Raw genomic sequence first — 481,839 nt, forward strand, 5'->3', positions numbered from 1 at the left:
GGCCAGTATTCCCCAGAGGATGGGGAACTCTGCAATGACCCCCCCCACTCACTGATTCCTGCTGCCTGCCCCCACTGAACTTTAAGTTTAAAAAAGAAAGGAAAACTGGCATCTGTCTGTGTGGGATTTGGGGCATTTGGGTTCGGAATACAAGCTCCAGGTGTCCACACCTTTTGAAGGTTGGTGCCACCTAGAGAAAGATTTCCAGGATCTCTTTAGGGATATTGCACAAGGGGTTGGTCTGAGGAACTTGGTGCAAATCTTGTAAGGTACTTATTGTTATCATAAAGCACCAATGCTGCGATAGCTCAGGGAGCTCAGTTGACACAGTCATTGAGAGGAAATCTCACATAATGACTAGACCCTCAGAAGAGGAGGATGAACCACTGATTAAGCTTAGTACTGGTTCTCCAGAGAGTTCAGAGGCTGAACCAGAAAGCAGAGAAGAGCAGCACCTCTTACGTAGGTCTGAGAGAGCAACGAAGGGTGTAACACCAAAGAGGTATTCACAAGAGTTTGCAAACCTAGCTATTGCATGTGTTGCTGTTGTAAACGACAAAGGAGAAATTGAAGCTGTGTCTGAGTCAGAGACAAAGGCACAACAGAGAGTTGCCAACCAAGGTAATGCAAATGCACACAACCAGAGAGGTACATTGGTAAAACCAGTGGCGGGTAGTTCCAAGGGTGGAACTGAAACAACAGGGGAGTGTTATAAGTATAACAACTGTTTGTTTTCTTCTCTGGATGACGCTTTGCTCGCAGCACGCATTGATACTTTAGGGGGAGTATGTTATCATAAAGCACCAATGCTGCAGCAAGCAAAGGCTCTAGCAGCTCAGTCAGCTGCTTGTGGCTGGAAAGCCAAACAGGATGTTTGTGACTGTTGCCATGGGAACAAAGGGGCAGTCCATTCTGTACTGAGCACCGGATGTTAGCTCAGGGTGTGTGTCATATGACCCGTACTGGAAGTACATGGGTGGAGTTTCTTCTAACTGCTATGGAGTGCAGACATGTTTCTCTGTACTGATATAAGAGACAGGAATAAAAGATGTAAATAGATTTCTGTCTGCTTCTTTCCCCTCCCTGGGGGACACCAAAGGGGAGAGAGAATGAACGGTGTGTTCCTCTCACACATCTGAGAAGAATCGCCGAGACCTAGCTGCTTATCAGCAGAGTGGAGCAGCGGGGAGGTCGCCAAGGAATATCTGCCGGTGCCTACGCTGTGGCACATTCCTCTGACCCAGGCAGATTTCCAACACTTATTCCCAAACTCCGTGAATGTTTGGAGTACCTGGGATCATACTGTCCCATGGCATTATCGAATCAAGTTGCCAAACTCTTTACTGGCAATGAGATTGAATATCTTTTTTACTTGCTACACAGCAGAAGGCCAAACTGGCCATGAAGACAACTCCCTGATGGGATTCAAAGGGTCTTGAACATGACAAACCATAGCAATGTGCACAAACCTCTCCTACTTTGCTAAGTTGATCACTTCAAATGGTCTTTCCCGCTTACTTTGCTTGACAAATTAAACTAAACTCTGGCCCACTGTTTCCCACCTCTCTTGCAATGATCTGAGTTCGTGCCTTTGATTCTCCTCTGATCAGGTTTCCCTGTGTAACAAAACAGTGGTGCTTCCTGTCCCTAATCTTTTTGGCTATTGCAATTAAAACACTAGTTGGGGAATCTGGCACTGAGATTTTAGGCACGAAGGTGAATAACAAGGTACATGTGATAAACCTCTTCAGTGGTGATAGGTGCACCAGCAACCAAGGCACGCAGGTGTCTTTGGCCCCCTCAATATCTGCTGGCAGGTGGCCGGCCCCCTCAATAATAAGGAGCCTGGAGGAGGCTGAGCACACGGCCGAGAACAATGCGGTTCAGTGGCTGGCTCCTCTGTGCTCAGCCTCCCCCAGCCAATGCAATTTTGTGGTGTGTCCCGTGTCGCCTGCATGATGTCACACATGCACAATGCATGCTGGAAGCATGACATGACATGTGTGCATCAGGCAATGCAGGCAGGCCCTTCCCCCATTCCTGAGAGCAAGAGAGCGCCTATGATGGGCGGTGTTTTACTTACGCTTAGCAATCCACTTCAGGCTCTTCCAGGTCTTTAAAAACATCTCAATGAATTTCAAGCTTGTGCAGGCTTAGAAATTAATTATTCCAAATCAGAGTGTTTGTGGAATAATATCCCCTTTTCAGTGCACGATTGACTGAAAGCTTTGCTGGGTCTTTCGTTCTCTTTTGGCAGTTTCCATTATTTAGGGGTCCACATTACCAAAGATTTGCATCAATTATGGAGGAGAAATTTTAATACCCTTGCAAAACCCATTAAGAAAGAAATCACTGGGTGGAATTCAATTAACTTGTCTTGGTCGCATTGCAGACCTAAAGACGGTGATTCTCCTAAAATTCATGCCCCTGTTTTAAACTCTCCCTGTATAGATTCCCGTCTTGCTTCTGTAAAAGTAGCAAATTATGTTTGGGGCAGGGTAAAAGATCTGGATGTGTAAAGTAGTTCATTATCACCTACCCAAAAGGGAGGGTTTGGATTCCCTACTTTGCAGTTATGTTTTGAGTCTTGTCAGTCAACGTAAACAATTCCTGTAATTAGATTCGATGATGGGTGTTGGTGGAGCTTACTTCCACCTCTCCCAGGATAACTTGATGCCATTTTTAACCTCTCTAATTCACTCAGATCAGAAATATGGTGAATCCCTTTCTTAATATGTCCTTTAGAATTCAGAAGAAATGGGCTAAAAAATTGGCTCCCCATTTAGATAATCCTAACATCAGCTATTCAGATAAAGATATTCAGACATTCAAATGTCTACGAAAGGGCTACACATGTTGCAGAATCTGTTTGATAAAGGTAACCCTATAAGAGGAGTTTGACCGGGTTAGGTGTTGCAAGGTGTGATAATCTTTTGTTTCCAGAAGGTACAAATATTGTCTCTTTCTTGTTATATCTCTTGAAGGCACTCTGTGTTCATGACCTTTATTTGAGAGATTAGGTGACAATACACTGAGGAAGGGGGAAAGGAGCACTTTCTTCAATCTATAAATTACTGTTGGGTTGTTCATACCCCGATGGGGGAGGTCTTTAAGTTCTTTGGGAGATGAATGTCAGCTTACTGAACCTCTGCAAAAATCAGGGAGGCTGGATGAAAGCTAATACATAGGTGATACTGGACTCCAGTCAGATTGAACTACATAAACCTGAGCCTTTTGCCAATGTGCTGGAGGTGCTGTCAGGTTAAGGGCACCCTATCTCATTTAGGCTTGTACAGGGTGCAAAATGATATCAACTTGTATTAGTCAAGTTGTACAGCAACCTATGGTATGTGATTCTGTCCCAGCCCTTCTTTCTATTTTTAAGGGAGGTGTTCATTCATTGTAAGTACACAAGGACTTGAGGGTGAAATTGTGTGTGGCTGTCAGGCTGGAAATTGTCCGAAACTGGAAAGATCTTGCTAGTCTTTCTGCTAATGCTTAGAATCATAGCAGTCAACGTTCTCCTTTTTTTAAGGGAAATTCCCTTATTCCGAATAGGATCCCCTGCAAGAAAAGGGAAAAGTTGACAGCTATGCTTAGAATGCCAGAGGCTGACAGCTGGTGTTAGACGAGGTCAAAGAACTAAGAAATATGCAAGGACAATTTCTCAAGAGGTGTGGTTTCAATTTATTACTGATCTTAATACGAAGGATGAAAAACTTCAGACTCCGGCAACTCTTCCCTCCCTCTGGATTGACTCATCGGTCTCAGCCAGGACCCTACTTGTAAAATCATAAAAGGGATTCCAAGGGTCATCTATTCCAACCCTCTGTGATGCAGGGATCTCAACACACGGCCTGCCATCCAATTTGAAACCAATCTTTGTCTTTAAGGTACTTCTTTTTGCTGGTCTCCACTCCTTTATGATGTTAGCCACTACAACGGTTCTGTAGTACTATGTTGTGATTGTTTTTGCTATAAATTTCAATAAAAATCTAAACTCAATTAGGAAAACTTGCCAGCATTTTCGTGTGGATTTCACCCAACAGAATTTGTATGCAATTCTGTCTAACACACACATTTCTGCAAAGCAATTTCCCCTTATATAAGGCATTTTGGTACCTTATTTTGACTAATATGTTATGCATTTTTGTACACATTGCTTGGCTGGAGAACTGAATTGCAAAATTTGGAGAAGCAGAAATTTCAAAACGTGCTTACTATATTGTTATGCAAAATGAGAGTTAGGTGAGTTCACCTTCAAGTGCAAACAGAATCACACACACACAAACACACACACTGCCTATTCCAAGCACTAGCCATAGATAAATGTTACAATAAATGTGTGGAGTCAGGACCAGAGGCAGAGAGTCCTATATCTATATTCACCATTTTCTTTCTTTCTTTCTTTCTTTCTTTCTTTCTTTCTTTCTTTCTTTCTTTCTTTCTTTCTTTCTTTCTTTCTTTCTTTCTTTCTTTCTTTCTTTCTTTCTTTCTTGTATAAGACGACCCCCAATTTTTTACTAAAATTGCACACAGAAAAATATTGTAGATACATCCATAAACACACACACACACAATGAAGCTTTATGGCAGAAGTTTTACACCAGGGCTGCACACACAAAATCCATTTCTCCCAAACAATTCTGAGAACTGTAGTTTATCTTTGCATAGCTACAATTCCCAGCCCTCTTAACATATGACAGTCCCCAGGATTCTTGGTGTCTCTGTGTGAGCCTTAAATATATGGTGTGTTCCATCAACATCAGGAGAAGACCCTGTTATGATTTGTGTGTTTTATTGTTTATTGTGTAATTGGATTGTTTATTTTACCGAGGGCATCTCAGCTTTGCAGCAAAAGAAAAACCCAGTGTTTGACCAAAACGATAGGCTTGTCCCTGAAAAACAGAGATAGCTGAAGTGTTTGCATGGCATAAATAAGCCTGTTAAGCATAATCACAAATAACTCCCTAGAATGTCTCTTTGAAACAGTGCAAACATTATTCCATGTAGTGAATTGGGCAGTGGTTGCAATTTCCTCTATTTAGGTCATGGCTAAGTTGGGAGCTCAAAGAGAAAATGTACAGCCTGATTGGAGCTGCTTGGAGTTAGGCTTTTATATATCTATATCTATGTAAAAAGAATCGATATCAAATGCTAACTTGTTTACCAACAACTTCTCAAGGCAGTGACATTAATTTATGTGTCTGTTTCCGCAGCAACCTCTATTTCTGATGCATGCTTTGGAAAACAATTTCTGACTTTCTGGGTCTTATATAATCTGCTTCTAGACAGGCTAAAAAAACCACACATCAAAGGTGCCTGGAAATAATCAGCCTTGATCTCATCGCATACAGAGCCACATACAGAAAGGAAAACTTCACATTGGCATCCGGTCCCAAAAACCTCACCTATGGTTTCAGGTTTGCCCTGGTTTGATAAATGGGCATTTAGACAGGCACATAACCCACACAAGGTTGCAGGATGAAGGTTTTCTTGCTTTGCAAGGTTAACACAGAAACAGAACGAAATAAGGACACCCCAACCCTTCAAATAATAGCCCTGTTCATATGCCCAAATCCAGAGACACTGGATGGTATCCAACAGACTCACTGAAAATATATGCACTGCCTGCCCACCTTGAACCCAGCCAGGTTCAAGGCCCTTGTATTAATTTACAAAGCCCTGAACAATTTAGGGATGGCCTGAACCCTTACATCCCAACCTGAACACTGAAGTTGGCAAGGCTCATTTGTCAACAACAAGAGACTGAGTCTTTAGTGTCATCAGCCCAGTCCTGTGGGCTACTCTGCCCACAGAGATTCAGCAGGCATCTTCTCTTTCAACTCCTCAAATGCTTGCTGAATTTTCTCTCTCTCTTCTGTCAGGCTTAGGCAGGCAATTAAGAGTACCTATTTCCACAGTAGTCACCTGTTTTCTTATTTTAACTTGTCATGGATTTGATTGTGTAGTTTATGTACAAGTGTTGCAAACTGCTCTGGTCCCCCCCTCCCCTTTTCGGTATGAATTAGTGTTTGCATGTTGGCACCTGTCTGTCTCTTTTGGGGCTGAAGTCAAGCTGTTGGAAGGTTGTAGAGAACGATGCGGGAGAGACATGTTTTCTTGCAGCTGGGGAAGATGAAGGTGTCCGGTTGTGCTGCTGCAGATGCACCATGGTGTTTCTTCTCTCTATAATACACACACACACACACACACACACACACAAACACACACACACACACATATATAAAACTCAGTAGATTCATTTCAAGACGTCGCTCCTGAGAATGGCTAATGCCGAATATCACCAGACTTCCAGTCAAGATGGCGACAGGGCAGGCAGTTAGCTCTGAAGCTCCACAGAAACACAGTTTTAATTGAGTTTTAATGGGTTTTCATTTCTTTGAAAACAATTATTTCCACAACAACTTACGTTCTGGTGCTGGAGGATAGAGGTATATGTGGAATATCACCATTTCGAATCTTGCTTTTTCAGCTACAGTCTTCAAAAGAAACCCACAACGTTTATAAAAATACAACTGGTGCGCCAAGAATAACATTCTTCAAGCGAAATGAAACAAGAACCAAAAAAACCCACAGTTGCCAAAACTATATGTATGGTATGGACAGGATTCACCTAAGGCACCCCACCAGCAGTAGCCCTGTTCCACCCCTAGCAACCAATTGTAGAATTGGAAAAGGTTCAGAAAAGGACAACACAAATGACTGAGGGGACAGAAAGGTTGCAGCATCTGGGGGCTTTTAGATTAGAGAAAAGACTGGCAAGAATTGATGTGATGGAAGTTTATAAAATTATGCATGGCACTGAGGAAGTGGATAGAGAAAGCTTTTTCTCCCTCCCTCCAACACTAGATGTTGATGACATCCAATGATGCTGAATGTTGGAAGATTCAGGAGAGATAAATGAAACCGAGATTGCTTTGCTATAAGAAAAAACTGCTCCCTTTCCCTTATGGGGTACCCAAGAGCTACACAGAGTCCTTATGTAGGTTCCCTATCAGTAGGAGAAAATAACAGAGGCCAACCAGAGAATATTGAGAAGTAAAGCAGCTAGTAAGCCTGATCTTTATTCAACTGTTGCAACAGGGTCCTCACTCACCATACGCAGGAGGGAGGAGGAACCCAGAACAATGGTGTGCAAGCCCTTCTGGAGACTTTTGAAATTGCCCACCTTGTAGCTCAAGACCACCCCCCAAAACATCATACATACATCATAGAAGGGGCGGTCTACGGCAGAATTCCTGTCTGGCAGGAAACCTGTTAATGGGTTTACTTGGACAGCCTGACCACTCTTTTGTGATGATAAATACTTAATTCCTGAGTCCAAGTCATAGGCTAACCCTATTCATACATAAATGTGCCCTTAAGGCAGGATTTGTAAGCACAGAGACAACGGGGAGGCGTTTCCCATTTCCATCCCAACTGCAGAGGAATATTTGAGGTCACTGAAAGAGCCAACATGGCTGTTTTCCTGTACTGTTTTCAGACATGTGGTTTGTTCAGACAGGTGGAGACCCCCCCAACCCTGCGCGGCACCCATGTGGAATAATAACTCAAGACATGTTATGGGATTAAAATTTGGCCACAACTTTATTAAAACTTCAGATGCAGGGGGGCCTCGGCTTAGGCATTGGGCGTTTATCCCTCCCAGTCCTTGGCTGGGGATCTGGGGAATACTAGGGTTATCCAGGATATGTGGGGATTGGGCTGGCTCTGGAGAACACATGTTCAAGCAGAGAGCCCCCCCCCCGTTTTGCCGCCATCACAGGGGAGAGCAGTGACAACCTAACGGCGTATGGCAAATGCCTCTCCTCAAAACTACCCCTTTAACGAGGAACCCTGGGATTGCCGCCGTGTGTGTGTGTGTGTGGGTCACCGCTTCATGCCCCCAGCTATGTCCTCACTATGTGGGTTAAACCACAGAGCCAAGGACTTGCCAATCAGAAGGTTGGTGGTTCAAATTCCTGTGATGGAGTGAGCTCCCGTTGCTTGGTCCCTGCTCCTGCCAACGTAGCAGTTTGAAAGCATGTCAAAGTGCAAGTAGATAAATAGGTACTGCTCTGGCGGGAAGGTAAACGGTGTTTCCGTGCGCTGCTCTGGTCTGCCAGAAGTGGCTTAGTCATGCTGGCCACATGACCCAGAAGCTGTACGCCGGCTCCCTTGGCCAGTAAAGTGAGATGAGCGCTGCAACCGAAGAGTCAGCCATGACTGGACCTAATGGTCATCGTTCCCTTTACCTTTATCTTTATGTCCTCACTCTAGAAGCTCTGAAGCCGCCTGAGAACTCCCAGGTAAGTTCTGCCCACTATTGTGTGGGTTGGGCGATCCCTCCCCTTACCTGGCCAACTCTCTCCTGGCAACGCCTCCCCAGCTGGGATTGGGTAACTGGCAGAGGTAGGTAGCTACCTCCAGGTGTCCAACAGCGTATCTAGGCTGTACTGCTGGGAGCTGTGTGGGATTGGGGTGTGTGCGCATGCGCAACCTCACAAAAGGCGCTCCCCCATTTGATGTGGGCAGCGGTCATTATATATTTATGTCTATAATATATAAAGAGTATTGCGGAAGAACGATGTCAATCAACATTTGATGATCTCCTTCTACTGGTCAACAATAGAAAGTGTCCTTTCATACTGCATCACGGTGTGGTACGCTGGTTTGACATCAACTGATAGGAAGTGCCTACAGAGGGTGGTGAACACAGCACAAGATATTATGGGCTGTCCCGTGAATCCGCTGGATGAAATAGCAGAAGAACGTCGGCTCAGGAGAGTGAGGAAAATTCTCAGGGATGATTCACACCCTGGCCGGCACTTTCTTGATCTCCTGCCCTCAGGCAGAAGATGTAGAAGCATGATTAGTCACACCAACAGGGTAAAGAACAGCTTCTATCCGTGGGCTGTTAGGCTGCTGAATGAAAAGATAACAACAGGGCAACTGACTTTCGGGTTTGGTGTGTGTGTGTCAGTAAACGAGGGGAATTAAGACTAAGAGATCTGAGACGGGGGTGCCCGTGTAATCTCACTGTATACAAGTTGTTATTGTTGTTTAGTCGTTGGGTCTTGTCCGACTCTTTGTGACCCCATGGACCAGAGCACACCAGGCACTCCTGTCTTCCACTGCCTCCCCCAGTTTGGTCAAACTCATGCTGGTAGCTTCGAGAACACTGTCCAACCATCTCGTCCTCTGTCGTCCCCTTCTCCTTGCGCCCTCCATCTTTCCCAACATCAGGGTCTTTTCCAGGGAGTCTTCTCTTCTCATGAGGTGGCCAAAGTATTGGAGCCTCAGCTTCAGGATCTGTCCTTCCAGTGAGCACTCAGGGCTGATTTCCTTCAGAATGGAGAGGTTGGATCTTCTTGCAGTCCATGGGACTCTCAAGGGTCTCCTCCAACACCATAATTCAAAAGCATCAATTCTTCAGCGATCAACCTTCTTTATACAAGTTGTACAAGTGACAATAAAGTATTTCAATTTCAGTGTATGTGTTTGTCTGGTACATTTATGAACATTTCTTTTATATCTTAGACCTTATAATTCTCATAACAGCTTTAAAAGAGAATTGGACAGATTGGTGGAGGAGAGGGCAAAGGGAGGCTACTAGCCATGATGGGGGCACAGTTGGAGGCAGGAAGGCTTCTGAATCCCAGTTTCTGGAGACACAGGGTGTTCTTGTGCTCGATTCCTGCTTGTGAGTTTCCTACAGGCATGTGGTCAGCCACTGTGAGAACCGAATGCTGGGCTAGATTGGTCCCACTGAATTACAACACAGGTTGTTTAGGGGAATTGAATTTAATCCTAAATTATATTCCGGAAACGTGGGAGATTTCAAGGGGTTAAAAAAATTGGATGTACAGTGGTACCTCAGGTTACATATGCTTCAGGTTACAGACTCCGCTAACCCAGAAATAGTGCTTCAGGTTAAGAACTTTGCTTCAGGTTGAGAGCAGAAATCGTGCTCCGGCGGCGTGGCAGCAGCGGGAGGCCCCATTAGCTAAAGTGGTGCTTCAGGTTAAGAACAGTTTCAGGTTAAGTACGGACCTCCGGAACGCATTAAGTGCTTAACCCGAGGTACCACTGTACCGTGCTATATTAGAAGCAAAAAACCTTGTTTTGATGAATTGGAAGAGCCGCAAAAAGATTCCATTGAGCACATGGATTGATAATATGGACAGATTAGCTACATGTGAACGAATTGCATGTCAACGCAAATTAAGAATGGATAAATATGAAGAAATCTGGAATGAATATTTCAGCAATAAGGCGGATAGTGGTGGGAAGTGGGGGGAGGAGAGAGAGGTGGGAAAATATTGTTAAAAGGGTGCAGTCATAGGTATATCAGTGTATTTAAATCTGAATTGTCAAATTGTGTTATTATAATTATGGTTTTTGTTGTAGTGTCTTGTACGGTTGTTGTTTGTATTGAAAAAACGATTAAATAAAATTTAAAAACCCACAAAAAACCCACAGGCAATCTACAACCAATTGCCCCAAGTGAAGGAATCTCAGATGCTAGCTGCTTCTTCAGCTGAGCTGTTAGGAATATAGAAAGCTGCCTTATACTGAGACAGAAAGTTGGTTCTGCTAAATCAGTATTGTCTTACACTAACTGGCAGTGGGTTCTCCTGAGTTTCAGGCAGGGGCATTAACAGTCCGGCTTGGAGAAGCTGGGGCTTGAACCCATGACCTCATTGAGCTGCTTCTCATCTAGTCCCCTGTCTGAGGGTGGATCTATACACAGGGGGCAAATGCTGTAAATAAGTCAGAAATTAAATCATTATAACAAAAGAAAAAGAAAACACTATGTAAAATTGCATAGAAAAAGTTTTTGCTCTACAGCGCCATCTGGTGTTGCATGTTTATAATGCATTAAAAAGCTGTTTTGGGGTTTTTTTTTTCTAATGTAGCTGAGTCCTACGTGTTACTTCAAGGGAGGTGCAAGCTTTTACTCCTTCCCTGCACCATATGGATGACTGTAACAGGGAAAGAGAGTGAAACCATTTTTATCAGTGCTGACTGCAAAAAGGATTCTTATCGCTGAGCAAAAATAGTGCAAGGGCTTTTATTTTGCTTTTTGAGAGAGGGGTGCTTATTGAAAGCAGGTCTGGCAGCCCCTGGCAATTGGTAATGCAAGGAGATAAAATGCAGAGATTAAAAACGGCTTGCCAAAGAGGCACAAATTTGATGGGCTCCTGTGGTTTAGCACCCTGTGGTGCTGAGAAAAATTATGGCTCCCATTTCTTGTCCCCTTCCCCTCCCTGCTGCCGCTGCAATATGATGAAGGTTATAAAAAAAAGCATCATTGCCAGTCATGCAAGGTACATTCCACATAATTTATTAGGGTGCTTTCTGGGAGATGTTCTGAAGAGGCCAGTATCTCTGTTGAAGAGATGCCATGCATATTCATAATCGCTTCAAAGCGGCAGATATGCAAATTGGCAGCAGAATTGCTGGCTGGTTTTTAATTAGCACAGCCAGCCGTAGATCCCAAAGGAAGCTGTGCACTGAGCACTTACTTTTCTCACTGCCTCCCCCCTCCCCAAAGATCCATTTTTATTCGGGGGGGGGGGCATGTGTTTAAATCATTATATGATGTATCCTTAATGAAGAACTCTGCAAATGGCAGGACTTTGCACTTGCTATGGCTTGTGGGGTGAGGGTGGGGTCAATCCAGTTTGCTTTTGAAGGGAAAAATCTCTAATTAGCACTTTCGGAAACAGCATGAGAAGCAAAACACAGCCATCCTTCAAAATTTGCATGTCTCCAAATTTTGGTTCTCCAACCAAACAACGTTTACAAGAATTGACATATGAAGGGGAAATGAGCATAGAAATTTGTGAAAATAACATACAAAATTGCATTCTGGTAGGGGAAATTGTTGTTTTTTTTTGTGGGGTGAGGGAATGCATTACAGTGGCACCTTGGTTCTCAAACGCCTTGGTACTCAAACAGCTTGGAACTCAAACACTGCAAACCCATAAGTAAGTGTTCCGGTTTGTGAACTTTTTTTGGAAACCAAACATGCTCCGTTTTGAGTGTTACACTTCCAATTTGAGTGCCACACTTCCGTTTTGAGTGTTACACTGATGATTTGAGTGTCACACTTCCGTTTTGATTGTTAAGCTGAAGTCTGTCTGTTTTTGCTATTTATGTTGCGTTTTTGTTTTTGCGGCTCTTTTGTTTTGTTTTTGTGACTGTTTGGAACCCAGTTCAGCTACTAATTGATTGATTGTGTGACTGCAGCACATGGCTTATTGCTTTCATTTTATGGATCAATGGTCTCATTAGACAGTAAAATTCATGTCAAATTTCTGTTTTAGGGGTTGTTTTTAAAAGTCTGGAACGGATTAATCCATTTTGCATTACTTTCTATGGGAAGGCACGCCTTGGTTTTGGAACACTTTGGTTTTAGAATGGACTTCCGGAATGGATTAAGTTTGAGAACCAAGGTGCCACTGTAGTCCAAAGTGTATGCAAAAATGTGTTTATTAGGTGACACTCACACTAAAATGCAGATGAATTTTCATGAGGATTAAAAATTTATACATATCTCAGATTGCTGCCAATATGTGGTGCAATGAATCTCTGAGAGGCAAAATGAGAAATAGAGAACTGAAACTGACAGGTCTGCACACCCCCTTCTGGGGCTGATAGGAGCTGGATCCAAAGAACATATGGAGGGCATCACATGGGCTACAGCAATTGAAACTTTTGGGCCACAGGGAACTTTTAGATTCACCCCCCCCACCAGTCTTCGCCTTCTCACCTCAGTGGCAAGAGAACTACAGTAGTACCTCAGCTTACAAACTTAATTCGTTCCGGAGGTCTGTTCTTAACCCAAAACAGTTCTTAACCTGAGGTGCGCTTTTGCTAATGGGGCCTTCCGGTGGTGGCACGCAATTTCCATTCTCATCCTGGGGCAAAGTTCTCAACCCGAGGTACTACTTCCTGTGGGAAAGTTCAGGGATGCAGGAGAGGATATATTGTTTGATTACAGTGGTACCTCAGGTTACAGACGCTTCAGGTTACAGATGCTTCAGGTTACAGACTCTGCTAACCCAGAAATAGTACCTCGGGTTAAGAACACAGTTCTAGGTTCAGTTCCCTGCCTTGAATTGGAAAAAAATGGAAGTAGATGCTTCTGATTGTGGCCATTCACATAGTGCTAAACAACTGTCAAGCATTAAGCATGAACCAGGGCAATGGTTTCTTCTTCTGGCTCAATGATGAGCCCTGTATTAATGGAGTGGGGAACTCCAGATGTTGCTGGCATACAGCTCTCATCATCCCTGACCTGTGAACAAAACTGGGGATGATGAGTGTTGGGGGGGTGTCTAATGAAATTTACAAGGCTATAAGTCCCCCTGCTGTTTGAGCAATGTAACATGTAAACCCATGCTTAAAGGTAAAGGACCCCTGACAGTTAAGTCCAGTCGTGAATGACTCTGGGGTTGCGGCGCTCATCTTGCTTTACTGGCCGAAGGAGCCGACGTTTGTCCTCAGTTTTTCTAGGTCATGTGGCCAGCATGACTAAGCCACTTCTGGCAAACCAGAGCAGCGGACGGAAATGCCATTTACCTTCCCGCCGAAGCGGTACCTATTTATCTACTTGCACTTTGACGTGCTTTCGAACTGCTAGGTTGGCAGGAGCAGGGACCGAGCAATGGGAGCTCATTCCATCACGGGGATTCGAACTGCCAACCTTCTGATCGGCAAGCCCTAGGCTCAGTGGTTTAGACCACAGCGCCACCCATGTCCCTAAACCTATGCTTGGGCAACCTAAAATGGTTGTGCATAGTTGTATGCTTGTGCCTTTCTTTGGGCACATTAATGCCACCCCCTTTCTGTTTTATCGAGGAGTCTTGGATCCTTTGCTTGCCAAATGAGTTTCTCCAAAGTGTGCACAGAACAAAACCATCGACCGCATGGGATGTCCCAATAATTTCAATATAGATAGCAGATACGCAGAAAGCACACGCAATTCGTTTATACAGTGGTACCTCGGGTTACATACGCTTCAGGTTACATATGCTTCAGGTTACAGACTCCGCTAACCCATAAATAGTACCCCGGTGTAATGGTTCTAGGGGTTGTTCGTGCGTAAGTTGCCGCCACTCCTGGCTAGGTTACCTGGTTGAACCCTTTCTGTCTGGACAGCCTTTCACTTCGTGGCTGTCTCAGTCGCTGGCAGAATCCGTCAGTGGGCGTTTCTTGAACTTCTTCCAGCAAAGAAGCTCTTTGATGCCTAGTCTCCTCCTACTCTCCCTGCATGGAAGTCTTCTACGCAGGGAGGGTGTGGGCAGCGGAGTACCCGTGCTCTCCCCACTGGTCTCCGGTGAAGAGTCCTGGAGCCTTCTCTCCGATTCCCCCATCTGCCCCCCCTTCACCCCTGGTGTTACGCTGATTTCCATCCCCAGCAGATGGGCCGCCTCTCTCCTTGCTGGGACGCTCTCCGGCATCCCTCTGGAGCCTTCCCTCTGCCTCTGGCTCCGATGGCAGTTCCCTGACAACCGGGTTAAGAACTTCGCTTCAGGATGAGAACGGAAATCGTGCTCTGGCGGCACGGCGGCAGCAGGAGGCCCCGTTAGCTAAAGTGGTGCTTCAAGTTAAGAACAGTTTCAGGTTAAGAATGGACCTCCGGAACTAATTAAGAACCTAACCTGAGGTACCACTGTACAACTATAATTGATAGCTTGGGACCAGATAATTTGAAAGACCACCTTCTTCGGCATTGACCCATCCACACCATTCATTCAAAGTACTATGATAACCACTTTCAGCAGTCATGGCTTCCGCCTAAGCATCTTAGGAAGCATAGTTTGTTAAGGGTGCTGAGAGACTCCTATCCCTCCCCTCCGAGCTACAATTCCCAGAGTGGCTTGGCAAGCAATCCCTCTTTCCAGGGCATGCTGAGAATTGTAGCTCGGGGAGGGAAATGGAGGGTCTCTTAACACCTCTCAGACCCCTTAGCAAACTACAGTTCCCACTTCCCAGGATTATTTTGGTTCAGTCCGAAATGGTATTATAGTGCTTTAAATGTTTGGTGCAGATTTGGGCTATGAGTCTGCCCACCCACTGGGCTCGTCACTGAAGGCCTTTCAGAACCAGTGTTAACCCAAGACATTTTTCTGTTCTTGGAAGAGGACAAGGTGATGCCTCCTGTCCATACAGAAGGAGACTGGCCTCAGAGATGAAACTTAATTCAACACTGCTGATGGTGGTGCAGCATCTTCCACCTCAACTAAGGCTTAGGGGATGCAGAGCTACCCACATCTTGGCCCTCCAACACCTGCTGCTGCTCCCTGTCCCTCAGCATCTGTGGCCTAAGGTGGCTGCCTCACCCCACCCAATGGTAGGACCACCCTGTCTTGCTCTGGGGACTTTTGCCTTTAGAACAGAAGTGGGGGACCCTTTTCACATTTTAACATTCCGTTCTGGGTAATCTTCTAGGGCAGGGCATGAATCAAGGCAGGTGGGGAGGATGTCCCTATTTTCATTGGAGAAACGTTGTAAGGTATGGGCTGCTGAGGGGTGTAACTCAGTGTCAGGGACCGTGCTGAGGAGGGCTGAACTGAGGGAGGAATGATGGGAGCCTCCCCCTGCTCCTGATCAGAATCCTGAATCTTCCTGGGAGCAGGAGGACAGTATAGATTTGGAACAGTGGTTTGCAGAAGGGCATAGTTCAGAAGGCAGAAGCTGGGAAATACTGGATGGGGAACAGCTAGGAGAAGCAGCACTGGGAGAGAGAGGGTTACCAGACTCACTGTTGCTGAAAGACATTCATCCGCTCTCCCCAAGGTCAAGGACAGCAGCACAGAAGGCACAGTGGTTGCAAGGTGTGGAAGTGAAGTGGGTGACTAGGGAGGAAGTGGGTGGAACCCTTAATTGGGAGCACCGCTATTCCTAGGACAGGGATTCTTTGTTCTCTCTCTGTGATCATTAAAATTTCTAACTGGTAAGAGACTCCTTTCACTTTGTTCTACTTATTTACGGTCAAAGTGGGGGAGGAAGCCAAGTCACTGAAGCCTGACACTCAGGAGGGTGTATGGCCTGGGAAGAGTCAAGACAGAGATGCCTGGGAGTGGGTACATTTGGCCCCCAGGCCTGAGGTTCCCCATCTCTGCTTCAGAGGTTCGGCTGGCTGGGACCCATGACAGAATCTTCTCAGTAGTGGTGCCAAGGTTGTGGTGCTCCTTCCTCTGAGAAGCCTAGCTGGCTCCTTCTTTCTTCAGGTGCCTGAAAGTTGTTTTTCCTCCTGCTATTGTGGTTTGTTTTGCTGAAGCTCCTAAATCTTTTAGTTTTCTGTCACCAGTGTTATTTAATTGTGTATTGAGGGCCTCGTTGCAGAAAAGGGAGTGGGTTTATAATTTATAGTTAAATATATAGAACACACCCCAACTATTAAGCAGAGAGGACCCCCCTATTTTGATCCCAGACTCTAAAAGAAACACAACCCCTAATTTGTCCCTATTTTGCTGGGGATGGGAAAAAAAAATTCTTAGTGAGGAGACTGCTTTCTGAAAAATGTCCAGTGTACTTGTTGGGTTTCTTCAGTCCCCACTGCTAGCTCTCCAGATTTGAAATCTCCCAAGTTCGCTAGAGGCCTTCTGACCTTAGTGCGCATGCGTGTGGATGCAAGCGCATGAGCAGTACAGCGCCATGTAGTGTGCATGCTGCAGCTGGCGAGATTTTCTACATACAGTAATCAACCATGGAACTTGACTATTGTGGAGTAAATTAATGCAACACGCAGGAGGGAGATAAGAGCTTTGAGCCACGTACTTGGTGTCAAATACAGCATAGATTCCCAGTACACAAGACCAATGATCTGATACATGCATGCGTATATTCCATACAGAAAGGGTGTTCAGGTTTTTTTCCCTTCATTCTTTGACATGAATGGAGGCAGCTCTTACACCTGTAGTAAAACTGTTACTGTGAAGTTTATGATCTACATGCCACAAAATTCAGTAGTGAGAAACTACGGCCCATCACAATGGGAACAAACCTGTGCAAGCCTTGGGCTTGTGTACACTGCCCCTCTTCTCTGCCCCAAAGGAATTTTCAGTTAAAAAGTAATAATTAACTGCAGGTTACTGTCACACTGGGACTCAAAACTGTGATTAATCCTAGCTACGGATTTCAGAAACAAGGAATCTTCAGAACGAGCTGGGATGCTTCAAACAAACCACATGGGATTAGCCACGGTTTGCTGGGTTCGGCCGACGTGACAAGCCATGGTTTATAAGAAAGTGGAAGCCATCCTTCTGAGCTCCTTTGTGGCTGTGCTGGAGGAGAGGAGTGGGCAAGCAAGCGCATGAGCCATTGGCTGAAATAACCAATGAGAATGGACATCTTCCTTGGGTGCATCATGTTGTGGCGAGGTAACATGGGGCTCCCTCCTGTCGACTTGGGTCTCTATTTATTCTTTATTCCTAATCCTTTTTACTAACAAGAGCATATAAATAAACACAATGAAATACAGCTGGAAAACCTCATCTGGTAGCACTTTATAATAAATGGACATGAATTAATACTAAATTACAATGAATTTTCTATGAAATTACATATTACATTCATGCCATATCAGTATCCAAAAAAACGGGAGCTTTCCTGCCCACTGATATTCCAATACATTCCCAAGGAATTATCATCGATTCAACCCTTAATGTAAAGCGATTGATCAAACCTCTCAACTCCTCTAAGAGCCAAAAGAAGGGGCAAGCTGAAAAACTGTGCTTCGTGAGGGAAGAATTGGAAGAGACAAATAAAGCTTTAATGGGTAATCAAAACATTAAAATTGGGGGTGGGGGAATTGTTTTGTCTCGGACGTTTGTGGTTTGTTCGGCTGACACACTGAGGAAAGGAGTGTGGACCATTTGCAAGGATTTGTGTGTGGCAGGGCAGATTGTGCCTTGCTAGGAAGGAAGACGAACCCCTAACTTTGGAACAGTGAGCTTCATTGCAATGAGAGCATAGGAAAAAACAGCCCCATAACAGATTGCTAGGATAACACAGATTATAAATAAGATTATTGGGGTCCTATTGAAACAGCAGCTCCCTCCTCCCAGGAAAAATACATTCATTTCAGGGACATTTGACCACCAGATAATCCAGAGGTCCACAAACTGTTGTTCACAAGCTGACAATCCATTTTTTTTTTTTGTACACTGGAGACATTTTCCTGAGCACAATGTACAAAACAAAATAATAAGTTAAGTGAAGATAGGGGCAATGATAACTTAGGAGCTTTCTCTTGGAGCCCACTTCCATTTAGTACTGGGAAGTGAATGGAAAGACTGAGTGTGAAAGTTAATTTTCGATTCTGAGAAATTCGCCCCTCCTAGATGATCATTTTCAACGTGGCTTCAAGTGACCATAAAAAAACTCAACACATTGGAGAGCTTGTTGGGTGAAGGCTCCAAGCACCTAGTGGGGCATTTGCTACCTTTTGATAATGTGGGGAAATGGAGGACAACAAAACCAAGGCGTAGAAAGAACTGGGCTGGCGTCAAGGGCTGGCATAACTGGGCAAAAGTCTACAGCCTCACAGCCAATCCTGGGAGCTTCCTGGCCATGTGAAGTTTTCCTCCTTGCTTGTGTTTATTCATTTGCTGTCTCCGCGTGCTGAATGGAGTGAGGAGGACCAGTAAAATCTACACCCCTTGCTGCCTTTCCATGGGAGGTGGGCCCAAAGAGAAAAAAGCAAGCATATGGGCAAGGGTAGCTGTGGCAAGGAGCACGGGCACCCACTCTGGTAGGCGGCCCATTGAAATAACATTGCCCAAGGGCTCCCCCAAACCTGGACCCAACACTGACCAGCCCCCTATGTGGTTGGAGCCAACGTACAGTTCTTTAGTAGCCATCCTGAGGTTTCTGTCCTTTCTGATTGGTCTGGGTTGCAAGGAGACTTCAACTCCCATCAGCCACAACCAGCATGGCCAATGGCCAGGAATTATGGGAGCTGTAGCCTGAAGCAACATTGGTTTCCCCCTGGTTGAGGTTGATTTGCATTGGTGCCTGCAGAAGTCACGTTGCACATGCTGTTCCATTAAGCATTCTGATTATTTCTGCCCAATGCTGCATTAGAAGTTACAGTGCATGCATTTGCCAGGGAGAAAGTCTCACTGAGCTAAGTATGTGGGGCTTACTTCTGAGAAAGGATTTAGGATTGGCGGTGCAGGATATTGGGTATGCACTGGATGTACACTGACATTTCCTCCTTTCCTGGAGAAACCAGCCTGTGTTCCACCCTTGCCTCCTTTTGACCTCACTGCCGATGAGTGTGATGGAGCGCTCTGACCCAGGACTGGTGCAACAGTGCTGCATGCACGAATCTCAAAATGCAAAGCCTCCTTGGCTACAAGTCGCGCACTACCCCCCGGAACTGCATGTTCAAATGTCATGCTCATTGAATGATCAGACGCACCATCTTCTGGTTTGGGAGTGTCTACGCTCCCTAGGAGGAAAGTGCAATCTGCTGTATGTCTCTCTATGGCGGAAGTATCACAGGGGCTGGCTCCATGCGCAAATTTCTTTGCTGGCCTTAGGACTGCACCTGCTATTGGAGGAGCTTGCATGCATGCATGCGCTTTGCATGTGTTTAGGCTGAAGTGGGCATGTGCTGCTTGATGGCGAACTCCACCAGATTTAGGCAAACTTAACAGCTGCATTTCTAGGAACACTTGTTGGAATTAAAAGCGGCTGTTTATTGACTTACGGGCCACACTCATGAGTTTTAAGTGGCAAGAAAAAACAGCTTCAGAGACCAACAAGGCATTCTTATGGTTAGTGCTTATATCAACATGGAAGCTGCTTTAAAGCTCTGCCACCACAAGGTGAGCTGTTCATGCATGGTGGATCCCCTCTTCGCCTGGGTGCCAAATGGCTTAAAAAAAAAAAGATTACTGCAGCAGGATGGAAAACAGGACAATCCACACTTGTGAGCTACTGTGTGCCTCGTGTGGAGAGATTCAAAGAAATGTCTGCCCAAAGGCAGTGAGTGATGGTGGTCAATGGGGGGCAGCTATTTTTCATCTTATCCTGATCCTGAATGTATAAAACGCATCCAGTTGGGTGTTGTGCCTGGGAGACCTTTTCATTTGGAGGTTCTGGAGGTGGCAGAGACACAGGTGGTCAAAGGTGACAGGTGACGAGTTCCAGGGAAATGAGATTGTGAAAGGGGCATTTATCTCACCATCTGGAGAGCAGTTCCACTAAGCTCCAGAAAATCTCTTCTTTGCTCACAAACCTGTGAATTCTCCAAGCCACTTTTTGCTTGGCCTGTGGACCTGTAAACGTATGGAAATCTGAGCCTGCTCATATTCAACCAATGCAAAAAGCCGTAATGGTTACATCTCAATTTATGATCCTCTAAACAATTAACATAATTATTCAGGGGCATTCTCTTTTTTGGGGGGGGGTTGTTGACTTTGCATCCTGTAAACAGGGAATCAAACCAGGCATGTTACTATTATGACATTTCCATTCAGAGGGCTAAAACCTTTCATCTCCCCTACCCAAATGGTTCAGATGGCAGTGTGGTATCCATTTCTCAAATTAACCACAATGTGGCTCTCTCCACATGCCTTGGGATCTGGCCCACTGAAATCCTGAAGACTTGATATCCATTTCTTCAGAACTAACCAGGAATCTACCTGGGTCCAGCATTAAACTCTCGCTCAACGTCCAGTCGTGTGGTTGTTGGTTTTTTGCAAATTTGCAAACTTGTTTTTTTTCTACATCTAGATATTTATAATCATTACAGTCTTTTAGTTTCTTTTTGTAAAAACCATCAATCTCTTCTCTCTCTCTCTCTTTGCATCTATAAATCTCTCATAAAAGCCGTGAAAATGAAAACAGACTTGCCTCTCAATTGCATGTCACCAAAAGGCTTTGCATTAGAACATCCATAAAACATTCAGTCGTACAGAAAACAGCTTACCCTAAAAACACTTTTTGTTGTTATTATCAAAAACAAAGGGGGAAAAAGAAGAAATGAACTGGCCACAATATGTGCCTTGTAAACGTGTCTCCTTCACTTAAATAATCACTTTGCACATTCGGCAGGTCTCTTAAATGTGCATCATTCGTGCCTGCTCCTGCAACTGAAAGCAGGTGAGCCGGACTCGGGGTAAGGGCATTGTCGTTGAATGATCTCTTTAAAGGGATGCAGGGCTTGTACATGAAAGTTCAGGCTCTCTTCTCAGGCCAATGATTTAGGCAAGCAGCCAGGTTTCTCAGGAGGCGTATGCTTCACCACTGACCAGGGTCCTTTACTCAAGCGAGTCACTGTGCTCCAAGCCAAGGTCGCTAACATTTGTTGTCTGGAGTTCCTCGGTCTCTTCCTCCAGCTCCTCCTCTTCCTCTTCCTCTTCCTCCTCCTCTTCCATCTCGTCGTCCTCCTCATCTTCTGTCCCGTCAAGTGAGTCATCATGAGCCACTGCCATCATAGCCTGCTGCATAGCAATGGTGGCGTTATCAGAGGAGAGGGATTGCAGGTTGTCCATGTTTATAGAGCCTAGAACGAAAAAGCAAACAGCTGATATGGCGCATGGGGAAGAGCTCCGCTTATGGTACCACCACCGGGGCAGTGCATTAAATTAACCTCACTGAATTGTTTGAGGGTAAAATTGAGGCGAACTGTTGCCCGTGCTGAAGGAAATTGGCTTTCTTCAGTCCTGTTATGGGCACCTAGTTATTAGGGGGTGAAATAAAGGGGGGGAAATTTATTTTCCCCCCCCCAGGTCCAGGAGCGGCGGCAAGATTGCGTGCAACCTCGCCGCCGCTCCCGGAGCTTGAAGGGCTGGGGGCGGCGAAGCCGCCGACCCCAGCCCCCAGAACGGACAGCTATCCGCAAGCCTTTGGAGTACAGCGGGAACTCCCACCGCTCTCAGAAGGCTTGCGTATGGCTGCCTGAAGCCCGGCGAGCGCAGCGGGAGTTGGCACATTGCTCGCCAGGCTGCAGGCTGCTGTCTGCAAGCCTTTGGAGCACTCTTTTGCGCACTTTTTGTGTGCAGCAAAAGCCTGCATTCGCTCCATAGGACGCACACACATTTCCCTTTCATTTTTGGAGGGGAAAAAGTGCGTCCTATAGAGAGAAAAATACGGTATTTCTATACTGCCATATAATAAAATATCAGCGTTAAAACATAAAACACCATTTGAAAAATGCATATACAGTAGTACCTTGGCTTACGTTACCCTTGGGTACTGGTCCTGTTAGCTAGGGATCATGGGAGTTGTAGTCCCAAACATCTGGAGGGCCGAGGTTGCCTATGCTATGCCTGGTCAACAGAATCAAAAAGCCAACTGAGGGTTGCAGCCATACATCAAATTCTTACCATCAGGGTTAGTACCGGGGTTGCCTCCTTGTTGCTGCAGTACTCCAGCCGCAATGGAGTTGGGCCAAAATCTCTGCGTAGGCCGGTGCTGGGATTTGATCTTCTTGGCTTTGGGGGCAGGGTCTGGGTTGCTTGCATCAAGCATGGGCTGCAGGATACGTCGCCGGGCATTGATAAACCTTCCCACAAGAAGGGGAAAAACCAGAATGAATGGATGCATTTATTTACGTATTTGGAGCATCTGCATGTTAAGTGGCATCATTTTTAAAAAAGAAAGACTTCTACAGTTCTATTTCTTGTACAACTTGGGACAAGGTTACTTGTGAGATTGCCTTACTCCATATAGGTAAAAAGGTAAAGGACCTCTCCTGGTCTGCCCTGCAGAGGACCTTAAGGTCCATGAACAACCATAGTTTAGAGGTTCCAGGCCCTTAGGAAGTCAGACTATCCTCCACCAGGGCCAGGGCCTTTTCAGCGATTGCTCCGGCCTGGTGGAATGCTCTGTCCCATGAGACTAGGGCCCTTCAGGATTTAACCTCCTTCTGTTGAGCCTGTAAGACAGAGCTATTCCGCCTGGCCTTTAATTTGAATTCAGCCTGATCTTTTATTTCCCGTCCCGTCCCGTCCCGTCCCTTCCCTTCCCTTCCCTTCTCTTCTCTTCCCTCCCCCTCTCCTTTTATGAAGATCACCCGCTCTGAGACCCCACAGCTAATTCTCCCCTGGCCTCCTCACTGGCCCAAGTAGGACCAATTCAGCCAGCCAGCCCTGGGGGTTATCTAATGCTTATTTCCCCTAAACTGATTTTTGAATTTTATTGTTATTCATGTTTTTATACTGTATTTTATGCTGCTTTTATAATTAAGTGTTTTAAATTTGTTGTTAGTCGCCCTGAGCCTGGTTTTTGAGCCGGGAAGGGCGGGGTATAAATAAAAAATTATTATTAAGATTATTATTATTATAAAAATATACAGGCACTGAAAGTGGATTCACACCATCTTGAGGTGCATTTCTGCTTTCACAGAAGAAAAAAAGGGTCTGGTTTGTAAATTATCTAACATGATGGATACAGGTGAAATACAAAATATATTAATGCAAACAAACAAACAAACAAAGCCCAAGTCTTTTACAGCAGGGATGAGGCAGACCTCACACTTGTGCAATTTACTTTATTCATTTGTTTTACTAGGACCACGAGGTTCACAAATTGGAACCAGGTGCAGAATAGCCTCTCACATTTCAAAAAAGCAGGACAGGCTACTTCTGAGTACCTGCTCAGCTCAGGAAAAAAATCTGACTCTTCTCTCTCCCCCCCCCCACGCATTCTGTGTTTCTCAGCCCCTTAATTTAAGGTAGGGAGGAAGCCTTTTAGAAGCTACTATTGTTAGAAAGCCCAAAATCAGAAAATCTTGTTGATCTACTGCAAATCACCCTAAGATCTATCAGGAGATCTCAAGCTATCTGCTGTCCACCACTGTTTTACACTGCAGTCCTATGCATGCTTCCTCAGAAGTAAGCCCACTGAGTTCAATGAGGCTTTCTCCCAAGTAGGGAGGGGTGAATCTGCCACTTTCAGTTTCTCTCCTCAGTCTTAAGTTAAGTTTTCTGCATTTCCACAGCAGCTTCCAATTGTTTTTCTGTTTTTTTAAACAAGTCCTTCATTAGCATTTTAGAGAACATTTCTCCTTAATATACACATTTTTGAATGAAATCAAAATTTGAATTTTGAGAATTTGAATGAAATCTTGCCTAATTTACACGTTTTTGCAATGCAATCCCCCCTAATATAATGCATTTTTGTATGTTACTTTCACTAATATATGTGTTTTTATGCTTACTTTACTCTCGTTGATGCCTTTTTGTACACATTACTTGGCTGGAGAATTGCACTGCAAAATTCAGAGAAGTGTGACTTTTGAAGGATGACTGTGTTTCGGTCCTCACATTGTTTTGAGAAGTGTGAGTTAGGTAGCTTCTCATTAAAGTGCAAATAAAATCAAATTTCTCCCTCCTCCTAGTGTTGTTTATGTGTGTTGCCAGAAATTGATTATTTAAGCCTTGTCAGCCCATCTCAATGCAATTAAGGCCTGATCCTCATGTTTATTTTTGACCTGGAAAAATCCCCATTACAAGGAAGGCTGCCCATCTGGTCATTTTTTTACCACCTACGTGAGATTAAAAAACTTTGGTGCATGTACATTTAAACATATCTGGGATCTAGCTTCACTTCTGCAAAGTGACATTTTCTTGTTATTTTGGCCTGGACTTCTTTTCGGAATGTGCCCTCATGTGGCGAGATCTGGAATTTAGCAAACCCTGAAAACCTGCATAAAAGTATAACTCTCTCTCTCTCTTGCACACAAACACACATGTGTATACGAGTGAAGATAATATACACAAATGCCTTACATTAAGGGACGTGCCTTGCAAAAAGGCATACAATAGGCAGAAATGTGTACCAAAACGTGTGAGAGAAATGTGCAAGGGTTTTGTGTGTGTTTGTGTGTGTGTGTTTTTAGAAAAGATTTGCAGACTGGTGAAGAAATGGGCAAACTGAACTTAAGACAGGAAAACCGAAAAACCGAAATTGGCAGATACTTTTGTCTATGCAGTTTATTTCTAGGCATTTACCGTATTTTTCGCTCTATAAGTCGCACCAGACCACAAGACGCACCTAGTTTTTGGAGGAGGAAAACAAGAAAAAAAAAATATTCTGAATCCCAGAAGCCAGAAAAGCAAGAAGGATCGCTGTGCAGTGAAAGCAGCGATCCCTCTTACTATTCTGGGATAGCTGCGCAGCCTGCATTCGCTCCATAAGACCCACACACATTTCCCCATACTTTTTAGGAGGGGAAAAGTGAGTCTTATAGAACAAAAAATACGGTATTTGCTGGAAGAAGGTTCCTCACTGATTCTCTCCTTCAAATGTCCTCCTGCCTCACCTAAGCATACTAGTCAAAAGGGGAAAAGAAACATATGTGCTTCGTCACATGTAGTTCTGCCTGAAAGTTTCCCAGGGCCATGTGGGTGAATCTTGACAAAGAATATCTTAACTACAGAAGGACCAGAGGTGACTGTCAAGGCAGGATGGGCATCTCCCTGCTCAAAAAATGATGGGTAGCCTTGTCCATTTCAGACCCAGGTTTTAATTTTTCTAAAAAACATGAAACCTCCTTCAGCCCAAACTTCCTCTACAGGCCTATAGCCACAGGGGAGGAGGAAGGAGGCAAGGAATAACTGAGGAACTTCCAGAGCCTCTGCACAGGGAACCTAAAGTGTTTATAAACATGCTTAATTGTATTCAACGTTAATAAAATCATTTACAAAAAATTGCAAACACAAACTAGCCTAATACAGTAATACCTCCGCAAACGTCCGCCTCGTCCAGCGTCCATTCTGGCGAACGTCCGTGGCAAACCCGGAAGTACCGGAACGGGTTATTTCTGGGTTTGCCGCTTGTGCATGCGCAGAAGCGCTAAATCGCTTTTTGTGCACGCGCAGAAGCACAAACCGCTTGGCGCGCGTGCGCAGACGCAGTGCTTTGCCCTGCGTCCTTTTCGGCTAGCAAGATACGACTGTACTTAACCATTGTCCCTTTGTATTCATTGCCTGGAACCCTGGGGAAATATCATTTTCTCACAGTAACAATTCTATCTATTGGATAGAATACTGGCTGCATAGTTTTTCATATCTCCCCACAAGTCAAAGGGTTAGAGCAAGGACAGCCAACACAGTGTCCACCAGATGTTATTGGACTACATTTCCCATAATCCATTCTCACTAGTCAAGCTGGCTGGGGCTGATGGGAGTTCCAGCACCTGGAAGGCGCAATATTGGCTATATCTGGGCAAGAGGCTTACTTTTTTATATTAAAAAAGGAAAGGAAACTGGAAGCCTGGAATATCCCTGAGAGGCCAGACCTTTCTACAGCTATGGCCCTGCTCTGCTTTGACCTGCGGACAACAACAACAACTTGAGACGAGCGAATAAGACTGTAGGTCAGAAAACGGCATCTTTGACGAAGAAACCGCCCTTTCTTCTTCAATTTCCAAAGAGGAGGTCGATAATTCACTCACCAGTTGTTGACTTGCAAAAGCGTGAGGTTAGTCTGTGCTGCTATCTGCCTTTTCTCGTCCTCTGTCGGGTAAGGGTGCTGAAAAAGAAGAGAGAGAGAGAGAGAGATAACGGTATTGTTGCACCACATGCCACTGCAGAGATTATCCAGAGCTCGTTCTCTCTGAGATCTGAACTGCTGCGGATGTGTGCACTTCTGAAAGCTCAGCTCACCTAGCTTGTTTTCAGAATGGGTCTCCCACTCACTGTCCTTGTGGCATTGTTTCAAGCGGAAACACTCCTTGTCCTGCAACCCGGGACGTTCTGCATGCAAAGCATGAGCTCCACCAGGAAGCCACGGTCCTTCCACTACCTTAGGGATGAGGAGCACCAGATATTGCTGGACTCAGCTCCCAACTGCCCCATCCAGCATCATCAATGGTCAACAGAAATGGGAGTTGGAAGGGCCACAGATTTCACATCCTTGCCCTGGGCAATGTGGCCTGTGTGCCAATACGGGCACCCCAGGAACTGTAGCATTTGGGGAAGCAGGGAGGGATAGCCAGATGCACTCTTCAGTGCCATGGGGCCACTCATAGAGAAGCAGCTCCATTCACTGCACAAATTAGGCCAAGTATGGGGATGCAGGTGATTCTGTGGGTTAAACCACAGAGCCTAGGACTAGCCAATCAGAAGGTTGGCGGTTTGAATCCCCGCGACGGGGTGAGCTCCCGTTGCTCAGTCCCTGCTCCTGCCAACCTCGCAGTTCGAAAGCATGTCAAAGTGCAAGTAGATAAATAGGTACCGCTCCGGCGGGAAGGTAAACGGCATTTCCGTGCGCTGCTCTGGTTAGTCATGCTGACCACATGACCCGGAAGCTGTACGCTGGCTCCCTCGGCCAATAAAGTGAGGTGAGCGCCGCAACCCCAGAATCGGCCACTACTGGACCTAATGGTCAGGGGTCCCTCTACCTTTTATGGGGACCTGGAGAGATCAAGGCCTGAGGGAAGACCCTTGTTTTTTTCCTTAGTTCATTATGGATTTAATGTATTTCTTGTATTGTTAGTACTGTTTCAACATGAATCTGGCTTTGACTGGCCTTATGTTTTGAAAGATGCTCTGCTGACTGATATTTCATGTTATTTTATGCTTTGCTTTTAGTCACATTGAGTTTCTCTTGGGGAGAAAAAGCAGGAGTTAATCAGTGAAGGAAAAAGAAAGGTTATTTATGTATGCCACTACTGTGGCCCGTGTTTTGATATCCCAAAAATGGAAAACCAGCGAGGTCTCAACAAAAGAAGAATGGCAACTTAAGCTGACAGAATATGCACAGCTTGCAGACTTAACACATAGAATAAGAGAACAAGAAGAACATACGTTTAGAGAAGATTGGAAAACGTTTATTGAATATATGGGGGGAAATTGTGTACACTTGAAAACGTTGGCAGCATTAAGATAAATTCAACAGTGTAAATAAGTTTTGATGGATGCAATAATGGCTTAGTTTTTGTAAAATATGCAGGGATTTATTATATGCAAAATGAACCATGGAAAGAGAAGAGGGGAAGTCATTGATATTTTAAGGATGTTTAAATGAGTATTTTAAATTGTAAAACAGAAACTTTAATAAAAATTATATACAACAACAAAGAAATGAAATGTCCCAGCTTCAAGTCTCATCTCAACCATGGATCCACAGCAGAAGCAGCCACTATGATGCCCCTGAGATGTTGCTGGACTCCAACTCCTATCAGCCTCAGCCAATGGTCAGGGATAATGGGAGCTGTAGTCCAACAACATCTGGAGGATGCCATGTTCCCTATCTCTGTAGCAGCGTTCCTCGGAGCATACATAGATGGCGGAGCTGGATTGGGCCCACTTGTGTCTGCTGGACCCACCCTATCCCCACACTTGCATCAGTTTCTGAAATAGCCAGGTGGGGATGCTGTTTCTCAAAGGCTCTGCAATTGTGCCTTTGGAGAAGGACCACAGCTCAAGGCTAGGGCATCTGCCTTGCATGCAGAAGGTCTCAGGTTCAATCCCCAGTGTCTCCAGGTGGGGATGGGAGAGGCCCTGTCTGAAACTGTGCTGGAGGGATGAGTGGTCATAGGATAAGGTTTGTATGTTCACAGGCTCTGTCGGACATTACACTGGAAATGGTTAGAGGGTGGGCGAGCTAGCACACTCTGACTGCTTCTCCACATGCGTTCAGGATAATGTTTGCACAATGCTTATCTCTGAGCTTCAGGCTCTCATCTGCAATATGTGGAATTAGTATTACTATCTTAGAGGGTTGTTTCAAAGGGATTATCGAAAGGATAAGGATTATTCATGGACAATAAGGCTGTCAATGGCAACTGGTCGCAATGGTTATATATTACCTCCCGTATCAAAGGCAGCATGATTCTGAATACTAGTTGCCTGGGGAAACAAGAGTGAGAGAGGCCTATTGGCCTCATGTCCCGCTCAGGAGCTTACCATAGCAGCTCACTATGGGAAAGAGGAGGTTGGACTCAATGGGCCCTTGGTCGGATCCAGCTGACAGGCTCTTCTAATGTCCTTAAAGGTAAAGGGACCCCTGACCATTAGGTCCAGTCGTGGCTGACTCTGGGGTGGCGGCGTTCATCTCGCTTTATTGGCCAAGGGAGCCGGCGTACAGCTTCTGGGTCATGTGGCCAGCATGACTAAGCTGCTTCTGGTGAACCAGAGCAGCGCACGGAAACGCCGTTTACCTTCCCGCTGGAGTGGTACCTATTTATCTACTTGCACTTTGACATGCTTTCGAACTGCTAGGTTGGCAGAAGCAGGGACCGAGCAACGGGAGCTCACCCCGTCATGGGGATTCGAACCGCCAACCTTCTGATTGGAAGTCCTAGGCTCTGTGGTTTAACCCACAGTGCCACCCGCGTACCTCTTATGTCCTTATGAGTAAGTATATGAAATACTTTGGACACTCCAGAAATTCTGTGCCTGTAAATGGGGATGGGAAAATCTGACAATTTTCTGTTTCTCCCCGTTTTCCAGTCTTAAGCTCACCCCTCTACATTTCCACATGAGTCTGCAATTTTTTAAAAATTAAAAATCCTCATGAAAATTCGCTAGTGTTTTACTGCAAATTTTCTCCTAACATATAACACAGACACAGACACACACACACACACACACGTATGTATGCAATTTTGCAGGCACATTCTGCAGATTAATTTCCCCTAACCTAGTGTGTGTTTGTAACTTATTTTCACAAATACATGTATTTTTACACAGACTTTACGCCAGTATATTAATCCTGTGCACATTCTGGGGTTGCAAAATTCAGAGAATTTCAAAGGATGGCTGTGTTTCGATTCTTGTATCGTTTTGAAAGCTGCAAATCAGTTAAAAGTGAACTGAATCCAATTTCTCTCCCATCCTTACATATAAATGCCACGTACTTTTCCAGATTTTTCAAATGTTTTTCTTTAAACAGGATTGTTCTACTGTTTGGGCAGCAGAGGGCAGCAGCAACTTAGCTTAGTGATGGTAAATGAACCGTTAATTCCAATTTTGCTTGCTGCATAGCAAGCAGAACCTTGATTTACAGCTTATCACCACAAAAGCTTCTGAATCACAACAGATTTTGGTTTTTGCTGCCATTCATGTTTCTAAGTTTTAAGCGCTATGTGGGTAAAACACACAGTGCTAGTCTAATTGCGTCTCTGTGACCATGTTCAAAAAGTCAAGTTGATGGTACTAGTCTAGGTCAGAGGCTAGTTACTCTCCATAACATTGGAGGGTAAGTATAGATGGACCCAATGACTCTCAGTCCCAGTTCTACATGGGGACAGAACTAATTTCATCCCATCCAGATGCAATGCAGATTTAAAGGGCAAAAGTCTTTTAATATCTGCACAAAATTGTAAAGTTAAAATAAACAAATATACTTATGAGGAGGTCGAGTGGTTTCAGGGTTCCTCTGTCCTCTTAACTACATGAAGGTCCCACTATCCAAATGCTCATTATAGAAAATTCACTTATCCAAATGTGAAGAATTCGTAACCAAACCTCACTATTCACACCACAGATTCAGATATATGAAGAGCTGGACCTACGTGTAGCACTGTAAACAAATAAGCAGCCTTAAATAAGCCTTACTTTTTTGTGTTTTGCTGGTCTACACAGCTGTTTCACCAGAAACCATGATACTCAACCAAGGTGAGTAGGAGAAAGGGGGAGAGACTGGACAATCGAGAGCATTTCCCCCTTCTTAGTTTGCCTCTTGCAAGGATTCAGGGGGCTTTCCCAGTTTCTTTTTTGTCAATTCAGGGTCGAGATGCCGTGGTCAGGAACGCATTAGAAATTCCCCCATAGGAATCAATAGAAATCGTTGACTCGTTATGCAAATGCTCGCCGAGCAAACAATTTCCTGAGGGAGCACCGTGTTTGGAGAGCAAGACCTGTGTGCAATGTGCATCTCTCTCTCTCTCTCTCTCTCTCTCTCTCTCTCTCTCTCTCTCTCTCTCTCTCTCTCCAATTCTTCTTTAAAAGGCCCAGGCCACCATGTGCTTCTCTCACTCTCAGAGGAAATCATATGGAAGAATCATGGTTGGCTCTACGTATAAACAAGGATCAGCTATGATCTTAACCTGCACCCCCTCTAAGAGCAGTCCTGCTGGACTGCAGATTCTCAACATGATCTGATCTGATTTGAGTCCGCTTTTGAATACTTCTCCCATCCAAGAGGAGCAGCGGAGGCTGATCCATTAGAGAGAATGGGGCACTGCCTCACCAGCCTCAGTCTGCCACCAGCCAGTTCACAACTGCCCGCCTTCTTACAACTGACCCAGAGAGTGGCCCAGACAGTCAGTTCCCTCCTCCTTAGTCTCAGTTTTGCCCTTACAGAATTTAGCAGGGAGCAGGATGGTGTGAAAAACCAGAATTACTTGGCCCTGCCTGTGTCATTGGCACTGACTCCACCTACTGTTGCCCTCCCTGCTTTTGACCCCACCAGTGCCAGTGGGCACCAGATGCTACTGCACAAGATGTAGACATCTGTGTTGGAAATGGGTGCATGGCAGGGTTGGCCAACCCTGTGGCCAAGGAGGACATCTGCAGGGCCACAGCTTCACCACCCCTGGTGTAAGGATTCAGGTATGAATAACCTTCAGCAGCGACACCCCGCTTTTATTCAAAGCCACCTGCCTGGCCTTGGACTTCGCCTTTTTATTTTTTAGCTCAGATGCCATCTTCAGTAAGCGACTGGTACAACACTGGCTTATAAAGAGGCTCTCGTTTAATAAAAGCTGCTCTTGATTTAAAGCCCTCGCGAGGAGCTACAACTTCTAAGCTAAAATCTATAGCAAGTGATATTGGAGCAATTTTGCTTTCCCAAGATGCTTTCCTGATGGGTTATTTCTATCTAAGCAGAGGGGGAAAGTGCTCATTGGACATTTTAAGGCATTGCAGAGAGTGATTTCAAGCTATTGTCATAGTAAACTAAACTCAAGGACTGGAAGCTGAGAACGGAGGAATTTAAGAAATAGTACAAAATGCCCAATGTAGCTTAACAGGAAAAAGTTTTCCAAGTAAACAATCTGCTGGTAGCTTCTTAATTAGGTTTCACTGCCCAAAGCGGGGTTTTCTTGCAGCTTTGAAATAATTTTTGATTTGCCTTTACTATACATTTTTAACCTTTTATTGTTTTTAAATAAAATGATTTTGGTTTTGGCTTCTTTCGAGTCATGTTATAAGCAGGATATAAATGTGTCAAATGAAACAAGAGAAATTAAAATGTATTTGGTATCAGTGCCTTTAGAAGCTTCACTAACTGTGACCTTTCCTGGGAGAAACAGGTTTGGACTCAGTTACTTGCTAGTTATATCCAGACTGGATGATTGTACTGCTTTCTACATAAGGCTACCCCTGAAGACTGCGCAGAACTTCAGCTGGGGCAAAATGCAGCTGCTAAGATCCTAGTAGACCAGCTCACATTATACCAATCTTATACTGGTTACACTATTATTAAGAGTAACAGGATATTGATGATGATGATTGCATGTAAAACAACAACTTGCAAACAGGTTACCTGAAACACCACATGTCCTATAGACCTGGAAGGTAACTTAGATCATCTGAGGAAATTCTGCTTGTGGTTCCACTCCCTATAGAATGTTTAATTGATTTTATGTTGCATTTTTGTTTTAACAATATTGTTTGTTTTTATGCTATAAGACTCTTAAGATATATATAAATTTAAATTAAGAAGTTTATTAGTGTTTTTTAAAAAAATAAATAACTTGCACACACACACACACACAGCTACACTCAGCTTTCCCTTGCCTCTGTATCATGAAACATGATCATTCCCTCCCAAGTTTCTGAGTACTTCCACTTTGTCAATCTGTTCCTCCTTGTTGATGAGGACCAGGTCCAATATAGATGATCCCCTTGTTCCTTCTCTTCTGGGAAATAAAATTGTCAACGAGGCCATGGAGGAATTTCTTGGACCTTATATTCTTGGCAGAGTTGTAAAAAATTATAAAAAATTATAAAGGCCTTGTGAGGCCTTGCTGTAAAAGGCAGAGCAGAAATATATTGCAATAAATGCTGGGGAGGATTGCCATTGCTGTCAAATGATCTCGTTTCTTTTACTTAAAGGTAAGGGATGTGGGTGGCACTGGGTTAAACCACTGAGCCTAGGGCTTGCCGATCAGAAGGTCGGTGGTTTGACCTGGAAGCTGTATGCCGGTTCCCTCAGCCTGTAAAGTGAGATGAGCGCCACAACCCCAGAGTTGGCCACGACTGGACCTAATGGTCAGGGGTCCCTTTACCTTTTTTTAGTCCAGTCGCAGATGACTCTGGGGTTGCGGTGCTCATCTTACTTTACAGGCTGAGGGAGCCGGCGTTTGTCCGCAGACAGTTTTTCTGTGTCATGTGGCCAGCATGACTACACTGCCTCTGGAAACCAGAGCAGCGCACAGAAACACCGTTTACCTTCCCGCCAGAGCGATACCTATTTATCTACTTGCACTTTTTGGGTGTGCTTTTTAACTGCTAGGTTGGCAGGAGCTGGGACCGAGCAACAGGAGCTCACCCTGTCATGGGGATTCGAACCACTGACCTTCTGATTGGCAGGCCCAAGAGGCTCAGTGGTTTAGACCACAGAGCCACCCACGTCCCTTTCTTTTATTTACTTTGAGCTAAAATACCTATAGCTCCTCCACATCCCCACCTCAAAGGGAGAAGGTCTGCGAGAGGTTCTCTATTTGGGATCTCTCCATGATTCAGAGTTTGACCTTGGGCAACTCAGAACCGATTCCGCCTGCCAAATCAATGGAAACTGATTGACAGCCCTGATTTGCCGGCTGTGCAACTTAATTAATTAATGGGAAAGGTGCTTTGAAAACAGAAGGATTTATTGCAAGTGTCCTCCCTGCAGCCTGAAGGAACAAAATGCAGCACCATCGAGGGGAGAAGAGGAAACCTCTTCCTAGGCAGGACAGCTCTGCTTGCTTTTGTAGAGGCCGTGCATGTGCGTGTGGGAATCTAAGAATGCACCCAAGCTCAGAGATATTGCTTAAGTGCCACTGATGTGTCGGGCAACTTCCCTCTCATTCGGCAGCAGCAGGCTAATGCCAGGCAGAGCTAACTAAGTCTAGTTTGTCCCCACCCTCCTCCCTTCTGAGTTTGACAAGAGCAACACTCAGGACCCACCTGCACTATATATTTAAAGCAGTACCATACTGCAGCCATTGATTCCCCAGAGAATCCTGGGAACTGTAGTTTATTAAGCATGCAGACCCACAACTCCCAAAGTGGTTCAATAACCAAGCCTTCTGGCCAGGGAACTTTGGGGTTCTCCCAGTACGTTTCCGAGCACAATTCAAAGTATTGGCGCTGATCTTTAAAGCTCTAAACGGCCTCGGCCCAGTATACCTGAAGGAGCATCTCCACCCCCATTGTCCAGCCCAAATACTGAGGTCCAGCTCCAAGGGCCTTCTGGCAGTTCCCTCACTGCAAGAAGTGAGGTTACGGGGAAACAGGCAGAGGGTCTTCTTGGTAGTGGCACCCGCCCTGTGGAATGCCCTCCCATCAGATGCCAAGGAAATAAACAACTACCTGACTTTTAGAAGACATCTGAAGGCAGCCCTGTTTAGGGAAGTTTTAAATGTTTAATGTATCTTTTGTGGGAAGCTGCCCAGAGTGGATAGGGAAACCCAGCCAGATGGGCGGGGTATAAGTAATAAATTGTTGTTGTTTTGATTTGGGGATTGTAGCTCTCTGAGGTGAATAGGGGTCTCTTTACAACTCTCAGCACCCTTAACAAACTACACTTCCCAGGTGAGGATCATACCTACTGGCAGGGCTGTCGTTTCTTCTTTCGCTGCTTGAGGCGAAACGGGAAGTGCTGTCCTGGCTCTGCTGCTGCTTCTGCCACCACGATACCTGCCGCCGCCACCTGCTCTGCTGCCACTGCATGGACTGGCAGGTGGCACCAAATTCTAACCAGATCACACCCCAAATGGACATGATCTTGCAAGAAATTGGGGCTGCTGGGGCACTGGGCCATTTCCCTATTTAGTGTTGACTACACTGTATTAGTAGGGATGCGGGTGGTGCTGTGGGTTAAACCACAGAGCCTAGGACTTGCCGATGAGAAGGTCGGCGGTTCGGATCCCCGCGATGGGGTGAGCTCCCATTGCTCAGTCCCTGCTCCTGCCAAACCTAGCAGTTCGAAAGCACCTCAAAGTGCAAGTAGATAAATAGGTACCTCAGGGGTCCCTTTACCTTTACCTTTACCTTTACACTGTATTAGTAGTATTGGCTACACTGACTGGCAGTGGCTCTCTAGGGCTCCAGGCAGGAATATTTTCACAGCTTTGCGTGGAGATGCCGGAATTGAACATGGGAACTCCTGCAGCTGCAGCCCCTCCACATTTGGTAACATGGTGAGACTGCCAGCGGCAGAGGAAGCCTCTGGGCCACCTGGAGTGGCGTGCCAAGGGGCAGGGCAAACCACCTATAGGGGCAGCATGGCCCATGCCTTCTCTATGTGTGCCACACTCCCCGTCTTTATGGGCGCCGAATGCCCCATCCCGTCCCTATGGGTGCTGTGTGGTGCCCTTAAGGAGGGATGGGATGGGGCATGTGGTGCCCTTAGGGATGGGGCGCACTGCAGGGCCTGTCGCCCCGCAGCTGGTGGGGAGGCAGCTGGTGGGGTGGACAGCACACGAGCCTGCGCGCGCCAAGACGCGTGGCTCGTGCGAGCTGCTGGCCCCACGGTGAGTGTCGCTGGCCGATCTGTCACCCCCCACAAGGGTGGCACCCGGGGTGGGATGAACCCCCCTCCCACGCCCCTGGAGACTGCTACCAGTTAGGCCTGAAAACAATCCTGTATGGCTTTCATGGAATGTTGCATTTGTGAGCTTTTTGACAGTCACACATTACCATGCTAAGTGTTTTCTTTAAATGTCCCTTTGGGCCACCTGTCTAGCAAAACAGGAAGATGAGAGCGAAGGGGGGCAGACTTCAGGCTTGCTGCATCCACTCGCTGTTGTTTTTTTAACTAGAACCTTGAGATCCCTAAGCGGAGCCGGGTGCAAAAGGCCCACTCTGGGAATGAAAGACCAGGTTGCCTCTGAACAGCTGCTGAACACAGTTGAGAGGCACCTTGTTCTTCAATCTGTTGTAAGGACCAGAACTGGACTGAGGGAGGCTGGAGGGACATTGCTGCTGCCGTGAGTGCTGGAATGATGATGATGATGATGATGATGATGATGATGATGATGATGATGATGAAAATAACAACAACAACAACAACAACAATAACAACAACAACAAATTATTGTTATTATTATTATTATTATCATCATCATCATCATCATTATTAAAGTGGTACCTCGGGTTAAGTACTTATTTCGTTCCGGAGGTCCATTTTTAACCTGAAACTGTTCTTAACCTGAAGCACCACTTTAGCTAATGGGGCCTCCTGCTACTGCCGCGCCGTCGGAACACGATTACTGTTCTCATCCTGAAGCAAAGTTCTTAACCCGAGGTAATATTTCTGGGTAAGTGGAGTCTGTAACCTGAAGCGTATGTAACCTGAGGTACCACTGTATTATTATTATTATTATTTATACCCTGCCCATCTGGCTGGGTTTCCCCAGCCACTCTGGGCAGCTCCCAGCAGAATATTATTATTATTAATAATAAAGTGATAAAACATCAAACATTAGAAACTTCCCTGAGAAGATTGCTTCCTGCTCCCTGGCCCATTTCCACCTGGCCTAGGGGGCAGGGCCAGACTCACCTTGAACAGCTGAAAGAGGCTCTGGGAGGCCAGAGGGACATTGCTGGAACAACTCTTGGGTTGGGGCAGCTGGCTAAAATGTTTAAAAATGTTTAAAAACGGTTTTAATTTTGGTTCCTCTGTTTTGTTTTTGTTGGGTTGGGGTTGATTAAATGTTTAGTTGGGGTTGGGTTCGCTTCAGCAGCACAAATACTAAAATTGTAACAATACAGAGAAGATTAGCATGGCCCCTGCGCAAGATAAGAACATTGGTAGGATTACTGTAATAACCGGCAGTTTTATAAGAATATATATTTAAAGCAGATGAATAAATGAGTAAATTAAGTTAATTTGGAACCTGCAGAAAATATAAAAAATACTTTAAGGAACTGCAGAAAGAGGGGGAAGGAAGTTGAGTTTTGAAATGTTAAAATGATTGTAAAATTATGGAAATGTATAAAACTGAAAATAATAATAATAATAATAATAATAATAATAATAATAATAATAATAATAAATATTTAGTTGGGGTTGGTGGTTATTTTAATTTGGGTACAACTGTAAACTGATTATTATGGTTATGATTAGGATCTTCTGTTGATTTATTGGTTTATTTATAGTCTGCATAAGATATTCAGGGTTTTTTAAAAAAAGTTTGATGTTTTATTATGTTTTTATATATGCTGTAAGCCGCCCAGAGTGGCTGGGGAATCCCAGCCAGATGGGCAGGATATAAATAAAATTATTATTATTATTATTATTATTATTATTATTATTATTATTATTATTATTATTTTCACAGCCCTTCCACATACAAAATCCATTTCTGTTTGCCTCTCCCCTCCCCATTTCAGTGGTGGGGAGTCATTTTGTTGTTGCAGTTGTTAAACAATAAGGGGTTGGACACTGTTGTGGATCTACTGTTGTGGATCACCCAGGGGATCTGCCAGTAGATCTATCTTCTGCCTTCCCTTGGGCTACACCTATGAGAAATGGTTGCCGCGTGCCGTGAAACGCAGCCCATTGAACTGATCGCTAAATGAACACCCCCACACGCCCACACCCCCAAACTGAATGTGAAAAACATTTAGATTAAAAACTGCATCCTAACGACCCCTCTCTCCCCCAAAGCTTCAGGGATAATTGGGACAAGAAGCCTGGAATGCCCCAGAGTCTCTTTCTAACAGTGCTAATTGCATAAATCTGTATTAATTGCTGTGTAAAATAGTGCTCTGGAAAATCTGCCAAATGCCTTTTAATTCTTTTGCAGTTGGAGCCAACTGTTGTGAACGCATGATGGAAAACAAAAAAAACCCCATGCTCCTCAAGGCAGCATCCTATAGGCTATGGCACATTGACAACAACGACTGAAAAAAAATGAGTCACAGAAAGGGTGATAAGATACACATTCAGCTCACCTCCTGTATTTCATGCAAGATTGCTTGCCATGTTGTATTTTCCTGCCTCGTATCATTTTACAGGCTCCCAAGATCCAAGCAAAGGCTTTCTTGGCTTCTCCTAGAACTCGTCTCAAAACATATATAAAAAAGGATTTGCCCTGCTGTGTAAGATCAGATGTAAGATCACACTCCAGTGATCTGTTTCCAGCGGTTGCCAGACAGATGCCTTTGGGAAGCTCGTGGGCGGGATAACGGCCCCCCTTGTCCAATGTCCCCTACCATCTAAAGCAGGAGTGAGGAACCTGGACCTCACCAGAAGTTGTTGGGCTCCAACTCCCACCAGTCTTGGTCACATTGCCAATGACTAGGGACAATGGGTTCAGCAACATGAATGACTAGGGACAATGACAAAAAAAATTCCTTCCAGTAGCACCTTAAAGACCAACTAAGTTAGTTCTTGGTATGAGCTTTCGTGTGCATGCACACTTCTTCAGATACACTGAAACAGAAGTCACCAGACCCTTCTATATAGTGAGAAGGTGGGGAGGGGTATTACTCAGAAGGGTGGTGGGAATGGGTGATTGGCAGATAGCTGTGATGAGCCTGTTGACGACTCTTAACAACTGCAATAGGTCTTACAGGAAAAAGCAAGGGGTGAGAAGGTGAAAAATGGCTTTGTCATGTATAATGAGATAAGAATCCAAGGTCTTTGTTCAGACCAGGTCTCTCCATGGTTTTAAGTTTGGTGATAAGTTGCAATTCAGCAGCTTCTCTTTCCAGTCTATTTCTGAAATTCCTTTGTAGTAAAACAGCTACTTTGCGATCTTGTATAGAATGTCCTGGGAGATTGAAGTGTTCTCCTACTGGTTTCTCTGTCTTGTGATTCCTGATGTCAGATTTATGTCCATTTATTCTTTGGCGTAAGGTCTGGCCTATTTGTCCAATATAGAGAGCTGAAGGACACTGTTGGCATTTGATGGCATACACAATGTTAGACGATGAGCAATTAAATAGTCCCAAGATGGTATGTGTGATGTTGCTGGGGTCAGTAATGGTGCTGTCGTTAAGAGTCGTCAACATTGTCCCTATCTGTAACTAGGGACAATGAGTTCAGAAACATACTATATGGAGAGCCATAGGTTCCCCATCCATGGTTTAGTGCATAATGAATATTGCACCAGGACCAGGGAGACCTGGGTTCAAATGCTCATTTGCTCACAAAGGTGAACTTGAGCCTGTCACTCTCTCTCTCTCTCTCAGACTCATTGCAGGGCTGTTGTGAGAATAAAATGGAAGCAGGAAGATGGGGACCATGCATTTTGCCTTAAGGTCCTTAGGTGAAGGACAGAATATAAATAAATGATATAAGTAAAATATAAAAAGAACTAATTAAATAAATGATATAATAGACCTATCCTTTTCTAAAGAACTATCTGTGGTCTAAACCACTGGGCCTCTTGGGCTTGCCGATTGGAATGTTGGTGGTTTGATTCCCTGTGATGAAGTGAGCTCCCCTTGCTCTGTCCCTGCTCCTGCCAACCTAGCAGTTCGAAAGCATACTAGTGCAAGTAGATAAATAGGTACCAAAGCAGCAGGAAAGTAAATGGAGTCTCCATGCTCTCTGGCACTCGTCATGGTCCTCCGTGTGCCAGAAGCGGTTTAGTCATGCTGGCCACATGACCGAGAAGCTGTCTGTGGACGAACGCCGGCTCCCTTGCCCTGAAAGCGAGATGAATGCCGCAGCCCCATAGTCGCCTGACTGGACTTAACCATCCAGGGGTACTTTACCATTACCTTTTATTATAATATTAATGGTACCATTATACATTACGCCTCTCCTGATATGCCCCACGGAGGACCTTAAGGTCCACAAATGACAACACTTTGGAGGTCCCAAGTCACAAGGTGGTTAGATTGGTCTCAACTAGGGCCAGGGCCTTTTCAGTACTGGCCCTGACTTGGTGGAACACTCTGTCACAAGAGACTAGGGCCCTGTGGGACTTGACATCTTTCCGCAGGGCCTGCAAGACAGAGCTGTTCCGTTTGGTTTGGACTCAGTCTGACCCTTATGTTTCTCTCCCCTTATGGTTTTGATCTATGGGCTACTATTAAAATGAGGCTGCATTTTAAATTGTATTTTAACCCGTATTTTAAATTGGTTTTTTTCTTCTCTCCTCCCCCCTATTATGTTTCTATTGTAATTTTGGCCAGGGAGGGCGGGGTATAAATTATTATTATTATTATTATTATTATTATTATTATTATTATTATTATTATTATTATTGGAGGGCATTGCACTGTAAACTGCAAACATGTTGGGTGGAAATCAACGTAGCACAAAGTGGGGTACGGACATGGGGGACAAGGTCTGCTTGCTCAATGGGGCTTCCCCCTTCCTACCACACATTCCCTAAACCTGTTCTAGGGGTTCCACACATGTTCCACACATGTTCCACACATTCCCCAACCCTCCAGAGCAGACAGTCCCACTGAGAGAGCAGTGTGTGCAACAATGCCATTGAATCCTGCCTAGTGGTTTATAGCTGGTGCTAGTTCTACTCAAAGTAGACACACTGAAATTAATAGACCCAACTAACTGGGGACCAATAATTTCAGTGAGCCTACTCTGAGTAGCTTATATGGAGGCATCTCATTGCTAATGAATCCCACTGGCTGAGACATCCCAGGTTGTAATATAAGGAGGGACACTCTCAGCATTAATAATTGTAACTATACTCAACTGCTCCCCCCTTGACTTACTAACATATTTTATTTGTAATATTTAGTTCAGCTTTCTATTTACTTTCAGCTTTGTAACTGAAACCCAGTATAAACCATGTTTACCCCCAAAGACATGTGTATCACCCTTAGCTTAACTTAATGAAGCAGAATTTTAAAGAGCCAAATTTAAAAGTTAGGGCTGAAGCTCTTTATTCTCAAAGTGCTGAGGGTGATATTACTTGTTGGGTTGCATATGTATGTCACCTGCTTCCTTCGTTATCCAGTGATTAACACATATACTATCTGAACACAGCCATTAGATTCTATGTTGTGAATTGCTTTGTTTACATAACACAGACCTTGCAAAAAGGCGTAACATCTAAGGTTTAGAAATATGAACCATTCTATAGCTCAAAATCAAGCTTTCTGGAGTAGAATCCAGAAAAGGTGCCTGCATATTTCTAGTCCTCAATGAGATGTGGGAGCAGAGTCTTATAGGAAACACACAAATGAGTGAAATGAAGGGAAGTGGGCAATTCCAGCTTCAGTCCATCATTGGAGAAGAAACAGAAGGAATACTGATCCACAAGGGAGGGGGTGGGGCTGAATAACACATGAGAATGAAGAGGCCTGAACCAGTCAAAGAAGCCCAAGCCAGTAGGACACATCTACAAAAAGGCTATTATGCCCCAAAACTCCTTATGAGATTGTGGGTTGGCATATGCATGTATGATGGTCGTTGGTTGTCTAGCAAATTGGAATATATTTTCTCACTTGGGCACTAGGTGGCAGCTATAGCCCTAAATATGAGAGCATGTATTGCTTCCAAAAAATGGTCCGTTTCCCTCTATCCAATAATTTTGGCAAATAGGAGGGGAAATGCAAAGCATGGCTGAGCTTTCCCTCTAGAGGAACTCTACCATTTATTGTAGAATATGAACATATTCCGTGTGTTCTAGACATAGAGAAAATTGGTGCCATTGTGCAAATTGCTTGACTCCTCTTCCTTCCCAACTTTTGCAGCAGCTGAATGTAGGCTGCTTGAGACTATGTTATCTTTGGCTGATCCAGAAGCAACAGGCAGACATGACACACAGAATCCTGCCTGGGGGCTTCCTATAGGCATTTGGTTGGCCCCCGTGAGAACAAGGGGCGCTTTTGGTCTGATCCAGCAGCCAAGATCTTCTTAAAGTTATTGTGTTCAACAGGCCAAGATGCATTAGAGGGAGATGTTTTGCTCTGTGCCAAAAATGCCACATGGATCAAGTGAATGATGCCTTAAACATTTTAAAATACAGTGGTACCTTGAGTTACATATGCTTCAGGTTACAGACTCCGCTAACCCAGAAATAGTGCTTCAGGTTAAGAACTTTGCTTCAGGATAAGAACAGAAATCGGGCTCCGGTGGCGTGGCAGCAGCAGGAGGCCCCATTAGCTAAAGTGGTGCTTCAGGTTAAGAACAGTTTCAGGTTAAGAACGGACCTCTAGAACGAATTAAGTACTTAACCTGAGGTACCACTGTAAGGAGTAGGGATGGGGAGAAATTTGATCCAGTTCACATTTGAACCTGAATTTATCAAATCTGTGCTTTCCGAATCAACAAGGAAACCCAAACCCAACCTTCCTTCAAAATCTGAATTTTGCAATGCAGTTGTCCTATCAACTAGGGGGAAAGTTTGCCTAAAAATGAACACATCAGTGGAACTAACATACAAAAAGCATTACGTTAGGAGACACTGCTTTAAAAAATGTGCACATCAGTCGAAAACTACAAATGTCGAAAACTACAAAAATCAAAATGTAAGGATTTCAAAATCCGGATCCCCAGATCTCAGTCTGTGGATGTATGAGAACTCACATTAGCCGTTCTTTCTTACATGCTCTCTCCCGTCTCTTCCTTTAAGCTAAGCCTACACCAAGCCAAATGCTGCCAGTCATGTCTTATGGTCTGTCACATGCATGACAGCCGAAGGCCAAAGAAGGTAGTCAGATCAATAGATTGATTGAATCCCTGATAGGCTACGAGACACAACTCATGGGTGGCATTTGATGTGGAGGATTATAAGTCAGTCAGGTTTGCTTTAGTCTGTGACAACTGCTCCACTGTCAGAGGCGCTAAGCTTCCGACTGCCCTTTGCTGAGATTCACCGATGGGAAAAAGTGCTGTTGTGCTCAGCTTCTGCTCTCAGGTTTCCCAAAGACACCTGGTTGGCCACTGTGAGAGCAGAATGCTGGCCATGGGACTGAGGTCCATCTATATCTATATTCAGGGAGAAACGTGCTAAGAGGAAGGCATGCTTGGCAAATCCACACCGTGATCAACTCCTACCCAGAAACCTATGTCCTTGCTGTGGAAGAACGTGTGGATCCAGAAATGGCCTCCACAGTCACTTACGGACTCATTGTTATAACTGTGTTTATGGAAGACAATCTTACTCAGCTATGAGTGATCACAGAAGAAGAAGAAGAAGAAGATATTTAGTAGTAACTGGTGATGCATGTGGGTTGGGCCCTCTTGCTCTCCTGGCTTTCCAACACAACGGGTCGCTACCACTTACCAAGAGAGAGAGGGGAGGTGCAAGGCATGGGGTGCTTGGTGCAGTTTAGTAGAGCCAGTCCAACACTACCGCCATGACATGCTGAGCTTTCTGCGCCTCCCCTCAGTAAGCGGCCGTGACCTGCTGTGCTGGGAAGCCGGGATGGCAGAGGTGCCTCACACGTTCTGCCTCACACGTTCTGCCTCTGCCCCTCTCTCTCTCTCTCTCTCTCTCTCTCTCTCTCTCTCTCTCTCTCTCTCTCTCTCTAGTATACAGTGATACCTCAGGTTAAGAACTTAATTCGTTCCAGAGGTCTGTTCTTAACCTGAAACGGTTCTTAACCTGAGGAACCACTTTAGCTAATGGGGCCTCCCACTACCGCCGTGAGATTTCTGTTCTCATCCTGAAGCAAAGTTCTTAACCTGAGGTACTAGTTCAGGGTTAACGGAGTCTGTAACCTGAAGCATCTGTAACCTGAGGTACCACTGTAAAGGTAAAGGTAAAGGTAAAGGTAAAGGTAAAGGGACCCCTGACCATTAGGTCCAGTCATGACCGACTCTGGGGTTTTGCTTTACAGGCCGAGGGAGCCGGCATACAACTTCCGGGTCATGTGGCCAGCATGACTAAGCCGCTTCTGGCGAACCAGAGCAGCGCATGGAAACGCTGTTTACCTTCCCACCAGAGCGGTACCTATTTATCTACTTGCACTTTGATGTGCTTTCAAACTGCTGGGTTGGCAGGAGCAGGGACTGAGCAACGGGAGCTCACCCCATCACGGGGATTTGAACCGCCGACCTTCTGATCGGCAAGCCCTAGGGTCTGTGGTTTAACCCACAGCACCACCCGCGTCCCTTGGTACCACTGTATCTGTATCTATATCTGGTTTTTTTTTTCCTGGGGAAACTCAAAAGTACACAGTACCCTTTCCCCTAGAATAAAAGCACTGGTTAAAAGTAGGCCACTTACTGTAACAACTTAATGGGGAGTAGTGGCACTTTTTTTCCCTAGAAGAAAGGCACTGACTATATCTGCACACGCCCATAGCTCAGTCTTGTTAGCAACATATATAATAGAAATGAAGAGTGCAGAAATTGAGAGTGCTACTGTATTTACTTTTTAAAAAAGGTTTTTAAAATGGGTAGCTAGCAAAAGGCTGCCTCCTCTTGGCTGTTTCTTTCCCAAGGGTTTCTCCAAGTATTTTCTCATGGATGATTGGCTGGGAACACCCATGTGACCAGTCCAGGGAGAGATGCACCCGGCACCTTCACAATAATGTTTTCATCGAATACTGAAGATGCACTTCTTTACCCTTTGACCCTTGAGTTGCATATGTTTAGAAGCCACCCTAATCTTGCAATTATAAATTGTTTTTTAACGTATTTTAAATCATTGTGGACATGCCCTGGGACCTTAGGGTGACGGGCAGGTAATATTTGTTTTTTGTTTTTACCCTCACTTTGAGGGCAATTGTCTATGTTTACCCTCAGTAACTCTGCCCCATAGTCCAACCCGATTGGCTATGTAGTGCTGTGACATTCTAGTCACTTGGTGATCCCTGATTGGTTAGGATAAGTTGCCCAAGAAAACACAGCTTTAACCAGAAATGCATGAACACAACCGCACTGAAGTCAGGAGAGAGAGGAGGAACAAACAGCAGCAAGCAGCTACACCTAAACGGGTTTCAAAAAGGTGTTTCCAGGAAATGTTTTAGTCCCGCTGAAAACAAGATTTTTTGCAAACTGAAACAGGTAAACATTTGGAACATCCTAGGCCTGGGTACAAAGGTGTTTGATTCTGTGCAGCCAGATGCACCTAATGAGTCCCTTAGAGCCTGAGAAGTCTGTCATTCTTTGGTACAGTGTAGAGAAAGAAGGCCTTTCCTGCCCTGCTTGCCATTAGTATGTGCATGCTTAAGCTGCGGCGGAAAAAGCCACTGCTTGCACCTACTGTACAGCTACTAAAGCGGATCCTTAGGAATGGGCTGCTTGGCTTTTTCCTCTAATCCACAAGATAAAGAATAGCGCACAGCTTCCTGTCTGCAGTCTCTTTCTCTGGCTATTGTGAAGATGTTTGTGCTTATCCTAGATAAGCAAGCCACTTCATGGAAACCCAGGCAGTGAGCACCCTTTGGACTGGCTTCTCCTTAATGGGAAAACGATCCCAAGGGGTTAATCGCTCAGACACACTTGTTAAGTCCTCTCACCATAAGATGCTGGAAGAGCCAGGACCGCATGATATTCGTGGCATGCTTCGGCAGGACTCCTCGTTTGTTCTTTGACTTTTTATCTTCGCTGTCAAGGAGAGAGGTCAGGTCCAGGTTAACCTACAGGGCAGGGAAAGAGAAAGGGAAGCTTAAGCAACAATGCAGGTGAAAAAAGGGGGGAAAAAAGAAAAGGGAAAGAGGAGCCTGGGTTGCCATGGTGACACAGATCGCAACGTCGGTCCGATTTCACGGTGGCTCTGCGAGGCTTGCGCTATTCAGAGAGGAGGAGAGCAAAACTAACTTAGGAGGAACACTTAGAAGCTGGGGAAGAAAGGGAAATCAGTAGGCTTTTCCGCTGTGCCAAAAGTTAGAGTTAAAAATAAATAAATCTGCTTATGAATGTAGATGGAAGACTGGAAGGGACTTGCAGGGTCAGGCCAAAAGTCCATCTAGCCCAGCACTCTGTTCTCATAGCAGCCAACCAGATGCCTATGGAAAGCCTGCAAGGAGTACCGTATTTTTGGCTCCATAAGATGCACCTGACCATAAGACGCACCTAGTTTTTAGAGCAGGAAAACAAGAAAAAAAATCTGACTCAAATGTTGTACTAAACTATTTAAAACAGCAAAGAGGGCGGCTCCTGTCCGCTTTGCTGCTTTAAAGCGAGCCACGGAATATAATGAAGAGAATGGAAAAAGGATAGACATTCCATTACAATGTAGCCGTTTTCATTATCACTGGGAAGTCAGTATTGGCAGCGGTCACATAAACTAAAATTTGAGCATTTTGCTGTTATTAATCAAGAATGGTAATAGTCAGCCTTCCTGCTGCTTGCAAACCTTGCTGGGACTTCAGAGGAAAGTGGGGGCTGCCGGCAGAGCAGCGTGGCTCCTCCCCCCACCCCCAAAGAGCAGCCCAGGAGCGCAGGGCAACGGCAATTTGGCTCCAGGGACCACACATTCGCTCCATAAGATGCACAGACATTTCCCCTTACTTTTTAGGAGGAAAAAAATGTGTCTTATGGAGTGAAAAATATGGTATATGAGTGCAAGAATGCTCTCTTTGCCTGGAGATTATTGTTTTGTTTGTCCCCCCCCCCCACTTATATTTATTATGTACTTTGTGTTTTTTATATTGTATTTTTGTGTTGTGAACCACCCTGAGTTCTATGGATTGTGTTTAATAAATGATGATGATGATGATGATTCTAGCAACTGACATTCTGAGGCATACTGCTTCCAACAGTGGAGGCAGAACATGCTACTCATCAAATTATGACCACACACATAAATGGCGTGGTTTCATCGTACATTTTCATCTGCACAGTGGTTTGGACAGGGAGTGACTTATGATCTTTCTACTCGGAAAGCACCCTTGCACCAAATTAATGCTGGAAAGGTTGTGGAAAAGCTAATACATGGAAGGAATAATTTGAGCAAAGCTCAGGAAATCTCACCTCCAAATGCCACTTTGGGGTCGAGGCACAGACTTGGAAGATGGGGAGAATCATAAAGGAGAAAGTAACTGTAAGTTTAGATGGAGCAATAGTTTAAGGCAGCTTCCTATGTTTGTGATTCAAGGACCTGCCACCCGCTTAAGAAAGACACATGGACACGTTATGAGGTTAATGGGCTAAAAACATGATTACAGCATGTGAGAGGTATTGGCTTAGGCATTGGATAAAACAACAGAGCGTGACTCCACCTCCTCAGGGAGGGGTGAGTCTATCAAGGGTTAACCACCAGTGGGAGGAGCCTGTTGATGCAAATACAACTGAAAGCTCCCCCTGATGTCACCAAGGGTCATGCCATGGCCCTAGCCATCAGCAAGGGTGTCGGACAGGATCCACAACTGGCAGATTCCTTTACCGGAATACCCATAAAGAGGAGGGGTAGGTGATGGCCACACCCTGCCCTCCAATCCACAAACATATTCCAGTGCCTAACTGCCAATACCAAAAGTTGTGACGATTTGCTACGAGGTAGGCGAAAAACCAAGTGGCTGGTGCCAGTTTGCCAGTTGGATAAAAATTCCTACCAGGCCCCTTGGACAACCAAGGCGACCAACCACAGGTCCATAGCAATGCCAAGAACCAAGAAAGGAACTAAAGGGAGGGTGGGTGGGTGATCCGACGAAAGCCAGCAGCAGAATGAAGGCGAAGCGCTGCTGCGTCCACATTTGGGGGGCTAAACCCCGCCCCTGAGCCTCAACCTGATTGGTTTTCCCCTGCCAACGCGGGAAATGGCTCCCGCTCACAACCCCTCCCCTCTGTAAGGAGGAGACTTTCTAAGAAATGATGTTTGCATCCTACCTCTGCTGCTAACTACCTGCAAATGCAATCTGGGGGAATGCTGAAATCTTCTGCATCTGCTCTGGCTATATAATAGCGCAGAATGGCCCTAATTCTTCAGGCCAGAGGTTGCTTCTATCTTTTAATAAGCAAATGTCCACTGTTTTAGTCTTGGGGAGGGGGAAGGTGGGGAACAGTGCATGTGTATTCCAGTTCACACGATGCAAGTTTGGGTACACCCATGGAGAGAGGCGAAGAGGGGAACAAACTCAAGCTGCTTGCTTGTTGTGTGAACCAGCCTTTCATCTAGGGCCGGATCAAGAGTTTTAGAGGCCCCAAGTACTGAAAAACATACGGTGCCCGTATTCAAAATTTGAAAAAAAATACTAAACCGGAAAATAAAATTAGATTTTTCAAAGTGACACAAAACTTACATGTATGCTGAAATGAAATAGCATTCCCCCTTCAAGTTTCTGAATGCAAAATCCTTTCAAACAGAAATTTCTCATATTTTTTTGGGTGCCCCTGCTTTGCTGACGTCTGAAGTGCATCCTGGTTAATATGGCACTGCTCTGGCCTTTTTGATTTACCTGTAAGTCACTTCCCAGTAAATAGCCTTAAAATACCCTTCAATCTATTAATCAGTGTTAAAATGTAAATTTCTCAATATGATTCTTCTTAACAGAAGAAGGTTATTATTATTATTTTTTTAAGGCTGGCAGAAAAGAAGAGGAAATGCAAAGATCTTGGGAAGCAGGGGAAGAGAAGTTTTTAATGAGGTTGCAGGAAACTGGAATCTCAACGTCAAGTTAAAAAACACACACACAGACACAGACACAGACACATTTTTTTTAAGGTTCTTCATAAAAACATTTCTCCTGCATGAATTAAACATCAGGATGGCAGCCCTGTGTCAGGTATAAATGATTCCCCCAGGTACCGCTTGGGATGTATTGCAAGGTCTGGGCTGAATAAATTACCCAGGCAATACAGAAATAACATTAGGAGTGCTTGTCCAGGGCTCCACCAGTGCCACAATATTCCCAGCATACTTGTATTCAACAGATCTGATCAATTTCACTCTAAGATCTGAGCTAGCAACAGCTTTTACACATTAAATAGAATTGAGATTCAGGTTTTGTTTTCCACTCCTCATCCCCGAGCTGAGAGAAAGACGAGGAATTGGGGGATATGACAGGCCTGCCAATGCCTTTTCCAATAGGTTTTTATATTATTATTAAGCTTTAAGTAAAAAGGGAAAAAAGGAAAGAAAGAAAAGCTCTAATGTAGAGAGAGGACCAGAGAGATTTTAAAGGAGCTCAGAGACTGATCGGGTGCAGTTGTGGTCCCGCCAGTGCTGACTCAGTAGGAAATGTCAGTACATCAATGCCTACGCTTTTTCATCATTATTATTATTTTATAAAAAAAAAAGATCTGAGCTTATATAGCAAGCAGTGTATGATTTGCTTCTCATTAATACAGAATAGGGCGGGGGCAGAATAAGTGGGACACATTTCAAGAAGTAGGTAAGGATTTTCTGCCCGTAAAACTCTGATGCAGAAACTAACTGGGAATGCTATTTCCTACTACAATAAAATCTCCATTATTCGTACCTCTGTTCTCTGAATTTTCCAATTAGCAGAGTGATTTAAGTGCCTCCCAGGATGGAGATAGATGGTACAGTGGTACCTCGCAAGACGAATGCCTCGTAAGACGAAAAACTCGCAAGACGAAAGAGTTTTTCGTTTTTTGAGTTGCTTTGCAAGACGAATTTCCCTATGGGCTTGCTTCGCAAGACGAAAACGTCTTGCAAGTTTGTTTCCTTTTTCTTAAAACCGTTAGTACCCAGGGAATCCATGCTTCGCAAGACGAAAAATTCGCAAGACGAAAAAACTCACAGAACGAATTAATTTCGTCTTGCGAGGTACCACTGTAGTGTTTTATTTTGGGGGGGGGACTCACTGAAAATTGTATTTAGGGGCATGGCTAGATTCTTAAAGCATTTAGGGAACAGGTGCACAAAAAATTGCATAACATTTGCATATACAAATTAGGAACGAACAATTTCCTCCCAGTCTCTCATTTTTTTTCAAACTTAGGGTTGGTTTGCCACATTTTTGCACATTTTAAAAAGCCTAGTAAAAATCGATCAGCATTTTATCGCATGATTCTCTAACAGATACATGTTTGCATGCGATCTTGCTTAACATACACATGTCTAGAAAGAAATTTCACCCAGTACGATGCATTTTTGTATGTTATTTTCACCAATATATGCATTTTCACGCCAACTTTCCTATAACGTATGCATTTTTGTTCACATTTCTTCGGTTGGTGGAATTTATTGCAAAATTCGGAGAAATGTGAATTTCAAAGAACATTTGCATGTTGGCTTCTGTATTGTTTTAGGATGGGTAAAATAGGTAGATGTGCATTTAAATGTGAAAAAAACTGAATCCCCCCCCCCCATTCCCAGTGTGAATGGATCTGTATTGATGCCACTGGGAAATTAAAGTTGTGCATGGGTGAGATCTCACCACCATTGTACTTTGCAGTGTCCAACGGATATCCTATAAATAAAGTGTTATAAGGTAAGTTAATTTTAAAGCAGGGGGTTAAGAAGCAGGAGAACTGGGGCCAACTGCAAAAGATCCTGGGGCTGAGGCTACCCACCAACATCTCATAGAATCATAGAATCATAGACTTGGAAGAGACCACAAGGGCCATCGAGTCCAACCCCCTGCCAAGCAGGAAACACCATCAGAGCACTCCTGACATATGGTTGTCAAGCCTCTGCTTAAAGACCTCCAAAGAAGGAGACCTCACCACACTCCTTGGCAGCAAATTCCACTGTCGAACAGCTCTTGCTGTCAGGAGGTTCTTCCTAATGTTTAGGTGGAATCTTCTTTCTTGTAGTTTGGATCCATTGCTCCGTGTCCGCTTCTCTGGAGCAGCAGAAAACAACCTTTCTCCCTCCTCTATGTGACATCCTTTTATATATTTGAACATGGCTATCATATCACCCCTTAACCTCCTCTTCTCCAGGCTAAACATGCCCAGCTCCCTTAGCCGTTCCTCATAAGGCATCGTTTCCAGGCCTTTGATAGATAGATAGATAGATAGATAGATTCTTTATTGTCATTACACAAGTGCAACATTGCACAAGTGCAACGAAATTGGATGCCATCCCTTAAAAGACAACAAAAGCAAAACAACAACAACAACCAAACAAACCACATTTCAGCCACACCCACACCCACACCCATCAAACTCCCAGGTCACACTATCGAGTTACAGCATTCAAAAAGGCCACAGCTCTTGGATAGAAACTATTTTTCAGTCTATTTGTCCTTGACTTGATGTTTCTATATCTCCTGCCAGAAGGCAGTAGTGCAAACAGACTGTATCCCGGGTGAGATGAATCCTGCAGGATGTTGTTTGCTTTCCTAAGACAACGGGAACCGTACAGTTCTTCCAAAGATGGGAGAGGATGACCAATAATCCTTTGGGCTGTGGTTATGACCTTCTGGAGCACCTTCCTCTCCCTAGCTGTACAACTGGAGAACCAAGCACAAATACAGTATGTGAGAATGCTCTCTATGGAGCCTCGGTAGAAGGACACCAGCAGTCTCTCACTCAGATTGTTCTTCAAAAGTCTGAGGAAATAAATTCTCTGCTGGGCCTTCTTCACCAGAGCAGTGGTATTTGCGCTCCAAGTCATGCCCTGATCGATAGTCACTCCCAAAAACCTGAATTCCGCCACCCTCTCCACCCGTTCCCCGTTGATATACAAGGGCTGAATGTCCGCCTTTTTTTCCCTGTAATCCACCACCAATTCCTTGGTCTTAGCCGTATTAAGAGCCAGATTGTTCTCTCCACACCAAACAGAGCCGCTCCACCTCGTCCCGATAGGCGGACTCATCCCCTCCTGAAATGAGCCCCACCACCGTAGTGTCATCAGCAAACTTGATGATTTTGTTGCTGGAATAGATGGCTGTACAGTCATATGTATAGAGAGTATAGAGCAGGGGACTCAACACACAACCCTGTGGTGAGCCGGTGTTAAGGCTAAGGGCTTTGGACATATGTGACCCTACTCTAACCCTCTGAGAACGTTCTGACAAAAAATCCAAAACCCAGAGACAGGTGGAGTTGGAGAGTCCAATCGCCTCTAGCTTGGACACCAGTCTATGGGGGAGGATAGTGTTAAAAGCAGAGCTAAAATCCACAAACAGCAGCCTCACATAACTCCCCGGCTGCTCCAGATGGGACAGAGCAGCATGGAGAGTGGTGGTGATAGCGTCTTCCGTGGATCTATTTGCCCTGTATGCAAACTGGTAGTTGTCAAAAGTTGATGGAAGACAGGAAATAATGTGACGGCGCACCAGTTTCTCAAAACACTTCATGATGATTGGAGTCAGTGCAACTGGTCTGTAGTCATTCAAACTACTGATTGTGGGTTTTTTAGGCAGAGGAACAATAGTTGACGACTTCAGGCAGGGTGGGACAATAGACTGGTGTAAGGACTTGTTGAAGATCTTAGTAAAGACCCTCGCCAGCTGATCCGCACAGCCCTTCAACACCTTTCCAGTGATGCCATCAGGTCCAGCAGCCTTCCTCGGATTCACCATCCTCAATACCTGTCTCACCTCGTGCTCCTCTACAGTGAATGAGGGGCCCCTATGGGCTGGTGGCTGTAATACCGGCGTCTCAGGTGGCTCCTTCTCGAAGCGAGCAAAGAAGAGGTTAAGCTCCTCCGCCAGCAAAGGGTCACCGTCGACAGCACCAAGGTTAGGTTTGTAGTTGGTAATATGCTGAATCCCCTGCCACATCTGTCTTGTGTTGTTGCTCCTTAAATTATCCTCAATCCTCTGCCTATAATCCAGTTTTGCCCGTCGAATACCCCTCTTCAAGTTTGCTCTTGCCACACTGTAAAGCTGCACCTCGCCCGACCTGAAAGCCCTGTTCCTTTCCCGCAACAGGCACTGGACCTCTCTATTCATCCAGGGTTTCTGATTGGGGTAAATCCGGATGGATTTATTTACTGTGACAGTGTCTGTGCAGTGATTGATATAGCACAGAACTGCCGCCGTGTGCTCCTCCAGGTCTGAACGATCGAAAATATCCCAATTGGTTCTCTCAAAACAGTCCTGCAGCTGGTGAATAGCACCTTCAGGCCAGATTTTAACAGTCCTTGATATTGTGGGAGCCCGTTTCCTGAGTGGGATATATGCTGGTACCAGGAACAGAGACATATGGTCGGACTGGCCCAAATGTGGCAGCTGTAAAGCCCTATAGCCGTGATTTACATTCGAATAAACTTTATCCAGTGTCTTGTCCCCTCTTGTGGGACATTTCACATGCTGATAGAGCGTTGGGAGCACTGTTTTAAGTTCAACATGGTTGAAGTCTCCCGCAATGATGTGCACAGCTTCAGGATACTTGTCTTGCTGGCTGCTGATAAGGCTCTGCAGGCATCCCAAAGCCAAGTTGGCATTGGCATCTGGTGGCACGTACACACCAGTTAGCATAACAGCTGTGAACTCCCTAGGGAGATAGGCTGGTCTACATTTAACTGCCACATATTCCAAATCCGGTGAACAGTGACTGCCCACAGTCTTAGAATTATTGGACCAGCATTTGTTCACATATACACACAGCCCCCCTCCTTTGGTTTTTCCGAAGTCCATGCCTCGGTCATGACGATGTACCGCACAGCCTTCCAACTGAATAGCTATGTCTTTGACCATTTTGGTTGCCCTCCTCTGGACACGTTCCAGTTTTTCAGTGTCCTTCTTGAACTGTGGTGCCCAGAACTGGACACAGTACTCCAGGTGAGGTCTGACCAGAGCAGAATACAGTGGCACTATTACTTCCCTTGATCTAGATGCTATACTCCTATTGATGCAGCCCAGAATTGCATTGGCTTTTTTAGCTGCCGCGTCACACTGTTGGCTCATGTCAAGTTTGTGGTCAACTCCCATGGTGGCATTAGAGAAACGGCTTGGCCAGTGGTTTGTACACTTCTCCCATTATCACCTTGGGGTGGAACTACAGGTCATGTTAAAGCACAGCGTTCTTGCTTCCCTTCCATAATGGGTACTTACAATCTATGCTTTGAAGGCAGATGAGGCTACCACCTTGCTAAAGCTATGCAGACCTGGGCCTAGCCAAGGTAGGTTAAAAAAGTAAAGGGCCCCTGGAGGATTAAAGGTAAGGTAAAGGGATCCCTGACCATTAGGTCCAGTCATGATTGACTCTGGGGTTGCGGTGCTCATCTCACTTTATTGGCCGAGGGAGCCGGCGTACAGCTTCTGGGTCAGTTCTCTTAGGCGGTTGGTCTTACCTGCGCGTTCTGGATCTGAATGGCTCCCTGTGGGATTGCTTGGGTTACCACCTGGCCCTGAGACGTTACCATAGTTACAGGCTGGTAAAGGGCTCCACCTGGCAAAGAGACAGGATTTCACAGCAGAATTTTAGGAAGACAGCTGAAATCTATCGGCAGAACAGAAAAAAGAAGAAGTTTCAACCAGCCTCATGCATTTGAATCGAAAGTTCAGTGGGGGAAACCTGTATCGGAAGGGATCCCCACAGCCATCTTCACCTGAAAGATCCCATAGGCTGTCCAGTGGTCTTAGAAATCAGGACCAGCCAAAACATAACGGATCTAAATCCCTTATTTGGATTTAGTATATTTCCAGAGAGACATGAGAAAAAATGAACAGAATTATGCCCACCCCGCTAAAGCCACAAGACTTTTCTTGCAGGATCCCCCATAAGAAGGCATTTGGAGGGTAAAGACAAATGTCACAGGCAACATTTTTTTTGTTTGGTCTTTTTAGCAAACCAGTAAGAATTTGCACCTCAGTGGACACAGAAGGATTTAGGATTTAGCCTTGATGGAGAAATTGACTGAACAAATACAGGCATTTGATGGACAAACACAATCAGACTCATATATTGATTGACAGATGCTTTACACTTATTTCTTATACGAACAATATTTTGGTATAGCATTTCTCAAATCAGCCTGTTGTTTGTTTGTTTGTTGTTGTTTTGTTCATTCTATGACAATCTGTCTTAATAGATGGCAGTGCCCAGTTTAGCTTATTGCATTTTCTGGTCTTCTTTGGAACTAAGAAACTTTATTTTGTCTGATTTACTTATGTTCTTTCTTAGAATTTTTTTTAAAGACAGTTTAAGGATGAAGATAGACATAAAGGCTTTAAGGCAGGAATGGGAAACCAGAGACCCTCCATATGGTATTGATCTCCAGTTTGGATCATGATCAATGGTTAGGGATGATGTGTACTGTAGTCAAACAACATCTGGAGGGCCACAGGTTTCCTGGCCCAGGTGAAGATGAAGGGAGATGTATCATTCTAAGGCTGCAGTCCACACACACACACACTAACTGAGCTCTGATGAACTCAGTGGAACTAACTTCTCAGCAGACATGCATAGGATTGCACTGCTAGTGTGGTGAAAGTAATATGAACACATATGCACTGCAGTCTAAGCCAGTGTGGTGTTGTGGTAAGCTTGTTGGACTAGGGTCTGGGAGCGTTCTGCCCGGACACTGAGGTCCAGCACTGAGGGTCTTCTGGCAGTTCCCTCCCTGCAAGAAGCCAAGTTACAGGGAACCAGGCAGAGGGCCTTCTTGGTAGTGGCACCTGCCCTGTGGAATGCCCTCCCATCAGATGTCAAAGAGACTTTTAGAAAACATCAGATGTCAAAGAGACTTTTAGAAAACATCTGAAGTGTTTAAGGAAGCTTTTAATGTTGAATAGATTATTGTATTTTAATATTCTGTTGGAAGCTGCTCAGAGTGGCTGGGGAAACCCAGCTAGATGGGCGGGGTATAAATAATAAATTATTATTATGATTATTAAATAATTTCCAGGACATTTAAACTGATTCATCTGAATTTGGCTTCATTTTGATAGGAACGGAGAAGAAAGTGGCAACACTTTTAGACGGGGAAGGGAGACTCTGCAAACCCCCAGAGTCCAAGCTCTGGTGCAAAGGAAGCTGTCATGTCAAGTGAGACCATCAGTGTGCCTATTGCTTGTCTATCTTGACTTGCAGAAGCTTTCCAGGATTTCAGGCAGGGGTCTCAACCAGCCCTACCTGGAGATGCCAGGGATTGAACCGTAGAACTTCTGCATGCAGAGGAGATGCTCTGCCACCAAACTAGGTGTGATGGGATGAGATGGGACTGGGAAGAATAATCTGCTGCAGATACAGGAATGCTGTGACATTTCAGCAGGAAGAGAGAGTGTGTGTAAGTCTGATTTGGTCTCAATTACAAAGCAAAAGGCCTGATCCCGATCCACCATTTTCATGCCGGGAAGGAATATAGCAAGAATCGAAAGTGAGGCCCCTGTGTCACTTTCCTGACAAGAGAATGCTGCTTGAATAACAATTGCGCATGAGTTCCTAGCCCTATTCAGATGGCAATTCAGGTAAAGTCAATGTGTGGACAAGGGAGGGGGAAGCACAAACAGAGCCTGCACAGGGTCTATCCATGTGCAAACTGGATTCTCTCTGCAATCTGTACTCTCTCTTATTGTAGGGAAATAGCACACGGAGGGGCCAGTGGGAATAATCCCATCCAACACGTTGACTTGATTTGAATCAGAGCCATTTCCAGGCCCTGGAATGCTGCCTGATACCTATCAGGCCATAGGGGCATGGTGACACTTCTTAACTGGTTTCCAAATTCTGGGGTCACTGAGATGGAGAGGGGCAAGGCAGCAGGGAGTCTGGTATGGTATGGGCGCAGTGGCAGAGCCAAACCACCATTCCTGCCACTGCACCTCCACTGCACCAACCTCCTAAACCCTCCCTCCCTTGGTAATTGGCAAGGACTCCGGGACTGGGAAGCCATTTTAAACTTCCCACAGTCCCACAAAGTACCTTAGTGTTGCTTTAGGGTGCTGTGGGAAAAATTTAAATAGTGGGGTGGGAGGAGAGGGGGGAGAGCAGGCACAGCTCCACAAGGATGCCAGCCACCGACAGTGGGCAGGGTCTGGTTTGCCACCGCAAGACATCCTACCTGTTTGCTCACTTCACTCATCATAACACTTGGGTGCATATGGAATTCAGGGGTTTCATAGAGGCATGGTTCTAACAGACATGCCGACATCCTCAAGAAACAGTGCAAGGAGACCAGACGAGACCATTTTCTGGGAATCTTTACTAGGACTCTTGGTCCATCTAGCTCACTACTGTCTACACTGACTGGCAGTAGGCCTCTGGTGTTTTGGGCAGGGAGTACCTCTCCGCCCTGTATGGAACAGCCAGGCATTGAACCTGGGACGTTCTGCATGCAAAGCAGATGCTCTACCACTGAGCTGTGGCCCTCCACTGACAGACAGAAAGTAGTAGTAGTAATTTATTTATACACCATCTGGCTGGGTTTCTCCAGTCACTCTGGGCAGCTCCCAATAGAATATTAAAAACATGATAAAACATCAAACATTAAAAACTTCCCTAAACAGGGCTGCCTTCAGATGTCTTCCAAAAGTCAGATAGTTGTTTATTTCCTTGACATCTGATGGGAGGGTTTTCCACAGGGCGGGCACCATTACTGAGGAGGCCCTCTGTCTGGTTCCCTGTAGCTTGGCTTCTTGCAGTGATGGAACCACCAGAAGGCCCTCGGCACTGGACCTCAGTGTCTGGGATGAATGTTGGGGGTGGAGACGCTCCTTCGGGTAAACGGGCTGTTCAAAACCCCTTGAAATATTACAAAGAAGCCCAACAATGCACATGTCGAGTGATTTGTGTGTTAGAAGTTCTGTATTTATGTGAGAGAGATATCAGAGTGGGTCTGTGGGCGAATGGCGGTGGCTTTTAAGAGGGGAATGGAGAGTGCAATGAGAGGTGTGTTCTTTTTACACAGCCAGTTTCCCCAGGTTTTCCTCACGATTATGCACAATTCAGAGCTAACTATCTGAGGGAGTTTAAAAATACCAAGCATGCAAAAGACGCGACTAACATGGTCAGACGTACGCTCCACGCCTCCCACCTGACACAACTTGTGAGTTGACTGTTGTCATGGAGATGTTCCCCTGCTGCAGTGCTGATGCGGGCACCACGATTCCTTGGGGGTTGCCGGATACTGCAGTCATTGAGTTAGGAGAATTCTGCAGCATATCCTAGAGACAGACAGAGAGATGGAAAAAGAGGAACTTAAAACACACGGTGCCCATCACAGGCTTCTGCTGCACTTCCAACTCTGAAGACATCACAGAACTCTGCGGATGAGAATGAAGACGACGTCTGTCCCACAAACAGCTGCATTATAGATGTCATGTATAATCTGGGTGCAGCCTGGTTGGCGTTGACCGTGACAGGGTCTTCTTGGTGGTGACTCCCCATTTGCAGAATGCTCTCCCTGCTAGGTGTATCTATCTACCCTCTTTTTAAAATTCAGGGGGATTTTTTTTAAAAAAAAATTCCGGTTCACCCAGGCATTTGATGGCTGAAATATACTGATTCTGGCAACCTTGAAGTCATTAGCTGTGAGGGTACATGATTTAAGTTTAAACATTTTGAAATGCTATTAGTGTTTTTAGATGTTCTTAAATGATTTAAATACGTTTTTCATTTCATTTTAAACTGCATTGTTTTGTTCTTGTGTAGTTTGCCCGTGTGTTACTTTAGGGAAAAAAGCAAGCTAGAAATGTAATAAATAACTATTGTTTATTTACTTACCTTTGTTTGCCACTTACTAAAAAAAAAAAAGCATCAAAGCGGCTTACAATTTTTTAAAAGTACAAATAGCAAATTAAAATACACCAAAAGATAAAAAACCAAAAGTGCTCATCCTGCCATAACATACAAAGGACACATCCAACTAAAAGATGAACACCAATTGTGAGCAAAATGCATGGAGATCTGCTGTGCAAGTGGAAATTCTTGCACTAACAGTAGCCACTAAACTTGATGGCTCTAAAGAGGATTAGATAAATTCACGGAGGGAATCTTCCGCCATCCTTCACCTTCACAGATGGATGCAGAAATGCTTCTGAAAATCAGTTGCTGGCAGCCATAGGAGGGGAAAGGGCTCTTGTGAGTTTTGCATGGGCATCTGTGAGACCAGGATACTGGACTAGCTGGGTCACTGGCCTGATCCAGTAGTCTCTTAGGTTTACATAATGGGTGGAGAACTTTTTTGTTCTGGCTCTGTGGCTCTAATGCAGGGGTCAGCAAACTTTTCAGCAGGAGGCCAGTCCACTGTCCCTCAGACCTTGTGGGGGGGCCGGACTATATTTTGGAAATAAAATAAAAATGAACGAGTTCCTATGCCCCACAAATAACCCAGAGATGCATTTTAAATAAAAGGACACATTCTGCTCATGTAAAAACACGCTGATTCATGGACCATCCATGAGCAAAATGCATGGGTAAATAAAAATGTTTTCACCTGGCACCTAAATATTGACAATGCCAGGCTCATCTCTCTGGGGAAAGCATTCCACAGGCAAGGAGCCACCACCAAGAAGGCCCGGCCATGCATTGACACCCTCCACAGCCCTCCTGGAGGGGACACACAAATAAGAGCCTCAGATGATGAACACAGGGTCTGGGTAGGTTCATGTAGGGGCAGTCAAAAACATCTGGAGAGTACCAGGTTGGAGTAGGACTGCAGGAAGGTCTGTAATGGTTCCAGAAATCTGTAGAAATGTCCCCTGTTGATGGGGGCACAGTGATGGTTTGCATGCACATAACTCTGTGGCAGAACAAATGCTTTGCTTGCATAAGGTCCCAAGTTCAACCCTCATCATCTCCAGTAAAAAAAAAAAAGCATTTCAGAACATAGCCATCCCAATTAGTCAAATCTCTGCCCTAGCAACCAGGGGCAACCATAGCAACCGGGGGCAACCAATGGGATGTTGTGGCCATCCAAACGGTCCCGCCCCACCCCAGGGAGGCAGTTTATGGTGATCTCACCACAACACATGCCCTCCATGATGGAGGACACGATTTACCCCATCATGGGTCATACGGTAACTCTCTCCTTTCCCCCCTTGCTGCCCCCTTTTACTTCACCCCGAATTTCTTCCTTGGGTGATCATCTCCTTTTGCCTCATGCTTGCAGAGCCACCTCCACAAAGTTGCCTTATTTCCATTTTTATCCCTCTGAATCAAGCAGCTCCAGCAGCAAACTCATGGAAAATAACAACCTATTGAATGAATGTGTTGCAACACATTTGTCCTTCCATTTACTGAAACAGTAAATCTGTTGTGTTTGGAGGGCCAAGCATCTCTTGTAGTTTTAAGAGCTTAGTTAAAGATGCTAGAAGTGAACAAGGTCAAATGATAATCACGAATCCAGATGCTACATTTACTATTTTGAGAGAGGAGTTAAGAAAGAGAGAGTAGAGAAATGTGCACTGAAAAGGAATCTACGGTACAGGAGGCAGTTTCAGTTTAATTCCTTGAACCTAACTCCTTTTCACGCCATTAGGGGTTCCTAATTTGTGGGGAGTGAAGATTCTAATCTGAATTAGCAACCCTGAGTCGCTGAACTATGAAAAATGGTAGCTATTCCAGATTAATTAATAAGGGATAAAATATTACTGCCTTATCTACATTCCCCTAAATAGTACTTGTCCTCCATTAGGTCTTGCTGACTCCCACACTAGTTTTAAGCTGATGCAAGTCTCCAAGGTCAGGCCTGGAAACTTAAACGGAGGGCTTGCGTTTTATTTTATCACTTTCTTCCTCCAAGGAGCTCTTCCTCTTCCACAATTTATCCTCACAACAATCCTGTGAGGGAGCTTAGGCTGACAGACGGCGATTGACCCAAAGTCATTCAGCAAACTTCATGTCCTAGCAGAGATTTGAATCTGGATTTTCCAGATTCGTAGTCCAACATACTGTACTGGCTCTCACATTCTGCATCGAGGCAACCCAAATTCTGTAATGTACCGTATTTTTCGCTCTAACATGCACCCGACCATAACAAACACGTAGTTTTTAGAGGAGGAAAATCCGTAGGTATGCCACCCGTAGGCATTCCCTCCATAACACGCACAGACATTTCCCCTTACTTTTTAGGAGGAAAAAAGTGAGTGTTATGGTGCAAAAAATACGGTACATAACTTATGTAAATTAGGGTCACTTGAATATATTTACATAGTGTACTTTGTTCTGCTTTTGCGAGCGATAGAAAGGAACTATGAAGAATACCCACATTTTGGCCCTAATGGTCAGAAGACCCATTCTGGCTTTTGAAATTTAATCAGGTATTGCCTATACGTTTTCAAGTCTATTTCTGCAGTTTTAAGGTCTAGCCACTTTCTTTCTTTCTTTCTTTCTTTCTTTCTTTCTTTCTTTCTTTCTTTCTTTCTTTCTTTCTTTCTTTCTTTCTTTCTTTCTTTCTTTAACAACCCTAATATTTTCCTGAGGCTGAACAATGTGCAACAGTACCAATTTCTGTGCTTGAATGCGACCATGGAAAGCTCATGACCGATTGCAGACTGGGGTTTATACCACCTGCTGACTAAGCCATATGGATTTCCTTGCTAAGATCTTCAGCAGAAGCCCTGCTCTGGGTGCCATTGCCTTCAGAACTGAGATGCAGTGAGGCCGGTGGCTTCTGGGGACAGGGCCTTCTCTGTGGTGGCTACCAGAGTTTAGAACATGCTTGTTTGGCCCCTACAGTGTTAACTTCAAGGCACTGATTAAAGTCTTCCTCCTTTATTTGCCCAAGCTTCTGGGAGTGTTTTCTGTGCATAACTTAGCAGTTGTGGCTTATTTTGCAATGGATCGCTTTTGTTTTTATTGCCAGCAGCTGCAAGTTTAATAGTTTTATGACAAATCAGCATTAAAACCCTCTAATCCCTCCCACCCTTCTTCCCGACTCAGTCACCGTTCTCCCTTTCCTGTCCTTGCTCCCGCCCTCTGCTTATCACACTATTTTATACAGACTAACAAAAATAACAGAGGTATGGCATCTGGGCCAAAGTCTAGGATTCTGCACCTCAGTGTCAAATCAGGGGGTAACATATGACACAGGCAATGTCAAACAGGTCTAACATAAAAAATCAAGGTTGGCAGGTGACCCATTGATGTTGATGCTGGTTGTTGCTAGAGGTGGACGACGCTGTCAATTTCATTTTCTCTTTCCTTTCTCATTTTTCCAGGCTTAAATCCACATTTCAGCAATTTCAGCAATTTGAGTTTCTTTTTTAATCCTCATGAAAATTTGACAGCACGTTACTGTGAATTTCTCCCAATAAACACATTTTTAAATGCAATTTTGAGCAATGTATTTCTGCAAGCAATTTTCCCAACAGAAATCATTTTTGTTTGTTATTTTCACGAAGGGATGCGTTTTAAAATTTGCCTACAACAAAATACACTTTCCCAAAAGGAAATGTGTTTACTATCAGGGCAGCAGAAGCAAACACCATTTTATTCCAGTAGTCATAATGCTTTAAGTGAGTTTTTAAAACATGAAAATGCTCATTCTCCGACAGGCTAATAACCAAAGTACAGCCAAGTGTCTCATGTTACCCTCAGGCAACAGAACCTCCCTTTCACCCCTAAATTTGTTTTTGGGGTAACCCCAGTCCTCTGGATAAGATGTGGGGAGGGCTCAGGGCGCATGTGGGAAAGGGGGGAAGTTCTGTTGTGCAAACATAAATTATTGTGTGTGATGGGCAGGAGGGGAGATCTGCTGTGCAAGTGGAAATTCTTGCACTAACAGTAGCCACTAAACTTGATGGCTCTCAAGAGGATTAGATAAATTCACGGAGGGAATCTTCCGCCATCCTTCACCTTCACAGATGGAGGCAGAAATGCTTCTGAAAATCAGTTGCTGGCAGCCATAGGAGGGGAAAGGGCTCTTGTGAGTTTTGCATGGGCATCTGTGAGACCAGGATACTGGACTAGCTGGGTCTCTGGCCTGATCCAACAGGCTCTTAGGTTTACATAATGGGTGGAGAACTTTTTTGTTCTGGCTTTGTGGCTCTAACGCAGGGGTCAGCAAACTTTTTCAGCAGGAGGCCGGTCCACTGTCCCTCAGACCTTGTGGGGGGGCCGGACTATATTTTGGAAATAAAATAAAAATGAACGAATTCCTATGCCCCACAAATAACCCAGAGATGCATTTTAAATAAAAGCACACATTCTGCTCATGTAAAAACACGCTGATTCATGGACCATCCGTGGGCCGGATTTAGAAGGCGATTGGGCCGGATCCGGGCCCCGGGCCTTATAGTTTGCCTACCTACGCTAACTTATCAGGAATGCAGACAGAGTTTTAAATAATGAAAGAGAAATGTTAATTGTATGCCTCACAACTGATGTAGTACACAAGGCAGTCTAAAGCCACCCCACTTCCGTGTAAGCTCAGGGTCTAAAATTACTTTACTGCACAAAGGAAGGATGAGAAAGAAAGAAAGAAAGAAAGAAAGAAAGAAAGAAAGAAAGAAAGAAAGAAAGAAAGAAAGAAAGAAAGGCAAGAGAAGGAAGAGGCAAAAAAGGCTCCACTGCATGACATAGGATGAGATTGGCTTTTGGCTTTCATTCAAAGCTGCCTCAGAGACTTATGTTGGTTGGGAAGTCAGGATATAAATGCTTGGAAGAGAGAGAGAAGAAAGTTTGCCCTCCAGGAAACCAAAGCCATTACACGTTTACTGAAAGGGCGACTTTTGTGGCACATTGTTGCTTAAAGAAAAACACCCTTCTTATTCCTCTGACTTCCACTGTGTCCCCACAATATGGCACTCGTGACTCAGCTTTGAGGCTTGTTTCGTCCATTGTGCAAGCCATCTGCTCCTTTTGGCTGCCACCGGCCTTGCCGGCGAGATGTGCCTCTTGCCGAGGCAAGCTAAATATACAGCGAGAAATTCTCCTCCGTGAGCTGGCGGCACTATTGGTATACAGCTTGCAGCGTTGGGAAAGCCCCAAAGCAAATGATGCAGAATAGAATTATTCAATTATTAAAGAAGACATTCTTGTCATTGTTTGGGATAAGAGGTCACCATTCAATTAACACTTTTTTTGTCGCTGATTAAATATTTGCCTTATCTGAGTAAACCCATACGGCGTGGCATTACTTTCTCAACGTCATTGCTTGGCGCACAAGTAAACAAGCATCAAGCACACAGAAAAAAGAAAAAAAAGCCACCACACGCACACACCCAGGAAAGTCTGAGCAAACAACCAGCACAAACACATTGGGGGCAGATTTTTAATTTATTTTTTTCCTCTGAACTTTCCATGCATTTTTCTTTTTTCTTTTTTTACAGTGCTGAGATCCCGAAGAAGACATTTATTTCAGCCTGGCTCGCTATTCCAGACCCCAGGAATGTTTTGCTGGTTCATCTCAGGGCCACTTGGCCCAATCCAGACCCTGCAGTTGAAAATAGGGACTTGCTTGTAATTGTGACTCTCTATTTACTGATACCTGCGGGCATCAGTGCAGCCACTAGTACAACCTATAGCACCTGATAAAGTAAATATCGCCTCATAAACCCTCAATACACCAGAGACTGTTAGCTCTTCCTGCTCAGTTCTTGTTTGCACTGTCTCAGCCTCTCCTACACTGAAGCCATTATGCCGCACACGACGGCAACCATTTTGAGATGTGCAGCGCCCCCATGGCAGCCATTTTGTGACTGGCACCCACAGCACTCTCAAATCCCCAAATGTGCTCACCCCCCAAAAATATTGACAACCCTTGTTCTAGCACAATGAACTGAATATTGTATCGGTTATTTAAATAGAGTCATACCTCATGTTATGTTTGCTTCAGGTTACATCCTGCGGTGACCCACAATTACTGGAAAGGGTTACTTCCAGGGTTCTCTGCTCACGCATGCGCAGAAGCGCAAAATGGCGTCATGTGCAGAAGTGGCAAATCGCAACCTGCACTTGCGCAGACGCGCCACTGCAGGTTGCACTCTTTTCATGTTGTGAACAGGCCTCTGGAATGGACCCCATTCGCAACCAGAGGTACCACTGTAGTCTATGGTCTTAATGATTTTCCTAAAAAAGGCTTATCGGGCACACGAGTCATGAAGCTAGACAATAACTATTTTGTCTTACTCACAAATGGTATAGCAACTGGAAATGCCTAATTCTATCAGTTCGCTGCCACGTCTTTCCCCGAAGCCTCACCAAGTAATTTTATGGAATGACAACTAATGCTTTCCCTGAAATGTGACCCAGGCATTTTATGAACTTCTCATTCTATAACAGTAGAACTGTAGAACGGGCTTTATCATCTTTAGTTCGTAATATTGTATTTTATTCTACCCCACCAGTAATCCCCCCAAAAGACAATAGCAATGTTGTGGTACATACACAGAAGACACTGGGTTCAATCCACACCATGTCTCGGTTGCACTGGGAGAGACTCCTGTCTGGCACCCTGGAGAGCTGCTGCTGATTAGTGTTGGAAATACTGTGTTAGATGAACCAATGGTCTGACTCAGTCCAAAAAAACCCAGCTTCCTATTTTTGTTGCAATGTGGTTTATAAACAAACAAACCAATAAATTTGGCAATGAGCTTCCTTCTGATGCTGCTGTTGTGGCAAACCAATTTTGAATGCAGAAATTGCCATAGAGGGACTTATAAATAAACTTGACTGTGTTCAACTGTTAAAATTCCCATTCTCATACCAACGCCTGAGCCGTTTATTTCATATTGCTGAAGGATCTATTTATGGAAATATTTATAGGCCACAATATCATTTAAAAAGTTTAAAGTGGTTTACAATCTGATACCTACTCTGCTCTTTACTTTCACTTTGCAGCTGTGTTCACACCCAGATCATATACGTTGCTTCCCCTCAAGAAACATGGGAACTATAGTTGACCCCCACATAGCTGCAATTCCCAGAACCCATAACAAACTACAGTTCACAGGATTCTTGCAGGGAAGCCATGTCTGCTAAATGTACTTTAAAAGTATAGGGTAGATGGCACCTAATGAACTTTGAAGAAGCTCTTATATTTTTTGTCAGAGATCCACACTTTTGAAGAATCATTTTGGAGGAAGGAAGCCCTTCTCAGTCTGAGGGCCACATTCCATTCTGGGCAACTTTCCAGGGGCCACATGCCAGAGAAGGGCAAAGCCAGAGGCAAAAGAGGCAGAGAAATGAATGGGGATTACATCTTTGTACAGGAAGCTATTTTCTTTACTCTCACCCCCCCCTCTATCCAGGCAAGTAAGAAGCATGATCAGAGTTCAAGGACAAATTCCAGCCAGGCAAAAACATTCAAAGCACAGTTGGTGAGGAGTGTGGCTTAAGAAGGGGTGTGTCCTGGGGAGAGCCCCAGGACCCAGAAAGAGTGGTCTGATGGGGTACACTGGCCACCTGGGTTTGAGGGTCCCCATCCCTAGGAAGATTATTTATTTGTTTATATCCAGGGCTTTCCCCCCAGCCAGGACTCAGTTCCAGCACCACTCGGGGGGGGCACCATTGCCATTATAAGAGAACAAGGGAGGCATTCATGGGGAGTCCCAGCACCTCTTTCCCCAGAAAAATAGCACTGTTAAAACCCACCTTTCCCGCAGACCAGGACTCAAGATTGGCAGTGGTGTATAAAATGGGGGCAAGCTGATTTTTTTCTGGTACACTTCTCTGCTCTTGCTGAGTTCCTCATTTAGGAACCCCATATAAGCTCCCAAGGAACTCCAGTGTTCCCTAGGGTGCAATTTATAAACACAGGGGGTTGATTAACACTGAGCCAAACCATTGTTCCATCTAACTCAGCATCTACACATGTCAGCCACAAACTGGTGCTCTCCAGATCTTTTGGACTTCACCTTCCATCACCACTAAAAATTGGCCATGATGGCTGGGGAGCTGTAGACAAAAACATCTGGAGGACTCCAGGTTGGAAGAATCATAGCATGAGAAGAGTCTGCTGGATCAGGCCCATCTAGTCCAGCATCCTGTTCCCACGGTGGCCAACTGGATGCCTGTGGGAAACTAGCAAGCAGGATTTGAACACAGTACCCTCCCCTCCTGTGGTTTCCAGCAACATTTAGAAAAATTGCAGCCTCCATCAAATTATCCAGTACTCTTTTACAGTCATAGTTTAACTTCGCGGTATGTGAAGAAGTCCTTTTTGAATCTCCCAACCTTGGCACTGGTGGCATCACCCCAGGGTTTTCCAGACTGCCAGGGATGGGACCTGGGATGTTTGGCATGCAGAGCATGTGGCCTAACACTCAGAATGTAGGAGGCCTTCCTCATCAACCTTTTTAACAGACGCTGGGGTTTTTAACAGACCTGGGACATTCTGCATGCGAAGCAGGTGCACTCTCACTGAACCATGGCCCTTCCTCTGTTTGAAAACCAGTACCATAGATGCATCACAGCAAGGTCTACATCAGAGGCACTGTAAAACAAAGCCCTGTGTATTCCCAAAGTGCTCTGTTGCAGTTGTATTTCTGCGCAGCTGGAGTTTCCCTGCTGCCTTCCCCTCCTTTTCTTCTTGGCACTGCTCTAAAGGCCAGTCAGGTGTTTGCCCCATGTTCCTCTCAACAGTTAAAAATATACCTCACCAGTTGTCGTGGGAGAGATGGGAGGCAGAGTGCCTGAATGTTCGTGGGCAAGCAGTCACATGCAGACATGTGTGCTAGGAAAAAAAAAATTGGTGCATCTATTTTCTTCCACTCAGGGATTTTAACTTCCAGAGGTCCTGAGGAAGGAAAGGCTCGACCCTGACAAGAACCTCAGCAACTCACAGTAACAATGGTTTAGCAAGACTTCCCCCACAAATGAAAAATGGCGCACAGTCATAAAATTCACACAGAAACATATCATTGATTACTTCAACTCGCTTGTGGGAACAACTCAGAGGCCGTGAAAGTAGGAGGTTAACAACAGGAAGATTTAAAGGAACTATTGAAAATGACTATGAAAAGCAGTAGAGATATGAGATGATCAGAGTCCCCCTCCCGAACTTGAAGCATGGGAAGTCCCAATAAAAAAATTATAATTTGGCAGAATATTTGGATTATTTGATATGTATATGTATAATTTGGAATATTTGATTGGATTGCTAAAATGGAAAACTTAATAAAAATGATTTAATAAAAAAAGAAAAGAAAAAAACGGTGCACAATTGAGGCAGGGGTTTATAAGGGACAGCAAGCAGTAAACAGGGACCACCTCTTCTAAACTGATCTCCGTTTGGTGATATAACAGCATGTGACTGGAAGGAAAGGAAAGGTTGTTTTAGACAGGGGCAAATGATTCTTCTCCTGCTTCCCACAGGAAGCTGGCATCCAGCTGTGAAGGCTTGTGCAGTCTCTGGTTCTGAAATGGATTCTTTCAGTCTGGTGGAGAAGGGCTAGCATGAGTGAGTGCATGGAAGCAATATATCTAATTCCCTAAAAAGGCTCGCTAGTAAAATGTTCAGGACTGGGAAATCCAGGAAGCTACTAGATGACCTTAGACAAGCCTCTCGCTCTCAGTCTATTTGCAGCATGGGAACAATATTTGTCTACCTTACTGGATCGTTGTAAGAATTACAGTCAGATAATGTATGTGGAGTGCTCTGGGCTCCCCAGGGCACTTTATAAATAATATTTATTATAGATTTCAGACTGAAGATTGTGGCTCTGCACTTGTAAACTTGACATGAAATTTCTCCCAGCCCTTCCAAAATGCACATCTTTTCAACAAAATTTATTTAGGCGTTGTGCTTACACAAACCAATATGCTGTACTCTTGCAAATAACGTGCATTCACACAAAATTTCAGACCTTTTGCACCGCACTGGATTAAAATTCAATCACCTATTTTCTTATGCTAATTTAGATATTGAATGCCAAACTGTCGCCATTCTTCTGATCAAACACAACAATATACTATATATAGATATAAACATGTATAAGCATAGATTATACCAATTCAGAACTGTAATGGGAATTGGGGTTGCTCGTGCGTAAGTTGCCTCTACTCTTGGCAAAGTTGCCTGGTTAAACCTTTCCCTGGCTGCATAGCCCTTACTCCGCGGCTGTGTCAGTCACTGGCAGAATCCGTCAGTGGGCGTTTCCTGAACTTCTTCCAGCATAAAAGTTCTTTGACGCCAAGTCTCCGCCTAGCCTCCCTGCGTGGAAGTCTTCTGCGTAGGGTGGGCATGGGCGGTGGAGGACCTGTGCTCTCCCCGCTAGTTTCTGTGGAAGAGTCCTGGAGACATCTCTCTGAAGCCGTCCCCTGCTCCCCTTTCTTCCTGGTGTCACGCTGAATTCCTTCCTCAGTGGATGAGTTCCCTCTCTCCCTGCTGGGTCCTTCTCCGGCATCGCTGGAGAGCTTTACCTCCACTCCTGGCTCCGATGGCAGTTCCCTGACAAGAACCTTTGTCCAGTACTGACTACAGGCTATCCAGGATTTCTTAAAGGAAATATTTCCCAGTCCTATCTGGTGATGCTAGAGATTGGAACCTGGGACCTTCTGCTACTGCCGTTCCCTGAAATATGATGCACAAAATGCACCATATGCAGATTTTAAACAACAAAAACACCCCCCCCCCACCATGAGGCAGTGCAACTGTGAGAAAAGTATGCATACAAAATACTATCAAGACTTCAGTGAGGATGAGAAATTGATACTACGGAATGAACTAATGTGCAGCTACAGTCCTCTGAAATTTAAACTACAGATTCAGTTTTTCATGGAATTCAAGTGCTGAAGATGGAGACTCACAACTGCAAAACGACATTTCCACAACTGCGTTTTTACGTTTGCCCATCCTAAACCGAGACCTGCAATATAACATCTGTACAATACCGAAAGTAAGTTGTTTCCCTTATTTGGGTGAAAGTGACGCCCAAATTCAGAGTCCAATGTGAACGCACGTACAGAGTGAATTTAAAATTCTGTGAATGAACACACTAGACAAACATGCTTATTTAAATTTTAATGGAAATCAAACATAACAAGGCTGGAATCCCAGCCTTGAATGCTCTTGTGAAGTCCCAGTGTTTCCTATAGGGAAGGATTAACCCAAGTGTGTGCCTGTGTGAGGAAGAATCAGATGTGTATTGCATATATTACACCCATATTTTGCTTTTTCAATAATGAGTAGGACTTAGAGATTAGTACAATTCCTTTCTTTCAGTTATTTGAGTAGGCACCGTTAAGTGATGAATTACCTTTGTGTTATATCCAGAGATTCATTTCCTTTAATTCAGGGATGGGGACTCCAGATGTTGCTGACATCCAACTCCCATTAGTCCCAGGTAGCATAACAAATGGTCAAGTCAACCCTGATTTTCCTTGGACAGCAGCGTTCTTTTCTTTTAGGTTGTTACCCCTTTCTGTTCAAGTTTTGCCTGCTCTTATCTATAGCATTTCAAGCTAACATCTGCCCCTTGGGGAAGACAGAAGAGGATCTAACCTAAAGATGCCAGGCTCACATCTCTGTAGATCATGTTTACACAAAGAACTAGAAAGCTAAATGTATTTTAGGCACACCTTACCATTGCTTCAAAATTCCAAATTTTTAAACTTGGTTGCAACATCTCCTAAACCTGAGGCTCTCCCCCACTCCAATGGAAGAGTCAACATTATCGGAACAGGGTACCTGGGCTCATTCTATACACATTGAATGGATGAATAGCTGAGAAAATTCTGCCAGAGTTGGGAGAGGTGAGAGAAGCAACACCTGAAATCCTTCTTTCCCTTAACAGGGATAGGGGACCTGTCACTTCCCAGATGTTGTTGGACAACAGCTCCCTTCATCCCTGACCACTGGCCATGCTGTCTGGGACTGATGGGAGCCCAACAACATCTGGAAGGCCTCAAGTTCCCCATCCCTGTTTTGGAAGTTCTTGCAGCTTCTGGAGCTGGCAAACTGATGCTGTGAGAGCCTGTCGACAACTCTTGTGTAGTCACAGGTAGCTAGCTCTCTATTAGAATGTAATTGATGGACAGCCAAAGAAAACAGAATCATGAGTCAATCAGACCTCCAAGTTCAAGCAGTTTGCATGAGCCGCCTCAATTCATATGATTCCCAACAGATGATAAAACAGCATCCTTTTTTTTGTTTTAAATGCCTGTGTAGCTTCCCCAGTGTGGAATTATTAGAGCTCCCTTCTGCTTTCTCAGTTCCTTGGCATGAGGTTCCCGCTCCAGCTGGGGCTGATAAGCTGACTCCTCCATTCCTCGTAGCATCCTAGTGTGAGGCACAATGAGGTCGGGGAATAAGGGAGGGGAACGATGGCGAGAAAGAGAGCCATGATTTTCTCATGGCTGGCAAATGGGAGGCTGTTGTTAGCCAGGGAGAAGTGCAGCCATTCTCAACCAGGCTATTTCTCTATGTATAGCTTGACTGAGATTTCCCCCAGAAGCAGCAGAAAGGATCTCCCTTTTCTCTACCGTCATCTAGGTTGCATCTCTCAAAATACCAAGGAACAGAGCAATCACGACGATGCAAATCACACCAGATATCGTGTGTCAAAGGTAGGAATGGACCAATCTGTCCATTTGGGTTTCTCAGGTTCTCACTTTTCCAGTCTGAAGTCCAGTTCTCCACATTTCAACATCAGACTGCATTTCTTTTCAAAAGTCCTCATCAGCCTTTCAGTGCAAATTTCTCCTAACATATACCTGCTTGTACGTAATTCTGCACTATATAGTAAAGCAATTTCCCCTAATGTAACACAACTTGGTGAGCTATTTTCACTCATATATGCATACTTCCCCCTAGTATATGCATTTTTGAGCACGTTACTTGGCTGGAGAAGAACTGCATTGCAAACTTTGGAGACAGGCCGATTTCAAAGGATGACTACTGTGTTTCAGTTTGTCTGTTGTTTTGCAAATTGCAATTTGGGTAGGTTCACCTTTAAATGAAAACCGAATAAAATCTCTCCGCTTCTAGTCAAAGGTAAGAGAAACAGAGAGAGAGGTGGAAGCAGCACCCGAAATTCCTGGCCCCGATCAGTAATGCAGACTATGCTTAAATGCTTCATTCCAGTGTTGTAATATTAGATCCTTTGGGACCTAATATCTTGCATGTGACAGAGTAGAGGCAGCCCAATTCTAGCGTCGCAGGGGGGAGACAAGAGCCCCAGCACCCTGGAGCCAGAATTGAGCATGGGGTTTAATATTCATCTTTTTTCTCTCTCCCAGAGACGACTTATTCCTCTCTCTCTCTGTAACACGAATCTGAGTAATTAACAACTTGAGAAAAACATTAGCAAGCTGCCTTCAACAAAGCTGGCAGCAGAGTGGAATTTTTAGCCTGCTGTATCATTTTCCAGTGGGGAGCAACCTCACCATGAGCACAGATGATGACTCTTCTATTTCAAGCTGCTGGGATTAATTCTGAACCATGACGAATTTCACACTCTCACTTGCTCTCTCCCGTTCGTTCTCTCTCTCTCTCTCTCTCTCTCTCTCTCTCTCTCTCTCTCTCTCTCTCTCTCTCTCTCTCTCTCAGAAAACGCATACTTAATGCCAAGTTGCTGTGGAAAAATCCCTGACCGGAGTTTTCCAGTGTTCCTACCCAACTCCTGCGAGATGCAGCCCTTTTCCGGAGCCCCCTAAACACAGTTTAGTCGGCGAGTTTAGCCGAAATCGACCCCTTTGGCTTTAAAGGAAAACCCAAGTGCATCACATTTATGAATAACCTGTACTTTGCTGATTTTGTGCAACCTGTCCCCTTTGCACCGACACTGCTGACACCTACTTCATGCTCCCCGCCCCCCCACTGCCTTCAGATTAGATGCGCAGGTGGAAAATTAAAGGAAGTACAAAATGTGTCTCTTTTTCCCATGCGCACGGAGCCTGCTTTGCTTTTTTTACTTCCCTAGGTGTAAAAAGTCAAGAGCAAAACAGCTGCAAAACAGGCTATGTTATACAGCAGAACACTTCGATCTTTTCAGTAATAATAGTAACTGTAATAGTAATAATAATAATAATTTATTATTTATACCCTGCCCATCTGGCTGGGTTTCTCCAGCTTCTCTGGGTGGCTTCCAACAAAATATTAAAAATACACCAAACATTGAAAACTTCCCTAAACAGGGAACATGGGATTCACTTTTAATTTTCTTCTCTTCACATGCCCTTTCTGCCTATCACTTTCCTATGCTTCTCTTTCTTTGCCTGAGTTGCAGACTCCATCTCTCTCTTCTAACAAATAACAATTTCTTAAGAAAAGAAAAGACAAGACAAGACAAGAAAAGACAAGACAAGACACAATGAACATGATTAGGCCACTGGAGCGACCTGCTTTAGGTTGTGTGTTGGGTGGCGGTACACAATCCAGTTTATTTATTGCAATATTTTCATTCGAAGTCCCCCATTGGGCTCATCAGTTTTTCTCCAACTCTCCTAATAGTAGAACCAGGGATCCTCCAATGAAGCTAAATTATGGGAGATTCAGGACAGACAAAATGAAGTTGTTCTTCCCACAACACAGGGTTAAACCATAGAATTCACAAACACAGAACTGGAGTGATAGCCATCCACTCAGACAACTCTGAAAGGAGATTCATGGATGATCGTGATGGCTATTATGCTATTTCCAGGATCAGAGGCAGGCTGCAGAGGCAACAGCCAGGGGAACAGGAGTGGGAGAATTCCTGCTGTCCTAATTGTGGACTTCCCATATGCATCTGGTTGGCCACTGTGTGAATGGAATGCTTGAGCATGGCTACACTCACACTTTATCCCGTTTTCACAATATCTCCACTGGGACATACAAATCAGGATGAATGCTCAATAACTGTTTTTAGTGCTTCCACTTCTTCTTAAGATCCAAATAACGATATGTGAGAAGTGTATGCTATTAAGCTGAGTTTTCTTAAGATATTTACAAGTATCCCAGTCAAAATAACTTCCAAATGAAGCTTTGGGTTTCTTGAAATATAACATTTAAACCGCATTAAGAGATTTGAACTTTATCGCAATTCTCTCCTAAACAAATATTTCAGTTCAATTACTTTTGTGTACTGGACAAACTTTTCAGATATTTGTACAGTATGTAATATTAACATGTTAGTTTTTAATTACTAAATGTAAGCCCTATTCAGCTTATATCCAAGTTGGACTTTTCCTGCCCCCAGGATGAACTGCCATCAGCTGCTTTGTGGAAAGGATCCTGGTGACTTTTAACATGTGAATATTGTTTATTGTATTTTTAAGATTTGTAATTTAGAGCTACCTGTAAACCACCATAGAAGGATTTGTATCATGAAAAGTCAGGATATAAATAATTGTAATAAAAGTCAAATATATGTCCCTGATCAGATCTCCATTGACTGGCAGAATCCCATCCCTCAAACATTTCCCAATCTGAAATTTGTACAAAACGTAACGAAAACAAAAACAACCCAAGCAATTCCTCCCAAAGACCCACAGAACAGGCTTACCTGACCATTACCACAGAACCTCCAAATGTCCCTATTTTCCAGGGACAGTCTCAGATTTACAGATAAGCATTTGTTGTTTTGCATTGTACAGTCCTTTGCCTGGGATTTTCCAAACCACTTGTAAACAAAGAGTTCTTAGTTCAGTGCCAGAATGTCTCTCCTCGGAAAGAGTTGCTAACACATATTTTATTTTTCCTTACAAGAATGTTTGTTGAACTGGTTTTAATATTATTCATTAGATAGCCGTTTTGTGTGGGTCACCACTTTTGCTATACAGTGGTACCTCGGGTTACATACGCTTCAGGTTACACACTCCGCTAACCCTGAAATAGTGCTTCAGGTTAAGAACTTTGCTTCAGGATAAGAACAGAAATTGTGCTCCGGTGGCAGGAGACCCCATTAGCTAAAGTGTTGCTTCAGGTTAAGAACAGTTTCAGGTTAAGAATGGACCTCTGGAACGAATTAAGTACTTAACCTGAGGCACCACTGTATTTTCAAATGTATATTTATTGTTGGAATTTCAATTGATTCTGATTGCACTTATATGAGATCGTAATGTTAAATTGTTAGAAGCACATAGGCACTAGAAGGGTGACATTGCAGTATCTAAATAAACAAACTGTAATATAATTTATTGTGGGTGAGTTCTTATTTTGTCACCTGTTTATCGGGCCAGCGTATTATACTTATTTATTTGTCTGGAGTACGAATGTGTGCTTTGCACAATTAAGAGAGTGTGATTGTGAGACGACTGTGTAGCTCAAATTGCTGAGCTGCTGGTCTCTTGGGACTGGAACGGTTTCTCATTATTCCAAGCCTTTGCTCAGCACCCATCACTGGGAGTACCTCTGAAAGGTCATGTGGTTTTGAGAGGGAGTAATTAACATTTCCTAACTTTAATGATCAAATGCCCAGTGACCTCTTCAGCGCTGGGATTTTAAATGACAGAAGCGGAGTAAAATCTAGCCAGGAAGCTGAGAAGCGATATATTGCCAGGTGTTCCAAAGCTCTCATTATGAGAAAGTTACAGAGCAACCCATACTTATGACTACTCAGATGTAAGCCGCATTGATCTCAATGGGATTTACTCACACTGCTAAGTCTATACAGGCATTCCCACCCGCCTTATACGTGACCGACTTGTGCTTGACTGCATAAACGTGCGGCGCTGGGAAATTTTAAAACTCAAACCCAGAAATGGTGTGAGTTTGCTGGAGAGTCCTTGTGGTTCGTAGGGTCAGCCCAGAGCCTGAGACCTGAGGTGCAGCAGGACTTTGTTTACGCTGCTCAGCCTTTCCGTCTGACAGCAGATTTGCAGGGTAGCTCAGAAAAATTGGCTGCTTCCCTGCGCATCCCCCAGTCTCCAGCCGACCCCAGAGCTTCAATTCTAGTTGTAGATATTTTCCGATAAAGTATTTTTGGTATGCATTGAAGAAATAGCGGCAGAGAGGGCATTTAAAGGGAGTTTAAAGGTAAAGGGACCCCTGACCATTAGGTACCGTCATGGCCGACTGTGGGGTTGCGGCGTTCATCTCGCTTTATTGGCTGAGGGAACCAGCATACAGCTTCCGGGTCATGTGGCCAGCATGACTAAGCCGCTTTTGGCGAACCAGAGCAGCGCACAGTAACGCCGTTTACCTTCCTGCCGGAGCGGTACCTACTTATCTACTTGCACGATGTGCTTTCGAACTGCTCAGTTGGCAGAAGCAGGGACCGAGCAACGGGAGCTCACCCCGTTGCGGGGATTTGAACTGCCGACCTTCTGATCAGCAAATCCTAGGCTCTGTGGCTTAACCCACAGCACCACCCGTGTCCCAAAGGGAGTTTAGAGGGTGCAATTTCACTAACGTGCAGAATGTAACCCAGGCTTCCTCAACCTCGGCCCTCCAGATGTTTTGAGACTACAGTTCCCATCATCCCTGACCACTGGTCCTGCTAGCTAGGGATCATGGGAGTTGTAGGTAAAAAACATCTGGAGGGCCGAGTGTGAGAAAGCCTGATGTAACCTCTGTGTAAGTGGGGAGACTGCAGCCTTGCTTTAAAATTTATTAAGCCAGTCCTGCTGTGATGGGGCCCTGGACCGCTGCTCCATTGTCCTTCTTTAATGGCACTACTGATTAAACTGAAGGTTGGAATACAGCTGACAGGGGCGTACAACTGATGCACAGAGTACGCCATACATCATAACACTGAATCAGACCCTTGGCCCATCTGGCTCAGAATTATCTAATCGTACTGGCAGTAGCTTTCTGGGGTTTCAGGCAGGGAACATACCCAGCCTGACCTGGAGATGCTGGGGATTGAACCTGGGGCTTGGTGCATGCAAAGCAGATGCTCTACCATTGAACTATGGTCCTTCCACATGTATAAGCAGACCTTCAAATGAATCTTTAAACCTGAAGTATACCTGAAGGAGCGTCTCCACCCCTATCGTTCAGCCTGGACATTGAGGTCCAGCTCTGAGGGCCTTCTGGTGCTTCCCTCAGTGAAAGAAGTGAGGTTACAGGGAACCAGGCAGAGGGCCTTCTCGGTAGTGGTGCCCTCCTATCAGATGTCAAGGAAATAGACAACTATCTGACTTTTAGAAGATACCTGAAGGCAGCCCTGTATAGGGAAGTTTTTAATGTGTGATGTTTTATCGTGTTTTTAATAACTTGTTGGGAGCCACCCAAAGTGGCTGGCGAAACCCAGCCAGATGGGCGGGGGGAATTATTATTTTTATTTTTATTTTATTATTATTATTATTATTATTATTATTATTATTATTATTATTATTATTATGATGATGATGATGATGTCTGTCCATCTATACATCCAATGAATAGTCTGACAATAAGAAAGAAATTGTTCCAAAATAAGACCACTGCTGTAGTGTAATGATGAAAGCATCAAAGTATGTATATCGTGCTCCTCACCCAGGGCTCCAATTAAGCCCCTTGTATAGTTGAGACTATGCAGGCTGCTTCCTTGTGGCATTAGACAGGACTAGAGTGCAGCGCACTAGGAATCATGGCTAATCCAGCCCTGCGCTTTAGACATACAGACAAAATGCCTATTTATATGATGATGAAAGCTGATATTGCTAAGCAGGGGGGGAAACACCTCCTACATTTCTGTAGGGACAGTAGCATCAAATATTACAGAATGGATGAAAACATCACAGGGTGGCTCAAGATATAAATCCAAGGTATTTATAGAATGGTCCTGCTGCTCCAGCACAATCATTTCCATGTAAGTCAAGAATCTTTAGCTGTGCTAAAGAAGCTAAAATTCATCCCATCATACATAGGGAGAAACAAAAATTCACCTTGACACTAGCCTAAATTCTATGCATTGATCACAGATATCTCCTTATGAACTTTTAATGTTCTATTAGGCTAGATTTATTTATTTGAGGCTCTGCTAGTCCACTCTTCATTAAATCCAATCCAAGGGTGGGGCATAACATAAATCACAAAACATAATAAAACTTCATTATCTATAAAATGAATATGACCTTTAAAGAACAACAGCAAGGGCAGGGCTCATCTCCAACAATAACCATTTAGCTGAAAGCCTCAGTGAGTGAATAGATATGCTTATAACTGGTGCCAACAATTCCACCAGGGTCTTCATATCCCCTCCTTCTCCCCATCATCTGTGCCCTGAGTTTCAAACACAGCAGTTGTTGGACTAAACTAAACTGGCTTTTAAACTCAATAAGTAATCTGGGTTGCAATTCATCTTCATTAAAAGCGGTGGGGTTTATTGCCTTCACTGGGCTAGCAAATATAATAGTCAGTGGTACTGTTAAATCCACCAGCATCCTTGTACAAACTTCCTGTAGTCTCTCTGGCTTGAATTTGCATGGACTGTCCAGGTATTTATTCGTTCCTTCCTTATTCCTCCCAGTATTTTCCAGCTGACTTTATAAAGCAGGGATGGGGAGCCAGTGGCCCTCCAAACATTGCTGGATTCCCTTTCTCAACAACTCCATAGCCAGCATGGCCAGGGGTCAAGGGATGATGGGAAATGTAGTCCTGGAAATCTGGAAGGCCACAGGTTAGCACCCAACTGGCATATGTTGATGGAATAAGGAGGGGAGGCTAGTCAAAGAATAATTTCTGTTAATACCTAGGAAACCCAATTGAAGTCAGCTCACTGGGGAATTAGTATTGCAGACTATTATAGTTTTACAAGTTTCTGCCCTTCCCAAAAGAAATGTGGTCAAAAGCAATTTTTCATTCTGTTCCAAATCAGCTGTAATGGGCCCTAATCTTTATTAGGGCCCAATGAAATGTCATAAAATGAGCAGGCTTTTGATTTCTCCAGAAACTCTTCCTCAGACTGAACTTTAAGCAAAAAAAAAAAAAAAAAAAAAAAAAAAAAAAAAAAAAAAAGAAGAAGAAGAAGAAGAAGAATAAGAAGAAGAAGAGAAAAATGAGAAAAAGGAAAAAAAAATCCAGGAAGAAAGAAGGGGGCAGGGAAAAACATATCATGAAAAGAAAATTGATGGGCATCAAAAGTGTAGCTTGTAGCAATCTTAAGAGCGAATTGGAGAAGATGCTTCTCTTATCCATACCTGATGCACAAAGTTCATAGGAGTTCACCAACTACTATCAGCAAGCCCCTTTCCCTTGGACTGGTGTTGAGCCAAAATAAATAAATAAAAATAATTTGCATGGAAATAATGACAGGAGTCATAATTTGGATTAAACTCAGAACTAAGCATAATCTATAAAAGAGTTACTAGCTTTTTTGTCCAGCGGGACTCTTGGGTCATTAAAAAAACTACAGGGCAAGCTAAAAATTCAGCAGGTAAAAGACTTCTCCTGGTCTTGAGCAGCTTAGCTTCAGCTGCTAAATTTCTTCCTGTCATGCAGCTGTTAAAAGCACAAGGGCAATCAGTAGATACACAGTGCACTGTTCACTTAAACTGGCCAATGTAGTGAAAAACTGAACTCCTGGCTTAGGAAAATGAAGTCCTCTTGTGGTGGGGCTAGGCTGAGCCCTGATAGGACTCCGATAGGTTATCCACCCTCATTAGAACCAGAGGCTAATAGGAGTTGCAAATGACTGCTCTTTTTTTTTTTTTAACGTATTTTTATTAAAGATTTTCTTGGTTTACAAAAGTATGTGCAATGTCTCTCTCTTTCCCCCCAAGTTCAGATCAGTTTTTACAGATCAGTTTCATTTGTTGAGACATTAGGAAGAAGGGGGGGGGAGGTGAGTGGAGGGGGGGTCAGGTGGGGCTGTTTCTTAATATATACTTAATATACTTAATATATGTGGGGTTTTGTGTCAGTGTTGCTTGTGCAGGTTCTCTGCTATTCGCTTGTGTTCCTTTAGTGGTGAGAGAGGGGTTGGCCTAGGGTGTGGTTGTTCGTTTGTGATTGGCTGTGGTGGTCTTTGTTTTCATGTGTGAGTGGGGTGGGTGCGTGTTTTGGATCAGGTTAGCCATATTGATTTGTATGCTGTTGGTGGATTTTTGTCGTTGTCTTGTTGGGCTGTGTATGTGATAAAGGGGAGCCATACCGGGGTGAAGGCATCTTCTTCTGTTTGCCCCCGTGTCAGTTTCAGTTTATTCATTAATTTTTCTAGTAAGGCTGTTTCCCATACTATTTGGTACCATTGGTCCATGCTTACTCCTGACAGGTCTCTCCAGTGTCTGGTTATGGTGTTTCTGGCTGCTGAAAGTAGGTGGGTTATGAGTTCTTTGCGGTATAAATGGGCATTATTGTTTTGTCGAATGACTGCTCTGTGTCTTTGGCCGACATTATCCTAATAATGACTGCTGTACAGAAAGGCAGGCATGAACACTCTTGGAAAGCAATGCCACACCATGTTTTGGGAATCTTTTCCGACATGTGCAGGGGCCCTGCTGTGTGAGGAAATAGCACTTGACAAGTTGTTCCCTTGGCTCATGTTGCAGCTTTGGAGTGGCAGCATATGCTTATAAGGCTTAAGGTAATGTGAGAAAGCTCGTTTGAACCTTGAACATCTGCCCTAGGAATCCAAAATTCTGATGCGTCTTTGAGGAAGTGCACGAATTGTAACCTTGGTGGTGGAGGTGATGGGCGGGGGCAGCAGTTGTACATACAGGCATACCTCAGATTGATGTCATGCGCATGCGCGGAAGTGGTGAAATGCGACCTGTGCACTCGCAGACACACAGTCGCATCTTATGTTTACTTCAGGATGCGAACAGGGCTCCAGAACGGATCCGGTTCGTATCCAGAGGTACCACTGTATTAGATTGGATGGAATCAAAATGAACAGACCCAATACTAACCTATGTCCATTAACTGCAGTAGGTATACTCTGAGTAGAACTTAGCTGGATACAACGTTATAATTTTAAAATAGAACTACAATGCCTCTCATAAGAGTAAGGGACATGACCAGGGGAAGTGTGTGGCAGCTCAGACTACTGCTGAGGAGCTCACTACTAACAGCCCCTCCTGCTCTCCCTTCTTAAAGGTAAAGGTAAAGGGACCCATGAGCATTAGGTCCAGTCGTGGCCGACTCTGGGGTTGTGGCGCTCATCTCACTTTATTGGCCGAGGGAGCCGGCGTACAGTTTCCGGGTCATGTGGCCAGCATGACTAAGCCGCTTCTGGTGAACCAGAGCAGCGCATGGAAATGCCGTTTACCTTCCCCTATTTATCTACTTGCACTTTGAAGTGCTTTTGAACTGCTAGGTTGGCAGGAGCAGGGACCGAGCAACGGGAGCTCACCCCGTCGCGGGGATTCGAACCGCCGACCTTCTGATCGGCAAGTCCTAGGGCTCTGTGGTTTAACCCACAGTGCCACCCGCGTCCCTTTACTCTCCCTTCTTAGGCTGCTTTATCTCTAAAGCAGTATTAGGGAAGACAGCCTATCGAACAGAGAACTGTCCTCTGCAAAGTAGGACACAAGGCTACCCCAATCTCAGCTTGGGTTGCTGAGTTTACAGTCCTGTTTTGCCTGCCTCCATTAAATGCCATGCAGAGAAGATGCTGCATTGCTTGTACCTTGATTAGATGGAGGATGATGCCCCCTCTCAAACTCCAACAACACATCACCTTTGCATAAGTCGATGCTTTTAAAACTAATTTTAACAGAAACGTGTGAACTTCTCCCCCAGCAGATAGTGGAATGTGCATCCTAGCAGCCTTGCAAGGGAAGAAGAGCTAAACCATTCCTTGATGGTAGAATTCCTTGTAAAAATGTCAGGTTGAGGAAAAAGGGAGCGGGGATGAGGGGGGTTTGTTCAGTGCCTCTCCAAGGACCCGATTATTTCCAAAGACTTGTGCTAATTTTCTGATATGATCCTCACATCTTTGTGAGGCGCTAAATCCTCATTACTTTTCCTGACCGATGCATTCTAATTAGATCAACACTTAAAAAAAAATTCACAATAGCCACAGGACGGCTTTCCATCTCATTAACTCCTCACATATTATTTTCATGAAAATTACTGATAAAAATGTGCATCTCCATTTGCTGGGACTTGGAGCCTTGTCAGCTCATATCTAACATCTCTCTCATCGCCCTGGATGCGAGGCGTTGCCATGGCGACTCGCAATAATAGAAACTAATAAATTACAAACGAGATGCTCGTTGAGCAATTATTGTTCTCCTTTATGCAAGTTTCTTGCTAATTTTGATCATAAGGGAAACTACAATAAAGCAGTGAAGGAATATTAAGTCCATTCCTAGAGAATATTTGAAAACACAGACAGGCTGCGGTGGCGGGGTATTTTTTCTTGTTTTGTTTTTAGATCAATGATTAAGTGATTTAGATATTTCAGTATATCTAAATGGGAAATAAACTTTTTTAAAAATCTCATCGCCTCTCCTTTTTCTCTTGCCAGAATCACTTTGGCATTTGGACACCGTTGCCTTCATGCCGTATGGATCTGTGCTGCTGAGAAAGATGGATTTTAGATTATCACCTTAGATGCCCTAAGCTTCATCGAGCATCTCTGAAATAAAACTCCACAGACAGACATCATCACCTGGCAAAGGCAAATGAGTGTTTGTGTCGCGCTCTGTGCCAAGGCGAGGCGGAACTCAGGCTGGGTACCAGCCAGGTTGAGGCAATGCTGGGTGTAGGATAGAGCAGGCTGAATTCAGGGGACCAGGCTGCGCTCTCAAACCACAAAGCTGCTTTGCTCTCCAGCAGAGAACACACTGAGCCTCAGACCTATATAGCAGCAGCACAGGGGCTGCCTCCTGTTTGAGAGATGCACCTGAACATATAGATGTTGCTTTGATTAAACGGGCTGTGGCCACCACATAGGGTCCCCGGACGTTTCACCGTCTATTGATCCCTGTGCCACCACTTTATTTCTCACTGCCACCACCCAGGCCCTACCTGGTACAATACTGAGTCCAGTCAGGGTTAAATTGGAACATAAACTTCTGTTTATTTATTGCAGTTTAACAAGCGTGTGGTTTCATAAACGGTATCGGTCCATTACAATCATGGGTTGCCTATCCAGACCTATAACTTCCGCTACCTGCTCTCACCCACCAAACCACCTCTCAGATATTTACTTGTCTGTCTAGCCCCTAACTGTTCCTGACTCAGCTTATTTTGCTACACTAACTCAACCTACCCACAAACTCTATCCCAATTCACTCCCACACCAACCAACCACCCAACTCCCAACGAACTTCTCCCTTCAGCCCTCCCAGAGCTGGTTTTATAGTCCCTCTGACTCCACCCCCTGGGTTCTGATTGGGTAACTTGTTTAACTATTTCACCTCTAGCACTCTCATATGTTAACGTCACAGGGGCCCATCCCTCTTCATTAGTCTCTTACTGACACTGAGCAGGGGGAGTCTCTGGTCGAACAGAGTCCTGCATGGAGCCTTCCAAGACCGAGGGTGGAAGTGCCACATCCTCTGGCTGGGGGCAGCGGGGGCACAGGCTCCTCACGGAAGTAACGCTTCCGAGGTGCGACTTGCGTGCCCCTTCCCTTCTGTTTTGGAGTCTTCTTCACCTGAAGAGGCCTCCAACTCCTGGACAGTTTGGTCCATATAACTAGAAGGCTTAGAGCAGCGGTTCTCAACCTGTGGGTCCCCAGATGTTGTTGGACTACAACTCCCATCATCCCTGAGCTCTGGCCTTGTAGCTAGGGGTAATGGGAATTGTAGTTCAAAAACATCTGGGGACCCACAGGTTGAGAACCACTGGCTTAGAGCATGGGTAGGCAAACTAAGGTCTGGGGGCCGGATATGGCCCAATCGCCTTCTAAATCCAGCCCATGAACAGTCTGGGATTCAGCGTGTTTTTACATGAGTAGAATGTATCCATTTATTTAAAATGCATCTCTGGGTTATTTGTGGGACCTGCCTGGTGTCTACATGAGTAGAATGTGTGCTTTTATTTAAAATGCATCTCTGGGTTATTTATGGGGGATAGGAATTCGTTCAGCCCCCCCCCCCAATTTAGTCTGCCCCCCCGCAAGGTCTGAGGGACAGTGGACTGGCCCCCCTGCTGAAAAAGTTTGGGGCCCCCAAAAAAATTTAAAGGAAAAAAACACCTGGATGTACATTTCCAAAATATAAGATAAAAAACGAATAAAATAATAAAACCTATATACAGCAACAGTGTTTTCTGTTGTGTAGGCTCCTATTTGTTATGTGCAAATGGCTTTAGATACCGACTAGGTCCATAAATTACCATATAGCATATATTCAACACAAAAACAGCGACAATTTGTTGTTGACAAAGGACAGCTGGACATATACAGGGCCCCATTACCTTCAGTAGCTTAGGGCCTCATCAAACCTAAATGCAGCCCTGCTTAGAGCCAAACTAATCAATGACATTTGTCACATAATTTGCCACTGCGCCCCTTTAAAAAAATCTGGTACACCGACTGGGGCTCTGGAGGTAGAGTTGGAAGGGACTACGCTGGTCATCTAGTCCAACCCTCTGCTTTGCGGGAATCTTTGGGCCCAACATGGCACTCAAATCCATGACCCGACCCTGAGTCTCATGCTGTACTGTGTGGGGCTTTAACCTACCACAACTCCAACTAATATCATGTCTGGTTTGGTCCTTAACTTGAACCAGGGCACACCATAGAGGAGCCTCAGTGCCCACATACAGCTCTGGAACGTAAATAGAGGGTTTTATCCCTCCTCCCAAAACACCCATTTTTCTTGTGCTCCAAATCCAAGGAGTTCAGGGCAGAGCATGTAGTTGTCTTCCACCCTGCTTCCTCCTGGTTTTAGCCTCACAACCTGTAAGGAAGGCCAGGTTGAGTCTGAGAGCCCTAAGATAAGCTTTTGATCAGGGAAAAAATTTAATCTGAGTTTGATTGGTTCTGGTCTAACGCTCTATCTACCTCAAACTCAACCCGATAAAATATATACAGGGGTACCTCGGGTTACATACACTTCAGGTTACAGACTCCGCTAACCCAGAAATAGTACCTTGGGTTAAGAACTTTGCTTCAGGATGAGAACAGAAATCGTACTCCAGTGTGGCAGCAGCAGGAGGCCCCATTAGCTAAAGTGGTGCTTCAGGTTAAGAACAGTTTCAGGTTAAGAACAGACCTCCGGAACGAATTAAGTACTTAACCCGAGGTACCACTGTATATTGAGACACATTAAAAAAATACATGAAATGTGTGCTTAACCCATGTAAAACCTTGCGTTCTGGAAAAACGGCTACTCAGACTGTGCTTGGTTTCAGTTCTAAAGTGCGTGACTCAAATCTTACGAAAAAATAAGTACAGTGGTACCTCGGGTTACATACACTTCAGGTTACACACTCCCACTCCGCTAACCCAGAAGTAGTGCTTCAGGTTAAGAACTTTGCTTCAGGATGAGAACAGAAATTGTGCTCTGGAGGCGCAGCGGCAGCAGCAGCAGGAGGCCCCATTAGCTAAAGTGGTGCTTCAGGTTAAGAATTGTTTCAAGTTAAGTACGGTCCTCTGAAACGAATTAAGTACTGTACTTAACCCGAGGTACCACTGTATATTGCAAATTATTTAACTGACATGTATTTACTTGCAACACAACTCAACACGTTTTTGCTTCTGTCTACCAAGAAGGAAAATAAGGCTGCAAATCGTGCCATTGGTGCCCTATTCAAAGTCTAAATTTTGAAGTTTGTGGCTCACACCATTACCATACCCCCCAAAGCTATTTATTTGGTGCTGCTCTTACACTCTATACAGCAAGTTTGGGCAGATCCCAGTGCTGGAGCGAGGGGTTGACCCATCTTAGGAGTCTGGCATTGAGACTGGACTACATAAGTGCTTCAGTTTGCAGAGTTTTCTCTTGGAGCGGAATGAGCGATACTGTACTTTGGGATAGCTACATTTACAAATGGGACTCGATAGATAGATTGCTGGATGTAAGCAAGAAGGAAAAACAATGGGATATTCATGAAGTGCTACTACATGTGCTTTAAAAAGCATATTCATCTCTCCAAACTGTTTTCTCGCTGTGCTGTATTTTTTTCCAAGAGGAACATAAGGGGTAGAAAGGAAAGTTTGTTGTGTGTTTTTTTCTGCTCCTGAAGCAGTTTTTTTTCTTGCCAGTAACACGTAACAGAGATTTATTCGTATCTCCAGGGCTGAGAGTTGAAACGCTGAAAAGCAAATTTTCTGCTTTGGAATGCACAGGTATGTTTAGATTTTTTTATTTTTCAAAAACCTCAGGAAAATGAAGCGTGTTTTTTTTACTGCAGTAAAACTTTTCTTTTCTTTAAAAAGATTTTTTAAAAGCAGCTTTGTTTTTGCCAAGTGTGGGAGAGCAGCTTTATGCTGTGATCTTGCACATAATAGTCTAGGAGTACACTCACTGCAGCAGCAAATATAAGAATAAAATAAAAAAGGATGGCAACTTTACAGCTTGATCCTATGCATGTTTACTTAGAAGTAAGACCCGCTGTGCACATATGGGCTTACTCCCATGTAAGTGTGCACAGGTTTGCAGCCTGGGTTTTTGAATTTCCGAAATGTTGCCTCAACATGCTCCCCCATGTGCCACACACATGCACTTCGGCAATCTTGCGTTAAAATGCACAGGCAAGGTGCAAATGTGCCACCAACCACCATATGTATTCATAGGCGCCGACTCCATGGGGCATGAGGGGGCCCGAGCCCCCTCAAAAATTCGTTTGGGGGGCTCGGCCCCGCCAATAATTTAAGAAAATTATTAGTTATATTATGCTTTGTAAAATCACAAAATTATGTTGGTATTTTTTATTTTCCTTGTTTGACGATAGTTACCTTTTAAAATACATTCAGTAATGAGTTAAAACAAAGCCACTCCCGATCTAGAGAGGGGGTGGGGTTGCGGGCTCTCGACCCATCAACAATCTCGCGGGGCTGACGCCAGCCCCGCGAGAAGCGGGGATTCCCCCTAGCTCATTAATATTCACCGCCCACGGCGGCAGCCAATCGGCTGCCGCAAAGGGCGGGCCCTCACAGGTTCACTTAAGGTCGGGGCAGCCCGGGGCTCGCCCCTTTCGTTCCCCCAGCAGCAGCGGTTGGGAGGTCTTGGGCCCCCCCCAATATTTTTTATAAGTCGGTATGGGCCCCCGCCCCCCCAATATTTTTTATACGTCGGCGCCCCTGTATGTATTTGGGAGAAGCTTTGTTTGCACACCTTTGCACAGACTTCATAGTGTCTGTTTCCTCAGCCACATTACTTCTAAATTACGATAATGGCATTGCGTCAATGTGAAGTAGGAGGAACAAAGACCTTTTATTTTTGCTGCGTTCTTCGCTATTTCTCTCAAAAACCTGTTTAGAAGGAGGGGGCTTAACTGGAGAATGGAGAATAGAAAGGGCAGAAAAATTTTGAGTAAGGGCCCTCAATAATAATAATAATAATAATAATAATAATAATAATTTATTATTTATACCACGCCCATCTGGCTGAGTTTCCCCAGCCACTCTGGGCGGCTCCCAATCGAGTGTTAAAAACAATACAGCATTAAATATTAAAAACTTCCCTAAACAGGGCTGCCTTCAGATGTCTTTTATAAATAGGATAGCTGCGTATTTTCTTGACATCTAATGGGAGGGCGTTCCATAGGGCAGGCGCCACTACCGAGAAGGCCCTCTGCCTGGTTCCCTGTAATCTCACTTCTCACAATGAGGGAACCGCCAGAAGGCCCTCGGTGCTGTACCTCAGTGTCCGGGCAGAATGATGGGGGTGAAGACACTCCTTCAGGTATACAGGACCAAGGCCTTTTAGGACTTTAAAGGTCAGCACCAACACTTTGAATTGTGCTCAGAAACTTACTGGGAGCCAATGCAGATCTCTCAGGACCGGTGTTATATGGTCCTGGCGGCCACTCCCAGTCACCAGTCTAGCTGCCGCATTCTGGATTAATTGCAGTTTTGGGGTCACCTTCAAAGGTAGCCCCACGTAGAGCACATTGCAGTAGTCCAAGTGGGAGATAACTAGAGCATGCACCACTCTGGCGAGACAGGCCACAGTCAAATTCATATTGCTGATGGACTTTGCCATCATGGACATTCAAAATGTCATAGCTCTTGGCAGAAGGTCCCAGGTTCAATCCAGGAGGGGGTGGAAGTGTCCCCTGCCTGAAACCCTAGACAGCAACTGCCAACCAGTGTAGACAATATTGAGCTAGGTGAACCATTAGGCTGAATTGGTGTAAAGCAGCTTCCGATGACCTGCTATGTTCCTAAGACCTGATGTAGTGCAGTGCCCAAGAAACCATCATATTTGTCTGGCTCTCACTTCTACCATGAGCTAGCATAATCTCCTCAACTCAGTCAACTATACAGTACATGCAAAACTGGGATACTGACATTGACCAATCTTGCAGGGCTGTTGTGCATATCAGAACCTGACAAAGCATCTGAATTGCTTTGAAACCTGAAAGTGTTGTCTTTCTATTACTAGTCAGGGGTTGGACTCAAGAGGGCGAGATGGAGGAGGAGGAGTGGTAGAGATCACCCCCCTTTCTCCAGATCTGTAGGAGAAGAGGGAGACAGCCTTGATTTACAGCAGGGCTTTGAGGAAAGTCACAGCTCAGAGAGAGAGAGAGAGAAACAGAAAAGTTGTGAAGTGTTAGAAGAAGGGGTGGGGACTGCAGCAGGGCAGCCAGATGACACGTTGTCACTGGAAAGTATTTCTGATCCCCCTTCTCCCAGGACACGACGTTCACTAAGAATACAGGAACAAAGGACTCAAAGACATTTGAGGGACCATGAGTGGCCACCATAAGGGAAGATGCTGTTGCTGGGAAGGAGGCAGAGGAGCCCAGTTTGGAGCAACGCCATTGTTAAGGCTTGTTGCTTTCTTTTGTCTCTCACTATTAGGATTGAAGAAAACCCATTAAAAAAGGACTGTACCTTGTTTTCTCTGTTCTTGCTGCAACCTGGGGAGGAATAGCTTTCCCAAAGCTTTGACATTACTACTCCTCTTGCTCTTCCTATTCCAACTGCCCTGGCCTCTTTCAGGAGAATATAAATGCAATGTTGCTGTTGCTGTTTAGTGCATCTTTCAGAGAAGGATCCGTCAGTGATTCCTGCATTGCAGGGTGTTGGCCTACAATTCTATGATTCTTAGACAAGCAGCAATACCACATTGCAGCAAGCTCAGCACCCTTCCAGCAAGCTGTGTGATTGCTCTCCATGACTGGCCAAAGCTGGAGACTGGATCTCATTAGAACCTATGGAATTTCATGGAGGAGAAGTGTGTTTACAGGCTCTGATCCAAATCAACTGGGCTGATGTGTGCAAAGGAACTCGCACATAGGGATGCATGAACCTGTCAATTTGGGGTCTCTCAGTTTCTCATCTTACCAATCTTAGATGTTCACATTTCTACACACTGACACACACATATATATCTCCTCGTGAAAATCTGCTAGCATTTTAGTGCAAATTTCTCCTAATAATCTTATTTTTGTATGAATTTTCATCCTATATACACAGTCTGCAAACTATTTTCTCCTAGCATATTGCATTTTATGTTAATTTTAATACCATATGCAATGTAATGCACACATTATCCCAGTAAATGCATTTTGTACACATTGCTTGGCTGGAGAACTGCACTGCAAAATTCAGAGGTGTGAATTTTGAAGGCTGGCTGCATTCCGGTTCACATATTGTTTCTGAATTTTTATGGAAATAATGTAATTTCTCCCCCACTCCTATGTACATGCCTTAAAAAACCCAAAACAAAACATAAGACACTTTTTAAAGGTGAGCATATACGGTAGGATTTTGCAAAGACGCACCAAAGCTTATGCAAAGGGCATTTGAGTGTGGTTTTTTGTGCAGCAGACGAGGTTGCGGTTCAAAGAAACACAAGCCTAAGATTGAAACTCTGTATTTACCTTGGAACACAATGAAACACAATAGGGCTTAGCACTGGGTAAACATGTACAGAATTGTACTGTGAACCCTGTTGACCAAATATGATAGTCTTTGCACCCCCAACATTTGTAAACAGATGTCACTGCAAATTGCATTGTGCATGTCCCCATGCTGATATATTTGGACACATATAAATAGCACCCCTTACGTTTTCTAGTAAGGGAGAGGCCAAATTCCTAGAGCATGCAACCCTCAGGCTAATTTCAAAGACTCTGCAGACCTCTGGTAATAGCAATGTTTCCCTCCCCAGCTATGTGCGGAGGGAGGGGAAAGAGGGAAGGGGGTGTCAGAAAGAGAAAGAGAGGGGAGTTGGCAGAAAGAAAGAGAGAGAAATTCCCCCAGCCACTTTGGACACTGTCTCAAATTGCCACTGCTCTACTTACTGCTGGCTAGGGGTGTTAGGAGGCAACATTTATTATCCAGAGATCATTGCAATCAGCGCTGTTTCAGTTCTGCTGCAGTTTGGCTTCTGTCAAAGTCTACGTCATTTGTCTCACTATCTGCTATAACCAAACTAATATAATAAATAATGTGATTGATTTCAATAAATGTAAATGGAAGGGAAGCGTCAAAAACAATGCAGAAAATAAAATAATTATATGTGTAGTCTTTGAGGACTATAATAACCCAACTACAGAGAACACTGTGAATATTTGCTTGTGCAATATGCCCTCTTGACCTCAGACAAATGTGCAAATGGTGTCAATTTCAGCTCCCACGTTGAATGGAAATGCACAGCAATTCTTCAAAATCTCTACTGCTGGCATGTAAAGGTAAAGGTAAAGGGGCCCCTGACCATTAGGTCCAGTTGTGACCGACTCTGGGGTTGCAGCGCTCATCTCGCTTTATTGGCCGAGGGAGCCGGTGTACAGCTTCCAGGTCATGTGGCCAGCATGACTAAGCTGCTTCTGGCAAACCAGAGCAACGCACGGAAATGCCGTTTACCTTCCCGCCGGAGTGGTACCTATTTATCTACTTGCACTTTGACGTGCTTTCGAACTGCTAGGTTGGCAGGAGCAGGGACCGAGCAATGGGAGCTCACCCTGTCATGGGGATTCAAACCGCCGACCTTCTGATCGGCAAGTCCTAGGCTCTGTGGTTTAACCCACAGAGCCACCCACGTTACCCCAAGAGAATGTGGTCCTCCTTGCCGGGGTGAGGGGGTGGGTGGGGAGGGAATACTACTTCTGGTATAGAAGGAAGAGCCCCAAAATTATAATGCAAAAATAATGATAGACATTCAATAGTGCTCCTCTTTAGGACTGAATACAAGGACAGGTAACTGCATATCCACCAGATCATTCAAATTAAGCTACTGCATTTCTGGGAGCGATGATTTGAATTAAAAAGGGCTGTTTCCCACATTACATGCCTCATTAACCATACTTGTAAGCAAGTCAGAAATAAGGCAGCATTCATGGGTAGACTTATAAAAGCATCGGAGTAAACGGTACTCAGGAGCAGAGAGGTGAGTTCGAGCTTTCATAATGAGAACATTCAGGTGATACCTAGAATATCAGGATTATAGCTAATATTTGTGGAGGGACCATCAGAGCAAGTGCTTCAGTTGCAGAAGGCCCTGGGTTCAAGCTTCTGTTGTTGTTCTTTGAAAGCATCAGATAGCAGGTGGTGGGAAAGACTTCAGGTATGATCTGACCTGATATAAATTAATTCCCATGTTCAGCTAAAATTCTGCTAAAAGTGCTGCAGTACAGATTATTATGCTGGGACGCAGGTGGTGCTGTGGGTTAAACCACAGAGCCTAGGACTCGCCGATCAGAAGGTTGGTGCTTTGAATCCCCGCGACGGGGTGAGCTCCCGTTGTTCGGTCCCTGCTCCTGCCAACCTAGCAGTTCGAAAGCATGTCAAAGTGCAAGTAGATAAATAGGTACCACTTCAGCGGGAAAGTAAACGGTGTTTCCGTGCGCTGCTCTGGTTCGCCAGAAGCGGCTTAGTCATGCTAGCCACATGACCCAGAAGCTGTACGCCAGCTCCCTTGGCCAGTAAAGCGAGATCAACCTGGGAAGGTAGCCTATTTAGGAGAAGGAAACTCTGATTCTAAACCTCCTCTGCCTTGGGGCTATACTGATTCCCGAGAAAGAGTTTGGGAGTAAACCCCTACGAAAAAACCATATCTGCTGCCTTGCAGGACATATTCGGGAGAAAAGGCTAAGGAGCAAACCCTACACAAATCCAGACTGGAGTCCCTAAGAGAGTTGGATGGTGTCTTGTTCGCCTCCTTCTGGCAACTCCTGCAGCCAAGCATATTGCTCTGTTTTCCTTTGGACCACATCAGCAAGGCCGGGGGGGGGGGGGAGTTCTTATCATCTGGGGAACCCAGGACCTTCAGAGACACTGCCCAGGCTTGTGCCCCAGAGAGGCTGCTTTGGTGCTGCTAATGCAGCAAAAAAATTAAAATTAAAATTAAAATAAATGCAGGAGGCAACAGTTATGAATGACCAATCTCTGCAGCCCCAGCAGGCGCTGTGATTCCGCGGTGACTTGACTTCACCTTCAGAGGCGCACTCCATTGCCTCTCGAGTCAGATGCCAGCAACAACAGCTAGTACAGGGAAGTCCTGTTTAGAAGTGCTCACACACAGTGCTTTTTTGGGGGGGTACACAGGGGTACGCACACCCTAAACATTTTGTGAATCTACGTTTGGCCTCATTGAGGGGCAGTATTTCAATATGAGTAGGAAAATGAGAGTACCCCTAAACATCTTTTTTTTTAATGAAAAAAAGCATTGCTCACATGTCAAAACAACATATGAGTGAGGAGCCAGGCTCTGTTGATTAATTTAGCTTCAATCCCATGCACATCAGCTTTCTCCCCCTGACACCAGTGCATTTTCCTGAACGCGTGCACTCTGTATCTGTGGGCAGGATGGCAGGGGTGTACACACAAACACTTCCCCCAACATCCCTGTGCATGCTCAGTTACTGGCTATCTTGGCATTCAGCACGATAGATCTGCAAGATATCTTCCAGCTTGTGTTCTCTTGAACACGGGTAGAACCTTCCATGCAATTGCTTGCATTTCAGCAAATATGGGTAGACGCTTCCTGCAGATGTTTCCTGCTCAACCTAAGATTGAGGGGAGGTGTAACCTGCTCCAGGATGTAGCAGCCAGGGCTTGTGTGCAGCCCCCTACCTCTGCCCAAACTTCGAGTGTTCACATGTTCAAGTGAATGCCTAAATACACCAACGCCGTATGTGCCCAGACTTCCTCTCTGCACACATCTGCGTGGTGTGCATAATGTTGGTGGTGAAGCTTTGTTCTCTGATTGCATGTTAATTCAACATGTGAGAGAGTGTTCCTTCTGAACAGGGCTATCTAGGCACAGACAAACCTTCTAAGAACCACAGCAGCCAAAGCAGAATAGGGAACGGGTCATATAATGTTGACACTGTGAAAAATCGTACTGAAACATAACAGTGCTGAAATGAAGGGTCATGTTGCACTAATCTTTTTCAAGGATGAGCGTTAGTCCAAGGGAATTCCCCCCCCCCCTTCATGGATGTCCCAAGCTATCCCCAAATCTGTTCTGGAGGATTAGCAGACCCCATGAACATATTTAGTGGATGCACAGAGAGAGGATAGGGGAAGAACATTCCATTGCACATGGAAAAATTGGTGTGCTGATGGAATCTAAGCTGAATACAACCAGAAATGTCACATTGTAAGAGATCGCCCTCTCCAATTTACTAGTCCAAATCCCGCGTTCACAAGCCCCATGGGACAGAGGTGGACAAACATCAGGCTTGTGAACTCGAATTCTCTCCCCCCTTTTGCTAGAATCCCCCAAACCCACCAAACAGAGCCGTACACTTAGAATTCAAAAATTCTGAGTCCAGGAATTTGTTTGGAAGCTACTTTGCAGTCCTTTTACTGAAATAGCCATTCTACCAGCAAATCTTAATCTAACACCCACCAACCTCAGTTATAGTTAATTCTGAGATTCTCTGCTTTTCTCCTTCTCTTTTAAAGTAACTCCAGTTTGGGAAGTTCTGCCGGAGGGCGGCTGGGTGAAGTCTCAGAAGCTGGGGATAAGGCTGGGGACTCAGTAGGATTTCCTGTGATCAGGGAAAAGTGCTTCAGTGCCCCTTCCATTGACTATCAGAAACAGAATCAATCCTCAGTCATAGTTACCCAATAACACTGCTCAGACCAGGGAATGCTATTTATACAGGTTGCATAAATCAGTTTCTCTTAGAGCAGGATTTGGCTCACCCTGGTGCAGAGTTTTAAATACCATAGCTTCATCTCTCTGATGCCTGGAAATATCCACGTTTCTCTAAGATCTTTTGCCAGTCCACAAAAGAAAAGAAAAAATGAATTAAATGCTAACTTTTCTACAGTAGAAAATACGAAACAGCTTGAAGAAACCCTGAAATTCTTTAAGGAGTCGTGTTACATTGAACATTTTTCAATTATTACCTGTGTGTGTAGATTTATGGAGGCCTGGTTTGGGGAGTAAGGACCCCCGAGGTCATTCCTGAGTAGGTTGTCGCTGTGCATCTTAGTTTTGAGGCAGGTGATGTAACGGTTACAAAAGTCCTTGCACAATTCATTCACTTTTTCCAGCTCCAGGAGGTGAATTCTCAGGACCTGAATGGCTTTCACCATCTGGGGATGAAGAAGAAACCGAAGAGAGCAGAGGGTCAGTCCAACGATAGAAAGCATTCACCATCACATTCAAAAAGATAAGCGTAGCAACCAGGGTTGCCAAAATGTATACATTCATTGGGTGCATTAAACAGCTGGAATATTCTTATGGATTAACAAGCCTCCTGCCTGATTAATTGCCTAGCAAACGGAATTTATTTATTTCTACAACACAAGTACTGATAGAAACGGCAAAAGACAAGACCATCTTAGAATAGGTTCCCCCTCTCATGAGCAAGATAAAATGCATCTTTTATGAAGAGGCCTATTGAGGCACCTCAGTGTATCATCTTAAACCAAAGTATATAATTTTCTTCAGAACTATCTTTTTTCATAGGCAAATTGAACTAAATAAAACTCTTGGTTATTTACCAATGTTTATTTAACCCAGTGGCAGCCCTACTAGTGACCTAAACATATACTAACAAGGATTTAAAAATCATTTTATAAGTTGTGTTTCCTGGCTTTTTATGTTTATGCATTGTGACTTGCCGTTGTTTTTACTGTTTAGTAATTCTTTATTGTAACCGATAGTAGTAAACTGCTAAATTATTACTTGCTGATATTTAATTTTACTGTTTACTGTTACAGACGTACCTCGGAAGTCAAACGGAGTCTGTTCTGGAAGTCTGTTTGACTTCCAAAAAGTTTGAAAACCAAGGCACGGCTTCCAATTGGTTCCCAATTGCGCAGGCGCACTGGAAACAATAGCGGAAGCCGTGCTGGACGTTTGGCTTCCAAAAAAAGTTCAAAACCCAGAACACACAGTTCCGGTTTTTGGTCGTTTGGGAGCTGGAACGTTAGACTCCCAAGGTGTTCGGGAGCCGAGGTATGACTATATTTTAAAATGGATTGCTGAATATTGCTTTATTTGATATAAGTTGTTTATTTTAAAGATATTGTGAGTTTTTTTGTATTGAATCAGATTGCTACTATTAATGTTTGATGTTTTATTATGTTTTTATGTGTTGGAAGCTGCCCAAAATGGCTGGGGCAACCAGCCAGTTGGGTGGGATATAATTTTTTAAAAAAATATTATTATTATATGATGATGATGATAAAATCAGTGAACCAGGAGTGGGAAATCTGTGGCCATCCAGATGCCCCTGGATTCCAACTCTCATAATCTCTGACCATTGGTCATGCTGGTTAGGGCTGATGGGAGTTGCAACCCAACATCTGAATGGCCACAGGTTATCCATACCTGCTGTAAGGTATCCAGAAAGTTCTAGTTTCCATAGTGATTAACAATTCTGGCATATCCCTTCCTCACTGATAATTAATGTTTGTGAAATGCAGCCCAGCCACACTTAGAAAGACAGTGAACTTCAGAAGTTAGAACTACGTGTTTGAAGCAAAGGTGCACACTCTCTCATTCATAAAATAAAAAGGTAAGGGAACCATTAGGTCCAGTCGTGACTGACTCTGGGGTTGCGGCGCTCATCTCGCTTTATTAGCCGAGGGAGCCGGCGTACAGCTTCCAGGTCATGTGGCCAGCATGACTAAGCCGCTTCTGACAAACCAGAGCAGCACACGGAAACGCCGTTTACCTTCCCGCCGGAGTGGTACCTATTTTTCTACTTGCACTTTGACCTGCTTTTGAACTGCTAGATTAGCAGGAGCAGGGACCGAGCAACAGGAGCTCCCCCCATCGCAGGGAATCGAACCACTGACCTTCTGATCGGCAAGTCCTAGGCTCTGTGGTTTAACCCACAGCGCAACCACATCCCCTGAATGCTGAAAACCCGGAAGTAAACGCTTCCGTTTTTGAAAGTGCCTCGGAAGTTGAACAGCTTCCGCTGTGTGTTTTTTCAATTTTCTCAATTGTATTTGCAGACAGCCCTTTGTGCCTCAGTTTTCGGACGTTTTGGAGCTCGAATGGTCTTCCGGAACAGGAAGCAGGGACTGAGCAATGGGAGCTCACCCCGTCGCGGGGATTTGAACCGCCGACCTTCTGATCGGCAAGTCCTAGGCTCTGTGGTTTAACCCACAACGCCACCCGCGTCCCTCATTCATAAAATACTAATCCACTAAAAGGTACCATGAGGGAACATGTCTAATAGTGCTTGTAAAAGTAGTCTAGTGTTTGGCAACTCTCCAGGGTGAAGGAGTTCTATGGCTGCAAGAGAACCACCAAAGAATATTATTTATACTATTAGTCCTATGCCCTTTTAAAATGTGGGTTTTTTGGGGGGGGGGTTATTGGGTTGTTGTTTTTATTTTGATTATATATTTTGTGGTTTTATATTTTGATTTTGTTCTGTGAACTAACCCTGAGACTTCCAGGTACAGGGCGGTATATAAACCCAATAAAGAAAAAAATAAAAATAACATACCATTATTTTCTATCTACAGTTGGAAAGTCTCTGAGAATACAGATGCTGCTTCCAGTGAAACTCAGTTAGGATTGAATTTGGTTGGTTTGAGTCAACTCCTTGAAGGCACTCTTTAGAGCGCAGCCAAGATGTTCATAGGAGCAATCTGATCCATTCTCAGCAGTAGATTGCAAACATAGGTGCAGTAACTGAAAAGGCTATAGACTGTATCAAATGCTAGTTCTAGTCAGTAGACCTACTGAAATTAATCTACATGGCTAACTTAGGTTCATTAATGTCAAACGGTCTACTCTGAGTATAATTTAGCTGCAGGTAGGTAGCCGTATTAGTCTGACACAGTCAATATATATATAAAAATATAAAAAATCGGTATCTGAAGAAGTGTGCATACATATGAAAGCTTATACCAAGAACAAACTTAGTTGGTCTCTAAGGTGCCACAGAGGGACGCGGGTGGTGCTGTGGGTTAAACCACAGAGCCTAAGACTTGCCGATCAGAAGGTCGGCAGTTCGAATCACCATGACGGAGTGAGCTCCCGTTGCTTGGTCCCTGCTTCTGCCAACCTAGCAGTTTGAAAGCACATGAAAGTGCAAGTAGATAAATAGGTACCACTCCGGCGGGAAGGTAAACGGCGTTTCCTTGCGCTGCTCTGGTTCACCTGAAGCGGCTTAGTCATGGTGGCCACATGACCCAGAATAATACGCTGGCTCCCTCGGCCAGAAAGCAAGATGAGCACCGCAACCCCAGAGTCAGTCACGACTGGAGCTAATGGTCAGGGGTCCTTTTACCATTACCTTAAGGTGCCACTGGACATTTTTTTTATAACTTAGCTGGATCAAAATGGAAAAGGGGGGCATTTGAAGGGCAACAAATACTGGAAGTGATTTATAACTTCCTAATTTCAAAATAAATTTTGGAAGAATCTCAGGGGACCACAAAAGCCTCCTGGAGGATTACATGTTCAGTCATCCCTGGTTTAAACAATAGTCAGTAAGAGCAAGCCAGAATCAAACCACGGTTTCTGACTCCAGCTGGCTCCTAAACTATAGCTTTAACAAACCATGCTTCCTTTCTCGAGTTTGGACATGTTGGGGGAATTGCACTTAAATTCCAGTTTAAAACTGGAAGCAAAGATGTTTGGCGCGCGAAAGAGAAGGGAAGGGGAGCAGAGAGCATGCTCTTTCATGGCTCCCTTGTATGGCAGGCAACCATGGTTTCCCATTGATCTGAACCAGGTATTGCATCCATGTTTTAAAATGGATGTTTCTGTCGCCTAAGCAGGCCAAAAACACCAGAAGCTCCATTTGCAAAACTCAGCATCTCGCTCCTGCAGTGCTTTTGGGACCCAGCTGTAAGTGTTCTATGCAAAAGCGTCCCTGATTATTCTCAACTGGCCACTCTGCCTAACAAGGCTGGAGAGTGGAAACATGCCTGTAAGCTCTCCCTTGAGCAAAGCCTTGGCCTCAGTAAAATATACCCCATAAATGTTAAAAAATTTACACATAAAACATTCCATGCATGGAACTGAGACCGTACGTTTTACAGCCCCGGCTCAAAATCTTGAATAATATATAAAATCCCAGCTATTCACCACAGGGCAATAAATCTGCTTTTTTATGTAACAAAGAGTCTTTAAATTTCAAAGCACTTTTTCAACTTGCTAATTTTAGTGGCCACCTTTACAAACTATTAGTCACAGGCTGCTCATGGGTAAGATGACTATGCAAATTAACTTGGGATGAGCTTGCCATGGTACAATTAGGGAAGGAGTCCAGCACAAACAGGGACACCCCCTTTTTGCTCTTTGCCAACGGGTGTCTACCCTCAGGGAAAGAAGCAGCGGAAGAGCTGGGCAGTGATGAGGACGACCTGAAGATAAGGAGGTGTTCATCTCTCCTAATGCACACTGAAGGCTTTCCAAATCGAATCACAAAGACAGAAGGGAGGCAGGAGGAAAGGGCACGGGTGTGTGTGTGTGTGTATGGGGGAATTGACAAACACAGAAAGAAAAAAAGGTTAATCAGAAGCATAGCAACCCAGGATCAGATAGGGGGCAAATTCCTCTCGTTCCCTGTTCTACTCTAGAGAATTCTTGAGATTAAAGTGATGACACTGCTCCCCCCCCCCCCAAACTCCTGGGAGTCTGTTGCAGCTGCAGCTTGGATGGGGCTTCTCCCTTGAATTGGAACTGCTGAAGCACTCCTATACACCATTGTTCATTTTTTACAGATGACAGGAAGGAGCAAAGTGACGCAGATGGGGTGAACTGGGATGCCTGTGGCAGGATGTAGGAGCAGTACTAGAGGGACATGGGTGGCGCTGTGGGTTAAACCACAGAGCCTAGGACTTGCGAATCAGAAGGTCGGCGGTTTGAATCCCCAAGACGGGGTGAGCTCCTGTTGCTCGGTCCCTGCTCCTACCAACTTAGCAGTTTGAAAGCATGCCAAAGTGCAAGTAGATAATTAGGTACCACTCCGGCAGGAAGGTAAACAGCGTTTCTGAGCGCTGCTCTGGTTTGCCAGGAGCAGCTTAGTCATGCTGGGCACATGACCCGGAAGCTGTACGCTGGCTCCCTCGGCCAATAAAGTGAGATGAGCACAGCAACCCCAGAGTCGTCCGCAACTGGACCTAATGGTCAGGGGTCCCTTTACCTTTAGGAGCAGTACTGCTTCCTGGGCCTTTCCTATAGAAACCATGATAGCACGGTTGCCATTTTGGATTTTGGAAAGGGAGTGTGTGTGAGTTCATGCCTTTCCTATAGAAACCATGATAGCACGGTTGCCATTTTGGATTTTGGAAAGGGAGTGTCTGTGATTCAGTTGTATGTGTGTACATGCATGATTCGGTAGAAAGCAGGAAATGATGACTATGGGCAGGGCTTTTTTCTGGGGGGCACATAATAATAATAATAATAATAATAATAATAATAATAATAATAATAATAAATTTATTTGTACCCCACCCCATGCCCTCCCTGGCCAGAGCTGGGCTCAAAGCAGCTAACATCATATAAATAACACAGTACACATAAAAACAGGCATCAATTAATTTAAAAACATTGTAAAATTAAATCAGACAAATTAAAATCTGGACAAATTAAAATCTGCAAGGGTATGCAGTACTGGCACCCCCCCCCCAAGAAAACCACTGACTACAGGCCCTTTCTGGAGCCAGATCCAAGAATCACTAGCTCACGGGCACCCCAGAACATTCACATGGGAATCCAGGACAGGTGACGACTATTTCACATGGGGTTCCACTCCCAACCCCCAAGGGCATTGGCGAAGTGTGCATAAGAGTGCCATGCACTGTGACAGCCCACCTTGCCCCCGTTCTGCCCTCTTCAGGGTCCAAAAGGACCCACACATTGGTGATCGCAGTTCAATTGGATGAGCCTAAAATTTTCCCCACCTGCAATACAGATCGGTAGTATCAACCTGTCTTTTACAGGTTGCACTCAATGCTACTCATACTTGGAGAAGACCTCCTGAAATTAATGTTGTTGTTGTTTAGTCGTGTCCGACTCTTCGTGACCCCCTGGACCATTGCACGCCAGGCACTCCTGTCTTTCTGCCTCCTGCAGTTTGGTCAAACTCATGCTGGTAGCTTCAAGAGCACTGTCCCACCATCTCATCCTCTGTTGTCCCCTTCTCCTTGTGCCCTCCATCTTTCCCAACACCAGGGTCTTTTCCAGGGAGTATTCTCTTCTCATGAGCTGGCCAAAGCATTGGAGCCTCAGCTTCAGGAACTGTCCTTCCAGTGAGCACTCAGGGCTGATTTCCTTCAAAATGGATAGGTTTGATCTTCTTGCAGTCCATGGGACTCTCAAGAGTCTCCTCCAGCACCATAATTCAAAAGCATCAATTCTTCGGTGATCAGCCTTCTTTATGGTCCAGCTCTCACTTCCATACATCACTACTGGGAAAACCACAGCTTTAACTATACAGATTTTTGTTGGCAAGGTGATGTCTTTGCTTTTTAAGATGCTGTCTAGCCTGAAATTAATAGACATGGCTAATTTTTAGTGGATCTACCCTTAGTAGAGGTTAGCTGAATGCAACCTTGGATTTTTATCTGTCTGTCTCCCAACACACATACTTTGGTCGTATTCACACTGTACACTGGGACTATAGTTTGTTAAGGGTGTTGGTAACTGCTGCTCTGTGGGGGATAAACTACAGTTCCCAGGGTTATTTGTGGGGGAGGCGGCTTGTGCTTTAAACATGCTTCAAAGGTCACCCTATGCACTTTTTAAGAATCCATGAAATTTCGCAGGTTGAGGCATTCAATTCGTTGCCTCCCACTTAGGATTCACATTAATGCGTTGCCGGAAAAGAGGATTTGCATCACCAAAAAAAGAAAAGAAAAGAAAGGCAACATCAAGTTGTATAAAATTTGTGTATAGTATTTTTAATTTTTTTGGGGTAAGCATTATTTTAATTTTAATGACTACATGGGAAAATAGTCTGACCAATAAAGTTGGAGGAAAGAAACTGAAGGACCATCTTGCCCTGGGAGGAGTGGAGAAGAAGCAGTAGTGACAGCTTTTTCTGAACAAACAGGTTGTCTCACACATTCTATTTAGCACACACACACACACACACACACACACACACTTATTGAGCAAATTGAGTGCTGGACTGGAATGAGTGCTGGTTTCAAATCAGCAATCACCATCCTTCAACCCAGGCTTCCTCAACCTCGGCCCTCCAGATGTTTTGAGACTATAATTCCCATCATCCCTGACCACTGGTCCTGCTAGCTAGGGATCATGGGAGTTGTAGGCCAAAAACATCTGGAGGGCCAAAGTTAAGGAAGCCTGCTTCAACCTATCCTACTTCGCAGGCTTGTTGTGAGAATGAAATGCAAGCCGGAGGCCACCCTGAGCTCCTTGGGAGGAAGGGGCAAGATAAAAAATGTAATAAGTAACATAAACGAATGATAATAATAAAAGTCCTCAAGGAATGCTCTGTCAGCCCGGCGCGTCCATCCAACTATCTGCTTTCCTGAAAGTCAGCATTCAAGGGCAAAGGCACGAAGACTTGACATATACATGTGTGTGTATGTAAAATAAATCTCTCAATTATCTCAGCTCATTTGCTTGGGGTCTCTCATTTTATGTCCCTGCTTCGCTGAGCAGTATATCTGTCCGGATAAAGAGTTACAGTCCAATGGAATACGTGCGCGGGGTTGTAAAAAATACAGATGCTGAATTAATTGACTGTGTGGCACTCAGCAGCTGATTGAGTTGATAATGGCAAGATCTGACCTTTTTCTAATTTCTAATTATGTGCATCTCGCCTGTGAGGAATACATGATTCTTATTCTAATGATGCTTAATGTCGCTGGCCTTTTCATCTCCTCTTTGCCGTCAGCAGTGGTGGACAATTTACATAGGATTAGTAGCATTAAAATTTTGTAGATACAACAAACAAACTTTGGGGGAAAACCATATTTGCTACAGCCTGTCTTAGACGGAGCCATTTCTTGCGGAATTCCCACCAAACTGCGACCCAGCAGGAAAATGAGCCAATGAGAGGAACGTGTGAGAGAATGATAATGATCAAAATATCTTATACTGAGTCTGTATTGTCTGGATTCATTGATAGTTAGGGATGGAGCGATTTGGTTCACTTTGCATTTTAATATGAACCCATATAATTTGTACTTCCTGAAAAAGCATGTGAACCAAAATACTGCTATCCTTCAAAATTCACGCTTCACCAAATTTTCTGATGCAACCAAAAAATTTGTACAAAAATGCATAATACTAGTCCAGTGTTCCCCAAACTTGGGTCTCCAGCTGTTTTTGGACTACAACTCCCATCATCCCTGACCATTGGTCCTGGGAGCTAGGAATGATGGGAGTTGTAGTCCAAAAACAGCTGGAGACCCAAGTTTGGGAAACCCTGTACTTGGGTGTGTACATAAAAGTGCACATATTAATGAAATTAGCATTCAGCATTTACTATGTATGGGGAAATTGCAATATATATATATATATATATATATATATATGCTTTCGTAGATTTTCACGGGTACAGGAATGCAGGTTTTGGTGTCCTCGGGTGTCTTCCCGTGTAAAAGTTGGGGTGTCTAGGCGACGTTTCGACGAGGTCTCACTCGTCATCTTCAGGCTGGTGCTTTCGGCTTCTTGTTACTGGAACAGAGCAGGATCTCAGTGTTTGAGTTCCTATAAATACTGTTGAGGGGGTGTGGTGTATAGCCTCCAATGTTCTGGGCAGAGAGGAAGTTCCCAGGCTAGTGTGCCTTTTCTTCTTTTGTTCCTTAATTACTTGAGGGATATCTTGAGTGATTTCTTGAGTGATATCCTGAGTACCACTTAGGTGGGTCATTAGGTGTGGATTAGTTGCTAAAGTCTTTGTGTCTTGACCTCTTGAACTTTGTGAAGAGTTTTTCTGAGAAGATGGCTGTACTGCACTTAGTTGTGCTCTGGCTTGGCTTCGTGTATAGGGGCGAGCTGTGGTTTTGTGGCCTGTGTCAGCCAGATCTGTGTAGGGATTGCAGGGATCCCACAGATAAATTACAGACACCATCCAGTAGCCAAACCATGGTGGCACCTCCGGATGCTGCACCCCCCTGCAATCCCTACACAGATCTGGCTGACACAGGCCACAAAACCACAGCTCGCCCCTATACACGAAGCCAAGCCAGAGCACAACTAAGTGCAGTACAGCCATCTTCTCAGAAAAACTCTTCACAAAGTTCAAGAGGTCAAGACACAAAGACTTTAGCAACTAATCCACACCTAATGACCCACCTAAGTGGTACTCAGGATATCACTCAAGAAATCACTCAAGATATCCCTCAAGTAATTAAGGAACAAAAGAAGAAAAGGCACACTAGCCTGGGAACTTCCTCTCTGCCCAGAACATTGGAGGCTATACACCACACCCCCTCAACAGTATTTATAGGAACTCAAACACTGAGATCCTGCTCTGTTCCAGTAACAAGAAGCCGAAAGCACCAGCCTGAAGATGACGAGTGAGACCTCGTCGAAACGTCGCCTAGACACCCCAACTTTTACACGGGAAGACACCCGAGGACACCAAAACCTGCATATATATATATATATATATATATATATATATATATATATATATATGTGTGTGTGTGTGTGTGTGTGTGTGTGTGTGTGTGTGTAGTAGTGCCTCCTACTTGGGAGGTCCAGAGGGTGGCAATACGAGAACAGGGCCTTCTCTGAAGTGGCTCCCTGTCTATGGAATACTCTCCCCAGGGAAGTTCACCTGGCCCCTTCATTATACACCTTTAGGTGCCAGGCAAAAATGTGCCTTTTTAATCAGGCCTTTGGTTGATTTGTTTGACATCCAATGCCCTTTTAAAATGTGTTTTTTTGGGGGGAGGGCTATTGCATTGTTTTTATTTTGATTATGTATTATGTATCTTATATCTTTATTCTGTCAACCGCCCTGAGACCTCCAGGTAAAGGGTGGTATATGAATTCATTAAATTAAAATTTTAAAAATTAAAAATGCACTAAAACAGGGATTCCCAAATTGTGGTCCATGGACCACCACTCATCTGCGAGCTTCATTTGGGTGGTAGAATCAGACTTGTAGAATTGGAAGGGAGCACAAGGGTAATCTATTTTTACCTTCCTGTTTACCTTCCTGCTGGAGCGGTACCTATTTATTTACTTGCACTTTGACATGCTTTCGAACTGCTAAGTTGGCAGGAGCAGGGCCTGAGCAACGGGAGCTCACACCATTATGGGGATTTGAACTGCCAACCTTCTGATCAGCAAGTCCTAGGCTCTGTGGTTTAACCCACAGCACCACCCGCGTCCCCTATCTCGGGTATCTCCAGCTAAAAGGATTAGGAAGCTGGTGATAGGACAGACCTCTGCCCCGAAGAACCACTGCCAGTCAGAATAGTTCGACGACAACTCCCTTCATCCCTGATCATTGGCCAAGCTAGCTGGGGCTGATGGGAGATGGAATCCAATAACACCTGAAGGGCCACAGGTTCCTCATCCATGTTTAGACAATCCCAGGGTGAATGTATCAGTGGAAAGCAACTTCCTATGCACAAGTTCTAGCCACATCAGTGTGAGTTGCAGGGAATGCCATTGCAGCAAGAAACACATGAAAACAACTGAGCTATTAGTCATTTTGTGGGATCGTTTTGCTTTAAGCAAAATACCATTCTGTCTCTCAAAGCTGCACCACACTGGTGGTGATGGCTGGATGGCTGTTTACTTCTGCAGAATCAATGGTGCTCAGTAAGGAGTAACTGCATTTCCTATACAGCTAATGCTACGAAGCCGAAGAAATCCAGGGTTGGTGCCTATGTCTTATCTCGAATGCCCTGGTGCAATGGCTGGGCATTCCAGGGGGTGTGAGAAGATGGGATGACATGTTTTCTAGGCATGGAAATGTTCAAGCAGCAACCTGGCAGGCTGGTGCCAAGGGCTTTCTCCTATTTATTGCATTTAATTATGTCCCACAGATGTATTGCAGCGAGTTCAAGTGACGGCAAGGAATGGATCCAGCCGGCCTCGTGGGAAGACGGCAGCGCTTTGCAATGCTCCTGAATTCATTGGCACAGCTTTCACTTTGACACGGAATCCCTTGGATAAATGACACGGGATGCTGATATAAGAACGGTGAACTTTAATATAATCTGTGCAAAAATAGCAGGAGGCAGTCGCAACAAGCTGGTTATACTCTGCAGACAATCTCTCAAAACAAAGGAAGAAAGAAGCCCAGGCGTTTAACCCATTGTGGTCTCCTCCAAGCCCCATTCCTATCAATTTCACCGAAGGAAGCCTCCATACCACCGTAGCCTGGAAAAAATAACAAAATAAATAAACTGTCATATGCATCAAAATGAAAAACGGGAAGCCGAGAATGAAAAAAATCACAGCTGCTTTAAAATGATCAATGTTCTCAATGCACAAGAATATTACTCACCCCCTTGTCCCAGATTTAAGGATTGTAGGTCTTCTTTCAAACAATGCTGGCTTGCAGGATGGGCCAGGATCTTTCTGCTCATCACGTGCTTTGGATATGAAGACAAGAGATCCGGTGGCGAAGTACCTTCAGCTGAAAGTTGCTCATCGTGGGTTGAAGTTGCAAAATTGTGGGATGCTCTCATGCTGCGGTTGCTTTCAAGATTGGATCTCTACAATGCGCTCTACGCGGGGCTTCTCTTATGCTTAATCCAGAAGCTGAACGCTTGCAGCACAGTTGCTGACAGGAGCGAGACCCCATCAGCAAATAACACCTGTGCTCAGAGACCTGCTGATTTCTTACCAGGCCAAGTTAAAGGTTTTTACCAGTACTGTAGGAAGCCCTTAACAGCTTGGGACCAGTTTACTCGCAACATGGCCTTATCCCATCCCTCATCTCAACTGCTTTGACCTGGCACTGCTTACAGTTGCCACATAATACTTGTTCCACTGAAATAAATCTTTCAGTGTGTCAGCATCCACACTTTGAAACTCCCTGATTGTTGACAGAAGGCATGTGCCTTCACTGTACAGTGGTACCTTGGGTTACAGACGCTTCAGGTTATAGACGCTTCAGGTTACAGACTCCGCTAACCCAGAAATAGTAGCTCGGGTTAGAACTTTGCTTCAGGATGAGAACAGAAATTGTGTGGCGGCAGCACGGCGGCTCCATTAGCTAAGTGGTACCTCAGGTTAAGAACAGTTTCAGGTTAAGAACGGACCTCCAGAACGAATTAAGTTCTTAACCTGAGGTACCACTGTACTCTTTTCAGTGCCTGCTAATAAAATCTTTGTTTAGGCAAGCCTATCCATAAACGTGGAATGCTGACGTGTATTTTAATCTAGTTCTTAGCTCAACTATTTCTGAAAGTTTTAAATAGTTGTTTTTGACTCCTTTTACAGATAATTTCAGAGTTTTCTTCTTCTTGAGGTTGTTGTTGTTTTACAATATTACAATCAAGCGGTATGTAAAATAATAAATAAGAAAACGCACCTGGTGCCAACAATGTCCACTTTTAGGCACCAGGCAAATATGTTCCTGTTCTGCCAGATTTTTGGATATTAACGTGGGACGACTTATGGCCTGTTCTGGCATTCAGCTTTTACTGGAGTAGAATGTTTTCCTTGCCATTGATGTTGGAACGTCAAATACTTTTAGCTTGTCTGCATTTTACTGTTTTGTCAACTTTATGGCATTTTTGTCTTTCAAATACTTGTCTAAGTCACGTTGTATTTGTAAGTTGCTTTGAGACTTAGTTGTAAACAGCAAATCACCACCACCACCAACTTCCTAGGAGTATTTGGTTTACCGCTGTGAAAAACAAGATGCTTGGCTTGATGGATCTTGATCTGACCCCGTATGGCTCTTATGTGCTTATTAGGTGTCCACTTTCACTGCCATGCCACTCAGCTCTGAATGTGGACATGAGTGTAACCAAATATAAGACAACTCTCAGCTCATCTGCACTCACCTTTGCATTTATTGGCACAGATCCGGGCTTTCCAAGGTCCATGCCTGAGAGCCTTTCTTCCTGCCTTGGCGCTCCCCCTGCAAAAGTCTGTTCTTTAGCACTGAATCAGAGTAAAGAGCTATCCGCAGAAAAACTGTTTGCTCCAACTGCTGTTTGCTCCAGTTCAGCAGCAAAGAGCAGCCTTCCCCTGCCATTCTTGAACATGGACCAGGAAAGCATGGACTTGTGCCTAGAATGCACAGGGCAAAAGTTAAGCACCCTCTAGGTAATGTGAAACCTAACAGAAATTTTGAAGAAAGTGAAGAGAAAAGTTGGGGGGGGGGAGAATGATAAAGAATTAATTGCTTGGTCATATTATGCAGGTTAATGCCTTTCCCCCCATCTTCTTTTTTTTGGCAAATTTCCTTCTTGGTATTTATTACTATTTAAATCCACTTAAGATTTCTTTGTGGGGGGTTCTTCTCCTAAATGTGGCCTAGAAGCTGAGGCGGCAAATGTGCCTTCAGATCCTAAAGAGACAGAAAGGCTGGAAGATAGGATTATACTAGACAGTTAAAGGAATTATCAGCATATTTGCAGCGCGGCTACTGAGCCGTTCACAATGCTATAACTATTCAAAGCTACGTGCTCTATTTGGGTAATAATGGGGCTGGCCAATCACAATGCATGGATTTGCAAAGAGCACCTAAGAGAGATAACTATGCACTAATTATGCTAATCAGGCAGCCATTACCTATTTGCAGGGAACATCATTACTATGCGAAGTATCCCTTTGAATGCCAGTTTCCAGGTGGCAGAGTTTTGCTTGTCCTCAGGTCCTGCTTGCAGGCTTTCCCTGAGAGTCTGGCTGGCCACAGTAAGAACAGGAAGCTGGACTAGATGGGCCAATGGCCTGAGTCAGCAGGAGCTGCTCATGTTATGCTCTGGGTGGCACTTTTCAAGGTATTTATCACCCATACATTTCCCTTCTTCTGTCAATGAACTCAAAGCAACATGAACAGCGTTCCCAGGCAGCCTCCCAACCAGGGACTGACCAGATGCAGACCTACGAAGCTTGAGCAAGATGCCTGCATCAGGTGGGACTGCATTTACAAAACCAGATGCCAGAGTCTTGCCCTGGTGGCAATAATCATGCAAAAGAGACACCATTATTTACATTTTTCAGCCATAACATTTTAACTGACATCACATTATCAACACAATCCGACATTAACATGGGGATCCGTGTATGCAAAATTATTGTCTGTGTGTCCTTTAAATATTCCTCATATCACACCAACCACATCACCCAAGATATGTAGCATTTGCTGTGGAGTGGAGGGACGCTGGGTTTGACCAAGCAGAGCTTGATATTATGAAGTTGTATTATGGAAACTTAAGAGGATGGCCGACAGTTAACGTTAGCTTTGCTAGCCAGGCTTTTCTGAAACCGTGAACTATTAGCATGTAAGACAGTGGCTGTAAATACCATTTTGCTGAGGCTAGGTGATTCTTGCCATTAATTATTATTGCTACACCTGTAATAAGTACAGGTTCTTGGGAGAAAAGCAATGACAAACCTAGACAGCATCTTAAAAAGCAGAGACACCTTGCCAACAAAGGTCCGTATAGTTAAAGCCATGGTTTTCCCAGTAGTGATGTACGGAAGTGAGAGCTGGACCATAAAGAAGGCTGATCGCCGAAGAATTGATGCTTTTGGATTATGGTGCTGGAGGAGACTCTTGAGAGTCCCATGGACTGCAAGAAGAACAAACCTATCCATTCTGAAGGAAATCAGCGCTGAGTGCTCACTGGAAGGACAGATCGTGAAGCTGAGGCTCCAATACTCTGGCCACCTCATGAGAAGAGAAGACTCCCTGGAAAAGACCCTGATGTTGGGAAAGATTGATGGCACAAGGAAAAGGGGATGGCAGAGGACGAGATGTTTGGACAGTGTTCTCGAAGCTACCATCATGAATTTGACCAAACTGCGGGAGGCAGTGGAAGCCAGGGGTGCCTGGCGGGCTCTGGTCCATGGGGTCACGAAGAGTCAGACATGACTAAATGACTAAACAACAACAATAAGTACATATACACACAGCCAGCCACAGACATAGATCTAGGGTATCTGCAACTGGCAAGGGATACCTCCAGGCAGTCAGTATTTTGTGGAAGGGACGTAAGCACATACTGGAACTTTGGGTTTGCACAATTAAAGTGGATTAAATGGCTCTGTCACCCTGGCAATGAAGAACTGGACTTTTTGTGGTTTGCAAAGTGATGTGTGAGATGCACTGGAGAGTGGGATGCGTGGATGGCTAACGGGAAACCAAATATACACTCTGCAAGCAAATCAGGATGAATGCACACTGCCCCATAAACAAATCAAAATAGACGCTCAATAAAGGCTGGAGCTCATCTAACCTCTGCATAAGCTTTGTGCAAGCAAATCAGGATGAGCGCTCAATACATAGGTCATGTGGAGGAGTCCATGGTTTCACAATCCCTTTGGGCTGCGAGGCTTCCTTAATGATTCTTCCCTTGTAATATAAGGCTATTCTCCAAAGGAACTATTGGTAGAGCTAAATAAATGCCAGAGGCGTTCTCCCTTTAGGCACAGTGTCCTCTCTGCAGATTGGCTATTTCCTTCTCAAAAATGTCAATTCCCAAGCGTAACCATTCTCCCAATGTTACTGATTCTATCCTCCCAAGAAGGCAGCCTCCATGAATGACTGCTGGTTCTTAGAAGCAGGCTCTGTTATGCAAAAATAAGACATATGCATGTTTTCTCAAATGGCCTAACTTATTCCAGCAGCCCAACCTGAGTTTCCTTGGTGTTAGCCAAGCAGCATGGTCAGAGGTTTCTTCTTTTTCAAAATGGATTAGCTCTATTAAATGTACATACTGCCTCAAACAAAGTGTCTTCTCCCTAACTGAGAGCACGTGTTGCGGTGGGGGCCTACAGGCCACCCCACTGTTGCTGGGCGGATGTTTGGAGAGACCCAGGCAGGGATTGGTTAAATTGGGACACTGGGGAGATTTTCTTGTTTCCAATTTGGAGGAGGGACAGAGGTTTTAAATGCTGGACGCCCAGCTTTGGGCGTCCTCTTGGCTGCTTGCACTGGATCACCCGCCCACCCTCCCTGAATTGGGGGGGGGGTTGTTTGCTTGACCTTGCTATGCCTGTCATGGGGTCGTCTGCTTTTGAGGCAGGGGCCTGGTAGGAATTTTGTCCATTTGGCTGATTGGCTGGTGCCATTTGGGTTTTGCCTACTATGTAGCAAATCGTCACAACTTGTAAGGTTGGTGGTTAGGCATTGGTTCAAATTGGTTGGTGGAGGGGTAAGTGCCTACCCCTCCAATGGTGTTGCTGAGAGGGAATTCTGTTAAAGGAATCCAGGGGCTTGCCATCCTTTTCGTCCTTGTCCCTGGCATCGGACTTGGGCCGTGCAAGCCCCCAGGAGCATGCGGGTGAGAAGTGAGAGACTGATGCCCAGCTTCATTTCTCCCCAATATTGTTTCCCTGACTGGCTTCCACTGGAATCCGGAAGTCAGTTCTGTCCCTGGGGCAAGGACAGATAGTCGTAACCAATGCCTAAGCAACCATTCACATGTGTGTATTTAAATAAAGTTGTGGCCAAAACCATGCCAAAAACCTTAAACAAAATTGATGTGTGATGTGTGAGTTATTGGGGGTGACTTGGGGACCTCGAAAGGATTCCTGAAGCAATTTAAAGGGACAGCGCACAACATTGTATATTGTGTTCAGTGTTGTGGGGCCAAAGCTGTGGATCTTCTGCTCAACTAAGGTTAGGCAGAAGTTCCTTGCTGAACTTCAGGAATATGACAAAGGCTTTCTTATTCCAGGAGGCATTTTAATGTAGTGTTCAGGTTTTATGCTCAGTTTTATGATGATTTTTTTATAGTTTTATTCTCTGTGTGGTTTATTTTTATGTACACCACTTAGAAATGCTAATGGTTAATCGCCATATAAATGCCTTAAATAAATAAACGCCTATTAAAATGAAGCAAATGTACTAAAAGTGTTCGTCCACAAAAATCACACAGTGACATAACTAAAGCAAACTCATCCCACTCCTCTCTTTCTTTTAAACAGTTTCTGCTGCTGCTTTCCCATGGTGGCTGGCGGCCTTCCTCCCTTAGGGACCATTTTGCCCTGCAATGCATCTGAACGAGGACAGTAGCATCCTTCCTCAGATGAAATGTGGGGTGAGATGACCCGTGACAGAGGACTGCTGCCTCCATGGGAACTGCGGACAAAAACTGGTTAAGGCAGGAATGGCAGAGGAGTAATGTTTAAAAGTAAGTGTCTGCGCTGCTGTCTCTAACTGCTGAAAATTAAAAATAAAAGCTCTCTGCCTCTTATAGCGCCCTCAAAAGTCACCAGAAAAGTCAACCAAAGAAATGGCCAAACCTGCCAGTTTTCTGTTTCTCTCAGTTTCTCATTTGTCCATTCTTAAGTTCGGTTCTCCACATTTCGAAACCAGTTTGCAAATTTGTTTTTTTTTAAGTCCTCATGAAAATTCACAAGCATTCCAGTGCAAATTTCTCCTTGCACAAACTTGCTTATATGCAATTTTGCCTAAACTACACATTTTTGCAAAGCAATTTCCCATAATATAATGTGTTTTTCTATGTTATTTTTAACCAGTGTATGCACACTTTACTCTAGTGTGCATTTTGAATCAAAAGTCTCCATCATATCTAGTTTTCCACTACCATTTTTTTCTACCCTCTCTTTTTGCCCCACCCCCAAATCTAACTACCTACCTATTGATCATCTATCTACCTATCTTCCCTTGAGAATGTTCAACACTCCATGACTAACTGGTCCGGGCAAAACCATTACCAGGTTGTCGAGCTCAGGGTCATCGCTGAAGAATGGTTTGTGCTCTTGTTCTTGCTGGTGTACAAAATTCTCAATGTCGACATCAAAGCTGGCAGAAGTGATGCACTCTGAGCCTTGCGTTGCCTGCTCACATTTCTCAAACAGCAGGGTCAGGAGGGGGAAGAGAGGATGTCTAAGAGAAAAGGAAAACACAATGTCATTTTCACAGATAAACACAGTTCACTCATGCTGTGGATGAGGTCCACCATTTCCTCTATTTCCACTGCCATTGATTATGTAACCAAAACACTATCACCTGTGCACAAGTGAGTGGCATTAGCAGTTTTGGAGCAATCCCAAGCTTTGCAGAAGGACAAAATAATAATAATTAGAAGGAACTCCTAAGGGGGTGGGACCCTCAAAAAACTGACCAATGAGAATTGAACATACTGGCCACACATTGTTGACTGACTGTTGAAAACTGGGGTCTGGAGAGGAGAAGGGAAAGGAACATCCTTAAAACATGTATCTGGCAGGGGGAGTGTAAAGGCAGCTGCTAGCACGGAAAACTACATACAGGGAAACTGATGATGAAGAAGTCCTGCTCACACATCTGGGAAATGACACTGGCTCTTTTCATATATTTGGGGAATGGTGTGTGTGGGGGGGGGGGTGGCATGGGATTGTGTCCTCAGTCACTGCTCCTGAGCTACACACATCTATCCTATCCAGTCTCCATGTATACAAGTTTTTTTTTAAAGATATTTATTGAAAAATGTTTGCATACTACTCATTCAAAGAGCCCACACAAATTAAAAACAAGCAACTAAATGCAGCCATCCAGAGAGTAATACAAAAGAAGACAAATTAAAGCCAAACAATGAAAGAACAGCATAAGCTAAGAACAGCAGCAATACAATAGGATGCTGTGCACAAGGCTCTGTATCCTCGTTCAGGAACAATGCAAAAGGCAGGATCTCTTTACAGCTGCCCAGATGCAGAGCTTCATTTGTACGTGCACAGAAAATACAGTGATACCTCAGTTCTCGAATTCCTCTATTGACAAATGTTTTGGAACCCGAATGCTGAAAAGGTAAAGGGACCCCTGACCATTAGGTCCAGTCGTAACCGACTCTGGGTTTGCGGTGCTCATCTTGCTTTATTGGCCGAGGGAGCCGGCGTCCAGCTTCCAGGTCATGTGGCCAGCATGACTAAGACGCTTCTGGCGAACCAGAGCAGCGCACGGAAACGCCATTTACCTTCCCACCGGAGTGGTACCTATTTATCTACTTGCACTTTGAAGTGCTTTCAAACTGCTAGGTTGGCAGGAGCAGGGACCGAGCAACAGGAGCTCACCCTGTCATGGGGATTCGAACCGCCGACCTTCTGATTGGCAAGTACTAGGCTCTGTGGTTTAACCCACAGCGCCACCCACATCTCTGAATGCTGAAAACCCAGAAGTAAATGCTTCCGTTTTCAAAAGTGCCTCGGAAGTCGAACGGCTTCCGCTGCGTGTTTTTCAATTTTCTCAATTGAATTTGCAGACAGCTCTTTGCGCCTTGGTTTTCGAACATTTCGGAGCTCGAATGGTCTTCCGGAACAGATTACGTTCAAGAACCGAGGTACCACTGTAGTGGATTTAGCTGAAAGGCAACACAAGGCAATGCACCCCAAGTATTATTATTGTACAATCGTAAGTTTGTTGTATAATAAACAATGGCTGTGAGGGAATGTGGATGTGACTGTAACGAAGGGACCCTGTACTTCTGAATTAACCACTACACCACTGGAGGGTACCCATGTAGACTCTATGGAAAACAACTTAACTACCATATGAAGGTTGGGAGTCTGGGACAGGAGGCACAATCCTGATCTATGTGTTGACTACTCCTGAAACTAAGGTCACCTGCTCAGAGTTTAAAGGGGAAAACAAGTAAGCAACGTTAAACTGAGAACAGTAAACTTACTTGGGCTACCCATCTGCTAACTGACATTACACTGAGGGAAACTAAGAAGGGCAAGAGGTGCATTGCAAGTAAATTAAGTACTCCACACCTCTGTGCACTAATTTGGCAACAAGGCTGCTGAGATTGGCAGTGCAGGCCTAACATAATATCAGATATCACATTTCCCTCCTGCTTTCACATATGCAAGGAGCTGGAAAAACCATATGCCCATTTCACTAAGGGCTGAAAAGTCACTCTTTATTTAATCAAAGCAAGTGTGTTTTAATTTCTTCGAAACCTGTTGTCTTGAATGCTTTAGTGCTAAAGTTATCCCAAGAGTCCAGTGGGTTGAAAGATCTATTATACACATCAACAAATAAGAGGAACCAATGGATTAGCCAAGCCTTCCAGGACCAAGGCAAAGAGAAAAGCAGGTGAAGGGGTTAAACTCTGGTATAAGTCTTCATTTGCAGCTACTAATACTGCAGCATATTACAGTCTAATCTAGACTGATCCCAGTTTAATGCAAGATTCTTCAAGCCATGAGCTGAATATGGAGGGGGGGGGGAATCCTCCCTGGTCGTAATTTAGGCAGCCCTGCCGAGGCTTAGCTAAGGGATATGAAAGGCAAATTCCAGACGGTGTTATGAATTATTTCGCCTTATGAACCTTCCCACTCTCAACAGATGCCTGCTGTCATTTAAACAGCCTCTAGATCAATTAGAAATGAAAGGCACAAATCGACCCTGCGCAAGGGCACTAAATTACTAGGAACTAATAATCCAAGCAGTAATGCCAGGTGGTAGGAGTTCAGCAACGCACCCCAACCCCCCCCCCACATGCACACACCTTTGCACACAGCAGAAATTCCTTCTCAATGTTATGGAGAGAATTAAAGTGCAGGCAGTGGGAGGAGAGAGAGAGACAGAGAGCGAGAGAGAGAAGCAGCAGTTTGCAACCCCTTGGCAAAATCTTTGAGGGATGCAACCTCTTTGTACATGGCTGTGGCTCAAAAAGAACAAAGTCCTAGAAAGTGGAAGATAGGAAAAACACTAGCTAGGACACTTAAAATCTCCTTCCCAGACTCTCATAACAGCATGTAATTTTTAGGGTGTGTTTTTTTGTTTGTTCCTTAAGACAGGAGCAAGTTGACATTCTGTATCTGTATTCTCCCTGTTATACGCAACTGCAAATTCAAATGTATCCCTATCGTGTTTTATGACTTTCCTGATATTGTATGTGAGCTGGAACAGGTCTGTGACCAAAATAATAAATTTATTTATTAAGTTGATATTCAAGAGAAATGATTGCTTGGGGGGGGGGGTGCGTCCAGGGCTTTTTGAGCTGTGCTTCATACATCCTATCCACTTTGCCTCCCTTAAAAAAATAAAAACAAAAACTTGGGGTGGTATTCACTAACGTGTTCCGTCAGCACGAAGATTTCCACTTGTGCTTTCTGTCCGTTAAAAAACCAAACATAACACAACAAATCCCTAGCCTCGGAATTCTTATAATTTTAAACATATGCCATATTGCATGTGACTCCAGTTGGGGTTGTGGGGTAAAACAAAGCAGATCCTACAAGTTTGGCCACTGAAATTTATTCTAAAACATTTTTTTCTACTGTCAATCATCAAATTTTGATTCTACAAAACACCCCTTTCACTCTACAGTGGATGCTTGGGTTGTGAACATGATCCATGCGGGAGGCACGTTCGCAACCCGCAGTGGCACGTCTGCACACATGCGGGTTGCGATTTGGCGCTTCTGTGCCAGCGCGAAGCGCGATTTAGCACTTCTGCGCATGCGCGACTGCTGAAACCCAGAAGTAACCCATTCCAGTACTTCCGGGTTCCGGTGCGTCCGTAACCTGAAAAAACGCAACCTGAAGCATCTGTAACCCAAGGTATGAATGTAGTTTGATTCTACAAAACACCCCCTCCACTCTTATTTTTGCAATGAGTCCAGCAACTGAGGTGTGTGTGTGTGGAGCCAAGTTCCTTGTCTGGGGGGTGCTTGCCCCTGCTGTCTCCCTCTAGCACTGCACATGCATGTAACAAATAAATACATGTTCCTTGTTTGGAGCATTGGGTTGTAGCCAATGCTGGTCCTACTCAAGAGTATACCCACAGAGGTTTAGGCTCCATCTGCACTATACATTTAAAGCAGTATCATACCACTTTAAACAGCCATGGCTTCCCCCAAAGCATCCTGGGGACTGTAGTTTGTTAAGGGTGCTGACAGGAGAATTCTTTTCCCTTCACAAACCTACAATTCCCAAAATCTCTCTTCTCTGGGAACTCTGGGAACTGCAACACTGTAAGGGGAAGAAGAGATTTCCTCACAACTCTTATGACTTTGTTATCCAAAATCATCATCATCTAACAGCTCCCCACATTGGATATAGCCCATTGTAAGTTTTGTTCCTAAGGAATACATTTTGCTGCCCAGGGTGGAGAAGCAAGGCAAAGATGCACTGGCCAGTCAAGTTATTTTAGCATCTGAAGAAGAAAATCCTACACATTCCATCTCCCTATCCTGGCAAATCGGGTCCTCCCTTAAAGAGGGCATGTATTGCGGTGAGACCTGGAAAACCGACACCCTGTGTTGTGGGTGGGTACGATTGGTCAGCCACAACACCCGATTGGTAGGTCCTTCATAGCTGGGTGCAATCTGGCCATTGGGATGCAGTCCAAATGTTTTGTGGGTCCTATTTATGCCCATGCACGTGACCCAGAGCTTCCTCTTTCGGCGCGTGCATTTGGAACACCTGCCCACCTCTCCCTACTTTTAGGGCTTTGCGCTTGACCTTGCTATGCCGTTGTGTGTCGTCTGTCATTGGGACAGGGGCACAGCAGGAATTTCCCCCACTTGGCTGATTGGCTGTTGCCATTTGGGTATCGCCTGCCGCGTAACAAATCATCACAACTTGTAAGGTTGTGGATAGGCTCTGGTTCAGGTGATAGGGATGGGAGAACGCTCTCGCCATCCCTATGTGAAGGGTATTCCGTTAAAGGAATCCGGGACTCAACGGTTTGGTCAAGCCCTGAGAGGGGGTTGTGCCCGTGCCTGAGTCCAGGGGGACATTTGGTTCGCAGAGTTAGCCTGTTCCCGGCTTTCCACTTATCCAGGTGTTCACCCTTGGCTGACCTATGCTGGAACCCTGGGTCAGCGCTACCTGCATGGCAACCAGTCACTTTCTGTAATCAATAAAGTTGTGGCCTAAATTCTGCCAAAAACTAAAATTTGAGTCAAGTGTGAATTTATTTAGGGGGGAGGTTTCTGGGTCTGAACATGCAATAGCAATAAACTGAAGAGTCAATAATTTGCTGCCCTTTCATAGACAACCGAAATCAGCTGCCTAATGACTGGGTTGGTCCTGCAATTATAGTCAACATTATAAAGTCTCAGCAAAGCATCATGGCAGTACTGGCGAGACATAGCCAAATTCCATTAGTGGTATCAAGCAAAGTCTTATTAGATGGTAAAGCAAGTGACCAAAAGTGCAGGCCCTGAGCCCATCCCATGATCTAAATGTGGTATATTATCTCACAACTGTCATGGATGCTTTAGGTCCCAACTCTACAGTTCTAGGATTCTGAGTGTTACAGAAAGTTTTATTTCACCGACTATTGATACTATTTCTGTGCATGAAAGAGGCAAGGACACAGTCTCAGCTGGTGTGTTTTCTAGCCATTATCGATGGGAGTGCCCATTCATCATGAGAAACAGTCATTCCTAAAGAAAGTGAAGAAAATAACATAATATAGTGGTGGTTTTATTGATTCAACCCCCCTGGAGGTCACCTCATTCACTGAAATGGCCTCAAACAGAATGTTTCTGTGAAGGCCTTGAAGCTGCTTGTGGCAGACAGAAAAAGAGGGTAGCTGACAACATGGCTGTAGAACAAGAGGATAACTCTGGGTTCCACTCTCACCCTAATTAATTGGTATTATTATTGCTGTTATTATTACTACTTAAATTATTAAAATTTGTTTACGGCCTTATACCTATAGATCCCTTTTACCTTCTTGTGTCTGGAAGCGGTTGGAGGATGGATGGCGGCTAACAGATTGAGGTTGAATCCTGACAAGACAGAAGTACTGTTTTTGGGGGACAGGAGGCGGGCAGGTGTGGAGGATTCCCTGGTCCTGAATGGGGTAACTGTGCCCTTGAAGGACCAGGTGCGCAGCCTGGGAGTCATTTTGGACTCACAGCTGTCCATGGAGGCACAGGTCAAATCTGTATCCAGGGCAGCTGTTTACCAGCTCCATCTGGTACGTAGGCTGAGACCCTATCTGCCTGCAGACTGTCTCACCAGAGTGGTACATGCTCTGGTTATTTCCCGCTTGGACTACTGCAATGCGCTCTACGTGGGGCTACCTTTGAAGGTGACCCGGAAACTACAACTAATCCAGAATGCGGCAGCTAGACTGGTGACTGGGAGCGGCCGCCGAGACCATATAACACCGGTCTTGAAAGACCTACATTGGCTCCCAGCACATTTCCGAGCACAATTCAAAGTGTTGGTGCTGACCTTTAAAGCCCTAAATGGCCTCGGTCCAGTATATCTGAAGGAGCGTCTCCTCCCCCATCGTTCTGCCCGGACACTGAGGTCCAGCTCCGAGGGCCTTTTGGCGGTTCCCTCACTGCGAGAGGCCAAGTTACAGGGAACCAGGCAGAGGGCCTTCTTGGTAGTGGCGCCCGCCCTGTGGAACGCCCTCCCATCAGATGTCAAAGTGATAAACATCTACCTGACATTCAGAAGACATCTGAAGGCAGTCCTGTTCAGGAAAGTTTTTAATATGTGACATTTTAGTGTATCTTTCATCTTTGTTGGAAGCCGCCCAGAGTGGCTGGGGAGACCCAGCCAGATGGGCGGGGTACAAATAATAAATTATTATTATTATTATTATTATTATTATTATTATTATTATTATTACCTGTACATCTCGGGACAGTTTGCAAAGCGTGTTCTCCCTAAAATGAGAGCACGGGTTGCGGTGGGGGTCACTGGGCCAGCCCTCTGTTGTCAGGCGGGTTAATGGTTATTGCCTGGCACAACAATTGGCTGACCGGGTTACTGGGGCAAATTGCATGTAGCAAATTGGGAGGGTGGGACCATAGGCTTTAAATATTGGGGCACACTGCTTTTGCCTTCTCTTTCGCAGAGTGCATCGGATCACCCGCCCGCCCGCCCTGTGTTCTGGTTGACCTTGCTATGCCTGTCATGGAGTCATCTACCGTTGGGGCAGGGGCCTATTAGGAATTTTGTCCATTTGGCTGATTGGCTGGTGCCATTTGGTTTTTGCCTACTACTTAGCAACTCATCACAACTTGTAAGGTTGCGGTTAGGCATTGGTTATAAAAATTGGTGGAGGAGGGGTCAGGATAGGCTGGGCCTGCCTCTCCAATGATGGTGTGGAAGGGAATTCCGCTAAAGGAATCCTGGGGCTTGCCACCATTTCATCCAATCCCTGAAATGGGACCAGGGCCGGCAAGCCTTGGGGAGCTGGTTGGGTGAGCGGTGAGAGACTGTTGCTCAGCTCAACTGATCCCCAACATTGTTTTCCCTTCACTGGCTTCCGATGGAGTTCGGAAAGTCAGTTCTGTCCCAGGCGGGGGGACAGATAGTCATAACCAATGTCTAAGCAACCGCTCACAGATTTTGTACTTTAATAAAGTTGTGGCCAAAATAGTGCCAAAAACCTTAAACTAAAATTACGTGTGATTTGTGAATTATTTGAGGGGTGGCTTGGGGGACCTCCACACGCAACCATAAGATTACAATATAAAAGCCACAAAAGACATAACACAAATATGTACAAAAACAAACCATCGCTGACAGCTCCAGCACCAAAAGCTTTGAATTCAGGCAAAAGAAAAGTACATCTGCTTGGGAATGAGGGGTCAATTAAGAGTAAGCAAGCCCTACTAATACTCCCTGCCAGCAGCTGTGGTTAAGGCTTCTAGAAGTTTAGGCTTCTAGGATCTGATTCAAGTTGTGCTGCCTTCCTCTGTTGTATGTTTCTTGGACTCTTTCTGATGTTGCCCTCGGACTGCTGCTCAGCTTTGTCTCTGAGTTGTGCTTGATCCTAGACTGCTTGACCTTGGAAGGTTTGGACTGAGCTGCATCTGCAACCCTGCTTTCATTGGGAAATATTTATATCTTCTACAGCAGGGAACCTGGCCTCCGAAGGCAAAGGTGTAGCTACACAAATGTAGAACCTGGATGTTGAGAACCATTTTAGGAAGCCACTCATATTACTCCAGTCATGAACCACCCCATTACCATTTCTGTCCTCCTCCATTTTTACCAGATGTCAAGGAAATAAACAACCACCTGACTTTTAGAAGACATCTGAAGGCAGCCCTGTTTAGGGAAGCTTTTAATATTTGATGAATTATTGTATTTTAATATTTTGCAGAAAGTTGCCTAGAGTGGCTGGGGAAACCCAGCCAGATAAGTGGGGTATAAATAATAATAATAATAATAACAACAACAACAACAACAACAACAACAACAACAACAACAATAATAATAATGATAATTACAGCGGCTTCTACACCCCTAACATGCTAGATCAAAAAGGCTTGCACATGCTCACAGAATTCTTTCAAAATCAGGAGGGCAAAACTGTGGCTTTTTCTTTTTTCTGTAACAGATAAGGAATGTAGAAAGGTTTTAAAAAAGATGAAAGGAAGGATGCTGTCAGATGTCGTGATCAGCCTAGGCCTCTGTGGGCACTGCTGCATCTTCCATCATCTGCCACTCTCTAGATGCTGGTTGGGAGACTCATGGACTGGACTTTGCTCCCAGGTTCCAGGTCTAGTTGCCCCACTAATCCTTGGAGTCAGGGAAAAATGAGAACTGGTAGCTGGACCATAAAGAAGGCTGATTGCCTAAGAATTGATGCTTTTGAATTATGGTGTTGGAGGAGACTCTTGAGAGTCCCATGGACTGCAAGAAGATGAAACTATCCATTCTGAAGGAAATCAGCCCTGAGTGCTCACTGGAAGTACAGATCCTGAAGCTGAGGCTCCAATACTTTGGCCACCTCATGAGAAGAGAAGACTCCCTGGAAAAGACCCTGATGTTGGGAAAGATGGAGGGCACAAGGAGAAGGGGACAACAGAGGACGAGATGGTTGGACATTGTTCTCGAAGATACAAACACGAGTTTGACCAAACTGTGGGAGGCAGTGGAAGACAGGAGTGCCTGCCATGCTCTGGTCCACGGGGTCATGAAGAGTCGGACACGACTAAACGACTAAACAACAAAAATCAACCGCCATGCTGGGTAAACTTGAAAATTTACATGGCTAAAGCTAACTACCAAGTACTTGCAACGTATTGGTGGTTTTGACACATTTGACAGCACACTGAGTACACCTGTACATCTGAAGCAGCTTTGCAAAAGATTAAGACGGCATACCAGGCTTGGGGTGTTTTGGATATGTTGTAAAGTCAATGGCACTTCATAATGATGTTATTTCAGGATATAAGCAAGGGCTGGCATGTATTAAGAGTGCCCTAATGGCATCCTCATCAGCTCAGAAGCCAAGCACAAATTTCCTGGGAAACTTACACCAGCTTAGCTGTGATGCAAAGCTCCAGAAACACACACCAGTCATTTTCCACCGAATTCCTAGGATAGTTGCAAAAGGCAGAGTATTCCAAAATTTCATTGCTTTTGCAGACATCAAAGAAGCTCCTTATCCAAGTGGTTTTCTAGACTGTTGAACTCTTCCCCCCTTCCATTAGTTTAAACATTAGCCACAGTGTTAGCATTTTTTAAAAAATGAGAAGTGCTGAATCTTAGCCACCATCCTAGAGGAGCTTTACCTTCTTGTTGAAGTCAATAGGACTTAAAACTGCCACAGTGGATCATAACCCATTGTTCTCTGACACAAAGAACTCTCCTTCTCAACTTCATATCTCCACTAACATCATTTTTCAAAGTCATGAAAGTTTGACTCCTTCCCTACAGATTCCTCCCAGGTTTCAATATCAGCAGAAGAGATCCTTTTGGTAGTTCCACTGATCTCAGAAGGCGAGAGAAAGCCCAGAAGGTGGGAATTATATGTGGCAACCCCTAAGTTGTGGCTTTCCTTCCCCATGGAGGTGCACCTCACATAGTTTTCATTGTAAGCTAAAGACACACCTCTTTACCCTGACCTTTGACACATGAGGCATATGTATATTTGGGGATCTTGATTGCAATCAAAGAGTCATAGAGTTCGAAGGTACCCCAAGGACCATCTAGTCCAACCCCCTACAATGCTGGAAGCACAGCTAATATCAGTTAATAGATTACAGAATCACAGAGTTGGAAGGGACTATGAGGATCATCTAGTCCATAGGTAGGCAAACTAAGGCCCTGGGGCTGGATCCGGCCCAATCGCCTTCTCAATCCAGCCCGGGGACAGTCCGGGAACCAGTGTGTTTTTACATGAGTAGAATGTGTGTTTTTATTTAAAATGCATCTCTGGGTTATTTGTGGGGCATACGAATTCGTTCACCTCCCCCCCCCCCAAAAAAATAAAGTCCAGTCCCCCACAAGGTCTGAGGGACAGTGGACCAGACCCCTGCGGAAAAAGTTTGCTGACCTCTGTAGTCTAGTCCAACCCTCTGCAATGCAGGAATATTTTAACTGTTTTAAATACAGTCATACCTTGGGTTAAATACGCTTCAGGTTGAGCGTTTTCAGGTTACGCTCCGCAGTGACCCAGAAGTAACGGAACGTGTTACTTCCAGGTTTCGCCACTCGCGCATGTACAGACGCTCAAAATGACATCACGCGCATGTGCGGAAGCGGTGAATGGTGATCCACGCACGCACAGACGTGGGTTGTGTTCGCTTCAGGATGTGAACGGTGCTCCGGAACGAATCCCGTTCTCATCCAGAGGTACCACTGTATTGCACTTTTAGATTGCCGTGACCCCCTCTGGGACCTTATAGTGAACAGCAGGTAAGGAATATTAAATAATAATATTCAGAATAAGAGCACCCCCTCAGCAAGCACATTCTTTCCATAATGAGTGAACAAGATCTAGGTATTGGTCAGTATTGGTGTGAATAAGTGTACAGTATTTTTTTTAAAAAAATCAGCTGGAAGGACCCTAGGCTGAGTAAAACGAGCCCTGATATTGAGCAGAACGCACTGGCGAATCCCCCCATCTCCCCCCTCCCTCCCTCCCTCCCTCCCTCCCTCCCTCCCTCTCTCTCTCTCTATCTCCCTCCCTCTCTCAAGCCATTCAGAATTCGGAGGAAATAAATCTCTCTACACTAATTCAGGGAAAGTTTGATCCTCGTCAGCGCAGAACAAATAAAAGGGCTGAACTGGCCTGACATTTTACTGCAGAAGAGAGGTCGTTTTCAGCCACTAATAAAAAGGATTTGACACACGCTAATAAAGAGAAATGAATTCCTCTAATGGCCTAATTTAGCACATTCAGCACTGTTCTGCCTGCAAGTGAGCCAGGAGGGGAACTGCCAGGAGAGAATGCGGACAGGGGAGGGAAGGAAGGGAAGAAGGCTGGGGAGGGGGGGGGAATCAGGATTTTAGAATACCAGTATGTGGCTCTTGCTGCCTAGTTTCCCGTAAGGGGCAACAGATAGGGATATACTGTATGCTACTCTACATTACAAAATTAAAAGACAGCAAAAACACATTCCCCACATTAAAACTGTGATGTTGTGACAGGTACACAGGTTCCCCCCTTTATTTATTAACAGGGTTCTCATTTCATACGGAAAGGGGAAAAGGATGCTGTTTGAGGATTATTAGCCCAGGGGGTGTTATCCTGGCATAAAATCCCATCTATACCACAAACAAGGATGTTGAAGCTATAGAGCATGCTTGCTGATTTATTTTCTGTCATCTGCAGGTCACCGTGTCATTTTATGGAATCTGAATCCCATCCCCAAGAATTATCAGGCCTCTCTGTGTTCCCATATAATTAGGGCCTGATAAAATTGCTTTGCAGGCCAGATTTGGGTCATGGGCCACCAGTCGGCCATCACTATTTTGAATAATTTCTCATCCCAGAAAAAAACTCTGGCAGTCGAGTCAAGAGCATTTGGCAGGGATTGTTGACTCACCAATCACCTCTCATATACCCCTTGAACGTTGCAGCAAGCCAGAGGTTTTAAATGAGGTTCAGGGACTGTTACCTCGGGATAAATGACTGTGAAACGAGGTCTGGGAATTTGTAGGCCAAATAATGAATAAACTGCGGCCGTATTGCAGCTCAGTGTCCAAGCTGAACGATGGGGGTGGAAACGCTCCTTCAGGTATACTGGGCTGAGGCCATTTAGGGCTTTAAAGGTCAGTACCAACACTTTGAATGGTACTCGGAAATGTACTGGGAACCAGAGTAGATCCTTGAGGACCGGTGTTATAAGGTAGACTCTGCACACATCATAGCCTCCAATACATCGAGGCAAAAAAACAGGATGCTCTCCCAGAAGTCAAATGGCTTGTGTGAGATCATGGCCCACAAAGACCCACATTTTTGGGGGCTGTGCTCTCGCATGAGAGCACAGCACCCAAAAGCATGTGTTCTAGGGCACCATGTGAGGTCGCAGCCCTGAAAAAATGCTTTCTGGGGTCAAGATCTGAGAGCAAAGATTGCAGCGCCCAAAATGGCTGCTGTGCTCTTGAACAAAAACGGGATGTCCCCGTTACCCAGACAGTTGAATGGTATGTGCACATGCATTCTGATGTGAACAGTCCCTCTGTTTCAATATAGATGATGAGCTTTCGTGAGCTGACCTTCTCCCTCCATAGCGAAGTAATGCTAAGCGACTTGCTTTTGCCAGAGCTGTTGGGACATATTTAACACAAATAGGGTGACCATTTAGACTGAGCCCCCAAAGAGGGAATACATAATCTAAAAAAAGGACAGCAGTTTGCATAAGATTTGTGTACGCTAATTTGTATGTATAGATCAGGGGTCAGCAAACTTTTTCAGCAGGGGGACTGTCCCTCAGACCTTGTGGGGGGCCGGACTATACTTTTTTGGGGGGGTGAATGGGGGGGGGAGAAATGAATGAATTTGTATGCCCCACAAATAACCCAAGATGCATTTTAAATAAAAGGACACATTCTACTCATGTAAAAACACGCTGATTCCTGGACTATCCATGGGCCAGATTTAGAAGGCGATTGGGCCAGATACGGCCCCTGTCCCTTAGTTTGCCTACCCATGGTATAGATGCATACTTCAGAACTAATTACTATAATTTAAATAGGAACCATGGTAAATCTCCGCACGGTGTGGAAAACTGTGACCAAGTGACCCGTGTGCCTCCGGAGCCTTGTGTCTCGGTGCTCACTGTGGATGGACAAATTTAGATGCCTCCTGCTCTCCCTTCTTAAGGATCTTTAATTTTAAACCAGAACTGGACAGGGCAGCCCTTCGAACAGAGAACTCTTTGAAAGAGAGATCTGTCCTATGTCAAGAAGGTGACAGAGCCCCCTAACTCATGAATGTCAATGACACAACTTAGGTTCAGCACCTTTTCCTAATTCTTCCATGTAGGAGAAAGAAATGTAAATTCGGGCTTTTATTTGGTTTTTGTTTTTCATGGCAGGGGAGAAACCATTTTTATGTACATTTTCTGGAGAGAAAGGGACTCAAGTCTGCTTTGCAGAGGCTAAGAAAGTAGTAGTAGTAGTAGTAGTAGTAGTAGTAGTAGTAATAATAATAATAATAATAATAATAATAATAATATTCGCAGCATTTCTGCTCCTCCTGCTTTGCCCAAACCGGCAAGGAAATCGCAGCTTCTAGAATATGAAAAGGTTGCGAAGAAGAAACCGTCACGCATGACGAAACTGAAAGACATCTCGCTGACTAGCGGGGCTCTAGAAACATGTTTTGTGGAGGCAGAGCAAGGGGGAAGAAATAATTTTGCAAAGTTCTTTTTATGGGTGATAAAACTCCCGACACACTATAAACCCGAGCAGTAACTTCATAGCCACTCAACCATTTTCTTCCGAGTGACCTTGGCCGGGAAAGCCGACCTCAATTAGAGAGCCAACCAACTGTACCGTGGTCTGACTGCCGGGCAGTTCTTGCCTTCCCCCATGAGCGACCTTGGAAGCCTCTGCCGCGTGCAAGGGACTCGGCATTTCGGCTTTTACAGCCGACGCTAACAGACAGAAAAAATAATTTAGCAGGGCATTAACTCTGATATTTAGTTCGGGAGCCGGAAGTTGTCTTTCACCTACCAGTTGCTTACTTGGCCCCCCTCTTGCAGATCCACAGCAGGACAGCTGGATCCGCACTGCTCATTTATCACAGATTGGCGCAGAGGGATCCGAGCTGCTCATTCTTCCACTATAAAGTGTGTGTGATTTGCATGACTACCACTGATAACTGTTTACAGGCACTGTGCTGTGTGGCAAAACCAAATGAGGTTAGCAACACAGACTGAAACCCGTGTCTCAGGCCTTTTCCATACCTGGATTACTCAAACCTTGTAGCTGCAGATACCAGGATTGAACCTGGGATGTTCTGCAAGTGAAGTCTACACTCAGCTACAGTCCCTTTCTTAAAGAGCAAAATTCCTGCCCCCGCCCCTCTGGTGCTTGATTCTACCTGCAAGAAGATATTATTTATTCAACTATTTATATGCTGCTGCTTTGGGCTTCCAGTTTAATACTCATAGCAATAGTCCTGGATCCAGCTTGATGAAGAACTGGTTTCTGCCAAAATCTTCACTGCTCAGATTGGTGCAAAATGCAGTTCAAAGGCACAGCAGGTGGTAAATAATAATAATAATAATAATAATAATAATAATAATAATAATAATAATATATTTATACCCCGCCCATCTGGCTAGGTTTCCCCAGCCACTCTGGGCGGCTTCCAACACAATATTAAAATACAGTAATGCATCAAACATTAAAAGCTTCCCTAAATAGGGCTGGCTTCAGGCGTCGTCTAAAAGTCTGGTAGTTGCTTTTCTTTTTGACATCTGGTGGGAGGGCGTTCCAGAGGGCGGGTGCCACTACCGAGAAGGCCCTCTGCCTGGTTCCCTGTAACTTGGCTTCTCACAGTTAGGGAACCGTCAGAAGGCCCTCGGCGCTGTACCTTAGTGTCCAGGTAGAATGATGGGAGTGGAGACACTCCTTCAGATATACTGGACTGAGGCCGTTTAGGGCTTTAAAGGTCAGCACCAACACTCTGAATTGTGCTCGGAAACATACTGGGAGCCAATGTAGGTCTTTCAAGACCGGAGTTATGTGGTCTTGGCAGCCGCTGCCAGTCACCAGTCTAGCTGCCGCATTCTGGATTAGTTGTAGTTTGCAGGTTACCTTCAAAGGTAGCCCCACATAGAGCGCATTGCAGTAGTCTAAGCGGGAGATAACCAGAGCATGCACCACTCTGGCGAGACAGTCTGCAGGCAGATAGGGTCTCAGTCTGTGTACCAGATGGAGCTGTATACAAGTAAAGACGCTGGTCCAACAACAAGAACATGCCCCCTGCAGACACGACTTAGCACGGCAAACGGTTCCTTTCTGGAGACTGGTCAAGCAACCGGGCATTTCTCCAAGAAGGCTGAACTGAAGTGTAATGGTTATATGGGGTTGCTCGTGCATAAGTTGCCACCACTCCTGGCTAGTATCCTGGTTAAACCTTCTCTGGCTGGACAGCCCTTCACTTCGTGGCTGTTCAGTCACTAGCAGAATCCGTCAGTGGGTGTTTCTTGAACTTCTTCTAGCAAAGAAGTTCTTTGACGCCAAGTCTACGCCTACTTTCCCTGCGTGGAAGTCTTCTGCGCAGGGTGGGTGTGGGTAGCGGAGGACCCGTGCCCTCCCCGCTGGTCTCAGGCGAGGAGTCCTGGAGCCCTCTCGCCGATTCCCCCATCTGCCCCCCTTTATCCCTGGTGTTACGCTGATTTCCTTCCCCAGCCGATGAGCTCCCTCTCTCCCTGCTGGGCCCTTCTCCAGCATCACTTGGGAGCCTTGCCTCCACCTCTGGCTCCGATGTCAGTTCCCTGACATGAAGGCATGCCTGTTGACATCTGTGTGAGGTGGTGATGGAGGAGGTGTTACTGCCTCATCAGAAGTGGATGGGACAGGTGAGGTAATGACTGCCTCTGGAGAGGTGGGACAGGACAGGATTTCTGACAACTCCGGAGGCAGAGTTGGTGGCCAGACAGGCAAAATGGACGAGCCAGAGCTGGCCTCTCTGAAAGCCCCAGAGGTGGAGCCCATGTCTTGCACTGCAGGGACTGATGATGGGATGGGACAAGACAAGGGAGGTCCACTCCCCCATGGGAACTTCCCCATTATCCTTTACGCTCTCCCAACCCAGGTAGAGACCTTCCCAGCCCACTAGATGCCTCTGCAAGGTCACCTGTCAGCCCCATTCTCCCTCTCTGTCCTTGCCCAGGCAGCCCCATTCTCCTTCTCAGGGTCTACAACAGTGACAACAACAATGGCAAACAGTTAAAGGAACAACCTTAGCTCTTATTTGGGGAGCAGTGGGGCTGAATGGTGTGCCACTATATCCAAAGCCCTACCACTAGCACCAGTCATGGCAGAAGGTTGGGGGCGCTTTATAGAAATTGAATAAGCCTAATCGTATGCTGGCTACTGCCAGTGGAAACACCAATGTCAGTAGCCTGTCAACAGCTCATGATGCCATGTGGAGGAAAATCTTCACTGTATCCTAACAGAGCCTCTGAGTGTCCCTATTTTTCAGGGACATCCCTGATTTAGAGAAGCCGCCCAGGTTTCTGATTTGATCCTGATTTGACTCACCATGAATGGCTCCCTTGTCCTCTTATAATGGCAATGGCGTCCACCTGAGAGGTGCCAGAACTGAGTTCTGGCTGGAAAAAGAAGAAGCCCTGGATCTTTCTAAGGTGGTAGTGAGGAGGAATTAAGAGCCTTGGAAGAGCGTTGGAGGGACATTCAGAGCCTGGGTGCCACTACTGAAAAAGTCCTGTCCTGTGTATGTGCCACAAAGGATGAAGTAACTTGGAACAGAACATTCCCAGAAGCATAGGCGGCAAGTTGCCCTCAGCATTGAGGGGGAACGGTATGTGTGTGTGACATCACATGTGTTGCACGTGTGTGACATCATGTGTGTTGAGTGTGTGAAGTCATATGTGTTGAGCGTGTGTGATGTCACACGTGCACCGTCGCACCGTCTGGAGGAGGCCAAGCGCTCTGGAGGATCCAGTCACTGAAGCTGCGTCATGCTCAGCACCACACTCAGCCTCCTCCTAGCACTATCCAGTCATTGCTCTTCCGCTGTAAGCTACAAACAGAATTGCAGCTGAATTTCCAGTTATTTTGGTGTGTCCACCCCATTATGTTCCGTCTGCTGCAATGGGTATGACATAGCTGTGTGGATAGGGAAGTCACAGTTCACCCCAGAAGCCATTTTAAGGCTGATTTTTACATTTCTGCCAAAGCACTTTTTAAAAAATCAATAAATTAAAGATCTGTTGGATTTTTTAACTTTTCAGTGTTACAAACTTTTCACGCAAATCCAAAGCTCAGAAATGATTGTGACCTAGAAGCAGTGGGGGGTTTTTATATATAAAAAAGACAAAATAATTTTTTTTAATTAGCACCATAACACTTTTTCATTAAAGCACTATTGTGTGATTCTTTTTTAAATGTAACCGAAAGAAACATATTAACTCCACTGTAAAAGATGGATAACACACGCAGAGATATATATAAAATGGCACTGACTGGAACAGCAGTAGTGAAGATGTTCCAGAGGATACCGTTCACACCTCTTGAAAACTACGGCAGTTTTCAAGACTGAGTGGAATAATCTATCCTTGCGGCAATTATTCCACTCTGTCTAAAAAAAGAAAATGTAAGACTTTCTGCAGTCAAGGCGGGCAGGGGAAGATAGAAGTCCCACAGGGGGCAAGCAATGGCCCAACAATTTGATGCCAACTTCATGCAGATGCCGCACAGAGTGAACAAAGCATGGCAATTTCATGCTAACCTCCTGGTGCAGAACCACTTTTAGTTAATTCATCACCATCATAATCAGTACTAATTTCCCTTGATTCCCACTTTTCTCACATGGACACATTGCCATTCAGTGGCGTAGCGTGGGGGGTGCAGGGGGCCCCGGCCGCACTGGGCGCAACATCTGGGGGTTAGGGTTAGGGGGCGCAAATCCACAGGTTAGGGGGCGCAAATCCACGGGTTAGGGGGCACAAATTACTTGCCTTGCCCCGGGTGCTGACAACCCATGCTACGCCACTGTTGCCGTTTTCCAGTATTCTCCACCTTATTTACCCGTTTGCAATTCAAATGGATATTTCTAACCTAATCTGAGTTCAATAAATTTTATAGTTCTTACTTAGGGAGTCACAGTCCACCTGAGTTTTCTAATTTCCTCCTCCCTCCCAATGGGACAGTTATTCCATAAAACTTTGTGCAGGTTTCGGAATAAAGGGAGGCGGCGCTTGGACCCCTCCCGTATCTTCGAAGCATCAACGAAGAACTTGTAAGCAAGGTTTTGAGGTTTGTTGCAACCTGCACGAAGGAGTGTTTTCCGCAGAATCTTTTTCAGCGGCGAACAACCTCAAAGCCAAAGGCTCCCAACAGAAACATTTTATTCTATTGTCTCCAAGAAAAAAAGGCTGCTTTAACTAGATATTAAAGGAAAATAAAATAGAAAATGATCCCCACGCAACTGAGTGAGTTATAAATTTCAGCACTAACCATAAATCTATCAGAAAGTGCATTTCTCTGGATGTCTACGGAAAGCGTAGAGTGCACTCTGGCAGAAGAAAGCTTCCGGATATAAATGGGGGTTCCGCTAAATGTTGCAATGACTGCACATGAGTTATGACTTTCAGGCAGCATCACTTCCACAACAGCCAAAAAACAAACAAGCACTTCTGTCCATTACGGTGAAATAGATTAAACCGCTGTAGACAAAAAATGTGTTATCCTCAACCAGCTCTTTAGAGTCCAAGCTGACTCACATCACCACTAAGAACATAATAGGTGCAAACCACTTAAGAACCGTCTCCCTCTCCTGTGGCACAGTGGTTGCCCCGCAAAGGATTTTTTGCGGGCTGCCATACACACTTAAGGGACGCGGGTGGCGCTGTGGGTTAAATCACAGAGCCTAGGACTTGCCGATCAGAAGGTCGGTGGTTCAAATCCCCGTGACGGGGTGAGCTCTCGTTGCTCAGTCCCTGCTCCTGCCAACCTAGCAGTTTGAAAGCACCTCAAAGTGCAAGTAGATAAATAGGTACTGCTCCGGCGGGAAGGTAAACAGCATTTCCGTGCGCAGCTCTGGTTTGCCAGAAGCGGCTTAGTCATGCTGGCCACATGACCCAGAAGCTGTACGCCGGCTCCCTCAGCCAATAAAGCGAGATGAGCGCCACAACCCCAGAGTCAGCCACGACTAGACCTAATGGTCAGGGGTCCCTTTACCTTTTATACACGCTTAAGCAACAATGCCGAATGCACCCTTCCCATCATCACAGCTAGGACCACTGGTACCACAAATATGGCCCGTGAAAAAGAAAGATGCAATAGCTCCAACTAGTAAGTCAATAGGGATACAGGGTAGAGCAGGCATGGGCAAACCCGGCTCTCCAGATGTTTTGGGACTACAATTACCATCATCCCTGACCACTGGTTCTGTTAGCGAGGGATCATGGGAGTTGTAGTCCCAAAACATCTGGAGGACCAAGTTTGCCTATGCCTGAGGTAGAGCATCTGTCTACGCCAGGAATGGGAATCTATTCACACACACACACCCTGCAATATTGTAGCAGTCTAACTCCCATTAGCACCAACCAGCAAGGACAATGTTCAGAGATAGGGAGAGCTATGGTCCAGGGCCGTAGGTTCCTAGTTGATTCTTCGAGAGAATAGAGCAGGCATAGGTGAACTCAGCCCTTCAGATGTTTTGGGACTACAATTCCCATCATCCCTGACCACCGGTCCTGTTAGCTAGAGATCATGGGAGTTGTAGGCCAAAAACATCTGGAGGGTCGAGTTTGCCTATGCCTGGAATAGAGCCACGAAAGCAGTGTTTCTCAACCTTGGGTCCTCAGATGTTGTTGGACTACAACTCCCATCATCCCTGAGCTCTGGCCTTGCTAGCTAGGGGTGACGGGAGTTGTAGTTCAACAATATCTGGAGACCCAAGGTTGAGAAAGGCTGCACTAAAGGCTTTCTGTTCAGGCGTCGGGTTTTGGGGAATCCAATCCCTCCCAGGGTGGCAGCCAAGAATCAGATAAACAATAAAATTTCTTACCAAGTAATTTTATTCACTATTCACAGAGAGAGACGAAGAAATGCAGTCTTCCCTAGATAATGGTGTTGCTCCAAGTAAAGTCCCACCCCCTACGTCTCTCCTATTCTACGTCACCCCTGCATCGGCTAATCTGAGCTTTCTGTCTCTGAGCTTTCTGTTCTACTACTCTCAGTGTTCACCTGGTCCTGGGACAGGAGAGGTCAGGAATGCTTTCCAAGGACACTGAGTCTGTCAGCTGTCTCTCCCCTGGTGCTTCTTCTTCTTCTTCCTGCTGTTCCTCTCCCAATACTTCCCAGCTTCTCCCCTCTGCAGCCTCTGAACTATGCCCTTCTGCAAACCACTGTTCTGAATCTATACTGTCCTCCTGTACTCAGGAAGGTTCAGGAGAAGGAGGGGCGGCCCCCACAATTCCTCCTCAGTCCTGCCGCTGACATCAGGTTGAAACTTTGCTTGGCTCATGGTAGCCTTTCCTGGATCTCAGCTTATTCTCGCTGCTCCTGGATCCTACTGTGGTGACTTCCTTGCTCAGCTCCGGCCAGCGCACTGTTGCTGCTATGAGGTATGCCAGCTCAGCGAAGGAGCTCAGCTAAATGAGAACCAGGAAGTATGAAATGAGAATTTGGCTGTCGGAATTTAAGTCTTTCTGAAGCTGCATTTCCTGGTATGGTGGTGTATCTCTTCCTATCCTTAGCTGCTTCTATGGAGCACATCGCTGAGTGTACACAAATTAGACACGTACACCAGTAATGGCCTTAAGTAATCCAGAGCATTTTTCAGGCCAAGGCACCAGTTATTAAACTGCCTTTACTTTGCATTTGGGAGTTGCATTGGCCCTCCTCCATGCATTTCCATAGCAACTAATGTATTTCAGATGGGAAAAGTGGAAGAAGATGGAAGAGATCAAAGGCCAACTCCGTAAGTGGCATGAACAAAACAGGAGATGGGCATAATAAAGTGTGCCACAACTGAGTTTTGCTGTTGTCTCTTGTAGGCATGGACATACTATGTACTGGTGTGTGTGTAAGAAAAAAGAGACAGAAATGTTCCTGATATATCACTGATACACAGTCAGATTTCACATACGTTAATATTATTTTGCAATTAGCATCAGTCATTATCATTCTTGTTAAGGTAAAGGGACCCCTGACCATTAGGTCCAGTCATGGCCGACTCTGGGGTTGCGACGCTCACCTCGCTTTATTGGCTTCCGAGTCATGTGGCCAGCATGACTAAGCTGCTTCTGGCGAACCAGAGCAGCACACGAAAACGCAGTTTTCCTTCCCGCCAGAGCGGTACCTATTTATCTACTTGCACTTTGACGTGCTTTCAAACTGCTAGGTTGGCAGGAGCAGGGACTGAGCAACGGGAGCTCACCCTGTCGCGGGGATTCGAACCACCGACCTTCCGATCGGCAAGTCCTAGGCTCTGTGGTTTAACCCACAGCACCACCTGTGTCCCTATTACATATATAAGAAAGTGTATATAGTTTACACCAGGAGAAAGTTACTTCTTTAAGTTCTATATGGATACTAATCAATGTCAGGGAAGTCTAAGACATTTTGCTGCACAAAACGACACCACCTCTCATTCCACATTCACACACACACTTTATTTCAGTCCAAAGAACCCCACAAACATTTTCAAAAGCAAAATTAAACAGAAGTACAGGGAAAGGGTTCCAAGGCGATCGCTATGTTTCATCCGAGCATGTAGGTTTCTGTTTCTTAATACTTGTGAGAGGAACTTAGCCCCAATCATTCTTGTTACTTTAACTATTAAAATACTGAATTTTCTGTTTCATAACAACAAAACCCACCCACCCTCCATTGTTCCTGCCCACCCACCCATCCAGCCACAGTCAATGTCCTACTGACCAACACAGAACAATCATGCAGACAACAACGATGAGGATTTAGGTGCTGAACAAAAATTAGGAGTAATGGCACTAGCCCTGCTCATGGGCTTGCAGTCTAGTAGACCCAGAGCAACTGAAAAAGGGGGTGGAAGGAGAAGAGTAATATAAGCACACCCAGGTACCGCTCCTTATACAGAGGCTCTCCCAAACTGTGTTGTACTTTGGCCAGGTAGCAAACAAGACACTCCTGCACGTTCCATTCAGAACCAGGCACTTCGTTCTGAAGTTTTGGATTGGTGGAAAGAGATTGTCTTTCCTAACACATCAATCACCACCAACACAAACTTACTGCTATCACGTTCTCCTCTTACTGCTCTCTTTTAGCTTAGGCTGGGGGATTTGGCACATCAGCATGCAGGTGCGAGACGAGAAATTAAGTGCCACATATATTTTTCTTTTTTATCTGTCCTCTCCAAGAGGAGAGCATAAAAGATACAGCTTAAGCCTTAATTTGAATTGAATAGGGCCTTGTTAAATTTATTGACATGAAATGAAAAATCCCCAATGCGGTTTTGAACTGTCATGCTACCCAGAGGCAAGAAATTTTAATTAAAAAAAACAAAAAAACAAAAAGGATCCCCTCTAGGCACTCAGTGTGATATACAAGGCTTCGATTCAAACACACTTCTCCTTGCCTTGCCACCCTACCCCACCCGCCGCTGTTCTATCCTGCATGAAAGTCTCTGCTTCCCTTTTCTCAAGCTCCTTTCTTCACATATAAAACACAATTCTGCTAATATGCAGTGTGAAATCAAAAATTACAAAAGGACTCAAAATTGCAGGCTGCCTCACTCACGCAGCTCATTTGCAGAGGGATTTTTCGCATAGCGCTGGCATCGCAAGTCCCTTCAGGAGTGTTGACATACTCAAGCACCGCACCGACAATTGACTGCCCATTGGCAGTCGGCCGTGGGTGCAGAAAGCAAAGAGCGATTCCCCAAAATGAGTTACCACTGGTGGTGTTCAAGCAAATGAGTATTACTGTATATGCATGCAATCAATTACCACCGCTATTATGTCACCTCTGGTGAAGGCTCTTCTCTAAGATGTTATTTTTATGCTATACGTTTTAATATTGTTTTAAGAGTGCTTTTAGATATCGACAAGTGGGACCAGCAACAAAACGTGCTCCTCTTCCAGGTTCCAGTCAGCCATGACTTCTTCCAGGATACTACAAGATGGAAAAGGTTTCAGCACGGCAACTAATCCCCCTTCTCCCTTCTACAGTTTTATTTCCAACTGGCAACCAGCATCCTTTGCACCTGGAGCATACCTGTTTCTCCAGGTATGAGCAGTGCTGGGGTGAGCAGTGTTGGCTCTCTTTTCCATGTTCCTACTGAATGGAATGGAGCTTACTCCCAGGATAGAGGGACGCAGGTAGAGCTGTGGTCTAAACCACTGAGCCTCTTGGGCTTGCCAGTCAGAAGGTTGGCAGTTCAAACCCCTGCGACGGGGTGAGCTACTGTTGCTCTGTCCCAGCTCCTGCCAACCTAGCAGTTCAAAAGCACGCCAGTGCGAGTAGATAAATAGGTACCACTCCGGCAGGAAGGTAAACAGTGTTTCTGTGTGCTGCTCTGGTTCACCAGAAGTGGCTTAGTCATGCTGGCCACATGACCTAGAAAGCTGTCTGTGGACAAACACCAGCTCCCTCGGCCTGAAAGCGAGATGAGCGCCACAACCCCATAGCCGCCTTTGACTGGACTTAACCGCCTGGGGGTTCTTTATCTCTACCTACCCCCAGGAAATTTTTAGATTTCTTTAAATCAGGAGTCAACCTTACTTTTGAGTGCTCTGAATATGTCCGACCCCTAAAACAGAAGTGGTCTGCGTTCAGCCAGCGAGAATCAAAATGCATTTGCATTGCCAAAGAAGAAACAGATCACGCAGACAGGGCCCCTAAGCCATTCTTCCTCCATCGTTCAAAACATTCATTGCCACATCACCATTCTGTTGCCTGTAATTTAACTCCCGCTCCAACAAAGAAAGCAAATCTCTTTTAAGTCCTCAGCTTGAGGCTCACCTAGTTGAACATGCACTGGAACCTGTCTTTTTCAGTCTATTGACAAAGACAGCTACGAAGCAGCCTCTGTGCAGCATCTCGCTGACAAGATAGCCCCAGGCCAGATTCCAGTAATATCTCAGCATGCTGCTACAGGGATGGGAAGCGACATTAAAGAGCAGCCTGGCAGCAGAATCCCTCTGTACCTGTAGACAGCTCGCTTGTCAGCCTCCAGTTGTGCCTGAGGGTCGATGGGAGTGCTGGGGATAGGAGTGTTGGCGGCTGCCGAAGGTGTGTTGATGTGTACTGGCTGGGCTTTGGCCGGCTGTTGCGCTGTGGCAGTCATCTGTTAAGAAGAGGACAGGAAAGCGAGAGGTTTAAAGGCAAAAGAAATCAAATTATGCACGTGCGGTTGCTTTTGGGAGGAGAAGCAGAGAACTCCACTAGCATTTCTACGGGTTGCTTGAAAGCAGGGAAAGCTCTGTAGGAAATGGAAGTGCGAGTGGAAATTGCCACCATTCTCATGTTCACCCGAGGTCAGGAAATCACGCAAGTGAATGCAACTGATATTTGCTAATCATTAGGGGGGTTTTTAGTCAACCAGCATTGCATAAATAACCACATTGTTTTCTGCATTGCTTTTGACATTTTCCTCCCGTCGAAATGCAGTCAGTTACATAATTATGTCAGTTTGGGCCATAGTAGCAAGACAGATAATGTATATTTTAGCAGAAGCCAAACTGTAGCAGAACGGAAACAGCGCTGGTTGCAAGAATACAGGTTGGAACAGAAAACTGATGTCTTCTTACATCCTTGCTTGCAAGCATATCAGAGCGTGAAAGAACAACATTTTCTGTATTCCATATAGAAATTTCAGTGCCACCAGCCTACTTTCTTCTATATGTAGCTGTTGAACTGTGCTTATGCCAAAATGATGCTGGCGTTTGTGGAGTTCCAAGAATCTTTTGCAGTTCATTGATTTGTTCTTGAAACATTTTTAATCTTCTCTTTAGTCATGGATGCATGTTTGTATATAAAGGTTTTTATTAAACACAGGAAACTTAAGCCAATGCTACACATGAAGACACAGGAGATATCTGAACAGAGCGTTCTATTTTAAAAACATATGAAAGAGGGCCTCAGAATCAGATCAGGTTTGTGACACTGAGGAAAGGGATATTTACCCCCCCCCCATGCCATTTCCCCAATATAACATGATTCCCCAGAAACTGCTATTTGACCTATGGAAGGTAAATATATATAGATAGTAAATGAGATCAGATGGCCTAACCTGTTGCAGCTCTTATTCTCTACACAGTTTTTATTCGTGTTTTTACCCTGGTCTAGGACTTGCCGATCGAAAGGTCGGCGGTTCGAATCCCTGTGGCGGGGTGCGCTCCCGCTGCTCGGTCCCAGCGCCTGCCAACCTAGCAGTTCGAAAGCACCTCCGGGTGCAAGTAGATAAATAGGGACCGCTTACCAGCGAGAAGGTAAACGGCGTTTCCGTGTGCGGCTCTGGCTCGCCAGAGCAGCGATGTCACGCTGGCCACGTGACCCGGAAGTGTCTCCGGACAGCGCTGGCCCCTGGCCTCTTAAGTGAGATGGGCGCACAACCCCAGAGTCTGTCAAGACTGGCCCGTACGGGCAGGGGTACCTTTACCTTTACCTTTTATCTCCAACAAATTCATTGCAGTATATAAACTTCTTCCCCACTCCTTTATCTTTAGAACAATCTTACGAGGTAGGAAAGGCTGATCCAAGAACACCCTGTGAATTTCATGGCTGAGTAAGAATTTGAATTGAACACTCTACCCATCCTTACCTAACCTGTGTCCTCCTGATGTCAGACTACAAATCCCATCAGCCCAGCCAACACAGCCCATGGTCAGGGATGATGGGAGTTGTAGTCCAACATTTGGAGGGCACCAGGTTAGGGAAGGCGACTCTAACCACTTCACTGGTCAGCAGAACATGAACTCCTTAGCCCTTAACCCAGATCTTTTAATAGTAGCATTTATTCTCTCCACCCCACCTTCTCCACCCATCAAAGTAGAATCAAAAATGGTATCTGTTTCATGCCCTTACTTTTAGTCAAACCATACATGGAATTCTCCAGCAGAACTTATTGTACAACCAGCACAGAAGTGGTTTAGCTGATGGGTACCAGGCTGGGCGCTCTCTTTTTGCATGTGGCTTTTGCTAAACTATTATTGCTCCTTGGAATAAATGCAATTATCCCCATGCCTAATGGAGTCCCCTGTTAATGTGCTATAGTGCCAAGTTTGAAAGAGAAATAAAGAGCAAGGCCCCTGTGCAAATACCTCGAGTAGGTAATGTATCTGTATAAGGTTTCCTGGCAGCGAAAAGGGATTCCATGCCTCAGAAGTAGATTACGAGGTCTAAATGCCCTTCATGTATTTTGCAGCAAACAGACAGAGGTCAGGCTGGTTTCAAGCTATACCAATAATGTACTAAGCCTGCCTTGGAAGAGGAGACAGGAATGTGGGCAATGCGGAGGTCTTTCCAACCTATTCTGCTCAAGAAAGTCAATGCAAAGAGACTCTGTTGGAAGAGACCAAAAGGTCACAGCTGAGAGGAGCAGGATCACAAGCCTACTGAGTTGCTTACTTTACTCTCTTCAGGCGGCAGTTCTATTAGGGCAGGGTGAAGAACCTCTGCCTTTCCAGAAACTATTGAACTACAACTGTCATCAGTCTCAAGAAGTATGTACAATGGTTGGGGGCTATGGGAGTTGCTGGCCAGCAATATCTGGAGGGCCACAAGTTCCTCACCTGTGCGATAACACCCTGCAAAGTGAGCCCCGGAAGTCTTGTGATACTACCAATCACAAGTGCTAGGTAGCTGCTACGTTTTTGTGTGAAAGTTTATTTTTTCCCCAAGATGATCATAGGACGTGCCCTGCTGGGTGGTTCAAATCAAGGCCTGAGTTGGCCCAGCATTTTTTAATAGTGATCAGCAAGATGTCTCTTGGAAGCCCAGAATCTGAGCATTAAATCCCTCTCTTCTTGTTGCCAGCCACTGATATTCAAAGGCACGCTACCTATGAGCATGGGATACGGGTGGCACTGTGGGTTGAACCACAGAGCCTAGGACTTGCCAATCAGAAGGTCGGCAGTTCAAATCCCCATGACGGGGTGAGCTCCCATTGCTCAGTCCCTGCTCCTGCCAACCTAGCAGTTCGAAAGCACATCAAAGTGCAAGTAGATAAATAGGTACCGCTCCAGTGGGAAGGTAAACAGTGTTTCCGTGCGTTGCTCTGGCATAGCTGTCAACTTTCAGATTTGAAAATAAGGGAACAGCAGGCTCACCTGTCCTGGGGACAGTCTACGGGATATCTAACAATCCGGGATAGCAGCAGAAAGCAGCGGGAAATGGCGCTGTAATAAGGGAATTTCCCACAAAAAAAGGGAAGGTTGACAGCTATGTGCTCTGGTTCGCCAGAAGCGGCTTAGTCATGCTGGCCACATGATTCGGAAGCTGTACGCCGGCTCCCTCAGCCAATAAAGCGAGATGAACGCTGCAACCCCAGAGTCGGCCATGACTGGACCTAATGGTCAGGGGTCCCTTTACCTTTACCTATGAACATGGAGATTCAATACGGCCAACATGAATAGGACAGAATCTCGTGCATACTTACTTGGGAGCAAGCCCCACTGATCACAGTAGGGATTGCTTCCAGGCAGACAGGCCGGAGTAAGAAATCGCAGATAATAAAGCATATGGTCTCACGTCATCCTGAAACTGGTCACTCCCAAACATAATAAATGTGGACCATTTCTAAATCAGTCCATGGGAGCCCCCCACTCTAGGTTGTGAAAAATGTATTATTTCTGACATAAGGGTTGGGGAAGCTATGTAAAGCTGACCTATTTCAATGGGTTTATACTCTGCTTCTTCCTCCCAAAGGGAGCACAGGGTGGCCAGCAAATATATCATTAATTCAGGGGTGTCAACTTGAATATGGGGGGAGGGGAGTAGGTAAGCCCCACCCCCATAATTGATCACATGGCACACACACACTATTTGAATGGAAATGCCCGTCAACTTGGGGTGTGTGTGTGTGTGTGTGTGTGTGACTCCCTCAAATATTTTATTGACCTCAGTCCATAGGAGCTGGCTCCTATGAATTAAAGTAACAGCAACAACAAAACCCACTTAAAAACCAGCAGGAACATATAAAACAAGAAGAACTGAACACCAGGAAGGTCAGCAGGGGAAAAAATGTACACCCCAAAGGCCTGGTGGGATAAAAAGGTCTTCACAGCACACCTAAAAGTAGCCAGATTGGGGGACAACTGAAAAGAAAGTGGTTTCATAATCTAGAGGCCGCTACCAAGCATGTGACGTGTCACCAAAGCAAAGCAAGAAGGGCCCTGGAAACAACTGCAGTAGCACTAAGAGAAAACATCTGGATTGATCTCTGAAGTAGCAGATTGTCCCTGCAGTATGGAGAAAAGGAGTTGAAAACTTCAGAGTAAAACAAAACAAAGGGTGGGTGGGTATACACACACACACACACACACACAAAATAGCAATGGCAACAACCTGAGAAAGAAAGGCACAAAGGGAGCGCTCAGACTAAAACTCCGAAAAATTCATGGTGCAAATGCCTTGTCGCCTCCATTGTTGCCGGCCTGAACAAGGCTAATGAATCACTAAGGGCTTCCAAAGGGCTTTTGGAAATTCTAAACCGGATTTAAAGCAATTGTATTGCCTCCATTGCTACGGAGTGAATGCATTTCACAGCCAAGTGACCAGAGGTCTGTGTAATGCAAGAGATTTTGGAGCTTTTAAAGAGATGAGAGGAATGTAAAGTGAACGTTAATGCATTTTAACAAAGTACCATTGTCGCCCGTTAAGGCAGCTCTGACATGAAGCCATCCAGCCTGCCTTCCCCGGGTCACTTTCTTTGGACTTAATTAAACCAGAAGGTTGATGCTAATGATTGATCAAAGCACCGGCTTGCTGACTATGACGAACTCCTGTTGAGGAAGGTTCCAAGGCTGCATTGGCTCCCAGCACCTCTTTAAGAAGAGGCAAATATGAGAAGGTAAAATAAAGGAAGCATGGTGGCAAAAGAAGAAACTACAGTACCAATGTGTCTGTTTATAAGTTATGCATGTATTTGCTACATTTATACTCATCTACATATTTATTTATATTGCTGCTTTTCTTGATGCCATCCATGTTGGGCTACTGCAATTCTCTCCTGGTGGGATCACTGTTAATAAACAGTTCGAAAACTACAACTGGTCCAGGATCCATTTTAATTATTTCTAACAGATATGTCTTGTCTTTCATCGACCAGTTGGCATTCCCATATTAGCTTACCAAAGAGTAAAAAATAAAAATGAGCTACAAATATTACCAACGGAACAGAACAGGGTAAAAACTGACAGTGGCTTAGATTAAGAAACCTGAGTCTTCACCTGACATGGAAATGACAGGAAATGGGGGACCAGAGACATGATGTTCTGGTCCTCCATTTGCTTTCATTTCCATGATAAAGCGGGTTCTCCTTCATGGAGAGCACGTGTTGCGGTGGGAGCAACCATGACATCCTCTGTTGCTGGGCAGGTTAGTTTGGATAGCCACGAATTTTATTGGACACCTTCAACTGTTACTGGGGAAAATTTATTGTTGCATTTTATTTGATTGATGGGGGGGTGCTATATTTGTTCCCTGTGTGCAGCGTTGAGCTTCCTCTTTTCGCTGTGCACATCGGATTACCTGCTCACCCTCCCTTTATTTAGGGTTTGTTTGCACTGACCTTACTCTGCCTGTCATGGGGTCGTCTGCTTTGGGGCAGGGGCCTGGTAGGAATTTTACCATTTGGCTGATTGGCTGGCGCCATTTGGGTTTTGCCTACTTTGTAGCAAGCCGTCACAACTTGTAAGGTTGCGGTTAGGTAAAGGTAAAGGGACCCCTGACCATTAGGTCCAGTCGTGGCCGACTCTGGGGTTGTGGAGCTCATCTCGCTTTTCTGGATGAGGGAGCCGGCGTACAGCTTCCGGGTCATGTAGCCAGCATGACTAAGCTGCTTCTGGCAAACGAGAGCAGCACACGGAAATGTCGTTTACCTTCCCGCCAGAGATACCTATTTATCTACTTGCACTTTGACGCGCTTTCAAACTGCTAGGTTGGCAAGAGCAGGGACCGAGCAACGGGAGCTCACCCTGTTGCCGGGATAGGCTCTGTAGTTTAACCCACAGCGCCACCCGCGTCCTGTTGCGGTTAGGCATTGGTTAATTTTTGGTTGGTGGAGGGGATGTGGTTGGCTGTGCCTGCCCCTCCAATGCTGCTGCTGCAAGTGTATTCCATTAAAGGAATCCAGGGGCTCGCCATGCTTTTGTCCGGATCCCTGGCAAAGGGCTAGGGCCACGCAAGAGCCCATGGGAGCATTTGGGGAGAGTTGAGAGCCTGGCACCCAGCTTTATTCTCTCCCTAAAATTGTTTACCCTTACTGATTTCCACAGGGGTGCAGTTGTCAGTTCTGTTCCTACCTCCAAGTGGGAACAGATAGTCGCTAACCAATGCCTAACCAACCACTCACATACTGTAATTCAATAAAGTAGTGACCAAAATTATGCCAAAAACCAAAACAAAAATGATGTGTGAACCGTGTTTTTATTTGGGGGTGTCTTGGGGGTCCTCAACACGCAACATGAGAAATGAGCAACAGTTGGAGGAACATCAGTAGAAACATCAAAATGTATGCCTCATATCAGGATAAGATTTGCATCACATACCAGACTTCAAGTCTCTCACTAGCATGAAAACACCTAAGTCAGTTTGGGGTATACTGCTTACTGCAGTACACAGATGATTCCACCCTTCTCAGTTTTACAGCTGTACCAGATTTATGTAGTCTTTACTGTCCTAGAGCGAAATACCAAGACACAAAATCAGAAAATAAGAGGCAGCAAAACCGTCTTCTTGTTCATCTGACTGACAACAATCAAGTGCAGTTTCACCGCATGTACTCTGATCACCAGGGTTCATCCGCAACATGCTTGGAAAGATATTGCATCTTTAATGTATGCGCTCACTTTTCAGGACTTTATTCCCTAAACTTCAAGGACAAAATAGCAGGGAAAGAACTTCCATTAGAGATGCTTTAATTTATTATAAAGCAACATATGAAGTGCAGGATTTTTATGCAGATTCCCAATTTTCAAAAGACAGATTCTCCTGTGTATTTGGAGAGATTATGCTCAATATTACTGGCCCCTAGCAGAACCAGAAGATTATTAAAGCAGTTGCTCTGTCCTCAAAGGATGTTTTTCCCATTGCTTCCTCTTTATTTTCATAAAATCCAGCCCTTTTATGACAGTCAGTTCTGCTGCCTTTGAAAAGCCCCATCAAGCAGTCTTTTATATGGTGGGGGCAGGGGGAGGGAATATTTATGCTAAGCTACTGGAATAGGAAGTCTACTTTTGCCTTCTGTCCGGGCTTTTCTGTAAAAAACGATGCTTTCACACAAGGAACCCTTTCAGCAAAATCACAAACAGGTATGTTTCAGGAGAATCTAAATACCTTTCCAGGTGGGATGAGCACCCACAATAACATCGGACATAAGACCTGTTTGGTGGGTTAAAGGCCGGGCAGAGAGTTTCTGCAATTCCCCAGCTGAGAGGTGGTTTTGGGCCCCTGAAGGTCTGAAGATTTGCATCTCAGATCCAGACTACGGCGTCTGGAACAGGGTGATGCTTCGTATGTACAAAATGTTTTTTTAAAAAACCTACAGTTTGTTTGATATGTTGTAAACCACTTTGGGCACAATTTTGTGGCTATGATGATGGTATGCTACAGAAGTGTGAAATCCATAGGCCCATGGTACAGTAGGAACCTCAATGGTCATTTAGTCCAACCTGAATCCAGAGGCAAGTTCATTCCGTACTAAACACTTATAAGAATTTATCTCTTACAGGGAAGATAACAGAATTAGATGAAAGCAGGAACATCTTTCAAACTAGGGCTATGCAAGGTCCTCCTGATTTGGTTTGGCGCCTGGTCTAGCATTTGTGATTAGGTCTCAGTTTGGGTTGGATTGCTCTAGGGTGGTGGTGGTGGGGCAATGCAGAAGAGACCTAACTCCTATTAGGTAAAGGTAAAGGGACCCCTGACTCTTAGGTCCAGTTGTGACCGACTCTGGGGTTGCAGCGCTTATCTCACTTTACTGGCCAAGGGAGCCAGCATCCAGCTTCCGGGTCATGTGGCCAGCATGCCTAAGCCGCTTCTGGCGAACCAGAGCAGCGCACGGAAACGCCGTTTACCTTCCCACCAGAGTGGTACCTATTTATCTACTTGCACTTTGACATGCTTTCAAACTGCTAGGTTGGCACCTTCCGGGTCATGTGGCCAGCATGACTAGGCCGCTTCTGGTGAACCAGAGCAGTGCACGGAAATGCTGTTTACCTTCCCTATGTATCTACTTGCACTTTGAAGTGCTTTCGAACTAGGTTGGCAGGAGCAAGGACCGAGCAATGGAAGCTCACCCTGTCGCGGGGATTCGAACCACGACCTTCTGATCGGCAAGTCCTAGGCTCTGTGGTTTAACCCACAGCGCCACCTGCGTCCCTGGCTGCAGTGGCCCTTGGGAGTTTAAGGATGGCTCCAGACCACTCGTTTACTGAGCAATCATCCTGATTTGCTCATACAAAGCTTACACAGAGGTTAGACTGCCGAGTCTTTATTGAGCATTTATTCTAGTTAGTTTGCAGGGTGGTTTATATATATAACAGTGGATATTCAGAGGTGGATTTATGGCAGTCTGACCAGTTCTGTTGCACTGGGAGCCAGCTCCAGGGGGCGCTGCGGGGTGTTGAAACTGTGATGCAGTTAACTGAGCAGAATGGAAGACAAGGGGCCAGGGGGTGTCGTGGGCGGATTTTGGCTCCGCACAGGGTGCCACTGCAATTTGAAAGCCTGAAATCCTCATTTGCTCATGCAACATTTACACATCTTCCTGCTAATAGTTCATTACTCCTGTATTTTTCAGTGTGTTTCTCAGTCAACACCTAAACTCTGAAAACCCACTTTAAAAGGTTGGGGTGGTGGGTGGCAGAGTGATTTAATTCACTTTTAACTGTGCAAACCTAAATTTCTGGTATGCACTGCCACAAATTTCTGCCTCCATTTCTGGTATGTAAGTAAAAGTAAAAAGGTAAAGGACCCCTGGATGGTTAAGTCAAAGGGCTGTGGTGCTCATCTCGCCTTCAGGCCGAGGGAGCCGGCATTTGTCTGCAGACAGTTTCCAGGTCATGTGGCCAGCAGGACTAAACTGCTTCTGGCACAATAGAACACTGTGACAGAAACCAGAGCACACGGAAACGCTGTTTACATTTCCGCCACAGTGGTACCTATTTAACTACTTGCACTGGTGTGCTTTCAAACTGCTAGGTTGGAAGGAGCTGGGACAGAGCAACGGGAGCTCACCCCTTCGCAGGGATTCAAACTGCCGACCTTCCAGTCAGCAAGCCCAAGAGGCTCAGTGGTTTAGACCATAGCGCCACTCACATCCCTTTTTTCTGGTATGCGCTGGTATCCCTGCCACAAAACACTGATCAGAGGCAATCGTAGCTTCCCAAGGAAACTACAGGGAGGGAATGCAGGGAGAGAGTTCAAGGTGCTTGGCCAGGAAAGTATTTGTGGATCAGGGTGGCTGGGAGGGATGGGAAAAAAGCACCAGGAATCTGAACTGTTTCTGTGTTTGGGCATGGTGGTCAGTCCTGACGGATTTGCTCTAGGGCGTCGGTGTTCCATTTCATTTTTAGCAGTCCTCTACTATTGCCCTTCTTTGCACAAGTAAAAGAATTCAAACAGACTTGGGTGGGAAAGTGTGACAGTATGATGAAGCTCTTCTAGTGTCAGAATCCGCACCCCCCCAAAACTCCCAGTAGGAATGAACAGTTAACTACATTTCCCCGCTGCCTCTTCCGTCTCCAGTTTCAGCTGCCTATGCAGGAAAGAGGTCACACTCAAGGAACAGCTAATGGGAAATGGAGCTGCGTTTTATAAAACACCACGTCTATTCAACTTAGTTCGTTGGAGTGGGGGGTGGGGGGTGGGTGGGAAGAGAAGTGAAAGAAGGAACCAAGAGGAGCAGCGAAGCGAACAAACGATGACACAGAAGTTCCAAGAGCCATAAAAACCCCACCAAGGTATCATTTGTGCAAAGTGACCTTTCTCACCAGAGGGACACATTTAAGAGATGAGGATAAAGAGGCCCATGTGACTTTGAAAGAGGCTCATAACGCAAAGATTTCACTCCAGCCCAGAAATCCTCTACGAGGTGGCAAAGTGGCCTTCGCAATGCAGGGAGCTGCACCTTGCCACATATCTCAGAAAGCCAGAAGCGAAACAAATCGGCTCTCGCGCTCACACTCTCTGTGTGTGCACAGAACAATTGCATTCCTCTTCCCACTCCTGCACCTACCCAGGGTCACAGCCACTTCCTCTCGTATTTTGTCAGTGCTTGGAAGGAACTGGTTCGGTTTAGTGACATTTGGAAATATGTGAACTACACCTGAAAGTAGGTCTCATGACTGCCGGGTGAACAAAATGTGAATTAAGTTAATTTTGGGGTATTCTAGCTGAAGGTGAGCTAGAAATCATTCAAAGTTCTACCTCAAAATGAACTTAATTCACTCACTTCACTGACATGGTTTTTTTTTTTTTTTAACTTCTTTATACTCTTTGGACCTTTAAGCCTAAAGATAATTCTTGTTGGGGGAAATAAAATTAAACAGTTCACATTCCACTGTGGTGCCTTTTGTTGTTTTTCTTAGACTTCTTACATATATTTTATACTTTAGCACAGCAGCTTGTAACCCTCTGAATGCTGATTTTTAGTGGGGTTTGTACTGATGATTGTATGTATGAACGATGAACTGAATGTGAATAGAAGCAGTTTGCTTTGCCAAAGGGCAAACACGAACTGGAATTAGTTCCTTTTTGGACATGCTGAACTAGAACTTTCCAAGCTCTGTACTTTAGCAACCAATGCCAGTCCTAAAGTAGACCCACTGAAATTAATGAAGCTAAATTAATGAAGCCAATTAATGAAGTCTATTAACTTCAGCGGGTTGACTCTGAGTAGGACTAGTCCTGGATGTAACCCTTTACCAGGACTCTCCCATTAACCTTGTATGCTGCACGAATCTGGCCCAAGACATTTTTCTGCCTGAGGAACAAATAGTACCCCCAACCCCCAGTCAAGGTGCATAGGGTTGCATCCAATGTGAGTCCTACTCAGAGGAGACCGTTTGTATTAAAGGACACAATTAAGATCCACTCATTTCAACGGGGCTACTGTGAGTAGAATTTGGTTGGCTACAACCCATACTATCAAAAAGCAGTCAAGCTACTTTCACACCTGAGACAATAAATTCCACAAGTATGTTCCCTGACAGTAAAAACTAACGAACCATTTCCTGCCCTTTCATGACACCCCAGATCAGGCATAGGCAAACTCCGGCCCTCCAGATGTTTGGGACTACAATTCCCATCATCCCTAGCTAACAGGACTAGTGGTAAGGGATGATGGGAATTGCAGTCCCAAACATCTGGAGGGCCAGAGTTTGCCTATGCCTGCCCTAGATCATTTGCCTGAGAAGGCTTCCTTATTCTGCCTAATGGTTAGAGTTGGCCCTGCTGCTGCACGTTGAGTAGGCACAGGTGAGGCTGATATGGCTGCTCTAGTTCCCAAGCACCCAGAAGCTCTTGCAAGAGGGATCAGAAAGAGCTTGTTAGGAGGCTGGCCAACAATTTTATTTTATTTTATTTTTATCTAGTACTGTACACATTTATTGCACAGGTTGCTTAGGTAGTATACATGCCCGCTCCTCCAATTAACCCTGTGAAGTAGCTTAGGCTGAGAGATGGCAACTGACCCAAAGTCAATTGCCAGTGAATCTCATGGCCAAGTGAGATTCGATCCCAGGTCTTCCCAAGCCAAGTCTAACGCTCTAACCACTACGCCACAATAGCTTTGACCAACAGGTTCTCAGAGAATCGGGGCAAGGGATCCCTAGAAGGAAAATATGCATTTGCTTTTCTAGGAGCTTTTCTTATGAGCAAACACTCCCTGGGTTTTTAAAAGCAATGGTCAGAAGAGGGCTTGCAAAATTTGCCTTGTTATGGGGACATGGCTGTTATAAGCATGCTCATTTGCAAAATGTGGCGAGGCCGTGTGCCACTGAGAAGAAGGGTTTGGATTTGATATCTCGCTTTATCACTACCCTAAGGAGTCTCAAAGCGGCTAACAATCTCCTTTTCCCTTCCTCCCTCACAACAAACACTCTGTGAGGTGAGTGAGGCTGAGCGGCTTCTGTATTAAGTTTTTGGTTTTCAAACGTTTCGGAACTTGAACAGTCTTCCAGAATGGATTACGTTCAAAAACCGAGGTACCACTGTATTAAATTCTGTTCTCGACATTTTGTAGCAATTTGCTATAATTACTACTTTAAAAGCCTCCTGAAAATTCATCACCATTATAGTGTGAATTTCTCTTAATAAACACATCTTTATATGCAAAAAAGTAAAAAAAAAGTAGTGTGACTAGCCCAAGGTCACCCAGCAGCTGCATGTGGAGGAGTGGGGACGCGAACCCGGTTCACCAGATTACGAGTCTACCACTCTTAACCACTACACCACACTGGCTCACAAGCTGGACAATGACACTTACAGCATATCAGATAGGGTTCCCAATTGTTCCTCTGCATGTGCTGCTTGCCTTTGACGCCATTTAAATATGGCACCAAATGCCAGATGTGCTGCTTTTGGCAGACACTGGATCTACTTGGAAGTTCTGATCAGGAGCCCTCAAGTGGATCTGACCCTGGCAGCGTGGCTTCCATTCGGCACCAAATTTACATGGCACTGAGTTGCAAGGGAATGATCAGGGAAGCTGAGGTTCTCAATGTGCAGCATTTTTGTCACATTATTTGTCCTGGAGGCTGGAGGTGCCCCACCTATGTCTTGTCCCCATGTGGACTCAGGATAAGCTAATAAGAATTACTGCCCAGTTACTCGCCGTCTAGGCATTTCTTCTCAGGAGTCACTCCCACTGAGCCCAATGGGATTTACAAATGACTGCTGTTCCAAGTTTTGCAGCCTTCATTTGCTTATTTGACGGGAATACTACTGTTCCTTCCCAATATGTACTGCTAATTCATAAAAGTAAATGAAGTATGAGCAAAAACAGCTCTCCTTTTAAAAACCTAAACATATATTTGACATCCCATTTCTGTTTTTGTATTAAAGGAAGATTTTAGTTCATTTACTGGTAAATAACAACAACAACAACAACAACAACAACAACAACAACAACAATTTATACCCTGCCCATCTGGCTCGGCTTCCCCAGCCGCTCTGGGGGGCTTCCAAAAAAATATTAAAATACAATAATGCATCAAACATTAAAAGCTTCCCTAAACATTAACTTCCATTTGGAGCAGGTAAAAAAACAACACACCTCAGGACTCTTTTTTATGCTTACCTCAAACCACCTCAGCATTTCAAATGCTAAAAAAATATGCAATATCTAGGGTTTTCACCCACTTAACAAAATATTAGTTGATAATCCACCCCCACCCTCATGATGACCATTGTATGGGACCGTAACTTCAACATAGGGTGCCCTTTGGCAGTAATGAAGGAAGTGTAAAATCATTAAAAATGGGGGGGGGGGAGGAGCCACCATTCATCTTTAGAAGGAAAAACCATATTTGATGGTTTCTTTTTACCAGCTCTCTCCTGGGCCACCGCCCCTGAACTTCTGAGGGCAGTGGAACTACCAATCTGATCTTAACACACAAGAGGGTCTGTAGGGAATGAGGTGGTCATTCAGATGTTTGGGACATAGCAGCTTTGCTCCAAGGTACATAAATAAATGTGTGTTTGTGAGAGGAGATGGCTTGGTTGTAGAGATGATTGCTTGGTTGGTGTGCTATTTTTATAACTTTGCAAAAAAACCCATCCCAAATCAATAAAAATGCAAAATGCAAAAAGAAAGAAAGAAAGAAAGAAAGAAAGAAAGAAAGAAAGAAAGAAAGAAAGAAAGAAAGAAAGAAAGAAAGAAAGATGAAATGATCAGCATGGAACAAACTTTGCTGAAATAGATAACTATAGATAGATAACTTTTATTTAGGCTAATTTTTAAGGAATCTTTAAGGAACCACTTAAATAATAATTGAGCATCTGACAAAAGCGAAGCTGTCAGTTAAAAGCTTCCATGAGGATTCCAAGTGCGTCAGGGCTATTAATATATACTCCTGTCCAAATCTGCAAAGCATCAGAGGACATGGCTAAAATCCAAAGGCATAATTATGCAGAGAACAGGACTTTTACAAAAAAATGCAGAGACTGGGTGCTCAAATGCAGTCGCTTTGTGGCTTCAGCAGACGTGTGCGTTCACAAAGGAAGAGATCAATAGCATTTCACTGCCGTCCCAACCAGCAGAAATCCCTTCAGATCAGAGGGCAAAAAAAGATGTCAAAAAGCTGGAAGCTCATTCTAATAACACTATCTCTGTGGTTGCTGCTTTCTTCCTAAGCACTTCTCTGTTAAGACTCTCACAGAACAACTTGTGCCTGCAACTTTGCCTGCCAAAGCCCAGGCCATTTTCAGAATTTCTGGGGTTGGGGTTAGGAGAAAGCACCTCCTTCAAAGATTGGATTCATCTTTAGGAGATAGAATTCCCTATGGGAACAGCACTCCTCCATGTTTCAGCACTGCTTCCGGGGGCATTCTTGGGGGGGGGGATGATGGCTGCCCCCATAACTCTGTTCTCATGGAGTGTTCTGTCCAAACAAATAGCAAACTAGCCATTGCTTTTACGTGGCAAAAGAGTGCTTTTATTCCTGTAAAGAAGAAGATATCTTGGAACACTTCACCTTTAACGGTACCCCTCCACACACCTGAAAGTTCTGAGAATTTGCTCGCTCCCACCCCCATTTGCTGATGTTCGTGGGGGAAATGAATGGTCCTATTGAATTAGGGGAGACTTTGGCTCAGCCATATTTTTATGGTGGATCCCTACCCTGAGAAACACCGACAATTGAAGGAAAGGGATTTTCTGGCCTAAGAGATATTTCCCAGAGGAGGCGCTGAGCCATGAGTTACAACGGTCAGGGAAAACCCACAGAGCAGCAGTCCAGGAGTTAAATCTGAATGAGGGATGGATGGTTGCTCAGTAGCAGGAGGTGCCAGAAAATCAGCTTCTCAAAACTCTGAAGGCAATTCCTGCAACCCTGGAAGGCTACTGCCAGTTAGCATGCATAATACCAGGCCTCCCCAGACTTGGCCCTCCAGTTGTTTTGGGACTACAATTCCCATCATCCCTGCCCACTGGTCCTGTTAGCTAGGGATGATGGGAGTTGTAGTCCCAAAACATCTGGAGGGCTGAGTTTGCCCATGCCTGGACAATACCGAGCTAGATGAACCAAAAACCCCACTCAGTATCTTATGTTCCTAGAAGCACATTTTGAAAACTGACCTGCTACTTCTCAGGACATTAATTACTTTGGTAATAATGAGATGATACATGAGATCTACAGGGAGTGACTGTGTTTCCATCAACACTACCCAGGAGCCCAGTGCAATTAGTTATATCATACTTTCATCAAGTTCCAACCATGTCCTAAGGTTTTCCAGCGTGGTGAAAAATATTCTGCAGCCCCACTGCCAAGCTGCAACAGCTTCTGGAAGTTGGCTAATGGGGACGTAGGAAAATATCTGCATGGCCAAATCAAGACTGCAGCGTGCAGCAAAGTAATGTCATGGCTACTTCAGGGTGTACCCCAAAATTCAGTCCTGCTGATTGACCCACCTTCAGAAGGATGTGAATCAACCATCAGGGGGCTTTCAAAGAAACTAAGCCACATTTCTCCAGAGGGATCGCATTTCTTAACAACTTGAAATGCTTTCCAGTGATATGGATCTTGCCGGAGATCCGGACGCTAAAGCCCTACTGCTGAAACATCAGTGCTGCTGTTTGGCAAATCCTTGGCCAACCCAGAAACGAGTGTTTGGAGCGCTGATCACTTTCTCCTGGGACATGAAAGCACTTGGCACCATGACTAGCCATGGGGGCTCCTTTCAGCAGCTGCGATTTGTTAATCCACAGTATAATGTGAATTAAATTAGGCTCTTCACACTTAACTAACCCTCAATCTGCATTCTTTTGTAACTCCTGAGGTTTCCGATGCAGCTAACAGCTAATCCCTTCAGCCCTAAACTTCTCCCAGCTGCTGGCTCATAGCTGTTATGGAGGGATTCCAACAATTCAGGGCCAGTAAACTTAATCCTAAAGCTGTTAGGCTCTTCTAAAATAACGAGACCCACCAATTTAAAGCTGTTAGCCTTAATTAACAGGAAAGGAGGCATTCAGGTTACGTGCCGAAGCATAGGGCTTAGCCAGAAAGCCATGCTGCACTGCATATTCCCTAGCTTCCTTGTGCTCTCTGGCCATGGCGATACTATTGTTAGGATCTTACAGATTATAGTATAGAAAATACTGGCACTTACATCCTGTGTTAGGATGGGCAGGCCAAGAGGATGTTACAGCTTTGCTCAGTTGGCATTAAGAGATGGGGGATAGTTTCAGTTCACAAGGCAACTTGATCTAATTTACACTTTCAAAAAAATAAAAAATTGCAGATCAAAATGAACCTGAAATTCGCATTCTCTGAATTTTGTAATGCAGTTGTCTAGCTACACATCGTGCCCAAAAATGCATGCATCAGGGTAAAGAGTGCATATAAATGCATATATCTGTGGATATGACATACAGAAGTGCATTGTATAAAGGGAAATGGATTGGCAAAAATGTGCCTATTAGGCAAAATTGCATACAGAAATTAGGAGAAAGTTGCACCAAAATGCTGGTGAATTCTCATGAAGATCTAAATAAAAAATAAAAAATTGCAACTGTGGAAGACTTAAGAATGGAAAAATAACAGAGAAACCAAAACTGGCAGTAATCATGATTGCCGAACAACCAGGATCTCAAAAGGTACGGGAACTTAAAAGTTGCTAGTGTTCTTGACTAAGTGCCTTTGTAGGGGGAGCAGGGCCCTGTTGCAATGGGTATCATTGCTAGCATGCTATCTTCATATTGACATTTTGAGTCCAGCTGTGCATGGGCTGCACTGATAGTTATGTACCTCCATTTATAGCACACATATGTACAAGAACAATATTGGCCAAAGCACCCATTGTGAGGGATGAATAAAATAGTCTTGACATGTCCTGTGCCTCTTGTAGATGAGTAGACCGGAACACAAGGAATCCAGGAACATAAGGAGATGCCTTACATTCAGACTATTGGTCTATCTAGTTCAGTACTGTCTACACTGACTAGTGATGGCTCTGTAGAGTTTCAGGCAACAATCTCTCCCCAATCCCACCTGCGGATGCCAGGGATTGAACCTGGGACCTCCTGAATGCAAGGCAGATGATCTACCACTGAGCTATGGCCCTTCCATGGATGATCTACAAGGCCAGACTAAGTTGTCTGTGGGCTACTTGGGTACATGTCTGTGCCTGACCTGGACACATTTCTCTCTGGAATTGGAATGGTGCTACCTTTGCAGCACCACATATATTTCCATACCATCCTTCCTACTCATGAATCAACTCATTGGCTAATCTAGCTCATTCTTGGTACCTTTGACTGATAATGTGGTTCTCCAAGGCCTCAGGGAGGCGTCTTTCTTTGCCCTGCTATTTACATTTTTCTAACTAGAAGATTAATACTTTCTAACTGGGATCTTCTACAATCAAAGCATGTGCTCTGCTAATGAGCTACATATACATTTATGCTTAAAGGGCATAAGGGTTGCTTGCTACAACAGGGTAAAGAATACATATCAATGGTAGGTATCAGGTAATTAACGGATGCAAATATATCACCCAACCCCCACCCTGCCCTTCATGCATAATACTAGAATGTAGGGATACCTGGTGAAACTGATTAGAGGGATCATTAGCAGCAAGAGTTAATCGGAGCATGCAGATTTGGAGGCAATATGCACGCAAAAGGGATGGAATAACACCACCGCAGCCTTGCTTGCAAGCTTCTAGAGGCATCAACTGGCCACTATTTTGTGCCAAATACAAGGATAGATGCACCTTGGTTCAATCTCACAAGCAATTCTCATGCTGATGTGGCCGATTTCTAGGCCTCACCCAGAATTTCTAAACATGGTTCAGTGCCAGATCCACCAAACTAGAAAACCTGCATTCTGTTCCTAAATGCTCCTAGACTAGCTAACGTGAAAAGGAAGTTTGACACATGACAACCTGGGACCCTCTTCTTCACATGACATCATGTCTTCTTCTTCTTTGGCGATCACGTATAGCTGAGTAAGGCTGTCTTCCATAAACATGGTTTCAACAGTGGGTCCGTAAGTGACTGTGGAGACCAATTCTAGATCCACATGTCCTTCCACAGTGAGGACAGCTCCACAGCTGGAGCTGAGCATGGTGAGGGTTTGCCAAGTGTGCCTTCCTTGCACATTTCTCCCTTTTGTCCTGAGTCTGAGCATCTTCAAATCCAATGTATTCCAAGCCTGAGACCATGCTATTCAAACAGGTTCTGGAGCTCAGGGCTGGCTGCTGCGGACTCCATCTTGCTAAAAGCTTGAGGACTTATTTATTTACAATAACCTGTCCTTCATTTACAGTCTAGGTGAAAGGGGCAGGCGTCTGTGTGCAAATGGATAAGCTGGGGATGTTGTGTGTGTGTGTGCCTGAGTGAAAGGAACCGTGGGGGGTGGACATGCATACTTGTGGTTCGGGTCCCAGCCATTGCTGGCATGCCACCCACAACACGTCAAGACGAAAACACCCCCACAAAGTAATTTTAGAATTTTGGAATGTGATCTGAAAAACAACCCAATGTAAGGAAGGAGCCCTTCAGAGCAACTTAAAAGGCTACTCAAAATGTGTAACCAATATGCTGAGAGTATTTCAGTGTTCTTAATCTACAAAAATGTATATGGCTGCCTCTAAGGATGGATTAGGTTATTAACTTTTTTTTTTTTAGGTTTATTGGACTGAGAGCACAAAGTCAGCTCAGCATTTCCAACAGTCTCATATATGCACGGTAATCGTCTTGGTTCCTGTTTATCCCAGTTTTGTCTCAGTCAGGCCTTTTTCTTGCTGGGTGTTTTTTAATTGTCTTGGTCCTAGGGCTATAAATCCAGGGAGAAGGGAACAATTTCCAGAATGCCAAGCAGCGCTTTCGGCTCATAAAAAGGGGATTTGCCAGCCGCAGCCAGATTAACAATGGTATGGGAAGGGCCACATGCTGGGTGACTCCTGCAAAAGGATCTGACCGTTGCTAACATCATTGTCACCCTCCCTCATTCGTTAAAAAAGTATGGACCATAGGAATTATTGCATTAGCACATTTGCTCGACAGAAATGTTTTAGAGAGGGCCTTGTGCACATGTACAATAATGGTGCGAGAGACACAGGGCTGTGGTGATCAGAAGAAGGGTAGGCAGTGGTGGGTTGTGCCCACAGACACTGGTGGAGCAGAAAGCAGAGAGCCCAGCAGTTGGCGGAACCGGAGCCAATGGCAGGAACGGCTAACTATTGCTACTTTTGCCTTCCGCCTCGCTGCTGAGTTCTACAACAACAGCACAGAGACTACGGCAGAGGAAGCTGAAAGCCAGGGCCACCCGCTGTAATATATAAGAAAGAAGCTAGGCAGCTGGGGACTGCCTGGAATACGTGGAACATCGCCCCATTTGCCCTAGAGCAATAGTTCTCAACCTGTGGATTACAACTCCCATCATCCCTGACCACTGGTCATGCTGGCTAGGAAAGATGGGAGTTGTAGTCCAACAACATCTGGGGACCCATAGGTTGAGAAACACTGCCCTAGAGGACCACCCACCACTGAGGACAGGAATTTGGTGGACCTGCATAGGTTGTCGAGCTATGGCTATTGGCTATGCTGGCTGATGTTGGGTCCAACAACATCTGGGGTGCTACAGGTTCCCCATCAGGAACAAAAAATCAGGAACAAACTAGATGTGATGTTGTCATGTAGTTTGGCCTCTTTTTTGTTTGTTAGTTTAACAAATAGGCAATGCAGGCCCCCTCCCCCAAGAGCCAGAATGGGACCATGGCTTCAAGGGGGGAGGGAATTAACCCTTTGCACATGTCATGGTCCCAATCAGAATCGCCCACTCCATGCTGGTGGTTCACAATGAAGGGAAAGCTCTTGTTGTCAACAATGATACTTTTCCTTATATTGCAAATCCTGGTTTGTTCTTGCTAACCATTGTCGCTAGAGTTTTGATGACGTGGGGTACTATAGCTTGTTTAGAACCAAAAGTTCATGCTGTCAATCATCTCTGTGAAGGAGACTGTGTTAGTCTGAGGCTCTTGTAAACCATAATGAATAGTGTTGTAGGTATGATTATGATGGAGTGAAATTTTGCTCAGTGGTTTTTTCAATGGTTAAGATTGCAAAAAAATATATTCCATAATTGTAATGTAACACAGATATATTTTTTCTGGCATCTTAAAACACAACTTGCAGTTATGTTTTCAGCTTCTCTGCAATCTTTCCCACTTGCACTCCCATCCTCAAATGAAAGCTGAGAATCGCCTAATTTTAGCAGCTGGTGCGTTCTGAAAAAAAATATCTAGAATCAAGAGAATTGGAAAGACTGCATAAATATGAAATATCCCTGGTATGAGAACTTGATCATGCAAGCTCAATATTTGCTTTCCTTTCCCTAAACAAAACAAAAATAATTTGACTCTCTGCAATGAGTTTGAGAAGTATAGGCTGGGGACACCTATTTTTTCCATGGTGAAAAATATCTTGGTAAGTATTTTCTGTGATTTACAAGAATTGAGGCCTCTTTATGTGGCCAGTTATACTTGGATTAAAATAACTGGATTCATTTTTGACTGTGTTTTGTCTACGCCAGCTTTTTCAAACCTGGTGGTTTCCAGATGTTTTGGACCCCAACTCCTACCAGTTACAGGAAGCACGCCCTATGGTCAGAGGGGATTGGAGTTGTAGGCCAACAACATCTGGAGGGCATAGTTTGTAGAACACTTGTCTACACAAACACAGGAATATAGGAACATGGGAAGCTGTCTTATATTGAGTCAGATCATTGGTCTATCCTGACTGGTATGGCTCTCTGAGGTTTCAGAAAGGAGCCTTTCTCAGTCTTACCTGGAGATGCCAGGGATTGAATCTGGGGACTTCTGTATGCATAGCATGGGATCTGCTGCTGAACATTGTGTCACCTCTGACAAAAACAGGTAGAAACACAAAAGGAAGAGTGAAGGGGCTTAATGCATGAGTATAAGACTTCTGCACATCTCATCTTAATAAGCTGAGATATGATCATCTGAACTGGGCCTAGTGAGCATGGAGAGATCTGGTTTTACCATGTTCCAGAGACTCTGAACTTGAAAGAGACCCAGACTTACCCTAAGAATCTTGTTAGAATTCCTGCTCCGTGATTGCAGTCATGGGATTGTTGTCTATCACATGACAGTATATGTTTTGACTCCACAAAGTGGGAAGTGACAGAGACAGGATGTTTGTGTTACTGTGTTCCGTGAAGTGGGACTATTGTCCTTTGTTTTGTTTCTCTTTGCTGTCTGATGCTAGAGAGAGAGGGAGCCATGTTGCAGTGCCCCGTGTGTGTTTATATGTAAATAAAGTAGATTAGCCAAAATGCTGAGTTGCTGAGGTCTGTTACACATGATGCGCAAACTCTGCGGATCCCTAAGTGTGCTGGCGTCAGTTGGCATGGGTCGCTGTGATGTTTGGGCAGAAGAAAGCTTTTGAAGCTCCCGAACGAAAGAACAGGAGGGAGGGAACATGCCAGTTGGGCGTGCGTCTCTGCCAGGGTCCTACTCGAGTGTAGGCCAAGCTCCTGACCTTGGCCTCTGAGTAAAAGAATAACGAGGGCTTAAAAGTCACTGGCTCAAATGTTAGTAGCCTAAGGGCTTCACCAGGATCTACTGGGTGTCGCGCAGGTACGTGTCCCAGTCGCTGAGAGTCTACAGCTGTCTTTTATAGGCTTGTATCTTTTACAGTTCTCCAAGGAGAGCATTAACTTGGGAATGCAGCAGTGTCTCCTTTCAGCTGGCCAGTCTCCAGCTCCCCTCCTCTGAGCCGTTTCCTCTCAGGCAGTGTAAATGCCAACCTAAGAAAGTTTTCCTGCTCATGCCAAGGTCTGGAAAGAAACTGCTTCTGGGGTTCCAAGGCTGTACTTTACAAAAAAGGGAGCAAGAAAGTGTGGCCGGCTGTTTCACAGAGTCGGGGGAGGGGATGGGAGGAATTAATTGCCTTTGAGTCTCTCTCAAGCTATTTGTGAAGGTGTGCGAATGTTGTTCACGTGGGGCAGAATGCCTCAGAGCCAACGTATGTACTATTTTGGTTTTGCAGAATGTTCAGAACCTTTATGCACATTTGATTCATTTGCTGATTTTGTCTATACAGTGGTACCTCAAGTTACAAACACTTCAGGTTACAAACACTTCGGGTTACAAACTCCCCTAACTCGGAAGTAGTACTTTGGGTTGTGAACTTTGCCCCAGGATGAGAACGGAAATCATTGGCTTCCACTGGCAGCCAATCAGAAGCCGCATCAGATGTTTGGCTTCCGAAAAGCATTCACAAAATGGAACACTTACTTCCAGGTTTGCGGTGTTCAGGAGCCAAAACGCACGAGTACCAAGGCATTCAAGAACCAAGGTACGACTGTACTGTATTTGATGCCTGCTGAAAACATTTTTGTCTAGACAAGCCTAGCTAGATGTTTAGAATGTTGATGTGAGGTTTTAATGAGTTTTTACTTCATTGAGGCTTTTAATTATCTGAAACTTATTGATAATTTGATTGCTTTACCTTTTTTTCCTAAACCGCTTTGAGGTTGCTATTTTTTCCCCTTACAATCAAGCAGTATATAAATTTCACAAAACAAACAGTAAGATGGGAGCAGGAAAATGGAAATGTGGAAATGGCAGACAGAAGGCTCCATAAAGGGAAGCTTCCTCGAAGGAGTCATTTATATTGCCGGTCTAAAATAGCTGCTTCACTCCTCTTACCCTCATGCTACATGTTTTGCATTCACACTGTGGATGTGGGAAAGGCAAAAGCCAATTTAAGCCTCATGTGTGAAAACTGCCTTAACAGTCTTTCAGTGCCAGTTTATATGGATCAAAAAATAGGGAAGATGTTGAATTCTCTAGTATAAAAAATTTGCAGCAGATTTTTTTTTTTTTTGAGTGCGAGAAGTGGGGTCTGCTCTGGAAAGAGTCCTGTTCCAATCGGGAACCCCAACTTTAGGGAACCACAACTGGTTCTGCAAAGTCTTAATAAATTTTATGAGTTTCTCTCTGTTGAATTGTTTTATGATGTTGATGTTTTAAAGGTAAAGGTAAAGGGACCCCTGACTATTAGGTCTAGTCGTGACTGACTGGGGTTGCGGCGCTCATCTTGCTTTATTGGCCAAGGGAGCCAGCATACAGCTTCCGGGTCATGTGGCCAGCATGACTAAGCCGCTTCTGGCGAACCAGAGCAGCGCATGGAAACGTCGTTTACCTTCCCGCAGGAGTGGTACCTATTTATCTACTTGCACTTTGATGTGCTTTCCGACTGCTAGGTGGACAGGAGCAGGGACCGAGCAACGGGAACTCACCTGTCGGGGGGATTCGAACCGCCAATCTTCTGATCGGCAAGTCCTAGGCTCTGTGGTTTAGCCCACAGCGCCACCCGCATCCCTTATCTGATGTTTTATCTGCCTATAATTTTAATTTGGTGGAGTTCTTAATACTTGGGCACTCCTGTAATTTTCCGTACACTCCCTGTGACCACGAGGAGAAGGGCATCATGTAAATATTTATATGAATAAAAACAAAACAGGTTGCAAGAGCTTATGAAGACTGCGCTAAGGCTTTCCAAGCACTGCAAATATGATGACAACGATATTGTCAACAACCTAAATGAGTATGTACTACATTCAGGTCCCCGCCCCAAGGACTTCACAATCTACAACTGTAGCAAAGCAGAATTGATTTATTCTAGGGGGTCTGTAACATTTTTTTAAAAATAAAACCCACCAGGTCCCTTATCTGTAATAAAAGTGAGGGTGCTATCACCTGTTTATTGACTAAATGTGCAGTTTTTAATCAATCAAGTAAACTATGACAAAGCAATAATTTTGGAGAATAAAAGCGTGTTTTCATTGTTCTTTGATGCTGAGTGCATATATCTGAAAAGGCTCCCTGTGTGAGTGTAATGGTATATTGCCTCTTCTATGGCAGTGCCTTTTATCTGCATTTTTACATTATTATATTTAAAACAATTATTAGGTTGTGTGTATATATATATATAAAGGTAAAGGTACCCCTGCCCATACGGGCCAGTCGTGTCCAACTCTAGGGTTGTGCGCTCATCTGACTTAAGAGGCCGGGGGCCAGCGCTGTCCGGAGACACTTCCAGATCATGTGGCCAGTGTGACGAAGCTGCTCTGGCAAGCCAGCACCAGCGCAGCACACGGAAATGCCGTTTACCTTCCCGCTATAAAGCGGTACCTATTTATCTACTTGCACTTAGGGTGCTTTCGAACTGCTAGGTGGGCAGGAGCTGGGACCGAAAGACGGGAGCTCACCCAGCCGCAGGGATTCGAACCGGCGACCATACGATCGGCAAGTCCTAGGCACTGAGGTTTTACCCACAGTGCCACCCGCGTCCCTATATACATACATACATACATACATACATACATACATACATACATATACATATACACACACACACATCTATCTATATCTATCTATCATCTATCTATCTATCTATATGTATGTATGTAGCCCAATTAATTAGGGATTCCGTTTAGTGGCCTTTTAATCATAGAATTGTAGAGATGGAAGGTTTCTAATCAATTGAATTGATCAAATCTAATCAATCGCCACTCTACAAAAACCCCCAGAGGTAAACACTGCCTGCAGATGTGATATCTGATCAATGAAAGTTGCAAATGTGCCATTAGCTAGGGATGCAAAGATCAGTCTATTTCAAGTCATGTCAGTTTCACATGTATTCATTCATAAGTTTGTTTTGCTCTATTTCCACATAAATCAGTAATTTAAAGAACGTACAAAAAGTGCATTAAAATATGCATCTGATCACAAAAATACTATTTAAATACCCTAGTTTTTCTTGGGGAGGGCAGCTAGCTTGGGATTTTAGCATCCTATCACATTTATTTCTAACTCATTTTGATTTGTGTTTTGGGCAGAGTATTATATTGCAAAAATTTAGGGATAGGGAAATTCCAAAGGACAGACCTGGATCTAAAGGGGGGGGGGAGAGAATGTGTGTGTTCTGGGCAGCAGCGGTGGCAGGGGGTGGCAAAGCCATATTCTGCATGGAATAGAGAGGAGATAGACATGTTGAAGTACATGCTCAGTGACCACTTGTGTCCTAACTGGGTTCCCCTTATCAGAAGAAGCGGGTAGACTCGATTTTACTTCATGGTGGCACTGTGGGTTAAACTACAGAGCCTAGGACTTGCCGATCAGAAGGTTGGCGGTTCGAATCCCCTCGACGGGGTGAGCTCCCATTGCTCAGTCCCTGCTCCTGCCAACCTAGCAGTTCGAAAGCACGTCAAAGTGCAAGTAGATAAATAGGTACCGCTCCAGCGGGAAGGTAAACGGTGTTTCCGTGCACTGCTCTGATTCACCAGAAGCAGCTTAGTCATGCTGGCCACATGACCCGGAAGCTGTACGCCGGCTCCCTCGGCCAATAAAGTGAGATGAGCACCACAACCCCAGAGTTGGTCACGACTGGACCTAATGGTCAGAGGTCCCTTTACCTTTACCCATTTTGTTGTGTAGGATCTTCTCATGAAAACCCCTATAGGTAAACCCTCAGGAGGAATTCACAGTCACCCCCCAGGCAGAGGCAGATTTAGGGGAGCACAATTGGTTTGGTTGCACAGGGCATGGAGCCTCGGGGGCGCAGTGGGGGACGGCACAACTATGACTTAGAAAGGAGTGCAAGAGGTGGGCATGCTGAATTTTGGTGTTGCACAGGACACCCCTGAAATTTGAGACCCCAAGGTCTACTGCTGTCCCAAGAAGAGCCCGAAACTTTCAGGCAGCTGTTGATCTACTTTGTATATAAATTTATATATGGTGCCTGCTCAGGCCTGCATTTAGGTTTGATGAGGCCCTAAGCTACTGAAGGTAATGGGGCCCTTTATATGTCTGGCCATCTTTTGTCAACAATGAATCGTCGCTTTTTTGTGTGTTGAATATATACTATATGGTAAGTTATGGACCTAATAGGTATCTAAAGCCATTTGCACATAACAAAATATGTATTTTACCAAAGTAATTGTTGAAATGAAATATAATTAAGAAGAACTATATTAATAGTGAAATACAATTAAGAAGAAGTATATTTTGGGGGGCACCCCAAGAGAGTGGGGCCCTAAGCTATAGCTTGTTTAGCTTATACGTAAATCCAGCATTGCGCTCTCTCTCTCTCTCTCTCTCTCTCTCTCTCTCTCTCTCTCTCTCTCTCTCTCTCTCACACACACACACACACACACACACAACAACAACAACAACAATAACAAACAGCAAATAGCCATTTTATTAAGTTCCAGTAAGTTGGCAAAGGGTTATGCAGCTGTCAGCATGCCAGACTTTGGCTGGGTGAGACCTGGGTTCACATCTCTGATGTTCAGTGGGTAATCTGTGGCCAGGCATAGCCCACACCACAAGGCTATTAGGAGGGAGAAGTGAAATGCCCCACACCTGTGTATAACACCATGAGCTCAGGTGCTCTAGCAAATAATGCTATTGCTTCTGTTCTGAAGAAAAAAGTAAGACCTGGAGCTGTGATCCCATTGCATCCTTCCTCTGCTACACTGCTGCTTAATGGTCTTCCTTCTTTTGCCACTTTTATTAGGCATTACAAATATAGCCATCATAAGACATCCATATATACATTTTTAAAATATATACAAGTTTTTAAAATATATACAAAGCAAGAGCCAAATAAAAATGCAACGATGGCGATGTTCATTGAGGTTTCTTCCCACCATTCACCACTCTAAGAGATACTATTGACAAAAAACTCAGTGATCCTTGCAGTTAAAGGTGAAGGGACCCCTGACCATTAGGTCCAGTCGTGACCAACTCTGGGGTTGCGGTGCTCATCTCGCTTTATTGGCCGAGGGAGCCAGCGTACAGCTTCCGGGTCATGTGGCTATCATGACTAAGCCGCTTCTGGCGAACCAGAGCAGCACACGGAAACACTGTTTACCTTCCCACCGGAGCGGTACCTATTTATCTACTTGCACTTTGACGTGCTTTCGAACTGCTAGGTTGGCAGGAGCAGGAACTGAGCAACGTTGCGGGGATTCGAACCGCCAACCTTCTGATCGGCAAGTCCTAGGCTCTGTGGTTTAACCCACAGCGCCACCCACGTCCCTTCCTTACAGTTACTTCTGGGTTAATGTCAGAGAGATAGAATCTAATATTTTCAATGGTCCTATGGGGGTTATGAATATCACTTCACTTACTGAACTCAAAAACAAAGTTCAGTAAGATAAAATATATAGAATACCTCTAAAAATATAGAAAACCCAAGCACTGCATTGGAATAATAACAACCTGAAAATTTATCCCCTAAGCTGGCTAGCTCACCACTTCATCTAGGCAGACTAACCCACTGGTGAATTCTCTCTGACCAGGTTACATATATTTCCCCCCCACCGTTTTACCATTTTAACAACAAGAAGAGCAGCTGGGATGAAATATGTTTGGCTTTCAACAAATTTCATTGTCATCTATTGGTCTTACAAGGTTGTTGATCAGGCACTGACCCACTGGATCAAGTCAATTTGTTTTTGTATTTCAATAATTTTGCCTATATATCTTAATATTCTTATTTTGGATTAAAGTTGCACTTAACTTTTCTATATTATTTACACGCATTCTATATATTTTATTCTCCAGCTTTGGCATCAGCATATTCTTGAGTGTGAAAAGATCAGAAAGAACTATTGCCTTTTACAGTCTCTTATGTAATATATAACTATGTTATTATTATTTTTAATGCACACTTAGAAGTGACAGAGATGAACAAGCCCTTGCAAAGGTGAATGAGATTTGATTTCTCATGTAACTGAAAGGTTTCTAAAACTCCTACCTATTAATCCACTTGTGTAAGTAGATAATAAATGTGTGGTTCATGTTTTCCTTTTATCTGTTCACCACCCTCTGCTATGAACAGAAACACAAAAGATGGTGGACTATTATATTCAGACATGGACCCTTATAGGTAAGCACCATTCTGAAATTAAGAGAATTTCCTCCTGCTGAAACTCCTGAATAAGCACAACACTCCTGAAAAAGTGGAGTGTTGTTTAAAGAGTGCTTAAGCACTCCATTTCGCAGTGGTGCTGGGGAGGGACTTTGCCTTTATTGGATGAACTTGGCAATTGGCATTCACAACAGCAGACCTAGCCAGAAAAGCAAAGCAGAACTCCTTCAACGCTTAGCGACGATACTTGACATACACTTCGCTCCAAATCACAAGATGATAACCTCCTCCTTCTTTCCCTAGTACAGTTTCACTTGGCATTTGGCAGTAATAGAGTTACAAAGTGATTTTATGCTAGTGCCGAGTCTGATTCCATCCCAACCTCCTACAAAGTTGCCAAGTGGCAAAATAGAGAGAAGGCCATTTTGGCAAAACTGGGGGAAGCCAGAAGCAATGTCTATTCAGGCATTGTGGCTGGTGGTAGGCGTTGGGTTTCCCCCCGGCTCACGGAACCCTTACAGGAAGCCCTGCTCTCACATTGAATGGCTTCCAAGTGATGCCATGCAATGCCCAGTTCCAAATCCAATCAGAGTGAAGGCAATTATTCCTGCCCTGCCACCAACCCTAAGACAGGAGTCCCACAGCCTACATCCAGTCCTCAAGGTCTCTCTATCAGGTCCTGGGGATGCTATGAGTGGAATAGCTCAATCAGTAAAGCATGAGACTCTTAATCTCAGGGTTGCAGGTTTGGGCCCCATGTTGGGCAATGAATTCCTGCATTACAGGAAGTTGGACTAGATGACGCTCGTGCTCTCTTCCAACTCTATGATTCTATGATTCCCAGGCCACGCCCCTTTCCCATCGGCCATCTCTCACTAGGCCACACACCCCTTGAGTGCTTTTGCCATTTTGGAATGTGTTATAATGCCTCTTCCTTACCTGGAATAAGAATTCAGAAATGTGCATTTGTGTGTGTGTGTGTGTGTGTGTGTGTGTGTGTGTGTGTGTGTACATACTCCTTTTTTGTGACTAATTTTATTAAGACAGCATCCTGGAGGCCTTATGCTTAGAGCAGAATGGCAGGATACAAATATACATGTAAATAAATGCATGCATGCAGGAGCGCACACACCACTTTTTCTGCTCTTTTCCTCCGCTAAAAAGTTGCTGTTGGAATGTTTTAAAGGGGCAGCAGGAGGTGAGGGGAAGAGTTTAGCAGCACACTCACCTGTTGGGTTTCTTGATAAGGGGGAGGGGGCACAGTCTGTGTGGCCATCATTGTCAGAGCTGGCGCTGGGGAGACATGTTGCATCCTGGGGTTGATTCACATCTAGAACCTGTTGGTGGGAGAAAGTTCAACTTGGGTTAAGGAACCGCAGAAGGAAGAGGACAGAAGGAAGCATGACACACATGCAAAAAGCTCAGGAAGATAACTGACGGTGGTGCCGTGAGGTAATGACTGGAGAGTCTGAAGGTGCTCTCTTTGTGTAGTAACATGTATGGTGAATATGATAAATTGTGTCTGAGTGCCCTCCTGCTCTCTCTGCTGAGTAGGAACCCTGTAAATCTGCCTAAAAGTCCTGCCCTGAGTGCCCCGCTCTCAGCTACACCAAATTAACCCATCATGAAACGTCAGAGGAAGAAGAAGAAGAAAGAATAATGTCAACATCTGCTGGTGGCTCTTAGGAGCAGCTGACCCTTGGAAGGTATGCAAAACTCACACAGCAAATGCTCTCTGCCTACCATCATGAGGACACGTCTACAGGTAACAGTCCAAATTTAGTCTAATTTAAAAGAAGAAGAAGAAGAGTTTGGATTTGATATCCCGTTTTATTACTACACGAAGGAGTCCTTTCCCTTCCTGCCCCACAACAAACACTCTGTGAGGTGAGTGGGGCTGAGAGACTTCAGAGAAGTGTGACTAGCCCAAGGTCACCCAGCAGCTGCATGTGGAGGAGTGGAGACACGAACCCGGTTCACCAGATTATGAGTCCACTGCTCTTAACCACTACACCACACTGCAGATTTCTTCTGCAGGCAGATGTGAGATTCCTGCATGTCGGGGTGCTGGACTAGATGATCCTTGGGGTCCCTGCCCAACTGTACAATTCTATGATTCTACCTCAAATGCAAGGCTATTCAGCAAAATCTGTTTGCTTGTTCAGCTGTGAGTCATTGACTGTGTACCACGTAAGCAAGTGAAAAACATCCCAAAATATTTGGATGAGACTCACAAATTACTCATTCTGATCTTTTTTCAGCAGAATGATGGCAGAATAAAATATCAGGCCTTTATTGTCTTTCATCAACAAAGAAGAATTCTCGCTGGCTTCCAAGGTCTGTTCTAATTAATATCTAGGGTACCAAAACTCTTCAGATTATTCCCTCAAGATCCCGTGTTAAATTATCTACTCTTGCTGACTCAAAGTTTAATTTTAGCTGGTGTAGCTCTATGTCCTCTTTTGTTAAAAGTGGTGAAAGGTTCCTTATTTCCACACAGTCTCAGTCATGAAGCCAGAACCTGAGCATGTCCATACATTGAGGGCAAACGCATGTGGGCTTCAAGTGGAGACCCAGCCCCATAATGTCCTCATGCGCATAAGCTCTACTTCAGACCTTTTGCATTTGGCACTAAGCTTTGAAGGGGGATTTTAAGTGAGGAATGAGGAACTCTGGTAACAGAGGGTTCCGGATCATGGGGTGGATTCTAGACATATCCACAGTCCACCTTCGCATTGAATGCAAAGGTTCAGAGTGGAGACAACATTTGTGTAGATGTTTGTGGATGTTGATGAGCTGACCTTGGTGCCTGTTCAATCTCCTTGTCCAGGTGCTATTACATCCTGGCTTCTTTCTTAGGGCATTTGATCTTCAATCAGGATTTGGACTGGGCAGTCTTCCAAGCAGAAGACTCCTTCAAACACAGGACTGTTCTCTGACAGCTCTTCAGGACATTTGGCTTCCCTGTGGCACCATGATTCATGGGTGGCATTCTGCTTACCTTATTTCTGTTCTGATAATGGGAAGCAAGCTGCACCAATGTATGGATGGAGAAAGAACTAATGCAGGATCAAGCCCTGGCAGATGTGGACTTCAGGGCTCCGGAAGCTTTGATGGCTAAATAAGCCCTCCTTGTTAGAGGCAGTACGACTCTGAACACCACTTGTGGAGGGAAGCAGCAAGAGAGGGCTGGCATTCAGTCCTTGCTTCCCAGAGGGCATCTAGTTGGCTAACTACAAGAAATAGGATGAGATGGACCTATGGTGTGATCTAGTGGAGGTTGGCCCATTTGGGGAAATGGGGCACTGCACCACCAACCTCAGCCTGCCCTCAGCCAGCCCCCGCAGGCCTGCCTTCTTAATTACACTGAGTCTAAAGCAGCGGTTCTCAACCTGTGGGTCTCCAGGTGTTGTTGGACTACAACTCCCATCATCCCTGACCACTGGTCATGCTGGCTAGGAATGATGGGAGTTGTAGTCCAGCAACATCTGGGGACCCACAGGTTGAGAAACACTAGTCTAGAGGTTGGCACGTTCGTACTTCCTGACCACACCTTGCTGCTTCTTGCTTCTCATGACCTTGGACCCTCGGCTTTCTTGACCCCTAGATCATCTGACTATGTGAATTGAGAGATTTCCGACCTTACCACAGCAAACTATGGCAAGTTCTTAAAGAAATGGGAGTGCCCGATCACCTCATCTGTCTCCTGAGAAATCTCTACGTGGGACAAGAAGCTACAGTTAGAACTGGATATGGAATGACTGATTGGTTCAAAATTGGGAAAGGAGTACGACAAGGCTGTATATTGTCTCCCTGCTTATTTAACTTATATGCGGAATTCATCATGCGAAAGGCTGGGCTGGATGAATCCCTAGCTGGAATTAAGATCGCCGGAAGAAATATCAACAACCTCAGATATGCAGATGACACAACCTTGATGGCAGAAAGTGAGGAGGAATTAAAGAACCTTTTAACGAGGGTGAAAGAGGAGAGCGCAAAATATGGTCTGAAGCTCAAGATCAAAATAATGAAGATCATGACCACTGGTCCCATCACATCCTGGCAAATAGAAGGGGAAGAAATGGAGGCAGTGAGAGATTTCACTTTCTTGGGCTCCATGATCACGGCAGATGGTGACAGTAGCCACGAAATGTAAAGACACCTGCTTCTTGGGAGAAAAGCAATGACAAACCTAGATAGCATCTTAAAAAGTAGAGACATCACCTTGCCAACAAAGGTCCATATAGTAAAAGCTATGGTTTTCCCAGTAGTGATGTACGGAAGTGAAAGCTGGACCATCAAGAAGGCTGATCGCCGAAGAATTGATTCTTTTGAATTATGGTGCTGGAGAAGACTCTTGAGAGTCCCATGGACTGCAAGAAGATCAAACCTATCCATTCTTGAGGAAATCAGCCCTGAGTGCTCACTGGAAGGACAGATCCTGAAGCTGAGGATACTTTGGCCACCTCATGAGAAGAGAAGACTCCTTGGAAAAGACCCTGATGTTGGGAAAGATGGAGGGCACAAGGAGAAGGGGACGTCAGAGGACGAGATGGTTGGATAGTGTTCTCCAAGCTACCAGCATGAGTTTGACCAAACTGCGGGAGGCAGTGGAAAACAGAAGTGCCTGGCGTGCAATGGTCCATGGGGTCAAGAAGAGTCGGACATGACTAAATGACTAAACAACAACAATAGGACTGGACTGGACCTTGTATATGGACTCTGCCTCCTAGCACGTATCCCCCTGAGTCTTGGCTGGCTGGCTTCTCCCTCTACTGAGCTCCGCCATGGCTGGCAGCAACTGAAGGAGATTGGAAACCCTGCTTAAGAAAGCTGGAGCCAGCTGGTTCTCATCAGGAGCAAGAAGGCTGATCAACAGCAGGTGGAGTCACTTCACCTTCTGCTCTTTCAGACTACTGCTCAGCAGGTGAAGCCGACTTCTGGCCCAGAACACTCTGCTTGCCATTGGCTCTGACTCCACCTTCTGCTGACTTGCCCACCTGCCAGCCTACCAATCCCAAATGGCCCTAGGCATCACTGGAGTGAGCTAGCAGGGCTATCCTTAAATTCCTTATAGTGCAACTTCTCCTGCCATGTCTGGTCCTCACATGACTTGCGAATTATGTTTCTTTTTTTAAAAATGGTTGTTGGGTCTTCTATTTTCGGGCTGCTATTTTTGACCTCCCCTCCTCCCACTGAATCCTGAAGTTTTCATAGCTTTGGTGCTGTTTTATGCCTTAGATGACGGAATGGTTTTGATTATTATTAATAAAGTACATTTTGAAAACAGGCTTGAAAAACAATGGGCTCATTAGAGAAGCATTCATTAGATCTTGTTGACATTAAACCCATTAGACCAATTAACATTCCATTAAATGGCACTGAGCCTTCCTCAGAGCACCAATGAGTTAATCTCTGCATCATGATAATTGCTCTGTGAGCATCTGAGAGGTGTATCCTCAAACGCCGGAATTAACGACAGGCCCTCCCCCCTGAGAAAAATAAACCAGGACTAATTGTGAAGCCTCAAGACACTCAGGGTAGGCAAAACAACAGATCTACACCATCTCCCTAGCAGTGGAGCAAATGTTTGCTTAAATCAATGACTGTATCATGTGTGAATGTTGCATTCTCCTCCGCTTAGAGCCATGCTGGTTGAGGCAGATGGGAGCTAGGAGTCCCACAACATCTGTAGAGCAAACTCTGATTTACAGGATCCCAAGTTTGTAGGAACATACAAGTTTGTGGGAACATGCAAGCAGGGCAGAAGAAGAAAAAATTACAATTATTCTAAGCAAAACTAGTAAAGTGTTGCGGCACCCTATATACACCACTCAAGGAAGCTTACATCAATCATCTAAAAATTACAATGTCATATGAGCAAGTAAAAAAAGAGAGGCATAGTCAGCTGGTATTTTTTTAAAAAACAGCCCCGCCCCTTCCAAAGCATTGTCTGCTTCATAAAACAGAAGATTGCTGGAATTAAAGAACCTTCAAATATGCTGAGGGAGGATGGAGCCAGCCACACACCACGGAGCAAGCTGCTCCATTAGCTGGATGCAGCCACCAAAAAGGCCCTGTCTCTAATCCCACCCAGCCATGGTTCCATCTTTGGCAGGACATGGAGAAAGGTTTCTGCTTCTCATCTTAAGGAATGGGCAGGGTGCTCTGAAAGGAAGTGATCCCTATGGTATTCTGGACTTAAGACATCTAGGGCTTTAAAGGTAATCCCCAAAACTTTGAATTGTAACTCAGAAGCAAGTGCAACTTTTGCAGGGTCGGTGTAACATGATCCCAAGGGCAGGCACCCACCAGGATCTTTGCAGCTACATCCTGGACCTAAAAAATGAGGACATTTATTGTGGCACAAGGTTTCATGAACTAGAGTCCTCTTCATCATACGCATGAAGTTTAGCGCATCTACTGAAGTGGACTCTGGCTCCATGAAAACTTATGCCATAGTAAATTTATTAGGATTGTATACAAAGTAGTTTTTAATCACTCATTCTGTTAGCTCTCTCATTCCCCTGTTTCTCCCAGTTACACTCTGGGTTTTCCACCAAGTCTCCAGAGCAGATTTGGGGAGGGCATGTGGCTAACATTTCCTTGGCACAATCATAAATCATAGTGCCAATGGAACATGGACATTGGATACCGTCCTTCGTCTTGTAAGATGCCACAAGACTCTTCCCACCCTTCCCTGCAACAGATTATCATAGCTACCTCTCTGGGAATTACTCAAAGAGCAGTTCTAAATCCTGACCTTATAAAAATAAAAAATAAAAAGAGGTTGAACTGTTCTTATCCAAAACAGAGTTTCATTCCAAGGCCTAATTTTATCCGTTGAGCATTTTTCTTCGTTTCTTTTCTTTTTTAAGGCACAAATTCTTTAGAGTTTAATTCATCTCTAGTTAATACAGCACTAATGAATTCTTGGCCATAAGCCCACATAGCTCTAAGTGAAGATAACGGCTATTCATATGCCGCAACTCTCAGCCGACTAAGAAGGATGAAAGTCCCACTGAACATTGTGGTAGTTACTTCCAAGTAGGAATGTTTAGGATGTGGGCTATCAAGGGCTGGTTCCAAAGAACCCCGAGTTTGAAAAACACCCAGAAACTTCAACAGGTGCAGAACACAAGAAACCAGCTTGTTAAAAGACCAAGGGCCATGAACATATTCGACCAGTGTTGGAAGATCTCCACCAGCTTCCAGTTTGTTTTCAGGCTCAATTCAAAGTGTTGATTTGGTCATTAAAACCCCAAAAACCTTCACCTTTACAGGGAACCAGACAAAGGGCCTTCTCGGTAGTGGCGCCCACCCTTCAGATGTGGAGGAAATAAGCAGCTATCTTCTCTTTAAAAGACATCTGAAGGCAGACCTGTTTAGGGAAATTTTTAATATTTAATGCTGTATTGTTTTTAACACTTGATTGGAAGCTGCCCAGAATGGCTGGGGAAACTCAGCCAGATGGGTGGGGTATAAATAATAAATTATTATTAATATTATTATTCACCAACTTGGTCTCCTTCCGATGTATTGGACTACACTTCCCATAAGCCTCACTCAGCACAACACTTTCCTCTTCTTCCCTTTATCAGCTACACCAATACCCTGAGTAATAGTGTGCAGGAACACAAAAGCCCAGGGAACCAAGGGAGTTTGCTACTACATGCTTATAACAATGTTTTAGAATGATAGCAAGGAGGTAAACAGCTGCAACTACTGACAGTAGGTTTCCTACTGGGGCTTTGATGCTGGTTCCTGACACCCAGATATAAATCTAATAGCTTAAAGAAACAAATAGTCACCAAATTAGAATTTATCAAATTGTGATCAAGCTGCTGTATTACAACTTAACAAGAAGTTCAGTTATACCTGTTTGGGGGATGAATGGAGACCATGGTTTCTTGTCCTATTAAAGCTGTTGATTCACTTAGCAATGCTAAGACGATTATGTCATCACCAATTACTGCTGTTGCGAAGGGTCACTGTGCTTATTTTGCATATAACTCCTATAATTGGATTGTCACAAACTTTTTGCATTTCATTACCATTTAATCCCAACCACTACGCTCACCTCTCTCATTTACACCTAGGTAAACTTGTCAGTTCAGGATTTCACTTCATGCATCTGCGGGAAGCTTATGCCATAATTAATTTGTTACTCTTTAGACTGCCTCAAGATTCTTTCCTGTTTTCCCCCCCTTTCCTGTTTCCCTTAAACCGGCATCTCTGAAATCCCCACAGTTGCTTACTCTCCTCGAAGCCAGGAGAAGAAGTGGGAGGAAAGTTGCTCAAGCGAGCAGAGCAGCTTCTAGCAACTACGTTCAGTTTAATTGTGGAGAACCACAGGTTTCCTCTGGGCGAAAAGGAAAAAAGAAAGAGGGGGAGCGAGTCAAATTGGCTCCAAGCCAAAGGCCAGGCGGAACAACTCTGTCTTACAGGCCCTGCAGTAAGAAGTCAGATCCCGCAAGGCCCTGGTCTCATGAGGCAGAGCGTTCCACCAGACTGGAGCCAGTGTTGAAAAGGCCCTGGCTCTGGTTGAAGCTAATCTAACTTCCTTAGAGTCCAGGACCTTTAGGGTGTTGCTATTTATGGACCTTAAGGTCCTCCGTGGGGCATACTGGGAGAGGCGGTCCCGTAGGTACAAGGGTCCTAGGCCGCGAAGGGCTTTAAAGGTCAAAAGCAGCACCTTATATCTAACCCTGTAGTCCACCGGGAGCCAGTGCAGCTGGAAAAGCACTGGGTGAATACGCTCCCATGGCAGAAACCCCACGAGGAGCCTCGCTGCAGCATTCTGCACCTGCTGGAGTTTCTGGGACTCCAGATGTGTTTTCTTTCCAGTTTCAGGTGCTTCTCTAATGCGGAACAGGAAAAGAAGCTTGTGCTGCCTTTCTGTCTGAGATTCAGTCTTTACCCCCTAACTTATTTTATTACATAAGGTGGGGAGCCAAACTTGGGGGCCAAACATGGTCCCCATCTCTCTGTCTGGCCCTCGGGACTCACCCCAGGCCACCCCCTCTTTGGCCACACCCTATCTCCCTAAGCCGCACCCCTCAGCAGTCTTACATTTCTCTCTGTCCCTGCCTGTGATGGCCTGGGATTTGGACTCGGATGCTGAACCTGAGGGATCCCAGCCTGCACAGGATTCCCTCCTCCAGAACCAGCAGAAAACCGGTGGCATTCAAGTTATTGTGGGATCACAGTTCCCATCATCCTTGACCAAGCTGGTTGAGCCTGATGGGAGTTGGAGTCCAACAACGTTGGGAGGGTCACAGGTTCTGCCCGCAACGGAAAGTGTACAATCCCAGAGTTAGTCACATCAAATGACCAGAATAACTGTATTTTCCAGTTTAAAATCTGATGGTCTTACAAGGGGGAATTCCTCACCCTATACTGTAAGATTTTTGGCCTCCTTAGTCCTTTTTAAATATAATTTGCGGGGCGGGCTTATGAAGATGCCCTGTCTATAGGAGATGCCCTCAGGCTTTTAGGCATGGGTCAATAAAACTACGTGCTGATAGAGGGGATTAGCTAACAGCTTTGTAACATCTTGAACTTTTGAGTTCCTTTACTTTTAAACTATGAATTCTGTACTTTCTTTTTTCCCTGGGTACTAATTTCCTCACCTTGAGTTCTACCTGCCTCTTGTTCGAACCTTCCGCACAGGAAAATTGCAAAGGCTGACATATTGATGGTTGAATTTTATGTGAACCGCCTTAGGAAGAGTTTTATTGTCAGAGGGCGGTACAGATATTTATTAAATCGATCGATATTGCATTTTTATTTCCGTGAAAGGTTTTGTCTCCTGATTTATTTTAAGCAGTTGGATTAGGTCAGTTTTATTTGTTTCATGGATTGATCAATAGTTTTCATTTATTTACCTACTGATATGGCTACTTGTAATTGTTCCTATTATGCTTTTTGAACTGTTACATTTATTACCATTCGTCTGATGTGTTTGGAGCCACTTCAGGCATGCAAATAAAAGGATGATTTTGAAGAAACATCTACTGTCCAGGATCTCTTGTAGAATTTTAAAAAAACAAAAAAACCATTAAGAACATTTGTATTGTTTTATGGTATTTTCTGCTCTGCATTGATATATTTCACATGATTTATACCTATTTTTTAATGAATAAAATATAAATAAATAGAAAGAGCCAGGCCAGATCAGAGTAAAAGTCTATCTAGTTCAGTACATTGTGTCCCATAACTGGCTAAGCAGATGTCTCTGGGAAGTCCAAAAGGAGGTAGAGATGGAGAAATGTTTCACTTTCAGTTTCTTCCACTTTCTCACTTTTCCATCTTAAATTCAGTTCTTCATATTTCAACAGCCACTTGCAGTTAAAAAGCAACACAAAGCTCCTCATGAAAATTTGTCAGCATTTTAGTGTGCGTTTCTCCTATTGAACACACCATTGTATGCTTTCAGCGCCTGTACTCATTCCTGCAAGCAATTCTCCATAATCTTAGGCATTTTTGTATGTACAGTGGTACCTCGGTTTACAAACTTAATCCGTTCCGGAAGTCCATTCTTAAACCAAAGCCATTCTTAAACCGAGGTGCGCTTTCCCTAATGAGGCCTCCCACCACCAGTGCCCTTCCACCATCCGGCTTCCATTCATAGACTAAGGTAAAGTTTGCTAACCGGGATACTACTTCCGGTTTTGCGGAGTTCTTATACCGAATAGTTCGTAAACAGGGCTGTTCTTAAACGGAGGTACCACTGTACAGGGGATGCTTGGTTTGCGAACGTGATCTGTGCGGGATGCATAGTCACAAACCGCAGCAGCGCATCTGTGCATGCGTGGGTTGCCATTCGGTGCTTCTGCGCATGTTCAAAGCACGATTTAGTGCTTCTGCACATGCGTGACCGCCGAAACCAGGAAGTAACCCATTCTGGTACTTCCAGTTTTTTGGCAGTCCGTAACCCGAAAAAACGCAACCTGAAGCGTCTGTAAACAGAGGCAAGACTGTATATGCATGTTGGTACACACTGCTTGGCCGGAGAACTGCATTGCAAAATTTGGAGGAGTGCAAATTTCAAAGGATAGTTCACGTTTCTCTTTGCGCATTGGTTCAAGAAGAGCGAATTTGGTAGTTTCTCATTAAAATGGGAAAAAACCCCTAATCTGCACCCCCAACCCTAAAAGCAGGGCAGGGGCAACAGTTCTCTCCCACTTGTGATCAGTTGCAACTGGCATTCAGTAGCATATTGTCTCTGATACTAGAATATTGTATGCTGGTCTCTGGGAAATCTAGAAAGGCTTTATCATCACTAAGTGAACTTTTCAAATATCTTGCTCTTTAGAACTCTAGAAGAATAACCTGTAACTCAAGTTGCTTTTGGAAAGCAAGGAGCAGAACTCCCCTCCAGCAACTTGGTGCCCCCCCAATCTTCTTATGCTTTCTAAGTGGGGAGGGATGTGATCCTGACAAAGAAGAGGAATGTGACACCTGCATTATACATTCAAAGCACGGTGATATCATTTTTAAAAAGTCATGGCTTGCTCCCAAAAGAATATTGGGAGCTGTAGTTTGTTCAAGGTTCTGAGAGTTGTTAGGGGACAGAGCTACAATTCCCAGAGTAGTTTAATAATCAGTCCCAGGGAACTCTGGGAACTGCAGCTCTGTGAGGACAAAGGGTCCTCTTAACAACTCCAAGCATCTTTAACTAATTACTGGTGACTGGGAGTGGCTGCCGAGACCACATAACACCAGTCCTGAAAGACCTACCTTGGCTCCCGGTACGTTTCTGGGCACAATTCAAAGTGTTGGCGATGACCTTTAAAGCCCTAAACAGCCTCAGCCCAGTATACCTGAAGGAGCGTCTCCACCCCCATCGTCTAGCCTGGGCACTGAGGTCCAGCACCAAGGGCCTTCTGGCGGTTCCCTCACTGAGAGAAGCGAGGTTACAGGAAACCAGGCAGAGGGCCTTCTCGGTAGTGGCACCCACCCTGTGGTACGCCCTCCCACCAGATGTCATGGCTTCTAATATTTGATGAATTATTGTATTTTAATATTTTGAGTGGCAGAGTAAACCCAGCCAGATGGGTGGGCTATAAATAAATTATTATTATTATTATTATTATTATTATTATTATTATTATTATTATTATTATTACAGCGCTAGGATACTTTGGGGAGAAGCCATGGCTGCTTAAAGGGTTATAATAGTGCTTAAGATGTATAGTGCAGATGGAGCTCAAGAAAACCGAGCAAAAAACCAAACGAAACCAAAAAATATTTATGTGGAAAGAGGAAGCTAAAAGCCAGACTACTATTATTTCTTATCTACTTGGTTATACATTACACAGGGAGGCAGGGAAATGAAGCTGCAGAGGAAGCCAGTATCAAATGAAAGAGAACGGAGGTTGGATGGATGTTTCTGGGGACAGAAATCTATAAGTTAATGCAACGGATAGAATTCTACATTCCTTTGGGTTCTCTTATTGGTGCATTGTGAAAAATAGAGGAAAAACCAATTTCCTTGCATGGAGAGAACCCCTTTTCCCTGCAGAATCCTGCAGTAAAATTTAGTTTTCAGCTGAACAGGCTCCAATGTATACATCTCTTCAAGGGTAATATTGAGCAATACCATTTGTTTTGCCACCATGAATGTTGTTTCCTGCATTCTGAATACTGACATAAACAGAAGGAAGCAAAATGCCGCTTGGCTGCGTGTCAGAGAAATATTTCTCATCAGGTGCAGCACAGGATACCTACCCTCCCCAGAAATATCCACTTGGGATATAAAATGGCATTTAGGAAGCAAGTAAAAACTATTTTATTTCCCCAGAGCTTTTGGATAGCAACTTCACTGTGTTCTGTTACCTTTGACTGTGACCTGTTTAACTTTTTTCACTGTTTTCTCCTTTCACCAAAGTATGGACTGTTCCAGAGATTGCTGATTTGTATGGCTCTTTTAAGAATTTGTCATCTGCTGCTTGGTTTTAAAGATCCTGAAAATGTTTTAGACAAATCGCCGCCCTTTATTAGTAAATTCGGTGCCCTGATGGCAACAGAAAGGCATTTTGTTCACAGTTGCCACACAACACCTGTTCTGCACTTGTGAGGAATTGGTTGTTCATCGTGGCATCACTCACTCTTCCTTCACAGTTGAATTAAATAGAAAATTGTCCAGTAGCACCTAAGAGATCAACTAAGTTTGTTCTGGGTATAAGCTTTTGTGTGCTTGCACACTTCTTCAGATACACTGAAACAGAAGTCACCAGACCCTTATATATAGCGGGAGGGTGGAGTGGGGTTTTTCTATCTATAGATTTGAAGAAGTTGCTGAATTACATCTTATTACTAAACTGAAAACTATGGAGAGACCTGGTCTGAATTGGATTCTTGTCTCGTTACATATGCTAAAGCTATTTTTGACCATCCGCATACTACCCCTTGCTTTTTCCTGTAGGACTAATTGCAGTCATTAACCATCGTCAACAGCTTTACCATACCCATTGAGTCAATCACCCATCTCCCACTACCCTTCTGAGAAATACCCCACCCCACCCTCCCACTATATCTAAGGGTCTGGTGACTTCTGTTTCAGTGTGTCTGAAGAAGTGTGCATGCACACGAAAGCTTATACCCAGAGCAAACTTAGTTGGTCTCTAAAGTGCTACTGGACAATTTTTTATTTATTTCGACTGTGTCAAACCAAAACGGCTACCTACCTGAATCTTCCTCCACAGTTACTGGTTGTGGCATGCTGTGCATTGTGTGATGTCTTGTTGTTTATGTGCAAGTGCTTAAACGCATGTGCACTAAAGAAAAAGTGCACCTGTGGATTTAACTTCTATGGAGGGAGCTGAATTCAAGACAGAAACCTCCAGTAACTCCCCCTAACAAAATTTTAATAAGGCAACCCCCAAGATTAAAAAAAAAACCGGAAGGGAAAAGGGACCATGTTATATTTTTCCTTTTTGCACTGGGAGCTATCCCTGGTAAATAGGAGTACCTGGAATCTTTGGATCACAGGTGTACATGGTTAGGATGGGATTGTACATTAGATAGCTTTGCGTGTTGCATAGGTCACTTCCAAAAAGGAGAGGATCCCTTTTGTGTGTCATCACCAAGGATACAACTGATGGAAAATATTTGAAAACAAACCCAACCCTTCCACTGAGCGGATGATGCTAGATTTCTCATGGGACGTGTTAAGTCCTCCGACTCCCTCCAGGATTAAACCTCTCAGCTAAGGCTGGTGCATTCAAGGACTGGTTGCAAAGCATCATAACAGCTAATCTCATGTGGGAAAGGAGAGACAGCTCAGTGCTTCAACAGTTTAGACGTGTGGGTTAGATACACAGCATCAGAAATATGACGGGCACTTCTGTGGACAGGGCTTTTAGTTTGTGGAGCGACCTCTGCTTCTTGCACACCATGGTGTGCCTTTACTAGGGATGGGGTAGAAATTAGGTTCAGTTTGCATTTAAAGGTAAACCTTTAAGTGGGGACGCCATTTTGTGGTTCACCTTGGGTGCCAAACAAGGGTGCCAGCCCTTGTTCTCCCTTGTAGAACTCAGTAGGGAGGAAGACAGGAAGAAAACTGGAATTAGTTGGCTCAGCCTGTCATTCACTCTGGCTCCACCTATCGTCAGCTCTGGCTCCTCCTCCTACCAGTCTCGATGAAAGTTAGCGGCTGCTGCAGAACTGTCTGCAGCAATAGTAGGAAGCTTAATGGTGATAAAATATTGCCCTGTTGTTGGCCTTCTGCATCCTACTTCGGTCCATCTTCATGCCCACAATGTGTTTACATTTTGATAGGTTTATCATCAATGTGGGTGGGCAGAAGTCAGTAAACCTATACAGATGTGCAGAAGAACAGATGTTGAAGCATTCCCTGTCCTGAGGAACCAAATAGCCACAGACAGGATGAAATGATGACCTTCCACCTCAGGTTTTGGGTTTCTTTTTTTGCTTTTTGTTTTGTATATTCCAGAGGGTGGCAGTATGGCACATTATTTAATTGTCTCGTGTACCATAAATGTGTTCCCTAAATCACAGCCCCTAAACACCCCAAGCTACTAAATCACAGGGCCTCGTGTCATAGGATTTACAGCTCTGGGTGTTTTTAGAGAATTCAACTTATAGTCAAATATAAAAACAAATAAAAATGAGAGACAGCTGTTGCTGATAACGCTATATTTATCTTTGGGACACAAATTCGCTTTGCTGCAATAAATATGCCAGGAAACAGCATTCTGTTTGCTAGAAAGATTTGGACAGCTCTCTCTCACTGAGAACCTTCAGCTATGAATCTTGAAATAACGGTGTAAAGCTGTCACCAATTTCATGTGGCTCCATGGATGTATCTGAAGAAAAAATACACATGATGAGTTCTGCAAAATCCATGAAGGGCTGAGAAAGAGTTTTGTTTCATCAGCCTGGTGTTAGGCACACAGAGAGGGGGTGGAGGGGGGAAAGGAAAAGACAAATAAACTGGACCAATCCAAGCAGCACATGGTTGAAGCAGAGCAAAACAGAAGAGATCCATCCTGCAACTATGGTCACAACTGCACCATACATTCAAAGCACTGGTATACTACCTCAACAGTCATAAAAGGTAAAGGTAAAGGTACCCCTGCCCATATGGGCCAGTCTTGACAGACTCTGGGGTTGTGCGCCCATCTCACTTAAGAGGCCAGGGGCCAGTGCTGTCCGGAGACACATCCGGGTCACGTGGCCAGCGTGACAAAGCTGCATCTGGTGAGCCAGCGCAGCACACGGAAACGCCGTTTACCTTCCTGCCAGTAAGCGGTTCCTATTTATCTACTTGCACCTGGGGGTGCTTTCGAACTGCTAGTTTGGCAGGCGCTGGGACCGAGCAACGGGAGCGCACCCCGCCGCGGGGATTCGAACCACCGACCTTTCGATCAGCAAGCCCTAGGCGCTGAGGCTTTAACCCACAGCGCCACCCGCGTCCCATCTCAACAGTCATGGCTTCCCCCAAATCATTCTGCGAGATATAGTTTGCTAAGGGTGAAGGGAATGGTTGCTCTGTGGGGGAGTAAACTAGAGTTCCCAGGATTTTCACGACTGTTGAAGTGGTATGCATGTACATTAAATGTATGGCTGTGACCTGAGGGTTGAACTGAGGGAATCTGGAGCACGAACATACTGAAAGGCAGGTGGAGAAGGACTTTGTGTGATGTCAGGATGTGGTTTTTGGTCAGTGATCCTTTGGCATCTTGACAGACAATGGAGTGTGCCTCTGGGGGTGAAGTTAAACCACACTGCCACAGCCTAGGACCCTCGTACCTACGGGTTCGCCTCTCCCGGTATGCCCTATGGAGGACCTTAAGGTCCATAAATAGCAACACCCTAGGGGTCCCGGGCCCTAAGGAAGTTAGATTAGCCTCAGCCAGAGCCAGGGCCTTTTCAACACTGGCTCTGGCCTGGTGGAACGCTCTGTCTCATGAGACCAGGGCCCTGCAGGATCTGATTTCTTTTCGCAGGGCCTGTAACAGTTGTTCCGCCTGGCCTTCGGCTTGAAAACAATTTGATTCCCTCCCCCTTTTCTTTTTTCCTTTCTCCTTCTGTGATGGAACTCCTATCTGGGGACTTCCCTGACTTTTTTCTGGCCTATGTAGGACCAGTCTGGAAAGTTAGCCTTGGTGAAGACTTGACGTTTTCATCCCCAAAAAAGTTTTTGATTTGAGTTTCCATTGAAATGAGGCTGTATTTTAATATTTTAATGTTGTATTTTTATCTTGTTTTTAAGTTGTATTTCAATCAATTTGTTTTTATGTCAGGTGTTAGCCGCCCTGAGCCTGGTCTTGGCTGGGGAGGGCGGGGTATAAATATTATTATTATTATTATTATTATTATTATTATTATTATTATTATTATTATCAGCAGCACCGAAGGACCTCCCCAGGGCACATGCCTGTGTGGAGCTCCTAGGCTGCCCAGATTACAAGACCCCCCTCTTAGCCTCACTGGTGTGGTCTCCAAAGGAAAGCAGAGCAAAATATCTGGCACCAGCTTGGCTGAAGGAGTTGCCAAGACTTGCCTTTTCTTCTCCTGAAGACATCCCACAAGGCAGCAGGTATGAACACTGGGACAATGTCCCTATTTTCACCTGAGTAAAGATGGAGGGTTTGGGAATAAGAACGCTCACTTTATGCTAATTATTATATGCATTAATTCGCACAGTCACATGCACGCTCAGATTGGAGGCCCACGTTGCTCTGTACCAGGGTCTGCAGGTGTTTCTGGACAACATCTCCTATCAACCCTGACCATTGGCCCAGCAACATGTGGACCACCACAGATTCCCCACTCCAGTCTGGAATTCACCAGCCCAACATGCCCTAGCCTTGATCAGAAAGACCAGGACGCATCTGTCATTAGCTGGAAAGTAAAAGCCAGGAGGAGAACAGAAGCAACATTCACGACAGAAACAGACCAATCTTGGCTTTATCCCTTTAGCTCATAATGCAGAAAAATCTAAAGTACAGCTGGCAACTGGCCGAGCCCAGCTCTCATAACTGATGATTGTTCACGTTTAGCCAAAAGTGACCTCTAGAGATCCTTACCCAGAACTTTAATTCATCTGCAGGAATGGCAGCACTGAGAGAAACGAGTCTCATACCCATTTTGTGTTTAGTTCCTGTTGATTAACGGCATGACTTCATACAACAGTGAGGGGGGAAGTAAAAAATGCCCAGTTGGAATATAAGCTGCTGAATCACTCCGAAAGAAAATACAGCTGAGAGGGCTGGCTGCAGATGCCTGTGAACGGCATCTATTTGTAATGCATGCCACTCCAAGTGGTACAATTATGGATATCGGTAGGTTTCATTCATTCCCCTTCTCATTTGTGTCTACATCCAAACACACCGAGGGCAGGATTCCAGGCAGTGGCGGAGCATATGCCCACACTGCCCAAGGTGGGCATGCTCCTGAGGTGTGGGGCATGGAGGGTGCCCTCCCAAGCACGGGGTAGCCGATCAGGTGCATGGTGAGACAAGCGTGCCCTGCAGCCGAGGGTAGAGAGAGCCGGCCACAGGGTGGAGTGAGCCACCGATGGCAGACATTCGGCATGCCACTGACCCGCAACTGCCAAATGTCACCACCCTCAGCGAAGACACCCGGGGAGGGCCACCCCCGCCCTGATTCCAGGTCCTCACTCAGCAGGTTGAGCAGGATAGCTCTCAAATGCAACAGAGCTGCCTTTACCACCTTTATGGACATTAAAATCTTAATGGGCTCTGCAGAGTCTGTAATTACCTAACTGCATTTCTGCACAGGCTGCCTCTGCCTGAAAAAGTTAGGCAGGTGGCAACTACAGAAAAGGGCCTTTTTGGTGGTGGTGACCCACATATGGAAGACTCTCCTTGGAGAGGTTCATCTGCACCTTTCTCTGCTAAGTTTTAGGTGCCAAGTTAAGGGCCTTTATTAGTGAAGCAATAGAAGAAGAAGAAGAGTTTGGATTTGATATCCCGCTTTATCACTACCCGAAGGAGTCTCAAAGTGGCTAACATTCTCCTTTCCCTTCCTCTCCCACAACAAACACTCTGTGAGGTGAGTGAGGCTGAGAGACTTCAGAGAAGTGTGACTAACCCAAATATATATATCCAAATACTTTACAAACAGTTCTATCCAACTCTAATGGAAACTTTATTCTTTTACAAACTTTGAATTCTAAATGGATACATTGTTCTTTACAAACATTCAAATTTGTGTCCTTCATCTTTAACCTTTACTTAAATATATATGCCTCACTTACGTATAAAATAGAAAATGCATTCATTTTAGGAAGATATGGACGTTTCCTCTAGCACACAACTAGAGCCCAGCAGGCTTGTTCTTGGGCTCCAGTTAAAAGCATCATATAGCTTTGAATTTGCAGCGGGTGTTAAATCTTCCAGGCTTAACCAAAAGTTCATGGTAGTTATGTGCATTTGTCAAGTGCTCCTCCTTATATCACCCAGCAGCTGCATGTGGAGGAGTGGAGATGCGAACCCGGTTCCCCAGATTACGAGTCTATCGCTCTTAACCACTACACCACACTGCCTCTCATCAATACTGATGTTCAATACTCAGAATCTATTTCCAAATTCTTACTGGTTCTGATATTTTATTATGCTTATTTTATTAACTTCTTGTTGCTGCTTTTTATTTTTTCTGTTCCCTCTCCTATTTGATTTGATTGGATAAAGTATTTGATGTTACATCGTTAAGTATATGTAGTGTTTTTTAATTGATATTTTCCCATTGTGAGCCACTGCATGTGTCAGGCTCCATCCAAACAATGCAAAATAATTGTGTGTTGGGTTTGCTTAAACCTTTGTCCAAATGAACAGAGGTTGGGTTTGGGGCTTGTGGGAGTGATCATGATTCCTCCCTTCATACATTCAGTGGGAACAAATGCATTGTGTAAAACAATCTGGAAACTAACTTGACTCAAGGCTTCGGGAAGAAGGAGGAGTCGACGGTAGTGGTAGAAGAGAAGGTCCTACCAAAACACTGAGGAAATTACTCCTAAATCTGATTTGGGGAGGGATTGTAGAGCACACTGGAGATCCCTGATTCAAACTCTGACTCTCCAATGAAAAGACTTGGGTGTTAGGCAATAGGAAAGACTTCTGTCTGAGACTTTGAACAGACACCGCTAGTAAGAGTAGGCTGGGGTGTGGAACCTGTGGCCCTCCGAGGTTGTTGGACTATAACCTCCATTATCCCTGACCCTGACCATTGGCCAAGCTTGGTGGGACTGATAGGAACTGCTCCAGCAACGTCTGGAGGACTACAGATTCTCCATCCCTGGAATAGAAAATACTGGCCTTATAGACTAATAGCCTAACCTAGTTTGCATTTTGTGCAATGAACTCCTATATGCAACAGAAAGTCCCAATGTGCTCAGTGCAATTTACTCCCATGTAAGAGTGTGTGTGGGACACAGGTGGCGCTGTGGGTTAAACCACAGAGCCTAGGACTTGCCAATAAGAAGACTGGTGGTTCGAATCCCCGTGACGGGGTGAGCTCCCGTTGCTTAGTCCCAGCTCCTGCCAACCTAGCAGTTCGAAAGCACGTCAAAAGTGCAAGTAGATAAATAGGTACCACTCCGGTGGGAAGGTAAACGGTGTTTCCGTGCACTGCTCTGGTTCACTAGAAGTGGCTTAGTCATGCTGGCCACATGACCTGGAAGCTGTACGCTTCAGTACAGTAAAGCAAGATGAGCGGCCAGTAAAGCAAGATGAGCGCCGCAACCCCAGAGTCGGTCACAACTGGACCTAATGGTCAGGGGTCCCTTTACCTTAAGAGTGCATGCGTGTGCGCGCACCCACACATATATCCACCAATGCTCACAGATCTGGAGGCAGGAAAACTAAACAGCGGCAGAGATGCACAACTCTGCGGGTCTCTCTCTAGCAGGTGTGAGAATCCTTTGGCCCACCAGATGTTCAAATGTTACTGAACTACAACTCCCACCAGCCCTAGCAATGACCAGGGATGATGGGAGTTGTAGTTCAGCAACAGCTGGAGAGCCAAAGGTTCCTCACCCCTGCCAAGTAGGGTGAGCAGGTGAAAAGGAGGGCAGGGCTCCAGCTCCTATAACAGTTGTGTAGGGCAGAGCCCTGTTCTCTTTTCACCTTGTCACCCTACCCACAAAAGACAGTGAAAAGCAAGGGGCTGCCTCATTCAGCCACATCAAATACTGCAATAAGAGCAAGAGAAGCAGCCCACACTTGTCCCTGCATTCTTATGGTGGGGAGAGGTTAGCTGGTGATTTAGAAGGTCACTTCCATGCTGGATCTCAAGATACAGAAACAAAAGCCCAAGGGAGCACATACAAAAGTTGATGGTGTTGGGGAGGGAAACGCCATGCGCCCCATGCCACACACCCCCATTGGAAGGAACTACCACCCCCTACTATGAAAAGCAAAGGCTCTACCGTATCTGCATGCCCGTATCCTTCCCTTCCTTGTTCATAAAATCCGCATAAAGTATTGAACAGCTGAAACGCCAATTTAATTCTGCACCATAGTATCTCTCCATTCACGCTTCCTACTTAATCCTTTTCATCTAGCTGCTCGTAACTTCTTGATCTTCAAATCAATTCCGTAAATAGCGGCTGAATATTTCATTATTTCCTTGCCTGGGTTTCCTGCATTTTGATGGCAAAATTCACCAGCTTCTGTAGCGCTTGCATAACGCTACCTGGTTCAGCTCCTTCATACAATTTAAGATGGACTCACAACCGATTCCAATTGATTCATCATCTCCTGGGCCTGCTCTTATTCATTTCTGTTGGCACTTGGCTGCCTAGCATACCAAAAAAACATGCCGATGTTTTGTTTTGTTCTGTTTAGGGTTCTCATGAGAACTACCACCTAGTGACCTTCCTGCCTGAGCAAGGATTTGCAACCTTATTCAAACCATTCAGTTCAGTACACTGGACCCAATCCCTTGAGGTCTTTTCCAAATGGGTGGTCTAGAGGTATCTGAAACAGAAGCTTTGGGTGGGAGAAAGAAAAGGTACTGTAACATTTCTGAAGGGTAACAATTCCAAATCAGCCACTTTCTCCCTTCCAAAGGAGCTAATCGCAAACCAATCTTTAAGAATAGATTGCTCCAGGGATGTCTCTATAACATAAACACTGGGATTTTTTCTTTTTTCTTTCTTTTGAACACCACAGCAACAAGCAAGGAGATCTTTAGCAGACAAAGTTAGTGTACCTTGACCACCAGCATTAAACAACGTTGTTTTTATTTGTAAGTGGAAGCAGAATTTTAAAGTTTACAAGGTTTCTAAAGTTCATAGATAGGGTAGTGTGCTCCAAAATAAACAGGGCGGGGGGAGGTAAAAGGCATTCACTTTGAATATTATATTAAGGCCATGGAAATATTCAGTGATGGTCCTGCGGCCAGACATTGATGGAAAAGTTGCTGTGTGTCTACCATGAGGAACTGTGAGACAGGAAGTGAGTGGTTATAACAAAGGATGGGAAATTTGTGATCATCCAGACGTTGGACTACAATTCCCATCATCCTTGACCATTGGTCATGCTGTCTAAGACTGATGGGAATTGTAGTCCAAGAACAGTTGGAGGGCCACAGGCTCGCCACCCCTGGATTATTAAGGAGAAATTAGGGTCCTCAATAATAATAATAATATGGAGTTTATTTTCCATAGGAATGGTGGCACAATTTGAGAGAACCGAACTGGCACAAAAGCAATGGCCCGATGGTAGAACATCTGCTCTGAACACAGAAGGTTCCAGGTTCAATCCATAGCATCTCCAGGTAGTGCTGCTGCCAACCAGTGTAGACAATACAGATCTAGATGGACCAATGGTCTGACTCAGAATAATGGTTCTCTATGTTTCTATGAAGGTCAAAAACCCACTCAGTCATAAAAGCTCAGCCACTTGGTCTCTCAGCCTAACCCAGGCTCCCTCAAACTCAGCTCTCCAGATGTTTTGAGACTACAATTTCCATCATCCCTGACCACTGGTCCTGCTAGCTAAGGATCATGGGAGTTGTAGGCCAAAAATATCTGGAGGGCCGAGTTTGAGGAAGCTTGGCCTAACCTATTCAACATGTTTTATGGGAAATAAATTCAAAGGGGCAGCATGAATCGCACCCTGAGCTCCTTGGAGGAAGGGAGGGATTAAAAATAAAAATAGTAGCATAGAAGAGGGAATTTCAATCTTTTCACAGTTTGATTTACAGCCATCTCACCCTCAAGGCATTTTGTGTTAGTTAGGGTTGCCATATTTCAAACAGTGAGAATCTGGACAGAAAAGTTACTGAGCTTTTTTGAGCAAAGTTGTTGAGCTTTATTGGCAAAATAAAGTAAAGCTATTTCTTTCTTTTTTTTTGGGAAATCGGCAAAAAAAACCAGCACTGCCAACATGGGCTGCCATACATCTGGATTTCTCTGGACATTTTTCATGATTTTCACCCAGACACTGCCGCTGGCTACAGGTGTTCCAGATATTCTGGACAGTGGCATAGCGTGGGGGGTACAGGGGGGGCCGGCCGCACCGGGCGCAACATCTGGGGGTTAGGGTTAGGGGGCGCAAATCCACGGGTTAGGGGGTGCAAATTACTTGCCTTGCCCCGGGTGCTGACAACCCACGCTACGCCACTGATTCTGGACGTATGGCAACCCTTATGTCTTAGTCTCTGTGCACTCTCTCCTCGTAGGATCTCTGTCTCCAACTGTACCCTCAATGGCTACCCTTTGCCATTCTGTTATATATGAACTCACTGGCTGTACCCAGATTTTTTACCATCTGCACAATGGTTTTGGGCCCCTGATCCTTTGTTATCCTGTGATATTTGTTGAGAGCTTTGTTTTTCTGATTGCTTCTGCTCAGCGCTGTTTTACTAGAAAAAGAGGTGCCAGAACTCAACTTAGAATGATAATAGCACCTACCTGAGAGGTGCTGGAACTCACCTGAGAGATTCCAGAACCCAACTAAAAGGTGCTGGAACTGAGTTCTGGCAAGATCCCTCTGAAAAAAAGTGCTGCTTCTGCGTATAGTTACCCTATCTGTACATATCATTATGGACGCGGGTGGCGCTCTGGTCTAAACCACTGAGCCTCTTGGACTTGCTGATCAGAAGGTCTGTGGTTCAAATCCCCGTGACGGGGTGAGCTCCCTTTGCTCTGTCCCAGCTCCTGCCAATCTAGCATTTCTAAAGCACACAGGTGCAAGTAGACAAATAGGTACTGCTGTGACGGGAAGGTAAACGGCATTTCCGTGTGCTCTGGCTTCTGTCATGGTATCCCATTGTGCCAGAATTGGTTAGGTCCTGCTAGCCACATGACTCGGAAAGCTGTCTGTGGACAAACGCTGGCTCTCTCGGCCTGAAGCAAGACGAGCGCCGTACTGGACTTTTGACTGGACTTAACCATCCAGGGGTCCTTTACCTTTTTACCTATCATTATATCTTTAACCAAAGAACAGGGTCCCCAACTTTTTTTGGGGGGAGGGCAGCCTGAAACATTCTGAATTTTGAAAAGTGCAGTGGGCACCAGTCACAAAATGGCTGCTATGTGGGTGTGGCATAACACAAAATGGCTGCTATGGGGGACATAGCGTGATAAAAAAAGTCTGTCCCATCTTAAATGAGCAGGAAAAGAGATAGAACCACAAAATGGCATGCTGCTCTACAATCTATAGGAAAAGGATACTGACATCAGTCACCTCACTGAAGGTCATCTCTAATTAATGTATATTCAGAGTACACTCATTAAAATTAGTGGACCTAAGTGAGCCATGTCTATTGTTTTCAACGAGTCTCCTCAGAGTAGGACTAGCACTGTCTATAACCCTCAGCTCCACGATCAAAGAAAGGCAGGATACAAATGGAAGTAATGAAAAGCAACAATGTATCATATATTTTCTCTGGTACTGAACAGAAAACCAGAGAGTGAAAAAGATACTGGTCTAATAGATGCTTTTGAAAGTAAATACAGTACTCATCTCACTAGAAAGAAGGACAGCACGAACCTGCTATTTCTCAAAGACTTGTAACCATCTAAATGCAGTTAGCAAGGAAGAGCTATTTATGAGGTGCAAAAAGGGTTCTGTAGATTCTGACAAAAGATCATTTGCACAGATCCTTGGACTTCCTGGTAAATCTTTTGAAGTTATAACTCAGACTTGAAATCTGAATGAGATACCTGGTGTACCATGAACAAATGAGTCCACTGGGGTTCTTTTTTGGGGGGGGTGTGGAACCTAGCAAAACTGTTTTCCCTTCCACATCACCATTTATTTATTTTTTTAAAAAACCCGCACTCTTAGAAACAACAGACACCCTGTTCACAGCTACTTAAACAGCCTTTCCGAATTGTGCAGAGGAATTAGAAGTGACAAAACCCAACTCTTTTGCTAGTTTGCAGCTCTCACTAAGAAAAATGTCACTTAAAAAAAATGGACTCTCTCTCTCTTTTAAGGTAAAGGTAAAGGTACCCCTGCCCGTACGGGCCAGTCGTGTCCAACTCTAGGGTTGTGCGCCTGTCTTGCTTAAGAGGCCCTGGGGCCAGCGCTGTCCGGAGACACTTCCGGGTCACGTGGCCAGTGTGACGAAGCTGCATCTGGCGAGCCAGTGCAGCACATGGAAACGCCGTTTACCTTCCCGCTAGTAAGCGGTCCCTATTTATCTACTTGCACCTGGGAGTGCTTTCGAACTGCTAGGTTGGCAGGCGTTGAGACCGAGCAACGGGAGCGCACCCCGCCGCGGGGATTCGAACCGCCGACCTGACGATCAGCAAGTCCTAGGCGCTGAGGTTTTACCCACAGCGCCACCCGCGTCCCTCTTTTTTTTAAGGGCATCTAATTGGAATGTATTCCTATAAGCAGAAATCTATGTATCAAGAGCCTAAATGACAAGACAATATAAAGTGGGCTGGGAATCATTGAAATCCTGTCTCTAGCCTTGTGACAGACACCCAAGAAAACAGTGTACAGAGTTTTCCAAACGAGCACTTCAATTTAAGCACAAACTGTCAGCCATATAGTGATTCTTATCCAAGTCACAGTGACATGCAGTTGGAATGCCTCTGAAATCCATGCCATGGAGAAACTGGAATAAATGAGATTGAATCCTAAGATTCTCCTCTTACTTTTGCTGGAATTGCTGCAGCATTCTTAAGGGTAACTCATTATGGCTCTGGTGATCAACAACCAGTTTTTCCACGTACAACACTTAGGCTTGCATGTGGCATTCAGGTCATAAGCTTGAACATTTAATACATTTTATCCTACATTTCTGCCATGGGGATCAAGCCAGTGAACAGCAGATGTAACTGCAAGCATCGTACTCTCCAGATGTTATTGGATTCCAGTTTTCATCAGCCCTCTCCTATTGCAAATTGCCCCCAAAGAACTCTATTTAGGGGCTGTGCATATGCTCAGAGCATAATATCACATCATTTTGGACTAGTTGTACATGACTACTCTCTAAATAAAAAAAGAAGTAATTCCTGGGAAACTAAAAAAGGTGATTATGAACAAAATTGGACCCGAACTCCCAAATAATGTAAATTTAATGGACATAGAATTGGTAATATTAATTTGTGGAATTAATATGAACAATTGCAAATAGACAAAGGGTGAAACCACTAAACTCAAAACAAAACATAACCCATTGTGTTTTCATTGATTTGATGCCCATGGGTTGGGTGTTTGTGGTTAAATAAAAGCTATGCTTTAAAAAAGTGAATAAAAACAGAGATATTAAGACAAGGTGAGCTTTGTTCACAGGATCAAAATACAGGTGGGCTGAATACAGGGAGTGAGATGGTAATAATGCAAAAATATTTCCACTCTGCACTTCTGTGATACATGGAACCCATAAATGCATTAAGGATGCATTCATAAAAGTGTATTTATTTCATAAAATTTATATACCGCTTTGGCTGCCAAAGCAAAACAAAACCCTCAAAGTGGTTTATAAAAAGATAAAACAGTAAGATTGAGAAAAAAATCATAACCATGCTTTAAAAACATCCATCCATTCTTCAATATTTTATTCCCTCCCACCCCAATGGATTCATACTTTGTGAAAAGAAGTAGATGAAGGCTTGGAAGAGGACCTACAATATCTCTGTATGGGTCACAGGAGGTGAAAGGAAGAACAATGGTCTGCAGATCAAGGAACAGGACAGGAAGATGGGTGGACCTTCAAGAAGAGAGGAGGAAGAATGCCTAGAACAGCCTTCTCCAACCTGGTACCCTCCAGATGCTTCAGTCTACAGCTCCCATCACCTCCAGCCAATATGGGCTCATAGGAATTGTCTCTGGAGGGCGGCGTGTTGGGGAAGGTTGGCCTAAAGACAGAAGGGAGAGTGGGACTGAATTGTGCATTTTCACTGGAAATCGTGTGTGTTCTGCGAAGTAGTCTTCCAGCGGAGGGGGTGGGTGTTGAACGCTTTGTATTTTTCTTAAAGCATCATGCTTTTTAAAAACTAATCAGTTAAATTGTTAAAAACCACAGGAAGAGATTTCTTCCTGGAGCCATAATACCCTTAGAGTGTCTTCAAATTACTTATTTCAGTGGAGAAGGAGACCGATTTACATTTGAGTATTTTCCACCCTAACAGATCTCTTCTATTTTGTTTTTCCTAAGCCAACATTGGGGGGGGGGGTGACCCATAAAGCCGTGTGTGTGTGTGTTTGTGTGTTTGTGTGTGTGTGTGATGGCACAAAAAGGACCTATATCATATTGCTGCATCCACACATTGCAATTCAGGTGTTGGGGGTTATCTTATTGCAGGGCCCCACTAAAAATAACTTTGAAAAGGCATCCTTTAAAATGGAAATACGCCCGTTCCCCATCAATTCCGTATGCAAAGTAGCTTTTTGTTGGTTGGTGGGACTTACGGAAATCAATCTGCTCCACTGTTGTGTATGTGAGACGATGGAAAATGCAGTGTTTTCTATGGAGTCTTCTCCGGGAGCCGCTTGTCCTTTGAAACTCTCCCCTCTGCCCTTTCTCTGCCGGTTACACAAAAGCTGCTTCTTCCAGCCACAGCAGAGCCACCTGAGAGGAGACAGATAAAACCATCAGTTGCGAAGAAGGAGGTGCTTCCTTTAGGAGAAGCGCTTTCCAAAGACAACCGCCCCGATAAGCAGCAGAAGCCAAAATCAGCCCGGATCTTCGGAAACAGCCATTGGCCATGGGATCCTACCTGATCTCAACTAACATCAGATATATATATATATATATATATATATGGTTTATCCATTTGTTTTCCTGAGATTAAACCACAGCAGCCATGACTTATGCAAATAGGCTCCAGGGCACACAGCAGCCTTGCAAAAATGCCATATCTCCCCCCCCCCCGCTGTACTTGTTGACCAAAAAAAGACCCTATTTTGCTTCTCCCTAAAAACCAAAAGCAAAACACAGTCTCTATTCCCCACCCCCTTTGGGAATGCGTTATTAAAATTTTGATAGTGCAAGTTGCTAGAGGCACCATTTTTTTGCAGAATTCAGCTCTGCTGAATGTATCGTAAGAGTCCGATTTCATCTCTGATACTCGCCTGGTTGGTTTAGATAGGCACAATAAGCAAAAAAAGAGGGGGGGTGAGGAAATGAATCATTGAAAAAGATATGCATTCAAGTTGCAGGTGACAATTTAGGTATAGAAACACAGGACGCGGGTGGCGCTGTGGGTTAAACCACAGTGCCTAGGGCTTGCCGATCAGAAGGTTGGTGGTTCGAATTCCCGCAACGGGGTGAGCTCCTGTTGCTCGGTCCCTGCTCCTGCCAACCTAGCAGTTCGAAAGCATGCCAAAGTGCAAGTAGATAAATAGGTACCACTCTGGCGGGAAGGTAAATGGTGTTTCCGTGCGCTGCTCTGGTTTGCCAGAAGCAGCTTAGTCCTGCTGGCCACATGACCCGGAAGCTGTACGCCGGCTCCCTCGGCCAATAAAGCGAGATGAGCACCACAACCCAGAGTCGGCCATGACTGGACCTAATGGTCAGGGGCCCCTTTACTATATTTTAAACAGAAATGTTTAAAGGGAACCCTCAATTTGTGCAGGGGTTGCGTTCCAGGTCATTGTGCTCGTCAACAGTGCACATATGCACACCTTGTTATTTCTCTTTTCCGGCCAATTCCAAGCCACTGTGATGTGTGTGCATGGTTGTGCATCAGTTGGATGCAGGGACATCTTACCCATAGAGGTTAGTGGTGCGGGGTGCCAGGGCGCCAAGTTCTGGAGGGCGCCAGGGAAGAGGCGGAGGCTGGATGCGGCACCTCCTGGCATCAACTCACTGCCCTCGCCCGCTTCCGCCATGCTGCTCCGAAGCAGCGCTGCGCCTGGAGCCTTCATCTGCCAGGTCCAGCCTCTGCCTCTCCCCCACTGGAGGAGCCGCCTCCAGCAACTGCCCGCCTCCTCCAGCCCCATCGACAACTCTGGGAACTGGTGTGTGTGTGTGTGTGCTGGAGGGAGCTCTGCACCATGGCACCAGATATGCTTAAGAAGGCTCTGGCTGGATGTGTGTAAATTGTAAATTGGTCGTAGCCTGTAATACAGCTCACCTTTGCGGGGAAGACTGACCAGTGGACTCCCACGTCTGCTCAGTCTGCTGCCCAGATACTGATGGGCATCTTCAAAGCCCCCTTCTGCTCTCCCTTCTTAGAGGTCTTTAACTTTAAACCAGAAATGAACCAGGGAGCACTTCAAATGAAGAACCCTTTCAAAAAGGGGACTGTTCTCTGACACCTAGCTGAGTATAGTCTATAGAAGAGGTTCCCAAACATATCTATTATTATTATTAATTTATTTATACCCCACCCATTTGGCTGGGTTCCCAGTTGCCAGGGATTCAACCAGGGACTTCCTTCGTGCAAAGCATGTATTTTACAACCCTTCACTACAAGCTTGCTATAGCAATCCGCAGAAACCTGAAACTTAATTGTCATTCCAACACCCTGAGAAGCAATTTCAGCTGTTATGTTTTGCATGTGTAGGATTGCCTGGAGAGAATATGCTCTCCCAGATCTTACTCCTATTTCTCCACATCTTTCAGTTTTCTTGAACTTCAGTATTGTTTGATGGCTGTGGTCCAAAGAGCTACGGCAGCCAGGCATGCCCGGGTCTGAATTTTGCATTTGCATTTGTTTTCCTTGGATGTTTACACACTGGCTGTTTTCTCTGGAACCGAAATCATTTCTTCACTCTGTTATTACAGAGAATCCAGATGATACTGCTGCCACAACATTGCATACCCCTGCTGTCCTCCAAGATTAAGTCTGCAGTGATTCCCCCCCCCCCCCCCGGTTTTCAACAGGGCCTCAACCAGCCTTTCTCATGTAGAATGGCAGAGCACTACTGACGTACCTGGCCCTTGATGATTTAGATCTGCTTTTTTGCACATTTGCCCTTGTTTTTCTTAAGGCAGCTGTCTGTATCGGCAAAACCTAGTTGGTGTTTCGCAACTTTCTGACTAGCTACAGGACCTTAGCAGAGTAAACGCAGAATCCACGGAAGCAATTGGCGACTTGGCTGCAGACAGGATAGACGAAGCAGGAACCAGGAACTTGTAGTTAGGTGTTTATTATATACAGTGGACTATTTACAGGAACAGAACACGGATCTTTTGCTAGCTCTCTCTGACACGACTCACAACTCCTACACTGACACACAGAACTCTGAACCTCTGAATACTGAACTAACACATTCCAGTTAGTAGGCCATTAATTATCACTCCCTTGAAAGAGCTTGACCAATCAGGGAGCTGTCTGCATGTCTCTGTTATCACCAGGCAGACTTACTCCTTCAGATTGCCTTCTGGCTGTCTGCCAAACCTTGATTGACTCTGTGTGAGTAGCTGCACATACACAGTTTCCCAACAGTCTGAACATGTGAATGCTCGAAGTGTGGATGTGGGCAGAAGCACCCACTCACACCCACATTCTCATGCTTGTCCTCCCTGCATGGTCAGTCCCAACCTCCTCATGTTGCCCAGGGAAGATCTGCATGGGTCTTCTCCTCACACTTGTCTGAATGCAAATAGAACCCTCCGTACAATCCCCACAAGCAGGCTTTCCTCACATTACATGGGGAAGTCAGGCACTGAGCAGGGACACACACATGAAGACACTGGGGGCAAGGCTTGCATGCATGCATGCCCCTTCCCTGTCCACTGCTAGCAAAATCACTCAAAGAATATAGACGGAGTCCAGAGATAAAGGAAACCCTGACCACACTTTACTGAGGAATCTGAACAAAAACAGTATATAATTTGAGGAGAAAGTAACAGAGAGGATTTGCCTTTCTTCAGATCTTGTCCATGGCAATAAGTCATGTGACTAAACATCCAGAGGAAAATTCCCTTAAAACTACACAGCCAATCAGAGCATATGTTACCCCAGTGAACATCATGCCACCAAAAGGGAACCCTTTCAAAGAGGTTAAGATTTCACACATCAGGTTTTCAAAAGAAGGAGAGGAGAAGAGAAGAGATTCAGTGCCAGACTTGTTCCTTCCTAAATAATAACTGTGTAGTTATGGAAGCAAGCAAACGGAAACTGACAGTTCTAAGTTCTAGTCTCCGAATCAGCTGCTGTTCTTCAGCCACCATTTAAAAATATTTCAGCTTGTTAACAGTCAAGAGACGTGCATCAGATTGTTCACAATATCAGTCAAACACCTTTTTGACAAGGTACTGAAAAGCCCCAGACTCCTTTACTCAAACAAAGTACTGTGAGAAGCACAAAAAACAGTCTATAGAGTGAAGCTCAACATCAAAAAAATGAAGATCATGGCCACTGGTCCCATCACCTCCTGGCAAATAGAAGGGGAAGAAATGGAGGCAGTGAGAGATTTTACTTTCTTGGGCTCCATGATCACTGCAGATGGTGACAGCAGCCATGAAATTAAAAGATGCCTGCTTCTTGGGAGAAAAGCAATGACAAACCTAGACAACATCTTAAAAAGCAGAGACATTACCTTGCCAACAAAGGTCCGTATAGTTAAAGCTATGGTTTTCCCAGTAGTGATGTATGGAAGTGAGAGCTGGACCATCAAGAAGGCTGATCGCTGAAGAATTGATGCTTTTGAATTATGGTGCTGGAGGAGACTCTTGAGAGCCCCATGGACTGCAAGAAGATCAAACTTATCCATTCTTAAGGAAATCAGCCCTAAGTGCTCACTGGAAGGACAGATCCTGAAGCTGAGACTCCAGTACTTTGACCACCTCATGGGAAGAGAAGACTCCCTGGAAAAGACCCTGATATTCGGAAAGATGGAGGTCACAAGGAGAAGGGGCAGACAGAGGACGAGATGGTTGGATAGTGTTCTCAAAGCTACCAGCATGAGTTTGACTAAACTGTGGGAGGCAGTGGAAGACAGAAGTGCCTGGCATGCTCTGGTCCATGCGGTCATGAAGAGTTGGACACGACTAAATGACTAAACAAGCCTGTTCCTCTGTTCCACCCTACTTGTATTTCAGCAGCCCCAAACAGCTATAAAGTTTTAACAGGGCAAAGGTACACCCAGACAAGCAGATAGTATGGTGCAATGTGTACTAATCCATGTACCCCCCTCCTCTCAAGTGCTCTGATTTCCCTTTACAGTGGTGACTCGCTAGACGAATAGAATTCGTTCCGCGATTCTCTTCGTCTAGCGGTTTTTTCGTCTTGCGAAGCAAGCCCATTGACAGTTTAGCGGATTAGCGCTACAGCTGTCAAGCGGCTTCCAGCGATCAGCTGTTAAGCGGCTTATCAGCGGAACAGCTGATAAGTGGCTTAGCGGCTTAAGAAAAGGGCGAAAAAAGTGAAAAAACCCCGCGGGGGGATGCAAGATTTTTTTCGTCTTGCGAAGCAACCCCATAGGGGAATTCGTTTTGCGAAGCGCCTCCAAAATGGAAAACCCTTTCGTCTAGCGGGTTTTTCGTCTTACGAGGCGTTCGTCTTGCGGGGCACCACTGTACTTCCAATTTAGCAGCCATTTGCCATTATATTCAAGCCAGACAACCTAGGTCTGCACAAAACAGAGCTTATCTAAAAGCTACAGTGCGCAGTCATGATTTGTGGACAAACTATGCTATAGTCAAACCATAGTTTGCTCAGCTTCGATATAATTGGCAAACAATTGTAAATGAATAAATATCAAATCGATTCGGTATTTGTTAGCATAGTTTATGATTTTAGAATGCTATTATGTTTATTGTACCCCATCCATTCTATCCACCTATCAGTATTTTAATGAGTTGGTGGACTTTAAATTTTTGAATAAACAATGAATAAATAAAATGGAAAGTGAGAAGAAATGAGAGCACACAATGGGCCGAGGGAACACCAAACTTTGCCAAATCATTCATCTGGCAAAGCAACCTACAGACATCACACCAAATCATGTTGAAGGGACCATAATACTCTCTTGCATCAATGGGTCAACTCTGAGTAGAACTTACTTGGCCACAGCACACTCTAAATAATACTAACCAACCAACCTGTAGCCCAAAACTTCTATTTTTCCCCTCGGTAGATATTTTATTTTTATTTTATTTTTTATTCACTATTCATTACATACACCTGAAATTCTTAACATTTACTATATATTCCTCCCTCCCTCCCCTCCAAAACTTCCCCCAACTTGTGTTTCTGGTTTGTTTATATTTCCACCCACTTTGCTATCTCTCAACAGAAAAAGTTATTAATAACATAACATCAAACCTTAAAAACATAAAAATTAAATTAATTACATCATCTTATTTCACTATCTTCCAAACATTTTCTGATGCTAGTCATGTGGATGTTTATTTAAATCCTGCCATCAAAAATGTATAAAAACGAAAAGAACTTTTGTAAAAAAAAAACAGAAGCCTTTTTATTAGGTATTTTAGGTCAATACATGCCAAAAGAAATGAGAACTTTATTTATGTATGCCACTACAGCAGCAAGAATGTTGATTGCACAAAATTGGAAGACTGGAGAAATACCAACTAAAGAACAATGGCAGGAGAAACTGATGAACTATGCAGAACTGGCAAAAATGACAGGAGGACTAAGAGAAAAAGACAACAGAGACTTTGAAAAAGATTGGGAACCATTCATACTATATTTGCAGAAACAAAGAAAGGCAGTAGCCCAAAACTTCAAGAGACAACCATGTTGGTTACCGATGATCCATGACCCTGTATCAGTTTCTTAGGAACAATGACGTTTCCTTGCTCCATAACTGCATTCCCAAGTCTTTCCTCTTTGGATGCATAGATGCAAATGGCCCTTGCTGTTGAAAGTTCAGTCTTCAAGAAATATGCTGCAGCCAGACTGCGTTGCAAGGGCATCCTGAATTTACGCTGCTACAGATGTATGGCATTCGAGCAACGGGGGATTAATAAAACACATTCTGGAACAGAAGAGAGCATCTCAGGTGACACTGCCGCCCCTGACATTCTCGAGCCTGGGGGAAATAAGCAGATTTTCTCCCCATAATTAATGCTCCACCTTGTTTTCATTTTCCCTACGACCGCCCAAAGAAAGCTTTCAGGTTGAAATATCCCACCTAATCTCATTTTCTCTGCCACTAAGCCATACCTTGAAGTGTAAGTGCAACAATTTATATGACGGGAAGAAGAGAGAAGGCAAAACGAAAAGGGAAGGAGGGAATGAGGAAACTACGGCCCGTGTCAAGCTGCCTGAATTTACAGCGTTGCTCTTTTCCTTGCCTTGTGCTGCTGCAGACCATGTAGGAAGGCCATATCCTCAAACATCTGACAGATTGGGGAGGTGGGGGAAGGATTCTGTGCTTTACACTAAGGGAACAAGAGGCGCTTTGCAGTATGGTAGTGAAAATTTAACTGTAGCATATAGCTATAGCTGTCTATAGCATAGAAAGAAAAATATGAAATGAAAAATTTAAGGTCTTATACATATAATAAATGTTCATAAATGTACCAACCAAGCACATACATCGATATGTGGACCACATGTCTGGAGCAGCACAGGAAGACCGCCCTGAAACCATTTTGACTCCCAAACTGACTAAATGTTTTCTCTGCAAAGAGGGAGGGGGTGAGGGAACCTTCCCATTGCCTCAGGAATTGGGAAATCACCATTTCAAAAGAATGGCCAGACTACCAGGAAAGGCATTATCAGATATCCTGGCAGACAGGAAAAACAACATTCAAATTTCTGTTGTAGACCACCTTTTCTGTGATGTAGGTATGATGTTTGTGGGGTGGTGGTGGTCTTGGGTTACACCCCTTCTGTGATGTATGTATGATGTATGGAGGGGTGGTCTTGAGCTCCAGGGAAGGCAATTTAAAATGTCTATATAAGGGCAGGCACACCTTGGTTCTGGGTCCTCCTCCTTTCCTGCGTGTGAGGAACACCCTGTTGCAACAGATCAATAAAGATCAGGCTTACTAGCTGCTTTGCTTCTCAATATTCTCTGGTTGGCCTCTGTTATTTTCTCTGACCGATGGAGAACCTACAAAGGACTCTATAAGGGCTCTTGTGGACCCCATAAGGGAATAAGGGCAGATTTTGTTTATTACAGATAAGACACATTTCCCCAGTCCTAAATTCAGTTCTCCGCATTTCTACGTCATTTTGAGATTCAAATATATATATATTATTTTACACACATTTTTGTATGCAATTTTGTTCAACATACACATTTTTGCAAATCTTTTCTTTTTTTTACTGTTTTTGTTAAGTTGCATAATATCGGCATTTTGGTACACGATACTTGACCGGGGAACTGCATTGTAAAATCGGGAGAAGTGCAGACTCCGAAGGACTGGCTGTGCTTTGGTCTGGGTGCTGTTTTGCAAAGTGCAAATTAGGCTGATTGAAATGCAAATTAATTTCTCCCCCACCCCGAAGCCCACCCGACTTCACTGTGAAAAAATGGAGCAACGCTGCACCCATACTTTAAGAAGTGCAAGGAAAGTGAGAGAACATGGGCAGATTTAGCCCCAGAAGGTGAGCTCTGGCCTATGGGATGGATCGTTAGGGTAAGTGAGAGTTGATCCCTTCTTTCCTGCGAGGGTGTTATGAGTCCCTAGAGAGCTTTCTCTCTCTTGAAAAAGACCATATTGGAGACACTTCAGCTTGAAACTTTGGTTCAGCGCAGAAAGTCTGAATAGATTTATGATTAACCTGTTCTCCCTCCAGCCAACTGGCCCGCAGGCTACAGAATGGTCAGTGGCGCAGATATCAAGCTGTCTCTCCCCAGATGCCTAATTAACAGAGAGGGCTGGCTCTATTGGAGCACCATGGGAGGTAAGTGAGTCTGCAAACTGGGGGCGGAGGGAGAGGCTGAGTCGGCTAATAAATGAGCTCCAGCTCAAACTCCTATCAAACTGCCTCAGTTTGCATACTGATCCCTTGGCGACACATACGCCCACCCCCCAAAACGAGCCTGTATATACACTGCCCTAAGAAAACTCAGAAAGTCTGTTGCAATGAAGGAAACAGAAGGAACTTGTGCTAATGGAATGTGCCAAAATCATGAGGAAGATGTGGACAAGATAATGAAAGGCAGGGGCATCTTACTCATAGATGCTAGTGGCGTGAGGTGCCAGGGAAGAGGCGGAGGCTGGATGTGGTGCCACCCGGCATCAGCTCGCCACCCTCGCCCGCCTCCGCTATGCCACGCCAAAGCAGCACTGTGCCTGGAGCCTCCATCTGCCATGGCCACCGTAACACGAAGCAGCTAGCTGAGCTGGGAGGCGCCGTGTCCAGCCCTGCCTTTTCCCTGCCAGAGGAGCTGCCCTCCAGCCACTGCCCACCTGCTCCAGCCCTGCCCTCCCTAAAAAAGGTTGATAACTCTGGGAAGGGCGGGGGGCAGTGGTGGAGGGAGCTTTGCACCACAGCACCAGATATGCTTAAGACAGCCCTGACGAAAGGTCCCTTACCTGAATGTCTGGTGGTGTTAGGACCAGGAGCCTACAACATGCCATTGCAGCTATCCTATGTGGCAAGCTATCAGAATCGCACCTTATGGCTGGACTGGGAGAACCACAAGCCTCAAGACCCATTGCGGCCCCCAGGCCTCTCAGCCTGGCCCTTGGGGCTCTCCCCAGGCTCCTCCTCCTCTTCCTCTCACTGGCTCTGCTTTGCCCCTTTCTTGACTGTTTTTGCCTGGCTAGAATAGTGCCCTTGACAATGCCTACTGCTTGGCTGGATCAAGAGGGACATGTGTGGGTCTGTGCAGAAACTAGACTACAGTAAAGGTAAAGGTAAAAGGACCCCTGACCATTAGGCCCAGTCGTGACCAACTCTGGGGTTGCGGCGCTCATCTTGCTTTATTGGCCGAAGGAGCCGGCGTACAGCTTCCGGGTCATGTGGCCAAAGCGATACCTATTTATCTACTTGCACTTTGACATGCTTTCGAACTGCTAGATTGGCAGGAGCTGGAACAGGGCAACGGGAGCTCACCCCATTGCAGGGATTCAAACCGCCGACCTGATCAGCAAGTCCTAGGCTCTGCGATTTAACCCACAGCGCTACCCGCGTCCCCTACAAGGGCAAATTTTACTTTTGCTGCCCGGCATCTGTCCCCACTCCCACTGTGTGGCCCCCAGAAGGTTGCCCAGAAGAGAATGTGGCCCTTGGTCTGAAAAAGGCTCCCCAGCAATGTGTAGGGGGATCTTCCTGGCAGAGCTATGCCAAGATTTATTCGAATACTTTTTTTTCTGAGAAAATTTCTGAGATTTTTCTTTTCTTCCACAAACCCCAACCTTGGGGAACCCCCCCTTTAAAATAATAATAATACTTCAACTTTTCTCCCCCATTTTTCCATTCCTACCCACAACTCATGCAAGCCCTGAAACTATAGGTAAAATGTAAAGGTAAAGAACCCCTGGACAGTTTAGTCCAGTCAAAGGTGACTATGGGGTTGCAGCACTCATCTCATTTTCAGGCCGAGGGAGCCAGCATTTGTCCTCCGACAGCTTTCCAGGTCATGTGGCCAGCATGCCTTAACCTCTTCTGGTGCAACGGAACACCATGACGGAAGCCAAAGCGCATGGAAACACCGTTTACCTTCCCGCCGCAGCGGTACCTATTTATCGACTTTAAGGTTACCAGATGTCCCCGTTTCCCGAAGACAGTCCCCGGATTTACAAATCAGTCCCTTGACAAAATCCTATCATTCCTACTGAAGTTGAAAAATGTCCCCGGATTCATTGAAAAAAATCTGGTAACCTTACTTGCACTGGGGTGCTTCCAAACTGCTACGTTGGCAGAAACTGGGACAGAGCAATGGAAGCTCACCCCGTCACAGGGATTCAAACTGCCGACCTTCTGATTGGCAAGCCCAAGAGGCTCAGTGGTTTAGACCACAGCGCCACCTGAAACTATACTAAACCCAGGGCACTGAGAAGGATGCTTTGCACATGAAATGTCTCAGATTCTAACCAGTCATAAGGATCAGGTGCAGCTGGTCATGAGAAACACCTTCTAGAGAACTGCAGTCAGTCATAATAGGTAAAGGTAAAGGGACCCCTGCCCATTAGGTCCAGTCATGACCGACTCTGGGCTTGCGGTGCTCATCTCGCTTTATTGGCCGAGGGAGACGGCGTACAGCTTCCGGGTCATGTGGCCAGCATGACTAAGCCTCTTCTGGCGAACCAGAGCAGCACACGGAAACGCCATTTACCTTCCCGCCAGAGCGCTACCTATTTATCTATTTGCACTTTGAGGTGCTTTCGAACTGCTAGGTTGGCAGGAGCAGGGACCAAGCAACAGGAGCTCACCACGTCGCGGGGATTCGAACCGCTGACCTTCTGATCGGCAAGCCCTAGGCTCTGTGGTTTAACCCACAGTGCCACCCATATGCAGTCAGTCACAATAGGCAGTATTAAATGAGATGGACAAGAAGTCCAACTTTATATCAGACTATTATATGTCCGTCCCCCACCACTTTGTACAAAAACCATTGCTGTTAGCACAAAGCAGATCCTGGCAGACCAGAGAGGACTCAATCCTGCTTGCTTCCAGGAACGCTGGGAGACACAATGCATGCACTTTTAGGTAGTTGGTGCTTTTGTGCACGTGTATGGGAGCGGAAGTGTCTGGCCGTGTGCGGGTCACCTTTGTGCGCTATGAATGTGAATCAGTCTGCATACCTAGGAGTGTGTGCGTGTAAAGATGATGTGAAACAACCGTGATTACATTTAATGCCGGTTGCTCAATGTGAAATCTGGCTTGCTGGCTGCACCGGGCCAATAAATAATAGAAAGTCACTGTGCCCCGCAGAAGCTGCCCACATACTGTTTGGCCTCAGGCAAAAGAAAGGAAATTCAGCACCCACAAGGTCTAGAACAGTGGGATTAATAACACATCAATTTTAATGCGGATTCCTTCCCCCTGCTTCATAAACAGCAAAGTGAATGTTTGAGCATCGCAGCAGGGGGTTAATGAGGACTCTGATTAGTTATTCAGATTTCCTTACACTGCCTCAATCCATCCTACTAGAGGGGGAGGAGAGGAGGATGTAAAAAAGAAGCTCTTTAACAAAAAGCCAGCAACAACAACAACACACACACACACACACACACACACACACACACACACACACACACACAGTAAATACATTTCCTCCCCACTCCTGTTTCTCCAAGCCAGCTCCAGCTACACTTTGCAGATTCAATAGTACGTTTCTCTTGGTGGTTTAAAGTTTTCAGAGAGCATGGAGACAGAGTCCTTAGGTATACTGTATTATTCCTGCCCGTCTTTCTTGCCCCACCAAAGAATGAGAGCTAACAATTAAAGCCATAATGAAGTATGGGGATTAACATCACTTGAAACTGTGCTGCTTACAAGGCAGCCGACCCTCTGCTCAGCTTCTTTATTGGTAAATTAACCCTCCGACAGCCCTTTGACGTACGTCTGGCCTGTCAAAGGAATCCAGCCTCTTCAATTATAATTTTGGTAAAACAGTAAATGGTTGGGATATCTGCAGGCAGTGCTGTTTTTTCTGGGGGTACACATATCCCTAAACAGTTTGGCCTCATTAAGGGGCATTATTTCAATTTGAGTAGGAAAATGAGAGTACCCCTAAACATTTTCTTTAGGAAAAAAGCACTGTCTGCAGGTGAAAGGCAGTGTGTGTTTGTGTGTGTGTGTGTGTGTGCGCGCACACACACACCCAAGGTTAGGAACCCCAAGCAGAATATGTAGCAGTAGTTCAAGGTGCATTTTAAAGAAGGGGGAAAATGAAATTAGAATCACAGCATATAGGAAATAGGCTTTTACAGAAATATCATCAAAGGTACTTGCTCCTTTTCACCAGGAAGTTGATTTCCTGGCTCTCTAACTTTATGATGAATGGCTGTCTCTCTTCCCTGCATCTTTTCATTTCTCCCAGGTAGGGATAAGTGAATCTGCCAGTTTTGGTTTTTTCTCGGTTTCTGCTTTTTCGGTTTTTGCCATGTTTTTCAGGAAGAAAGTCTGCATGAAAATTGATCAGCATTTTACTGCCGATTTATTATTTATTCATCTGTTACGTTCATATCCCACCTTTTCCTCCAAGGACTTAGAAGTGACGTGTGTGCTTCTCTTCCTCCTCATTTAATTCCCACAAGAACACTGTGAGGCAGATTTGACTGAGAAGCAGTAACCGGGCCAAGGTCACCCACAGAATTTCATAGACAAGTGGGGATTCGAACTCTGGTCTCCCAGGCCCTCGTATGACACTCAAATCATTACACTACACTGGCCCTCAATGTCTGCTAATATCTTTGTGTGGAATTTTGCCTTTTTGTACATATTATATGGCTGGAGAACTACATTGCAAAATTTGGAGAACTACAGATCTGAAAGGATGACTGTATTTTGGTTCATGTATTGTTTCATGAAAAAGTTTCTGCTAATGTAAAGGTAAAGGGACCCCTGACCATTAGGTCCAGTTGTGACTGACTCTGGGGTTGCGGCGCTCATCTCGCTTTATTGGCTGAGGGAGCCGGTGTATAGCTTCCGGGTCATGTGGCCAGCATGACTAAGCGAACCAGAGCAGCGCACGGAAATGTCGTTTACCTTCCCGCCAGAGAGGTACCTATTTATCTACTTGCACTTTGACATGCTTTCGAACTGCTAGGTTGGCAGGAGCAGGGACCGAGCAACGGGAGATCACCCCGTCACAGGGATTCGAACCGCTGACCCACAGTTTAACCCACAGCGCCTCCCACGTCCCTTCTGCTAATGTACACATCTTCAAATGCAATTTTGCCAAATATCCATATTGATGCAGAACAACTAAGCATAATGCATCTTTGTATGTTATTTTCATCAATATGCGCATTTTTGTAAACATTACTTAGCTGGAGAACGGCATTGAAAAATTCAGAGAATTTTGAACAATGGGTGTGTTTTGATTCTTGCATTGTAAGAATTAGGCCTTTTCACTGTTGAACGCAAACTGAATCAAATCTACCCCACATCCCTAATTTCAATATGTGCTCAAAAACCTACAAAAGGAGCTGCTTTATATCTGGTTGGCTTAGAAGTCCACATACCTGGACTGCTGCAAACAGATTTTATTGGCGCATAGGATACAAGATCAATAAGCGCTACTGTTTGTAGAGGACTGAGGCAGGGAGTGAGAAGGGAGAAGGGTCTCAGCACTGTAGGCCTGGCTGCTGTCAATGCTATCAAGACTGAGCAGGCAGAGCTGGTTTTGTGATATGGCTGACAAACCGAGAGCTTCATTTTATGAGCTGAATTTGATTGTTGCCAGGAGGAGTGCTTGTTCCTGTCTGTGACCCGGCGAGAAGCTATGCTTTGAAATGAGCTAGAAGGGGGTGGGGGAAGCTAAGCACTCAAGTTCAGCAAAACAAAAATAAAGCAAGAGATCAGTAGGTAGCACCTAAGATATCCCAGCTTCTTTCTCAGAACGAGAAATCTGCTTGGGATAATTGGGTTCCAAACCAATGCTAGTGTTTCTGTCCTCTTTTCTGATGCTCCTTTCACGCCACTGGGACCTGTGGCATTATGAGACTGCGGCTTTTGGAACGACGCACCTGCACGGTGAGCTATATTTCATGCACACCGGTGGGCGTGGTGTGACATAACAACAAACACCATCGGTCAACATTGCTGCCACTCCCAACCCTTTCTGTGCATGTCTCATTCTGTCCCCCCACCGATTCTCCCTTCAGAACAGAAGGAAAGAAATTCCACCATTGGCACTCTTACTCTCGCCACTTAGGTAAAGGTAAAGGTACCCCTGCCCGTACGGGCCAGTCTTGACAGACTCTAGGGTTGTGCGCTCATCTCACTCTAGAGGCCGGGAGCCAGCGCTGTCCGCAGACACTTCCGGGTCACGTGGCCAGCGTGACAAGCTGCATCTGGCGAGCCAGCGCAGCACACGGAACGCCGTTTACCTTCCCGCTGGTAAGTGGTCCTTATTTATCTGTTTGCACCCGGGGGTGCTTTCGAACTGCTAGGTTGGCAGGCGCTGGGACCGAACGATGGGAGCGCACCCCGCCGCGGGGATTCGAACCGCTGACCATGCGATCAGCAAGTCCTAGGCGCTGAGGTTTTATCCACAGCGCCACCTGCGTCCCCCCTCTCGCCATTTACGTTTCTCCAAATCCCCCTCCATCTCGAGAAATGCAATGGGGTGCTTTAGGGCACTTTTAGTCAATGTTTCACTGGTGACTGCAGATCTGGTTGGTCACCCACAATCTGCACATTCAAATTGCTGGTCCCTGTACAATTCACAGCTGTGATTGATGTGCTAAAGATTGCTATACGTGCTCATGGTCTTTCTGAACTAAGGATAGGAGACATGTGGTCCTGAACTACAACTCACATTGAAGAAGAAGAAGAATAAGATTTTGAATTTGATATCCCGCCTTTCACTCCCCTTCAGGAGTCTCAAAGCGGCTAACATTCTCCTTTCCCTTCCTCCCCCACAACAAACACTCTGTGAGGTGAGTGGGGCTGAGAGACTTCAAAGAAGTGTGACTGGCCCAAGGTCACCCAGCAGCTGCATGTGGAGGAGCAGAGATGTGAACCCGGTTCCCCAGATTATGAGACTACCGCTCCTAACCACTACACCACACTGGCTCTCAATTGGTCCTAACTACTGGCCATACTGGCCAAGGCAGATGGGAATCCTGGCCCAGCAGCTCCTGAATGGTTACAGTTTCCCCATCCCTGCTCTAACCACAGGTGCCCCATCCCTGTTCTTGTGAGAACAAGAGGGAGCGCAACTTCCTTGAAGTGTCCTATGCTGCATTACTAGCACAGTTTGGAACACCTGGAAATGCCTACATATATACACCGTATTTTTCACTCTATAAGACGCACCAGACCACAAGACGCACCTAGTTTTTGGAGGAGGAAAACAAGACAAAAAATATTCTGAATCTCAGAAGCCAGAACAGCAAGAGGGATCGCTGCGCAGTGAAAGCAGCAATCCCTCTTGCTGTTCTGGCTTCTGGGATAGCTGCGCAGCCTGCATTAGCTCCATAAGATGCACACACATTTCCCCTTACTTTTTAGGAGGGAAAAAGTGAGTCTTATAGAGCAAAAAATACGGTATATATTCCAAAAAATAAATGAATGGTGAAATCCAGTTGCTCCTGTTTGTTTCAGCTGAACTGACTGAGAGCAGCCCAAGTAACAGAGGCAACAAGTGAAAAACGCCCTTTGACTTAAGACGCATGTTAACCCAGGAAGAACATGGTGTTTGCAGCTGTTGTACATAAGGCGCCACCAGAAGAAACTTCACCCCTGACTTTGAAAGCAAGCCCTGAGATCCCGGCACCTTTCACAGATGAAGAGGACCTGTAATTTTGTCCCTAGGCAAGGGATGAAGGAGAAATCCAGTTCAGAGCTCATCCACACTTCCACTTGCCCCATAATAATAAAAATACAGTGGTACCTCAGGTTAAGTACTTAATTCATTCTGGAGGTCCACTCTTAACCTGAAACTGTTCTTAACCTGAAGCACCACTTTAGCTAATGGGGCCTCTTGCTGCTGCCGTGCCGCTGGAGCACGATTTCTGTTCTCATCCTGAAGCAAAGTTCTTAACCTGAAGCACTATTTCTGGGTTAGCGGAGTCTGTAACCTGAAGCTTATGTAACCTGAAGCGTATGTAACCCGAGGTACCACTGTAATAATAATAATAATAATATATTATTATTTATACCCCGCCCATCTGGCTGGGTTTCCCCAGCCACTCTGGGCGGCTTCCAACAAAATATTAAAATACAGTGGTCTGTTAAACATTAAAAGCTTCCCTAAACAGGGCTGCCTTCAGATGACTTCTAAAAGCTTGGGTCCAAGAGGTTCTCTGTGTGTGCCATGCTTTCTAGGCAGGAGTCTCAGCAGTTTTGCCTTTGCCCTGCTACTTTCCTCTGGTAAACCTGCTATTTAGCACTAAATTTGAACAAAGGGCAATCAGTGGAAAATCCTATCCCTATTTGTTCCTATTCAGTGCTATCCTTCAAAATTCACACTTCTACTGATTTTGCGGCGTAGTTCTCAAACAAAGCAATGTGTGCAAAAATGCATATATTAAGGGAAAGTGTGTATAAAAATTTACATATGAATGAAAAGTAACATACAGAAATGGATTATATATGGGAAGACCGTTTGCAAATGTGCGTAGTTTGGTCAAGACAGCAGATAAAAATATGTTCAATAGGAGAAAATGAAACTAAAATGCTGGTGGATTTTCCAGGGGATTTCAAATTGCTGCAGAAATATGGAGAACTGAATTTAAGACTTGAAAATTGAGAAACCGGGGAAACTGAAATGGGCAGCTCATTCCATTCCTACCCTAAGCTCACACTTGAGGATCACTGGTCAAGTTTGCTCCCTCCAGATCTCCCACCACTGATAACTTCATTGTACCACTTTTGATGCTGCATTCAAACACCTCAGTAATAGCTTGATTTAAAAGTCAAGAGGTTGCTGGTTCTCTTTGTTGAAATATACAGTGGTACCCCGGGTTACATACGCTTCAGGTTACAGACTCCATTAATCCAGAAATAGTACCTTAGGTTAAGAACTTTGCTTCAGGATGAGAACAGAAATTGTGCAGCGGCGACACAGCGGCAGCAGGAGGCCCCATTAGCTAAAGTGGTGCTTCAGGTTAAGAACAGTTTCAGGTTAAGAACAGACCTTCAAAACGAATTAAGTTCTTAATCCGAGGTACCACTGTATGGTAGAAAGACAGGAACTCCATGCAGCCATGGACAACTTTCTAATACAGTGGTACCTCAGGTTAAGTACTTAATTTGTTCTGGAGGTCCGTTCTTAACCTGAAACTGTTCTTAACCTGAAGCACCACTTTAGCTAATGAAGCCTCCTGCTGCTGCCGCGCTGCTGGAGCACGATTTCTGTTCTCATCCTGAAGGAAAGTTCTTAACCCGAGGTACTATCTCTGAGTTAGTGGAGTCTATAACCTGAAGCATATGTAACCTGAAACATATGTAACCCGAGGTACCACTGTACACAGAAGGAGCTGAGGACAGCACCTCCAGGCTCCACTTCTGATGACATATACCCCACCACCTATACCCCCAATGACCCCATTCCCACCCAGATCTACCCCTTTGACCTCCATACTTTCAGCAAAGGACCCTATCTTCTCTCTCTCGTGTGGTTGAGAGCCATGTGCAATTGAGAGCAAGTGGCAGGTGCCATAGGGACCACCTGTGGCATGGAGATAGAGTGCCTATGAGCATTGTGGATATTCTCACCTCCTCTTCCTTCCCAGCCCTTTTTTTGCGTTACTATGTGAATTTTACAGCCAAGGAACTTTCTCAAGCTTTCCCCTTCAATGTAATCGGGAAGTCATTTATTCCTCCATAACATTTGCTTGAAGGAACGTTAGAGCTGAATTATAGCTAGGACCATTATCGCACAATAACTGTCTGGGAAATGTTAATGCCTGGATCATGCAGAATGCCATATTACAGTTTTTATGGTGGACATAACATTTTTATGAACTTTTTCGCGGGTAAGACCACCATTTACTATGGAGAAGAGCACCAACCATGGGTTCATTAGCTTGGGTATAAACTTCACGAGAGCCTTGGGGCACCTTGCTGGAGACCTCCCAAAAACACTGAAGACCTTCCCATCCTTTGTTTTGCAAGTGTGACAAACATACATGTCAAGGCTGGTGAGGGGGAATTGCCAAAGAATACACGATAACATAGAAAGCTGCCTTATACTGAATCAAACTATTGGTCCATCTATCTCAGTTTTGTCTACACTGACTTTCAGCGGCTCCCCATGGTATTGGACATGGGATATTCCCAGTCCTACTTGAAGATGCCAGGGACGGAACGTGGGACCATTTGCATGCAAGATGGATGCTCTACCATTGAGCTTTCACTCTTCCTAGGGAGGTATATCTACAGCTCCCATGTCTGTAGATGCAATAGAGAACAAATATCTGCTTTTATGTCAAAGCTGTTATACTGCAAGCTCCATTCCTGTAGCAACCTGACTTTGCAAGGAACGGAAAGGGTACTATAAGGAAGGACATTTAAAATATCTCTGAAACAGCCAGCATCTTCTGCTGAACTTTGGGGTCTCCCTCCAGAGAAGTCTGGATGATTATTTTAAAGTGCTTCTCATTCCGCTCTGCAAAAAACTCTTTCGAAGTAGCCATATTTTATACAGACTTTCATAAAAAAAGGCCTAATAAAGATGGTGTTTAGTATTTTATATCCTCGCACAAAAATAATGATCTTGGATTTTGCTCCCCAATGCAGAGATGTTTTAAATGGGTTTATGTCTCTCACCTCTGGAATAATTCTCTCCTTTTTTAAAAAAGAAAGGCTGAATTTATGGCTTTGTTCTTTATCTGCCCCCAGCTTCCATTAAGTGTCATAACTATTCCATTATAGGCAAGCGGGGTCTTCTTACTTGCACCTGCATGTGGGGGTTACATCATTTCATTATTCTTCTAGACAGAGTGCTGCTTAACCCCTGACACTGCTAGTAAAATCTGGAAGCCTAACATCAGTTTACCGTAGTTAGGGCTGACAAGTGTCAGTGCAACACACCCAGGGGTGGAGGGAAAAGGCACCAGAAATGACCTGGCGGCTCCCTCTAGATGGGCAAAATTACTTTTAGAATATTCACAGTGACATTAGACAATACAGCCACACATTTCCATGTCACGCCTCTCACCGCCGAGCACAGCGCAAGTGCAAAAGTTAATGACAGAAAATGCCACGTGGAAAGCGATGTGTTGCCATTTGCAAGCCCAGCTCCTGATTTCAGCTTTAAAAACCAACTAAGACATTATCAAAAGAACTAATTCGACCGTGCAGGAAAAGCATGGAGGACCATCTTGGTAGAGTTCAGACCGTAAGTGAGTGGGAGGAAATGCATGCCTGAACACAACAGCCATGTGAAAAACTCCCTGTACATAGAAAGCTAGCATGTGGGGGTGATTTTCAACCTCCTCCATGGGCTATTCATCTTCAGGGAGGTTCATGGTATGTGTGGACCTCAGACACATAATATACGACCTGCAGTCTGGACTGTGATAGTTCCAGAAAGGATTGGACCACTTGTTTTTCTGCACGATAGAACTGGCTTTCACAGATAAGAACATGGGAAGAGGGCTGCTGGATCAGGCCAGTGATCCATCTAGTCCAGGTTCTTGTTCTCAAGGTCCAACCAGAAGCCTATGGGACACCTGAAAGTAGGACTAAACACTATACTGTATAGTAGGACTATACACAGACATAGTGTCGATTCACAGTTGTTGTTATTATCATCTTCATGGTTGTGTTATGAGTATAAGCTGAGTAGCTGAATGCAGCTTTTGGAGGTGTATGGAATTTTCGAGCATTCCTGCCAATCCCCTCCAGGTTTTAGTTTGTAGGTGTGCGTGTTGGATAGAGAAGCTTGAAAGAAACAGGGCTTGCACAGAAAACTGTGCTGCCTGAAGCACAGCAGCAAACATCGTTCCTCTCCTCCAAAGTCCAAGTGCCCAGCAGGTCCAGAGGATGACATTTTGCTGCCCGAGGAAACGGACAAGATGACTGTCCTCCCTTCTCCAATGATAGCTGGAACGCACTTGGACGCTGGCAATGGGACAGAGCAGCAGGATATGTTAGGTGATGTGGGGCAGACAGCTTTTACCTCCAGCACCTTACCACTGCCCCTCAGGGCTTAGTGTCTAAGGCTGCCCCAGCCACACTCTTCCTATTGCGAAGAGTTGGACCTGGCCCCTTGTACCCAAGGCTAGCCAATAATTTTTAGCATCTAAGGCATAAAATCACACAAGTGCCCATCTAACTCTTTGTCATTATACCGGTAAATATGGTGATCTATGGGGCCCTTGCTTGTGGTGCCTCAGGTGCTGGAGGTTTGTTCCATGTACAGATGGGTCAATTTGTCAATTTTGGATTGTCTCAGTTTAGCATTTTCCCAAACTTAGCAGTTCAATCCTATACATTTCCACATCAGTTTTGGATTATTATTTTTAAGACTTCATGGAAATTCATCAGTATCTTAGTGCATATTTCTCCTGATATACAATTTTTTGTATGTAATTTTGCCCAATACACACATTTTGTACACAGCATTTCCCCCTCAATATAGTGCATGCTATTTTCACTAATATATGCATTTTTATGCAAACGCTAACCAAGTATACGCATTTTTGTAAAACTTGCTTGGCTGGAAAACTGCACTGTGAAATTCTGAGAAATGCAAATTTTGAAAGATGGCTGTGCTGGGGACAATGTGGATTTGGTAGGTTTGCATTTAAATGTAAATTGATTTGAATTTCTCCCCCATACTTCCCGACAGTTGACTCCTCTCTTTTGAGCCACTGCATTTTGGAGAGACAGAAGCCCTGGTGGGGCATTCACTTGCCTCAGGAGATGACAATCACCTAAAGTTGGGACATACTAACAAGCCACTCCTCTACAGCATGCCACATCCCATATTTACCACCACCCACAAATTTATCAATCAAATTCCTCCCCTCCCCTGCAGAGTCATAGAATCATAGAATCATAGAGTTGGAAGAGACCACAAGGGCCATTGAGTCCAACCCCCTGCCAAGCAGGAAACACCATCAGAGCACTCCTGACATATGGTTGTCAAGCCTCTGCTTAAAGACCTCCAAAGAAGGAGACTCCACCACACTCCTTGGCAGCAATTCCCACTGTCAAACAGCTCTTACTGTCAGGAAGTTCTTCCTAATGTTTAGGTGGAATCTTCTTTCTTGTAGTTTGGATCCATTGCTCCGTGTCCGCTTCTCTGGAGCAGCAGAAAACAACCTTTCTCCCTCCTGTATGTGACATCCTTTTATGTATTTGAACATGGCTATCATATCACCCCTTAACCTCCTCTTCTCCAGGCTAAACATGCCCAGCTCCCTTAGCCGTTCCTCATAGGGCATCGTTTCCAGGCCTTTGACCATTTTGGTTGCCCTCCTCTGGACACGTTCCAGTTTGTCAGTGTCCTTCTTGAATTGTGGTGCCCAGAACTGGACACAGTACTCCAGGTGAGGTCTGACCAGAGCAGAATACAGTGGCACTATTACTTCCCTTGATCTAGATGCTATACTCCTATTGATGCAGCCCAGAATTGCATTGGCTTTTTTAGCTGCCGCGTCACACTGTTGGCTCATGTCAAGTTTGTGGTCAACCAAGACTCCTAGATCCTTTTCACATGTACTGCTCTCAAGCCAGGTGTCACCCATCTTGTATTTGTGCCTCTCATTTTTTTTGCCCAAGTGCAATACTTTACATTTCTCCCTGTAGAAATGTAAGTCGTAGCTGCAGTCGTAGCTAGGTGATCTTGCGCCCCTGGCAGAACCATCTGATTGCGCCCCCCCTAGCCAGGGACAAATTGGCTCTTCTTTCTGCCTCTCCTCCACCCCCCTTGCACCCATTCAATTCCTCACACACTTCACCTTGCAATGAATTCTTTTCTGTAACAAATTCTGATTCAAGGAAGCCAAAACAGAGAGAAGACGCCAAGACGGGGAAGGCTGACCTAGTTGATGGCATACAGTCATACCTCTTGTTACGCTCAGTTCAGGTTACGTCTTTTCAGGTTGTGTCCCACGGCGACCCAGAAGTACCAGAAAGGGTTACTTCTGGGTTTCGCCACTCGTGCATGCGCAGACGCTCAAAATGACGTCACACAGAAGCGGTGAATCACAACCTGTGCACACACAGACGCGGGTTGCATTCTGCTCATGTTGCAAATGGGGCTCCGGAACGGATTCCATTCACAACCAGAGGTACCACTGTATAGGCGTGTCTCCACTTACGTGCGGGTTATGTTCTGGGCCCCTGCCTGCATAAGTGAAATCCCCAGTTAATGGGCATTGCCATTCAAATAGTGTGTGTGCACTCCATCTCAATTGTACAGGCCAGTGTTTACCTGTCCCCCCAATATATTTTAGTCAAGTTGGAACCCTTGAAGGAGAGTGTGCAAGAGGAGAGAGAGAGAAAAGTGACTCCAGAGTATGCAGGTTTTGAAGTTGGTGACTCCCCCCCCCCCGGCGCCCGGAGAGGCAGTGAGGTGGGCTGGGCAGTGTCAGGGGCTGAGGCTGGTGGACCTTCCCAGACCTGACCCCAAGTGAGATCTGGGAGAGGCAGAGCTGGAGCCTCATGGCCAAACGGGATGGGGCACTGGGGCACGTGCAGGCTACTCCGCCAGGCTGCCAGGAGGGCCAAGGAGCAAGGGGGGCACCTGGGAGGACCAAGGGGCGAGGGGGCAGCCAGGAGCAGCTACCGCATAGTGCTCCCTCTTCCCCACCCTGCTTGGCTGTGGGCAGGAAGTGCTGGCTGGACAGGGCGCATGGCGGAGGGTCTCAGCAGCCAATTTTGTGCCCCCCTGCCTGTGCCTCTGGCGGGGGCTATGGCGCTGTCCCCGATTCCATGGTGGCTCAGACTAGATCTTTCAGTGCAATGGCACCTGACTTGTGGAACACACCTCAACCCACTGAAGTCAGACCGGTCTCAACATAACAACCATTACATCAGATGCTTCAAAACTGTTACAGTGGTACCTCTGCTTACGAACCCGATCCGTTTCGGGGTGCCATCCACACCCTGAAAAGTCTGTAAGTAGAGTGCCGCTACTGCATGTCTGCGAACCACACAGATTGCTTCTGTGCGTGCAGCGAACCCGGAAGTAAACACTTCCAGGTTTGCCGTGTTCATAACCTGAAAAGCCACAATGTGAAGCAAACGTAACACGAGGTATGACTGTATTGTGATTTTTTACAGGCTTTCCCAGAACGATGGCGTGATTTGTGGGCAGTACCTGAATTATCTGGAGAACTGCTCTACCTGTTTTTGTTTGGATGCAGTGGTTTGTCACTGCATGATATTTTGTAAAGTTTAGAGGTTTACAAATATTCCAAATAAATACCCCTCCTAAAAATAGAATAATAAGTTAATTCACCAGCTATTTCTTGCCCTTTCCTGACACCCCAAAGGGTTTCAGGTGGGCGCCTCACTCTCCCCCATAATAGGGATTGCCTAAAGGGTTTTTGAGGCAAGACCTCACAAAGCACCATGTTAACACAAGCAAGAGCTAAGGTTGGAAACCTGTAGCCCTCCAAGTTCTGGACTGAAGGGTAATAATTCTGCCTTTGCTGGTCACACCAACCAGGCATTTTTGGCATGGCCTCAGCAGAAACCTCACTTGCTTGACTGGAAGAAGGAATGCCGTAGGTTTTGGAGACAGGGAGCCTTAGCCTTTGCCGAGTTTGTCAGGAAGAGAAATCAGCCCCTGCGTTATGTCTTCATTTGCTGAACTGAAATCCACTAAGTCCTTAAAATGAAGATGTATTGCTGGAGCATTTTACACTAGACATTTGTTATTTCCCTAAAGAATGTGAATGGCGCTGCACCTGCTCCTAAGCAGCTCAGGACCTGTTCTCCTCCCTCCCGCTGCAAGCAGACTGCTTTTCAGACTCCCTCTCTGATACTAAAGAGATGCTGTAAAAAGAGAGAGACTCTTTTCCTTGGGACCACTTCCATATGCTTCGCTTCAGTTTTAAACTGCATGTTAATTGTTCTGAATTAACAGCTCCAGCTGGAAAAAGCAAACAAGCAATTTGCAAACCTTAAGATAACACCCAACTTGTCTGGTGTGATTTAAGTTCCCGGGGAAAGCTACCCTTCTTGGGCGGGTGGAGTTCAAACACCGTCAGGGTTTTTCTAGGCCTTTTAGACCTGGAAGATATCCTCAGACATGAAAACGTGAGAAACGGAGATAAATTAGAAGAAACCACACAATCTCATCAGCACACAAACTCTTAAGGGTCTCATAAGAGCCCAAGTCCTGCTAGATCAGATTGGCCTCTTGCCTCCCACAGTAGCCACTGAGAAGCACACAAGGAGGACATGAACTTTAGGAAGAGCCTTCTTGTATCAGGCCAAAGGCTCATCTGGTCCACTATCTTGTACCCAAAGTGGCCAACCAGTGCCTATAGGAAGCCTGCAAGCAGGACACAAATGCAACAGCATGAGGGTTTCGAATCCTGATTAAGTAAAGAACCATGGTTAGCCATAACCATGGCTAAGACCATAGTTAGCCACAACCATGGTTAGCCACAACCATGGTTAGGGTTGGTGCTGACACACAGCTCTTAAGCACAATTAATGCAAGAGGGGAAATGAACTCTGGGAAGGCAGCATAGCTGGTGAAGAGAATGTGCACCTCCAATTTGGTGTTTTTGTTGTTGTTGCTGCTGCTGCTGGTGTATGCTGCAACAGGACATTAATGCAGGAATAGTGCACTGGTGTTAGATTTATACTGGAACACTCACAGATTATCTGGAGGAGCACTCATGCACTATAGTGCAAACTGGTAGCACTAAACCTGAAACTTCTTACTCCTCAGGGAAATGGGAAGAATAGTATATGATCTCATTCAGGGCCAGATTTAGGTTTGATGAGGCCCTAAGCTAGTGAAGGTAATGGAGCCCTTTATATGTCCAGCTGTCCTTTGTCAACAACAAATTGTCGCTGTTTTTTGTGTTGAATATATGCTATATGGTAATTTATGCACCAAACAGGTATCTAAAGCCATTTGCACATAACAAAATAACCAGTCCATGCAGAATGTAGGCACCCTATACATAGAAATGAGCATACCAGTGATATTTTAGGGAGCAGGCAGGGCCCATTACTTACATCATAGGACCCTGCTGTATGTAGGTTTTACTTTATTTGTTTTTTTGTCTTATATTTTTGGAAATGTACATCCAGGATTTTTCCCCCTTTCATTTTTGTTGGGGGCCCCCAAGAGATTGGGCCCCTAAGCTATAGCTTTTTAAGCTTATATGTAAATCCAACACTGATCTCATTACATATGAACAGATGTCTACAAACAGTAACTGGAATTCCTTCCCACAACAGGTAGTGACGGGCACCGCCAGCCTGGATGGCTTTAAAAGGGGATTAGCCAGATTTATGGGGGATAAGGCTACCAGTGGCTACTGGCCACAATGGCTATGTTCTGCTGCCACTCTTGGAGGCTATAAGCCTCTAGGTGCCACTCAAAGGGAATCTCAAGCAAGGGGAGTGTGGTTCTGTTCAGGTATTATTATTATTATTATTATTATTATTATTATTATTATTATTATTAATTGGCTGGGTTTCCCCAGCCACTCTGGGCGACTGCCAGCAGAATATTAAAATACAATAGTCTATTAAACATTAAAAGCTTCCCTAAACAGGGCTGCCTTCAGATGTCTTCTAAAAGTCTGGTAGTTGTTCTTCTCTTTAACATCTGGTGGGAGGGCGTTCCAGAGGGCGGGTGCCACTACCGAGAAGGCCCTCTGCCTGGTTCCCTGTAACTTGGCTTCTCGCAGGGAGGGAACCGCCAGAAGGCCCTCGGAACTGGACCTCAGTGTCTGGACAGAATGATGGGAGTGGAGACGCTCCTTCAGGTATACTGGACCAAGGCTGTTTAGGGCTTTAAAGGTCAGCACCAACACTTTGAATTGTGCTCGGAAATGTACTGGGAGCCAGTGTAGGTCTTTCAAGTTATGTGGTCTCGGCGGCCACTCCCAGCCACCAGTTTAGCTGTGGGCTTCTTGCAGGCATCTGGTTGGCCACTGTGAGAACAGGATGCTGGAGGACCAATGGCCTGTTCTAGCCAGCTCTTCTTATGCTGGGCCTTTTGGAAGATCTAAAGGCCACAAATAACCTGGCTGAAATTCAGGCTCAAATCTATCTGAAGCAGCAGACTCCTCAGCATGCCCTGTGGCACAGACTAATCCCTCGGTGGAGAATTACAAGGACTTCGTTTTTCGGAAGATATCAGCAATCAGATATCTTATCTAATGCCACCTCAATTATTCAAATAATCCCAGCTTCTAAACTTGGGCTCTGTTTAGGGAAAGTGGGTCCCTATTAAATTGCAGCCATTTCCCCATCACGTCCAGCGTTCTGAACTTCACGTCTGATTACAAAATTTGCATTCAATTTAATTTTTTCCCCATCTGGAGTAAATGAATAATCTGAGTACCTACCTCAGCCTTAATTACATTTGTTAAATTAAGAACTGGAATATGAGGAATTTAAATGCAGGCAGTTCTGCAGCCAGACAAATGGCAAGCTCGGCCAGCATCAGTGCCTGCCTATGTCTTCTGTTCCAATTTCTTCCCCATCTATAAGCCATGCATCAAAAAAATTACAACTGAAAAACAAAACAAAAAAAATCCTTTATAAATGATGGAACAATAGATGATCTTTTGACATTTTTCAGCACTGCTTGAAAGAGAATGCGATAAAACGTAATAAATTCATATACTTCCGCCTGTTTCTTGGCTTTGGCGGCTAGAATTTCCATCTCTTTATGCAGGATTCCTGGGGTGCAGAAATCCTTGATAATGCCAAACAATTCAACACTTTATTTTCTCTTTGCTCTGCACAACACAAAATATAGACCTCAAGCTGCCAGCTGCTGGAAGTGAAACCAGATGCCATATTACTTTTGCACGTGGAAAAATCCTTGAAGCTCAGGGGTGATAAGAGAACCCAGGACACACAACACACAACACACAACACACAACACACAACACACAACACACAACACACACACACACACAGGGGGATGGGGAGAGAGAGATTGGCACTTCTGCCCTGTCCTGGGCCCTGGATCTCCTAATCCTCCACCCTTTACAAAACTTGATTTTTTAATTTTATTTTTATTTTTAAAAAGCTGTGAGCTGTATCCAACTAAACAAGTGCTTTGGGCCCCACGTTCCCCCTGTGCACCCCTTAAATATGTTATGGGTTTCCCTCCAAAGCAGATGGGGGGCCGGGTACATGGAGAGAGGAGAGGGAGTGCATGGTGCAGCCCAAAGTGCTTGAGCTAGAGGAATTGTCTTGTTGGATACTGCCCTTTGCTTACACAGCTACTGAACGCAGTGCTGGTGAGACCCCAGCCACCCACCTTTTTAATCTGACTAGAGACCTGAATTAACATCTATCCCAGTGGTGGGGAACCTCCAGCCCACAAGCCTCATAAGTTTGGCCCACCAGGCTTTACGAACCACACCCACCTTTCAGGTGTGGCAAAGTTCAAGCCTAAAACTAAATCAGGGTCGCCATATTTCAAAAAGTGGAAATCTGGACAGAAAAATTGATGAGTGTTTTTTGGCAGAGTTGTTGAGCTTATGTGGGGGGATTTTTTTTTTATTTAAAGGGAATTCGCCAAAAAATCAACAATTCTGACATGAGTTGCCATACGCCTGGGTTTTCCCTAACATTTTAACCAATTTTATGAAATTCCACCTGGACGCTAATTTCGACGGACCTATGGCAGCCCTAAACTAAACATTCACAAGTCTTCTTTTGTAGCGGCACAGTTTCACATCTAGAGGTACACTCTGTTGCTCTTGAGACAGACAGACGCCTGCAAACTTTTTTTAGCTGTATTCTTGGAATCCCACCTCTGCTCACAAAGCCATCTACAGCAGGAATGTGGGAATGTTCAGGGAGGCAGGAGAGGATATAGTGTTTATTAATATCCTTCCTAACTTTCACTAGCAAGTTCCTTTACTTAGCAGAGTTTCATACGCCCCCTTTAAACGCACAGCGGATAACTGGTTGCAGGCTTGTGTAAGCCTCTCACTATTAGGTTGCTGGTAAGTTCCCTTATACCCCTCTTAAAAGAATAAACACGCCACAATCTTGTGTAAGGTATATAAAAGTAGTTTACTCACATTCTGTTCACAGTTGGATCCCAGAAGGCAGACTTAGTTATAAAGTATATACATCCGGATCTATCCCATATGGGGATAATCCCAGTGTCCTCTGTTGACTGCAAGCCAACAGAGCATTTCTAGCTAAAAGGCTGCTCCAACGACAGAGGAAGTCAAAGAGAAAGTGTGTGCAGTGTGCCTTGTCCTTTTGTTACCTGGACAGGTAAGGTCACGCTCACCTCTAGTCACATGCAAAGGACATATGTCCCATCCAGGAGGAAACAGAAAGTTTGACTGGCTGGACCAAACATTCCCCTGCATGTCCACTCTAGGAAAACAAGGAATGTTGTACTTGACTGAAGAAGAAGAAGAGTTTGGATTTGATATCCCACTTTATCACTACCCGAAGGAGTCTCAAAGCAGCTAACATTCTCCTTTCCCTTCTTCCCCCACAACAAACACTCTGTGAGGTGAGTGAGGCTGAGAGACTTCAGAGAAGTGTGACTAGCCCAAGGTCACTCAGCAGCTGCATGTGGAGGAGCGGAGACGCGAACCCAGTTCCCCAGATTACGAGTCTATCGCTTTTAACCACTATGCCACACTGGCTCTCTTATGTATCACATCCCACAAGGAAGAGCTACAGTTGTGCCCTCCAGACATTGCTGGACTATAGCTCCCATAAGCCCTGACCATTGGCCCTGATGCCTGTGGCTGATGGGAGTCGGAGTCCAACAAAATCTGGAAGGTACCACATTGGCCACCCTGGTTTACAAAGAATATAAAAGAGTGGACCATTCCAATGGTGTGCTTTTAAGGAAGAGTGAAAGCAGGAAGCTCAGAATATTTCTTCCTTCCATGAATGCCATGGTCTGCCTATGAACATATTATGCTCATTTTTTCTCTCCCCTTTTCGAAGAGCATGGGATTTGATTTATCGTCAGGGAAAAAAGAACCTGAGAAACAAGCAAGTGGACACATCCAGCATTGAGATTTACAGCCCAACGCTCCCATCTGCACCAACAGTAAATCGCCTCTATTGGTACATGGATTCTGGCAGAAAGAACGAAACCTGCCGCGTCGTAATCACCTGCATCAGGCTGGAGGAGCCTGTCATTATAACTTCAATCCCCCAGTCCTCCTGATTTACATGTATAAATAATCCTACTCACTGACATTCACCCTAGAGACTAATAATAGATTTTCTGTGGGAGCAGACTCAGAAAACATAAAATAAGAATGACACACACAGCAAGCTAGGGTAAGGAGACGGTGACAAAAGCCCGGGAGCAGCCCAGAGGGATGCGGAGGAATAAATGAATGGGCAACGGCACACATGCTCAGCACATACAGCCCATATGCAACATTTATTGGTCGTTTCAGCTGTGCTGGACACTTGCATCCAGGGAGAAAGTCCTCTTTAAGTGGCAAGTGATGGTTTTAAGGCTGGTATGCTAAGATGGTGGAGGATCCAACTCCGTCATACCTATGAATAGACTCACTGAAATTCATGGACATAACTTGATTCATTTTCAATGAGTCTGTTCTCAGTAGCAGATCCTCAAGTGTCCCTGTTTCCAGGGAAAGTCCCGGATTTACAGAACGTCCCAGTTTCTGATTTGATCTTGGAATGTCCCCCCTTTTCCCTATTTTCATTGGAGAAATGTTGGAGGGTATGGTAGGACATCCCTATTTTCATAGGAGAAATGTTCGAGCGTATGGAATAGAACGTCCCTATTTTCACTGGAGAAATGTTGGAGGGGACGTCTCTGTTTACATTGGAGAAATGTTGGAGGGTATGGAATAGGATGGTTATGGAGTTACGGCTAGTATTGGCTGTAACCTATGAAAACTATTCTATGGGTCTGAAATGGAGATCAGAGAAAGTCAACTTTTCCTTCCAGATGATTCAGTAATATGTTATCAACATGGTTTTCCTGGCACAAGTTATGTGCTTCCCCATTTGCTGAGAGTTTGTGATGATGGGAAGCATGGATCTAGAGGTTCAGAAAGGAATGGAATGCAAACATGGTTCAAACATGGAACTTCATTCATCACTGGGAGACTCTGCTCCTGGGACTTTCTAGCAAGAGAAATGAATTCAGAGGATGCTATTTTGCCAGGTTCCACTCAGATGGCATAAGGTGCAACCTGCTCCAGGTTGTCTGGAAATAGTCTTTTGATAATAGTCCTTTTGGGCACTCAGGAGCCAAGGGCCCTTAACTGCAAGGTGTAACAATCAAACAACAACCCAGCAGAGAATAAGAAGCACTTTCTGTGCTTGCCTGAGAGGAAGCAGCAGCTGAGAGCGTAAAAGCTCTTCCAGGGGCTGCTGAGGCCAGAACTAGGAACCTTTTGATGTGCAGGAGCCTCATGTAGTGAGCTATCAGAAATGCAGCCTGGAGCATCTACGCAGGCAGCTGAGTACTCTCAGGCTTTGGAAAGGCCTTCCATTGGGCCCTCCTGGATGCAAAGTGTGAGCAAAATCACTTACAGTGGTACCTTGGGTTACAGACGCTTCAGGTTACATACGCTTCAGGTTACAGACTCCGCTAACCCAGAAATAGTACCTCGGGTTAAGAACTTTGCTTCAGGGTGAGAACAGAAATCGTGCGGTGGCGGCAGTGGGAGGCCCCATTAGCTAAAGTGGACCTCAGGTTAAGAACAGTTTCAGGTTAATAATGGACCTCCAGAACGAATTAAGTTCTTAACCCGAGGTACCACTGTATATTACACAGACACAGTCTCTGATAACACAGAAAAGTCCTGATAACACTTTGCTGAACAAACTGAACAAAAACAGTGTCTCCTTTGGGGAGAAAAGAAAAGAGAGGTTTTGTCTTTCAGTTCAGGCCTTGCACTGAGACGGAAGACATGCAACCAAATATATAGATGAAAGTTCCCTCAGAACTACATTGCCAATCAGAACATGTGCTACTTCACTGAAGATCATGACACTCTGACTGCTTGCTAAGCAACACCTCCATCTTTTCCCCTCTTGGCTAGTTGATGCTCACACTAAACAGAATTAACCCTTAATTTGCAAACTGGATGATCCTTGCTGTTCTACTTGCAAGGTAAAATGCCTCCTGTTTGGGTTGGGATCTTGCCTGGGCAACAAGGTATTTTGGGCTGTCTTGTACTTCTTCTGTATGTTCCTCAGCACCAAATCCCTGTCTTGGTTCTTGGATCACCTCTGAAAGCTGTGTGAGGAGAGTATCTGTCTCCTCTGTTGAGAATCCTTGGAGATCTGGGGTTATCTCTACAAGGGCTCCAAGTATTCTTAGTTGTGGCCTTATGAAAACTTATGCTGGCCTAAGAAGAAGGAGAATCAACTGATGCTAGTGTGGGTGTTCATGATGTTTCACAGCAATTTTTCCTCCCTCATACAGTCAAGGATGTATCTTCAAATATCAACCTACACACTGGCTGGCCTTATGTTTTCTGTTTTCTGAGACACCCTTTCCTTAAAGAGTAATCTCCATCGCCACTGCTCCAATCATGCTGGTAAATTTCCAAATTTGGAAGCGCTCATCTCCTGAAACCTTAAAATCTTTCTGAAGTTCCATTAAAACTTTTTAATGTAAAAAAATGGAGCAAATTGTGCCTGCAGAGCGAGACCCAGGCTTCATGAGGTTCCTTTCTGTTTTGTTGTGGATTAACAGTTATTCTGCCAGCGGATAAATCGTCATGTTTTAGCAATGAGGTCCCTAGTGAGCCTGTTTAAAAATTAATTAGCAGTATGCAACAACATATTTGAAATGAATAGTAATATTTTTTTTCTATGATCCCCTTTACCCAATCACCATTCTTCCAAATCATCGTTAGTATTTCCAGGGCCTGTATATATTTCTGCAAGGAAGCACCACAATGGTTCCTCTGTACATTAGTGGTTGAGAATGTTGGATCAGCCCAGTACAGCTGGTTACTACTTTGACCTCCTAAGAGAGTGTGCAGATCATTTCAATAAGACAACTGGTACAATTTATGGCTAACGTGACATTAGCTCTGATCAAGCTTGCTGCATAAAATGATAACTAAACAAAAAACAGTAGGGAAGGCAGAGAAGAGGGGAGCTGTTTTCCCAACTGTTCAACTTCTCTGCGGTTATCCAGTGAAAGGGACAAGACGAGAACCCTATTCAGATGACTGGCTCACAAGGTATATCAACATTCTAGTGGGAATGGGCCAACTAGCCAGGCCCTGATACCAAACACTCTAACTTGGCCTACCTGCTGACATTATTATGCAGAGTGCAAAAGTTGCAGGTAGACCTGTACCCATGAAATCATCCGGATGAAGCGGAACCTTGATCACATACCCTCCAACATTTCTCAGATGAAAATAGGGACATAATCATAATCATTTTATTATTTATACCCCGCCCATCTGACTGAGTTACCCCAGCCACTCTGGGTGGCTTCCAACATATATTTAAAAAATAGTATAAAAATAAACTTCCCTATACAGGGCTGCCATCAGATGTCTTCTAAAAGTTGTATGGTTACTTATTCCCTTGGCTCAGGAATCGCCTAACTCCATGCCCTCTAACATGATGAAAATAGGACGTCCTACCATACCCTCCAACATTTCTGTGATGTAAATATGGACATCCAAAGGAAAAGCAGGACATTTCAGGATCGAATCAGAAAGGAATGACTTCTGTAAATCCAGAACAGACTTGGAGGGTCTGTTCAAATAAGGGCTTCCTTTTTGCAGATGTTCATGTGTCAGAAGCATGGTGAGACAGAGTGGGCCATCTGCTAGCTGATGTAGTCACATTTATGTGCTGGTAGAATGTATGAGGGGGTCTTCTGAACAGAGCTCTGATCACAGTTGCTTGTAGTCTAGTCAATTGCACTCTCAGAGGGGAAAGTGCAAGGCCTTTAGGAATACCTCCCCATTCAAGAAAAACAAACACCATTACCTGTACTGCTGCATAAATGTTTAATGGTTATTGTATTCATATTTGTTAAAAAACCAATACAGTTGGGCTACTCTCGAATATAGTTTCTTTGAACCTCTTGTAGGGTGGACTAAACTCGGCTCCAATTTTATGAAATATCCCATTATCCTGGAGACTATTAAAGCACCTATAAAAATTGGATGAATATAAATAATAATAATAATAATAAGGATGACCCCTGTCAGCATGAGAAATTAACAATATGGGCCAACCCAAAATTAAAAATTGGAAATCAAGTAATCATTTGGCAAAATTGGATGAAAAAAGATATTTTGACATTGACTCAATTAATTGATGAAAATTACAAATTTGTGGAATATAAGACTTTGCAAGTAAAATATGGATTAACCAGTGAAACACAATGGCAATACATCCAATTGAAACGTATGTTGGAAAGGCAGTTTGGCCCTTACCCTATACCAGCATCGGAAACACCTATGCTGCTACAAGATTTAATCATACCAGCATGATTGATCACTATTAAAAACTGATGTCTGTCTCAGCAGTTCTGTTCATACATTCTGATGACTAGTCTAGGTTACATCCTAAACACTAAGGTAGACTATAAAACTAGTTTTGATGGGAAAACCTGTAAAGAAATTAAAAACTGAGCACATCAAAGCTATATAATACTGGCTCCAAGTTTCTAAAAAGTGATCCATATAAAACTTAAGTAAATCAAAACTTGACTTTGGAAATGACTCCTCTGCATTTACATCTTTCCAATGTACCCATTGGATATGCACAGCGCATATTTTATTACTCTGTGTGCAAAATAAGGCAGTGCCTAAATCCAAACAAAATAAAGCTTTGCTAAGGAGATCGTTGTGGTCCTCATTTTGCCCCGCTCTACTGAACCTGTTCCATGGGGCAATCGGTTAGATCCAACTGCTTCCTGACTTCCTTTGTGTCAACTCACATCAGGTCTGCCAAAACACAGGATCAGGCCAACCCAGGCATGAATCAGGTTTGCAGTGCCAGCCCTGTAGAGTCAACTGGAGGGCCAGAGGATAGGGGCCCAATGATGCAATGCAAGCTACCACCTGGGCAGGAACACAGGATGGATTTATTTATTTATATCACAAAATGTTCACCCTGCTTGACTGTGGATTGGGCCCTCTCCACCTCACCACCCTTCAATAACTCTACAAGACAGCAAGATGGGCCTTAACTTGATTACCATATTTTTCGCTCCATAAGATGCACTTTTTCCCTACTAGAAAGTAAGGGGAAATGTGTGTGCATCTTATGGGGTGAATGCAGGTGGGAGGCTATGCTCAGCGTTCCCTTTAAAGAGCCGCACGGAGCGTGTGTGCAGCTCTTGGGGGCTTTTCCCCGAGGAGGGAGAAGGGCAGCCTGTCAGTGATGGGCTGCCGTTCTCCCTCCTCGGGGAAAAGCCCCCAAGAGCCGCACACATGCTCCACGTGGCTTGTGAAAGGGAGCGCTGAGCATAGCCTGGGATGCATACAGGCTCTGCTCAGCGCTCCCTTGAAAGAATATTTTTTTCCTTGCATTCCCCCTATAAAAACTAGGTGCATCTTATGGTCAGGTGCGTCTTATGGAGTGAAAAATACGGTAAATTACAGGCATAAATAACTGTTATTTCTGACCAAATCAGAACATATATTTATATCCTGCCCTACTCCAAGGAGCTTGGAGGGCTGCACATGATTTTTGCACACACCCCGCGGCAGCCGCCAATTTCCCATTTTGTGGTGCAGGTGAGGCCAAGGGACAGGGTGAACATATGAAGCTGCCTTCTACTGAGTAGGACAACTGATTTATCTAACTGAGGGGAAATGGCTCTTCAAGGTTTCAGCAAGTAGCCTTTCCTACCAGGGGCGCCAACTTGGGCCCTAGACTGTGGGTGCTCAGTGGTTCGCGCGATGTGCCATGACGTCATGATGTCACATCACACATCGTGCACACTGCTTGGCCTCTGCCCGCTGCTGCCACTTTCTGGCACCATGGAGGAGCTGGGGTCTCTGCCTCTGTCGCAGGACTTCTGTTGAGGCCTGCTGCAGCCGCACCCGGGAGGCCACAATGGGCCCCAACAGAGGCCCTGCAGTGGAGGCGGAGGCTCTGGGCCAGTCTTTGCTGTAGCTCTGGAGAGTCGGTGTTAAGGCAGTGGTGGTGGAGACCAGGGACACACTGTCAAAATTTTGTGGGTGCCCAGAAAACTGGAGTTGGCACCAGTGTTTTCCACTCCTATTTTGGTGGTGCCAGGGACACTGGCAAACCAGCCAGAAGTGGTACAGTGGTACCTCGGGTTAAGTACTTAATTCGTTCCAGAGGTCCATTCTTAACCTGAAACTGTTCTTAACCTGAGGTACCACTTTAGTTAATGGGGCCTCCCGCTGCTGCCGCGCGATTTCTGTTCTCATCCTGAAGCAAAGTTCTTAACCCGAGGTACTATTTCTGGGTTAGCGGAGTCTGTAACCTGAAGCGTATGTAACCTGAAGCGCATGTAACCCGAGGTACCACTGTACTTACATCTTTAGCATCCGCCCTTGCCCGCTTTTGGATTGGAATCTCAACGGAGTAACTCAGTAGCAGAATTAAGCGCTTACCAAAAATGTCCTTTCAACTCCCAACACCAGTATTTAAAGCCGTTTCGTTTTAAAAAAGAAAAGAAAATCTCTTGCTGCTGCTGGCAAGAACATATGACCACAACTAGCTTACACATTCTAGTAGCAACTAAATCCATCAAAGTGTCGGGTGTTAGCTAAGAAGGACAATGAGGTGAAAGGAAAAACATTTCCTACTCAGTAACATTCACGTAGGTGAAATGGATGGTGGAGAATTCTTGGGGACATCTGGAAAGCATTAATTTTATGGTATGTTTCATATCACAGGCAGGTACTTTGAACTGAAAGCTGGTAGCAATCCTGCGTCCCCCCCTGGGTGGGCTGCAGTTCGCTCTTTCAATCTACACTGCATCAACATGATAAAGGGGTTAGGGACATGGCAATGACATATTCCAAACACAGCTTTCTGCCTCTGGGGAGAGAAGTTAAAAAAAACAAAACACAAACAAATTACAAACAGCAGCAGTAAACAAAAAGAAAGTATTTAAGCCTTTCAGATTCCTCCCTCTCCACTGTGCACATCACACCATTAACAGTTCCATCAGAAATTGTAAATGACTTGGATAAATTAAAGGGCTTAGCAGCTGCTAAGAGCAAAACCACCGAAGATTCGTTTGTTTTGTGAATAAGTCAGTAAGGAATTCAAAGTGTATCTATAAGAACACAAGACCTACCTTCTTTGTGCAGTCTTCTGTGTATCTTCTGTTTCTGATATTGGCCCACAGGCAGGACATGAAAGCTAACAACCCTCACGCACTCTCTGCTCCCCCAAGCAGAGGTACACAGAGCATGAATCTGAGGTCTCCATGGAGAGGTCATGGCTAAACAGTCATTGGATACAGGCTCTTTGGGGCTGGCACAAGACATTTCGCTGTCTGGAGGGAAGTACAAGATGGCACCCTCCTCCACTCTGCATATGGAAGCCAATTGGGCCGGCAGCTGAATCATACTTTGGTCACATCCACCACATATGCCTACAGCACTTTTCATGCCACAGTCACAGCTTCCCCCAATAAATCCTGGAAACTGTAGTTTGGTAAGAATACTGTGAATTGTCACTCTGTGAGGGGTCTCCTAACAATGCTCGGCACCCTCAATAACCTACAGTTCCCAGGATTCTTTGGAAGATGCCTGGCTGTTAAAGTGGTATACATGGGCGCCACCGCCCCCTTCTCCTGAACCTTCCCAAGGGCAGGAGGACAGTATTGATTTAGAACAGTGGTTTGAAGAGGGGAATAGTCCAGAGGGGAGAAGCTGGGAAATACTGGGCGAGGAACAGCTAGAAGAGGGCACACCAGGAGAAAGACAGCTGGCAGATTCAGTGTCCTTGGACAGCATTCCTCACACACACACCCGCCTAGGAGTAGACGGGCTCTGAGAGTGATAGAACAGAAAGCGCATAGGCAACAAGCTCAGGTTACCAGACGTAGGAGTGACGTAGATGAAGGGGGACAGAGGGCGTAAACCTTAACAGGGAGCAACGCCATTTTTAAAGGGATATGCATTCCTTGTCCCTCACTGTGATTATTAAAGAAACTCTGGTAAGAACGCTCCTTTTGTTTGATCTTCTTAATCACTGCCACCGGGGGAGGGATCTGATTCCCCAAAGTCTGTCAATGGGTTTCAAATGTATGTATACCTTCAGTGTTGGCAGTGGGGCAACTCCTCCAGCACACCTAGGAGCAGGACACTAGCTTGAGAGAGGTAGTGAAGGTTGCTGCCACACAGAGTTCTGTTCTACAGATCCAGCACCTGCCAACTAAGGCAGCTGTCACACTATGTCTAACGGAAGGGCTATCCGAGGCCTGTCCCTCCCTATAAGTTTGTTTCTTTTTCTTTCAAAATCATCTATGCTAGTGGTCATTCATGCATACTCAAATAAATAAATAAATAAATAAATAAATAAATAAATAAATAAATCCCTTTTAAATATGTATGCAAAACAACCAATTCATTAACACTTATGATTGATAAGGATATATTTAAGTTATTACAGCTTAAATTTAACCTCAAAATATAATGTAAAATAATACAAACAAGACGGAAGAGGCATACGTTCACATAAATCGGTTTGAGTGTCTATGTCTTTGTCATAAGCAGGAAAAGGTGGGTGTTTTATTATGAAGAAGAAATTTTGTGTACATATAAATGTAAATATAAAAAATTAAAATAAAAAGGAAGAAATCTGGTCAACTTCCCTGCGACCTAGGAGTTTCACAGAGCAATTTCATTCATGTCTACTTAGAAGTAAGTCCCTCTGAGTTCACTAGGACTTACTCCCTGGTAAGTTCACATATGTAGGATTGCAGCCTGATTTCCATAAATGTCACAAGAAAGAAGAAAAAGGTAAAATGAGAAACAAGAACACAGTGGGGGCTGATGGTTTGTACTGAAGACATGATTGCCTCCTTTAGGGTCACTGATATTTCCAAACAGCAGGGACTTGGATGCCTGTAGATATATATTCTTGCAGAGAGGGCACAAGGCAAGGAGCTAGGAAGATCAGCTTTAGAGCAAGCAGTGAGGAAGATAAGCTGCTAAAACATCTGGAAAGTGGGGGAGGGGAACACTTGGGAATGTTTGACTTGAAGGATTTACTGGAAGCCTCATTATGGCCAATAGGGAAAATCCTCGGGGTTTCCTTAAATGTACACATGGTTATTGCTTGTCACGAAAAGATTTATTTCCCAAGAAAACGCTGTAGAAAACTGATGAGAGATCCCGCTCTGAAGGTCATTAGACACATACACACACTTCTCAGAAGGCTTGACAAGTATCTCCAGTATCACAAGAGCATACATCTGCAATCTAAATTTAATCTTCCAAGTTGCATGGCCGACTGAGGCGATGGCAAGGCCAGTGTGGGAGCTGTACTTCACAAGAGGAAGAGACGAGCAAAATCCCAGACAACCCATTACTTTTGGACATATGTACCACAGCGTTTCTTGCAGGAATACCGTATTTCTCGCTCTATAGGACGCACTAGACCATAGGACGCACCTTGTTTGAGAGGGGGAGAACAAGAAAAAAAATTCTCCCCGTCTGCTCAGCGCCCCTTCAGCGAAGCGGCAGGAGAAACGGAGCCCCTTCCATTTCTCCTCCCATTTGGCTGAAGGGGTGCTGCGCAGCTCTCCCTCTCTGCTGAAGCCGGGAGAGTCTTGCTCTCCCGGCTTCAGCAAAAGGAACCCGAAGCCTCTGGAGGCTTCCAGAGGCTTTAGGTGGCTATTCCTGAAGCCTGGAGAGCGAGAGGGGTCGGTGCGCACCGACCTCTCTCACTCTCCAGGCTTCAGCGAAAGCAACGTGAAGCCTCCAGAGCGCAGAGGGAGCGCTCCCTCTGCGCTTCGGAGGCCTCGCGTTGCTATCGCTGAAGCCAAGGAGCCTGCATTCGCTCCATAGGACGCACACACATTTCCCCTTAATTTTTGGAGGGGGGAAAAGTGTCCTATAGGGCGAAAAATAAGGTAGATATTAAAGAAGTGGAGGTGGTGCAAGAAAAAAAAAGTTGTAGTGGGGAGGTGTTGTGGAAACTGAGACTCTTCACCCTTGGCAAAGATGGGATCAGGCCGTATGGTACCCTTGTTGAAAGAGAGGGAGGGAGAAGGTACATAGCCATGACCATTCCATTTGATTTAACTTCAGGTTTAATTAAAACAACACTTGCAGCCTTCTTGTTTCTTGCAATGAAATTCTTGAATGCAGTGCATTCACTTTCAGTTTCTTCTCATACGATCAGTGTACTCAATATACTTATTTGCTTGCTCACTCAACCTGGCAGAAGACAACTTACTTTAGATGAGCAAGAACACTGAACAGTTGTTCTGTTTGAAAAGAGCCAGAGATTGATTCCTACTTTGTTCATTCTTAGGAAACATACCACTCAATGAATGCAAGTTTCTAAGCAAACTTTCTGTCTCAAAGTGTTTGTGACTCAACCAGAGGCCATGCTGGCGAAACTGGCTTGGTGTATGGATTAGAGGGATCGTCTCTGCAGTTTGATAGGTGTCTTTGGTTATCTCCTAATCTACCTAACAGGGCCGTTGTAAGGCTCAACAACAACAGCAACAATGTACATCCCACCATTCGTCTTGAAGAAGCCCAGCTTGGCAAACACAGCAGCAACAAAACAAGCATTCTGAAAACAGTCAAAGCATCCTAAAAGCATCCTAAAAGCAGTTGAAAACATTATTTCATCCAGTGATCTCAGGGTTGACAGGAACGGTATTGTTCAACCATCAAATGCCCGAGTAAACAGGAATGTTTTCAAATTCTTCCTTTAAAAAATCAGTAACAACAGAGACAGGCACACCTCGCCATGGAGGGTTTTCCACAAATAGGCAACCACCACTGAAAAGGACCTGCCATGATTCAACAGTAGCCAAGCAGCCTTTGGTGAGAGCCGGTTGAGCCATAAACATAAATAAGGGACACATGTTGCTCTTAAATTCAATGGAAATGCTAGCAGCCTACTCAGCAGGTGAGATGATAAAGCATAATGGAATACTGAAAGTGATATAAAAGGTTTAATTACTATTGATTCTATAGGGCCAACAATGTATTGTGCCTTATAGAGTACAAGACAACTCTGTGCCCCAAAGAGCTTGCAATTAGCTTTTCATGCAGTGACAGAGATGGAGGCATGAAGCTTCTTGTGTTTTTGCACAGTACTGACCTCCTTGTTGCTTCCCTCTCTGGGTAAGCAACAGGGACCCACGTGCTGTGAAACTAGGATACAGCCTCTGCTCCACCCAGCCACAATCCACTTCTGAAGCAAGCAGAGCTTTCCTCCCATGGTGAACTCCTCCCAATGAAACCATTGCAAGCAGTCAGTTGATCCGGTATGGTGAATGAACATGATGCATTTAGGAAAGCTGAACTGCATCCAATGAAGAACACGAACACAGACTGGCTGCACAAAAACACATCCTATGAAAGCAATACATGCACGGCTGACAAAATGTGATGAATTAAAACTACATTTCTGTTCAGTCAATAAACAGAAATGCAGCCATCCTTTGAAACTTACAGTTCTCTGAATTTTGCAAAGCAGTTCTCCAGCCATCTACAAAACTACTAGGGTGGAGTGTATGTATAAATGATAAATTAGTCCAAATAACATACAGGAATGTGTATATTGGCAAACATTCACACTAAAATGTTGGCAGAATTTTCATAAATCCCTTTTTTAAAAAAAATGCAAATTGATGTGAAAATATGGTGGACTGAACTTAAGATGGGAAAATAATCAGAACTTGGGACGAAATCAGAATCGGCAGATTTGCAAATCCCTTCTTTCAGGCTGCATGTGTTGTGTCACTTGCTAAGTGAAGTTTTCGATGTAATCAGCCAACCTCTGCTGGCATGTAGAACAAAAAGCAGCAATCTGTGTTCTTTAGGAACTCCTCTTGTACTTTACAAGACGTCTGGCCTATAAAGTCCCACGCTTGGCCATTAATGATGTGTTAAAATATTTATATTAGCAAGGTCTAAACTTTAAAAGGTTTTTGCCTACCAAGATTAAGCCTATTGTCTAACAGCCAGAGCACATGTCGAAAACATAATACGGAGACCCAAAGGGAACGGCCTCCGTGCAGTGAATTAACCTTGCTATGTTCATCATATGGTACCTGACGCACAGAGTTTTCCAGGACAGCATCAACCAACTGGTTGTGATAAGTGTAGAAATGTTGACATGATAGGTGCTAGAAGCTATGGCCCCAGGGATGGTGAGTTATCACATCACCCGCTGTCTCTGCACTGCATCCAACTAACTTATACTCAGAGCACAACCATTGGAATTAATGGACCTAAGTTAGCCATGCCTATTTGTTTTAGTAGGTCTACTCTCTGAGAAAAACTAGTGCTGGCTATAGCTCTCTTTGTGATTTCTCTAAGCCGCACTCCAACTCTAATTCCTAGTTCTCCCCCGTGCCTTCACAATAAATAATTCCTTTGTAGTTTTGTACCCCTTTGCCTTACCTCACATTTCAAAATTTGGCCTATAAAATCCTGTCCAATTTCAGCATTTCAGAAGCTTTCATTCCTGATTTTACTGGCTCCTCTTACACAAGAGCTGTTTTACATTGAATTCCAGATGTATAAAAGATGTAAAATATTTCTAAATTATTCACATGGCATTTAAATATGAATCTGCTACCACTGCAAAATTATGAGAAATAGAGGAGCTTGTATTAAAGAACCATCACCTCCATTTCGCCTTTTTCCCTCTTTTTATTTGAAAGGAAAATCGTTTTGCATTTGATTGCGTTAAGTGACTATGGAGAAAGGGCAAACAGAGAAAACTATACGAACCAAAGGCCATTGAACTCACATCCCAAGCATTGCTACCAAACTAGGCCTGCGTAGTCCATCAACCTGCATCTTCTACAATAGCTGATGAACTTTGCCACCAACACATGGTAATGCTTTGTGCTGGTGAAAACGCCACTTGGGAAAACCACTTACTGGCTCCGCTGATGGACCTGTCCAACAGTAAAAGCCTTTTGGGAACAAGTGGTCATAGACATTAATGTCATCGCAGAAGACAGAGTGGCAACAGATCCTAGGTTATGCTTATTCTCTGTATTTGATAGGAGAAAATGCTGGTACTGTTTGCAGACCCATAATTATTTATTTGATGGTAGCAGCACGCCTAGATATTTCACAGGGATGGAAAACTGTTCCATCAATTACTTTAGATAAACTGGCATACACAAGCTTTATTTATAGCAACTTCTGAGAAACTTACTATTTGTGCATGTTAAAAAGGGCAAGGAGAACTATTTAGCAGAGTGGTGGAATTTTATGTTGCATATGAATAATCAACCTTTCTGCTTTCTTATACCTTCCAAATACAAAATTATTCGGAGAAATTAGTAACGTCTGTGCGTTTTTATATAATTATATACTTAATTTGATTTTGGCTATTGTTCATTCTGATCTTATATTTTCCTCATGTGTATTCAGAGAGTATGTGTTTGTATTTAGCTTTGTCATAAATTTTAAGTAAGAAACAGCACTAGAACTTGTGGATAACCAGTGAAGCTGAATGTTTGAAAATTCAGTGCAGTTGACTTGCAGCGTAAGTGCATTTAACTTTAGTGAATTCAGCTTTACACACCGGGCTGAAAAAAAGTTAAAATGAAAAAGGGTCAGTCATCGGGGGGGGGGGGGTTAGTTAGCAATCCCACCCCCAAATTGCACTCACCTGGGAAGAGTATTTTTAGGTGCACAAGAAGAGTGTGCAGAGGCCCTGGGAAAGTGTGTTTTGACTATATGGGGATTTTGGCTTTATGCACTTTCCCCAGAACACAACCCCTGTGTAAGCTGAGACTTGACTGTACAGACAAAAGAAGTGCTTCTTCATGCAGCACATAAACTACAGAACTCACTCCCAAAGGAGGCAGTGATGGCTGCCAACAGAGAAGGTTTCAAAGAGTAGATGAATTCATGGAGAATAGGGTTATCAATGGCCACTAGCCATGATGGCTGGGCTCTACATTCATGGTCAGAGTCTGTAATGCTTCTTAATAGCAGGTCCTGGATGTTAGAATTCCTGCTCCGTGATTGCAGTCATGGGATTGTTGTCTATCGCATGATGGTGTATGTTTTCATTCCACAGGGTGGGAAGTGACGGAGACAGGACATTAGCTTTACTGTGTTTCGTGAAGTTGGACTATTGTCCTTTGCTCTTTCTCTTTGCTGTCTGATGCTAGAGAGAGAGGGAGCCATGTTGCAGGGCTCCATGTGTGTTTATATGTAAATAAACGTAGATTAGCCAAAATGCTGAGTTGCTGAGGTCTGTTACGCAAGCTGTGAAGACTCTGTGGATCGGTCGCTGTGATGTTCGGGCAAAAGAAAGCTTTTGAAGCTCCCAAACAATCGACCAGGAGGGAGGGAACATGCCAGTTGGGCATGTGTCTCTGCCAGGGTCCTACTCAAGAGCAGGACAAGCTCCTGACACTGGAAGCCGTAGGAGTGGATGGTGCCTTTGTGCTCAGGTCCTGTTTGCAGGTGTCCCACGGGCATCTGGCTGGCCACTGTTAAAGGTAAAGGGACCCCTGACCATTAGGTCCAGTTGCGGACGACTCTGGGGTTGCGGTGCTCATCTCGTTTTATTGGCCGAGGGAGCCGGCATTTGTCCGCAGACAGTCATGTGGCCAGCATGACTAAGCCGCTTCTGGCGAACCAGAGCAGCACACAGAAACGCTGTCTACGTTCCCGCCAGAGCGGTACCTATTTATCTACTTGCACTTTGACGTGCTTTCGAACTGCTAGGTTGGCAGAAGCAGGGACCAAGCAACGGGAGCTCACCCCGTCACGGGGATTCGAACCGCCGACCTTCTGATCGGCAAGTCCTAGGCTCTGTGGTTTAACCCACAGCGCCACCCGCGTCCCCGTTAGAAAAGCACTAATACAATTTCATGGAATACCAAGGGAATACCAACCTGGATTCTCAAGATCTCTCACAGAGAAAGAGGCGGAGCTAACCATACATAATCTGTGAGTTGTGGGTACAGGTCAGGAGCTGGACTCGCTCTTCCAACAGCCCTCCACATATCAAACTCTGTCCTTCTTTGAAAAGCATTGGAAGCAGCACAATCTGTTTGTGCTGCATGCCACGGGTAAACAGCCTCAGATGGAACTTGTGATTGCCTAGACACAGGAGCTAAGGGAGCAAAATAATACTTGGTGGAGCAAAAATGTTAAGAGCCCTGCAGGATTATACCAAATCTCAGGCTGGTGTTATCTGATCTGTACATCTTTGGTTTCAGCTTCCTACCAGCGGCTCAAGTTAGTAAGCGACTGGGAAGTCTGAACTGTTTGGAAGCTTGACAGCAGCTCTAGGGAGAGCCTTATGCTCCACCCTGGGGTTTGTTAGTGAAGGGATGCATTTGCACCAAGGAATATTAATAGGACCAAAACAAGTGGTTGGAAACTTTCGGATAGGTATGTTTAGTGCTACATGATATCCTATACCTTGTGATCTTCAGTGCGATGCGTCTTTGAAATTAGCACTGGAGGGGAGTCTGTTTAAGGGCAGCAGTGAGAATGACTAAAGCCATTAGATTAGCTACAACGGTCACTAGAAGTTCTCTCTTTGTGTATGTACAGTGGTACCTCGAATTAAGAACTTAATTCGTTCTGGAGGTCCGTTCTTAACCTGAGGTACCACTTTAGCTAATGGGGCCTGCCGCTGCCGCCGCGCCGCCAGAACATGATTTCTGTTCTCATCCTGAAGCAAAGTTCTTAACCCGAGGTACTATTTCTGGGTTAGCAGAGTCTGTAACCTGAAGCGTATGTAACCTGAAGCGTATGTAACCTGAGGTACCACTGTACATACACACATATAAACATGACCTCATCTTCTGTCCAACAGACCACAGCATGGTATGCAATATCAATCGTAAAATGCATCACATAAAACACAAGATAAAATGAAGAATGTTAAAATGTTGCGCTTATCATAGTGTTGTGAGCTTAAGGGGGGGGGATGTAGGCTGTATGCCAAGACTAGTGGTCAGCAAACTTTTTCAGCAGGGGGCCAGTCCCCTGTCCCTCAGACCTTGTGGGGGGCTGGACTATATTTTTTGGGGGGGAATGAATGAATTCCTATGCCCCACAAATAACCCAGAGATGCATTTTAAATAAAAGGATGCATTCTACTCATGTAAAAACACACTGATTCCTGGACCGTTCACGGGCCTGATTTAGAAGGCAATTGGGCTGGATCCGGCCCTCCGGGCCTTAGTTTGCCTACCCATGGCCAAGACACTTCTAGCCCCTGGATCCAGCAAGTGTTAAAATATTAGTCTGATGAGGTGATCGCCGGAGTGATGGGCCATTAAGGGGAACAAAGGAAAGGGGCTCAGTGTGAGACGGCAAATGGCCAACTCGTGATAGTTAGAAAGAAAAAGACAAAGTTGAGAGCAGAGCAAGCTAGAGAGAAGGTCAGAACCATGCCTGCTGTTTGTTTGAATCCAAGGCTGTAGCTACAAGAGGAACAAGACCTTTTGGGGGGTGTTAATGCCGTGAACCCCTCCATCATAGGCTCAGGTAGTATATATGTGTGTAAATAAACCATAGTCCATAAAGACACCACAGTCTCTGCTGTGCCTCATTCCAAAAGGAAACACGAACCTTGGGTAATCAACCCCTGGAATCTCACACACCTTGGAAATTAGGGTGGCATGCGACAAAATTATAATATACAGCATCATCATAACAACTCAGCATTCTGACATCCAACTTCATGACTCCCATTGTTCTGTACAAAAAATATTATACGGATTTGATTAGTTAAAACATTTCAACTTCTGCCCTCTTCAGTAAAACAGCCGGGGTTTCGAATGAAAGCCATGGGACACGACGATAGTGGTGAGTTCACCTAAGTCCCTCTACACACTGAAATGTGTAGCAAGGTTGCCTAGTCCCACCCACTGCTGCTTCTATGTTTCCCTGACGTCTGCACAGACATAATGGTATGGCTTCTCCGTACAAGGATGGCGCCTCTCTAGTAAGGTGCTTCCTCTTGTGTAGGAGCTCTGCCCACAAACTGCAGGTTGCTACAAGAAACTGTGCTGGGTCCACCAAGAGGCTACTTTCTGCCCCGCCACCTCATCACCCCTGCCTGAGATTCTTATAAGGAGGAACCATAGCTATCAACTTTTCCCTTTTCTTGCGAGGAATCCTATTTGGAATAAGGGAATTTCCCTTAAAAAAGGGAAAACGTTGACAGCTGTGGGAGGAACAGCTCCTGCAATCTCTGATATCTTGCTGGGTACTCCCTTTTGGCAGGAATGTGAATGCATTTTAGATTTTGTTTTAATTTTTTCCACACTATTTTTTATTTATTTTGCCTGAATTATCCTTTGTACTATTCCTTATGAGTTGCCTTGGGGGCCTTTTTGGCTAAAAGGCAGTGAAGAAATGAACTTTTGACATAACATATAGAAGTAGAATGGCCTTCAATATCCAAAGGGTGTGCAAATGTCAAAGGTGTCTGGTTATGGCAACAGCCCAGATGATAGTGGTGGGTGACTGCATAGCCCCCAGAATTCCCCTCCCCCAGGTTCATTCAACATGTGTGAAAGCCCCTCTAGTTTTATGAGCACCCAGGATGGAATGATTCTAAGAAACATGGCATGTACAAAAAGAGAGCTCTTTTCTTAAAAATCAGAAGCTACGTTTTGTTTTGTTTTGAAGAGTTTTGTCTTCCACATTAAATCCCTGTGCTTTTAGGTCTTGGATCTCTAGGCCAAAATTAGCAGGAGTCCTCTCTGCTCTTTTTCAAACATCTTCTAAAAACTGTATTTTCACCTGAGATGCTTTGCTGTGCTTTTTAGGTTGTATACTGCCTTGTGATGTTTTATATTAAAGTGCAGTTGATAAATATTTAAACAGATTGATAGATCCAGAAGTTTTCCTTTCTAATAATATTGTATATAACAGATTTATAGACAACCCTTCAAAGATTCCAGGGCATCTTAGGAGAGAGAGGAATCCAACAATGGAAAAAGCACCCGAAAGCAGCAGAAAAGCTCAATTTTGAAAAGTTATAAAAGGCCTGGGGGAAATTAAAGGCCTTTGTTTAGCACCAAAATTAAGAGAATGAAGGTGTCGTTCCAAATACAAACATTTTTGCAATGTACTTTCTGCAAATGTAATGGATTTTTCTAAGTTACATTTACTAATATGCTTTTTTGTAAAATTCCCTTTATGAGTTTTTTTTTACAATTAAGTGGTGTATAAATTTCATGGAATAAAAACAAATAAATAGCATATGCATTTCTATGCACACTTTATTCTGGTATATATACAGTATTTGCACACAAAATTCGGCTGGAAAACTTCATCGCAAAATTCAGAGAAGGGTGAATTTCCATGAATGGCTGTGTTTCAAACTGTGCATTGTTTTGGAAAGTGCAAATTAAGTAGCTCTGCCTTTAAATGCAAGCTGAATCAAAATTCTTTGCCATCCCTACTCAGAAATGGACTGGAAGTCAGTGCATCTCTTGCGGCAGAGTTAAATGTGTTCTTGGGTAGCTCAGTCGGTTAGAGTGTGGTGCTAATAATGTCAAGGTTGCAGGTTCAATACCCATAAGCAGTGGCGTAGCGTGGGTTGTCAGCACCCGGGGCAAGGCAAATCCCTAACCCGTGGATTTGCGCCCCCTAACCTGTGGATTTGTGCCCCTAACCCCTGGATTTGCGCCCCCTAACCCTAACTCCCAGATGTTGCGTCTGGTGTGGCCGGCCCCCCTGCACCCCCCACGCTACGCCACAGCCCATAAGGGAAAGTTGCACATTCCTGCATTATACGGGGTTGGACTAGATGATCCTTGTGGGGCCCTTCCAACTCTTATGATTCTATGACTCCACAATACCCAGTCCCAGCTGGCATTCCAGCTGCTGCATTCTGTATACAAGCATAATCTCTGTTGTAGAATGGCTAAGCTGTGGCCCTTCAGATACTGCTACAACTACAACTCCCATCATCCCTGGCCATTGGCCATGTTGCTGAGAGTTGATGGGAGCTGATCTATTGGGGTGAAAACAGGAGCCAAGCAAGAACATGTCATTGCTCCCGAATTGTTCTCATCCATTTCTGCTCTGTTCAGCTCAGTGTTTCTCTAGGCACAATCTAGGAATGGAAACCCAATGCAAGCTAGATGAGGCAAGAAGAGTGAAACATAAAATCCTGATAAATCAGAGCACAGCTTGATGCTCGCTAATTACCCAGTAATACTATTTATATGCTGCTGGCACTCTCAGAAATGAAGCTTCTACTAAGGGAGGTCCACATCAATATTAATGCCATCACTCTCATGTTAATACCCTGAATCGCAAAGAGACAAAGACGCACGTTCAGGCAAAATGAAGAGGGAGGGGGGAAGGAAGCGGGGGAGAAAAGGAATACTTCCAAGTTCAGAAGATCTAAAAAAAACAAAAAATACAAAAGCCAGGGAGATAGAGAGAAGAAAGAAATTCATGCAAAAAAGGAAGGACAAAGCAAGGTGTGTAACAAACAATCGTAATTAACCCTATCCACCCAAGCAGCTTTGGGGGAATTTATTTATTAATAAAGATATTTATATACCACTGTTCATATAAAAAATCAGAGCAGCTCACAACAATGATACAGTCGTACCTCGGAAGTCGAACGGAATCCCTTCCGGAAGTCCATTTGACTTCCAAAACGTTTGGAAACCAAAGTGCGGCTTCTGATTGGCTGCAGGAAGTTCCTGCAGCCCATCGGAAGCTGCAGAAGCCCCGTCGGACGTTCGGCTTCCAAAATAATGTTCAGAAACCAGAACACTAACTTCCAGTTTTTGATCGTTCGACTCCCAAGGCGTCCGGGAGCCAAGGTATGGCTGTACATAAAACCATACAGTAAATAAAAAATCAGAGACCAGCTAACAGTGTACTATAGTGGTTAGAGTGTCAGACTAGGGCCTGGGAGAACAGGGTTCAAATCCCCAGTCAGTTATGAAGCTCACTCGGTGAGCTCCTTGCAGAAATTTGAGGGGGGGATATAAATGATATAAATCTATCAGTCACAGAAGGGTCTTAATTGCCAGTGTGAGTTTTGCCAACCTGGGTGACAACCAACAGCACACTTGCTGATGTGGTCAGGAAAGGGGTGGAAGGGTTCAGGCCATCCCTATGATACCATGGACCAAAGCTGTTCAGGACTTTGTAAATTAACACAAGGGTTTTGAACCTGCCTCAGTAGCAGATGATACAGCCAATACAGATGTTTCACCAAAGTCTCCTGTCTCATAATTTAACCTACTGGTTTGGGCTCTGCTCTCTGGAGCAACAGAAAGCAAATTTGCTGCGCTATCTATGCCCTCCAAATATCTGAAGAGAGCTATTATCGTTAGAATTCCTGCTCCGTGATTGCAGTCATGGGATTGTTGTCTATCACATGACGGTGTATGTTTTGACTCCACAGAGTGGGAAGTGACGGAGACAGGATCTTTGTGTTACTGTGTTCCGTGAAGTGGGACTATTGTCCTTTGTCCTTTCTCTTTGCTGTCTGATTCTAGAGAGTGTGCTGGTCCCAGGCATTAACCAAGAGGTGAGGTCCAAGTCCAGTCCATGGTTGATGATGCAATAAGGAGGCAGTCTGTAAAAGATGAAGCTGGGTGCAGGGCAGGGTACAGGCAGGAACTAACAACCAGCAACGCTGCAACTTGGGACTGGGGCTGGCTGGCTTTTATCTGCCCCGAGGCATAGGGCAGCCCCGATCCTCTGGTGACTTGCCTCTCCTGGCCTGGAGGTGAGCACTCATTCCTCCTGCGGGAACTTATTTCTCTCTGCCTCTCTGCCCTGAGCCTCTGCAGCTCAAGAGAGGCTGGAGGGTTACTGGACCCAAAGGCAACCTCAGCTTCCTCTGACGGGGCTGAGAGTGGAGCACCTGCAGGCAATGTATCCTCCATCAGCTCAGGAGCCAGAGCAGACTCAGCTGATGCCTGCACCTGAGGGTCCAGTACTGGTGAAGACCCTTCAGGCTCATGCCCCAGCCCCAGCTCAGCTGGTTCTGGAGGCGGGGAATCCTGTGCAGGCTAGGATCCCTCAGGTTCAGCATCCAAATCCGAATCCCAGGCCATCACAAAGAGAGAGGGAGCCATGTTGCAGTGCTTCATGGGTGTTTGTATGTAAATAAACATAGATTAGCCAAAATGCTGAGTTGCTGAGGTCTGTTACGCAAACTGCGAACACTCTGCGGATCCCTAAGTGTGCCGGTGTCTGTTGGCATCGGTCGCTGTGATGTTCGGGCAGAAGAAAGCTTTTGAAGCTCTCGAATGATCGGCCAGGAGGGAGAGAACATGCCAGTCGGGCATGTGTCTCTGCCAGGGTCCTACTCGAGTGTGGGATAAGCTCCTGACAGTTATATTGCCTCTTAATGATCTCTCCTCCAGCGGAAGATACCCAACTCCTTCTTAGAAGACAGTCTTTCCTGTTTGAGAAACTGGGTTTGGGGCATGTCTGTTTGGGATGCCTCTTCTCAGAATATGCTTGCTACACCCCACATATGCCCCAGAAGGGAAATGCGCCTTCAGCTTCAGACCTACTATTTTATACATAATCCCATTGATGCAAATTTAATCGTTTGATTTACTGATCCACTAAAACTTAAAGCACCAGTCAACTAAGTTTACTTGTAATGCCCCATATATTGTGTGCAGTGATGCCGACTTCGCACAAATGGAAGTTTTTTCATTTTTTCTCCTTTTTGCTAAGCTACAGGAGCAATGTGGAGAAGGGAGGTTGTGGCTGGGATAGGGAACGATCGACTTCCCCTCCCTACATGTTGTGGTCTTGATACCACCACCCCTTGCTGCAGTTGCTATTAATCTAAGGAAAAGAAAGACATGTAGCTGCGTGGATTAAGTGCAATGTGCAGTTTCACCCTGGGACGCGGGTGGCGCTGTGGGTTAAACCACAGAGCCCAGGATTTGCCGATCAGAAGGTCGGCGGTTCGAATCCCCGTGACAGGGTGAGCTCCCGTTGCTTGGTCCCTGCTTCTGCCACAAGACCCGGAAGCTGTACGCTGGCTCCCTCAGCCAGTAAAGTGAGATGAGCGCCACAACCCCAGAGTCGGTCACAACTGGACGTAATGGTCAGGGGTCCCGTTACCTTTACCTTACAGTTTCACCCTAAGGTTTCTTTAATCTGGTGACAGCCCTGTTTCATTCTTCTTGATTCTCTCTTTTCTGTTTGCTGCCTCTTTTCCTGTTTTATTTTGATGAGTTATTTTCTGAACTTGCAAGATATCCCCCTCCCCCTCTTTGCTTTCCATGAAATGCAATGGAACTCCTGCTAGCTCAAGGGTTTTTGGATGAGGTCTCCTGTTGTCACTGGAAATGAAAAGCATTTTTGCTCTCTCTCTGATTTTTCCTGCATCATCAACAACTATTTGTTCCAAGTATGCTAAATCTTCTGATTAAATGTCAGGTTTCAGGGTTAAAGTTACTTTTGTAGCTCAACATGAAGGGGGGGGAGAGACTGCAATTCAACCCCAAAAGAGGGGGACAGTATCACTTCCCACCTCCACCCCCGGCCAAAACATTAAACTCACAAAGTACTGGAAAAATGGTATTGTTTATAAAAAGTACTCGTAATTGTCTACTGGTTATGCCCAATGCATTTGAAAATAGCACTCTTCACACAAAAATAAAATAAAAACATATTTTTGTTCAGGAGACAAGAAGTGACTGCTGTTTCTCTTGATGATTCAGATTATAAGACTCATATGCAGACTGTTCTGGTGGATGCGCTTGCAGGGAGAAATACAGCTGGAGAACCAAGCTCTTCCCAGAGACAGGGAGAACTTCCTGCTTCCACAATTCCAGCTGCGTGTTTTCAACTACAGGCAGTCATGGGAACAACTGCTGTGAAGCAGTAGCTGTTTCCTGCGGGGTCTTGGTTCACACACTGAGGTTCTCCACACAAATAATAATAATAATGATGATGATAATAATAATTTATTTATATCCCACCCATCTGGCTGGGTTTCCCCAGCCACTCTGGGCGGCTTCCAACAAAATATTAAAATACAATAGTAAATTAAACATTAAAAGCTTCCCTAAACAGGGCTCCTTCAGATGTCTTCTAAAGTCTGGTAGGTGTTTTTCTCTTTGACATCTGGTGGGAGGGCGTTCCACAGGGCGGGTGCCACTACCGAGAAGGCCCTCTGCCTGGTTCCCTGTAACTTGGTTTCTCGCAGCGAGGGAACTGCCAGAAGGCCCTCAGTGCTGGACCTCAGTGTCCGGGCAGAACGATGGAGGTGGAGACGCTCCTTCAGGTATACTGGACTAAGGCCGTTTAGGGGTTTAAAGGTCAGCACCAACACTTTGAATTGTGCTCCGAAACGTACGGACATCTGTGCATTGTGCAAAACTGGCCCACAACTCAAGACTTGGGGAATACCAAAAGTTGCCAAGACAAAAAGGAAATTCTCGTTTGGTTTGCACAGTACACGATCCATAATCTTCTGTAGCAGGACAGGGCAAATGGGACGTCTTTGGCCCCGGTTAGCTATCTCAGCTATGCAACGGTCCATTTTTCAACCTGTCACCACTCTGTGCCTGAAGCGGATGGGAACAGAGATGAGAAGAGGAAAACTTCTTTAACTCCACACAGTTTAAGAGCTTCTCTTCCCCCTCTGAGGCAAAGCTGCATTCCTGCTCTTTTAGGTAAATTACATTCCCAAAACAAGCTTTGAAACCAATTCAAGAACAAACAGGAACTTCTTTGCAACTGGATTTTCTGAAGTAGCAGCCCGTGTGGTATCACTTCAACCCCCCTGCCCCCTCCTGCAAGAACATTGTAGTTGTGTCAGACAAATGCAATTTGGATGGTCAATGTGGGGTTAAAGGCTCGAACGACATACAGCCTCTAAAAGTTTTGGTTTTCTTCTGCTTCTGCATTAACAAGAAGCTTTCCTCCATGTCCTGTTTACTTGACAGCAGAGATTACAAGATGGAAACACAGCCTGACCCATCGCTAGAGTGGTTTTAAGAGCCAAAATAATGTAAACAGGCAGAATACCAGGCTGCTCTGTGCAAGCAAGAAGTTCTCTCTCAATCAACAGCTATTTTTGGTTCCAGCTGTTCTCACTAGTTACAATTTAGAGACACCCCACTTCAATTTGGGTGTGTGAGAATTAGGAAGAAATTGTCAACAAATCTTCAGGGCAATTTTTTTTTAATACAGCAAGCAAATCAGCAAGTGTGTAGGAAAGCCGCTGTCAGAGTCTTCCATCATGTAACCCAGATTTTGGATCAACCATCAGAAGCGCTTGAGGAATTCTGTCTTTGAAAATCTGAATGCGATCAGCTCTGATCCATATCTTCCAGTGATTTCACATTATATAGAACTTACCAACTCAAGAAGCACATCAAAATGCATTTACAAATACAAATTTTGAGGAAAAATACATCTGGAAAAGTGCTTTTTTGGAGAAAATATGTTTAAAATGCATATTTAAAGACTTATGCACATTTTTTCATTGCTTTCTAAACTGGAGATTGATACGGAAATGGGATGGAATGAACTTCTAAGACATGTAAAGGTGACACAGACTGGAAACAGAGTGACTCATTCATTCCTTGGTAAGTTTCCTGTGGTGTTCTGAATACGGATGGGGAGAAATTTGATTCAGTCCACAGTTACAGGCAAACCTAACCCAATTCACACTCTCTGAAACAATATGCGGACTTCAACACAGCCATCCTCGTCATCTTGCAACGCAGTTCTCCAGCCAAAAATGTATTATATAAAACGGAATTGCTTTGCAAAGTTCCCACTAAAATGTTGCTGAATTTTCACAATGACTTTTTTAAAAAAAGAAATAAAAATAATCATCGTAATTGCAAACTGATATGGGAAGGTGGAAAAATGTATCTGAAATATTACCTCTTTCCTTACAAACCTTCTAGGGTGCTAAGATCAGCAAAGGAGCCCTCTCTTGGCAATTCCTCTGGACAGTTATCCAAACTGACAGATTGGTTAAATGCTAGACATTTAATCAGTTCTACTGATTGATAAAGGTAAAGCGACCGCTGACCATTGGGTCCAGTCATGACCGACTCTGGGGTTGCAGCGCTCATCTTGCTTTATTTGCCAAGGGAGCCGGCGTTTGTCCACAGACAGCTTCCGGGTCATGTGGCCAGCATGACTAAGCCGCTTCCGGCAAACCAGAGCAGCACACGGAAACACCGTTTACCTTCCCGCTGGAGCGGTACCTATTTATCTACTTGCAATTTGTGCAACTGCTAGGTTGGCAGGAGCTGGGACTGAACAACGGGAGCTCACCCCATCGCGGGGATTCGAACCGCCAACCTTCTGATCGGCAAGTCCTAGGCTCTTTGGTTTAACCCACAGTGCCACCCGCGTAGCGTTCTATCAATCCAAGTCCATAAAATCACACTTATTAGTACAGGGTCACATGACCATCTGGGGCCATTGCATCAGTATTTTTTTTTCCAGTATGCTTGCTGCTCTGACATAGGCTGAGTCAGTCATCTATGAGTTCCCCAGCAAGCTGAGATCCAATCGTCTAGTCCTGCACCATCACAGTTGTAGCCTTTCAGACCTTTGTGGAAGGTCTGTCTCTGCTCAGCTCAGTATATGGCAAATATCTTTAGTCCCATACGTCCTGCCCACAATATCACAGGTGGTGGAAGTCAGTGCAGGTTGACTAATAATGGAAGCTGCCTTAGGGTCAGTGGGCTGGATTAGAGGAGGCATCAAAACTGTTTCACCTGCCTATTTTTCACAAGATCCATTTGCCCTTGATCCAAAGAGAGCCTAGATTCTCTATGTAGCTTGTAATAAATATGTTTTCATATGAGGAAGCATCTCACAGCACCATTTCTCCAGCTTATGTGGGCAAGGATGGAAATACACAGTTCTGTGAACCACCCTTAAACCTCCAGGTATATGGCGATATATAAATTCAATAAATAATAATAATAGTATTTTTTTCACATCAACTCTTCTACTGTTCACTGGAGACTGGAGTGGCAGTGATTTTTTTAAAAGTAGTAGTAGTAGTACTGTAGTAATAATAATAATAATAATAATAATAATAATAATAATAATAATCCCCTGCTAGCTTTGGTTTCTGCTAGTTCAGGTGTAAGAAATAATAATAATAATAATAATAATAATAATAATAATAATAATAATAATAATAATAATAATAATAATTTATTTATACCCCGCCCTCCCCAGCCAAGGCCGGGCTCAGCAATAATAAAAACAAGATGAATGATTACAACTTAAAAACAAAAATAAAATGTATTAAATAAAATATTAAAATGTAGCCTCATCGCAGGAGGAGAAGGAAAAGAAAAAAGAAAGAGAGGGAGGGAGGGAATCAAATTGGCTACAAGCCAAAGGCCAGGCGGAACAACTCTGTCTTACAGCCCCTACGGAAAGAAATCAGATCCTGCAGGGCCCTGGTCTCATGAGGCAGAGCGTTCCACCAGGCCGGAGCCAGAGTTGAAAAAGCCCTGGCTCTGGTTGAGGTTAATCTAACCTCCTTAGGGCCTGGGACCTCTAGGGTGTTACTATTTATGGACCTTGAGGCTCTCCGTGGGGCATGCCAGGAGAGGCGATCCCATAGGTACGAGGGTCCTAGGCCGTGAAGTACCTTCTGGAAGAAGCTGAATGCATGTTATTTACTTATTAAATAAGCACCTATATTCTTCCCCTCCACCATAAGGTGTTCAAGGTGCCTCACCATGACAATTAGGAACAACAGACATAGGAATAATATAGTGCAATAAAGCAATCAATTCTTTAAAACTCTACAATAAAATTAAAGCTTTCTTAAGCCATCAAGAGGTATGGTGATGTTGTACTATACTATCCCTCTTCCCTCACCACTGTATTTATAGCATGTTTTAATTTTTGCATTTTAAAAAGGCTCCTGTCTGTCCTGAGTCTAACAGTAATTAAACACACACGCACACACAATTCAGCACATAATTTTACATTCTGTCTGCAGATTGTTCAAGCAGAGATTGTAACACCATAAAACTCGAAGAGGTATTCTCACAGTTTGAAAAATTGAAAGAGGACTTCACATCAGTCTCTTTATGTCTATCTCCTGATTCTTAATTAGGAGTATTCTTAACTGGGGTGCTAAAAACGGCTAAGTTGTTAGCCCAGCTACAAATGGTAAGAGCAGGGTCTTTCTGAGTTATTAGTTCAATAAAATTGGTTAATGATGGTTCTATTACATTTTAACTCCTCAGCACATTAACAAAAAAATCTCAAGACAGTATTTAAAGTAGCACAAAAAGTCAAGATATTTACAAGTCACAGCCTAACCAGAAAGTAGCAGGGAGTTTTGCTCAGACAAAAGCATTGTGAGGTGGGGAGAAGTCAGGGTGGTGTAAAGGAGCTCAGTAATGTGAACCTGTGCAAATTTGGGTCCATGGTACCCGAAGGACCACCTGAGCCATTATATCCCAGCTCAATCGCTGAAATCATCTGTAGAAGCACCATTGTCCCTAGTGGTACAGAGGCCTGACTGGACACAGCTAGAAGCCAGGCTTTGAGTGTTGCATGTTCCAATCCTTGCTTTTGGCTTCCCAGTGTCTTTTGGAAGAACTTTAGATGCCAGCAGGCTTTTTGCAGCTGTTTAATTTTTATTATTATTATTTTAATGGCTATTTGCAGAATTTTGCATCTCGCTTTCAGGCCGAGGGAGCCGCCGGCATTTGTCCACAGACAGCTTTCCAGGTCATGTGGCCAGCATGACTAAACCGCTTCTGGCGCAACGGAAACCAGAGCGCATGGAAACACTATTTATCTTCCCACTGCAGCGGTACCTATTTATCTACCTAGGCTCGTGCGCTTTTGAAGTGCTAGGTTGGCAGGAGCTGGGACAGAGCAACGGGAGCTCACCCTGTCGCAGGGATTCGAACCACTGACCTTCTGATTGGTAAGCCCAAGAGGCTCAGTGGTTTAGACCACAGCACACCCGCATCCCTGGTTGTTGCCAATGCTAGTCCTACTCAGAGTAAACTCAGTGAAGTTAACAGACATGACTACTTAGGTTCATTTATTTCAGTGGATCTACTTTGAGTTGGATATAACCCTATGTCCTGCTTTCTTGCCTAACAACATGTTATGTCTTATAGATACCATGACAAACTACGCTATAGCTAGGTCGCCTTTCCCTAAGCCAGACCCTACCTCAAGAAGAGGAATATTAAGCAGATGGTACTGCTTCCTCAGAAGGGACGTAGATGGCTCTGTGGGTTAAATCACAGAGCCTAGGACTTGCCGATCAGAAGGTCGGCGGTTCGAATCCCCACGACGGGGTGAGCGCCCGTTGCTCGGTCCCAGCTCCTGCCAACCTAGCAGTTCAAAAGCACGTCAAAGTGCAAGTAGATAAATAGGCACTGCTCCAGCGGGAAGGTAAATGGCGTTTCTGTGCACTGCTCTGGTTCGCCAGAAGCGCCTTAGTCATGCTGGCCACATGACCCGGAAGTTGTACGCCGGCTCCCTCGGCCAATAAAGCGAGATGAGCGCCACAACCCCAGAGTCGGCCACTAGACCTGACAGTCAGGGGTCCCTTTACCTTTACCTTTACTGCTTCTTCAAGCAGGTATTCATTCATTCATGCATGCATGCATGCATGCATTGTACTCATAGCTTATCCTTCATCAATTGAACCACAGAAGGTTCCTATTCCTCCTCAACACTGAACACAATGAGCATCCCCTCGCCACACACACTTTTTACGACTTGCTTCATTGCCATCTCACCTCACGCAATCCCTATTCAAGCTTTATGTCTACTTTCATTCAGAAAACGCTTGGAGGAGAAGGAGAGCTGTGCACATCACTCATGCTCTCCATGTCACCAGCGGCCCCACATCCAGGAGATTCACGGTGAGTTCAGCTGAGATCAGAGAGCAGTCAGGGGACACAGACATCCAGAATCCTTGCTTTTAGCATTATACGGAAACATAATCATAAATTTAGTGGGCATCTACCTACCATAGGTTTTTCATGAACACAACTCCTTTTGAGAAAATGAGTGGTATAATTGATATAGTAAATATAATTGAGTCATATAGCTTGGTATGCTAAGCTTGGGAAAGTTCATCTGAACAGAATAACTATTAGATGCTTTCTTGAATCAATTGGAAATCCATACCTAGAGAGTACTTTTTAATGGGTTCTTCTCCAGCTGGCAAGAGGTAGCATGTGCGGTCCCTCAGCACTCTGTTGTGGTCCAGATGCTGTTCAATGTGTTCAGTGATGAAAATGAAGAGAGAAATCCCATGAAGTTTGAAAAGTTTGACAATGCTGGTTTGGACGGAGGACAGTTGGATTGGCAATGATTAGAACTCAAGCCAAGCTTCATCAGTGGGCAAACTGATCTGAAAAACATCAAGATAGCAATTAAAGGTTTACAATGGAGAAGAAGAAGAAGAAGAAGAAGAAGAAGAAGAAGAAGAAGAAGAAGAAGAAGAAGAAGAAGAAGAAGAAGAAGAACTACAGAAATCTAGTGGAGGAAATAATAGTTTAAAGCAATGATTAGTGACTGTAAATTTGACCATTTGAAGAATGTATTTCTGATTCTTATAGAAATAATAATAATAATAATAATAATAATAATAATAATAATAATAATAATTTATTTATACCCTGCCCATCTGGCTGGGTTTCCCCAGCCACTCTGGGTGGCTTCCAACAGAATATTAAAATACAATAACCTATTAAACATTAAAAGCTGCCCTAAACAGGGCTGCCTTCAGATGTCTTCTAAAGTCTGATAGTTGTTCTTCTCTTTGACATCTGGTGGGAGGGCGTTCCACAGGGCGGGCGCCACTACCAAGAAGGCCCTCTGCCTGGTTCCCTGTAGCTTTGCTTCTCGCAGTGAGAGAACCGCCAGAAGGCCTTTGGCACTGGACCTCAGTGTCCGGGTAGAACAATGGAGGTGAAGACACAAATGGTGTACTATCTCACTGCATTATCTCACTACATGCCCACAAAGCCTATGAGTGCCCCCTCCAACTGCCCCCTTGGCAGGCCTTTGCAAAGCTTACCTGAGTCCCGAGACGGGACTCTTGTTAGCCAGTTTAACCTTCCAAAGTTTTGGACAAGTGTACCTTGTTGTTCACCCCACTGTACGGGCCGGCTCCTAGGCCATGTGGTGGTGAGGTCGGTTACTTTTCTCTCTCTTAAGAGGCACACAGAGCTGTAGGAGGAAGTTGGAAGACAGATATTCTCTTCCACTTCTTCTTTCAGCTTTTCAAGGTTCAGATTAATTCTACTGGATCAAACTTTTACCCAAATCCACTGGGAGAGCGAAGTTTTCACTCTCTGTTGGGGGGCAGTTGATATGGGGAACAGTTGAGAGAAGTGACCAGAGGTGGAGGTTTTGCTCAAAAATCTGAATGTGCCCATAGGCCTTGGCTGAGTCAGACTACTGACTCAGAAGAAGCCCCAAAGACATTATTATATTAAGATAATTATGGTCTTTCACATAATAAATGTATTGGTGCTGACCTTTAAAGCCCTAAACAGGCTCGGCCCAGTACAGTGGTACCTCAGGTTACATACGCTTCAGGTTACATATGCTTCAGGTTACACACTCCACTAAGCCAGAAATATTACCTCAGGTTAAGAACTTTGCTTCAGGATGAGAACAGATTTCGTGTTCCAGTGGCGCAGCAGGAGGCCCCATTAGCTAAAGTGGTACTTCAGGTTAAGAACAGTTTCAGGTTAAGTACAGACCTCCGGAACGAATTAAGTACTTAACCCGAGGTATTACTGTATACCTGGAGGAGGGTCTCCACCCCCATCATTTATCCCAGACACTGAGGTCCTCCTCTAAGGGCCTTCTGGCCATAGCTGTCAACGTTTCCCTTTTTTTAAAGGGAAATTCCCTTATTCCAAATAGGATTCCTCGCAAGAAAATGGAAAAGTTGACAGCTATGCTGTGAGAAGCGAGGTTACAGGGAACCAAGCAGAGGGCCTTCTCGGTAGTGGTGCCTGCCCTGTGGAATGCCCTCCCTCAGATGTCAAGGAAATAAACATCTATTTGACTTTAGAAGACATCTGAAGACAGGGAGGTTTTTAACGTTTGAGGTTTTATTGTTTTTCAATATTTGTTGGAAACCGCCCAGAGTAGCTGGGGCAACCCAGTCGGATGGGCAACATCATTATGTCTCAGGTAATAGCTTCTTCACTACAGCTTTTAAGTTTCATTCTCACTGCACCCATACTCTCCGACATTCTCTGATGGAAACTGGGACGTCCTTAGGAAAAGCAGGACATTCCAGGGTCAAATCAGAAACCGGGACGGCTTCTGTAAATCCAGGCCTGTCCCTGGAAAATAGGGACACTTGGAGGGTCTGCTGCCTCTTCCCATATTTTTTCTCTCACACTGCATTTGGGTTGCATCCACATTTAAAGCACTCTCACCGAACTGTATGTAGCCAGGACTTCCGGCACAGAATCATCAGAACTGTAGTTTGTGGAATACTCTCCCTGGGGTGGCTCACCTGGCGCCTTAGTTGAATATCTTTAGGTGCCAGGCAAAAAACCTATTCCAATTCTCCCAGGATTTCGTTGGGGAGCTGTTGTTTTTGTTGGTCACTATGTTATGTGTTAAGGGACGAGGAAGGCGCTATGGGTTAAACCACAGAGCCCAGGGCTTGCCGATCAGAAGATCACGGTTCGAATCCCCGTAACGGGGTGAGCTCCCGTTGCTCGGTCCCTGCTCCTGCCAACCTAGCAGTTCGAAAGCACATCAAAATGCAAGTCAATATATAGGTACCGCTCTGGCAGGAAGGTAAACGGCATTTCCATGCGCTGCTCTGGTTCGCCAGAAAGCTGCTTAGTCATGCTGGCCACATGACCCGGAAGCTGTACGCCGACTCCCTCGGCCAATAAAGCGAGATGAGCGCCTCAACCCCAGAGTCGTCCGCAACTGGACCTAAAAGTCAGGGGTTCCTTTACCCTTACCTTTATGTTATGCATTTTTGTGAGTTTTTTTATTGCAAACTGCCCTGTGATCCTCGGATCTACAGTTTCCAAAATTGCTTATGTAACTGTCCCTCTTCCCAGGGAACTCTGAGAATTGAAACTCTGTGGGTTAAACCACAGAGCCTAGGACTTGCCGATCAGAAGGTCAGCGGTTTGAATCCCCACAACGGGTGAGCTCCCGTTGCTCGGTCCCTGCTCCTGCCAACCTAGCAGTTCAAAAGCACAGCAAAGTGCAAGTAGATAAATAGGTACTGCTCTGGCGGGAAGGTAAACGGTGTTTCCGTGCGCTGCTCTGCTTCGCCAGAAGCAGCTTAGTCATGCTGGCCACATGACCCGGAAGCTGTACACCGGCTCCCTCAGCCAATAAAGTGAGATGAGAGCCGCAACCCCAGAGTCAGCCACGACTGGACCTAATGGTCAGGGGTCCCTTTACCTTTAAGGGGAACAGGGATCTGGCAACTCAGCCCCCAGTAGCAAACCACAGCTCCCGGGATTCTTTGAGGGGTAATAAAGTGGTGCAAGAGTGCTTTAAATGTTTGGTGTGCATGTGGCCCTGGCCTACTCTCCTTGAAAGGTGGAAGAGCATCAGCTCACCCTGGAAGCAATGCGGGGGTACAAGTAAGTCAGGAGTTACACATATCAAAGCCATAGTTTAAAATCTGCATTGGGAATATGGCAATTATCTACTCTCACCACATTTCTCAGCCCTGACTGAGGTTTAATTAAAACCAAGTTAAACACACACACACACACACACACACACACAATCTCTATTTCAGATATCACCCGACTGCATACCGTTCCTATTTTGAAAAGGGGAAATAAAGCTTTTATCACAGAGTTTTTAATTTACTGAGAGAGCCTTCCAGTTCAGCTGGATATTATTCGCTCATAATATTTCCTTTAAAGAAATATATATATAAATTAGCTAATCCCCCATAATCTCCTTGAGTTGCACCTAAAACACAGTTTCTTCCAAGTGACCTTTTTGAGAAAGGCTGTTTCTATGGCAACGGCATTGTTCGATTCAGTCAGGGGGAAAAAAATTCCGGCATGGGAGGGGGGGGGACACACTTAATTTTGCTGCTTTTGATGCCACATTTAATGCTGACAACATGCCAATGAGGCCAAACCATACCCTCTTCTGTGTTTTCGGAGCCATTTTGGATGGAAAAGCAATGACCCAGTGCAGAAAATGTCGATCTCCCTCCACATTTTACAGGTGTGTGTGGGGAGACCTGTGTGTTTAACAGAAGGGGCCATTATTACTACTCAGACTGACCTCTTGCATAAGACAGCTCATAAAAAACTCAAGCTGTAATTATTGAGGTAAGGCGATAACTTTTGGTTCAACTACTGCAGATCTCTGGGGACAAAATCAGAGAATGTATAAATACACAGGGTTTTCCGGCATACCCAGGCAAACTTTATTGCTCACAGCCAAAGGCCATCACAATCCAATATAGTTTTCCATTACTCTGGGAATTTGGTTCTTCTCGTGTGTGTGTGTTCAGAACCACATTTTCTTAGGTAGCAGGCAAAGCTTAATGATCTGGTCTCACTTTCCTTTTGCTCAAAAACTGAAAGGGAAACCAAGTCAGAATGGCCTTGAGATTCCAAACCCTTGTACTGCTCTCATTATCAGTATTTTCCAGGGTTTCCATCACCTACCTAAAGATCCTGCTGCACAAGAACACTTGAAAGATTGAATATGCAGCATTATCTTTTAGTAGACGATGGAGAGTTTTGGGGAATTTTGCAAATTCTAAGGATTTGGGGGATTCAAGTGTTAACTGATCTGACCTGCACCTTCCAAACTAATGTGCAGATCAGAATGTATTGAATCCTTCAGATTTTGCATTTCTCTGAATTTTGCAATGCAGTTCTCAGAACACAGGATGTCCCAATATGTATATTTTAAAAATGCATATTTTAGAGTAAGATACATTTGAAATGCCTGCACCGATATAAATTCAGAGATCTTCATTTTGAAAAACTGCAGATTAATGCAGGAACGGACTTAGAAACAAACACATTGGAAGTGACACCTTGGCTAGTACTGCAAAGCTCTGCCACTCTGCCTACAGATTCCTCTGGCTCCACCAACTGGGAAGCAATTGCAGTGCTATGGTAGCTGCATGAGAACAGTCTTGTAGCAAACAGAAAGCAAGCCACGACTGAAATAAACTCTTATTTCTACTAACCTTAACCTCCGATTTATCTCGGCTAGAAAGAAGAGAGAGGGAGGGAGGCTGGGTCTACAAATGCGGCAGAAGAAGGTGGAAGAACAGACTGCAACACCTCAAAGTACAGGGGTGTTTGTGGGGTACACCATTTTGAGCACCCCCATGTGAAATAAATCCCTTGCACACAGAGAAAACTTCGATTCAGCTTTAAACAGTTGTGTTTTCAAATGGCCTCCACCTTTCCGCTGAAGGAAATCACCTAGATCAGCAGCTAGGGTTATATATATATCCCTGTTTGCAAACCGATCAAGGCTAACCACATCACGGACAGGCTGATATAGCATGTTGTGACTAACTGCATGTATAAAGTAATCTCTCTCTCTCTTTTAAAGTATTTATACTTTTCAGATTTATACAATTCACTGATTTTACAATCTTTTTGACATTTCAAAACTTGACTTCCTTCCCCCTCTTCCTGCCGTTCCTTAAATTTATTTTTAATATCTTCTGCATATCCTAATTAACTTAATTTGCTCTTTTATTCATCTTCTGTAAATATACACTCTTATGAAACTGCAGGTTATTACAATAACCCTGTCAATGTTTTTATCTGTTTACAATTTATCTGTGAATATTCACTAAACCATTTCCATTCTTTTATAAAAAGTTTGTTATCTTGATTTCTTATTCTTCTGGTAAGTTCCGCCATTTCTGCATATCCCATAAGTTTTTGTATCCATTCTTCCTTTGCTGGGACTCCTGCTTCTTTCCATATTAGGGCAAGTAACATTCTTGCCACTGTAGTCTCATACATGAATAAATTTCTTTACAGTGTGTGTAGTTCTGAATGTAGAAAGTAATCTCTAACCGCAGAGGTCACACCACTGCCACAACCACACAGAAATGGGAAGAAGTGAGGGAAACTTGGCTTACCAAAAAGTAACACTCGGTTACAGTCTTGTTGTTGTTGTCACATCATAGCAGGGTTGCCATATTTCAAAGAGTAAAAGCAGGACACCCTGAAAGCTGTTGAGCTTTTTTAAGCTATCTGGACACCAGGCCAACTTAGCATGTTGTGACAAACTTCAGGTATACGGTTGCCTCTAGTCACAGGGGTCAACCAGGGATTTCCCCATTGCCACAGCCACTCAAATATCAGAGGAAGTGAGGGAAGCTTGTCTTACCAAATAGTAACATTTGGTTTCCTATTATAGCTTACACAGTTTTGCTTGTCTTATACAAAGGTGAATTATAACCAAATTAAAAGCATAATTTTTTTTAAAAAAAACAGTAATAATTAAGCATCCAAACAACAAAGTGATAGATAAAAAAGGTAAAGGTAAAGGACCCCTGGATGGTTAAGTCCAGTCAAAGGCGACTATGGGGTTGTGATGCTCGTCTTTCTTTCAGGCTGAGGGAGCTGGCATTTGTCCACAGACAGCTTTCTGGGTCATGTGGCCAGCATGGCTAAACTGCTTCTGGCACAACGGGATACAGTGATAACAGGATGCTGGACTAGACGAGCCACTGGCTTCGGACTATCTTCAAAGGCACAATGCAGTAATCTAACCAGGAAGTTACCACAGCACCGATCACCAGAGCCAGGTTATCTCTAGGCCGTCTGCCAAGCTGGTGGAAAGCAATCGTGTGCAGAACAGACTGAGGCCTGCTCAACCAGCTGGGGGATCATTAATACTACTACTACTACTGCTACTACTACTACTAATAATAATTTATTATTTATACCCCATCTGGCTGGGCCTCCCCAGCCACTCTGGGTGGCTTCCAACAGAATACTAAAATACAATAACCTATTAACCTTTTAAACATAAAAAGCTTCCCTAAACAGGGCTGCCTTCAGATGTCTTCTAAAATATGTCTCTTTGACATCTGGTGGGAGGGCGTTCCAAATTGTGGGTGCCACTACTGAGAAGACCCTCTGCCTGGTTCCCTGTAGCTTCACTTCTCACAGTGGGGGAACCGCCAGAAGGCCCTCAGTGCTGGACCTCAGTGTCCGGGCAGAACGATGGGGGTGGAGACGCTCCTTCAGGTATACTGGACCGAGGCCGTTTAGGGCTTTAAAAGTCAGCACCGACACTTTGAATTGTGCTCGGAAACGTACTGGGAGCCAGTGTAGGTCTTTCAAGACTGATGTTATGTGGTCTCGGAGGCTGCTCCCAGTCACCAGTCTAGCTGCCGCATTCTGGATTAGTTGTAGTTTCCGGGTCACCTTCAAAGGTAGCCCCACATAGAGTGCATTGCAGTAGTCCAAGCAAGAGATAACCAGAGCATGCACCACAGTCCACAGGCAGGTAGGGTCTCAGCCTGTGTACCAGATAGAGATGGTAGACAGCTGCCCTGGACACAGAATTGTCCTGTGCCTCCATGGAGAGCTGTGAGTCCAGAATGACTCCCAGGCTGCACACCTGGTCCTTCAGGGGCACAGTTACCCATTCAGGACCAGGGAGTCTTCCACACCCACACCTCCTGTCCCCCCAAACCAGTACTTCTGTCTTGTCAGGATTCAACCTCAATCTGTTAGCCGCCATCCATCCTCCAACCACCTCCAGGCACTCACACAGGACCTTCACCGCCTTCACTGGTTCTGATTTAAAGGAGAGGTAGAGCTGGGTATCATCCACATACTGATGAACACCCAGTCCAAACCAGAGGGTCTCAGCCTGCGTACCAGATGGAGCTGATAAACTAATATCATATCTGTCTTGTCTAGACTGAGCTTTGGCTTATTGTCCCTCATCCAATCCATTCCTACGACCAGGCACACCCCCCAGTTCCGTACATCCACCTTTTCATTTGAAGAACAGAGCTGTGTGTCATCAGCATACTGACGACAACACACTCCAAAGCTGTGGATGGGCCCACTCAGCAGTTTCATGCAGATTGTGTTTACTCTGTTTTCAGATGCTACAGAAAACCACCGCTGTGCTCTGTATGTGGTTAGAGCTATCACACACAGGACATTTTTTATGTAGTGACATTTTTGGTAGTCGGCTGTCATGTAACCTACTTACTTGGAGTGGGTTGGGGTGGAATAATACTCTTAGCTTCCTTACACAGCAAAGTGGAGCAATAGTCTAGCTATACACAACTTTCTTTCTGCTCCTAGATATTAACCTCTTTACGTGGTGGCTGATTGCAATTGGCAATTTTTGTCGCAGCATCGCAACAGGAGCCTCGCGTAACAGCCCCTTCTTCCTTTCGTGGAAGATAATCACCATGACTAAATATGACCTATATTTTTCCTCCCCTTCCAAATATTCACCCTTGAGAGATTGTCGAACCAAAATGCATGTTGCTCCACTGGACTTTGTTTAGCAAATAAATTCCAATTGCTTTCCCTAGGGAGACTTTCCCTTTGAACTTGGCCAGCAATGGTTTCAGTTTTTTATCGGGGTAATATCAGAAGATTAAGCAGCTCTCATCCTGAATCCCATTTCTATCACACACCCGCACCCACACAATCTCTCTCTCTCTCTCTCTCTTTCCACATACGCTATTTCTAGGCAGGAGTAAGGAATTTGTTAAAATCCTGAACGCTACATCATGAGCTGTAGGAAATCCATCTTATTTGCATATTTTAGCTGCATGTAATCAACATAATTTGGATATCATTTTCACGGAAAGGTGGCAGATGATAGCTGGTGGACACCTCACAATTGTTCTACAAAATTCATACTGTGAAATTGCGGTGAACCCATTTGAGCCCCTGACATCCCCATGGAAGCTACTGCTATTTTTATTTATTATAATTGCTAGTCGTTTATTAATCACCTTCCACACAAGCATCTCAACTGCACAATAAAACAGCTAAAAACTGTTAAAGGAACACCAAAAAATCAGATCTGTTTAAACACATACACACTACAAAATACACACCCTCAGCAGAGATCCCTTCACGCAGCTGGGAAAGCCTTTTGCAGCAAACTTTTTCAGCAGGGGGCCAGTCCATTGCCTGCAGACCTTGTGAGGGGCCGGACTATATTTTTTTGGGGGAAATGAACAAATTCCTATGCCCCACAAATAACCCAGAGATGCATTTTAAATAAAAGGACATATTATACTCATGTAAAAACACCAGGCAGGCCCCGCAAATAACCCAGAGATGCATTTTAAAGAAAAGGACACGTTCTACTCATGTAAAAACATGCTGATTCCAGGTCCATCCACGGGCCAGATTTAGAAGGCAATTGGGCCAGATTCAGCCCCCGGGCCTTAGTTTGCCTACCCATGGCCCTTTGGAACAAAAATGTCTTCAGTTGCTTATGGAAAGTTCAGATTGCGGGCGCCAGTCATATATTGGCAGGAATACTATTCCAGAGAACAGGGGCTGCACTGAGTCAGTAGAGCATGAGATTCTTAATTCCAGGGCCGTGTGTTCATTTCCCCACTTTGGGCAAAAAATGCCTGTGTTGCAGAGGGTTGGATTAGATGACCCTCGTGGCTCCTTCCAGCTATGATTCTATGATTCTAAGAAAGCCCTGCTCTGAGTTACTATGCAACTTGCTGAAGAAGTCCGCCTGAAGACCCAATAGTGACCATAAGCAGTCTCTCATGTAACCTGGTCTTGAGCTGTATAGGTCCTTTAGTACCAACACTACGCTGCTTAATAACCAGCATTTCTTACCCATGTATGCAGAGATTACACAAAGCACACAGAGGATAATGATCAATTAAAATGAATCAGGAAAACAGAAAGGTTATTTACAGTTCCTGCTGAAATAGGTCTTCGCCAAGTGCCGGAAGTTCAACAGAGAGGGCATCTCTCTGACCTCTGGCTAGAGGAAGTTTCATAAAACTGGACCCACAATATCGACTTCTGGGGAATACGAACTGTGGATCCATAGTGGAGCCATAGAGCCACTCCCGAACTACAGAGGGGGGTTGCGGGCGCACGCCACCATCCACATTCTCGCGGGGCTGGCGCCAGCCCCGCGGGACTCAGGGATCTCATTAATATTCATATCTGGCAGCGCCGGCCAATGGGCTGGCGCTGGGGGCGGGGCTACCTGAGGGCACTTAAGGTCAGGGCAGCCCGGGCTCGCCCCTTCTTCCTCTTCTGCAGCATCTGGTCTAACCCTCCCCGGTTAGACCAGATAGTCTGTTAGGGGCCAATGCCTAAGGCCAATACCGCTCTTACCTGTAATCAATAAAGTTGTGGCCATTTTCCGCCCATCAACCTAAATTCTGGTGTCCGGTGTCTTTATTTATTTCATCTGTGGGAGGGGGCGGGTATCGCCACACAATGGATCACTAACAGATCACCCTAAGGATCTCAGTGATAGCACAGGGATATAAGAAATGGACCGGTCCATAAGGTATCCTAGACCCAAGTTGTTAAAGGTCTCATTAATTTATACAAGAACTTTAAACTTGGCCTGGTAACATAAGGGCAACATATCTGTTTCTTAGCATCTGACACATATTATAATTTCACTCCTATGAGAGTAGCTGGATTTATAAACTGCTTTGAGAGTTGAGGTTTCTGTAGGCATTTCTCTCTTTCTCACATATATATTGATAATACAATTAAAAAAAAACAGGCAGCATTTTATTTATTTTAGGTGAGGCTCAGTTATAACAATCCTGCTTCAGAAAATGACAACACGGGAGGCAGCAGTTACAAGTTACTGGTCTCTGCAACCACAGCAGGTGCTGTGATTCTCTACCAGTTTGACTTCACCCCTGGAGGCACACTCCATTGTCTCTCAGACAGATGCATGCCAACAACATATATTTATTTATACTCTGCCTTCTTCCCTGACAGGAGTCTGAAGCTGGCTTACAGACAGAAATAAGAACAGCATAACACAGTCACACAAATCTATTAAAACCGTACAAATAATTACAATAAAAACAGCATGGAACCAGTCCTTTCATTAAAAGTAGTCAGTTCCCAAAAGCCTGACTTAAACTTTTAATCAGCTGCATGCAACACTGGTTAAGGACCTTCATGACCTATTGACACCAAACTCATGGATTCAAAAATAGGATCCAGAATCTACAATATAGATTGCGTGTCGAGGTCCCCAGGGCCACCCCAACAACTCACACATCACACAGATTTTTTTGTTTAAGATTTTTGACATACTTTTGGCCACAACTTTATTAAAATACAAATTTGTGAGTGGTTGCTTAGGCATTGGTTGCGACTATCTGCCCCCACCATGGGGGACAGACTGACATTCTGCACGATGCGAAAGTCAGAATAGGGGAATACACTTGGGGGTAGCGATGGAGCAGGGAACCTGCCCTCACCCCAAATGCAACCAGGAGCTCATTGCTATGGCCCGAGCCCCCTTGACAGAGTGGACAAGCAATAGTTAGCCCCCAATTCTTTTAACAGAATCCCTTGCAGCAGCAGCATTAGAGGGGCAGGCACAGCCAATCCATGTCCCTCAACCAACCAAACGATAAACCAATGCCTAATCGCATCCTTACAAGTTGTGACGATTTGCTACGCAGTAGGCAAAAACCAAATGGCCCCAGCCAATCAGCCAGATGGACAAAATTCCTACCGGGCCCCTGCCCCAAGAGCAGATGGCCCCATTACAGGCATAGCAAGGTCAAAGCGAACAACCCTAATTCTAGGAGGGGAGGGGCGGGCAATCCAATGCATGGGCGAAAAGAGGAAGCCCTAGCCTCGTGCAAGGAGTTTTAGCATTTCTGGCTGTCAATCAACAAATGACAACATTAACTTCTTCCCAACAACAAGGGAAGCCCCAATCGCATTAGTGGCCAACGATCAATTAGCCTGGCCCCAACTTTGGAGTGTCCTGGCAGCCCCCACCGCAACACATGCTCTCCATGAAGGAGAACCCGCTTTTTGGGAAGTTATTTGTCTATTTGCCATGCATTTGAACACCTCTTGTTATATTGCAACCAAATTTTGAGAGCAAGGAGTAGGTGTTTGTCTATATTTAGATGCAAGTGGGTGTCGTTTTGAATAAAGATGGTGGAATGAATCTTTCAAAACCGCACTGATTTTATTCAAATTTTGTATGATGGTTCCTGAGACTGAGTTTGGATACAAGTGGGCCATAGCTGTCAACTTACAGATTTGAAAATAAGGGACCAGCAGCCTTGGAAATAAGGGACCAGCAGCCAAAATAAGGGACCTGCGGCCTCACCTGTTACAGGCACTCCAGTCTTCCTGTCCTCCTGCAGTGTGGTCAAACTCATGCAGGTAGCTTCGAGAACACTGTCCAACCAACTTTGTAACCAGAGGTTCAACTGAATAGAATCTGAATCACATGCACCACAAGGCCTATGCAGCCTGAACTTAAGATGGCTCCCCGGCCTGGCTTTGCACTGCAAAGTTTGCAGCAGCACGTGCAACAAAATGGCGTCCAGCATTCAAAAACCCCCTCAGCTTGCATTAACTAGCCACACACAAGGCATGCAAGCTCCATCCCCCAGTCGTTCTTAGACTTCTTATTGGGTGAGCACACAGCCAAGCAACACAGTTGGAGCCTCCCTCCTCCCTGGCCGGCAGGGAGAGAGGGAGAGGAGCTGCTTCCTTTGAAATTTAAGGGACAACATTTAAGGGACATCCATCAGTAAGGGACAGCAGTGGGACATGGCCCTGGAATAAGGGACTGTCCCTTCAAATAAGGGACACTTGACAGCTATGAAGTGGGCACAGGTTTGAATCAAGATTCTAGACTTCCCCTTCCAAAACTTCATTACTTTGGATCACCAATTTCAAAACTGCACTGATCTTTCAGTTTCTTTGAGTCCCCAAGAAACACCAGGTACAAGGGCTGCTAGTTAGTGATCTATTTGCATGTCTTACAGGAACAAACAAACAATGAAGTTGGGTATGAATGGGTGCAATCACTACCTTGCCACCCACACAGCAATTCTGAAGTAGGGAAAGCTCTTAGCAGCCAAGCAACTTCAGCAAGATTGTCGTGATTATAAAACGTAATAAAAATGAAGAGTGGGAGGAATAATCATATCTGGGTGGACAAGGCACCCCTTAGTTCCTTTGTCTGTGTTCTGCCTTTATTTTTCAGGGACAGTTTCTGTTCCTGAAACCTGTCCGCTGCCACTGATAAATTGCTCACCCCATTTTGACTTTCGGATTAATGCCTTGTTAAATCATTGCTCATGTGTGTCTCTAGAGCTGTCGTTCAGGATTCAGCTGTCTCTTTCAGAGACTCTATACATTAAATTTATGTATTGTTATTTATTATAGTAATTTATTTCCCACCTCCTTTCAGGGCACAAACCTTTCGAAGGCACCTCACAACAAAAAAGAAAACAATGAATACCATTGAAATATTATCAAATCATCAAACTTTTGAACTGAACAAACTTTTTTTTTAAAGCAGAATTATTCCAAAAGGGTATTGCAAAAAAGAAAAACATTTGGCGCTCTTTGAAAAAAATGGGAGGAGCAGGGACATGACAGAGCTATCGGGAAAGAGAGCGATACAAGGTGTTATGTACTGAGTTGAATAGGATCCAAAATGCAGCAGTCTGATTGGTCCTAGAACAATACGATTCAGAATGCAGCAGTCTGATTGGTCCTAGAACAATAGGATCCAGAATGCAGCAGTCTGATTGGTTCACAGGAGCCACCCAATCCAGCTCCAGGTGGAAGTGAATCCACAACCTGATTGGCCTATAGGAGAATTCCGGAATTAGCCAATCATTGTGTAAATAATGTATTTAAAGCAGACATTCTGGGGAAAATTCCATTCCTCCTCACCACTATGAGCTGAATAAAGAGCATGAAATCCACTCTCAACTCCGAGTATATTTCACAAACCTGGGGCCATCAATGAAATAGCCTGTCCTTAGCATCCTGCAGTCTATTTGTACCAACTGATGAGCCAGAGGGTCCCTTTTTATTGCACATTCATGATGATTTGTGCTAATGATGCTATTGGGGCAGTCGTTCGTGATCTTTCTTTCAATACTATTTATGCCTGCAAAAGTTTTGGGGCAATCATACTGTTTCATTTCCAATTAGCGCATCTCCTGTAACTTACTGCTGAAATCCCATAACTTTTCATCCCACAAATGTTCTAGGGTTGTGTTTTTGACCTAGTTTTGTTGTGCTCTAGCTTCTCTAGGCAGTAATAATGGGGTAGCATTGGAGAAGCTTCATATAACAACTAATAAAGCAGAATAAATCCGCCACCAAAAACACGTTTCAGAATACTGCTGCAATAAAAGAGTTTCCTGGATAAACCTTAAAGCTGGGGTAGGCACATACGGGGTCAGACAGTACTTCAAATGACCTGGTCGTAGACAAGGATAGCGAACCTGTGGCCCTCCAGGCAGCTGAGGAATGGAAAGGGAGATGTTTAAAAGAGCCAATATTTTTTCCCCTTTCAGTGCCTCTACCTTCTTGCTGCATTCAAACAACAGCAGAAGTAAAGAGGAAAGAAGTGGCTGAGGAACACTGAGACAAAAAATGTGGTTTTAAACAATGGCTTAGATTTGAGTAAACACAGGGTTTTTTAAACAAACAAAACTAGTTTTAACAAGGATAAATGGCAGAGATGGGTAGAGATTACGCAAAACCTTTTGCCATTTCCCTCTGAGTTCTCTCCATCCTTGCTTTACTCAGACTTCTGTCATTATTTTAAACCATAATCATATTATTATTATTATTATTATTATTATTACTACCCTGCCCACCTGGCTGGGTTTCCCCAGCCACTCTGGGCGGCTTATAGCATATCTAAAAACATGATAAAAACATCAAGCATTAAGAACTTCCCAATACAGGGCTGCCTTCAGATGTCTTCCAAAAGTTGTGTGATTCTTTATCTCCCTGACATCTGAAGGGAGGGCGTTGCACTAGTGTTACTGTGCAACCTGCCTTCTGTTTTGGTCCCTAAGCTGACTTCATGTAAATCCAGGATTCTGATATTACACTACAAATCGTCCGGCATGAGCTGTGCAACAACAGCCTTACATTTTGATGTATGTACGGAAGATATATTGGGACGCGGGTGGCGCTGTGGGTTAAACCACAGAGCCTAGGACTTGCCGATCAGAAGGTTGGCGGTTCAAATCCCCGTGACGGGGTGAGCTCCCATTGCTCGGTCCCTGCTCCTGCCAGCCTAGCAGTTTGAAAGCACGTCAAAGTGCAAGTAGATAAATAGGTACCACTCCGGTGGGAAGGTAAACAGCATTTCCGTGCGCTGCTCTGGTTCGCCAGAAGCGGCTTAGTCATGCTGGGCACATGACCTGGAATATTCCTCGGCCAATAAAGCGAGATGAATGCCGCAACCCCAGAGTCGGACACGACTGGACCTAATGGTCAGGGGTCCCTTTACCTTTACCTTTATAAGGTGCAATGTGGGAGAGAGGTTTGTGGGGTTTTCTACCTCAAGTGCCAAAATAACTTGGGTACTCTGCACTTTGACTAGGGGTCAGGGGCCAACAGAGGTGCCAATTGCTGCCCTTTACCTTTAAGGAACCCTTTACCTTTAAGGAAGATATATTAGGACCCTCCCTATTCTTTTGGTTGTGAATTAACTTATTTCAATATAGCTGCCCAAGGACCTTATGGTGAAAGGCAGGTAAGAAATCCAATAAACAACAGTATTGTGGGTCCAATTTTATGGAACTCCCAGCTGAGGTTTAAACAAACTGTTAAAGATCCAGTACAAGCTGATGACATTGAAGAAGAAGAAGAAAAAGAAGAAGAATTCTGTCAGCCGTTTTAGCCGAATTCTTATTTTATAGTTTTAATTCATATTTATTTTAATTGTATTGAGTTTTTTCTTTGTACACTACTTAGAGGTGATTGCAATTAAGTGGTATGCATCTTGTCGAAATAAATAAGGAAATAAAACACATTTAGATAATTGCGGCCATATTTACATATCCCTCTTATGAGCAGTTTCTTTACTTGCCAATAGGTGGCAAAAATTCAGAATCATGTAATTTCAGAATGAGGTCACTTTAGAACAGGGGCCAGCAAACATTTTCTGCTTTTCCCCCTTGTGGGGGCCCGGACTATATTTTTTGAGGGGAATAATAATAATAATAATAATAATAATAATAATAATAATAATAATAATTTATTTATACCCCGCCCATTTGGCTGGGTATGCCCTACAAATAACCCAGAAAGAACACATTCTACTCATATAAAAACACCAGGCATGCCCCACAAATAGCCCAGAGATGCATTTTAAATAAAAGGACATATTCTGCTCATGTAAAAACACGCTGATTCCCGGACTTTCCGCGGGCTGGATTGAGAAGGCGATTGGGCCAGATCTGGCCCCCAGGCCTTAGGTTGCCTACCCATACTTTAGAAAGTACCACTAAGCCCTATTCAGGCTTCCATTGTTCTTGAATGAAGACCATTGCAGGTGGGAGAGTGAGTACATGATGCTAAGTCCTGCACTCTGAAGCATGGCCGCATCTCCTTTCATTTAAAGCTCCCAGGTTGCCTTTGTCAGTAGAAGAGATAATTGTGTAGGAATGACTGCTGAGAAGAGGACAGACAGAAGAAACACCATGGCTTATTTGCATCAGCATAATCGGATGCCTTCATCTGCCCCGGCTGCAACAAAACATGTCTCTCCAGCCATTTCTCTACAGCCACAGCAGGCGCTGTAACTCTTAAGCAATTTCACTTCGCCCCCAAAGGCACACTCCTCCATTGTCCACCAAGACAGACAGATGACAACAACCTATGAGACAGAGTGTGTAGTTCTAAAGCAGGGAAAGCCCTGTACTTATGGAAGCTTTCCACTTCAGAACTTTCCCTTCCATAAAAGGAGCCTTGCTGCATCAGCTGCAAGGCCTAACTCACCCAACGTCCTGTTTTTACAGTGTCCAGCATCTGCCTATGATGAGCTATGCAGAGCTGGCTAAATTGAGATACAAATTGTGGGACAAGGACAACTGTGACTTTAAGGAAGAACGGGAGCTTTTTACAAATTACCTAATAGGACAACAAAATGAACTGGACTCCTTGGCAGGCTTTGAATAAACACCCACAAATTTATTAGGTGAACATATGATAGACAAAATAAAGATATGTACAATTTTATAATATGCAGAGAGCGATATGTGCAAAGACATCAGAGAGGGGAGCTGAGTGAAGTCTTTGGTGGGAGGGAGAGGGAGGGATGGGGGGAAGGGGAAAAATAATGTAATTGATTAAATGGCCTGATAATTTGTTATGTTGAAATTGCTTAATAAAAGTATTAAAAAAGAGAGAGATGTTAAGTGCCGCCCCAACAGGACCACTGGGCCTCTGACATGTTTGACCCTGTCCCTACATTATCATGATCTTGGAAAATTTGGAGTTGGGGCCACACATTTGCCAAACACTCACACTACTTGTGAGGCCCATCAAAGGCTATCCTGAGATGTACCACCTCTGACAGTGGAGACAGAACATAGCCATTGTGGCTAGTAGCCAACACATGGAGGGCTGAAAAAAGAAGAAGGGGTGTGTATTCAGAGGGTGTGGGGTTTGGCAATGTGCCCCACTCCCCTTCATGAAAATTTCAACATGCACTGAAAGCCTGAAAGGGGCTAAAGTTTAAAACAAACTGAGGAATTCTAAAATGTGGTGTTTATGGTTTATATTCAGAGGTTACATGGATGTTGGAAAGGGCAGACTAGAGAAACCTGGCCAGAAATATTGGCTGGGAACTAGCTCGTTCTAATCCTGAGCAAAAATAAAAACAAAATCAAATAGCTGGATGTTCTGGACTGGAGTACATATCTGTGTGTTTTGTTGTGAGAACACCATAGGTTTTGTGAGAACACCATAAATAAAGATTATTCACTGCCAAGAAAATAAGACGTCTTCGCACCCGCCCACATCCAACAGCAGAAAGCCCTCAAATATTTATTGGAGAGGAACTTGCAGGAGAGAATTGAGCAAAGAGTGGCGAGACTGATGAACACTTCACTTGTTAGGTTTCAGCTGTGTAGAAAAATAGGTTCAGCAGACACCTGAATGCTTTAGGTGTATATTGATAGGTTCATCTGGTCAACTGGGATGGGAACTTTCTCCCCAGCTAGAGACAAGGGGTAGAACCCTGAACATAGTGGTGCTTTGTCTAAAGCAGTGTTTCCCAAACTTGGGTCTCCAGCTGTTTTTGGACTACAACTCCCATCATCCCTAGCTAGCAGGACCAGTGGTCAAGGATGATGGGAACTGTAGTCCCAAAACAGCTGGAGACCCAAGTTTGGGAAACCTTGGTCTAAAGAATGAATTGGCTGGCGATGGGATGAACAGAAACCTGAGATTGGAGTCTCCTCTTTGTAAGTGAAAAGGAAGGATACTGATTTGGGAGGAGAGGAGGCGGAACGCAGAATTCTTACAGGGCAGTGCTCTAATTATCCCAACTGCAAAACCAAAATGCTTGTTTACAAAGCTATTGTACTACCAACCTTACTGTATGCTTGTGAAACATGGACCGCTTATAAACGCCATCTCCAACTCCTCGAAAGATTCCACCCACTGTGTCTCCAAAAATTTTTACACATCACACGGGAAGGCCAGCAAACTAATGCCAGTGTACTGGAAGAAGCAAATATCACCAGTGCCAAAGCAATGATTCTTCAACATCAACTTTGTCATGTTGTGCGGATGCCTGATTATCGTCTTCCAAAGCAACTACTCTATTCTGGACATAAAAATGGAAAGTGTAATGCTAGTGGTCAATAAAAGAGTTTTAAAGATTCTCTCAAGGCAAATCTTTAAAAATGTAGTATAAACACTGAAAACTGGGAAGCACTGGCCTGCGAGCACTCCAGTTAGAGAACAGCCTTTACCATAGGTGTCATGGGCTTTGAAGATGCTCAAACTCAGGATGAAAGGGAGAAACGTGCTAAGAGGAAGGCACGCTTGGCAAACCCTCACTGTGATTAAATCCTGCCCGGAAACCTATGTCCTCACTGAAGAAGGATGTGTGGATCCAGAATTGGCCTCCACAGTCACTTACAGACTCACTGTTAAGACCATATTCATGGAAGACAATCTTACTCGGCTATGAGGGATCGCCAAAGAAGAAGAAGAAGCTTGTAGAGAAGGAGTGGGAAATTAGACCAGCCCATGCCTCCCAGGCTGCCCATCCAGCTGCAATCTAAAAGAAATATTTTGTTTTAAGAAGGGTCATACCCAATATAGACTGACTCAGAATAGACCCAGTCAAAATAGTAGACCTGGCTAATTTAGATCCATTAATTTCAGTGGGTCTACTGTGAACATAAATTAGTTGCATATGACTTCACCACTTTTGAGTTTGTTTTATTTCCCATCACCCACCACCACATTTCCTCTGAAGACACATAGGATGGCAAGGATCGTTCTTCCGTCTATCATGCTATTCTCATAACAACACTGTGAGGTAAGTTAGTCTGACAGATAGCGACATGTCCCTGGTTAGCTAGTGATCTTCACAGCTGCGTGGGGATTTCAAGTCAAGTCTCCCTCATTCTAAATTCTAACCACTGTGCCACAGTGTGATTTGGGGGTCTTCCTGACATTGGACTCCTGGCCACTAGTTTCAACCTATTCTTCAAGCTGCTGTCAAAACTGACACAAGGTTAATTTTGAGCTTCTGGGGGTTAAAAAAAAACCCCATTTACATTTATGTCTCCTCGTTCAACCGAAATCTCTTCATTCACTCTGGCAGCCCAGTGCAAAACTGCAAGCATATGCCTTCCCACCTTCTTCTTCTTCACTTCCCCTACCCTAAGGGTTAAGAGGAAATTCAAAATATACGCCCCCTAGACCTTGCTAACCCAGCACTCCCCAAGACACATACCCATCGGCTGAGCTAACTCTCCAACTCGGCCTGAGGAGGGGAATTGTTCTGAGAAAGTAGCCCATTGCCTGGTTGCTATGGAGACCGACATACCACAGTTCTGACCCTTGAGAGGTTTAGCACTTGCCTCAGCAGGGTTGCCAGCAGCTGGACTGCAGCTGTTACAGGGTACGGTCAGGCATACTGTGTGAGAGGAAGACCCTCCTGCTGCCGGTCCAGGGAGCAACCGATGCAGTATTACCGAGCTGAAGAGAACCTTCCTTTGATGGAGATGAAGGGATGAATGTTTATGGGCCAGCGCTTGTTGTCAAAAGTGCAAAGCGACATGCACGAGGCACGGCACCGTTGATTGCGCATCAAAGAGCTTAGCAGCCACATACACAAATGGCTGATGGCAGGGCGCTCCGGGAATGGCAGAGCCCGTGATAATGTGGGAGGGAGAGGGTGTTGGTCCTTGTTATAAGTGAAGCCATTCACTTCTTATGGCCTTGATAGGTAGGAATCATCAAAGAGGGAGCTGAAAGGACTCTCAAAACACACACACACAAACACGGCAGCTGTTAACAAGAGACCCTTTGTATCCCTAGCTAGAGATGTGCGTCTTTTTGACAGACGCCCCTTGCAGGTCACAGCAAAGATGCTATCGCTTTTGCTGTCCACAGTACAATATCTAAATAAGATTCCCCCTCCACGTCCCTTCTGCAAAGCCACAGCTCAACAAGATATCACCTAATGCTCTTGAAGAGTTGCAAATTATTGGGGGGGGCAGTAGGGGGGAGGGAGAAAACACTGCCTCTAGGTTTTATTTCAGGCAGATCTTTATTAAATTTAATGATCCTGATTTCAGAAGAAAGGGAGGGGGGACTGTTTTAAGTAGAAAAGTGTTCCATGTTGGACACCGTGGAGCCATTTTAGAGAGGGGGAAATGATTAAAATTTGTTTCACCTAGCCATTTTCTGTCATCCCATAATCCTTTGCTCTCCCCAAGTGGTCTTAGATATACAGCGCCAAAGAGGCTCTGTGTATAAATGGAGAGCAGTGGGGCTCTGGTCAGGCTAATCTGTGCTGGGATTTTAAATAAATACACTAAATGCAAGGAGACAGGAGACAGGTTTTGCACAAGATCACCGTATCAGTGTCATCAATCAGCAACTGTGAGGAGTACAGAAGAGCATTCATTCCGCTGCATTTGTCCTACCCGTTCATTTACTCCTGCATATAAAGCTTTCCAGTTTTACTGCATGGTGTGTTGGCTGTTACTCTCCAAGTCTTCCTTTCCCCCAGCAACAAATAAAATGGGGGACCTTCCAAACTGTCGCCAGCAAATTAAACCACATGCCAGCAAATTTGGATAGCAAAATAAAAGTCAATGTGGTGCTTTTGCACAACAAACCCACTCTTCCTCTACCTCAGATTGGAATATTTTTTGATAAGAAAAGTGATGGGGGGAGGGGAACACACTGCAAAAGTACTGCAACCCAAATTTGCATTTTTGTGCGAATTTTTCATTCACATCTTTATATGCAATTTTGCCAAATAAGCACAACTTTTGCAAGCCGTTTTCTGTAACACAATGCATATTTGTTTGATATTTGCATTGATATGAGCATTTTAATGCACACCTTAGCCCAGCATATGCATTTGTGTACACATTACTTGGATGGAGATCTGCATTGCAAAATTCAGAGGTGCCCGTATTTTGAAGACTGCCTGTGTTTTGGTTCTAATATTGGTTTGAAAAGTGTGAATTAAGTAGATGCCCCTGTAATTGCAAACTGAATCAAATTTCTCTCACATCCCTAATAGCAATGCCCCTACCGTCTCCCCTCCATTTTGCACTTGCTTGCTTCTTTGTGGGTTTATCCAGTGCCTGTGGTAGCAGCTCCCACAATGTAATGGGCAAGAAACTGCTCAGTTCTCAGGCCAATACAACGTCAAGGGCAGTCCCCTCGTAAGTGAGCATAATAGAGAGGCTAGTGACTGCCTTATTCCTTCATACTTGCAGGCAAGTGGGCTTACCCAGTCACACTAAGGAAACCGAAAAAATACTGAAATGTCAGAGGACAAAAACTCCTCATAGCCTTTCCTTAGAAAACAGGAAGCCAATGATGTTACTAGCTTCAAGTACCCCAGGTTTCACGAAAGCCACTAGCCTCAAGCAATCTGGTTCTATGAATAACAGAGAATTGCTTTGGCAATAAAATAAAGGGCCTTCTCCACATTTTAGCATTTTATGGTGCTGTGGGCTAAACCACAGAGCCTAGGACTTGCCATTCAGAAGGTCGGCAGTTTGAATCCCCATGATGGGGTGAGCTCCCGTTGTTCGGTCCCTGCTCCTGCCAACCTAGCAGTTCGAAAGCACGTCAAAGTACAAGTAGATAAATAGGTACTGCTCCGGTGGGAAAGTAACTGGCGTTTCCATGCAATGCTCTGGTTCACCAGAAGCAGCTTCATCATGCTGGCCACACGACCCGGAATCTGTACGCCAGCTCCCTCGGCCAGTATAGTGAGATGAGTGCCGCAGCCCCAGAGTCGATCACGACTGGACCTAATGGTCAGGGGTCCCTTTACCTTTACCTCTAGTTATGAGCTTAATTCGTTCCGGAGGTCCATTCTTAACCTGAAACTGTTCCTAACTAGAGGTGTGCTTTCGCTAATGGGGCCTCTTGTTGGTGCTGTGCCGCCAGCACATGATTTGTGTTCTCATCCTGGGGCAAATTTCTCAACTCGAGGTAACTCTTCCAGGTTAGCAGAGTTTGTAACCTGAAGCGTTTGTAACCTGAGGTGTTTGTAACTCGAGGTACCAATGTGTTCTGAACTGAGCACAGTTCACAACAGGTTACAAAATGGCTTTCCACTGGCTCGGCTTGTTGACTTTTGTTCTCTATTAAACAGTCAAATGCAAGGTGGGCAACATCTAGGATCTTTCACAGGGTAGCAGAGGTGAGATTAGGCTGGCAGCTGCAGCAGCTCACCACCAGGTGGTCGTGGGCCCAAGGGTAGGGGCACCAAGAGCAACCACAATAGGGCCAGCTCAGACATTTTGCCTCCTGACACAAAGATGGCAGCCTTCCCCATTCCACACACTGACCAGGTGATTCAGCTGACCAGGCTGGAGGCTGAATCCCACTTCACTACTGGAAGAATAGGACAGTGTCTCCCCCCACACCTGAGGGTAGCTGGCTATCTTAGGGGGTACAGAGAATACTGCATGGTACACACACAATCAAAGTTTGCTTCTGTTCCCCGTTTCCCATGTTCTGTCCCTCAAAGTGGCTGCTTCACTCTGCCCAATGGTTGAACCGGCCCTGCGGATCACAGAGGCAAAATGCTCTTGATCTCCCCACCAGTCCCACAGAACGCCATCCTCATTTGTCTCCAAAGTCATCCCCCTCTGAAGTGAATAACACAGAAGAATCTTCTTGTCTAGATCTGTTATTTTGTCACAAAAGTTTTCACCTTCCCATTACTGGGAGAAAGCCCTGTATTCTTCTCTCTGAGCTGCAGCAAAAATCAAAGAGCTTCCTAACTCTGTGCCCAGCTGTCAAAGACTATTCCTCTATTGCATAAATCAGGAGGTTTTCTCTCTTCACAGTGATCCTCATTAAGGAGGAAGGAGAACAGAAAATATAGTGCCTTTTACCAGTCTAAACTGTACAATCATGTCACCCACAGAGTTTTAACTGGACCTGTTTTTCCCGATACTCGGCAATAAAAACAACCCAATAAAATGCACATGAAAATATATTCATTAGGATTTATAATGCTCATTAAAGCTGCCTGTGTGGAAACTGGAATCCAGAGAAGAGAAAATGCAAATTATACCACATGAGGGGGGAAAGGGGGATATTTCTCTAATCGTCCAATCAAACGCCAGCCCAATTATCTGTGGCCAGCCCAATGGGTTAAAATTATACTGTTCATCCTTGGACACAGTGAGGAGTCTGAAAAAAGTGTTTCATTTTAATAAAAATGAGATCTGGACGCTGCAGAAACCAGCTTCACTAATGACGTGTTTACACAGAAGACGACAATTTCTATTTAATGGTGATTACTACCAAGAACAAATTAAACTTCCTGAAGTATATGGGTTAGAGATAATGGGAATGGGGGGGGTGAAGGTTGCAGATTGTGTGTAAAATTGTGTATACATGCAGATACCCAAAACTCAACATTTGTGTACAGCCTATGTGTGTGCATGTTTATAAAAGCCTGAGGATGTGTCCGCACTAAGGACGGGGAGAAGTTTTGTTTGGCTCACAGTTTAATGTGAATCTTACCCAATTCACACTTCTGAAAACAGCACACAAAGCAAAACACAGACATCCTTCCAAACCTATACTTTCCTGAATTTCGTAATGCAGTTCTCCAACCAGAAATGTGTAGAAAGATGCATATGCTGGGAGATGTGTGCATAAGAACACAAGTATTTGTAAACAAACAAAAATGTAGAGCATTATGGGGGAAATGCTTGCAAAAGATGGGGCAGTGTCCAACTAGCACAAGTCATAAGCACAAGGATTTTTTGTTTCTACAACAGGACATTCTCTATCTGCTCCCTTGCATACCCTATGCCCTCCCTAAATCTGCTCCAGAGTGTAGAGGGGAACCCCTAGAACAGATTTTGGGGGAATGCTGGGGAAAGAAAGGGGGCAGAATCCTATTGTGCTAGTGAAAATACTTGTGCTGATTGAATACATTACTCAACACTGCTTTGGATGAAACCCAGAAAACTGCATACAATATATACACAGTGGTACCTCGGGTTAAGTACTTAATTCGTTCCGGAGGTCCGTTCTGAACCTGAAACTGTTCTTAACCTGAAGCACCACTTTAGCTAATTGGGCCTCCTGCTGCTGCCACTGCGCCGCCGCTGCACAATTTCTGTTCTCATCCTGGAGCAAAGTTCTTAACCTGAGGTACTATTTCTGGGTTAGCGGAGTCTATAACCTGAAGTGTATGTAACCTGAAGAATATGTAACCTGAGGTACCACTGTGTGTATACACCCACCCACACCCACCCACACCATATTCTTCCATCTATAAGATGCCCCCATGTATAAGACACCCCCTATTTGGGGGGACTCAGGTTTAAGAAAATGGGGGGGGGGAGATGGCCCAGAGTATGATGCCCCCTAATTTTTTATATTATTTTTTAGGGGGGAAAACCTAGACTTATACATGGAAAAATATGGTATATCTACTACTAGTTTCTACTAGCCTTTATTGGCATAAGTTAAAACAGTAAAATCATAAAATCATACAAAGTCATCCAAATACACTGATGGAGAGAGATGGGCATGAAAATGCTGATAAATCTTGAGGTCTCTTTTTTTTTTAAAAAAAAAAAAGCAAAATGATGGCAAACAAGGTTAAAAAATGAGAAATGCAAGAAAACCTGATGACAGATTCGTCCATCCCTTGTTCACATGTAGAAAAATGTGGAGAGCTACTAGTCAGATTAAGTGGAATGTGACTAGAACTAAGCCTAAATTGGGGGTAAGTGATGATGATCTGTGTTAATTTTTTTTTAAAAACAAATAAATTTTAAAAAATTGCCTCTTCTCCCCTGACTAATTTCAGCTATTTTTCTGTAGTGCCTGCAACCCGGGGCAAAAATGTCCACCCATTCAGAGTGAAGGCAATTGTGCTGATTTGGGACATGTTCACGTAGCCAAATCAAATTGGCCATGGGATTTTCGTTAGGATACCTATTCAGAATGATAGTGCTCCATCCCTTTCCTCTGATTTGGCTTCATGATGTCATCTCTAATTCATATCTAGCAGGCTGCATGACAGCGTGACATCATCATGCTGTAGATTTGTACAGGGCGAAGACCATTAAAAAAAAAAGGGTGTTGGGGCTGCAAACTGGGGGGAAGAGCAGCTGTGAACAGAATGTAAAAGTGGGGCAGAGGAGCAGCAGGATTCACGAATATCCCTGATCCTGAATTTTCACAGGTGAATATTCAGCTTGGTCCTAGATATAGCAGTTGGCTAGCAGTCGGATTGTTGGCTCCTTGTGTCAGCTTTGCAGGGTACATTCTGTATTCAACTACCTGGCTACTTATTGCATTCACTGCAAATGGTGCACATCCCTTGGGTTGCTGCACCAGTATATTTTAAAAGGGAAAGCAGAAATCAGGAAAGGGGTGAACTGACTACCTACATGCAAATAAACTGCAACATGCAGATCAGATTGCTACTATTAATGTTTGATGTTTTATTATTATTTTAATGTGTGTTGGAAGCCACCCAGAGTGGCTGGGGCAAGCCAGCCAGATGGGCAGAGTATGAATAAAATATCATTATTATATTATGCACAGAACCTGGATATCAAGTTCAAAGGATTTTGTTGTGATGGCCAGAAACCTGAATGGTTTTAAAGTGAGATTAGATTCAAAAAGTAGTCTTCATTGCTGTGTACTACAGGGGGTGGTGCTGTGATCTAAACCACTGAGCCTCTTGGGCTTGCCGATCAGAGGGTCGGCGGTTCGAATCCCTGCGACAGGGTGAGCTCCCATTGCTCGGTCCCTGCTCCTGCCAAGCTAGCAGTTCAAAAGCACAAAGTGCAAGTAGATAAATAGGTACCACTCTGGCAGGAAGGTAAACAGCGTTTCTGTGCGCTGCTCTGGTTCGCCAGAAGCGGCTTAGTCATGCTGGCCACACGACCCGGAAGCTGTAAGCCGGCTCCCTCAGGCAATAAAGCGAGATGAGGGCCGCAACCCCAGAGTTGTTCGTGACTGGACCTAATGGTCAGGGGTCCCTTTACCTTTACCTCCAGTATCACAGGGGTACGGCACTGAATACCAGTTGTTGGGGGACATGAGGGAGGAGAGAAGCTATCTGAGCTCCTCACAGATATCTGGCTAGCCACTGTGATAACAGGGTGCTGGAGTAAGATGGGACTTCAGTCCGACGCATTGGAGCTCCTCCTGGTTTTTTTGTCTACCTGGATACAAAACGTAGCGTGAAAAACCATATTGTCTGGGTATGCCAACTACAATATATTATTTCCTGAAAGGATATGGTAATCTTTACAGATAATTTATATTTCAGCTACCCCAATAATTTGAGGTGGGGTATTAAGTTGTGCTGTCGGGCTTAGCTGTGTCACTTACATTACCTTGGAAGGAAATAGGTAACCAAGCCTTTCTTCTCCCTCAGTATACCTGAGCAGCTCAGCTGCATGGCTCTCACAAGCTTCCCTTGAGTTCTTATACCAATAATCTAGAAATTTCTATCACTTTCAACTAAACTGAGTTTTACCACCTATGCAACTTTCCTGAAGCACATGAAGCTGACCTTTGAAGAGTTTGTAAGTAAACAATTTTTTTACTTACCAAACGTGCTATTTTTCCTATGCTGGGGGAATATGAAAACTTTGGAAAGAAGCTGTTTAATGGGACATTCTGAAACTCATTTGAAGGGGCAAATGTTTTAAAGCTCTAACAGACTATATTTCCATGCTTTACTTTGCTGCATATTTGGTGACTTTAAATCTCTGCTGGAGTTGTCCCACCAGAGTAAAGGTAAAGGTAAAGGGACCCCTGACCATTAGGTCCAGTCGTGACCGACTCTGGGGTTGCGGCGCTCATCTCTCTTTATTGGCCGAGGGAGCCAGCGTACAGCTTCCGGGTCATGTGGCCAGCATGACTAAGCAGCTTCTGGCGAACCAGAGCAGCACACGGAAATGCCGTTTATCTTCCCGCCAGAGTGGTACCTATTTATCTACTTGCACTTTGACGTGCTTTCGAACTGCTAGGTTGGCAGGAGCAGGGACTGAGTAACGGGAGCTCACCCCATCAAGGGGATTCGAACCGTCAACCTTCTGATCAGCAAGTCCTAGGCTCTGTGGTTTAACTCACAGCGCCACCCGCGTCCTCTCACCAGAGTACTTGCCCCATATTGGATCTTGACAGCCAGGAATTCTCCTTTCTATATATCTTTTTCCACCAACGGAGGGTGATAAAAACAGGGAACATGGCACGCTGGATAAGAGTGGCTTGCTAGTTGATCCCCACTTTTCCTTATGTGGCTGCCATCACCTAAGGGAAGTGAGTGCCCAAATGGGGCTTCTGTCTCTCTCCAAAACACAGTGGCTTAACTTCAGAGAGGGACAGGGCAGAAATTCAGATCAGTTAGCATTTAAAGGTGAACTTACACAATTCAAACTTTCCAAAACCAAAGCAGAACTATTCTTCAAACTTTGCATTACTCTGCATTTTATGGTGCAATTATCCAGTCAAGCAGTATATACAAAAATGCATATGCTGGGGCAAACTGTGCACAGAAATGCGTATATTGGTGAAAGTAGCATACAAAATTTGGAAACTGTTTTGCAAATATGCATAAATCTGGCAAAATTGCACAGAAAATCATGCATATTAGGAAAAATGTGCATGAAAATGCAGGTGAATTTTTGGGATTGCTTTTTTAAACCAATCACAAACTGATGTGGAAATGTGAAAAACTGAATTTAAGAATAAAAAAAACCAGAAACTGAGAGCAACTGAAATTGACAGATTTGCCAATCCCAAACTGCAGGTGAGCAGTTGTTTGGCCGGTGCTGATGGTTCTAGCTTTCAGCAATCCCCACTTTTATTTCCATTCCCCTAAATCGGGTCTTTCTGTGGCTGCACAGAGTTTTGTTTTGTTTTCAGAGTCATGAGATTCAATAATAAGCTCTCTCTGGCCACATCTGTTTTGCCTCTGAAAGAGAGAGGATGTGCGGATGAACAAACAAAACAAAACGAATTCCAAGGTATATATTATATTTCAGATGATGAACAGTTTGGACGCATCATTTTAATTTTATTAACATTTTGAACAGCCTTCCAACACCTGGTTCGTGTCAGATGTTAAGACTGTAACTCCAATCATCCCTGACCGTTGGCCATGCTAGCTGGATCTGGTGGGAGTTGGCCTCCAACCACATCTGGAGGGCCAGAGGTTGGGGAAAGGCTGATACAGAATAACAGGAATGTTATTGACCTATCTAGTTTAACTTCGAAATGTATGGTCCCGGTGGTTTTCTTTTCTGAAAATATTTCAAGGGTTGGCTGGTCCAAGTCCAGTTTAAAGATAAAGAACAAGAAGACGAGAAAACACAAGAACATGGGAAACCAGCTATTACCATTGCTCCATCTAGTTTAGTGTTGCCTACACTGACTAGCAGAATCTCTATGGGATTTCTGCATGTCTCTTCCAGCCCTAAGTGGAGATTCAAGGGATTGAACCTGGAACCTTCTGCATGCAGAGGCCTTGAATCACCAGTAAGCACCTGGAAAGTGGACCGGACCTTCACGTCCTTCCACACAGTGGGTGGCACTGTGGTCTAATCCACTGAGCCTCTTGGGCTTGCCGATCAGAAGGTCGGTGGTTCAAATCCCTGCGATGGGGTGAGCTCCCGTTGCTCTGTCCCAGCTCCTGCCAACCTAGCAGTTCAAAAGCACGCCAGTGCAAGTAGATAAATAGGTACTGCTGCAGTGAGAAGGTAAGCAGTGTTTCTGTGTGCTCTGGTTTCCGTCACAGTGTCCTGTTGTGTCAGGAGTGGTTAAGTCATGCTGGCCGCATGACCCGGAAAAGCTGTCTTTGGACAAATGCCGGCTCCCTTGGCCTGAAAGCGAGATGATCGCTGCAACCCCATAGTCGCCTTTGACTGGACTTAACCATCCAGGGGTCCTTTACCTTTACTATGGTGAGATTTACTTTATTGCTATTTAAATCACCAGTCATTTCTAAATTTGCACATCTATATGTTGTTGTTTAGTCATTTAGTCATGTCCAACTCTTCATGACCCCATGGACCAGAGCACGCCAGGCACTCCTGTCTTCCACTGCCTCCCGCAGTTTGGTCAAACTCATGTTAGTGGCTTCAAGAACACTGTCCAACCATCTTGTCTTCTGTCATCCCCTTTTCTTTGTGCCCTCCATCTTTCCCAACATCAGGGTCTTTTCCAGGGAGTCTTCTCTTCTCATGAGGTGGCCAAAATATTGGAGCCTCAGCTTCAGGATCTGTCCTTCCAGTGAGAACTCAGGGCTGATTTCCTTCAGAATGGATAGGTTTCATCTTCTTGCTCTGTCTTCTTGATCTATCTATATAAGCATGTGCAAATAATATGGAAATTTGTGTCCTAGTTTTGCCCTTTTTGGGTGATGCAATTCTTTCTCAGTCATCGGTAAGTGGCTGCCCTAATATTATATGTGTCTCAGGCCCCACACAACTGGGCAGTTAAAGGAGCATCTGTCCTCATATGTGCAAGCCCACACTCTGAGATCTACCAGGGAGGCTCTGCTGATAGTGCCATCTATAAGTGGGGCTTGAGCCATGGTTGGCTCATGGCAGGGCCTTTTTGGTTATGGCACCCTGATTGTGCAATTCGCTCCCCTTGGAGATACAATCACCCACACTGTTAGCTTCCTTTAGGTCATTTACTGGAGGCATATTTGCTCTGCCTTGGTGGATCATAAGATGGTCAGTTGTTCCTATAGCTTTTGGACTGTATACCCTGCCGCTGCTGGTTTTTATGATAATTGTATTTGTAAAGAGTTCATGATGAACATTTTATTCTATGTTTTTATTTTGAATTATGCACCCCACTGGGAATTTCAGCTGAAGTGCAGATTAAAAACACAAGAATAACTAGAAATCATAAATAATGACATGAGATTATCGTTTCACACCATTGGAAAAACTTTGCACTTTGTGATCTGTCTCACCAAGTCACTGCTGCGAACAGAACACAAATGACCTGCATACCATCATGAATGAAGATGAAATGAAATGAATCTCTGCTCTTAACTTTCAGGTAAACTAGATTTCCGGTATTGGAAGATCATTGGAGTAATATGCAAAATACATTTCCTCTTCTCACTTCAGTGGCTCCATAGTGACAAATCAGTCCATGGGCAAGGAACCCCTGGGGTAGCATTAGTTTCAAGAGACAAAGTCGAAGAAGGAAGTGCATTTATTAGAATATGACATATGGAATGAACAAGTCTGGAGTGCAAGACATAACCTATGCCTGGCATAATTTTTGCTTTGTTACGATCCAGTATTCACAGTGACTTCTTTGACAGTTTTCTCCTCTTTGTTGTGCAACTTGGGTGATCAAAAGAAACTCAAAAATTTCTTTTGCTTTTGCAATAAAGAATTAAACACACATAAAAATATCTATTCCGCCCCCCCCCCCGCCAGTTTGATCCCAAAACAAAGCACATTAGAGCCCTAGACACATATGCAGAGAGTGGGGGTAGACACACACAAAAAGTCAATATTCAGCCTTAATATCTTTTCTTTTGTAAAGAAGAACAATCAATCATTTGCAAAAGGAAGCCCAGATACTAACAGTACCCAACGCAGGGATTTAAACTCAAAGGCACATCACCGCACAATGTCTATGAAGATTTAATAATAGTAAAATTAAAATTGTAACTGAAGCATAATGAAGAATTTATTGCAAACAGGCGTGCAAACTCCAAGATTAGCCTCTGTGGAATAGCGATTGGTTCAGAGCAACAGTAAACAATGCACAGAAATGCAACTTAATTATCCTCGCTGACTCAAAAACACACAACCAGATGCACAGACGAATCCTTCGAAGGAGACGGAAGCAAGTGGGAAAGGGGGTTAGGAACACAGGCCGTTTTATTTCATGACTCCATGGGGGGAAGTCCATTAAAGACCTGAGTCAGGTTTTGTTCTGTGGTTGATGCTGTGGAGGCTGGTCTGTTACGGCAAATGGGGCAAACTGCGCATTCAGACCCAAAAACCTCCCCCCTAAATAAATTCACACAAGACTCACATTTTTGGTTTGGTTTTTGGCAGAATTTAGGCCACAACTTTATTGATTACAGAAAGTGACTGGTTGCATAGGCTCTGGTTTGACTAGCTCCCTGCACCCTTGCAGGTAGCGCTGACCCAGGGTTCCATCAAAGGTGAGCCAAGGGTGAACACCTGGATAAGCAGAAAGCCAGGAACAGGCTATCTCCACCACCCAAATGTCCCCCTGGACCCAGGCACGGGCACAACCGCCCTCTCAGGGGTCGACCAAACCATCAAGTCCTTGGATTCCTTTAACAGAATACCCTTCACATAGGGATGGCGAGAGCGTTCTCCCATCCTTATCACCTGAACCAGAGCCTATCCGCAACCTTACAAGTTGTGATGATTTGTTACGCGGCAGGCGAAACCCAAATGGCAACAGCCAATCAGCCAAGTGGGGAAAATTCCTGCCGTGCCCCTGTCCCAATAACAGACAACACACGGCGGCATAGGAAGGTCAAGCACAAAGCCCTAAAAGTAGGGAGAGGTGGGCGGGTGTTCTGAATGCACATGCCAAAAGAGGAAGCTCTGGGTCATGTGCATGGGCATAAATAGGTACCTTGACTGCGTCCCACTGGCCAGATTGCACCCAGCTTCGAGGGACCCACCAATCGGCTGTTGTGGCTGTCCAAACGTACCCACCCACAACACAGGGTGTCGGTAGTCCAGGTCTCACCGCAATACATGCCCTCTTTAATGGAGGACCTGATTTGTCCCACCAACTTTAGTCTGCACTCAGCCAAATCCCACCTGCCTGCCGTCTGACCTACAACCAGTCAGTGGGTGGGTCTGCCCCACTTATGGCTGGCCTCCCCCCACCCCACCTGACCTATATGGCCCAAGTTGCAACTTGGCTAATGCAATATAAGAGTCCCTCCCTTCTCTTCTGATGGTCATTTCAAGTTGATTCATCCAGGATGCTGACTGCCATGCCTTCATAATATTTACCTGGCGTGGCGTTTGCCGCCTAGGATGGGTCATAAGGAAAGGGTTAAAATGGGTGTGACGTATAGTGGACTATATGGAACTGGCGGAAATGACTGGCAGAATCCGAGACCAGGGGGAAGAGACGGAGGTGGAAGATTGGAAGAAATTTAAAGACTATTTACAGAAGTATTGTAAGATTAATGAATGTTAGAATGATGTTGGAATGAATTTATGTGATTCTAGCAGAAATGTAACAAAGATTTAAGAAAAATAGACTGTTAATTGGTGAAAGGAGGGAAAGTAAACTTATATTAATATCAAGATAAATTCTCAGGACAAAAATTTGAAAAGAGGGAAAGGATTTGCTGAAATGGATAATTGACTTAGAATACATGAAAGGGAGGTGTGAGGAGGTCAGGGAAATAAGCTAATGAAAGGAAAGTAATGGGAAGATTTGTTGTACTTTTTTCTTGATTCTTCTTTTTGCTTAATGGATTTTAATTTTCTGTTTTTTTCTCTCCTGATTTTTCTTTTTCGTATTTTATCTTTTTTTGTTTAAAAGGATGTTTTCTTGATTTCTCTTTTTGTACTTCTAAAACTTTAATAAATATCTTTAAAAAAAAAATAAAAATGGGTGTGACGTGATTGGCCAGTGAGAATGCAAGGGGGGAATAAAAGTTAGAGTGGGAGGTTTTGAAAGTCAGTTGGTTGAGGTTTGAGAGTTGAGTTGGGCTGAGGAATAGGCAGTGGGTTGGTAGAGTTGTATTGTGAGAGAGTGAGAGGAATTGTTAGGTGGAGTCAGATAGATAGTTGGGAATAGTCAGTTTGGAGTTGTTAGGAACTAAGAATAAGAAACTGCCAAGTAAAATTAACTGAAACCACAAGCTTGTTCCTGCATTTTAAAATAAACTTAATTATTTGTTTATGTTAACAACTGACTGAACTCCGTGTGTCCCCGTCAAATACGGGGTGGTGGCAGCAGAAAAAGCAATTGCAGTGGCGGCACAGGGTCAATAGACCGTCAAACGTCCGGGGGCCCTGTGTGTGATCGCCACAAATGGCTTTCCTATAGGGTGTCCTTATGTCCTACTTTATAGGTGAAAATCCTGTATCTGAAGGGCTGTCCACGTCTAGCTTAAGGATGAAGAACCATAAAATGGAAGAGCAGAGGCCTTGAAGTTGCCCATCAGCAAGTTAGCAACTGAAGAGAAGATTTCCCCCCACTGCGTTTCTTTGTAAATCCGAGTCATTGTTTCAAAATTAGCATCTATACTAATAAATTAAGATACACAAATGTATGCAATTTTTTTAAAAATCAAATATAAAAATTGCACACTATGAATTAAACATGCAATTATAGTTTACACTTTCACCCTAAAAAAATCTATATTTAGGCTTGTATAATTCCAATCAAACATTATAACCATGAATTCTCAATTCTACCCTCAATATTCCCTAGGGTACCAAGTGTGGGAGGACAGCTGTACCAGAAAGGGATCGCAAGTTATGACATATGGTCACATCCTGACAGCATTTTAAAATTGTTTTTGTTCTCGGTCGTGGTGAAGTTCCCACTAGATGCAGCTGGAAAAAAAAATTAAAGAGAAGACAGTCCTCTGACCACCTTGTAAGTGTCACCAGTTGCATTCCCATACCCAAATGTGCAGCACTTTGTAGATTATGCAGAAAAGAAAGACCTCTTGCTTGGCCATTGTGAGAACAGCCAGTGGCGTAGCGTGGGTTGTCAGCACCCGGGGCAAGGCAAGTAATTTGCGCCCCCTAACCCGTGGATTTGCGCCCTCTAACCCTAACCCCCAGATGTTGCGCCCGCTGCGGCCGGCCCCCCCTGCACCCCCCACGCTACGCCACTGAGAACAGCATGGTGAACTAGGTGGGCCACTGGTCTGATCCAGACAGACTCTCCTTAAGCTCTTACTAATCCAAATATCTACATTGCAATCCTTGCATGGATCTGGGGTCGAATGAACAGCAATACAGAACAAACCAAAATCATCTGGCATCCCTAGTACATGGGTAGGCAAACTAAGGCCCAGGGGCCAGATCCGGCCCGATCGCCTTCTCAACCCGGCCTACGGCTGGTCTGGGAATCAGCGTGTTTTTACATGAGTAGAATGTGTCCTTTTATTTAAAATGCATCTCTGAGTTATTTGTGGGGCATAGGATTTCATTCATCCTGCCCCTAAAAAAAATATAGTCCGGCCCCCCACAAGGTTTGAGGGACAGTGGACTGGCCCCCTGCTGAAAAAGTTTGCTGACTCCTGACCCAACTTTCTTGCGGAAATAGGGTGGAACTGTTTTATGGAATACACCTATTAGTTGTCTGTTGTGTGAGTTAAGGCAGCCTTCTCTCTCTCTCTCTCTCTCTCTCTCTCTCTCTCTCTCTCTCTCACACACACACACACACACACACACACACACACACATATTTAGGGAGTTACTGGCTGCTGTCAATAATAGAAATAGATTGCCTTTTGAACCCATCCAATTCTGGGATTCAAATCAAAATGAAAACAAATGCTGTTTTGGGGAATGTGCTTGTGCATGGGGAATTAGCTATTTTAAAGAGCTAGGGATAGACTGATCAGTCTATTTTCATCCCAAAGACTCCATCCAATTCTGGAATTTAAATAAGAATGGGAACAAGTTATTTTGGGGGGATATGCTGTGGGGAATTAGTTATTTTAAAAAGCTAGGGATGGACAGATCTGTCTACAGTGGTACCTCGGGTTAAGAACTTAATTCGCTCCTGAGGTCTGTTCTTAACCTGAAACTGTTCTTAACCTGAAGCACCACTTTTAGCTAATGGGGCTTCCTGCTGCTGCCTCGCCACCGGAGCACGATTTCTGTTCTCATCCTGAAGCAAAGTTCTTAACCCAAGTCTGTAACCTGAAGCGTCTGTAACCTGAAGTGTATGTAACCCGAGGTACCACTCTATTTCCAGTCTGTGTCAATGTCACATGATTTAACTCATAAGTCTATACTAGGCTACTCTGCTCCACTAGCTGCTGCACCAATATTCAGTCCACCAAGATGACATTTGATGCCGTTGTCTCATTCCTTCAATTTCATTCTTTTTAAAGTAAATTTTTATTCAGTTTTACCATTTTTATATTTAACACAATCATCAATGTCACAAAGAAGAATATGTAAATCCCAATATGCCCCCCCACCCCATCCCACCCATGGCTTTCCTCAACCTCCTCTTCTGGTTCTCTAAATATTTGGTTTCCTGCTTATTTATTCTACCTTAATTTTGTAATCTTTTAAATATCTATTCTTATATTATCATTTTTATACCATATCTTTTCAAGTTACATCTTACATTGTGTTGTCCTCCCAATTGTTGCACCTTAACTTTTTCGCTTGCTTGCTTAATTGTAAGTGTTTACTCAAACCCTGCCAGTGAGTCCACTTCTTTACAGTATGTCTGTATGTACATCATAAACGGTTCCCATTCTTTTTAAAAGTCTCTATTGTCCTTGTCTCTGTGTTTTCCCGTGAGTTTCGCCATTTCCGCATGTAGGGATCAGATGGGATTACCATGAGGAATTATAAAATATACATCAAGCCATCGTGTCCACGATGAATGCACTGTTTTGACTGGGTTTGATATATTGACGATAATTTCTGATTAAATCTCATAAGATTCTACATTCATACCTTTTCCCTCTACTGCCCATTTCTCTCTCTTCACAAGTCACGTACGCACTTAGACAGGCAGGCATCCTGGGTCCTCAAAGACTGGGCAGTTTTGTCGATGTAGCTTTTCTTATATATTAATCTTAGGATGTTAATCTTAGGGCCAGGAAACAGGTTTCACATTAAGGTGATAATGGTCACTGTCCTCCTGGCCATCCTTCTTATCACATGTACTGATTGTTTATGACCTCCGGGGGTGCTGCATTCGATCCTTTGTAGTTTTCATTCATTTACTCCAAAGTATGCATGGCTAACTAGTATTTATAGTTTAACTTTGGCCCCACTTGAGGTTTGTTTGAATGCTCAAAGGAAATCTGATGGGTTCTTATGAGTACTGTGTAAAGGATTATTTTGCTAATAAAATGGCCTGGTGAGGGGTGTGGGGACGCACTTTCTCCGAGATCCTTGCTGGTCAAAGCCTTGTGTCTTATTTTAATCAGGGTCTGATCCTTTCCTTTGGCCTCAGAACGCAACACCGCATATTCCATCAGTTCTACCTTCCTTCAATTTCAGAGAGCAAGGGAATTCTCAGGGGATGCTGGAGCACGAACTTTGCCTCTAAGCAGGTAAAGGGATCTTCAGGTTTAAGGAATGACGAAGAACATGGCTTCATTTGTCATGCTCTATTCTGCAGTTCTGAAGCATCCATTTTCCAAGGAAGAGGATCAACAGGAAAGGGATTCAGAGACTTGAGTTCATGCCTGCTCACTGTAAAACCGCCTTTGCATCAGAACAGCAGACAGCCAAAAAGGTAGATTTAAATATCAGATCATTCACTTAGAATTATTTAGAATTAAAAATGCAACTACATGTGCTATTTAACTTTTAAATTCGATAACACTCCTTTTCACAACCCCTCATAAGAAGGAATGGGAGGGAAAGATTACGATGCTTTTTGCATGGGTGGGTGAGAAATTGTGTTTTGGGAATTCACTAAAATGTTCCAAAACATTTCCTGGTTTTCATTAACACTTTCTGCACAAAGTTTAGTCTACAATACATAATGCTTAAAAGAATTCTTCGCTCCGAGAAACAGACTTTTTAAAGCGCTGCCAGTTAGGACTGTTTTCTCATTGCATATTTCAGAGGTAAGTCCTTGCGCTAAGATATCTGATGCACAGATTCAGAGATTTAGGCAGCGGAAAGGTTTTAGTAAGAGAAGAGCAACACCAATATATCACTTGTGCAATTTTGCTGCTGGTGGCTTCACTCTTGCGTAAGCACAAAAGCGGGGTCCATTGGGTGACTTGCAGTTGTGGTTCGAGGACCCGATCCCCGCTTGGTGGAATAAAGACACGTTGACACAGAATATAAGGTTAATGGGCAAGAAAAGGCCACAACTTTATTGATTACAGTATTGGCTTAGGCATTGGACCACGGAAGATTTGACTCCACCCACTCAGTGAGGGGTGAGTCTGAAGAGGGGTTAACCACCAGTAGGGGGAGCCTGTTGATGCTAATACAACTATAAGCTCTGCCCTGATGTCACCGGGGGTCGTGCCATGGCCCCCCGCCACACAGGCATCGGACAGGATCCACGACCGCCGGATTCCTTTAACGGAATACCCAAATTTGAAGGGGTAGGCGATGGCCACACCTTGCCCTTCCACACACCAACAACACATTCCAATGCCTAACCGCCCAATACCAAGAAAGTTGTGACGATTGCTACGAGGCAGATGAAAAAAACCAAAAAGCCTAATGCCAGTTGGAAAAATTCCTACCAGGCCCCCTGGGCAACCTGGGCGACCAACCATAGGTCCATAGCAAGGTCAAGAGAAAAGCTAAGCCCTAAGCCCTAAGGGAGTGGTGGGTGGGTGACTCGCGGTGAGAAGGTGAGCAAATGGGCTGAATGGCTGGCGCGGCTGCGTCTTGAGCAGCAAACCACGCCCCCACCAAGCCGCCCGATTGGGTGCTCAACCGGGAGGCATGGCGCACCAGCCATGTGGATGGGACAGGGGGCATAACGCCCCCTGCCTGACACGGGAGTCGTCTCCCGCCCACAACGCCTCCCATCCGGAAGGAGGAGAGGCCTTGCAAAAGTTGTGGGACAAACCCTTGAGCAACCACTAGCAATATTATACTCTATGACATCGCAGGTAAGCTTGTGTGCTATTGCTGGCACTAATCCTCACACAACAGTGTCAAAACTCTCCAATACCTTTGGACTAATACTACATTGAATCTCACCCATTGCACCCACCAACGCAATACAGGAAATCCTGCACAAGGAGCATTGAAAGCTGTTGTAGCGTAGTGTAGTGCAATGGAGGAAGGGGTGGGTGGTGGGTGCTGGCCACCCCAGGTGTCACCACTGAGGGGAGGGGACAAAATGCAGGGCGGAACTCACCGCGGGACTGGCAGTGTGCCCAAGCCACGCATCACTCCTGGGAGAGACATGGTGGCTTGGGCGCGCACAGTCTCTTCGCTGCCCAAATGGTCTGCCCACTGCCTCCCTTCAGCTGTAGGGCGGCTGAGTGGGAGGAGGCAGGCAGACTCAGGAGGCCCCACAGTGCATCCTGCCCCTATGGGTGGCCTGCCCTGCCCTCGCCCCACCCCTATGGGTGGCTCACCTCGCTCTGGGCACGCTGCCCCAGGCACCCAAGCCGCTTCCTCCACCACTGCGTGCAATGAAACTGACTCGCAGTGGTCTTTCACAGGAAACTGAGCTACATCAAGGTATTCCATGGATGCTTTTGGTCAAAATATTATCCACTCTGACCAGCTATGGATCTCCAGAGCCTCCAACTGCTCAATTCTTTTAGCTGGAACTGCCAGGGACTGAGCTGCTTGTAAAGCATATCTTCTATCACTGAGCCAGAACCCCAGCTCATGAAAAATGTGAATTAGCCTTAACAGCAACTGTAGAACACAACTGATTGTCTTTCTGTGGATCAAACTGCAAGGTTTTTAGTGAGCGCAATTAGAATAAGATCTATTATTATTGATGTAAACCTCCAAAATGTATATTGTATAGTTAAGTTTTTACCTCTATCTTCAGTACATTTTATTTTATTGCTATGGCTAGTGGCTGGCGCAAATAAAGATTCTTCTGATTCTGGATCAAACCGCATGGCTGCAAAGAGGCCTGATTAAGAAGCAGCATCAAATACAGCGTACCCTCCAACTCTTGAGTCCTAAAACTGGGCTGCGGATCTTCCCGCCCATGCTTCTGTGCAAGCCATGGAACCCACAAGAGATCACAGAGCCCAAAAGATGTGCTTTTTAAAGTGCTGTGCTTGTTTTCTAAGCACCAGCCGAAGAACAATGATCTAACTTACTCATTGGTTGTTGTGACCAGGATGAAACCTACACCATACATTTGCAGAACATGGCTTGCCTCAAAGAGTCCTGGGAAATGTAGTTCGTTAAGTGTGCTAGAAACTGTAGATCTGCAAGGAGTAAACTACAGCCTGGCATTCTTTGGAGGGGAAGACATGACTGTTAAAGTGCTCGAAATTTGCTTTAAATGTATGGCGTTGATGGGACAAGTAGAAGTGCCGCAAAAATGATTATGTTTTACTAGCAGGAGATAATCAGGCTCTGATCTTGGCAAAGCTTTTCGTAAAGAGCTGCTTTTTGAATAAAGTAAGTTAGGAGAGTGATAGGCAAAAGTGTTTTAAAAATAATGATAATGCCCATTATTTTCCTGATGCTGTTAATCTCCACAACAGCAGGGGCAGAATCCTTATTATCGCAAAGAAAAGGTATCTGCCAGGCAATAACAAGGTAAAAAATAGTCAGCAGAAAGTTGCTTTGCTTTTAATTCTGCACCTTTCCTCCAGACTTTGATGAAGAAAAAATAGGTGCATACTAGAAAGCTATATTTGCCAGCCTGTGGAGAAATAATTATCTGCTCTGGAGACAGGGATGGATGGATCAGTCTAAATCCAGTCCGTGCCAACTTTGCACAGGACCAATACAAAGGCTGTTCTATCCTGCTCACCGTTGCATGCGAGGTTTAAACATTTTAAAGATAAAGATTAAACATTTTAATTGTTTAAATAAAAATGCATTTTCGATTCATTTCATTTCTTTTTAACCGCTTGCATGTTTGAGGTGGTCTGCCTTTTAAAGGATTTCCTAGCCTCTTGGAGCAGGTAGAGAGCATTGCAGGTTGAAAGGGAACCACGGGTGTCTCTTGGGGGCTCTGGGGCAACTGGGGGCCAGGGGAGAGGAAGAAATACGATTCAGTTCACATTTAAAGCTGAACCTACTCCTATCTCTGTTTCTCATTTTCCCAATCTTACATTCAGTTCTCCACATTTCTACATCCGTTTGCCATAAAAAACCATATGCATTTTTTGTGCAAATTTCTCCCGCTGTTCACATTTTTATAGCCACTTTTGCCTGATGTATACATACTTTTACAAAGCTATTTCCCCTAATTTGATGCACTTTGTTATTATGTTGTTTTTCCACTAATACACACATTTGTGTGAATAAAGGTAAAGGTAAAGGGAACCCTGACCATTAGATCCAGTAGTGATCGACTCTGGGGTTGCGGCACTCATCTCGCTTTATTGGCCGAGGGAGCCGGTGTACAGCTTCCGGGTCATGTGGCCAGCATGACTAAGCCGCTTCTGGCGAACCAGAGCAGCACACAGAAATGCCATTTACCTTCCCACCGGAGCGGTACCTATTTATCTACTTGCACTTTGATGTGCTTTCGAACTGCTAGGTTGGCAGGAGCAGGGACCGAGCAACGGGAGCTCACCCCGTCATGGGGATTTGAACTGCCGACCTTCTGATTGGCAAGTCCTAGGCTCTGTGGTTTAACCCACAGTGCCACCCACGTCCCTATTTATGTGACTACTTTATTATTATTATTTTGCATTTATATGCCACTTACTCTCTAAAAGATCTCAAAGCAGTTTACGCACACACAAATACAATAAAACCATGTCAAATGATTCACATAACAAAAGATATTAAAATATCCATAAGCATGATATACAGTAAATACAATCAGAGAGCACTGCAAGACAGTATACTATAAAATTTCAAACTGTGCAACATACAATCATCCAATCTCACTCACTATCCATTTCACAAACACAACAGCCATTCTCTACCACAAGCAATATTACAACCCAACAACCAAGGGACACTGCCAGGCAAATAAGACATACTCCTAATATCCAGAGTACCAATGGACTCATGGCCCACCTCTGCTGAGAGGGGCCCAGATCTATACCAGAGCAGGCTCTCACCCATCACCACCATAGATGCCTTTACAAAAACTAAATTGCAAAATTCAGCTAAGTGTTAATTTCGAAGAGCGGTTGTCTTTCAGTTCTCATAAGGTTTTGGAAAGCACAAAATTGGTAGGTTTGCCTTTACATGAGAACCGAATCAAATTTCTCCTCCATCTTTGCACTGGGCAAAGGGCAGAGCATGAAGCAGGAGAATAATGCTAATTTAAGAAAATTGTTTATTATTAACACAAAACTTTATGCAGTATATATAAAAAAAGAAATTAGAGCCAATAAGTACACCATGCCACCAAAATAACACTCATCTTAACAAAGTACACAACTTGAACCACAAGCACTCAATCTAGTAATTAACTCAAGACTTTAAAAAAGGAGCTCTTTGGGGAAAAATCAAAGGAAATAATAATAATTTTAATGGTGCTCGCTTTCCAGCATCCGCTCTTCAGAAGTGCCCTGAATTTGACACTTGCAGGCCATTCTCCTGGGCTGAGAATATGACTCAGAGAGAAAGGGAACTGATGGATGCAAGACTCTGATAAATTGGTGGACCAAGAGCAACAAGCGTGGGAGTAGGGAATGTGATTCTTCTCCCATTCACTATCCATACCCAGGTCCAGCCTCTGTGCAAACAGGGGGAAATCCAAGAGAATTGCATGACCCCAGGAGAACCTAGAGCTTGGTGGGGCTTGCAAATCAATTGGCATAATAACACTGTCTCCACTCCAAATCAAGATCTTGAGACATTAAATTATCTTGTGCAGACATCTGGAAATGTTGTGGGCATTCTAAACCCGGTTCACTTCCGAAAACCAGGCGCTGTTGGCTGTATTCAAGGAAAAGTGGCCTTCTGTTCTGTTCCAAAATGTTCTGACACTCTGGGATTTGTTTTGCTTCTGTGCTACAAGAGAAGCTTATTACGACTATCGGAAGCGCCATAGCTGGGTGAGGGGAGAGAGAAGCCTGCTCAGCAGCCTAGACAGAAAGCCTTTCCTGTATGCATTCCAAGCCAAAACAAGGACCCGGAAAATGCTTCAGGTGCTTTCGCTAAGTTTTGTGTAGTTCAGAAAGGCACTCGGCAAAATAGCCTCTATTTACACCACACTGGATGTTCAAAGCAAACATCTGAAGTTGGCAGAGTTGTTTTGAAATACAGTGGTACCTTGGTTTACAACCATAATCCATTCCGGAGGTCCGTTTGTAAACCAAAACAGGTTGTAACCCAAGGCGTGCTTTCGCCAATGGAGCCTCCAAAAAAAATATGTTCGTAATAAAAAAAAAATGGGTTGTAATCTAAAAAAAGGTTGCAAACCAGGACATGCACTTCCGGGTTTGACGGGTTTGTAATCCAAAACGTATGCAAACCAAGGTACCACTGTATATAATCTTACTTGCTGCTCAGCTGCTGCTTTGTTGGTCTAGCTGCCATTTGCTTTTCCAGATGCGTTTACACCATGAGAAGAGAACTGTTCTCAAGCCACTTTCAAAGGGAAGAGCCATAACTCACCTAGATCCTAGAGTCAATCCTTGGCATCTCCAGGCATGACTGGCAAAGATCTCTGCATGAAACCCTGGACAACCACCAGCCAGTTCGGCTGGCGCTGTCATTATATACTTTTAGGCGCCATGCAAAAATGTTCTTTAACCAGGCCCTTGGTGGATTGGCATCCAATGTCCTTTTAAATATGTTGAGGAGGGGACAGGGGTTATTGGGTTGTTCTTGTTCTTATTTTTATTATGTGTTTTGTGTTTTTATATTGTGAACCACCCTGAGACCTGTGGGTATGGGGCAGTAAAGGTAAAGGGACCCCTGACCATTAGGTCCAGTCGTGACCGACTCTGGGGTTGTGATGCTCACCTCACATTATTGGTTGAGGCGTACAGCTTCCGGGTCATGTGGCCAGCATGACTAAGCCGCTTCTGACGAACCAGAGCAGCACACAGAAACGCCATTTACCTTCCCGCTGGAGCGGTACCTATTTATCTACTTGCACTTTGGCGTGCTTTTGAACTGCTAGGTTGGCAGGAGCAGGGACTGAGCAACAGGAGCTCACCCCGCCGTGGGGATTTGAACCGCCGACCTTCTGATTGGCAAGTCCTAGGCTCCGTTGTTTAACCCACAGCGCCACCCGCAACCCTTGGGGCAGTATACAAATATAATTAATAATAAGCCTCTCCTAAGCCTTTTCTTTCACTGCTTCTCCATCTCCTTGTCTTTCCTTTCCTTTTTCCTGCCCAACTCCTTATCCCTTCTGCCTGAGAGCCTGGGATCGCCACCAATTCATGGACCCTTTCCACTCATCTCATGTGAAGTCCAAAACCTTTGAAATATGTTGGCATCCTTTCAGGCTTCAGCCAAATCCGGCGCACAGCCTTCATTTCCACACTCATAAGGACAATTACCAATATACAACACAGGAACATGGTCCTACCACTCACAATGCCCCATGATGCTTAAGCCCAGGGTTCTCACAAATAACAAAAAGGACCCTGAAATAAAGACGGAATCCTACCTCGCTTGCTCTATCTGCAAGTCGGCTGCAAATTAGTAACACAAGTCCCGCTGAACAAAAGCTAATGACTTCTCTGTCTTGATGACCAACTAGCCATTTTCTACTGGATTCTCAAGCAACATAACCCCAAATAGCTCTTTGTGCATTTTCCTTGCAAGCCAAGTGGCTTGGCAGCTGTAGAGCTTTCAAAACAGCTTTCAAATGACACCTGCATGGATTGGTGCAAGCCTAGCGAAGGTAACCCACTTGATAGTTTTTTTCTCTTTCGCACTTACAATGTGTCTAAAGGATGACAACTCTAGTGGCCAAAAGAAGTTTAATCAGAATACAGAAAACAGGGGCAGTGACTTAGCAGAGACAGGTAACAGAAAGTATGAGCCATGCCTAGTATAATTTCAGGCACTGTGTGTGATGTTAACCTGTTAACACTTCATTCCACACATAGCTTTACAAATCATTTTGCAGGATGTCTCTGAACACCTCATAATCTGATAATGGAATAAAGAGAAAAGGTGAAATGGAACCGCAGAGGCAGCCGAAAGACACAATTAGGGGTTTAAAATAAACCTGTCCGTATACAATTATACATATCTCTGCAATCCTGATGCTAACATAAATAGCGTAATATTCCATAAGGGTGCCAGCCCTAGTTCCTCAGGAGCCTATTAGTAGTTCAGGAAAGTTGTGCTGCTGCTGTATGACACATCATGAATCAAACCAGTCCACATTATGAGTTTTATCATGCAAAAAAGTAACCCACCTAGCTTAAACATTAAAAACGGCGGAGGGCATGTTGAGGGCTGGCCAAAAGAAAGCAGGTCCACATGAACTCCATTAACTTCAAAGCAAGGTAACAAAACAGGAAGCAAATAGAAGCTAGTGATGGGGAGAAATCCATTCAGCTCACATTTTAAGGCAAAACTACCTGATATGCACTTCCCAAACTAACGTGCAAACCAAATACACAGCTATCCTCCAAAATCCGCACTTTGATGAATTTTTCAATGCATCAGGAGCCAAAAGAAGTAGAAAAATGCATATGTTGGTGAAAACAATATACAAAAATGTATTATATTAATGGAAACACACACATACAAGCATGCACAAGTTTAAATGCAGGGTTTGTTTGTTTAAAAAAAGAATGGCAGCTGATGCAGGAATTGGGCAATCTGTAATTAAGATTGGTAAAAATTAGAAACCGAGACTGAAACTGGCAGATTTGTCTATCCCTAACCCAGGGCCAACCAAGAGCAGCCCATCCTTAATGGAAACTGTTACCAGTTCATGGCTGATCTCCCCTCTCTATCCTTCTCGTTTAGCCCTGCGCAGATGACAATTCTGGGGATCAGCTCTGCATGTGAGGAGTCCCTAGTTCCACCCAGGGGCGATTCTACTATGAAACGAATGAAGCTTAAGCTTCAGGGCTCCTAATCCTGGAGGGACTCCAAAAGTGACTTTAGTCTACATTGCTTAAAAACTTTGGGTCCCGTAGACCCAATTTGAGTCGCACAACTCAAGTTGATTATTTCTGCTCATGTATATATTTCAACAATCCCAAAGTTGAGAGTCAGTAGCACAGATGTTGTAAAATTGGGGTGCTATGGTAACTTGAAAACTGTAAAGCATAGGCACACATTGGTCAATGGGGCATGCTGTAGTTAAGACTTCTTCAAATCAAAAACATAAGAAGATCTGTGTGACGGGGTGAGCTCCCGTTGCTCTGTCCCAGCTTCTGCCAACCTAGCAGTTGAAAGCATACCAGTGCAAGTAGATAAAGAGGTACCACTGTGGCAGGAAGGTAAACGGCGTTTCCATGCTCTCTGGCACTCGCCATGGTGCCCTGTTGCACCAGAAGTGGCTTAGACATGCTGGCCGCATGACCCAGAAAGCTGTCTGCAGACAAACACCGGCTCCCTTGACCTGAAAGTGAGATGAGCGCTGCACCCCATAGTCGTCTTTGACTGGACTTAACTGTCCAGGGGTCCTTTACATTTTACCGTAGAATGGCCCACTTATGCACCACCAAAAAGGGCAGAGACCTCTTATTTGCATAATATTTGCATATGCTATTTCTTATGTACAGAAGCACATTTGGAATTTAAATATAATTTAAAAATAAATATGTCTCATCAGAGCAGGGAAGACTACGACCAAGTAACCTATGGTGCATGCTCAGGACTATTACTCAGGTACAATGGCACCTCCGGTTGCGAAGGGGATCCATTCTAGAGGTCCGGCCAGATCCTGAGGTTTTCACAACCCAAGGATCACTTTTATACACATGTGCGGCGGTAGACCACTTCTGCGCATGTGCACGTGGTGAAACACTTCCAGGTTTGCCGCTTTCGCAACCTGAAGTTTACGTTACCCAAGGGTAACGTAACCCGAGGTGCTACTGTACTAAATGTTGATAGGAAACCTCCAAGACTCCCACTAGTTTCATATGATTGTTTATTTTTAAAAGAGAGCTGGACCAGAGAGGGCTGTCATCTGTAAAGAAGGTAACATGGCCACCCCAAACTTGCATCTGCCCCAATCAGTATGGCAAATGGTCCAACAGTATCTGGGGGACTATAGGTTCAAAAGACTGTGCTGATTGATCTGTATGTTGCAAATGGACATAGGCGTGATCACCCACATGTGTGATCAGAGAACACCACATTCACAGAAACAGTTGGCAGGTGCTGCACCTGAAACTATCTCTGGCCCAGTTCACAAAGGTATTACACAAACCCATCTTCAGAGAGGGACATTGGGGGAAGGAGCCGCTTGAAAAATCTAAGCAGGCTTCAAGAGAGACTGTAGCTCATTGGCAGAACACATCCAAAGTATTCGCAAGGTCCCAGCTTCAAGCAGACAGGGCTTGAAAACACCATTGACTGAAACTCAGGAAAGCTATCGTCAGTCACAGTAGACAATATTGAGGTAGAGGGGCCATTGGTTTGCATTAAGGCCACTTTCCATGTTAGTGGCTACGTTAAAACTTGCAGAATTTCAGTTCAGCTCAGTTTTATTTCCCCATTAGGCAGAGGCAAACAAGAGTGGTCCAAAAATGAAGTGCATAAAATGATTAATAACAGAGCCCAAATTCAACAAATAAATATTTCTGAATCTGTAGACTTTTCTTTGTTATTGAGATTTGTCAGGGAACTGCCATCAGCTCAGAGGCGAGAGGTGGAAGGGCAGTTGTGTTATAGGGAACCTCTGAAAATCTTGCAAAGCAGTTCCTCCTCTGGCGAGGAGGAAAGACCCACCTCCAGTGGAGAGGAGATTCAGCGACCAGGGGATGCTAGGGAGAGCCTCAACACCGAGCCTGAGCAAACCGGAGAGGAGGGAAGTACCCCTTTGCCAGAGCCCACGCTGCTCAGTAGGTTTCGGCACAGGGAGGGGAGGAGAAGTTTGGGGGTCACACGACTGTTATGCTGGGGGAGGTACAAGGACCGACCACTCCCAGATTCTGCTAGCGACTGAGCCAGACATGAACTTATGATGCTCTTCACTGTAAGTAGTTTGCACTAAGAATAAAGCCTGGGAAAGACAGGTCAGAGTCTTGCCTGTTTGCTCTTGAGCAACCACATCAACATCTGACAAGATTGAAATCACACTGGGGAGGGATGTGCTGAACTTCTGTGATCAGCTGTGCTGCTAATTCTTTATGCACTCCCTTTCCCCTTTGATCAGTGCTCTAGATACAGATGGGGATCTACCAGGAAGAACCCATTTGGTCTGATGGTTTTTTAAAAAAATAAAAACTTGCTCCTTCATTTTGCAGTTGCAGAATCAGCCCCTGCTTCTTTCCTTCTTCTTTTTTTTGCCATTCTTGAGCAGAAAATCTGCCCCTAGGCCTCCAGTAGAATCCCAGGGTGAATGTGATTTAAGTTTCACATGCCAAAGCTGCACATGAAACAGAACCAGGAATACTTGCTCTTCAGACATCGCCAAGAGTGATGCTCTGAAACGTTAACAGCGTAATTCCAGCAGGGATGGTGGGCTTGTGTGTAGTGACCTGGGTAGGCTCACAATACCTTAATACCAGTATACTAGTGCAACAGTAATGGTGTCCCATGCCTGGACATGTATTTGGCAGTGGAACAGCTCATGGGACATAATCTTTCCAATGAAACTAGGTGGGGGCACCTCTTGCGTACATGCAATGCCTCCGTCTTCACACCAAGCTCACCCCTATTTTCACACGGTCCTTCACAATTTCACACTTTCCTGAACTTGCTACTGCTGCCTGTGTTGATTTACTCTGCACACCCTTGTTCTGCACTGGCTTTTGTAACATGTGTTACAAAACTGATTAAGCAGTTGTGACGCTATTATTTTTTTTTTAAAAAAAAACCAACAACCCCTGAAAAAATAACAACCCCATGCATTTCGGCATTCTGTGGATTTCTGTTTTAAAGAGTAAGAACGTTAAAGAGAATTTGGGATGGCACAATAAATCTAACTGTGTTTGGTATCTTCAATTCACACATGGGGATAAGGGATAGAAGCAACTGCAAGGGCAGATGTGGGCAGATTTCAGCTGTGTCAGAACTATTTTGTTTTTCGCTATAACCCCAATATTTTATTTTACAGTCTTAAATTTATATTTCATCGTTCTTCTAACATGGCAATTCATGGGATCCCCAGGGTTTCCCCATCCAGGCTCTAAGCCAGATGTGCAAAACCTTTACAGATGTTGATGAACTACAACTCCCACCATGATCAAGGATTATGGGATTGAAATTTAGCAATATCTGGAGAGCCAGAGGTTTCTCACACCAGCTCTGACCAGGTCCAAACAATATAAACTTAGAATTAAGTAACAGAAGATTCTGGCCACATTCTGAGTTTGGGAGTTGTTTTTCAGTACAACAACTGAACTGAGCTCACAGTCCTTTCACACAGAAGTCCACTCCTGGTTAGCTTTCGTCATTTCTACAGCCTAATTTACGTAGAAATTATTGGGTATTTTGTTACTGCTGTTGCTCTTTTTAAACAATTGAGAGTCAGAAATCCTTACTGCAAATCACCTAGAGATCTACCTGTAGTTCCTGGTCTAGCTACTGCTACAGATGGACTACATTTGTCAATTCTGGTTTCTCTGTTTCTTCATTTCTACACATTTCTGCATCAGTTTGCAGTTTTTATTTTATTTTTCAAAGGCCTCATGAAAAATTGCCCACATTTTTACTGCAAATTTCTCATCACAAACACATTTCTGTATGCAGTTTTGAGTCCTATATGCATTTATGCGTAGGACATTTTCCTAAGGTAATGCATATTTGCATGTTCGTTTCACTAGAATATGTGTGTTTGTGCGCGCGCATTCATATGCACACTGCTCCTAACATTTCTGTTGAGTTGCAGAAACCATCGCAAAATTCAGAGAAGTGCGAATTTCAAGGCATGCCTGCGTTTCGGTTCACAAAGTGCCAACTGGGTCATTTCTCATTAAAATGCAAAAACTGAATTTGTTCCCTGTCCCTTCCTTCTGCCCATCCCTCCTTCAGAGCTCTGTACGCTCCTTCTAAGAGGTTGCCTACAGCTGAAAAGCTGTTGATAAAAATGACCGAAAACAAAACAAAGAAAGCCATACATACATCTTAAGTTCCTTAAAACCAGTTTGGATTTAATCCACCGCTGCAGTGCAAACTCAGAGGTGGTGTGTACACGAAATGCTTAGTGCTGGGGGTCTGTTCGCATTATCTCCGGCATATTCTGTATAAATAATCCTACCAGGCAGCTGCCAAGAGAACTGAACGAGCCAGAGACCGATTAAAAACGCTAATGCCAAGCACCGTGCCCTCACCCGGGGGTGCGGAAAGGGGGCAGACATATGCTCTACTGTATCTAAGCCATCCCCAAACAGAAGGAATCCTAACATTCTTGAGCAAGGACCTGAAGCAGACTTGTCTGTGCCTTCCTTACATTCCAGCCAGGGCATGCTAGCTATGCAAAAACGCATGTATACATGCGCGCAAACTCACACATGCACAAAAGAAAGCATCTCCTGCGACTAAAAGTTGCTCCCTACAGAAGGAGGGGGGGCGCGCGTTGTGAGAGAGAAGAAAAGAAGCTGTTTAAATGTCTCCTTTCCAAGCTAGCCCCACAGAGCCAGAGCTGAGAATACATTAGCCTTTAATGAAGTGAAACTCTCATCTTGCTGGAGACACCTCATTTAGCGCAATTGTTTCAGAGCCATTACAGAAAGACAATTACAAGGAAGCGGCGAGAGTAATTGGAAATGCTGGCAGGAGTTGGGCGAAATGATAATAAATAAAAATATTCACCCTAATAAGCTTCCAGGAGGGGGTGGGCTGAAGAAAATCAACATAATTAGAACTGAACCTTGGCAAGGAAAAACAGACAGCAGGGTGGCAAGTGTTCAACGTGTACAGGAAAGAGGAGGGGGGAGAGGGGGGAAAGTAAAATGAACTCGATTATTTACTTGATCTTCAGATCTCAGCACAAGGATGACCTCTGGAGAAGCGGCCTGCCATAAGGAAGAGGAGGAGGAGGAGGAGGAGGGAGCCGCTGTCTGCACAGGAAAGTTCCAAGATGCCAAAAATGATTACAAAGGACTCCCTTGAAAAAGCCCAGTCACAAATCAGCTTTGCAGCTGCCTGCATTTGCAGCTTGAAAAACGAGAAATGCACCGTTATTCAGCATTCGCCAAATCTCTTGGGGGGGGGGGACACCAAACACGAAGACTTTATCCCCATCCAAACAGTCTCCCGTTTCCAACTGAGAAAGCAAAAAGTGTCCCCTCAACTTAAGCCGACACAGGACAAACCAAACCCCAAACCCAAGAATATGGAACTCCTCAAGTTTAGACCTAAAGCACACACCATAATAAGGATACATTATAAAGCAGGAAGTTAGATCAATAATGTGTTGCATGTGTGCATATGTAAAAAAAAAATGGGCACTGGGTTCCATCCATGGACAGGCACCTGTCAAATTGGGTTTCTCTCTTATTCAAATTTCCCAATTATATGTTTAGTTCTCCACATTTCTGCCTTAATCTGTGATTGTGTGTGTATGTGCATAAAAGTCCTCATGAAAATTCAACAGCAAATTACCGTATTTTTTCGCTCTATAAGACTCACTTTTTCCCTCCTAAAAAGTAAGGGAAAATGTGTGTGCGTCTTATGGAGCGAATGCAGGCTGCGCAGCTATCCCAGAAGCCAGAACAGTAAGAGGGCTTGCTGCTTTCACTGTGCAGCGATCCCTCTTGCTGTTCTGGCTTCTGAGATTCAGGATATTGTTTTTCTTGTTTTCCTCCTCCAAAAACTACATGCGTCTTGTGGTCTGGTGCGTCTTATAGAATGAAAAATACAGTACTCTTAATATACAGTTGTACCTCCATTTACATAACCCTCTGGTTACATAAACTCTGATTTGCGCGCGAAGCAAACCCGAACGTATTATGCTGGGTTTTGGCATGCACACATGCGCAGAAGCAGTCCTCAGGTTGCAGAAACCTCAGGATCTGACCAGACCTACAGAACGGATCCCGTCTGCAACCAGAGGTACCACTGTACAGATATTTGTATGTTGTTTTGCTGAATATATGCGTTTTTGCAAAGCGATTTCCTTAATATACAGTAGTATCTCTGGATACGAACGGGATCCATTCCAGAGCCCCATTTGCATCCTGAAGTAAACGTAAGATGTGACTGCGCGTCTGCGCATGCGCAGGTCACGTGTCACTGCTTCCGCGCGTGATGTCCTTTTGAGCATCTGTGCACGCGCAAGCGGCGAAACCTGGAAGTAACGCGCTCCGTTACTTCCGGGTCGCCGCGGAGCGCAACCCAAAAATACTTAACTTGAAGCTACTTCAACCCAAGGTATGACTGTAATGCATTTTAATGTTTTCACTAATATGCATTGTATGGTTATTTTTTAAAATCAATATGTGGATTTTTACGCACCTGTTCCCCTGACATATGCATTTTTGTTACTTGGCTAGGCAACTGCACTGCTAAATTCGGAGAAGAGTGAATTTCAAAAGATGGCTGTTTTGGTTTTCAACATGACCAATAAATGGAACCTAGGGTCAGGGCTGGCTGGGATCTCAAATATGTCCCAAAGAACTGAACATACACACATAAATGGACTATGTCAGGTTACATGACTGTGACAAAATCCAGTCTCTGAGAAGTCAAATGGAAAAATTGCACATCTGTGCAGGCAAAGGACATAATACATACTTCCTATGCCAAGGTTTCCCCTGACTATACAAACCTTCGTTCTGTGTATTCCTTGCACACCTACCAACTAGTTAGTCTAGCCCTTTGGGCATGTGTGTGTGTGTGTGTGAGAGAGAGAGAGAGAGAGAGAGAGAGAGAGAGAACAAGGTGGGGGGGAGAGAGAGTTATGTTAGGTGTCAACACAGGCTAACTTTGGTATTGATAAGCTGGAGTTGAGAGACTCAGCGCCTCTTGACAAAATGGGTGCCACTCTCCTCAGAGTCCTCAGCTATTCAATGGCTTCAGGGCGTAATGCATGGCTAGGTAGGTAAGATGCTACTAGGGATCATTAGGAAAGGAATTGAAAATAAAACTGGCAATACCATCATGTTGTTTAACAAATCTATGGTGTGGCCACATCTGGGAGAGTGTGTACAGTTTTGGCCACCTCATCTCAAAAAGGATACTGTAGAGTTGGAAAAGGTTCAGAAAAGGGCAACGCAAATGATGGAGGGGGTGGAGAGACACCCCCCCTCCCCAATGAGGAAATATTGCAGCGTTGGGGGTTTTTTTAGTTGAGAGTAAAGATGAGTAAGAAGTAACATGATTTAAGCTTATAAAATCACGCATGGAATGGAGAAAGACAGAGAAAACTTCTTCTACCTCTCTCACAACATTTGAACTTGTGGATATCCAGTGAAGCTAAATTTTGGAAGATTTGTGACAGATAAAAGAAAGTACTTATTCACACCACACAAGGTTGAACTGCGGAACCCTCTCCCACAGGAGGCAGTGATAGCCGTAAACTTGGATGGCTTCAAAAGAGAATTAGACCATTTTTTTATGAAGGAGAAGGCTATCAACAGCTACTAGTTATGATGGCTATGTTCTGCTTCCTCTGTCAGAGGCATTGAGCCTCTAAACACCAGTTGCTAAGAATCACATGTGGACAGAGTGCTAATTTACAGATTGTTCCCTATTGAAGGAGAATTACATGAAGATGATGTACAGATGGTACACAGCACCAGTGCAGTTAGGGAAAATGTACAAAATTAGTTCAAATATATGTTGGAAGTGTAAGGAAAAGGAGGGGACATTTTATCATATGTGGTGGGATTGTAAGGTAATTAAAAAATTTTGGGAAATAATATACAACGAATTGAAGAAAATGTTCCATTTAACATTTGTTAAAAAACCTGAAGCATTTTTATTAGGGATTGTAGGGAAAGATCAGCCAAAAAAGCTGAAAAACATCTTCATGTATGCGACAACAGCCACGAGAGTTTTAATAGCACAAGGATGGAAGACTGAAGAAACCCCAACTAAAGAATCATGGCAAGAAAAAAATGATGGGACTATGCAGAACTGGCAAAACTGACATACAAGCTACGGGACAAGGATAACTGTGATTTTAAAGATGAATGGGAACTCTTTACAAAGTATTTGAAGACGCAACAAAGGGAACTGGACTCCTTGGCTGGTTTTGAATAAACATTCACAAACTTTTTATTGATAATAATCAGCTAAATAGTTTGAGGATCTATAACACTGTGTAACATGCAGAAAACAGCATTTTTAGAGAAATCAAAGACTGGAACGGAGGGAAGTAGGGGGTGGGGGTGGGTGGGTTCTGTGGGGGGAGGGAGCGGGGGAGGAAAAATGGGGGGGAAATAAGGATGATATGTTTCTGGATAATATGTTTTGTTTTAATTTTGAATAAAAAGTTATTAAAAACAAACAAACATGTGGACAGAGTGCCATGGCGTTCATGTCCAGTTTGCACGTTTCTCACAGGAATCTGGTCAGCCACTGTAAGATGGTGGACTAGACGGGCCTAATCCAATAGGCTTGTCTTATGTTATGTTCACCTTCAGAATTAGTCCGTATTTATGACCACCACTGAGGTTTTGCCTGCAGTGAAATTGAAAAGGTAAATTTGGGGATTGGTCCTCAGGTGAAACATCGAAGTAAATTTGAGGAATGTCTACAAGAGTCTAATTCGTTTATTTTTTTCAGTCGCTTGGCTAAAGTTACACCCCACCTTTTCACAACCTTGGTGCTCAAGGTGCCCAACAACTGTAAAATACAGAGCATAAGAACAGGTAGGTAAAAGAGCAATTTAAAAATGGATAAAATTGATAGCTGCCAGTTGACCAAACCGCAACATTTACAGTGTCCAAAAGACTAGAGAATTTCCAGAGGTACACTTAAGAACAATTTGTTATTTTTGTAGTGTGTATTATTTATTATTATTTATATATAAATCTCTACCTTTCTAATACACGTGTAGAGCACAAAGCGCTTTACATAAATTAAAGTTGCAGCATAAAAAATGTACTAACAATATAAATAATTACAAAATAAAAGTATAACGACAATGCCAGCAAACTTACCAAGGGCAGGCACAGCAGGTAAAACCTACAGTTTCCCACTAAAACCAACTTAGCCTGACAAATTATAAGCCTAAAAGCACAGCTTCTCAATTCAGGATATGGTGATTTTATTTTATTTTATTTTATTTTATTTTATTTTATTTTATTTTATGGACTCTCCAGACAAAATCAGAACAGGCAATTCCGGCGCACAAGAAGTCAGAAGGGAATGATCCACATGTTGGATACCCCTCAGGGTTGTAGCCAATGCTACTCGGCATAGACCCCATTGAAATCACCATGCCTAACTTCGGTGCATTCATTTCAGTGGGTCTACTTTGAGCAGAGCTTGGTTGGAAACAAGCCAGAACGACAAAGACGACAACATCTTTTTAATGGTGTGCCGTTGTAGTTAGCCACCCTGGGCCTTTGTGAGAAGTAGGATGAGATATAAGGAAATGATAAGAATAATCTCCATATTTTCTGCCACTGTGCAGTTATACTTCAGGGTAGAGGAGAAATTAGATTCAAGTGGCATTTCTCAATGTTGTGCTTTTCTTTCTGTCAATCACCACTCCACTTGGTCTGCATTCTGCAGCCTCCCCAGGTGCAAATAACACTATGACATCTTTGGCTGAGTTTTCGTGTAAGTTTGGGAAGGTGGAGAAGCGACTACCATGTGCATGGCAGCTGATTGCTAGAATTTTAATAAAAGTGAAGCCTTTGGTTTTTTTTTACTTTAAAAGAAATTGGTGCAGAAAAGTGTTTTCTTAGAGGTAAAAGGAAGAACTTCCCTTAAAAAAACAAAACTAACTTAAACACTCAGTGACCAGCCTCCCTTCTTTCCTGTGCTTCACTGAAAGCCCAAAGGGAGATGTCATGAGGCAGATCCTTCCACTTTTCAGTTTGGCAAGTGCAGGCAGTTGAGGAAGCTGTCAGGCATGGGAAAGATGGATGGTGCTAAACACACACAACCCTTGGGCACACAACCACACAATGAAAAGCTAAGCTCCTCAACACCACATTCCATGGACTTGAAAAGGAATTCTAGAGTGCCCTGTAAGTGAGGCAGAAAAGTGGAAGCCTATTTTGCAGGGGACTAAAACTTCAGGAACTTGGAAGACAGGTTGCAACATGAGTACCATCACTTCACATGCCAAGGAGTCTTTCCAATGCAACTATTTGGTTCCACTGGATTTAGATTTTTTTAAAATGTCGTTTTCTTCCCAGTGTTATTTTTCTAAAAAGCTGCAAAGTGTGCAATCCTATGTTTGTCTACTCAGAAGTAAGCTCTCAGGTAAATGTGTACATGCAACCAAGCCTCCCCACACCCAGCCAGAACTTGCTGGAACTCAGTTCCGGCACCTCTCAGGTGGGCGCCATTGCCATTATAAGAGAACAAGGAAGGCGTTCATGGTGAGTTCTGGCACCTCTTTTTCTAGAAAAATAGCACTGATTGCAGCCATAACCTTTCGTACAACACCGGAATCCAGCATGCCAGAGCTTGGCAAGTCTACATTTGGTGAACAAGCCGTGTGTGTTTGTGTATTTGCTGCTAGTTATACAAACAGAATCCAAAGTCCGGCCCCTCTCGTCTTTCCACACTCCTGCCTACAAAACACAGCTACCGAGCTTCCACGATGAATGGAAATTTGTTCAGTTCCCCCCACCCCAGTGATGCCAACCTCCAGGAAGTAATACAAACAGCTCCGAGGGAGCACAGAGCACCTTGGAAAGATCAAGCCCTCTTCACCCCTCCCCACCAACAGCGCATAACCTTGCCTGTTGTTCGGCATTCCTGAGTTTAACCCTTGAACGGAGGGTATGTTTGGGAACATTCTATGACAGCCTAGGCAATGACCAAGGAAGGTTCTCAGTGACTTACTTGGAGGCGACAGCTGGCCTGTCAGGTTTTTTGCAGCTCACTTTTCAGAGGATGTTAGTCAGATCGGCTTTCGTTTGCCCTGGCTCCCCAGTTTCATTTCTAGGCATAGTTTGAAGTGTTGGGAGTTGCCTAGAAAGGCCAAAATGGTAGAGGACCAAGATATCTAAAAACCCCCCACCTCTTCTCATCTTCTTTGGCGATCACTTATAGGTTGTCTTCCATAATCATGGTTTTAGCAATGAGTCCGTAAGTGACTGTGGAGGCTAATTCTGGATCCACATGTTCTTCCACAGTGGGGAACATTGGTTTCCGGGCGGGAGCTGATCACGGTATGGATTTGCCAACCGTGCCTTCCTCTTAGCATGTTTCTTCCTTGCATCCTGAGTTCAAGTGTCTTCAGAGCCCATGACACCTTTGGTAAAGGCTGTTCTCCCATTGGAGCACTCCCAGGCCAGTGTTTCCCAGTTTATACTACATTTTTTTTAGATTTGCCTTGAGACAGTCTTTAAACCTCTTTTGTTGACCATCAGCATTACGTTTTCCATTTTTAAGTTCGGAATAGAGTAGTTGCTTTGGAAGACATACATCAGGCATCCACACAACATGACCAGTTCTCATAAATCATGCTCAACCACTATGCTCAACATCTGAAGTTTTGCTCTATATCCCACCTGTTCAGGTGCAATGCTAAGCCAAACCACGGCTCAGCTCCCATTAGGACAGCAGCGGGAGGGAGGGAGGGAGGGAGGGAGGGAGGGAGGGAGGGAGGGAGGGAAAAAGTGGCTACAATTTCAGCAGCAGGCACTCACGCACTGTGAATTAACCACAGTTAAGCCATAGTTAAAGTGATGTGTGAACCAGATCTTTGTGTGTTACGGCTGTCCAGTGTTATCCCACTGCTGTCTTTTCATTTCTTTCTTTGTATTGTATTCGAATAGAGTTATTATATATCAATTATTTTATTGCAAGCCACACGGGCCCATTTTAGGAACACATAATGCCACACATTTTTTCTTACAAATTAAAAAAGAAGACACATCATATAAACATCACTTAAATATTTTTACTGCCAGGTAAGGTGCAATGTGGGAGAGAGGTTTGTGGGGTTTTCTACCTCAAGTGCCAAAATAACTTGGGTACTCTGCACTTTGACTGGGGGCCAGGAAGCAACAGAGGTGCCAATTGCTGCTCTGCCACAGGCAGCAAAATGCCTTGGGTTGACTCTGAATTTACAATGGGCAAATCTGTCAGTTTCAGTTTCTCGTTTTTCCAGTCTAAAATTCAGTTCTCTCTCTCTGTTGTGTACGTGTGTACATGTGTGTGTTTAAATTCATCAGTGGTTTAGTGCAATTTCCCCTAACATGCATATATATGTCTGTATGTAATATTGCCTAATATACTCATTTTTGCACAGCAGTTCCCCATACAACGCAGTTTTTATGCTATTTTCACAAACACACAGATTTCTATACATACTTCACCAAAGCATATGCATTTTGGTAGACTGTTCTCATATTGTTTCAGGAAGGGCAAATTTCATAGGTTTGCTTTTAAATATGGACTGAGTTGAATTTCTCCCCATACAAGTCTGAATCTGCCTTGAGCCCAGCTAGAAACTGAAAGGAAAACATAAACAATGTGTAATGGATCTAGGGGTTGCTCGTGCGTAAACCGGTGCAACACCAGGCTGGGTTGCCTGAGTGAACCTTTTCTGTCCAGACAGACACTCACCCGTGGCTGTCTCAATCGCTGGCAGAATCCGTCAGTGGGTGTTTCTTGAACTTCTTCCAGCAAAGAAGCTTTTTGATGCCTAGTCTCCTCCTACTCTCCCTGCGCGGAAGCCTTCGCGCAAGGAGGGTATAGGCAGCAGAGGACCCTTACTCTCCCCGCTGGTCCCCGGCGAGGAGTCATGGGACCGCCTCGCCGATTCCCCCATCTGCCCCCCTTCTCCACTGGTGCTACACTGATTCTCTTCCCCAGAAGATGGGCTGCCTCTCCCCATCCTGGGACGCTCTCTGGGACCCCTCCGGAGCCCGCTCTCTCCCTCCGGCCCTGATGGCAGTTCCCTGACACAATGCTTTATTTTGAAAGCACCACACTTAAAATACAAACAAAAAACTTTTATGGGGAACCCAAGGACTATAGGCATTGTTTTAGCTTTCTCCCCTCAAGTAATAGCGCTCTGCCAGGACCTACAGGAGAAGAGGAAAGAAAACACAGTGGAAGCACATGGAGGGCTGGCTTTCCATAGCGGTGCATTGATAGCCTGTGGGCAACAGAGGCAGGGAACAGCTGGAACAGAGTTCACAGTTGTTCTGTCCCACCTCTCACAACAGATGTTGCTGCAGGGCGCTGATGTTCAGGAATGCACAATGAGAGAAGGCTCACACAACTGGAACCTGGATTAAAAAGCGGAAAGTGAATTTTGGGAGTCACAAAACGCCTGGAACAAGAGCTACTAAAAATAAGGCTTGGAAAATGGACACGCTCTGTGCCTGTCGGCTGGAAGCACTAAAGAATGTCTCCACCTCTCTTGCCAGAACAAGGGATTTTGCCTCTCTCTGCAAAAGGCACAGCAGCTGGATGCCCAAAGCAACGGTGACAACAACGACGAAAAGACCAACCTCCAACAACTGTGTTTGTACCCAATGGGAAAAATTTAGATCCATGAAACAAAAACTGTTTCCACTCATGCATGGTGCAGTGTCAAGCTAAAGATTTCTCTAAAAGCTCTCATGAACCTCACACTTCTCCCCTTCTTGATAGAAATTGCAGCAGGGGGTTTCCTATCGATTTGTTCTCTTAAGTGCTACCCCAATTACTCCTCAATACAAGGGGAGTGGAAACTGCATAAAGAAGCAGCAAAATTGAACTTAATTAACATTTTAGCTGTTCTTGTCTTTTTGATCAATGGACTGGTTGCCAAAAGCAAGTTTTGTTGGAATCCACCCTGGTGCAGCTCAGGGGTGTGCACATGTGTGTTTATAATATAAAAATAATAAAATATAGCCCAGCTGCCCTATTGTTCTAAGTTGTGGGTGCCAGATTTCCCTATATTCCTGGATTTGGTTAGAATTTAATCAATGCTTGGAGAGTTAAACTGGAAGTCGGACTCTTAATAGAGTCAGCTTCCCATGCTCAGGAGATCTTCTGAGAGATGGGCCATGAACAGAGAACAAAGACAGGGAGATGGGACATCAGTCAAGCAAAGACAGTGTGATGGGTGTGTGGGATGTGAAACACATAGCAGTCAAGTACAACATTCCTAGAATGGACAGGCTAGGGGATGCTTTGTACCAGCCAGGAGAAAACTTCCTGTTTCCTCCTGAGCTGGGAGAAACTTCCTCTACATGTGACTAGAGGAGGGTGTGGCCTAATCTGGGTAGGGGAGCACACCTTCTTCTGCTCCTTCTTCTCTATTTTGTTTTTCTATGTGTTTTTCTACGTGTCGGCAGTCACTTGGGACTAACTCCCTTATGGGATAGTTCCACATGTATATATACTTTTGTAACCTAAATCTGCCTTCAGGGATCCAACTGTGAACTAAATGTATGTGAGTAAATTACTTTTATATAGACTTTAATAAGATTGCTGTGTCTATTCTTTTTAAGAGGGACAAGAAGGGATCTTACCAGGAATCTTGGAGAGAGAGGCACAGATGAGCCTGCAACAAGCAAGCCACTGTATGTTTAAAGGGGAATGTTTATACTCTGCTAAGATATAGAACTTGCTAACACAAGTTAGTAAGGATATCATTAAACAACATATCCTCTCCTGCCTCCCTGAACATTCCCACAGGGTGGAGCAAATCTGCCCTGAGCATTGAATCAGCAGAGATAAAGCAGATTAGAGTTTAAGATTACAGTGATATTGTAATCTGTACAGAGGGACAGAGGGCTATGCCTGATTTCTGTTAGGATCCAAGACTGACGCCATGGAAGAAGCAAGAACGTCTTGGTGTATAACGCTGTGAGCCCCTCCATTGTGGCTCAGGTTATATATGTGTGCAAATAAACCATATATCATAAAGATACCACAGTCCCCACTGTGCCTTATTTCCAAATGGAATCCCACACTGCTCAGAGATTGGGGTGGTGTGTAACGGGATTATTATGCTATGTGTTTAAAAGTTCCATTGCTAGTTTGCCTAGTGTAGTTCATCTTCAGGGTTCTACTCCATCCCTGGGGTCTCTAGAATTAGCATCTGCACAGCAGACACTTTCCCTGGGTGCTCTTCTGGCTACTTGTTTAGGTACGGCCCAAGCCAGCTCCAAGGCCCGCTGGCCAAATTCCACCGGAAAGCTGTTGAGACCATTTCCCGAGCCATTCTTAAGTGACTTGTCCGTATGCAGCACAATCCAAACCATGTCTACTCAAAGGTAAAATGTATTGTATTCAATGGGATTACTCCCAGCTAAGGGTGGGGGCTGGGAGCCTTAGTAACTGAAGAGCATTTCTCTCTGAACATGACAAGTGGCCTTGACCATTCCACCTATTTATCCTTGAACAGTTTATCATTGGTACAACACCTGGGTTCAAATATAATACTGTTCCAAATGAGAATTTTCCTGGGGGCTCATGATGAGATGTGCAGAGTCAAAATAAGAGGGGATATTCCTGGGAGACTATGGAGAAGTATCAATAGCCTGGCTATGGAAGCTTTTATTCATCTTGAAGGAGAGGAACAAAACACTACTTTGCTAGCTACTAAAGAGAAACTTGTGTGTCTTTGTGCAGAAGTAATGTTTCATAATGCAGGCAAACTGTGGTCCTCCAGATACAATCACCCAACATACAAGTTTATATGCAAGCATGCACAAAAAGAAAAATGAACCTCCTTGTGCGCACTCATGAAGATGCACAGTGGCGATGATGCTTTAACTTGTATTTCTGCCTTTGGAAATCCAAGTTCTTCCCGTGGATAGGAGGAGATAAATATGACCCCTGAATTCTTCTCTGACTCAGATGTTAATGTGAGCCATTTAGAGATGGGCAAATCTGTCAATTTCAGTTTCTCGTTTTCCCAACCTTTCAGTTCAGCACACCTGATCTCTGCATCTATTTGCATTTTTTTCCTTTACGGTGTGCATGGAAACTCATGTGCATTTCTCCCAATGTATTCACTTCTGTCTGTAATTTTGCCCAACATGCACATTTTTCTCAAACATTTTCTCCTCGCAGGGTGCAGCTTCATATGTTATTCTCACTGATATATGCATTTTGTACACCCTTTTGGGTTGGAGAACTGGACAAGTGCAAATTTTGAAGAGTTCCCCCAGCCCCAGGTTTCTTATTGATTCAGGAAATGGGAATTAGGTAGCTTTATATTAGGTGAGTGCAGAAACGGCTTGCTATCTAAATGTCCTTTATGGGCACTTTGTGGGACTGAAGATGGCTTGGCAGGAAGACTTGGGGTTGGAAATATCCCATTCTTCTTGAGATATATTTCGGAGGAAGCCACCCTTCAAGAAAACTTCAGCAGTACTTGGGGAATCCTTTCTTAAGTTGGCTCATAGATGGCACCAATAAAGTTGAGTTATATCAACAATCACCTATCTCCTAATTGTTGGAGGGGTTGCACATTCCATTGCAGATTCAATAAACATGCAAGACATAACCGGCTGTATATTTGAAAAACCAATGTGTACTATTCATTATACTGAATTGTAGATTTCAACAGAAGTAGCTCATAAAGTTCAACGAAAAAGTAGAAGACCCAGTGGATCAGTTCATTCTCTAATCAGTTTATGCATAAGGTCCATATATAAACTGATTAGAGAATGAACTGGGTCTTCTACATTTTTTGTTGAACTTTATGAGCTACTTCTGTTGAAATCTACAATTCAATACAATGAATAGTATATATTATTTTTTCAAAGGTACAGCTGGTTACGTCTTGTGTGTTTATTGAATATGTAACCAGAGGTTTGTTGTTGTTTTGCACATTCCATTAAAAGGCAAAGGGACCCCTGACCATTAGGTCCAGTCGTGACCGACTCTGGGGTTGCGCACTCATCTCGCTCTATAGGCCGTGGGAGCCGGTGTTTGTCCGCAGACAGCATCTGGGTCATATGGCCAGCATGACTAAGCCTCTTCTGGCAAACCAGAGCAGCATACAGAAACACCGTTTACCTTCCTGCCAGAGCGGTACCTATTTATCTACTTGCACTTTGACATGCTTTTGAACTGCTAGGTTGGCAGGAGCAGGGACCGAGCAACGGGAACTCACCCCGTCATGGGGATTCGAACCGCCGACCTTCTGGTCAGCAAGTCCTGGGCTCTGTGGTTTAACACACAGCGCCACCCGCGTCCCTGCACATTCCATTGCAGAGGCATAAATCCTTGCACCAATGATACTGTTTGGGGACTGCCGAGCCTGAACTTCGGTGGGGCAGAAGGGCAGGTTGGACACAGCTCATAAAAGGCCCAGGAATTCCAACCCACCCCTAAAGCCAAAATTTACAACCATTGCTTCTTTGAACAAGCATGGAAGGTGCTTTCTTCTCCCCTTTCCCTTGCCAGAGGCACTAGAAATCTCAGGTCATTTCCAGGCACCAAACATCTGGAGTAAATGCTGTTCTCACAAGCCTGTATCACTGCACAGTCATGATGGCAGATCCTTGCACTGAGTGGGGCTTGAGAAGCTGGACGCCTCTTAGCATCTCAGTGACAGCAGGCAGAGAATCGGTTTCAGAGGATTAGAAGAATTACTTATTGCAGCAGGATTCTGGACAAATGTTAGGCGCATTAGCCGGCAACCAAAGCAACCGGCCTATCCAAAACTCCTTGAACGCAGAGAGCCTTGGCTCTTGATGAGAGGGGATGAGGAGTTATGTTTAGCTCCTGGAAAACGTGCTGTTTGTGAGGTTGCTTAGGGAGAGAAATCTGAAATGCTATATATCTCTCTATATATATTCCAGAAAAAAGGCTTGGTGGGGACAGCCATGCATACTCACAATCCCAGAGCAGCAAGATTTATTCCATTTGTTTTCCTAAAGTGGACTTTGCTTTCTCCTTCCCTGCTTTCTAATTATGAAAACAGACTTGGCACTATCGAATTATAATAATAAATAAAACCCAAGGCTGTTGACCAATTAATATGAAATCAGTTAAACTTTAGAGTTTAAGGTTGTAAAGTCAAACTCACTTACTATGGAGCAATTGCCACTGAACACAATGAGGATGTCTTGAGAGCAGAAATGTCAATTTCAGTTCCTAATTTTTCCAAATTTAAGTTCAGGGCCTCCCATTTCTATACCAGTTTGCATTTTCTTTCTTTAAACAGTCCACATGAAAATTCATATGCATTTTTTAGCATATCTCTCCTAATGTAGGCAGATATACCTAATATACACCTATTTGCAAGCTATTTCCTCTAATGCGATGCAGTTTTATCTGTTAATTAAAATAACATACGTGTTCTTATGCACACTTTGGGGTTCGACAGCTGAAATCACAGAATTTAGAGATGTGCACACTCTGAAGGATTACTGTTTTTTGGTTCAGGAAAAGTGATTTAATTAGGTTTGCACTAAAAAGAAAACTAAGTCAATTTCTCCCCCACCCTTACTTTAGACTAAACATGTATAATATTGAGTTGCTTGTCAATGAACTTTTGCGCACGAGTAAAGGTAATACTTGGGCAATAAAAGCATACATTTTTTGCTATCAGAAGTCACATCTTAGGTAATAATTCGCACCATACATTTAGAGAACATTTAAAGCACGCAGATGTTCCCAAAGAATCTTGGGAACTGTAGTTTACCCCTGAGATGTACAATTCACAGTATCCTTAGACTACAGGTCCCACAATTCTTTGGGAGAATCCATGCACTTTAAATGCCTATTGTGGATATGACCTTAGAGGCATGCCCTCCTTCACATGTAAGGAAAGCATATTTTCCAAGACAGTGCTTGCTATATACCTCTTTATAAAGCGTGTTCTCCTTCATGGAGAGCACGTGTTGCGATGGGGCCTAATAGGATGCCCCCTCTTGGTTACTGGGCAGGACCGTTTGGATGTCCATGACTGTGATTGGGCTAATTTGGGTTATTGGGGAGATTTTGATGTTACCATTTACAGGGTTGGCCTGAAGGTTATGTATACTTGGCACACAGTTTTTCCAGTCTCTTTTGCTGCGTGCATCAGATCACCCGCCCACCCTCCCTAATTTAGAGCTGTTGCGTTTGACCTTGCCATGCCTGTCATGGGGTCATCTGCTTTTGGGGCAGGGGCCTGTTGGGAATTTTGTCCATTTGGCAGATTGGCTGGTGCCATTTGGTTTTTGCCTCCTGCGTAGCAAATCGTCACAACTTGTAAGGTTGCGGTTAGGCATTGGTTAAAAGTTGGTTGGTGGAGGGGTAAGGGTTGGCTGTGCCTGCCCCTCCAATGCTGCTGCTGCAAGGGAATTCCATCAAAGGAATCCAGGGGTTTGCCATGCTTTTGTCCGTATCCCTGGCAAGGGGCTAGGGTCGTGCAAGCCCCTGGGAGCATGTGGGGAGGGGTGACGGTATGGTGCCCAGCCCCATTCTCTCCCCAATATTGTTTTCCCTTACTGGCTTTCACTGGAATCCGGAAGTCAGTTCTGTCCCAGGGCGGGGACAAATAGTCGTAACCAATGCCTAAGCAACCACTCACATTATGTATTTTAATAAAGTTGTGGCCAAAATTATTCCAAAAACCTTAAACAAAAATTCTGTGTGAATTGTGATTTATTTAGGGGGGTGGCTTGGGGACCTCAACATGCAACTACTTGAATTAAAAAAAATAGTTTCTTAAAAAATTACCTGTCCAATTGATTATAACTATATAATTGCTGGGAGCTTTCTAGAAATAAAATGGCTCTGAGGTACCTCCCCAAAAACACCTGATTTTGAAGCAGAACACCTGATTTTGAGGTTGTGATCTGGTCATCAATTCAGTACAACCCTAGTTGTATGATTTCCACTCTCTACCCCCCATGAACTACTACAGTGTTTTTCAACCACTGTTCTGCGGCACACTAGTGTGCCGCAAAATGTTGCCTGGCGTGCCATGGGAAAAATTGAAAAATTTGAAAGATTTAAAAATAAAGTATTTTATAATTTTTCATATTTCTGTTTACTTACTATTTCATAATAAAGTAATTATAAAATACTTTCTTTGTGTTTATTTGATTCCTATTCAAGAGAATTACTTTATATATAGTCAATATAGGCACAGAGTTAATTTTTTTAACATTTTCTAATGGTGGTGTGCCTCGTGATTTTTTTCATGAAACAACTGTGCCTTTGCCCAAAAAAGGTCGAAAAACACTGAACTACTAGACTCAACATTATCTGTTGGTTGGGACAAGGGCTCTTTCACTAGAGGATGGGTGAGTTTTAATGTTGTGTAGCAGTGGGAGCTTAGGGTGAAACAGACTGCACAATCTACTGCGCAACAAAGGTACCAGCAAACTGTTGCCAAATTCTCTTGTGCAACAGTGCCCCACTAGAGCAAGACATTTCACTGGGGGGAACAAGTATAACACTATGCGACTTCAATTTAATTCCACCATGGGTACAACCCACTATTTATCTCCCACGCAAACATATGCAGATTGAAATGGATTCCCCAGATTGTGTGACAGTCATCTCATGCACATACCACAACACACACAAAAGATATTTGCCTGTTGAACCACTCCGCTATATTGCTGGCATTGATGAATATAACCTGAAGAGTTAGTGCTAACAACTGTAACCCATAGGCAAAGGTAAAGGTAAAGGACCTCTGGAATGGTTAAGTCCAGCCAAAGGCGACTATGGGGCTGCGGCGATCATCTTGCTTTCAGGCCGAGGGAGCCGGCGTTTGTCCACAGACACTTTTTGGGTCATGTGGCCAGCAGGACTAAACCGCTTCTGGAGCAATGGAACACTGTGATGGAAACCAGAGCACACGGAAACGCCATTTACCTTCCCACCACAATGGTACCTATTTATCTACTTGCACTGGCCTGCTTTCAAACTGCTGCATTGGCAGGAGCTGGGACAGAGCAACAGGATCTCACTCCGTCGTGGGGATTCAAACCACCGACCTTCCGATCGGCAAGCCCAAGAGGCCCACTGAGCCAGCTCCTGCCAACCTAGCAGTTCGAAAGCAGGCCAGTGCAAGTAGATGTTCCGCTGTGCCAGAATCAGTTTCGTCCTGCTGGCCACATGACCCGGAAAGCTGTCTGTGGACAAATGCCGGCTCCCTCGGCCTGAAAGCGAGATGAACGCCGCAACCCCATAATCGCCTTTGACTGGACTTAACCGTCCAGGGGTCCTTTACCTTGTAACCCATACTACCCTGATCAATGCCCAATAGTTCTCCCCATTCCTCTCCCCGCTTTGGAGGAGGCAGATTTTTCTTTTTCTTTTTAAGCATGCTTGCAGCTGAGATAAATAGCTAGCATGAATACTTGGCTTTGTTGCTGCGAGAGCAGAGGTCTCATTCCGGGGACCACAGCCTGCTTGTTTTAAATGAAGACAACCAGCCGCACAAAATGTAGCTAAATTCTTTGCTTGTCTAATAAAAGCAGCTCTGCCCATGCCCAGGCTCTAAAAAATACCTTCAAAAAACACATCTTAAGCTGTCCCAACAGGTGGCCAGAAACCCAACACTTGGAGACTTCGGGCCTTATTGAATCTGTGTTAGTGAGAAACATCTGGCGGGAAGCCCAGAATGCTGCCCAGGATGGTGGGGGGTGAGAGGCCAGGGCAGAGCTCCGGCACCAGTTCAGGACTTGTGGAACAGAACAAACAAACAAGGCAGCCAATCAGAGAAAAGCAGCTCCCGCTTCCTGCGCTGGCCCAGAGCAATGGCATCCGTGACCCTGACTCCACAGGAAGCAAGGATGGAAGGCCTGGGTAATTGGGGTGTCTTTGGGGAATTCCCTTGGCAGCTCATTGTCTCTACACTTGCAGCAAATCTGCAAGAGAGAGAGCGAAAAGATGGGGAAAGGGATGTCGGACTTGAGAAAAAGAAGGAAAATCAACGGAGAAGGAACAGTCACCGTTTAGACACAAACCCATCATAATTCATCAGGAGGAAATATTCGTTGGACATCTAGCAAAAGAGAACAATTTCTCATTGCAGCAGGACAGCAAATGGGGACGGAATAACAAATTAAATTGGGTTGCAAATCACGGTGCCAAAGTTAGTCGTGTACATTGATTTCAAAGGATCTGCTTCGAATAGGACTAACACCAGGCGCTGTTGGAAAGCCTGTAAGCATGACCCAAGCACACCAGCACTCTCCTTGCTTGTGACAGACGAACATTTGGACTGATTCAGTAAATATTTAGAGAGCACAAAGGTGGTGTAGCACAGTTGTTAGGAGACTGAGCTCCAACCCATGAATTTTCCAATTCAAATTTCACCTCTGTCATGAACTCTCTTGATGATCTCAAGCAAATCACAGTGTCTTTGACTCAGGTAGGCCTACGTTTGCAATAGTAAGACTGGCTTGCCTGGCAAGGACCGTTGGAAGGATTATAGCTAGATTGTGAGGTGCGAAGTGCTTTCAAACACCTGAAAGCACGATTCAAATGTTAAGTGTTATTATTAGGTAGTGTTGTGTATGTTTTCTCCAGTGCGTCATGCAAAAAGTGCCATTTTTAGCATACACCCGTATGGGCAGAGATAATGGGCTTCAGTATCAGAGTGAGTAAGCTGGCATGCCAGCAGCCCAATTAAGTACTGCTACTGGTTATGATCCACTCTTATGTACAAGTAAGGCTCACAATAACAAAAATGGCATAGTGAGAGTGGCATTTATGCCAGAGGTGGGCAACCACTAGATGACCCTTGTAACCCCTTCCAACTATACAATTTTGTGATTTTATGGAGAGGCATCAAAATGGGGCAGCTGGAGGAGTGAGTTGGCATCTACGCTGAAGGATTGCCCACATATGGTTCTGCCAGGGGTGTCCGAAATGGTTTCCTCCAGAGAATCATAGAATCATAGAGTTGGAAGGGACAATGAGGATCATCTAGACCAGTGGTTCTCAACCTGTGGGTCCCCAGATGTTGATGGACTACAACTCCCACCATCCCTGAGCTCTGGCCTTGCTAGCTAGGGGTGATGGGAGTTGTAGTTCAACAACATCTGGGGACCCACAGGTTGAGAAAGGCTGATCTAGACAAAGCCACTGCAATGCAGGAATCTTTTGCCCAGCGTGGGGCTCAAAGCCATGGCACTGGCATTAAGAACCTCACTTCCGAGATGTTGAGAGTTGTAGTCAACAGCGTATGGAGAGCACCCCATTGGTCCATGTCATCAGCACTTAGGATGGAGAATGCAAACTTGCATGGGAGGAAGTGTCATATGAGATGTTAGGGGTTTTCTTCCCATGAAGGATTCTAAGGCGGTGTTGAATGTACGGCTCATTTCAGCACTAATGAAAGATCTCTTTTACACTTAGCCAACTCTCATGTCACTCACCTTGCAAGTGAAGTATCGCTGAACAGATTTAAAAGGAGGATGGCATAAGGAGTGCAGCAGGTGAGAGTGGCAGAACTTATATAGAGTCAAGCTACAGTTCATTAACCTGTTAGCTATGATTTACATCGCCACAAATTACTACATCCCATATCAAGGATTCATCACCCACAGCGGCAGGAGCTTGTGGTTGAGCATAAATATTGTTAACTGCTGAAGTAGCCAACTTCATTGAGACATCACAGAGTAAACACACTGCATGGGTTTGGTTTTTTTTCTTTGCCTCCTCAGCTCACACATAACACAGGTCAGATTCACACAATTTTTTCTCTCTCGCAATACGGTAATTCCTATCCTAGCCCCCAGAACCTCTACGATCACCTTTGGGGAGAGATCCATCTGCCATTATGGCTTTCTGAACAGTTCCAACATATGTTGGGAATGCAGGCTTGGCAAGCACCAGAAATCAGGTTCCCCTAGCAGGTGTTGTTAGCTTGAGATCAAAACACGAGTTAAGCCATTTGTAAGTCTGCAAAGCTAGTATGTAATTAAAAAAATTAAATAACATTATGTAGCAGGCAAAAATTGCCATGTAAATAGACCCATCAAGGTCAGAAATGCATATATGTTGTTTGAATGGCTTACTTATATACAGGTAGGTAGCCGTGTTGGTCTGCCATAGACAAAACAAAATAGAAAAATTCCTTCCAGTAGCACCTTGACTAAGTTCGTTATTGGTATGAGCTTTTGTGTGCATGCACACTTCTGGTATCTGAAGAAGTGTGCATGCACATGAAAGCTCATACCAATAACGAACTTAGTTGGTCTCTAGGGTGCTACTGGAAGGAATTTATTTATACACAGACTCTCCAAGTGTCCCTATTTTCCAGGGATGGTCCCAGATTTACATAAGCTGTCCTGGTTTCTGAGCTGATCCTGGAATGTCCTGCTTTTCCTTAAGATGTCCCTATTTTATCATAGCTATGTTGGAGGGTATGGAATTATCTGACCCCCAAGCCATCTGAAGGCAGCCCTGTATAGGGAAGTTATTTAATCTTTAATGTTCTATTATGCTTTTATGTTTTTATATATACTGGAAGCTACCCAGAATGGCTGGAGCAACCTAGTCAGATGGGTGGGGTATAAATTGTAAAATTGTTGTTGTTGTTATTGCCATCATCATTGAATAGGATGTCCCTATTTTCATCAGATAAATTTTGGAGGGTATGTATATATGACAAAATAATGTCCAAGACTCATCTGCACTGAATAAATAAACAGAGTCTTTATTACTGCAGTTGTCTCTATGCTGTGCTGCCCTTGAACAGAACCCATAATCTGTGTCTGATCCAGAGTGTAGCTGCCATTTATTGAACAGGGCAGCACACAGAACATATTGCTCTAGCTCTGAAACAACCTGCTCCCATAGATTTCCATTTCCAAGTCAAAAAGGTTGGTTTTGATTGCACTGGGCATCAGCACCCGGCATGGTTGGGCAGGTCTGATGCCAACATTAAAAAAATTAAAGGTTATAGCCAATGCTAGTCCAACTCGGAATAGGATAGGTCCTGTCAGTTCACCACCAATTTTCCTTTGAATGAAAAAACAGGATGTCCAATGGAAGATGGCCTTAAGAAAGCCAGTGCACACAAAGCTTTACATGTGGGCATCTATGGAAGCAAGTAAACTTATCTGATCCAAAACCACAAGTAAGGTAAAGGTAAAGGGACCCCTGACCATTAGGTCCAGTCGTGGCCGACTCTGGGGTTGTGCCGCTCATCTCGCTTTACTGGCCAAGGGAGCCAGCGTACAGCTTCCGGGTCATGTGGCCAGCATGACTAAGCCACTTCTGGCAAACCAGAACAACGCACAGAAACGCCGTTTACCTTCCCACCGGAACGGTACCTATTTATCTACTTGCACTTTGATGTGCTTTCAAACTGCTAGGTGGGCAGGAGCAGGGACCGAGCAACGGGAGCTCATCCCGTCGCGGGGATTCAAGCCACCGACCTACTGATCAGGAAGTCCTAGGCTCTGTGGTTCAACCCACAGCGCCACCTGTGTCCCTAAACCACAAGTGCCACACACCAAAAGGGTCATAGGGACATGGGAATCTGCCTTGTGCAAGGTCATGCCACCTGTCCATACCACAGACTGGCAACAGCTCTGCAGCATCAACTCTCAGAAGAACGCAAACAAGAGGCCCGCTGGATCAGGCCTAAAGCCAATATCTAGTCCAGAATCCTGTTCTTACAGTGACCAACCAGCTGCCTCTGGGAAGCGCACAAGCAGGACATGAGCACAACAGCACTCTCCCACTTGTAATTCCCCAGCAACTGCTCTTCAGAAGCCTCCTGCTTCAGAAACTGGAAGTAGAATATATCTATCTTGGATAGCAGCCACTGACAGCCTTATCTTCAAGAGAAAATGCCCCAAACTGTGGGGATCTAAGAATGACAGAACCTGGAGTTGGTTCTATTTCCCTGCCTCTCTATATATGGGAGCGTCGCTCCACATCCTTGGCCCAGAGCCCAGAGTCAAAGCCAACTGGCAATCCATCATCGTGCAAAGCTTTTGGCGTTTACATTCCAGCCAGCCCTGGTTGAACACAGGAAACATTTATCTGAGAGTAGTTAATTATTCAGGGGGGGGGGGGATGCCAAAACCTACAGCAAAACATTCAGGCGATTGCGGTCCCTGTGTCTCGCAAACAATCCTGAGTGCCGACAAATTTCCAGCATCATTTCGAGTTTATGCTGTGATTCTGGTGGCTAAATCACTTGGCAACTGGTGCCGGTTTTGGCTTGCAGCTGCGTTATGTGTGAGAGCGGTTATAGCAAGGCCTCTATTTGCAGGGACACTCTGCCATACAGAAGGAGGGGGGGGGGCGACGGCAAACATTTGCAGGGGGGTAAACAGCTGCTGCTACCTGATTTAGCAGCAAACACGCAGGAACAGCAGGAAGGCACTCCAAAAGCTGTCTGGCTTTAAAGCCTGCTGCAAGGCAGGCAATGTTATTCGACAGCCACCCTCGCTCACATACAACAAAGCATCTTTTCAGGGGTTTCTATAGCTAATTAATTTCCAAAGCAGTGTTTGGAGACAAGAATTCCTGGCTCCCCGCACCCCACTTCTGTAGCAGAGTGGAAAGGTTTATTTAGCCAGCAGTGGGGAAAGGATTCACAAACATTTCCCCTATCCCTGCAGGGAGAGTCACACCAACCAAAAGGAGATTTAATTAGCAAAATCTCGTTAGGCAAACGAAATTATCCGTAAGACAATCCTCCTCTGGACAGGGGGTATGATTAAACAAAGCCATTAATAGAAAAAGTGGCTTCAGTAGCTCACTGATTTCATTCATCCTCTGTGCTGGCTCGATTTTACCTCTTCAGGGTTGACTTGAGTCGACTCTTTTTCTGAGTTTAATGCAAAGGGTTCTCTCCAAGCTTTCAGAAACATGGGGGAAGAGAGAGAGCGGGGAGAAAATAAATCAGGCCTTCAGATTTTTACATCTCATCAGCAGGTCCTCCTTGCCAGATTTCAGTTAAAGTGGCTTGATTGCATAATGCATATTTGCATAATGTAAATTGCAATCTACTATCACAGGAGATAAGAGATGTAGAACAGCCATTTAAAAGAAAAAGAAGGAAAGAAAGAAAAAGAAAGCCACTCCACAAAAACCCTAGATTTAGCAGGCAGATTAGAAGCTGGGGAAAAAAATATATAAAACAAGTGAACTGAGAGTGCCATTAGGCGAAGCTGATTAAACGAAAGGAGTTCTGGCTATGTCCACACAAGCATACAAATTTCCCAGGGGTTCTTTAATCAGAAAGGTAGTTTAACTCAGAAAGAGTTTCATTTCAGCTTGGCTCCACCCTTAGAATCCAGAAGGTGCTAAAACTAGATTAGGCGACTTGTTATCCGGATGGTCAGAGAAGATATCCCATATGCTAAGATTACCAGAAGTTCACAGAAGAAAGGGCCCATTTACAGAGAGCTGCGCTGCGAGAAAGAGAAGATGCAGTCCATTCAAAGCGACAAGGCACTGTTAGACAACAGAAGATCAGCTGGTGGCTTTGAACCAAGGAATCACAAACAGCAGGTCCAAATATGGCTTCTGTTTACGGCCTTTCTTTCTTTCTTTCTTTCTTTCTTTCTTTCTTTCTTTCTTTCTTTCTTTCTTGAACCAGAGTGTCTGCTCCATATTGCAAGCTGCTGTTTGTGTTACTGTTATGAAAGAGGAGCAAAAAGAAGTTCCACTTTATTGCCCAGACATCACGTGCATCCCTTTAAAATTGCTCCTGCCTGTTACTTCTGTGGGTCTGTCTAGGTTTAGGGGAGAAATTATGTTCACATTCAAAGGGGATCTTTTTGTACTTTCCGAAGCAATTCATGAACCAAGAGACACCCATCCTGAGAAAATGAGACTTCTCCAAACTTTGCAATGCCCTTCTAAAGCAAAAGTGTTCTAACATAACACTTTTCTTTGGACCTACTTGCCAGCAATTTGATGCTTCGGGAGTGTGAGCTGGCTACTGATGTGCAGGTTTGGGGTGGTTGCACCTGTGCCCATCTTGAGGGGACAGATGATGCTGAGTACACTGTGGGCAGTGGCAAAAAACTCCTTTGGCAGCAATGACAGAGGTGTCAACAGCCAGGTTATCAAGGAAAGAACAGGAATATAATTGATATACTAGAATATCTGGAAGTCAGGAATGAAAAGCAAGCGGCATTGGTGTTTGTAGATGGAGAGAAGGCCTTTGATAATGTGTCATGGACCTTTGAAAAAAAAACTATGGAGGTGTTGAATTTTGGAGAATAATTTCAAAGGGGAATTTGATGCAATTTAGACAGACCAACAGGCTATGTTGATAGTGAACAAAGTGTAAAATCACAAAAGGGACAAGACAAGGATGTCTCCTGTAGCCATTATTGTTTATTTTGGTATTAGAGACTCTGGCAAGCAAAAGGGTTTGCTGATTTTTTAAAGCACTAATTTCCTGGTGATTTGGTCACAGGGCAGCTTTATTTGGCTGCTGTTGCTGCTGCTTCATAGAAGCAGGCAAACTGGACTCTACCCACCCCGAGTGTGTCTTTCAGGATAGGGAGGGAAAAGCCAGGCATGCTTCAGGCACCAGGCTGAGAAGCGATGGGTCAACGCCCATGGGACTCACCTTGAGAAAGAGAGGGAGAGGAGAACCCCTGGGGATTACACCTTTGGTGTCTCCCCTTCTGTGAAGCCACTGGCAGCCAAGGTCCACAGCCACATGAGAATTATAGATGGATGGCAGAAGGACCCTGAATGTTAAGATCTCCCAGAGTGAGAGACTGAGAGACAGCGGGAGAAGAAAGGAAAGCTCCCAGATGTGAGCTGGGAGGTTCTGTCATTTTCTGTGGTGGTGGGGATTAAGAGGTTCTTTTGAATAGAAAGAAGATTGCTGTATTGGTGTAATGTTTTTGAACTTTAGAGACCCTGCTGCTGATTTTATCTTCCCTTATTTTTTAGGCTGTTGCCCTTAGGTATGTATTATGCTTTACAGTTGCACCTGGGATACATATGTAATAACATGCTGTGAGATGCTGTGTTTCAGACCCTCCAAGTGTCCCTACTTTCCAGGGACAGTCCTGGATTTACAAAAGCTGTCCTGGGTTCTGATTTGATCCCAGAATGTCCCACTTTTCCTTAGGACCAGTGAAATATTGCAGGATTCCTTAGGACCAGTAAAATATTGCAGGGTATTGAGTTATCCAATCCCCAAGCCATCTGAAGGCAGCCCTGTATAGGGAAGTTTTTTAATGTTTAATGTTCTATTATGCTTTTATATAAGTTGGAAGCCACCCAGAGTGACTGGGGCAACCATCAGATAGGCAAGGTATAAATAGCAAAAATATTATTGAAGACTAGGATGTCCCTATTTTCACTGGAGAAATGTTGACGAGTATGTGTGTTTTATACTATATCTGTATGTATACAATTGTTCTGTTGTGGTGGTTTTTTATATTGTATAGATGTTATATTATGAATTGACCTATATTATTTGTTATGTTCTATGACGCAAGCCGCCCTGTGTTTTTTTGTTTTTTTGTTTTTGTTTGTTTTTTAAATGAAGGGTGGAACAAATGGAACAAATATAATTATTTATAAATAAATATAAATATTTATTATAATATATAATATTATATATTATAATATATAATTATATTATATAATTATATTATATTTTATATATTATATATTATAATATATTATATATTATATATTATATGTTTTAACTATAAATATTTAATATAAATATATAAATAAATGTAAATGGAACAAATAATTAAATAATTAATACAGTGTGCTTTTAAAATGTGTGTATTAGTGAACATAGCAGGCAAAGATGCATTAGGGGAAAGCTGTTCTGCAAACATGTGCCTATTAGGCAAAATTGCAAAGATAAAAACTGCACCTAAATGCTGATGAATTATCACGAGATTAAAAAACAAAACCAATAATCACAAATAGCTGCAGAAATGAGGAGAGCTCAGCTGGAAAAATGAGAACAAAAATGGACAATTGGGAGTGGCGGGAAGACAACAGGATTCAAGATGGACAAATAATCTGGACCTTGCGTTTGTTTCCCTATGAATCTGTCCCAGGAATATCATTCTCCTGTTTTGCCTTTTAGAGAGATTCGGGAAATGCTTTATATTGGCATCATCAAGACAGAAGTTCAGAGCCCCACTCAACAGAATGAGGAGGAAACCACATGCACACCCTGCAAATGCAACAGAACAAACTCAATACAGTCCCATCTGAATAGCACACCCCATAACACCACGGAGGCCAGAGTCTGAAATTCCCTGAATGCGCTACTGACATCTTTTTAGAAAGTCAAACAGGAGGCAGATGAATCGCGCCTTATTCTCCCCGGTGGACACACATGTAAATTAGGACTGTCAACCAATTAATCTTCCTTAATTAATCATATGAACTTTTATTTATCCAGTCAGTCAGTATATATAAGCTGCCCTTCTTTAACAGGCAGATAACTCTGAATACAATATACTCAGAAAACAAAAACGCAGAACTTTAAAATCGCAGAAGCCACACAAGAAGCTGATTAAATCAAAATGTGATCAAATAAGAATACAACTGAATGAGATTAAAAACAACAACAGTGTATTGGATCCAGCTCTGCCCAATTTTGGCCACTCCATCCACAGCCTCCGCTTGCATGTCACTGCCAACAATGTGCAGCAGAGTCACTCAACCCTCCAGAGGGGCTTTTTGGAACGGCTTTGCAGGACCCCTCTGATCTGATGCCGGATCCAGGCCCTGGATCAGGGCCTTATTGTCATGGATGGGTTGGACTTTGAGGAATGGTGGGAGGAACCAGCTGGGGGACCACTAAGGGAAGAGTGCTCAGAGCCCAGGGATTGGTGGTGGGACAACGATGAGTGGACACAGGGAGCAGAGGCAGAGCAATGGAAAGAGGAGGTGTTGGAGCAGGACTTAGTGAGCAGGGAGAGTCTGTGGCAGAGAGAGAGGTCTAGCAGCAGAAGCAGAAGCTGAAGCAGGGAGGCCAAGAGGCAGACATGAGTCAGACTGGTGAAGAGTCATGGGTGTCCCCCCCTCCTGCTGCAACAAGCTTCCCTGTTCTCTGGTCTCCTAGAACCAGAAGAGGCATGTAAAGGGCAGAGGGGAGATTGGCTGCACACAGACACAGTCTCTGGTTGCTTGGCGTGGGGGAAGAAACCCTGTAGAGGACTTCATTCTCAACAACTGCTTCATGGGGGCAAGACCTAGCAGAGATACGTTGTTGTGGTCATTAGACCTGCCACTCCACCAAGACTGTATATTTCATGTTTTTGCTAATAAAGAGTTAACTCCAACATGCACTGTGTGATTTACTGCTGGCTCACTCCTGACACTCGTGCAGTGTTTGGTTCAACATGCTGTTAGGAAGGGTTTGAGAAGGAGACCAATGCAGACAGTCCGCATGAGAGTCCTCCACCATCTGCTTGGCCACCCAGCTAACCTTCTTTTGACAGCCCTGGATAGACCTTATCTAACCTGAGGTGATCTGGGGCTGCCTCAACCCACACTGGCCAGATCCTGGGTTGATCTTAATGAGCCCAATTCAGTTCAGGATCCAGGATTCGGCTGGAGTCAATGCAGAGCCTTACTTTTTAGTGGGTACAGGGAACTACATAGGCAGATAGGGTGGAAATACTCTATTCAGTGAGTGGCCTTTTGCATGCAGAAATTTGGATTCAGCACTGTATGTAAAGATCTAAGAGAATTTCCTTTAGTTTGCATTGTAAGTGAACCAACTTAATTCACACCTCCCAGACTAATACACAAATCACCACATAATTATCCCTGGATTTTGCACCTCTCCAAGGTTTGCAGGTGGTGACGCAGGTGGCGCTGAGGCTTTAACCCTCAGGACTTGCCGATCGAAAGGTCGGCGGTTTGAATCCCTGCGGCGGGGTGCGCTCCCGCTGCTCGGTCCCAGCGCCTGCCAACCTAGCAGTTCGAAAGCTCCTCCGGGTGCAAGTAGATAAATAGGGACCACTTACCAGCGGGAAGGTAAACGGCGTTTCCGTGTGCAGCTCTGGCTCGCCAGATGCAGCTTTGTCACGCTGGCCACGTGACCCGGAAGTGTCTCTGGACAGCGCTGGCCCCTGGCCTCTTAAGTGAGATGGGCGCACAACCCCAGAGTCTGTCAAGACTGGCCCGTACGGGCAGGGGTACCTTTACCTTTACCTTTTTAAGGTTTGCAATACACTTCACAGCTCAAAAGGCATACAGAAATGCAATAGAAAATGTGTATTTTAGGATAAAATGCATTTAGAAATGTGTACACTGAAATAAACCACACATTTAAATATGTTTTTAAATATGATTTTTGATAGGGTTGTTTTTTTTAATAAAAAACCACACAGACTAATGCACAAGCTGGATGCAGGAGACTTATGAATCAACAAATGTGGAAGTGGCACATACAGTGGTACCTCTAGTTGCGAACGTGATCCGTTCCGGAGGCCCATTCGCAACATGAGCAGAACGCAACCTGCGTCTGCGTGTCTGTGCATGCACGGGTAGCGATTCGCCGCTTCTGCGCATGCACGTGACGTCATTTTTAGCATCTGTGCATGCGTGAGTGGCAAAACTCGGAAGTAACCCTTTCCGGTACTTCCGGGTTGCTGCGGGACAAAGCCTGAAAACGCTCAACCTGAAGCAAACGTAACATGAGGTATGACTGTACTGGCAACAGTCTGATTCATCCCTACCCTATAGCTCTAAAGAAAAAGAAGAAATCAAACTTCTTTTGTTCTTTGACTGATGTGCTTCCTATTGCACACAAGAGGGAATGTCTCTTCTAAGATGGTGCAAGCCATCTGAAGTTTTTAGGAAGTACCCACCTTAAGAATAACTTACCAAAAACAAAAGGGGGGCAGAAATCAAAAGTCATTAACTAATTGATCAGGGACAACTTTTCTAATGTTTTCGATTGACAGATTAATCAATTAAACGCCACAACCACAATGCAAATCCATGCATGTGAATACTAAGGCAGCAGATGCAATTCACAGCTTGGCATTTTAGACACAGGCAGCAGGTAAGGGTTCAATCTGAACTGCTGATGCTGTTTTGTAGGTCAATCAAGTCTTTTTCTTCCCTGGCAGATCTTTGAACCGAAAGAACAAAGCCCTCTCGGCTCTTAAAATCAGCACAGGGAGGGCTATTGCAAAATAAACGAGCACCAGATATAGCAGGCAAAGTGCCTTCAGTAATGTGTAATTGTGAGGCTAGGGAGCAGCTCTCCGGCAGCAAATTCTTGGTGTGAAAACAGAGGTATTACAAGTACATAAGCGCATCCTTCTTTTCATCTGTGAGATGCTGCAGGCTATGAAATTTCACATTAATTACTCAGATTCTAAGCACCTATTAAACTGTAGCATTAATACGGATTTCATAAAGAGGAGGAAAAAATAACAATTCCTCTTAAATGCAGGTTCCTATTTATAGCTGCTCTCCTGGGGACCTTCAGATGTAATCAATAACAAAGAATAACACCAAAAATTGCAGTCGGGGTTGTCGCCCATGAGCCATACAGTCACGCTAAAAGAGAACATTGTCCCTGCTCAGTTTTTTGAATGCCTAAATATTCTACCTTGATGTTGTATCCGTAATATTTGAATTTGCTTTCCTAGGAATGCAGGGCAAATACTGTTCTGCAAAAATTTACTGGACAATGCAGCTCTCACACTGCATTATTAAAACTGCAAATAGATAATTGTAAGCCAGCAGGAACGAAGACTGGCCTGAGGACTGCAAATCATATAAAGTGCCATATAATTATTTCTTATATTATAGTACACTACTTATACAGCTGTCTTAAAAGCAGGAGAAACACAGTGCAACTGTTCTAACTGTTACGTACTGAAGAGTCACCGAAATTAAAGAAAGTTAACTGTGGGAAACCTCTAGGCTTTATTGTGAAAGGTACAAAGTGAAATTTTATTCTGAATGTCCAATTCCCTATAGAGCTAGACATTGCTCTGTCTTCTAAGCTTAACACCGGCCTCTTTAAGGGAACAAAGGTCTACATCCAACTTCCTTTGATTTATACTGTAGTCTCCTGCGCATGGATTTGATGTACACAAGCTGACTCTCTTCTGCTATGATATATGCCTCTTTTGCTAGGTGAATCCTAGTAAGGTAAAAGGTCAAGGACCCCTGGATGGTTAAGTCCAGTCAAAGGCGACTATGGGGTGTGGTGCTCATCTCGCTTTCAGGCCAAGGGAGCCAGTGTTTGTCCACAGATGGCTTTCCAAGTCATGCGGCCAGCATGACTAAATGGCTTCTGGCACTGTGATGGAAACCAGAGCACACGGAAATGCCGATCACCTTCCCTCTGCAGTGGTACCTATTTATCTACTTGCATTGGTGTGCTTTCGAACTGCTAGGTTGGCAGGAGCTGGTAAAGAGCAACGGGAGCTCACCCTGTCGTGGGGATTCAAACCGCCAACCTTCCGATCGGCAAGCTCAAGAGGCTCAGTGGTTTAGACCACAGCGCCAACTGTGTGAATTTAGTAGTGAATCCTAGTAAAGAAGCATCCAACCTGGTGCCTTCCATATGTTGCTGAACTACAACTCCCATAATCCCTGACCATTAGCCACACCAGCTGGGGCTGCTGAGAGATGGAGTCCAACAACATCTGGAGGACACTGGTTTGCCTACCTCTGCTATAGTGCCATAATACCATGAAGTGTACAGCCTGTCATTTGACATTCTGTAAAATGCTATAGCATATTATCATAGCATATAATTGAATCACTGCTAAGTTTAAGGTTGAGTGCTGATATTTATGAAGCTGAAAGTGCATATCCACACCTAACAGAGAGGTGTCAGCAGGCATGGTTTGAAGAAGCATAAAAGCAAACCTTCAGGGAAATATCCCTGATTTGCGGAATACAGTAGATGGAACAAATTGTAGCCTAGTGAGGACAGAGCATGCTCAGTGGGTGTGGAAGACTGAATCGTTTGGGGGGGAAATAACCAGGGGGAAGGGGGAAATGGAAGTAGCTGGTAAAGTGGGGGGCACAGCTGTAGCAGACCAAGGGGTTCCCAAACCTCTAGCAGGCAGGCTGGCAGGTCTTTCTAGCTAAGAGAGAAAGCAAGGAGCACAGAAGGAGGAGGAAAGAAAGTGAAAGAGGAAGAGTTAAATACCCTCTTTCTCTGTTGTTCTTTGATCCATTTCTCCTCCAATTGAAATGAGCGAGAGGATGGAGAAGACACACGTAGATATAACGAGGGTAGGGAAAACCATATCATTGCCTAGAGATAGGTCATTCCCTGTGTCACACTGAGAAACTATTTTTTTAAACATCCCCGGGGACTGTAGTGGGAGCTGCCCACAGGAAACCAATGAAGAAATCCTAAAATTCCACATAGCTGAGAATGGGTACTAGCATGCCCTTCCTCCCCTAATTTCACCGAAACAAATAGCTGCGAAGAGAAAATCTTCCACACATTCCAATTCTTCAGCATGAATTAAAAATAGTAAGAATACTGCTAATGCAAATTTCAAAGCCAGGACTGCCCATATTGCAGTCTGGAATGAATGGTGACTTAGAGAGAATGGCAGCCCAACATTGAAAGCTTCAGGTCAGGCTCTGAGTCGCTTACAACAACAACGCAGCTTTGTCCAGAGGCTTAGTACCACTAGTACGGGTTCAAGTAATGCATGCATAGGAGAGTTTTAGCAGCACACTCTGTGTGTGTGTGTAGGAGAGGGGCTTAGAGTGTGATCTTTAGAAGGCAGGGCAAGCATGTTCCTATTTCCACCTGTGAGATGCTGGAAGGCACTCACTGGCAAGTTTTGTCCAGATGCTTCCACACATCAGGAAGTCCTCCACTAAAACAAAAGCCAACTCCTGTTTGACGTTCATGTGCTTGGAAGAGACTGGGATCTGCACTGCCAGCAAATAAACTCTGGAACTTTAAAAGAGTTCAGTACATTAATTCTCATCTTCCACAGTGACTGGCCTCCTTGGAAGAGGAACTCAAGTGAGACGTGATGTCCTGAGACGTAACTTCTCTCCCTCTCTCTCTCTCAGACGCACACACTCTCACACACACCAAGTAATTAAAACAAAATCCATCCCAATTAAGCCCCCATAGACCTCCTGTAAAGAGGACTCTGTTGGAACTCTAGCTAGCAATTGCACGCACACACACAAATTCACACAGTTCCTGGAACTTTCCTGCCAAACTCGAGGGAGAACTGTTCTCTTTGGTTTATGAACTGTATCTAAGCATGCTGGACCGGAGATGCATAAATGGCCAAGATACAGCTCCATTCTTTGTCCTTCGCTGTGCCATAAAACCACATTAAGATCACACTATCGTCTTTAAGTTCGAAAGACAATTTAATGATGTGATTCCATAGGCAGTCCAATCTGCGTCAGGGATGTCTCATTGCTGGTGGTGGTGAGGAACCCCTGCAAGACAAAGGAACTGGTATTCGGACATGATCTCTCTTGCATCACAAGCAATTCTGCCTATTGTTTACATCAGGGTGGCTAAACTGTGACTCTCCAGATGTGGCTTGACTGCATCTCCCATTATCCCTCACCGTTGGCTAGGGTTGATAGGAGTTGGAGTCCAACAACAACTGGAGAGTGACAGGTTGGACATCCTGGCTAGTTTACATGATGTGTAACCTAGTGACAAAAAATAGAATTGAGTCAAGAACCTCTAATCTTGTTATGGATTGCATATCTCTCAAAACCCCTTTGCCTCTGACTCAACCTTGAACACACAAGAGACCGTTCAGGATTGTTATTCCAGAGTAACTGACGGAGTAAGTAGACCTTAATTCTCAACCGAGAACTACTGGTCTGAGCAAGTATTTCAAGGAATCAAAGAACTGTAGAGTTGGAAGAGACCCCAAGTGTCATCTAGTTCAACGCCCCCTGCAATGAAGGAATCTCAGCTAAAGCATCTGTGACAGATGGCTATCCAACCCCAGCTTTAAAAACTTCCAAGGAAGGAGAATCCACAACTTCCTGAGGGAGACCGCCCCATTGTCAAACAGCTCTTACTGTCAGAAATACTTTATTCATTCCACAGTTTCTTTGTTTTCAATCCCTGTAACCTGCTATTTATTATTATTATTTTTTGTTAAGGAAAAGGTGGCAACTAATTCTTTTTTCCCTAAGCTACACAAATGCCTCAGGGCAAAAAGAGTGAAACAGAATGGCCTCCCTTCACAAAGAAGTATAAGTTAAATTGGTGTCAGCTACAATACTTAATGCACTGAGGAGAGAGAAAAAGCCTCAGGCCAGCAGATCAGTCAAGGATACTAATGGTCTGTATCAACAGTCTACGTTTAGGATTGAAGTATATGTTAAATTGCCACAGACAACTGTGTTTATTTTATAACCTCGACACAGAAATGAGACTGGACAGAATGCAGGTTTGAAGATTACATCCGAAATTAGAATTTTATTCTTTTAAGCTGTGTCTCACTTCATAGAAACATTGGAAGAGTCCTGCCGGATTAGGTCAAAGGTTCATTTGGTCCAGTATTCTTTTCTCATATTGGCCAACCAGATGCCTGTGGGAATCAACATACGGCATATACTGTATCTATTGACATTAAAGATTTGTGGGAGGGTTGTCCGGTTCCTTATGTACACACCTGGGGAGAAAAATAGGCTGAGTGAGAAATTCTTATAACCCTCCTTGAATTTAACTTGAGGAAAGTGTTCCACGTAGGGCTGTGCCAAATTTTAAGCAAGGACTGCTCGGGGCTGAAAGGGCCATTTTGGAGGTCCCAAAATGTTTGCTGAAATAACCTCCAGGCCTTAGCCCTTTCACTTTGCTTCTCTCCTTTTTCTTAACTCTCCCAGCAGTCGCTCTGTGCAATTTTCTTCTGCTTCAAAGAAGCTACTTATTGCCGGCTACAGGATCCAGCTAATCAGGAATCAAACAGCCTGCATGATGACATCACAGCACCATGTGTTTGGCAGGTGATAGCAGTTAGGTGATTAAGAGGGAGATTTTTGAGTGATTGGGTTGATGGGGTGTTTGTGTGTAGATGGATACGTTGGGTGTTTGGGAGCAGAACGAGGTGAGGGGAACTGGATGAGTAGCAGGTACTATATTATTTGCATAGATGTAAAACAGAATTTGTATATGATGTGCATTTGTGGAATGAGTGTTGTATATTACGAGTCAAGATGTGCTTTGGCAAGAAAGGATCTCAGACTCTTCATATGTTTTGAAAAGGTGCTGCAATGTCTTCTTAAATTTGGTTCTTCCACACTGCATCGCATTGTAGTTTGTGTTATATTGTAGTTTTAAAGTTTCCATGTTTGCTATATATTGAGCCATGTCATCAGCTGGTGTTGGTCCACTGTGCTTCAGCAGTGCCACAGGCTGATTGCATCCATGCCACGCCGCATTGAGGCAGTAATTGATGCAAAAGGGGCCCAAACCAAGTACTGAGTACATATGCATGCTTCTACTTCTCAGAGGTCCAATATTGCTCTATTTGCAGTCATTGTTTTGCTGATTTCATTTGATATTCTAATTTTCTGAGATTATTAAATTGGGGTTTTCACCAGCTGTATGCCATGATCATCACAATTATAACAAATAAAGGCTTGACATATCTCGCTCTGCATGTCTATCTCATATATTAATTTCACCTTTTAAGTTGAATTACTGAAATAAATGAACTTTTCCATGATGAAATGGGGCTATTTAGCCTAGCCTCATTCCATCCACTGTCAGTCTGTTATTGCAAAATGGAAGCCTAGCCTTTTGTGGGTGTGAAGAGGCTGCAATTGAACATCCCAGTGAGATTGTTCCTTGTGCCAGAAGCCCTGCGCTTCCTTCAACCCTTGGTACAGGTGACCCAGTCAAAGAGCAGTTGGGAAATATGGAAATATTGATTATGCGCATGGAGGGAGGAAATCAAAGCTTACTTGAAGACTGCAGAATGAGACAATACAGTACATATTCAGATGGTCAGCTCTACACAGACTGTAAAGATGTCTGAAGGGGTTGGTGGCTGCAGTAGTTCAATGACATTTACAGGCCATGGGTTCCCAATACCTTTCTTAGTAGATAGGTGGAATGCAATTTAACCAGAGACAATAAATAAACCATGACCAGATCAGGGACCTCTTTTCAGAGGGTTTTAATTTATATTAAATCCAGCAGATGCTTACCACTGAAGTATATGAAAATGCATCAAAATAGATTTCTTGTTTTAAAACCAATTCCACTGAAAATTTCAGCATCCAAATGGAAGCAGATCATCGCACAAGAGCCCCCAAGAGGAGGAGGAAAAACCTATAAGGGTAACATTAAATGAAAGAAAGCCTTAAATGTCAAAGATTTTTCAAGTTTCCTGTCTTTTATTGGACTGGCCTATTGACTCAGAAAACCCAGCAAAGATTATTAACTCAGGCAGAAGAAGAGGAGAGGAAAAGGGATGACTAGCTCAAGGGGGAGATACAGATGGGGAGATGAAATTTTTGAAGTGGACAAAGTGAATGGGTGAGCAGGGGAGCTTGCTAGACTGGCAAATTCCACTCCAAGCGATGGGCATTGCAACAAGGAGTGGGGTGGATCAATCTACTTCTACTCCAGGTCACTTTTGTTTGTGTTCGTGTATTTATTATTTAATCTATGCAAAGATCTGGAAGGCCAAGGGTTTCCCACTCCTGCTCTAGACTGTGTCTGATGTTTCTCTGGGCCAATCCATAAGTGACTTGTCAACAAGCCAATCTTGGGCCCCAAATGGCAACCTGTCTTGGCTCCCTAATGAGCATCCCTGTATGATCCCTGTGATTCAAACATGGCGTTCAGCTCGTTCAACTTTAGATATTAAGATATGACAAACCCAACAACACTGTATATCTGAATAAGTAATGTGTACGGACTCTCTCAAAAGATAAGGAATGACTTAAAAATAATAATGCTACCTATCCATAAGGAGGAACAAGGCCCTCTGTTTCAAATTCATTATTAATTACTTATTTCTTTAGAAAAAAGTTACAGATCGCTTAGTCAGAGGGATCTCCAAGCTTTGCAGGGGAAAACTAGGCTGGTCAAAGTTCCACTTTGGCACCTCCCACACATGCATTTGTGCACATACCAGGGCCAGATTTAGGTTTGATGAGGTCCTAAGCTACTGAAGTTAATGGGGCCCTTTAGATATCCAGCAATCGTTTGTCGACAACAAATTGTCACTGTTTTTTTGTGTTGAATTTATGCTACATGGTAATTTATGGACCTAATAGGTATCTAAAGCCATTTGCACGTAACAAAATATGTATTTTATCAAAGTAATTGTTGAACTGAAATACAATTAAGAAAAAGTATATTAATAGTGAAATAATTATTAAGCTCTAACTTAAAATGATGTAGGTTTTATTTTATTTGTTTTTTTCTCTTATATTTTGGAAATGTACATCCAGGGTTTTTTTCTTTAAATTTTTTGGGGGGGCCCAAGAGAGTGGGGCCCTAAGCTATAGCTTGTTTAGCTTATATGTAAATCCAGCACTGGTACCCACACACACAGGCTAGGAGCTTCAATGGCTCCCCTCTGGAGACTTCACCTGGGGCAAAAAGCACGGCCAACCCCCCTCGTAGCTGAAAAAGTTTATGCATCAATGAGACACAGATCTCAGCAAAACCTTTAAAACAAAAACAAAAAATAGATAACTGAGTCATACATCTCGCTAGGCTTGCTGAAATTAAAATAAGTTTCTGCAGGAATCGAGCAAGGGCACCGGCCTAACGTCAATACACAGGCTGCTGCCCACACTAAGATACTGACTCCTTGCAAATTACATGGCACTTTTAAAAGTGCAAGTTCCACAGACTGAATGATCAGATAGGCGATGTGGCGTCTGCCCATTCCTTGTGATTATGTTTGTACAGGGGGATGGAAATGGTTAATGTAGATTAACCAATGAGAAAGCTCAGAGGCGGAGCCTACTTGGTTTTGAGGCTCAGCCCAGGGGGGGACAGAGGAGTGAGGGTCAGACAGAGGCAGTAAAAGTCAAACATGGTTGTGACAGAGTGAGAGACAGGGATAGAACTGAGGAAGAAGAGTGTGACAGTGTGAGACAGTGCCACATCAAGTTAAGGGCGCACATTTGAGAAACCGTTCTGAACCTATTTAAAACTTGTTTGTTCTTCAATAAACTTTAATCTTTGTTGTTGACTTTACAACCTGACTGAGACTCAGGATTTCACCAGAAGAAACCTGGTTGGCGTAGCGGAAGAATAAAGCAGTGGTGTACAGGTCAATAGTCCGTGAAACGACCGGGGGCTCTGTATACAAACGCCACAGGCACCTATGGGACAAGGTGATATCAAGGCAAAAAGACTACTCAGATCAATAAATGTACCTTTACTTTGTCACAAATGCATGATTTGGGAATAGAGAGAAGGAGGCAGAAAGAGAAAGGGGCGCGGGGCTACCAGCAGCACCACTGAGAAGCCAGTGTGATAGTTTGTTTGTTTGTTAAACTTCTTGTCTCACTATTCCTCCCAAATAAGCTAAAGTAGCATTAGGCTCCACCCTCCATCAGGCATCAGGAAAGAGCCATTCCATCAGGCGACAGCAGCAAGAGCAAAGAGAAGCAGGGCCACTCCATCACTCAAGTGGAGAGATGTTTGCCTCCTGCTTCTCCTTGAACTGTTTTCCATTCCAACTGGTTGTAATAAGAACTTTATGATGAAGAACTAGCGCCTGAGTTTGTTCTCCTCCTCCTTCCTAATGCCTATAATTTTTGTGCCATGCCCTGTAGAATTTAAGCTTGGGGGCAGGGACTGTCTCAATGCTGATCTTTGTAAGCCGCTGTTGGGAGCTCAAGAGTGGGGCAGAAATGCTTTAAATAGCAAACAAATAGCACCACCATCTCTCTCTCCCAAGGTCCAGGTAAACACAAACATTTCTGCTTGGTACTCATCATCTGCTTTTCACACGGGTTCTATTGACAGATCCTCCCCACCATGGCAGCACAGGAAAAATGCGGCAGCGAGGTTTATTGCTGCAGGCAGATGTGTGCCCTTTTGAGATCAAAAAGGGAAATTCTGCTTGAGAGCTGAGGTAGCAACTGAAGGATGACTCGTGTGAGGAAACAAAAATAGGGTGGAAATCAAGACAACCCCACACTTTGCAGCCCTCAGGCTGTCCTGCTGTTCACAGATTCCATGGTCACAAGCCTTCCTACATCAGCCAGGCTGCCTTTTGTCTTAGTGGCTTTAAATTTCAGTGTGGGGACCAGAGGGAACGGGTGGGAGAGAGTGTCAGATTATGCACAAGGTAGCCCTTTTCATTTTGCAATTTGACGTTCTGTCACTACTCCTATGGTCCCCTAACTGCTGTCAGCTACAGAAATTTGCGCTGGGGTGGGAATGGGACCACTGCCTAGGTCTTGTGAAGCCACTTGTTCTACTGTTGCCTTTTCTTTTGTATCTTTCCATTCATATCTGCAGAATAACCAAAAAGATCACATTCTTACTGAGGATTTGCCTGAGGCTTTCAATCAGGGATACGAGAGATAATTCAGTGCGATTCACATTTTCATCCTCAGGCTCCTAATTTGCAGTTCGTGAAACAATACACAAACCAAAACACAGCTATCCTTTGAAAATTCTCACTTTTGTTGCCATACAGTTCCCCCACCAAATAATGTGTCAGAAAATGACTGTTTCAGGGGGAGAAATGTACATGAAAATGTGTAACTAGTGAAAACAGCACAGGAAAAGGCATCATATTAGAGAAACTGCTTACCAAAAAAGTGTATACATCTGGGGGGAAATTGCTCTAAAGTGCCAATAAATCCGATGAAGAATTGTGGAGAACTGAACCTAAGCTGGAAAACTGAAAAACACTGAAATTGACAGAATGTCATGGACTGGCTGGATGCAGAGGAGTGGCGGAAGGTACCAGCTGGAGAACCCACAAGAGAAGAAGGGTCAGAGCCAGAGGATTGATGGTGGGGCGACAATGAGTGGTCAGAGGGAGAAGAGGGGGGACTGGGCGGTGGAGGTGTGGGAAACTGAAGAGCTAACAGGGTTTAGTGAGCAGGAAGAGGCTGTGGCAGAGAGCAGTGCAGAAGCAGAGGCAGAAGCAGAGGGATGGATCAAGAGAGAGAGTGGAGGCGAGCTGCTGAAGAAGCCAAGGAGTCCCTCCTCCCTGGTCTTCCAGAAAGCCACTTCCGGGCCTGCCCAGGAGGTGGGGTTGCGGGGTTCACGCCCTCCCTCGCGAGCGGGGGCTGGCTCCAGCCCCCGCGAGAGCAGGGGAATCCCCGTCTGGCCCGCCCCCTCCGTCGGCCTATCAGCTGGCCGGCGGGGGGGGCGTGGCTTGCACTATTTATAGCCGGCGCGGAGGGGGCTCGCCCTCTTTTCGCCGGCTCGCCCCCACGCTTTTTGTGCGTATTTGGAGCTTGCGTATTTGGAGCTTGCTACCTCGCGCTTCTACTAGGTCTCTTCGGAATTCGCCTCGGGACGCATCGGAGCGCTTCTTCCAGCTGGTGCTCTGTGGCCATCAGCTGACTGCCGGATCTGCAGCTTTCCCAGTCGAATTCCCCGCTTCGCCGGTGCTTCGTCCTCCTTCTTCCGCCTGTAGGTCAGCGCTTTTGCGATCAGCTGTCTGGCGGGCTTCCCGCCTCGCCGGCGCTCCGTCAACCCCTTCCTCCAACCAGCCCAGCCGGCTTCCTGCGTTTTGCTTCTGCAGACCGGGGCAAGCTTCGGCACCTCTGCGGAAATTCTCTACAGAAGCGCGTGCTGCCCAGCCACGCGGGCACCGCGGCTGGGTGTCCTTTTTCCAGCGTTTTGAGGGCTGCAGCGCTACCTGCCTCGCATATATCCCGCCGACCAGCTAGTCGTTGCCCGAGTGCTCTCCCCACCCACGTGCTCCCGAGGGGACAGGTGCTGGCAGCCTAGCCTCATTTAGGAGTCTTCATCGCGTAAAAGCAGGTTGTATACAGTTACTTCCAGGTATAATTTTGTGGGGTGGATCAGCTCTAAAGGCGCGTGGGGGGGGTTCCGAGGTTTCGCGGGAGACGGCAGCAGCCGGAGGTTTCTTCCTGCGTTGCTAAGCAACAGGATAGCTTTGGCCGCCATTTTGATTGCCCACGTGGCTTTACGGCGGCGGCCATTTTAGGCGAGGCAGACCACGTGGGAATTTAGCCTGCTCTAAGGTTTCCAATCTCTCCTCGCTTCAAATAGGCATACGGGCAGAGGATTGAGGCGGCTGCTCGGCAACGCTGCCGAAGGGGGCTTGCCGTTGCTAGCTCACTTATTATAGAGCGGCAGCAATTACATTTATTCCGTCCATTACTGGGACGTGATCTAGGCGCCTTACATCCATAGGTACACTTAATCAGGAAAGTTAATTAAGTAGCGGTGCTTATTTTGTTAAAGTGCTTGACGTGGAAAGGTAATTCATTTAAAGGTACATTTAATCAGAAAATATAATTAAGTAGCTGTGCCTATTGCTTTATTATCTGGTTTATTTGCTGGTACTACAGTAATTACTTCTTGATTACTCTAATTTTTACGTTATTGGTATTACTGGGATTGGCTTCGACTGGCGGTAATCTGGCATTCTTGCTTTGATTTTAAATTAATTTCTACATACTTCATTTACCTGGATTTATTTCTTTGATTGTGATCTAAGCTTGCTTGTCGTACGTCGCTGCTATCGCTTTAATTAAAGGGCATAGGTGATTCAAGGGCTTTATAATCCAGAGCTAATTTAAAGCTTGCGTAGACCTGATATACTTTTGAAGCGATTTAGGTGCTGGCTTTGGATACGCGTATTTAATTCAGGTGCTTCATTCGGCAATAAATCAATTGTGTGCCTCCACTCATTAGATAAGCTAATTAAACAATTCAGGTCTAATTTAAGGTTATCTAGGCTTGGTCTGCCTTGCAATCTGCGGTAAGAGTATAACTCAACTTTTATACCTTCCACAAAACAATATGGAATAATATAAAATAAATAAAATATAATTTTTCTCTCGTGCTAAGTATCTCAACTTTTCTACCTTCCTCCCTTGAGTGCTAATTGGTTGATTGGTAAAACAAAACAATCTAGAATAATATAAAATACATTAAAATATAATTTTTCTTTTGTGCTAAGTCCGTCCAGTGCAGTCGATACTGAACTATAGTACAGGCCTCTGCTTGCTGCTTACGCATAACTAATAAGCTTCCTGCCTCGGATTGGGTAATCCAAGGCGCTGAGTGAAGATATGTCGGCACAGGGTAATCAGGTAAATGACGTTGTACCTGGGGGGAACCAAGGGAACCAGGGGGAGTCTCAACCATTCATTATTCCCAGTAATCCTCAGGCTTTGGCCGAGTTCTTCTCTGCCTTTCAGGATTTCTATAAACAAAGGTCTGCAGGCCAAGTGACACCCGCGCCAGTGGCAGCTACTACAACAACAATCACAACAGCGCCAACAACGGTGGCTCCGGTGCTCATATCGCCAATGGCAGCGGCAGTGGGGTCATCGGCGCCGTTAGCGTTCTCCCAGGATTACATTGAAGATTCTCAGCTTAGTGAGGTGGTACTCCCTGGCACTTCCGCATCCACGGTGGCAGTGTTGACTGCGGCAAAAAAGTCTGCAGGACGGCTTAAGAAAAGCACTGGCTCTCAGCTGGCTTCCTCAGCCAAGCCAAGGGGAGGCCAGAGGGGGGCCAGGAAGGGCAAGGCGAGCGCCCAGAGCTCTAAGGCTACTAACCCTAAAAAGGTTCCAGGTGTATCTAGTCTCTTGCAGGTCCCGCCTCCGCAGTCGGTGCCAGTCGAGGGCGCGTCAGAATCATCGTCAGATGAGGAGGTACACGATCAACAGGCAGTACTTGCGAATAGCGTGCCGGAACAGGCCCCTCCTGAGGTCCCGTCGGGAAAGAGGAAGGAGAAAAGAAAACACACGTCCAAGAAGAGCAAGAAGAGCAGGCGGTCGGAATCCGAGGAGGACTCAGGTACTTCTTCCTCATCCGATTCGGACAGCGAAGTTTCTAAGGAGGAGTATTGGGGCCACGGGGAGGATAGCGTGGGTCTTCCTGCATGGGCACATGAAAGGAGGGCCAACTCCTACCGTAAGGCCTTCAATGGGACCCTCGAGTGGAAGGATGGTGCTCTAGTGCCTGACGTCAAAACCTCCACTCACGTGTCTACAGATGTCATTATAGGTAATCATTTATCACAAAAGAAGAGGGACAGAATCCTCAGCGGGGAATATATAGATGTACTCAGGTTGCTGCCCCCGGCTAAAGTGATGGGTAAAGGTGAAAAGAGGCGCAGTTACGGGAAACGCAGGTACAGAGGACCGAGGGTCGAGCGTACCTTTGATAATTGGCTCACTGGTTTCCAGGTTTTCATGGGCGTCGTCAGCGCTGCCTATCCTAAGCGGGCGATGCACTTAATTGCGTACCTGTCTCACGTTAGGAGGGCTCGGGAGTTAGCCGGGGATATTGCTGCTTTTAATTATGATGAGGATTTTCGTAGAAATGCGTCAACGTTACCCTCCACACGCTGGGACCAGAGGGACCAAAACATTTGGTCTGACCATGTGGGCCCCTTCGTCGAAAAGAAGCACCAGGATTCTTCAAGATCCTGGAAGACCGCTGCGAGGCAGAAGCATATATGTTGGGAATTTAATAGAGGGGTTTGTGCGAGGCCGGTCTGTAAGTACAGCCACGAATGTGAAAGATGCATGGGCAACCACCCAGCCACTGCCTGCATGAAAGGGAGGCAGTCCTTTCGGGGGGGAAGGGGTTCCTACAATCAAGGACCCAGAGGCGGCCACGGAGCCTCTCTCGCACCTCAAGGGAACAGGCAGTAACTTCAAGCTGACCCTGGCCTATTCCCCCATCAAGTTGACCCCTTTGAAAGACCTTTTAGACCTCTACCCCAACAGGTCAGCAGCAGGGTACCTATGGGAGGGCTTTAGTAATGGTTTCAGAATCCCGGTTGCATTTCCACCCAATGCGGGCGATCCCCCTAATCAGAAGTCTGTCAGGGAAATGCCGGAGATTGCCCGTAAGAAAATTAGCAAAGAAATAAAGGCAGGTAGGGTAGCCGGCCCCTTTTCAGCTCCTCCAATAATTGGCCTTCACGTATCACCTTTAGGCATAGTCCCCAAGAAGGTCCCGGGCGAGTTTCGCATGATTCACAACCTTTCCTATCCAAGGGGAGGGTCCGTCAATGATGCGATACCGCATGAGCTCTGTACAGTGAGATACGCCACCTTTGACCAAGCCGTCAAAGTCATTCGCAAATTTGGAAGGGGCGCGTGGCTGGCGAAATGTGACATCGAATCAGCCTTTAGGCTTCTCCCAGTGCACCCGGAGGATTTCCGGTGGCTGGGATTCAAATTTGAAGGGGCGTATTTCGTGGACAAAGCTATGCCCATGGGTTGCTCAGTGGCCTGCGCAGCCTTTGAGGCATTCAGTACCTTTCTAGACTGGGCCCTTCGCTTCAGGACTGGCTCAGAGGGCGTGTCGCACTACTTGGATGACTTTATCCTCGTAGCTGATAACAAGCATAGGTGTGCTGAGCTCCTCAAAGCTTTCATATCATTGGCGGGGGAGCTAGGAGTTCCCCTAGCCGACGACAAAACTGAGGGACCAGCAACAACCATGGTCTACTTGGGCATCGAGTTGGACACTGTAGCGCAGACCTCAAAACTTCCTAGAGAGAAACTGGTCGCACTTGGTGACCTCATTCGGCAACTCCTCCCCCTTAAAAAAGTTACACTTAGGCAGTTACAATCACTTCTTGGTCACCTAAATTTCGCTTGCCGAGTAGTTGCTCCTGGCCGTCCTTTCTGTAGTCGCCTTGCGAAGCTTTCAGCAGGCCTGCGTTTCCCTCATCATAGGATCCGGCTTTCCAGGGAAGTAAAATCTGACCTACAAGTTTGGTTGAAGTTCCTCGAGAACTACAATGGTGTTTCCCTATGGCAGGAGAACTTGTCGCTGCAGGTGGACTTTCAAGTGCATTCGGATGCGTCAGGGTCCCTGGGGTTTGGCGTCTACTTCAAAGGGCAATGGTGTGCCCAGCGTTGGCCTGAAGCCTGGAGGGGAGGGCCCATTACCAGAGATCTTACCTTCCTAGAATTCTTCCCGATTGTAGTGGCAGTCCACTTATGGTCAGAGGTTTTCAGCAACCATAGGGTTTGCTTCCACACCGACAACCAGGCGGTAGTAGCAGTCCTTACTAGGCAGGCCGCGCGTTCCTCTAGAGTTGGTGCCCTTCTGCGTTCCTTTGTCCTCCGCTGTTTAGAGCTTAACATTCACTTTTCCGCCAAATTTGTGCCTGGTGTTAACAATGATATCGCGGATGCCCTATCTCGTTTTCTTTTTTTTTTTTCGACGTAAATTTTTATTAAGCGTTTCAAAATAGAGAAAGAAAAAGAAAAAACAGAAAAAGAGAACAGAAAAATATACAAGAATAACAATACATCAAATAGATATTTTTACATCACTTCTTTCACATAGTTGTTTCTTTCAGGACTTCCTTCAGCTAAATCGCAAGTCATTCGTAGCCAAAATTAATGTCCGCGTTTCTTCGTTTATATTGTCGTTATGTCTACTCTTACTCTCTATTTTCATTGCACAATAACCTCTAGTCTGTTACAGTACGTCTTTAAATCCCTTGAGCGTTATTTTTCCATCACAAACGTATTCCAAGTAGTCTACATATTTCCCCCAGTCGCTGGTAAATATCTGGTCCTTTAAATATCTAATTCTCCCCGTTAACTTATCAAGCTCAGCATATTCCGATAATTTACCTCTCCACTCCTCCACCGTCGGGATTTCTTGTTGTTTCCACCTTTGCGCTATTACAACCCTTGCTGCCGTAACCGCATAATATACCAGTCTACGATCTTCCTTTTTTATATCTTGTCTTAATATCCCTAATAGGAAAATCTCGGGTTTCTTTATGAACGTGTATTTTAATATCTTTTTTAATTCGATGTAAACCTTCTCCCAAAACTGTTTTACCCTTCCGCACTCCCACCACATGTGGTAGAAGGAGCCCTCTACCTTTTTACACCTCCAACACTTATTGTCCACCTTGTACATTTTGGCAAGTTTCATAGGTGTCAAATGCCACCTGTAAAACATCTTCATAACATTTTCTCTTATCACAGTACACGCCGTAAAGTTTATCCCATCTTTCCATAATTTTTCCCAATCCTCAAATTGAATACTGTGACCTATATCTTTAGCCCAGCGAATCATTACAGATTTAACTTCTTCGTCAGCCAAGTTCCAATCAAGCAGCATTCTATATAACTTAGATATATTTTTCTCTTTGTTGTTAATTATCTCCGTCTGGTATTTAGAGTCTTTGTCTGCATAACCTCTTTCTTTGAAGTCCTTGCTGAACATCTGATTCACTTGTTGGTGGTGAAGCCAATCGTAAACATGTTCTTTTATCTGCTCATAGGGTTTAGTTCTCCATTTCCCTTCCACTTTAGTTACTAACTGATTATATGATGCCCAGTTCTTTCTCATGTTAGTAGTTTTTATACTTATAATTTCAAGAGGTGACAGCCAATGTGGTGTCTTCGGCTCTAGCAAGTTCTTATACCTTTCCCATGCCTCGATTATCGGCCCTCTAAAGATGTGGTTACCAAACCCCTTATGTGCCTTCGTTTTGTTCTTCCATAAGTAGGCATGCCAGCCAAAGCAGTTGTCGAAGCCCTCCAGATCTAGTAGCTCCGTATTTTCTAGCTTGACCCAGTCCTTTAACCAGCTTAGGCATACAGCCTCATAATATAGTTTTAGATCTGGCAGGGCGAAGCCCCCCCTTTCCTTTACATCTGTTAAGAGTTTAAATTGTATTCTGGGTCTTCTGCCCTGCCATATAAACCTCGAAATTACCCTCTGCCATTCCTTAAAAATCCTATTCCCTTTTATTATAGGAATAGTCTGAAACAAAAACATTAATCTTGCTAGCACATTCATCTTGATTATGTTGATCCTTCCCCACATTGACAGTTTTAGTCGTCCCCATTTTTCCAAATCCTTCTTTATTCCCCTCCACATCGGCTCATAGTTGTTTTTAAAGAGATCTATATTTCTAGGTGTTAGCCAGATGCCGAGGTATTTAACTTTTTTGACCATCTCTATCTGTGATTGCTGTTGGATTGTTTCTATTGTCTTCGGATCTATATTTTTACATATCATTTTTGTTTTTGTCTTATTTAGTTTAAACCCGGCCACTTCACCAAATGATTCTGCTTCCTTCAATATCTCTCCCACAGAGGTTTCTGGGTCTTCTGTCATTACTACCAAATCGTCAGCGAAGGCCTTGGTCTTATACACATTCCGTCCTAGCTTTACTCCTCTAATATTCTCATTTTGTCTTATGGCGTTTAAAAGGACTTCTAACACTGTTATAAATAGTAACGGGGAGAGCGGGCATCCTTGTCTTGTTCCCTTCCTTATCTTTATTTCCTCCGTTACCATATTATTTACGATCAGTTTGGCCCTCTGTTCTGTGTATATTGCCCTTACCCCATTAAGGAAGTCTTTGCCTACATTCATGTGTTCCAGGTTTCTCAACATAAAATTCCATAGCACATTATCAAATGCCTTTTCGGCGTCAATGAACATCATTATAACTTGTTTATCAATCCTTACAGACAGGAATTCTAACATATCAATGATATTTCTTATGTTGTCTCTCATCTGCCGGCCAGGTAAGAAGCCTGCCTGATCTGTGTGTATGATATCTGCTAATACATTCTTTAACCTTCTTGCCAGAATTCCTGCAAATATCTTATAGTCTACATTCAGCAGCGAGATTGGTCTATAATTTTTGACTTGGGTCAGGTCTGCGTCCTGTTTGGGGATAAACGTGATGTATGCCTCCTTCCAAGTTTCTGGAATTTCTCCTTTCTTTAAGATGTTATTCATAGTGTTTTTCAAGGGTCTTACTAGAATAGGTTTCAGTTCTTTATAATAGCTGGCAGTAAATCCATCGGGGCCTGGTGCTTTGCCCCTCTTGAGATCTCTAATTACCTCCTCGATTTCCTCGTTTTCAATTGCTATGTTTAATCTTTGTCTCCCTTCCTCCGGGATTTTTTGTCCCCCTTTATCTTTCATGTATCTTTCTATTTTCCTTAAACCTACCTTTCCCTGGTCCTTATACAGGTTTCTATAATAATTAAGAAACTCCCTTCTAATTCCTTTGGGGTCAGTTCTCTCCTCCCCCTCTATTATTATTTTATTAATCGTCCCCTGTTCTTTCCTTTTTTTCGTTTGCCAGGCAAGCCATTTGCCTGGCTTGTTCGCAAATTCAAAGTTTCTTTGCCTAAGTCTTTTAATATTCCACTCTACTTCCTTGTTTATCATTGTAGCAAACTGGGTTTGTAGGATTTTTATTTTTTCTTTTGTTTTCAGACAATTGGGGTTTTGGGCTAGCTCTGATTCGTTTGTCATTATCTGTCTTAGAATTTCCTCTTTATTTTTCTCTCTGTTCCTGTTTTTGATTGCGTTTTGTTGAATGAAATACCCTCTTATTACCGCTTTACTAGCATCCCATACTATATTGTCTTTTATCCCTTTATCACAATTCTCCTTAAAGTACTCTGACAATTCTTTTTTTGCCTTTTCCACCACCTTCTGATCGTCTAACAAGTAATCTTTTAGTCTCCATCTAAATGTTCTTTTCTCTAAGCTTTCTAGTTCCATCTCTACTGGATTATGGTCTGATATTACTTTCGGTCTTATCTCTATAGATTTAACTCTTGGACATAATTCCTTTGAGATCCAGATCTGATCCAGTCGTGAGAGTGAGTGGTTAGGTTCCGAATAAAAAGTATATTGTTTCACAAGAGGGTGTCTAAGACGCCATATATCCACTAAATTGTAATTCTCCACCATAGAGAAGAAGGATTTTGGTAGTTTCCCTTCTTTACTTCCTCCATCTCTGCGTCTATCCATCTCCAATGAAATAACCGCATTCATATCCCCCATTATGATTATTTTTTGATCTGCATATTCCATTAGTTTTTCTTCTAATCTTTCGAAAAATTCCGTTTTGCTACCATTCGGGGCGTAGATCCCGACTACCATCATCCTTTCTCCTTGCCAATTGATGTTAACCCCTATCATCCTCCCCTCCTCGTCTTTAAACATTGTTTTGGCTTCTATTTTGCTATTGATATACAATACCACCCCTCTTTTCTTTACCTTATCCAGTGTTTCAAATTCGTTCCCTAGCCGTTTATTAATCAGAACCTTTCTATGCTTTCTGGCCACGTGTGTCTCCTGGAGACAAATAATATCTAGATTTTTCTTTTTCAAACATTGCTCAATTTTATTTCTCTTTTTTTTGTCATTCATCCCATTGATGTTCCAATTCCAAATTTTTAATCCCATAGTGCTTAATTTCTTCTTTTTTAGTCTTTATAATCCTCCTGTTTCTTGTGTATTCCCTAAGTCTCCCTCTTCTTCTTCTACCTCCTCCCCTGATCCACTCCCCTCCTCCTCCTGATCCCCTGTCGTTCTTGATTCTCCCGATTGGGCCCTCTCTGCTCTTCCTGTTTCATTTGTGTCTACTTTAAGTTCCTTATATTTCCTGAGGAATTTCCCGGTCTCTTCTTGATTTACCAACTTATGTCTTTTCCCTCTATATATAAATGATATCCCTTCCGGGAATTCCCACCTAAACTCAATCTTGTTCTTCTTCAATGTTTGCGCCAAGGGTTTATAAGAGTCTCTCCGTTTAAGTAGTCTAATTGGGACATCTTTAAAGATAATTATATAATTCCCATCTATATTTAGTCTCTTTTCTCTGTTCCTCTGGAGGATCAAATCTCTCATTTCTTTGTTTTTGAACGTAATCAAACAATCACCTGTGAGCTTCTTTGCTCTAGTTGCATTGACACGCATTCTAAATGCATTTAGTATGCTGTTGGCCATTTCCTCTATAGGTATACCCATCCAATCCGCTAACTCCTTCGTCAATCTTTCTTTTACATTTTCATTCTGTGTCTCCGGAATGGCCCTCAGCCTCAAATTCACCTCCCTCTGCCTTAGTTCGTTCATCGCTATGGTATCCTTCATCTCTTCCTGTGTCTTACTTAGCTCCATCACTTCTAGTTTAATTTTTTCCTTATCTCTCTTTATGTCTCTCAACTCTACTTTAGTCTTTTTTAGTCCTTCCTCTGCGAGCTGCGTCCTCCTAGATATTTCTTTTATTTGGCCCTTTAATTCGTTCACTGTTTCCTCCATTTTTTTATCCAATTTCCCAATTCTGTTATCCACTTGTTCTAATTTATGCTCTACATTAGCTTGGCTTTGTTTTATTTCCGCAAACATCTTCAGAATCTCTGACTTAAAGTCTCCCTCCTGTTTGGAGCCTCTCCTCTCTCCTGGAGTTCCCCCGTTCGTTCCTTTCTTCCCCGTGAGTGACATCATGTACCCTTGTATCAATCTTCCTTTTTACTATTCCTTTCTATCCCCAAATTAGTTTTTCTAGTACCTTCTAATGCTGGTACCTTCCTCTGTTTCTTTGCAATCCCGTCCTCCTTTCCAAAATTCACATTACATTTACATTACGTTTACATTTGCATTCACATTAGCATTTACCTTTGTTGTCCCTGGTTACTTCTCAGGAACAATAACCAAAAGTCTTTATAATAGTCAGGGTCTCTTTTAGTCAATATCCCTTATGGCCAATAATCCCTAGTTATCAATGATTCCTGAGTCCAAATGCCCATATCCAATAGTCCGCGGGCAGTGTTATTGGTTTGTAATGTACTTGTGTCCATCTGCGTCGTAACCCCAATTTCACTTTATCCACACGTTACTTCCCATAAACGAATATTACTTCCCTTCCCCCCATCTGTAGGTCCAGTTATTATTGATCCTATAGTCCAATTGTTTTTAGTCCTGTGATCCTGTAGTTGGGCAGAGTTGGGTATTCGGTAAGGGAGGAGGGATGTTAAACAGTGGGGTATAGAAACAGACACAGATACAAATACAAGTGGGGGGAGGGGGGGAGGAGGGGAGGAGGGGGAGCAAGGGAGGGGGTAGTCGACTCACACCTACTCCATCTTGTTTCAGAAAGTCGCCGGGACCGCTCGCGTTCCCGCTGGGTCTTTACGCTGTCTTTAACCTATCTTTACCCTGTCCTTGGAGCTCTGGGAGGGTTTCGCGTTTCTCGTTTTCGAATCCCCTTTGCCAAGTAGAGAAGTGCCGGCAAAACCCTGTTGTTACGCTGTCAGAATATGTCGTCCTCTCCCCTCTTCACTTCTTCAGACTCCGCACTTCTACACCAAATGGCGGCGAGGGTTTCCCTTCTCTTCCGGGTCTCTCACTTTCGTGTGTGATGCGAAGAAAAGCCGAGGAGGGAGGGAAATATCTCCCCCTCCCCTTTGTAGTCTTTTATGCGCCAGGGATGTTGTTCTCACTTTTCCTTGGGCTCTTTACAAGTCTCTCCGCCTCCACCTCCCCCCCAAGCTGCTGTTTTCCCTTCCTGGGGGGGGTGCACTTGAAAGAGGACCGCGTTACCGCCCAGGCAAATCGCTCACTTTCTTTAGTACTGGATTTTCGCCGCGTCTAGGTTGGCTTCGACTATAGTCTGAACTCTGTTTACTTCTCTAGGTTACTTTGAGACTTCCTTGTTGCTGCTCTTCGCCACCAAACTACTAAGTATCAAAGTTCTTTTTTTTGAAAGCGGGCCGCTCTTCCTGCAAGCGCAGGGCTTCGCTATCTGAAGGTAAGAAAATGGTTCCCCTCGACCCTCGGGCTTTCCCCGCTACGCTCTTCGCCTCTTACGAGGTTACCTGGCAGCCGGTTTGTCCTGTTCTTGGTCGTGTCGGGTACTTGACTCCTTGAACACCCTTCAAAGGAGTTTTGGGGGGTCTCCGCGCCCTGGAGTTGCCCCTATCCTTCAGAATAGCCCGGGTTTCTACCGCACGGTAAAACCCTGCTTGCGCTGGAATCGCGGCTCACCGGAAGTCCCCGCCCTATCTCGTTTTCAGATGGACCGCTTCCGCTCGTTAGCACCGGATGCTCAGTTACTACCTCAGCCCTTCCCGGAACAGCTGTGGAGACTTGGGGACCAGAGTTCTGGGAACCAGAAGTGATACAGGGAGTATTAGCTTCATTGGCGCCCTCCACATTGAGATCCTATAAGAAGGCCTGGTCGGATTTCTTAAAGTTCCGTGCTAAATCTAGCGCCACCTTGAACAACGCCCCTCCCGTTAGGTCTGAGGTCATGTCCTATTTAGTGCACTTGAAGCGCCTTGGTCGTGCCCCAAAAACCCTCAACCTACAGGCCGCAGCAATTTCTTTCTTTTGCAAAACGTTATTCTCATCAGACCCATGCGCTGATTTTGTCATTCGGAAGTCCCTAGAAGGTTGGCGTAGACTGCAGCCTCCAGCCCGGGACACGAGGAGGCCTATTTCTTTTGACATACTTTCCCAAATACATAAAAGGTTGAGAACGGTTTGTTGGTCAAAGTATGAGGCGCGCTTGTTTTCAGCAGCATACTCCATCGCCTTCTTTGGGGCGATGCGAGTAGGTGAGGTGGTTTTTGAGGCTGGTCAGCTCGGCTCCTCCCGGGGCTTACTGTTGAGTGACATCACACTTTCACGTGAGGATTTGGTGGTTCGGATTCGCAGTTCAAAGACAGACCAGTTTGGGAGGGGGGCTCTGGTCCGGCTACCTGCAACAGGGGAACCAGGCCCGTGTCCGGTAAAGGACACCAGGCGCTTCTTGTCTATGAGACCTAACAGGGCGGGTCCCCTTCTGATCCATGCGGATGGCGTACCCCTGACGCGGCACCAGTTCACCAGGGTCATGCGCTTAACACTTAAAGCATGCGGCTTCCCACCAGCAGATTTCGCGGCGCACTCCTTTAGGATTGGAGCGGCCACTACGGCATTGCACTTGGGCCTTACAGCAGAGAGGATAAAGGATCTAGGCCGCTGGAAATCGGACACATACAAACGCTACCTAAGAAGTAACTTATGAATTCCCAGCCAAGGGTCACTGACCACGGCCTGTTTTCCTTCTCGATTTCTTGCAGGAAATATGGGGGTGCGCGTCTGGATAATCGGCCACAGCATCGTGCATTGGGCCAGGGTCCGCGCCATCAATTCCGGTCTTGGGCCGCGACTGGGCTTGCCCGTTGGCATCACGTTATCCTGGGTTTCGCGGAGGGGAATGCGTTGGGCTGAGATGATGCCCGCATTCAAGACCAAAGTCGCGAGAGAGGGCCCCCCGGATGCGTTGCTTATACAACTGGGTGAAAACGACCTAGCCTATAGAAAGGCGGTGGATTTACAGTGGAGCATCTTCAGTGACTTGGAGGAGCTTAAGGCCAATTACCCAAACCTCACAATCATGTGGGCCTCCTTGATGGAAAGGCGGGTTTGGAGAGATGGCAGGTGCCCGATGGCCATAAATAGGGCAAGGAAAGCAGTGGATAAGGCGGTGGTGCGTAGAGTGGCAGCCCTGGGGGGAAAGGTCGTGCGACACCCGGGCATTCGTTTCAATTTGGAGGCCCTCTACCGGCTAGATGGCGTGCATCTGTCTGATGCAGGAAATGATATATGGCTGCAGGATATAACTACGGGGATAAGGGATTGGTTTCAGGCTTGAGAGGATTGGCGGCGAGCGTTCGCTCGTGTGGCGGTAGGCATTGGTAAGAAGGGGTTAAGACGAGGTGTGGGGGGGGAGGAGCGCCATCACCTCCCCCCAGCGAGCGAAGGGTGGTCCGTTAAAGGACCCCGGGGGGCGTGGCCCTGTCCGAAGCCTATGGAGGTGTGGGCCAAAGGCACGCCCCAGAGCGGTGACCCGGGGGAGCTCCTAGTCGACGTGCCTCGCGGGAGTCTCCCCCGATATATGGTTAACCCTTCCCCGTGTCTCCAGCAAATGGGCTGGAGCCGGATAGCCATTAGGACCAATGCCTATGCCAATGCCTCTCATTCCTGAATTCAATAAAGTTGTGGCCTAATTCGCCCAATTAACCTTACATACAGCGTCTGGTGTCTTTATTTATCCTGGGGGGGGCGGGAACTCGCCACGCAAAGCCACTTCCGGGCCTGCCCAGGAGGTGGGGTTGCGGGGTTCACGCCCTCCCTCGCGAGCGGGGGCTGGCTCCAGCCCCCGCGAGAGCAGGGGAATCCCCGTCTGGCCCGCCCCCTCCGTCGGCCTATCAGCTGGCCGGCGGGGGGGCGTGGCTTGCACTATTTATAGCCGGCGCGGAGGGGGCTCGCCCTCTTTTCGCCGGCTCGCCCCCACGCTTTTCCCACCCTCCCTCCCTTTAAGTAGGTTTAGGCTTAGACATTCCTTCGACATTGCTATGGACTTCGGTCTGTCGCCGCAAGGGGCATGGTAGGAATTTTTCCCAATTGGCAATTTCGGGCCTTTTGGTTTTTCGCCTACCTCGTAGCAACTCGTCACAACTTCCCGGCATTGGCGGTAGGCATTGGTAAGAAGGGGTTAAGACGAGGTGTGGGGGGGGAGGAGCGCCATCACCTCCCCCCAGCGAGCGAAGGGTGGTCCGTTAAAGGACCCCGGGGGGCGTGGCCCTGTCCGAAGCCTATGGAGGTGTGGGCCAAAGGCACGCCCCAGAGCGGTGACCCGGGGGAGCTCCTAGTCGACGTGCCTCGCGGGAGTCTCCCCCGATATATGGTTAACCCTTCCCCGTGTCTCCAGCAAATGGGCTGGAGCCGGATAGCCATTAGGACCAATGCCTATGCCAATGCCTCTCATTCCTGAATTCAATAAAGTTGTGGCCTAATTCGCCCAATTAACCTTACATACAGCGTCTGGTGTCTTTATTTATCCTGGGGGGGCGGGAACTCGCCACGCAACACAGAGCGAAATGAAGAGGGCAGAGCAAAGAGAGACAAGACGACAGAGCCGTAGCTACTTAGGAAGAACCCAAGGGAGGAGGAGTCTTAGGCAACTGTGAGAAGGCGGGCACCTTCAGTCCTTGCAACTGCCTCCCTGAAGCAAGACCTACTGGAAAGGGTTGCTGTGACTACTAGGACTGAGCTCTTTTTTGTTTCTTTGAATAGTCAACTTCACTGACACTGGATGCTTTTTTGCTGACCTGTCCCTGACTCCAGCTCCTTACAGAGATTCATCCATTCTTATTTTCAAAGCACCATCCATTTTCATATCGAACTCAAGAGTTTCCAAGTGGGATTGGTTACCCTAGGGTGTGTCTAACGTGCCTGAAGCTCATGGGGTTTGCATGCAAGAGGCATGAGGACTTATTGGCTTCCCTGCATAATTAGGAATTGTAAATCTGTCAATTTTGGTTTCTTTCAGTTTCTCATTTTTCCACTCCAAAGTTCGGTTCTCCACATAAAATTGCTATGTAATTCTGCCTAAGAAACAAATTTTTGCAAAGCAATTTTGTAAGTCCACATGAAAATTTGTCAGCATTTTTGTGCAAATTTATCCAGGTATACACACTTTGCTATGTAATTCTGCCTAAGAAACAAATTTTTGCAAAGCAATTCCCTCTATTATAATGCATTTTTCTATGTTGCTTTCACATTTCACCATAGTTTATGCATTTTGTACACTTTGCTTGGCTGGAGAACTGGATTGCAAAACACGAATAAGTGCAAATCTCTGAAGACAGTCCACATATTGTTTCAGAAAATGTGAATTTGGCAAGTTCCCTTTAAATGCAAACTGAATCAAATTTCTCACCATCCACACTCGTAATGCACAGAGATGCGCAGGCAAAGGGATCATTTCCAAAACACACTACAAGAAAGAACAGAAAGGCAAGGTTCTTCTCATTACTCTGACCCCCTAACACAGTCCTTGGCCAGCCTCAAAGCCTTTTGTCCATCTTTAAGGCTGTCCTGACCTTTGGCATCTGTGCTCCATGGAGATGATCAAAGGGTCAGATTCACGGGTTCGTAAAACTGCAGAACGTGACAGGCGGAGTTTGCAAACAGCTGGCCAAGCTTATGGAGCTGTTATTGCAAAGGGGTGAGATGAGGGGGCCTGGCTTTCAAAGCTTGCAGAGAAATGTGCTCTCAGTTTACCCTGATCAAGAACAAAGAACAAAGAAAAGCAGAAGATACACGCAAACAGAAAGGGTATCAATACCTCTCGGGAAAGAAGGAAGAAGAAGAAAGGATTCTTTCTATGTGTGTGGTTTTTCTATCACACACATCTATTGCCTACAGAATAAAAACAGAAAGCTCTGGAAAAGCGTCGCAGCCTTGCAGATGCTGAAGACCATTGCTTTATAGCTCAGTTGATTAGAACATGGTGCTGATAACACCAAGGTCGCAGGTTCGATCCCCATACAGGACAGCTGCATATTCCTTAATTGCAGAGGATTGGACTAGATGATTCTCAAGGGTCTTTTCCAACTCTATGTTTCTATGATCATGGCCAGAATCCTACGTCATGCAGGCATCTTGTTTATCATTCAAGAAGTATCCAGCTTCTTATTGGGGTCCTCTGCTGAGCAAGCAGATTTATCTATGTATTCATTCATAAAAGTATTTCTGTTACCTCCATATCGTGAAATAGCATGGGCGTTAACCATGTCGAAACGTAAACCGCCATTTTAAAAAGGCAAATAAACTCGGGTAACAATATTAGTGCAACAGGAAGATCCCATCGCCCTGGACTCTGTGTCAGCAATGGGAAATTGTCATTCATAGGTCTGGTTCAAACATACATGTACCGTGATCAACACACACACACACCACAGCAATGCCTCTGGAACAATGATAGGTCAAGAGACGGCATCATTCCAAGTAAGACAGTGTGGGGGAGGTTGTGGGGTCTGCTGGGCTCCCGCTGCTTTTTCTGAACCCCTACCCACAATTTCTAGACTCTCTCCCCTCAATATTCCTGGATTTCTCTCTCCCTTGACTCTCCTGCACCCTTCTCCCACCATGCCCCGCCAGCTCCAAATCTGAATTTAGTGGCCAAAGTAAATCTTCATCTTGATCTTTAGTATTCATATAAAACAACTGAACAGTCACAGATAATGGGAAAAGACTCACATTGGTCATTGTGTAACCTCACTCTGCATCCAGAGAAGTGAAGAGATATGTCTTAGTTTGGATCATACAGTGGGAATGGGGCATGGAAATGGGTGGTGAAACAGGTCTGCACAGCCACAATTTTAAATCACCAGCTTCCATAAGCAAACACTGATCTCTGCAAGCCATACGAGGTCAAGGATGAGAACGTGCCTTGCTCAGCCAACTGCATGATGCTATGTGGTATCAGGTTAGCTGTTCTTATGATTTATTCAAATAGTCATCACAGTCTATTTTTACATGGGAGTGATGATATCCGCTGATAACAATTAATCACATATACGTGTAGATTAGTTAGGAGCCAGAGCATTGCTAAAATGGTGCCGGAAGCCTGCAGTCAAAGAACTGGCTGGCGGGTTCCATTCAATATGTAAAATGCAAGCCCAGCCACCGCTCTTCAGTTCTAGAGTTGCTGTAGTTACAGTAGAGGTAAAGCAAACAGTTTCCAGGTGGAAAAATAAAGGCTTCTCTCCCACCTTCTATGTTCTCCCAAAAGCTGTAAGCAACAATGGAACTGCCCTCCATTATTCACAGCAGAACTCTCCTCTTAAGAATCTACCTCTGCCGCCATGTTGAATACCTTCCCACCACCTCCAGAGTTGCCGCTTTTAGCAGCAGCCTGATGGAGGTGATGCTTTTCCTGGAATGGAGGTACTATTTATTGATTTGTGCGATTTATATCCTGCCCTTTCGCCCAAAGGAGCCGAGGGCAGAAGACGTGGCAGTGAAAAAACATTAAAAAGAATCTACAAAAATGTTAAAACGTTCTTTTAAAAAGCTTACCCCCACCAGGGATCTCTGGGTTGCTGGGAACAATGCTTTTTCAGCCATCAAATACCCGCGTAAACAGGAATGTTTCTCCTGAAAGTCTATAATGGGGTAGACAGCTGCACCTCACTAGGGAAGGCATTGTACAAGCAGGGAACCACCATGGAAAAGCATAGCTGTCAAGTGTCCCTTATTTGAAGGGACAGTCCCTTATTCCAGCGCTATGTCCCGCTGCTGTCCCTTATTGATGGATGTCCCTTAAATGTCCCTTAAATGACGTCCCTTAAATTTCAAAGGAAGCAGCTCCTCTCCCTCCCTCCCTGCCGGCCAGGGAGGAGGGAGGCTCCAGCTGTGTTGCTTGGCTGTGTTGCTCACCCAATAAGAAGTCTAAGAACGACTGGAGGGGTGGAGCTTGCATGCCTTGTGCTGATCAAATCGGCTGAGTTCCCTGGGGACTCGCCTTTGCTCAGCGCTTCCCAGCGGAGAGGTGACGGTGGTTTTCCTTGAGGCTTCATTTGGCTGCTGGCTGGGCTTTCTGCCTTTGGCTCAGAGTGGCTCAGAAGTTGAACATACCTGTGCTGAGTGCTCGGATCGGAATTGGATGGATACGTCATAGACGGCCCACTCACCCTTGCCAGCGAAAAGGTCTGTCTGGAGCGGGGGCACATGGTGGGGGGAAAGGAGATCTCGTGGGAGGGGGCTTTTGAATTTGTTTTGGAGGCCATTCGATTGACTTATAGGGGAAAAGAAAGGAGCTGGTTGACTAAAATGGTGGGTGACTGGTGATCTCATGGCGAGGGGGGGAGGCTGTGTGTGTGTGTGGCTAGTTAATGCAAGCTGAGGGGTTTTTTGAATGCTGGATGCCATTTTGTTGCACGTGCTGCTGCAAACTTTGCAATGCAAAGCCAGGCCGGGGAGACATCTTAAGTTGAGGCTGCATAGGCCTTGTGGTGCATGTGATTCAGATTCTATTCAGTTGAACCTCTGGTTACAAAGTTGGTTGGACAGTGTTCTCGAAGCTACCAGCATGAGTTTGACCAGACTGCAGGAGGACAGGAAGACTGGAGTGCCTGGAACAGGTGAGGCTGCAGGTCCCTTATTTTGGCTGCTGATCCCTTATTTTCAATTCTGTAAGTTGACAGCTATGGAAAAGGGCACACCAACTGGGCAAGGCCTGACCTGCCGATTGTAGGGTCCGAGATGGGAAAGGAGCTCTTTTAGGTACAAAGTGGGGAAGCAGGCATCTGCTTAGTCCATCTCTGAAGTTGACCAGAAGGAGTAAGAGATAAGAATCTAAGCAAGGGGTCAGAGGCAAGGAACACATCAGAGCCATGAAGGTTTTTGTTGCTCAGGCAAGGTCTTAGTCCAAACAGGAAGTCCTTTGTAGCGCTTCCTGTCCAGGAAGGCCCAATGGCCACCTTAGGTGGACAGGGCCAGCCCAGACACTGACAGTACTTCACTGCCTGGGAAGATGCTCCAATTGGCTCCAAAGTTCTCGGTTTTAGCCCTGGTAGCTCCTGGCAGTCAACCCATTATTCTCTCAGCCTGCTATTTCTTCACTCATTCCTCATTTCTCTTCTCCATTCCATTCCTTCAGCTCCATTTATCAACTTTGGGTGGTTTTAATCTCAACCAAACAGACAACCTTCCCTTGCCTCTGCAAAATCTAGGGAGGATTATCGTCCCTGACTGGGTTCACAGTACAGGCATAGGTTTTCCTTAATCCCTTTCCTTGTTGACTTGTGACACATAATTTAACAATATAAGAATCCTCCTGGATCAGTCCAAAGACCCATCTAGTCAAGCATCCTGTATCCAGTGCCAAATAGATGCCAATGGGAAGCCAGAAAGCAGAAGATGCGAGCAATAGCCTTCTCCCACTGTTATTCTCAAGCAGCTAATACTTGTTTTATGTTCTTCATTTCCCTCCAATGATCTCCCCATCCACCCCATGCTGCAAAAAATAAATAAATCACAGAGCACATGCTTTTGTTATACAGATTGATTGGTTTACTCAAGGAATGGCAGGTCCTCACTTCAGTTTAATACTTTAGCTGATCAGCTTGGTTGCCTCTCATGTCTCTTCCAGCTAAACAAATCTACAGTTCTCCTGGCTAAGCTAGTTTTCTGTGTAAATCAATCACTGATGGGAAGAGGAAGCAAGGGGACCAGGAATAGAGGCAGAACTGGCTTTGCTCAACCAAGAGAACTGGCAAAGTCTCAATGCTTCTGTAAGCTCTGCCAAACGCACAGAACTTTCACCATAAGCTAACAGACGACAACTGGCATTAACAGTATAATGAGCACCAAAATCAATTACAGGCAGCGCAAGCAGGCAGTCCGTGGCCCTAGGGCTCTCAGCCTAATTTCAAAAGCCCTCCACAAGTGATCTGTCCAGACTAAAATGGGCAACAGCCATTTCCCTCTCCCAAGAGCCTACTGGGTGTGAAGAAAGGGAGAAAGAGAGAGAGGTGGATGACACTCCCCACCAGACTCTGGTATACACACTTATTCAGGAAACACTGAGTCCAGGAAAACCATGGGATAAAAGCCATAGTCCATCTCTCCATTTAAACAAAGGAGGACAAGGGACAGGGTGCCTGCAAACATTATATTCCAATATGTGCATCAACCTTTCAATATGTGCACCAACAACCAATATGTGCTTATACACCAATATGTGCAGCAACTTTTCCAGATCATTGTTGTACATCAGGAGCAGCTAACCCATAGCTCCCCAGGTGTTCCTGAATCACAGCTCCATCACCCTCGGGTCAGGAATGATGGGAACTGGAGACTGACAACATCTGGAGGGCAAGAGATTAGTCACCCCTGTAGAACTAATTGCACACAGAAAACATTGTTGGCTGTAACACAGACTCAATGAAGACTAGTTAAAATGCATCACACTCTATCCCTTTTTCCTCGAATTGGGGTGTATTATTTTAGTAAGTTTCCAGAACACCAACTACAACATTGTGGGTGCCTCCTTATGGGCCCTGTAACCTCTGTCAAATGCAGGATAAAATGCCAATCGGGTTACTTACCATTCAGCGAACTTTGGAACAGATCAGCTGGAAAGGCAGATAGCTCAGGATCCAGTTCCAGAAGGTACCTATTAATATAATAAAGTATATTGTTTAAGGGATGGACAAATTCGTCCATTTTGGTTTCTTTGTGTTTCTCATGTTTCATGCAGCTTGGTATCCCACATTTCTGAGTCAGTTTGCTAAATTTTCAATTACAAGTCACAATGAAAATTGATTATTTTTTCCAAATATTCATTGCATTTCCACCCAGTAACTCTAGGCAACTCTCTCTCTCTCTCTCTCTCTCTCTCTGAACCAATAATACAAAAATAATACAAACATATGGAAATCTAAAATACAGTGTAAAACCAGTATGAAACATCAATGCAAAATATATATTTTAAAGCACTAAAAATACTGGCCTTGCAGTGTAAATAGGTCTTCAATTGGTTGAAAAGTTCTGAACCAGAGTCATTTGGATGGATTCACAAAGTTAAGGAAACCCAGTACAATAACCTTGCTATTGACTTCTCATTAAGATGAGTACCACCACAGAGCCATTTATTTCTCTATGGCCCACAAGCAGTCTGGGACCAGGGTATCTGAGCAGATATGAGACAAATTCTGTTGTATATTTTGTCCTCTTTTGGCGATGCATTCCTTCTTTTTTGGAAATGTGCAAATGGCCAACCCAGCCCTGATCCCATAGCTCCTGGCTCCAGACTCCACCCCAGGCAGCTGCCCTCATCTCAGCCCAGACACTAGTAATATAAAGTAAGATACATGGCCAGTTTTCTCTCCATTTAGAAGAATTTCAGCTTGAAACTGCAGCTGGTATCAAAAAAAGAAAGAAAATGTGTGCTGTTATTATGGAAACAAAGTGCATTCATTCTTTACATTTCATGTTTCAGTTCCCAATAGCTTTGAAAGTAAAAAAAAAAATTGTTTTATGGCTACATTTGCTACAGCGGACTTTGGTCTTTATGACTTGAGTTTAGCATGGAAAAGTTTCTACCATTTACACCATTAGAGTTTCCACCTTCCGATGAAGAGGAAATATTGTACAGCACAGAGAATGCTAAGGCTGGGGCCAACGAAACTCTTTCCCTCAGCCAGAAAGCTCAAATTTCTTAGGACTGCAAGGCAAACTGCCCTGGATGAAGAACTTGAACTCGGAGTATGGGTTCTACCAAAATCTTCCATGCTCAGATCAATATGATACATAGGCAAAGTAGGTTTCAAGGGAACAGTGGGCAAGCTAAGACGTTGATCCAACCCCTATGATCCCATCATAAGGAAACTGGGGGGCAAATGAGGCGGTTCCTTAGACTGGTCAATCCAAAGTAAGCTTTGTGACTGAGGTAGGATTCAAACCCAGAGCTCCTCAGGCCTAGACCAACACTCAAACTGTGACTACGCTATGCTTGTTCCATCCTGAGACTTCTCTCAATCTAGATAGAACTCCGCAAAGTTCGCAAACATGTATTTTATTGATGTTCACAAATCTCATGTAGAGGTATTTCCTCACATCCCAGTAGGCTGTTATTTTGGCTCTGAATTAATATGGTTAGGAAACTTTTTTATGAAGTTCTGTAAGAATGAGTGAGCTTACCCCTCTTCCTGGACTTGAAAGAACTAAACAAAACTAAGTTGCAAAGGAGAGGGGGGATTTCCCCACTCTGGGCAGAGCCAATAGAAACTAGAATATTACTGTGCCTTCATTTCCCAGCCTGCCTTGAGATCTGGAATGGGGAAAGGCAGGACCTTTTCTTAAAGATAGGAGCGGCATTATTATTCCTTCTCCTTAATACTAATACATAGATTTGCTATCACCAAATAAATGAACCCTATTGGTCTGCCAACTTGCTTCACTGCCTACAGTGGACACAAAGATCTCTCCAACATCATCCCAGTGACAGTGCCATTGCTATTCTAAAAGAAATATTAAAAAAAGCATGAAGGTCCCCAGAAAATAGGGGAATAATGGGAGCATAGTATTTTGAGCCTAAATCCACTTGTTCTGGATAGAGATGATTAACCCTGCTCGATTTTCTTATTTTCCGTGGGTGGTATTCAATACTAGTTGTTAATGGACATATAACTGTACAACCATAGAACTGGGAGGGAAACAAAAGGTCCTCTAGTCCAACCTCCTGCAATGCAGAAATTTCCAGGTGGCCCACATGTGGATTGAACCCGCAACCTTGGTGTTATCAGCACCATGCTCTAACTGACTGCGCTAACTGACATTACTAAGTTAAATTCATTGTGACTGAGCAAGAGTTGTGCTGCCCCTGCTGCCACCCACATCCAGTTGTAGGCAAAACATTAACCAAGGCTTTAATTCAAAATTATGTGGGCTATTTTGTAGAGCTATAAATTTGTCCCCAAGAACAAAAACATCAAATGGTAAGCTGTTGTTTAGTCTTTTAGTTGTGTCCAACTCTTCGTGACCCCATGGACCAGAGCATGCCAGGCACTCCTGTCTTCAACTACCTCCCACAGCTTGGTCAAACTCATGCTGGTAGCTTCAAGAACACTGTCCAACCATCTCGTCCTCTGTTGTCCCCTTTTCCTGGTGCCCTCCATCTTTCCCAACATCAGGGTCTTTTCCAGGGAGTCTTCTCTTCTCATGAGGTGGCCAAAGTATTGGAGCCTTAGCTTCACGATCTGTCCTTCCAGTGAGCACTCAGGGCTGATTTCCTTCAGAATGGAGAGGTTTGATCTTCTTGCAGTCCATGGGACTCTCAGGAGTCTCCTCCAGCACCATAATTCAAAAGCATCAATTCTTCAGCGATCTTTATGGTACATCACTACTGAGAAAACCATAGCTTTAACTATATGGACCTTTGTTGGCAAGGTGATGTCTCTGCTTTTTAAGATGCTGTCTAGGTTTGTCATTGCTTTTCTCCCAAGAAGCAGGCATCTTTTAATTTAATGACTGCTGTCACCATCTGCAGTGATCATGAAGCCCAAGAAAGTAAAATCTCTCTCTCACTGCCTCCATTTCTTCCCCTTCGATTTGCCAGGAGGGGATGGAACGAGATGGTAAGTATCATTCTTAAAAGAGGTGCACACCCTCCCCCTTCTCTCCTTCATAGTATTGTAGAGTTGGAAGGGACCCCAAAGACCATCTATTCCAACTCCCTGCAAGGCAGGAATCTCAGCTCAAGCATCCATGCCTCTTTCTAAGCATGCACAAGTTATTTAAAAACAGGGGTGCAGACCTTTGGGCCACCAGATACTTCTGGACTCCTATCAACCTTGACCATTGGCCATGCTGGCTGGGCCTGAAGGAGTCCAGCAACTTCTGAAGGGTCACAGATTTCTCTCTCACTCCCCCCCCCACCCTAAAAGCAATGAATGCATGCTTTGACATCTGAGCCACTCATTTTAATCCCATGCAAATGTATGCAGATATATCTGATTAATAAACTAACACTCGGATGATTAATTGACTAGATGTAATCATGTGACAGTCCTGTTATTTTGCATTTCGGTATGTATATATTGTGCTGCAATTGCCTTTGCCCTTAAGTGCACAAAAGGGAAACGAATTGGGCCCCAGCTCTGGCACATTTCTAAAGGGGGGGGGGACAGAACAGACATGCACCACTCATAACTCAAATTGTATTTTGGATTTGAGAAACCACATCCAAAGTAGAAAATGTTTTGTAGAAAGGAGCTTTCTATCTGCAAAGGGACACAAATCGATCTGCACACACTCTCCTCTGCTAGCCCCATAGCATCTCATGGTCACAAAGCACTCACATAACCACCCCTCTTTCCCCCAGACCTGCTTCTCAGTGACCCATTGTTCATAGCAATGCTTTAAACAGCTCATATTTTGTTAATTGTACAAGCCTAATGGAGGAATGTATTGGCAAGAAGGGGTAATAGCCATCAGGCCAGCAATAAAACAAAATTAATGGTCCATGGGAAGAAATCATGTCCACTTAATATCAGCTTTGAAACTCTAATAAAATAATGTGATACCAATGGCAGCTTCTCCCTCACACATATGCACACCCCGAGCATGCAGATTGCTTACACCGCGTTAAATCACTCATATAAAGCAGACCCCGTTCGGCTGAAGCTCACAAGATCCTCCCGGGAACATAGCAGACCGGAAACATTTAGCGTAAGGCTCATTACCGACATGCACAGCTGTAGCAACACCCACAAGATCCAGCCTAGAGGCAACGCAGGAAAAAAAACACACCCGGAATAGAGGATGAGGTCTTCATCAGTGCTCTCTAGTCCTTTAGCAAAAAACAACCCATTAGTATATAGCCTGGAAACCCAACTCCACAACGGGCAAGTCTGATGGGCAAGCATCTCTCTCCATCATTAGTGATGGATGAATCTGTCCATTTCACTTTCTCTCGATTTCTCATTTTTCCAAACTTATGTTTCACACCTCTACATCAGTTTGCTAATCTTCTCTTTTTTAAAAAACAAGAAAGCTTCACAAATATTTGTTAGCATTTTAGCGCACATTTTCCCCAATCGACATATTTGCAATTTTGCTTTAAATACATATTTTTGGAAGCTGTTTCCCATAAATAACGCATTATATTATTTTATTATTTTTATGCACACTCTCCCCTAACACGGCACATTTTTGCGCAAACTTTGTTGCTGCTGGAGAACTGCATTGTGAAATGCGTAGGAGGGAGAATTCTAAGGGAAATTGCACACCTTGGGCCAAAGTGTGACCCAACTAACACGTTATGCTGGGTGCAATACTTTAGCGCCAATGTTTGTCGATGTAAGAGAACTTTGCAGCTATTCTGCCTCTCTGGATTTCTAGCCAAATGTGAATGTGATGGGAGAGAGGGAATCATTCCACTTCCTACATGGTCACATGCATATCAAATTAGCATTAAATTAGCACGGCAAAGCTTAGAAAGATCGTGTGATCACCCCCCATCATGGTCACTGCGCTTGCTTTCTACACTTAGAAACTTTGCAGAGACATGTCACAGACTGTACCTGAAGTTCATGGGCCTTTTGGCCTGTTTGTTGAGAATCATAAACGATAGAAGCATATGCATTACTCGTGTTTGCTTTTAATCTGCAAACCACTCCTTTGTGGGGGAATGCATTTGTTAATATAAAAATAGCCTGCTGGATGAGGCCAGTGGCTCATCTGGTCCAGTGTCCTGGTCACACAGTGGCTGACCAGATCCCCATGCGAAGCCCAAAAGCGGTACCCGAGTGCAACAGGACTTCGCATGCTCAAGATATTTCTATATGCACTGCCTCAGAGAACACAGAAGCTGCATTATTTATACCTTGTTAGAACATTGCCCTTTGGACCATAATACTACAGAACTAGCAGTGGCAGCAGCAGCTTTGTATCAGCCAGATGTCATGCCACCTGCTCCCTGGTCATTTTTCTACGTTTCCAAGCACAATTCAAAGTGTTGATGTTGACCTTTAAAGCCCTAAATGGCCTTGGCCCAGTATACCTGAAGGAGCGTCTCCACCTCCATTGTTCTGCACTGACACTGAGGTCCAGTGCCGAGGGCCTTCTGGCGATTCCCTCATTGCGAGAAGCAAAGCTACAGGGAACCAGGCAGAGGGCCTTCTTGGTAGTGGCACCTGCCCTGTGGAACGCCCTCCCATCAGATGACAAAGAGATAAACAACTACCTGACATTCAGAAGACATATTAAGGCAGCCCTGTTCAGGGAAGTTTTCAATGTGTGACATCTTAGTGTATTTTTGGTCTTTGTGGAAGCCGCCCAGAGTGGCTGGGGAAACCCAGCCAGATGGGCGGGGTACAAATAATAAATTATTATTATGGCAGCTATGCCAGAGATTGAACCTGGGAGCTTTCGCATGCAACGCATGTGCTCGGCCATCTTAGGCTCTCGTCACAAAAGTCCTGCTGGGTCTGAGAAACAATCCATCTGCTCCAGCATACTGTTTCCAACCACCGTCAACCAAACACCTCTGGGAAGTCCACAAACAGAGCGGCGGGGAGAGGAAAATCCAATTTCCTGCTCAATTCCAATTCCCTGTGCTATTTGGGGCCAGAGCACCTAGGGTTGCCATAGTTCAGAAAGTGAAAATCCGAACACAAAAGTTGCTGAGCCGTTTGTGTCAGGGGGTGGACTGAGGAGGAATGGTGGGGGGCACCACCCCCTTCTTCTGAACAGGAGGACAGTATAGATTCAGAACAGTGGTTTGCAGAAGGGCATAGTTCAGAGGCTGCAGCGGGGAGAAGCTGGGAAGTATTGGAAGAACAGCAGGAAGCAGCAGCACCAGGAGAAGAGACAGCTGACAGACCCCTTGGAAAGCATTCCTGACCCCCCCCCCACTCCCAGGACCAGGCGGGCACTGAGGGTAGTAGAGCAGAGAGCTCAGTGGCAGAAGGCTCAGATTAGCCAACGCAGGACTTAGGTAGAATAGGGGAGATGAAGGGAAGGGTGGGACTTCACTTGGAGCAACGCCATTTCTAGAGAGAGACCGCATTCCTTTCTCTCTCGCTGTGATTACTGAATAAACTAATTGGTAAGAACTCTTTTTTAAAATCTGCTTCTTTGCTGCCACTGGTGGAGGGATCTGATTCCTTGAAGCCTGACAGTTTGTGAGCTATTTTTAGCTATATATTTTTTTGGGAAATCGCCAAAAACAACACTGCTGACCAGGGCCGTCTTAAGCATATCCGGCGCCATGGTGCAAAGATCCCTCCAGAGCCCCACCCCCCGTTTCCCAGAGTTGTCAACCTTTCCCCAAGCCTCTGTGGGGATTGCTCTCCTCCCGCGGAGGCTTGGGAGGCAAGCTGCATGCCTGCCAGCCATATAGTTGACGGGGTCAGCTGGCGGACATGCAGGAGGGAAAGGGGAGGCCGCCGGCAAAGTCGCGCAGCTCCCCCACTCGCTGGGGCGCTCCTGAGAGGCTGGCGTCGTGGTGCAACGCACCAGAAAACCCCATGGAAAAGACGGCTCTGCTGCTGACATTAGGACGTCTGGCCTCTAACATAGGGTTTCCATTTGATCCACAAAAGCTTGTGCTTCTTCCGTCTTCCACAAGAGGCTGTGGTGGCTGCTGACTTGGGTGGCTTTGAAAGAATTCGACAAACTCCTGGAGGCCAAGACTACCAAGGCAGAGACAGGATGCTTCTGAACACCAACTGGTGGGAACTGCAGGTGAGCAAACGGCGTTGCACTCACAAACGTCTTGGAGGTTCCCATAGGCAAATGGCTGGCCACAATGAGAACAGGATGGGCCACTTGCCTGATCCAGACACTCCTCGTGTGTGCAATTAATCTGTCAGCCAACCAGGCACCTTAAGGGCAGTGCTCGTTCCTTTTGTGCACATTTGCTATAACACACTTGCTCCTATGGAAATTGCGCAGGAAGGCAAGTTAACAAGAGGTAACCACAAAAGTAGACAGTGATCTCCAACTATCCATAGCCAATGAAGTTCTTTCCCCCCTTTTCTTCCTAATTTAACACTAATGTCTCAACACATGAAACAGATCTGTAGAAAATGTAACTTGAGAAAAGAGACATTGCACATACTTTTGTAAACGAAGAAATCTTTAATAATTTTTTTTGTTTTTTTTTAAAGGCAACAAAGGCATTTGTATTTGTACTTTTCCCCCCAATAAATTTTTATTATTTTCTTTACACACTTATTTAAACAGTAACTAATCAACGTATAAACCTTTTTGCTCTGCCGAGCTTGCGACATCCCTCGCTCTCATCAGCTGGTATCCCTTATTGAATCCAGTCAGGTATTCTAACTCTTTACTTCTTAACATCCTATCTACATTGCAGGAATTACTTCAATCCTGCTAGTGTCTTTAAATTTTTACAGTTGTCATTTAAATATACCATAAATTTACTCCAGTTTTCCTGAAATTTCTGATCATCCTGATCTCGGATCCTGCAAGTCCGTTTGGCCAACTCAGCAAAATCCATCATCTTCGCCTGCCACTCCGTAATAGTAGGTATTCCTAGGCATTTGTATTTTTAAAATGAAGTTAGAACGCCTCTTGAGATCTACTACCTCTGGTCACTGTGGTGTGTTCCCAGTGGGAGAGGGGAAGAATCCCCAAAACAACCCTATAAGGACTGAGGTTGGTCAGCAGCAACCAGAATGCTGACTGGCTGTTGTGGGAAGGGAACAGAAAACTAGGAAGGGAAACAGAGCAGAGTGTGGAGTTCTGAACAATAAGGACTCCATGCTGCAACAATCTACTGCAGTTCCCAGTTGTCTATTTTATTTTTATTGTTTGAGATGTAGCATATACAGGCACCTTGCTTTGGTTTCCCTATTGTTGTTGTTGTTTAGTCGTTTAGTCATGTCCAACTCTTCGTGACCCCATGGACCAGAGCACGCCAGGCACTCCTGTATTCCACTGCCTCCCGCAGCTTGGTCAAACTCATGCTGGTAGCTTCGAGAACACTATCCAACCATCTCATCCTCTGTCGTTCCCTTCTCCTTGTGCCCTCAATCTTTCCCAACATCAGGGTCTCTTCCAGGGAGTCTTCTCTTCTCATGAGGTGGCCAAAGTATTGGAGCCTCAACTTCACGATCTGTCCTTCCAGGGAGCACTCAGGGCTGATTTCCTTCAGAATGGAGAGGTTTGATCTTCTTGCAGTCCATGGGACTCTCAAGAGTCTCCTCCAGCACCATAATTCAAAAGCATCAATTATTTGGCGATCAGCCTTCTTTATGGTCCAGCTCTCACTTCCATACATCACTACTGGGAAAACCATAGCTTTAACTATACGGACCTTTGTTGGCAAGGTGATGTCTCTACTTTTAAAAATGTCTCTACTTTTTAAAATGATAGGTTTCCCTATTGTATCTGGTCAAAAACATTTTTTAAACGACGACAACAACAAAACACCACCCAAACTTCGGAACTGGAAGCAGGATGGGCACAAACACCACAGAGAGCAATCCGCCTTTCATACTGCCTCTAAGCCTGGGGAGAAAAATGATCTGCCTTCAGTAAAAGATACCATATCTAACACATAGGCAGCCAAATGATTCCCTCCTTCCTTGATAAGAAACCCTTCTTAACCTGGCTCTTCAGTGATAGGGAACATTAATTTATGCAGAGGGTTTTATCGAGCCTATATGGTGATAATGATTAACATTTCTGAGAAGGTTGCAGCAAAACCTAGCAAGGGGGAAGGCAATTACTTTGATTTCAATGGAAAGTCTGCATCTTAGAGAGAAGGCTGGGTTACAGCCCTCTCCACGACTCTGTAGCTTTTCATCTGCACGCTATTTATATATATATAAAACACTCCAATTTGAAGTAGTACAGGTAGGTCCAAGGTAGACTGTGCCACACACTTTTCTGCAAGTTTGCATCAATACATAGGGTGGCATGCAATGCTAGTCCTACACAGAGTAGAACCATTGAAGTTAAGAGACACGACTAACTTAAGTTCATTAATATCCATAGTTCTACTCTGAATAGAACATGGCTGAATAGCCCCTTACACCTTTATGTTGTGACTGAGATGCTTACAGGGCAATACTTACTCACTGGTAAGTCTCATTCAAGTTAATGAGACTGACTCCCAAATAAGTGCATACAGAATTTCAATGTTAAAAGAGATGTGATTTGTAAGGAGTGCTATTACTATGAAGAAAAACAACTTGTTTATAAACATCTAATCTGAAATGGCATCCTTGCTCACCAGATACCAGGCTGCCTGAGGCTATGATCCCAATCGCCTATAATTACATTGTAGAATAGATTCAGATTACAAACGTTATCTGCAAAATAGTATTATAAACAAGTGGACTTGAGTGTGGCACCTACAGCAGATGTCTATCGAGTTCAAAAGGATTTCTGCTCACACACGAACGAAGCTCCTATTCAAACGGCAATTCCATCATGCAGGCACCTCCAGGTCTTGCAAGGAGATGGGTGCGATTGTAATAATCTCCCTTAGATGACTCAGATAATCTCAGTTATTGCAATGTTATAAATAACCCTTCCCTACAATCTGCTTCTTTGCGGTGGATGTCACAGAAGCTGCAGGTTCGATGACTGGCCAATAGTAGAGAGTAGTTCATATGGGCAAATTCCCAGCCAAGCAGTCATTCTCCCCTTGCCTGCCTTCTTACCATAATTCAAAGCAATCAAGCAATTCATCAAAACTGTCAGGTAAAAGATTGACTGTTCACCAAACATGGTCAGCATCCTGTAGCCTTCCAGATGTTCTTGGATTCCAGCAGCCCCGTGGTTATCAGGGTTGATGGCAGCTGTAGCAACATCTGGAAAGCTGTAGATTCCCCATTCCTGCCATACAACCAACAGTAGGTTTAAAAATCTGGTGCAAGTACATTTTAAACTGCATTTCTGCCTTCCACGCCTGCACAACGCAGTTAGTTAGAAGCTCAAATGGGCTTTAGGTGGGTTTTATGAAATCTGTCCTTGTGGATTCAAATGTTGTTGTTGTTGTTTTCTTTTTTTATACCCTGCCCATCTGGCTGGGTTTCCCTATCCACTCTGGCCGGCTTCCAGCACATATAAAAACATAATAAAACATTAAACATTAAAAACTTCCCAATACAGGGCTGCATTCAGATGTCTTCTCCTGTGTAGTTCAATTTCGTTGCACTTGTGCAATGTTGCACTTGTGTAATGACAATAAAGAATCTATCTATCTATCTATCTATCTATCTATCTATCTATCTATCTAGTTCCTTATCTCCTGGACATCTGATGAGAGGGTGTTCCTCCCTAACTACCTAGGGTGACTCTGAGTAGAATACAGTGTTAAGTAATTAATTCGTTCTGGAAGTCCGTTCTTAACCTGAAACTGTTCTTAACCTGAAGCACCACTTTAGCTAATGGGGCCTCCCGCTGCTGCTGTGCCACCGGAGCACAATTTCTGTTCTCATCCTGAAGCAAAGTTCTTAACCTGAAGCACTATTTCTGGGTTAGCGAAGTCTGTAACCTGAAGCGTATGTAACCTGAAGCGTATGTAACCGGAGGTACCACTGTACCATCTCTCCACCTAATATCTCAGAGGACTGATGCAAGGTTGCAGCAGGATAGCCCTTTGCACACCACCCTAAAGAACATTAGTACCTTGATGAATGTCTACCTAATCCAGCATCCTGGAGGCAGCCTTCATGCAGTTGTCAAAGGAAAGGCAACATTTGGTGTGATCCTTCAGAAATGCTGAGCCAGAGCCCCAGAAACTGCTTTGCTTGAAGGCAGCAGGAGGGAAAGCTGTTTGTTGTTCTTGGTACTGTTATACTGAATTTGCGATTTTAATGTTTAATATTGCATTTTGGTTGCTTTTCCTTGCAAGGGTCTTTGAATATTATTTTAATAAAATTGGTGTTGTTATAAAAACTGGGGAGGGGGAATCACATTCACTATATTACACACTTGCTGTTTTTCATTGCAAACTCCTCTGGATATTATTTTAACCGAAAAGCAAGCAACAAATATTAACTACTGCCACTCTAGCAGCAGGGTGATTTGAGTTTAAGCAGAACTTAGAAAAAGTTCTCCCTGTCCATAAAAAAGGAACAATACAAAAAGTATTAGCTTGAATTAAAGTGTACTAGAATACTTTTACTGTACCAGGCATCCCCCAGGAACACTAAAGGTAAAGGGTAAAGAGTCCAGTCATGGCCGACTCTGGGGTTGCAGCGCTCATCTCGCTTTATTGGCCGAGGGAGCCGGCGTACAGCTTCCGGGTCATGTGGCCAGAATGACTAAGCCGCTTCTGGCGAACCAGAGCAGCGCATGGAAACGCCGTTTACCTTCCTCTGGAGCGGTACCTATTTATCTACTTGCATTTTGACGTGCTTTCGAACTGCTAGGTTGGCAGGAGCAGGAACCGAGCAATGGGAGCTCACCCCGTCATGGGGATTCGAACCGCCAACCTTGTGATCGGCAAGTCCTAGGCTCTGTGGTTTAACCCACAGCACCACCCACGTCCCTTCCAGAAACACCAAGAAACTAAAAAAAACACCATGGAGTTTTACCAGGTTCAGTCCACCTGCTTGATTCAAAATGGCATCCAATTGTATCCAAACATAGATGAAGACCTGCTCCTTGAACTCAGGAGCCAACATGCAAGATTTAGTCACGATATCTTGCAAAGTGTCCGAAGGCAGAGCAAACAAATAAATTTCCAAAATATATAGTAGATGTGGGACCCATCAAGATGGCTGCTCCCTACATTTTCAGTTGGCACTGCAGCCTGCAGCCAGAAAAACAAGATACCTTTCCCAGTTGACATGTAACAATCATTCATTGCATTTATTACGCGAGCAAAATCACTTAAAATGCAAGACACTGGAAACAATCGCATTATTTCTCCTCCTGCTAAAACCGAGACACATTTAGAACCCACATCTCAACTCAAAAGAATCGGGACAGATTTCCCAAATGGCTACTCAGACCTGATATTACCTAAATTGTTTCCGTCTGTCAACCCAATGGCAGTGAATTATTCAGCTCACAAAAGATGCATGAAGCCATCCTAGAATGCTGGATCAAAGGACCCCAGACATTAGGGAAAGATGCGCTCCAAAATCAAGATGGAGGAGGGATTAGTTTTAAACAGATTTATACAGGGAATTTGGCAGTCCCTGCCCAATTGAGCTTTTCCAGCATCAGTCAACTTTCGCATCAGGCTTCTCACTGTATGTCCAAGCTTCTCATGTGCTGTTGCTTGGTGTGTTTTTTAAAAGCTGAAATAATTATATATTTTTTTATTTTTTATTTTTACATACATTATATTATCTCCTTCCAATTTTTAAATTTCCCGTACAGTTTTTCCTTCCCCTCCCTTCCCACCCCACCCCCCCATACCCATTGGAAAGGTTCAAACAATTGTCCTCAGCCACGGGCATAAAAGCTGAAATAATTATACACAAAATGACATGGAAAAAATACACACACACACACACACACACATATATGAAAGAGTCAAGCCCCCACATTGCACTATATTTTTGCAGCAAAATTTTGTAAGCATTACTATATATTTATACAGTTACACAGCCTTGCTGTACATATCTGGTTATGTGCTGGTTATTTTGGGACTCCTGGAGTGCAAATGAGTATAATGTACATATAATGCTATATGTACAGCAATGCGTGAAAAATATATACATTAATGCACATAGTGTGGCAATTTTATTTTTAGCAGAACTGGGAGGGGAATAACTCACCTCTCTCCAAAACCAAGGAGCGAGAAGGGAATTAGAAAAAAAGAAAAAATCTGCGAGGGTATGCTTGACACGAGATTTTCAGAAAATGATATCCCTAGTTCCAATGTAGGTATTCATTTCCACCGATGATTAATTGCAGCATTCCTCATACACTGCTGACACTTATGGCATCAGTGATGAGCACATTAGTGAACAATTTGTTTTCCCTTCCTTCCTGCTTCAATCAAAGTCCCTTAGTCATTCATGTTCAAGCAAACAACTCAGGGAACAAAAGCTTTTATTGTCATGGGAAAAGGTTGAGGAGGTTGTTTCTGAGGTCAGAAAAGAGGGAGAGAGAGAGATCCAGCAGTCAAGGTGTCCCCACTAGGGAGGGGAGAGAAATTAGATTCAATTCGCATTTAAAGGTGCAACTCCTTAGTTCACACGTTCTGAAACTTGAGAACTGGAACATGAGAAACTGCTTTGAACTTCACACTGATGCATATGTTGCGATGCAGTTCTCCAATCAAATAACGGTCACAAAGATTCATATATGGGGGGGGGGTGCATAAAGATGAATATATTAGTGAAAATAATGTACAAAACTGCATTACAGTAGTCAAAACTGCATGCAAAAATGTGTTTTATTGGGAGAAATTCACACTCAAACACTGAGGAATTTTCATGAGCATTTTTTTTTTCTGTTGCAAATTGTTGCAGAAATGTGGGGGACTGACTTAAAGACTTGAAAAATGAGAAAATGAGAGCACCCAACTTGACAGATACATCCATCCCAACTCCCTGCACCTTTGGTTTTTATTTTTTTATTTAGAAAAATTCAGACCATATCAGTGTGCATGTGATGTTAGGGTTTCCTGCCTCACTGTGTATCATTTTACACTGTCTATCTCAGTGGCGCTCCACATGTTTCAGAAGGGAGAATTGCAGGTGGCATTGGAGAGGCAAGGATGGCTGTAGCAGGCACACTCGTAAAATCATAGAACCATAATCATAATAATGCATTATTTGTATGCTGTCCATCTGACTAGGTTGCCCTTGCCACTCTGGGTGGCTTCCAACATCTGATGGGAGGGCATTGCACAGGGTGAGCATGACTAACCTACTGGGTTGTATCCAATGCCAGCCCTACTCAGAGGAGATGTGCCAAAGTTAATGGGCATTAATTTCAGTGGGTGTTCTCTGAATAGGACTAATGCTGGATACAAGGTCTGGATAGCTCAGTTGGTTAGAACAGGCATAGGCAAACTCCGGCCCTCCAGATGTTTGGGACTACAATTCCCATCATCCCTAGCTATCAGGACCAGTGGTGAGGGATGATGGGAATTGTAGTCCCAAGCATCTGGAGGGCCAGAGTTTGCCTATGCCTGGGTTTGAGCGTGGTGCTGATAAGGCCAAGGTTGCAGGTTCGATCCCAGTATGGGACAGCTGCATATTTCTCCATCACGGGGAGAAGAAGACTAGATGATCTGCAGGATCCCCTCCAACTGTACAATGCTATGATTCTATGATTCTACAACCTGCTGTCTCCAGCTGACAAATCAAACCAAATCAAATCAAATACATTTATTGGTATCACAGTATAGAACATTTCAAGTCACCGGGATAATTAAAAGAACATGGGTGAAGCTGTCGAGGGTCATAAAGTCACACTGTGATTGTGTGAACTTAGATATTCTGCTTTGCCCTGTCTTGTTCCCTGAAAGGATGGATCGTTGGGAAAGTTTAGGGAAGTTTTTAATATTTAATGCTGTATTGTTTTTAACACTTAATTGGAAGCCACCCAGAGTGGCTGAGGAAACTCAGCCAGATGGGTGGGGTATAAATAATAAATTATTAGTATTATTATTATTAACCTTTCAGGTAAGATTGTGGCTAAAAAGGAGGCTACTAAAGCAGTGATAGAGATGCGGGTGCTGCTATGGGTTAAACCACAGAGCCTAGGACTTGCCGATCAGAAGGTTGGCCGTTCGAATCCCCGCGACGGGGTGAGCTCCCGTTGCTCGGTCCCTGCTCCTGCCAACCTAGCAGTTTGAAGGCACATCAAAGTGCAAGTAGATAAATAGGTACCGCTCCAGTGGGAAGGTAAATGGCATTTCCGTGCACTGCTATGGTTCGCCAGAAGCGGCTTAGTCATGCTGGCCACATGACCCAGAAGTTGTACGCTGGCTCCCTCGGCCAATAAAGCGAGAAGAGCACCACAACCCCAGAGTCAGCCACGACTGGACCTAATGGTCAGGGGTCCCTTCACCTTCAAAGCAGTGATATCTTTTTCCCGATCTGCCTTATTTGGCTTCTCGGAGTTATAGGCCAGAAGCCCAACATTTTGCTCAGCATCAGTTGGTGAGGTCTGCTGGGTGAAGAGCAATCTAAGAAAATGTGGTCCACTGACTCAGGTCCTCCTTGGTTGCAAGCACACAAACGGGCTTGATATGGAGCATGTGAGCATTTGCCTTTGGTCACTGCAGAAAGGAAAGCATTTAATCTCGCAAGCATAAAGGCTCTTCAATGGGAGGGGAGTAGTAGATCCCTTAGATATTTGGCACAGGTTCTGTAGGGTGTTGTAATACCCAAAGCCTCCGGAGAACAGGATCTTGGCATATGAGGTAACAAGCACTGTCTTTCGTTGTTGTAGAGCCGCTGCTTTGGAATATGTAACTTTCGTCACATACTTCAAGGCTCTCAAGAGCAATGCCTAAACGATGAATTTTATCTTGAATTCCTCTATACCAGGCATGTCCAACAGGTCAATTGTGATCTACTGGTTGATTGCAGGGAGTCCCTGATCGATTGGATGATCCTGAGCTCAACAACAACAATGGGTAGATCACTGCCAGTTTTCTTTTATAGTGGGAGTAGATCGCAGTCTCTTGGGAGTTGGACATGCTTGCTCTATACCATAGGTAGGCAAACTAAGGCTCAGGGGCCGGATCCAACCCAATCGCTTTCTAAATCCAGCCTGCGGATGGTCCAGGAATCAGTGTGTTTTTACATGAGTAGAATATGTCCTTTTATTTAAAATGCGTCTCTGGGTTATTTGTGGGGCCTGCTTGGTATTTTTACATGAGTCAAATGTGTGCTTTTATTTAAAACGAATCTCTAGGTTATTTGTGGGGCATAGGAATTCGTTCATTTTTTTTCTTCCAAAATATAGTCTGCCCCCCCTCCACAAGGTCTGAGGGACAGTGGACCGGCCCCCTGCTGAAAAAGTTTGCTGAGCCCTGCTCTATACCATCTACAGTAGATGAAATGCGGACTTCCGGGTCGGCGCCATCGCCGAATGGCGGGCTCCCTCCGAGCTCCGGAGGGAGCCTGCTCGGCAGGGGCTGGGTCCTACCGCACCGGCGATGCGGGGACCCTCAAAAACCACGGCCACGGAGGCCGTGGACATGGAGACTCGGCTGGCACCGTCAGCGCCCTCTCGATTCGTGAAGGAGCCTTTTTAAAGGCTACGGATCGGGTGCCGGGGAGGAGCGTGGTGCTTTGAGTCCTCTGCTATCCCTGCCGAGCGCAGCCGCATGCCATCCGGCGGAGAGCGCTGACTTCTTCTATTGAAAATTTGGACCCAAAAAAAGAACCCGTGAGTAATTGGAATATGGACTAAAAAGAGGGATAAATTTTTAGAATTTGGAGCGAACGGGGGAGGTGGAAAAAAGGAAGTCAGCCCCCCCCCAAATTGTAGAAGAGCCAAAACAAAGGACTGGATAACTAAGATCGAGAGGAACCTTATCTTGCCGAACTAGCAACTTCGCGAGGGAAATTTATAAGATTGAGCTGGAGGAGAAAAGTGGAATTTGTATTAAAAAGCAACCCCCCCGGAATCCCTGGAGCGATTCGTGAAAATGCCTGGAGAAGAATAACGGAGGTTTTGACAGCTGTCAAAGAGCTGTCAAAACGGAAGAATGAAATTGAGACTTTGTTATGAGGACTTTGCCGGTTACATTTGTTATAAATTGGAGATAAATTGTTTCAAATGAGGATTTATAAGTTATTTGGACTGGCGGATGTGATCTGGAAGGGAACTTTGTTATTGTAATCCACCTAGAGGAGCTGAGGGACATTGCATGTGTTTTCGACGGGAAACTTGAACAGTTGGATAGAACTTTTAATCTCCTGGGAAACTGCAGAAATGGAACATTATTTTGTCTACAGAGGCCTACACTTTACTGGAAACAATGGATTAATCTGTTGAAAAATGAAAGGAACATGATGTAATGTTTTGCTCCTGAATAACAAGCCTCTGTAGAGACACTAGAAGCCTTTGGAAAAAGAACATTTCTGTGAGGGAACAGGGAAGTAAAAAGGAGGAGAGTGATTGACAAGAACAAGGAAATAACAAGAACTGGACAGAACTGGAGTGGGAACATTTGGGATATCCAGATTTGACAAGCTTATGGATATAAAATTGGAGTTTATACTCCTGGATATAAAAATCTGGATAGAAGAAATGGGCCCCCTTTGATAGACTCCTTCTATGATTGGACATCTGTAATTTAAAAAAAAAAAAAGACCGGTAAAGAACCAGAGGGATGTGGGTTTAGTGAAATGTGGGTTCATCAGGAAGACATTAGAAGTGGAGGGATAGGAGGAACGCAACAGGGAAAGAGGGGAGGGAAATTTGGAATCCAAAGGTTGTAAAATTATTGTTTGTTTTTATTTTATTTTCATCTGTACTATATTTGAAAGGGGGGAACTCGTGGAAGGGAATAGGTCGACCTTAGGGGATGGAAATTTGGATAAATTGGGTTATTGATGATGAGTGTATTTTGGGAATAAGAATTTGTTGAATATTATTGCTTTTTTGGAAGATTTGGAACACAAGAGGGGGTGGGGAGGGGAAGTCCTGGATATTGGAAAAAGTTTATGAATTGGATTTTATTTGTTTTAATTTGGAAAACCTTAATAAAAATTATTTAAAAAAAAAATACAGTAGATGAAATGCATTATAGAGTTAGATGTTGTTCTAAAGTGGACTTTCAGCCAGGTCTTGATTGTAGTGCAGCTGACAATATATATTACATTGCAGCCTAGGGAGTGTAGGCATATTTCATCATCATCTGCCACAGGCTTAGGGAGCCTTTGGTCCTCTAGTTGCTGTTGGGCTCTGGCTCCCATCAGCCACAGCCAGCATGGGTAATGGTCAGGAATGATGGGAGCTGTAGTCCAACAACAGCTGGAAGGGCATTGTTATGTACTGAAGTTCTCACCCTGGGCCAGCAGGGGGATACTGTAGATAGTTATGCAAATGAAGGATCGAAAGTGACGTTCAGTGATTGGATGGATACTGTAGATAGTTATGCAAATGAAGGATCGAAAGTGATGTTCAGTGATTGGATAGTTTTAGAAAGTTGTTACAGTAACAAGGTACTGGAGCTCTATATAAGCAGGCTGACTGAGCCCTTCAGATCAGTTCTTTTCTGACATCTGAATAAAGAAGAGCTGTTTGAAGAATCGCTGTGTCGTCTGATATGTTCACCCACAACTTAACAGGCATAGGCTCCCCACGTCTGACTTAGAGCACAACCAATCAGGAGAGCTGCTGCTTTGATCCCTTTCCACTCACCGTGCCACTAGAACAACTTGTAAATAGCTCAAGACAGGCAGTTACTGCCAAATATATACCAGATAATGCCAAGAGAATGATAAGAAGGCCTTACTGTAAATGGAAGCAGATGGAAGTTAATTTTACAGGGCCTAACCAGGTGCTTGCTTTCTCAGAGAGATTTCATTGCGACACTCGAAAATAGTTATTTTAGGATTGGCAGCTGGGATATCATTGCACTATCTGTCCCTTTAGGTTTCAGATGACATCATTCGGCACTGCGCTTAAATCCAGCCCTTCCCCTGTATCAAATTTTTAAAAATGCCTTGGCTTTTTAAAAAAACTCCAATACAAATGTAGTATTACGAGGCAAGAGCAGCAGCCAAATAATTAAAGATACAGTGGTACCTCGGGTTAAGAACTTAATTTGTTCTGGAGGTCCGTTCTTAACCTGAAACTGTTCTTAACCTGAGGTACCACTTTAGCTAATGGGGCCTCGCGCTGCCGCCGCACGATTTCTGTTCTCATCCTGAAGCAAAGTTCTAAACCCGAGGTACTATTTCTGGGTTAGTGGAGTCTGTAACCTGAAGTGTCTGTAAGCTGAAACATCTGTAACCTGAGGTACCACTGTATGCCATTTGGGCTGGGTATTTAAGAAGTGGAAAACAGACTTTCTCATACTGCATTTAACGGTAAGTGCTCTGCAAACACTTGCTAATAAGACCAAAATCATTTGAGAGCTCTTTCTCATCCCATGTTGATCACTGTGATGAGCTTTGGGTGGGGCTGCAACATGCTACTCTGCGGCTGAGAGAGCGGCACTGGTTGCCCATTAGTTATCAGGCCAGAATCAAAATTCTTGTGTGATTCACAAAGCCCTGAACAACTGAGAGCCAAAGCAATTTAAGGACCCCCAGATTCCTTATGCTCCACCTTGATCACTGAGACCCTCTGATGTAGCAATTCTGACAGTACCCCATGCCCAGGGCCTTAGCGTGGGGAAGGCCGGGTGGCCCGTAGCCCCAGGCACATGATTTTGAGGGTGTGTGTCAGGGACTGGGCAGAGGAGGAATGGTGGAGACAGCCTCTTCCATCCTGACCCTTCCAGGGAGGAGGAAGAGGAAGATATTATAGATTTACAACAGACCACAGCTCAGAGGCAGATGAGAGGGGAAGTGGGGAAATTATGGGAGAGCCAGAGCAACACCTGGCTGACATGTTGTCATTAGAAAGCATTCCATACCCTCTCCATCTCCCAGAACCCGGTGAGTAGGAGAGCAAAGAGCTCAAAGACAGAGGGCAGGTAGCAGCACTTGGAGAGGAGAGGATAAGAATGACAAATAAGGAAGTGGGGAGAGATGGGGGATGGAGATTCACTCGGGACAACGACATTATCCAAGAGGCTGGAAACTTTTCCTTGTCTTTATAATTTCCTGCGCAACCAGCCGGGAGCAGCTGACAGCATCCTGACAGGGTGCAAGCCAGACGCCCCCATGCAGGAAACCCCTTCCTGCCTGCTGCTATGGGTCTCTGGGCCCTGGAACCCAGCCTGGCCTAGCCTTGCCACTGGCACGCAGTGGTGGCTGGTCCCATTGGGACTGGTAAGGCAGAAAGCAGAGAGACCAATAGTTGGCAGAGCCAACAACAGGAAGCCAACTAGTTCCACTTTTGTCCCCATCCTGCTCCTGGCTGAGTCCCACAAGGGCAACACCGAGACTAAGGAGGAGGAAGCTGGCAAGCAATGGCACCCCCTGGGCTGCTTGCAAGCAGGAAGACCACCAGGTGGAGTTGGCAGTGCCACACTCACTCTAATAGACCAGCCACCACAGCTGACTTCCATCCCGTTTATTCGTTAAGTGACTTGCCCAGTTGCGCTCTGTGGCTGAGGTACATGGTTGTCCCCCTTCTCATTCAATCCTCACATCAACTCTGTGAGGTAGGTTAGGCTGAGAGTGAAGGACTGGCCTAAGGTCACCCAGATAGAAAGGGAAATGCTGTTGACCCTTCTCCTCTTTCTTATGGTTTTTAAAAAATCTTGAAGCCAGAGTTGGATAGTCCTTCAAGTAGAGAACACCTTGAAAGAGAACTGTCTCCTGGCAGCCATAACAGTGGGAAACTATCCTCTCTAGAGTAGGACATATGGCTTCTCAAAAAAAAAAAAAAGACAGGATGGGTAGACATCCCCAAATACTTTAGCTTCTGAAAGCAGAAATCTGGGCCTTTTCAGCAAGCAATTTAACCAGTTAACAAGGAATTGCAGACCAATCAACTCTGAATCCAGACACCTCAGCGTGGGTTTTCAAAATCCCACTTCTAAACATCTAATTATTTTGCATCCCTAGCACACAAGACTTTATCACATTCTCTCTCTCTCTTCTACCAAAGAACTTATTCCCAAACTTATTCCCAAGATAAAATACCAAACTCCCTCTCCCTGACCCTGACCTGTAACCTCATCCTGGGAAACTCATCAGCGCATTTCTTCTGAAATGTTTTCAAACCGAACTTCTGAAGTACTGTTTTCTTCAAGTCTTTTTAGCCTTCAAAAGTTATTTCCAACATAAAATGTAAAGTACAGTGAAGGGAATTCTAAAGGAAGAATTATTCAAGATGCATACGAAACATAAATCTCTTAACCCTCATTCAAAACAAGTCGCTCTTTTCTCCTGGAATGGGGGGGGGGTAGTTCAATCTTTGTTGCCACCCAAATCCAGTTTGGAGATTTCACATGTTGCCCACCGCAAGTGACAGCACAGTGAGAAGAGGAGTGGGTGGGGGCAGGGTTGGGGGAGAAGCTGATAAACCTACATACCATACCCAAAACTGAAAATGAGGACATATAGTTTGCAAGTTCGAGAAGTCTACAGTGGTACCTCGGGTTAAGTACTTAATTCGTTCTGGAGGTCCGTTCTTAACCTGAAACTGTTTTTAACCTGAAGCACCACTTTAGCTAATGGGGCCTTCTGCTGCCGCCACGCCGCTGCTGCTTGATTTCTGTTCTCATCCTGAAGCAAAGTTCTTAACCCGAGGTACTATTTCTGGGTTAGCGGAGTCTGTAAGCTGAAGCGTATGTAACCTGAAGCATATGCAACCCGAGGTACCACTGTACTTATTTTTGTGAGAATGCATTTTATTTTCTTGTTCTAACTATTGGACACCACCCTGAGACAATTGTTGAAGGACAGCATGGAATTCTTCTAAATAAAAGCATTTGACAAACTCTTGAGCCGATCACCAACCCATTTCACGACTATTATAACTGGGGGGGGGGGTTGTGGCATGAAATCACACATGGCAGGACTGCTCAACCAGAAGTTGGGTACCATTCAACTGGATCTTCCTGATTTTCATATAGGTCAGGGTAGAGAGCATGTGTTCCTCAAATGTTACAGCTCCCTTCATCGCTGACCATGGGCTGGGGGTGATGGGATTTGGATGAATCAATACGGGTCCAACCTTCCCTCAAAGTCCTCTCCAGCTGTAGCAATAGTAGCAATCAAGAGAGTGGCTTAATCTCTCTGCCTCATCACACCAGCTGCTCCCGCCATCAACCCTCAGCCTTGGACAACAGAGTGAGCAGGCACCCAGATCGCCAGATCACAGTCTCCCCCACAACGAGACACATTGTACTCCTATTTAAATCCTAGCAACTCTTTCTAAATTTGCATCTGTACATATGAACCAGGTAGAGAAGGTGACAAAGTCTGTCAAAAGCAAGCAGGAAAGCTCGTTGATGGAATTGAAAAATTCGTGCCCTCAAAAATATCCCACCTCACATCCAGCTGCTCATGAACAGTCGTCCATACTGATCATGGGATAGACTTTTCACTCTGAACTTCTCATCACTGTTCTTGATCTCCAAGCTTATGACTCTGCTTGGCTCGTTGTTTTTTTTTTTTGCAATGGCTTCGTCTACACAAATAAACAATATTCATATTGCTTGGCTCACTGTCGTTGTGGTTCCTATACAATCTGATGTGCTTAAATGTGTAGTAGAACTGCTTGTTCATTTTGCGCCCTGCATTGGCATTACAGACGACCTTATTTTTTATATTAAAAAAAAGAACACCTCCAGATTCTCTCCACTCCTGATGGGATTTTCAGCAATCAGCAGCATGCATTGCCAAAAGCAGAAATGAGAGGGTATAATATCTTATTTCTGAAAAATGTCATGATGTCATGCATTTATTTCATTTACAACAATGCACACATTTTCCTGCTTTAATCCTGTGCTGAATTACAAATGTTTTGAATGTTAAAAATATTTTCCAGAAAATATTCGCTGACTAATTGAATACACTTTGTTTTTTAGGAAGCAGATTTTTTAAAGGTGAAGAATAATCAAATGCTTGCTTACTTTTACTATTTTATTACTATTATTATATATTTTGTATTTGTGAAGGTAGCTAGTTTTTTCTAAGTATGACATTAATATTTTTCAGTGCAGCATGATAAACTAGCAATTATGTTAGATTAGCATTAAATCTGGTTGACAATTCACAAGGCACTGGTTATTTACCCGTATTTAGACAACAGTTAAGAAATTAGATGTCTGCTTATCAAAACGGGGTGGAACAGGAGCAGAGACTGGGGAAAGTATGTGCCATTGGTACTTCAGGTAATCATATTGAAGACGAAAAGGCTAAGTTGAAGAAAATATAATGCTGTTTGTTTGGACATCTGTCTCCTGCTACCTGTCAGGGGCTGGGCAGAGAAGGAGGAGGAATGGTGGAGACTGCCTCCCCCATCCTGACCCTTCCAGGGAGGAGGAAGAGGAAGATATTATAGATTTGCAACCATGGTTTGCGGGCCACAGCTCAGAGGCAGATGAGGTGGAAAGTTGGGGGGAAATGAGAGAGGAGAAGATGGAGGAGGAGGAGTGACAGCTGACGGACAAGGTGTCATTAGAAAGCATTCCAGACCCCACCCCCAGAACCCAGCAAGTCTTGAAAGTAGGGGAGCAAAGAGCTCAAAGACAGAGGGCAGGCAGCAGCACCCATAGAGGAGATGAATGAGGAAGTGGGAGAGACGGGGGGTGGAGATTCACTTGGGACAATGCCATTATCCAAGAGGCTGGGTTCTATAGCCCCTCTCTGTAAATATTGAATAAAAAAGGAGGGTAAGAATCCTTTCCTAGTCTTTATACTTTCCTGGGCAACCAGCTAGGAGCTGCTGACAGCATCCTGACCCTACCAAAGAAAAGTGGCCGGTTAAGGCAAAGGTGACTGGAAGGGGGAATGAAAATAATAAATGTAACAATTGAATAAATTGAAACAAAACTATTTAATTTGTGGAAGGGAAATAAACAGCGTTAAAGCAACTATCGTATTGTAGAATATACAAAATAGGAAGAGCTTAAAAACAGGCCATTCTTCTCCATGCTCATTTCTGTGTGTCCTAGGAGCAGATGTTCTGCACTGAAGTCGACATTTTTGAGCTACAGCTCAACACTGTCGGCTCGGCGGGCTAAATCTCAACAGCAAAGTTCGTGATCAAGCCAGGCCTGTGCTGCTAAAGCAGACAGAGAATCGGCACAAATCAAGCACAGACATAGCAGCAAGCACCATCTCTCAAACCAGCACATTATAATGCATGCAAATTTCCCAACATTTATGCTGATGAGTAAGTGGCCTGCCTATTAACGGTGAGTAATGAGTAATCAAAGATTGGTGCTCATAAAAGTTTGCAAGCAGTTGCGCGTTGAGCAGGGCCCTTTACATCCCACACCTTGAGCCTCTGCATGTTGCACCCATCAAAATAATAACAATAAAAACTCAGGCTGGTGTCTATCTAGGTCAGTATTGTCTACACTGATTGACAGTGGCTCTCTGGTATTTCTGGAGATACTGGGGATTGAACCTGGAATGTTTTGCATTCAAAGCAGATGCTCAACCACTGAGCTTTGGTCCTCCCCCAAAGCAATGTGAGACATTTCCACCAGTGACAGACCACAAGGACTGCATGCTCTGATGCACTCAGCCAAAAGTGACACCCCACATTTGAGACAGAGAGTTTTGAAGATTGATTTTCAGCTGAAACCAGAACTTTTCCTGCTGGGATTTATGGATATACAGTTAGAAAAGGACTATGGAACTTTGGTACAATATATGATTACGGCTGCAATACTTCTACCATATACGCAAGAAAGATGGAAGGGCACATGGCTGGTAAAACAAACAGACTGCTCCGAGATGGTGAAATTGACTCGTTTAATCAGAGAAAAGTCACTGCTAACGTTTGTTAAAAGATTTGAAACCTCTCATAGACTTTATGCTTGAAAAAGAAAATGAAATCACAACATCTGGATTTGAGAATTGAAGATAATGTTTGTTTACAGAAAGTGGCTTTGTGGGGTGTTGTATTGATTGGACGAAGTGAATATTGTTTTTATATAGCAGACAGATGAAGAATTGGAAGTTCTTTACTTTCTGGATTTATTTTTCTATCTTTCCCTTTTAACCTATTGTCTATTCTTCTTCTTATTTCTTTTTCCTACTCTAATACCTCCCTTATGTTTTTATGGGATCTATATAAAAGTCTTGATTTGGTTTAAAAAAGGGGGAAGATAGTAGGTTTTGTATTTTTCTCTATAAACCTTAATTTAAAAAATTAACAAAAGTGACACCCCACCAATAAAGTGGACATGATTGGCGGCACATTCCACTGGGACATATATTCAACATGCCCTCCTCAGTGGGAATATGATGCCTCCCCCCATCTTTCTCATCTCCTGCTCAAGGAAAGCTTGGGGTCTTTAGGAGCAAGGGGATGGGAAGAAGGCAGCAGTGGAGATGAAAGTAGGAACTTCAAAATGCCTGCGGATGTTTTGTCTTCACTTGGGACAGGTGTGAAACTAAAAAACCCCAAGGCCCTTTCTGGGCCAATGAAAGGTAGCTTGTACACCCCCTAAAAACATTAGTGCAAAGTCATATCCATTTATGTTTCAGCTTTAAAAAGAAAAACTTTGAAGAAAGGGCTGAACATTAGCAGAATGTCTCTCAAGATTGCACCAACTTGTAAGCAAGGCCACCTCTGAGCCCTCCATCAGCTTCACTTCAGCTTTCATTGATTTGCTTGGCTATTTTCTTCTCTCGTGGAAAATGTGTGTGCAAGTCACATCCTCTCACAAAATGTTGGGGGAGAGAAAGGAAAGGAAACAGCCAACTAGCTGGAGAGAATTCACTTTCAAAAGGGCTGTGCGTGTCACAATCAACATGTATGCAAACTGTGCAAAAAAAAAAAGCTGAGCTGTACAGCCGTACATGTAGCATTCGACAAGCGGGCACTCTGTGCATACCACAGCTGAGCTCAGCAAGTGTATACACTCTTTCACACAAAAACATGTACCTGTGCAGACAGCTTGTTGTACTGATGTTCAGTATAACATGTGAACAAGCCTAGAGTTGCTAGGCTTGTTCATTTCTGCAAAGTGAACTTTTTCTGGGATGACAGAAATGTTCCTCAGCCTATGGCCCAGAATTTGTCAGGATTCCTGGAGCCAAGGCAGGACATCAGTATCTGCAGATTATTCAAGCCTAACAGCAAGTTTGCTAATTAACACCCATTAAGAGCAACTGTAAAGGACACAGGTGGCGCTGTGGTCTAAAACACAGAGCCTAGGACTTGCTGATCAGAAGGTCGCGGTTCGAATCCTCGCAACGGGGTGAGCTCCTGTTGCTCGGTCCCTGCTCCTGCCAACCTAGCAGTTCGAAAGCACGTCAAAGTGCAAGTTGATAAATAGGTACCACTCCGGCGGGAAGGTAAACGGCGTTTCCGTGCGCTGCTCTGGTTCGCCAGAAGCGGCTTAGTCATGCTGGCCACATGACTCGGAAGCTATATGCCGGCTCCCATGGCCAATAAAGTGAGATGAGCGCCACAACCCCAGAGTTGTTCGTGACTGGACCTAATGGTCAGGGGTCCCTTTACCTTTAAGAGCAACTGTAAACAGAGAGCCCAGTTATGCGGAACTACTTACTGTAGAGCTACCCACAATGCTTTCTACAAACTAAGGCTCAGATTCCTAACTAAAGACAATTACTAGGGGTCAGTCTGAACCAACGCTACATCTGAAATAATAATAATAATAATAATAATAATAATAATAATAATAATAATAATAATAATAATAATTGTATACTGCCCATGATCCCTAGATCTCAGGGTGGTTCACAACATAAAAATATGATATAAAAACACAAAGTACACGATAAAAACAAGAACCAAAAAACACAAACCAATACCCCCACCCTATCCCACAAGAATAATAAATGTCTGAACTACTGTACAGGCTATCCAGACTCTAGGAGGTCCTAGTCTCTAAAAGGGGAAGAGGAGCAATTTCCTTGCAGTGGGATGCAAATTCCCCTATATTATGGATAGGGCTTGCCAAGACATTTGCTGCAAATGGTGCCACCTCTCCTAAAGTCAAGGTGCAGAGTCAAGGCCAGGCCAGCTATTCTGGCACCAAAGGCAGAAAAACTCACAAGTGACTCCCCACTTTCTTGGCAGTAAATCTACAACTTTGCCATCATGCTGTCTCCAGTTTGACTTTATCCACATTCTTTCTGCCAATATATATCCTAAAACAAACCGTGAAAAGGATAGGGGTCGGGTCTGGCGATGCAGCCGCTGCCAGAACAACAACTGGTCAAAACAATGAGCTGCTTGCTGTCCTTTCATAGCTTCGAAAAAATCAGCTCCCTGAGTCACATTTCTCTGAATTTTGTGCGCAGTTCACCAATCAACCAGCATTAATAGAAGTGCATATATTAGAGGGGAATGTGCATAAAAGTGTGTTTGCGAAAATAACAAAGAAAAATGCACTATTTTAGGGAAAATTTCTTGCAAAAATGTGTACATTAGTCAAAAATGCATGGAAAATGTGTTTCTCGGGGAAAATTCACACTAAAATGCAAATGAATCTTCATGATTTTTTTTTTTTTTTTTTTGTAGATTGCTGCAAAATGTAGAGAACTGAATTTAAGATGGGGAAAAGGAGATTCTGAGAGGACATCCTTAGCTCTGAAGGTCTGATAGAGACAGATTTGGCCACTGGGCCTGAGACTCCCCACCCTCATCTACCTACATGATGAACATCTGAACAGAGTTATAGTTTGGCTCCAGTAATTTGGCTGTCCCCATTCACTGGTTCAGCATCGAAATATGTGATGACTGACCTCTAGTCTTCCATGAAACCATTGGATTGCTTCCTCCTCAGTTGGAGTCCTAATTTGCTGCCCTAATTTGTTCATTATTAATAAATCTTAAAACTTTTGAATGTATAATTCCCTTCTGTAGCTATTTCAACAGCACAAAAACGGAAATCCATCACTAATCAAGCAACATACAGCATATCCTAGATTTTTAAAAGACCCTTTGTGGTGTTAAATTCAAAGCGCAAAATCTGAATATCACCAAGCAAAATATATTTATCCGCCAAAACTCCTACTGACTGCGGAACGCCTGTTTGTACTCAAACCTCTTCCCACCCCCATAAGTTTCCTCTTATGTCAGTTGCAGGTATAATTGCTTCCCACAAGTCTAGAGTGCAAAAATCAAACCGGCTCTGGAGGCAAGTCCATCTCTCTTTGCTGAGTTAGATGCTTGCCAACAAATACCACCAATTAAACTGTTAAATGCTGGAGTTTTTGGCCCGCAATATACTACATTACTCAGGTAATTTGATGGAGAAATGGCAGTTTATGTTATCAACCTGAAACTGACCATGGACTCACGCAATGAATCTGGTTAGGGGTTTGTGTTTGGAGGGGAGGGGAGGGGAGGGGGAAGAACGAGATCACTTGGAACGGGAAACATGAAGGTACATCAGAGCAGGCAGTTGCAGAGAGCGCAATATGATGGTCGGGATGAAAGAGAAATTCAATTTGCTTTGTTTTTAAAGGTGATCCTAGCTAATCTGGACTTTCCAAAATGATGTGCAGAGCAAAACACAGCCATCCTTTGAAAGCCACACTTCTTGAAACTGTGCAGTACAGTTTTCCAGCCACGCAATGTGTGCAAAAAAATGCATGTAGTGGTGAAAAGCAGGCTAAAAAAGCCTGTATTAGTAAAAATAACATTAAAATATTATTTATATTACAGAAAATTGCTTTGCAAAAGTGTGTTTTTTATGCAAAATTGCTTACAGATGTGTATGTTTGCAGAAATTTGCTGATGAATTTTCATGAGAGCTCTTTTTATGAAAAAAAAGGGGGAATTATATGGAAATGTTGAGAACTGAATTTAAGATTGGGGAAAAGAAAAACAGAGATAAACACCTTCACACATCCCCTAACTGATGATCTGGGGTGGTGGCAGGAATTTGGTCCAGAGGGGAAAGTATAGACAGAATTATGTGGGAATGGGTTTAAGAAATGGTTAGTTCTGATAACTCTGATCCAAGACTTGTGTTTATTGCCAACTTGTTTGCATTGTTCCTCAAAACACTGCCTGTTGATAGCTCTGTATAATTCTCAGAGAAACCCACCTTCACATGATTTTTTCATTGCCTACTGCAACACCCACACAGTACGGTTAGCAACTGTAAGGCTGGTGTCTTACAAAGCTGCATTTGTAAATGGCGTTTCCATGCGCTCTGGTTTCCATCACCGTGTCCCGTTGCATCAGTAGCGGTTTAGTCATGCTGGCCACACAACCCGGAAAGCTGTTTGCAGACAAACACCGGCTCCCTCGGCCTGAAAGCGAGATGAGCACGGCAACCCCATAGTCGCCTTTGACTGGACTTAATCGCCCAGGGGTCCTTTGCCTTTTTACCTATTTGGGACTGCAAAAATCCCAGGTCATGCCTTTCACAACTCCTCCACTTTCAATAAAGGTAAAGGATTTGAACCGGCAACCTTCCGATCAGCAAGCCCAACAGGCTCAGTGGTTTAGATCACAGCTCCACCCGCGCCCCTTCCACTTTCGGAGGACAGCTGAGAAGAAGGCTTGTGTAAGATAAAGTATGATGCAAACCAGCCTTAAGTGATATTTAAAAGCTGTCCTTCCTAGGCACACAAACTCTGGGGAGGAAGCCCCATTGAGCTTAGTGGGACTGGCATCTGAATAAACATGTCTGGGATTTTACAGTAAGCATTTTGGAGGTTTTTACAATTCACATTATAAAGGAAAACATAACAACTGCTTACATTTCCCCGCTGTTCTTTAAATCAGAGTTGGCAGGTACAAAAACACTAAGAACCTGGACTATCATCCTCTCTCCTTTTTTGAAAGGGATTAATAAAGACAGACAACATATGCTGACCATACATGAAAAAACTGGCAGCATCAAATGTGTATGGGTAGCAGCTACTGCTCTCTGTTTACTGTGTTGCTATAGGGAAGGGGCCATGGTACTGGGGTAGAGTACATGCCTAGGATGCAGAAATACCCCAGGATTCAATCCCTGTTATCTTCAGCTAAAAGGGGATCTGAGATAGGAGGGCTGGGAAGGACCTCTGCCTGAGACCTTGAAGCGCTCCTGCTGGAATGCAGCTGAAAATAGTTGGCGAGATGACGCGATGCAAGGATGGGGGAGGAATCTATTTCAAACAGGAATCTGGCTGTTCTGACCCGATCAAGCTATTCTTGCATCAGACCACTGCTTGTAACAATCCCCTGGTGATGCAGCAATAAAACTGTTAGCACATTTGCTAAAGCTAAGCAGGGTCTGGTATGATTCCAAATTGGATGGGGTTGGACTAGATAACCCTTGGGATCCAACTCTACAATTATATATGATTCAATTTAAGTGTCCGCTTATGTCCCTACTGCTTGCTAAATGTCATTGTTGAAAAGTTCAGCTAGCAATATGCAGAGTTATATGCAGCCAGGTCCAGTGCCGAATTTGCTTATAAGCTAAACAAGCTATAGCTTAGGGCTCCACTCTCTTGGGCCCCCCAAAAAAATTTAAAGGAAAGAAAAACCTGGATGTACATTTCCAAAATATAAGATAAAAAATAAATAAAATAAAACCTACATACAGCAACAGTGTTTTGTGTTGTAGGCTCCTAGGATGTAAGTAATGGGCCACACCTGCTAGCCCACTCCCTAAAATATCACTGGTTTGCTCATTTCTATATACAGGGTGCCTACATTAGGCATGGGACATGGGTGGCACTGTGGTCTAAACCACTGAGCCTCTTGAGCTTGCTGATCAGAAGGTTGGTGGTTCGACTCCCCACGCCGGGGTGCACTTCTGTTGCTCAGTCCCAGCTTCTGCCAACCTAGCAGTTCGAAAGCACACGAAAAAAGTGCAAGTAGATAAATAGGTACTGCTCTAGCAGGAAGGTAAATGGTGTTTCCGTGCGCTGCTCTGGTTTTGGTGTTCCATTGTGCCAGAAGCGGCTTAGTCATGCTGGCCACATGGCCTGGAAAAACTGTCTGCGAGCAAACACCAGCTCCCTCGGCCTGTAAAGTGAGATGAGCGCCACAACCCCAGAGTCGTCTGGACTGGACTTAACTGTCAGGGCTCCTTTACCTTTACCTTTTTACATTCGGCATAGAGTGGTTGCATGGCAACATGTGCAAATTGCTTTAGATACCTATTAGGTCCATATAGCATATATGCAACACAAAAAACAGTGGTGATTTGTTGTTGACAAAGGACGGCTGGACATATAAAGGGCCCCATTACCTTCAGTAGCTTAAAGGTAAAGGGACCCCTGACCATTAGGTCCAGTCGTGGCCGACTCTGGGGTTGCGGCACTCATCTTGCTTTACTGGCTGAGGGAGCCGGCGTACAGCTTCTGGGTCATGTGGCCAGGATGACTAAGCTGCTTCTGGCGAACCAGAGCAGCGCACGGAAACGCCGTTTACCTTCCTCTGGAGCGGTACCTATTTATCTACTTGCATTTTGACATGCTTTTGAACTGCTAGGTTGGCAGGAGCAAGGACTGAGCAACGGGAGCTCACCCCATCGTGGGGATTCAAACCTCCGACCTTCTGATCGGCAAGTCCTAGGCTCTGTGGTTTAACCCACAGCGCCACCTAAATCCGGCCCTGGCCAGGTCCCATATAGTCCATGTATAAAAGAGTCGAGCCTATGCTGTATTTCTGCAGCACAATTAAGACCAAAAGGGTGATATCCAACTAAGTTCTACAATGCAGGATGCATTGCTACAGTGGCCCTAATAGACAGTTGTCCAGCCTCTGCTTAAACACCTTGCATCAAAGGAGACTGGACCACTTCCCAAGGCAGTCTGCTCCCCTATCAAACATCTCTTAATATTAGGGAGTTTTCTGTCATGTTTGGCCAGGATATGCTGCCCTGCCATTTCTAGTCCTCTTTCTCTGCAGCTACAGTCCGCACCATCTTTTGCGTGACAGCTCTCTCAGCAATAAAGTGAAGGTATATTTTATACCATTTAGCTCCACTTAGTTGTAGCTGGTGGAGTGTTTCAAGGAATGTTTGATAATCCTGATGCTAACGGACAAGGAAGCAGAAATTGCTGCGGTTTGCCTGCCCATCTGCGGTCAAGAATGGAAATCAGTCAAGCAAATACGATTGGTATACATTTGCATCGTTGTTGTTTTTTCTAAGTCTGCGAAGGATATGTAATTAATGACTTTCTAAGCATTGTTTTGATATTTCTCTTGGATTGAAATGAACGTAACATACACAAACAGTTATGTAGGCTCACACTTTCTGAAATAATACGCGAACTGAAGCACGGCCAACCTTTAGAATTTGCACTTCTCTGAATTTTGCGGCGCAGTTCCCCAGCCAAGCAATATGCAGAAAACTCCATATATTAGAGTGTGCATACAAACGCCTATATTCATGAGAAGAACATGCTAAATGCATTATATTAGGTGGAAGTGATTTGCAAAAATGTGTATATTCGGAGGGACTTTCTGATTAAGTTTCATAAGGGCTTTTTTAAGCTAAAAAATCACATTGCTGTAGAAATGCAAAGAGCAGGTTGAGAAACTTAGAGAAACTTAAATATGCGCATCCCTAGGTACAATCACCTATGCCTGAAATAAATCTCACAAGGGGGCATTCAACACACTACCCTTACATCTGCAATAAGGGGATTAAAATAATAATACTGACCCACCTTACAGGGCTGTTATAAGACTGCACACGCAAGAGATTCTAGGTGAACATTTGAAAGCACTCACACAAATATTACAACTTGCTACCTGCTACTATTTCCGTTGCAATACTTCCTGGTTAGGTTTTATATGTTGATACGTTGGTCTGCCTCTTAAGTCTTGAGCTACAGCACTGGATTGGTGGTATTAAAAATCCCTAAACGTTTTTGTTTTAAAACAAATGAAAAATGCATACACAACATGCTGGTGGAGCTGTGTGGAATCCCTGAGCACAGATCCGCTATGCATTCTAATCTGGCCTTGCAGTTAGACCTTTTCCTTTTCTTTCTTTTAAAGAAAGCTTCTAAACATCACGTTTTATTCCCTGTGGGCAAAGATGGCTGAGGAATTCTTCTCCTGTTCAATGGATTGGTAACAGAAAAGGTCAATTGGAGCCTTGGTTTTCTGCAGTCTCCAGTCCCCCTAAGGAAGTGGTTTTAAAGTGGTGTCTGAGATATGCACACATGCCATGCCATCCCTGGGAGAATTTGTAGTGAACTTGGCGCCAGCGCTGCCTCCTTAGGACGCTTGAAGCTTAGGAAGAAAGGGAGTGGCAGGGGGTAAATGGGATCTGCAGGATGCTGTGCTGTGCTTGGTGGGGGGCAGATTTACTCAGAGGGGAAACTTTCATGTTAGGCACTTCTCCTCTCACAACAGGAAATGTGTATCCAGCAGCGGCTGGGACCCTGTAGCCCTGATAGGTAGGAAGGCAGGGAGCCCAGCAGTAGGTGGCGCCAGAGCAAATGACAGGTAGAGCCAACTGATTCTAGTCTTGTCAGTATCCTCCTCCCAGCTGAGTTCCACAAGGGCAATGCTAAGACTAAGAAGGAGGAAGTTGACAGGCAATGCCACCCCCTGGGCTGGTTGTAAATAGGAAGTGAGACAGATGAGAAGCTGGCTGAAGGCAGGCTAAGGTTGCGGGGGCAGTTGACTTATTTGCCTTAATGAACCAGCCTTCACTGTAAAAGGTAAAGGTACCCCTGACTATTAGGTCCAGTCGTGGCCGACTCTGGGGTTGCGGTGCTCATCTCGCTTTACTGGCCGAGGGAGCCGGCGTACAGCTTCCTGGTCATGTGGCCAGCATGACTAAGCCGCTTCTGGCGAACCAGAGCAGCGCACGGAAATGCTGTTTACCTTCCCACCGGAGCGGTACATATTTATCTACTTGCACTTTGACATGCTTTCAAACTGCTAGGTTGGCAGGAGCAGGGACCGAGAAACAGGAGCTCACCCCGTAGCAGGGATTCGAACCGCCAACCTTCCGATCGGCAAGACCTAGGCTCTGTGGTTTAACCCACAGTGCCACCCCCGTCCTCAGCCTTCACTGTAGTGTATCACTTTTATACTAAGCAAATATAGGGCTTTGTAATGTGGTCAAAAGCCAGCAGATTAGTAAAGATACTGCAATGGGGAGATTCAGGAAAGCCAAGAGATGGTACTTTCTAAGAACACAAGAAGAGCTCTGCTAGATTAGGTCAAAGGCCCATCTAATCCCAAAGCAGGACATGAATGAAACAGACTCTTCTGAATTGCAATTCCCCACAACTAGTATTCAGAGGCATACTGCCTCCAACAGTGGACAGTTAAAGTATTCAATGTACCATCACATGACGCAGTGGTGGTCACCTACTCAGCTGGCTTTAAAAGGGGGCTAGACAAATTCATGGGGCAGGGAGCTAGCAATGGCTAGAAGCCATGAGGGCTGTGAACTACCTCCAATATCAGAGGCCTCAGAATAACAGCTGGCGGGGAATGTGAGCCGTATCCTCTCTGACTATTGGCCACAGTAATGGCTGGGGCTGATGGGAGTTTGCAGTTCAACAACAGCTGATCCAATGTGCAGGTGGCAAACTTCCTGCCTTGCAGAAAGGTATGCTGTTAGCCTCTGTTCATGCTAAAGTGCTTGCTCAGCTAAAGGAATTTCAAAACTCAAGTACTACTGTCCTTTAAATCTTAAAACTATATATGTTCCCATCAGTGATTGTCATAAAGTCCTCCTAACATACTTCGAATGCAAAGTTGCAAAATTCAGTTCTTGAGAAAGGAAGTGCAGGGGTGCGTCAAGTAATGTTAGACTCTTGCCCTGATGGTTTTGTGTGTGTCCTCTCCACCCCTTTCTAGCTAGCAACATTTATTACTTCAATCTGGTAATATGCTGCATTTGGGGGGTCCTGTTGCTCATTCTGCTGAGCAGCCCCCTGGACGTCTGACCCAAAGTCCTGCCCTGACAACACCATTGAGAGAAGGATGATGTCCCTATCAGGTGTAGATGGTTGATAACCTTGTACTGAACCACAGAGCTCAATAGACACCATCAACCAGTACATCCACACAGGGAAAAGTAAGTGTTCTGGCTACAGGTACAACTGGAAGCAATGCAAGAATACAGCGGCTCATTGAACCAGGAGGCTGGTGGTCAACAAGGCAAGGCCTGTTACACATCTGACAGCTTTCCAGTTCTCCTTAAATGTGAGACATTGAGAATCCTCCTTGGCTACTTGAGTCCCCAGGATCATGTTGGGAAATATCAGCATGCTTGACCTGGGCAGTAAATGTAATATAAACATAGACAATTGGAGAACAGCCTTTACCAAAGGTGTAATGGGCTTTGAATATGCTCAAACTCAGGATGAAAGGGAGAAACGTGCTAAGAGGAAGGCACGCTTGGCAAACCCTCACCGTGATCACACAGCCCAGAAACCTATGTCCCCACTGTGGAAGGATGTGTGGATCCAGAACTGGCCTCCACAGTCACTGTTAAAACTGTGTTCATGGAAGGCAATCTTACTCAGCTATGAAATATCACCAAAGAAGGAGACGACCCACTGGTACACAGTCACTAGGTTTTCATTAATTGGAAGTAAAAAATAAAAAGAAACAAAAGTTTGTATCCAACTAACTTTTACCCAAAGTAGACCCATTAGAATTAATGGATGTAAATTACATGTGACTGTTAATCTAACGTTCTCTGTCCACTAGTGTTAAGAGTTCTGCTTATGTAGTCTCTTGCACAACCATGTCCAGCAGCCACCAAACATTTTGCCAGTGAAACAAACACAAGTGGCCTTAACTTAGTGCTACATTGGAAACAACCAGGTGGGTCAACTTTGAGTATAACTAACATTGGACAGAACCCAGATTAATCTCATTAAGAGCATGCAGTTCTTTTAAGTGTAGATTGTGGGCTGTCAACCCACAGACTTGGGGAGAAGAGGCCATTGAGAAAAGCACAACAATTCATAAAGAGAGATCAACATACCATTTTGGACTGCTTGACAGGTGAAGATAGAGCAGCTTGCTCTTCCAAATTTATCTTCCAGATCAGGAGTGTGCACATGTAGAACAATCAATAACTTTGCCACCTGTGAAGAAAACATGGAATAAGACCTCATAATAATAATAATAATAATAATAATAATAATAATAATAATAATATCTGGAACCCCCAATAAGGCTACCGTTGGGTTTGAATCCAATGAAGACAATTCCAAAAAATCATCATAAGAACACACAGTTACGAGTTAAGCTCAAGGTGCTCTTGCCTTAATGTAAACCAGAGATTCATATGCAAGCTGCTGTCTATACGATCAACTTATTTGTCTATCTAGTGAAGAATTGCCGACTCTAAGTAGCGCCGACTCTCTACAATCTTGGGCAGAGAGCCTTTCCTCATTGCTTGCTCCGTGAACCTTTCTAACTGGAGATAGTGAGGACTGAACCTGGGACCTTTTGTGGAATTATAGGGACAGAACTACCCAAACTGTGAAGGAATTTATTCTTGTATGTGGCTACAGCGGCACAAATGTTATTTGCCCAAAAATGGAAAGAAGAAGTAGTCCCAACAAAAGAAGAATGGATACAAAAACTTGTGGAATATGCAGAAATGGCGAAACTTACAGGAAAAATGAGAAATAAAGATAAACCTTTTTATAAAAGAATGGAAATGGTTTATTGAATATTTACAAACTGTAAACAGATAAGAACATTAGCAGGATTATTGTAATAACCTGCAGTTTTATAAGAGTATACATCGAAAGCAGATGAATAAATGATTAAGTTAATTTGGAATATGCGGAAAATATAAAAAATAAATTTAAGGTATTGCAGAAAGAGGGGGAAGGAAGTCAAGTTTCAAAATGTTAAAATGATTGTAAAATTACTGAAATGTATAAAATTGAAAATCATAATTTTTATTTTTATTTTAAGAACCTGGGAACTTCTGAATACAATCCACATGCTCAACCCTTCCCTATCACTCTACAGCAACAAGGAGCTCATAGGTACAATGGACATCTTTCAACAGAATTTTATGGCCGTTGTGTGATGCAGGTTCTACAGGCAGGATCCAGGGAGCCCCATGAACGTGCAGAAGGTACATCCACTTGTGTCAGGAAGCACACAAAGGAGTTCCACCATTTTTCCTGAAGTCTTCCCACCCCTCAGAAACAGCTCTTCTAGAGGCATGCATGATAGGAAAGCTTCATCACCCAAGTAGAATTTGGCTTCTGATTCTCTGGATCTGTGTTTCAAATTTATTTTATTTCATCCCATCTATTTGGTTTTTTTTAACTGAACAACTTGTATATGCTGCCTGATTGTAATCAAACCTCAAAGTGGTTTACAAAAGAGAGTAGAACAATCAAATTATTGATAAAAAGGATTAAAAATGAGTATTTAAAACATTCAATGAATAGTTTAAATTGGCAATAAGCTAAAACCAGATCAAAACACATGACAGCTTCTATGCGTCTGCATAGGCTTCCCTAAGAAAAAACAGTTTTTAGCAAGTGCCCGAAAGAGTAGAGTGAAAACACGTCCCTGATATAAATAGGGAGGGAGTTCCAACGTCTCAAAGCAACATTTTGTATACCTCAAAGCAATATCAGAATAAATTCAACAATCAAAAGCAATGTCATATATTTGCCTGTGCCGTGTGCCCCTTACCCAGCCTGCCCCACTTCCCACCCAGAACCACTGCAATTGAGGGGCCCCCTGCTTTCTCCAGCTGCTCTCCTCCCAGACACAACTTCGCTCTGTTTGGTGGTAAGGCGCTTTTGGTTGTCTTGGGCAAGAAAAAGCGACTAACAAATTTCAAATCCAAGACAGACACAGACTGGGATAAATATCTCCACTTAAAGGGATTTAACCTTGTTGGGAAAAACTGAAGGTCTTCAGTAGAGGCCCCAAACACAGCCAAGAATAGACAATCCTCTACTGAGCGCCATGCCCTCTGTTGGTGTAAACTTGCTAATACCCTGCACGTTTAAGGAATAGTTGTCCTAAAGCAGGGGTGGGGAATTAGCACATGGGCCAATCTTAGCCCACCAGGCCATTTTCCCCACGATACACCCACCCACCCATTAGCTGTCATCACTGGTGATGGAGCTAAGCAGCTAACAGCAATCACCTCACTTCCAAATCTGTGAAACCTGTGGGATGTGAAACACAAGAGCAGTCAAGTACAACATTCCTAGAGTGAACATGTTTACACATGGGGAGGGATGTTTGTCCAGCCAGCAGGTAAACTCCCTGTTTCCTTCTGGGCTGAGACAGACTTCCTCTGCATGTGACTAGAGGTGGGTGTGGCCTCACCTGTGCAGGTAATGACAAAAGCACAGGGCAGGGCAGCCATCTCTCTCTCTTTCACCACATGCATTGAAGAAACAACATCTACTGAGTGAAAGATGCCCTCTTGGCTCCCAGCCAAGAGAGGACAAAGGGACTGTCTTCTTAGGAGATAGATTCCAAGTGTATGTTACTTCATTAAGCTAAGTCTGGCTTCTGGGGTCTGATTGTGAACAGAATGTGAGTAAACTCTTTTTATACTTTTGTAAAAGACTGTGTCGTCTCTTCTATTTTATGAGGGAATGAGGGGAAAATACCAGAACAGTTATTATAGAGGCTTTAGCGAGCCTGAGCAAATGCTACCGTTGCAAACTTAAACTAAAGGGGAAAGTGTTACTCTGCTGAAATTGGGGAACTTGTTAACGCAAGTTGGATAAGGATATTATCAGACAATATATCCTCTCCTGCATCCCTGAACATTCCCACAAAACCCAGGTAGCACAACCAATCACGACTTTTCAGTAGGCCTGGTCTATTTCACCCATTGACTGAGAAGCACGGCAACACCAACGTAGACTCATGAAAGTTTAGCGTCAGGAGTCCCCATTATTGGGCATGGGCCAAAGCTTACACCCCAGCAGGGGACCTCTAGAGTCTGCCCACGTCAGCTGCTCACCTGCCTTCTTCAGATACATAGCAGCTGTTTAGAAGCTGGAACATTTTAGGCAATTTATACCTAAAATGAAAGAAGTTCAGTAAGAGAAGGGACTGGTTTCGGAAAGTTAAAAAATACCAGTTTGTTTGTTTTTATCCCATCGGCCTTAAATGTCATTACTGACTTGAACCAAGACTTTTAGCACATACCTATGCCTTGATTTAAGTGTGAGTCATTGCATCGTGAAACAGACGCACAAACACAACACCACCATGACTGGAGACTCCAGCAAGCTCAAGCTGGAAGAGCTGAGAGGAGGGGGCAAATATTAGATGGTTGATTATGGAATACAGTGGTACCTTGGGTTACAAACATCTTGGGTTGCAGACTCCGCTAACCCAGAAGCAGTACCTCGGGTTAAGAACTTTACCTCAGGATGAGAACAGAAATTGCATGCTGGCAGCACGGCAGCAGCGGGAGGCCCCATTAGTAAAAGTGGTACCTCAGGTTAAGAAAAGTTTCAGGTTAAGAACAGACCTCCAGAACAAATTAAATTCGTAACCAAAGGTACCACTGTACACTTTGGGATAGATCAGGGTCTTTGGTGGGTACTTCAAAACACTTGGGGCCAACAGGTCCACCACACAATTTTGCATATGCTAATTTATAATTTCTTCCGGGAAATTAAGATGCTGAGTGGCAGAGGTCTCATAGCACTGCAAACAGAAGCCCTATAAGCTAAGGAAAAAAAGGGAAGAAGTACAAGGAGATACGGGGTTCGCCAGACTAGTTCCAGCACTGGCAACTTCAAGGTTGGATTAGTGCAATGCTCTCCATGTGGGGTTTCCATTGCATTTGATCCAGAGGCTGCACAATGATGTAGAGTGGTTGTGGTTGTTAACAGGAGATAGACCTTGTCATGTCATGTAACACCTGCGCTCAGAGATCTGTGTTGGTTGCTGATTTGCCACCCAGTCAAGTTCAAGGTGTTACTATTTAGTATATAAAACTCTTAACAACCTGGGATCCGTTTACCTGCAAGATCAGCTTTCCCCATATATGCCCACTCAACCAACCACTGTGATCTGCAGAAGTGCTACTCTTCTGCAGGTGCCATATAATATCTGTTGTGCCCCAAGGCCCCCAAGCACTTCGCCTGACACGTAATTTTAGTTTAAGTTATTGGGCAAAATTTAGGCCACAACTTTATTGATTACAGCAAAGTGAGCGGTGTTGGCTTAGGCATTGGCAACAGACTATAACTGACTCCTGCCTCTCTGTTTGGAAGTCTGGAAAGGTAACACCAAACGAGGGAGCAACATCGATGAAGACCAACGAAGCTGTTGGCTTAGGCATTGGCAACAGACTATAACTGACTCCTGCCTCTCTGTTTGGAAGTCTGGAAAGGTAACACCAAACGAGGGAGCAACATCGATGAAGACCAACGAAGCTCACCCCGGGGTTCCTGTGGTCCTGGCATGGCCCTAGCCCCTCAAGCGGACTTCGGACAAGATCCAGGACCCCCAGATTCCTTTACCAGAATACCCTTCTTCATGGAGGGGCAGGTGATGGCCGCACCTCCCCTCCCACACACGTCAATAAGCCAATGCCTAACCGCCTAACCTTACAAAGTTGTGACGATTGCTAAGGGGGTAGGCGAAAACCAAGTGGCTACATCCAATCTGCCAAATGGAAAAATTCCTACCCAGCCCCTGCTCCAAAACAGGAGACCCAATCCAAAGCAAGGACAAAGCAGCAGCAGCTAAAATTAGGGAGGGGGGGCGGGTGTTCAGCATCAGGGTGCAAGTTCCCTCAGTTACGCCGCACTGCTGCTTTTATAGGCCCCAAGAATCGCGCCAACTGCCCCGATTGGCCCAAACAGCCCAGGCCCAATGGTTAAGGCTTGGGCCACGCCTGGCAACAACTCTCCCCGTGGGGGTGGCTTAAGGGCCTGCGCGCAACCAGGACCCTCATTAAGGAGGATCCCATTTCTGCATTTGAAGAATTAATCTTTCAGTGTGACAGCGCTGAAACTTTGGAACTCCTTACCTATTGGCAAGTGCCTTCCTTCCACTATTTTCGGTGCCTGCTTAAAACTTTGTTTTGTTCTGTTCGGGCCAAGCCTATTCAGACATGCAGATGTTACATGTCTTTTAATCTTTTAAATGTCTTAATACCTTTTTTCAATCTATACTTTCTAATGTTTCATTTTATACCATTGTAAACTGTTTTGAGCTGTTTTGATTTGTTGTTACAACCAAACAGCGTCTAAATTTAGTAAAATAAATATTAATTAAAGGACAACCCCCCTAACACCAGATCACAAGAGGACATCAAGTATCTAATGAGTCCTGCAGGTCCCACATTTGTAGCACAACTATCTCAAAACCCTAAGAAAAACATGCATTTATTACATGAGCGCCCATCCTCCTTTCCCCCCCCCTCCACTAAACTGATTAATTAAATTAATACAAAGACTGTCTTGTTGGGCACTCTCGTCTCTCTGCTTTTCTGCTCCTTTTTTTTTTTTAAGCCAGCCAGGCAAACAGGAAACAAAGGGTTTAATTCTGTCTGGTTTCATGAAGGGTGCTGTATGTCATGGCCAGGTGCTGGAACCCAGCCAGCTTCTTGGACCAGCAGCAACAAGGCTGTTAGACAGACCCCCTCAGCTCCAGTCCCAAATTAAAAAATAAATATATCCAACCAGGCACACACACACGCAATCAGCAAGTGAAGGCAGCCTGAGAACCAGCTCCAAATACCAGCACAGTAGGGAACTGGCAGAGCAAGCGCAGAGAAATATTAAGAGAGCATTTGAAGGCAAACAAGCAAATGGCAAAAAGCAAAATAACTCGAAAGGGAAGAATGTGGAGTCTGTGCCCTGCGCTAATCCAGGATCAGAATGGTATCTGCCATCTATTCAGTGACACATCACATCTGCTAAGCACGTTGCAAACGGCACCTCACTTTATTAAACAGTCAGGCTGTTGGCTCAAATTTGCCTTGCTCCAGGAGGGCCTAACCTGAAAACCAATTTGACGACACTGAAATAACTCGCATTCACAACTGATCACCCTGCCCCTCCAAATCTTGAGTTAAAAATCGAGACAAGTGTCCTGTTTTATTTAGGACCAGCACATCTCTGCATCATCTATGGTAATTTGGAAAAAAGGTGAGATGTAAAGCAGGGTGGGGAGGCTTTCTTAGAACTGCTAAAAAACTTAAGAGGGTTCCTTTAAATACAGTGGTACCTCGGAAGTCAAACAGAATCCGTTCCGGAAGTCTGTTCGACTTCCAAAACGTTCAGAAACCAAGGTGAGGCTTCTGATTGGCTGCAAGAAGCCGCAGAAGTTGCGTCCGATGTTGGGGTTCCAAAGAACGTTCGCAAACCGGAACACACACTTCCAGGTTTGTGGCATTTGTGAGCCAAAACGCCTAAATACCAAGGCGTTTAGGATCCAAGGTAGGACTGTAATATCAAACGGTAGTTTTTTTAAAAATGCTTGATATTGTATCATGTTTTTATATTTTTTTTATGATGTTAGCATCTGAGCCCGACCTCGGCTGGGGAGGGTGGGATACAAATAATTATATTATTATTATTATTATTATTATTATTATTATTATTATTATTATTATTATTAGTGTTGGAAGCTTCCCAAAGTGCCTGCAGCAACCCAGCAAGATGGGCAGGATATAAATAATCAAAATTTTGTTGTTGTTGTTGCTTTTGCTGCTGCTGCTAATTCACAAACTTTTTGGTATGGCAACACACAAGTCCACATTCATTTGTCATGGTGACAAATGGCATTATTGCCACAAGTGTCAGTGCAGCCTTATAATATGCCAACAAAACAAAAAGTTGTTAGTGGCATCCATCGTACCAGGATTATTTTGGTTTTACTTATAAAAGCCTGTGCAGGTTTTGTGATCCCCTTGCAGGTTGCAACCCGCAGTTTAGGAAAACACTCACTGACCTACGCAAGTCAGTATCTGTGGGTCCTACTTCGCAGCCCTCTGTTTGAGGGACTCTCCATAAATATAAAGAGTCTTGAGGGAGAGCAAGACAGGCACTAGCAGCGAGTATCTGGACAGCAATCTGAACACTAAAGTGTAGATACAGAGGAATTAATCAGTGAAAATAGGATACACAAATGCATTGCCTTAGGGTTCACTGGTTTGCAAAAATGTGTACAGGAAACTCCCCATGTAGACAGGAGTTACGTTCCAAGGCAGATGTAAAATAGTGTATAATCGGAACACCCATTGAAAAAGCCTTCAAGCACCCCGTTCTCCCCTCCTGCCCCAGTCCACCCCTTTTTGTGACGTTTCTGGGTTACTGGTGCCATGTGCACATGCAGAGTCGTGCACATATTAGGTGTGCCTAAATCAGTTTTATATTAGACAAAGGTACCTGCCAGGGAACTGCCATCAGGGCCAGAGGGAGAGAGCGGGCTCCGGAGGGGTCCCAGAGAGCGTCCCGGGATGGAGAGAGGCAGCCCATCTTCTGGGGAAGGGAATCAGCGTAGCACCAGTGGAGAAGGGGGGCAGATGGGGGAATCGGCGAGGTGATCCCATGACTCCTTGCTGGCGACCAGCGGGGAGAGCACGGGTCCTCCGCTGCCCACACCCTCCTTGCGCAGAAGGCTTCCGCGCAGGGAGAGTAGGCGGAGACTAGGCGTCAAAGAACTTCTTTGCTGGAAGAAGTTCAAGAAACGCCCACTGACGGATTCTGCCAGCGACTGAGACATCCATAGGTGAGTGGCTGTCCGGACAGAAAAGGTTCACTCAGGCAACCCAGCCAGGTGTGGCGTCGGTTTACGCATGAGCAACCCCTAGAACCAGTACAGTACCTAACATGTGGCTGCCCTCGAAGCCAAAACTGCATTTGGTGGAAAATGAAGCTGTCAGATTACTGGCTGGCGTTCTGTTTAGCTCTTACAACCCTTGCGTTAAGGCAGCCGCACTGGTTCTCAGTGAATTTCCAGGTCCAATTCAAGGTGCTCATGTTAGTCTTCAAGGCCCTAAATGACTCTGGCCCCAATACCTGAAAGGCTGTCTCCTTCCCTACAAACTCTGCCAAGATCAACAGAGGGGGCCCTCTTGGTAGTTCCTCTGCCCCCAGAGACTTGATGGGGGCAGGAGAGGGTCTTCTCTGTGGCACATCCGGAGTTGTCCACACAGAAGTGTGTCTGTCACCTTTATTATACAACTGAACATGCACCTCTTTACCCTGGCTTCTGACACTTGAAGGGCATATTTGTGGGACCCACCGTTGCGTGTTCAGATCCAGAGACCTCCCTCCTAAATAAAGACACATTTGACTCAAATTTTAGTTTTGGTTTTTGGCAGAATTTAGGCCACAACTTTATTAATTGCAGAAAAGTGAGTGGTTGCATAGGCTCTGGTTCGACTAGCTCCCTGAACCCTTGCAGGTAACACTGACCCAGAGCTCTATCATAGGTCAGCCAAAGGTGAACACCCGAGGAAGGTGAAAAGCCTGGGAGCAACTCTATTCACTCTGCAGATGCTCCCTTGGACTCAGGCACGGGCACAACCCCTTTTCAGGGGTTGGCCAAACCAAGTTGAGTCCCTGGATTCCTTTAACAGAATACCCTTCACATAGGGATGGTGAGACTGTTCTCCTATCCCTATCACATGAACCAGAGCCTATCTGCAACCTTACAAGTTGTGATGAATTGCTATGGGGCAGTCGAAACCCAAACGGCAACAGCCAATCAGCCAAGTGGGAAAATTCCTGCTGTGCCTCTGTCCCAATGACAGACAACACACGACGGCATAGCAAGGTCAAGCACAAAAGGCCCTAAAATTAGGGAGAGGTGGGTGGGTGTTCCGATGCCCAAGCTGAAGGAGGAAGCTCTGGGTCACATGCATGGGTTTATATAGGTCCCTCAATCCGTTTAGACTGCAAGCCCGTTGGCCAGATTGAAACCCAGCATCGAGGGACCTACCAATCAGGTGTTGTGGCTATCCAGTGGACCCATCCACAACCAAGAGGTCAGTCTCCAGATCTCACCACAACACGTGCCCTCTTTTAGGGAGGACACAATTTGTTTTAAATTGTTTTTAATATGGTCTTTCACTGTTGCAACCTGCCCTGGGATCTTAGGGTGGAGGGCATGTAATTAATAATCACAATAATGTGTACCTGAGGAGAAATGCTCGCTAAAAATGCTAATGAATGCCCATGGGGCGTTTATAAATAAAACAATAAATGAATCACGAAGCGATGTGGAAGTGTGGAGAACTGAACACAGGACTGGAAAAAAACGAGGTGCTGAGGGAAACCAAAACTGAAAGATTGGCCCATCCCTAGTCTAGGTACATACACACAGAAGACAATGAAGTCCTTATAAGTTATATATTTTCATGACCTAAAAGGTCTCCTCGGCTCTTGTCACCACTACAGGTGGGAAACAGACGGCACGCAGACCTTAAGAAAAAGCGTTTGAGGGAGGGGGAAAGTCCTAGACCCACCCAAGGACATAAACACAATCAATGACTGCATTGTCAAGCCCGGCGCGTGTCAGCAACCGACTCTAACCGCCACACAGTTCTCCAGGCAGAAGTCAGAAAGCACAAATTTAGGCTGTGATTTGATACAAATGGACAAAGTGGCAGGTACCTGCAGATAGCAGCAGGCATATCTTTGTACGTTTGTCAGTATGAAGAAGGAAAGCGAGGGAAGGGTACATTTATATCAGGAGAGAACTGCTTCCCATCATGTGGTAAGCACAGAGTGAGTTAGTCCCACTAAAGGATTTCGAAAGCTGTACCTTCTGATGGCGGTGGGGCACAGGCATTGACACTTGTGAAGTGCAAACCTTTTCCTTTCACAAGGTTGCTTATGAAAGGGCCAAACCAGATGGGATGCTAAACACGCAAAGTTGCATCCAATGTTGGTCCGGCTCAGAGTAGACCCATTGAAATCGGTGGACATAACTTAGATCTTTTGTTTTTCAACAGGTCTCCTCTGAGTAGAATTTGCTTGCATATAATCCATTGGATCGTATCCAACTAGCTTCTACTCAAAGTAGACCACTGAAATTAAAGGACGTAAGTTAGGGCCAAGATTATCCAAACCACCTGCCATGTATTCAGGTCAACTCTGTTCAGTTTATACATCGCTTCATACAGCCAGAAGGAGTCCACATTTACAGCAACAGCAACATACACACACAATAAGTATCCTTTAAAACCAAACAAATATACGGAAATGCTGTGGCAACCAGGGGAGCCAACTTGAATAAAATATTGTGGGGGCCCAGGTAAGCCCTGCCTCGCATAATCGATCACATGATGTAGCTCACACACACAATTTGAATGGGAATGCCCGTCAACTTTGAGAAGGACCAGCCCCCTCAAATATTTTATTGTGGGGGCCGAAAGCCCTCATGGTCCCTAGGAGTTGGCTCCTATGGCGGCAACAAATATCCACCCAACGCAAAATAACCACCCCACCCACATGAAAAAATATCAACCAAAAGCCAGGCCATTTAAAAGCTGTCCTAATGCCCAAGTGAGTGAAGATGTCTTTGTGTGGGGCCAGGATGACAAAATTGGGGCTAGGCGAGCCTCTCCTTGGAGATGATTTTTTAATAGGGGCTAACTCAGAAAAGAAATGGGAGGCAGGTGACACTGTGGTCTATACCACAGAGCCTAGGGCTTGCCGATCAGAAGGTCGGCGGTTTGAATTCCCGTGATGGGGTGAGCTCCCGTTGTTCAGTCCCAGCTCCTGCCCACTTAGCAGTTGAAAAGCACACCAAATGCAAGTAGATAAATAGGTACCGACTGCTCCAGCGGGAAGGTAAACGGTGTTTCCGTGCGCTGCTCTGGTTCACCAGAAGCGGCTTAGTCATGCTGGCCACATGACCCGGAAGCTGTCTGTGGACAAATGCTGGCTCCCTCAGCCTATAGAGCAAGATGAGCACACAACCCCAGAGCCGTCCACGACTGGACCTAATGGTCAGGGGTACCTTTACCTTTAACTCAGAAAAGACCCATTCTCTTCTTTCTACCCTCCAAACATCTATTGTAAGGGAAAACACAGTACAGTGGTACCTCGGGTTAAGAACTTAATTCGTTCTGGAGGTCCTTTCTTAACCTGAGGTACCACTTATCTAATGGGGCCTCCCGCCGCCATTGCACGATTTCTGTTCTCATCCTGAAGCAAAGTTCTTAACCCAAGGTACTATTTCTGGGTTAGTGGAGTCTGTAACCTGAAGCGTCTGTAACCCAAAGTTCCACTGTATAGGGCCTCAGATATTGGTCCCAGTGCTTATATAGGGAACGGGGTTGAGGTCCTGAGCCATGCAAGGTGTTACGGGTCAAAACCAGCCTTTTGAATTGTGTCTGGGATTTTTTAGGGCAGCAAAGGAGCTTTTGGAACACCTCTGCCACACTTAAAATGTGACCACGCTGAGAGACTGCTGGTGTAGCTGGATTCAAGCATGTAAGAACAATGAAGAAGAAAAAATGAAAGGGGGAATGGAAATCCCACATAAAACCGCTAAGCAAAAGACAAGAACAGATAGCCTCCTGCATTACAGGCGCAACGTCTCAGCAACTCACATAAGGAGCTGACTTTGTTTTCACTTCTAAAAATAAAGAGGTTGGCAACTCACAAGAAGATCAAACTGGGACAGTCTTTCTTCTCGCTAACTCGAAGTGCCGAACAGCTCCCCTCCCCTACCGAGACAGCTTCCCAACAGAATCTCAGCAATTGACTTAAGCCTAAAATGAAAAGGCCCCCCAACTGCAAGAGGCAGCATGTGTACAGTATTCATCTCTGTTCTATTTGCGGTAATAGGCCTGCCCTCCAAAGAGAGAAGGGGAGAGAGAGAGAGAGAGAGAGAGAGAGAGAGAGAGAGAGAGAGAGAGAGAGGGAGGGAGAGTCGGAGGCTGCCTCGTGCCAAATTTTGCAACAATACGACCGGCTCTGCGAAAAGGGAACTCCCACTTGAGCTGAGCCTTCCAAACTCACGGCACGCAGGGACCTCAACTTGACAAGTGAAGATCATAGACCAGAGATTATGCACTAAGCCCCTCTAAGGGTACAATTAATTCTGAGTGAAAAGGCTTCTGTAATTCACACAGAGATAACAGCAGATTTCCCCAGTAATATCAGCCTGGAAAATTCGGTCTCTGTATAACAAAATCCAAACATAAATTGTTGCAGGGAAACAATAAGATGACCTACCTTGAGATCACCTTGGCTCCCTTCCAGGTGTTCTACCAGCAATGCTACTAAGCCAGATTGTTCACTTAACTACCCCCTAGTGAAATAGGTTTATTTGGTGCTTTTAGCATACATATTCCCTTAGGAGTCTCCATCCCAGCAGTTTTGAGATGTTTGGCTTCGGGGCGGGGGGTGGATGTGAGGAGGGGTGAAGAGAGAAAAGGTAAATCGGTGCTTTGACTGCTTCCCTGTCTAGAAAGAAATATTTGGAGGATGGAGAGAAATTATTCAGCATGATACAAAGCTGTGTGCACCATCTGGGAGGCGGAAAAGAAGAGGATGGAGTTCACATCACAAAATGCAGTATTTGGTAGCAAGGAGCTTTTCTGAATGGTCTATTATTAGATAGTGGGATTTCCATCCAAGGGAAATGGGGGGGGGCTATTGCTAAAGAAATAGAAAGCCAAGGTCCACTTACTGAGTTACTTCACAATAATAAAAAACTTCCATTGTTTTCCAGTCCAGCTCGGTGCCAGCTCCAGTACCTTCCACAAAATGGCGCATGTGAGCTTCTAAGGTCTTGCAGTCCCATCTTTTCCTTGGACCCAAGTGAGGGAGGGGACCCATGCAAGTATTCTAGCATCACAGTTCCACTGATTCCAATTATTGCTATACTCAATTTGCATATTTGATTCCTGATCTCGTTAGCTGCACAGAAATGGCTGGTTCTGGCATAAGATTTTACATACAGAGGATCATACCCGGGACTCCTAAAATATATGCCAGGATGTTATTGTCTTTGGAATGGTCATCCATGGACTTTCCTCAAAAACAATCCCATGAATCGATTGTTCCATTGTTGATTTTAACACAGAATCAACACACAGGGTTGGGTTACATCTATTTGCTCTGCTCACACATTTATCAAATGCCTTTCTAGTACAAGATGCTCAAGGAACGGACAAATATTCCAACGACAATGAACAATAAAGTATCTTTAAAAGGCTGTATGGTGAAACACTCAGACATTATGTAATCACATGTCTACATTTATATGGGCTGTGTGAGTTGTTAGGGGAGAGGTAGTGTATCTGATGAGAGAATGTTCTGCTCCTTCTGGGGTAGTTTGTCCACCTTTGGTCCCCACTCTGCACTCAGATCTGACCTTTGGCTCCTAAAAGCTGTCAACACACGAGAGCCTCCACACCCTGGGAAACAGCTTTGACTGGCTGGCTAAACCAGATGAGGGTAACTGATGGGTCTGAAACCCTCAGTGAGTTTGGAACTTCCCCTGCATGCAAAGAGAAGCTCTGGCAGATTGAGTGGACAAGATCAATAGTGTGTCCAACGGTCAAGAACGTGGTTTCTGCATGTGCTGTAGGGGGAAGTGGGGGCCGATGGGGCTTGTCAACTTGGGAAGGTAGCCCATCTAGGAGAAGGAAAACTCTGCTCTTAAACCAGGGGTCAGCAAACTTTTTCAGCAGGGGGCCGGTCCACTGTTCGTCAGACCTTGGGGGGGGGGGAATGAACGAATTCCTATGCCCCACAAATAACCCAGAGATGCATTTTAAATAAAAGGACACAATCAAGAAGGACACTGACATACAGGAACGTGTCCAGAGGAGGGCAACCAAAATGGTCAAAGGCCTGGAAATGATGCCTTATGAGGAACGGCTAAGGGAGCTGGGCATGTTTAGCCTGGAGAAGAGGAGGTTAAGGGGTGATATGATAGCGATGTTCAAATATATAAAAGGATGTCACATAGAGGAGGGAGAAAGGTTGTTTTCTGCTGCTCCAGAGAAGCGGACACGGAGCAATGGATCCAAACTACAAGAAAGAAGATTCCACCTAAACATTAGGCAGAACTTCCTGACAGTAAGAGCTGTTCGACAGTGGAATTTGCTGCCAAGGAGTGTGGTGGAGTCTCCTTCTTTGGAGGTCTTTAAGCAGAGGCTTGGCAACCATATGTCAGGAGTGCTCTGATGGTGTTTCCTGCTTGGGAGGGGGTTGGACTCGATGGCCCTTGTGGTCTCTTCCAACTCTATGATTCTATGATTCTATGATCTACTCGTGTAAAAACATGCTGATTTCCAGACCGTCTGTGGGCCGGATTTAGAAGGCGATTGGGCCGGATCCGGCCCCGGGCATTAGTTTGCCTACCCATGTCTTAAACCTCTTCTGCCTTGAGGAATATCTTCAGAAGAAGAAAGGGCTAAGGAGTAAATCCTACACAAATCCAGAGAGGAGTTCCTAAAACAGTAGGATGTTGTCTTGCACCATCTCGCTCTGCTTTCCTTTGAACCAGTAGGGTAAACAAACAAACCCCTGCGTTGCAAAATGTGACTCAGCAATATCGAAAGCAACAGAATGGCCAGAAACAATTACAGTATAGAAAACTTTATGGAATAAAGCAAAACATCAGAACTATCCAGTGGCGTAGTGTGGGGGGTGCAGGGGGGGGCGGCCGCACTGGGCGCAACATCTGGGGGTTAGGGTTAGGGGGTGCAAATCCACGGGTTAGGGGGCGCTAAACCACGGGTTAGGGGGCGCAAATTACTTGCCTTGCCCCGGGTGCTGACAACCCACACTACGCCACTGTAACTATCAAACTGAAGTCTCTGAAAGTCCTTGAATAAGTCACGGTGCCAGACTTCACCCGACGGAGATCAAGCTTGTAAACCTTTGTATAATTCTTTAGACCAGAACAGTGAGGGGGGGGGTCTCGTCATCTGGACATACACACTGCCCAGATTTGCGCCTCAGGGACGTCACTTCAAGTGCTGCTAATGCAGTGGTTTGACCCCCCAAAGGCACACTCCATTGTCTCTCGAATCAGATGGATGCCGCTAGCAGCAGCAACCCCCTTTTTATTTAGCAATTATACCCAAACCTACAATCTGGAGGGAAAGGAAAGGCAGTGTCATAAAGATACCACCGTAGTGGACTTGAATTTGGGTTCAAAAATAGGCTTCTCTATGAAGATAACCAGGGAGCCTTAGGCAACTCATGACTTACCAGCCTAACCTAAGGTTGCTACAAGGATATGAGTGGAATAATAAAAGCTGTTCTAAATTCTACAAAGGAAAAATGGGTTACAAAAGAGGATGAGTGATTTTCATAAAGTTAAATCAAAAGCTGGTTTTTTGGTGTGTTTTTTTAAAAAAAGTTGAGTGTGTATTTTAAATTGAAATCTGAAATCCTGCTTTTCAAATATTTTAGATTTCTACACTAAACTGAAATTTTAAGAGGCATTTTTTAAAAAAAAGAAATAAGGAAAGGCCTTGTTTACCAAGTTCATGCAATCACAGTAACTTATTGAAATCAAGCGTTTATGCTTCTTTATTCCTACCAGTTATAGATCCAACAACATTCATCTTTGGGAATGCTGTAAAAGTATTCAAATTTTAAAAAAGGAAGAATATGTTTTAGATGGTGTTTGTCCCCCTCTTCCTCCACCCCAAGTTTGCTTAAGAACTGGGTAAAAAGGATCACGGAAAGGCATTGCAATCCTATGTACATTCATGCGTAAATAGGGATGGGGGGATTCAATTCAGTTTGCACCTACAAATTTGCCCTTTTTGAAACACTATGCAATCCAAAACCTAGCCATCCTTCAAATTTTCCACATCTCCAGCCAAGTAATGTGCATAAAAATGCATATACTATACTAGGGTAAAATCTACCTAAAAATGTGCATGTTGGTGAACAATAACATACCAAAATGCATTATATTAGGGGAAATTGCTTTGCAAAAAAATAATAATGTAGGCATTAGGCAAATTGCATACAATTTAGTGTTTATGACACTAAAAAGCTGAGAAATTTTAATGAGGATTTGTTTTTATTAAAAATTGTAAATTGCTACAGAAATGTGGAGGACTGGATTTATGATAGGGGAAATGAGGAACAGAGAGAAATGAAACCGTCAGTTCTGTTCATTCCCACTCATAATAATGGCTGACTGTGTTCAACGGGGAAGGTCGGCGGTTCGAATCCCAGCTATGGAGTGAGCTCCCGTTGCTTTGTCCCAGCTCCTGCCAACCAAGCAGTTCAAAAGCATGCCAGGGTTAAATAGGTACCACAGTGGCGAGAAGGTAAATGGCATTTCTGTGCACTCTGGTTTCTGTTACGGTGTTCCGTTGCACCAGAAGCGGTTTAGTCCTGCTGGACACAGGACCCGGAAAGCTGTCTGTGGACAAACACTGGCTCCCTCGGCCTGAAAGTGAGATGAGCGCCACAACCCCATAGTTGTCTTTGACTGGACTTAACCATCCAGGAGTCCTTTACCTTTTTTGCCTTTACTAGAAAGTGTATTTAGGCTGGCAGCCTTAATTCACAGAGAGAGCTAGAGAGAATACTATCTAGGAAACTGCCAGAACCCCATCTATGGTATTCAAAAGACAGTGGGCAGGATTGTCGGAAAAGACCTGCCAAGGAAATTAAAGAACTTATTTATGTATGCAACAACGGTGGCAAGAGTCTTGATAGCACAAGAATGGAAGAGTGAGGAAATCTCAACAAAAGAACAGTGGCAAGGGAAATTGATGGACTATGTGGAACTGGCGAAACTGACATACAAACTGCGAGACAAGGACAACTGTGGCTTTAAAGAATAGGAACTTTTTACAAATTACTTTAAAAAACCCACAAAATGAATTTGACTCCTTTGCAGATTTTGAATAAACATACACAAATTTATCATTGTTAACATAATAGATAGATAATGTAAGGATTTTTACAATTTTATAATATGCAGAGAATAATATGTGTTGAAAAACCAGAGAGAGGAGCTGAGGGAAGTCTGGGGGGCGTGGCGGGAGGGAGGGTTTTTCTTGGGGGGGAAGGGAAAAAATGGGGAGGGAATGAAGATGATATGTTTTTGATAATTTGTGATGTGGAAATTCTTAATAAAAACTATTTCAAAAACAAAAGACAGTGTAAAGTACTATTACTGCATTGGACTGGACTCCAAAGAGCAGTTCTTAGCAAGGGACGACAGCCACTGGCACAAGAGTCCATTCAGCACTGTAAAAGGCAGGCCCTGTAGCCAGGGGTGGTGCCCTTCATGTGTCATTTGACTACAATTTCCATCAGCCCCGGCCCCAGCCAGTGGTCAAGAAGGATGGGATCTGTAGTCCAGCCACATCTGGAAGGCACAACTTTGGCTCCCCCAATTCTATAGCACTCCTCATGACTCCGCTTGTTGAAGCAACCATGACCAACAAGAGGTTACCCACCCTATCACACAATAAATGGCCTTGTGGGCAGACATGGGTGTGGGATACGGAAGACACGCCGAGTTCAAATCCCTCTTGACGCTATTACTTGACACAGTCAAGCTGAATAAGCTTTTGGCGCCAGCCGGCGGATCGCTCCCTCAGGCCTCTCCATCCAGCCTCTCTTGAAAAAGGGCAACGAACTGTTCTCAAAACTTCATTCTGAACACAGACAAACAACAACACTGGGAATCTTCTCTGCCTGGAAGGCAGGCCAAGGGCAAGCCAAACTTGGGAAGAAAGTTTTATTTAATTTTCGACTGCAAAAATTAGCTTAGAATAAAAGAACTAAAAATGGTGAGTTGTTTCATCCCAGCATTCATCACAGAGGGAGGCTCCAGTTTAAATATAGAGCAGTCAGTGTTGAAAATTCTCTTTTTGACTTCCTCCCCTTTCCTAAAAGGAGAGAAAGTGGTCCCAGGACTTCCAGAATGCTGTATGCAGACGGAAAGTCAGAACACGTGTTTTGCATCTGAATGGTCTGAGGTTCAGTCCGTGTCACAGGCAGAACTGAGCTAGCCTGACCAGTGGTCTAATTCCCATGTTGCTGTTAGGTTGCTTGTACAATTAAAGATGTCAGCAGCCAGCTGTTCAACAACCTGTCATCTGAAAGACGCAACTAAACTGTACAGATGCAACACAAAAAGATAGCCAAGTGTCTGTTAAGGAGCAAAAAGATGTAATAAATGCCAATCACGTTTGTTACCCGGAGACAGTGAAGCACAGAGAGATTCCTAGAGTAAAATAAACACGTCAGGTTAATTAAATTAAGATTTACTCCCATCAGTTTTTCTTCCGTTCCCGATTCTCTTACCCATCCCATCATTAAACGACAGCTCAGATTCTTACATGGAAAAATAACCCAACAATACAGTTTTATTAAGTCTTGCTCTCCCCCTTGTCAAACGACTTGGATTTATCGCGCCTTCGCTTATTTCCAAATAGCTTTTGCATTCACTTTGCACTAAACATTTGCCAGAAGTACCCTTTTCGCCTCACAAACACATTTCAAAAGTGCATTTGAAATGCTATTTTTAAAAACGTTTCTAAATGCCCCAGCAAACAAAATGCCTTTCAAGACCAGCCCACGAACGAAGCTCACGAACGGGGGAAACTGCTCAGCTGACAAAACACGCCACTTAATTTTTTATGCTGCTAAATTAATTGCTGCAGTTAGAGATGCTGGATCTGTCACTAAGATATAAGGAAACCAATTTCTCCACAAATGCATTAAAAGACCTTTCTGGGGCACTTTTCTGCACAAATGAAATCTCACTGGCAAGAAGATGTAACAAAACAAATGGGGGCGGTGGGGGAGAAGTCGATAAAATGCAAGTGGTTAATATGTTGTACCATCAGGTTCCCCCTCCCCATCCCTGCTTTTTCCTTGTCTGCAGAAGAATAAATGGGGGTTGCTAATGAAATACAACCAACTTTTTTAATGTAATATGCCAGTGGTAGGGAACATGAGGGCCAAGGGCCAAATATGGCTATCTAGGCCTCTTCTATCAGGCCCTTGAGGGCCACACCCCTCTCTAGGCCACATCTCTCACTGGCTTTGTGCGACACACGCCTTTGTTGTTGTTGTTTAGTTGTTTAGTCGTGTCCGACTCTTCGTGACCCCATGGACCAGAACACGCCAGGCACTCCTGTCTTCCACTGCCTCCCACAGTTTGGTCAAACTCATGCCGGTAGCTTCGAGAACACTGTCCAACCATCTCGTCCTCTGTCGTCCCCTTCTCCTTGTGCTCTCCATCTTTCCCAACATCAGGGTCTTTTCCAGGGAGTCTTCTCTTCTCATGAGGTGGCCAAAGTATTGGAGCCTCAACTTCACGATCTGTCCTTCCAGTGAGCACTCACGGCTGATTTCCTTAAGAATGGAGAAGTTTGATCTTCTTGCAGTCCATGGGACTCTCAAGAGTCTCCTCAGCACCATAATTCAAAAACATCAATTCTTTGGCGATCAACCTTCTTTATGGTCCAGCTCTTACTTCCATACATCACTACTGGGAAAACCATAGCTTTAACTATACGGACCTTTGTCGGCAAGGTGATGTCTCTGCTTTTTAAGATGCTGTCTAGGTTTGTCATCGCTTTTCTCCCAAGAAGCAGGCATCTTTTAATTTTGTGCCTGCTGTCACCATCTGCAGTGATCACGCTTTTACCTGGTTGGAATGGATCCTTGATCTATGATAATACCTCTGGTTTGCCTGGATGGAAAATAGGGTGTGGGATCCACTTTTGCCATACCCACCATTGGCACATGTCCCTCAGAAGGTTGCTTACATGGAAATATGGCCCTTATGTGGGAAACTGTTCCCTGATCTAGATGAATGGCACAGCAAAACTGGAGGGGACAGGGCTATATCTCAAGTAGGGATGTTGGAGAATTATGAGAAAAGCAGAAAAAGGAGTAGAAATGGCCAACGTACGTGCATTCAATCCAGCAAATGCAAGCACTATTTCCCTTATTGTTGCATTAAATTGGCAAACCATTATCTCCTTCACCCCATCCCATGTAGCATTGCGCTTCCTTTCCACTGAAACGAATAGGGTGGAATAATGCAGTGACAGTGTAATTTATGTAATTCATATAATAAAATGCATAAGTTACGTCACAGCAGACAGCAAGATGGATAATGCCATTTCTGGCGGAAGACGAACTGCAGTGGAACAGAAACAATGCCACGTGTGACAAACACAGGCCAGAATGGAAAACGATCCCAAGAGTAGGGTTGCAATAAAAAAGACCCCAAAATTGTTGAGCCACAATTTTTCAATTGACTTGTCTTTTGCCTTCCCCGGATGTCAATTCCGCCTTTGAAATCCCAGTAATGTCAGAGGCAATCCAAACGCATGGCAGCCTTACCCAAGAGATGTACAATTCTTGTGAAATGGATGAGAAATGGACCTAGGCAGGGCTGGATAGGAAAAATAAGAAGCATACATGAGGAGGTCAAGGAGTTCCCTGTGAAGAGGGATTGCTTGTTAAGCCACTCTGGGAATTGCAGCTTTGTGAGGGGATTAGGGACTTTCTAATAACTTTCAGCACCTGTAACAAACTAGATTTCCCTAAGATGTACAAATTGGAATCTGATGTATTTTGGAAATGTGAAGAAGCAGAAGGAACATTCTTCCATATGTGGTGGGCATGCACAATAGTTGAAGCGTAATGGTAAATGATATATAACAAGATATTTTTAAAAACAACAACAAGAGGATCAAATATAAAAAGATGAATGGAAAAACTTTGTGGAGTATTTGGAAAATAATTGTAAAAATGTGAAATTAAGGTAAATTCAACAGTATAATATAAACTAAAGGAACAATAAAGGGAAAGGAGAACTTATATGGATATATAAGAATATGCAGGAATGATGGGAAAATCAAAGGAACCAGGGAAGGTGAAGAAGGGAAGTCGTAAATGATTGTTTTATTATAAAGTAATATATGAATGAGGGAATTGTTGAATTCAGTGTGCATGTGGTGTTGGAAATTTTAATAATGAAAAAATATTTTTTAAAACTTTTTTTAAAAAACTAGATTCCTCAGGATTCTTTGGGGGAAGCCATAATCGTTTAAAATGGCACAATACTGCCATGGTGTAGCTGAGGCCTTAATCTCAGAAGCACGGAGAGATCCTACAAGCTGTGATGGCCGTGTTCTGCCTCTATGGTCGGAGGCAGTGATGCCATACCCTCCAACATTCCTCAGATGAAAATAGGGCCACATTGTGATCTTTGACCCCCCCCCCTCTGCCCCTCGCTGCTTCCATTTTGGCCTGTTTATTGTATTTTCGATTTAATAATAATAATAATGCACAAAAAGTTGCATTTATATTCATTTTGTACTCATGTTCCCACAAAATACTCATTTCTGTATGCGTTGCACAATTTGGAGAAGGGTCCCGATCTGCATGTAAGCCTAGGACTGCAGATGGGGTCTGTTCACTCTGAAACATACACTGAGCAAAATTCTCCTCCATTCCAACTTAGAACTATGCAAATGTTAAACAATAATCCTCTCCTCCCAGCAACAATTTCTGCACAGTCCCTGTTAACCAGAAAGCAACATCCAAGTGGGGAAACAAATTAACAGCTTGAAACAATTAATATATATATATAAACTTCTCCACAAAAAGATACAAAGCGACTTCACAGAGTTTTATATGCCGCATAAATTAGGACACGATGTTTTTCATTTATACAAACCGAGGTGCTTGCTTTCCCCTTTTTTCCAGATTTATTGCTTTGGAGCATTAAAATGTCTAAAACAGTTTACATACACCATCACAGTGGGAATTTGCTTGGGGATAAGGAAGCTTGTAATTGCAATTCTAAAACTAGCCCTGTAAGCTTGGAGTAGTGTTTAAAAACATTTTAAGGGCTTTATAAAGCTATAAAGTGCCTTGCAACAAACCTAAAAGTAATATATCTTTTAAAAGAAAAGGGAAAAGGAAACTAATCTCCCAACAAACTGCGGACATGGGATCACACACCACTGATTATTACAATGCAAGGTTCTCGTAAATGGCACAGTGGAAATGAAATATAATTTTTGAGAGGGATTAAGGAAATTATCTCCAAAATAAGGAGAGAAGAAATGAATTCTGGCAGGAGAGAGAAGGAATGACTTCTGGCTTGCTGGGTGGTTCCTAATACTATTTCTCAGAAGCTTAAGGGGACTATGGCCTGCCGTACAGAGACATTCTAGCTCACTTTCTATTTAGGAGCATGCCAAGGTATCACACATCACACTTTGCAGGGGCCTCGTTATACGGAACACATAGAAAGCTCCTCCACATAGGAAACAGCAGGCAAATTGTCACATGTGATTATCATTATTATTACATTTCTATCCCACCCTTCCTCCCAAAGGAGCCCAGGAAGGGTGGGTGGGCAAACGACAAAGGATAATAAAATAAAAACATCGGAAAAACAAGTCCAATACAGATGGAGACTAGGAAAGACTTTGACTTAAAGAAAAAAGATAGTTGGAAAAGGAAGGTCTTCAATGGGTGACACAAAAAGACAGCAGAGATAGCACAAGTATGATGTTCAAGGGGAGGGGATAGTTAAAGCTGTGGTTTTCCCAGTAGTGATGTATGGAAGTGAGAGCTGGACCATAAAGAAGGCTGGTGGCCGAAGAATTGATGCTTTTGAATTATGGTATTGGAGGAGACTCCTGAGAGTCCCATGGACTGCAAGAAGATCAAACCTTTCTTTCTTAAGGAAATCAGCCCGAGTGCTCACTGGAAGGACAGATCGTGAAGCTGAGGCTCCAATACTTTGGCCACCTCATGAGAAGAGAAGACTCCCTGGAAAAGACCCTGATGTTGGGAAAGATGGAGGGCACAAGGAGAAGGCGACAACAGAGGACGAGATGGTTGGACAGTGTTCTCGAAGCTACCAGCATGAGTTTGACCAAACTGCAGGAGGCAGTGAAAGACAGGAGTGCCTGGCGTGTTCTGGTCCATGGGGTCACGAAGAGCTGGACACGACTAAACGACTAAACAACAACAGTATTCAAGGGGAGGGAATCCCACAAGATAGGGGCATTATAGACCTGATGCCTGCCCCTGAGAGGAAAGGGACTTCTTGATCAGATGGTATCTGCAGGAGGCCCTTGCTTGCAGAGTGCAGTGATGGGTTGAGTATATAAAGGGTGAGATTGTCTTTCAGGTATATCCTGGTCCAAGCTGTGATGGGTGTGAGACTACACCCCTTTTGTTTCATGTAGACCACAGCTCCACCACAGGGGACAAGTTTCCAGGAACCAGCATTTCTCGGCATTGTGTCCACACGGGCTCTTTTCAGTGCCAGACCTTATAAAGGTAAAAGGTAAAGGTACCTCTGACCATTAGATCCAGTCATGGACAACTCTGGGGTTGCGGCGCTCATCTTGCTCTATAGGCTGAGGGAGCCGGCGTTTGTCCACAGAAAGCTTCCAGGTCATGTGGCCAGCATGACCAAGCCGCTTCTGGCGAACCAGAGCAGCGCACAGAAATGCCGTTTACCTTCCCGCCGGAGCGGTCCCTATTTATCTACTTGCACTTTGACGTGCTTTCGAATTGCTAGGTGGGCAGGAGCTATGGCCGAGCAACGGGAGCTCACCCTGTCGCAGGGATTCGAACCAACAACCTTCCGGTCAGCAAGCCCTAGGCTCAGTGGTTTAGACCACAGCACCACCTGCATCCCCGCCAGAATTTATGCTATCCATAAAATACTCTTCTAAATACTGTTGAGGAAATAGAAGGCAAATTGTCACATATGGTGGCCTCACAAATAGCTTTTTTTGCTTTGTGTGTACCATACCCGCCAACATTTCTCTGATGAAAATAGGGATGTCCTATTCAACAACAACAATAACAATAACAATTTTATTATTTATACCCTGCCCATCTGACTGGGTTGCCCCAGCCATTCTGGGTAGTTTTCAACATATATAAAAACATAATAAAACATTGAACTTAATTTTTTAAAAAAAGACTTCCCTACACAGGGCTGCCTTCAGGTGTCTTCTAAAGGTTGTATACTTATCTCCTTGGCTCAGGGGTTGCAAAACCAACAATTCTCTGAGGAAAAAGGGGATGCACTAAGGAAAAGTGGGACATTCTGGGATCAAATCAGAAACCAGGACGGCTTCTGTAAATCCAGGACTGTCCCTGAAAAATAGGGACACTTGGAGGGTCTGGTATACTCTATGTATATGGAGAATAATCATGGGTCAGCATGTGCCTTGTGTGTTAATGGCCAGAGCATCAACCCTGATGTCTCATAAGAGCCCTGTTGTATTAGACCAAAGGTCCATCAAGTCCAACAATCTGTTCTCACAGTGACCAACTAGATGACTATGGGACTAAGCAGAACATCAGCAACCTTCTTCCCACAATTTCTCTAGTTAAAAAGAATTCTCAATAAAGCAAGGCTGGGGAAGGGAGATCTGCCCACGACACGAGACAGCATCAAATATCATTTCATACCTGCTGTTGCACACAAGCGCGATGCTAGAATAAAAAAAGAAATTCCTAATTCCATCCCTCTCCCCAAACAACTCACCAATTTTCCTGACAGCGGGTAGATTATCTAGAAAGACTTAAGCTCTAAATCATTTTCTCAATCCTCAAATTCTAAATTCTGCAGCCACCTCCCATGTTAATACTTTAACAGGAAATAATTATGGGCCAGTTTCCTGAATTCACTTGATGTGATTTTAATGGCCAGAAAAAAAAAACAACCCCAACCTATTTTGGAGACGGATTCTCTCGAAGCTGATTGCATCTACGACAAAACACAAACCGGCTTATTTGTAAAGAGTGGTCTAAAGCAATTCAGGACTTTTCATACATTGGTGATATAAATATATTATTTGGGGTGGGGAGGGGGGAGATTGGACAATTACCAGTTTTTCAAATTGGATTTAACAACTCCTGCTCCCACTCCTCTCTCTTTACAGTACAAAGCACCACATTGTAACAGAGAGAAACAGAGAGAACAGAGGCTCGGCTGGCTGAGGGGGGGAAATGTGTTTTTACTTACTTGTGTTTTCATAGGTTTTGCAACACCTTATTAAAGTTGAAAGCTACATGTATAAAATTACTGGTGGCACTTGCCTAATCCACTGAAGTTGTATTTCATTACAGTGCCTCCTGTACCAAAAAAACTTTTTTTATTTAAAAAATCTAGTATTATTTGCCATGGCCTTTCCGCACATTGGATTTCCCCAATTTCTGCATTCCAAGAAAATACCCATCCACCACATATGCATGCTTCTGTACCTTTTCGCCAACTGCTGACAGTAAATTACAATAAAATAAACTTCTCAGCAGACCAGCTGTCGTTAAGAGAGGTTTGAAGGAGAGAGAGATTTCCCTTTAGAGCTACCTCCCCCTCCATGTTTTAATGAATCTGGTGGCCATAAGATGGGCATTTGGGGTTCTTAGAGGGCGATATTACCAGCAAGAGATTCTACAGTGGTACCTTGGTTCTCAAACAACTTGGTACTCAAACGCCAAAAACCTGGAAGTAAGTGTTCTGGTTTTCAAACGTTTTTCGGAAGATCCGGTGCGGCGGTCGGCTATTGTTTCTGGGGCGCCTGCACCAATCAGAAGCTGTGCCTTGGTTTTCGAACATTTCGGAAGTCAAACGGACATCCAGAACAGATTAAGTTCTGGAAGCTTTTGTTTTTGCTGTTTATTTTGTGTTTTTGTTTTTGAGGCTTTTTCGGTTAATTTGTTTTGCGACTGCGTGGAACCCAGTTCAGCTACTGATTGAGTGAGTGAGTGATTGATTGATTGATTGTGTGACTGCAGAAATGGATAAAAGTCCCCCATCCAAACAATGACTATCATCAGTTCAGGTAAAAAAAATAATTAATTTTAATTTTTATCATCTACATTACTGTTTTGTTTATTTTATAGTACAGTCATACCTCGGGTTGAAGTAGCTTCAGGATGAATATTTTTGGGTTGCGCTCCGCGGAGACCCAGAAGTAACGGAGCGCGTTACTTCCGGGTTTCGCTACTCGTGCATGTGCAGACACTCAAAATGACGTCACACACATGCGCGGAAGCGGCAAAACGCGACCCACGCATTCGCATCTTACATTTACTTCAGGATACAAATAGGGCTCCAGAACGCATCCTGTTCGTATCCAGAGGTACCACTGTACAGTACATTGTTTATTGCTTTCATTTTATGGATCAATGGTCTCCTTAGATAGTAAAATTCATGTTAAACTGCTGTTTTAGGGGTTGCTTTTAAAAGTCTGGAACAGATTAATCCATTTTGCATTACTTTCTATGGGAAAGCATGCCTTGGTTTTGGAACGCTTTGGTTTTGGAACGGACTTCCGGAACGGATTAAGTTTGAGAACCAAGGTACCACCGTATTGTGATATCGCTGTCAGAACAATAAACTGTGTTCAAGAGACAGAGAGGGCACGCTGTCACAGCGACTTCAAATCTCACACCGAATGCAATGGTGTATCTGTAGGAGCCTTCGATTCAAAGCTCCTCCTCTCTCACAGAATGTCAGGGTTGTGGGGGCTGTGGAGGTCATCCAGGGGAGCCCCCAAATCATGACAGGATCTATGATGCATGCAGCTACAGGGGTTGCTAACCTGCATGAACTAGAGGCACATTTAGCTGTTTGAGGGAGTGCTGGGGGCGTCAGTCATAAAATGGCTGCCACAGGTACATACCTTCCAACATTTATCTGATGAAAATAGGGGCATCCCGTTTCATAATGATAATTTTGCTATTTATACCCCACACATCTCACTGAGTTGCCCTAGCCCAGGCATCCTCAAACATGGCCCTCCAGATGTTTTGAGACTACAATTCCCACCATCCCTGACCACTGGTCCTGCTAGCTAGGGATCATGGGAGTTGTAGGCCAAAAACATCTGAAGGGCCGAGGTTGAGGAAGCCTGGGCTATCCTCTCTGGGCAGCTTCCAACATAATAAAACATTTTTTAAAAACTTCCCTATACAGGATTGCCTTCATTCAGATGGCTCTCGGGTTGGATAACTCCATACCCTCCAGTGAAAATAGGGACATTCTACCATACCCTCCAACATTTCTCCAAAGAAAATAGGGGTGTCCTAAGGAAAAACAGGACATTCTGGGATCAAATCAGAAACCAGAACGGCTTCTCTAAATCAGGGGCGTCCCTGGAAAATAGGGATACTTAGAGAGTCTGTAGGCAGGGGCAGGGCACTGCTGAATTTCTGTCTAGAAAATAAGACAGAAGCAGAAAGCATGCATTAAAGGAGAGAGGAAAACAACTGCCTTTTAAAACCCTAATTTTAATTTTTTCAGTTTGTATTCTGTTTTAGCCAATTCACATTTAGCTGCTGTGCCGTTCCTTACTTGGTTCAGTAACTGCACAGTTGTGTGCATGTTTGGTGTCTGGAAAGACAACAGCATCTCACAGGCACCCAAGCTTGCAAAAAGGTACAGACATTTTACAGGCCATAAAAGTGGTCCTGTGAACCAGTGACATCTCCTGGCTTGTAGCATTTTAAGAGACCACTGTCTGTATATCTTAAGACAAGCAGGGCCACAGTCCACTCAGAGTTAAGACCTTCAATTTCCCATTGACTTCACTGGGGAAACAGAAGCACACACAATCGTTCCTGCTGAAATCTGCAGGACTTTAGTGTGCTTCATGTTGGCTAGATGTCCCCCCATGGCCAAATAATCTATCAAATGATTAGAAGCCGACTTTGCTCTAGCAAAACCTTTCCTTCATCAAATCTTGAGCACAAAGGGGGTTGTTTACGATGCTTCAAGTAGTCCTAATAGCAGCCTAAAATAAAGATACATATTTGGAATCAATCTATTTAGCTTAAATCTTTTAAGCTTTAAAACAGATTATCTAGGAGAGACAATAGCCCAAGACATCCCACAGACTCAGAGCCAATTTACAGTACATTGTCCAATTAAGGTATTATTGCTGCAAGTAATATCCATAGAAACATAATGCAGGAATGTGTTAGGTATATGAATTGCTTCCCTGCTGGCCTGTTCGCTCTAAAATCAAATCCAGAAGCCTGCAAAGCACAGACTGGTTGAGGATTCAATTCGGGCTTTTACTCTATTTGCACATTACATTGCCATTGGTATTCACTCACAGAGGTCATATACACAAGCGGTCCCATGGCCAAAAACTGGAGGGGGAAGCCTTTTTCAGCTCAAGGACCACTTCCCCATGAGCAGGCTTCCAGAGCCCCACATAGCAATGATGGGCAGGACCAAATGTAAAACGTGGGAATAACAATGGATGAGCCTCTAACCCAGGGGTCAGCAAGGTTTCCCTCACCTGGACTGGTTCATTCCAGCAGAGATGCCTCCGTGGGCCTGGTTGTGAGCGTGCGCAGCCGCAATTTCCAGTGTCTGTGCCTGAGCAGACATGCTTTCCGGTGTCTTGTGTCTGCGCAGATGCGATTTTCTGCATCTGAGCATGCGCAGATGCGATTTCCAGCACCATGGAAGTGAGTGTGATGTTAACATATGTGAGTGCTGGAGGTGAAATAGTTAAACAGGTTACCCAATCAGAACCCAGGGGGTGGAGTCAGAGGGACTATAAAACCAACTCTGGGAGGGGCGAAGGGAGGAGTTCGTAGGGAGTTGGGTGGTTGGTTGGAGTGGGAGTGAATTGGGATAGAGTTTGTGGGAAGGTTGAGTTAGTGTAGAGAAATAAGCAGAGTCAGGAACAGCTAAGGGCTGGGAAGACAAGTAAACATCTGAGAGGTGGTTTAGTGAGTGAGAGCAGGTAGCGGAAGTTATAGGTCTGGATAGGCAACCCATGATTGTAATGGACTGATACCGTTTATGAAACCACACTCTTGTTAAACTGCAATAAATAAACAGAAGTTTATGTTCCAATTTAACCCTGACTGGACTCAGTATTGTACCAGGTAGGGCCTGGGTGGTGGCAGCAAGAAGTAAAGTGGTGGCACAGGGATCAATAGACGGTGAAACATCCGGGGACCCTGTGTGATCGCCACAGTGAGTCCCCACGCCATGCTGTGCCAGTTTAGCGCAATGCGCAGGGACTTGCTGAGCAGGCGGCTTGGTTTGGGGGCAGCTCATGGGCTGGTAAAACGACCCCCGTGAGCCACTTATGGCCGATGGGCCTTAGGTTGCCTATCCCTGCTCTAACCTCTGTAGATTACCTTCCAGCCATGCAAAAGTCATTAGGCCCCACCATGAGGGACGGTGGGGAAATTCAATTCAGGACGCATTTAAAGCCAAATCTATACAAATATGTACTTTTCGAAACAATATGTGAACCGGGACAACTATCCTTTGAAATTTGCACTTTCATATTTTGCAATGCAGATCTCCACCCAGTGTTTATGAAGTGACATACATTAGGGGGAAATGTGCATGAAAGTGAAGATGGTGGAAATAACATGCAAAAATGCGTTATATATTGGGAAATTGCTTGCAAAAATGTGCACATTTTAGTAAAAACTGCATACGGTGGTACCTTGGGTTAAGAACTTAATTTGTTCTGAAGGTCCATTCTTAACCTGAAACTGTTCCTAACCTGTGGTACCTCTTTAGCTAATGGGGCCTCCTGCTGCTGCCGCACGATTTCTGTTCTCATTCTGAAGCAAAGTTCTTAACCCAAGATACTATTTCTGGGTTGGCGTAGTCTGTAACCTGAAGGGTCTGTAACCCGAAGTACCACTGTATAAGCATGTATCTGTTAGCAGAAGTTCGCAGTAATAGGCTGATGCCTTTTCATGAGGGTTTGTTAAAAGAAATAGAATAAAATCGTGAATTGCTGCAAAATGTGGAGAACAGAATTTAAGATTTGAAAAATGAGAAAATTTGAGTTGGACATTTTATTTAAACAGAGGTCACAGGACAACCCTCTCCCCCCCTCCAAAGAAACAATCTGCGGGAGAGGGAGGCCCTTTGCCCCTTCCATGGTCCCAATCCAGATTTCCCTCCTAGCTACTGTTAGCTGTGAGAAGGTCACTCCCATTTGTTGTCTACAATAGCAGTTTCCCTTGCAAATAGCAACTAAGATACTAAGGGGCACATTATGGATGGGAGCAAAGGGTTAAATATTCCTCTCTCAATCTGGATCGGGGTGCGTGGCATGGCAATTTACAACTGCAGGGAAAGTATTAATTTGCACAATGAATACTTTTGCAAATACTATCATGCCTATCTGCACATGAATTGTACATCACTGCGCATGGAGTGGCACAACGAGGGAGAAGTGCAGGGGAACACAGCTCCAAACTTTTCCTGCCAGAGTGCCAGGTTAAGCAGCATTGAGGCTTTCACATTTCCTTGTGGCAGGTTAGTACAGAGGAAATAACACAGAGAAAATAACCAAGTGGATGACATCGCAGCCATAGGTGCCGACTCCATGGGGCCTGAGGGGGCCCGAGCCCCCTCAAAAATTCGTTTGGGGGGGCTCTGCCCCCCCAATAATTTAAGAAAATTATTAGTTATATTATGCTTTGTAAAATCACAAAATTATGTTGGTATTTTTTATTTTCCTTGTTTGACGATAGTTACCTTTTAAAATACATTCAGTAATGAGTTAAAACAAAGCCACTCCCGATCTAGAGAGGGGGTGGGGTTGCGGGCTCTCGACCCATCAACAATCTCGTGGGGCTGGCGTCAGCCCCGCGAGAAGCGGGGATTCCCCCTAGCTCATTAATATTCACCGCCCACGGCGGCAGCCAATCGGCTGCCGCAAAGGGCGGGCCCTCACAGGTTCACTTAAGGTTGGGGCAGCCCGGGGCTCGCCCCTTTCGTTCCCCAGCAGCAGCGGTTTGGAGGTCTTGGGCCCCCCCAATATTTTTTATAAGTCAGTATGGGCCCCCGCCCCCCCAATATTTTTTATAAGTCGGCGCCCCTGATCGCAGCTGTCTTTCCCTTTAACGGGGCTCCAACTTCATGCTTCCAGTTAAACAGAAAATACTTCTTTGCAAGAAAGCTAAAGGTTGCGTTTTAGCTGAATCAAGATCTTCTATGTGCTTTACAAGTTGATTCCATGCAGGCAAACATAAGCACCACTAAGTTCAAGGGAGCCTACATGCTCGTCCTCACAAAATGGGTATTGTGGTAAGTTGCATTGCTCTTTGGCAATGTGTGCGCACACAAACACATACATACATACATACATACATACATACACACACAGAGAGAGAGAGCAGCGAGTACGCCGGCTCCCTCAGCCAATAAAGCGAGATGAGCGCCGCAACCCCAGAGTTGTCTGTGACTGGACATAATGGTCAGGGGGCCCTTTACCTTTAACAACTCTAAGGACCCTTAAGAAACTACCATCCCCAGAATACTTTGCAAAATGCCATGGTCAATTAAAGTGGCATGATACTGCTTTACATGTAGAGTGCAGATAGGGCCTAACAATCTCAATCTGGCAAATTGTGGTTTGTCACAGGGATGGGGGACCTGTGGCCCTCAATATGATTCCCACTCCCATCAGCTCCCCAGACAGCATGTCCAATGGCCAGAGTTGAGAGGAGTTGTGTGTCCAGAAACAACTGAAGTGTCACCTGCTCCCGAACCCTAAATTAGCATTTACTGTACAAGTGACTGGTTTCCCACCTCGCTCAAAAATAAGAGGCACAAATGAAAAGAGCGGAAAACCTGAAATGCCTGAATGACATTCTTGCAAGCATACCGCTCAGCCCAAGAGAGCCACGCATTAAACGGATTCTCCTGCTCCATGACAACAAGCTCTAGTCATCAAGTGTTGAAAAGGATGATCTCCCGAGTGAGTATAAAAATAGAAAACGTCAGGGATCAGCAGGGGGTCAACGTTCTACAGGGGGGAAAGGACCGACCTGGCTATATAATCACCATCTTTCATGTCCTGGAGCAGAATAATTCAATCTGAGCTCTCATCCTGCGGTCTGATTTCCTTGTACAGAAAAGTTGCCGTCATCAGCAAACTATTCATAATGCTGTATTAGGAGCGCATTATGCAGCAGCAGGAATGCAATAGGTAGCGCACGTCGCTTATAACATCTGTGGTTAAAGTGGACAAAACACAATGAAAGCAGAAGGGAATAGAATTAGAGGCCTCAATTGTGTAATAGCTACTTAAATTCTGAAGGCTGTTTTTTTTTTAATGCCTACCTGGAAATCACACACAATAACCCTTTAGCCCCAGATCTGCAACATTCAAGGACCCTCTTGCGTTTCCTAGATCCTGAGGACATGGACTCTAATCTGGATCAGTGGCGTAGCGTGGGGGGTGCAGGGGGGCCGGCCGCACCGGGCGCAACATCTGGGGGGGCACGCTCGCACTTGCAGCTCTCTGCCCCGACTAAAATCCACGGGTTAGGGGGCGCAAATTACTTGCCTTGCCCCAGGTGCTGACAACCCACGCTACGCCACTGATCTGGATTGTATGGTATTTCCGCCATACACATCAGATTTCAGAAAACTTTAGAGAATATGTACAAAGTGTAACAGAAAGGATTAACTCTCTGTCCAGCTGACTGTCCGCAGAGGGAAGGGGCAGATTGGTTTGAGTATTGAATCTTGTAGCAGTGAGTTCCATAAATTAAATTAAGGGTTGTACCAATGTTAGATCTACACAGAGCAGACGCATTGGAATGAATAGGCATGAGTAGCTTAGGTGCATTAGTGCTAATGGGTCTACTCTGAATAGGACAAACATTGGCTACAACTCTGTTGTCAAAAAAGAAGCACTCTCTCTCTCTTGGGCTGCCAAGTTTGAGTATTATTTTACTTATTTCATTTAGGATAGCTATAAATACAGTTATATTTATAATATGGTTATATAAATATAGTTATATTTATAACATACACATAAACATCATATCACAAACCATAATATAAAACACAACATTAAAAGGGAATTTTAACAGCTCCTTAAAACACTCTTTCAAACATTGCTTCTGAGAAGTCAACATCCTGTTCTCAAACTACAAAAACCTAGATAACCAAAAACATCTTCGATGTCTGAAGGCCAACAATGAGGCCAACAGAAATATCTCTAGGGGGAGAGAAGAACATACTGGATCCAGCCAATGGCCCGTCTAGTCCTGTATCCTATTCTCACAGTGGTTAACCAGGTGCCCGTTCCATAGTAGAACTATGCCACACAAGAATCTCCCAAGCTTCTTCTGCACTCCAGTGCAGCTGTACCAAAGATATCATTCCACAGTTGGGAGCTGACCATGGAGAAAGCTATTACACACACACATCTCGATGGCAGCTATGAACGGAAACAGCCGATCGATCTTAAGATCAAGTTTGCCAATTGTGGAGAAGGAGGCAAAATAATCTTGCCTGTACTTTTTCCAGACCATGCACTGATGTTCACATTCAGGTGACACTGCTCTTGAAACTTGGCAGTATTGAAGATCTTCTTGACTAGGGGCGTAAGATCTGTGGCCCTCCAGATATTGTGGGACTACAACTCCAATCATTCTTGAACATGGGCTATGCTTCTTGGAGCTGATGGAAACTGCAGTCCAACAAAGTCTGGAGGGTGTTAGCCACCCCTGTTGTAGACCATTACACTATGGTATGGTTTACAGCGGCCATGCAGAAAGAACGCAAACTCAGCTTCTTCTGCACTCCAGTGCAGCAGTACCAAACACATGAATCTTCTCCTGGCAGGGGAAGGGAATAAACTGGGTTAAGGTCTCATTTAAAGATGAACCTACCTAATTCTCACTTCCCACAACAGTAGGCGAACCAAAACAAAAACCATCCTTCGAATTCTTCTCTGAATTTTGTAACACTGCACTCCAGGCAGGTAAAGTGTGCAAAGATGCCTATATTAAGGGTATATTGTGCATAAAATGTCATAGGATAGTGGAAATGGCATTCAGAACTGCATTGTATTCAGATAAATCGCTTGCAAACATTCAGATTAAAATGTTGATGCAGTTTTCACGAGGACTTCATTTTTGAAACAAAACAAAATCCCAAATGGATGCTAGAGAAGTAAACTTTAAGACTACAAAAATGAGGAATTTGGAGAAATCAAAACTGACAGAATTTCCCATCCCAACAAATATCTCTGTGATATGGAATGCAGTGGTACCTCGGGTTACAGACGCTTCAGGTTACGGACTCCGCTAACCCAGAAATAGTACCTCGGGTTAAGAACTTTGCTTCAGGATGAGAACAGAAATCGTGTGGCGGAGGTGCAGCGGAAGCGGGAGGCCCCATTAGCTAACGTGGTACCTCAGGTTAAGAACAGTTTCAGGTTAAGAACGGACCTCCAGAATGAATTACAATAAGTTCTTAACCCGAGGTACCACTGTATTCAAATCTGGTAATGCCTACCCTCCCCCTTTCCAATCACCCCTGGTGTTTAAGCCTAACACTGAGGAATTCATGTTGCAAAAGGCAATCGCTATGGACTAGAAACTTCCTCTTAAACATGAAGATTCATATTTCCCTGTATCTACGCATCATAATAACTATACAGTGGTACCTCGGGTTAAGTACTTAATTCGTTCCAGAGGTCCATTCTTAACCTGAAACTGTTCTTAACCTGAGGTACCCCTTTAGCTAATGGGGCCTCCTGCTGCCACCAGAGCACAATTTCTGTTCTCATCCTGAAGCAAGGTTCTTAACCTGAGGTAATATTTCTGGGTTAGCGGAGTCTGTAACCTGAAGCGTATGTAAGCTGAGGTACCACTGTACAGATTTTGCAGCATTCCTTTATCTGTAAGGACAGTGAGTTCTGTCATGAGGCAAGCAGCGCTGAAAAACAAAGACATCAGAAAATTATCCCCATATTCTCAAGTACATTTAGTATAGAGGCAGCAACAGCAACTGGCATCTCTCATGGAATTGTAATTGACAAATAAGGCTCACCCATGGGGATATCCGTCTAAGCTGACTTAAATGTTTGCTGACATTTTCAAGAGAGAATTCTGCTGCTTCAGACAGACAAAGACAGAGACACAGAGAGAGAGAGAGAGAGAGAGAGAGAGCGCAGCTACATTCCTAAGATTTACAAATTCCTCTTTAAAGGAAACATCCCCAAAATGTAAATAAAAGGGAAAGAACAACATTCTCAGCTCTCCTGAACTGGAAAGTCTGGAGAAATCAGAAGGTGCCAAACAGACTTGCACATTAGCAGTGAGCATATTCTCTCCTGCAAAAAGTAATTCGAATATAAAAAGGGGTTTTAGCAAGTCAATGAAGTCATCTGCTGCTGTCAGCTAAGAAGGGGTTTAAGACATTCGGAAAAACCCAGGGAAATTTTTTAAATCAACAAGAGGAACAAAGACAATCGAGTTAAAGGATAAAGTTCAGTGGATTCCGAATAAAAATTTCAAGGAAAGTTAGGTACAGTAAATGTTGGTCCATAACTTGTTCACAATTGAGAAAAACAGTGAAATGTTTTTCTTGTTTGTTCTGTTGTTTAGTAACATTCTTTTTTTAAAAAGTGAAAATTTTAAAAGAATCTCTAAGTGGACAAAACATAGAAATGATCCTTCGGTTGTAGGTTACATGAGATTTGAATGTTACCTTGGAACAGCTGGTGTTGAAAATGCCACTCCATGGAAAATAACTTTATCCAGTATTTAATTGAGGAAATAGATATTAAATGGGTTTTTTGGGGGGGGGGGCAGCACATTATTAAAGGAATAAATGCCTTGCTTGTAGGCCATCAGAAGTACTACTCAGCAAACCACAAGGTTTCCGTCACAATGACAGTAATTTGTCAATGAAGGAGACTACACCAAAGGCATGCAACTATCCATTCCATACATTTGAAGCATGTGGCTTCCCCCAAAGAATCCTGGTAGCTGTAGTTTGTTAAGGATCCTGGGAACTGGAGCGCTATGAAAGCTAAACTACAATTCCCAGGATTCTTTAAGGAAAGCCATGTGCTTTAAGCGTATGATATAGTTGTAACGTTTATCTACGTTTGGCAAGCCCAATGCTGTCATGGTAAAACATGGCAGCTACATTAATTTGGTGCTCAATGTGCCTGGATGCTATCATAAACTTTGAGCAGCAGTAGCCAGACCTGAAACCCAGTAAAACCTAATGCCTTTTGGTTGTACATGACTTCCTGAGGGAGAGGGGGCCCATTTGGAATGGGCTGAGGGAATATGGACAACATGGAATGCTATGGCCCCAAATCCAACTTTGATACCATTCCTAAATATCATTTTTAGAGTTGTGCATACAATTTCAGTTCTAACACTCCCTGCAATTTGACGCTATGCATTTTATTGTGACAAAAAGGGGAGGAAAAATGCATATACCAGGGCAGGGTTTCAAAAGAGAAAAAAAACAGGGACCTTCACTTTCAGTAGCACACCCAAGAGGCATTAACTAAGCGTACAGAAGACACAAGAGTCTAATTTCATTGCTTCCAGTGGTTCAGTCTGTTAGTCTTTTAGCCACATTCCATCCTGTCCAGATCGCTGCTGGATCCTCAAAAGGCCTAGGGCACAAATCTGCATAAAAATTGCATGTGCCAATTTAGGCAGCCTTTCAGAGAGAAAGCTTCCCTCACAGCTAGGGCTGGGGAACCTTTTCCTGCCAAAGGGCTGCATCTCCTTCTTCACAAGTTCCTATGGGCTACAGGCCAGTGGCGGATGGGGCTAGACCATGGGCAGGCGAACTAAGGCCCGGGGGCCGGATGCGGCCCAATCGCCTTCTCAATCCGGCCCGCAGACGGTCCGGGAATCAGCGTGTTTTTACATGAGTAGAAAGTGTGCTTTTATTTAAAATGCATCTCTGGGTTATTTGTGGGGCATAGGAATTCGTTCATTTTTCCGCCACAGAATATAGCCTGGCCCCCCCCCCACAAGGTCTGAGGGACAGTGGACTGTCCCCCTGCTGAAAAAGTTTGCTGACCCCTGAGCTAGACGAAAGAATGAGAGGAGCAACAGATATCATTTTTACCGTCGTACAGCCCGCCATTTTTCTGCACACACCCTTCTCTATCTGCCATCCAAGCGGGCAAGCAGTGCTGTAAGAGTTCAGAGGCTTGTTCCAACCAAAAAAACACACTCAAGGAGCGTCCAAAGCTGGTAAGAAATGTGACCTAGGGAACAGTTCCAAGGACCATGTAGAAGGGGATAATTAAGAGGCCAGGTCAGAAGTCTCCCATCTCTGCTGAAAGCAAAAGTAAACAAGAGGCAGGAGACCCTGGGATGAGTGCAGACGACTTTCAACTTGGATCCTCTAGCCCAGTGGCCCTCCAGCTGTTTGGGGACTACAACTCCCATCATCCCTAGCTAACAGGACCAGTGGTTAGGGATGATGGGAAGTGTAGTCCCAACAGCTGGAGGGCCAAGTTTGGCCATCACTGCTCTAGCCGCTCGCTGGGACCACAGATGATTTCTAGCACCCCTCCGCATCCACCACCACTCCCACTACCAAAACATGTACCACGTCATTTTGAATGTCTGCCACCTTTTCCAACAGAAGTGCAAATTAGCGATCCCTATATAGATGTGCGCATGCAGACACAGAGAGATATGCCTATATTTAAACTGGCAGCCGAACGCGATTCTCCCATGTATGGAACGCACCTGCTTCTGGGGTAGAGACAGAAGCAGCGTTGGATCTGCAAGAGACATTCTTTCCGCTAGGCAGGTTCCATGCTGGAAACCAGACACAGAAAAAGAAAAGAAAATTTCAGAGGCTGCGGGACAATTAAAAGCGGTGAAAGCACAAACCACCAAGGTGGGACTGGTAGACAAACGAGGTCTGAGGAAAATACCTGGGAAAGTGAAAATAGTCAAAGACAAGAATGGAATTTCATGTGAAATGATATGGGAGGACCTGACTGATGAAGATGGGAAATGATTTGGGAGGCTTTGACTGGGTTAGAGAAGAAACAAGAAGGAAGGGCAAAGGGTTTAAGATGCTACCCTATGTGGTGGCAATGTAAAATTGCCAAAAAGGCCTGGGGAAAGACATATAAAGATTTGAAGAAAATGTGGGAACTGATTGTTGTTTTAAAAAATAGAAGTTATGATAAAGGTAAAGGTACCCCTGCCTGTACGGGCCAGTCTTGCCAGACTCTAGGGTTGTGCGCTCATCTCACTCTATAAGCCGGGAGCCAGCGCTGTCCACAGACACTTCCGGGTCACGTGGCCAGCGTGACAAGCTGCATCTGGCGAGCCAGCGTGGCACACGGAACGCCGTTTACCTTCCCACTATAAAGCGGTCCCTATTTATCTACTTGCACCCGGGGGTGCTTTCGAACTGCTAGGTTGGCAGGTGCTGGGACCGAGCGACGGGAGCGCACCCTGCCGCAGGGATTCGAACCGCAGACCTTTCAATCAGCAAGTCCTAGGCGCTGAGGCTTTTACCCACAGCGCCATCCGCGTCCCAGAAGTTATGATACTGAGATGTAATTGATGGATTGCTTGAACGAAAGACTCTGTTTTGATATGCAAGACTGGATGCCAGGCCAAGACCAGCCAGTCCTCATGGAAGGAAAAAGCCTCAGCCAAAGAAGATAAAGAAGAAGATTGGCAAAATAAATTACTGAACTATGCAGGACATATTATTACAAAAAAAGGACAATTGCTCGATGCATATTTCTGAAGATTTGTGTACAGACTTTTACATTAGTATAACTTCTAAAAGTCACTTGTAATAAGATGGAGAAGGTTTTTAAATTGGATTGTTATGTATATAAGGTTTTATGGATGTGCATAAACAAGTATATTATAATAGAACCAAGAGGGGGAGTGGAAGGAAGTCGACCAAAAACATTATGGTTTAATCTGTTGATGATATTTTTCCTTTTTTCTGTTGTTTTGATATTTTGGGAAATTCAATAAATTGTTATCAAAAAAGAAAAAGAAAAGAAAAAAAGACCCAGGAAGGAAATGGTTAGTGCAATGGAAACAGTTAAACACTGCTTGAAGAAAGGGGCAGAAAGCCATTAGAAGTGACCATGGACAGCCTTGACACAGTGGTACCTTGGTTGTTGAACTAAATTAATACAGGGAGTCCGTTCGACTCCTGAAACAGTTCGAAAACCAAGGTGAGGCTTCTGATTGGCTGCAGGAGCTTCCTGCACTCAATCGGTAGCCATGCCGGATGTTTGGCTTCCAAAAAATGTTCACAAACTGGAACACTGACTTCCGGGTTTGCGGCGTTCAAGAGCCGATTTGTTCGGGAGCCAAGCCATTTGACTACCAGGGTACCACTGTGTTCAGTTATGTCCTAGAAGGGCGACACTTTGAACAGCACAGAGCAGGGGAGCCAGAAGGGATGGAAGGATGGAAAGAGGGCAGTTATTTATTCTAGATGGTCTTCTGTGTGGCTGGCATGTGGCAGGTCTCCTGTTGAATCAGAGTGAAGGTTGCCATCTGCTGGATCCCTAGAGCCATTTCCAACTAGCCCACTGACTTTCCATTCCAGGCACTTCCATTTCCAAACCAGCCTGGGATTTACCGGATAAAGGAATGCAGAATGTGCCCACGCCATTACCTCTCCTTCCAGCACAACAGTGTTCAACCTCGGAAAAGAGGGGTCCCTTATTTCTATACACCTTCGTAATCAGATTCCCATGGAGCTCTGGGACCAAAGAGTCTCTGGGACTTTCTATGGTTTCCAGTTTCCAAAGGGGACCCAGGAAGTTACCCCAACTTTGCAGAACCTCTTTCTCTTTATGCAGTTCATTGTGTCTAAGGAACCACTCTCCAACTTGGAGGGTCTGGCTGAAACACACACACAAGAATGAAGACGTTTGGTCTGCATTATTTCCATATGAGCAGCCTCAGACCCTCAGCCTTGGGCAGCCAAGAGGATATATATTTTCAGGACCCACCCTAGTCCTGTGACAGTAATTTGCTTTAAATTGTTTTTAATATTGAATTTTAAATTCCTGTAACCCACCCTGGAATCTTATGGTGAAAGGTGGACAAGAAATCCAATCAATAATACTTCATGCTATTGTCTTTATTTCCAAGCAAGATCAGTGTGAGGGCAATTCTATATAAGGCGGCGAAGAGCCTAAATCTGCTTCTTTATCTTTTAAAATATGCTAACACAGAAAACCAGTTCTGGGTAATGCTCTTTCAAAAACAGTTTTCCATTTTTCAGATACCAGCAACCTAAACATAGGTGACCAACCAGCAGCCAGGGAGCGGAATGTGGCCCCCAACCTCATTTTGCTTAGCCCCCAACACCACACAAAGCTTTTGTCCATGGAGGCTAAGCACATGGCTCTTTCCTTTTCCATATTATCTTCACAACAACCCAGAGAGGGAGGCAAGGCTGAGAGATGGTGACCGGCCCAGGGTCACTCAATGAGCTTCTTGGCTGAGTAGGATTTCGAACCCTGATTTCCCAGATCCTAGCCTAACACTGTAAGAACTAAACCACACTGGCTGTTCTTCTCTGTGTGCATATGGCATAGAACACTAACATCAGACAGAAATTGCGTTGTTGCTGTCCTAGGACTACATCGTAATCATCCATTTGCTCAGACCACGATCTGTGATCCTCCAGACATTGTTGGACACCAACTGCCATTGGCCCCAGCCAGCAGGGCCAGCTGTCAGGGTTAATGGAAGCAACATCTTGAGGACCACAGATTCTACATTGTTGACTCAGATGATTAGAGGACTTTCCTCAATGACTTCTTATGCATGTTTCCAGCCCAATTCACTGACTCTTACACTTTTCACAAGGGATGTTTCACACAACATTCTCATCTCCATGATTAAAAGAACTACCGTATTTTTTGCTCTATAAGACTCACTTTTTCCCTCCTAAAAAGTAAGGGGAAATGTGTGTGCGTCTTATGGAGCGAATGCAGGCTGTGCAGCTATCCCAGAAGCCAGAACAGCAAGAGGGATCGCTGCTTTCGCTGTGCAGCGATCCCTCTTGTTGTTCTGCCTTCTGAGATTCAGAATATTTTTTTTCTTGTTTCCCTCCTCCAAAAACTAGGTGCGTCTTATGGTCTGGTGCGTCTTATAGAGTGAAAAATACGGTATTTGGGTACACACCTGGCAAAGGTTTCTCCCAAATTCACAGATTACACAGGGTTTGAAAAACATGCATTCTGCAAGTATGCAGAACCAAGCAAATCCTGAACACAATGTGGACCACTCCTCCTGCCAGACCAGCCCAACTATAGCATCCTCCTAGAGCCAAACTACAGGGTCTTCACAGTGCTCTCTACCCTTGGCCAACGTTTGCAATGTCATTTAATTAACGCAGATGGAGCCCAGGGAGAAAAGAAATCCCGATAACACTTTATTGAGCAAAACTGAACAAAACCAGCGTATAATAAGAAAGCAACAGGTGATTATGTCTTTCCTAAGTCTGGCTTTGCACATAGCAGGGAGACATTCAAACAAACATACAGAGGAAAACTCCCCTCAAACAGTCAATCACAACACGAGTTAACTCTGCAAAGATCATGCTATGCAACACCTCCACCTCTTATTTTACCAGCTGAATGATCCCTGCTGTTGTACTTCCAGAACTATGAGCAAAATGGACAAACAGAACAAGAATCTTCGTTCTCCTGTACTTCCTAACCAGCCATTCCCTCTGTTCACATACAAGTTATACTTCAGCAGAAAATCTTGGCAGCGTTCCTCAGATAGGCAGCCTCCAACCTGCTACATGCATTGGCAAGAGTGCAAGGAAAATAAGCGAACGGGGCCCAATCGCTTGCTGGATGCGGGCGAAGATTAAAGAGATGACATTTTTTCGAGCACATAGCAGTATCCTTTCCCCGCTGACATTTAATATGACCAGCTTTGAGAGCTGGGCCCAACTTTCCGTTGTATGAGTAATAACAGAAGACAGCTGCTGTCTCCTCCTGCACATGATAGTCCTGGAGCCGAGGCTTCTTGCAATAGATCACATTTTGATTTGAGCCGCGTCGCCTCCTGACATCTGCACTGCAACAGACCATTATTCTGCAGCTATTGGGAAATTCCACAGCAGCAGCAGATGGAGAGAAAAAACAACAACCATACGCTTTGCAGGCTCCGGCGCATCACTCCTTGAAACTCTGCCCATCACACTTTAACATTAAATATTTAATCCAACGAGATGTCCGGTTCTTAATGTTAATCCATTTCTTCCACCTTGCCATAGTCAAAAATTCAGCTTGCTGCATAAGTCATGGTCTTAGCACTTACGGAAGGGTAAAAAGGATGCTTTTACTGGCTGAGGAGGAAGTTTGCTGTCTTACATGCAGAAGTAGCTTCTGGCAGCTATCATATCATTAATAATGGAGGTACTGAGACACGGAACTTGACAGCCAGGAAGCAGCAGCCTCTACCTTGCCTTCTCCTCTGCATTCATCAAGCAATTCCTTTCTCTTCCTTCAAAGTCTGGCGAGCAGGGAAATATAATTTTCCCAGGGTACCCGAGCTCTTAGCATGGATGTTAAGGTGCCCTAGCAAAAATGAGTCAGGGCAGTGGAATGTTTGCGAGGCAGGTTGGCCCACTGGGGGTGGGTCACAGTGCCCCCCAACCAGCTTTCAGGCAGCTTTCCTTTGCCTGCCTTCTTACCAGTATACCTGAAAGAGCATCTCCACCCCCATCGTTCTGCCCGGACACTGAGGTCCAGCTCCGAGGGCCTTCTGGCGGTTCCCTCGCTGCGAGAAGCCAAGTTACAGGGAACCAGGCAGAGGGCCTTCTCGGTAGTGGCACCCGCCCTGTGGAACACCCTCCCACCAAATGTCAAAGAGAAAAACAACTACCAGACTTTTAGAAGACATCTGAAGGCAGCCCTGTTTAGTGAAGCTTTTAATGTTTAATAGACGATTGTATTTTAATATTCTGTTGGAAACTTCCCAGAGTGGCTGGGGAAACCCAGCCAGATGGGTGGGATATAAATAATAAATTATTATTATATTATTATTGTTAAGTTGTGGGTGAACATTTCAGACGAAACAGCGATTCTTCAAACAGCTCTTGTTTATTCACAGGCCAGAACAGAACAGAAGGGTTCAGCCAGCCTGCTTCTATAGAGCTCCCTTTCAACACAACTGTAACAACTTTCTGCAACTATCCAATCACTGAACATAGCTTTGTATCCCTTATTTGCATATGTGGACCTGAGTGAAAACTATCTACAGTATCCCCTTGCTGGCCCAGGGTGAGAACTTCAGTAAATAACAATTATTATTACTTGTGGCTGATCAAAGAGGTGGCACTGCCTGCCAGCTTCCAGCTCCTCAGCCCCAGTTAAGGATGGAGGAGAAATTCAATTCAGTCTGCATTTTAAGGCAAATTGCACCTAAGTCACACTTTGTGAAACCAAAACACAACCCACCTTCGAAATTTGTGAATCTCTGAATTTTGCAATGCACTTCTCCAGCCCAGCAACATTTACACACACACAAGCCTAAACTTGGGTAAAGTGTGTGTGAAAATACACATATTAGTGAAACAACATACAAAAAAATGCATCACATCCGGGGGAAATTGATTCACAGAAACACATATATTAGGCAAAAGTGCAGGCGAACATTGCGTATTAGGGGAAATTAGTACTAAAAGGATGGTGAAGTCATGGGGAGGTTTTTTTATTTTAAAAAATGGTAAGCTGATGTAGAAATAAGGCGAACCAAACTAAAGATTGGAAAAATGAAAAACCGAGAGAAACCAAAATGGACAGATTTTTATTGTTGTTAACCACTTTGAGCCCAGCTTCAGCTGGGGAGGGTGGGATATATATAAAATTTATTTATTTATTTATTTATTTATTATTATTATTATTATTATTATTATTATTATTATTATTATTATTATTATTATTATCCCTCCTTTGCTCTTGCAGAACTCAGCAAAGAGGAAAGTGGTAGAATCATAGAATGGAGGCAAAACAGTCACCGGTCCTGGCTTTGCCTGCTACTGGTTTCTTTGCCTTCAGGCTTAGACTCTCCACTATGCTATGACGTTCATCGGTTGACAGGGGTCCAAGCCAGTCTCTATCTCGGCCGAAACTACCTCACAGGAGTGTTGTGCAAATAACATGGGGAGTGGGGAGCTGTGTGTGGCTGCTTGACCTCCTTGGGAAAGAGGTGAGATATAAATGCAATAATAGGCAGGTGACAAAAATACATGTGCTTTGTGCCGGGGACACCGCAGAGCATTCAGACCTTGTTACACATGTGATTTCATTGGGAATTCAATGGGCCCAAACTGGGCTGGGAGAAAGTGAAGTTATTCACAAGGGGTTCTTTCTTCCGTTCTTTCTTTCTTTCTTTTTCAAATGATTAGGCTCTGCAGAATGAATTCACTTCATATTGACCCAAGGGATGTTTGCCCATTACTGGCTAATTCTCTCTTTCTAGCAAAGGAGGAAGTCAATGGGTTGTATCCAATGAGAGTCATATGCTACAGCAGACCCCACTCAAATTAATAGACAGGGCTAACTTAGCCTCATTTGTTTCAATGGGTCTACTCTGAGTAGGTTGGTTGGATGCAATCCAGCATGTCCTAACTTTCTCTTGCCTTGCTAACTTCCCAACTTCTAGAGTGGAAATGAATCACAGATTAGCCATTTAAGATGAAGCGCCTTAGAGAACTGGGCCACTTGCATCCCACATCACCAAAGGAAGTTGGTACAGGACCAGGTTTAATCTGCAGCCTGAGCTAATTCTCAGACTATGCAAACTAGGTACGGCCTTTATTTGCATAAAAACTACATGAATGTTTTCCAACCGCCACGTTGACATCTTTCCTGGGCATTGGCATTCCCAGTAAATAGTGTCCCTGCTTTGAAAGTCTCTCTCTTCAAACACACACTGCCCCAAGGCTCTTTCCTGAAACAACAGTGCTAAGCGAGTGGTAACAAATAGCTGCGAATTTTGCTAAGAAGAGAATCAGATCTCTCTAGTCTTAGGAGCTGCCATCTCCTTAAGTAGCTGTATGAATGGACAAATTGCTTTAGAAGTGGTTTCATTCCTTCCCCCACCCTTAATATTTCATCTATTCATTTTGGATATTTATATATCGCTGCAAAGTCAGAATTTCCAAGCAGTGTACATAAACAAAAAAATGTTTTAGAAAAAACACATACAGGAAATAAGAACAATTAAAAATACTCCGTAAGAACAGCAAAACTGCCTTAAAATGTCTGCTGGAATAAGGAAGCTCTTTGTCATGAGTCTGTAGGTCAGAAAGGAGAGTGCTTGTCTAATCTCAGTTAGGAGGGAATTCCACAGCCTTGGGCTCACCAGACTGCAAATATGTCTCCTGGTCAGCCATGCAGCTGTGGCCTGGGAGACGATCAACAGAGACTCCCCCAAAGATCTTAGCGATCAGGTGGAGGTACAAGGGATCAGGCAGTCCTTAAGATACCATGGACCCAACTTGTTAAGGGCCTTGTAAAATTAACACCAAAAGTTTGATCATAGCCTGGTAACATGTGGGCAGCCAGTGTGAGCTTTTAAGCACCAATGTTATGCGCTGGCGGAGTCCAGCCACAGCATTTTGGACCAGCTTTCACATTATTCCCTCCCAAGGCATACAGCAAAGAGGTTTGTGTGCTTCCAGAATTGCTCCACTTTTAATAGTACTTATTTTTTCAGAACAAACTGAAGTGCCCAAACCCTGATGTTCAGCAGCTGCGAAGAGGCACCAATTCATGCCAAGTGTTTGCCTTTTGCACCTCGCTCCTGTTGGTGGATCTTGGGGTCCAACAAAACACAAGGCAGATCCCACACGCCTGAATTCTGCCCTCCCCTGGTATAGACAGGAGAGTTTAGCAGAGCTGGGACCCGAAGTACTGCCAGAATATCCATAAGGTGGCAACACTAAAAGCAGTGTGCCATTTGTTTGTTATTGGATTAAAAACAAAACAAACACGCCAATCTTGCTTTTTGGAAATAAAGTGTGTCCCTTGACAAAGGGTGTCATGATGCAGGAATTTCTCGCGCAACCAATTTTTAACAAGGCAGTCTGTTAATTCTATAGGCCTATGCCATCAGCCTTGGGAAAGAAGAACCTTAACACAAGTTACAAAAGCAAACACAGGTATTTTCTTTTCCAAGAGAGAGAATGAGAGATTGCCATGCCAAGGGTGTCCTGTGTCATCTTAAAGACCAACAGATTTATTGCTGCATAAGCTTGATGGACAACTTCCATCAGCTGCATACCATAAAAAGATTCTTAAAGTTGGCTGTAACTTTTAAAGACAACCACAAAGGAATCAAAACCTGGCTTGGGTGCATCAATAAAACTATTTTTGAGACTACCACTACTAAAAAGGCCAGAAAAGAATCAGAATGAATACAAGGGTACTTTCAACACTTTGGAACGTCTTCATTCTACAATGCTACAACAAATTTTAGGTATCAGCTTCTTCTTTTTCTGGCAGCGCTCAACAGTACTCAGTACCATCAGCTTTCTGCCCCCTGCCCCAATCTTGTGACGACCCTCGTGGTCTCTTCCAACTCTATGATTCGACTATTGCCTCCTCCATTCCATGCTCCCAGTTTCTAAGAAAAGGTTGATTAGGTGGCAAGGCAAGCATCAATGCTTTTATCCCCTTGCGCTTCCCAGCCACGCAACAGGGCAAGGCTTCGGAGGCACCCACAGCGCAGGCGCCTGGCTGTCAAGCATGCGCACCACTTTCCCACTCTTTAGCCAGTCGCAGTGGTGGTGGGTGGGGCATGGAAGGAGGCAAAAACAATAAGTCTGGGGTACGGGGGGGAGGGACGTGGGTGGTGCTGTGGGTTGAACCACAGAGCCTAGGACTTGCTGATCAGAAGGTTGGCGGTTCAAATCCCTATGACGGGGTGAGCTCCCATTGCTCAGTCCCAGCTCCTGCCAACCTAGCAGTTCGAAAGCACGTCAAAGTGCAAGTAGATAAATAGGTACCACTCCAGCAGGAAGGTAAACGGCGTTTCCGTGCGCTGCTCTGTTTTGCCAGAAGCAGCTTAGTCATGCTGGCCACATGACCCGGAAGCTGTACGCCGGCTCCCTTGGCCAATAAAGCGAGATGAGCGCCGCAACCCCAGAGTCGGTCACGGCTGGACCTAATGGTCAGGGGTCCCTTTACCTTTTACCCTACAGGGGGGAAGGGGGATGCAGCCTCCTCAAGCCTGAGCATGTGCAGTCAGACAGCAGCACAGGCGCAGTGCGGCCCACCTGCTATGAAGGGACAGGACAGGATGGGTGGCTGCCTGGCTGCCTGGTCAGCCCTTTGGGTGGCAGACATTTGGGGGGGTTCCCATGACCCCCCCGTGAAAAGGGCAGTGGCAGTAGCAGGTGGATTGCTATGAACCTGGTAAGTACCGACACCATTTTTCCAAGAAACAGGCACTGGGTATCCGTAAGGTGTGAGTGAGAGTGATGGAGCTGTTAGTGTTTTGGGCTAGGACCTAGGAGATAAAGTTTCAAATCCCGACTTAGCCATTAAGTTCACTAGCTGACTTGAGCCAGTCACCATCTCTCAGCCTAACCTACATCACAGGGTTGTTGAGAAGATGGAATGGGATGGCGGAGTGGGGGAATGCACTTCAACTGGAGCAATTTGGAGGGGAAGTAGGGTACAAATGCCGTAACAATGTCAGAACTCTTTCCCGCTAAAGCATTACTGCACAAGATTGTAATGCAGAACTTTCTCTTCTACCAATCAGGCCTGGAGCCATGGCAGGGTCATGACCAGGGGCCCAGGACCCCAACAACAGGACCCACTAGCACTGAAACTGGTCTCAGGACCTCCATATAGAGCAGCTGACTGTGTAAACCTCCACTTCAAAATTTCCAAGATGTTTTCCAATGAAACCATGTTAGGAATATAAGAAGAGCCTTTTGAAGCATCAATGGCCCAGCTACTCCAGCATCCCGTTCTCCCAGGAGCTAACCAGATGTCTATGGAAAGTTGGAAGCCTGGAAAAGAGGAGACTGAGAGGAGATATGATGGACACCTTCAAATATCTAAAGGGCTGTCACATGGAAGATGGAGCGAGCTTGTTTTCTCCTGCTCTGGAAGATTCAAGTTACAAGACAGGAGATTTTGCCTAAACATCATGAAGAACTTTCTGATGGTAAGAGCTGTCAGATAGTAGAATGGACTTCCTCGAGAGGTTGTGGACTCTCCTTCTTTGGCGGTTTTTAAGCAGAGGTTGGATGGCCAGCTGTCATGGATGCTTTAGTTGGGATTCTTGCATTTGAACTAGATGACAATTGGAGTCCCTTCCTATTCTCCAATTTTTTGATTCTATGATAGAACCTGAGTGCAACAATAGTTGTGGTTCCCAGCCACTGATATTTGGGGGCATACAGCCTCTGACAGTGGAGGCAGAGCATAGACATTGCTCTGGGGCACGGTGAAAAATGGGCAGATCCCAGCCCCGCTTGGAGCGCTGCTGGCAGGAAAGCTTGAAGAGGCCCAGCCAGAAGCTGTGTTGTGCCCGGTTTATAGGGACACAGGTGGCGCTGTGGTCTAAACTTCTGAGCCTCTTGGGCTTGCCGGTCGGAAGGTTGGCAGTTCGAATCCCCACGATGAAGTGGGCTCCCGTTGCTCTGTCCCAGCTCCTGTCAACCTAGCAGTTTGAAAGCACACCAGTGCAAGTAGATAAATAGGTACCACTGTGGCAGGAAGGTAAACGGTGTTTCTGTACACTCTGGTTTCCGTCACAGTGTCCCGTTGCGCCAGAACCGGTTTAGTCCTGCTGGCCACATGACCCGGAAAGCTGTCTCTGGACAAATGCCGGCTCCCTCGGCCTGAAAGCGAGATGAGCGCTGCAACCCCAGAGTCGCCTTTGACTGGACTTAACCGTCCAGGGGTCCTTTAACTTTTTTTTATACCTTTTGTGCCCAGTTATTGATGCAAGGAACACACAGACCCATCCTTGTCATTTTCCCCTTTCTTCCCCCAAAAGAAACAAAGGGAGAAAGCCCCACTTTCCCACCCCACATTTGAAACCCAAACTGACTCTCCTGACCCTCGTTGGAGCCAGCTGCTTTCCTCCACATTCCAGCCAAAAATAATAACAGAAGAGCCCAGTTTGGAGGAGAGTTAATCTAATCTTCATTGCTTCAGTTTTAAAATATCCTGCTTGGTTTTGGGTTTCTTGTTACATGGAGGGATATGTTTTTAGTGAGATAGGTCTTAGCGTAAAGGTCCTTCGTGGAAGCTTCGTGTAACCAGATACCGAGGAAAGCCAGCTCTGCTGCAGTCCAAACAACACACACACATACACACACAGAGAGAGAGAGAGAGAAAGAGAGAGAGAGAGAGAGAGAGAGAGAGAGAGAGAGAGAGAGAGAGAGAGAGAGAGAGAAAGAAGACGGACAGACATCGACATCTCCACAAGGCAACCCTTTGCAAGCAAGCTCTGCTGAAGCTGAACTCCCGACAGCCGTAATTATGTTAATGCCTCTGCAAAAACTATTTATAAATTGTGCTTCATTGTAGAAACCTGCAAAACGTGTCAGCAGCAGCTCCCTGATTCTTCCCACCCTCAAAAAAAGTTTACTTCTGATTTGAGAGAGAGAGAGATACCTGCATAATTACATTTCTCTCTCTTTTTAAAAAGAAGAAGTCAACCCCTTACTCATACATTTTAAGGCATCAAGCCAATATTTTCTAGCTTCTGCTACTATTTTGCTATGAAGGAGACTGAAAATTTTACCCCTTAGGAGAAAATAGTTTAGGATACATTTCAGGGATGTGACATGAAATTTACACACCTGTGCAGGCACATAGTAGGGACAGCTAGAGGATGTTCAGTTTGCATTCTCAGGTGAATTGAACCAAATCACGCTTCCTGGACAGATCACAGCCAGATCATAATGGAATTATCCTTCAGTTTTCACACTTTTCCTGAATTTCTGCAACACAATTTTCAGTTCAAAGAGTCCCAAAATGCCTAGGGTAAAAGCGCGTAAAGACAGAGTCTCACCCTCTTATATACCTAGCGATTACCACGCTCTGGTAACCCTATCATTAGGGTTTTTTGGTTAGAGCGTGGTGCTGAAAATGCCAAGCTTGCAGGTTCAATCCCTGTATGGGACAGCTGCATATTCCTACATTGCAGGGGGTTAGACTAGATGATCCTCAAGGTCCCTCCCAACTCTATGATTCTAAGTTTTCCTTGTGTGCTGCTACTGGGATCCAGTTCTCTCCTGCCATATAGAGCCAAGGGCTATGCAGAAGAGCTCTTGTCCCTCCTTTATCCTGCTGTTCCTGAACAGCAGAAACATGCGCAGGACAAAATAAATACATTTTACAGAAATCTTCCATGTACCTGTATTCCTCAGTGAATGCAGTGGTGTTATCAGGGCAGGACTTGAGGGCAGAGGTCAAGGGTCCCATTCAGAAAAATGAAGCTGGGCTGACTTACTACACTTGAAATGATACACATTGCCATCCAAAGAAGGGACCACTGAGCCCTAAACTCTAAATGTACAGTCGTACCTTGGATCCCAAACGCCCTGGACATCGGACGTTTTGGCTCCCGAACGCTGCAAACCCGGAAGCGATTGTTCTGGTTTGTGAATGTTCTTTTGGAACCCAAACGTCCAATGCGGCTTCCGCGGCTTCTGATTGGCTGCATGAGCTTCCTGCAGCCAATCAGAAGCTGTGGTTTGGTTTTCAAACATTTTGGAAGTCAAACAGAATTCCAGAATGGATTCCGTTCGACTTCCAAGGTACGACTGTACTTTACTGCACCACTGAGAAAATTGGGGGCAGAGGAGAGAGGCCCAGCAATTGCTTACACAGGGCCTCCTCCAGGAAAGACATTTACCACCAAGTCATCAAGGGCGATTTCACTGATGGGCCTAAGGCAGCCTTAAAATGAGAAAAGGTCACTTATCTAAAGCTGCAGCTCAAAGACCATCTCCTGCAAACAGCTTGCTCTAGGCAGCCATTGCTTATTCCAGGGCTGGGGAACCCCAGTGGTTGGAGATGATGGGAGCTGTGTCCAGCAACATGCATGCCCTCCAAGTATCCCTATTTTCCAGCGACAGTCCCAGAATTACAAAAAAAATACGATTTGATCCCAGAATATCCCTATTTCCACCACCAGTGCCACCAGTGCCACGCTTAGGGAGCAGGATGAGCTGGTATCAGCAGTGGCAAAGGCCTCCCATTGCTTCTCCACTGCCCCTGGCCTCCTCCTTTCAGCAGCTTGTCCATGGAGGCGCAGGTCAATTCTGTGTCCAGGGCAGCTGTTTACCAGCTCCATCTGGTACCCAGGCTGAGACCCTAGCTGCCCGCAGACTGTCTTGCCAAAGTGGTGCATGCTCTAGTTATCTCCTGCTTGGACTACTGCAATGTTCTCTGCATGGAGCTACCTTTGAAGGTGACTCGGAAACTACAATTAATCCAGAATGCGGCAGCAAGATTGGTGACTGGGAGTGGCTGCCGAGACCATATAACACCGGTATTGAAAGACCTACATTGGCTCCCAGTACGTTTCCGAGCACAATTCAAATTGTTGGTGCTGACCTTTAAAGGCCTAAACGGCCTCAGTCCAGTATACCTGAAGGAGTGTCTCCACCCCCGTCATTCTGCCTGGACACTGAGGTCCAGCTCTGAGGGCCTTCTGGTGGTTCCCTCCCTGCGAGAAGTGAGGTTACAGGGAACCAGGCAGAAGGCCTTTTAGGTAGTGGCACCCACCCTGTGGAACTCCCTCCCATCAGACGTCAAGGAAATAAACAACTACCTGACTTTTGGAAGACATCTGAAGGCAGCCCTTCAGATTTAGGGAAGTTTTTAATGTCTGGTGTTTTATTGCTTTTTTATTATTATCATTAATTCTGTTGGGAGCTGCCCAGAGTAGCTGGGGAAACCCAGCCAGATGGGTGGGGTATAAATAATATATTATATTATGTTGTTGTTGTTGTTGTGGCTGCCAGAGAACAGGCAAGGAGGAGAAGCTACTGCTGCCTCTGAAGCCTAGCCTCACATTATGTGCCAGCTCTGAGGTGTAGACAGGGGCACACCCTCCATGGTCAGAAAGAAAGAAAGAAAGAAAGAAAGAAAGAAAGAAAGAAAGAAAGAAAGAAAGAAAGAAAGAAAGAGGGAGTCTTGATTTTTTTATTTTAAAACAATGCTTTGTGTGTCCATGTCTAATTTTGCCCCTTTCTAAAATTTATTAAATGGGGTGTGTTTTTCTTTTTGTAAATCTGCCAAAGAATAAAATAAAATCAGGATTGAGGGGTTTTCTCAGGACAGTGGAAGGCATGTGTGTTGTGGCTCATTGATGTAGTGGCGGTAAAAATGCTCTGCTGGGGAGGACAAAAATGGGGTGTTGAGGGAGGTTAATGGGGAGGTAGTGAGAAATGTCCCTATTTCCATCTGAGGAATGTTGGAGGCTATGCATCTGAAGGGCCACAGGTTTCCCATTTCAGCTTACTCACACTGCCGAAGTTGAACCAACCGGACAAAAACAAACAAAAAGGTTTCCTTGCTACTGTCTCACTTTGGGCTGTAAACAATGTACCTATGAAGCCACTAGAGCTTGCTTCTGAGTGTAGAATCAGCCTGGGAATCTAAACCCTTTAAGTTCAGGTTCCAACAGATCAACAACTTCCACAGTTTCACTTTTATGTCCCCTCCTCTTAAATACATCAGGCATCTTGTTCTTGAACACAAACTTTGGATGCATCAAGAAGCAAAGTGCCAAATCTCTCTGCAGCGCTGATGCAATTGTGTTCCTTATCAATTGAGCCTAGAATCAGAAGTCTGCAAAGCTTTTATTTGTGAATAAAAAACAAACAAATACTATTCATTCTTACATATTCATTGCAAACCCATTCCTCTCTCCGCACAGAAGAGGAACATTGAAATTAATGAACCTCAGTTGATTCTAGCAAGTGTACTCTGAGCAGGGCAAGCACTGGACACAACGGAAAGTTTGCAGAAGTACAAACAGGGGAAAACAAATCACACATGTGTATATAAGACCAGGGCACAACCCAATGAAAACGGAGCAGGCTCAGTGGGCATAGACTGTCAGCAGCTGGCAAATGAAAATTGGAGAGGAGAGGAATGGAATATCCTGGAAAGGGCATGGCTGCCTGGCTGGCACGCTGAAGAGGAGCATTCCACATTGCTACATTTTATTGCAGCACCTATTTGTATTAAGCCTCGGGAGCAGTAGCCTGCACGGCAACAGACAGGCACGCAGGAAAGTGGCATCCTGGTTGGCATGAATGAGTGTGTGATGCAGAGAAGGCAGAAGTGCTGTTGCAAGAGGGGCAGAGAGGACGATAAGATGGTATAAATGGGAAGAGAGCAGGGCAAGCTATAGAACACAAAGAGGCGGGGAAAACACTTGAAAATGCATACATCTCAACCTGGCATAAGTCACATGAGGCTTCTAGTTTAAAAAATAAAAATAGATAAAATTAAAAACAAACAAGTATGAAACCTATGCTTCTCATCCCCCTCTAGTGGCTATTTCCTATAGAGTAGCTAAGATGATTATACTGGCAGCTGCAGTTGTAAGTGGACCGCTGTTTCTGCTCCGGGTCTGTTCACAGTACCACTTAATCTGCACCCAGTTTTTGAAGCCACATTCACACACCACTAGCAACAAACCATAGAGATCCTGCATTTTCTTTTCTTTTTTCATACTTTACAAAGTTGTTGCGGCACTTCACCAGATCTTAACCTATGACAGTGTTTGTAAGAATGGATTCCAAATATCATTGAATTTGTCCACGGCAAGTCTGCATTTATATGCAAGTTGTTCATATGTTGCAAGTTTGTATAAGTCTTCAATCCAATCGGAGAAGGGAGCCACATTTTTTTATTTTCCCAGTTCATCAGTATCAGTCTTTCTGCTGTGGTCAGGACACGGAGAGTCCACTCATATTGTGCTTTCGTAAGGTTCCATGTGCCTGTATTTTTTTGCCAAATGTTGCTGCTTGATGCATTTTTCCTCAAACCGGCTTCAATCAGACTATTGTATTTAATAGACTACTGTATTTTAATATTCTGTTGGAAGCTGCCCAGAGTGGCTGGGGAAACCCAGCCAGATGGGCGGGGTATAAATAATACCGGTATATAATCATCATCAGCATCAGCATCATCAGACTAGACAACTGGAGCGGTTATGTGAACATACCCTAACAGCCGCGGCATTTTATGTATTCACCTTGTTCATTCATCTCTCATTTATTTATTGCGTTTGTGTTCTACCTTTTCATCCAAGGAACTTGAGATGGCACCCATGGTTTTCCTCCTTTTATCCTCACAACAACCCTGTGAAGCAGGGGCGCCGACTTATAAAAAATATTGGGGGGCCCATACCGACTTATAAAAAATATTGGGGGGGCCCAAGACCTCCAATCCGCTGCTGCTGTGGGAACGAAAGGGGCGAGCCCCGGGCTGCCCCGACCTTAAGTGAACCTGTGAGGGCCCGCCCTTTGCGGCAGCCAATTGGCTGCGCCGTGGGCGGTGAATATTAATGAGCTAGGGGGAATCCCCGCTTCTCGAGGGGCTGACGCCAGCCCCGCAAGATTGTTGATGGGTCGAGACCCCGCAACCCCACCCCCTCTCTAGATCGGGAGTGGCTTTGTTTTAACTCATTACTGAATGTATTTTAAAAGGTAACTATTGTCAAACAAGGAAAATAAATAATACCAACATAATTTTGTGATTTTACAAAGCATAATATAACTAATAATTTTCTTAAATTATTGGGGGGCAGAGCCCCCCCAAACGAATTTTTGAGGGGGCTCAGGCCCCCTCAGGCCCCATGGAGTCGGCACCTATGCTGTGAAGTAGGTCAAGCTGAGATGCAGTGATTGACCAGGGGTCACCCAATGAGATTCTTGGCCAAGTGGGGATTTGACCCCTAATCTCCTAGGTCCTAGCTAGTCCCACGTCCTAACCACGATGCCACATCTGCATGCATGTGCAGTTGGCAACTTCAGGAAGAGGCTGGGCAGTTGGGGTTGCAGGGGTGGGGAAGGCATGTGTGCTGGGTGAAGACAGTCTTGCCCCCTCTCTGATGCAAATGCATCTCCAAAAGCACAGGAGAAGGGTAATTACCTTGCTTTGTATTAAGCCACTAATGTGAACATACCCTTAGATTACATGTGAGGTCTGTGTAGAATGCTACCCTTGAATTTCATGGTCCTTCAGCTCCACTGTTTTACTTTTTCCCCTCTTGGTACATATTCATGATCAGTGCTTTTCGTTTTGAGATACAACGCAGGCAAAAGCTTCACACGTGTGATGTAGGCTCTCTAGAATGAACCAGGATACAGGACCTATCCAGATGTGTGTGGGGGGGGAATCAAGATGCTGGAGCACAGTTCATAAATCTTCTGGACCTGGTGCTTGCAGCTCATGGGAGTTGTAGTCCAACAACATCCATAAGGCCACTAATTCCCTACCTGGGCTCTAGTCTAGCTGTTCTTAAGAGAGGAACAGCTGCTTTGTTGAGCTGTCTGTAAACACAGCTCTAAGTGCAGGCACAGAAAAAGGTGTGCCGAATTAATCCAAGGGCCGGAGAGACTCACCTATGAGAAGAGATGATGAACATTGGGGGATTTTGAGTTGAGAAGAAAGTAGATTCAACAAGGCTGGAATGTGGTTTGTTTGGTTGTTGTTGTTGTTTTGCTTTTGTTGTTTTTTAAGGGATGGCATCCAATTTCGTTGCACTTGTGCAATGTTGCACTTGTGTAATGACAATAAAGAATCTATCTATCTATCTATCTATGATATATTTAGAAATATGCACAGTGTAGAGAAAGCAGGTAGCAGTTTTACTCCCTTACTCATAAGTCATCCAGTGAACCTGAATGATAGATTTTAGGACAGACAAAAGGGAGCATTTCTTCACACAGCATAGATCAAAATGTGGGATTTGGCCATAGCTGTCAACTTTTTCCTTTTTTTTTTTTGCGAGGAATCCTATTCAGAATAAGGGAATTTCCCGTAAAAACAGGTAAAAGTTGACAGCTATGGATTTGGCCCCACGAGATCCAATGAGAGATGGCCACCAATTTGGGATGATTTAAAAAGGAGATTAGCTTTACCATCTAATGACTTTGTTTAGCAATGGCTACCAGACATCATAGCTGCGTATTGCCACTGGCACCAGAGGTGACATGCCTCTGAATGCCAGTGTCTGGGGCACAGCATCAGGAGAGGACTACCGTACCCACAGACACCTGCATGGTCATTGCAGGGGACAGGCTGTTGGACTGGACAGATCTCTGATCAGATTCAGCAGGACTTTTCCTACATTCATCTTTCCTTCTTCTACGACCTTGAATAGCACCCAATGTCTCCCCAAGGTGCAACTGAGCTCATTTTCATTCCAGGCCATTAAATTCCAGAGGCTCATTAAAAGGAAGCCGGGAGCAGACAGAAACGCTTTGGGATCTGCACAGGTTGAGCTATGTGAGCCACAAGAAGCTTCTCCACTGCCCTATAAGTTCAGGGATGCAGTCCCTGGTGCCTTGTGGCTGGGATCTACCTCCACGGCCTGTGGTTACTGGCTGCTAGGAATCACAAATGCAGAGAGCACTCTTGCACTCAGCTCCCGTTGGTTGCACTGGTTCCTAGTGGCATCTGGCTGCCCGCAGTGAGAACAGGACACTGCACTAACTGGGCCTTTGGCCTGATGCAGCAGAGTTCTTCCTATGTCAGGCTTAAGTCTTGTTAAGGTAGCTACAGACAGCAAAAGGCATGGGGCAGCAATGGGGCGGGGAGGGAGCAGAGTTCAGCTTATGTTGATGAACCTTATACATCCCTCAAACAGTGGCCTACATTTCCACGTAAGAGGTCCCAGATTCAATTCTTCACATCTTCAGTGGAAAGGATCAGAGGCATCAAGAGGCATCTCCCCAAGACCTTTGAAGAGCTGCTCCCAGTCAGCTGCACAAAACATTGTGCTGGGTGGACCAATACTCTTCGCTCAGAACAAGATAGTGCCATGAGCTTCGTATCAGAGATCAATAAAGGAGCAGGAGTGTGTTGGTGCTATCTCATTGGCTCAAGGCTGTAGATCTGTTTTTGGCAGCGGCCCAGATGAAAGGATACACCAGAGTGTCTGATTTCTACTTGAGATATTTATTTATTTTTCCTATTAAAAACTTCTAAAAATATGAAGGCTAATTTAAAGTTGAAATGGATGAAGCCAGACACTTCAGACTTACGAAGCCCAGCACTCAAGGACTCCGTGCAACCTTATTTTGTAGCTGTACTTTATAATCTGATATTGAATTCTATGTTGGTTGGTTTATATCTCACTCACTCACTCGCTCACTCTCTCACACACACTACCTTCCAAAATAACTCTACAATCAGGCTAAGTTATGTCAGTCACAAACTACTCCTATTTCAGTTTATTCTGACTGCAACTATGAAGTGGGGTTGGTTTGTCATAGTTAACATTTTTGGCAGGAGCTGAGTTGTGGGCGGTGGGGGGGGAGGGGCGGAGCTAGAAGCAGGGATGACACAAACAGATTTCAACATGCTGCAAGGAAGTGATTGCAAGTCTCTCCCCTGCTGTTGATGTACATGCGTAAGAGACACAAATGCTGTGCTTGTAATGAGGTTAATATAAATGTACAGCAAACAAAGGAAGGTGTATTTACAGCTGCTTTTCACCCTCCTTGCAGTTGTCACTCGTCCAAAGATGCATTCTATCCAAACAAGATCTGAGCCCTCCGACATCTGTTTTGTAGACTCTCTCTTGTCCACAGTGACTCCCTTAACCCTATAAATGTGGTCCATCTGCATCATCCACACACCGACCCTTTCTTTCACTTGGTCTACCCTCCACTCTGGTCTGCTATGAAACTGACAAGTTTCACTGGTGTGGAAGTCGTCCCTGCTGTAGATGGACTGAAATGGAGTGGAGAACTAGGTTCACCACCTTGAGCTCCTTGGAGGGCAATAATAAGCGTTCCATTTTTACCACAGAAGTATAGGCCAGTCTAGCTTAAGAAGGCTGCTACCCAAAAGCTCTTTCCCATCCACATGTTTCCCTCCATAGTCGTTTCCATTGGTCTTTCATTCCACAGATGAGTTGGGGGAATTAGGAAGAATGGTCAGCAGTTCATTTCCATGGGGAACATGTGGTGCATTGGTTAGAGCAGGAGGGGGGAACCTTTGGTCCTCTAGATGTTGGTGGCCCATCAGCTATAGTTAGCATGTCAAATGGCTGGGGCAGATGAGAGATGCAGTTCACCAACATCTGGAGGTACAAAGAATCCTCACATCTGGGTTAGAGTGTAGAACCAGGGATAAAATCCCCACTTGACCATGAAGCTCACTGGGTGACCTTGGGCCAACTCTCAACCCGGACTACCTCACAGGGTTGTTCGTGGGGGTAATATAGGGAGAGAGGGAGACAAGAACGCCATCTTGTGTTCCTTGGAGGAAAGTTAGCATATAAATGCAATAACCAACAAGGTTGAGAAATGTCCAGGTCCTAACCACATTTCCGGAGTTGAGGACTACCCACCCTCAGGTAATTCTGGGGACTGCTGTATGCATGGACAGTGCTGGGTAAATACAGATAGCAGGCAGGACTGTATCTTCAGGCTCTCACAACCTAACCAGACTTCAAAATACAAGGAGTTTTCCTCCATAGGGCTTGTTTGAAGACCAAGGCACAACTGCCAGCAAGAGTGTGCCACTGTGCTGTAGCGGCTGAAGAGCCAGACTAAGCAGCAGCAAGACCAGATCCCAGCAGAGCTGTAAGAAATCAACTGTGTGACCTTGGGCCAGTCACTGTCCCTGGCTTGACCTGCTTTGCAGGGCTACTGTGAAGCTCAAGGGGTGAGGACCTCAATGCGTAAGTCTAAGGTTAAAGAAATGACAGCTATTTGGAAGGCAGGAAAGGAACTAGATAAGGAAAGACAGGAGAGGAGGAGGAGAATGGTCTAAGGGGATATTTTAATCAGCATGTTCCAGTCACTCTACTTGGGCTTCTCTGGAAAGAAGCACCCCAAGTGTAACACTGATTATATCCCAAGGTGAAGACCAGGAAACTCAGCTTAGTTTAAAATCACCTTTATGCACAATTGGTTTAGCCTTGACGTTCCCCACCCTATTCCGCTTCTCCTTAAGTGAATTTCAAATCCTTTAAGCTAACTCAGTCTTCCCCAACGCGGTGCCCTCCAGCTGTTTTGTGCTACAACTGGAGGAGAACAGGTGAGTGAAGGCTGGAAGAGGAGTCCAGCCAAAGAGAGAAAGTGGGAGCTTTGATGTTAGGTGTTTTTTCTTTTTCTTTGAAGTTATTATTAAAAGCCAATCTGGCAGGTCTTCTGCTCAGACCCACTGGGGGATAAACATGGTGCAATACACTCCTTTTATTTCATCACCAGCTTTGCTGCAAGTGTTTTTGTCCCATCTTTTTTGCTCCTGAACTGGGGAGGCAACTGGGTTTGGGAGTTCATCAAAGGCAGCTCTCTGACCCTTTTGGAGGTGGGGGCAGACAAGGGTCTTTTGGGGGGGTGACATGCAGGCAAAAACAGCCGCAGGCAGCCAGAGAAATAAGCTGGGAATAGAGGGGGGGAACAGACAGAGAAAGGAAGAATGAACGGCGCCAGCCCAACAAGCCCCCATCGGGACCACAGATCCCAAGAAACGGAGAGATGTTCTCTAAGGAAAGGAAGAGGAGCTGTTAACCGGAATGGTTAGTCTGCTGGACCCTCTTGGAAGTTTACTAAATCGTGCCTCAAACAAACAAACAAAGTGATTTCTTTAGGTCACCACGCACCAAGGAGATTTCATAACTTATTGCTATTTCTCCGAGATCCCGGCTTGCATGACCTATTGTCTTGGAAGGGGGGGGCGGCGTGGAAGAGAGAGAGACAGGAGAGAGAATCGAAGACATAACAAACGCCGAGCGAGGCAAACACGCCGAGGGTGAGAGACGCACAACTCAGAAAACGACAGCACAGATTTCCAAGCCGGCCTCCGCCTTCCTGTTCCCTCTCTCACTGTATATAACTACATATCTAATTGCATTTTTATCATCGGATCGGCATGATCACAACACAAATAATAATAAATTATATTGCTTTTTAAAAATAATAATATCACAATGCTACTAGTTTTATTTATTTAATTTTTTATTAACAACTTCCTGCGAAACCAACTCGCCTAGAGCCCAATCGTGGGAGCGAAATAATGTCTAACGCAGCAGCAGCAGGAGCGCGATCCAGCCCACGTTTACCCAGAAGTAAGTCCCACCTAGTTCCAAGCGGTTTATTGCTAAGAAGCGCTGCCCTAGGTGCGGGAAATAGAGAGCCACCGATTTCCTGGCGGTGGGTTTTATTCGGAGGGGGATGGGGAAAACGAGACTTAAAAACAGCTTCGCGACGTTTAAAGAAATAGATGGATGTTAGGAAAGGGTTTTTCCTTCGTTTGAGAAAACGGCCTCGAAACTCTGCCAAGTCGGCGAGCGCCCCGGCGAAGGCGTCCGCGCCCCCATCACCCCCGCCCCGGTTCCCTAGTTCGACGAGGCTCCTCGTTCCCACCGGCAGCGCGGACCGGATCGCAGCCTCGCGCAAGAGATCCGCTCGCCAACGAACTCCCTAGCCGGCAACATACAGAAAGGAGGATCTTTTTGTTGCTCAGGCGGAACAGCCCGGGAGCGCGATTCTCCCTGCTCTCCGGCGAGCGCCTGGCCGGAGTTTCTTCCCCGGGAGACGGGCGCCGCCCGAGGAGGCGAGCGACCCTGCCCAAAGCCGGGCTCTGCTCCCCCGGCCCCACTCGCGTCCCCGGGCGCCTGCCGTCGTGCAAGGCTCGGGCGGGGAGAGAGCCAGCGAGCGAGCGCAGCCTGTTCTCCCCCCGCGGCGACAGCGACACGCACCCCTTTGTCTCTTCGGCAGACGGAGCAAGCCAGCAGGAAAGGAGAGCCGGAGAAAGTCTGCCTGAACGAGCGGCACCAGCTCGGCCTCGGTCACCGGGGCCCCCGCCCAGGTTGGCGGGGGTGGTCGCCGCCTCTGCCTCGGGCGCCCCTCCAGCAGAGCGCCGCCGCCGTCCCCCGCCTCCTCCCCACCTGCTCCCTCGCCAGCCAGCCAGCCAGCCGCGCGCCCTAGCCGGAGAGCCCCGGCCGTCCCCGTCGCGCAATCGGCAGGATCTCCCTTCAGCAGGCCGGGCTCACAACTCGGCCCAGGGACCCCCTAGCAGCGGATCTCCGGCCCAGCGCCCGGCCCCGTTGAAGAATCTGGCAACAAGCCCCCTCCTCCCCAATCGCTCCGCCAAAATACGCTCCAAAACCCCCCCAGATAGGCCGCCAGCCGCCAAGTCTCGTGGCGCCCTGAGCGAGGGTCTCTCCCCAACACCGCCACCTCGAACTGCGTTCTCCCGGCTCCTCGAGCGAGCCAGCGGCAGCTTCCCGGGTGCTCTTCCCGACTCTGCCTCCGAAGAAGAAGAAGCAGCCCCCGCCGAGGTGCATCCCAAAAGTTGGACGACGACGCATCTCGGAAGCAGCCCGCCTCCGCCACTGGCAGCACTCAGAGCCGTCCAAAGCGCCACCGGCGAGGCTTCCCTAACCTTCTCCTGCACCGCTCGCGGCTCAAAAGTACGAAAAGGGGGTGTCATTCTTTCCCCGCGCCCCAAGCCTATCACCTTCAAAGCGCCCACAAATTAGTCTCCCGCCACAGCACCCCGCACAGCCTCCAGAAGTCTCCTCGACCCCTCTTCTCTCCTTTCCCGACCCGTCCTCTCTCAACTTTGCGGTTCCGCCAGCCTCGCCTCCAAAAGGCAGCCCCGCAAACCTTCCGCATCTCGCGCCTCTCCTCACCCCTTCCTATCTCCGCCCCCTAGAACCCCGTGCCAGTCTCTCTCTCCCCCCCCCTTTCCCCACCCCACATTCCACTCGGCCTTGGAGGGTCCCCTTTGCGCCTCCGAACCCAGTTCTTGCGCCTTCAACAGCTTCGGGAGATCTCTGGGCGCCTGCCTCTCCCCAAACACCCCACCGCCGCTCCACGGAGCCTCGCACCTGCAGAGGAACCCAGAGAGACGCCCGCCCGCCCGTCTCCAAACACATCCTCACGGAGTCCTTTTCACCTCTCCCCTCCTCGACGGCACCGTCCCCACCAAGCCCGCTTTGTCCCCACACGAAAGTCGTCCTCCCTCCGTCCGTTACCACCACCCCCCCGCCCCCGCCGGCTGCTCGGTTGTCCTGCCCGTCAAAGGCTCAGAGCTCAGCCAAAGTCCCTGGCTCGGGAGACGGAGGAGGGAGGAAAAGAGAAACCGGGGGGCGTCTCCCCGACGGCGCTGCACGGAAAGCCCCCGCGTGCCCCCTTTCCCTCCCCTGCTCGCAAGCCTGGCTCGTGGCCGGTGCCTGCTGCCCAGCCAGCTGCAAGCACAGCAGCGGGAGCAGCTGCTGCTGCTGCTGCGAGCGCAGAGCCCGCTTTGCCCGCCCCTGCGAGTCTGCGACGCGCCGCGACTCGGCTCCCTGAATGACAGCTTACCTGCATGCCAATCTTCATCAGACTGACACCGGCCTGACAGCGCAGCCTATACTCACTGCCTGGCCCTGCCGCGCGTCAGCCCGGCCCCGCCCTCGACGGGCACACCTCCTCCTGCCGCCCGCGCACCGCCCCCAGCCCGGCCCCGAGCGCTGGTGCTCGACAGGCGAAGCGCGCACCCGCGCGCACTCGCGCTCCCAGCTGGCTTGTCTCCCCCTAGCGGACTCGCTCGCCTTTCAAGCGGCCGCCTCCGCTGCTAAGAGGAGCTTTTCCCAGAGCTTTTTGCCTGCTGGCGTCTAGAGATGCTCTCCCAGTGGGTCCCAAAACAGCGCATCTCTATCTCTCTACTTTGAGGGAAGGAAGGGGCACAATCCGGCAGGTGCGGCTTGCCGGAAGAAAATCCTTGGTAGTTCTCCTTGCTCCAGTTCTGGAGGAATGCTGCGGTTTAAAGTGTTGCCAACTTATCGGTTTCCGTGCACTAAACAGCACAGCACTGCCTGCCGTGATTCCGGCGGATTCCTGCATGTTGAGGTTTCTGAAAAGGGCACACAGGACTAGGAGAGACTGGATTTTAATGCTGGCTGGTTGCCCCCACCCGCCTGTATTTTTACCGAAGAGTGAGTCCCAAGGCTGTTCTCTTTCTTCGCGTTGCTGCCAGAGGGAATGGGGAAAATAACATAACCACTTGTTGGTAGCTTTTGTTCGTTAAATAGGCAATTATCTCGCACTCCCTTCCCTGCCTCTGTTTAAAAAGGCCACAATACTGAGGTTTTTTGGTAATATGCAAATTTATTTAAATTTAATTAACAATTAATCTGTCAGAAGGCGGAAGATCAATCAATTAAAATTCTTCAATCAGTGACAGCCCTGCTCAAATCTTTCATGATATTATTACAGTTCTTTGGAAACAGAAATAGGCTGGGATATTTTAGGAGGTAGAAGAACAAGAAAAACAATGTGCTTTGGGGCTTTTGCCCTTCCAAATAAATCGGGGTGGGGAACCTGTGGCCCTCCAAATTTTGTTGAACTCCAACACTCATCATCCAGCCCAGCTAGGCCAATGGGCAGCCATGATGGAAGTTGTAGTCCAACAGAGTGGGGGGAGCCACAGGTCCGTCGTCCCCCCCCCACTGCTTTTAGACCAAAAGCATAAAGAGTACAGGTTTAACCGGAAGGACATGTCTGTGTACACATTGTACTTTTGATGCGCACTCACAGCACTTCCTTTTCCTCAGGGGATTCTGGGCACTGCAGTTTGTTAAGGGTTTCTGGGAAAGGTAACTCTGTGGTGCCCAGAATTCGCTGAGGGAAAGAACGTGCCGAAATGTGCTTTAAAGGTATAGTGTGTGCACAGCCAAATGTGACACTGCCTCTGCACACTGAAAAGCTGCATGTAAAAGATTCCACCATGTGCTACTTTCACGCTTACTGCTGTTCTGTGATAGGGGGAAAATATACCTGATGAAATGTTGCCTCAGATTAAGTACTTAATTTGTTTCGGAGGTCCATTCTTAACCTGAAACTGTTCTTAACCTGAGGTACCACTTTAGCTAATGGGTCCTCCCGCGGTGGCCACATGATTTCTGTTCTCATCCTGAAGCAAAGTTCTTAACCAAGGTACTATTTCTGGGTTAGTGGAGTCTGTAACCTGAAGTGTCTGTAACCCGAGGTACCACTGTACAACAGCCTTCTCAGCATGTGGACCCAGGAATCCCTAGGCATTCTTATTGCTTGTCTTTCTCCTTCCTACCCTTTTAACAAGAGTTTTGTATTTAATTTAATTTCAGCCATGCTTGCGGAGCTGTGGGGAAAACACAAGCAACTGTATCTTTCTTCCAGCTAGATTCCACTCCTTGTGTTTGCTGCATGACCAGTGTCCTGTCTTGCAGTGTCTGGTATGAACCAGGAGTACTATGTTGCAAAACTTTGGGCTAGTGGCAGATTACTGTTATTGTTGCTCTTACCACCACCAAAACAAAACAAAACAAGAGTTTTGCATAACTAACTTACTGCATTCCTATGCATACTTGCATGGGACATCAGAAGATGCCCTGTACAAAGCCAGACTATTGGGTCCATCTAGCTCAGTGCTGTCTACACCGACTGGCAGCTGCTGTCTTGCATTTCAGACAGAGATCTCTCCCAGCCCTACCTGGAAATGCCAGGAATTGACGCTGGGACCCTGCATGAAAACTCAACCACTGAGCTACAGCCCATCTTATGGAAATAAAACTATTTTGCATTCCAGCTGTCACTGCAAAATAATGCCCCTCTCATTCCTTCTAATTGGGAATCTTGACGCTTCCTTGCAAAAGCAATGGAACCAAAATGGGACAGAAAAACAAAAGGTATCAACACACTTCAGGGTGCTCAAAATTTTGGAGAAGTGTGATTTTTTAAAAAAAGTAATATTCTAGAACTACCCAAAAAGGGACATAGGTAAAGGTAAAGGGACCCCTGACCATTAGGTCCAGCCGTGACCGACTCTGGGGTTGCAGTGCTCATCTCGCTTTATTGGCCAAGGGTGCCGCCATACAGCTTCCGGGTCATGTGGCCAACATGACTAAGCCGCTTCTGGTGAACCAGAGCAGTGCACGGAAACGCCGTTTACCTTCCTGCCGGAGTGGTACCTATTTATCTACTTGCACTTTGACGTGCTTTCGAACTGCTAGGTTGGCAGGAGCAGGGACCGATCAACGGGAGCTCACCCCGTTGCGGGGATTCAAACCGCTGACCTTCTGATCGGCAAGTCCTAGGCTCTGTAGTTTAACCCACAGCGCCACCTGCGTCCCAAAAAGGGACATAAATCCTCCCAAATCAGTGTGATGTTGAATTGAGTGACTAAAGAGAAACTGATGAGGGAAGTGGGCTGTGAATTGGCATGCTTCAGCCCCTAATTATAGCATCCCAGAGGACTGGTTGGTACCCTTAAACCCTGAGAATGAGTGGAGATGTACTGCAGCAGTTTTGTTGCAACTTCCATTTTCGAATGTCCAGATTTTTGCCTTTTGAATATACCTTATTAAAACAGTGCTCGTGCTAGTTTCTGGGGTTTTTGTCATTCATTGCCCTTTCCACAATCCCAATAAGTCCCTGAGTAGCACCTGAGGCTGCATCTTGTTCCTAGTGCCAAAAATCCATGCGCATGAACACCACGGCACAAAGCAGCACATAGGTCTGCCATGATTCGTGCCAGTTCTATTCTTCATCCTGTCTGCCATGCATTTTTTTAAAAAATCCTGTTCTTAAAACGCTTTCTAAAGATACATTCCTGTCCCCCACCCACCCACCCTTCCACTCTACATGCTCTGACAAATTGGCTGTTAAAATTCCCTCTCCCTGCCAATAGGCACAAGGGAAACTCTGCAAAGTCATCTCAGCTCTTTCATGACTCTCTTCTCCAAAAACAACCAGCTCTCCTGAAAAGCAAACATCTCTCTTAGAGCAGCAGGGCTCTTCGGTGAGCATGATGGACATTTAACTGCTTCCTAAAATATTATTTCAGTTTCCCCTGGTCTTGATATTAGCGAAAAGAAGGTCGCAATAACCCCACTAGGACAGCGTTGCCAAGATACCTGGCTCCTTCTTCTGCATTTAATGGGCACCTTACAACACAGCCCTATGCAAATCCTACTGTGTTTAATAAGTCCTACTCACAAGTAATTGTATGCCTTAGTTGCCAGCTAGTTGCTATTGCCTGTACATTTACTATAGTTGCTTTTATATATTGCATTTATCATTGCAATGCCATTTCTGTGGCTGTAGTGTTGTTGTTTTATTTTGATTTTGTTAAGCCTCCATAGTTTTTGCACAATAGAAAAACAGATGTTTTGATGGTGATGGTTGCATGCAAGTAGCAGATTCAGTCCTAGGAGTTCTGTTCCCTATGCAGCCAAAATCAAACCATCCAGGAACAAGACGGAACCCCCAAAGTTTGTAAAAGTACAAAACAAACACCCTTTTTTGGGGGGAAAGCAGCACTGGAGGCAGGATGGAAATGCGAAAGGGTGGAATGGAGCACTCTGGAAAGGGGCATGGCTGGCTGGCTGGCACCCTAAACCAGATCCCTCGGTGCTGCAACATTTTGTTGCAGTTCCTACTTGTAAAGACATCAAAGCAGTTTGCTCTGCAGACATCAGTGAATGAAGCTTTTCATTACACAGAGCTAAATGTAAGCACCTGCTCCTGTCGACGCATCAGCCTGCTGTTATTGGCCTATGGAGAAAAGGCCAGTTAAAACAAAAACAAAAAACTTGGTAGCTCTACTCTGGAACAACTTTTTTTAAAGTTGTGATCTTGAGTTGCAGCAATAGGTGGACCAGAATCAAAAAGGGACAGGGATCCTGTGCAGAAGAGATTAGCAGTGGGAAGACCAGATACAGAGCACAACAGGTATTCTGTGTAGAAGAGACCTTATATCCTCTCAGAGCTGCAGTTTCCCAGAGTTTCCTGAGGGAAAGGACTGATTGTTAAACTACTCTGAAAACTGTTGCTTTGGGAGAGGGAATAAAAAGGTAAAGGACCCCTGACAGTTAAGTCCAGTCGTGAATGACTCTGGGGTTACGGCGCTCATTTTGCTTTACAGGCCGAGGGAGCCGGCGTTTGTCCGCAAACAGTTTTTCCAGTTCATGTGGCCAGCATGACTAAGCCGCTTCTGGTAAAAGCAGAGCAGCACATGGAAACGCCGTTTATCTTCCCACTGGAGCGGTACCTATTTATCTACTTGCACTTTTTGGGGTGCTTTCGAACTGCTAGGTGGGCAGGAGCTGGGACCGAGCAGCGGGAGCTCACCCCGTCATGGGGATTTGAACCGTAACCACTGAGCCTAGGGCTTGCCAATCGGAAGGTCAGCGGTTCGAATCCCCGTGACGGGGTGAGTTCCCGTTGCTCGGTCCCTGCTCCTGCCAACCTAGCAGTTCAAAAGCACTCAAAGTGCAAGTAGATGAACAGGTACCGCTCCAGCGGGAAGGTAAACGGCGTTTCCATGCGCTGCTCTGGTTCACCAGAAGCAGCTTAGTCATGTTGGCCACATGACCTGGAAGCTGTACGCCGGCTCCCTTGGCCAATAAAGCGAGATGAGCACTGCAACCCTAGAGTCGTCCGCGACTGGACCTAATGGTCAGGGGTCCCTTTACCTTTACCTAACAACTCTCAGCACCCTTAACAGATGACAGCTCCCAGGATTCTTTTGAAGAAGCCATGACTGTTTAAAGTGTTTTGATACTGCTTTAAATTTAAATTTTTGTGCAGCTGAGGCCTCAAACTAACCTGTCTGCTAGCGCAAGAGCCCTTGCAACTAGCAGATGGAGAACAGTGGATTAGGCCCTCTTTGAATAAAATTATGAAGTAAGAATTATGTACTGAATTATGTAGAAAATTTCAAACTTAGAAAGCAGGGAGTGATCATACAGTTATGTTTTGTGGGCTCGTTTTAAAATGGCTCACACCATGTAAATAGCTCCAAGTCCACATCCATTAGCAAAGAATAATAATACACTGGCTGTTTTCATATTTTGAAGGGGAAGGGACTCGATCTCTCATTATTCTAGCTCTGTGGTTTAAAGCAGAGAGCAGCACAATTGGTCAAATTCGGAGCCATTTGCTCATGTTAATTTCCTGCCAATTTCTTTCTTTCTTTTTTCGAAGATGCAATTAAGGAACCAGATAACTTGAAACATTTCTGCTTCTTCTTCTTTTTTTAATGTTGAGATGGATTATAATCCTAATTTGAAAATGCTTCTTAATGGACCATTAGCCACCCTTGACTTCTTCTCGGGTCAGCTAAATACCTCCCACCACTGCGAGGCAGTTGGCAGCAAGAAGATAACAGCGCTCACCTCATTAGATATTATTGCTTCAGCAGCAGTGGGGTTTTTTTTGGGGGGGGGGTCTTTTTTTTTAAGTAGAGTAAAGTAAAAAAGGGTGACAAGAGACAACAAACCTCAACTATCACAAAGGTGGATTCATGGTCCTCTAGAACTTAACCCGTAATCTCCCAACTTACTCAGAACGAACCAAATGAAACTGATAGACTGATGTTATCTAGGCCCGTTGATTTCAATGGGTCTACTCTTAGTATGGCTAACATTGGTGAGCACCCTAAACGTTCTGCAAAAGTTTGATTAGTAAATACTTTGCCATTTTATGATTATACTTTGCTGCATGTGTGCCAGAAAGAGAGAGAGAGAGAGAGAGAGAGAGAGAGAGAGAGAGAGAGAGAGAGAGAATGAGGAAAATGGCGCATGAGAAGAAGAAGAAGAAGAGTACTAACTCAGGGAGAAAGACAGCCCATCACTGATGGGCTGGCCTCCTCCCTCCTCAGGGAAAAGCCCCCAAGAGCCACACACACACTCCACGCGGCTCGTGAAAAGAAGCGCGGCTCTTGGGGGCTTTTTCGGGAGGTGGGGGAAGTGAGAGAGCCTTGCCCTGTCCCTTCCCCCGCCTCCCGCAAAAGCCAGGGATAGTTGCACGACACCTCTGCAGGGCAGTGGGCTAAGGCAGAAGCTAAAACAGCTATAGGGAGTGCTGTGCAGCACTCTCTCTAGCTGTTCTGGCTTCTGAGGTAGCCCGCGAAGCCTCTGCAGGGCAGCAGGGAGCCTGCGGAGGATTCACAGGCTACCCCAGAGCTGCTTTAAAGAGCGTGCGGCTCCTGCGGGCTTTTCTACGAGGAGGGAGAAGGGACTGACTGGCCACGTCAGTCAGATGGCCATCCAACCTTTGCTTAGAATATACCTGTATACCTGAAGGAGCGTCTCCACCCCCATCGTTCTGCCCGGACACTGAAGTCCAGTGCTGAGGGCCTTCTGGTGGTTCCCTCGCTGTGAGAAGTAAGGTCACAGGGAACCAGGCAGAGGGCCTTCTTGGTGGTGGCACCTGCCCTGTGGAACGCCCTCCCTTCAGATGTCAAAGAGATAAACAACTACCAGACTTTTAGAAGACATCTGAAGGCAGCCCTGTTTAGGGAAGCTTTTGGTGTTTAATAGATTATTGTATTTTAATATTCTGTTGGAAGCTGCCTAGAGTGGCTGGGGAAGCCCAGCCAGATGGGAGGAGTATAAATAATAAATTGTTGTTGTTGTTGTTAACCTCTAAGGAAGGAGTCTTCCACCTCCACTGTTGAACATCTCTTGCTGTCAGAAAGTTCATTCTGATGTTTAGCCCGTTAGATGCTTTCAGGAGGGAGAATCCTGTGCTTGCCTGATATCCTTAATGCTCTTTCCCCACAGATGTACACGAGGATTGGATTCAAGAAAGCAGCCTGAACTTTTGTAACTGTGGAGCTGCACTTATGAAGAAGTGTAGCCTGAACTTCAGCTGGGCTTTCCCTTTTTTTGCTGTCTCAGGATGGTTTTGCTTGAAGGATTGCGCCCTAAATCAACTTTATGGGAGCCCACAGTCAGTGATTGCTCCAAAGTGTCATGACATTTTTCTGGGCAACTGCAATAAAGATATCGACCAATCTTTTTAACTTGGGAGGATGAGCCTCTGGGCATCAGGCTAGTTTTAAGAATTACTGACAATAATAGAGTGTGCCTCAGTTGGAGGCAGTCAAATAAAAAATATAACGGGTGTAGAAATATGCTAGCCATCAAACAGAGAGAGACTTCTCTTTGAGGTGGTTCACAAGAGCAAGTCATTAATAAATTGAACAGTTTTAGGGGGAGGCAAGAATTTCCACCCAAGTCTAATACCATACTTTAAAGGTTCTGTTGGTGAAAAGGGATATCCAGAGCTAAACGAGGTTTGCGGCGTCCTCTTTTCTTTTAGCAAACAAAATTTCCCAGATCACTGAAATTGTGCAGAAAATATTATTTCCCCTGCAAAGTAGGTCATAAAAAGGTAAAGGTAAAGGTACCCTTGCCCGTACGGGCCAGTCTTGACAGACTCTGGGGCTGTGCGCCCATCTCACTTAAGAGGCCAGGGGCCAGCGCTGTCCGGAGATACTTCCGGGTCACGTGGCCAGCGTGACAAAGCTGCATCTGGTGAGCCAGCACAGCACACGGAAACGCCGTTTACCTTCCCGCCAGTAAGCGGTCCCTATTTATCTACTTGCACCTGGGGGTGCTTTCGAACTGCTAGGTTGGCAGGCGCTGGGACCGAGCAACAGGAGCGCACCCTGCCGCGGGGATTCGAACCACCGACCTTTCGATCGGCAAGCCCTAGGCGCTGAGGCTTTAACCCACAGCGCCACCCGCGTCCCTAAGTAGGTCATAGGGCCCCCCTATCTCTGCCTTAGCCCACTTCCCATATCGGCAGCACTGAGATGATGATGTTTAGGGAAGTTTTTAATACTTGATGCTGTGTTGTTTTAAACACTTGATTGGAAGCCGTCCAGAGTGGCTGGGGAAACTCAGACAGATGGGCGGGGTATAAATAATAATAATAATTATTATTATTAGCAAAATAACAACAAAATAATGGAGATGAGCACACTGATTATGCAAAAACCACAATGTGAGAGTTAAATTTTAGCCATACAAACATTCAGTGGAGGTGGGGGTAAGGCAGTGATACCTAGTTTAGAAATTTTACAGTTTCGCCACATGGGTTGTGCTGTAACCCCACAAATTCTGCATTGCAGGAATTGCCTAACCTGCATTTGCAAACCAGAGAAATTATTGCGGGTACCATGCACTACAATCACACGCATGCATAGCAATCACACTCACCACAATTACCGTATTTTTTGCTCTGTAAGACTCACTTTTTCCCTCCTAAAAAGTAAGGGGAAATGTGTGTGCGTCTTATGGAGCGAATGCAGGCTGCGCAGCTATCCCAGAAGCCAGAACAGCAAGAGGGATCGCTGTGCAGCAATCCCTCTTGTTGTTCTGGCTTCTGGGATTCAGAATTTTTTTCTTCTTGTTTTCCTCCTCCAAAAACTAGGTGAGTCTTATGGTCTGGTGCATCTTATAGAATGAAAAATAGGGTACACATAACCACTGCAAACACATGCACACCTAAAATGCATAAGGAATTGGCATTTTTAAAGATTTTTTTTAAAGCTTTATTTGGCCTGGGGTGGCAGCAGCAATTTTCCTATAGATTGTAACTAGGGAGAGAAGATTCACCCTTGTTTCTTTCAACCCCAATTTCAGAAGGGGGGGTTACACAGAGCAAGACCCTCAGGGTGCGTCATGACTGCAACGTTGACAATCCACGCTGTGTCACAGAGCAAAGAGAGATAGTGGCCACAACCCAGCCAATAGAAAGCACATTTGAGTCCCACTGATTTCAGTGGGAAGGTTAAGGATGGGCTGAAACACTCTCTGTTAATTGAAATTAATGGGACTTGAAAGCATTTCACTTTGGCTGAATCACACCTGTTGTATTCAGAAGTACATTAGAGAAGAAATATAAATGACTCTTTGTGCTTAGACAGAAGAGGGAAACTGCAAGGCACAACAACTTAATAGCGGTCCATTTGGATTTTAGTCCACCAGTTTTATCTGTGGCTCCATCATTACCTTCTGAGAAGAAGTTGCAGCTGAGCGGTAGAACAACTGTTGGGTGTGCAGAAGGTCCAAGGTTCATTCCTTGCCATCTCCAGGTAGGGCTGAGGAAAGACTCCTCTCTAGAAAGCAGCTGCCAGTCAATGGCAGACAATACAGGTGGACTCTTGGTCCATCTAGCTTCCTGTGGTCCTATGTTTCCAATGTTGTTAATAATCATCAGAGTCTAAGTTAGAAATAGCCCCCCCAGAAAGAGAGAGTGTGTCATATTCATATCCAAAGGTATGCAGGTGTTATAGGTAAAGGTAAAGGTACCCCTGCCCGTACGGGCCAGTCTTGACAGACTCTGGGGTTGTGCGCCCATCTCACTTAAGAGGCCAGGGGCCAGCGCTGTCCGCAGACACTTCCGGGTCACGTGGCCAGCGTGACATCGCTGCTCTGGCGAGCCAGAGCCGCACACGGAAACGCCGTTTACCTTCCCGTTGGTAAGCGGTCCCTATTTATCTACTTGCACCCGGAGGTGCTTTCGAACTGCTAGGTTGGCAGGCGCTGGGACCGAGCAGCGGGAGCGCACCCCGCCGCGGGGATTCGAACCGCCGACCTTTTGATCGGCAAGTCCTAGGCGCTGAGGCTTAACCCACAGCGCCACCTGCGTCCCATTTATACAGGTGTTATAGGTAAAGGTAAAAGGACCGCTGACTATTAGGTCCAGACGTGGCTGACTCTGGGGTTGCGGCGCTCATCTCGCTTTATTGGCTGAGGGAGCTGGCGTACAGCTTCCGGGTCATGTGGCCAGCATGACTAAGCCGCTTCTGGCATACCAGAGCAGCGCATGGAAACACCGTTTACCTATTTATCTACTTGCACTCTGACGTGCTTTCAAACTGCTAGGTTGGCAGGAGCAGGGACCGAGCAACGGGAGCTCACCCCGTCACGGGGATTTGAACCGCTGACCTTCTGATCGGCAAGTCCTAGGCTCTGTGGTTTAACTCCAAATAGCATGTCAACAGGCAAGGGCTTTTCCCACCTGCCTTGCCCCACCCTCAAGGCCTAGGAACCTTTCCCAGACCCTGACTTTGAGAGCAGCAGAAGCAGATGGGAAGAGAAAAGAGCAGTTCTGGGATATTTTTAAAAAAGATTGTTTTATAAGTTGTGTGTCCTTGTTTCTCAATTTGATCCTTCTGCATGGTTTTGTGGCGCTTTATGCATTGTGACTCACTGTTATTTTTACTGATTATAGTTTAGTAATTCTTTAATTAAATTGATAAGTGTAAACTGTTTATTATTTTCTGATATTTAATTTTACTGTCTACTATTCTATTCTACTTGGGACACAGGTGGCGCTGTGGGTAAAAGCCTCAGCGCCTAGGGCTTGCTGATCGAAAGGTCGGCGGTTCGAATCCCCGCGGCAGGGTGTGCTCCCGCTGCTCGGTCCCAGCGCCTGCCAACCTAGCAGTTCGAAAGCACCTCCGGGTGCAAGTAGATAAATAGGGACCGCTTACCAGCGAGAAGGTAAACGGCGTTTCTGTGTGCAGCTCTGGCTCGCCAGAGCAGCGATGTCATGCTGGCCACGTGACCCGGAAGTGTCTTCGGACAGCGCTGGCCCCTGGCCTCTTGAGTGAGATGGGCGCACAACCCCAGAGTCTGGCAAGACTGGCCCGTACGGGCAGGGGTACCTTTACCTTTACCTTTATTCTATTCTACAGGCATGCGGGTGGCGCTGTAGGTTAAACCACAGAGCTTAGGACTTGGGAGAAGCTCTAGAGCCAAATGACACTTCACAGGTAAGGTTCACCTTCCATTTTGTGAGCAGGGCAGTCACTCCCCCTACCTGGCCAGTCCCCTGGCAACGCCTCCCCAGGTGGGATTGGGCAATTGGCTGAGGTAGGCGGAGAACTCCAGGTATCCAGCCTGGGGAGGGCGAAGCCAGTCCATACTACCAGGAGCCAAACTGGGAGCTGGGGGGGGGCTGTGCGCGACCACGCAAAAGGCGCCCCCCATTTGATATGGGGAGCAGTCACTGCCTACATAGCTTTTACTGCTGCCATTGCTGTGAACCAATGCATGATTTGTAAGTAAGTAAATCTTATATTTAAACTTACTTTACAAGTTGTTGCCTGATTCTTTGTTGGGGGGGGGGAGAAGGGGGAAGCCAGCTTACCTCATAGCTAGACTTGCTCTTAACAAGGTTACCTCTAATTTAAATTTTGCTGCCAAGGACGAGATGTTGAAACTCTGTTCAACCCACACACATGGGTGCCTGGAGAGATAAACTGCAATTAATTTGGCTTTTCCTACCCATTAAAACCCATCCCACAGAATGGTGACTGGCCAAGTTGTCTGAAGCATTCCCGTGTGATTTACCAGAAAAAGAACTCGGAAAACAAGGACTCTCTCTAGGAAACAGGGACAGTTGGAGTATGTGAGATAATCCACTGGGCGATGTTACATAAGAACTGGCCTGCGCACATGGATATTATATAGAGGCAAGAAGGCAAGCAGGCAGATGCTGGCAAGCTAACAAGGCTTCATCTTTTGCTGAGAGCTGTGAAGAAACAGGTCACTGAGTCCTGACACTGCAATCACTAAGCTTTGACATAGCCTCCTTGATACTGCACCAAGCCTTCCTACTGTAAATCAAAGGGATATTATTCAGCCAATGAGACAGATGGAGGAGATGTCTTCGCAAGACACAGCCAGATTGCTATCAGTACAGCGTGTCAGTATGACAAACATCATTCGAAGAATAACTTGGAGTGACTCCCTTTTCTCCCTCCCCATCAGGGTGCCTTTAGAGAATTTTTTTTCCAGGGGGTGGGAAACAATGATTTATAATAATTTCTCACTGTTCTGGGCTTGGAATACAGTAGAGACCTCGGAGTGTCGTGTAAATCAGAATACAGGATGGTCCTCACACACTCATTATTATTCTACAAGAGCAAGGCAAGACAAGGAGCTATAAAACTGTCTTCAGTGCTAAGTTGTTTCAGTTGGATTTGGTGCCAGATAAAAAAAAAATATTTTTTTAAAAATGAAAAGTGGGGGCGGGGGAGAGTCTAGCTTTTTGGCAATGACATAATTGGAATAGGATCAGTAAGTAGGGGAAAGCAGAAAACCTCCGTCTTGATATGCAAGTCATAGTAAGAGTTTGCATATCATTTTCTGAGGTGGGGGGGGGGGGGGATGAAATGAGAAGGGAATCAGAAACTACCACAAAAAAAAATGTAAATTCTTATGCAGGTCCAAGAATGACATTCCAACACAATTAGTATGGACTGGAAACGTTGGCCCCCAGGCCACTCTAACTGGCCCTTGGAACTCTCCTCCCCAAGGCACACCCCTCATCAGTCTTGGCCAACATCCCCTTTGAGTGTTTTTGCTTGTGTCCTTGAACATTGGTAATAACTCCTGCTTGCCTAGATGGGGGATAGAAAGGGCGGTGTGAATGTTTGTTGAAACGCAATGGTAAAATTTATATTCATTGCTCCGCCCACTTTTGCTGGCATGTGGCCCTCGAGAGGTTGCCCCGAAGCAAATGCAGCCCACAAGCTGAAAAAGATTCCCCACCCATCATCTTCCCTGATTGGCAGCAGCTCTCCAGTGTTTCATACAGGAAAGCTTTCCCAGCCCTATCTAGAGATGCTGGGGATTGAACCTGGAACCCTGTGCAGCCCAAGCAGATGCTCTACCAGTGACCTATTGTGATGGTGGTTTAGGACAGATGCTGGCAAATTCCATCAGACATGGAAAGGGGACTGGAAATTGCCACAGTTCACATTGTTGTCAGAGGTCGGGAGTGGAAATTAGGTAAACAAATACAAGCAGTATTTGTTGTTGTTATATAAATTGTTGTTATATAAATAATTTGTTATATAAATAATTTTCTGCATTGTTTTCTCCCTTCTGTTGAAATGCATTGAAATTGATAACAGAATCAATCAATCACAGAATCAAACCACAGCAGAAATTGACGCAAGAACAAGGTAGGCTTCAGAGGCAACTGAACTGTAGCAGCACGGAAACAGTGCCGATTGCAACAAACAGTGCCTGAGATTGCAAATTCCCAGGGTGGAAATTCCTCGTGCAATATTCTTTCCTGAAGCAGCTTTTCTCAAGCAGGCTTCTTTCTAATATGCACATGCACATGTACCCAAAAGCTTCACACCCATTGCCGCCTGCAAATCACAGGAGTTGATTTGGTATATCCTTATCTCTTTCCAGACCTAAAGAGGCATTTGGAGCCTTAATCCTTCACAGCTGATTGGGGTCAGCTGCAGTCTTGATTAGAACTGATCCCTTTTCTTTTACTGAGAATATTTACTTCCTACCCAGGGGGGAGAAAATTACTTCCCCCCCCCCAATATTCCCGACCATTTTTAAAATAGTGACCATCACATCCCCTTCCCTATCTCCAACAAAGCATTAGCTCAAAATATAGCTCCAGGGCAAAAATACCTTTGGTGTGGGGAGTTCTCATTTAAAGGTGAACCTTCCCAATTTTCACTTTCCTAAACAACACATGAACCAAAGAACGCCCATCCTTCAAAATTCCTAATTTTGCAGTGTTTTCTCCAGTCAAGTAATATGTAAAGAAATGCATTACCAATGGTGAAGTGTGCATATATTAGCAAAAACAAGGTACAAAATGCACAGCTTTGGGGAAAACATTCTATATTTTGCCAGTCTCTCATTTTTAGAGTGTTAGAGTGTGGTGCTGATAACACCAAGGTCCCAGGTTTGATCCCCATAAGGTATGATTACCAGATGTCCCCATTTCCTGGGGACAGTCCCTGGATTTACAAATCTGTCCCCAGACAAAATCCATCCCTGGAATGTCCTCGGATTTCATTTAATGTCCCTGGATTTATATTTTAAGTGGTGTGGATTTATTAGTAGGGAATGAATGTTGTGTGATTGGTTCAACAGCACAAGGCACATCATATGGGGACTTCTGCTGAGGCAAAATGGCGGGTGCCATGACAGCAAGCAGCTCCTGAAGCCAGCCAGAGCCAACTGCGCTACCAGGCTGGCTCTAGGCTGCTGAGACTGCGACTTCCACTGCCAAGGGGGAACCGGGGATGCCCAGCGCATCAACTCGAGGAACTGCTGACACCCCCGCCGCCGCAACCCAAATCGATCCAGGAGCGAGAGTGCCTGGCCACCCAACCGACTGCCCAGCGGTGCTCCAGGGCCAGTAAAACCCTTGGAGCCAATGCAGGGAGAAGGAGGGGAGGAGAAGGAGAAGGAAGAGAGAGGAAGAGGAAGTAGAAAAAAGAGAGGAGCCCTGGCCTTGCCGCTCTGCTGCCGCTGCTCAGGAAAAGTGGTAGGAGAGCACCAAGAGGCCAAGGACACGTGGCCAAGCCCAGGCCCAACCCAAGCCTACTCCACGGCGGCTAGCGCTCCAGGAGAGCAGGCCGGGCCCAGAGGAAGGCTGAGTGACAGAGCACACCACCAAAGAGAAGATATTACTTCTTAATTTTTAAAATAACTTTCTTTCTTTCATTTTTTTTTAAGTGTCCCTGGATTCTTTGAAAAAAATCTAGTAACCTTACCATAAGGGACAGCTGCATATTCCTGCATTGCTGCAGGTTGGACTAGATCAGTGGTGGTGAAACTATGGCCCCAGCAGGAGGAGGGCTCTGGCATGCGTCCAAAGCCTGCAGCCCTGGTGTCGCAGCTTCCATGCCAGGGGTAGGGGAGGAGTGAGGAAGCGAGGAAGCGAGGAAGGCTGGGTTAGGGTTAGGGTTAGGGTTAGGGTTAGGGTTAGGTTAGGTTAGGGTTAGGGTTAGGGTTAGGGTCAGGGTCAGTGTTGTTTTATGTTTTCTTGTGATATTGATTCATTTGTGGTTGGTTTGCTTTTTTCAATTTGTTGTGTTGCTGCTTTTTCACGAGTTGCAAGTTTGTTGGTTTTCTGGAAACTTTCAGTTTTTATTTTGAATGCAGCCCTGCAGTCCCAGCGCTGTCACCACCACCGCCCCCCTCCGCCCCCCAGCCTGCTCCACCTCTGAGAGATCCCTGTCTCCACTCCTGCTTGCAAGCAAGTAGGCATGGGATCGGGCTGCTCTGCTAGGCAGCTTTGCTGCTTGCATGCACGGGAACAAGAGCTGGATTGGGGCTGCTCAACTGGGAGGTGCAGGCTCTGTCACACTTTCCGTTGAGAGGTTCAGAGCCCAGATGCCTCCACTCCGCTTCTGAGAGATCCCCACCTCCACTCCTGCTTGCACACAAGTAGGAGTGTGATTGGGCAGCTCAGCTGAGGAGCGCCTGGCTGCCTTCATGTGGTGCAGGGGCTCTCAGATGCAGCTTCCGGGCTGCCTCCACCTTCCCCAACCCCAGCAACTATTCAGCCTGGCTGCCTTCATGGGATTGCAGGGAATCTGATGTGGAGATGGAGGCCCCTTTAAACTTCTCCCTTGAGTGCAGCCACGAACTCCTCAATGGAAAGTGTGAAGGAGCCTGCACTTCCCCAGCTGAGCAGCCCCGATCCAGCTCCTCTTACTGTGTGTAATGGTTCTAGGGGTTGCTCGTGCGTAAGTTGCCGCCACTCCTGGCTAGGTTGCCTGGTTGAACCCTTTCTGTCTGGACAGCCTTTCACCCGTGGCTGTCTCAATCACTGGCAGAATCCGTCAGTGGCCGTTTCTTGAACTTCTTCCAGCAAAGAAATTCTTTGACGCCAAGTCTCCGCCTATTCTCCCTGCGCGGAAGTCTTCTGCGCAGGTAGGGTGTGGGCAGCCGAGTACCCGTGCTCTCCCCGCTGGTCTCTGGCGATGAGTCCTGGAGCCTCCTCTCCGATTCCCCCTTCTGCCCCCCTTCTCCACTGGTGTTACGCTGATTTCCTTCCCCAGCAGATGGGCTGCCTCTCTCCCTACTGGGACCCTCTCCGCCATCCCTCTGGAGCCTTCCCTCCGCCTCTGGCTCCGATGACAGTTCCCTGACACCGTGCAAGCGGCATCGCTGCCTAGCGGAGCAACCCAATCCCACTCCTACTTGCTTGCAAGCAGGAACAGGCTGCGAGGGGGGGGGGACATTCCTTGCCTCCTCAGTTTGCCACCCGGCCCGCCTTCCCTCACTAGGAAAATGAAGTGCAGCACTCAAAATAGAAGTTATGCTCAGAACAGAGCACATTCAGCTTCCGAAAAAAGTTCCAAAACAGGAACACTCATTTCTGGGTTTGAAGTGTTCAGGTTCCAAGTACAGTGGTACCTCGGGTTAAAAACTTCATTCGTTCTGGAGGTCTGTTCTTAACCTGAAATTATTCTTAACCTGAAGCACCACTTTAGCTAATGGGGCCTCCCACTGCCGCTGCACGATTTCTGTTCCCATCCTGAAGCAAAGTTCTTAACCGGAGGTACTATTTCTGGGTTAGTGGAGTCTATAACCTGAAGCGTCTGTAACCTGAAGCATCTGTAACCCAAGGTACCACTGTAGTTTGAGAACTAAGCTGTTCGAAAACTAAGGTACCACTGTATTTATTTTTCCCAATTTGAACTGTCTTTCTTTTTTCCAATTTGAAGTGTGTTTATTTCCCGCCCCCCGCCCCCGGCGTGGTGATTTTCTTGAGTCAAAATGAGAGTACTTCTAAACATTTTTTTTAGGGAAAAAAGCACTGAATTATAACAAAAAATTATATATCAATGGAAAGATAATTTAATGAAGAATGTAATGCAATAACTTTTATGAAGGGTTGTTTTTTACAACAGCAGTCATAAAGAAGAAACATGAAACACAGAGAGAAAAAATGAGATATACAGGTTAAATTGCCGTGTTCGCACTTTGCAATAAATACCGTATTTTTCGCACGATTGGACGCACCGGACCATAGGACGCGCCTAGTTTTTTGGGGGGAAAATAAAGGGAAAAAAATTTCCCTTTATTTCCCCCCCAAACCAGGTCGAGGAACAGCGGGATAGTGGCGCTGCGCCTCCCTGCTGTCCCCCGAGCTTGTGGGGCTGGCTGATGTCTGCCTAGCGCGCGGGGCGCTCTGCTTCAGGGCGCCCCACCCGCTGGGCGGCAGGCTGCTATCCGCAGCTTGGGGAGCCTTGCGAGGAACTGCTGCAGGGCTCCCCACGCTGCGGATGTATGCCTGGCGTGAGGGGCGCTCTGCTTTAGGGCGCCCCACCCGCCGGGCGGCAGGCTGCTATCCGCAGCTTGGGGAGCCTTGCGGGGAACTCCTGCAAGGCTCTCCACGCAGCGGATGTGTTCCCGAAGCGCCAGGCGCTCTGCTTTCAGGGCGCCCGACGCTCCGGGAAGCAGGCTGCTATCCGCAGCGTGGGGAGCCCTGTGAGGAACTGCTGCAGGGCTCTGCACGCTGCAGATGTCTGCCCGGCGCGAGGGGCGCTCTGCTTCAGGGCGCCCCTCGCGCCGGGTGGCAGGCTGCTGTCCGCAGCTTGGGGAGCCTTGCGGGGAACTGCTGCAGGGCTCCCCACGCTGCGGATGTATGCCTGGCGTGAGGGGCGCTCTGCTTTAGGGCGCCCCACCCGCCGGGCGGCAGGCTGCTATCCGCAGCGTGGGGAGCCTTGCGGGGAACTCCTGCAAGGCTCTCCACGCAGCGGATGTGTTCCTGAAGTGCCGGGCGCTCTGCTTTCAGGGCGCCCGACGCTCCGGGAAGCAGGCTACTATCCGCAGCTTGGGGAGCCTTGCGGGGAACTGCTGCAGGGCTCCCCAAGCTGCGGATGTATGCCTGGCGCGAGGGGCGCTCTGCTTCAGGGCGCCCCACCCGCCGGGCGGCAGGCTGCTATCCGCAGTGTGGGGAGCCTTGCGGGGAGCTCCTGCAAGGGTCCCCACGCTGCGGGTGTGTTCCCGAAGCGCCGGGAGCTCTGCTTTCAGGGCGCCCGACGCTCCGGGAAGCAGGCTGCTATCCGCAGCCTAGACACGGCTAGCGGAGCGCTAATCCCGAAGCTTGGGGCGTGCGGAGCTCAGCGCGCCCCAAGCTTCTGGGCGCCGGCAAGGTCGCCGCTAGCCGTCGCGGGGCTCTCCCAGGGCTAGCGGAGACCTTGCCGGCACCCAGAAGCTTGGGGCGCGCTGAGCTCCGCACGCCCCAAGCTTCTGGATTAGCGCAGTGGTCCGCTAGCCCTGGGAGAGCCGGGCGACGTCGCGGGGCTCTCCCAGGGCTAGCGGAGACCTTGCCGGCACCCAGAAGCTTGGGGCGCGCTGAGCTCCGCATGCCCCAAGCTTCTGGATTAGCGCAGTGGTCCGCTAGCCCTGGGAGAGCCCCGCGACGTCGCCCGGCTCTCCCAGGGCTAGCGGAGACCTTGCCGGCACCCAGAAGCTTGGGGCGCGCTGAGCTCCGCACGCCCCACGCTTCTGGATTAGCGCAGTGGTCCGCTAGCCCTGGGAGAGCCGCGCGACGCGGGGCTCTCCCAGGGCTAGCGGAGACCTTGCCAGCACCCAGAAGCTTGGGGCGTGCTGAGCTCCGCACGCCCCAAGCTTCTGGATTAGCGCAGTGGTCCGCTAGCCCTGGGAGAGCCGGGCGACGTCGCGGGGCTCTCCCAGGGCTAGCGGAGACCTTGCCGGCACCCAGAAGCTTGGGGCGCGCTGAGCTCCGCACGCCCCAAGCTTCGGGATTAATGCAGCGCTCCGCTAGCGGTGGGAGAGCTGGGTCTCCCACTCCTAGCGGATAGCTTCCTGAAGCCTGGAGAGCGAGAGGGGTCGGTGCGCACCGACCCCTCTCGCTCTCCAGGCTTCAGCGAAAGCCTGCATTCGCTCCATAGGACGCACACACATTTTCCCTTGCTTTTTAGGAGGGAAAAAGTGCGTCCTATGGTGCGAAAAATACGGTAAGTAGGTTTTGGGTTGCAGTGATGGTGAACCTTTTAGATCTCTAAAGGATTCACCATCACTGGACTAGATGATCCTCAGGGTCCCTTCTATATATATATATATATATATGCTTTCGTAGATTTTCACGGGTACAGGAATGCAGGTTTTGGTGTCCTCGGGTGTCTTCCCGTGTAAAAGTTGGGGTGTCTAGGCGACGTTTCGACGAGGTCTCACTCGTCATCTTCAGGCTGGTGCTTTCGGCTTCTTGTTACTGGAACAGAGCAGGATCTCAGTGTTTGAGTTCCTATAAATACTGTTGAGGGGGTGTGGTGTATAGCCTCCAATGTTCTGGGCAGAGAGGAAGTTCCCAGGCTAGTGTGCCTTTTCTTCTTTTGTTCCTTAATTACTTGAGGGATATCTTGAGTGATTTCTTGAGTGATATCCTGAGTACCACTTAGGTGGGTCATTAGGTGTGGATTAGTTGCTAAAGTCTTTGTGTCTTGACCTCTTGAACTTTGTGAAGAGTTTTTCTGAGAAGATGGCTGTACTGCACTTAGTTGTGCTCTGGCTTGGCTTCGTGTATAGGGGCGAGCTGTGGTTTTGTGGCCTGTGTCAGCCAGATCTGTGTAGGGATTGCAGGGGGGTGCAGCATCCGGAGGTGCCACCATGGTTTGGCTACTGGATGGTGTCTGTAATTTATCTGTGGAGAGGGTCTGGGTTTGGGTCTGGTGTGGTTGATTGGTGATGGCGTTCTGTGTGCCTCTGGATCTGGTGTCAGTTTTTGTGGGGAGGGCTACTTTCCAGATGTCTGGCAAGCGGGATGTGTCGTCACGCTTGTTCATGTTGTGAGGGTGTTTCTCTATCTCGATGGCTTCCATGATTATTCTCTTGTGGTGATGTTCCATGTTAAAGAGCAATTTGGAATCTGCAAAATTAATTTCGTGTCCTGTTTCTTTCATGTGTTGGAAAAGAGAGGAAGTTTTTTCTTCTTTTTTGACGGCATTCTTGTGTTCTGCGATACGTGCATTTATTCGTCTGTTTGTTTGTCCAATGTACGTGGCTGGGCAGACTTTGCAGGGTATTTCATAGACCCCTTGGTTTTCCAACTGGATTTTATCCTTGGGGTTTCTGAGGATATTGGCTATTTTTTGGTTGGTGCAAAAGGCTGTTTTGATATTGTGTTTATGGAGGATTTTGCTAATTTTATCTGTAGTGCCCTTGATATAAGGAAGGAGGGCCATGCCATTGTTTTCTTCTGTGTCTTGGTTTTTGGGGGGTGTTTCTTTTTGGATTAGCTTCGTAACCCTGTTTTGCTGGTATCCATTGGCAATTAACACATTTGAGAGATTCTGTAACTCAGTTGTCAAGTGGTCTTTGTCAGCCAGGCGTTTGGTTCTGGAGATGAGAGTCTTGGCTACGGAGTTTATTTGTGCAGGGTGGTGGTGTGATTGTGCACTCTCATCTCCAGAACCAAACGCCTGGCTGACAAAGACCACTTGACAACTGAGTTACAGAATCTCTCAAATGTGTTAATTGCCAATGGATACCAGCAAAACAGGGTTACGAAGCTAATCCAAAAAGAAACACCCCCCAAAAACCAAGACACAGAAGAAAACAATGGCATGGCCCCCCTTCCTTATATCAAGGGCACTACAGATAAAATTAGCAAAATCCTCCATAAACACAATATCAAAACAGCCTTTTGCACCAACCAAAAAATAGCCAATATCCTCAGAAACCCCAAGGATAAAATCCAGTTGGAAAACCAAGGGGTCTATGAAATACCCTGCAAAGTCTGCCCAGCCACGTACATTGGACAAACAAACAGACGAATAAATGCACGTATCGCAGAACACAAGAATGCCGTCAAAAAAGAAGAAAAAACTTCCTCTCTTTTCCAACACATGAAAGAAACAGGACACGAAATTAATTTTGCAGATTCCAAATTGCTCTTTAACATGGAACATCACCACAAGAGAATAATCATGGAAGCCATCGAGATAGAGAAACACCCTCACAACATGAACAAGCGTGACGACACATCCCGCTTGCCAGACATCTGGAAAGTAGCCCTCCCCACAAAAACTGACACCAGATCCAGAGGCACACAGAACGCCATCACCAATCAACCACACCAGACCCAAACCCAGACCCTCTCCACAGATAAATTACAGACACCATCCAGTAGCCAAACCATGGTGGCACCTCCGGATGCTGCACCCCCCTGCAATCCCTACACAGATCTGGCTGACACAGGCCACAAAACCACAGCTCGCCCCTATACACGAAGCCAAGCCAGAGCACAACTAAGTGCAGTACAGCCATCTTCTCAGAAAAACTCTTCACAAAGTTCAAGAGGTCAAGACACAAAGACTTTAGCAACTAATCCACACCTAATGACCCACCTAAGTGGTACTCAGGATATCACTCAAGAAATCACTCAAGATATCCCTCAAGTAATTAAGGAACAAAAGAAGAAAAGGCACACTAGCCTGGGAACTTCCTCTCTGCCCAGAACATTGGAGGCTATACACCACACCCCCTCAACAGTATTTATAGGAACTCAAACACTGAGATCCTGCTCTGTTCCAGTAACAAGAAGCCGAAAGCACCAGCCTGAAGATGACGAGTGAGACCTCGTCGAAACGTCGCCTAGACACCCCAACTTTTACACGGGAAGACACCCGAGGACACCAAAACCTGCATATATATATATATATCCCTATATTCTTCTAATATAGTTTTCTGCATGCAATCTTCCCCAATGACCACATTTTTGCAAAGCCATTTTCCCTAACACACTGCATTTCCACACATTATTTTCACCCTGGTATATGCATTTCACTTAACTGGAGAACAGCACAGCAAAATTCGGAGAAGTGCACGCTTTGAATGATTACGATGTTTGGTCTGTGCATTTTTCTTCTGGAAATCGTGAATTAGGTCGGTTCCACTTTAAATATAAACCACATCATAATTCTCACCCACCCGCTACCCATCACCACCCAGGAGTCCAGCTTCAAAAACTCATGTGCTTCCATCTCACACTATTAAAAGACATCCCAGTAAAAGTATAATTACTACGTGCTAAGAATTTGTCACTAAAGGCACCATTTAATAGCTTTTGTGGTGACAAGAACTGGGGGGGGGGGGGAGAGAGAGAGACCATCTTAAGTTTGTTAAAATATTAAACACTCTACAAGTGAAGCAGCGTGTATAATTTGTAATATTTACACTTTTACATAACAGGCTTAGGGGAGAAAACAAATTACATAAAAATCCATTGAGTTTGATTGTAAAGTCATTTCACTACTTTTACATAAATAATTAAATTCTGTTTACAAGATTATATTATTGCTGGTGTGCAGTTTCTCCACAAGAACTGTGTCAGGTTGCAGGGGGAAATTAATGCTTACAGGTTTATGTGTATGCGAAGAGAGAAACTTGTTAAATATACATAAGATTGAAGCAGAGTAAATTATTGAAGAATGTATGCTCAAAAATCAGCACCATTTTTATTTTTATTTTATCGCGGAGATGCCCGCTGTAGCTCTTCAGATGAGGGAAAGTTGCCTTTCCCACTTCAAAAAAGGAATAACACAGTTTATTTATTTATTTTGTTATATATCCTTTAAGAAAAAGATACGCCACACTTCACCGGAAGACAACGGGGCGGTTGACAGCATAATAAGCAGCATATAGCAGCCATACAAAACAAGCGCTTAAAAACAATTACCTCAGTGCAGCTCACAATAAAGCATAAAATGGTTCGTAAATTCATTCCGTCGCAGTTCCCTCACCCCAAAAGTTGACAAAAGAGGTGTGTCTTAACTCACAATGCAGGTAAGCACACCACAATGGGCACTGCATTCCACAGTCGTGGACCCACCACAGGGGGAAAAACACACATTTGATTGGGCCTGGAAAACAACTGGCAACCAGGGTAGTTATTTTTAAATCGGAGTTATATCTCCTCAGCCCACATCTCCTGTCAACACAGGCCATTGCGTTTTGCACTTGTATTATTGCAATGTCTTCAAGGGCAGCCTCACACAGGGTGAATTGCAGTAGTCTAGATTGGAGGGTACCAGAGCATGGGTGTCTGAATGCAGGCTAGTCCTATCTGGAGAAGGTCACAGCTGGCACAGCATCGGAAGCTGGGTATAGGTATTCCTAGTCACGGAGGCCAACCACATTATAAATAAGTGCATTTTGGCCACTATAGCCTACACGACCACACTAGGGTGTGTATGTTTGGACTCAATGGACTATGTGGAAGTCAAAGGAATCCTTTTATTTGGTGGTCGAAAGGAGACCAGATGACTGGTTTGTTTTTTTTAATCTACTTTAAAAAAAATACAGAGCAAGTAATCTTGTACAGTAATACCTTGGTTCGCTGAAGAATTGATGCATTTGAATTATGGTGCTGGATGAGTCTCTTGAGAGTGCCATGGACTGCAAGAAGATCAAACCTATCCATTCTGAAGGAAATCAGCCCTGAGTGCTCACTGGAAGGAGAGATCCTCAAGCTGCAATACTTTGGCCACCTCATGAGAAGAGAAGACTCCCTGGAAAAGACCCTGATGTTGGGAAAGATGGAGGGCACAAGGAGAAGGGGGCGACAGAGGACAAGATGGTTGGATAGTGTTCTCGAAGCTACCAGCATGAGTTTCACCAAACTGCGGGGGGCAGTGGAAGACAGGAGCGCATGGCATGCTCTGGTCCATGGGGTCACGAAGAGTCGGACACGACTAAACAACATAACAACAATACT

At 44.9% G+C, this 481,839-nt stretch overlaps 2 protein-coding genes and 1 long non-coding RNA gene across 9 annotated transcripts; 2 read left to right on the forward strand and 1 right to left on the reverse strand.

Moving 5' to 3' along the window:
• Nucleotides 1-17,504: 17,504 nt before the first annotated feature.
• PKNOX2 (PBX/knotted 1 homeobox 2) lies at nucleotides 17,505-457,976 on the reverse strand. 7 transcript variants are annotated; one of them, XM_081891017.1, is made up of 15 exons: nucleotides 457,861-457,976; nucleotides 395,558-395,660; nucleotides 359,496-359,563; nucleotides 250,181-250,406; nucleotides 191,689-191,848; nucleotides 165,549-165,657; nucleotides 136,173-136,312; nucleotides 111,856-112,027; nucleotides 93,978-94,166; nucleotides 57,854-57,983; nucleotides 54,170-54,267; nucleotides 45,534-45,653; nucleotides 26,432-26,508; nucleotides 22,359-22,537; nucleotides 17,505-21,535 (listed from the first exon to the last, which is right to left on the reverse strand). In XM_081891017.1, the coding sequence occupies exons 6-15, from the start codon at nucleotides 165,630-165,632 to the stop codon at nucleotides 21,291-21,293; spliced, it is 1,434 nt and encodes a 477-aa protein (XP_081747143.1). In that variant the 5' UTR covers nucleotides 165,633-165,657; nucleotides 191,689-191,848; nucleotides 250,181-250,406; nucleotides 359,496-359,563; nucleotides 395,558-395,660; nucleotides 457,861-457,976; the 3' UTR covers nucleotides 17,505-21,290. The 7 variants fall into 7 exon arrangements, with proteins under 7 accessions (XP_081747143.1, XP_081747144.1, XP_081747146.1 ...); XM_081891018.1 differs by lacking the exon at nucleotides 457,861-457,976 and adding an exon at nucleotides 440,151-440,283; XM_081891020.1 differs by lacking the exon at nucleotides 457,861-457,976 and adding an exon at nucleotides 427,335-427,499.
• On the forward strand, nucleotides 454,223-459,905 carry LOC309357369 (uncharacterized protein; the record flags this gene model as incomplete). The annotated part of the gene is made up of 3 exons (XM_081889503.1): nucleotides 454,223-454,226; nucleotides 455,809-456,965; nucleotides 459,645-459,905. 3 exons carry the CDS (start codon nucleotides 454,223-454,225, stop codon nucleotides 459,756-459,758), a joined length of 1,275 nt encoding a protein of 424 aa, XP_081745629.1. The 3' UTR covers nucleotides 459,759-459,905.
• Nucleotides 459,906-475,590: 15,685 nt separating this feature from the next.
• On the forward strand, nucleotides 475,591-477,083 carry LOC309358285. Its single transcript, XR_014163411.1, has 3 exons — nucleotides 475,591-475,678; nucleotides 476,157-476,254; nucleotides 476,879-477,083. It is a non-coding gene; the product is annotated as an uncharacterized lncRNA (long non-coding RNA).
• The last annotated feature ends 4,756 nt before the right edge of the window (nucleotides 477,084-481,839 follow it).

The sequence above is a fragment of the Podarcis melisellensis genome, assembly GCF_964234715.1.
Source record: "Podarcis melisellensis genome assembly, chromosome: 15".
NCBI classification, from domain to species: domain Eukaryota; kingdom Metazoa; phylum Chordata; class Lepidosauria; order Squamata; family Lacertidae; genus Podarcis; species Podarcis melisellensis.

Excerpts from the sequence above, each read along its gene's own strand:
- PKNOX2 (XM_081891021.1), bottom strand. The coding sequence starts at position 165,632 with ATGCAACATGTCTCCCCAGCGCCAGCTCTGACAATGATGGCCACACAG. Across the intron at positions 112,028-136,172 it reads GACAAGCGAGCTGTCTACAG|ACATCCTCTCTTCCCCCTCC; the intron begins GTACAGAGGGAT and ends CTTTTCTCTTAG. Across the intron at positions 22,538-26,431 it reads CTTTTGCAAGTCAACAACTG|GTTTATCAATGCCCGGCGAC; the intron begins GTGAGTGAATTA and ends TCTTGTGGGAAG.